General features: G+C 41.9%; 32 protein-coding genes and 3 non-coding genes across 56 annotated transcripts in view; 17 read left to right on the top strand and 18 right to left on the bottom strand.

Annotated features, from left to right (window-relative positions):
- Positions 1-23269: 23269 nt before the first annotated feature.
- slc17a9b (solute carrier family 17 member 9b) lies at positions 23270-37268 on the bottom strand. 2 transcript variants are annotated; one of them, XM_072366268.1, is made up of 14 exons: positions 36746-37268; positions 35966-36163; positions 35152-35291; positions 34390-34489; positions 34109-34239; positions 33902-33998; positions 33209-33305; positions 32817-32904; positions 32693-32727; positions 32411-32526; positions 31019-31074; positions 30877-30906; positions 30373-30519; positions 23270-23385 (listed from the first exon to the last, which is right to left on the bottom strand). In XM_072366268.1, the coding sequence occupies exons 1-14, from the start codon at positions 36877-36879 to the stop codon at positions 23285-23287; spliced, it is 1470 nt and encodes a 489-aa protein (XP_072222369.1). In that variant the 5' UTR covers positions 36880-37268; the 3' UTR covers positions 23270-23284. The 2 variants fall into 2 exon arrangements, with proteins under 2 accessions (XP_072222369.1, XP_072222370.1); XM_072366269.1 differs by lacking the exon at positions 23270-23385 and having other exon boundaries at positions 27081-30519; positions 36746-37213.
- A 434-nt stretch (positions 37269-37702) lies between these two features.
- Positions 37703-40914, bottom strand: LOC140271166 (glucose-induced degradation protein 8-B homolog). Its single transcript, XM_072366270.1, has 5 exons — positions 40827-40914; positions 40332-40461; positions 40018-40214; positions 39688-39885; positions 37703-39149 (listed from the first exon to the last, which is right to left on the bottom strand). The coding sequence occupies exons 2-5, from the start codon at positions 40447-40449 to the stop codon at positions 38976-38978; spliced, it is 687 nt and encodes a 228-aa protein (XP_072222371.1). The 5' UTR covers positions 40450-40461; positions 40827-40914; the 3' UTR covers positions 37703-38975.
- A 975-nt stretch (positions 40915-41889) lies between these two features.
- On the top strand, positions 41890-64923 carry dnah12 (dynein, axonemal, heavy chain 12). Its single transcript, XM_072366696.1, has 73 exons — positions 41890-42098; positions 42212-42299; positions 42408-42434; positions 42525-42714; positions 43082-43151; positions 43245-43403; positions 43494-43689; positions 44077-44265; positions 44354-44507; positions 44594-44685; positions 44777-44955; positions 45039-45174; positions 45262-45387; positions 45900-46034; positions 46611-46804; positions 46880-47123; positions 47210-47395; positions 47488-47688; positions 47792-47986; positions 48068-48189; positions 48276-48411; positions 48495-48641; positions 48760-48879; positions 49144-49300; positions 49386-49558; positions 49665-49817; positions 49920-50159; positions 50323-50568; positions 50695-50814; positions 50905-51014; positions 51152-51335; positions 51467-51607; positions 51701-51784; positions 51954-52142; positions 52247-52366; positions 52535-52723; positions 52800-52951; positions 53099-53237; positions 53410-53576; positions 53686-53941; positions 54021-54317; positions 54493-54671; positions 54827-55019; positions 55103-55264; positions 55365-55559; positions 55813-55946; positions 56032-56194; positions 56271-56351; positions 56484-56660; positions 56763-56894; positions 56998-57087; positions 57169-57309; positions 57407-57648; positions 57719-57866; positions 57955-58100; positions 58237-58451; positions 58548-58740; positions 58845-59037; positions 59126-59298; positions 59675-59815; positions 59918-60076; positions 60157-60452; positions 60535-60788; positions 60927-61067; positions 61153-61290; positions 61379-61612; positions 61701-61889; positions 62997-63100; positions 63185-63389; positions 63504-63641; positions 63738-63829; positions 64332-64399; positions 64533-64923. The coding sequence occupies exons 1-73, from the start codon at positions 41890-41892 to the stop codon at positions 64724-64726; spliced, it is 11922 nt and encodes a 3973-aa protein (XP_072222797.1). The 3' UTR covers positions 64727-64923.
- A 1690-nt stretch (positions 64924-66613) lies between these two features.
- On the top strand, positions 66614-69230 carry asb14b (ankyrin repeat and SOCS box containing 14b). The gene is made up of 9 exons (XM_072367144.1): positions 66614-66759; positions 66861-66913; positions 67005-67136; positions 67224-67382; positions 67481-67726; positions 67871-68039; positions 68117-68651; positions 68737-68890; positions 68971-69230. The coding sequence occupies exons 1-9, from the start codon at positions 66635-66637 to the stop codon at positions 69147-69149; spliced, it is 1752 nt and encodes a 583-aa protein (XP_072223245.1). The 5' UTR covers positions 66614-66634; the 3' UTR covers positions 69150-69230.
- An 889-nt stretch (positions 69231-70119) lies between these two features.
- tasorb (transcription activation suppressor b) lies at positions 70120-81944 on the top strand. 2 transcript variants are annotated; one of them, XM_072366245.1, is made up of 23 exons: positions 70120-70529; positions 71762-71907; positions 72083-72175; positions 72274-72346; positions 72441-72532; positions 72635-72769; positions 72844-72968; positions 73062-73093; positions 73261-73366; positions 73566-73669; positions 73853-73962; positions 74255-74327; positions 74441-74515; positions 74701-75540; positions 75920-76230; positions 76309-76411; positions 76516-77363; positions 78016-78138; positions 78814-78973; positions 79559-79667; positions 79758-79936; positions 80024-80158; positions 80259-81944. In XM_072366245.1, exons 1-23 carry the CDS (start codon positions 70226-70228, stop codon positions 81479-81481), a joined length of 5499 nt encoding a protein of 1832 aa, XP_072222346.1. In that variant the 5' UTR covers positions 70120-70225; the 3' UTR covers positions 81482-81944. The 2 variants fall into 2 exon arrangements, with proteins under 2 accessions (XP_072222346.1, XP_072222345.1); XM_072366244.1 differs by having other exon boundaries at positions 80256-81944.
- A 4942-nt stretch (positions 81945-86886) lies between these two features.
- Positions 86887-88460, bottom strand: LOC140271150 (amphoterin-induced protein 3). Its single transcript, XM_072366246.1, has one exon. The coding sequence runs from the start codon at positions 88429-88431 to the stop codon at positions 87064-87066; it is 1368 nt and encodes a 455-aa protein (XP_072222347.1). The 5' UTR covers positions 88432-88460; the 3' UTR covers positions 86887-87063.
- A 37303-nt stretch (positions 88461-125763) lies between these two features.
- Positions 125764-188520, top strand: LOC140271390 (metabotropic glutamate receptor 7-like). Its single transcript, XM_072366589.1, has 10 exons — positions 125764-126966; positions 152522-152738; positions 159760-159895; positions 160458-160612; positions 164955-165089; positions 166722-166922; positions 171565-171704; positions 175237-176172; positions 184095-184347; positions 187514-188520. The coding sequence occupies exons 1-10, from the start codon at positions 126463-126465 to the stop codon at positions 187561-187563; spliced, it is 2727 nt and encodes a 908-aa protein (XP_072222690.1). The 5' UTR covers positions 125764-126462; the 3' UTR covers positions 187564-188520.
- A 17330-nt stretch (positions 188521-205850) lies between these two features.
- trnap-cgg (transfer RNA proline (anticodon CGG)) lies at positions 205851-205922 on the top strand. The gene has a single exon. It is a non-coding gene; the product is annotated as a tRNA-Pro (tRNA).
- A 2819-nt stretch (positions 205923-208741) lies between these two features.
- On the bottom strand, positions 208742-219708 carry LOC140271326 (dystroglycan 1-like). The gene is made up of 3 exons (XM_072366494.1): positions 219437-219708; positions 213597-214154; positions 208742-212625 (listed from the first exon to the last, which is right to left on the bottom strand). Exons 2-3 carry the CDS (start codon positions 213948-213950, stop codon positions 210319-210321), a joined length of 2661 nt encoding a protein of 886 aa, XP_072222595.1. The 5' UTR covers positions 213951-214154; positions 219437-219708; the 3' UTR covers positions 208742-210318.
- A 13476-nt stretch (positions 219709-233184) lies between these two features.
- LOC140272084 (poly(rC)-binding protein 4-like) lies at positions 233185-266655 on the top strand. The gene is made up of 14 exons (XM_072367412.1): positions 233185-233532; positions 247555-247744; positions 247888-247911; positions 249185-249217; positions 250896-251012; positions 254463-254594; positions 255734-255862; positions 256978-257052; positions 259115-259186; positions 261394-261435; positions 261536-261611; positions 262075-262124; positions 264672-264841; positions 265714-266655. The coding sequence occupies exons 2-14, from the start codon at positions 247637-247639 to the stop codon at positions 266057-266059; spliced, it is 1374 nt and encodes a 457-aa protein (XP_072223513.1). The 5' UTR covers positions 233185-233532; positions 247555-247636; the 3' UTR covers positions 266060-266655.
- A 695-nt stretch (positions 266656-267350) lies between these two features.
- Positions 267351-314649, bottom strand: LOC140272112 (dedicator of cytokinesis protein 3-like). 5 transcript variants are annotated; one of them, XM_072367454.1, is made up of 55 exons: positions 313920-314649; positions 307295-307378; positions 306547-306587; positions 304004-304059; positions 299456-299491; positions 298926-299022; positions 296946-297094; positions 295470-295554; positions 294126-294167; positions 292935-293089; positions 292728-292809; positions 292567-292627; positions 292326-292473; positions 291273-291361; positions 289175-289300; positions 288022-288146; positions 287761-287923; positions 287514-287620; positions 286337-286508; positions 286159-286256; positions 285738-285821; positions 285543-285643; positions 285373-285454; positions 284811-284981; positions 283912-284104; positions 283625-283752; positions 283341-283487; positions 283154-283252; positions 282980-283074; positions 282712-282787; positions 282469-282569; positions 282325-282383; positions 282049-282197; positions 281856-281941; positions 281725-281751; positions 281519-281614; positions 281389-281449; positions 281198-281291; positions 277686-277834; positions 275984-276070; positions 275710-275814; positions 274582-274723; positions 274181-274347; positions 273548-273634; positions 273206-273385; positions 273027-273110; positions 272819-272935; positions 272476-272618; positions 272037-272172; positions 271736-271817; positions 271435-271550; positions 271227-271311; positions 271025-271147; positions 270812-270894; positions 267351-270201 (listed from the first exon to the last, which is right to left on the bottom strand). In XM_072367454.1, exons 1-55 carry the CDS (start codon positions 313954-313956, stop codon positions 269593-269595), a joined length of 6297 nt encoding a protein of 2098 aa, XP_072223555.1. In that variant the 5' UTR covers positions 313957-314649; the 3' UTR covers positions 267351-269592. The 5 variants fall into 5 exon arrangements, with proteins under 5 accessions (XP_072223555.1, XP_072223556.1, XP_072223557.1 ...); XM_072367455.1 differs by having other exon boundaries at positions 272476-272600; XM_072367456.1 differs by having other exon boundaries at positions 272476-272597.
- On the bottom strand, positions 301869-301951 carry trnal-uaa (transfer RNA leucine (anticodon UAA)). Its single transcript has one exon. It is a non-coding gene; the product is annotated as a tRNA-Leu (tRNA).
- Positions 314650-317220: 2571 nt separating the features above from the next.
- Positions 317221-330810, bottom strand: LOC140272294 (DDB1- and CUL4-associated factor 1-like). The gene is made up of 25 exons (XM_072367686.1): positions 330595-330810; positions 329176-329296; positions 329004-329080; positions 328831-328904; positions 328617-328730; positions 327607-327744; positions 326898-327473; positions 326269-326370; positions 326029-326187; positions 325633-325812; positions 325323-325532; positions 325011-325180; positions 324795-324919; positions 324288-324523; positions 322754-323820; positions 322474-322672; positions 322028-322110; positions 321513-321597; positions 321182-321415; positions 320571-320664; positions 320056-320160; positions 319898-319971; positions 319719-319814; positions 319336-319630; positions 317221-318515 (listed from the first exon to the last, which is right to left on the bottom strand). The coding sequence occupies exons 2-25, from the start codon at positions 329286-329288 to the stop codon at positions 318460-318462; spliced, it is 4662 nt and encodes a 1553-aa protein (XP_072223787.1). The 5' UTR covers positions 329289-329296; positions 330595-330810; the 3' UTR covers positions 317221-318459.
- Positions 330811-330840: 30 nt separating this feature from the next.
- Positions 330841-339597, bottom strand: ssuh2rs1 (ssu-2 homolog, related sequence 1). 2 transcript variants are annotated; one of them, XM_072367687.1, is made up of 13 exons: positions 339405-339597; positions 339248-339315; positions 337499-337600; positions 335598-335673; positions 335299-335428; positions 335070-335130; positions 333614-333735; positions 333473-333535; positions 333307-333389; positions 333111-333203; positions 332922-333027; positions 332314-332421; positions 330841-332226 (listed from the first exon to the last, which is right to left on the bottom strand). In XM_072367687.1, exons 1-13 carry the CDS (start codon positions 339425-339427, stop codon positions 332086-332088), a joined length of 1176 nt encoding a protein of 391 aa, XP_072223788.1. In that variant the 5' UTR covers positions 339428-339597; the 3' UTR covers positions 330841-332085. The 2 variants fall into 2 exon arrangements, with proteins under 2 accessions (XP_072223788.1, XP_072223789.1); XM_072367688.1 differs by lacking the exons at positions 339248-339315; positions 339405-339597 and adding an exon at positions 337831-337963.
- Positions 339598-339900: 303 nt separating this feature from the next.
- On the top strand, positions 339901-343955 carry rpl32 (ribosomal protein L32). Its single transcript, XM_072367690.1, has 4 exons — positions 339901-340008; positions 340653-340753; positions 340839-341020; positions 343791-343955. Exons 2-4 carry the CDS (start codon positions 340658-340660, stop codon positions 343918-343920), a joined length of 408 nt encoding a protein of 135 aa, XP_072223791.1. The 5' UTR covers positions 339901-340008; positions 340653-340657; the 3' UTR covers positions 343921-343955.
- Positions 343956-344551: 596 nt separating this feature from the next.
- On the top strand, positions 344552-384060 carry grip2a (glutamate receptor interacting protein 2a). Of its 6 annotated transcripts, none has more exons than XM_072367371.1 (24): positions 344552-345096; positions 351652-351726; positions 352696-352831; positions 353765-353910; positions 354395-354478; positions 354562-354637; positions 355215-355360; positions 358397-358544; positions 358634-358803; positions 361843-361971; positions 362185-362346; positions 362772-362958; positions 365798-365943; positions 366034-366114; positions 366421-366484; positions 366879-367024; positions 368376-368520; positions 368758-368897; positions 369820-370002; positions 370081-370240; positions 372140-372254; positions 372529-372753; positions 374156-374302; positions 374662-378328. In XM_072367371.1, the coding sequence occupies exons 1-24, from the start codon at positions 344919-344921 to the stop codon at positions 374857-374859; spliced, it is 3387 nt and encodes a 1128-aa protein (XP_072223472.1). In that variant the 5' UTR covers positions 344552-344918; the 3' UTR covers positions 374860-378328. The 6 variants fall into 6 exon arrangements, with proteins under 6 accessions (XP_072223472.1, XP_072223471.1, XP_072223475.1 ...); XM_072367370.1 differs by having other exon boundaries at positions 352693-352831; XM_072367372.1 differs by lacking the exon at positions 344552-345096 and adding an exon at positions 348527-349016 and having other exon boundaries at positions 352693-352831.
- Positions 377544-394585, bottom strand: LOC140272055 (sodium- and chloride-dependent taurine transporter-like). Of its 2 annotated transcripts, none has more exons than XM_072367377.1 (14): positions 394478-394585; positions 390556-390785; positions 390330-390464; positions 388324-388558; positions 387620-387752; positions 386828-386962; positions 385571-385674; positions 385306-385430; positions 383747-383859; positions 382703-382840; positions 382211-382313; positions 381015-381115; positions 380709-380879; positions 377544-379283 (listed from the first exon to the last, which is right to left on the bottom strand). In XM_072367377.1, exons 2-14 carry the CDS (start codon positions 390782-390784, stop codon positions 379128-379130), a joined length of 1878 nt encoding a protein of 625 aa, XP_072223478.1. In that variant the 5' UTR covers position 390785; positions 394478-394585; the 3' UTR covers positions 377544-379127. The 2 variants fall into 2 exon arrangements, with proteins under 2 accessions (XP_072223478.1, XP_072223477.1); XM_072367376.1 differs by lacking the exon at positions 394478-394585 and adding an exon at positions 392558-392665.
- Positions 394586-405682: 11097 nt separating this feature from the next.
- On the bottom strand, positions 405683-411489 carry abtb1 (ankyrin repeat and BTB (POZ) domain containing 1). 3 transcript variants are annotated; one of them, XM_072367284.1, is made up of 12 exons: positions 411353-411489; positions 410476-410538; positions 410339-410394; positions 410102-410246; positions 409856-410015; positions 409716-409761; positions 408920-409036; positions 408666-408778; positions 408485-408583; positions 408234-408401; positions 407458-407658; positions 405683-406695 (listed from the first exon to the last, which is right to left on the bottom strand). In XM_072367284.1, exons 1-12 carry the CDS (start codon positions 411415-411417, stop codon positions 406489-406491), a joined length of 1440 nt encoding a protein of 479 aa, XP_072223385.1. In that variant the 5' UTR covers positions 411418-411489; the 3' UTR covers positions 405683-406488. The 3 variants fall into 3 exon arrangements, with proteins under 3 accessions (XP_072223385.1, XP_072223386.1, XP_072223387.1); XM_072367285.1 differs by having other exon boundaries at positions 411168-411428; XM_072367286.1 differs by lacking the exon at positions 411353-411489 and adding an exon at positions 410915-411124 and having other exon boundaries at positions 410339-410538.
- Positions 411490-412027: 538 nt separating this feature from the next.
- Positions 412028-415019, bottom strand: LOC140271544 (deoxyribonuclease-1-like). The gene is made up of 9 exons (XM_072366804.1): positions 414915-415019; positions 414552-414640; positions 414384-414470; positions 414188-414300; positions 413902-414014; positions 413553-413710; positions 413362-413458; positions 413145-413277; positions 412028-412212 (listed from the first exon to the last, which is right to left on the bottom strand). Exons 1-9 carry the CDS (start codon positions 414993-414995, stop codon positions 412052-412054), a joined length of 1032 nt encoding a protein of 343 aa, XP_072222905.1. The 5' UTR covers positions 414996-415019; the 3' UTR covers positions 412028-412051.
- Positions 415020-417441: 2422 nt separating this feature from the next.
- On the top strand, positions 417442-421050 carry LOC140271823 (keratin, type II cytoskeletal 8). Its single transcript, XM_072367127.1, has 9 exons — positions 417442-417775; positions 417900-418108; positions 418208-418268; positions 418439-418534; positions 418615-418779; positions 419044-419169; positions 419499-419719; positions 420784-420830; positions 420943-421050. The coding sequence occupies exons 1-9, from the start codon at positions 417512-417514 to the stop codon at positions 421026-421028; spliced, it is 1275 nt and encodes a 424-aa protein (XP_072223228.1). The 5' UTR covers positions 417442-417511; the 3' UTR covers positions 421029-421050.
- A 2948-nt stretch (positions 421051-423998) lies between these two features.
- On the top strand, positions 423999-428478 carry LOC140272375 (NACHT, LRR and PYD domains-containing protein 12). Its single transcript, XM_072367797.1, has 9 exons — positions 423999-424088; positions 424262-425837; positions 425925-426086; positions 426168-426341; positions 426463-426636; positions 426742-426915; positions 427036-427209; positions 427290-427457; positions 427551-428478. The coding sequence occupies exons 2-9, from the start codon at positions 424273-424275 to the stop codon at positions 427618-427620; spliced, it is 2661 nt and encodes an 886-aa protein (XP_072223898.1). The 5' UTR covers positions 423999-424088; positions 424262-424272; the 3' UTR covers positions 427621-428478.
- On the bottom strand, positions 428319-433662 carry LOC140272382 (ceramide synthase 5-like). The gene is made up of 10 exons (XM_072367809.1): positions 433361-433662; positions 432183-432285; positions 431852-431982; positions 431391-431448; positions 431203-431253; positions 430964-431056; positions 429791-429919; positions 429508-429614; positions 429253-429409; positions 428319-428837 (listed from the first exon to the last, which is right to left on the bottom strand). Exons 1-10 carry the CDS (start codon positions 433534-433536, stop codon positions 428694-428696), a joined length of 1149 nt encoding a protein of 382 aa, XP_072223910.1. The 5' UTR covers positions 433537-433662; the 3' UTR covers positions 428319-428693.
- Positions 433663-433704: 42 nt separating this feature from the next.
- Positions 433705-442806, top strand: slmapb (sarcolemma associated protein b). Of its 3 annotated transcripts, none has more exons than XM_072367807.1 (10): positions 433705-433729; positions 435969-436028; positions 437819-437947; positions 438037-438111; positions 438218-438520; positions 438812-439082; positions 439243-439414; positions 441288-441422; positions 442064-442151; positions 442528-442617. In XM_072367807.1, exons 2-9 carry the CDS (start codon positions 435977-435979, stop codon positions 442145-442147), a joined length of 1221 nt encoding a protein of 406 aa, XP_072223908.1. In that variant the 5' UTR covers positions 433705-433729; positions 435969-435976; the 3' UTR covers positions 442148-442151; positions 442528-442617. The 3 variants fall into 3 exon arrangements, with proteins under 3 accessions (XP_072223908.1, XP_072223907.1, XP_072223909.1); XM_072367806.1 differs by lacking the exon at positions 433705-433729 and adding an exon at positions 435548-435721; XM_072367808.1 differs by lacking the exons at positions 433705-433729; positions 442064-442151 and adding an exon at positions 435548-435721 and having other exon boundaries at positions 442528-442806.
- Positions 442807-447133: 4327 nt separating this feature from the next.
- On the top strand, positions 447134-451583 carry abhd6b (abhydrolase domain containing 6, acylglycerol lipase b). The gene is made up of 8 exons (XM_072367039.1): positions 447134-447259; positions 447905-448061; positions 448456-448569; positions 448668-448800; positions 450601-450758; positions 450873-450927; positions 451018-451118; positions 451283-451583. Exons 1-8 carry the CDS (start codon positions 447135-447137, stop codon positions 451460-451462), a joined length of 1023 nt encoding a protein of 340 aa, XP_072223140.1. The 5' UTR covers position 447134; the 3' UTR covers positions 451463-451583.
- A 682-nt stretch (positions 451584-452265) lies between these two features.
- kctd6b (potassium channel tetramerization domain containing 6b) lies at positions 452266-455559 on the top strand. 2 transcript variants are annotated; one of them, XM_072367711.1, is made up of 3 exons: positions 452266-452407; positions 453570-453671; positions 453858-455559. In XM_072367711.1, the coding sequence occupies exons 2-3, from the start codon at positions 453645-453647 to the stop codon at positions 454542-454544; spliced, it is 714 nt and encodes a 237-aa protein (XP_072223812.1). In that variant the 5' UTR covers positions 452266-452407; positions 453570-453644; the 3' UTR covers positions 454545-455559. The 2 variants fall into 2 exon arrangements, with proteins under 2 accessions (XP_072223812.1, XP_072223813.1); XM_072367712.1 differs by lacking the exon at positions 452266-452407 and adding an exon at positions 452423-453446.
- A 949-nt stretch (positions 455560-456508) lies between these two features.
- Positions 456509-459859, top strand: LOC140272334 (ubiquinol-cytochrome c reductase complex assembly factor 5). Its single transcript, XM_072367735.1, has 2 exons — positions 456509-456771; positions 459441-459859. The coding sequence occupies exons 1-2, from the start codon at positions 456618-456620 to the stop codon at positions 459530-459532; spliced, it is 246 nt and encodes an 81-aa protein (XP_072223836.1). The 5' UTR covers positions 456509-456617; the 3' UTR covers positions 459533-459859.
- A 151-nt stretch (positions 459860-460010) lies between these two features.
- ognb (osteoglycin, paralog b) lies at positions 460011-461589 on the bottom strand. Its single transcript, XM_072366724.1, has 6 exons — positions 461394-461589; positions 461195-461273; positions 460774-460938; positions 460494-460696; positions 460313-460405; positions 460011-460212 (listed from the first exon to the last, which is right to left on the bottom strand). Exons 1-6 carry the CDS (start codon positions 461487-461489, stop codon positions 460042-460044), a joined length of 807 nt encoding a protein of 268 aa, XP_072222825.1. The 5' UTR covers positions 461490-461589; the 3' UTR covers positions 460011-460041.
- Positions 461590-463654: 2065 nt separating this feature from the next.
- LOC140272452 (14-3-3 protein beta/alpha-1-like) lies at positions 463655-468182 on the top strand. The gene is made up of 6 exons (XM_072367910.1): positions 463655-463764; positions 464845-465146; positions 465244-465367; positions 465887-466050; positions 466176-466271; positions 466378-468182. The coding sequence occupies exons 2-6, from the start codon at positions 464853-464855 to the stop codon at positions 466432-466434; spliced, it is 735 nt and encodes a 244-aa protein (XP_072224011.1). The 5' UTR covers positions 463655-463764; positions 464845-464852; the 3' UTR covers positions 466435-468182.
- Positions 468183-469300: 1118 nt separating this feature from the next.
- pabpc1l (poly(A) binding protein, cytoplasmic 1-like) lies at positions 469301-477871 on the top strand. The gene is made up of 14 exons (XM_072367801.1): positions 469301-469493; positions 470820-471013; positions 471111-471226; positions 471687-471826; positions 471923-472017; positions 474507-474644; positions 474796-474891; positions 475858-476118; positions 476425-476512; positions 476596-476715; positions 476810-476946; positions 477194-477302; positions 477396-477526; positions 477809-477871. The coding sequence occupies exons 1-14, from the start codon at positions 469301-469303 to the stop codon at positions 477869-477871; spliced, it is 1881 nt and encodes a 626-aa protein (XP_072223902.1).
- Positions 477872-481152: 3281 nt separating this feature from the next.
- rbm39b (RNA binding motif protein 39b) lies at positions 481153-486769 on the bottom strand. 3 transcript variants are annotated; one of them, XM_072367802.1, is made up of 15 exons: positions 486556-486769; positions 485942-485999; positions 484391-484437; positions 484007-484204; positions 483726-483779; positions 483467-483584; positions 483223-483375; positions 482974-483111; positions 482821-482886; positions 482537-482741; positions 482370-482456; positions 482208-482295; positions 482016-482121; positions 481852-481930; positions 481153-481761 (listed from the first exon to the last, which is right to left on the bottom strand). In XM_072367802.1, exons 2-15 carry the CDS (start codon positions 485990-485992, stop codon positions 481661-481663), a joined length of 1491 nt encoding a protein of 496 aa, XP_072223903.1. In that variant the 5' UTR covers positions 485993-485999; positions 486556-486769; the 3' UTR covers positions 481153-481660. The 3 variants fall into 3 exon arrangements, with proteins under 3 accessions (XP_072223903.1, XP_072223904.1, XP_072223906.1); XM_072367803.1 differs by having other exon boundaries at positions 486693-486769; XM_072367805.1 differs by lacking the exon at positions 486556-486769 and adding an exon at positions 486425-486527.
- A 2039-nt stretch (positions 486770-488808) lies between these two features.
- On the bottom strand, positions 488809-488880 carry trnae-cuc (transfer RNA glutamic acid (anticodon CUC)). The gene has a single exon. It is a non-coding gene; the product is annotated as a tRNA-Glu (tRNA).
- A 227-nt stretch (positions 488881-489107) lies between these two features.
- rh50 (Rh50-like protein) lies at positions 489108-490523 on the bottom strand. Its single transcript, XM_072366434.1, has one exon. It carries the CDS (start codon positions 490521-490523, stop codon positions 489108-489110), a length of 1416 nt encoding a protein of 471 aa, XP_072222535.1.
- Positions 490524-491513: 990 nt separating this feature from the next.
- Positions 491514-507728, bottom strand: slc12a5b (solute carrier family 12 member 5b). The gene is made up of 24 exons (XM_072367589.1): positions 507594-507728; positions 506538-506684; positions 505638-505692; positions 505431-505561; positions 504843-505090; positions 504552-504763; positions 504267-504434; positions 503129-503227; positions 502957-503014; positions 502114-502288; positions 501859-501977; positions 501665-501763; positions 500661-500780; positions 500471-500575; positions 500171-500339; positions 499894-500089; positions 497352-497521; positions 497104-497235; positions 496273-496380; positions 495984-496100; positions 495634-495803; positions 494447-494461; positions 494233-494366; positions 491514-494105 (listed from the first exon to the last, which is right to left on the bottom strand). The coding sequence occupies exons 1-24, from the start codon at positions 507726-507728 to the stop codon at positions 494014-494016; spliced, it is 3174 nt and encodes a 1057-aa protein (XP_072223690.1). The 3' UTR covers positions 491514-494013.
- A 38928-nt stretch (positions 507729-546656) lies between these two features.
- Positions 546657-557688, bottom strand: eif2d (eukaryotic translation initiation factor 2D). 2 transcript variants are annotated; one of them, XM_072367655.1, is made up of 15 exons: positions 557479-557688; positions 556888-557078; positions 556723-556806; positions 556550-556640; positions 556359-556466; positions 555081-555355; positions 554635-554752; positions 554512-554557; positions 554316-554422; positions 554035-554190; positions 552697-552786; positions 551827-551922; positions 550668-550788; positions 548499-548673; positions 546657-547392 (listed from the first exon to the last, which is right to left on the bottom strand). In XM_072367655.1, exons 1-15 carry the CDS (start codon positions 557532-557534, stop codon positions 547322-547324), a joined length of 1785 nt encoding a protein of 594 aa, XP_072223756.1. In that variant the 5' UTR covers positions 557535-557688; the 3' UTR covers positions 546657-547321. The 2 variants fall into 2 exon arrangements, with proteins under 2 accessions (XP_072223756.1, XP_072223757.1); XM_072367656.1 differs by having other exon boundaries at positions 554035-554175.
- A 9316-nt stretch (positions 557689-567004) lies between these two features.
- Positions 567005-568070, top strand: part of LOC140272049 (fibromodulin-like) — a 4886-nt gene continuing 3820 nt past the window's right edge. The window contains exon 1 of the mRNA XM_072367367.1: positions 567005-567893. Coding sequence (XP_072223468.1) covers positions 567005-567893 — 889 coding nt within the window. The remainder of the gene's footprint in view (positions 567894-568070) is intronic.

The following is a 568070-nucleotide window of genomic DNA, read 5'->3' as shown; positions in this document are numbered from 1 at the left end:
CTAACATACTTCAGCTCTGATTATGCTTACAGTGAAGGACCAAGGGGTAAAAAAAAATAAAAAAAAATTTGAGATTATTTCTGTTTTTTTTTTTCTTTGCAATTTGCTCACAGAAACACAGCTGAGGCTTTGGATGTCAAGTGGCACAGACAACTTGTTTTTCCTTTCTTCCTTTTTTTTTTGGCCAGGTTCGTAAGGCGGGGGTTGAGATAAACAATACACCTCGACGAATGTGTGTTTGTGTGTGTGTGCACGAGAGGTGGTAAAAAAGAAAGAGGTCATATGACATGGAGGAAGAGGGGGCATGTTGAAGAAAAGAAAGTGCCGGCGGTGTCTCCGCAAGGATGCCCCCCCCCCCACATCCATCCACCCACGGACCCCCACAACTTCTCTGCTTCACTATGACATCACACTTTGTCGTCCCTCCCAGCCCCGCCCTGTCGGAAGCGATGAGCAGGCGAGTCAGTTGGTTCTGAGGAGCCATGTGATTCAGGGCGACGTTGCTGCAAGTGTAGCGGGATGGGCCAGGGCCCTTCATTTGTTAATCAGATGTCCAAAGGGGGTGTGGAGAGGGGATGTCTGTTTGTATGTCTGTGTGCTTGTGCATTGTGTGTAAGTGTGCCTGTGATTTGTGCTCATATGGCTGAAAACCCTCGAAACATGGCAGCCACGCAAAGCGTTTTGCCTATCGCCACAAGGCACCTGACACTATACATGGTGAACCCAGACAGTGTGGCAGGGCCAAACTGGGCCTGGTGGAAGGGAATGGAGATGGGGGAAGGATAGACGGCACTGCATGAAGGCAGTCTCAGTCCTGATGTCATATTAGGGCTGTTTTTACCCTTTATAGGAGCTGTTTACCATCTCGATTCTCAAGTACCCAGTGTTGTAGCTAGGCTCCCCTTTTACTATGTTAAAAACCTTTATTTTGCCTTTTTTTCTCCAACTGACATGCCTCTGTGTTTCTCCTACTCCCAGAACCCCCCCTCCATACACTCTAAAGATCCCTGTGCCCATCACACTCACACTTTCTCTTTCAGCTTGTTTCATCTTGACAGAGGATATGAGCTGACAAACAGGGGCATCCGTTATGGTAGCACTGCCTAATCTCTGTAATGGTCCCACAGACACAGGGCTGGTGGTGTGCAAACATTCAAAGACACACAAAAATACACCTCAACGCACTGGACTAATGTACATGCAAAAGCCCTGAGGTCAACAGACATCTCTCTGTTAAGCCTTTTGCACACATTGTAAACTCATTCCCTTACATAAATACACTGCTCTCAGTATGTCCTTTTCTCTGACTGTGTCTCTCACACATGCACACACACACACACACACACACACACACACACACATACACACTGTGTCCTCTTTCAATCACTACTGTGAACTACTTTCTTTAAGACTTACCCTAATGTTAAACTGAGTCTTCACCCTCATTTTTAATAAATTGGAGGGTGGTTGGAGCTCACAATGTCACTATCTTAACAGCTCGAGGTACCCACAACATAACTAATCCAAGTATACACACACACACTTTCACACAGGAGACCCAGTACCCCTTTTTCTGCTTAGTACCAGCTGAGGAGCACCATGCTTTTGTGGGGAGCAGGGGGAGCTCGTTATCCTCATTAATTAATGACAAAAGCGATGTAATTGGCCATCCATAATCCTCCATGCGGAGATGGTGTGACAGGCAGGGCTGGGACCATCCTCTACAGCAAGAGCAACTCATAAACACACAGACAAAATGAAGACACATTTTGTCCTGTTTTAGTGTGAACGTGTGTGTGCGCACACAGGCTAATGGTGCGCTTAAACCGCAAGGCTGGTATGTAATTACAAAGTGATAACAGAGAGCACACTCGCCACAGTATATTTCTATTACTTCAATTGGATTCCACACAAATAAGAACAATACAAAGTATGTCGCTTGATCCGCTGATTCTCAGCTTGTTGGACCGTTCGAGGCTCCAATGGGCCTGGGTTGGAGCACCACACTCTAACATGCTGTTACTCCCACCACCACCTCCCCCGCCTTCTGGATGAAAAGACAAGATTAATGGCACTTCCTGTCGCAGACGATCTTGCACTAGCCTAATTAAAACCACTGGAACATGCACGTGGCCAAGGATCAGTGGCTTTTAATGAGGAGCTTGTAGACTGATTTGGGGCTCATTTTCTGCTTAATAAGGCCGGTTTAAAAAGTAATTTTGGAGGGATGTGACTCCTTTAAACCTGCTCATTATCAATGATAGCGCTTCACTTAAGTACTTCAGGAAACGCTGTGTTTAATTAATATTGTGTCCTGCACGTGGATTAGCTGACAGGCCGGAATGGTGGAATGCAAGCATGTGAGCAAGGGAGCTCGAATTGATGAAGAACTTTCAAGGACACTGATTTCATTAAGCAGCTTCATTACAGCCCAAATAACTCTTCATGTCATTTCAATGCTTCAGCCCCTTTCAACACACACACACACACACATGAAACCATCGCTTGCAGAACAGGGAAGGAAGATCAAGGATTTTTACACTTTAACAGTAGATAAAGCCACATTTTCTTCAGGTCTTCATAAAGATGCAGCATTTTGGGGATCCTCTCTTTGTGTGATGCTCCCAAACAGAATTAGCAGCCTTGTATTTTGCAATTTTGTATATTGTGTTTTTTATTTGCCTCTCTTCACACAGCTTTTTCACTGAAAGCTCACAACTAGACCTTTTAAGGCCAAGCAGTTTAAGGGCTTGAGCACTGCCATAACTTTCATTGTGCACCTCTAACACCCCCACCCAACCTACACACACACGCAACACAGAGGCTACAAAGGCTCTTAAAGCCTCTTCATCCCATTGTCATAATCTTCTTAGCCCCCTGACTCCACTGTTCAATATGTATAGAGCAGGAAAGCTTTGGACTTGAGGGGCTTTAAGTGTCCCATGGCTCAGTCTCTGGGATTTTCCTCTCTCTAGGACCAATTACTACATACAAGCAGGCTGAACACTTAGCTCTATGACATGAAGCTTCTTTGTTACACTGTGATAAGATTTAGTGAACAACAATCAACTTTCCCAGCCACCAGGCAGGTGATTACTGTCAGTTCATTTACGTTATGTGACGAAATGAGCTCAGGGCAAAATGTGAGTTAGACAAGAGTTGGGGATCATTGATATTTATATTGATAACATAACCTGGAAATTATATTAAATGTCACATTTATGTCAAATTTCATGTAAAAACATTTTATATACAACCTCCAGACTGTCACAGGAGTGCACAGATTACAGTGAAGTTACAGCTTTATCATCTGCTTTTTTAGTGGTTTCTGCAGCCAAAATGAACAAATTCTTCTCTCAGGCTATTAAATACAAAACACTCTCAGTTATTCTTGCCCAAGCTTGCGTTCAATTTTCTATTATAAATAATAAAGTAAGCATTTTCACCTGAAGTCACACTCTGCTCTTAACCATAGACTGTATATAGAAGACGATATCAACCATGACATCATCTTTTGGTTTATAGACTAACACCTTGAATCCCAAATTTTAGCATATGACTGGTATCTGACATCAATGCTGCTGACATGACATCGCAAAAAACTACACAAACTGACTGGTAATGCTTGTCAATAGCCAGGTAGGTGTGCTCCACAGCATTCCTTAATTCATAGTCTTATTCTAAAGCCCCTTTCACATTGGTCTACTTTAATCTGGTTTTATGGCAAAACAAAAAAGACCCCAAATAGAAGTTTGTACTCAAAGTAATATTTATATATGTAATATCTGAGCTGCATACTGCACACTTGGCAAGCTAATATGAATTGTTATTGCAAAGCAACACCTTGCTGTGAGAAAACTGCGACTTTATAAAGACTTTTAAATAACTCTTGACGTCATGTACGGTCCAGTCTCATGAACACACTCTCACACCGTGGCAGTTTATGTCACTTTCACAAGCTGGTCTGAATGAGGACGTCAGGGACGTTAACACTAAAGTGATCAGTGTCTGAATGACGGAACGGCCACTCTTTAACAGGCTGATGAGCGTGCAGCGTCTCGTGTCTCAGAATGACTCGGAAGGGGCCATTTTCAAAGACTCATGCTGTAGTAAAGACGATGTCAACAAGCAGCTGAGATCATAAACCCATCATGAAATTTTATTGACGGAATAATGAGAAAAAAGGTATTTTTTTTCAAACTGATTTATAGATTAAGATTTGAATTTAACCCCAGATCTATGCCTTTGACTTGCCATTGCAACAGAAAATGAAACAGGGAGACTTTACAGCCACACTAACAGTATTTAGCCAAAACCCTTCATATCAGCAAATAAATGAACAATTAAATTAAAAAAAAAGACATAAATCTGTCTTTTGTTTGGACACAAAATCCTGCACATCTGAGTAAATTCATTAGAGAAAAGTAATGAAAACAATGGGAATAATTCAGTTATCAGCTACTGAAATGTCTATTTTATTACACAGATTTTGTCAAATGGTTTTCTACTTTTTTGGAAAATAAGTTGTGATCCTGTGAATGTTTCAGCTACAACTTACCATGTGAAGATGCTTGTGGTGTATCGATGTTTCTACCACAACGCGCAGCCTCTTTCTGTCTCGTGCTTACTGTTGTTTTCTATTTTTTGGAGAGATTTCAGCCACGTGTGAACAATTAGGCCTCAAGCAAAGGCCCGAGTTTTCTCCAGTGAATCAAATAATTCCTACAATTAAAAAAAAGTTCTAATTTATTTAATTCTAAATTGGCTTGTTTAATCCAAGATGCAAAGGTTTAAAATCTGGCTGCACCTTCGGTTTCACTCATGGTTTTAGTTGCATTTGTTTTGGTGTAAGTTGCCCAGTAGTTTGTTGAAGCTGTATAATAACACTGAAAAACACCTTAAAACATGAGCGAGTTCTTCTCACTGCTTTCGAGAATGAAAACCCAGGGTTTACCAAAGTCTTTAAATCTTATTTTCTTGGAATAGGATTCCAGTCCAAATCTGAGCTTTGTGGGTGTGTCTGAAGCAACTGACTTTAGGTGTTGGGCACCTGTATCTTGGCCAGTCATTTGCCAGTTTATCTACATCCGTAAAGATTAAAATGAGGGAGAAATGCACCATAATATTATCCAGTAAAATGTAAAACCAAAGTCTATGGTTATGCAGATAAAACAGAGTTGTTAAGTCTTATAATCTCGGTAAACTGACTATGCTAAGAAAATAAATTCCAACTGATTCTTTTAATAAATGCAGATGTTAGTCTAACTAAAATCATATTAAATCAAATTTCATAGTTGGCCCACTGCATTCAAAGGGAACTTGTGGGTGAACTGGAACAGAAGAAGATGAATAAAAAAAAAAGCTAGTAACAACAGAGAATAATCACAAGGGATAGTGTGCATCTAATTTATTAGATCAATAAATAAATAGTACGCAGGTAACTGAGCTGTTTCCCAGTTAACCACTGAACCTGGTATTTATTTGTCTATTTTTTTCTGCTGTGGTCTGCAATGCAACAGGCAAACTGGAGAAAATCTCATCTCCAACAGGCTGACAAGGGGCACATCCCAGCTGTTATAGTGGAGTGGGACAAACTTCAGTAAATATATCGATTCCCCTCATGCAGGTATATTATTACAAGGAGAGGGGTCTTGTTAAATGGCCCGGCCAAACTACAGCCAACAATTAATTTGTGCATAGACCTGTACTTAGTAATATTTTATGCAAGCTGTTCAGAAATGTTTGGAAGGTGATTAGAAATTAGCAATAAAAGACGTGCTGATTTGAAAGCGCTGTGAAACAGTTCTGACTCTTTAAACATTTACTGCTCCTCCACATTAAACCTGTTCCTTTTGTTTAATAAGCTGCATGACAAAGAAAGGAAAACCTGTGCTGTACAGTAGCCTGTATGATTTAGTCTGGAGTATGAGGAAGGGAAGAAACAGAGAGAGAGGCTGAAATTCAGAGAAAACAAGGCATTACATTTGTGGAAAAGATTAATTGGAAAAGAGACATGCACACTCTAATCTTCACAATGGGGACCTGCTTACATTATTTTTGGCATGTCTCGTTGATAGTATTCACACAGTACAACATCCTATCAGGTAATATCACAGTCTTTGAAGGATTAGGGGGAATAAGAGGGATTTTATTCTGTTTTGAAGAGGGGATGATTCCGTTGAAATAGCCGAACATTTTCATACTAATATGGAAATGGATTTGGCTTCTTTTTTTTTTTCGGTTAGGTTTCTTTAGGCCACCATAATACCCAAGTAAGTGATTTTAGTGATTGAAAGAGATAGACTGAAACAAACAGACACAGATGCTGCAAAGAGGTGGGGTTTCAGCACAAATATTATGCAATTAAGCCGCCTCCTTCTTTCAATCTTTGTTAAACAGAAAGACTTTTCTGGCATTTGCTATTTGTCACCTTTTCATTGTAAAATTTGGAGCAGGGTGAAGAAGCTACTGTGGCTTCTAGCTGCCAATGCTAATCCCATAGTGGTTAATACAGGAGCTCTGCATAAGCCACAGCTCCACCTTGTTATTCTTTTTTTTCATATAATACAAACAAGAGGATAATAACAGCAGATATGATCCCTGGAGATGGCTGTTGTTCTCTATTTTCCTTTGGTTCTCAGCTGGACAACAGAAAAACACCTCTTGTTTGTTGCAGTTCTCTCCACTGCTGTTTTTGTTTTGCTAATATGAATATCTGGAAAGAGACTGAATCATATGTGAGACACACTGAACACTGAACTCACAACATCACCTTCTTAAGACACAATATTGTTCTCAGCTAATGAATCAATTAACTTATCTAACAGCCAGGCCTCTGTATATAAATCCTTCATTATCAATGCTCTGCTAACCTTCCAGAGTTATCTCTGTGGTCCAATTGTCATCCCCCAGGTCTCCTGTCTCAAGGTTGATCTGCAAAGAGGATGGACAAGAGACAGCTGCCCATCAGTCTCCTGCTACAGCAGGCCATTAGAGCACAGCCAGTGTTTGTGGCTACATGTTTGTCATTTGCAGGTTTAATTAGACAGTGCTGTTAATGGAGGGGATGACTTTGTGGCTGTGACTGAATGACACTCATTTGTCTCCGACTGCAGAGCTACAATATGTTTCGCTAAGAGTTGAGGAAGGGAGCTAAAGACAGAGAAATATTTTAGTGTGAAGAATAAGCAGAGGGAAAGAGTGATGGGTGACGGGAGGGTCATCCTGATATTATTTATGAATGGATGGCTCCGTATGTGCGAGGATGTGTATATGTATGTGTGCGTGTTTGCTAATGGAGCCCCATACTGTAACGCTGCTGGTCCAGGTCACCTGCCGTTCCCTCTGTTGTGCTAAGGATTATCCCAGGAAGTGAACTGGAGCAACAGTAATGTGAAGTGTGCCTCTTATGGTAAGCCAACCCAGGAGTTATTGAGACACACACAAAGGCAAACACAAACAAACACACACGGCCGTCTTTCCTCACATACCCATATACGCACAAGACACACAGCTCATTGGTAGCCCATAATAAAGGGTAAATCAATACCAAATGGACTGTACTTTAATAGCACTTCTCCAGTCTAGTTGACCACTCAAAGTGTTTTTACTCTACAAGCCACATTCACACATCCACACACACTTTCTTATAGCATGTCTTAGTCTACACAAAATTACAGGCTGTGTTTCTTTCTCTCATTCACACATTCCTGTGAAAGTGAGTTCCTGTGACCGACGGATACTTCGGAGGCAACGTGGGGTTCAGTGTCTTGCCAAAGCCCACTTTGGCATGTGATCCTGGACTGATCGACTGCTCCTCCTGAGCATCAGCCGAAATAGTGATGTGCACAATCCATCTCGGGAGGAACTTAATGTTGTGGGTTGTTCATTTGGTCTTTTCTTTCATTTCCAGCTGAAAAGTAACGTTTTTGTCTGGGTAGCCATCATATACAGCTTCATTGGATTATTTAATTCAAGTTTTCTTATTGTACAGTAGATGGAAACAACTACTTTATTCTCTTTATCTAATAGTTAAAATATCTTTTTATCCCAAAACTCAAGCCAGTTTTCTGCTTTACGCTTTTTGAAATAAGAAAACTTCATTTCATATTCAACCTATATTTTTGACTTCCTTATACATCAGAATTAGCTGAAGTGGCTGTGTGAGAATCCACCCAGTATTGTTTACTGTTTTCTAAATGATTAATACATTGCTAAACTTGGACATCAGTGGACAGATGTGTTGTTATTTAGCTTCATATGTCCGTATAGGTGCCTTTGGCCGCTGCGCTGAACATTAAAAACATGTTTTCCCTAAAACACAATGTACATAAACAAATTGACTTATTACTGTCAGGGAATGAAATCACTGAATACTAATAATCCAATCCCATCAATTGTAATCTTTTTTCTATTAATATTTCAAACAAAAGAAAAACCTGAGCTGTGTGATCCTAGCCAGGGAATTAGACAACCCACGCACGCACGCACTAAACTCACCCTAACTCCAACCCTAACCTTTCTCAGTCTTCATATGTCTTCATTCTGGTGGCACAAGAGGGAGGTAAGTCCTCATGATGCGTCTTTGTGAACGGAATAATGTCCCCCCCCCCCAAACCTCTCACTGACACACAGAGACACATTTCTCATCTTCCTTATAAGGTGAACATGGGATTTCTGATAATGTCCCGGCTCCATTCTCATTTTAATCATGACAATGGGATCAGACAAGCTGGTGGGGCTGGCCTGGCTTGGTTGATTGTTCTGATTGAGTTTTCTTTGTTTGGCAGATATGTAATACAGCCTGCTTAAGCGGATTTGATAAGAGGAAGGAGGTTATTGAGTGATTTAATCATGTTCACAGAAGTGAACCTGCATTTATCCACTTCCTGAAAGGCAGAAAGTGGTCTTGATACTGTATGTCAGCATAAATGGGAACAAGTCTGTTGGCATTACAAGTGTTGCTGCTGCTATGGTACAAAGCATAGTGCATCAGACCACAGTGCATGTTTATAATGTGCCATTTTCATGTTGTTGAGCGGTAAAGGTTTGTATTTTCTTTAAGAAGTGCTCTTGATTGATTGAGCTTGGAGCCGTGTGTGCACTGGGTCTGATGTTCTGTCAGAATTTGAAACTGTAACGTTGGGATTTTTCTGCATTGATAGAAAATTTTTAAAAATTTAATAAAACTAGGTCTGCCTCTAGATACTCAATTTCCCCAATCTCTTTTAATCTAATGCTTTTTTTTCCCCCTTCAGTTCTTCAGCAGATGGATAGTGGACTGGATAGTGTAGAGGTATGATTGCCATCTTCTGTGAGGGTGACCTGGGTTCAAATCTCCTGCATGAAAGGTGCTACCTCCAGTAGGGGTCTGCTTACCTGTAAGTTGCTTTGGACAAATGCATAAACATAACATATGCTGTAGATTCCATGTCCATGTTAAAGTTTATAACAGAAGGACGGTGTTATAAATATGGGGGAGAGACACTAAACATTTCACCTTGACCATAACCCATTCAATGAGAGACCACATCTGTAGGAGCCACATAGGGTATTGAGTCAGTAGGAACCTTCTTTGTTTAGGCAGGTGTTTCACCCGGAAGGGGAAAACTGTTTTTGGCCGCTGAAGAGATTGGTGGATACAACAGGTGCAGATGTTTAATGTGTACAAGAAGGAGATGGAAATAAAAGTGTTCAAGTGGCAATCCCGACTCGCACTTTAATGACATCAAACAAGGTAAAAAATCAATTTACCTTGTCTGTAGTACCCCGGTGCATCACCTCAGTGGCCTAAAGCTTTACGGCATCATTAGGTGCAGTCGTGAAACTTTGTCTTGTGTTTGACATTCTACATTTATGGCGTTTATAAGTGAGATTGCACTCTACTGGGATGACTTCATCCACACGCATGGCTGCAGCACAGCTCATTCACTCCGGTAAGAACGTCCAAAATCTGATAAATATCCCGCCATGTTGCACAAAACTATCAGTAGCAAACTCCGTGTGAAGTTAGCCGACTGTCACAGAGCACGGAGTGAATAAACTGTGCTCCAGGGGGGCGTGTGGATGAAGTGGTCCCAGTAGAGTGCCTGTGTAGAAATCCCTCCGTTAGCTCTCCTATAGCTGCAAGTAGCCACATAATAAGGTCGAGGTTTAAAAAATACCGGAGTTCCCCTTTAATGTAATCAGCAAAGCTGCTGCTTTTTTGAAAAATTTCTATTAATTTATTTATTCTTTTTACTGTGATCTTAGTCACTTTAAACCAACATCAGTTTTATGTCCTGCATGATGCAGCTGCATCATAAAACCGTTGTTTTGTGAAAGCCTTCTGCTGTATTTAATAATTATGTCAGATGAGTATATATATATATATATATATATTTCCTTTTAATTCAGTTAACAATGTTGGTTTAATCTGTCATGTCCATGTTCAGACATCAATGATGCAAAAAAATAATTCCACAAAAGATACGCGGGTGTAATCATCTCCAGCCAACCTCCTCTGTCCTCAATTCACTCTCTTCTCAGTGCATTTTGGGAATTGAGACATTTTTCAATATATCTGTCAGTAAATTCTTTCTTGGTCGCTGGGAGGGGGACGAGGGAGAGAAGATACAAAGAGTCTAAAGTTAAACAGATGAGAGGAGATTCTAGTTTGCATGTTCATTGTTTACATCCTGCAAATCCGCCAGTTCTGAGCTCTCTACAGACTGAGCTCACTCGTGCACCCTCCCAGTCAGTTAACAAGGGGTAGGAAACAGGAAAGTATGTGAACAATAGAGGGAACACACGTGATGTCATCAGACATGTAACTGCACTCAGGTTATGCCCACTAAGTGGCGAAAGGATTGCTTACTCTGAGACTGCAGACTGTTTGACAGGTTGGAAAATAAACTGCTGGAGTTCAGGCTTTGAAACATGGATTTACAGTTAATTCTTTTTGTCCGGTATGTTAGATTTTTGAGCAAACGTCGTTATAGTTTGACCAACTCAGGCTGTTTAGCATTCCCCATTTGTTGTGTGTGTAACTGCAATGGTTGCAGGCATCTAATGGGAAGGAAAAAACATTTTGTCTGCATTGTGGGTGAGGGTTATACGCAAGCTAGTCAGTCACGACTAACATTAATGGATGCATTCTGCAAATGAAAATTGTATAGAAAGTGACTTAACATTTGCTCCAAATGTTTTCATATTAAGATTATTATTGACAGTTTCCTCTCGTAATCTGCCTTTGTAATTCCTGACCCAGTGGTTCATAAGTTAAATGTTAAACTTAAAGATTGCTTGAAGAAACATGTAGAAACTCTTCCTGTCTTGTAGAAAATTTTGTTTGCATCAACCTTTATGTGCAAAGCCAGCATTTTAATTGGGGTATTTGTCATCTCAATATTGCTGATACATGCTGTTTTCAAGTACCACAAGGAACCCAGAGTTTTTAACACATTCAGGCTTTGCTTAACTCATTTTCCTGGTGAAGGGATGACATGCATATAAATATCAGGAAACCAGATATTGACATCTGTGATCCACCAGTTATCGCTCGGTCCCAAGGCTCCCCGTTGAGTGTCAGTTAGGCTAACAACAGACGTTGTAGCCTGTGTGATATCAAGTATATTATCTGGCCTTATGCTTTAAGGTTTTATCACCAAAGATGCCAAGACTGAAACAAAAGCATTGGAGGCCAGAAGATTGAATGTTAGGGCTGGTAGGATTTTGCATTTTGAATATCAGCAAAGATGGATTTGTAAGCGGAGCCCTGGATTGATAATGGAAGAAGATTAAGCAAATGTCATTAGGATAAACTGTCATTAACAATACCATGAGATCAAATTAATGCAAAAATATTAAATGTAAATGTAGATTATTTTGTAGTTGATGTTCACACCTACCATAAACATCATGCTAATGTTAACCACCGGCACTAGTGTGCCCGATATGTTCATTTAGAAAGGTTTCCCAATACTTAACTGGTCCTGCTGGATTAATCAAGCTGAGGTGGCGGGGGAGGAGGGGATCCCCTTATTCTGATAGTCACTCTCCGTCTTACAAATACCATCCATGACCCTCAATATTATCAGTTAGAATAGTCACTGGAGGACATTCACTTTAAGGCAAACTGACTTAGGGACTGCAGCACAATAGATGAGACAAGCGACTTGACATAAAGTGCTGTGTATGTTTGGTTAAGAGACACAGAGCCATTAAGCATAGCATTAGGTTTAAGTATTAGGTTAAGTTAAGCATCGGGTTAGCTCAGTGATGGGCTTCCCTCCATCAGCAGCAGTATTATTTACATGAGTCTCAGCAGGGTGCCGGTTTCTGGTCCAACACTTTAGATGCCTCTTCTGTAGTATTTTGACATAACATTATTATCTAGATTGTAAGAATTAATAAATGCAAGCATGCAAAGTCCTGCTTCTGCTAATACACTGAAAAGAAAACAACAAAATGCATCTTTCAGCAATCTGGCAGAAACATATTAATTTAAGATAGACTGTCCAGTGGGTTTGGATTTCATGGATGGAAGCATTACAATATTAATATACATTTTTTAACAGTGTACCCATAATGACTTAATCCTCTTATGCCCCCTCAGTGCTCTAAAAAACAGGGTCATCCTGTGTGTGTGTGTGTGCGTGTCTGGGTATGTATTGCATGTGCTTACATGTACTGATGAATATCATGTGAAACTGCTTGTGCGTGAGGCTAACACGCCCTGATGCAGACACAGTACTCCACCCAAACACACAGCAGATCCATGACCTTAACAAACCATTCAGCCCCTCCCTTCACCTCTTGTCAGCCCCCTCACAAACACTCATCCATCCAGAACTGGACCAGGTTAATGTCTAAGCTCATGCCCTGCATTTATCGTCCCAGCAAGTACAAAAGTATCATTGTTAAGGTTAGATGTTGTTTCTTATTATTCACTTAAAACAACCTTTTTTTTTTTGCATGGTTGCAGTTAATTGTGTGTTGTTTGAAATTTGTCTTTATCATGTACCTGTATATATATATATATATATGCACAAATACATGCATATCATACAAGTAACTTGCCTGCATATCATCAAAACTATTTCACAAAAACTTCCTCTGATTTCTCCTTTGTCAGGGCATTTTAGGCCTAGCTGCACAGAGGCTTTGTGGTGGACTCGCTGGCTGGTTGAGTGTGACTGGTTGGCTTAGCGTCAGCTGTTAACCCAGCCAGGCTCAGCTCAGATTGCTCCAGATTAGGAGATGGGGCACTCTGAGAGCAACTATGATCCATATTAAAGCTGCATAAAATGAAAATTGCAAAGATTTAAAGGCGGATCATAGGCCAGAGAGAATTTAATCACAACCTGGCAGTGTGTATTTGTATGCGTGTGTGTGTGTGTGTGTGCAGTTCTTTGCATAATACAAGCGTGATGGTGACATGAGGATTAATGATGTTGTCTGTATTTACTTATCAACCCAGTGTTCAGAGATGTACCCTAAATTTTTTATCTGTGCAGCAGTTTTGCTCTGTTGCTGCTCTCTACAGCATCACGGTGCAGGTAAACTGCAGGGATCGGATGTTTTACATTTTGGAGAAAATCGTGATGTGTTCACGGACGAGAAAAAAGAGGAATTTCTTTTATGTTGCAGTGTGAGAGAATGTTTGCGTATGTATGTTGAGCACAGCCAGGGATGATGCTGTTCTGGTGTCCTCAGCACTTGTAATCTTCCTAAAGCTTTAAATACTGTTATGGTGTATACAAACAGCAGTCTAGTAATGGATATTTAAACTACATTTCTCATTGAGTAGTTCATTTTTTGCATGCCGATTCTTTAAAACAGATCTCAACACTAACTCTCACACCATACGGAACGTGTATTTATACAACTGATGAGCTGTTTTTAATAGCTGCTTTCCCCAAATTAACTTCACTCACTTTACGAAACAATTTCAACATCCTTTTACTGTCGCAGTCAACACCATCTTTTTTTCTTCAGTCATTTTTTCAGTTTGAATGCTGCTTGTATATTAAAGTGAGACTTTTTAGATTCTCTTCAAAAGTATGCATCCATCTACTGGGAAAGTCAATAGCCTGCTGCACAGTACTGCAGTAAAAAATGTACACTGCACTGACATTACGGTTCTATTTCTCAAAATCTTCATCAGTGCTGGATTCTTGAGGGGTATGGTTCATACTTACTCTTTAAACATTGTCACCTGGCTCATAAGCATAAGCAACACAGAGCACATTATTTCATTTTTACACCCCAAGCATTTGTTTATTACCTAAAGTTTTACTTTTGATCTATCGTGATACACTTTGTCCTAATGCAGTCGGACTGTATTATTTTCTATGCATAAAAGAGTTTGCTTTAGGACACAAATCAGTTCATTATGTTTTGTGGCAGTTTCACAGATATCTGTTAGATTGTGTAGAAGAGTCAGATTATAGGTGTTGATGAACAAGCCATTTGTTTACAATTTTGCACATATCTGCTAAAAGAAGAGCTTTATTATCATTAATGATTTTTTCTGGAAATATTTTGAAGAAAAAACAATTAATTGAGCCAAAATTAACGAGAAAAACTGCATATAATGAAAGCAAAAAAAATGTTAAGAAGTCTTCCAACCGTGTCTGCCCTGGTGGAAAGATGATATCACTCTGATTAAATGTTATGGGAATATTCATGATATGCTACTTCATTTGTAAGAAACAAGCTTTTACAGATTAAAAAATGAGAACCTACAAAACAAAAATCGTTCTGCAATAAACTACCTAAGAATACAAAATGTTAGAGTTGGCTCATCAACATGGCACCTAATTAAAATAATTACAAGCCAGCAGGAGGGTTCTGCATAATTATTACATTTAATTAATTCAGTGAGTCAGTTTTATTGATAATATCTCTGTTCTTTTACTCAGTTCTATAAATGGCTATCAAGCACCTTTATGTTGAATGAAGTATTTTGCTTGTGAAGATAAAAACTCTTAATATGACTCTGTAATATAAATGTGCTCATTGAATTATATTCCTTCAAAGTGTTCTGTGAGTATTTGTGTGTGTGTGTGGCCCCTAAGTGCACATGCACCAGTTACATGTTTATGAAAACTGATATATCTTGTTTCGTATTTGTACTCACCTGCAGCTGCATCTGTGGACACGTGATGGGGCCTTCAAGAGAACAATTTGTCTGTTTTTCTATCACTCATCAGTATCATTGTGCATCATTTTTCATGTAAGTGCAGGTTTTTGTTGCATGCTTTTCTTCTGTTAGCTGCTCCCACCTCTTTTTCTTCCCTTCCATATTTCCAAATCCCTCTCCAAGAGCACATTGTGTGTGTCTTCATGATTGTCATATACACACATTGTGCACACGCACACAAGGACAGAACGCAGACTTAGATCGAGCAGATGGTGACCGTATTCATTTTTTCCCCGACTAACATTAACCATTCATTATAGACAGCAGACTAAGCCAATCCCACATCCGCCCCCGTGCAGCACGCACACACACATCCACACACGCACACTTGTAATGTCCAATAATTTTGCTATTAGCTCCATGATGGTCCCAAAATCTTGCATGCCCCTCAGTCAGTGTTGATACTCTCTCATTCCAGACGGTCCCGGCTCTGCTCTGACTCAATCTGTTGACATTTCTGATTCCCCATGACTCAAATTTCTCCTTTTTCTTTTCAGCTACCCACAACAGGAATGAGGAGCATCTGACGATTCCCTCTGCCTCCCCTTGCATCCAATCCATGTATTTTTTTTTCTTTGTTCCTTCCACTTTCACTGTCTGGCTTCTTCTGGCAACTACGCCATAAGTAGGAGACACAATCACACAATTGCTATGCTCCTTTGTTTCTCTTTCAGTTTAATTTCAGTCATCTCTTCATTTCTGTCTCTCTGAAATAAAATAGAACAAAACAAAAACCTGTTAGGCGGTAAATCAGGTTTAATCTCTGGCTTGAAGAAAAGATGAACATTAATCCACATCTGTTCAAACAAATGTTTAGCGCTCATATTTCAGACCTCATTAGGCCCCGCTGTTAAGCTGCATGCTCATGGTTATGTGCATGCATGTTGCAAGAAAAAACAAAGAAAAGGGAGGCAGAAAGACTAATATGTGGATGTCAATTTTTCTTCGTGTGTATGATTGAAAATGTGGACGTTTACTTCCCCGCGAGCCTCCCCTGTAGAGAAAGCCATCTGATGAAGATTTGGCCCTCTGCCGCTCTGGGTAGTCTGAAGGGTGGAGAAGCACAGAACTCTAACACACTTAAACTAATGAGAGTTTTAGCTGCACTTTGAGGCGATGTGAGTTAGTGTTCTTGAGCCACCGCTGGACATCAATCGCCCAGAAAGGCCTGAGGGCTTGAAGGCTTTACACAGTTCCCTTCGCTACAGTGCACCAATCACTGCCCTTTAAACATACACACACACGGACTCACATGCACAGCATCACAGTCTTTAGATAGCTTGGGAAGTAGGAATGAAACTTCATGCATTCATTCCTGACGACAAACTAAGCTTTCACTGTTTTTTCATGCATGCTGTGTTGAAGACGGGTGAGTGGAAGTGGAATAACACTCACAGGTTTGCTTATTGCCTATGACCACTGCTTTTCAGGTTCTACTTTGCTTTGATTTCACACTTAACCTTCATTTTCACTCACTGTTCACTGCTTGTTGAGGTTCAGGCATTGAAACTGCTCACTTAGGTTTAGGAAAACATCGTGGCCTCGCAAAAAATGGACAAACTTGCCGATTCTACAGCGCATCAGCAAACTCAGTTTCCCCAGTTGCCAAGATGGTTCAGTCAACACTGAAATGCCCAATTCACAAGTTAAAAAGTTATACTGCATGTCAAAATATTAGACAAATGATTCTCATTCTGCCCAGTGATAGGGTAAATCAAGAAAAAGACAAATAGTTTGTATGCATACAAATATACTCAAATCGTGCTTTTTTTCAATTTAATTAGATTTTATTGCTTTCTATATTGATTGATTGATTGATTGTTTGATAGATAACCAACACAATTTTAAAAGTAATTAATTCAGTTTGAGGTATTTTGTGTTTGCAGCCTGTTTGTGTCTTTTACAGATGTAATAGTAAACTAATAATCAAACAAAATGTTGCGAGACTGTAGTCGTGGAATTATTTTTCTGTCCATTACCTAAATTACTAAACAAAAGTTATGGCAAGAACATGTATGAATGGATTAAGTTTCATTAAAACTTCACAAACTATTGCAAGACTACATGCATATATTAGGCTCACATATGCAAACAGTTGTATAGCTAAAAGATGTTGAGTTCTTTGCTAAAAGGGTCCCAGTTCTACTTATAAAATGTGGGTACATTTCACTGCTGCATGTTTCTGCTGAGCAACATCTGGCAGGGAAAGAAACATTGCAAAGGCACTGAAAAAGAACACTGAACACTTTGTTTTATTGAGAAGGAAATATATTAATCTTGTTTGATGAAACTCAAGAACACACAGAAGGAAACCATTATCAGTTTGTTTCATAACAGATTGTATACAGTATTTCAAACATTATTACAGCAGCAAGCAGTTTGCTATGTAAAGATGTAGCTGGGAGTTGATGTTCTTACCATAAAAAGAAGTTACCCTCCGTTTGGCTGAGCTGTAATGTGAGTTAGGTTCTCTTTTGTGGCATCCAGTCAGGCCGCGTACATGTTGGTCTCTGTGAGTCCTTGTCATGCAAACCAAAGCAGGCAAACTTCCAGATTTCACTTGCTTAAAAGATCCAAAGTAGATATCAGCCTGGTCTACTAGAGACATAGGGCTCCATGAGCTGTTAAAGTTCTCAGAGTTAGGTTTTGCTTTTGGCTGATTTTGCTTCGGACTGAGCTTTTTGCCGCAGGGAAGTACTCAGTGATGTCCTCGGGTCTTACACTGCACCTTTATCACATAGCACGGCTCTTATTTTGGAGCAGAACAGGTGGAGTTGTAGGCTTACTTCTCTATCTTGTGATATATCATCTAGTCAATAAAAAAAATGTCCTTCATTCCACATATTTTTGATACTTGTCCCAGTAAAGTTAACTTATTAAATAATTCTTCCGCTGGAAGGTTATTTCAATGATGAGGTAATCCGAGAAAAGTTGTGGGCATTTTACAGAACCCTACAGTGTTCGTCTGTATCCTACAAAATTTTCAGCGTGCATTTGATTGTGTTACGCAATTAATTTTGTCCAGTGCAGCTACATCTTTCTGCAATATGAACCACTTTTCCCTTCAAAGTACTGTTGTGACACACCACAAAACCACTAATACAACAATCCTTATCCTCCTTTTGTCTTCTCTCCATGCAGCACCTCTTCTGTTAGTCAGCTTGGCGCCCTAAAACTGTCCTAAATGACTTAATCTACAGGATGACAGCACTCCAGAGAGGCTGGTGAGTGAGGACAGTCTCTGTGTGCTGTAAGGGGATTGCTGTAATTACTGGGATCTGTGCACCGTATTTATCTTTTCAAGGGATGGGTGATCCTGCCATAAAAAGCCCAACATTTGGCAGTTAACTAATGCACACCATTAGATTGATTGTGCTGGATTTGTGTTTGTGTGTGTGTGTGAGTCCCATATTTTCCTTCTGCTGTCATGCACTGTGATGTGTGTTAAATAATGCTTGGTTATTCCCTGTAATCCTGATTAAATGAGGGTTAATGTGTGTGTTCAACTTTTTCATTGAATCTCAGATCATGACCCTCCATGGTTAAATAGTTTTCCTAAAAGAACAAGTTTAGAGTTTAAACGACAGGAGATGAAGCGAGACAAGGTATAAAGGTATAAAGTTGAGTTAACAGCAGTGGTTCTGTCCGTATTACTCTCTTGACTCTCTCTGTTTGGCATCAAAATTAAGTGACATTTGCTTGCAATAAAACCCATTGTCTGCTATTCTCTGTTCCTGAACATGAACCTCTCATCTTTCAAAATCTGACATTAGGAGGAAAATAAAAGGGAAAAAATAATGACGAGAAAATGAAATTATCACTCTTCTTGGATGTGGCAGAGAAACAAACAGATTGACCACGCTCTTCTTTCCAAAATCCTCCCCCGTGCAAGCAACATGTTCCTCACGTCCATCTTGGCTGGTTTTTTTTTTCTTCTTCTTCTTTTTTTTCAGATATTTGGTGTCAGTGTGTGTGTGTGTGTCAGTCTCTGCGTGTGTGTACGTGTAAATGTTTGCGTGTGCGCATTGTGAAGACGGAGGCTGCACCAGGCTGTCCAGCCTACACACAAACCGTCCCGTCGTTAAACCACCTTACTGTTCCATCCACCATCAACTGCCCTGAGCATGTTTTTCATTTGATGTGTGTTTTTGTCGAAACAGGAGACACACGGGGAGAGGAGAGTGAAAATAAGAATGCAGGGTTATCAGGAGAGTATGCATAAACATTGAATGTCAGAGTAACTTTAGACTTTCTTTGCTTTCTTTGCATTAGTAAAACCAACTTTTGCCATCTTTGTATTTTCTCTTACACACACTTACTCACTCTCATTTAATCTCTCTTCTCCGTCCTCTTTCTCCCACTTGTTCCTCATTAATTTTTATGTTTCTGACCTCGGAAACGGGCATGAGTACACAGATATATTACAGTAATTATCTAATTTTACAGTGCTATTAAATGTCACAGAAGTCCAGAGTTATAGCATTAATACAATAAAGAGGTTTTGGGCCAGACCAGACAGCAAAAAACTGTCTGCTATGGATTTTTGCCAGTTTTAATCAACCAGCATCGCCAGTTTCTTGCATAGTTGACAACACCGCAGGCATTATGCAAGAAATATTTTAAGATCAAGTTGAAATATCCGTCCAGTGTCATAAAGATTTTTATCATCTTTATCACAGTGATTTCTTAAATTGTGTGACAGTAAAGACGCACATTTCAAATCTTCATTTCTGTTTGCATTCAGAAAACAATCTTTCCCATTCGACTTTAGATTTACAAAGTATTATATTTAGATTCTCCTCATTTTCCCAGATTCTGGCCAACAATAGTGTTATTTACTGTGGCTCTGACTGCGGCACAATTGGGAGCAGTTCAAATTCAAAGCCGTGCCAGTCTACTCATTCCTTTTTTTGTCCTGTTTTTTCAACCCCTCCTCCTCCATCTACCCCCATTTCACTCACTCACTCTGTGCTCATTTTTACTTACCTCTGTCCCTGTCGATGGAGATGTGAAATATTTAAACACACTTTGTTGTTTAGGGACAATGCACTTCAGCAGATGGGCCGTAGCTGCACAGACTCCAATGTATGCAAATCTCCATACAAAGCAGCCCAGGATGTTTTCAATATAGCACAAGTGCCTCGGGCCTTGTTTTAATCCCTCTTTACCCGCAGCCAGCGCACTGTTTCATCCAGTCAAACGCCTTAAGCGCTATGTCAACTTGGACATCTGGCCACATAACTGAACCAAAAAAGGTGTGCCTGTGTGTGAGGAACAGAGCATGCTCATGGAGGGTGAGAAGCAGGGGGAAAGGTAGATGTGGTGCATGCTATTCAGCTAAAATATCAAGGAACTAAATGCTCAGTGTTTTTTTTTCCAGTGATCAAGTACATCGAAGGACCAGTCAGTGCAGTTTCTGAGGTGGATTCTTCACCCTCTGCACCAGGGGAAACAGGTGCCAGTGTTGCTTTCTTCATTGTCTCTTAACTTGTTTTGCTGTTTTCTCACTTGTTTTTCTCACCCCCACCCTCTAGGAATAGGTAACCGCAAGCACACAGGAGCACTCACATGCAGATACCTGTGCAGATGCAACAAGACACACACACACACACACATTTCCGTGCACAAACGTGGCGCGCTAACACGGGCATGCTGCCTGCAGACCTTCTAGTCAGAACTCTGATTTCTTTCGTTGTGACATCTGAAGGGCGCTACAGCACAGCCAGACACCTGGATACACATGGCATCCTTCACTACTGTGTGTCAAAGTCCATGTGTGTGTGTGTGTGTGCGTGTGTGTGTGTAAGCTAGGTGTACGTTAGATGTGGGGGAAGTTACCATACCATCTCCTGGGGGTAACTCAGGAGCTTTTCCTGGATGGACCACAAGTTGAGGTGCTTGTGGCAATGTTGTGTGTCCTCATTGACCCACATAATACAGAATATAAACGGGCAGGTGTGTGCCCACATCTGTATACTGCAATATTTGATCATGAAAATGCTTATCAGTGTTTGGTTTGGTACAGTTTATCAGGTTCAGTTTCTTATTTGTTAACTATTTTCTCAGAGAATGTCAAATGAGCTAAATGAACTAGTCTTTAAGTATTAGACTTGCTGAACTTCAAGGTAGCATGCTCACTGATACACAAGCAAATGAACTACTGGTACGTACTTTACATTATTAATGTGACTGGAAAAAAATCTGTTATGGCTTCTTTATTCTGTGGAAATTCTTGAATAAAACAACAAGGGACTCATTGATCATCATTATCAAAACAAAAATCATCATTATCAGGGACCCGAGAGGCAGCCCCTTCACCACAGAGGAGAAGGACATAGGATGAGATGGCAACAGTGAAATGTCATGCTGCTCGTCTTCCCGAGACATGCAACTAATACCATTAAAATATCTTCCCTTCTTTATTTACAGCTTAGTGATAAGAAAACACGTCGATTTGAATATTACATGATGAGGACGACTGATGCAAAATAAGATTTCGGCTTTTTTCACTCTGACATGCGATGCCTTTGTTTGCTCATTTTGATCGAATTGCAAAAATGTGTTTAACGAATAGCCATTGTATACCAGAGCTCTGTAAGCATATTCCTTTTGCTCTGTGTTTGTAGCTGGCATGAGAGAGACTGCCTGCAGCTTGTGTGATGGTCTGTGGATATGTGTGGATATGTGTGGATATGGGGAAGGTGGGGGGAGTTGTGTGTGCATGTGTACTTAAACCTCAGGCCATGAAAGAGTGTGTTTCTGTGTATGTGCTTCGCTGTGTGCATGTGCTTGCATGTGCTTGCATGTGTGTGTTAAGGGGAGGAAATAGTGTAGGTGAGTGCAGAAGACAAACCTGTCAGCTTCACAGCTGGTTTCTCTGGCTGCAGGGCTCAGGCCGGAGTAGGGTGACACTCAGCATCACTGCACCGCAGCTCAGGGCCTGGGGTAAACACACCATCATATACTGTAGGAACACACACCAGCATACACATACATCCTTTACTTGGCTGTCTTCACCCATACGACCAGGAGACCAGTCAAACACACCACCTGGGTAAGTCATCATATCTTGTCAAAGATTTTTTTTTCTTTTCCTTTTTGGCTCGATGAAGGTGTGAACAACATCACAGACCAGATTGCCTGGCAATAGACTGACCATCATGTTGAAAGGAAGGGGCGGGGGAGGTTGAGAGGAACACAGAGCCAGACAAATAACAAGAGAAAAGTATAACGTAAGATGAGAATCCATGTAGTTTTGGTGGCCTTTCTTAAAGACGGAGCCGGCTTGTCTTTCTGCATTATGTGCAACAGTGGCTCGTTTGCAGCGATCATGATCGCTCGTGATGCATTATTGAGGATAGAAGTTGACACAGCCTAATAGCTGTATACTCCTTTTGCTGCATCAAGAAGAGATGGTGTTCCCATCCATTGCTCTAATTTCAGGACTCGCTTCTTGGTGTGTGGAGTGGACTCTGTGGGGAAAAGAGCCTGAGGCACTCCACCCCCCGTCCCCACATCCACCACTATCACACATTTCCATCTCCACTAAGATGGAAGTGATGGCAATTTCTTCAGAATATTAGGAGGATGCTGGCCCTCATTACAAGTACAGCTTATAAGCAAAAAGAACGTTAAGGCAAGACAAAAAGACGTGTGCAGGAATGATGTCAGAGGACACACTAATTTACAATGTGTTAAAATGATAATTATCATTCTGTACTGAACAGATGAGGAACAGAAGACAGGTAAGGTCAGGATAATAAACTACCAGTCTTATGAATTCTGTTGACATTTGGTGGGGGGGGAGACCCAAAGTGAGTCAATTATAAAAATAAAGTAAACATGTTGAAAGGAGAAAGTGTGCTTTGACTGCTGCTGTCAAGGGATGATCCCCTGTCTAAAGTTAACACACTAAGTGATCATGCCTCAGTGATTCTGCCCTCAATGTGTGTGTCTCCGCGTATTTGAATGTGTATACGCAGCGATCAACTTCTGCTAAATACTAATTACTGAATACTTAGTCCGGATGCCCTTTCTATTGGGTCCCTTTAGTATAAACATTCATTATGGCTCTTTTTCTCCTTTGTAGCTCCGTCATCATTATTCCATTGCATCCCCCGAGGAGCGAGACAGAGCCGAGACCGGGGCCGGGGCCGGACCAGGCTGGGGGAGAAAATGCTGTAGAACCAGAGTGCCAGGACCTGGGAATGCACACAAGTGATATTTGTGTGAGGAGATCAAAAAGCATTTACCTTTAGATGTTTCCCTGATATGAATATTCAACATCCTTATTGAAATCTAATTTGGGTCTCCTTGTCTCAGGGGCCTTTTCATCAGTGCCTGTTGCCTGAGGCCACTGCTGATTGACAGCCAAACTTTAGAAAAGAGCAAGCAGGGAAAAAAGGGGAGATCTGGTGTTGTTGGAGATGTGAGCAGTGGGAAGCTGGGGAGAGCTGGAACAGATGAGTGGAGGGGTGGGTGAGGGGGCAGCAGGAGTGGGGTATTTAACCTCCTTGTGTGCATGCACAAACAGAATGCTGCATATTATTAGGACTTATCAGTAGGTGTACCAAGCGAAAAACAACTATTTTAATAACTGAATCTTTTTTGTTTTCTCTGGACTGATACTTACACATATCCTGCAACTGTTGTTAAGCAGACTTGTTTACAGTGGAGGATGATTCTGAACTTTTATAGAAATGACGAACGATCCAAAGAGACCAGAAATTATTAACCAACAGACTTAGTCGGCAGTTTTGGCCACTGATAGAATTTCGTTTGCACCTGTGTGATCAGCTGATTACCAGTTTTAGTCCATTTCCAGTCCAAATATTCTGCAAAGCTTTGCTTTTAGATTACATCTCAATTCAAAGATGTTCTTTTTGGTTATTGTAGCACTTTATATGAATGAATAAAATCAATATATACCAGTTTAATACTAACTGGTTACACTCCAGTCCGGAAACTCGTGCTTTAACTCTTGTTTTTAAATACTTGTTTCCCATAATCAGTTCAAATTAGCTTACATGTGTTTAGTTTAGTTATGCTTATATGTGCATTTTACAGCAGAAAGTCTTTAAATATAATAGTTGACTGTTTATATATTTTGTCTCATATTAATAAAGAAATTTTTGGTTTTGCCAGCAAAAAAGTAGCAAACTCGACGTTTACTATTTCCTTACCGGGCAAATTAATTAATCAAACAATAAGATGATTGAGTTATAATGGAAAACGCTGTAAAATGCAGGGCTACTAAAATATCTAAGGATGTTTGAATAAATCCTTCCATCACTGATATGTCTACCAACATCAAAGGCAATTTCAAAGCATTCATATTTGATAAAGTACTTCGAATTTTCAGGGTTTAACTGACAAGATTTCCTATATTTGCCTCATCTGAGTATTTAGTTTGTTCTCTTCTTGTCTTAAAACTAAGTATCTGACACTCTCCGCCAAAGGCACAGTACCGTTTTATTTCATAGAATTATATTTCTAAACATTTGTTCATCTATTTTTCTGTTTTCAACAAAATACCTGCGAACCTCCCAGCCCTTTATTTTGTTAAACCGAAAAAAAAGGTGTTCTCACTGACTGCAGGGGAGAGCTATGGAGTGCAGTTGTTTCTTTGCTTTTCTGGCTTATATAATAGCAGATATTAGAAGCTGAAAACAGCCTGAGCTGCCAGTCTGCTGTTGAAGCTCTGGAAACATTAAACATCACTGTAAAGAAGGATTCAAATCCAACCGTGGAGTGTATGGGAGAAAAATATTGCAATGAAACACTCAAACAGCAGAGTTGGATGTAAATTTATTCTGCAAAGACAAATATTTGTATTGCAGGTGAGGCTGAAATATGACACACCTCATGTCATGCGTCCACATACACAAAACAACACTGTTCTCATCTGGCCAATGGATTGGACATGGTTTAATGTTATTATTGCACAGGTGTGGGCCTTGTCCCTCAGGGTTCCATTAAAATGATGCCCCTCTCAATGGTGGTTCTATTTGCTCTTTAGATGTAACACAGGCCATATGTCTTGCAGGAGGCAAACAGCTGAAGGGGTTTAATTGATAGAAATCAACATATTAGGTTGCGTGAGTGTGTGTGTGTGTGCGATGGTGTGCTAATGGTGGATGTGCTTGGGCATCAAGGGATCGCTTTAAGGGTCAATTACATATCAAACTGAGCTTGGAAAGAGTGGAAAAGAATAAAAGGAAGAAATAAACAAAGAAGAGAGATGGAGATGCTGATGGAAACAATTAGAAAGTGGAAGAAATTAATTAATGATGAAGAGAACACAGACCTGCAGCATTGCAGGACACATCAATATGCAATTTCCTTTCATTTTGGAACTGACATTCTTGTTCATTGCACGAACACCACTGTGTGCCGATTGTTAACTTCATGTTTCATCTTGCCCCACAGAGATAATGCACCAGATCGCAGTCAAATCATGCAAAATTACCTTTGTCACAGAGCTGTTTTACGCTCAGGAGGGGACCCGAAACAAATGTGAGTTTCCATCACTGAGTTCAAACTCAATCAATGAAAAACTCTAAAATAATGAGATTTGCCATAGAGAACTGGTTTATACTCACTGAATAAAATGTTTCTTGGAGTCATTGTGTTGAAAGTGGTTCTAAGTCTTGAGGGAAAACATTAGGCTAACAGGCGCAATGCAATTAGCACATAAAATCTGTCAATGGCCTTCAGTACAGTAACAGCCCGCTAAGGACTGTTACACTTATGAAACCTCCTGATCTATTACTACAAAGTGATTAATCCTCCCCACACAATGACCAGTCTTAGAAGAGGGCCTCTATATTATTAGGTAGAACTATATGGCAGTTTAGCTTTTCACTAATTAGCATTCAGATCAGGGACCCGAGAGACAGCCCCTTCACCACAGAGGAAGGACATAGGATGAGATGGCGACAGTGAAATGTCATTAACTTGATGTTAATTACTAATTAATGGGGCTATTTCATTTACATGTATCTCTGGCTCTGTGATAGAACCGGCGTTTACTGGGCTACTTTTACCAGCCAACAAGTTGGGGGACGGTTTAATCATCCTTCTCCTCTACTCTTCCCTCAGTGTTTCATTTATGCTAATTAAATAGTGGGCCACTCATCATGATTATGTCTGCTTTTACAACACCATTTTCTGTCAGTGAGAGCACTCCAATAAGTGACTGACCGCCTCTTTAACATCGTGACTGTCTTTGTATGAACTGTACATCAAATGCCAAATTCACAGCCAACTTACTCCACCCCACTGACTTCTAAATGACTTGTTACTTTCACACACTCATGAGCCCTCCCTTTCTTTTCATCGCCACGCGGCAGCCGCAAGCCACCCTGTCTCCATGGCAACCTGAACCATTCGGTCCCATGAGGAGGAGCAGGTTTGGTTGACTAGCGTCTGGCCATTCACACGTGGGTAGTGCCAGCTAGCCAACATGGCACACAGCATCCTGCCATATGGTGCCATCACATACGCCCTACTGGCCCAGACTTGGGTTCTGGGTCTGTAGTGAGCTGCTGTGTGAACAGGACAGCCCGGCACCAGAACCTGTCCAGCAGCTGATCCAGATAAGCTTGATAAGCCAGATAAGACAGATATTTTGACTTGTGTAGTGTGAGTGTTTGTGTGAAATTGTCCCTTGATCTCAATATATTCTGTAAACTGAAAATGATCTGAATAAAAACTTTATTATTGCGTTATTATTGCGCCACCGGACTGAAGGTCTCCAGTCCGTATCATAGAAAATGTTAGTATTTGAAAGCTCTGGAGCAACGTGTGCTCTCCTCTCTTTTGATGCTGTGCTGCCTCTCTGTGGAACTGCGGAGAAAATACATGCAGATAAGACAGCGAGCGAAAACAACTCCCCAATGTTGACAAAATAGATTTTATTCAAATTGTATTGCTTTTAAATACAGCACATTTTGAAAGCTCTAGAATACTGCATCTTCTTGCATTTATGTATCTCTTATCATACATATGTTACAGTTTATCAAAAACTATCTGAAGGCTTTCAGGAACCTACAGCAAGACAAAGTTCCATCTAATTATCACTTGGATGTTTCAGTTTTGTAGATTGTCAATATGATGATAAAATATAAATAATATACATCTGCAAAGACAACGCAAGCATCTGAAGAATGTGCTGCCCTGGACGGCTAAAGGCTGGACCAAAACACTGATGTGTGATCATTCTATACAGTGCTGTCATGTCAATAAATACACTTTGTGTATGATCTATACAAAATAAGCATTGGCACAGAATCAAAGTGACATTTGGTGTAGATATCATATTTAGTTTACATATCTTAATGCAACCATCAGCCACAACATCAAAACCACTGACAAGTGAAGAGAAGAACCATCGAATTACAGTCAATGTTTGGGAGTAACTAAATACATGTGGTAGAGATTTACAATTAAAGTACAAAACAAATGTAAGAATTTAACATCGATTCTGCTGTAGCGTCCTAATCTGTGCACTTAAACACCAACAGGAGCAGGATCCTTAACAACGAGCCGCCTCTGCTTCAAGACAGGCTTCGTATATTTGGCAGTATGTGCTCAAACTGAGGGGTATTTTTACACCATCCCTCGTCTGCCAGTCAGATCGATACGCAGCGGTCACACCTGCACACCACTGGACCAGGCCTGGCCAGCCGGTCGTGACCTCGAACAAGACAGGCTCTCGGTACTTAAATCAGAAGAGGGCTTCAGTAAAAGCGCAAAAAAAAGTGTAAAGCTTGTTTATAAGCAGTGAAAATGCTGTCAATACAGGAATTCTTGATGTCAAACCTGAGGAAGCATTTACAGCCTGAAACAGGTTCTGTTTTTGTACATTTTCTGTCATGAAAGAAATGAAAATGGGTTATATTACTTTGACTGAAACAGAATAATGAGTCATCTACATTATATTGCATTTCAGAAGTATCTTTCTAAAAACTGGTTCCATTTCAGTGACTTAAGCTCTCCTACAACCAAGGCACTGCCTGACAGCAGAGGTCTCCTCCAGAATAAAACGCTCCGCCACACCACCAAAACCGGCTCTGGCTCGGCTTGAACACAACAAAGACCCTGACTGACCTTCCCCTGATACTCAATCATCACCATATGTGCACCTGGAAACTCCAGGCCCCAAAGGACCAAACAGATCATCCCTGTGCCAGACACCGTCCTGTCAATATCCTGTCAGAACAGAGCTGTCACATTAAGAGACAGATGGTTTTAATGCTGTGGCTGATCAGTGTGTGAACAGAAAATTCTATCTTCAATCTGAAAGGCACAAGGAAAAGGTGTATTTCAATCCAGTTACTTACAACTGATCATTTATTACTTATGATTCTACCTTGTGCATTTGTAAATGCTGGCAATGTAACAAACATTTAAGAAAGCAAACCTGTGCTGCAAAATATCTAAGTTAAAGATGTGTAAAGAACACAAAAGCCTATGTGCCTTTGTATGTAAACAAAAAAAAGCGTCACAGAAGCAACAAAAATCCTACAAAGGCGGGAAATTTACAACAAGTCATCGCAATAATTTAACTTAGCAAATCTTTTGCTGCTCATTTCAGTCACAAAGTAAGAAATGCATAGATTTAAAAGGGAAAAGTAAGCAACTAAATTCAACAGAAATTGGAACATTGAAACCGTGAAACTGTGCTCTGAATGCCACAACTGATATATGCAAACATTCACTTTCACATTCAGCCAGAATTGTGCCGCTACTTTTAAGCTGCAAAACACTCTGTAGTAGCATCATTGAGCCAAAAATATTCCAGTTCCTCCACCATACTCAACCCATCAAACATTGGTTTTCATTCTTTCACCTGCCCCAACATTCACTGTGTCCCGTGTAACATGGAGACTGCGTTTAAAGCTGCCCTTATGACACAGTGAAGGGACACCAACTCTGGAACTACCGTGAAAGGGCTGCGAACTGTCTCCATCCCCACAGCACAGCACGTCCTGCTCGTTTTAAGTGCTATAGTAAAGATGTATCTCTAGAAATTAAATGTTAGACATCCTTCTTGTCTGCCTGTGCAGTTTTTCATGAGGATGATACAATTGAGAAGTTTCTTTCCAACAGAAGAATAAAGGAGGATGAAACACTTCAAAACGAGGCCTATTTGGGTTTTCTATACAGCATTACATTGATTGGATTTGATGTCATCTTAACTAAACACTTATTTGATGATATGACTTAATGTGCTCCTCTCTCTCTCTCAAAAAAAAGAAGATTTTGAAACTAAAAAATATAAAAATAACTCAAAATAATTTTGTGAGGTATTACTAGTGCATGCAATTACACAGAAAAAAATTAATTGTTAACCTTTGGTCTTCCAACGCGTAACATGTTCCTCACGACAACGAAAAAGCATTGCTGCCATAAAGCTTTCTGCAATCCCTTCGTAAATGATAAGATGAGCTTGTAACCATGGAGATGAAGACCACAGAAGGTAAATCATATAGGCCATTAGCGTGTCTGCCAAGTAATTAGTGGCTGGGTAATGAGGTGTCACTAAGAAATTTCTCTCAGTGATGGGTGAGTGGGGGGACTAATAAGAGACTTCAGGTACAAGACGTTGGACACTCCCGCCTCCCCCATCCCCGCAGGGTAAGAAGAAGACACCACCTGTGTCAGTCGCAGCTGTCAGAGCTCCTGACACGAACACAGCACTCACTCTCACGATTCATCCAGACAGGATGCTACAACTTTCACATAACAATCTCTGTGACTTTTCAAGTTCGAAGTAAAACGCTCTGTAACAAATGACAAGTGTAAGCAGCTTCCCCTGCACCTGTTTAACCACAGCACAAGCTGGAACCTGGAGGTAGTGTAGGCTTCTGCAATCTTATTCAACTGCATCCTCCAGCTGTGTTCCTCCACGGTTCAAGGCTGCAGTGCTTTAAGACTTTTCAGTAACATTGTGCAGACTCTGCTGTGTGCTTTTCAGTAACTTCAGCAGTACACCCCTAACCCGACACAGAGCCAGTCCCAGATGTGGTCTGCAGCTGTTAGTCCAGTTGTGCTTGCTTTCCATTGGATAATAATCCAATGTGGTTAAAGTTTTAGCTGCTGATTGCCTTAAGTCACATCTCCTTGGGGAATAACTCTGGGCCCACTGTTGTTTTAGATGTGAATACTGTGGTGGCGGACCTTACTGGAGTCAATATCGACCCGGCGTGCCTCAGCAAAAGCCAGGAAGATGAAGAGGCCCAGCAGGTTTACTGTGGTGATGAGGGCAAACACAGATGCCCACGAGCCTGTCGCCTCAATGAGATACCCCGAGAAATACACCATTAGGACCCCTGCACATAAACACAGTCACCAATTATAGCACGGTATCACAGAGACAGAAGCAACACACAAACTCTGTTGCATGTGAGGTACAGTTCAGTTTTGTTTCTGATGCAAAAAACTGCAAAGAAAATGTCACATTCCTTCATGTCCCTCATAGGATCACTAACTGTCATCCTCTGTTCCCTGTTTTATTCATACCAACTTCATCAGGCTCCCTTGATGAAATATGCATGCAGCAAACCTGACAGCTACACATCATCTCAAACTTTGTTTTTCAAAAAGGGAATCAGCTATTTTATTTAATAGTGTCTGTCACTGCCGCTGAAAAATTAATCACAGACGTTTCTCAATTCACAGACACTCACCTGAGAATGCGCCACATGTATTCATAACACCTGTAAAAGCAAAGCAAAAAGACACAAGGTGTAACATCAAGTTAAAATTGTGGTTTTAAGAAAAAACTTTTCTTTTTTTTTTTTTTTTTTTTTTTTTTTAAATTTGACTTACCAAAAAGGGCTCCAGCACAAGAAGGAGCAAGATCTTGAACATTTACAGAAACACCGCTGTAACAGAAGTGGTAATATAAGCCGTTTTATCACAGAAGGTGCTTAAATGACTCTGAGAGCATACAAGTGAAGCCTGTTATCACCGATTAATTGCCCCTGCCTAGAAACATAAAGCCCTTATCAGGTATGGACCCCGGACCCCTATTTCAGAATGTTGCTCATCAAAAAATGACTATTTCTCACTTCCTACTACTCTACATTATTTGTTATTCTTAATTCATTTTTGGATAAGGTTAGGTTAGGTAACTTTTGTCTTAGCCGAAGGTAGATTTGGTTGCAGTTAGAAGAGTTGGCTGCTAACACACACACACACACACACACACACAGAGACAGTGAACATAACCGTGACAACAGTACAAAAAGTATACAAAAAGGTGTTAGTATCAAAAGACACAAGATCCAATACAGAATAAAAAACAGATCAGAATAAATAAATCGAATAAGAAGTTAAAAAGTTAGTGTGCAGTCCAACAATAGCCTAATTACTATTTAAGGTTTTGATGGCTGAGGGAACAAAGCTGCCTCTATGTCTCTTTGTTTTGCAAACAGGCATTTTATACCAGCAGCCTGATGGCAGAGGCTGAAATTCACCAAATAGTGGGCGGGAGCCATCTTCTAAGATAGCCCCAGCGAGCCTCTGTAGCTGCTTAATATGAAAGAATTCTGGGTTCAGCTGTGGCTCTCCCATCAGCCTACCGGCCCACCTCACAATTTGGTTCAGGGAGTTCTGATTTTTTTAGGGATAAGTTGCTGAACCAAGGCACCGATGTTATTTCTCTTATCAACAAATCTAATGAAAAGCTTCAAACTGGCAATGATAATAAATTATCATATGTTCTTCTTTTTGAGAAATGTTTGATAAAACAATACTGAAAATAATTTAGTCTTGTTAGAATAACAAGGTAAAAGTTATTTAACTGTTTTTTCAGGTATGAACTTTTCCATCATAAGCTGGTTGTGGCAACTGTTCCCAAGTCATTAAAATACAAAGAACTTCATGGAGTCACGGACACAAGGTGGGTCCAACTACGACTTAAGCTGCATGTCCAGCTGAGACCTGCCAAGTCCACCCTGACTGAGCTCAACAGCATAATATTTTGTATAAAACAGACTTGTTCAGTGGAAGAGGTGGTGGGATATTTAACACTTTTAATGTCTGAGAAACTGCTTTATGGGGGTGTAAAATGAAATGACGGTTATATTTTCAAACAGTGTCCCCAAAAATGGAATCTACAAAGCTGAAAACTAACTGTTAAGGAACACCATATTTACATGTGAAAGGGTGTAAATCAGAGCAAGAGGATACAACGTGAAGGCAGAGTGGTGCCAGTACCTGTGACTGAAGGTGGTGAGGCCCATGGTGGCAGACACAAATGCTACAGCCCAGGGGAAGGTCGTGTTGCCGCATAGGAGGAGGGTAAACACACTGGACACGCCCATGGAGAAAAACTATCCCAGTGATGAAAGCACCAAAAATAAAAGCATAAATCAATATTTCCCATATTCCACTCTGCACAAGTAGAGGAAATCTGTGCACTTTGGACAGGGAGGAAGAAAATTCACAATTTAACTTGTAAAATTAGGCAGATTAATGAGACAAAATCAAACACGGTACCTGCATGAACTTCCTCACGGAGGCTGTATCGAAACCTGAGGGGATCAACGCAGAAATGTGCAGCTGTGTCATCAGTAACATACGCTTCAAAATAACTTCGACATAAGATCATCAGATCGCCTACCTTGACCAATGAGGTGGTCAGACAGGCATCCACTGAAGAGAGATGAGGGTATGGCCACCAACCAAGGAATGACATTGAACACCCAGCCCTGGAGGAACATCACATTTTCTAGCTTTCCTCGTATACAAGTGAATCTCCGACTTTCAACAAGAGCATTTCCCTCTCAAGAAGATTAAGGTGAAACAACTATCTAGTGACATCTTTTCCCAGATTTAAGTCAGTGTACTCAAGCTAAGACTTTGTATTGGTTTAAAGGGATAAAAACATGATTTTGAGAGGAGGGAATCCTTCGGTAAAGGTTTGGCATTTCTTGATTTGAGCCTCTGTTTTGCTTTAATCATTTTTCTTCCAACCCTGACGCTGAAAGGAGGATGAGAAGATAGCACAGTTACCTTGGCATCAGGGAAGGTGTCTTTAAAGAATGTTGGCAGCCATGACAAAAGAGTGAAGAAAGTGCTCGCTGTGCAAAGGTGCGTCACTATCACAGCGCTGATCAGGGAAAAGAGAGACACGGTTACCCAAAAGTGCATTGCAGCTCATTTAATCAAAGACTTGTTTGAAACTCTGTCTTACTGATTTGACAGAAGCTTGAGCCTCTGGTGCTTCAATGGCGTCTATTGTTTTCCTTTTTTAGATGATGTATTCACTAAGGCAAGTAGGTTGAACTCATCCAACGGTATATTTACATTCTAAACCCACAACCATCAAATTAACAGACCGATTAATAAGATTAATAAGACCACAGAAGCTCTCCCTGCCACTGAAGATGAAGCATATCAGTTGCATTTCAGGACATGTGTCGACTGGAGGGATGCATTAGAAATGTAAAAGAACAACAGCAGCATCTAATCATGTGACCCTCTACAGCTTCATATTCTAAAAGTTGGGTCTGCAAACAGCATCTGAAGGACCAAAACATGTTTCATGTATTTCAACATTACAATTGATTTTTTTTTTTGTATATTGAGCCAATTAAATTACTAAATAAATAGCAAAAACTTTTACTGTATCCTTTGTTGAGATGGAAACCATACACTTAGCATGCAGATTTATTCTCATGCATACAGGCTTTATCATCATCTTACCAGACGGCAGGTTGTTTTAGGAGCCGTAGCCAATGTCTTTTGGTAATTTTCGACTGGGTCCCCCCACTGCCCAGGGACTCCAGTGTGATTATAGGACCTGAGAGGCAGACCGACACAGGCACATGAGCACACTGACGCCAATTAGGCAAATAAGCAGGTGCAATATAGGAGCGTGAAATGATGGCACAGATACTGCGTTCCACTTGCCTTCTCCTTTGAGTAGATATTTCCACATGCAGTAGGCCCACATAACTGACAGGAGGCCAGAGACATAGAAAACACTCTCCCAGCCGTACAAATCCAGCATGAGGGATCCGGCTCCTCCAATCACCAGTGTGCTGGAAGAAAAGAGTCAAGACACATTTTCCCACTGTTGTTACAAGATGTTTCAGCATAGTAAACACAGCTCAGACACATCTGGATACAGATGGAAAAGGTCTCTATTCCTAAATGCTAACAGGGAATAAAAAGTAACTCATTTAACTCACCCGAGGTAGGAGCCACTACCCACAGTGCTCATGAGGAAGCCTCTTTCACTCTCCACCACCTTTTGTGAGCACAGACTTGCAAGCGAAGGGTAATGAACTCCTAAAATTAGGACACAGCCACGAAAAATTAAAGGAGAAATACACTTTGGGTAAAAATAAGGCAACATAAAGCAGTTTGAGACATCCATAACTGTGGAGGCCATTATTGGTTTTAGAACAAATTCTTGCTGCCAAGCAAATCTAAAGAACCGCTTTTATAAGCCCGCTAATCTACATCCATCAGTGTAAAGATGTCTGTGCCACATACTAAACATGTTGTCTTTTATAGCAGCAACCAGCAGCAAGTCATTAATTGGATTAACAAATCTACATTTAAACTGGACTACAGAGAAACAGCTGTTAGCAATGGATAAGAGCTACATGAATCTGGAATTTCCTGCTTTGGTCACACTTGAAGCTTTAAAAGCATTCATGTCGACAGGTTAGATCACTTGTTGGTTTTTAGTTTTTAATCAATAAACAAATGGCGTAGCACAGTCATACCCTGACAAACACCGTGCACTGTCCATGACATCACACCTTATGCAAATGAATGCGTGAGTGCATTCTTATCATACCATGTATGAATGCACGGTGCAGGAATCACCAGGCGTGGTACTCGTAAGTAGAAATCTTTGTGAGAACTGCTTAACGTGTCCGTATCTGTCACCTCACTGAGTTAGTTTCAAGTGATGACTCATCAAAGCACACCTCGCCTCTCACCTTGCAACAGGCCCATGAGGAAACGGGCAAGTGTCATGGAGAAGATGGGCTGAGAGCAGAGGTGGGCCAGGATGGGAGTGAAGGCTGTCATTGACCCCCAGGCAGCTGCAGACAGCAGGAGGACCTTCTCCCCTCCCACTCTGTTCACAGAAGACACACAAATAGAAAATCTATCATTACTCCAAGTAAGATATGGTTCAAGTATGATCCCTTCGATAACTGGGAATGCTGCATTTTTTTGTGGTGAACGTGCTGAAGAGGGAATGTGGTTGTTTTTTTGAGTGTTTTGCATATCATGCTGTATAATTATACAAGTATGTTGGATAGAATGCTACCTGGTCTGGGTCTTTTTTGTAAACTAGTAACTGAATCTTAGAAAGATTCCTGGTAAAAACAAATAAAATTAAAAAAAAAACACTGAATAGTCCAGACAAAAAATACCATTTGAGTGATGACTAACAATTTTATTTTTTAATTTTTTTAACAGTTTCATTTCTAGAGTTAATGAAACTCTCCAAACACTGGGGCAGCTTGTCTCTTAATGGAAATGTTTGCCTACAGTTAACATGTTAACACAGAGAGACTTTATTTGCTCCATTATCTCTCCAGACTAACCAAACACTACTGAGCTTGTTTGCATCACTGTCAGTGAAATTTCTATCTAATGACACAATACACACATGTCCAGCAGGATGCTGAGACAGGTGTCCACTGAGGACTGGTGTCATCATAAAGCTGACGGCTCGAGCACTAACAGCCCATTTGTGTACACAAAAGGCTGCTGCTACCTCAGCACGACTGCGGCGTTTCTCACCTGTCACTGACGTAGCCTCCAAACACCTGGGTGAAGCAGTATCCCCAGAAGAAGCTGCCCAGCACCATGCCAGACTCCCTCTTGCTCCAGCTGAACTTCTCTGCCATGCTCACGGCACAGATGGGCATTGCCACTCTGGCACAGTAGAGGAGACACGTCCCAAATAGTAACACCACCGTCCATACCCTCGCCACGGGCCTGCACAGGATGGGGGGGGGGATGAGTTGTATTAGCCTGAACATCCCAAAAGCTTGCAGGTAAACTTTGGACTTCCAGCCATTTGAAAGGGTATGTCTTATCTAAGTGGGGGTGGTGATAAAAGCCCCTTTAGTAAACAACAGGAGCTGGAACAGCTGGAAGCACGTGGGCACTTATGGTATACAGGAATTAAATGCCACAAGCCCAAAATGCAACGGTGTAATATAATAACCTACTGGCGTTTTATGTTATCAAACTTCCATTAAGGCAGAGAGACTCACTTCCTTCTTTACATGCGTTTGTCCTCTGTGACGCTGAAACTGCAACTTAAAGCTAGAGGACTAAAAAAATCCAAATATGAAACGTGTCATTTCACCACCAGATGCGGAGGCGCTGAGGAGAACGAATGGCTCTGATCCTGGAGGTTAAAAGATCAAGGGTTGATGTCATGCATCAATATTGATCGGGGTTAAAAGTGACCAATGTCATTCTGGGAGCCTCTTAGGAAATCTAACAGATCAGATGCGACGTCAAACAGTCATTGCAGTTCAATTAATGTCACGTTGATGTTTGAAAGCGTACCTCGACCAGTTGGTGTGGTGTTCAGGCCACTTCTTATGATATCCAGGGACTCCGATCTTGTCCGACGGATGGTTTTCCTTGTGGCAGACCAAATCTGGATTATAGTTCTTGCCATATTTTTGAATAACTGCCATTCAACGCGTGGAGACGGCAGCCTCTTCTCAACAGCTCCGGCTATTTACTTTCAGTCTTTCTGGGCCGTCAGAGAGAAAAGTAAACGTGTAGATGAAACAAATCGGAATGATCCCGCGGTCACATCACAGGATTTCGATGTTCAGTTCCTTTACCACTGAGGCTGGACACTCGGTGACACAGGCGATGGTCGCGGAAATAGGCAGGAGGAGGGAATCTGTTTTTTCCTGATGCCCCGAAAGGAATAATCCACGTGTCAGTTTTTCTCCTCAGCCTCCTCCTCCTCTGGGCAGAAAGCACTTCTTCCTTTGGTCGCTAGGGTTAATCAGGAAGTGATTCAACCCGGCTTTGGCCGCACAGTCAGCTGCTTCAGCCGTTAGAGTATCATCCGGAACGTTAGAGGTGCCTCCCAACCGTGACGGTGCAATAAAGAAGTCACAACGCTGGGATGTGGGCGCCCACTCTGCTGGCTTCCACACGCCAGTTTTGACGCGGTGGTCCACGAGGAGCGCAGCTACTGTGGGACACAGATATGCGCAGTGCCAAAGGGGTAGAATCAGCCTCTGGCTGCTTCAAATAGCAGGGAATCCTTATGTAATACTAAAAGACCACCACAACGTGGGTTAGCTTCTATTTCCAGGTAGCATCTGTGTCATAAAAGGCTAAATTTGCAGGCACAAAGAAATCCAAAAGCGAAAATTTGGATTGTATATTTACAATGTGATTAGTGTCATCCAGTTTCTTTTAAGGCACCAGAATGAATGATTAAACTCACAAACAACAGGTTGGAATTGTCTGCAACAAAGTAACAAGATGTCTTACTGCATTCTCCTGTTTCAGTATCTTTATTATAAGCATATTCTTTTGTCAAGATATTCGACTTGATCAAAATCCACAGCAGATCATTATTAAGTATAGAGTTCATTTGACATTTGGCCCGACTTTCTGTATGTCTTTTATCCAATTTCATATTTGCTTTAGTAAATGACCAAAGTACAATGAATATTTTACTTCTTGTATACTTTTATATATAAGTTCATAAAGGTTTTTATTACACCCACTTCTTTTTGATACATTTCTTTTTTTGTAATCTATATTTTGTATTTATTTGTTTGTATGTGAAATAAACAATACAGTCAAACAATGTACAATACTTAAAAAAAGATGAAAGTAATAAATGTTACTTTTAACAAAGTGTCTGTGATACCACCATTTCCAGTTATAGCACATCAAGTCCCACGTGACATGCTCAATTTAAGATTTGCTTTTATTGCAAAATAATATACTGGCAAAATAAAAAAGAAAGCACATCAAAGGTTGACAAATGCTACAAATGTAAATAATCTATCTGTAATTGTGCCTCCATACCTGTGAGCATAACTACTCATTCACATCTTTAAATATCTGCTCTTAAGCTTACAGTCAAGGTATGCTGTAAAATCCCACCAATTGCTGCTATTACAATTGGCATGAATGAGAATTTGCTCTGGTCTTTGTCGACATCATCAGAAAATGTCTCAAGCAACAATGCATCATTAATCTAAAGCTAAATCTAAATTACAAAGTCAAAACAGCTTGAAACACCCCAAATTACCTGCTTTGACTATTGATGCCACAAAAGAGTACCAGCTGAAAGCCAACCACTTGGGATGTGTAACTTTTCTTTTAGGAATATGTTCATTTGAAGCAGTGTATGCTGAGCCAACAATTTTCCCTGATCACACCCTCCCTCTTTAAGTGGTCACATGCAGAGAGCGTCAGCCTAATTTAGGCTTTATTCACATCCTTCAAAGCCAACAACTTTCCCTGCCAACAGACAGAAAAACTAATCTATGTGAAACATGCTGACTTTACATAAACGTATATGTAAATTCTAATTCCAAGTGAAATGATGGTCTGCATGTTTTTTTAGTGTGAGAAGCCATTTTCAAACACAGTCAATCCAGTTGTCTGCACATTCTGAGTTATTAAAGTATCAAAAAGCAACCCTTACAAAAAAGAAAAGGTTGTACTCTAAATGAGTCAGGTTTGTTGGGTTATAAATACACAAAGGAAATGTGTCCATTTTGTAATGCGGTTGTACTTTTTCACTGAGTCCTCATTTTGGGTCTTCGATGGTTCCCTTGCTGAGGTCAGTCATTTTGGGATACTTCACTTTCTTTTGGTCGAGTTCATTTTGAGCCCACAGCAGAAGTTTCAGAAGCTTAGCAAGCTTGGGAGTTGACTCTCTGTTCTCATAGTCGAGCACACACTGATTCACTTCACTCCACACCTGAAAGACAAAGCACTTTAATGTTTTTATGGAATGTTTCACATGCTAAGTGCTCCTCCTAACGGCATGCTAACAGATCCTAATGTGGGAAACTCGTACTGTAACTGTCGAGGAGACATGATTTTTAGAGATGTACCCTTCAGTGAATTTGTCAGAAATCATTGTTTGATTTTACAAACATTAAAAGATAACAATGTTGAAAGGCTTGTCTAAAATCTGTCTTGTGAAGGCAATGGGTCACATTACCAGTTTAGTCAAGATTAGAACATACATGGCCATAACAAAAACACATGGCCCCACAATAACATTATTCTGCATTATTATTATTGTTTATGATGTTCTTGTTTATGACACTATGTGGTATGAAGGTAAATATTTTTCTTGTCATGCTATTATAATCTTTAGCTAATAAAGCATTAAGATTTTGTTTGCAATAAAGACCCGAGTATAAGAGAGACCAATCTATGCCATGTGGGATGTACAGTTTGTAATGAAAGGGAAGACAAGTATGTACATTCTTAATCTGCTCCGACTCTACCTTTTGTCTCTGCATCATATTGAGCAGATCTCCAAAGGGAGAGTCCTCCGGGTTGTCAAATGCCAGCAGGGCCAGTGTCCTCTCCATCTCTGTAAGACATTCACGGCTCTCCTCTCCCTGCTCTGCTAACTGTGACTGGGCAAACTCAAGGGCAGCTTCGGTCTCCCGCAAACGAATCAGCTCGATTAGATGCTGCTGCTGCAGAACACAAAAATGTCATGTGTGAAATGGTGAATGAAATTAACAGAAGTAACGTGACACACAACACAAAAACAAAAAAAAGCATATCAGACAATGTCAAGCTGAACTGCCTGCTCTGTTCAATTTTACCTGTAAGTGGAAGTAGAGGTAACGGTTTGTATCCAGCAGTTCTGGGTGCAGACTGTTGATTAGAGCGATGGCATCCTGGATCTGTCCCTTCAGTATCATCTCTCTGATTTTAATTCTTTCATCTAAGGAGTCCAAGTCCACACTTGGCTCTATTCCAGACTCCATCCTGAACTTCTCCGCTGCCTCCTTGAAACCCTCTGTTGAACAAAGAATACAATAAACTCCTGTCCAAGCCACAGTAAAAAAAACACAGGTATCTGCACATTTGATCTTCATAGACATATGAAAACAATGTGTATCAAGAAGTACTTCACCTGTAACCAGGTAGTTCATGATGAGTCTGTTCATATCAGCTCTCTGAATGTGGACGTTGTTGAGTTTATCGATCCACTCCTCCCTCGTTACGTCCTCCGGCTTCTCTGCATAACTCATTATGATAATCTCCTGGAGGGGTACAGGAGGGTCATGTTAAGAGTTGAAAGGAGGACATTTTGGACGCTGAACATATTGTCTGAGCAGTAAAGACAAATACACAACGATAATAATTGATTATTCAGTTGTTAGCTCTGTGGTCTGTAAGCTACCCGATACCGTCCATACTAAATAACAATAGTGTGGGCCTATGATAAAAAGCACAACATCGAAGCCTGACTTTCATCAGCACGAATCAAAACAGAGGCGACTTCCGCCATTCGGTGGATTGATTTCGGATACAAGCGAGCGAAACAATTTGTATTATATCTTATTTTTCTCCGTTTATCTTAATACACCGCGTCATGCCAATGTAATAGCTTATTTATTAACAATACCTGAATATTATGTCGCTACTTTCCAATAGTAGCTAGCTAGCTAACAGAGGGCGAGCCTCTTTCTTCTTCTTCTTCTTTTTGCTATGACTTATTTCCGGTACCAGTTACAACATGGTGCGTGCACACTGCTGCCCCCTACAGTGACTCTAAGGCATAGCATTGCAGTAAATCTACATAGAATGCGTAACCAGCAATGGACCCGCATAAGTTTCCAATGGCAAGAACAGCAATCCAACGATGTAAAAATGATAAATTTCAAGCAGGTTTTTTATTCAAACTTTCACTTGACGAAAGTATGAAAATATTGCAAACTTCCCTCTCCAGCCAGAAACAATACTAGGCATTGGCATAGGCAATACAAGGCATTGGATGCTCTGCGACTCTATTCTTCTCGAAATTTCATAGGAATATAAAGATCTTGGGTTTTCTAGTTCATGGAGCTTTTATCCTAAAATTCTTTAACCTATCAACATAGGTTATTAGGTTATAGAATTGGTAATAACAGTCCCTATTTTTATTTGTTGCCAGATCTAAAATCAGCATTCTTGGTCACACACAGCATAAGAAAGAGACAAGGTATGATAAAACACTCTCAAATCTATTTGCCATTAAAATCTATGATATACTTAGTTTACCTTAAAAATATTTTTATTGCGCATAATATCATTTTTGTATTTCCCACATAGGATTTCTATTAACTTTTGGTCTAATGCCTCTTTTTGAGGACAGCGAACCTCCTCCGGTTGTTACCCTGTTTACTGTTTCTACGGCAACGACGCTGTCAACTCAAGTCATTTAGTGGCTAAATTGAGCAAGTCAACTACCGCTATAAACAAGCCAACAAACCAAGGCGTAAACATACTGCATGAACGAACAGGTAAAGCGGTGCTGAACCTGTTGTTATCCTTTGCAGTTGGTCATTTTTCTGGGTTTAACGTTAACTATAGCAAGAGATGTAACGTTAGCGTAACTGGAAGTAAGTCTGGAGTTATTTAACTCACAACGGCTGTTGCTTTGCGTCTTTCTTTTGCTCCTTGATATCTTCAGTGACTTGCTGCCAGGGATGGCTGCCTCCCCGGGACTTTCTAAATCCACACAGGTGGAGGCCCTGCCAAAGTTTCCACTCTTGCCTCCAATTGAGGGGACGAGGTCGCTTGGTGATTTTGAGCAAACCGTCGCAGCGATGGAGGAGATATCCGACAAGCTAAAGGCTCAGAAGAGGCTGCTCAGACAAAGGAGTAAAAAACAACAAAAGAATATCCATATGATATTGTATGGTTTTTTTTTCTCCCTCAGCTTTGGTTTTATTTTCAGTGATGGCTACCAAATCATAGGAAGGTAGGCCGTGAGGTTTCTTAAAGTCAGTGTGTTATGATTTGCCACAGGGTCTCCAGAGCAATGGAGGATTACAGAAAAAGCAGTGACAAGACATCTGTCCGCAGTCTGTCTCCAGAACCCCAGCTTCCACCTTCTGTACGGCACATGTATTTATCCATACAGGCTTTTCAAATACAAATAGCAATGCATGTCATAGCACAAACAAAATATGATGAAGATTTCTTTTTCAAACTTGCTTTGCAGATGCTCGGCGAGGAGAGGAAACGAATGGTGCGTTTATCATAAATGTGACACGTGAAGTGAGTGAACAGGAGTTTCCTCCTACACCTGCCTTGTTTTACTTTGCACCATCATTTACAGATGAACTACAACTTCTTGAAGCGCTGCGTAGAGAGTCAAACCTTCGCTCCAATCCAGCAACAGTGGTTGGACTCGGTTGTAGCTCGACTCCAACCTAATCTGAATGGGAGCCCTGAGACAAATAAGTTGTTACAGGAGCTCTGCACGGAAGTCAGAGATGACTTCCACAATGTGATCGTCAACCATACAGGTACTGCCAAATATCTGCACTGTGCTAAAGCTGCAGCAACAAATCAGACATTTCATGTTTTATTTAACAGTTAATGTAACGCGAATGAGGTGCAGGAAAATGAATAAATCAGCATTTGGTGTTCCCTTGAACAGCTTATTTGTTGTAATTTCTTCAAGCAATCGTTAGGTGTTTAGGACTCTGTGGATAATATATCTTTGTTGTTCTTGTCACTGAAGATACACGATTTGTATGTTTTGAGTAATTATTATGCTTCAAAACATGTGCCATCGATAAGAACCTTAGCATCTAACGAGTTAGAAAGCTATTTTTCTGCTTGCATAGTCCATTTACGTTACAAGTGAATCCTGTTTCACATTCTGTGTAGTGGACAAAACGTTAAAGAATCCCTATAAAGACGAACAGAGCTCAGAGGCACAGAGAGCTACCCAACCAAAGTGAGTGCACAAATGATTTATGCACTATAATCAGATCATAGTTGATCCGTTTGCCAATGCCCGTTTGTAAAATTTGTTGTGGATTACTTGCAGAATTCTTGATTTCTCCCAGCCATGGCACGCTAGCTTCATTAAAAGCCGTAGGATCATTAAAAGAAATTTGCACATTCTTCATCCTGTCATGCAAACAATTTTGGAAATTGGCTACACAACCTTTTCTCCACTGGTGCTGGCCGACCTGTCAGGGTGCAGGTAAAGAAAGACACCATGAAAACATACATGCTTAAGCTTTAGCATATGAGGGTTGGAAGTTTTCTTTAATCTTGGCTTCTTCTGGCATAGAGCTTCAGGACCTATGGACTGTAAAAGCCTTCAGACCAAAGCAGCTGTGGAGTGTAAGAGGAAAGAAGACAACATCATGAACACATGGTTTCCCCAAATCATCCATTTATTAGCAAATGACAAGATACTGAAAGAAGTTAAAGAGGAGAAACTGGATTCCTTTTACAACTGTGCATCCACCCTCATTTCCAATCAGGTAAGATTATACTCTCTGGATTTTTGATATGAAAAGTATCAGGATAAACACTTCTGTCTTTTTTTATTTGAAGTATATGTACTCTACTCAGGCTACTTAGAAAGCTGATTGTTTGAAATATGCATCCAAGGAAAATGTGACAGATTAAATTTAGCGACTGTCTTTTTAGCTGCCAGCTTACAGAAAATTTGAAGCTCTTGTTTCATTCGGTGAATGTATAGTCAGGCTTGACATCTGATCTCTAGAGATAATTCTAAGACAACGGCAGTAAGCTTATTTGGTATTTTTGTTTTTATTCTTTTTATTAAATCTGTGTGTTATTGTTCAATCTAGGTTTCTTGATTGCTCATTTAGAGTCACAGCTATATTTCTTCCTTGAATTCCTAGTTGAAAGCGCTTCTTCGGCAAAGTGTCGAAGAGTTTGTCAGTATATTTGATCCGAGCAATCATCACTGCTTGCCCATCTTCCGAATGGCTTTGACATTTGATGATGAAAAGATGGAAATTTACCCTACCCTCCAAGATCTGGAGGCTTCCGTTCTGGAGATCCCTAAAGCAATAGCAAATACACTTCAGGTAAGGTTTCTTTTGTCACTTTCTGGCTTGTTCGCATGTTAGAAATGTATGTTGAGCCAGTATTGACATCAATAACATCAATCCACAGAAAGTACAAACTGTCCAGTCGTGGTTGGCAGAAAGCTTGTCCTCATATGTGGATGCCAAGGTGGCAGATGAGATTCTTGCCCGGGCTCAGGGAACTGTAAAGGAGGCTGTGTGCAAAAATCTAGAGGAGCCTGAAAAACATTTCCAGAGCTATGGTGATGTACCTTAATTCATCATTTTCTATCATCGCTCCGCTCATATGAATTCAATCCATTGCTGATTTTTGTGGTTTATTCGGTAGTTGACAGCTATGACTGGTTAGTTAATGGAAGTGCACAGGTTCAAGTTGACACATTTATTGAAGAGGATCACTCCTTTGAGGAGTACACCAAGGTAAGAATTATGAGGATGCTTTCAGTTTCCATTTGTGAAATAATCTTGCTTCTTGATGACTGTTGATGAGTAATCTCACTGCCTCCTAAAGCAAGTGGAGGAGTTTCGTCTGCTGTCAAAGGAGATTATCAACCTCCCCTCAAAAGCTCACTTCACAATGGTCCATCTGGACTGCGAGGAGCTGAAACAAGGGCTTTCTAACAAAGCCAAAGCCTTTGCTGAAATTCTTCTGAAGGAACTAGTCGCCAGATACCGTGAACAAAATCTACTGTATGTCACCCCCTGTAGCATTCTTGGTTATTTCTCTGTGTTTGAATTTCACATCCTGAAAATATCCTTTTTTAAATATAAAGGATCTGCTCTGAATTTGAACATATAAGAGAGAAAGCTCTGGAAGTTCCAGCGAGTACTGAGGACATTGCACAGATGGTTGAATACATCGAATTTACCAAGACTAAGGGTGTTGCAGAACTCAGTGAAAAAATCAAGGTGAGTAGCCCGATGATAGGTTTTACCTGTTGTTTCTTTCACAAAATCTGTTCTAACATTTCTGAATGCCATAATATGCTCTATCAGGAGGCCTGTTCCAGACTTATGTACCTGTTGGATGTCTACATCATTGAGCCAGAAGATCTGCAGCTCAACTCAACTCTTTTTCTCTGGCCAAAAAACATCCTTCAAGCGTTTGAGCTCAACAGTGAGGTACGGTTCCTGTGTCTGCCTGGGTTATTTATAAATCGTTGCAGTAAATTGATGAATAACTGATGACTTACGTCAACTTGTGGTCACTTAAAACATTTCCAAACTGCTCTACTCCTGGTTTTATAACTGCTACATCATCTGACAAAGTTTACATTAAAGTCATTCAAAAGACAACATCTTTGCAGTGAATTTGGCTCCACTTACATGTACAATGATCTCCCACAGACTCTGACTCTGCTCCATCCCTTGTCTCCATACCTCTGTGTGTGATTTCCTGTCCAATTTTCAGTCTATTTTATCTGTTGTCCTCCACCTCTTAGCCCAGGATGTAAACAGGGCTTAGCTTATTCCTGGTCCTTCCAAAACCCGCTCTCACCTCCTTAGTCTTGTTCACGTTCAATATGAGGTTTTGAGATGACAGGACAATGAGTTGTACTGTAAGTCTGAGGTTTACAGGGTATCAGTCTCTTTTTTTTTAATGAATAATCCTATTCTGAACCATTGTTTTGCAGGTCGTAAAGAAGGCCAAGCATAATGGAGAGAATGAGCTCTCTGCAAAAAGAGAAAGATTAATGGCAACGCTGGAGAAGTTGGGATGCAGGATAGAGGAGTTTCCACATTGCTCTGAGCTGGACATGATGCAGCAGGTAGTGTTGAGCGCTGTCCTATGACCATCGAGGAAGACTTTGTTGTTTTGGGAAATGTTTGGATTTCTTTCATTCTTAGATATTTAGTGCATGTTTTTGTGTCATTAAGCTTGTTTCTAAAAGTTATTTTTCTCCTGATTATGAATCCCATAACATTGAGGCTGATATTTTGTGAAGCGGTAGTATATTAATGATAAAACTCAACCAGCCTTTTTTAATGATTACCCGGAGCAGCACACAGTAGCGTAAATTCACAAACAAGCAGAGCTTTTGATAATCATAAAATGGTAATCTACCAACAACACAGGTGGACCCTGTTTCTAATCGCTACAGCACAGGCCATGTAAGCACAAACCTGATTATCTGTTCAGTTGAAATGTTTACGATGCACTCTTTGGTTGAGATCACAAAAGACTGTTTATCAGGTCTTTATTGCCCAAGTGAAAAACTCACTCCATGTGAATCATTCCGATACTCTCCTCTTACATGTTACATGGCTCTGGCTTCAATTCTGGGACTGATTTTATTTCTGATTGGACCATTCATGCAGCTGTTATGTTATCTCCTTTTGAACAGTATGTAGCAGATGTCAGAACAGTTCAAAAAATTCTCCAGGAGGCTGAGGAAACCATTGACCTCATAAATAAGGAAGAGGCCTTCTATGATTGGGATCTATCATGTTACCCAGAAGTTGAGGTCATCAAAGAGCGCATTGAACCGTACCAGAAGCTGTTTGGATTTATTCTTAAGTGGCAGCGCACTGAGAACAGGTGATTTCAGTTAATGATATGGTATTTTAATGTTAAAATCATCCCCTGATAACCTTTCACCACCTTTGTGCGTAGATGGATGGATGGCTCCTTCCTGGATCTAGATGGGGAGAGTATGGAGGTTCAAGTTGATGAGTTTTACAGGGAAGTCTTCAAGACGCTGAAGTATTTCCAGCAGAAGCACAATAAGGCTGTACAAGAGATGGAGAAAATGTCTGGAAGGACTGGACAGCAAACTAGTAAGGAGGATCCAAGCAAGCAGGAGAGTCCCACAGTAGCTTTGTGTTCTGCTGTAATGGAGCAGATTAAACAGTTCAAGGTATTTTGTGCAAATGTTTTGAAGCGGATCGTGATTTAAGTTTTGTTGCAAGTGTTGTTTTCTCATCCTTACGCCTTTGCCAACAGGACTGTATCCCCGTAGTGTCCATCTTGTGTAATCCAGGTATCAGAGCTCGTCACTGGGACCAGATGTCACAGATAGTGGGTTATGATCTCACCCCTAACTCTGGTACAACACTGCGGAAAGTTCTCACACAAAACCTGGCTCCTTACTTGGACGAGTTTGAGTCCATCAGTGCCGCTGCTAGTAAAGTAGGAACCCCTGAAATGTTCTGTTTGTTTCTAGAGGTTGCAACTGCGTCTCTGTGTTGAATGAAGTGTGTTTTAACTATCGTTCTCCACAGGAGTTTTCCCTGGAGAAGGCCATGCAAACCATGATGCAGATGTGGGATGCTATTTCCTTCCACCATCAACCTTACAGGGAGACTGGTGTTTCCATCCTGACTTCCTTGGATGAGATTCAGACAATGTTAGATGACCAGATTGTAAAGACTCAAACAATGAGGGGCTCACCTTTCATCAAGCCATTTGAAAATGAAATCAAGGTTAGCTTCACATTTTTTAAAGCCTCTTTACATAATGAACAAATACTCGCATGAGAGTTTCGCCAGTAGGGCTTTTTGTGACTTGTTTTTTCTGTGGTCTTAGCAATGGGAGGAGCGTCTGCTGCATATCCAGGAAACCATAGATGAGTGGCTCAAGGTGCAGGCCCAGTGGCTGTACCTGGAGCCCATCTTTTCGTCTCAGGACATCATGCAGCAGATTCCAGAAGAAGGAAAGCTTTTCCAAACTGTTGACAGAAACTGGAAAGAGGTCATGAGGCACTGCGTTAAGGACTCTAAGGTAAAAATAGCTGTGTTTAAAAAAAATGAAAGAAAATGTGCGACATACAGTTATTTTTTACCTGATAATATCTAATCACAGATTCTGCCAGCAACCTCACTCCCTGGTTTGCTGGAGAAACTGCAAGATTCCAACATCCTCCTTGATATCATTATGAAGGGACTGAATGCCTATCTGGAGAAGAAACGTCTCTTTTTTCCTCGGTAAACACACAAATAGATTCTGCTGATATGGCCCAGTTCTTTAGTCATGACTCAGATTTTGATATTTGCTGCATGTCTGGCGCCAGGTTCTTCTTCTTGTCCAATGATGAAATGCTTGAGATTCTTTCTGAAACCAAGGACCCACTGCGAGTTCAGCCTCATCTGAAGAAGTGTTTTGAGGGTATTTCCAAGCTGGACTTCCTACCCAATCTAGATATACAGGCAGGGCAGACACACACACTGTTATTGTTCCATGAAGCAGTCCATGATTACCTTATATTAAGGTGCACACTGCTCTTTCTTAGGCCATGTACAGTAGTGAAGGGGAGCGTGTTGAGCTAATCCAGCTCATCTCCACATCTGAAGCCAAAGGAGCTGTGGAGAAGTGGCTGGTCCAGGTGGAGGATGTCATGCTTCGCAGTGTCAGAGAAGTAGTAGCCCGGTCCCGGCTGGTGAGCTCACTATTCCCCAGACCCTGAATGATACATGACTTTGTAATTTAACGTTATGTAGGGATCATACTATGAATTTCTTTCATACAAAGTCCCTCTTATTTGGTTGCATTGACAGGCCTATGCTGACACTGTACGGAACCAGTGGGTCAAGGAGTGGCCTGGACAGGTTGTGCTCTGCACCTCACAGATTTTTTGGACTTTGGAGGTTCATGAGGCCATCAGTGCAGGGGCTGATGTGGGTCTTTTACCATATATTTTCATTCTACTTTAGATGTGCCTTTTGATTACTAACAGCTTAATGCACCGATGTGATTTTTAGTTTTATTTGTCAAAAGGCTTAAATATATCCCAGTAAAAATAGCCACTAATACAGTTTTACAGAGCAAAACAGTGATTTTTCTCACTCTTGACAAATTAACCTGACTATTTCCTCTAGTTAGTATGACGACATAATTATATCACTCTGAGAAAGATATATATTAAGGCTTTTGTTCTGCAGGGTTTAAAGAAATACTATCAGCAACTCCAGAATCAACTAAAGGACATTGTAGAGCTGGTGAGAGGAAAACTGCCTAAACAAACACGGATTACTTTGGGAGCATTGGTCACAATCGACGTCCATGCGAGGGATGTAGTCATGGAGCTTATTGAGAAAGGTACCTAAAGGCACAGAATTATTGTATCACTAAAGCATCAGTGAGCCACAGCCACTGTATGTTTGTAATGTCTATTTTCTAACAGGTGTATCACATGAAACGGACTTCCAGTGGCTAGCCCAGCTTCGATACTACTGGAACAATGACAATGTCCGTGTTCGCATAATCAACTGTGATGTTAAGTATGCCTACGAGTATCTAGGGAACTCACCACGTCTGGTCATCACACCTCTGACTGACAGATGCTACCGAACTTTGGTAAAAAGAAAATAAAGTCACCTTAAACATGTTCAAAGTAACTTGAAATGAAATACTTGTCACTTTCCTTTACTGGAACAATTTCAAAGCTCTCCCTTTGTTTTAGATTGGAGCTTTCTACCTGAATTTGGGGGGTGCACCGGAGGGTCCAGCTGGAACTGGAAAAACTGAAACCACCAAAGATTTAGCCAAAGCACTTGCTGTACAGTGTGTGGTCTTTAACTGCTCAGATGGGCTCGATTATCTTGCCATGGGAAAAGTAACCTCCTGAATTTAAGATTCATCATTTCTAATTTAACACTATATTTATGTGTGCCAATAATCCTATTTTAATATGTATTTTGATGTGATTTTTTCATAGTTTTTCAAAGGTCTAGCTTCATCTGGAGCATGGGCATGCTTTGATGAATTCAACCGTATCGAGCTGGAGGTGCTGTCTGTGGTGGCCCAGCAGGTTCTGTGCATCCAGAGGGCCGTTGAGCAGAAGCTGGAGTACTTTGACTTTGAAGGGACCATGCTCAAACTTAATCCCAACTGCTTTGTGTCTATAACAATGAACCCTGGCTATGCAGGACGCTCAGAACTCCCAGACAACCTTAAAGTATTTTACCACAAAACATAATTAATTTGGTCTCACTTATGAATATTTATCATGCAACTTTTCAAATGTTTCAAATGACCTTCTGCTGTTAAATTAAATCAGCTTAATGTTTCATAACAGCAACAGAAATGTCCAACACTGGCAATACAAAATCTTCTTCCAGGTGTTGTTCCGAACTGTGGCCATGATGGTTCCCAACTATGCCCTCATTGCAGAGATCTCTCTGTATTCATACGGATTTCTCAATGCCAAACCACTGTCAGTGAAGATTGTGATGACCTACAGGCTTTGTTCAGAACAGCTCTCCTCTCAGTTCCATTATGATTACGGTATGAGGGCTGTCAAAGCAGTACTTGTGGCTGCAGGAAACCTCAAGCTCAAGTATCCTGACGAGAATGAGGACATTTTGGTAATTGTGCTTAAATATTAATACATTTTCCAAATATTAGTCTATGGCTTGATTTGGAACTTCATTTGTCTATTGATTATGCATATTTATGATTCTTTCACTGTTCCCCCTCATTGTAACATTCAGCTCCTGAGATCCATAAAAGATGTTAATGAGCCCAAGTTCCTCTCCCATGACATCCCTCTGTTCAACGGAATTACCAGCGATTTGTTCCCAGGCATCTCCCTCCCTGAGGCTGACTATCTGGTCAGACACGTTAAAGCCTTTAAACAATACCCTTATTGTTATTTATCTCATCATGTTTCTATAATCAGTGTGGGTTTTTTTTCTTGTCAGCTGTTCTTGGAGGCCGCAGAGGAGTGTTGTAAAAATCACAATGTACAGGCAACACAGGTCTTCCTACAAAAGATAATCCAGACATATGAGATGATGATAGTTAGGCACGGGTAGGTTGTGCTCGAGTTTCTATGTGGCCATATTTTTATATCCCGCTGATCATGTTTCCAGTTACACTCAAATAAGACGGATGTGGCTTAAAGGTAACATGAAAAACACAATATTGCGTCACTATGCTCTTTTTCAGGTTCATGCTGGTGGGAGAACCTTTCGCTGGAAAGACCAAGGTGCTGCACGTTCTAGCCGACACTTTGACTCTCATGAATGAGAAAGGCTATGGTGCGGAAGAGAGGATCATTTTCAGAACATTGAACCCAAAGTCCATTACCATGGGACAGCTCTTTGGACAGTTTGACCTGGTTTCCCATGAGGTAGAACTGTGTCTTAGATAATCTGGACTGCAGATACATTTGTGTATTTGTAGTATTAATGTAGACCTGGACTAATTTATTGCTTATCCTTTCTCTGTGTTTTTCCCTGTAATGGTTTTCGTCTTTATTAGTGGACAGATGGGATTGTGGCCAACACTTTCCGTGAATTTGCATCAGCTGAAACACCAGACCGCAAGTGGGTGGTGTTTGATGGTCCCATAGACACACTGTGGATTGAGAGCATGAATACTGTGCTGGACGACAACAAAAAGGTACATGATACTGTGTAAAAAAATTCTTTATGTTAAGGCTTCTTTGTTTCCATTTACTTTGGTACTCTTTGGTGATTTACCTTTTTTCCACAGCTGTGTCTAATGAGTGGTGAGATCATTCAGATGTCCAGTCAGATGAGTCTGATTTTTGAAGCAATGGATCTGTCACAAGCTTCTGTAAGTTCGCTGTGAGCAGTTACAAAAGTTTGAATGAAACTTTAATTGTTCAACTGGGTGCTTGATAAGATAGTGAACATCATTTGTTATGTTTATTCCATGAGAAGCAATAAGTGGAGCACATAAAGTTGTTTTGTTTGGATTATTGGAATATTTTCTCTCCCTACAGCCTGCCACAGTCAGTCGATGCGGTATGATCTACCTGGAACCGTCGCAGCTGGGCTGGAAGCCCTTGGTTATCTCCTGGATAAACACTCTTCCTGATCCTCTGCAGAGCCCAGACAACCAGTCCCTGCTGCTGGAGCTCTTCCACTGGCTGCTTCCGCCCGCCCATAGGACACTGCGCAAACACTGCAGAGTGAGTGACCCCAAGCTCACAGTCAGGGCATAAACATATGTGGGACATTTGGAAGTCTCAATTTAACTCAAATTAATAACACTATGTCATTTTCTCTTTGACAGGAAGTTGTTCCCACTAGCAACAGTAACACAGTGGTGTCCCTCTGTCGACTGTTTGAGATGCTTCTCACTGAACCTGTGAATACAGGCCCTGTTGATAAAAGTATTCGCACTTGGATCATGGTAAAAGGACTAAATCTGTTAGCATCGTGGTTAATATTCCAACCTTTGTGATACTAAATATTGGATTGGTTGTGCACCTTTGAAACAGAGTTTCTCATCTTCCTCCTAATTTAGTTGTTTTGATTTAGTGAAATCATATGACGCTCGTTTTTTCCCTCTTGCTTGCAGGCAGCTTTTGCGTTCTCCCTGGTGTGGTCTGTGGGTGGCAGCTGTGATGCAGACAGCAGAGAGAAGTTTAGTGAGTTCTTCAGAGTGACAATCTCAGGAGAATCAAAAGAATATCCAATTCCTGAAAGAGTAGGAAAGTGGGAATGCCCAGTAGATGAGAAAGGCCTGGTGTATGACTACTATTATGAGGTATTGTACAACTCCGTCAGTCAAAAGAATGTCACTTGTTTGAAATCTGTAAATCTTAATATGGTCTCCTTCACAGTTTAAAGGAAAAGGCAGATGGGTTCACTGGAATGAAGCCATTAAGAATGTGAACCTGGGAGACAAAAACACTAAAGTGCAAGAGATCATTGTTCCCACTATAGACACAGTTCGCTACACTTTCTTAATGGACCTCTGCATCACCCACGGACTGTTAGTATTCTCAAACGTTGCATTGCTGTAAAGTACATGTACAAGTGCCTTTATGGCCATTATGTTTTTTTGTATTTACGGATTGATCTTGACCCTACAACAATTATTCATGCTTTTTTATTCTTGTTTTTTTGTTCTGCTGGTCAGTCCTCCTCTGTTTGTTGGTCCCACTGGCACCGGGAAGTCAGTATATGTGAAGGAGAAACTAATGAACAACCTGGACAAAGACAGCTACCTACCCTTCTTCCTTAACTTCTCAGCTCGCACTAGTGCAAACCAGACCCAGGTCTGTATTTCGTGAAATATGGACAGAAAATATCTTTGTAGAAATGTTTGGATCACTTGGAAAACATGTTGTCACGGTATATTAAACAGAAAATAGTATGCAATGTATCTTTAACAAACAAGAAAATTCAATTATTTCTGATCATTTTCTCTGGATTTATTACATCTTCCAGAATATCATCATGTCCCGGTTAGATAAGAGAAGGAAAGGAGTGTTTGGCCCTCCGATGGGAAAAAAGTGTGTCATCTTTGTAGATGATATGAATATGCCTGCTCTGGAACAGTTTGGAGCGCAGCCTCCTGTTGAGCTTCTTCGACAGTACATGGACCATGGAAACTGGTAATCCATCTGCAATTTGAGGCCAATTTGAAAGTCAAACACCATAGATGTTATGAATAGATAAACAGGACTTTGTTCACTGCAGAATTCATCTTCTATGCTCCCCCAGGTACGACTTAAAGGACACTTCAAAGATCAGTCTTGTGGACCTCCAGCTCATTGCAGCAATGGGGCCCCCTGGTGGTGGAAGGAATGCTGTAACTTCTCGCTTCCTGAGGCATTTTAACATTTTTAGCATAAATCCCTTCAGTGATGACACCATGGTTCGCATTTTCTCAAACATTGTGGCCTTCTATCTCAAAAACAATACATTCCCACCTGAATGTTTCACTGTTGGCAACCAAATAGTGACAGCTACGATGGAAGTGAGTTTCCCTTTCACACATAGCAATATCACAAGAACTCGACAGGTTTTCTACGTATGTCTTTTATCTTCCTCTATAGGTGTATAAGAAAGCCATGGACAACTTGCTTCCAACTCCAGCCAAGTCTCACTATACTTTCAATCTTCGGGACTTCTCCCGTGTTATCCAAGGCTGCCTGCTGCTGAAGAAGGAGTCTCTGGAAAACAAACGTACTATGATACGGCTGTTTGTCCACGAGGTCTTCCGTGTTTACTACGACCGTCTTGTGGATGACAAAGACAGAACATGGCTCTACAATGTGATGAACAGTATTCTCAAAGACCACTTTAAGGAAGCTTTTGACCAGGTCTTTGATCACCTGAAACAAGGCAGTAAAGTAAGTTTACATTGTTTTTTATTGCTGGTACAGCAAGGAAGAGCTACTCTGGACCACATTTCAGATGTAAATAACATTATGATAGTTATTTTCTTTCTGCTAACATAGAAGATATTGCAAGGACATGATGAGGAAACTGTATTTATTTGTGCCATCCCTGTTCTTCTCTTTACAGCTGGTTGAGGAAGACATGCGAAATCTTCTGTTTGGGGACTACATGGACCCTGATTTGGAGGATGATGAGCGCTTGTATGCTGAGGTGCCCTCAATGAAAACCTTTGCTGAGGTGGTGGAGTCATGTCTTGAAGAATACAACCAGATGCACAAAAATCAGATGAACCTCGTCATCTTCCGGTAAACTGTTTTGGCTGCAGCTTTTAAAAACGTGAAGTTATGTCACAAAAACAAACAAGTGACTTAATCTATGTGCAGTAGGTTTATAAAACTTTGCTTTTACAGCTTTTTTTTAATAGAAAACGTTAATTGATCTTATAATCTGCAACATTCAGCTATGTCCTGGAGCACTTGTCCCGTATCAGCCGCGTGTTGAAGCAGCCGGGAGGCAATGCTCTGCTAGTCGGAGTGGGAGGCAGCGGACGCCAGTCTATCACCCGCTTGGCCACGTCGATGGCCCACATGACCATGTTCCAGCCTGAGATATCAAAGAGCTACGGCATGACAGAATGGAGAGATGACCTTAAAGTGAGCCTAGGATGACTTTTCCAGACATTTTGTAATTATTGTGCTCAGTCAGAATACTCAGTTTAATTTTCTTGAAATTGCAGATGCTGCTGAAGAATGCTGGGGTTAAAGGACAGAAGACCGTGTTCTTGATAACTGACGCTCAGATCAAAGATGAGGCTTTTCTTGAAGACGTAGACAGTGTCTTGAACACAGGAGAGGTGCCCAATCTGTTTGCTGTAGATGAGAAACAAGAGATCATGGAGGTATGCTATAATAAACTCTTACACAGCTATTTTCATTCTTGTATACCCACTCGTCTGTGTTATATCTAAAATGTTTTCTTATTTTTGTCGCTTTCTCCAGACAATACGTTCCGTTGCCCAGGCTGGCAATAAGAATTTGGAGCTCAGCCCCTTGACTCTGTTTGCCTTCTTCGTGACACGCTGTAGAGAGAACCTGCACATTGTCGTAGCCTTCAGTCCTATTGGAAATGCCTTTCGAAATCGACTTCGCCAATTTCCATGTCTTATTAACTGCTGCACCATTGACTGGTATCAGGTACTTTGTTAACATAAGAAGACATTAGTTTAGATGATATATACAGTGAAATAAATTGTATTTAACAGGCACAAATAATAAAAATGATATACTGTCTGTGTGTCAGTCAGGCAGAGTTAGTCATTGATAATATAAAATAAAAACAGAGGGCAGCATATAGTAGGTAGATCAATTAGTAGGTAATAGGTCTGTCTTAGCATTTTCTCATCACTGTTCCTATTCATGTGTCCTTTTCATGCTTGTGCCCTGACAGCCATGGCCGGAGGAAGCTCTTGAGCGAGTAGCCAACTGCTTCCTGGAGACACTGGAGATGAGTGAAAATGAGAGACAGGAGGTCGTACCCATCTGCAAAACATTCCACACCTCTGCCAAACAGCTGTCAACGAGGTATGGGTTGCTTACTTTAACTTGTTTATTCAAATGTGAAAGTCGATAAATGGTTAAGCCCTTAGTTACAGTGTTTTCATTGCAGATTCCTCACTGAGCTCGGTCGTCATAACTATGTGACTCCCACGTCCTACTTGGAGCTGATTGCAGCTTTCCGTCAACTTCTTAGTAAGAAAAGAGACGCTGTCATGAAGTCAAAACAGAGGTACACCAATGGTCTGGATAAACTAGCCTTCGCCGAATCTCAGGTAGGTGAAGAGCCATTTTTTTCTTTACTTTATGCTAAGTTTTACCATAACTTATTCTTACAATGTCTCTCTGCAGGTTGCTGAGATGAAACAGGAACTGGTGGACCTCCAACCCAAACTTGAACAGGCAAAGATAGACAACACTAAAATGATGAAGGTGAATACATGTAACAGAATATATACACATATGTCATATGGGCATTATTCCCTCTGGACATCAGATGTATGAACTCATCATTAAAAAAAAGTATAAATATGAATTTATGCAGGCACTGTGTGTGATTTTCAGGTGATTGAAGAGGAATCTGTGGTGGTGGAAGCCAAGAGTAAAGTTGTGCGTATTGATGAAGAGGCAGCATCCATAAAAGCAAGCGAGGCCCAGGCTCTGAATGATGAGTGCGAGAGTGAGTTGGCTGAAGCCATCCCTGCCCTGGAGGCTGCTCTCTCCGCCCTGAACACATTAAAGGTGAGCATCCTTTAACTGGGATGCTTTTTTTTAACGCATTTTCCTGTTCAGATCATTGTGGTTCAGGAACCAGAGTATGCGAAGCTGCGTGTTTCATTTCAGCCATCTGATGTCACCATTGTGAAGTCAATGAAAAATCCACCTTCAGGGGTGAAGCTGGTGATGGCAGCTGTATGTGTGATGAAAGATTTGAAGCCAGATAAGATAGCGGACCCGGCTGGGACTGGAAAAAAGGTTAGAGAGCATAAAATATCTTTCCAGTGATGATCAAGTAGATATCCTGACTAAAATCATATGTTCTTGAAAGTATACTCATGTTACTGTTTTTGTCATCTAGGTTTTTGACTACTGGGGTCCAAGCAAAAAGCTACTGGGTGATATGAACTTTTTACGAGATCTTAAGGAATACGACAAAGACAATATTCCTGTTAGTGTCAGACTTTTTTTCTTATTATAAAGAATACACTCGTATTTTGTCTCAATAAACTCATCTACTTCTGCTTTGCAGGTCTCTGTGATGCAAAAGATCCGTAGTGAGTATATGACTAATCCTGACTTTGATCCCAGCATAGTGGCTAAAGCCTCCTCTGCTGCAGAGGGCCTGTGCAAGTGGATCAAGGCAATGGAGGTTTATGACCGGGTGGCCAAGGTGCTGTGTTTATGGATCCTCACAAATTTCCCAGATGATAGTATCCAGATGCATGTTCCCACTTATTTCTTAATCTCAAAAAGTCTCTTGGTCTTAGGTTGTTGCTCCCAAGAAGGCTAAACTTGCAGAGGCCAAGAGGTCCCTGGAAGAGACCAAGGCCCTGCTTGACCAGAAGAGAGCTGAGTTAAAGGAAGTGGAGGACCGCTTGGCTGCTCTTCAGAAAACTTTTGAGGAGAAGACAGAGGAGAAGGCCCAACTGGAGTTCCAGGTGGATTTGTGCGCAAGGAAGCTGGAGAGGGCTGAAAAGCTCATTGGTGGTCTGGGTGGAGAGAAGACCAGGTGATGAATACTCAGTTGTTGGCTATTCACTGGTCTAAAAATAGCTGATTGAATTAAAATCTTTCCTTAGATGGTCAAAAGCAGCCGATGACCTGCAGAACACGTATGACAACTTGACTGGAGACGTTCTCATCTCTGCTGGTGTCATCGCTTACCTGGGGGCTTTCACGGCTGGCTTCCGGCAGAGCTGCACTCAGTTATGGACTAAACTCTGCCAAGTAATTGTCGACTTCTTATCCCTTTTGTAGTCACTTTCCATTTGTAGCTGCTTCTTACCTGACGTTTCTCCCTGTTAAATATCTCCAGTCTAAGAAGATCCCGTCATCAGATGACTTCTCTCTCAGTAAAACCCTGGGAGATCCCATTAAAATCAGGGCTTGGAACATCGCAGGCCTTCCCAGTGACTCTTTCTCAATCGACAATGGTGTCATTGTCAGTAATTCACGTAGATGGTGAGTCTGTATTTCTGAAGCTGACCAGTGAAAATGTTTCCATTTCACTTTAACATTTATAGAAAATGTTCATTTTCAGCTTAAATCATAACAAAACATCCGTCCTACTCAGTCATTTGTGTTTTTGTTCTTCCAGGCCATTGATGATTGATCCTCAGGGTCAAGCCAACAAGTGGGTGAAAAATTCAGAGAAGGACAACAACTTGAGTGTAATAAAGTTAACAGACGGGGACTACATGAGAACTTTGGAAAACTGTATTCAATTTGGAACACCTTTGCTATTGGAAAATGTTGGAGAAGAGTTGGATCCTTCTCTGGAACCTCTGCTGCTCAAACAAACCTTCAAACAGGGTACTTGAATATGAGATGGTTACCAAAGACTCATCTGGGATTTGAAATGAATAACTATATATTCTCACTGAACAAACTCTTTGTTTTTTTTCCTAGGTGGTGTGGATTGCATCAGGCTTGGCGAGAGCGTGATTGAATACTCCGTTGATTTCCGTTTCTACATCACCACCAAGCTAAGGAACCCACACTACCTTCCTGAACTTGCCACCAAAGTGTCCCTGCTCAATTTTATGATCACTCCAGAAGGATTGGAGGACCAGCTGCTAGGAATTGCAGTTGCAAAGGAGAGGTAACATAAAATGGCCTCTTTGACGTTCCACTGAAACATGTGAAATTCAGGTTTTTTTTTGTTTTTCCCACTGCCATTTTGTGTCTGCTATATGTTTTCCACAGGCCAGAACTGGAAGAGGAGAGAAATGCATTAATCCTGCAGTCAGCCGACAACAAGAGGCAGCTAAAGGAAATTGAAGACAAGATCCTGGAAACTTTACAGTCCTCTGAGGGAAATATCCTGGAGGACGAGAGTGCTATTCAGATTTTAGACTCGGCAAAGATCGTGTCCAACGAGATTACCAAGAAACAACAGGTGTGAACAATACATTCAATTCACAACACAACTGTGAGTTTGATGAGTTTGTTTCAGTAATCTGACCTGCTGTTTACTTCTTTCAAAGATTGCAGAGAAGACCGAGATCAAGATAGCTGAGTCTAGAGAGGGTTACAGAGCTGTTGCCAAGCACTCATCCATCCTGTTCTTTACTATCGCTGATCTGACCAACATAGACCCAATGTACCAGTACTCTCTCAGTTGGTTTGTCAACCTCTACATTAACTCAATACAAGACAGGTAAGGGATGCACATGAGCTATTCTGCAGCGAGTAAATGCATCAAAACAATCTCTCCCAGCACTATAGGAAATATTGCTTTCCATATTTTGCTAAACATTTTCACACAGAAAATGAAATTCCTTTCCCTTAAAATGACTACATGATTTAGAGGAGATTTGTTTTAATCTTTTAAATCTAAATATTTTCAGAAAAGCAAATTTAGTCAGTAAACTACACAGAAAATGATGCATTATTGCACCACAATATACTGAAATATTATTATTGTCTAATGAACATATTTACAGTGGGTTTAACTACTGTCTAGTGGAATCATAGCTGGACATTTGGTTTGAGTGTTAGTGGTCATCTGAAATTCCCTATATTTTATCAATTAGTAACAAGTCCAAGGTTCTGGAGAGGAGGCTTCAATTCCTTATTGATCACTTCACCTATAACCTGTACTGCAACGTCTGTCGTTCTCTCTTTGAGAAGGACAAACTCCTCTTCTCCTTCATTCTCTGCTGCAATCTGCTCCTGTAAGTGTTATAGCTGCAAGCTATCTAAGCATTTATCCACATGATATGTAATATATGGATTCTCACATGTATATTTCATCATCTATTGATATATCTTCTCAGAGCAAGGAAGGAGATTGAATTCTCAGAATTCATGTTCTTGCTGACTGGGGGAGTGGGCCTGCAGAACACCATTGCAAACCCAGACTCCAGCTGGCTTCAGGACAAGAGCTGGGATGAGATCTGCAGAGCCAGTGAACTACCTGGCTTACAAGGAATAAAGTAAACAGCAATGAACTTCTATTACTTGTTTTTATTCACTCCACCTTCCTGTTTGAATAGAATTATGTTTTACTTCACAGAGAAGCTGTCATGTCAAGTCCAGGAGACTTCAAGCCTATTTATGACAGCAAAGAGCCAAGTAATGTTGCTCTGCCTGCGCCATGGTGTGAGAAGCTCAATGACCTGCAGAAGATGATCATCGTTCGCTGTCTCAGGTCTGATAAAATTGTGCCAGCTGTGAATAAATATGTGACCAGCCATCTGGGGAAGAAATTTGTCCAGCCGCCTCCCTTTGACTTGAGTAAGAGCTACCTGGATTCCAACTCCACCATCCCACTCGTGTTTGTGCTTTCACCAGGAGCTGATCCCATGGCCAGTAAGTCTTTCAGCACCGATGAGTGATTGGCAAAAAAAGCCATATAATGCTTCCCCTGAAAGTTCTTATTGTCTCTCCACAGGCTTGCTAAAATTTGCCACTGACAAGAAAATGGGTGGCGCTAAGTTCCAATCTATTTCTCTGGGTCAGGGCCAGGGGCCCATAGCTGCTAAAATGATTTCCACAGCCATGCAGGATGGGTCGTGGGTGTGTTTGCAGAACTGTCACCTGGCTGTTTCGTGGATGTCCATCCTAGAGAAAATCTGTGAGGAATTCAGTTTTGCAACATGCCACCAAGACTTCCGCCTCTGGCTAACAAGTTACCCTTCACCCAAGGTAAGACATTGGGCACTGACTTGAACATAGAAGCATACATGAACTAGTTAGAGTAGTTAGATAGAGCTTTCATTGGATTATAGTCCATGTAGTGTGGAATTTTACAACATTTACATCATCTTACATCTTTATAATCAGTTTCCAGTGACCATCCTGCAGAATGGTGTGAAAATGACAAATGAGCCTCCAACAGGACTCCGCCTCAACCTCCTACAGTCTTACTTGTCAGATCCTGTTTCTGACCCTAACTTCTTCAAAAACTGTCCCGATAAGGAGCTGGTGAGTTTGGCTCACATGTATCAATCAGACTGGTTTGTCATATGGAGGACAGTCCCTGAAATTCTCTCTTGGATTTCTTCACTAGGTTTGGGAGAAGCTCCTTTATGGGCTGTGCTTCTTCCACGCTCTTGTACAGGAAAGGAAAAAGTTTGGTCCTCTAGGCTGGAATATTCCTTACGGCTTCAACGAGTCTGACCTTCGTATCAGCATCAGACAACTCCAGGTATTTAGTCAGTCGTGTCAGTGAGACACGGGTGTGAAGTTTCTACTTTCGTGAAATCTAAAATTATCTTTATTTTTTTCCTCTTTAGCTTTTTGTAAATGAATATGACGAGGTGCCCTTGGAAGCCATAACATATCTGACTGGAGAGTGTAATTATGGTGGCCGTGTGACAGATGACTGGGATAGGCGGCTCCTGATGACTATCTTGGCTGATTTCTACAACACGGACATCATTGAGACATTTCACTACCCTTTTTCACCTAGTGGTGAATACTATGCACCGTCCAAATGTAGCTACGAAGACTACATTCTGTTTATCAAGGTACAAACCCTTGAAGAGGATAGATATGTTTGTTTTTTTCTACATGTACTGACTTCCTGTGAGTAAAAATACCTCGGCTGTGTTCTAGAATCTTCCATTGAGCCAGAATCCAGAGGCGTTTGGGATGCATGAAAACGTGGACATTTCTAAAGATTTGCAACAGACGAAACTGCTGTTTGATTCGCTGCTACTCATTCAGGGTGGAGGAGCTAAGGGCGGGGCCAGTTCTGGGAGTGACAACGCCCTGTATGACATTACAAATGACATCCTTACAAAGGTACATACTAATTAAAGCTCCCCTTCATCCAGTCTTTCTTCTGTTAGTGGCTGTAACGGTGATGCCAGTCGGCTTAATAATCTTTATGTGGTCTGTGGTCTACACTGGAGTGTCTCAACAACTGATAAATGGCTCACCAAGACACTCGAGTTCGCATACTTATGTCATTGAGTGGATGAATTGTTATAATATTTAAGATCCTGTCTTTTTGTCTTCTAGTGCTTACAGCTGGTCAAAATTGATCTTGCCCATTACTTTGGTTTATGACTAAATAAATCGTGTCGTGATCTGTGAAAGCAAAGAAAGCACATCGTTGTTCCAAATGAACCAGTAGAATAAAAAAGGATTTTTAAAGAATGAAATAGAGTTAAACAGTGTTCTTCAGTGGAAGGACTGGTATACACTCGATAAGTTGATGGGGTCAATATAATGGCTTCTGTGCAATGAAAGGCCAGATATTTGACTCTTAATTTGGAAGAAAGTTTCACAGGCAACTATAACTGTAAAGTACATAATAAATGGTCTCCACAGCCTCAGAAAGTCCTCCAAATAGAGTGTATGTCCATGTTCAGAAACAACAATCAGTCAGATCTGACTCAGACTGAATGGGTGCGGCTTTGGAAGTTTCCGGGACAATAGAAGCCATCAATTCGCTATGAGTGTGGAAGGCAATTACAGAGCATTTGCATCTCCACTTCGGGCTGTGAAATGCGTGGGTTCCAGTGGCAAACCAAATGTGGTTAGCAGTAGACATGGTTGTTGCTGTGTGGACTATGGAAAACAGCAGGGATCAGTGGCAAAGACCAGAATATCTGCAGATGTGATGTCACATTTATGATCAGACTCAGCCTTACAACTAACAGCATGCAAAAGTCATGACATTCCCCTCAGCATCAGATGGAATTTGTGCTTCGCGTTGATTAGTAAATGTTAGCTTTAAACAATTTGAGTGCCTAATTTCAGCACTTTTGCAGTGTTGAGCATCTTGTTAAGCATGGTGCTAAATTAGCCCCTCAAAAAAAGTATTTCTTTCTGTGTGCAGTTCCTCGTTAATCTGTAGCCACGACTTTGTGTATTTATAACTTGCCAAATCACTTATTTCCCCAGATTCCAGCCAATTTTGACACGGAAGCGGCTCTCTTGAAGTTTCCCGTGCTGTATGAAGAGAGCATGAACACGGTTCTCGTCCAAGAGATGGAGCGCTACAACACGTACGAGCTAACAGATCAGTGACAAACCTTAGGCTTCGATCACCAATCACTCACCAATTTTAAAAGCTGTTTTTGCTCCCCCAGGTTGTGTAGTACGATTCGTGTGAGTCTACAGAACCTGTTGAAAGCTATTAAAGGTTTGGTGGTGATGGATTCAGAACTGGAGGCAGTTGCAGGCAGTCTGATCGTGGGAAAGGTCCCAGAGAAATGGGCCAAGCGCTCTTACCCAAGCCTCAAGCCCCTGGGCAGTTACATATCCGACTTTCTTACAAGGCTAAAGTTTTTACAGGTTAGTCTAAGATAAATGTCATTTTGGCAAGCAGCATACCATCGGTTTTACACAACATGCATGTTGAGACTTTCGCTCCACTTGTATTTTCACTTTTGCTTTGTGTGCTCATAGGATTGGTTTGACACCACAAAGCCCAGCGTGTTCTGGCTGTCCGGCTTCTTCTTCACACAGGCTTTCCTAACTGGGGCTATGCAGAACTACGCCAGGAAATACCATGTCCCCATTGATGTGTTAGGCTTTAATTTTGAGGTCTGAAAACACTTTATAGTCCTTCTGTCTACACATTCAAAAATGCTCTCGTAGCCCAAAGAGTGTACCGATTTACAGTTTTGTTTTATCCTTCAGGTTCTTCCTATTGACAAGTCAAAAACAGCACCTGAAGATGGCGTTTACACTCACGGATTGTTTCTTGATGGAGCCCGATGGGACAAAGAAAGGTAGATGTAATGACGAGGTTGTTCTCACAGTAAGATAGTGAGCCAACTCTAAACTTAAAAGCAGAAATGCTGATCTGCAGGTGGCATTGTTGGCACCTGAAAACAGTGCCACCATCGATGGATGACACCATCACCCACACCTACACGAAGCTCATGAGCAAACTGAAGAGTGTGGTGTTTCCAGTGCTCGTGTTTTGCTATTTATATCATCCTGATGTGGCTTGGAGAGCACATCTCAATAGTTAGTTAAAAGCAGGGCTGCACTTTCGGTCTAAAAGCTGCCTTTGAAAACATAGAAAGTAGGCTACATTTATTCAAGTGTTTGAGGCACTTAGCTTTCTATCTGATGCTGTTTTATACCTCACTGCATTTCCACAGGAAACGTTTAGAAGAGTTTTTACTCCTGTACGTGTAATGTTGTGACACTGATGCATTTACTTTTTCCACCGTTAGTGAAACACAGGCAGGCATGATGAGATTTTATTTGTTTCTCTATCCTCAGTGGAGTTCTGGCTGAGCAGCACCTCAAAGTCCTGTTTGACTCGATGCCCATCATCTGGATAAAACCTAGTAAGGGTTATCTTTCTGTACATGCAGCCGCTGCTCCTATCGAGTCAGTGAATATTTTATGACTCTTATGCTTTGAAGTGTCTCTTTCATCAAAAATTACTCTCTCCATTTTCCTTTTTTTTTCTCTTTACAGCTGAAAAGAAGAACATCGACGACCCTCAGAAACTCTATGTTTGCCCCCTCTATAAGACCAGCGAGAGGAAGGGCACCCTCTCTACCACTGGCCACTCCACCAATTTTGTAATTTCCATGATGTTGCCCACCAGCAGGAGCCCGCAGCACTGGATCAAGCGCGGTGTGGCCATGCTGTGCCAGCTGGACGACTGAGACCCATTAAACTCGCTGCTCCAGGCTCCAGCACTTTAAATGGCAAAATTAAACATGTCTGTATTTGACCAGTTATTGAGTTTGTCTATGAGTAGAATATGGAATGATGTATGGTACCATTATTATGTCTTTGTCTGATGCCTACTACAACATGAAGTGACACGGTTTTATTGAATTATAAATGAATAAATGGATATATACTAACATATACAAGTAAAAAGCAGCCTTTTGGATACACTGACATTTGAATCCATGATAAAAACATGAAGAGTACAGACGAGTGTTTTTAATAAATCTAACATCTCACTTTGTCCCTATACACAACTTGCATGATTATTAATCAACTGGATCTACTGTACATGGTGATAATCCTATTGTGCAACATATTTAAACAGCACGGCACAGCAAACTTCTTACTTTTTGTGTCACACGTCAGGTGCAGTGTTTCCTCTCCAGGCGTGGAGGCAAGTATTTCTGTAAAAGGTAAAGTAGCCACTAAATTAACTTATTTTTAAAATTGGAACCAGTAGCACCGTCGCCTCACAGCAGGAGGGTTTCAGGTTCGATTCCCGGCTGAGTTTGCATGTTCTCCCCGTGTATGTGTGGGTTCTCTGCAAAAACGTGCATGTTAGGTTCGTTGGTGATGCAAAATTGTCGCTAGTGTGAGTGTGAGAGCCCAGCCCCCGGGGAGCAGGAGCCAGTGTATTTCTAGTGCGGGTCCCAAGCCCGGATAAATGGTGAGGGTTGCGTCAGGAAGGGCATCCGGCGTTAAACGTGCCAAATCCACGATGCGAGATCGACTCGCTGTGGCGACCCCTGGCAAAGGGAGAGGCCGAAAGAAGAAGATTTACTGTAAATGTGAACCAATGAATCTTCTGACAGTATTCATGCTACCAAGCGAGTTTTACTAGAAACACTGAATTATGCAGAAAGTCACCTTTCAGTGTGAATGCGCTTTAACTTTCCTTTCCGCAGTTGCTTTTGTCCCCTTTATTGCTCCATTTGTCACTATTTTGTCACATTTTTTTTAAACATGGAGCAACAATGGGGTGAATAATGAAAAAATGTAACATATTTCAAACATAATTTTTATGCCAAGTAGAAGTTTGATAATGCAGGACATCATCCATATATAATCAAGCGTAGTGTTCGCATTACTTTCAGGTAAATGTTAATAAATGTTCTGTGCACAATACTATCGGTCACAAACTGTATGATAGGTGTTCCCAAAGTGCTCCAACTGTGTGTGTATGAGCTGGTGTTAGTTACAGTGTTTAGTGGGTCAAAGCTAGGTGCTGGTTGTGAAGACCCCGTGATCTGATATTTATAGTAGAGGAACTATGAATAACTGCAGTGTGTGTGTGCTGAGGAGCCCACTGGCTACACCGGTGTGAAAACTGCCCAGGGACTACAGCCATTTTACTAAAGGTAAACCCTTTGCAATGAAGAAATTTATAATCAGGCAAACAATTCCTTACAGATTTTACTATTAAATGCTGTGTTGTTCAACTTCTTGTTGCCTTTGTTAGTTTTTCTGACATTTCTACCGCTACCTTTAAAGATTAACGTGTATGGAAATGCCCACAGTTGCCATTTGTGTGGTATAAATCTTCATGCTTTATCTCTGATCATGCTGAGAGAGAGATATCGTTAATTCTCCACTGAGCATGCAGAGAGTATGCTTAAAAAGTTAAGAGGCTGGGGGCAAAAACCCAGCCTAGGAATAGTTTTATTCAATATCCTGAAGGCATTTTGAAGCCAAAGACATATGGACTGTCACTGCTCCTGATTAACTGTGCAGCAGCGGGAATGTAAGTTCTCAGGTCCCAGATTTAATGGTCTTGTTTGCCTTACGGATGTTTCTCCTCATAGCAACTCCCTCTACACAGACCTTTTTTGGACTAACAGATGAGCACGCAAACCGAAGACGAGTTCGATCGGTCGGAGGACGACTTGGATGAAGATGAGGCAACGCAATATATAATTGAACAAAGTCTGATTCAATATAGAAAACTTAAAGGACTGAACCCAAGGTTATTAAAACCTATCAAGCTCGTGTTAACATACATCTTTCCGTTCTTTGTTTATGTTTTGTTCGTTGAATTCTTATTCTGTACGATTACTTGCCTTCTAGAGATCTGAAACCCAGTGAAGACCCTGATGAGATTTTCAAAGCAATCAAGGAGGGTAAGGTGTCCTTTTTTACTTCTCCAGGCTGATACAGAGAGCTGTGAAAAGGGTCAGAAGTCCTGTTATAAAATCCTGTTTTCATATTTAGGTGATGAGGCAGCACTGAACCGACTAGCTATGCAACCTGAGACTCTGTCCAGGGTTGATGAACGAGGATGGATCCCCCTGCATGAAGCTGCAGCTCAGGAGAAAAAGGGAATACTAGAGATAATCTTTTCAGGTAAAAACAAGATGACAATGTGTCACTGTAAAGAGTCCTCGTTTTTATTCTTGATAGATGACCCATGCCTGGGTGTTTGGGTTGCAGCATCACCCCCAGGAGCAGCTCAATGTCGCACTCTGAAAGGTGAGACGCCTCTGTTTCTAGCTGTGGTCCACGGACTGAGAGAGAACGCTACATTCCTGCTACAGAATGGTTGTAGCCCAGATGTCCAGAATGATGAGCAGGATTCTCCGTTAGTGGCAGGTAGCTAAAATACATTTCATTTCACAAATATATCAAAATCATTGACTGTATGTACTTATTTAACTCTTCTCTTTTCTCACCTGCTCCTCATCTAAAAGCTATTCTGAATGACCAGTATGACTTGGCCACACTTTTGCTTCGTTACAATGCCAATATAGACCAAGCAGGGCCTCTAAACCGGACAGCTGTGCACGAGTCTGCCTTTTTAGGTTTGGAGAACTTTGTGTACCTGCTGTTAGAGTCAGGCGCCAACCCAAATGCACTTGACATTAAAAAGAAAACTCCTCTGGCTCTGGCTGCACAGAATGGACATCTGAATGTGGTGGATATTTTGTTACAGAAAGGTAAATAAGTCTGTTTCCACCGACTGAAACACACACATTTACACAGACAAGATGTGTCATCATCTATGTCCAGAATATTTATGTTACTTTAATCCAACTAGAGATACGTATGTTAGTGCTAATAGTGTCTGATTTATTTTGTAGGAGCCCATGTGTGGTCTGAATCAGATTCAGGAACCATTTTGTTTGAAGCAGCAGCATCAGGAAACCCCGACATCATCTCCTTGCTGCTGGACTACGGCGCAGATCCCAACCTACCTCTTTACAGCGGGCACCTGCCGATTCACCGCGTGGCGTACCATGGACACAGATTGTGAGGAACATCCAAGTACAATTTTTAAACAGAATTTCAACTAATAACATGTTCTCACATCAAGTCTCTTCTGACAGGGGGCTGGAAGTCCTCATCCCAGTGACCAAGCTGCATGCTGTGAAGGAAAGTGGGATGAGTCCTCTCCATTCTGCAGCAGCTGGGGGACATGCCCATTGTGTGGAGATTCTACTCAAGGCTGGCTACGATCCAAACTTCATGCTGCACCCCAAAGTGCGCAGCAGCTATGATGATGAGCGCAGGTCTGTCCTCTTTTTCGCCGTCTCCAACAATGACCTCCAGTGTACCCGCTTGCTGTTAGAGGCTGGAGCAATGGTGAACCAGGATCCTATAAACTGCTTGCAAGTGGCTCTGAGACAGGGCAACTACGAACTTATTAACACCTTGCTGAAATACGGGGCAAATGTCAACTACTACTCCCGTGTCAACACCACTCACTTCCCCTCAGCGCTACAGTATGCCTTGAAAGACGAGGTTATGCTAAGAATGATTCTGAACCATGGCTATGATGTTAAACGCTGCTTTGACTGTCCATATGGGGACAATTCCCATGACTACGCTCCTTGGACGACCTCAGTCATCAAAGACATGGTGGTGAGGCAAGCTGGCAAAAAAAACAATTAGTTATTACGACTGGTTTCTCTTTGACTGTCCCGTGTCTTTCTTTGTCCCGCTCTAGTTCTGTGAGGTGATAACCGTGTCATGGCTGAGCCACTTATCTGCCCAGGTGGTGCTCATCATGCTGGACTACACTGACCACGTCTCCTTCTGCCCCAAACTTAAGGACACCTTGCAGGAGCAGACACAGTGGCCGGAAATCTGCCACATTCAAAGTAAGCATCATTAGTTCTATTTGAACGTGTCAGAGTAGTGGTAAACTTTATGTGCACTCACTGACTTGTGTGACTGACAGGAAACGCGCGGAGCCTGAAGCACCTGTGTCGGCTGCGGATAAGGGAGCATCTCAGTCTTCTGCGCTTGAGAGCCCCAGTTTTTATCAACTTCCTTCCTCTTCCTCCCAGTCTGAAAGATTACCTTCGCTTCAAGGAATTTGATGTTTACAGCAGAGGCAGCGTGGTTAACCCCTCGTGAAAACGCAGTGAAAGAAGTCACAGATATTGCTGTTATAGGAGGACAAATGTGCCTCTGATAAGCTCCCATTAGCCTTCCGCCTCTGTCATGTATTTTGAAAATATTTTATGTTCTTTGTCTGGCTGTGTTGTTTGCATAAAAACCAGTATGTAGGCTACTTCTGACATGTTGTAAAATAGATCAGCTTACAAGCCCTCTTACGTCACATACTTTTAAAGGGACTTTAGAAACTGCCCTGGGGGAAACCTATTGCTGTTTTATGTTTTTCTAACTGGAAAAGAAACTTGTTGGATTTAGTTGTTATGGTCCTTTCTACCTCTTGCATCCTTTTATGTGAAACCTTTATATGAAATGTGTTCCATGCTGCCATCTTGGCCTAGACTCCCTGGAAGAGGAACCTTCCTGGCTGAATAAAGGAAATTAAATAAAATGGACGCTGATACCTCTCTGTAAGGCTTCCTCGTTGTTATGGTGACTTATTTGATTGTATAGATTTTAAAGAAACAATTATTGAAGCAGACAGCAGGGAATGATTAATACGCATGAAGGAACCACTGTCTCTTTGTCACCACCACGTGGAAGAATGGAGTATTACACGATGACAACAGTGGAGTTAACATAAGTTGATGTATTTATTAAATTTACTTGGTGAAAACACGTGGTGAAATATGCCCTAAACCGTGTTATAAAATTCAAACCAATGTATAAAAGTTTTTGTATGAAAAAAAATACAATTTGAATTAGATATTCTTAGTGTCATTACTATATTCTACATATTTGTTTGCAACCTATATCTTTTTCTTAATTGGCATGGTTAAATGTAAGAAATATTTGAACTTTTCACAAGTGCCTCCAGTCCCATCACCGCCCCAGCGGGTGCAGTTCCACCGTCACCCACTGGGTGGCGCGGATTCTCTCGTATGTAAACAGTGACGGTAGCGTTTTGCAGTGGTGGAGAAGAACGTGTACGTCATTTTCACAATGGCGGAGGCTGGGTGAGGAGTCGAGTGTGTGTGTAAAGCGGCGTCGTAATCGTCAGAGCTACATTGCCCTTAATACGCGCACGGTGCCCGAAGATGGCTCTGAACCCCAATGCTGTGGGAAAGACGGACTCAGAATGTACCGAGACGGGGGATCCGCACACGGAGGGTGGCGAACCCCAGAAGAATTCAGCCGCCACCTCGGCCACAGCCAACCAAAATGGCGATCAGCCTGGATGTGGAGACACTGTAATGCCCGAACAAGAAGCCCCTGAACGGCGGAGGAGCGTGCAGGCGGACGCCCGGAGCTGCAGCAGCTCTCCTTCGCCGGCCCAGAGATCGAGCGAAGAGCTGCCACGGAGAAATTTCCAAATCCCGAGGAAGACAAGAGAACGGAAAGGTGGTGCCATATCGCTGCTATTTTGAACAGAGCCTGTCCTGTCTTTTATAATTCTGCTGCATGTTGCTAGCCTGTTAGCTAGCTGCTTGGTTCTGCTGGGGTGAGTTTCTCGGGAAATGTTCGCAGGGATCCCGGGTCGTGCTTAAATTACCGTCCTGCTGTGTAAGCACACGGGTGCTCTTGGTTGGGGTCGCGGCGTTTGCAGACATAACGCTGGCTTTGGTGGGTAGGCTCGGGTTACCAGCGGCCAGCAGCGTTGCAGAAGGCGCCTGAAAGCGGCACTTTTGAGGACTGACCATCTTAAAGCCCACCTTGTTTGGGTTCCACATGCTTTTCCGGGTCCATGGTCCGAGTGAATGCTGCAGCAGGAGCCATGAGCGCGCTGCAGCCATCACCTGACAACATGTGGGTGTCTCTTTGACCTCAGTGAAGGGCATGGTTTAATCCACCCCACCCGTCCATTCAAACTGTTCTCACAGCCCGCCCCCTGTCCCCCAACTTTCTGTCACTTCTATTTCAGAGCACCCCTGAACCTGCACACCTCACTCCAGCACTCCCCCCAGAGATCCCACCATGCAGGTTGCTGCCAGGCTCCACATCAAGTGCTACAGTTTCACTACATGAGGAAAGCTCAGATGAAGTAGCCTGGATTTCACATTTAGTCTCTAACAAGCAGCCATGTGCAGTTATCCTCTCCTTTTCGTTAGCTGTGAGGCTGACTCGGCTTTGTGCCACTCTGCTGGCCTGCTTTCACCCTTTTTTCCCACATAAGGAGGGAGGCTACCTGTCGACCCACAGCTGGAGGCAGATGAAGCTCCACCCAGGTTGCCTGTTGACAGCCGGAGGTGGTTTCAGTCATTTGCATGTGTTTGGATGAACTAATATGTGAATAAAGTCTGGTAAGAGGCTTGGTCGCCTGTGCAGCAGGCTGTAGTCGTCCTAACTGGTCCTTCACCCTCACACATTTTCTGGGGATACTTTTGCTGAACTGATGTAAACGCAGACAGAAAAAGATGTATTTTTGTCTGCATGCTACAGTTCACGTCACTTTCTTTTGGACATTGTGGGTTTTTTTTGCGTTGACGTGCGATTTGTATTTTAACGAAGAGTCGTGCACTTTGGAGTTGAGCTCAGTCAGAGAAGTCTGCCGCAGGTTAACGTGAAAAGCTGCCTTTGCTGCTCCTGCGTCTCCCAAACCAACGAACTCCCTGTGTTTGTGTGTGTGTGTGCAGGCTTGTACCAGTTTCTGCCCCCTGAAAGTCGGGAGTTTGAGGACCTCGTGAAGATCATCTCCTCGTTTTACTTGGAGGCGTCGTCGCGGGGAACCTTCTCCTACTGCAAGGCCAGGCTCATTCACAACGAGCTGCTGGAGAAAGAGGTTAGTCGCCGACTCATTCAAGTCAAACTGCTGGCTGCAGTCTCCGCAGCTGAGATCTTAAACCGGCACAGGAGGGCTGAGTCTTTTTCAGCTCGCTGCCCTCCCGGGTTGCACTTTCTGGGATGCTTCTGGTTCAGACTGTTGTCTTATTTACTGTCTGCTGCCCGTTTGTCAGTTCATCGAGAAGCGGAGGGAGATGAAACAGGAGGGACGGACCGAGCAAGAGCTCACTGAGTCGTACTGCTTCCTTTTCCCAGACAAATCCAAGGTTGGCTGGCTTGCAAAGCCCCGCATGCACGTAAAGGTTTCTTTGAAAAGTTGGATGGCGTTTCTACATGAATCTGAGCTTTGTTTTTCTGGATCTAGCTCCAGTGGATCTGCGAAAAGGGTCTGTCCGTTGGACACTGTAGGATTACTACACTAGGAAATCCATCGATGGGTAAGCTGGTCTCTTCTGTGTTGCCCTTCATGGGGAGACGTGTTTGAGTTGCTGCAGCCACAGTTTCCCTAACCTTTGTTCATTGTCGCTGCAGGCGTTTACCTCTCCAAATACTCCGATTTATTACAAATCAATCCCTTTGAAGTGGGCTCGTTTGGAGACATGATCATTTTTAAAGTGATGAGGGTACGGTCTGCTTCTCCCCCCCCCCCCCCCCCCCCCCCCCCCCACGTTGTAATGTTGACACCTTCCGGTGGCGCTCATGGCAACCGATGTTTTGTTCCACAGGGCCGAATGAAGCACATCCACGAGAACATGCCAAAAAACACTATTGAACCTTCCCCCAAGTTTGACTGTCACCTGTCCAAAAGTGCCAACAGGGTCACGTCTTTGCTGTCTTACAGAGCGTTCGAGCTCACGCAGGTAAGCGCCGGCTCCTCGCCCATCTTTCATGGCTTGTGGGTGCATTTCTCTGAAGTATCTCTGTGTCTCGGCAGCAATATTTTTTCGAGTTTGCGTTTGATGAGATCAAGGCGCGGCCCAGACACGTGTGCCCCTACGCTGTGGTTTCCTTCCAGTACAAAGGCAAGGAGGCTGCGGCAGCTCCTATGACTGCACACAGGTGTGTGATCCTGCAGGAGATGGTGGCGCTCAGCGTGCACGTGCAGCATCTTCACTGTGTAAACTGACTGTTTTTTTTCTTTTATTTGCACAGGTTTAACACTATTTCCCCTGAAGGAAGCAGAGGTAAACTTTATCGTGTATTTTTCACTCATTAAGCTCCCTCTTTAACCAGTATCACAGCTAAGAGTTTATTATTAGCGCCCCACCTCCACCTGCTAAAACATGGTGAGACGCTTTGGTTCTGCTTTCTCTTTGTTTCATGTCTCCTCTGAACTGTGCTGCTGTCCCAGGGAAGAGCTGCTACACTGTGTGGAGCGGGCCACTCGTGAACAAGGACCAGGAGCTGTTCCCAATCTGTTTACGTTCCTTTTCGCGTCCCTACCTTCCTTTCAAACTGTGAGTAAAACCTCGAGTCTGTCGCTGTCCCGCTTCCATCCCAGCGTGCTGCAGGCATTTCCTCTGTTAATCATTGAACGTGTTTTTATGTGCTGAACTTTAACACGACACACATCATGTAAGTGAGAGGGTACAATTAGAGCTCGCCTGTGCAATAAAGAGTCTGTTATGAAAGCTGACTGTTAAATCTCTTCTGCAGACCTGAGAAGTTGGAGATGAACCGGGGCATGCAGCTGGAGCAGGTGAAGAGAAAGATTCCCTCCGTGCTCTTTTCCTGGGACACCTACAGTGTCTCACGGGAAGGTCAGTCTCTTAGTGGGGAACAAACCCTGGGCATGTGGGCAGCACTTTCATCCGATGCCCCATGTTACACAGTTGCAGCTTTGTTGAAATGCATCATTTAAAAAGGAATATAAATACCTACCCAGATGAAGTTCTGAGCTATCTCAACCTACGCTCTTTTCCCTTCCTTCCTTTTGTCTGCAGTGATGAAGTGTGGGATGTCCTGCAGCCTGTTTGAAGTGGTGGATGGAAAAGGCAAAGCAGCCAGTGGCAGCCTGGCAGCGCTGGTCAGCAAGCTGGAGCGGGACCGGATGGTGAGTCACTTGCCTGTGATGGAGAAGTTCCCACAGTCATTTTTAGCGAAACACACTAAATGACCCCATTAAAGATTAAGAAAGGAAATAAGTTCATGGAGAGGGAACAGAAGTAAGTGCGTCTCGTTTTAAAGTAATGAACCAGGACTATGTTCCATAAACTCATTATTGTGGTGAAAACCTTCCCGAACTGGATGAAATACATTTTTACACACGAATGAGTGAAAACGTGTCCAGCATCAGGCTGGTGTTGCCCTCCTCATGTGACCTGGTGTCTGCTCTCCCCGCTCAGGTGCTGGTGAAGTCCTTGTTCGACAGGGGCTTTCTCTTCCTGTTGTCCTCCGCTCAGATGGTTGAGTCGAAAGGTGCCAGAAAGCTTTTCCTTTGACCTAATTTTCTGGTGTGTCAGTTGAACCACCTACTTGTTGCCTCCTGTGAGGGTTCTGCTTTTTAAAAAAGGCTGCTGTTTGTCTTTTAGAGCGACGGGGGCGGGTTGAGAAGAAGCTACAGGCATTATTCATCTTTCAGGAGTCGAGGATGGTTGTCAAGTATGGTAAGTAATATTCACTGTCTCCATGTCCCGTTTCTGAGTGCCAGCATCTGCATTAAACATGAAACTACATCGCTTTGTTAGAGCACGGTTCATATTTCTTACCTCCTTTCTGAAAGCGACCCTTTCTGCGGCCCCTGCAGATTGGCCCTGTGTGGCACTAACATATGTCCCTCATTTCATCGTAGCATCGCGGCAGTTTGAGCCAGACCCGCTGACGGTGGAGCACCAACCAGCGATGCTGTCCTCCATGGAGTCTTTCATCCCTGCACTGCACTATGCTCTGTTTAAGTTGCGTCCAAACCCGGGTAAGGACCTGAGCTCTGGGGTGGAGCGCCAGGCCGCCGAATACCTAACTCGCATGGATTCAGGGACGGTGCGGCCCTTTGTCCTGCCTGACTATAAACATAACGTGGACGAAAGGTTGAGCCCTCTCCCTGTGCCCAGACCTAAATTTAACATGGATGCAGTGCTGCGATCTTACATCCACAACCCCTCTAACTACGTATTACCTCTGAACAAAACGAAGGATATCATTGAACGAATACGGAACCCTGTCCCCATACCTGCACCTATCCCTGCGCCGGCCCCAGTGGAATACAGCCCCGTTTCTGACTGGGGCGGCTCAGACAGGGGCTCGGACAGAGCAGATAGACCTGCAGAAAGGCTATCTCAGGAGAGGACAGCCCAGGAGAAGCCGTCCCCTGACAGCAGCAAGCAGAGGCTCGGCTTGGCCCATTCAAACGGTGCCCAGTTGCAACCCAAGTCCCAGGTTGAGCCCCAGCCTCAGCCCCAGCCCCAGAAGGTGCGGCTGTCCCAAAACGAGTACGATAAAGACAAGATGAAACAGCTTCTTAAGCTGATCCAGCTGCATAAGAAAGCACTTGTGAAGGATCCTGGGAAGGATCGGGGAGAGGACGGAGCCTGGGACGCAAACAGCCTGAAAAGGAAATTTGAAGGAGATGAAAGAGGAGGCGCGAACAAACACCAACGCACAGAGCATCTGAGCAACGGGGAACCCAGCAGAGGTGAGTTCAGCAGCATCTACTTGGATATTTTAATGTATTTCTGTTTGCCTTTGGAGTTAATTCCACCACAGGGAGGAATGTTTCATTTGCCTCTCAGCACAGTCTGATTAGCTCTCAGTAATTGAATAACTTGCATTCATTTTTAACGGTTTCAGTGAGTTTTTTGTGTTGCTAACACCGGTTGCTACTCATACTCTATTCATCAGGGCAACAGCTACTTTCAGATCCTGGAAAAATGTGAAATGGCATTTTTTTTGTCAAGAATACGCACACGTCTGCACATTCTGTCCAAAAAAAGAGCTTTTTGGATACTGATTTGATGTTACGCCACACAGATAAATCAAATTCAGCAAATGCCTCCAATTTTGTGTCCTGCTAGTGGCCCAGGCAGACGACATTGGAGATGAGGTTGTGCAGAGCGACAGTCTGACAGCAGTGATGGAAAGCATGGGCATCTATGACACCGACCTGAGGGCCCGCGGCAACGCCAACGCCTCCGCCGTCAACGAGACCCAGCGCCTTCTCAAAATCCTCCTGGCCACACTCAACAAAGCCGTGGCTCAGGGTTCCATGTCTGTGCCGGCGAACCACGGTGAATCCTCCACAGGGCCAGCGAGAGTGGACTCGGTCCCGCCCGACCCAGCTCTCGGGAAGGCGAACGAACCAGCATCACAAACGAACTACACAGAGGTGAGAGTTGGGAGAATGTTTTGCCTCCAAAGCTTGGTTACAGACCTAAAAGAATATCTACTTGTGTTTTCTGTTCAGGAGGATATGGACTGCAGCCCTGATAGCCCATTCAGCTTTGGCTCCCCACCAGAGCAAGCGCCCCCCTCAGACATCCCACCCGGGGATATCCCCACCAATGAAGGTACCTCAGAGTGTGTGCTTCACACAGGCTTTTCCCTTGTAGGCGTGCTTGGATGAGGTTAACAAGGCATCACTGTGACAGATTTCCTGTGTGCTTTCCTCCAGACAAAGCACAGCCTTTTCCTGAGCCAAAGGCTGAGCCGAAGCCTGAGCAGGAGGCCGTGCCAGCCCCAGAGAGCGACCCAGAGCCGAGGACGCCTGCAGTTCTGGAAGTAAAGGCAACCGCTCCCACTTTAACGCTTGCAGACGAGGTGGCCTTCAGGCCCTCCATCAGCCTGGATACCATAATAAACCAGGAACTTCACAGCCTCACCTCTGACATTAAGAACATCATGCAGACCCGGCACATCTGCTACACCTCGCAGCTCCCCCCGCGGTTACCCCTGCGCAGCTGCTGGCAGCCCAACAGCTGCTTCTCAGACTTTGTTGTGCCCTACGTCTCCCCCGTCTCTATCCAGGGGTATGTGGAAGCACTGTGTGAGAAGATGGACAAGCTGATCCCAGCTCCACCTGCTCCCTCCGCGGCCTCCTCTCCACCCCCCCCACTGACAACATCTAGTCTTACAACCCCACCCCCAGCGCCCGTCCACACTTCCAAAACTAAAGCGGAGCCCTCGCTCTCAAAGGGCACCGCTTCTTCCCAAGGCGGTAAAACGGGCAACAGCAAAGATTCGCCATCCACGAAGGCTAAAACGGAAGCTTCGTCAGCGGAGCCGGCGGGAGACGTTTACTCTCCCTCTCAAGTCACACCAGACTCTCCAGAGCTGAACTCTCAAAAGGCCGCTCCTGGCAGCGGGTCCAACCTGCTGGCGGGCAGCCTCATAGGTCAGCTGAAACCTGAGGTTTTCAGCAGCTTGGTGGAGATTTTTAAAGATGTCACCAAGAACACCGTTAAATTCTACATCTACTCCGGGGACGAGGGGGAGGAGAGCACCGTCTGCAAGGAGATCAAGGTACAGTGGCAGGTTCCAGTGTGGCCTGAGACAAGGTTATCGATCGACCGTTGGCTTTCTGTTATTACTGTTCCAGTTTGTTTGTTAAATGCCAAAAAAAGTGACTTATTTAAATTGCTTGTTTTATGTCTGCAGAAGATCAAACAATAAAGTCTTTAGGTGTATAAACCAGAACCGATCTAGATAAACTAGAAGAAAAATTGCCTTGTTGTTTGGACTTCTTAGCTGTTAAGATTTGCTTCTTTTAACTGGTTGCATAAAACAAGAAAATTGAAACTGTTAGTTTCTCTTTATCCCAGTTTTTCTAAAAATAAATGTAAATTTATCTGGAATAGAAGTGTAAGATTAACTGAATATAAGCACCTGTAGTCCTAATGTTGTCATTACAGCGTTCTCCACGTAGTTTTTACATTAATTTTCTCCTGTTTTTTTCCCTTTAAATGAAGTTTAGGAGAGGAAAAGTGCACATCATTAGTGAGACTATGCAGTAGCCCCCTTTTCTTTTCTTTTTTTTACCCTCCCCAATGGTTCCGGACCCGGTGCTTCGCTTTCTCCTGGATTTGTCGGTCATTCAGCGCTCGTATGTGTAAGAGAGGGGGACACATTCCTCTCTCCATCTCTAACAATTATGTCTTTCCCTTCTGTCTCAAAGGAGTACTTGAAAAGTCTTGGCAACAGTGAGTGCAGCCCGCAGACATTTCTAGAAAACAGCAGCAGTTTGGATAAGCTCCTCATCATCATCAGGAATGAGGACATTGCTGCACATGTGCACAAGGTAAGGTACAGTCCTGTCCCGTCCCGTCCTCTCAGCGCCGGTCTATAGCTCAGGCTGCCATTGAACACAAGTGGGGGTTTTTTCCAGGTTATTTACATATTTCCTTCAATTCTCACGAGTGAAGACGTTTTGGCCACTAAAGGCAGAGGAAAAAAATCAGTATATCAGCTGCTGTGCTGTGATAATCCTTCATAACGGCACTTTAAGGTGCACTCACCCACAATTTTTCAAGATTCTTGGCAGGTCTGTTGTTCAAGCATCTTCAGGGGCTTTTTCTTTGATTTAGCCTCTTGGTTTCCTCTGTGGCTGAGTGTAATTGTTGCCTGAATCAATGATGTTTGGATCCGACCTCTCTGGGGGCCATAGCATCGGTAATAGGAGTCATATTCCTGCTGCCGCTAAAGAAGGCTCTTTATGGCTCTTTTACAATACATTATTAACATTGATGGCTTCCTCCATCTGTTAAAGTGATGGCATACAGTCATTCACACGCTGTGAAAGTGATGGAGGAGCCACATGGACTCAATCATATGCCTTCCTGATCGGTTGGGATAAGAGTCTCTGTGACTAAGATGTTCGGACAAAAAGAACCTTAAATGAGCCGCTGTGACATTTATGTTCTGGTTATGACTGAAGTTTTAATATGAATATGAACGTCCTCTCGTCGCTGGGCAGATTCCGGCTCTGGTGTCTTTGAAGAAACTGCCGTCGGTGAGCTTTGCCGGTGTGGACACTCTGGACGACGTCAAGAACCACACGTACAACGAGCTGTTTGTGTCCGGGGGCTTCATGGTGTCTGATGAGTTCGTCCTCAACCCTGATCTCATCACACAGGGTAAGTTTTCCTTTTCTCTGCAGGATCTATTGGAAGCGTTCCTGAAGTGATAACTGAGCCCCAGAGGAACATTTTAGCCCTATCGTCAGCCCCAGAGTCATGTTCGTGCAAATTAACGACGCTAAAAAAATGGATCAAGTCTTCTTCTGTCATAACAAAGGAAGAGCATGATTACTATGGGATATAATGCTGCGTTCCTCCCCAGTTTGTTCGAAAAATGCATACAATTTGTAAAGCGATGGTTGGCTACAGTGGAGCTATGTTAGTGTTAGCTGAGCTTCAGGAGCAGTAGCCGCTGAGCTTCAGGAGCAGTAGCCGCTGTGCTTCAGGTGTTGAGTTAATAGCAGAGTTCACTATCTGGCTCCGTTTCAGACTGAGAGAATTAGAGCTGTGTGAGAGAGGTGGAGCTGGATGTAGCCTCAGATGTTAAAGATGCAGCGCACATATTTCTACTGTCAGATTTCTTTAAGGTTGACGCACGATGACACGCTAAATGCATTCTCTGTATTAAAGCTCACCGTTGAGCAGAGTCTGCAGCAGGTTTAGTTGTTACATCTTTTCTTTTGTGTTGCTTCCTTTCTTCAGATCGTTTGCAGGGGCTGCTCAAGTTCTTGGAGGAGCAGAGCACCCCTGAACACCCCTGGCAGTGGAAGGTGCACTGCAAGTCCCAAAAGAAGCTGAAAGAGCTCGGAAGGTCAGTATCTGAGTGGATCATCCCAAATAGTAGCAATGGCATGAAAATATTCTGCCATAGCAGTGTTTGAAGATTTGTTTTCTCTCTAAGGTTAAATACTAACGCCATGGGACTGTTAAACCTGCTGACTGCCTATCAGAAGAAGCATCTGGTGGAGTTCCTCCCGTATCACGAGTGTGACACGCAGTCACGGCAGGCTCCGGACCTGGAATGCCTCATCAAACTGCAAGCTCAGCACACACAACAGCGCCACCTCATCTTCCTCACAGGTAGGATGTGGGTAACTGTATCTGTTATTGCTCTCATTTTCTTTCCTTGATCCCTTTTAACTCTTACTTTCTTTTCTCCTTAAACAGAGAGGCCGTTTGAAATGTTCCTGCAGTATTCCAGAAATGGAATAGTGATAGCGAGCATTGACGATGTGATGAGCGGTTTTCACAGTCTGATAGGATCCATTAATCAGAACGAGCTTCCAACACCACCATCGACTGGTGAGTGGAATCATCAGGAAGAATCTGTGGATATCGGTGTGTTCAGTGGTTGATGATATCTTTGTTTCTGCCTTTCTTTCCTCTCCTGCTCTGCCAGTAGTGAATGATGAGTGCGTGGAAGAGGACATGTCATTAGACTCTGATGATGGCGAGCAACCAGCCGCATCGGATCCCTCACAGCAGATAGAAGAGGTTGAGCAGGAAAAGCCTCCGCTGCCGCCCCCACCGGAGATGGAGGAGTTCCGTCCTCCGCTCCCGAACCAGCATGCCACCCCTGAGAGTACGGCGCTGTCTGACTGCAATGCGCTCAAATCGGCCATCTCTCAGTTCAAAGCTACCAACCAGATTGGCTTAGGCTCCGCAGACATTGGCAGCCTGTCTCCAGGAGGCTTTCCTGTAAATCCCCACCAGAGCTTCCTGTGTCCCTCTGCCCCGTGGTCATCCTACACTGGTTCTTCTAGCTATACGGCCTCGCCGGCATACTCCGCCTCACCCTGCAGCAGCACCCAGGATCAGGAGTACCGTCCCCTGACCACATCCTCCTCTGCAGTTCCAACCCCGCCTGTCATGGTCACAGCAGGACCCCTGGCCAACCTGGCCTCCCTCCCCTTGGAGGTCAAACCTCCCCCTCCACCTCACCTCATGATGCTGGGTCGGACATATGGGTCGGACGCTGGGGCTGCCGGGACCTCCCCGCACACCACAGCCCTCCACAGCGACCCAGCCCAGCCCGCTTTCATGGCTGGTATTCCTAAAAATGCAAGTGCACCCCCCACACAGCAAGACAGGACACTCAGCGGCCACGGGGAAGCTGTATGGGGGGTAGCAGGGACCAGCACTTGCGAGACTGCCAGCAGCCACGGTGTGGTCACGTCTGCACCAGTGGACCCCAGCGTTCTCTGTAAAACTGGGGAGATGCATTTAGGCAGCACCCCCGGTAGTCGGGGGGGCAGGACTCAGGTGAATTGCGCTGACAGCCACGGAGCTTCCATGGGTATTCCCACGGTACCCAGGGGAGGCTCTGTACTCAGACCGAAGATGCCTCCCCATCCAATGGGAGGTGTCGGATATGGTTGTATAGGTGGCATCCCCGGACAGATGGACCATGGGCCTATGCGGGGGGCTTTGGGTCCTGGTTCTTTAGGGAGCTACCGAAGCAGAGGACCCCCCCCTTTAGGACTTTGGCCTCGGCTAGGACGAGGACACGAACTGAGGGATGGGACTGGAGGTGGGCCCTGCTCCTGGGGTTACCCGGTAGGCAGGGGTGGGCCACAGAATTACTACACGGACTACACATACACTCACAATTATGCCCCTGAATAGACAATCAACTTGATCAAAAGGGCAATGCAAATGACATAAACCAGAGACTATTAGAGCTGTCTGAATGTATATATTTCCTTGTCATAAATACATTGATTTAAGTCGGTAAAATAAGGATCCTGGTTTTCTACATTAATAAAAATTGATACGGGCAGAGCCGAGCGTCCTGTTGTGTAAGCTGTCTGTACACTCTTTCCATGTGAGACCCTGTTCAAACCACTATATTTATATTTGCCAACAAATGTTAATGGCCTTCCAGCTTCTCAGATTTGATCATGTTATTTCTGTTTGTTGCAGTTTTGAAACGGTTTGTGAACAAGGGGAATGGCTGATATTTTTTTAAGGAAAAAAAAAAAAAACCTTGTGAATGAAATTTCACTTTTGCTGTTGGTTTTCTTTTTTTTTTATTTTACATATTTGGTTGTCCAAAAAAATTCTATTAAAATAAAACATTTCAAATATTGTTTGTGTTATGAGTTTGACGGCGTCAAGCAAACCATTAAAAGAAAAGAAAAACTGAAGTCGGATTTCCTCGCTGTCATTTCACGAAGCAGAAAAAAAGCCGCCCACCACTCCAATTAGCTACAGGGGAACGATAACGATGGTTCAACATCACAAAGAAGAGTAGAATAAAGAGCACTGTGAGCGAAACGAGATGAAGTTCCTGAATACGAACATAATGGATCAAAGGATGTTATTGTGCAGATGAAAGGCATTTTTACAGTGTTGTGGAAAGCGTTTCAGATCATGACGGAAGCTCTGCAGTAAGTTCTTCTGCTGTGTAAACTGTGTGTTGAACGCTTTATTGCAAATGCAGCACTTTAAAATATTGAGGCTCCACGCTGAGTGCATTTGGCTCTTTAAATCTACCACAACTGCAGCAGTCATTAGGAGGGCTGCTGCTCTCCCTGTGAGAGCGTAATCTAGCAATTCAGTGGCCCAGCGGAGTAGCTCCTTGGAATAAACACCAGAGGGCGCCATTTCACCACAATGTGAGAAACGGGTTTTTGTTTTTTAGTCCTTGCCTTCTCCACACGATTTAAACCTGGAGCACTCACCAGAAATGCAGGCCAGCTGATTTAAGTGAACTCAAACAGGAGGAGGAAGCTCAGACCTTACTGACCAGGACAGAAAAACACTGTTAATTCAACCACAGCAGTGAGTTGGCTGTAGCTGAAACATGCAAATATGTTGTGTTGAGGTAAGTCATTATTAGAATTCTTAAATAGCAGCAATATTTCCCTGCACATGCAGTTTACAGGTACTTTAATGTTGCATTTAACATGTATTATGGAGGCCTGTTTTTGGTCCTGGAGCCTTTACTGGATTTCAGGTGAATTAAGTCCCATCATCAGGACATTTACTCTCTAAACATGTAGGATAATGTCAATTTAGATAATTGTATCAGCTGCAAAAATCAGAGAAGAGTCATAAAATTGAACATAACCATGAATCCATGAGCTCCAAAAAAAAAAATCTAATATAATCGAACAAATTTACATTTTTATATCCGACACAGGGCCCTCATTCCTGTAGAAACGGTACTTTTGCGTCTTCCTTTGACGGATGCCAATTCAGTGCCATGAAAAAAGGAACTTATTGTCTACATACGCTGTAATATAAAAATTAAAGTAGTGAAACTAGTGATAAGAGCGCAACGTTCAAAACTGCAGAATGTGTCCACATCATCTCAGTCTGTCTGTAATAAACTGGTGACACCTGTGCAGCTGTAACTCGTTCCATCTCAGCTGGGATAGGCTTCTGCATAAAAAAAAATATTAACATTTGATTCATTAATAAATCATGGTTTATTTTAAAGAATTATTTAGTTTTATATGTGACACAGCATACGAGGTTGTTGCCATCTGCAGCTGCTGGGGGATAATGGCAGCCTTCACTCCCGTCCAGAAGCCCCTCTGCCCCCCCCAACGGTCCTCTTCATGACTTGGCCTCACCTCCTGGTGGCTGTGTTTTAAGGTGAGTTGGGCGGTCTCTGCTCGATGACTCATCGCTTGAGATGAAGTCAGTGAGGTGAAAAACTCAAATCTCTGGAAGATGCGTTTATATATTTTTTTACGTCTGGAAGGAAATCATTTTTCAAGCTGTTGGAGCGTCAGTGATTCAGTAGTCCCAGGAGGCTTCATTTCTTTTTGTTGCGCCTTGGTTTTAAAAGAAATCATTTGGATGATGTGTATGTTCCTGAAACCACTCTGCACCCTTTGTACCATCCCTCGGTCTGTCAGAGAATTCGATACAAGCCGACCAGATGAATCCCTGCAGTTAAAATCCCAATCAAAAGAATTGTGTTTTAATGGACAAGTGTGACAGGTAATAACAAGGAAACCTCCAAGAACTAAAGCATGCAATGAAGCCAGTGGAAGAAGCAACAAGAATCGAATGCTAAGGATGAGTACAAAGACAGGAGGATGCTGTAAAAGAATAAAAAAAAAAGTGGCCATGATGAGTCACAGTGTAAAACTTAAAGTACTTGAAGTCATTTTGCTTGTCAAATCCTATAATACCCACCTAAATTCCACTTACTACAGCTCTGTAAGCACATAACTGTCCCAGAGAGAATGAGCCAGGAGACTGCTCCTAATGTGCTGACTGGCATAGATCAGAATGCATCAGTGCATGCGCTTATTTGTTTGTTTGCAATGAAATATGACTTATGGGCCGATGGTGTTCGTGTTCTACGCTCCCCACAGCGCTCTAGGACAGACTCAGGTCTGACATCCCGCTGCTTTATGCTGCTTTGGAAGCACAGAACCTGGCCTGCAGTTCAGAAGTATGATAAACAGCCTTTTGTCTGGTGGAGCAGTCTTAATTTGTTTTGGTCTTTTTTGGAAGCAATCGACCTAGCGCTTCAGAGAGATTCACGGTGGAGCATAGCTGGTGTTTGGACGGCACTGAAGTCAATGTCTTGTGTGTCTCCCAAGCTCATGTTCCAATTTAGGTGTCCAGTTGAAATTAAATGGTAGTTTTAAGGTGACACTGGGTCTCCTGGGGGCCTGTAAATGAGGATGTCATATAATCTAAAATATGCATACGTATCTGACACAGCTGGATGCTTCCACTCCTGCAGGATGACTGCTTTGACAGCTCAGTAATAGCCTGTACTGACAGTCAAAGCAGCCCAACACTTGTAAAAACAATTCAACTTGTGCTATTCCTCTTTCACAGTAATCAGATTCTCGACTCAGATGGTTTTAAATCCCTGGGAGCCCAGCTGAACTAGGAAAAACAATTAATCTGGGAAGGGAAGTGCATGTCTTAATTGAAGCCTGATGGAGTGTTGTGCCTGTGAGAGGGGCATCTTTTCAATGATCAAGGGGTGCTTCATTTACATCTGGCTAATTTCTTAGAGCGACGTTGGAGGATAATTTGCACACAGCGTACAGACTGAGCCATAAAAGCTTGTACCTTTCTGTGTAGAAAGGAAATGTCACTTTGATTTTACGGTGTTATTATGAGGATGGCATATTGATGTGGGGATGTCAGCATAAATGAAAGAGTTCATGCTGGAATGCTCATATTTGTGTCTGCTGACTATCACTTGGTGTTGAAAAGAAAGCTGGTACATAGAACAAAAATGATCATTAAGTGTGCATTGATGCCTTCTTTTTTTAATAATTAAAAGTACTTCAAACGGCATCAGAATACTACCTTCACGCTTTGACTGTGATATGCTTCTTACGCTTTGGTTGATTCTCTAAATCAGCTTTGAGCTTACATAACCAGGTTCCCCTGTGGACACGTTATCAGATGCTCACATTGTGTCCTCTGCGCTTTACTTATGTGCAAATCATATCAGAAAGTATAAATCCCAGCCCAACTGTGTGTGTGTGCGTGTGAGAGTGTGTGTCAGAGAGCCCAACCAGATTAAAGAGACTTAAAAACACTGAAATTGACAAAGCACCTGTTTTTTATCCTCGGAGTAATCTGCTTAAACCTGATCCCAACTCATCACACCAGTGAATAACAATGGGTCATGACGGTCTCTGATGATACATGAAGTTACATCACGCTTACATATCAGCCTGTTATGTAATCTTTGTCCAGGGATTTCAGTGTTGCGTACCCCTGTGGAAATATTCACAGCTTGAATGGTAAGAAAAACAAGAGCACGATGAGTTCGCTTTCATACACTTTTACCCGTTTGATTTTACATCTTTTTGTGTGCAAATTTACACCAAATTCAAGTTACACAGTATGGCTTTATCCTGGCTTCAAACAAGTTCTAGTTTATGGTTTAGAAATAAGCAAATGCTCCCACTCCAACTTTGCTCTGAGAGATGGAGAGATGCTGACATTTTCCCCGAGACGTTAGGATTACATCTAATCTTATCCAGCCGTGATGCGATTTTTATTCCCCTTCGAGTGTTTGCATACAGATTAAGCAGTCTGTGGATGCTTGGACTTTTTCTTTTGACTTTCCTGTTTGTCTCATCAGTTTTTGAATATCCCTTCATCCTGAGTCACCCTTTGGTCTTTCGTTAGATCGGCTTTTTGCTCTCATCCCACACGCTCATGGCTGCACGTACAAGTCTTCTTTCAGCATCTCTCATCTCGTTTATTGCAGTCTGTCATTTCACGCATGTTAGGATGAATTACAAAAAAACACCAAACAAAGCTGTACAAAATGATGCCCCCCTGGGGATTTGAGACAGAGCTGCTTGAAGAGTTTGTCTCTTCAGTTCAAATTTAGTGCTTGCGTTTGTTCTGCAGTGTTCAAAGTGCCCTGCTGTGGGTTATCAAAGAGATGCTGTCTTTGAAAAGCAGTCAAATTGCTGTTTATTTTGTGTGTGTTGACACTGATTTTAGTGCTTCACTATCTGCCAGATAAGCAGAGCATACACAGAGATTCACTGCTTTCACTGGCAGATTACTGCAACAGGTTTTTACAGTATGTGACATGTATATGTATGATTGCTTAGTGCCGGGGGCGCCTCTGTTTTATGATAGATAAGATTTTTTGAATGTTTGATGAAAGGTATAGCTGCAGCACAGAAGCTTTTGAGGAAATCATAAAAAAAAGATGCCTTTAAAACCAAAAAGAAGTCACCATGGTAGGTAATAATGTAGAAATGAATCCTTTATTAGGAAAATGGGGATGTTTTCAGGGTAGAGTTTAACGAGTTTCTAGGCTTTGGCTACATATTTGAACAGCATCCGATGCATCCTCTCACACTGCAGTTTTCTGTTTCTGTCTGTTATTTTCCACAGTCCACACAGGCATTCAGCTGCATTTTCTTTGTTTTGTTGCTGGTGGGGGGGTGCAATTTGAAGTTTGTCAGAGTCACTCTGATCAAAGAAAAAATATTCCTCTCAGTGCTAGTCCACAGGAAATTTAAAACCGATGATGGTCCTACAGAGACTGTAATAAACCATAGCTGAAACTTTTATTTCTACTCTTTGGTCACGAGACAGAAAGGTAAGAACTGGAACAGAAGATTGCTTCCTTATTTCTGTTCAGGAGGCCCTTTCACAGAAACATGAGGTTCCTTAACACTTTACATGAACACTTGAATAGATCTGACTAAGTGTTCCTGAGTGAGGAGTTTACACAAAGGTTTGGGCGGTCAGCTTTCAGGTAGCCATTCTGTTGCTTCCTCTTCAATTATCACAGGCTCCATGAATGCCACTTGCTTAAAAGTTTCAACCTTGGGTTGGTCTCTCGTGGAGGAGAAGAAAACAGATGATAGGCTACTGTGGTTGTAGGCTGCTGCAGGCTGTTTACAGTTGCTGCAGCGGCATGGAGTCAGGAAGAGGTACGTGAGGATGAGGACCAAAGTCACTATACAGCCAAACAGTGTTGTGTAGCCGGTGTTGAATGACTCTGCTGCAGGCAGAAGAACGGTCACATTCACCTCCCGAGTTGCATTCAGCGCCTGTTTAATATCCACAGCTGTGCATATGTACAGACCTGAGTCGTTGACTGAGGTTTCTGCGATCTCTAAGGTACCATTTGGAAACATGCTAATTAATGTGCCATTTGTACCAGCCGGGGTGATAAAACCCATGCTGGGGGAGAGCCATGTAAATGAGAGGTCTGCGCCACTCAGGGATGTTTGGCAGTCCAGACGCACTTTTTTTCCCCTCAAAACCAACACGCTGGAGAGGAGAACTGTCACCGGCTGCATGACTGCTTTTTCCACAGTGCAGTTAAGGAAGACGCGGTTGTGATGCAGGAATTTGATGGACGCTCGTGGGTCCCCATGGATGTTACAGGTGTGCTCATCGACAAAGTCCTTAACTGAGTCGTAACCCCTTAGATTCCAGTGCCAGAACACACTGTACATGGCACAGTCACAGATCAGAGAGTTGTTGTGGAGATACAGTCCCCGCTGCACCAACCCAGGCAAAGCTTTCACATCCTCCCAGGGCAGACGTGTCAGACGGTTGGACGACAGGTCTAACATGGCTAGGAATGGATGACTGTGATCTTGGATAGAGAAGAAAGGGAAGTATGTGATCTGGTTAAAGCTGAAGTAGACCTTTTTTAAGCTGCTCAGATGGGTCAGCGTGCCGGCCTCCACCTGCATGATCTTATTATTGAAGAGGCGGAGCTCCTCCAGCCTCCAGAGCCCTTGGAAGTAGTGCTGCTCCAACACCTGCAGCTTGTTGGAGGATAGGTCAAGACACCTTAGCCCAGAGGCATTTTGGAACACACCATAACTCAGGGCGTTGATCTGATTGTGGGCCATCCAGAGGTTTTCTAGTCTGGGCATCATTTTGAAGCTCCTTGGACCCAGCCAGGACAGCTGGTTGTGGCTGAGGTCGAGGGTGACAGAGAAGGAGGGCAGGGACCGTGGTAGCTTCGCCAGACCGCTTGAGCTACAGCTTACTGTGTCAGATGTACAGAGGCACACGGATGGGCAGGTCTGCCCAGAGTTGCAGAGGAGACAGAACAGCAGCAGAAAAAAGCCTCGAGATTGTCCACAGGTCATGGTTCTGGAAGTTAAATCCTTCGAGGTTTCTAATCCTTCCTGGTTGGATGAGAATCAAATGAGAAATGTCAAGAAATATTAGAGGGTTATCCTTTTAGAGAGCTGCTGGAGCTTTGACATATTAGCAGACATTTTAGGTAACTTCAAGGTTAATTCATCACAAGAGCTCTTTGTCAGGAGAGGAAGTTAGCTGGAATATCCAGAGATTATTTTTGCCTAGAATGAATCGCCTCAGACTATGTTTACATTTATTATTGCAGTAATCATTCTTTCACTCCAAATTATGTGTAATTATGCAATTAAGCGTGATTTTTATTACCTCGCCAGATAGTTTTCTCTGAGGGCAAAAAAAAGAGGATGTCTGACTTACTGGAATGGAGATTTACCTTTTTTTTCCCCTTTAAAATTAAAATTAAGTCACAAATTATTTTTCAAAAATGTTGCTGATTAATTTCCTGTCGATCCACCAAACAGAACAGTTTGAAAGCGTGGGGATTAAATGTCATGGAAGGGAATGCTTCACCTTAAACGAAAGTTTCCTCTGCGTTGCCATCGAATGGTTGGAAGTTTGAGCAGATTTCCTGCCACTGACGTGTGTCAGTCTGCATGAATGTGAAAGCAGGAGGGTAAAAAGTTCTTCCAGACAAGTGAGCAGTTTGGCTAACTCCGTTAATCCAGTCCCCCCCTCCAAAATATCAAAGAAGAAAAAAAGAAATCCAAAATTCCAAGAAACCTGCTTTATGAAAAAAATTAATCTCTTTTTTTTTTTTTGTCCTTTCAAAGTGGCAACCTGTTAATGAACCCCCCCAGCATTGCAGTCTGATCCTTATCTTCTTCTTGGATCCTCCACCAGCAGCACCCAAGGAGTTACGTCTTGTCTACGGTCCCCCTGCTGACTTTCTCTTTATGCCAAATAAGACTGCCGCTCGACAGACGTACCGCGGTGCTTTGCAGTGTATAACAAACGGCACAGAGCTCCCTTAATCTCCCACAATCCCCCCTCCTTCCCTGTGTCATTTAGAGACCAGCCTTGTGTCTCCATCTTTCATCACTAAGATATGATGCCATTGGCCGCTCCTCCCCTGCACTGTATTTACAATTTTACTATCAATATTCTTTTCCATTCAGTATTCTGCTTTCTAGCAGATTAGTAGAACCCACAAGCTTTCGTCATGAATTTTTCATGCCTTATCCGGTGCCCTTTCACCAACAATCTCAGGGGATTGAAAATTAGCGCGAGGCTCTGTGGGTGTTGGTCTTTCTAACTCAGACAGGCTCTTCTCACCTGTAACATGTTACCTGTTACTTGTTACTTGTTTTATTCTGTTTACAGGGTTTCGACTGGGTGGATGTTGCCCACCGCCCTCCCCTCCCCACACACACATTGACACGTAGACACATTTCTCTATAAGTGCCTTATGCAGTACATCTGTCCTCTTTCTTTCTGAGCCACCTACATCCCTCCTTTCCCTTGGCTCCTGGTTTGACTGCATATATACTGTCCATGCTGCTTGGTCATGGTGGTCCTGACAGCTTTGATTTCTGTCACAGTAAATTAGCTTTGCCTCCCAGCAGCCACCTCCTTACCAGTGGCCCCAACCCTCCACCTCCCTCTCTGTGAGAGCTCGCGGCTTTGACTGACTCCCACTCTCTCATTCACACAGCGCAGTGGAGCTGATTCCCGATAGATTTAGATTCGCTGGATGGGCTTCACTTCTCAGAAGGTGGGCTGGTGGAGGAAGACGTGGAGTCCATAGGAATGCTTCAGTCAGAGATTGGTTTCAAAAATCCCTCCTCAGTGTCAAAGAAAGGATTAAGCACAAAAAACCCAAAACACACATATTTGGGTGTATTTTTGTTGAAAGCTATCGGCTTGTTTGGCATTGTGACATTACACACAATCTTGTCCCAAGGCTAGTCATCAGCTTGGCTGCAACATGTAAGATACACACCCACACATGTGCATCTGAGATATGTTAGAAAGGCATTCTTTGCAGGCCTTCTGTGTAGGTGTTGTGTTTGTGTGGGTATATAATGTGGCTCAAATGGTCTCAGAGTAATTTGTCTATTTTCCTGCAAAGTGAGCTTTGGCATACTGTGAAGACATCTCATGTTTCATTTATTGTTTTGAGGCATTATGTAACACTATTGTTTGTTGAATGAGCTGCTTTAATTGTGTGTGTGTATCCCTGCTTGTAAATGGGTCACATACAATCTATAAACCAGCGTTCATCTGCATAAGCTGGTAATGATTCACAGTTTGGCACATGAGGCTTTTAGAATAAGAAGTGTTGGAATGCAGGCGAGATGTCACAGTATTTGCTTTTTAGCCACATTGTTATTCTGCAGGAAAACTATCCTTTTTTCATTCTCAGGCAGCACTTGTTTTGCTAATGTGGACATAAGGCGAACTTTTCAGATCCTCATTATTTTTCCGTTAACCTGTGAAGGATGCAATAGTTTTGTATGCAATCATAAAGCTGTAAACAAGATTCTATGTACCTTATTCACTTAAAGAGTTCCATCAAATAGTAATATTCTGTAATCGCATGTGAATGAGGTTCCCTGGAATGTCAATATTACAGCTTCTTAATCTCCTCCTCCTTTCACTTGTCTCTAGTCTCTGTTTCCTTCTGCATGTTTCTGTATGTGTTGGGCTGCAGTGTGGGGCTCTGGCCTGCTGTTCTGTAAGATCCCTAATCCAATCAGTATCTTTGTATCAAGCTGCTCTACAAATCCTGCCTTCATCTTTCTCATATATTGTGATTAGACTCAGAGTATGCAGAATAGTCCTGTCAAGTCAGCCAGGTTTAGAGTGGACCTCAAAGCTTAAATCCTGACCCCGATGCATCCTGCCTCCAGCAGAAAGTGATTTTCTCTTTACCATCTGCTGCAGAGGAAAGAGCAAATGGGGAAAAGAAAACGCTCTCTAGCTCAGGGAAGTGTGTTTTATCTTGCCCTTGAGAAGCAGCACACAGAGTTGATAACATAAAGTTTCACACTTGCAAAAGGATGAAGTGTTTTGTTGAACATCAGAGAAATGCAGGTGGACTTATTCTGTCATTATTCTTGCTCTCTACCTGCAAATACTTCCTTTGCTTTTAAAGAAAGAGTATTTTCTAAGCCTTTATTCTGTTAGAAAACCATCTTTTTGTGCAAGGGTACCATTACACAAATAGAAAGCAGCAATAATGAATGAGTAATCAGCACAAACATATTTCTGCTGAGAGTACACCACATCATCAGCGTGAGGAAAACACTGCAAGGTAAATCTTGATTGAATTCTGCGTTAATGTCATAAACCAAAGCGTAATGTTATTTGAAAGATAAATTGCGGCAAACCCGGGAAATAAATGTCAAACTTTATGCTAATTATTGAACAAATAATTGTCTCGGGGACGGTGGGGGGGGGGCTTGGGAGAGCCACAAGGTGGTCTGATTGCCACAGTAGCGCACTGACATCCAAAGGCAGCTCTGCAAAGCCAGCAGTAGGTAGTGAGACCCTGAACCTGAACATATGCACCTTTGTTCATTATTTATTCTTTCTTTCAATAGCATTTTGTCAGCAGGTCAGCAGGAAGCCAGGTTTTGAAATATGAATGACTCAATGTCTTGACAAAGGTTCCAGGGGTATGGCTATTATCTCTCCTCCTTCATTCAGTGTATTTACAGTGTGGATGAGCTCTTTGTTAAAGAGGAGTTTAAAGACGCAGGGGACTGTGTACTTGTCACAAAGCACTGCTCAGCTGCTGCATATGCTCTGCCTTTGTGGTGATTGGAGAGCATTATCTGAGAGTGCTCCACTTGAAAACCACCAAATCCTGGTGATTGTAGTTTTTTATGTTGCATAATCTGAGCTGCACACACAGAAGACTATACTTAAACACAATATGAATCTATCTCCAGCTAGATATTTGTTCCACTCAGCCCACATCTTGCATTTGGTGTACAGTAAGTGTGAAGAGACAAGCACACCATCTAGTGGTGTTAAGGCTCAACTGGAATTGGGATGGATTTATCGGACTTTTTCGTCCTTAACTGCAAAATAAGAACAAAAAAAATAAATAGTTATGACCACCCACCTTATTTTGAGTAGGTTCTAATCATGTTGCCAAAAAAATCTCCAAGCAGTCCCATCATACACAACGGACATCTCAGGATGTCCTGGAGTGTACCGGGATGTTAGCAGCATGTTCTGTTGAGCCCCATGGGTTCTGGCGTGGGGTCTTTGTGGATTGGGCTCGCCTCCCACAGATCCCATCAGATTTGTATCACAGAAGACTCTTTGTTGTGTTCTTTGAGCTCCTTCCTAGAAGTTTGTGCAGGGCGGAGGCAGCTGCTGCTGCAGGAGAGTGAGGCTGCCATCCTGAGGGATGCGACTCATATGTAAAAATCTTTAGGTAAGTGTCAAAGTAATATGCATGTGAATGTAGGTCTGACATAAGATTTCTGAGTCTATCACTGCTGTGTAACAGGATGTTTGGAAAATATATAGCACACATTTAGCATCATAATGCTGCAATACTCATTTACAGCTAATCTTAACCTGCGTGTGGAACTTCACAGAATTAAAAATGACAAAATGTTTTTCTAATGTGGGATATTGTACGATTGTTTCTTGGCCAGTTGCTCTTTTAGGACTTGTCTTGCACTAACACATAGCTGATTAAATAAGCCTAAATAATGCACTTAAACTTGCTTTGTTACCTTTGCACAGAGGCAAGCTGGTGATCAAGAACTGCTTTCAGTCTTTGTGCTAAGCTAATAACTGACTGCAGCTTCATATTTCCCAGATGTGTATGAGAGTGGTATTGATCGTCTCTTCATTTCTTGGATTAATTTAATTCGTGATAACATTGACATGCGCTTCTTGTGTTTCCAATCCACTTACATCACGCTGTGTGAAGAAACCAGAACAGATTTAGGTTAGAATAAAGTCCCTCTGTGATGTAAAACCTCAGTGTGCAAATGTTTAACTCTTGACTCTAATCCAAACCCATGTCTTCACATGTATCAGTTCATGGAGAACAACATGCAGGAGAGAGGGCTCGGGCTATGAACTGTCCCACATCTCCTTAGCCTCTATTATCTCTGTTGATAGTTAACAGATTTCAATTAGAATTCACAGGAGTTAATATGATTGCTTGCTGTTTATCCTTTCTTGCTTCATTCCATGAAAGCCAATTATGCATTAGTAGCAGTAGATGAGCAGTGGACGCTGCTAATGGCTCTGCCTCTCCCTTTGTGTTCACATTACTGAAGGATATGGGTTGTGAAATGAGATTGCTACTGACTACTGTGCTATCACTGCTCGTGCAATAAAACATTATGGACCCGAACACAGTAAATTGTGTGATGTGACTTTGGTGTGGCAGGCTGTCAGCTTTTTTTTCTTTCTTATATGCTCTCATCTCTGTCCTCCTCTTTTCCTCATCTTCTGTTTTTCTTTCCTTTCCCCCATATCTCCCAGCCCCTTCCTTCCTGCTTCCAACTTTCCCCCTCCTCATTCACTTCTCTCTTTTTGTTTATCCTCTTAACTCTTATCTCCCCACATCAGCTCTTTACACTTCTCCTCTCTGCTTTTCATCTCCTGCCCTGTGGTAATTGTCATAGACAACCAAAAATATTAGCCTCAGAACAGCTCCCTTCCCATATCACTAAAGGTAGATTTGACATATTTTAGAAAAATTCATTATTCCCTTATCAACATGGATTCACTTACATAATATAGACATCTCATATAAATCACTGCTGTAAGATTAATCCTTATGTGTTTTTCTTAGTGGATGTGTAGCCTATCATTTTAAATGCTTGATAAGATGTGCATGTGTCCTCATGCATGACTATTTATTTTCTCCAAAGAATGAGGGAAGCTGGTTAAAGACTGCATCAGGCAGTATGTCGTGTTAATTTGTATAAAAACCACGTACAGAAACAGAGTTGTTTAGACATGTGAAAGATGCAGAGCAGGTTTATCTCTCTTCACTCCACATTTGACAAAGTGTGATGGATCCTGCAGTATGCTGTCTGTGCCACCTGAGCCACACCACTGTTGCAGTGTCACTTCTCTCTGCTCAGACAGACACTGGGGGACATGTAGGGTGATGGGTGGTTTGCAGTTCCATCAAGGATCTCTGGGCCCATCCGTAGAAAATGAAACCATCTCTGAACAGGTAACTCAATTTAACTCGTGCCCGCTTTCTCTGCAGCTACAAGCACAAATACTTTCCCAGCTGATGAGATGAGGTAACAGAGCATGGCCAGAGTTACTGAATGCAACAGGAAAGACCCACTTCACCCAAATTACCTGGACATGGTCAAGGTTTTCTGCCACTTTTACAGATGGAGAAGCACAGACTGAGGAGTAGAAAGGTTTGGGGCTTTTTCCCCCTGCCTTTTCAATCAATGAAATAGACTGGCTTTAATCATGGAGCTGTTGAGTGCTGAAGCTGGCGAAGTAGATAGGTCTTCTGGAAGTAGTCCCAACTTTGCACCCCACTTCAAAGGACTTTGCCTGCTCTCGTGGGAATCCACTGTATTTGGACTTTCAGCATATTTGTTTTCAGCTACCTTTTGAGCCTCACTTATTGAAATTAACTTTCAAATTATTATTTTTTTTTTCTTAAAGGATCATCAAAAAAACAACAAAAGCACACAAACCACAATCTTTAAGCTTAAAGCGTTTATTTTCATTTAATAAATAATAAATAACTGCACCTATAGCAGGGCTCATGTTTGCAATTAACAGGCTATTGACAGGTTATTATTATAAATCCCTGACAGCATCACTGATGGATCTTTTTGATGGAAACTTTTTCCTTCTGGGTTTGTGCTTTTTATAATTAGAACCACTGCAGTGCAACTCACTTTTATTTGACTGACTGCTGGGATGCAAGAAAAGAAACCCAACTTTTCTGACGAAGATTGCTGTCCTAGATTGGAGAAACCTACTCTGTGGAGATAATTTATTTATCATTCTGTGTCCTCCTGCTTAAGTCAGATTCAACTTCCCCATCGAAATAGTCAAGAACCAGCTAAATACTCAGCCTGGCAGGAGTAGTAATTAAATCAGTTCTAGCAGTTGTTCTGGGCTTGAGGCAAGTTGCACAGCCATAGAGAGGGAGGATGATCGAATCCACAAGAAAAAGGAAAAAAAAAGCTTGTCTCTGTGAGCATCCTTTCCATACAGTTGTCAGACATGTTCAGTATAGTAACAATTTCAGCCTGATGATTCCACCTAAAGTCATGTGACAAACAAAAACATGTGAGGTTTTGTAGCTCAGGAGGAAGAGCAGTTGCCCACCAATCAGAAGACTTCCCCGGCCCACATGTCGAAGCTTGCTCGGGAAAAGACACTGAACCCCACGTTGTCTACGATGTATGAATGTGTGAATGGATAGGAAGCACGTAGTTATGCACAGGCTGAGAGGTGCTGTATGAGTTTGGGTGAGATGGGTGGCTGTGGCTCAGTGGTTAGAGAAGGTCGTCCAATAAGCAGAAGGTTAGCGGTTTGATTTCCACTCTCTCCACTCAAATGATGAACTGGCAGGTTGAGCAGAGGCAGTCCTCCTCCTGGCCGAGGTGCCCTTGAGGCACCGCACACCCTGGGTGCTGTGAATGGCTGCCCACCGCTCCAGTGTATGGCATCTGTCTCCATGAGTGTGTGACCCTGTGCATGGGTTCAACAGGTGCCAACGTGGATGGCTTAAATGCACAGGACTAATTCTGTGTATTTCCCTGCATGTACATGACAGTAACAATAACAAAATATGATCTCAGTGTAGTGTTAGAAGTGCTTTGAGTGGTCGGCTAGACTAGAAAAGCATCAGAAAAGTATCAGACATAAAAAAACAAAAAGTTGGTCATTGCCAGATGTTAAAATCAGGTAAATACAACCTCACATGTACAACAACATTTGACTTGGACCTTGAAATGCAGGAGCAGTGTGTAGAAAACGAAGAACATCCTTCCTGCTGTCATAGGAATTAAGATGGTAAGTACAGGTGGTTTTACAAGCTGTTGAATCAAATGTTGCACTTTGTGTTTCATACACTGTTTCTGCATTTTGGCTTTGTTGTTCAGTAAATAATGACCCAATTTAATATATCATGTATTGGTGGTGTTGGTGTTCATCGAAGATTTTATTTGCTTAAATCCAAGACCTGATAAGTCAAGTCAAATTTATTTGTAGCACATTTCATGTACAAAACAATTCAAAGTGCTTTACATAAATAAAAGCATTGCAGCGGGGAGCGGAAAAAGCATTAAAAATACATGAAATAATATAAAAAGAAAGAAATAAAATAATTACAATTAAAATAAAATGATTAAAAATAAGCAATAGTTTAGATAAATTAAAAGATATTGACACATGAGAGAATAAATGTTTTTAACCTGGATTTAAAAATGTCTACATTTGGTGACAGTTTAATCTCCTCTGGCAGTTTGTTCCACTTGTTTAGAGAAAAACAGCTAAATGCTGCTTCTCCAGGTTTAGTCTGGACTCTGGACTGGACCAGCTGACCTGAGTCCTTGGATCTCAGAGCTCTGCTGGGTTTATAAGGATGACAGGGGATTTTTTTCTTCCTTTTTTGATACATAAACTCGAGAATTGAAAGAGGGTCTAAGTTATTTTGCCTTTCCAAGTTAAGTAGCCATTTTGTGCCATAAAAAATAGATCTGCTATCCTTAAAATATACCCATGCAATTGATTATATGGTGTAATCATACAGGTATGTGACCTTGATTATTATTAGATCGCTCATACATACATGTCCAGATGGAAATTTTACATCCATAATAAAAACACAATTTCCATTTTGGATAAATAAAGATCTTTTAATTTGTGTCTCTACAAAACATCACAAGAAAACATTTTTGGTAGAACTGCTGACAGAAGGTTGTCGAAGGAGAAGGTTTGTAAGGGAAAAACTTTCCTTTTCAGTTGCACTCACAGTTATATACATATGAAAACGACATAAAAATTGAGAATAAAAGTAGAATTCAAGTAAATAAAAACTGTATTTTAAAACATTTGGAAGGCGGGTTAATTTGATTGTATGGGCTGTATTCAAGTGGATCTTCATGTTTTAAGAGTTAGATCAGTTCCACGGAGAAGATAGTGTCACTCTCATTCTTCTCATTAGAAAACCCTCCTATGAGACGATTTCATAATTGTTCTTCAGCTAAATTATACAACGATGACAGCAACCTTTCAGCAGTCCTGCTCAGCAGTCTGTGTTGGTGTGCTGAGGAAAGTCGATCTAATGAGCGCAGTTCAATGCGTGGCTCAATAATGCCATCTTCTACTCTGGTATTAATCACAATTAAAAGAAAGTTAGATCTGTTAATTATTGCAAATGCGTTACAATGAAAATGCCAATGGGACTCGAACTCCTCCAGGTATTTCAGAATGGGTGATGTATTGTTTCCTGTAAAAGTCAGCCACAGCAGCAGGTACACTTGACTTTTAATGTAGAACGGCATCTTTCAGTGAGGCGTGTTATACGTCATTGGAACTCATTAGATGAATCTTTAATGTCGCCTGAGGGGAAAATAGGTCAATATACCTTGATGCTAGTAGGAGGCTCAGAGCATACAACAGGTATTGGCATCTTTTATGTCCTATAAGGAAGCAATGGGTTTAATAAGCAAAAAGAACCTCCTTTCATGGCAGGGTCAAGGTTCAAGCCTGTGTTACAGCAATACATTTCCTGCTGATGTGTCCTCGAGCACAACAAAGAATCCCTGCCAGTTCCAGGCGCGCTTTCTCCCTGCTGAATCTGAGTGTAATGGAGCAATAGAATAAGCATAACAAGCGGGCAGGCTTGTGTTGATCACCTGCAGTGATGCTCATTGATTATTCAATAAACCAGACATTAATTCTACTTGAAAACAAAATGCTAAGAAAAAATGATGTGGGGCCTTGGGTTCTATAACTGAGTGAAGCAGCTGTATATCATGCATTTCTGTCGGCCGCATGCTGTGAAAGAGAAGATGAAAAAGAGAAGGGGAGGTGAGGTGGGGGGGCAGTGGGTATGAAAACAGGATTGAGTGAGACTGATTGTCGCCAGCAGAGGGAAACCATTAAGCTCCCCAAATATCATTATCAGATTTTCAATAAGGTTGCAGCCATCAGATAGTGTATACAGACAGCAACGCTGTCTCTACTTTCCATTCTTGCTGCACCAGGTGCAACGTTTTTTGCAATTCAATCTGGCTACAAGGCCACAAGGAGGCTTTACTTATTGCTTGGATCCCAAAACAAATCACAAGCCCAGAAAATATCGTGGGCTGGTCTGCCTGGGGAGTGGCTGGAGGCTCGGGGGCTTGCATGCGTACTGTTGTTTGAGTGATTACACAATGATTGTGGACAACTGCGTTCTGTTGTGCTGTGTGTACACAGTGGTACAAGCGCACTTGGGGGATTTACAGTGTTCTTCATTATCAAAATTTAAATAGCTTTGCTGATAAAGTCTTTCCAAAATGAAGCCATATTTCAATAGATAATCCCCGTTGCAAACCCCTTAGCACTCATCACAGGCCAAAACTAATGAGAGATAAGAAACTGTGGATAAGGGAATTTGGGTTTGAATGGTGTTCTTTTGCTTTATTGTACGCTGAGCACTAAAGTAGCTGAAAGGTTATAAAAGAGAAATAGGTCTGTGAAAGCCAAAACGTATCAACAGAGTACGTCGGTTTTGTTGGATAAAGAATGACAGGAGGGGTACAAAGAAGAAAAGTGGGAGCCCATCTGTCAGTACAGTCTGCCTGAAGCTGGCCCTCGCCTCTCGGTTTTGATTATTTGCTTATCTCTCTCTTACTGCTTGGTGGTAACAGCGACCTGCTGGATTGCTTCATAGACCATATTTTCTGGACCCACTCTGGAATGACAAGCTATTCCTAATGTCAGGAGATTTATTTTAAAGTTTAAAGTTCAAAGTATACTTTTTAAAAAAAAAAGGCGTGATAAAACAAACTGCCACGTTGAACATGTAGCAAGGATACATCCACGAGAAGGGTGAGTGCGAATTGGCCCGGTGGTAAATATTATATATATGTATTTACAGTTTTAATGGAAGAAGAGATGTTGTGTTTGTCTCAATATCGAGACCAACCCTTTACCTGGTGTATACTGAGCCTGCTGTGTCAGTTCTACCATGCAGCGTAGCCCTGAAGCATCATTAACAAGCTTGTAATGTAATAGTTGCAGCACCTGTTGCCATGGCAACGTGGGTAACGTCAATGGGAAACTTTCTGCAAAAATTGCATTTTTTTTGTGTGTGTGTTTTAATGCCAAACCATAAAAGTTGTGCTGACGCTAAACAACTGCTTTTACTGAGTAAGGATGTGGTAGAAGTGGAAGGGAGGATAAAAAAAAGCTGTCTCATACATGTGCTGCATGCTTGGGAGGTTGGGATGCTTCCTCCCGCTCTGACCTTTTCGCTGTGATCCATTGTTATTTTGATAAACATGCACCATAGAATGACTTTTGCTCACAGCATTTGCTTTTTGCAGCCACAGAAGCTATCCTAGGATAGCTGAGCTTATGCAACAGTAAAGTAGTTCTTTCAGCATGGAGAAATTGATTGAAGGGCTATTGACCAAGTGCCAGTAGTATGTGAAGAGTTGCAAATGAGAATGTGTTGAAGAGACTATTTCACAACTGAGCTCAGTGTGCCCAGACTTTTCTCCACACCATGCTGTGTCAGCACTGGGTAATGGTCTTGCTCCAATGCCTTAATGTTCAGTGTGTTAAAAATATATACATTTAAGTGACCAATCAACGTTCTTATTAGCAGTCAACATAAAGCCAGAATTAGAAAGACCTTGGCTGTAATAACTGTAATAACTTAGATGTAAGCACACATAATCTTCCGACCAATAAAACCTCAACACGTTGACGGCTCAGTAGACCGGGGACGTTTAGCATCTTTTGCCAGCTCAGCATATTTTGAAAATGACACTGTCCTTTTTTACCGAGTGTCTGTGACACGTCAGTAATCGTTAACCCCGGAAACGCCGGTCTGCAGACTGTTACCACGGAAACACAGACAAACTTTTCGTTGTCAGAGTTCTGCAACAACTGGCAGCTGGAATTAAATTAAAAGCTCGAATGGTACCGTATGGGCGGGACTTAAATGTTTTGAATGCCTTTAGCTTTTTGACTTGGTGAAGACTGATAGTAATAAATGTTGGAATTTTTAAAAGAAAAAACATCTTGATTTAAGGTTAACACTGTGAAGGTATCCTTTAAACTATACAGTGCTGGGCAACTCTTTAAATATCCAGAGTTCTGTTTGGTAATACCATTAGGGAGGCATCGGATGTGACCCAAATTCATTCTGCTCTGTCTCCACACAGACCGCTAGAGTAATAAAGAGGTGGCTGTAGTCACAAGAAAAATAAGGAGCCCTGCAACAGATGGTGTGCCCCCCCCATAGAGCCCCGAAGAAACCGAGAAGCAGCCTAAATCCACAGCGGGACTGTAGAGCGTTTCCCATGATGCACCACAGTGTTTAAGGGTAAAACTGCAACAAATGGTTTCATTTCTTTCTTTTTTCTGAAGACACTTGTTTGAAGTCATCCGACAAACATTCTGAACAATACTTTTTGAGACCAATCCCTGGTTCACTCTTAATGTATAAACTTTTTTATTAATTAGTTAGTTAGTTACAGACAAAGTTTTTCTGATCTATAAACGGTTCCTTTTTTTTCAGAACTATCAGTTACAGCATACTGTAAGTGAGCTGTGCATATCCAGGTTAAAAATAGATACTGTTGACATGCTGCGTATGCACAGCACTACATGGCTTTCAAAGACGTCTCCGAACACACGACACTGACCATTTGCCAAACAATCCCTCTTTCACTTGTTATTCTGCTGCTGCAATTTTTCTTCACCCCATTTGTGTTTTGTCCAGGTAAACAGTGTCTTTGAAGTATTCTCCCAATGTTAATGGTCATTGCACCTTTAATGATGAAGCAACAGACAAGGCTTGGGAGAAATATTAGCTCAGCAAGGTCATGTCAGACAAGGTCCCATCTGTCTCTCTGCAGCCTCCGTGGATCCCAGGCCCTTACATTACTGTGGCCCCGGGGCAGAGAAAATGGATCATCAATCTGATTTAGGGAGACTCTGGCCAGTGTTGCCATTTTCAAGCTGAATAATACTGCTTTCTTCTTCCGTCACCTTTTGCAGGTAAATTTCGAATGGCTGGTGGTGTTAAAGCGTCTCATGTATGGCGTCGCTGAGCCCCAGAGAGTTTCACATTGCATTACATCACACCAACATGCCACACACGGCTCACTGCTGCAGACGTGAGTGTCTAGAAGATGCAAGCTTTTCCGAAAAGAGCTATTCATTTTATACACTGCTGAATATACTGTGTCTGTGAATTGGAGGGTAATTTCCTGCCATAAGTGTGAAGTTTTCGTCTGCTGTGAAACTCAATGGGCAGCTTAAGAAATTAGGTACAGTCTGGATCTGCGATGCCTTTAGTGTTGCCACTTTGTCTGCACTCCGTTACACACACCTTGCGGTTTGCCTGTCATGGAATTTGGTGATGTGGCTGACAGAGTGGAAGTGTGGCTTAAATGACGGGGCTCCACGGCCACGCAGCACTGATTATAATGTGTCTGTATAGCATTTGATAGCCTAACAGCACCCTGGGGTAAATATTACCGTAAAGAAACAGGCTTAAAGAGGAACACCAGTGTAGTGAAGGCAGGCCATTGCCCATCAAACCTCACCCTGTTTGTGGATCTTTACATAAGAGATGTTTGGAAATAAAAAGGCAGGAGAAATCCCACTCTCCTTCCCTTCAGTCCCGGTTGTCATCTTATCAGCCTTGTCCACCTATGACGCTACCTTCTTAAGCCCCTCCTGCACCAGAAAAGTCACATTTGTCTGACAGGGTAAATTTGCTTATCTTTTACAGAATGGAACCTGCGAGAGGGAAAAGGTTGTCTCAACAATATGGGGTCTTAAGGGATGTTTCAAAACGCAGTTATTTTATGCTCAGCATCCCTTCAATATGACACAGATCCCCCTGACAGAGGAAGAGTTCCTTCAGTTTGGTTGCCTGTATTTTTCCACCTCGTATGTTCTGTGTAGCACAGCTGAGAATCGGCAGGAGAGGCCTGGTTTTTTACACCAGCTGGGTTTTTGAAAACCTTGGCCACAGCCCAACAAGCAAGCGGGTGGCCCAGCGCTGTGGTCCCACTGACTTTGAACCTGATTCCTGCAAATCCACACTTTGTTATTCACCTGGAGCTTGCTGTTTGGTAAACATCCAGACACAAACAGCATTATGGCAGGCCTGCTCAGCACTCTCCCCAATATCAGCTCAACCTTGCAGAGGCCTTTATTCTCTGCATCACACTGCACTTTCACACTGAGTCCAAACATCCCTGTAGTATCCCCTGCCTTCTGCACACAGTCTGAGTTGGCTTTATTCTCTCTGGCAAGGGGAATATAGTCAAGGGATCGTTTAGTAAAAGAGAGATTCCTTGGAAAGGACAAAAAAAAAGAGCTCAGGTGGAGAATCTCCCCTTCACGAAAATGAGTTCTGTCCTGCATATGCAAATTACATTGATTAAGCCATAGAAAGTACAACCCTTCCTTAGTGTTGCATTCCTGCAGGTAATAGCTTGAGAAAGTACTGCAGTAAAGCCTTGGGAGACTATGCTAATAATCAAAGATGAAATGTCCTCATCATCCTTGTCATCTGTAGCTCACGGACAGAGGGTATAGTGGCACATTATAAAGATGTGTCATTGCACAACTGGTGTTTGTTTTTCCTGATCTGCATGCTGATCAGCCTGCAAAGGAACAGACTGAATACAGTGAATTCTCTATTCCCCAGAATGCACTGGAAGCCCTCTTGTAGTCCATGACTATGCAGCCTTATCATCCTCCCATGCCGGTACTTTTTTACGTCTTAATCCCTCAGCATATTGCAGGAGATTATCTTTCTAAAATTAACTAGCCCCTTGAGACGGCAGAGATAGCAGCAGCAGCTTTTTTGCCACTTGGTGAGTTTTGAACAAACAAAGTGGCTTATTGCACACGGGAGAGTGTGCTCACTTGTGCTTTGTAAAAGCTGTACAATTCCAGGGCTATAATGCTGTTTCCACTGCTGCTTGATGCATTCAAATAGTGGAAATGGAAATGCTAGAATCCAGGTTGGAGGATTCTGTCGATTTTTTTTCTGTTGTTGCAAAGACTGTCTGGCAGCATGTGTGCTCTGCTTGTTATTGGTGTCCTGCGAAATAAAAATGGAGGGATCCTCAAGGGCTGCCAATCCTACTTTAATCCCACAGTGTCTGGCATTTAGGAGAGGTAGTCAATCTAAATGACTCAGAGGTAAACTTTAGCTGACGCTAAGAAAAAACACTCTGCACTTCATCTGAAACAAAATATAGATTAATCATGTTTATGCTTTGAGGAAATGAGATTTAATTAAGTCACATTGATTATAATTCTGTGTCTGATTTTGCCAAAGTACATCAGCTAATTCTCTGCATAGGCAAGTTTCCAAGAAATAGATACATGACTGTTCTCCCAGCAGTTTGTGTGTAATTCTGCTCAGATATTTTATCATATGGAGCCGTAGCTCAGCTGCCTTGATGGCTTCTGGAAAATGGAACAAGTCTTTGGTAGTGCACACCATCGTGTCTTTCTTACTTTATAATTCATAAGGTGTTTGAGGCTAAATGTGTAAGCCAGTGTAAGCCATAATAAGGCATAAAGACAGGAGCAGTAAATGGTGATGGAGTGGTCATAAATGAACTGTGCACTGCACTGAAATTCTTTTCCAGGAGTTAGGTTGTCACCTATCATAACTGAGAGTAATCCTACTTCCTTTAAAAGGACGTTGTAACATTTTTCTTTCTTTGTTTATTATATGATGGCATTAATTTGGTTCCATTATATAAAGTCAGAATGTAATCAAATGTAATGTGCCATAAAAGCTCACAACCTTGCTCTTATTGTACTGATCTGAGCTTGGCGGTGGTTTTCGACAGCACTGGCTGATGCTGGTTTTCATTCTACCAAGGCATCGGTGTGAAGCTAAATGCACAGAATTCATTCATTTTCTCCAACTTCTCATTGTTATTCAGGAGCCTGAGGAAGCTTTCACAGCATCACAGAAAAACAGCTTGGCCAGATTTATCACAGAGTGATCAGTGATTCACATAATAAGTCACTTTTACACCTGTGGATAATTTAGAGTCATTAATCCACCTGATTTGCATGTGTTTAGACTGAGGAAAGCTTCACGAACTCGCACAGAATGAATGTGACAGCAGCAGCAACATGTGACAGTCTTCCATCAGGTCGGGATTCGACATTAGTAAAAACACTTTTTTGACATTTTACTCCAGCAGCACGAATCCCCAGGCATGTGTAACCTAAATTATTCTCTCTGTTTATTACTGGTCCGCAAAATTTCCCTTTGTCTTACTCTGCTTCAGTAGTTTTCAAATCTCCTTTCTGTGCTGTAATTACAGCGTGTGTCTTGTATTTTTCATGGTTATTTATGCGCCTTTTCCTTCAATATTTTCTCTTTTTTTCATAGAATCGACCACCAATTATTTCACAAGGCCGGTAAACAAAGCAGATATGTGTGCAGAAGCTCCTGCATTGAAAGGAGCCTTGTCTGTGCAACTGCTATCCAATAATGTTTGTTACTGTAAGACTTTTTTCTTTGTTAATACAGAATAGATCTGCCTTAGCAAAGAATAGACACAATAATAGTGCATTCTCTGTAGTTTTGAGCCTCATTTAGTCTTATTCAGTTATTTCAGTAATATTTATACACATAAGGATGGAGTCACATGAAATGTTGCCTATTTCATGTTTCTAGTTTATCTCGAAGCTGAGGGAGGAAAAGTTTTGCTTGAAAAGTCTCATGTTTTCCAAAACAGCCTATTTGCATCATATATTCAGGGGGCAGGTGAACCATTGTTGAGCAGTACTTGTGGTGTTGTCCTGCTGCTGCTGGCTGCTGCGGTCGATTAATGCTGTTCTTATGAGAGGGTGTGCTCTATCGGCAACAGCATTTACGTGAGCTGTCAGAGCCAAAGTAACATTCACATGAATCGCTGGAGCCCAGGTTTCTCAGCAGCATGTTGCATTCCACTGAGGTGATTATGTTATAGATGATCTAAGTACAATAACTTACCACAGCCAGGGGACATTTTTCTGCATTACGCGTTTTCCATCCATCCATCCATTTTCTATACCTGCTTAATCCAACTGTGGGTCGCGGGGGCTGGAGGCTACCCTGGCTGCCATTGGATGAGAGGCGGGGTGCACCCGCCAGTCCATCACAGGGCCACACAGAGACAAAAAAAACTACACACACGCTGACTCTCAAGCACAATTTAGAGACACCAAGTAACCTAACATGCATGTCTTGGGACGGTGGGAGGAAGCCGGAGTACCCGGAGACAACCCACGCATACACTGGGAGAACATGCAGACTCACACAGAAAGGCCCCAGCCGGGAATCGAACCTGGAACACTCTCGCTGTGAGGCGACGGTGACAACCACCTCAACCCCATGCAGCGCTTTGCGAGTTTTCTTTAGCAAATTTAAATACTTGAACGCTGGAGAGCTTTTTCTTGGATTTGACTTTTGCTGTATTGCGTCATTGTCACTTTCACACAAGCAAAACTTTTCAATCCATCCATCCGTTTTCTGTACCCACTTTCTCCACCTCAGGGTCATCCCAGAAGTCAGCGTACGATCGTGGACAGTTCGGCAGTCCATCACAACAAGCAAAAGTTTCAAATAGGCCTGTCAGAGCCCACATTCATTTTCCTTCGATTTTTTTTTGGTCTCAGGGTCATTTTTTCTCTGCAGGACAAACTTCACTTATTCCGCTGTGAACAACAACAGAAAACAAGAAGGATGACGATAAAAACATACCCTCACTGATGTGGTGTGGCTTGAATTATTCACTTCAAAAACTAGGAAAGAAAAACTAAACTCTACATAAGAGAAAAAACATGAGTGGGTGCTCCACTGTGACGGTAATGAGAGCTTGAATTCTTTTTCTTTTACCTGTATCAGAGTTTGTGCCTTCTTTTATAAAATGATGCTCATTATTCACAATTTGGTGCTGAGCTGTGTTCTGCTTGCACTCACTCTGTGGTAATATAAGCTATTTCATAGAGTGCTATTATGTGTAATCTGATAAAGATTTCACAGCACTGTATGATTGCTGTGGCCCAGCCTCCTTTGTGTGCAGTAACATTAAGACTCAGACAAGTGAGTCATGTTAGAAGTGACAGCAGATATTTATCACTGCCACTGTTTATGGCACAGCCTGCATGAACACTTTCCCCTTCTTTTTCCGTCAATCTGAAGCCGTAAGGAGAATTAAGTCCTTATAAGATAGCCTCAGTGTTCATCTCAGGCACCTCCCCCTTCTCCATTGCCAGATGAAAGAAAAGATACGAGCGCATCCTGGAGAGTCTCCTCAGAGATCGCTGGGTGGAAATAAAGCTGATTGCTTAAATAAGTAAGAATAACCACAACTGACTGACTGCCTGGAAGTGTAGCATTGCTGTAGTTTGCCCCAAGCAATGTGTGTGGTAATCAAAAACAGTTACAGGTTTTGCATCATGTACACAAAGCCGAGGGAACTGGATTGATGTTTTAATCTTCCAAATGCCGCTTTTCAAGATTAGCGCTTGCTCCCACATCAGGATGCCTTTTTTCCCCAGTGAAAACATGATGAATAATTAAATAATAAATAGCAGAACGAGAGGAAATGCCATCAAACAATATTCCTGAAGTGAGAAAGGAGAGAAAATATCTTCCAGCATTTTTTTTAATGTAACATTATTTCTAAAGCTGTTTGTTTTTATCGACATTTCCTCCATTTGTAATTGGATTTTATGAAAAGATTATGACACAAGCAAATCATTTCTGAGACTCACAGCAGTCTTCACGCCGGGGGTGTTCCCTCTGCTTTCATGTAGTTCTGAATGAGCATGGAATGGGTTAATAAAACACTGCAAAACAACTGACCCTGAAGAGGATGGAGCTCTGCTTGCTTTTGGTCTCAGCCTGTGATCATGGTAATGCGAAGATCCCTGCAGCTACTCTGTGATTGCTGAGGTCGTCTCCCAATGTTTGGTTGTTTGCTTTCAGTGCACTTTCAAGCCTCTTGTTGTTCAGCACACATTTTCTAAAAGCCTCCTGGATGTCGACAGGAGATTTTGATACTTTGCTGGACTCTGCATCTCCTTTGGTTTTGTCTCAGAAACCTTCGTAAATTATGTCCTCACGGCTCGATCGAATGAGCAGAATTCTCTGTTATTTAGCTGCTCTTATGGCTCTGGACGGCCACTAAAGTGTGACGGAATGGTTTTATGTTTGATGCTTTCCTGTACTCTAGATTAACTCCCTTGTGAGAAGGAGCCACGCTGGTCATTTTGTCTGTTCTCCTCGTTTCCTGCTAGTTGCATTAGCTCACCCACTGGGGTTTCTTTTGGCACATTAAAACAGATTTGGGTAAATAATTGATGCTGCAAATTACGGACTCTAGTGCCCAAGGTTCAATTGTATCCTCCACTTAAAAGAAAAGAATGCCTCTCATTCCTCTTTGCCGCAGAGTGCCATGATTTATGACCTCAGTTTGATGGTGTGCAATGACGGAAAAACCAAACGTATCATTCATCAAACGATAATTTTGATGTAATTATGTTTCGGTTTTGGATTTCTTGTTCACACGTCAACTCAAGACAATTAATAAAAACTATTGATCTCTGCACCACGGGCAGTAAATCTATGTGCATTTGTAGGCTCCTGCACTCCTTTTTGATGACAAAATGTTGCCTGGAGTTAAAGTGCAATTTGAATAGCACTTAAGAAGTTGTGTGAAAATATCTACAGGATGTTGATCAATAGTTTTGCTTAGATGATCTCAAAGTGTGATTTATGTGTAGGCGTAAGGCTTAGCTTTAATTAAAATTCAGTAAAGAGGCTGTAAGAATTTACCTGACTCATATCGTTTGCTTGTGATGGCCTTCTGTCTGCACCATGTCTCAGATTATTCCTTTAAATGTCTTCCTGGTGCATATTTAGCTTTCTTTGATTTGTCTGTTAAGGCTTCCTTTGGTGAAATTGAAAGTCGGTAGCAGCTTTCTCTACAGGAATGTCAGTATCCTTCAGCTGGTCTGAAACGTATCAACAGCTTTAAGGTGAATCACCATGTCATTGTTAACAGACTCATGGTCCCCAGTGGTTGAAGGTTACTGACTCGACTTAGTTAAAGATTACAGACTTAACTTGAGTTAACTGAGCCATCCTCGCTGTCCTTCACAGCTCTGAGGATGTCAGTGTCAATCAGACGGACTGAAACATTGTAACAACTATGTGATGGACTGGACTGACATTGATTGAGATTGTTACTGACATTCATGTCCCCCACAGGACGAACTTCTATAACCTCATTGTTGCAGTCCTGGTCAGAACTCCTAACACCTCTATAATTTAAGGAATGAATAAACTGTGTATGAATAATCGGCATATTTTAATGAAATAGTCTACTAGTATAGTATTTAAATGGCAACAGCAAAATACGGCTTTCATGCAGAAAAATTAAAAACACAATCTCATTGGATACAATAAATGGCTTCTTTTGATGAATTGAGATTATTTTCTTAAGACTCACCTTAAGTGCACTTTCAGTATTCGAAAGACCTGAATGAATCGATTAATTACGGTTGTCCTTACTTTTAAAGTTGTTGGTTATTCCCACTTTCTGTTGCCAGTGGAGAAAGAGAACAGGGATGTCTGTGAGCATTTGTAACATTACAGAAAATTTGACAAGTTCAAAGACCAAAGATAGTGTTTCTACACATTGTAATTTATTCAAGAAGTTTCAAAGTCATGAAACTTAAGATTCTTCCAAGACTTTGCACTTAAAAGAAATTCAGCAACAGCAGTCTGTGAGGGTTTGAGTGGATTGTGGAAGAAAAAAAGCAACAACATGCACATCTGAAGGCCTTTCTACATCAAGCTGACAATCGGCTGCTGTGATCGCCTGGTGTGTTGCTGAATTCCTGTCTTTCTTTCTTGTGCTTTCAGTGTGTAAAACACCTTTGGCATTCTTAGACTCCCATCAGTGTTTTTATCAGCCAAAGTTAAACTGGTGCTGGGTCTGCTGGTGTCAGAGTTCACTCTGATTGGTTGTTCAGTGTTGTGAGTAAGTGCACAAGGACACACTATCGTACCCCCCTGTACTGGTGAGCTGTATCTTCCTGTGCAGATGTAGACTGTGTTATGGAAGTTTTCAATCGCTTCCTTCCTAATACTTCTGATGAGCAATGAAATAGAGAGACTTACTTTTTCTGCCGGCCGGCTAAGTTTTTATTCTTCGTTGCAAGGAAAAAGATCAGTCCACACCATTCAGCGGCAATGGTATGAAAAGATACAAACAAAAGGAATCCAGAGTATTTATACCTTTAGATGTGTAACAACATCTCCAGAGGGGGGCAGGATGCAGTCTTGATGATAAACAGGAGGTTAAAACAATTATCTTGTCTGAGTGTTAATTAAGAAGTAAATAGTTTAAAACAATTAGCGTGTCTGGGTGATACAAATGGTTAATGTGGATTGGAGGGTCTGTCAGTCCTGAGACATAAAAATTACCATCACAATTCTCCCTTTTGATTATTAATTAATCACTAACAGAAAACAAACTTAAGAAAAATAAAATGGATGAAAACTAAATGCAAGAGAATACTTAAGTATCCGGTACGCTATTTGAAAATGTATCATTGTGGTAGTTGATTAGAGCAGAGAAAAGACTAACAAAACAAAGCAAACAAAAAAACAACCCAAAAAAAACAAAATGAAATAAAATTTTACAGACTGTTATCAAAGTTAGAGTCTTAGCTGGGGTAAAATATCGGGGTCAGGAATATGAGGAGAGGTTGGATTTTGATCAGCATTATTGGCGTTCACCTGAACATATGTGGAGGAATGAGTCATCTCTTTCATGAGCATGTTAGACAGCCTTTTCAATACACATGGAATTAAGGTGCCGAGCAAAAGGAAAATCATTACATATGGGATTATTGTTAAAAACCATGCTGGCCATCCTTGGCCCAAAGATTTCAGCCAAGGGAACCATGAGTCATTTATTACAGGAGGGAGTTGAATGGCATCTTTCATGTGTTTGATAATGTTGGTAATGTTCTCATATTCGTCGGAGTGGTTGTCTTCAATTCCAGAGGTCAACATGACCGTGTTCACATCTGACAGCATGTTAAGTAGGGCGTCATGTGGGTCTGGTGGCCCATTGACTATGACTGTGAGTTGTCTGTACATATCCGAGCTTGGATATTCAATTCCACACCAATACGTGCCTGCATCAGTGGGTTTGACATCAGAGATGGTGATTTGAGCTCCGTTTGAATTTGGGACTTTTGTTATTGTGAAGCGGGGATCTCTGTTTGGAGCAATGGTTTTGTCAGTGGTGGCAACGATCAAGTGCCAATCGTGTGGGCCGCAGGGGTCTCTGCATAGGTATTTGTCATACTTGGCATAATATGCCTGAACCCGTCCTGATCGCCAAATTTCAGGGTAAACGAGGCAGGTGAATGTTGCACTTTGACCTTCTGTCAAAGTGACAGTCCTGGCAGGTTTGTAGGTGTAAGCCTCCATCAGCTGTGCCAAACATGACAGCATCAGAATCAGGTGATGCATGGTGGAGTTTGGTGGAACACGTCTGGTTGGTGTTTGTTGAATCCACAGGGCCAATTCCACGGGTCGTCCTCTTTGGCGTCTGTGCGTCCTTGCACCGTCCGTCGTCTTTGGCCTCTGCTCGTCCTCGTGTCGTCCGTCACCGTCCGTCCTCTGTGCGTCCTCGTGTCGTCCGTCACCGTCCGTCCTCTGTGCGTCCTCGTGTCGTCCGTCACCGTCCGTCCTCTGTGCGTCCTCGTGTCGTTCACGTTGGCAGCTGGGCTCCTCCGTTGGCTCGGGGATCTTCCTGCAGTGGATGGCGTGAACCCACGTTGCCCTCTCGGCTATCTTCGCAATGGTATGCGTTGTCAGAATGGATCTCGTCACCGTTTGGAATTCCAGTGCTCCTTTCTGAAGTCGTTTCTCACCACCCAGGTTGGAAGTCTGCAGAGAGAGAGAGGGAGAGAATAAGTTTTTGCAATATTTTAGCATATATTCTCACATAGGCCAGTGGAGGGGAGTGGCCTGGTTACAGGTTTTACTCCCAGAGATGGAGGTCTGCCAAAATTGAAATTTTGATTTCAGAGTGCCATTTTCTCGTTTGTCAACGTCTCTACTGGCAGGGTGTTATACACAATGTTGTCTGAGGTTAATGATAAGAAATTCACTAATTTGGGTTATTGCAGAATTGACAAAGTGAGAGCCATTATCGCTGCTCAGTTTTGGTGTAGTTGTAGTTCCCAGATGGGGAGTAATCTCTGTTAGCAGAGCCTTTGCTACCACTTGGCTACTCTGGTGTTTTGCTGGAAATACTTCAATCTATTTTGACCACGTCAACTATTACTAAGCAGCGTTTCTTTCCTTCTGCTGGTGACAGTTCTATGAAATCCATCATTAAGTGTTCGAATGGTCTGTCTGGTGATGGGTGAGCGATGTGTGTGACTGCTTTGGTTTTACCTTTTATGCGTTGCACAAACCATACGCGGTTGACTGATCTTCTGCTGTATGAACTGAAAATTCTTTGGTGAACCAGTGCTGGGTTATGGCATCCATCATCCCCCCTTTTGACACATGGTCCAATCCATGTGTCAATTTCGCGAAATGAGGGAAAAAATGTTTAGGTAGACAAGGCTTATTATCGGTTCCTCGCCACACATCTTCCTGTGGTGTGGCAAAAGATTGCACCGTTGTGAAAGAGGTGGAAATGGTGACAGGGATCAATTTTTAGTGGGTAGGAGTGTAGCTTCTTTTTCAGCAGCATCCACTCTTGCATTTCCTTGAGAGACAGGACCTGTGTTGTTAGTGTGAGCAAAGCGTTTACAAACAGAGATTGACTTTTTGGAATAAAATGGCATCAAGAAGAGCTGTGACTTTGTCATGATGGAGAATGGGTTTGCCGTTAGATTTTAGGAATTGTCTGTGTTTCCACAGAGTGTCAAAATCTTGGACAACCCAAACATGTGTCTGAAATCAGATTAGATGGTTACTGCTTTGTTGTTAGCTAGTCTGCATGCCTCTGTCAAAGCTATCAGTTCTGCCACCTGTGTAGAATGGTGAGGAGGGAGTGAGCTGGGGAGAAGAATTTCATGATTAGTGACAACAGTAAAACCAACTCTGTTGTGACCCGTTTGTGGGTCACGTGAAGCTGATCCATCTGCAAAGAGAACCAAATGAGGGTTTGTTAATGTTGTTTCTTGGCAAGCAAACCGGTTGGGGGACAGCAACAGTTATGTTGTGTTCTGTCATCTGGTGTGGGGAGGAGAGTGGCAGGTTTTAACACAGGGTGTTTGACAGTGATGTTAGACATTTCTAAAAGTGTTTTGTTGTATCGTTGCCATCGTGCTGTGGAGAGGTAAGAAGTCTTTTGTTCAAGTAAAATCATGGACACATCAGAATAGCCCACAATGTCTCTGGAGGCCATAACTGCCTTTTCAGCTGCCGCCACATATCTGAATATATCTTGGGATCTGCAACCACGGGGTCCAGTTTTGAAGAAAAATAAGCTACAGGCCGCAGCTTATTTCCATGATCCTGCAACAAAACAGAAGTCATACATCCATCTTTTCCATCTACTGATTGAGTGAACGGTCTGGTAGGGTCAGGCAGGCCCAATGTTTGAGTGCTTTGTAAGGCAAGTTTTAGTTCTGTGAGTCCATTTGATCTTATGTTTTGCTTGCAGGCCTTTGCCATGAATGAGGGAGGTGAGTGGAGCTTCAAGAATGGCATAGTTAGAAATGAACTGTCTACAGTAAGAGTACATAGCAAGAAAATTGCGATGGGTTTTGGAAGGTTCTGAATTGCATCAACTCTTTTTGGTGAAAGAGTCTTCCTTTCAGAAGTGATGACATGACCTAAGAAGACAAATTGAAGTTTAGACAAGCTGGCTTTGTGACCAGTTTTAGCCAGATGTTTCAAGGATTTGACTGTGTTGGCTTCACACTGCTCATTGGTCAGCATCAAAGCAGTGCCTGGGGAGAGAACAAAGGGTTCAAGACTGTCTGAGAGCTTCAATGCAAATGGTGGGACTTTCACAGTATCCTTGGCACAGACGTGTGAATGTGTAGTCCCTCCTATTGAATTTGAAAGCAAACCAGAATTAGCTTCCTGGGTGACCTGGAACACTGGAGGTGTCTGAAAGGTTGACCACTGAAAAGAATTTTGCATTAGTTGGTTGCATCACCTGCTTACAGATCCTGAATGTAGCGCCAGTCTGTTGGTTGATCTTTGCCTCTGATTTTAAACAAAGGCGTGCGTATTGGAGAATCGTTACGTGGAACAATTACTCCTGCTGCCTTAAGAGACTCAAAGAATGGTGGTATATTAACAATGGCTTTTTGTTTAAGTGAGTATTGAGCCTTGCAAGGTTTAAAGTCTGATTTTAGAATGATGACAACATTTTCACAATTTTTGACAAGGTTAACATCATACTTACTGTTGACTGTTCTTTGTGTGTGCACAAAAGATGTCAGTGAAGGTGAAAAAATAATAGATCTATCAGATGTTTGTTGCCTTTCGGCTGTAGGCTTACACAATTTCATAACTGGGCTCAAATCTTCCCAGCTATCCGATGTGTGTTTTTCTAGTGGGATGTGTGGGACTGAGTAGTCCATGGTGTATATGTTACGTTGAGCTGGTGTGAGAGAGACTGACACAGCGCATTTATGTTCTGTCCAAAAAATGTGTGTCAGTGTAAGTTTGTCAAACCTCTCCCTTAACCAGCTTTCCTCGTACGATTCGTCAGATTCTGGTGACAGATGGGAGGTACACTGCAGGTCCTCTTTGGCCATGAAGTCTGTTGAAATGATGTTTTTTGCTGAAACAAACTCAGGGAAGGTTGTTAGTGGTTGCAGATGCATATGTCATGTTCGAGGTGTGGAAGACAACTGGGGTTGGGATTATCATTTACACATCCAGTTCCTGCCTGTCAGGTTACTGGGACAGATTTTAGAAAGCAACATTTTTATTTATTTATTTATTTATTTTTTTTAATCAGTTTCTCTTCTAGTTTTTCCGTTTTTCTTAGTTTTTTTTTTTTTTCTTTTAAACTAAGGGACCCCCCTATTGGGAATCTGAGCTCATTTGTCCATAAATTTTAATATTTTAAGCTTTTATCCCCAAATCTCTTTTTCATGATTTCCACGATGGGCCCCTCCGGAGGCTCAACCACCTCAACGGAAAATCTCCCCATGCCGAATGGGGATGGGGAGGCCGTACGACAAATCCAGTCCAGACGTCTCTGTACTGGGTGCTTTTTTCAAATGCCAAGTCACAAATGCTAACTGTTTCGTATTTTGGCCACAAACAGCAAAAAACCCCTTCCTTTTGTGTTTTCTTTTCTTCTTTTTCTTTGTCCAAAGGATACAAGCAACAAACGGAATTATTACGTGTTCGTTTTAAAAGAGAAAGAATAGAAATAAAGAAAATAAAAAGAAGCCCCGTTACTTGTTTATCCAAGCACCGTAACATTACTTCGTCTTATTTAAACTGCTACAAGTAACAAAAAGCATGGCCACTTCGTCTTAACGCTACAAGTGGCAAAAAGCTGGCCAACTGTGGAGACCATGAAAAAACTCAAATGTGCCTAATTAAAACCCAAATTTGAAAGACAATGTATTAAGTCAATATTTCAAAACTCACCAGACGAGCTTCGCTGAACTCTGTTCTTGGAACCCCGGTGGCAGCGACTCAGGACGTGTTACCGGTTAGCCCTCCCGTCTCACAAATTAATTGAGGTTTGGAGGCTGGAAATAATCTATTTCTCCAGGATGGCCTGTCGCTTTCCGTGCCTCGTCCTGAACGGCTGCTCACGGGGTCCTGTCATACAACGCCAAACTGTTATGGAAGTTTTCAATCGCTTCCTTCCTAATACTTCTGATGAGCAATGAAATAGAGAGACTTACTTTTTCTGCCGGCCGGCTAAGTTTTTATTCTTCGTTGCAAGGAAAAAGATCAGTCCACACCATTCAGCGGCAATGGTATGAAAAGATACAAACAAAAGGAATCCAGAGTATTTATACCTTTAGATGTGTAACAACATCTCCAGAGGGGGGCAGGATGCAGTCTTGATGATAAACAGGAGGTTAAAACAATTATCTTGTCTGAGTGTTAATTAAGAAGTAAATAGTTTAAAACAATTAGCGTGTCTGGGTGATACAAATGGTTAATGTGGATTGGAGGGTCTGTCAGTCCTGAGACATAAAAATTACCATCACAACTGCCTGTGGTAGGCAGCATTTTGATGTTGTTTTTGGGATGTGTAAAAGTGCTAATGTTTGCCTTGGTGCTGTCAACATGAGGAGACACAGCAGGTGGCTTTTGTATGCCACTGGTTCCTCACCTTGGTTTGGTGAATAAGAGCCTTTAACAGACTTGGAACACTTGGAGTGGTGGTTTTAAATTGTTCCATGTTTTGAACTAAAGCCATGGGGGGAACAATTATTGAAATAAAGGAAAAGTTTACAAAAGATGTTGTTGGCTAAGCTGCAGTCTTTTTGGGACAGTTATCTTGGCAGGAAACCAAAGAATGCTTTAAGTGTGCAGTCCATCAGTTTGCCCGAGCAACAGTAAAACTTGGTGGAAGGTCAATCATCCTGTGGGACTGCTTTGCTGCCTCTGATACCGGAGACACTGACAGTCTCAAAGAAATGACTAAATCAGAGGATTATCAAGGCAAAGAGTGCAATGTGTTGGTTCCTATGTGTCAGAAAGGTGAAGGGATCAGGTGTCGATCTTGGAGGACGATGGCTCAACAGTAGAGAAGAATGGTTTGAAAGGAAAGAAGTGACTGTTGTAAAATGGTCAGCGATAAGTTCAGTCCAAACTCCCACTAAAATCCTTCAGAAGGAGCAGGAATCTGCCAGGAAGCTTGTCGACGGGATAATCTAAACTGGATTTAAATTCTGACTACGTTTAATCCAGGTCAGCTTTAGCTTCTGGTAAAATGTGTGCAACATTCTGATCATGACCCGCTTTTGTTTGTGTTTAATGTTGACTATCACCTCTTTTTTATGCTAAGACATTGCAGACATCTAAACATTATCTGCTAAATATCATCATTTCAACTGTGGTGTTGTTCATATGAAAGTAATCAGCTGAAAGCACGGCTCTGTGAAGTCTCACAGACCTGTTTGCATGGTTTTTGACATCCAAGTCTCAGTCATTGGACGGATTTGTTATCCTGGCGCTGGTTGCACCTCGTCTAATCATATGATTTTATGCACATGAAGTTCACTCTGGATGTATGACGACAAGTTTGTTTCGCAACAATATCTCAGCAAAACTCACAGGCAGGTGAGTAATCATGGCCGAAGGCTACATTAAACCTGAAAACTAAATAACAACATGGAACCTTGGAAGTGAGGATTTTTTTTGCATTGTAGGCATGGCAACTTTTTTGTGACTTATAAAAAAAGAAGAATTTAGTGAAAATAATCTTGCCTTTTTGGGGAAATTATTCAGGGAGAGGAATATTCATTCCCAACAGATTAGAATATGCAGCAGGAGGCATTTAGAAATACACCTGCTTTCAATCCTCTGTATAGAAGGATCGCTGCCATTCCTAGCTCCATTTTAATTTCCTGTTTATTTCCCTCTCTGAAGCTTTGGGAACTCTAAAAGGATTGAAATGCCCTTCAGTCTCCATGTCTTTCTCCCATTGCCTTTGATTTATAGATTTGATTTTCAGCTTGAAAGCAAGAGGGGAGAAATTCCAAAAGGAGAAAAAAAAATACCATCATGACATGGAGGGGCTTAGAGTGAGCCGAGAGGTGGGGAAATAGGAAGGATATAAAACGACCCATTGCTAGCTCGCCGAATGAAATATGAGGAAATGTTGCAAACCATGTAACAAAACTTGATATGCCGCAAATGAACTGGGATTTATTCAATCCCCGAGCAACTATAAGAAGTCCCGTTCTGCTTTGTCTGTATTGTGCTGTGCCCTGTGTCGACAGGACTCACTTTCACTTGACACTGTTGGGCGCCCATTAAATGCTACAATACACAATCACCCTTCCTCCAAACTCTGTAAACATTGTGCTCCCTGTAACTTTCTTTCAGTAGGAAATGTGACTCCTCAGCAGTAGATGTCACCACGGTGTAGGCAGCCTGACTTCACCGTGACTCTTCTCATCTTCATAGTGCATCTGAAACAAGCCATGACTAATGGACACCAGTGGGTAGCTTGTGTGAATATATGCATTTCCTCTCCGCTGTTCCTCCATATGCAAGAGATTAGCTGGCATGGCTACAAAAGGTACCCAGTGTGCCGACAGAAAAGCTGCCCCGAGGAGAATGAAGCCTTTCTGATGTATAGCTCCAGCCACAGTGATCCTATGGGACCTCAGGACCGTGTTTAGGAGGAGAGAGACTGAAGGATGGGAGGGACACATGGGGACCTTGGCAGCACTTAGCTCACCCAGCAGTTAAACCCGAGGGATTACCGTCAGACTTCACACTCTCCTCCCTCGCACATAGTTAAATGGGGAACAGTTTAACTTGAAGCTCTTTTAATTGTGTACAGCCTCCAGCTAAAGGAGGGTGACATCAACTATACGAGGAAGCAGTCTTAACAGTTGAATTGGGCTTGATTTATTGTTCCACTTTACGTCAAACCCATGTGCAGAAATTTGCGACACCATTTATTTCTACCTAATGGGTGTAGGGGGATGAATTCATGCTCTTGATAAATTGCACAGCGACAGGAACATTCATGTTTAAATATGCATTTGCAATACGTGTGTGTACTTCTGTCTGTGATTTCCAAAGTCTGGAAAGTCTGAAATAAGCAGGCTTCCCTCCACCACAGCCTTCACAAGCAGCTCCGTATGGTAATAAGCTGAATAAGATAAAGAAAGAGTTTTTCTCCACACACACAATCAGCAGTGCAGTCGGTTCAGGAAGCACAGGCATAATCCACTCGTGCTGTTTTAATGACAACAACAACAGAACTCTTTCAAATGTAAAGCTCATGTGAAATTTGAAACAATGGGAATACAATTAAGATTTGAGAAAAATAAAATGTGAGACTGGTGCAAAAAAAAACATCATGTCAAGCAAATTAATCACATTGGGGACATGGGACCAGCTGCCCAAACATAAATTAAAATGAAGAACAAATTATAAGGCCTGCCGGCCAAAGGGAAAGAGTTGATGAGGTCATGGTGTCCATCTGTGGTGTCTCAGTGTTAGTGTCTTCATTAGCTTGAAGATTGTTTTTATCATCCATAATTGGTCCATTTAAACTCGCACACTTAATACTGGTGACTCTTTATGAATCCAGAAAGGTCTGAGCAGACAGAGGACGACAGTTGAGGGTTGTGGACGTGTAGCTTGGAGGTGAATCTTTTCTCTGTTTCACATCACAAAAAGTGTTACAATTTATTTGGAGCCTCACAAAATGTCTGTAATACTGGACAACGTTTTCTGTAGGGGCAACTCAAAGCAAGAACAAGCTATTGTTGAATGGAAATGGAAATCGCTGAGTCTCACATATTGTCACAGTCCAGTTTGGATCTAATTCTTTATCTTAAGTTGTTTGGAAGGAGCAGCTGTGACTTCCACGTGAAAAGGTCCCTGTAATTAAAAAGGACAGAGAATGGTGAGATCATCACGATTTAAAGAAACACCATTTTCATCCTCAGTTTACTTCAACAATTGCCATGTCTAAAAAATGCTGATCATTGAGTTATCCAATTTTATGAGAAGTTATTAATTTTCTGTCACTCAGCAGCGTTTTGTACAATTCCACTAATGAATAGTTCAATATCTTACTCTTATTGGCTTTCTTGCTTAAAAATTGATGAGAAGATCAATGTTAAATATCAATGTTAAAGATTGGAAGCTGAATTGCAGCTTTTCCTCAGATCCACTGTGCTGTGTCCCTCCCATTAATACTGCAGATTTCAGTCAGCGGCAGCCTTACACGTTTTACCGCTAGAACATGACCAGCAAACTTTTTTTAAAACACGCATGAAGCACACAAAAATCGACGGTATTTTGGTCATTTAGAAAACTTTTACAATCAGTTAAAGTTAGAGAAAAGAAGTTAACTGAATCTCGCGCCTCCGGTGTTTGGAGTTGAGCCTTTGGCTGTAGTTTAGCCGTGTATATAAGTATTAGTTTGTTTAGAATTAGTTTCCCATTCAGAGCTAACTTTGCCTTGTTTTTCCTGATTTGGACTGAAATTACAGCAAAATGAAACCGTCAGTGTCGTAAATCTCAGATGCTGTCATGAAATATAGCACCGGTATATTATGGTGGTAATAATCTGCTGTAAAGATTTTTTTAATCGTTGCAGTTGCCTGGCAACCTCACAGTTATGACAAGAAGCTGCTGTAAGCCAAGACATAGCCATAACCTCCTATAACAGCTATAACCTGCTGTCTTTATGCTCAAGCTTTTCCAGGGCGAAATCAAATTGTTTGTAATTATTCTGATTTAGAGGACCCGTTGTGTTTTGTTACCTTCGTATAAAGCCAGCTACTATAAAGACTTAATAGTGTTATTGACATTTTCATCCACTGTGAATTTCAAGAACTGTTTTTATAGCACGTTTGTTTAGTGCAATTCTTGGGTGAAAAAAACAACTAACAGAGACCCAAAGGATTTGCGTTTATCGATGAATTTGTATCAAACTTCAGATCTTAATTACCTTGTTAGAGCTATGGGTTGTTCAGCTATTATTATCAAAGGCAACATAATGCAAAATTCAAAGCTTTGTAAATACTCTGACTACTCAAACCTTGTTCAAACAATCAGGGGGACAAGCCTGCAAGGAGATATCTGCAAAATGCAGACAGAAACTATCAGTTAGCATGAGCAAAGACGGTCAGGTTGAGGTTTAGAAGACCAAAAAAAACCTGACAGGACTCCTAAAATTGCTAAACAAAACAAAACCCACTTAAGACCTTCAGGAAGATGTAGTAGACCAGTGTTTCTCCAGCACACCTGATTCAAATCAATGAGTCAGGTTTTTAAGCTCTGCAGAAGGCTGAGGACAACCCATTTATTTGAATCAGGTGCGCTGGAGCAGGGAAACAACGCCTGCAAAGATATGACATTCATAAGAGAGGTGCATTTAAAGAATTTCATGACTAGAACAACTGTCCAGCTGTTGGCATGGGGGTGGATTGATCATGCTATGGCCTTGTGTTTCACCCAGAGCCACAGGGAACACTTCATCGGTCGAGGCAAGAATGGATACAATTGAATATCATGAAATTCTGGGAGCAAACATCACATTGTCTGATGCAGATGAAAAGATGGTGGCTTAAATAACAGGATAGGGATCTACAAACCTTAAAATCCACAATCCAACTGGCATAATAGGAGCAAGTAAAATATGTTGACAGATTTCAAAGGAGCAGTGCATGCAAAATGGATCAAAGGAATTTCTTAGAACTCACGGTCTTTTGAGGGAAGAATGGACAAACATCAAATAAACAAGAACTGGAAGATTCTTAGCAGCCAACAAAAAGAGTTCTCCATGCTGTACCACAGTACTTGTCAAATGGGGTGTTGCCGGCATTCATTTATTTCCTGGTAACTCATTTGTAAAATGTTAAGGAACAGCTGTTTGCAACGAACTATATTTATCTATGAAAGCAAATACTCATTTTTATATCATCCTCTTTTTCCTTGGACTGAAAATAGCTACGAAAGGTTGACTGGTCATGTGAACTCGCCCCTCTATCCTCTCACAGGTATGACACAGAAACACACCTGAGCAGAGACTGTAATGACTCATTCACTGCGGATAAAGTCCTGTCCATCGCAATTTACTGTGACGATACTTCAGAAAGAAGAATCGCAGAGGTCGAGAACTGCTCCAAAAGTCCCCCCTAATTAACAGAAACATGGCAAAAGGTGTTTGCTATCAGTTACTTTTGTGGTGGGAGTCTTTCTGGCTAACTAACAGCTGCACCCACTTATCCAGTGGACCATGAAGTTAGCCATCAAAACAAACAACTTGTCACCCACTACGGACATCTGGAAAAATCCAAGACTGTGTGGGTGAGAGATCAGCACCTTTCCTCTATTTCTGTCACACATCATCCCTCTGATCATTATCACAAGCAGCCTAACTCCCAGCCACCAGCAGGTAATTGTGGTATGTGTAAAAAAGAAAAACAAAAGATCTGGGTTTCTTATTTTACCTTCTGCTTGTCATCTTTGTATCACCTGCAATCAAAGGAGAGCCCAAGATAGCCTGAGGAGAAAAAGCTCTTGTTACCATGCTTTACACTGCATTTATATATTCCAGTGGTCACTTGTATATTATCTGTCTATCTTTCACATTTCAGGGTGTGAATGGGTACTAAGCTCACAGCAGCAGCCTTACAGAGACATAATTAGAGGAGAGAAAGTATGACAGATGGATTACAGTCCTAAGTGAGAGTGTGGAGAGTCTATCGTCCTAGCTGCAGTGCACCTGCTCTGTCTTCAGCATAAACAGCACAAGAGGTAGGAATTTGTCTTCTCATACAGCATGCCTGCAGAATTACAATATGTTTTTTTTCTTTGTCCTCACAGGGACTGATTCTGCTCACAGCGATAAAGAAAAGCTCAGATATCCTGATTTTATTATTCCAAAGCAGATGGTACAAGATGAGACATGGGGTGGGGGGGGGGAGTCAGCCCAGTGACCTTCACTTTGCTAATCCAACATTGTCCCCTACATTGTTCTAACATTAACCCCTCACCCTTTACAGAATATGCATGATTCCAAACAGCCCGGTGGCCCGCGTGCTTTCGAACAAATCACCTCGACATGCAATTACCTCCTGCTCTGGAGTTATTTCCTTCCTGTGGATACGGTCACCCTTTCATTTGTGTCTGGAAATTAAACAGGTTTCTGGGTTAATTAATTTGACAGACAGAACCCATTGTGCATGGTGTCAGCCCAAAAGGAAATCTTATTGCCTCTTGTCCTGCTGGTTGACTTTTTATTGTTCTTTGATTTGTTGTTCTTTTAAGGAGCGCATGGTGCCAGACCCGTAATTGATTTAAAGAAGACAGCATCGAGCAGACATGTTATTGAATGCTAGAAACCAAGGCTTTGGCTCTTTTTATAGCAGTCTATAATTTATCTAGTGGGGGTGTTCAAAGGTGTTTCACACCTCTGGCTTCTGGAAACCTCGGCCGTATTTGGCCATTTTTGTCCCCTTAATTGAAATAGACTCCTGTCAGTCTACAGTCTCTCTCCTTCCTTGATATTTGCTTGCGACCTCATCCAATGATGGAATTGAAATGGAATTTATCCGAGTACCTGTGCGTACGCGTGACTTGTTGTTGTGAAGGTGAGGCTGGAGAAAGAGAAGATCCAAACTGAAGTGTAATCTCAGTCTAAATCACACAGCCTCCCTGGGGAAAGGCCCCTCTTCTTGGGGTTAGTCAGTGAATTAAATCACGGTGAGGGCCCAATTTTTCAAAAGTAACCTTTTCGTTGACAGAGTAAGTGGGAGTTGGGTTCTCTCTGCAGAGTCCAAGCATTGGAATTAGTGTTGTGCGTTGCGACACCATTCTCTCAGGGTGTCATTTGTGGAAGCTGTTGCTGCATTTTTCCTGGCCTGCCTGTCTGTCTCAGTGTGCTCACAGTGGAGGTGGCCATCTGCCTCCCTCCACTCTCCTACCCGATTTCTCCTCTCAGCAGTCTCTTCCCAGCAGTTCTGACACCTTTAATGTATTTTTAGTTTGTCTCATGAATGTGTACAATATCTGGACCCAAATATCTGCTTGGAGCTGGACATGAACAACTTGTCTGTTGAAAGAAATTAGCTTATTCAGTGTGGCTGATGGAGCTAAATACAACACATGGTTGTGATTGGCTTGAATTAGTCTCCATTCAATTAAATTAATTAGAAATGTGTCCATTCAGGCCTGGTTATGTCAATGGGGTGAGTTTCAATTACAGCTACATCACCCTCTGTAATCTTTTAATTGAACAGAATCTAATGGATTGACCAGGTTCATAAAGTGGGATTCTATGCTTGATAATAATTTTCACAATAAAGTGGATTGCAGATGTTGCTTATTACTCTGTGCCCCAGTAGATTTACTGACTTATCCTGCAATACTTTTGGAAAATAGATTGAGATGCGGCGCACATATGTTTGAAAATAAAATGCAATTATTTTGAAAGTTTAAACCTTACATTGAATTGGTGATAATACAAGGACAACACATCCAGGGGGGATTCTTTTTTTGTTAAAGAATATATGCTCAAGTTGAATTTGATGCCAGGAAACATCTAAAAAATAATTAGTTTAATTGGCCACAGGTCATTAGCATGATTGGGTACAAAGAGAACATCCAAGAGGAGCTGAGTCTTTCAGGAGTGTTGTTGGAGAGGGATTTGTCTCTACTTGTTCAAAAGCTTAAGAATAACAATTATTAATGTAAATTCTGAAAGGAGATTAAACAGTCTGAGTAAGTTAATGTCATGATTAAACAATTTAGAGAATCAAAGGAAATCCCTGTTTGCAGGAGCAATGGCTGAAAGCCACTACTGAATGGCCACAATCTGTAGGTAAAAACACACGAGTCTGTCTTGGAAATCACTGCATTGGCTCAGGAAAACCTCTGAAAACAGTTGTCAGTGAACATAGTTTGTGCCCACATCCACAAAAATGCAGGTTCAAAGTCTATCATGAAAAGAAAAACACTTTAGAAATACTGCAGCCTTCTCTTGGACAGAAGATGGACCGGGGAGAAGTGGAAAAGTGTCATGTGGTGAAGAATTAAAATCTTGAGAGTAATCTTGCAAATTGGGGATGCTCCGTGCTCCAGCCTATGGGATTTCATGGCAGTGTGTCAGTGCACGTGGCATTACACCCGTGAAGACACCGCTAATGCTGAACAATACAGGTGTAAGAGCCACATGCTGCCGTCCAGATGATGTATTTTGTTGTATTTTTAAAAGAAGAGGCGCTGCAACACAGAAGTGAACATTATTCTGTGTCAACTTTTGTACTAGTTTTGATTAAGTGAAGGGGTTGAATAAGTTCAATGAGTTTCTTTCTTAATCTATTCTTTTTTCTTTTTTTTTGTTTGACTTTTTGCCTGAGCATGGCTGTAATATTTCACCAGCAGTCGTGCAGATGTCATTCTTTGATGAGTGGTGGCTTGTTCAAAAGTGGCCAGTTTCTGAAGGGACTTTAAAATGAAAGCTTACACATGAATTATGAATTTACCAAGTGCTTCATTAGCACCTTCGAGCACACTGTAACCTACTTAGCATGTAATCATTAGAGGAGTCTAACAATGATTGTTATTGTCATTTTGAATATGAGATCACTTTGAATAACAAGCAGAAACTTCCTTTTTAATTAATGCCTCAAATTGCCAAGTGAGTCCCTGGCTGATGCAAATGATCATAGTCTGCTTAATTGTAAAAAGGAACAATAATAGTAACCATCTGGGCAGTTAAATAGTTTGTTGATGGTAGTGTTTTAAGATGTGTGGCTTCCATGCTCCTTCTCATCAGTGTGTGTGCCAGCGTGATGTGTGTGGGGGTGCTCAGGATGAATCAGTGGTGTCTTCAGAAGGAGGGTTGCCTGGGAGACCAGCCTGGACCCCTCCAAACGTGTCTATTCTCCCTTCTCCCTCCTTCCATCGTTTTAAAGGTGTAATGAGTCAGTAATGAGTCCAAAACTATTTCAGGAAAGGCACTTTTCTTTAGCGGGTGGGTGAAGGACTTCATCTGCTCGCGGCTGATTTTCATAATGCCACCAATCTGCACTTCACGCCTGCCACCGTCAACGTCCAAAGAAAAGAGGAAGAAGAAGAGGCCGTGTTTGTTTGTGCTCGTATGTTTGAGGGGGATAAAAGAGGGAGGAGAAATAAAGAGAGAAAGATTATAGTGCGGAGATGCAGCACACTGAGAGGCACTCAAAGGAACAATTGTCTCATTATTCAAACCTCTAAGTGCATTTGTTGGTCTTGTTTACCTTCTCTCATGTCTGAAGACTCTGAGCTCTAACTTCCTGGAAACCTTGCAATGAAGTGATGCTAATCTGTCCCCCCCAATCCTCCCCCCCCTGCCAGCTGAATGACGTCTCACATGGAAAGGGGCTGAAAACTCGCCCCGAATCTCTGGCTGTGACTCATTCATTTCGCGTTAAATACGACCGGTTGCGGAGATGGAGAAAGAACCAGGGTTTTCACTATCCTCTGCTCAGTGGTCGCTGGTATAAATCGTTTTTTCCCCTCTCACTCTCGCGCTCCCTCTCTCTTTCTCTTCGGAGACTGTGGATATGATCGCGCACCCCTGGGAGGCAGACGCCACAGTCGAGCGAGGCATCCCTGCGCTTTCTGTGAGTTGTTCTGAGCAAGAAGAATGTCACCCACTTCTGCCGGTCCAACATTTTAAGTGCTGATTTTGAGAGATCATTTCTGAGATTCACTACTCTTTACTTGGTTTATTTGCAGCGTAAAGGTGTGAAGATATGTCAGATCTTGGTCACGGTTTTATTGTGTTTCCAATCGCCTTTTGGATTTAGCATAAATGGACCAAAATTAGGCCAGTTAATCCGCGTGGCTCGTCTTTTCTCGTTGGTATTTTATCTAACTAATGGACGCAGCCTCCCTTTCCGAGGGAGCTGAACTACCGTTGGGGGCTTCACTGTTCAACAAGCTGCGCCGCTCGCTCCCGGCTGCAAAACGATGGGCGCAGTTCGCCTGAGCCTTCTACTCCGTCTCGTTTCTTCAGCACAGCTTGTTGATTTACCTCCTTGCTGACAAGAATGGATTCGTTTTAACTTCTCAGCCTTCTCTGGTTTAATCGTCGGCGGATTGCAGGTTGCATCTTTCCTAAAAGTTGACAATGGCTCGTCCCGGTGTGCGCGTGAATCTGAGCTCTATGTGGAGGCTGTTTTGGCTCATGAGCACTGTGGTGGATTTCGCGCTGTCCCAGGAGACTTATGCACCCCATTCAATACGGACTCAGGGGCATCTGACCCTCGGTGGACTCTTCCCGGTGCACTCAAGAGGGATCGACGGCGCGCCGTGCGGGGACCTCAAAAAGGAGAACGGAATTCAGCGGCTTGAGGCCATGATGTACGCTTTGGACCAAATTAACCTGGACGAGCAACTCTTACCCAACATCACCTTAGGCGCGCGAGTGCTTGACACTTGTTCGAGGGATACATATGCTCTGGAGCAATCATTAACTTTCGTGCAAGCCCTGATCACGAAGGACACCTCCGACGTGAGGTGCACTAATGGGGAGCCACCGGTATTTGTCAAGCCTGAAAAAGTGGTGGGAGTCATCGGAGCCTCGGCGAGTTCAGTATCGATCATGGTTGCCAACATCCTTCGTCTGTTTCAGGCAAGTCTTTAAGAGTGCGCTTTTTTGTAGCTTTTTTTAAACGATTTTAGCCTCAGTGTAAAGTGGCTGATAATTATGCACTTTAGGGAAAGAGGAAGTAATGCGTCTTTCCCGAGTAACAAGAAGCAGACGAAGTGAAGCGTTGAACAATAAAAAACTGCAAAGCACACTTCCTTGTGAAGAGCATTCTGCTGTTTTCTACTTGATGGTATTCGACTTGATGTTTGTTATGAGTATTTCTCCCCGAGACACGTCTCCACTCTAAAACACTGATTTAAAAAAAGCAGGTGAGGTGAGTTCGGGTGGTTTTCCGACCCACTACACTGTGTGGATGCGACAGCTGAGTGTGCTGTTGCATGTCCCCGGTGGTGTTGAAAGAACAGCTCCCGTCTGTTCCTGTCTCACTCCGGGGTCTGGATGAGTGGGCACTGACAGCCTGACACAATCACACCCAAACCCAACAACCCCCTTCTGAGGATAACAGGCCTATTTCATGTGATTGCACATGATTATATGACCCTCTAGTATGTTGAGACTGCAGGCGTTTTTATAAATTGTGTTGAACGCCTTGATTTATGGTTGAATTGGCTTCCTTTTATCTACAGGGGGCCTCTCCTCAAAATGAACTTGTTTCAAACTCTTTGCAGCCTAATTGAGCTGGATGGCTGCAAGTCAGTGGTATATATTTGAGCTACTTATTTCAAGAATGACTTTACTTGGGTCCATGGGACTAGATATCTGTTCCTGTTGGCTGAGAGTCAACTGGTGTTGGCCCAGTGCTGGTGCTGCAGTGGAATGGGAAGTGGCAGCAGGGCACCTAGTACAGCAGCTTAATTATTTAAAACACTTCTCCATAGCAAAATAGCTAATTACTCGAAATAGCACATGGACGCCTCATCAAATGCGTAGAATTCTGCCCATTTTGCTTGTGTGGGAACATGAGTGTTGAAGCTGAGGAGGATCATCAGAGCAGCCGTCTTTGTGCTAATGCTTTGTGGTTGCAGATTGCAACTCACAGTCTTGTTGTGCAGTGTTTTGTTTCAGTTCAATAAGATGAACCATCGGCCCGGCTGTTAATATCTGTTAACTGCAACTGTAGGACCACTGACGAGCATAACAAGCCATTAGCCCATTTTTTCCTCTTACTTTTCACACACACATGCACACGCACACACACACACGTTTTTATACACATAACTTTTATTTATTTATTTATCAATAGTTTTACTGTTATCCTCTGGGGTTTTGTGGCTTCATTCGCTAGACAGTTTGACTGATCATCCCCACCACAATTTAAGCATGGGCTTTCCTTCACTGATTGTTGGCACATTAAATTTTTATGAATCCAAGTTGGTTTAAAACCCTCCAGTCGTGCTATGAAACATCCTTCCTATACTCATTATTTTGTTGCAAAAATGCAAGCCCTCTAAGACTATTTCTGTTTCATGCAAGTGCCACAATAACGTGTGGAATTGTGAAATTTAGGGGATTTTAGGGAGGAAAGATCAGTCCCTAATTCTCCTCACTCTTTCCTCCTCTCACCAGTTGGACTTGCACGCCTGTGAGTGTCAAACTTGTCAGAGTCAAGGTGTAGCTCATGCGCGACATGGTGCTGAAGCTCAGCCGTTGTAATCAAGCTTGGGGAATCTGTGGAGTGACAGCAGTTGTCATGCAGCGTCATCCATCACTCTGCATTTTCCCCAAAATGTTGCCGCAAAGCTAGATTGAAACACCGGAGAGAAGATAAATCCAGTCTTTCTTTGAATCCGTTTGCACCTCAGCACACATTCGCTCCCAGTGGTGCCAGCAGTGATGATCTTATTGGTGGTAAGAATGCAAAATTAAATGTGGGACCACATGACATTGCACAATCAATACAGATTTGAGAGCTCCAAGCCCATTTACCCTCATTAGTCTTTCAGCATTTGATTGCAGTCTGGCAGGAAATAGAGATATCTGACATTGTTTTCAGCTGCAATCCCTAAATCATTAAATAATTCCAAATAAAAGCATCAAAAGCTCGAGAGGACGCCTACTTAGATATGATTAAGATAAGAAAATCTAAAATAAGAAGCATCAAATGAGCTCTGGACAAAGTGTTTCATTACTTGTCATAGTCAATTTAAATTTTATTTAATCACTGAAAATACTTCACAGTCAAGGAATCCATTAGACTTTGAAGAAGAACCTTTCCACTTAAAACCTGAGGACACTGACTTCTCCCTAAGTTATCCTCCTACCTTTCTTGCCATATTGTTCACAATGAATATCAATAGGTCATTTGGTGTCTCACTCCTGTGATAAATGAATCATCAGGGAAGCTAAGTAATGATTGCACATTTTATTGCCCAATTCTAAATATCATGCCTGTCTGTTCAAGACACGAGTGGCTGCTGAACTGTTAATGCTGGGAAATTGACACGAGGGATAGATTTTTCAGAGGACCCAAGAGGGTTGATCAATATTGTTGCCATGGCGAGGCCGATTTGCTGCTAAGATGTTTTTATTTCAGTGCCTTTCGTGCTGTGTTGGAAATGAGAATCAACAATGCCACATGAAAAAAAAATCAATCAGCCAAACTTTTGAATTGTTATCAGAATCTGTGGTGCTGTGCACCTTTGAAAAATCAACCAGACTTTCCTTTCTGCTCCTGAGTATAAAGAGAAGGAGGTGACCCTGCAGTTGAATAGACCGGGCAACTTTACCCGTTTGTAAGTTTTGGCCACGTAAATGAATCGAGAAATAGATTTTTAACCAGATGACATTTACATCGGAGAGTGCAGTCTGCCACTCTCTGTCGCATCTTCTCTTCTCCCAAAGGCAGAGGCAAAACTTTGTATTGAATCCAGGTGAACTCCGTCTTGTCCTCCTGTCTGGGGAAGCTGCCCCCGTAGAATAGCTGTCTGAGTGAGGCATTGACATCCTCGGCACTCATGGCACTGACAGGCTCCAGTCGGCTCTACTTTTTCACAGAATTCATCGCTGTGACTGATTTGAAGGAGATGGAAGCCCTGCGGTGTGATCTATTCAACTGACAGTGGAAGAGATGGACAGCAAAAGAATAAGGGGGTCCTGTGTGCTTGTGTGTGTGTATGTTGCATTGCTAGCTTTGACTTTGGCTGACTCTAAACAGCAAAAGTTAAGTATATCTGGTTGCCAATGTCTTACTATTGCTACTAAGTCAATTAGTCACATCCCCTGTGCTTTATTCAGTCAAATGATGAAGGATACTGTTGGTATGTCAAGCAGCATTTGAGTAGATATACACAGGATGTGCACGTACACACATATTCTCACAAACTGTCCTATTACCGTTGTTGAGGGGGTGAAAACTCAGCTGTCTTGTGGACATTTAATGAACCAAACCAGAGGTTTCAGCTCTTGTATTTTCTCTCCATCGCTTACTAATTGGCTGCTTTTCAGACTGTGACACAGAGACCAGACTTAGTACAGTTTACCCTTTGTCGGAAACATGGGTAGGGAAGGAAATGATTTCCTAACATGCCATTTGCATAGCATTAAAAATGAGAGTGAACTGAGTCTGTTGTCTTGTTGCTGTGCAAACGTGACTAATGAACATGGGAAGAAAGTGTAACAAAAATGTTTCTGACAACATGAGGCACAAAATGCAGGAAGAGATGAGGATAGGTTGGATATTCTCAGTTGTGTGCATGTGAAAATTCCGTAAAGATTTACCCTGCTGATGGAAATTAAAAATGTGTTTGGATACGGATAATTTTAATAAGCTGTCAAACCTGCCCAGTCATATCCAGGCCATCTTTAGTCTTGTGCATTAACATAAGAAAGAGCCTGTGTGCAGGGCTGTGGAGTCAATTAAATTCTATAGTCAATTACAATTTTCCCTTTCAGAAATGATTAAATCAAGCTCATTTAGATAAAACAATTGATCTGCATTCTGTTTGGCATTGATTTTCTTGTTTTGTCTTGTGTTATGAATCCAGTACACCCCCTTTCCTCTAAACCCAGACCCACTCTTTGTCAGGCTGTGCAACACTTATTTCACCTCGAGTCTAGATGGTATGAAGAAAGTCTGCACTCGACTCTGTTTGGTTTAAAGTTGTATTTCACTCCCATTTTCAGGTAGAACTCCACAGTGTCACTGTTTAAACACAGGAAGTCACGACGTTTTAATGAGTATCTTTGCTGGAGCTGGTACCAATCCGCACAGATGATTCTTTCTATGTTTTACTTGATCGTGTCAAAATGTGAACTAAAACATGGCCATTAGAGAGAATGGATGAAATATATTATAAGCTGAGAGTCTGGGAACTGGCTGAATTCATGTGAGGACTATTTGTAGGGAGGTCCACATGTATCCTCTGACTGCTCAGGCTTCCTCCCACAGTTAAAAAAAACAAAGAAAACATACATCTGAGGTTGAGTAGCGATTCTAAATGAGCTGTAGCTGTGATGTAAGCTTGCATGGTTATTTATCTTTTTGTCTCTGTGTCAGCCTCTGGTGACCTGGCCAGACTTTACCTTGGTGTAATGATATCCTTCACCAGGAATGACAGATGACTCACTCGTTGCAAAGCTCAGGTGCTGAATTTTCTTACTGCCTCCCACACAAATCTCACACAATTTTTAACAAACTAAAATCCAAAAAACTGGACTTTAGGTGTTATATATCTAAACCTTTACATGCAGTGCTTTTTCAGAAAAGTGCTGAAAGAATATGATGGTGCAAAGTAATATTACCCTGCTTCCAGAAAATGCAGAGTGAATTGGGAAACGTATTGATAAATGTGTTGTTATGTGTTCTTACTGGTTTTCTGTCTATATGCATGAGCTTATCTGTAGTCCAGTGAGTCTCTCCTCTGGTCCTTGTGATAATGAGCCCTGCTGGTTTTCATTTTAGCCATTTAGGCAGAATTGGCAACGTATGGTTTACTCACATACTGTAGCAAAATGCATGTGGCGGAGAGGGAGTTACAGTATGTGGACCAGTTGGGCTGCAAGTGCCAGTAGTGGCAATGTACAAACTGAGAGTTTTGCACCTTTTTTAAGTCACTTTTTCTGTTCTCTACTCTTGCAGTCATGGCCAATTGCTCAGCATGAACCTTTTTAAACTGCTCGCGTTCTTCAAGCATGTAGTTATAAAAACAAGGATTTAAATCAATACTTACCCAAAGAGAAGTCAATCCCATCTGCACTTTAAATTGGCTGGATATTGGTAAGTGTTGCAATTTCCTAGGCCAGGTTACAAACACATTGAAATCTGGAAGAATTTAGCAAAGCAAGATTGATTTCTGTCTTGGAGCATCTCAGCTATGTTGGTGAAACGTTGGGGAATGACCGGAGATGCAAGGGAAGGCATCCCTCTAGTATTATCTGCTTGGACTGAGAGGCAGCATCCTGAGCACTGAAAACAGCTGATCTGCTGAGATGACAATCTACTTTTAGTGTGCTGTTTACAAGACAAGAGTCATTTGTCAAAAGGCGAAACTGGTATCTACAAAGAAATGTTGACAAACGGCTTAGCTCTTAAAAATTCCATACCATTTGCTCTTTTTTTTGTGAGAAACGTTGTGAGGGAGTCTTGTTCATATATATATTCATGCACCCAAAAACAACATAGCATTAGTAGCTGATGCAATATTAATAAAATGAATAAAATATCCGGGCGTTAGACAAGTTGTCATTGCTTTTGACATGAGGTGGTTAGGTCAGCCGCCTGCCAAAAGGAGAATATGTGAAGCTATGAACACCGAATATGAAGGTTACTCCCACAGGCCTGGGGGGAAGGATAGTGTGCTTTATTATTCAGTGACATAATAGCTTCCTATATGAATAAATGTTTCTCAATGAAAACACAGCTATTGCATTCATTTTTGTTTGTAGACATGTAATAGCTTGTCCCCTCATAGCGGATAAATGTTGAGTCTCTAATGAGTTGCCGTTCCTCATTTCTACATCAGTTGGGGGCTTTTGTTTGACAGTTTCAGCAGCTTGACTCTACCAGTGAAGTTATTGCTTTTATTTTATCCCAATGCAATTGAGAGGGGAAAAGGACACCTGCTTAAAAGCTTAGCCCCGCTCACAATGAGGTCGTACCCGCAGAAGTTTAAACTTATTGTCCGATTGACTATAAAATGTGACAAGAATAGCACTCTTAGACTTTTTTTTTTAAAGCTTTCTGCAGTTTATCTGGTGAGCAGAAGGAGCCATGGAAGAGGAAACCCCATTATGTCCAATCCTCTTATTGGGATGAGTGGAGAGGCATGAGGAGGTCTCTGCTGGCCGCTGGTCGGCTTTTCCCTCATTTCTCCAAAACAAAATGTTGTCGCCGATGCTTCTGCAGAAAACTAAGGTCTTATCAGGTGCATACGAGTTGGTTTTGACATCTGTGCAACATTCAGTGCAGAGAGAATGAATAGCGAGCTGATTTTGTGTCCTTGTGTGAGAAAGAAATGGAAATCAGGATAAAGTTTGACAGTGAAACATTATCTTTCTTATACCGCTCTCTTTTTTTCCTGTATTGTGCTATGCTCTTATCTCTCAGTTCCTTAAATTGTGGTAAATTAGTCAATTAAAGTTGTTAGAAGGCCGGTTTTAGTCCTGCCTGTGATGATGTCTGCCCCTTCAGAAGTAGGCATTGTGTTGAGGTTTCTCTTCTGTGCTTTGTTCTCCATTTTATCACTCTCTGAACATTTTTCCCCATTCAGAAATTATACCGCACTTAAGACTAATGCTGTGGATTTATTTGTCAGGGAGAGTTTCCTCTCAGGACATGAAAGAAAAAAGGGTTCAAACAAGTCAGAAACAAGGAGAAAGGCTTGTGTTTACCACACTCCTGAGCAGTATAAATATCTGTAATAAGTTCATTGTAATTAGTCTAAAGATAAAATATCCTGCTGCATACAATAAATGTGTGACTGGTGTTTGTAACAAAACAAACTGCTGACAGAAAACATGATTTTAATTGCTGGTGGACCTCCTACCTCCATCTGCAAGCGGATTTTGAGATACATCCAACTGTGAAATAACAAAGCGGGCAAAATGCGAAGGTGTTTTAATCTATTGAGCAGTAGAACTAAAAAAAATACCTGAATCTTGTACAGTCTTTGTTTTTAACTTGACCTTTACAGAGTAGCTACTGAATGGAGCCCAGCCACCTATGAAACACTTCCACTGACACTCATACAGAGAAGGTTCTAAACCAGCAAATCTCTCAAATCTTACAACATATATATTTTATATTATTATTGTTATTATCATTTAGCGTCTCTAGTTACCTAAAGTGCTTTCTGTGTGTATTATTCAGTGTTATCCACAATCGAATTGTCATGTCTACAGTTATATAAAAAACTGTTTCCTTTGTATTCCTTCGTCACCACGACTGAATTATTGATACTCAACTATGCTCACAATTGTTTTTGTCTTCCCATGTACACCAACAAAGTCTGTTTGGAGCGACCTCATTATTTTTAATTTCTTTAAAATCGAGATAGTACTCAATTTAAAGCGAAAATATCTGTATTAAAGTGACAATATATGTGTAAAAGTCTGATCAAGTAAAGGTTTTTTTTTAGGGGCAGATTGTTGGATATGTCCAATGCAAACAGGGGAAAAGTATATAAACATGTCTATATGCATTAATGAATTAGATTAACATGGGATATCAGCAAAGCTTCTGGCTGAACATGAAATCCAGTGAATGCAATTAATTAATGCCTTTATATGTTTGCAGAATCGTTGTACCGTGCTATTTCTACATGTATTCATTGTGTCCATCCCTGTCTAAAGGCCTGTATAAATAGGCCATAATGGCCACCTCAATTGTCATTATAGCAGCTTACAACCACTGTATATGGTGTATATTATAAACTGCATATCAAATACTTATATCATTCTTATAAATACATGTAGCTATAGTGTTTGCAGCTGTCTTAGGCTATTTGGGGACATGCTGGAAATTCTACCATCAGGACCAAGCTAAGAAGCATGTATTTGCTAGTTAGAGCCAAAGCCAAATCAAAGCCGAGGATAATAACAAAAACTTAAGTTTTGTATGTGTTTTGTGATAAAAAAAAAAACCAAGCAATGACCAAACACAAAAGTTTGACTTGGTCTTTACATCAGAGCAAATGATAATTGATCTCCAAAGTTGAAGCACAGGAACCCGAGGGGATGCATGACTGTACCCATTTTCAGGCCTGTCCACCCAGAGGAATTTTTGAGACATTTCACCAAAAGTCAATCACAAAAGAAATTTCATGGGATGGCCAAAGTCATTAGGATTCAATCTCCCAGGGCTAAAAATGTCTGTGCAAAATTTCAAGGTTGTCTGGACCGTAGCAGAGTCTCATTGTCTCCATTACGGTTACGTTTCTGCAGAGCAGCTAATGCAACAGTACACTAAAAATTTCATTATATATACACTTTGTAGCTTGTTTCTAGCTTAAAAGGAAAAGAAGGTGCAATGCTCACATGGCTGTCTTGCTGTCCCTGGAGGTTGATAACACGAGGCTCTGCTTAGACTGCAGGTCTATGTGAGGACTCTAATGTGAGGATACAGCTGAAGAGCGGCAAGACATAAGAAAGAGACACCGCACATGGCAACGAGAGCTATGAGATAAGAGAAGGAACACACAGAGGTCCTTCTTCCAGCCAGAGTGGGGATACATTGTCTCAGTTTGTTCTGGTGATATCGAGTCATACAGATACAGTGGCTTTTTTTTTCCACAAGTCACAGTTATGATTGACTCTATTAAGAAGTTATTTTTAAAGTATTTTTGTCAAAAAAGTAGTCAAAAGGAGCAACTTCGGTGTAATTTTTTGCTTGATAGAATCAGATATGTCAAGAAAATATTCCTAATAGGATGCTCTCTGTGTTTGATGTTTCAATACTTTAGAAATGTGTAACTGGTTATTAAAGTAAACACAGCCAAATGAAGGATAACCCAATAACGTATCCTTGAGCACAGCACCAGTAGCAGAAATTATTACTTATTAATCGTATTATGTACGATTTCTTTCTGCCACAGTGGATTTCTAAAAAAAAAAAAGAGAGACAAGAGTGAATTGAACCAAAAAATGTCCTTGGTACCACAAAAAATAACTCAGCGCCCGTGTTCGCTTGTACCTTTGTCACTGTGTGTGTGTGGCTGAGAGATGTTGAGGTCCAGTGTGCTCAACCTCACAGAATATATAATAAATGGCCACCGGAATTCGTTCCTTGTCCTTCAGTTGTGTTATTGCAGCAGGGCTTCGGGGTGCATCAGAACGTTTTCAAACAACAGGCAGTAATATATAACCATTATATCAAGCAGCAATATGTGGACCTTCACAGGGAGACTAAATTATTAGAGTGCAGCATGGGCCTCGGGTAGTTAAGCTAAAATACCTGTTGATTTTGCATTTGAAAATGAAAGAGCAGAACTTCAGTTTCATTAACTGCAATTTCATTTTGTGTGTATTTCCCTCGAGATAATGTTTAGTGAGTGTGTTTTTTTTCTTTTACTCTTGCTCTCTCTCTGGCTGATTATATAGCGGTGTGAGAGGGCTGTTTGAGCTTGTTTGTGTGTCTTTTTCTCTTGAGCTTGAAAAGTATGCCGGGCTTCAGCAGCCCGAGCATACATAAAAAATCAGTTGACAGGATTACTGTGTTCAGATGCAAATCCTGTGGGATTTGTGCAATACTTGCATGTGAGTGTTCCATTGATTTGGGGGAAGACCTCAATCACCACTGCCATTTTTCCCTTTCAAATAGGTTTGCTTTAACAACCCTTGACCACTGTCCAGTAGCTATTGATGGCAGAATATAGTGTGTTTTAACTGCCTTATCAGTACTAAAGCACTCATGTGTTGCCTTTAATGAGGCTAGAAGGATCAATAGCAGGTTGCTTATTAATGGGTTATGCAAAGAGCTGTCATGCACTTTCTACCCGGGGTCGAAACCCATTGAAATTTTATATTTGCCTGCAAATTTTCTCTGCCAAAATCATCTATCTTGCATAGAGTGCAAGAGTTGCTTGAGTTTCTCTGTTAAAGTGTGTATATGTGGTTATGAATTGATTGCATTAGTAAAGATTAAAGATCATCCATAATTCACTTCAAGGGGATTGGCCTCACATCCTATTGTGACTTAGAAGAGTAGTGGTGGTGATGGTTGGAGTCAGAGAAGATCGTCCTCTCGAGGGACTGAAAGTATGAAAGTCATTTAAACAAAAGTCTCCAAACAAACATTTGTTTAGGTCCTCTACATAATCATGCCATCATAATCCCCTCCTGAACACAAACAACAAGCTGTTACTCTAATCCTTACCTTGGTATGGAAATCCAAACTCCAATATTTCTAGTTAGTTTTGTTCCTAAATCCTACCCAAACATATGCATCAGAATGTAAAATGAAAACACTATTATCATTTTTTTTATCCTCAGGGCTTGAAAAAGGGGGAACTGGACTTCTCTTTCTTGAATCTTTAAGATGTCCCCCCTTTCATCCTTAAGGCTTCTTCAGTTCTAAACTAGTTGGTGGGGAGAATCGGCAATTCCAGCTGCCCTTATTCTAGCTTTTAGGATTACTATGAAACATTTTGAAATAGTGATACCGCCCTGTTTATTGTTGCTTTTTGTGTTCTAGGAGGCAGTTATAAATGGTGTATTTTGTTGATTCATCTGGAGGAGTTTTATTAGGGACGTTGTCATATGTTCCATAGCTTTATGGGTGTGTATGTGTTGGCTTGAACAAATCACATTTCAGGGAGTTTGTGGACAGATGTTTGGCACTTCACAAGTTTACCCACTAGATTTATTTTTGGCTAAGGCTTCTGGGAGGATTGCATAAAGGTGGTGATGAGGAGTTTCTGTCAATATGTGACTGACAACAAACAAATGCTTCTGTGTACTTGAATCTGAGGGTGGAGATGTGGTGATTATGGCTGACGTCGGGGTGTGTCTCGGAGGAATTCACACACCTCAATGCCATGTCATGAAAAAAACTCTATGTGTGGGTGTTTCAGGTGCCTTTAATCCTTTACCTGCAGTCCTCCAGCAATTTTTGTGTGCACAGCTGGAAGCACATTGCAGCTTTATATTTGAAAGAGCTCATCAACTCTGAGTTTGTAATTTAGAATCTTAATGAGCAAAGATGAAAAAAAAAAATGAAAGCAAACATGAGGCACTTAAAAGCACTCTCTGTTGGTCATAGATATGTGCAATCAAATTTACCACTAAGGCTTTGATACTTTTTTCTGTTCCCACTCACATAGAGAGATAGCATTTTCTGTTCATGCAATATGCTGTTCACATATTCCTTGCTGTCTTTGGTAGTCACGGGTTTAACTGCAGAGGAATTCCCATCTGTGGAGCCTGTTGTCATTTATCAATAGGAATTTGAATTAATGTTTCAATTCACACGTATGCAACTTTTCTTTTTAGCCAAACTCCCAGATGCTCTTCCATAAAATAGACTAGAAAACTAGAACATGTCCTACGTTTTGTGTTTCAGATGACTAATGAGCCAACAAGTTTACAAGTCTGGCTTTCTTATCTTCAAAATGCTGTGGGTGTTTGTGTTATTTCAGCTCCTCTGACAGATTGTGTTATTAGTAGGGTTGAGATTCGCATGAGCTGTTTTGAAAAAGATGCATATTTGTGCTGCTGTTGAAAATAAAGATGAGCCATCAGTGGTAATGTGTGACAGCTCCATTGTCCGTGACTGGGCTTCTCTCCTGTTTCAGTTGGTTAACTTGTCTGAGGGTAATTGTCCGATCTGGCGTCGGTTCCACATCTTTGATTCTGGCTCTGAACTGCATGTCGGTGCGCAGTCTTCCTACACTTTGTCTCACTGAGAGAAGGAATTATGGGAAAGGCACGTGTCATGAAAACACGCTCTACATAAATCTTCTTGGTCCATTAGTGAAGACACTTGCTTTTTATGAATCATGATCTGAGTTTGAATGGGAATCTGTTTACACAGAAAAGCTCCGTCTGAAAGACCAGTTTCTTTTGAGTTGGCAGGTTGTTCAGCACAGTCCTGGAAAATGCTTCGTGCTCATTGAACGGACAATTGGTCATTGTTCTGGCTGGGCCTTGGTGCCAGTGTGCTGCTGACAGGACCGCAAGGTCACATGCCCTAAGTGATGCACTACACCAGCAGCACGGAGCAGATCAGGGAACTCAGAGGCCGTCAGGTAACAAGTGGACAGAGGATCATTCGCAGCAGTGTGAAGAAGGTGGCAGATGTATGTTTAATGGGCTTTACTTTCAGGTTTTTTCAGTTTTATTGGAGCTGCCTTCTTTATTAACTTTCTGCTCAAGAGCACATAACCTTGTCAAGTTAAATTCCTTTTCACTGTTCCTGTTATTGTATTACACTGCTACAGCCAAAAGTGTCTCCAGATTAAGGCTAAATGACTGTAAAGTGCATTTATTAGTTGTGCAGGTTTTACAGGTTTGCATGCTTTAATGTTGACAAATCACATTACTTTTCCTCAGACTGCACATTGCTGCCTCACTGCTTGTCACTTTCAGTCTTTAATGCCTCACTTTTGCTCTCGGCCCTTTAAGACCCCCCTCCTCCTAAATGTTCCAGCCTGCTCTGACTGGTCCAGTGATTGATCAGAAATGACGGCGTATGGGGCAGGTGATCATTCTTTGTAGAAAGTTTCTTCTTCTTGCCTTTTTTAACGGAATCATGGAAATCTGTTATCATCAGTGTGTTCTGGCAGAGAGAATAAGTCTCTCTGGTGTTAATGCGTGGCTTTGTATGCTGTTACATGCAGAAAAACGTGTGTAAGCCAGACAGTATATGTCTTTTTAAAAGGCTCGGTTTTATCCTTCTGTTTTTTTAATTCCAGCCACGGCAGAGGGCAAAGCCACACTCCTTGTTTGTTATGTGTGTGTGCATGTTATACATGTGAGTCCCTCCCTTTGAAACAGCCCCAGGCTTAATCAAGATACTCAGAAAGCGACCCCTACAGAGGTGAGGAGCCCTTCAAGCTGCTCAAGCACAACAGGCTGATTTAGGTTTTGCTTCTGTTTGTTTTGGTATGAGAAGCTGGTACTCTAATGTGACATCAAGTGGTTCGTCATGTTTTAAAAAGCACTTCAAAGAAGCAGACTGACGTGGAGATGCACTGCACTATCAAATGTTCAGTGTGATGGATTCTAAACAACTAAAGCAAATGTCAGGGGCATTGTAACATCTCCTCATGTTGTTCAGAAATGATTTAGTATAGTAAGTATACTAAATTGTTATGTCAAGTGTACAAAAAAAAAACATTTCTGCAGTTATCTGAGCTTTAGTGGATGACAGAAAGTGTTTAGTGCAATTTACTGGCATGAGTTTGATTATTAAATTATTCAGGATTAGTAAAATTACACTTGTAATAAAGCCTCAAAACCCAAATATGCATCCACCTGCACCCAAATCTTATCCCGACACTCTTTTGAATGCATACTGCTGAATGTCTACAACAGAAACCATGAGCCAATAATCAAATGTTGTCTGCACAAGAAGTCCTGACACGAGTCTCCCTCACCAAAATGTGGAGCTGAAATTGTCTTGAAGACAGGAGTAACATGATTATCACTGTACAAGGGTAAAATATTGATCCAACGTGGGATTTCTATCCTCGCCACATTAGTCTAACAAGTCTCTCCTGGCTGGAAATCTTGTGTTTTGTTCATCATCTATTTTTTTTAACTGCGAATTTGGACTGTCATCACAAGTCATCACCCAGCAAAATGAAAGTCACTAAGATACTCACTAAAAACTGAGATTAAAGGGATGCTTTGCGTGTTAAATGTGATACAAAGGGCTCCTGAGTGTCAGAATGTCACAAAAATATGCTGCCAGAGATAAATTTCAACCTACTGTTGAACCTAGAAGTTTTGTCAAGGAATCAGCTCAAACTTATAAATGCACCTGTCAGAATTCTGCAGTTTTTAGCATCAACTTGGTGGCTTATGAGATTTAAAAGTAAGATGCAATTGTCACCCCAGTCACACTGACAGCTTATGGCATGTGGTCTGACTACCGACAGAACTTTTATTTCCTAATCAGTCACAAGCAACCTAAGATCCTGAGGCAGTTCTCCCCCCATCTACACAGAAAAGGAAAAGTGACTGGGCTTTTGCCACTGGGACCCAGAGACGGATCTTTCCAGGCTTTCGCCATGTGATAGATGGTAAATGGGAATAAGCTGGAGCCTGCCATTCACTTTGACAGAGGTGTTCATAAAGCTGGGGTGAAAGGTCCTCCTGCATGCGCTTCGATTCTGAGTGTAATAAAATCACCCACTTGACAGGAAAATGCTCTACCTTAAAGACCTGTCACTCATTTTTGTCTTTTGAATAACTTTTATTACCAGTAATATAGCTTTTTTTGTCTTTTTTTAACATAGATATTGTGTTTTTAATATTTTTATGTTGTCCTTTATCTGTTTTCCTTTTCATATCAACTGCATTTCTTGTGTTTTTCACTTCTATAGCCTTTTTTATAGCTCGTAATCTTTACGATCATCCCTGCTAAGTCACGGTCGATGATGTGTAATCTAAGAGTTTCAGTTTAAGCAACTCATTCTGCTTATATTCTGTAACACAGGAATATTAATGCTGAGAAGGACTGCACCATGCAAAGTAATGAACGGGGTAAAAAAGGATCTCTATTTTGAATAAATAGTCGAGTTGCACTTCCATACTCATCTGCACAGTTTTACAGCTGGCATTTACCTTCCTTTAGCTCATTGTATGAATGCAGGTGTCGCTGATATGATACATTAAAGCTCTTATAGAGATTCAGCCAGCACTGTATGCAATATCAAGCAAGCAGAAAGCTGCATATTAAAATGCTCTGCACTAAGCAGTGCATACTGTGTCTCAAGTGCATGCCATCAGACACACTAACAGAAAGAATATGGTATCTGTGATATTTTTCACTGCTGTGATCAGTCTGTAATTATATGGCCCTACTAAAGAATTCTTCATGAGGAGCAGACAGGAAAGATAAAATTGAGGAGGCTCACCAGCATTGTCTGCCCTATTAGGAGAGAAATGGGCCTGGTGATGATGCTCTGTCAAGTCTGAAGAGAGAGCTATACAGGGAGAGACAGAAGATAGTACAGTCAGAGTCATTGTGATGCAGGTCAGACTGTTGCAGGTGCACGACTGTCGATGAATGTGTCAAACGCAGTGTGTTCCAGGTGGAGGCGGGGAAAACATGCACCTATGCTCGCTCTTTGATTAATAATATGTCAGAGCTGTATTAAGGCTGGACAGAGCAGAGAGGCAGAGCGTGTTGATACAGCATGCAAGGATGTTGCACACCTCACCAGTTTCCAAACATTGCCATTCGTTTTTGATATGTTAGAAAATGCTTGTTTTCCCCTTGCCAAGGGCACAGAAGGATGTAGATTTCAGTGTTGTTTTATTGATATTTCATATTCTTCTAGAGGAGAAAATAAAGTCATCATGCAGGCTATAAAGAACACTGCGGAGAGAACCGAGCAGAACAGAGCAGAACAATGCACTTTGCAGTCTGAAAAATCCATACAGCCAACTCTAATGTGAGATCCTGTGGATTTAAAGAAACGCATTTGATAACACTTAGTCATAAACCTGCAGGCTTTTATTCTCACAGAGAGTTGAGTCTCCATCACACCTGAGGAGAGTGAACGGCACAGCTATGATGATCAAGGCTGCTCTGCTGAACCACGTTGTTCTGCAGGGCCTCGCTTTGCGTGAAGCCAAAATCAGAAGAAGCGTCACGAAATGGCTTGAAGTAGTATTGTATCTGAACTAAATAACTCTCACAAGCGACATCATAAAAGCTTGACTGTCATGTCAGCTTTGACAGCAAGATCTTTCAGTCAGTAGTTTCCAGTTGTGAAATGTGTTTAGAACAGCAACACTACACCTTTACGTACCGCTACATGAATGCTAAGCCTCTCCTCAGCACAGACACTCCTCTGATGAGGCTTTGAGAGCTCTTTGGTGTTGGGAAACGATTTCAAATACCAAAAGAGTTGAAATAGTAGTCTGTTTACCAGATAGAAAGAGGGAGGTCGATCAGGTTCCCTTTTGTGAGCTATCCACACTTTCCTCCCACGCCTCAGCTTTACTCTACTGTGTGACTCTCCTGGTCAAATATCTGATTTGTGAGTCATACCTAGTCTCTATAACCATGGAGAAACATGCTGGTTGTCTTAAAATACACTCTGGCGGGGCAGTCATGCAAGAGCTTACAGGCCCGGCACAGAGCACTGGAGCTGCCCAGGGGACTGGCATGGAGAGAGCGGGAGAGACAGAGGGTGAGGAAAAAGAGAAGTGGGAGGAAAGAAGGAGACGGTGGAAGGTCATGTTAGATAAAGGATTATAAAAGCCTAACTTCGTGTCATGTAATACCAAGGCTAGTTCAGCAGTGTGGGCAACTCGGAAGGGCTAGTGTTTGTGATTTTTCTACCAAAGCTGCAACAATAAACATACAGAGCAGTTAAACACTGTTCAGAAAAGGTCACTGTAGAAAAAAAAACACTGCCAGGACAATGGCAGAGAGATGTGAGGCTGATAATGCTGAGCAGAGATGGGAGACACGAGGAGAGGTAGGAGAAAAACACGTCTATTTTTACGTCTTTTCTTTGTTTGCAGGCTATAATCTGGATAAAACAGAAATTCAGCATGTGCTATTTTCACAAGGGACTAAGCACTGCAACATATAAAGCAGACCTATGGATGAAGTTGGAGGTGGACAAGTTGTGCCTAGAAAACATGTAATGATGGAGACTGGAAAAGCCTTTCTTCATTTTTGGAGGAGGTTATAAATATGAATAAAACTAAAGTAGAGGATACGCTGCAACAGTTGAATCTGCAATGAAGTACTTTACCCAAAATCCAACATGTATTTGTGATTAAAAAGGCTGAAGATGTCTGATAAAGGCTCTGCACTGACATGCATGTTTTTATTGGGATGTGAGGTGAATAAATAAGCGAAACACGTGAACTTTTGTTGATTTAGAAATTGAGATGAACTAATTTGCAGTAATTTTTTTCACATTTTGGGATAAATCTAAAATACCTCTAGATGCTCTGGATGTCCAATTAGAGGGGATGCTCCATGCTAATCGTTATTTAATGGCAACACAGGAAGAGCTTTTTTCTGCTAATGTGTTTTGTGATAATGTTAGCTATTGAGCTGTGGTAAATGACAGCCAGCAAATAATAATAATAACATATTCACAAATGTAATTCTTTTTTTCTTTTTTTTTTACAAGTGAATGGGGAAATTAAACTAGGCCTTCATAAAACCCATTAACGTGACTCAGTGTTTTTGTAAAAATGTATGCACATATAGCTTCACTAATAACAGGATACATTCGTTCAATCGTGGTGATGAAAAGGGTTAAAAGGAGTAACTTCTGCCCTGTAGAATCCATTAGGTAAATCTATTTAGTAAAAATAATGCACTTTTCAAATGTGTTAGTTCAACATGCAGTTTCTATTCCTCACAGTTTATTTTTATTTGACAGTGTCTAATGTCTGCTAACTAAAGAAAGTCATGGAAAGGACTCCATAATTAGTTTTTAACCAACGTTTTCACTGTTTTTTACTGCCGTGTTGAAGCTGAATGTTACGTATCCTTTATGGTTATAGTTGAAGTTAGACACCTTGTTTCAAGCTAATTTTCTTTCACATTATTATAATTTAACCAGCTGAAACACTAGGTAAAAACTTATGGTTGTGTTTAAATATTAAACAGATACTTCAAGTCAGCAGTGAGTGTCATTATTTAACCATAACCTCTGCTTTTTCACAATCTTAAAGCTGCAGTAATCTGATATGAATCCACAGAGAAATAACCTCCGAGCCCGCAGTTCCCGTTGGCTCATATGAGCGTATCTGTAGCGTTCAGTTGGTGTCTATGTGTTCAAGCAGCAGAAGCCAGTTCATGAGGGAGGATAGTGAGGAAAGAGCCAAACTTTCACAAGAGTTAAAAGAAACCAAAAGCAAAGCTGAAAAGAGTGTGAACACAGAGATTGCAAAGATACGACCTGTTGCATGCTGGGCTGGGAGCGCCATCTTGTAAGGACTGATTTCCCCATTAAAATTGGCCAAAGTCAAGTGGAGAAGAGCAGAGATGGACAAAGAGAGAAGGTGGACCTCACTGGGACTTTGTTTTACTTCCGCTGGACAGGTTATGAGAAGTAGAAATGGACTCAAATGATTTTAGATGCTGATCCTGCAGTTTGAGCGTAGAAAAACTGTCCTGAAGTTAGAATTCAGGGTCTGCCCATAACAAAAAACAGCCTCAGAGCAAGCTACATATTTTGATGTCTCAAAGAAAGTGACGTTAGCTTTGTATTCTCTATAAGATCGCCAGCAAAACCAGCGTGCTCTCAGTCAGTTTCCACATTATGTCAATGTGGTCACAGCAAGAAGAGTGCGATCACACAAAAGCCTTATGACAGTGTATTCCTGTGATCATCACAATCCATCATCAGCATCTCATTTACTTATTCACCTCTTTTAAAATGCGGGCGAGTTGCATCCAACTAAACTGCTACGTTTTAATCCCTGGAGCCGGTTCTGTAGAGTACTGTAAAATTCAGCATGTCCTCCGGTCATCTGGCTTAATTTACCCTAATGATGGAGATCTGGATGTGTCCATTTACCATTGTCTACTTCATTAAACAAACATTTCGCAGGTATATCTTTGAGGCACAGTTTTAGTCAGTGAGATGCAACAATGGCGGTTTTAAAAGCTCTCTGCACCATCACAACAAACCGAAAAGCCATTCAAACCAATAAGTCGGTTTATTTTAGCTAAGTCCATTTTCTGTCATTCAGGCTTAAAAATTGTAAAGCAAAAAGGGTTTTGGTTCTCTAGTGCTTTGAATAATTTTTTGAAAACTACTGTAGGAGGGATGTGGATATAAATATGAACGTACAGACATCATTTGATGCATTTTGGTGAGGTTGATTTGCAGCACACTCATACACTGAATGAGGAAATGGGAGGAAATCTTTTATAGTCTAGTGCCAAAAAGAAATGAAATGAAAATAAAAAGAACAAATGCTCTATCTCAGACTCTGTTTTAGGCTACATAACCATTCCCTTGTGCTGACACGTCTCTCAGGAAGATGCCTTTCAGTGAGAGTCAGATGGTGCAGTTGGCCTTTGGCTGTGACAGAAAGAGTGAAAAGATTCTGATGGTCCACACGCCAATATCTTTTTTTCTTTCATTATTTAAGAGAATTGATCGTCTGGAGGCAGTGCTTTTACACGTGTTAATCTACCTTTGTCTGGAAACCTTACCTGCTCTCAAGCAAGTTGTCATGGTGACACACGCCAGTAAGAAGTGAACCCACTTTGGGATTCTGAAAATCCGGAGCTGAACTTGAGCTCACATCACTAAGCCACCGATCCTGCTTCCGCAGTACAGGCCTCGGCTAGTTGTTGGCTGCAAAGACAAACTTTCTGCATTCACTTTGGCAAGTTTTAGTTTGAAAAAGGTTGTGGTGTTGTGTGCAGATGTTCCCTGCAAACTTTTCAAGATGGCATTCGATTATGTTTCGATTCAAAATAGCTTAAACTTCCAAGATTAATGGTGCCTTCAAAAAGTATTGCTTTTTTTCACAACCAGCCTAACCTGGTTATTGTAGAATAGGAAACATATTGTTTATTTTCAGGTTTATTTTCAATGATTGATGCAAAACATTAATGTCAATAAAGCTTTTGTTTCAAAGACAGGTGGATATTGTCGTGAAAATCATCAAAAGTGAGCCTTCTACTGATGTATTTTTGGATTGGTAGTGACAGTTTTACAGATCCATTTGTATTATTTGGGAATCATTTTTTGCATCAAGGCTTGAGATTACAACCAGAAAAATGGGGAGCAAAGAGAAAAACTAATGGCCGCGAGAAGGGGAAATTTGGCTGGCATTCCAGCAAATGACTGAGGGCAGATTGTCTCGGCTTGGGGTGAAACTGGCAACCCAAGGGCCTCTGTGGGCAGGAAGTGTCTGCTGATCATCTGTGTGGGCGTGTCTTCGTACAGACAGATGACAAAGAGGCAGAGACACGCAGGAGGATGAGTCTCTTTCGTCTCCCTCCGGAGGGGCTGAAACACACAGAGGGGCGGAGAACAAGGGAGCCAGGCTGAAAGTCACAGGTTGTGTGAGGGAGCATTGATGAAACACAGCCTTCACAAAAGGAGAATTTGAGTGAGAACGAGAGACGCAGATGGGCAGGAAGAGAGGGGGAGAGAGTGACAGGGAGAGGGAGGGAAAGCTGTCGCTTTCCCCCGCCTTTTCTCTGTGCCTTCTCGGCTAAGTTGGCAGAGCCACAGTCTGGTGAAGAGAGATTACCAAAGCCCTGCCCGAGGTTGCATGTATGGACACGATCATTACCTTTGCCCTGCTAACAAATTACACTGCCGAACCTTTTCAGCCGCAAAGGTGTAAAACTTATAGTTTTTTTTTTTATAGGCCTGTTTATAGTACAGTATTATTTTTTTTTTTATAGATCAATGACTGTTGGTATTTTACAAGGCAAGGCACTGGAGCTCCAAATAAATCTTCTGACAAGGGGGAACAAATATTTATTGTCGGGGTGTGCAGAACTGCTTTCAAAATGGATCCTTGGTCAGTTTGTGGGGTCATTGTGCTGGTGTCATGTGTACAATCTATGCATTTGGCATTCAGCCTTGGACAGCATGGGGTTATAGTTGAATCTGTCAGAACCAGCTGTCATTTCCGCCGTCACCCTGGAGAGTAGTTGCAAATGGCCGAGTGGAGCTGACTGATGTCAAGATATACTTAGAAGCTAATCATGCAGCAAATAGAGGGGTAGGGATTCCTGCAAGAAGAACTGCTCAGCCGCCCGCACTCCACTCAAAGCCTTTCGTGGGAAACATTTCAGACCCTGCCACTCACAGCTCATTTTGAGCCATGTTTCTCAGGGTTCCTGCTGGATTAATAGACAGAAAACCCTGACAGGGTCCAGTTTTTGGCACCTAATCTTTTGACATTGATACGGTCCATTCAGTTTACTGTTTTGTTTCTAAAAGTGCTGTGACAGTCTTTGACAAACTGTCATATTTCTTTGTTTTGCCTGGAAACAGCATGCCTTTTCATATCTTCTGATTTTCCCTCTGCTCAGATGGTCAAGATAGATGGTTGCCATTACCCTGAGAGACTGAGAGTTGTGCTACTCCATATGTCGCCTATTTTTCTTCAAATGGCATTCATTTTTTACATGATGCAAAGAGAGCACAGCTTGCTGCATCTGCAAGAATCGCCCCAAGCTCACCAGAATCATCGCCCTCACATTAGCAGAGCAGGACAGTTAAAGCACAACCATTACCATTCCTCACCTTTATTTAGAGCCGCCCATGGCACTTGCACGCTGCTGAATATGAGAATCCACCCCGAAAGGCCACAGCACTCTAATTAACTTCACCTGGCATTCCTACAAACTGTGAACACGTCTAACCTTTACACAACCTCACTTAGTCACTACTCTTCTTAAACACCCAGGTTGAAATTCTCATTTAATGTCAGTAATCAGATTGCCAGTCTCCACACTCTCAAGCCTTCTCTGTCTCTTTTTTTTTTTTTCCCGACATTCTTTAGACCTCACCAACAGATTTTTATTCAGGGTGGCCAAAGCACTTTGTGCTGGTAAATCAATAAAGCACTGTCCCCTATAACAGACCCCTGTGTTTTCCCTCCATCGATCCTGTCAGCACAGATACATTGAAGAGCAAGCAGGGCGATTACCCTCAGCAATCCGAGCTTTGATCTACACTGTAGATGGCAGGTGCCAGACATCAGCTTTGGGTAATTGTAATGCTGAAAGGGGCCAGCGTTAATCGTCCTCTCTTGGGCTGCCTTCATAATCAGTTAGTGCTTATTGCTGGTTGTCATCGATGTTGACTGCGTCCAGGCATCCCACATCCTGTGCATCTTGTTTTCATGTTTATAGATCACATTGTTTTCCATGATGACATGTTTTACGAGCTGCATCGAGCGCAATAAAGACAGAAGCAATTTGTTTCAAGCTTATTATATGCCGAAAAATTATTTTAAAAAAAATCTTGATGAAATATCTACTCTCCTCGCTTTATTATTTGTCCATTATCAGCCTCACTAAAGACATTCAAATCTGCCGTCGTAACAGGAGTTTATTTAGTTAATGGATTTGGGAATCATTTGTGTATCTGTGGGAGCAAAGTGGAATCCAAAGAAGCTGCTTATGATCTACAGAGAAAAATAATCAGATTCTGAGTTTTTTAATGTAATTCACTTATTGCACAGGATTAATTACTAATTGTCTGCGAAGGAATTACAGATAAGTTACAATCTAATCGCCTCAGTTAGTCAGCATCCCCTTTTCCCATCAATTCAGCAAGTTTAATTGTCAGCATTTTCTCAATCAGGTTTTAGCACCTCCATTATACCTGGAGGTCAAAGTGATAATTAAAAAAGGAAGAGGCTGGAAATCTTAGCGTTCGTACCGCAAGGAGATGTGGATTCCTGCAGAATAAGGAGGAGAAATCGTATCAACAGTGCACAAGTCTGGGACAAAGTAAAAGGGCATTGCTTTTTTAAATGCTTCCCTGCAACATAAAGCTCTGGAGAAACAAATGTTCAAGCGGTTTTCTGTCCCAGCTGTGGCAGAGATAGGATGTGATTCATAAAAACTATAACACTTTCTGACTTCATAGTATTACCAGCGCTGCTCTGATATATAGACTTCTTGAATATGTTCCAAATAGGTGCTTCACTTTTTGGTTAAGGAAGTATTTCTAAATTCAAATCCCCACAGTTGCTTATCCATTTAAAATAAAAATACTTTTTTTTTTTTTTTTTGCAGGGATTTGAAACATATTGATAGTCTCAAGCCTAACCTCTTCTTCTTCTCCTCAATTTTTCAACTTTGTTCAATTGACCCTCTTTGAGTTGTGGGTCAAAGCTATAACTTACACTCTGTGAGTTGGCGCGATCCCATCAGCACAACACTGTGTCCTCATTCCAGTGTTTCCCTTGTGTCCAGCTGCTTTTGATCACTCTAACAGAAATGGATGACATTCATACGGCGCTCATATTAGACTTTGAGATAGGGTACTGCAAAGGGTTCAAGAGAAAATGATGTATGTCCTTACTTGCCCATCCTCCCGTCTAATGGGAGGTGGCCATTTTGAACCTGATGTGCCACCAGGTGTGATTGCTGTTTCACAACCTTAAACCCACTTACTGATGAGATGTTTAGGACTTTATCAGGCAGCATAGTAACACCTAAATCACCAGATTCTCACTTCCAACTGAGGCTTACTCGGAGAAAATCTAAGTTTCTGATTTCCACACATTTTTAGTTATTCATTAGTTATTTCAACCTGTGTTGAAATAAGTAAATACCTCCGTTTCCTTTTTCTCTTCCAAGTTTTGAAAAAAGAATAACGCTGTTTTAAAACTGCAGATATAGCAAAGTGTCATCTGGAGCCATTTGTGCGAGTTTGATGGATGCTTTTATTGAGCACTTGCAACAGCTCCTCTAAGCTGCACAGAAATTTGCTCTAATATCAGGTAAACTATATCTGTGTCTGTTTAGTTTGTCTCTCCCACTCTCCTTTGTCTTATAAAGCCCTTTGAAACCACACGTCTTTGTATCAGTTAGTGCCTTTGTCAAGGTGATATTCGCCAAGTCTTACATATTGCATTGGCTGTGGGAATGCCATTAGCGTGGAAGCATATGATTACGACCAAAACACTCAACAAAGATACCTTTGAACTTCATAATGAGACATTACAAAGGATCACAGGTCATCCTGCACATGACAGCAAAAAAATGCATTGCCATCCATCCAATAGGGAGTTTGGGGGGTGAGAAGAACACCTGCAGGTTATTAACAGGTTTCTGAACATTAGGAAAAGTGTCTACCGTGCATTTTTGCAGATCTCAAGTGATAGAAGTTCATTTTGTATTCCTCTGATAGCCATTTATTTCTGTACATTGCTGAAAACTGCACATTGATTGTGTTGTTCATGAAGTTAAGAGTGAGAATACGCAGGTATTTGTTAACAAATGCATGTTAGTTCTTCACAAATGAAAAAGCTCTAAAAACTACAGTACTTGGATACTACTAAAGTCTAAATGGTTTTATAATTAAGTCCTAATTGGCCTCTTTTTGTTACTGGAATGTAATGTTTTCATTTGATTTGTTGTCACACAATGATAATTATGCTACATGCTTAAGGACTAAGCAGATTTAGACATGTGCCTAAAAAAAGCTTTAATGATAAGGTTTTATTTCTTATTGTTATTTTTTATTTAGCTGAGTGTATATTATGTTGCAGATGTTTTACATAAGGGAGTTAAGTAACACAGGTATGTGCAGTATAATAATAGATTTTCAGTCTTTTGTACAGTATTTGGCAAAGCTGCAGGGTGATGGAGAAAGATTAAGGTCTCATCAGGGGGTAACTGTAATAGAGCACTTACAATGCCATGCTGCTAGCTCATGAAAATAGCTGCAAATACACTTTCTGCTTTAAGTCTCTCATGTTAACAGTTGGAGGTGACAGCACAGCACGTTGCCAGAGCAACAGGTTATGCAAAATATTGCATAAAGTGTGTTTATTCTTAGATGATCAACTAACATATTAATATGATAATAATTGTCAAGCAAAGTCATTCTGACACAAAGCCAGCAAGTAACATCTAAGAATGATAAAAGCGTTCTTTTGTGTGGCCTGCAGAGCTCCACTGACTGTAAACAATACACTTTAAAGGTTGGGTCATCATATAACTCTCTTGGTTACACAAGGAGCTTTACATGTGCCGGGCAATGAGAACAAACAATGTTTCCATTTCATGTTCCTGGAAACCACACGTTATTCCATCATTTCTGGAAACTTCCCTCAGCCTAACAGTGTCTCTCCCACCTCCACAACCCTGCCAACCCCATAATGTGCTTCTTTTTTGGGTGCTAAGGCATATGTATTTCTAGAGTGGTTCAATAACAATAAAATTACAATATATTCCTCTGACCCCGGGGCTGCTTTTTGATTTCCTTTGGACACAGCCAAGCAGACTGTTTCCCCTTTTTTTCAGTTTCCCAGGTGAACCATGCCCCTAAAATTGGCTTAATATGTAGTGTTCAGACTTGAATGGTATCAGTGTTCTCATCAGGCTCTCAGCAAGAGAGTGTGTTGAAGTGCACTTTTTCTGTAGCCTTTAAGTATAGCTGACCCGAGCAAATACTGTATCTATAAAATGTGGCACATTGCATTGTGGGACTGGTGGCAAAAAGCCACTTTTTCGCTCCACTGTAGGGATTTCTCAGAGCACAGAGCTGAGGGTATACAGTGTACAAATATCATACTCTGAATACCTAACTGAGAACACTTGAGAACAAACTGGCAGACAGTAAATGTAGAGCACTGCACAACGAATAGGAAGCAATTCTGAACACAAGCATTCAAAAATACGATTTGTCACTGCACTCACCACTGCAACTGCTGCGATGCTGCACCAGAATTTTGCTCCCTTGTCCTCACCTGCACCTCTTCTTCTTCTCATCTCTTTAAGATCCCGCAGATCAGCTATGCATCAACAGCCCCGGAGCTGAGTGACGACAGGCGCTATGACTTCTTCTCGAGGGTGGTTCCCCCGGACTCATTCCAGGCCCAGGCCATGGTGGACATCATCCGAGCCCTGGACTGGACTTACGTCTCCACCGTCGCCTCAGAAGGCAGCTATGGAGAGAAGGGAGTGGAGGCCTTCACACAAATCTCCAAGGAAGCGGGTAAGGGAAGGGAATCTGCAATGTACTCAAAGAAAATTCAATTCAAACTTCAAATACTATCTTTATGATTTAAGAAAAAAAAAAAGCCACTTGCACTCACTCAGGAGATTAACTTTGCATTTTCAATCATCAAGTCTGTTTTGGGTGGATGAATTATTGATCTGTTTGGCAGCTTCTGCTTTAGCTCCCCAGCGAGTTGTGGAGTGTTACTGGAAATGTAGACAGGGAAACAGCTGGAAGGGAGGATGTCACAGAGAATAGCCTGTTCTTGTGTCACAGTTTTCTTTCTAAGTAACCATTTAGCACTGTTCGCTACATAAACACCAAGAGGAAGAACTGTTTGAAAAATAAATGTTTAACGTGTTCCCCTTGTCCAGAAGAGAGGACGGAGAACGGTCTGACAGCTGCTCATTTTCCATTCTGCCTATATGTTTCATTCAGTCTCATGTTTTATCACTTTAGTCAGAGTTTTTTTTTTTTATGAACCTTTATTTATACAGGTAAAATCTCATTGAGACCCAGGGTCTCATTTGCAAGAGAGACCTGTTTTAGGCACCAGCAAAACACAAAGTTACAGATTAACTGAACGTACAAGAGACAAAAACAAAACAGGAACATATGATAATTAGTAATAATAAAATTAAAGAAAAAAGGAACTAGTTAAGGACAGTACATGTGCAGACCCCCACTGACTGTCTCACCAGCCTTCCTATAAGTAATTTGAAGTCCTCTAATGAAATAAAACTGGACAGCTCCGGTGAACGTCAGCTTAAAAACTCAAGTGTGAAAAGAAATCCAGACTTCTTAGATGAAAGCGTTTTTTTCACAAAAAATATTTGATTAAATAAAAATGGAGGAACCTACTGTCTTTTAAAATTAGTCTTGCTTGTTGGACCCTGTTGAGGAACAATAATGGTGATTTTTATTTTTTTTTGTCAGGCTAAATTCACAAGGTTGCATTGTTAGATAAGAGATTCATACTCAGACATTCAGTCGTGGTTTTGCCTCTTAACAGGTCTGAAAATTGAGCAGATGCTCCACTCACCTGTTTTTTCAGGTTGATGTGTCGTTTTAGATGTCAGTTAACAATCGTTGCTGTTACCAGGCTCTAATTGGTCAGCTATCTCGATCAAATAATGACATTCACTGTGCTGTACCCCGGAGGATGGAGAGAATATCTGCAGTTTCTACAAAAGTCTTACATTTAAACAAGTTCTGCACAAGTGTCTTTATTCACCAAACAGTGCAGCAGATGACTTTTCACTTCGTTTTTTCACCTTCAGGAGGAATGCCATCTGAGCTGGAAAAATCACCCTTCATCCATGATAGCACCGACACGCCACGGGAGCAAGTCTTTTGCTGCTTTTCACCTCCACCTCTGTGGATCCCAATCTATTTCCTGCACATTTCTAGGGAGCGAGCTCTGTCTCCTCTTCTAATAGACTTGTGTGCAGAAACCTCAGGAATGAGGAAAAGCTAATGATATCCCACAGGCACCGATCAGAAGTCCAGCTCGCATGAATATTTTATCTCTGTGCAATCGTGTCCAGTGTGATCACTCAGTGAAACTTTAAGAAGCTGTTTGTGCCTTCGTAAGTTGCATCGACAGAAAGAGCGAGAGTGAAAGGGTGGGGGTGGGGAGATGAAGTCGTCTATGTGGGAGCAAATAAGGAAAACTCCTGATTGAAGGCTTGTTTTGGAAGTCTCAGATCCTCTTATGTCTTTAAATAAACATAGTTTCTTCCTGCTGGTTTTCTCGGACACATTTCAACCGCTGTTTCTTTCTTTCTTTCTTCCTTTCTTTCTCTTACACAGAGCAGTAAACAGTGTGATATAATTATGATCCCCAAACAGCTACACAAGAATTATGGGCCATTGTTGCTGTGCACTCATTTCAGTGCCATTGCGCTCCAGTCACTGCAGTATGTTGTATTCATACACAAATTAGAATTGTTTCCTCCAAAGAAATGCTTCCTGTACCCAGGGACTTATCTTTAATAAACACTTTAATTATATAATGGTATAACTACACAGTCACAGCATTCATTTGGAGGTAGCGGTTCAGCACTGAAACTGATTTGAAAGGACTGAACTGAATAAGAAAAAACCTCGTTGTTGATATGGAAAGGCAGAACCTAGAAAGGTCTGTGTTTTAAGTCAGTGTATAGACAACAGCATTGTATGGTGTAGGTTGTTGCAACATCTGTACAAGCTGATCCGTAAGTCCTTGAGACATTTCTGTGTTGCTGCCCTGTTGAGTTGCATCGAAATGTCAGATGCATTAGTAGGATTCTCGCTTCACCACTCCAAGAAGAAGCATCTCACGGACTAATGCAATATGGGTGCCCATTACCCCAAGCTGAGACTAGAGTGATGGTCAGCCCATATTGATCTTTTCCTGTTTTTTTTTTTCCTTTCTGTTCCGCTGTCTCCGCTCTGTTTGGGCACAATCGCGTTGGACACCTTCCATCTGGCTCAAGGTGAATCTGACGAAGACAAATCTTGTTTGCACTTTTCTTTGTTTGTTTGGACCAAGGCCAGAGGGATGGAGTTCAATTTTAAGATCAGATAAAAAAGACTTCCACAAAGTATCACAGTATTGATTGCAGTTAGTTGCCAACAAGGTGCATTCTCAAATGTGGTTTATATGGGAAGAGAGGGGGAAACAATCAGCCAGTAAAGAATATCAGACTCATGTGTGGTAATTGAAGGGTAGAAAGTAGAAGAAATCTGGTTCATCTGCAACCACCTCAACATTGCAGAGTCCCAGGCCAGTAGTGGAAAGGCAGGCAGGAAAAGAAAGGGCACATGAATGTAGAACATGAATATTATATATACAGTGTTGATGTGCTCCCAAGTGTTCAGGCTGGGAGAATAGAGGGAGCAGGTTCATTTTTTGACTGTCGAGGTGATAAATATAATTGCACCATTATGGACCGCTTAGAGGTTCTTGGTTGGAGAGAGAAGGCAAGCAGGCGGGTTGGCAGGGAGGTCAAAACCATCAACGGCCTCTAATTTAAAGGGATCTCTATTTTACCACACCAAATGGCAGTGCTGGATTCCTCACCCTGCAGTGCATTTTTAGATCCGAGGGCATTGAGGATTAATAATTGAAGCGGTTAGTGCAGAGGATGACCTGTGACACTCGGACAGATAAGCATGGAACGTCCAAGAGCCTGATGAAATTAGCTATCATGATCATTAAACTGTCTTTGACATATTAATCTAATAAGGAACATAGGTCATGAGCTCTTTGTGCATACAGTTTTGATATTGTGCTTAAGGACCTTAGGTAAATGAATAATAAGCAGCTCTCACTGTCACAAACTAGCACATCTCACTTCTGCTGCGGGAGAAAATTCAACATTTAAAGTGTCTGTATATATATATTTAAAAAGACATACTTTCCATCCTCATTCTTTACTCTGACTTTAAATGACAGCTAGAAAGTAGTGTGTTACGAAACACTTGCGTGCAAAAGTTTGGGCACCCATAATCAAAATATGTCACCCGTAACAGCTAAGTGGGTAAAGGATGAACTCTTTTCAAAAGAGGGATAAAGCTGAAGCTGACACGTGTCTTTAATATTTTAAGCAATATTCCACTTTTGTATTTTACAGTTTCAAGAGAACAAGAAAGGAGATGGGCCCAAGCAAAACTTTGAACACTCTTTATAGTCATACAAATATTTTGAATCCAGAGGAAAGTTTCTGTGGTTCCTGTGCTTTTTTTGCCCGTTTTTTCCCCAAGTCTTTTTGTTCTGTGAGATTCTTGGGTCCTATTGCACACACAGCTCATTTAAATGGATTTTTTATGATATTTAAGTGGGGCGCTGAGAGTACCATGGCAAGACATTCAACTTGCTCCTCCTGTAGTAGTCCATATGGGATTTTAAAGTGCGTGTAGGATCATTATCTAGTGTAGAAGCATCCTCTGGCTTCAACATTAGCCCAAAGACTGTTCTGCTGATGTGCTTAACAGTCGACGAGGAGCTTACCTTTTCCCCTCCAAAAATACCTGTGCTCATTGTGGCCAAAATGCTCCATTTCAACTTCACCAGCTGACAGGAATTGTTTCCTAAATTCATCAGGCTTACTTGTGATGATGCAGGAAAGATTTTCTTTTGATGACTCTTTCATGAAGGTTGTTTTTCTGCCAGGTGTTGCTGCACAGTGGAACGGTGCAGCCTCACTGTTTGCAGTTTCCTGCAGCTCTTTTGCATTCAGACAGTAGTTTTTAATTGACTTCATAGCAATCCTAAAAGCAGTGTTAAAGTTTTTTTTAATTGCCATTTTTTTAATTTCAGTACAAACTGAGTAAAAAGCCTCCTGAGAACAGCTGTTTTTTTCCTTTTCTTTTCTCTTTCTTTCTCTCTTTCTTTTTTATTAGCTTTTTCTTGTATCAGACATCTCTTATTCAACTGTTTTATTCAAAAGTCAGTGGCTGCTGATTGTTGCCATAGCTCCAAGCTGCTGAACGTCTGAGAGTTTGGGAAATGTTAACTGATTTCTTGAATGTCAGACTTTCGAATGGTACTTCCCTTCCATCCATCACTGCTCTGTTACCATTTGCAGAGTCACAGGAAGCTGGAGCTTATCCCTGCTGACATTGGGCAGGAGGCAAGATATAGCCTAGACCACAGAAAACTCACAGAGAGAACATGTAAACTCCACAAAAGCCCCAGTGGAGTTTCAAACAAGGATCCCTCTTGTTGTGAGGCGACAGTGCTTACCACCGTATAACTTTGCAGCCTTTTTTCAGCCTCAAGTCTCCAAAACATCTTCATCATCTTTTGAATTCTACTTCTACTCACAATTGCAAACATTTTGGACCAGGGCTGCCTGTATAGTCCTGTCTCTCGGAGGGACTTCGGTAAGATGAAATAAACCACTTTCTTCTCCCAGGGGACAGCATTTCTCTGCCTCACATCACACATCTCCAAACAAGACAGACCCGTGGCTCTCCTTTAAAGCCATTGTTGGAGTCAAGGACTCTTTCAAGTTAATCTGCCTCCCAGTGACAGGTGAAGGCAGTCCGACCCACAGCATAGCACTCTGAAACCACTGAAATAACACTTGATTTTCATCAGTCTTTCAACAGTCTGACCATAGGACTTGACTGACAGATGCTGTATTCTGCAGGTATTCAATAATTTAGCCCCTGCTGCTCAACCGCCAGCCCACAGCCGTTAGGGCAGTTTTAAGCCCACAGCATATATCTCTCTAAAGATGGGATCTGCTCCAAATGCTTCTTATCTTCATCAGTGACTCTTGTGGTCTCTGTCTCTATTATTGACTACAGTGGCCTATAATCCATATCTGCTCAAGTATTAAACCACTGTAACTCTTTACAAAACTTTGCAGGGCTTTAGTCATAATGCTATTTCATGAGACTTGAGAATCTAGTGGAAACAATGTTCTTTTTTCTTTCTTTTCACCTCTTTGTTGAACATGTGTGATTGCTACACACAGACACACAGCCTTGTGGAGGTAAAAGGTGCTTCTAGTACAGTGTGAAACAATCAGAATCAGTTGTTACATAGCTCCTAAAACAGAAACCTAGAAGTGCAGTGTCATACTGTGGGTGCTCTGGCTTAAATTAAGTGAAATCTCTGAGCTGAAACAGAGCTTTAGTCTCCCTCCTTGGAGACCTAGAGAGCTGTATTTTTGCACAAACGATACCAAGCACATTTCACGATAACAAGTTACTACAAACCCTTAAGCAACAACTAGGCTTTTGGCGGGGTTTCCATTTGTATGTTTAGTCCACTCAAGCTGGATAACAGCAGCCATCTGAGAAGTCTCTTGGCAACCACAGCGTCTTTTCTCACATCAAGAAAATCCCCAGTTTTGCTTGCTGATACTAGAAAAATGCATATCTAAGAAGAGGTTCAGCAGCTATCATTTTGCTGTCCTCTGCCCATGAAAACTGCATCTAGTAACGTGTGATCTGCCAGCTAAAAGCTGTTTATATCAAAGTAATGAGCCTGAGGAGAGTGGCAATTAGGAGATTCCTTCCATTTCTCTGTCTATTCAGGGAAACTCAAACTGAGAGCTTATTGGGTAGACTATTAAAATGCTTGAGTAGGAGAAATTTAATTGGTTTGGGTAAAGCTTTGCTTCTGACTCGGGACATAAGCTGCTGCTTCAGTCTATGCCCGCAGCGGTTCGGAGGTCCTCTCGTGCAGGTGATATCATTATCTGTTAATCTAAAGTTTTCAAAAGGTTAGTTTGTCATCTGCTCCCGTAATTACCACAAAGGAGAGGAGTAACTGGCTTTTTAATTTTATTTTATTTTTCGTGAAAGGGACTATTTTGGACCTCCATCCCATAATGAGCTGTTGAATATTACAATAGAAGAAAATAATATCTTTTGTGCTAATCAGCTTAAGTGCTGCGTTATATAGCAGCGTGTAGCAGTGAGTCACCAGCAATCAGCGCTCTTCATCCTGTACAAACTCACCAGCGATGACCTGTCTGAGAGTGATTTATTGTCAGCATTAATATCCTCTTTGTTTGTTATAGCCAGCTGTGGTATCTGATTGGTTAAAGTTCCAATAGGAGATGTTTGATAATGACTTGAAATTAAAATTCAATGGCAAGTTGTTTCACATTTTCAAATCCATAATATTAAATCCGTAGCTTTGTGTCCCAGTTGCTGAGGACTATTGGATTTGTTATTGCAGAGATGTTTATAACTCTGGAATGATGCTGTTGCTCAGCTGGAAGGCAGACTGTAAGTGTTATATTGCACGCTGCTGTGGTTTGCAGATCATTGCCAAAATGTAAATGCATACACTGTAAGATCATTTAGACTCAATAGCAGGCATGACAGCTTCATCTAACTCTGACTATTGTGTTGAGATGTGTTTCTCTTTTCATGTGGACGAGATCGCAGAAGAAAACCAGCAGCTTTTGTGTCCTTGGGCTTTTTGCGGGTGTGTGTGTGTACATCTGTGTGAAAGAATGGGTGAGATCATCCCAGAGGCCTTATCATCTCTTACTTCTGTCCCATTAAAAAGGTGGAATTTGCATCGCCCAGTCTTTGAAAATTCCACACAACCCCAAGCTGGAGGATTACGACAAAATCATCCAACAATTGCTGGAAACGCACCACTCCCGGGCAGTCATCATCTTTGCCAGCGAAGAAGACATACGGTGAGGAGCGCTTCACATTTTGACTTCATACAGGTTGTTCAGGCACGCTGATAACTTACAACGATCATGTCTTTAATGTAAGAGAAGAAGCTCATAAAGACAAGGTGAAAGCACAGCTTTATCGTGTGTACAGGCTGTGTTTGCAACTCAAACACAAAAATGGCTCAGAGGAGAAGTGGGAATACAGATCTCAGCAGAGCAACAGAGGTATTGTTTTATTTACAATACCTCTGGGTGATATTCCTATAAAGAAACACAGAAGCAAACATTTAGGAAATGTAAGAATGAAGAATTCAGAAAGCATAATGCAAAAGATAACTGAGGAAGCATGAAATATGTAGAAATCTACATTTTCTTTGAATAGAAACATTTACGCTTCATATAAAACACAATAAGGGTGGTTATACGATTGTTCTTATCTTTCCTTTAATGAAAAAAACCTCAGCAGATGGCTGTGATGTCCAAACAACTCCTTAAGGCTGGCTGCACCTCTATGTAATAGATATAAGATTGCACATCCCTCTTGTGCTCTCTCCTATTAAACATATGAATGCCCTTGCAGGGGAGTGCTCAATGCCACCAAGAGGGCCAATCAGGTGGGCCATTTCCTGTGGATTGGATCTGACAGTTGGGGGTCCAAGAGCAGCCCCATCCACCAGCTCGAGGATGTAGCAGTGGGTGCAGTCACTATACTGCCCAAACGCTCCTCCATTAAAGGTATTCACACACTATGCATGCTGCAAGCTTCACCACCTCATTCGTGGCAATAATTCACTTTCCTGTGTTCTGATGGAGTAAGTAGGAGGGTTTTTTCCCCTTATTGTATGTTTATTAAAAATAAATGCAAATCTCTTATAAAACATCCACAATAATAGCTCCAAGGGTTGAGTTGGGAATATTGGAACAACCTGTGATCAGCACTGTTATTATTATTAACCTTTATTTGATTTGCAATCAGTTGCCTCTTCATGCATCCATCGGTATTAAGCAAAAGATTATGATTTATGGTCACAGATACAAATAAGCATTTGTTTATATTCTGCGTCTAATATCAAAGCCTGCAGTGTTGAACTTTTGTCTTCCCCTTCTACCAAGGAGAATATATATTATGCTAATATTCTATGCACACTGCCGATGTCTCATTCAGGCTGTTTCCTCCCTCTATCAGCTCTGGTAAAACAACCTTTGCATCTCTACTGTTCACCTGGGAATGCCTTTGCAGACACCAAATTCAAAACTCTGGCGTACTGTGAAGCGCAGAGGTTTCACAGGCACTCATAGGCTTTATTAGTTTTACTCATTGGGAAAGGGCTTTGATGTAATAGGCGTTCATTTTTGTTTAAAAGCCCTTCACTGCAGGTCTGACTCTCCTTTCACCTGCATTTTGTGTGGTTGCAAAGATTTAGTGTCAATATAAAATATTTACGGCTGGTTTAAACGTAATAAAATTATATAAACTCTTCTTTTGTTTTCTTTTTTCATGCTACTATACTATTATCACCTTATAAATATATAATGTAGTGAATGTGTTGGCAAGCATTTAGAGTTCTGACTGCTTTAGTGTGCTTTTTAGCTTAGGTGCTAAATTTAAAAGCTTCACTTGTGTATCTTGTTGCATATCTAAATAACAATGCAGTGCAAAAAGGTTCTTTTAAATGGTAAAGCTGGCCAATTCAAGTCCACTTCTAATGCAGATGACTGCAGTGAGAATGGCACAAAAATTACCAATAAAAAACACGTCGTAGAACTGACAGCAACTGCAGAGCTGAGCGTACATCACTATTCATCACCATGCCATATTCATCAAGCAGACTTTATCAAACAATAAGGTGGCCCAGGTTGGACAAAACTGCAGATCGGAACGTTAAAGTAACATAATGGCCAATCGGCAGGTTAATGCACCATTATAAAATCTTGTTGTAATTCCCATAGGGTCACAAATAGGGTCATTAAACATGGAGCTTTAATGTTCTTATAGGGGCTAACATTAAAAACATTGCTCATATGGGCAACATTTGTAGTGGTGCGACCGCTGTTGTTGTAAGGATGATGCATTAAATGAAAATAGGAACTTGAAATTGCTATCTTCCAGCTGGGGAAAAAGACAAAAAAATAGAGCATTATTCGTTAATTCTTTCTTATTCAAAGCAAACACAAGAAACTTGTGCTACAAAAAAAAAAAAATGGATCAGACCTAAATTCAACATTTACTCTTCTAATACTGGCTCAGTACTAGGGCTGTAGTGATCTCACGATACGATACACGGCATTCAGCCAACAATTAGATACGATTTAATACACATCATTTTCTGAAAGATTTTAAAGGGACAGTGTGATTTGACAGGAATCATCGCTGATTGGACTGGTGATCCGACCTTTGAACCGGAAGGACAACACTGCCAGACAAATGGAAACAAACAAATATGTCACAAACAAGTCTTCAGACTCGTTATTACATCATCAACCTGCTTGTTTTACTTGCTAAATACTATAAACACAAATCCAAATTCTCTAATCACAAACCATCTTTTTTCTTTTTTGAGAAGATCTCAATAAATTACAACAATCCTACATTCTATAAACAGAAAAGCCATCAAAACCACTGAGCTACGCACTTTATAAAACATTTTTATGAACTCATTTATCACTTTTTTGTATAATATGACCCCCCCCCAGCATTGTTTTATATTATGTTAATGTTCTGTGTTTTTACTAATTGTAATGTCTGACTTTTCAATAAAGTTTGCTTAAAAATTAATTTTTTTAAATCGATACTGGCGGCTGACAAATCGATACTTCATTAGAAAAAAAAATATCGATATATATCGATACAATCGCTCAGCCCTACTCAGTACCTATTGAAGCACCTCCTGATTCCTATAATCCCAATAACCTGACGGTAGACCAGTGAGCCGTGCTGACCAACATGTCATTGGGGTCATCAGGTGGGAACATCAGGTGGGAACCTCCTTTCACTGTTTCGTCTACTTGGGCCCACAACACCTCCAGGAGGCTAGACAAGTGATCACTGGCGTCCCAGAGTCACTCCCCTAATGCCAGCCATCACTGGTCCTCACACCACAACATCCACCTTTTCTTCCACAAGCAGCATCATTATCAGCTACCCCAGCCTCTCACAAACTGCACACCAGTCACGGCGGGGTGGGGATACAGACCCTGGTTCGGGTAATGAAAGAGAAGAGGGTGCCAGAGGTGGAGGCAGGACAAGACACACTAACAGATTCAGCAGGCAAACTCGCCTAAACAGTCTTAAATAGTCTTAATTAGACGTAAGTTAAGTCAACCACATAATTTCATATGAGCAGAAATAAAATAAGAAACAAGACCAAGAGCTCTGCCTTCCCCCTTCTGAGGTACAGTGGATGCAGCATAATTTGAAGCTGAAGTGTGATGGGGAGGTTAAATTATTGATTATTCTACTGTCCTCTGGGTCAGTGGTGCAACATTGAATCTCAACAACTCACTGAATGAAAACTTTTCAGCCCAAACAAAGCGACAGGGTTGTGTTACGTCAGAGCTTATGAATTAGAAGTCAATTCAAGGTGCAGAAATGTTCTTTTTTCTTTTACATGTCCCTCATATTATGAAACATTGATTTGTACCACTATAAAATCCCTCGGATCTTTTTTTATCACTTCAGTTTAGTTAAATCCAAGGTGGAGACGTGGAAAGTGTTTCACATTCTATGCATTTTTCATCTGCATTTTTTTGCACTGACCTCCACTCCTTCTGTTTCATGTGAGTCTGTTTCAGTCGGCTTTTTACCGGATTTCTCCAGATGACTTCTAATAGTACTCAGGGGACACTTCTAATCCGGTTCGGATGTGTCTGGCATCTTTTTATCATCTAACCCTAAAATCAGAGAATGTATCTTTGATTTTTGAAAGACATAAACAACGAAGAGCTTGAATTTAGTATTTTATAAGCAGCATTTGTGTCTTTCTTGGATATCTAACAGGAATGCCAGAACTAAACTCTTTAGAATTGTAGCTTGAATATATTCTACCAATAAGAAAAAGGAAGCAAAGGTTGAAATTTCACAGGCAAAATTGCAAGGATATGGACAATTCACCACAGAAATGGTATATTCTCAGCATGTTCCAGCTATTTTAAGTCCTGTTCTGTGTCACAGCGCATAGAAGCACTCGTCATTTTAATCGAGGTCTGAGTTTGGTGAAGCTTTCGTTAATTAGGGGAGGTCTAGCCTGGATAAATGCACAGTGTGGAGGCAGGGAGAGTACTATTAATCCACCATACATCATTGATGTTCTGTTGAAATTAACATCAACTGAGCCATTCAGCTGTAATTAGCCACCATCACCTTTACCCAGCTGATATGACTGGATAACACAGAGTGGAAATACACTGACTGTAAATAGTGATTACTCTCCATTCAGAAGATGGTGCATTCAGAAGATGAACCAAAAACACTGTATCACAAATGTGGCTGTGAGATTTTGTCTCAGCACAGTTTGCTGACCCATATTAGGTTAGAAAGTTCCATAAAAAAGGGAAGAAATCACACAATACCAGCTTATATTTTCCTTTGTTATGGCAAGTTTTTCTCATCGAGCTAATGCTTCAAACAGGCCCCAAAGTCCCTCTGAAAGGAGCGTTATGCTAACACATCATTGCATTAAATCCATCTCTATTTTAATGGATTCTATAAAGTGAGGCAAACCTGTTCAGCACCAACAGCACCTCCCAGCCTCAGGCAACAGGCTGTGGCACCACTCAGAAGGTCTGCGTTATTTATTATGCATCCTGTTTTTTAATTAATGTAATTTCCTAGATGAAAGTAGTGATTAAAGTTCCATGGAGCTTTAGAGGAAGAGGAGCCACTGTGGTCAAATTTTGATGAAGTAGTGTCTGCTGGTGTGTTTCCAACACCTGGTGGCCACCAGCACCACACCGCCACCGCCACGCTGCTCCTGCTGCTGCTGCTGCTCCAGCCTGAGTTTCACTTCATTTCCTCCAGGTCTGAATTGGTTGATAATTGGTCCGGAACTGAGCCATTCTCTTCTTTCCTCTATCCCAGGATTTGATGAATACTTCACCGGTCTGACCCTGGAGAACAATCGCAGGAATGTGTGGTTTGCTGAGTTTTGGGAGGAAAACTTTGACTGTAGGCTTCTCAGTGCCTCAAAGAGAGAGGATAGCCGCAAATGCACAGGTACGTGAGTTTCACATGAAACAACTAAAGATATATTAATATACTCCACTAAAAGAGGATGAAGAGGATATTAGAAGCTGCATCTGTTGGGGTTTTAAGTCAACCCCTCTTGTCTGCAGCGCACCCAGAAAGTCTAACAGTAGGTGCTTTGAGTTCTGGGAAGATAGTTTATTATTAGATTCATAATGCACTTCATGCTTTAGTCATACTATAGTAACAGATAATCTGCTCTCGAGGCTAATGTCCTGTGACTCTTAAATTCCCTCTATTCCTCCTTAACCCTATCACCCTGACAGCTTGGCACATTAGCAGCAAAGAGCCAGAGTATCATTTATTTAAGATGGAAATTGCAGGGAAAGTGACAGAAAGCTGAGTAAATTCTTTGTATGACTCCATTCTGCTTTAGCACCATCTTTGTGTTGTATTAATGATGGTGTTGTTTTCACCAGTGATGCATCTTCATGTTACCTAAACTATCCCTGCCAACTGTGTGACAGGCATTTCATTCCTTGCATTATGTACTTGGATGATGGCTGAGATGTGGGATGCTGTTTTAATCTCGCTTGCATGTGTGATGATGGTAATAGCAGTGTGACACAAATTACTGTTTGCTGAAGGATTTTGTTTCCTTTATAATCTCCTGTACGGTGCCTTTTGTCATGCATCAAAGAAAGAAGATACTCCTCCACTTGCTGAGCCCCACAAACCCTCTGCAAAACGATTGCAAAATGTCACTTTTTCTCTATGAATCCTCTGGAAATCGCCAAATCAAATGTTTCGATACTTTCTTTTTTTATGCCTCAAGACAAGCTGATATTTATGTATATTAAATGGAGGTTTTTGCATTCCAGGTCTGTCCACTGAGTTCCCTACGCAGAACTCAGAAAATCAGAAAGGTTACATGTGGGCTGAGATGTATGTTAAGTTGTGAGAAATGGGCTGAAATCTCAGTGCAGATCGCTTTTGATCGTCTTCAGTTTACGGAAGTCTCCCACATTCTTCTGTTTGTCTGACGAGCACCGAGGAGAAAAATGTTCTCTTCTATTTTCTCGATGATCATATTTTTCATGATGATTATCAGTAAATCTAACGTGAGTATTTGTGTTGCTTTGATTTTCATTTACCCCTCGAAATGATGCTTTTATTTACCAAAAGAACAGAAAACAAAGAAAGAGGTTGTACATTGCGGGTTCAAAATGTTCATCAGCAGAATGAGGTAAAAACCTTTAGAGCAGCCTGCAGTGAAAGGGCAGAACACTGGCAGGAGGTAACAGAGCAGGAAGCTACTGTAGCACCGCAGAACCGTAGAATTCATGGTGATCTTCATCTCCTTTCAGATGAGACAAATTAGGTTCATTGTTGGGAGCCTATTACTTTGTAACACACCCCAGTAATTCAGTCTGACTCTGCTGTACTCGTCTCAAACACTTTGTGTCACAGCTCAGTTGGATACATCCCACTTGGGAATTAAATATGTCTTCTTATTTTCTATAACACATTGTCCCGTTTAGGTGTAATTCTTCTTAAATCAAAAAAAGGGGGAAATAACAGAAGTTGCAGATGACAGTCAGAGCTGAGGAAATGTAACAGCTAATGGTTTCTGGTGCAATTCTCTTGCCTATCCTCACTCAGGCCAAGAGCGCATTGGGATTGACTCCAAGTACGAGCAGGAGGGGAAGGTGCAGTTTGTGATTGACGCGGTGTACGCCATGGCCCACGCGCTACACAACATGCACAGGGACTTATGTCCCGATCACCCTGGCATTTGTCCACAAATGGAGGCTGCAGATGGAAAGATTCTGCTGAGGTACATACGCAACACCAGCTTCAACGGTGAGTGACACATTGTAAAAATGTTCCTGTCAGATGCTCGCGGTACATGTGGGAATAAATTTAAATCGTAGAGTTTTTATGACATTTAACCCGTCTACTCACCATAGCAACTAAGCTAAAATTGAAATAGAAGCTACTTATAGCCACAGCAGTTAGACTCCATTCTGTTGCCTAATTCAACAGCATGAAAGGTATTAGTCCATTGTCTTTTAAGCTCTGTAGATGTGTTGCATGCAGCATTCGGGGAAAGGGCAACACATAAACACTGCTGATGTCAGATTTGCTCAGGTTTCCTCAGTGCATTACTTTAAATGGCTCCTCTGACAGATTTGTATTAGGCACAAGAGCAGAATACATCTTCTCGTCTAACCTGTGGCGAGAAAACAACTGAGCTATGTTTCATACTATGACTTTAACTACCACCACACCCTGAAGGACTTTACTCACATCTGTTGTGTGTCTGCATCATGCAGTCAGGAGAAAAACTAAAGTAATGATAAAGTAGCTGGAGCCATGCCCAACTACAGAAAAAAAGAAACTGCATATAAATTCACACTGCCAAATGTTTGATGTGTTATACGCAGTCACCTGAGGGCAAGCTAAAATTTCAAGCTAGGTTCAGTTTCATTCATATTTCAAAACAACATTTTTCAGATATTTTGGATAAACATAGTTCAAGTCTCTGTCTGTAGTTGAACATCTGCATTATTCAGCCCTGCACAGAAAACCGTAGATAGTTAACAATTAATAAGCAGACAGCTAATAACGTCAACTGCTCTGAAATGCAGAAGACAGTGCAGGAGAGGAGCCAGCAGAGAGAGTTTAAAACAAGAAAAACCTTTGTCATGACAAATGTGCTGGAATGTACGTTTGGCAGCAATCATTAAAGTCCCCTTTGAAGTACTTTGTGTCTTCACAGAATGTTCTAGAGAAGATTCAGCTATTAAATTATACACACTCAGCCATCAGTACAATGTTCTCAGAGTACTGTCCCACTTAATGAGGTGGACCCAGCTCATTGTGTTTCTTTTATCAAAATAACACTCCACTGCAATCTCTCAAATGGAAGATTTGGTGGGATAAGAGGAAATTTGTCTTTGTACTGTAGACATATTGTACTGATGATTGCTGTATTTCATTTCAATGTCTTATTTTTTTGTCCGATAAATAGGCACATGCCCCATTTTTACTGGTTCAAGCTAGTTTTGCTCCAAATGAATCAATCCTTTTTCAGTTTTTAAGGTTTCACTGCCTCCTTCAAAACAATGCAGCAGCTGGGCATTGTAGTCTTTCAGAATAGTAGATAGTTGGTCAATTATCGATGGAAGATTAATGGACATCTGGTGCTTCGCTAAAAAATTTACTATCACTTTCTGGCTCCTGCATCAGTAGTATCACAACTGGAGAGCATTTCTTCACTGAAAGAGGAGAAAAGAGAGACTCTGAGGTTTCTCCACGTGGAAAAATTGTTCTTGATCTTCTCTCACTAGCTTTGACAGGAGATCGATTTTATGAACTGGTTTGCTTGATATGATGCCGGAATCTCATGGATGGTTCATGCAGTCACATGCCAAGTTTTTTTCAAAAGCGTCTGCCTTTTTCCAAATGCTTTCCAATGACGACTTCCCAGATGGTTCTGTGTAGCAGACCATCTGGCACACCAGGTTAAGTATTTACGGTGGCAGGCTGGTATATATGGAAGCAAGGTTCATCATACTGAAGCAACAAATCAAGTGCATGGAAAATTACTTTTAGACACCTATTAAGATATACAGCACAAAGCAACATAATATATTACAGCACTTGGATTTATTCACCATAAAAAAATAAAGATAAAAACTGGAGATATAAAGTATAACAAGGGTGTAATATTTACAATTATCTCCTTCAATTAAAAGTTTATTCTTATTGTGTTTTTTTCTAAATTCAGTTTACAACAGTACATCGTGAGTTACTAATCTAATTAAATCTAATTTAAAAGTGTAAAAATGTCACTGCGTATTAAAAGTAATAAACAAAAAGGTGCGAAAGCAAACAGTGGGCTAAAGGCTAAAGAGCTGCTTGCCTTTCCCCAGCACGGTCGCTATGGCAGCAGCGCACAGCTCCAGTGGGCACAGAATCCTCATATTTTAAGTGAAATTAAACCAACAAAATGTATGTAATTGCCTGTGCAGGGCAGAGAAGACTAGATGCAGATGCATGCATTGGATGGAGAATCTGAGTCTCAATAATCATTTTGGCTTGTACTGACTTTTCTGGATCCCCAAAAACTTTTAGCTCATTTGGATAATTTTACCTGAGACTAATTTAAGATCCCTATCTCTTCCTGCCTCGCTGTTACATGTTCAAACCTTTTTACTCCATTGGTGTCCCATTTGGCATCTCTCACTGCTCCCTTATTGCATTAAGATGGGAACCACGCACATTATCCTTTGTATGTGCCACTGCTAATGTATGTTTGAGAGCAAGGGAGTGTAAACCTCCTTTGCTGATCTCCCCACTGTGCTGGAGTCACAGAGCTGAGAAGTGAGAGGCAGGGAAAAAAGGGAAAGAATAATGATGCGAGAGAAACACAGCAGTGGATCCCTGGTCCACCCACGCTGCTCGGCTAAGCACAGCAGCATTGCACTTTTGTCGTGTCTTAGTTCAGAGTCACATGCAAATACATAAATCTTTCATTTCAGACAGCGCTCCCACTAAGAAGTCTGCAAAGACCATTTTGTTCCCTTGAAAATATCAGTCAGCAGAAAACAGAAAATTAATTTCTGAAGCTTGTTTTCACAGAACCACTTAATTATTTGATCTAAACCTGAAGAGCACCAAGTGTCCAATCATCCACATAGCTTCACTGAACAACTATGTGTGTTTGGGCACGCTATTTATTTTTGCTGAGGCATAAAGCAAGAGTGGCAACTCTGGCCCAGCTTTTCCTTACGGGAGTCAATACCTTGTCAACATCTTTGAACAATGTGTCAACAAGTTTTCTGCCTGTTTGACAGAAGCTGAAGTGACAGGACGCTGACTGCCACCTACAGTTTTAGTTTGATTTTCAAAATGAGAGCTTTCAGTGCAGTCTTCATATGTTTCACATCTTCCCCCGAATTAATTCTGGACCCCCCACCCCCCCAACACACACACTCCTGCTTATTTTTTCTGTGCATGCTGATACCCATGAATTGACAGATTGACAAATGTTCTGCAGTTAAATGGATGGGTGAAATGCTGCCTTTTCCGTATAACCAGTGTGAAATATGCTATGCTTACGTAACAGTGCTTATAGAACTAATTTTGGTGGTGCATCAGCTTTGAAATTTCCATTTAAATTCTTACAAACTTGCATATGCAGTACTGTCCTAGTCAGTATGAAAAATCTGAGAGTCTACAGCATTTCGTTTTAAAAGGCCCTTCGTTCTGTCATCTGAAATGGTCTTTTTGTCCGGCTATCTCTGCATCTCATGTTTTACAAAAGACTTTTGGCCTGAAACTGTTGTAGTGCTCAGTGGAAAAATGTCCTTGGAAAGAAATTGGAGGAAGATGAAATTCCCTTCTGGCTGAAAAACTAAGGAGAGGGTGCAGTGGCCTTCCATCCAAAAGCCAAAAGCTCTGTTCTAGAAACAAAAGACAGCATGTTCCCAAAGTGTTTTGGACATGTGCTTGTGGTCCAGTCTCTGCACTTTTTTCATAGCCAGAGCTATTAAAAGTACTTAATTCCCATGCCAAGAGTCATCAGACTCCCCCTGTCCCACTTCAAAAATGGTATCTCCATTTGTGCATGTGAACCAGTGAATGTAGTGCCAAGGTGAATAGACTGTTCATACTGTCAAAGCATGGTGGGATGGTTAGAATGACCCGATCAACAATCCTTACGAAATAAAGAACCACCGTTTTTCAAATTATTGCCATTTGGCATTCTCTGCTGTGAGGGAGATCTCATGTTGACCGATCACACTGCTTTGCACACACTCGATGAAGCTTGCATTATCAAGTGCACAAGCACACATCCACATATTGACTAGTGTGGACTAACACTGACTGACAGCTTCAAGAGCAAGCAGAAAAAATCAAAAGCTCTCTTTATCACGCATGATGTTTCAGGTATCCACAGTCCTCTCTGAGCTAATTAGGGAAATCTTCAGAGCTCGGCTTGAGAAAGGCTGCTGCACACTGAGAGCAGATGGGTACCATATGATGCTTTGGCTGACCTGCTTATCCTCCTCACATCTCCCGTTGTTGACCACTGTGCGACTGAAATGCATTACATTCGAGCTGTGGAGGTGTGCTTTCATTTTGAACGGCAGTCGGTTCCTGATATTAGAGCAGAGCTCAGAGTATGCATGACTATGACTTACTCCTCCAGTGGCCATTGTGCGGCTGCAGTGTTGCAGAGGAAGTGAGGAAGACAGGAAGCGTTTTGTTGGTCAGTAGTGAACTTACTCCCCTAACACCACTACCACTTATAATCATAAAGGGATCCGTCTGTTTGAGGGAACAATGCTTTTCAGCCACCTTGCAACGTGAATCAAAGGGTTATGGGTGGTGTGTCCTATTAGAAGAGGTGTTGTGTTGTATCCTCTCAGCCTAGCGTCTAATGGTTCTCTTCCCTGCTGTCCTTTTGCCGCATTTTCTCCCTTTCTCTGTACAGGCAGTGCTGGCACCTCTGTTGTATTTAACAAGAACGGCGATGCTCCAGGACGCTATGACCTGTTCCAGTTCCAGATGACCAACTCCTCCACCCCAGAGTACAAGGGTGTGGGACAGTGGGTGGAGACCCTCCAGCTCAGGGTATGATGATTTACTGATGCTCATAACACAGACAACAGGCAGGGAGTGTCAAATGTTCACATTTAGGCAGGACAAGGTGACTTTTTGTCTGCCTTTATGTGACAAAAAATGTCATTATCATGCTCTACGGTGAGAATTTAAGTGCTGATGGGTTCTACTTTTAATCTCAGCAATTTTTTTTAAGTGCAGAAAATGAATCTGTTTGAGCAGTTTAAAATGAAAGGTTTCGCTTTTTCTATTAATTTTTTGTCAGGGAATACATTTATGAACACACAGACGAGTTGAGGTTTTGCCTTCTAGTGTCACCCAGAAATGAAACACAAGTCCAGCAGAAAGTGGATATTCATCCATCCATCCATCATTCTTTTTCTATACCTCAGCGTCACAGGGGGGCGGGAGGCGGGGCACACCCTGGACGGGTCACCGGTCCATCACAGGGCCACATAGAGAGGAACGAGACACACAACCATGCACACTCACACTCACTCCTAGGGTCAATTTAGAGTCTCCAGTTACCCTAACATGCATGTTGTTGGGCGGTGGGAGGAGGCCGGAGTACCCGGAACATGCAAACTCCCCACAGAAAGGCCCCAGCTGGGATTCAAACAGGGAAACTTCTTCTTTGCTGTGAGGCGACGATGCTCCAGCAGAAAGTTCTTGGCTTTCTTTTTTTTTTTTTTTAAACGTTGCATAATTAAATATACTTTTAAAGGTTATTGAATATTCTGTCAGCTGTGTTTAGGTCAAATTAATTTATGTGTAAAGGGATGAAATGATTGCAGAAGACTTTTTTCATTTAAAAGCAAATTAAAGCTACTAACATCTCAATGCTGAAAGATGTGTTTCCACCAGTTAAAAAATGTTCTTAATGACTTAAAGGGTCCAGAAAGGAGAATTTGAAACTAAACAGTAGTAATAAAGTACTTCCTGTTGTTGGATTTCTTTATGATTACATTGAACTGATTTGTTTTTATTCCAGGTATCAGCCCAGGCACCCTGTGTTCAGTTTTTGGCCACAAAGTGTTGATGTTGTTGAAAACTGACACCTGTAATACTGTCCATGGCTTCTAAGTTTCTACTGGAGTTCATTAGTTCTTCTCCAGGTTTTTTTTTTGCATTTTATCGGAGCTTTGAATAGCTCACCTTAAACAAATAACATGCAGTACAGTAATATAACAGTTTTAGAATCAGAGACAGCATCTGATCTTTAAAGTGCAAGGTGTTGGTTTATAGACACTATAGTAGATCTCACAGTGAAATTACCAGAATAAGCTCGAGTGACTCATATGGACAATAAAGACTCCACTGAGTTTAATTCAGTTTCCAGGCAAACACGGTCTGACATTGCCCGTATGATGAGATGAAACTTGAGCTGAGATTTCTGTATATTTCAGTCTAACTTGATTGCGAAAACCATAAATATCGAAAACGTTTCCATACAGATGAGTTGACATTTGGATTGTGGCTCTCTGGATTGCAAATATTAAACACAATAGAATGGATGTGATGGGTTTGTGACTCATTCTCTTTGACTGTGATTACAAATCAAATACTGTTAGAATGCAGTACCGTTCAGTAATACCCTGAGAACCATCTGATTGAAAAGTTTTCCTGCGCTGAGCATCCTCATGCACACAAAAGAGTTCAATGTAACACCGTTCCAGCTCACAGAAACTCAAATTACCTGTAATATTAACAACTAAAGTTAAACCCCCAAAAAAACTATGACAGCAGTTGTGTCCGAGGTGTCAAAAAATCTTGTTTCCAGTCTCCATGGCAACAGAGCTGTTCGTTTCATTACTGTTTCCACAATGTGTGCAAACGGGAGGTTTTCCAGAGAGCACCATTCATTGTCCAAATAACAAATGGCACCTTCATGCCCTCAGATAAATGGCAGATGATAATCTGCCCAGACAGCACAGAAATAACACATTCGTCATACAGGTACACACATCACAAACACACCGCAGATGTGTGTGTGCATCCCAGAGGTTCAGTTCAGTATCTGCAATTACTGACCACATGAGGAGGAGGTGATCCTACCAACTCGCTACACTCATATCGAACCTCATAGTATTCGCACCAGTTGGTGGTCGGTTTTTACATTTAAATAATTTTCCTGCTGAAAAACAACAGCCAGGTTTATAAAGCCACAGCTGCAAAACTGACAGGTCAAATGAAACACCTTGGTCTCCATGGATAAGAAGCACTTTGGAGACTTTTGAATTAGAATAGAGCTATTTATCCTTATCGCCAGGCCACAGTGAGATTAGTGAAAAACTCCCGCAAAGGCTTTACCTCCACTTGATCAAAACAGCTAAGTACAAAGTAAATAACAGCCCCATAACAGTGATTCAGTATATTTCCAACCGCAATCCCATTAAATTCAATGCAACAGAAATTCAGTTTAAAAAATCCTACGCCAAGTTTAGTCATAGCGGCATAAAGTGGCCTTTATATAGAACGTACCACATGCTTTTAAAATAGAGCCCGATGACAGGACATGAAGTCTGACAGTCCCCTTTAGACGATGCCATGTCAGTGATGTCAGCACGGGTTTATTAGTTCTGGAAAGAGCCTGTCAAGCTGTTTCCTGCTGTGCTGTTTGTCGGTACTAACTGAAGCATTCATGTTTACGCTGTTAAAAGAACGTGGCCCCATGCACCTCAGAATATAGTCTGAGGGATCTGCTCCTGTGCTTAAAGCTGCCCACTTGTGATTGGATCAAGATGCATGTTATTGATGCCAGGGACGGGCAGGAATTTCATCTGTTGCAGTTCAGATGATGTATTTTGTTACTGTTAAATATCGCCACGAAAACATGCTGCTGAATCTTTAATCTCCTTGTGCCTTTAAAAGCGACAGTTCTGTGCACTTTCATAATAAATCAAAAGACCAACTCACTATGAATTTTTTTAATGCCTTCACAAAGTATGTAAAACAATCTCCTCGCGGCTTTTTAAAGTTTACTTGTATGTTCAAAGTGTAGCTTGAGCTTGAATCGTGAACAATACCTCAGGGCCTTTTGTTTTTCACTCACTTGCAGTGTGTCTGTACACTGTACTTTTCATTTTCATGACTAGATCACAAAATAGAAATGGGTCTGCAAAGTCTAACGCCTGCATTTTGCAAACCCAAATCCCATTCTCCTTCCTTCATCACGTATTTCATACCTCACTGACTCCTGTATTAAAACCTAATGTCTTTTGCATTTCACATTTATTTTTATTTCACTGAACAAAGGTAGGCTCTGTTGCCATGGTGATTCCAATTATATTCAAGTATTAGAAGAGGCAATCCCTCTAAGTAATTGGCAAGAAAGATGTTGTACCGCATTAGGTTCTTCTCAGATTGTACTGTGCTTTACGAGATGAGTGTGGTAATGTGTGGCAGGTTAATATGTTGTGTTGGAGCAGCCTTTTGGTGCCATGTTGCCATGAAATTTGAGCACATTCAACTATCCGTTTGTTACCTTTTACTTATTTTGCTGTTGCTCTTTCTTTTCCTCTGCTGTGTGTCACATCTGTCTAAGCTGGAGGAGCTTCAGTGGCCAGATGGAGAGCAGGGGGTGCCCATCTCTGTGTGCAGTCTGCCCTGCAAAACTGGAGAGAGGAAGAAGAAAGTAAAGGGCATGCCATGCTGCTGGCACTGTGAGCTGTGTGATGGCTACCAGTACCAGTATGACGAGACTTCCTGCAGACTGTGTGCCTACAACATGAGGCCCAATTCCAACAGAACCGCCTGCCAGCCCATCCCCATCATTAAGCTCGAGTGGCACTCTCCATGGGCAATTATCCCCGTCTTCTTGGCCATGCTTGGTATCATTGCCACCATCTTCGTGATGGCAACTTTTGTGCGCTACAACGACACACCTATCGTGCGGGCCTCCGGCAGAGAGCTGAGCTATGTGCTGCTAACTGGCATCTTTCTCTGCTACATCATCACCTTCCTCATGATTGCCAAGCCTGATGTAGCTGTGTGTGCCTTCAGGAGGATCTTCCTGGGTCTGGGCATGTGCATCAGCTACGCTGCTCTGCTCACCAAGACCAACCGAATCTATCGGATCTTCGAGCAGGGGAAGCAGACAGTCACAGCTCCTCGTTTCATCAGTCCCACCTCCCAGATCGCCATCACTTCCAGTCTAATCTGCGTGCAGCTGCTGGGGGTGCTGGTGTGGTTCGCTGTTGACCCACCAAACACCATCATCGACTACGATGAGCAGAAAACCATAAACCCAAAGCTGGCCCGCGGTGTGCTGAAGTGTGACATCACTGACCTGCAGATCATTTGCTCATTAGGCTACAGCATTCTGTTGATGGTGACCTGCACCATCTACGCTATCAAGACAAGGGATGTACCAGAAGACTTCAACGAAGCCAAGCCCATTGGCTTCACTATGTACACCACCTGCATAGTGTGGCTGGCCTTCATCCCGATCTTCTTTGGCACGGCCCAGTCGGCGGAGAAGGTGAGTCATTCTTTTCTCTTGCTGTCTCTCACTCTGTCACCAACCCTGTCTTTGTCCGTGTCCCTGCTTCCTTTCACAGATTTCCCTTTTATTGCTGCCACCTTGTTTTATCTTGTCCAAACAAAATGAAAACAGCATAAAGGCAGCAAACTTATGAATTTACATGGCTCCGAACTGTGTGTAAATCCACCGTTCGACCTCCACAGACAGAAATTGGTATGTAAAGGTGGATGTCTAGCACCAGAATCCTGAAATGTCGAACGTGCTTTTGTCTTAGCTCTTGCACCCAGAGTTCAACACATGCTATTACTGCCTTCTCCTGGAGTGCCAGACAAGCAGGTGGAGGTAGACAGAGAGGATGATGCGGACCGAGAGGAGAAGAAAAAAGGGAGGAATAAGGGAGTAAACACCCTCACCATCTCTTGACAACTGCACTCTACTCAACGAAGCATTTGACGTTGTGTGCAACTGGAGTTGATTGAGTGAACGACATTCTGACCTTCTGTGTTAGTCACTGCTTATCAGGCCAGCACTGTGCAGAATACAGATGCATTCATCTGCTGGACTCGTGTGCTGCATGGCAGGCCCGTGCGTACATGACAGAGCCAAGGGGAAGTTTTCCACTGGCAGAATATTGATGCTGACAGGGAAGTGTTACTCATAACCTTTTGAGAGGCACACCGTTCAATATCCTTCCTGCTAAGCTCCCGCATGAGATGGATCAGAAACTGATTTTCCTCATCTCAATTTGCAGCTGATTTCATAGATGAATTACACCCTCAGCAGTGATTAGGAGTTCATTATGTTACTTGCGGCAACTAGCGAAGCAGTAATGTGTTTATCTTTCTCCTTTATCCGGTTAACTCTTTCTTCACTCTGAGTTCAGCCTTACACTCTCCTGTGGTTCACACCACGGCGTCTTAGAGCAATGGCCTCTTCGGATGCGTTTCTGCTTAATCCCTTTCCACTGAGAGTGAGAAGTGCTTTAGCATGTCTTGATAACAACCACTACAAAAAACTGCAGCAAGTTAAGGCGATTTGCAGCCTCTGTCACTTATAATTAAGTTTTCCAAACGTGTTACCAACCTGTCTCTGTTTAGACAGTATTTACTGGCTCATGAGAGCCCAAAGGTTCCCTCTACTTAAATTATTATTCAGATAAAGAATTAGCGCAATTAGAGGATAGATTAGATTGATGCGATGCATATTTGTTTGTGTGTAGATGTGACTGTGCGTGAACTCTCTATTGAATGATAAATGTGATGCATTTTACTGTAGCCTCACTTTTTAAGTGAGCCTTAAAGATGGAGTCTGGAAAGTGGAAAAAAAAGTACAAGTTCTTTCAGTTCAAAGGTCAAACAGATCCTAAAATGAGGCAAATACAAGCGAAAACGAGAAACAGTACATGATGTACGACGCTGTTTAATTAAAATACTTTTGTAGACTTGCTGGTGTGTTTGGGATCACTGTCTAGTTGTGTGTCCCAGTTTCAGCCAAGTGTTGGCCTCACATTTGACTGTAGAATACTTTGGTATCCGGAGGAGTTCATGGTGGAGTCGACAGCTGCACGGTGCCCAGGTCCTGTGGCTGCAGAACAAGCCCAAGTCTTCACCCTTCCACTGACAGTTGGTATGAGGTGTTTGTTCTTAAGTGCCGTGCCTCCAAATACGGTTACGATTATGACCAAATATCCTCACTGTAGTCTTTAGTCTAGTGATCCAGAGGTATTGTAGTTTGTTCAGATCTAACTTTGCAAACATGCGGTGCTGCTATGTTCTTTTAAAGAGAGAAGAGGTTTTCTCCTGCAGCCCTTCAAAGCAGACATTTTACTGTCAGGAAGTCTAACATTTAGCATGATAACTGAGGTCTGTAGAATCTGAGATGTAGCTGTGTTTTGCAATTTCTTTAACCTTGGGGTGAACCTGCTGGAACATCAAGTCTTGCAGAGATTGACAGCTGTATTGAATGCTTTCCACTTGTGAATAATCGCTCTTACTGTTGAATGATGGACTCCAAATTGTTTAGAAATGGCTTTATTGCCCTTCCCAGATTGATGGTCAGCAGCAATTGGACGTGTTCATACTCCTTGGCATTGTGATAACACAAACCCGAACACTCCAGCAAACTGACTGAAATTATGTGTTTGTAGACGTGCTCACACTTTCCGAATGCTTTTCATCTATAAATTCCTGCTGTAGCAGTAAAGGCATTTCTTTGTGTCTATCAAATTAATAATGATGCAGTAGAACAATTAATGCATTGCATTTCATCTAAGGTTGTATTTACCCATTTGTAAGACTTGCTAAAGACTGGATGATTGTTTCATTATCTCTGAGTTTTTTTTTCTTTTTCACATGGCTGTATCTAAAAATTATGACTAATCTAACTCCACATTATCTAATATCAGATGATTTCTAACACTGAGATGACAGGATGCCACTGACATGGAGCAGCTACAAACATGTAGCTGCTCCTGTTTGACCTTACATTGTCTTCTAGCAGAAGCTGCAATCACATTGCTTGTGATATTTCTTTAACTCAACACGATTTAGCTGCCCTTATTTTCCACACCTGTGATTCTCTCTCTTTCCCTCCGTTTGCCCTTTTAGACTCACATTGAGGGAAGTCATGTGAAAACAGAAACAAAAAAATCACAAAGCATCCTTTCCGCCTGCTGTGCACCTGCATGTGCTCAGTAAGTTTATTGCTGTGAGAGTCACATCCACATTCAGCTGTCATTGGGCCTGGAGATCAACTAAAACAAATAAACAGAAGTATTGAAAGCACAAAGACAGAACAGTCCCTACGTGATACAATGAAATATTTTTCCTGAGGAAGGAAAACTTTTTACTTAAATAACTCCAACATTTAGTCATGCTCAAAAGGTAACTTGTCAGGGAAGTGTATACATCACAATGCATGTCTGCAAACCACTTAGGCTCATGTAAGATGTCTTCTGTACCTACATGAAGTTTTTTTACCCACATATCGTGATGACAAGTATCTTAGGCAATGACTAACTGCTATGGAGGAAACTTTTTCAATTTAGCTTTCAGCTGCTGATATGAAAAGTGCAACTTGTAATCCTCCTGTCTCGCTCCAAACAGCTGCACTTGAGACGAGTTTGACTTGACACTTATTGCGGAGATGTGGAGTCTCTTAAAAAGACAAAGCGAAATTTGTCCCTATCACTTGTTTTATGCATGAACCCTTAAGAAAACTGCACCAGAGGCAGACTGCAGGCAAATAGCTAGAACTGGTCAAGAGTAAAGGAGAGAAAGAAAGGTTGTAGCCTGTATTTATTTATTAAAGAAAAACTAGAGTGTGACATTAGTTTTACACCACTCAGAGCTGGAAAACTCAAACTGTGATGACCCCACAGCTTTGGAGCTGCTCTGGCTGTTGTGGTTAAAGAACTGAATTGCAGTTTTTGTCTCTAAAGGCTTTATGTAAGTGTATCAGTATTCAGACTACACATTAAATTAATACTGGCAAGCCACGAGCCTTGCTTAGAAAATAGATGTATATGGAAATTAAACTTAAAGTTACGTGACTCAGCTGCGTGAATTCGCAATAGCATACAACAATATAGTATTACAAAGCCTATAGAATTAGCATGTTTTGTATAATATGAACAATTCTGCACATGCAGCAGTGATGTAGAAGTCCTTTATTAGGCTGCCCCCGGAGAAATTTACCATACAAGTATTACAGTTAGAATAAGAGCTCTTAATAAACACAGTTACACCATACCTTGAGATGTTTATATGTAAAATGCTTCACAAGTCTGAAGTATTATGGTGGAATTACCCTTAAGTAGCTGTGTTGTTGTCATCCAGCCAGAAGGATTGGACCGTGCAGCATTCTCACTTGAGAACCTCTCAATGTGCTTCTGGTACTTGACCTAACTGATTGATTATAAAGGTTGTTGGTTCAGATGTAGTCATCGTTGTTGCAATGCTGCATTTTCCTCACTGAAAAAAACCTGTCAGATTAGGAGAATGTGAGCCTCTGCAGAGACAGAAAGTGTCCTCCTCTGCAGCAGCACAAAGCCGGCAACAAAAACAGCTGTTTTCTCTAAAAGAGTATCTTTTAATTGGCTTATAGTCGCAAAACATCTCTCCTCTCCTCTGCCTAAATGCGATCTCCTGGTGGCTCCAGACCAATAAAAACACCTATTTAGTTCTCCAAAATACAAGCCAAGGTTGAAGTAATTTCCGAAATAGAAATATTTTAACTTGTAGAGTGAAAGTAAGACCAAAAATGTGTTTTTTTCTCACGCTTTCAGGGATGCAATTATGATAAGCCTGCTTGATTACTGGCCCCATAAAGGCCAATGTCGATGCCAAATTCTGATAAATACTTTCAAGGAAACGTCAAACGTGGCTTCCTCAGCTCGTTCTCACTGTTTGCAGCCCTCTGTAAGAGACAGAGTGTGTTATATGTCACTACATTTTTAACTACTCATTTAAACCCACAGAGCTGTGCAGAGTCAAAACACAAGGAGGGCCATTTTCACAGAGAGCACTGTCTCCAATATGGAGCAAGGCTTTGCAGCACAAAGCCATCCCGAGTTATTCATGACATGAGCTGGTATAGAAAAGTAGGCCACCCAAAACAACAAGAGACTTCCAGGTAGCTGAGAGGAGACTGCAAATCCCCCAGATTCATAATTCTAGGCATTCTCTAATGGAGCATCCTAATTGTAACCTACTGAATCAAGTCCTTATCACTGTGTGCATTTATAGTACTCAGCCATACCCAACTAAATTGACTTTGCAGTGAGTGTATCCCAAGTGGGTATAATTATGAGAGTTACACTCTACAGCTTTTTGTCGAGATGGAAGACAGTTTGTTGTGGCTGAATGTTGGCATTCGGCTTGTCAATGAGATGTAAAATTAAAAAGCAACCACTTGATTCCTGACGAGGACTTTAATAAATCATTACTGGTGGCTATAAATAGGGAGTTGCTAAGCAGTGGTGAAAATGACTTCATGTAATTATTTATGTTAAAGCAAAAGTAATTAATTATGAATGCTCAGTGACAAGCTAAATATCCGAGTGGTAGCTGAGAGGGGCTATGAATTTGGGTCAAGCTCACAGAGAGGCACAATGAAAAACCCTGTCTCTTTGATTAGAGATGGTGAGAGAAATTATCTGGTTGCTGTGTTTACGTGCGTTTGCATGTGCGCATGTGTGGCTGTATTAATGGTAGCAAAAGCCCACACACCTACACGTGATATTTATGTGTATGTATATAACCGTGTGTTTGTGTGATGAGGGTAAAAGCAAGAACATAATGCTTGCTGTTCATCCTCTTGTAAATCGACTCTCCTGCATGGTCCTAATTTAGTTCTGATGGGGTCAGCAGTATTGCAGATTCTTAAGCAGGGATCTCAAGCTCCGGTCCTCGAGGGCCGCTGTCCTGCAGCTTTTAGATGTTTCCCTGCTTCAACAAACCTCTCCAAAGTATTGTTAAATTCTGCACAAGCCAGCTATTGAGGCATCGATCTGAATCAGGTGTGTTGGAGCAGGGAAACATCTAAAACCTGCAGGACAGCGGCCCTCGAGGACCGGAGCTTGAGATCCCTGTTCTAAGGTATCAGAATCTCATTAAAAACGTATTTATTTGCTTGCATCAAACCGTAGTGCTGCTATGGATACCGGACAGATCACAAACGGCTATAGATAGAAACACGACACTGGGTGGAGGTTCTCTGGCAATGATTTTTGGTGCCTTGTGTACTCTTTGACTGGAATATGTAAAATCTTACCATAAATGCTACAAATCCACTGCTCAGACATAACATTCCCCCAGCTTAGAGTGACACAGAACAGAGTGCACTGTGATATTTATACAGTTATTAATGCATGGCGTACCAGCCAGATCACCGCCTCTGAAGCTGCTACACAGAGAATCAGAAGGTGGTGGAATGAGACAGGAGCACACTGGCATGTTGACACAAGACATCTGAGTAGTTTTTGGAGATCAGAAGAGGAAAAACATGCCCTGCATGTAGATAAGACCTGCACGATAGAAATTACCATTAACATGATTTACTAAGAAAAGTTGTATGAAAACGGTGACATTTCTTTCTCTCCAATTCAATGAGCATTTCACGTCTCTGCAGAAGCACTGTGGTGGATAAAGTGTTTACAGTTGTATCGTCTCCCCATCCACATTACCAGTGACTTACCGAGAAGCAGCATATAAGTTACATCTCATGCTCTTAAGTGCAGTAGATTAGTGAGGAGGCTCTTGAAACAATAACACTCCTTCTCAAAGCACTTCTTTCTCCACCAGGACACTTAGCTGAAACAAGGGCCACTTACACGTCTGCTTATTCGCTGACTTCACCCCCACTCAGTGAATTCACAAAATTTTTATGAAGTCAGTCTTCCTCGCGTGATCTGGGTTATATAAGCTCAAAGTTACATCCTATCTATGTGAAATGTCATGTAACGCCCAAAATAGAACGTCATGAAGGAAACATTTTATAGCAACACGATCAGCAAACTCATGCATAATCTGTTCGTGGCGAATGAACTGAGAGACTTTCCCAGCTGTATCCCTTCATTCAAAGCTGCAGTATAGACTGTTGAGCGTTTTCTTTTTTATTCAGATTTGCTTACTCAGTCGTTTTTCTAATACGCTCATTTTTTAATTTGGGTTGCCGTGGAGAACTGCAGCCGTATATTGTACATAAGAGTGTGACTGTGTAGGATTTCCTCTGCTTTTTCTGCACAGGATTGGCTCATGTGCTGCTTTAGGCTTCCAAAGATTGTTCGAGACAACAGCCAACACCATGCTCCTGATCGTTAACAATCAAATTTGTATAACGCACAGTCTATGCATTGATCCACTGCACCTAAAGCACAAGTTCCTGCTCTTGCGCTCATAGCCCTGATGCTGGTTTTTGCCTCTCATTTGTAATCTGTTCAAATCTACAGGATCCTCAGCTTTGAATTTACAGAGCTAATCGCTTCCGAGTTTTTTTTTCCCTTCAGCAGACTTTGCTCTGGTTCCTGAGCACCAAATAAAAACAGAAAATGCTAATTATATTATATCCAAATGGCAAATTAGATAAGTGTCTGCATCTGTTTGTGACGAAAAGTGGGAATTGAAAACGGGCTTAAAATTCAAGAGGATTGAGATTGCAGCACGAATTGTTAGAGGAGGGAGAACCAGCTGCTAAAGTGGTGAAATAAAACATTTAATGTCAAGAGAAAAGAGAGGTGAGTGAAACATCTTAGGGACAGATCCTTATCCCACAGTGAAGACTATTAATCCAGTCAAGAGTGAAGTGACTGGAAGAAAGGAGGCCAAGTGAGAGCATTTTGATATAAGTCATAGTGCTGTTGTCACTGATATGCTTTAACCACCTACATCTTCAATGACTAGCTGTAGGTCAACCTTTTATAAATTCTGCTTGATTATATTACTGATTATGAATAAAGGAGTGGTTCCTTTGTTCATTGGGCGCAAAGCAACTTCATCACACTTCTGATGATAATTATATGAGCTTATCAAAAACTGAATTTTGAAGTAATCTGAAAAATATATATACATGTATAATAATGATTCATATGCAGTATATTAATTATACATATTTCAAGTCAGAAACATAGCCTCTAATGACACAGTGCGTAGTTTGCAGGAAGAAAGAACAATTCGTTTTTTCCTTTTTTCTCCTGCAGAACGCTCAGTTTTTCTTATGGGGCAAGAGCTATTATTAGGTTTTGGCCCATCAGGGTGCTTAGCAGTGTGTCTGTTTTGTAATTGGTCACAGATGTTTTGCGATCGTTGCTGTCTTTTCCCAAATTTTGCACTACTCCTAACCAAGTCATCTGCCTCAGAGAGCAGCCAAATACAAGGTCACCCAATTTTATTTTGCATTCTGTATTCTGTACTTCCTTCCAGCTGTACATTCAGACAACCACCCTGACCATCTCCATGAACCTCAGTGCCTCAGTAGCACTGGGCATGCTCTACATGCCCAAGGTGTACATCATTATCTTCCATCCTGAGATGAATGTACAGAAGAGGAAGCGTAGCTTCAAGGCTGTGGTTACCGCTGCCACAATGTCATCCCGTCTGTCCCAAAAGCCCAACGAGAGGCCCAACGGAGAGGCTAAGACTGAGCTGTGTGAGAACCCTGCTGCTGACCCTATGAGTAAGTAACCCAGTGTGGACACACCACAAAGCCTCAGACACACATTCTCACACATATATATACGGTTTGCTCAAATTTAAAGTAGACTGCATCTCAGGAAAAAATAAAAAAAACAATCAAATTCTGTTAAATGTAAATGTATAGAGCTTTCGAGTAAAGTAATTTACTATGATGTCAATTGATGAAAAGCAAAACAAAATGAATTAATAATGTTAGATTTAAACCGGTATACTGACGTTTTTTTCTATACTATCGTACACTGTGTGATTACACATCAGCCTCCTCATTTGTCTGCAGCAGGAGTTTTAACTTCTTACAGCCACATTTTAGGCTTTTATGTTGTCTATAATATGCTTAAATACAAGCTACATGTAAATGCTAAATATAGCATTCTAATAATGTATGTGCTACCTTCTGCTATTGCTATTTCAACATCGTTACTGCAGTGGAAATGTGTAATTTAAAAAACACACACACACACAAAGATAAATCCTTCATCAAATGGGATTTTTGTGGTTATCTTCGAACATTGGCTTCACATTCATGTGAAAGTCGCTGCCTGGATCTGGTTTGTCTGGAATAAGTTAATAAAGCCTCTGTACAGACCAGGAAATGATTTGACCACAAGGACCCAGGTCAGATCTGTGTCATAGATGTGCTCCGAATCTAGCTAAGAAACAGGAATGAAATGCCTTTTTTAATCTTTTTTGGATCCTTCCTATATTTCCTCTTTTGTACATGAAAATGCTATTCAACCAATTCAATTGCGTGGCAAATGGCTAGAATAATACATAATATCCTGTAGCGAGGAGCCAGTTTTCTTGTATCCAGATAAATGGTGAGACCTTTAGCCCAAGTGCATGACAGGAAGCATGAGAGAAGATGGGGGGGATTGCTCTGAGGAGAGATTTCAAGAAGCTGGGCTTTGTCACTGAGAACTGAAGGAGATTATCTCTCTCTGTTGGTGTGTGTTACTCATACCGCCCTTCGTCTGAAACAGTAAGTATGATCCTGTTAGCAAAGATAATGCTGGGTATTAGTACACGAGTGAGGCTGCCCACATATTGGGTAATACAGCATTTGTTTGGGTTGAGAAAAAAAACAGAAAAGACTAGAAAGAGTTTTACAGAGGAAGAACTGAAAAAGTTGCTTTTTAGACGGAGATGTTGCCATGGAAGCTCTTTGCTCATCTTTATCTGTCAGTATGGAAATAGAGTTGATTGACAGCTCATTCAAATCACACATCACAGCTTCCAAGGCCTTTCTTTCCCACAACACCTTTAATAACATCCAGCAATCATAGCACCCACAGGTGCACCATCCCCTCAACCCTCTTTGAATTGTGCCTCTGAGGCAACAGATTTTCCTGGGAATTTCTCCAAACGCCCAACAGTTGTCACGCTCATCTGTCACGAGTGCAACGAGCGTGCATGTCAGTGCCTGTGTGGTCCTCGGTGTGTGACTGCACGTGTGAGGTTTGCACATGTAAGCCACGGAGCAGAGCCGTGTATCAGGGGACTGTGAATATATCCTTGCCTGTCACACATGTGGCTCATTGACTGAATACATACTTTGAATTGAGGCTGAAATCATAACATCTGTTGTAAGACCACATTAAAAATCCCCAGGCGGGGCACACAACCTCTGGAGGGCCCTCGCAAAAGTGCATCATGTCATCTGTTCTGTGTGTCTCTCCTACATGAATATCTTCTCGCCTCGTCTCTCCACCTCTGCGCGTTCTCTCCTCCTCTTGCCCTTCTTTTTTAGAAACAGGGGAAGTGACATTTATTAATGGCGAATTTATGTGCATGACCGCCCTGAAACCTGAACTGCGCCTCGACCATCCCTGGAGACTGTCCGTCAAATCCTGTAACCATCAGAGTGCCAACTGCCTCCCTTTCAGGGCCTATCAGCCCTGCATAAGATGACTTCTAGTGATTTATACGATTTAGAGCTTTAGCAATTCTGCAGATTTACATTGGTATTGATATGGTGTAATATCTTCATGATTATGCCTCTCAGACAGGAGCAATTGCCCTGTAATTCCATTGAATTGATTCAATGTCCTGCACTATTTTCCCCAGTAGGCATTTGTGTGGATGCCTTAATGCATTTCAGATTGCGCTCATTTCATTAACGATGTGGAGTGTGGTAAGAAAACCAAAACTAGCAAAAGGGACGACCACAGGTAAGGAAAGACAATCAGCTCACAATAACAAAATTAAGATGATTGCGAGCTAAATGAATCAATCTCAGACCAGTCAACACACAAAAAACACCTCTCTCGAATCGACTGTTAATTGTTACCAGCAAGGATGTGATGTACATTTACTAATGTTTTATTCATCGTACTTGCAGGCCAAGACCGCAAAGTGCAGCTGTAAAGAAATGGTGTGACTTTAATTGCATGGCCCATGGGATGTGGTCGCCATGGCAACGTTAAAGCAGTAGAATTAGAATTTTGAGCAAAGTCGGTGATTAAGAAAATGTACATCAACCTCCTCCTCCTCCACCACACAGATATTTCATTTCATGGGCAGATACACGACTCTTTCGACTTGCTGTTGGTCTCACATTTCCTTACCCCAATCATCCACAGTATCACACACTGGCCAAATATCACCCCAGTCCATAAACCAACCATGACTCTATTTAATTCCTGCCATAAAACAGCCTTTGTAAGAAGTCACGAGAAGCTTGGCTGGCCTGAGTACACACATACACACGTAGAAAAAATAAAATTTCACACTCACATTGGTTCTCGTAATGATAGCAATGCAGCAGGACACACAAACACAAACGGCAGCGAGGCACTCAGCCACATTCTGATACGTTTCCATGGCAATCCAGACTGGGATCACATTGCATGCCCCAGCATTTGTTCGGTGCCCACTTGTGTGGTGTTTGTGATTTTTTATCACTAGTTAACATCTGAAAATAGAAGCCGAGGCTTTATACAGGGGCACTGTGAATTGAAATGATACACTAGGCCAGAAAATGTTTCTACTGATGGCACACACCTGGTGATAAGAATTCACGGCACAGCGGAAAGATGTTACCAGAGAGAGTGATGTCTGTTTACCTCAGCAGGATGCTGCCTTTTCCACTTTTGTTTTATTTTAGCAGCTCTCAAAGTAAAACCTCGTGTTTTTCACTCTGGTTTCAGGTCAAGCAACCAAGAAAACATATGTGAGTTACAACAACCTCAGGATCTGATCTGTGTGGAAATGAAAGATGTTTGTCCTTTATCTGTGATTGGAAAAGTTGTAGAGGATCAGAGAAAGACAGACAGAGAGCGCAGGCATCCCAGCACCACCTGCAGTACCTATGCACTCCAGGACTGTGGATGGCATCCAACCCTCATCCAGACATGATGCATGAGTCCTGACAGAGATGAGCAGAGCTTTAGGCCGGTGTGGCTGGCTTAACCCCCAGAACCAAACTGCAGGTTGTAAACTTGTGTTGAGGCCCCCAGAATCTGTCTCTGACAGAGATCAACTCACCTGCTGAAAGGGGCCACTGTGAATGAGGACAAAGGCAAAGACGGACAGTGGATCTGCTTCAAGATGTTTTCTTTTTGAAATGTCATTAAAGCCATATTCTCTTCGGGTTTCCATTATCTGATTTCTGTTTTGTATTGTTTACAAGTGATTTTCTTCTGTGCCTCTTTTTTCTCAAAGTTGATTAAATTACCTTTCACAACAAGCTGTGCCACATACGAACAAAATCAACTCGGTCCCAGGTGATTATTATGTTAGAGTGATGGGCATTGTAAGTATACTTCTTTTTTTTTTGTAAATATTTGAGAGTATTTTCATGTTTGGAGTACACAAAAATAGATATCCAGTCTTTGTTCAAATTGGAATTGGATGGTAATGAAAAGCACCACAAAGTGTCCACTTTGCATGTGCCAATGTATGTCTGTTCTATTTGATGTAAACCTTGAAAAAAAGAGAAATAAATTTGGAAAATGATAATGAGCTTCAGCATCCTTCTGCAGTTCCTTTTACTCAACCGGAAGTGAACTTTACTGAATGATGGAATATGGCTTTAAAATGTACGTGCAAGCATGTTTGTTTTATATAGTTTCGTATTGGGTCTGTTCTGCCTAATTATGGTGTGGAAAACATCAGAGCAATCATGCAAGTATGTTGTGATGTTTGTCTAATTGTGAACCTGTAATAAAAATGATTTTGTTATCTTTTATACAGTGAAACCACACAGTTTATCACAGTCATTCCTGTCTGTCTGAATGGGCATGTTTGAGCATCATAGCAGGAGAATTTGCCACACGTTTGAACAGGTGTGTTGATACACAAGTAGATCAAGTATATGTTATTAGTGGGTTTCTAGAAGCTAATAGAAATGTAATTTGCTGGTTAACTGTCTCATCTCATGACAGAGCATATTAGTGATCTCATTGAGCAGTGATGGAACCTGGCAAGAGGAAAGGGTGTTCACCAGCTGCATCTTTTACTCACCCTTTGCTATTTCTGCCTCATCCTGTGTGTGTCTTTCTCACCGTTGTTTCTTCCAAGTTTCACCACCAATCACTTACATAAATGATGTGACGTGTCAGGTCAATTTGTCCTCCTGATGATCAAGCCATTGTGCACTAACCGCTTCTTATTCCTGTCCGTGCCTACAAGCATAATGTTACTATTTTCAATATTGATCATTATATAAAAGTATGAATAGGCCATGCATGATTAGACTTCTGTTTCTTCACAAGGAAGCGTCTCCCTCTAGGCTGTTACATGGACAAATGATATATGACCAAGAGATGACGATTCCTCCTTTGTGGGAGGGGGAGGGAGAGAATGATATCCTTACCCACACAGGTTTTCTGTTGTTTCTCTTTCCATTTGTCTGGCATCTCTCTCAGCTCCCCTGGGAGCAGATGGTCGTTACTTCTCATACACACAGTCTGTCATTTTCTGTTGCACACAGCCAAGAAAAATCCCACTTATACCCAATTAAGACTAGCCTCTCCCCTGGCAAATTAATAGCCTGTGTCAGTGTCTGTGTGCAAGTAATCAGTAGGGCCTGAGCAGAGCTTAGATTTGCAGCTCAGCAGAAAGAAAAGAAATACTAAAGAGCTCAAGCTATTTTTGGACCTTGTAAAAGCTCAAACATAGAGATCGACGTGAGGCTGAAAACATTTGAAAAGCAAGGAATGGTTTTCACCCACCTAAAATAGCATGAAGTATGGACCACTACTGCTCCAAAGTCTCAAGGCTCCTACGTAAGGTCCCACCTGCTCGGTATGCACCTGCTCTGTAGGCAGCAGTTTCCTGGGAGAATCAAATGGGAAACACATCAAAGGAAGGAAACCAGTCACAGAAGACTGAGTACAAGGCTAACTCCACCAGGACAACTCACATGTCTCTAACCTAAATGGCTGTCAGTCTCTCCATACTCACGATGTGTATGTGCCATTATATGCTCCCTTTTACTGACTCTAATTAGAGTTGGTGGAGCAACAACAGACTTTTCAGGATCGCTGAAAATGTACGCAGGCTTTCAAAGAGTTCTGGCTCTGAGGAGCTGTCGAGCTACACGGTTGTCAAAACTGTCCTCACTGTCAAAAGAATTACAAGACGGCATGACCCAATTTGGATGACAAGGTGACACTGCTTTCCTGAAAAATGTGCATTTTAGCTAGTGTCTCATGTGACATGTAAAATTCCCAGAACCAAAGGCTTAGCTTTTCTTCTCCCTCACTTTTCATGTCACTTTGGTCCAGCTCCGCATTTGAGGAAAGCCTTCTTTATCTTGTCAGAGCTCCTGATGCGCTCTTTCACAGACAATTTACTGATGTTGAGTCTAGATTAGCTCTGTTTCATGGCTCCAGGGCCTTGGGCTCTCCTATCTCTCCATAAATGTCCAATTATCCAACTGCAGCCAGAGAGAAACCTTATCTGCTTCCCGTCAGTGACCAACTGAAGCTTGATATAACATAGGGTGGATAAAGACACTCTTCAGTCCTCTTATTCTTTTTTTCCTGCTGTATCTTGTACTCAAAAGCTCCTTATGATGCCTTTTGGTTCCAAGCATTGTTCCCTATCAGTGCATCTCTTCTGTTCTCAGGAAAACAAGCCAGTTACTGTTACCAGCACATAGTGGCAACAAGATGTTATCTTTTTATCTGGTGGAGTAAGTTAGCCACTGGTTCGATATGAGTCATGCAGCCACATCTCACAATCGCTAATTATCATTTTAAGTAAGCGCATGAGTAAATTATGGGATTTCATAGCTGACATATGTTGTTTGTTTTTCAAATCCTGATGTCAGAAAACGATACAGTGCCTCGTGTTCTGGTGGATATATTAGTCTGGGGTCACTCGGTGCCATCTCTTATCTGTTGGTCCACAGAGCTACCCTGTTTAGACTGCAAGGTGTGTGCATGTGTGCGCGCGCACGTGTGTGTGTGTGTGTCACAGCGTTATTGCATTTTTAATCAGCGGAAGAGACCAGGCATCATTCTCATCACATTAGTGTCTCCTGGTATTTATTCCTATCTCTCACCATGTGTGCCCTGTGGGGAGGGATTTGGGTGGGTGGAGAGCATACATTTGAAATTTGCTCATTTGACAGTCGTTAGAGATATAGATTCTGACACTTCACAATTAGCTCAGTCACCTCCTTTATCTTCACTCATCTGAGGGATCACTGGCTAAGGGATTTTTACCTCTCTCTCTGCCTCCCCTTCTAATCTCCTTAGTATCCAAACTTCTAATTCCAGTTAACAATTATCTGAAAATTACAAATCTGACTTCATGGATTTAATTGACTACTGTGTTATTAAGATGACTGAGTGAGACGAATGCTCTTGAGAATTTTCAGCTGAGTAGGTGCACTAATCTGCCGCATTTACCCTGTCACAGAAATGCATCAGTGGAGAAAAGACGTACGAGAGGTGGCGTACATCCTGCAAATAAGCTGCATTTATGGTCTGCCTGAGCCGTACGAAAGATGCAGCTCACTTTCAGATGCTTAGATAAGATAAAGTAATATATTTCCATCACTATGCCAAAGCTCAAGAAAGATCACCTGTGGCTTCAGCAGGAGTTGGCATTAAGTGCTGGCTGGTTGTGTAATTCAACCCAAGACGAAGCCCTTCATTTCAAGCAGCACAGCATTAATAATGCAATTCGACATCCCATGTCCCACCTGCTGATATTTCAAAGAAAAGTACATTCCTAAAGAGAAACAAAATACTCAGATGAAAACAAATAGCTGTCTAAGACTGATACAAATCCACATCAAACAAAAATCCAATTAATCTCCAAAGGTACAGAAAAAAAAAGATACAGCGTCATTTCTGCTGGGGAGAAGATTAGAAGCAACTTTTTGATGTTGTGTGTGTATTCAGCCTTTCTTCCTAAAGCTGATCCCAGTTCAGGTACATTATTCTTTCATGTGCATCCATCTCCAAAAGCTTAAATGCTGTGAGTTTTGCTCTGGGCATTATGCAGGAAGTGCGCAGTGAAATGATGATAAATCAATTCAAAGTGTGAATTATAGTCTTACTTCACAAACTACATCGCAGAGGATTGTGTTTCTCATTTCTCACACGGCGGTGGAGTGTGGAGCTCTCTCCATTTGATTAAACTCTACCCAAAGGCTGCATCAATTATGTATCTTCACAATGGAGTTAATGGACTGCAATAGCAGCTGAAGATGACTTGACTAAATTTCCACATGACATGGCGAGAAAAATATCACTTCAATAATGTAACGCTCCTGAACAGCTTGTCTGGAGTGATAAAGGATGAGGTCTGCCTCCAGCATATTGGATAGAATAATTGTGTCTTTTGTTAATTTTTCTGTTAATCATTAAACGATCGTGCCGATAGGTCTGTGTCTTACAGGAGAGAATAAAACGCAGCACACACAGGTACAATACGTTCTCTGACATGCATGACACAAGTGTGGGCTTTGAGTGCGCACTGACTGTGCATGTGAGCGTCTCAGCTCAGCTTGCAATCCATGTACCTTGTTGTCAAGCTTCTGTAATTCTTGTCTCTGGAGTTTTGATCCCACGAGTGGACCCTAACGGAGAGCAGAAGGGGCCCGACAAGCCCTGAATACACAGTCACTGACCCATCTGGTCATCAGACCGGCAGGGAACACGGAGGATGGAGACCAAAGCTCTGCACAAACAGCTCGAACATGAGCCTTACAGATCATATAAAAGCCTATAAAAGCTAGAAATGGTGCACAGCAACAACATACTGACCAACACTTGTGTTTTATTGTGGGATGTTGTCTTGACTGAGTATAATGACCGAGGCCAGAGTCCCCTGCTAAAGGCGTACCACTGAGAGGAATTTGATTGGCAGCGATCCTGCTGCTGTGTTGCATATAATTTAGAGCATAAACAACATGTTGATTCGGCTGTGAGCTTTGAGAATGAGTGGGAAGTTCGTTCAACATGGCATTACAGAGCAGGGGGTAGTAACCTGACCCCAATGCTGTTACGTCGTCTCCACTTTTGAATAAACAGTCATGTGAATGTTGCTAATCACCTTTCACATGACAAGTGTCTGTTGCTGCCCTCAGCCCTGTGCAGCAAGCCACAGATAAAATGCTGCACACATCATTAAAGCCTGTGTGAGTCTGCCATGTTGGCTGGGAAACTCTACTCACCTCTTAGCTTTGTCATGCCTCTGGAAATCCACAGCTTCCACATGAACTGGCTGCTTCCCTGACAGAAGTCGAGGATTTTCCATACCAGCTCTGGCGTGGATCCAATTTAGAAGATAAGACGCAAAATGCAATTACTCTATACTTTCTAAATCTGTGACTGTGTGGGACTCTCGCCGTTGCTATAACTTATCTCACTCTCTAATTAGGTGTGACTCAATGGAGCCAACATATTCTATCATCAAGGAAAACTGAGTGAGGATCACTTCTTCGCCGATGCACTGCTTAAGAAATAGCATCACCCGAATCAGTGGCACCTTTATTGAATCGCATGTTATGTTTTGGTACCTCTCCTGGAAGGTGATGAATTGAAATAAACACAAATATCTTTTAATAGGATCTTGTTTCCCATAAATGCAAAATCTGATAAACGATAATTGCAGTTTTATATTTTCTTTACCGTGGCTAAAGGCTACTTATCATTTGTTTACAAAGACATGATGATCTCATGCAAAGGGTATTTATCAGTATCTTTGACATAGTGTGATGCTACTGCCATCTATTGATGCTGTGCATATACCTGTCTGCTATATGTTCATGCCTTAGAGTCATGCAATCTCAATTTCCTGTCTCAGACCGTAAGATCAGCACGATCAGTACTGACAGATGATAAAATGTGGTTTTTATGAACAGACTTCCTGTTCATGAGTTCAGGGAAAGTGAGCTCACTGTGGTAGTGCTAAAAAGCACTAGAATTGACCTACCTCCTTCCTTCACTAGATGGCGCTGTAGACAACGCTGCAACATGCAGTTTGAGGCGAAATGAGGATTTGAAGCTGCTGATTTTCAGCCCTGCACACATATAAAGTACATACACTTGTCTAAGAAGACGAAGCATTTAATGCACGCTCCAGCAAAACCGTGTCCAGTATCAAAAACATTCAAAACAGCAAAATGAAAAAAGTTCACAGTGCATTAAATGTATGAATACATCTGATCGTTTTTTAATCGAAACGTTTCGCTATGTGAGTGGATTATTGTTCCAACGACATGACTCATAAAGGCCTACACTTCACCAAGTGCGGAGCAAACATGCCTCCAGCCACAACTCAAACGCTGAGAAATAATCCAAATGTCTCTGATGTATACATAGAGTTATTGTTGAATGAAAATGGATTTCATCATTCTAAAAGCTGCTTTGGTGTTACAAGGAAAAATGGGTTTTGTAAGACGCTTCATGGGAGGGTGATGCCTCACTTTCACTCGCACTGAAAGGCAAGAAAATAATGCATCGTGGTAAAATGTTGTTTTTTAAAATGTACGCTCATTTTTCAAGCTGATGCCCAAAAAGTTTGGGCAGGGTGCACAAAAGGCTGGAAAAGTTCTACAAGACGACTATTACTACTACTAATAATAATAATTCTATGTAAAACAGGCCTCTAACAAGTATGTTTATGTATTTAGCAGACGCTTATATCCAAAGCGACTTACAGGTAGGCAGATAGGGTAAGGGGGCCTTGCCTAAGGACCCCTGGTAGCACCGTTCATGCAGGGGATTTGAACCCAGATCTCCTACATGAAAGGTGGAAATCTTAGCACTACACTATCCAGTCCAGTATAAAAATAGTACAAAAGTATAAAAATCATCCCAGGGAGACTTATTCTATTTCTTCGTGTTCTATGTGCACATCATCTTGATCTGGGGCGGGGGGGGGTTGGAGCTTTTCCCAGCTGTCACATGGAAAGAGGCAGGTGCACCTTGGACAGGTCACTAATCCATCACAGGGCCAACACAGAAACAAAGCAGACAAACAGTGATACATGCCAACAGTCACACCTGCAGGCAATTTAGAAACACCAGTTAACCCAACATGGATGGTTTTAGACTGTGGGACAAAGCCAGAGTTCTCAGAGGACAGCAGTAAGCAGACACAGAAAGAGAGATTAAAAGCAGCAACCTTCTCGCTGCAAGGCAATACATGTGGTAATACTTATTAAACTGAATGATTAAATGCAACCCGCTAACATTTGCATTGTTCTTTAATACGTTTTATCCACGGTGGCACACATAGGTCAAAGTATTTCACATCACCCTTGAAATCCAAATGATGGGATTCATCCCGTCAGTTTTGATCATTGTCCACCCAAAGAATTATGGAAAATAATCTCGTGTCATGTTTTTATTAGTCAAACTGAAGACTTCCGCAGTTATTGTCACAGACAGAAACTCCCCAGCTCATGTTCGTATTTTACCAGGTTTCAGAAACTGAATGCAGTTTCTTTAGAAATGTAGCATCTTGGCTGTAGTAGGACAAGGAAACCTGCACTCTGCGAGGTTTGGCAGCATGGGAGCAACATAAAGGTATCTGGAAAGCAGGTGCTCTGCAGGGATGGTTCTGTACAAGTGCGACAAGAGCATTTTTCCATGTTGAACTTCATGGCTTTGACTTTATAGAGGAGCAGACGACCATGTATATCAGACAATCATGGAAAAGACTCTGTAATGTGTTTGGATTTTTCTTCTCTTGCCATGAGGAGTGAATTTTTATCTTTAATGATGTACGATTTCAATTCCATACAGAATATTAAAGGAGCAGGAAGGACTGAAGTCCAAACGTCCTTTGTGCGGCACCACGTAACCATGACAACAGACTTTACGCTCTCCAAGGCGAGGTTCATCTGTATGAGTTGTAAATCATTCTCATTGGCCCTCCAGTTAGGTTTACCAAGAGTTTGCAAACCATTTTTATCCACTGGGTGATGAAATACAAAGGAGCGAACTGAGAGCGTGAAATATGTCGTTTGTTTTTGTTCTGGCATATTCACCACCCCCCAACTCCAACCTTACTCAAAAGAAAATCCTCGTTGAGCCCTGCACTGTGTGTCTTGTGCTGCACGAAAAGCATTTAAGTGGTCGACCATGTTTTGAATCCTTTAGATTTCCTTTTCTCATTTACTTTCCTCAAAGTATAAAACTGTTTTCTGCTCCACAGAAACCTGTGAATCCTGTAAATCTTATGTAAAGGAAAACATTATATGATAAAGTCAACACTGATGCGCTCAGTTACATCTGCATGTTCCACAGAAATAATGTTTCTATTACAAATCAGAGCCAATCTGTGACACAGGCTTCCCGTTAAAGCAGGTTTGAACTGTTTAACACTCAACCTTCTGAATTTATTTTGCCGTCCATTATATGAAATTCAGTGGAGCATAACAAAGTGTGGTATTCCGGTTTGTTGTCACATTTTTGACAGTCACATTATTGCGAGCTACAATTGGCTCTAACGGTTGGCTGACTTTGCCTGAAACATGGGAGGTGCTCGCTCTCTCACTGTCGTAATGAAAGAAATGCACAATAGGCAGCCGCTGTGAAAGTGTTTATTAAAGAAAAGTGCTGCCTTTCTGTGACATTTAGGTGGGCAGTTATTCTTTTTCAGCCCTGTGCTCCCTACAACTCTTGGAGAAATATCAGAGGCTAAAGCTAATATCTGCTCTGAAATGATTCAAAGGTTGAGGCTGCTATGATTGCTCATTGAAAAGAGGTCATAAATGGTTTCAGTGGTTGGATACCCCTGCCACAGACATACAGAGCCCTCAAAGGTCATCATTTATCTGCAGATAAATGATGTTGCAGATATGATCTAATACAAACTTGGTTGTTAAAGGAACTGATTAACCGCATTTAATCTTTGTATCTTTAAAGGGGATCCAAAGGCGTAAAAACAATTTACTGAACAGTGCATTTGTTGACTGATCCTCCAGAGTTATTGCAAAGCTAAACACTTTGACACAAACCCACAACATCTTATGCTGATGTTTCTGCATGATGCATAGTAGATATGTCAGTGTAATATTCATGATGTTTTAATTCACTCAGACTCACCTGACTGTGTTGCTACAACATATAACTAATAATTACTCTGTGGGTTGTCCTTCCAAGATGGGCTTTCATTCATCTGTGGGCGAAATTAATTGAAATTAGACAATAAATAGTATTTTCATAAAACATTTTCCATGTAGTTGTAATCAAAAATGTTCCAGATGGGCTGATTGTCAGTATCTTACAGGATGTGTAAGAGTTGCTAATCCCTCATAGTCAGAAGTCATATTTGGAAGTAGCTCAGACAACAGCAGCAGCACTAAGCAGCTGAGGCCGGGAACAGGCAATTATAAACATGTCCTGGTGTAAACCTTTAAAAAAGGGGATTATAACGCATTCATTTGAAAGCAACTTTTGGTCGAGTGCATTGAAATCACAGATCACATCATTTTGGGGACACAGACAGCCAATTGAACATAATACTGCTAGTTTTAAAGAGGTAGCCCCGTGTCCATTGCCCAAATAAATGGGTGTGGGCTCAAAAATGGACATGAACAATGTGGAATCTGTGCACAAACCCATATGGAGTCATGTTTCACCCCTTTTATCCATATAGGGCCCAAGAATGTTGACTGGAATGTGGCTGATAGATTACATGTGGAAAAAGGGCTTCACAGCTAAAATTCTGTATTTACATGTAATTTCTTTACCATCATTTTGGCAACTTTGCATTTAACATAGTCAGACGTTATTTACTGTGGATGAGTGGATAATAAATGATTCATGAGCTTGAATAAGGCACCGTTCTTGTTTTGGATTCAGCAGCTGCTGCAAAAAAGCTGATTTTACCTCTGAAATAAGCCCATGTTCTTACTTGGATAACATCGGAAACATAAGACTTAATGACATTCTAAAAGATTAGTTGCACTGTAGAAAACGCTGAGTTTATAAATGCTGACATTCACACCTACATTTAATGTCATAGACATTCATGGAACACAAATGCCTGATTGATGCTGAGAACTGGAGGTAATTCTGCTTGTGTTTGCCTCAAACAAAGACACAATGCTTAGGAATTGTCAAAAGTTTGACAATCTAATTGAAATTCACCTCATCAGTCACGATCAGCTTGCAGAGTGCAAGAGGTTGTCATGCAAACTGAAGACAGTTATTCTTTTTACCACACAGGTGCCAAAGGTACGCTTTGCTTGAATTAATAAGACACTCCATTCTATTGTGAACAACTAACAAATTGTTGAGACATTTAAACGCTGGAAAAAAAGGACTATAATTCAAAATTTGACTGAGTGAATGAGAGGACTGTCAAACACTGGCAGGCTCTTATTAAAACCGGCGTTTTGCAAGTGTCTTCATAATATCCGAGGTAAGAAAACAAAGTCTAATTAGACCTGCAGCCATGACAGGGCTACCTCTAATTGCAGACAGGAGGGTAATTATTTCGACTGCACAGTATTACTGACTCAAACTCTAATCTTGATTAAAAAAAGAAACACTTAGCAGTCATTATATGTTCCCTAGTGTGTGTGGAGTTAGGGAGGTGATCTGCTACCAGGCCGTGGAAGTAGAGTGGAAAATAAGATGGGGAATCTTATTATTAGGCCTCATTTGATACCCTGTATATAACGAGGTCAAGAAGAGTATCAAATTAGGCTAAAAGCACAATATTAACATGTGCTGGTCTGAGTCCAATATCGATAGCATGTTGCAGTAGCGCCTGTTATTTTCTGTGTTTATCTTTGTACTTCCTTGAGCTGTTTCTTTTTTCTTTCTCTCTAAACTCCTTCAGGGATTTTTCGATGGTGTGTAGCTGGAAAGATGTTTGCTGGTCACTTTTTAACATCTGTTATGATGAATAACCATGCCAATAGGTGTTGCCCTGAAGCCCAGCTAGAGTCCAAGATATGATTCAAAATCAATAATGAGTTGGAGAGGAGATGTTACGGAGGACGGGCAGGAACCAGACAAAGAGAAAGGAATTCAAGACTTTTCCCCCCTCTATCGTCATGGGGAGGATGAGCTTGCAGGCAAATAAAATGGAAGACCCCGCAGCACTAAAGAGTGCTGTCATGGCCTGGGGGTTTTGTTTTGCCTTGGTTATCCGTTCCCCATTGTCTCCGTAAAGATCCTGTTTTTTGCTCAGTTAGTGTTGGTTAGTTTTGTGATGCCTGCTTCCCTCGCTCTATTCAGCAGTTTTAAATCCTGTCGTTGTTCCGCACCGGTTCCCTGTCACTGATTGCTTCTCAGCTGTTCTGCGTTAGTCATTCATTCTCTCTGGATACATTAAACTTGGTAGCCTTTGTTATTTGGCATATCCTCGTAGCTCAAAGTTAAATTAATTAACATTCAATAGTATTTTTGGATCCCCAAAGGAAAATGATGCTGCTGCATTAGATATAATTGGTATAGATGTGCTGTTGCTATAGTTAAACAACAAGATGAAACATAATAAGATAGAATAGAAAATCAGTTTATTTTACAAAGGTAAACCCAGAAAATAACCAGAGTTACTGTGAGGAAGTGCTGTGAATTTATGGTGAATTCAAAATAGCTATTTATTGTATTTACAAACGAGTGGAAGTCACTGTTATATAAGAATGAAACTGAACAGTGAACGTTAACAGTTAACAAATAGCAGATAATTGTAATATAACCCGTGAAACAGTAGATTCTGACAAACAGGCCCGATCACACAGTTATTCTGATGTAATGACCGTCGTTGTAAAATAAAAATTGTATCTTGTGGTTTGTTTTTGAGAAACTCAGAACTTGCACAGCAAACATATTTTTTGGAAGACTAATTTGCTATCACACTGGCCTTAAGGAACGGCAACATTAGTGCACTTATGTTACATTAACGGTTTTTATTTAACTGGAAACATGCATGTTAAATGACTCATTACTACACAATGTAATGGTCTTATAGCGACTCATTATCACTGTTAAAGTATGTGGAACAATATTCAAGTTTCAGGACAATAAGAAAGCTTTGCCTCTAGATAGGAACTGCAAACTAAGTGTTACAGTTGTTGTAGAGGAAGAAATGACTTAAGAGAGTCTTAAGGGCAGCAAGGAAAGCACCGGCTCTGATAGTATCCGGTCGCTCACTCCACATTTGGGAAACCACAAAGGAGAACAGTCTGGCCAGTCGTGTGCACAGAAGGTGGCAGATGTCAGATGACATTCCAGAGGGGAAAGCAGTGCTTGAGAGACAGCAGAAGCTTTGCATTTTCAGCCACCTGCAGTGGTTACGCAGTACATGCTATAAGCCAAGAGATAACCATGGCCAGTAGAATTACTCCAAATATCTTAGGGCAGAATCAGTCATTATTTTTGGCACGCCTTCCAAAACTCACCATGAGGTGATGACTAAAAGCTGGGAACATGAGCGCCAGCTCAAGATAAACAAACGTAGCTTTAACAGAAAAATACTTTTTCCTCTTTCTTTAGACTGTGCATATTAAAGAAAAACCTGAAATCTATTCTTTGGTGGAACTGTAGACTGCATTTTCTCTTTTTCTTGGTGGTGCTGTGTTGTTGTTGTTGTGTCTTGCTACTTCTTAAGTTACTCCTCACCGCTGGGTGCTGTTGGAAGATGGAGCAGACAGATACCTCTGATGCATGCTACCTGTGTGGCTGTAACCTGTTAAATGCTTTATAAAGTAAGGCTCCTGTTCAAAGTGTTTCATTCTTTAACCAACACTACAGCTGTGTGTGAGAAAGCACCCCCTTCTGGACTGAAATGTAAGTTTTGAAAAGCAGGGTGTACTCTCTACATCAGTGTATCGGCCAGATGTGACAAAATGACTCCCAACTGTCAGGATAACGATTAGCTTTAATAACGCTTTTAATGATTCTCTATTCGTACTGTAGCCAGAATAAATGCTTCCTGATTGCTGAGCACACATCACAAATAGTGCTGCAAATTCAGCAGTTACATTTGAGATAGGTTAATGGACATGCACACAAGCACACATCTAAATAAACATAACTTATATGCTAACACCTAGCATATACTAGTCCCATCTCAGCAGTATAGCTGATGAAAAGCTGAGGGGAAAAAATGGAAAATGCATGTAGAGAAACACCATTTCAGAGAAAGTTAACGAGTTAAATTCAATTTCAAATAAACACAGAGATCCAAACCAATTAACTAATTAATTCAAATTCCATACCTGCAGGCTGGAGGTGGGGGATGGGGGAGGGGTAATATCGTAGTAGTAATATCGTCTCCTTCGACTTCCGGGTGACGATCGCGGGAAAGATCTCGAGCATGCGCAGAACGCTCGATCGGGCAATCGGATCGAGTTATCCCAGGGTCTTAATTCGATCGCGAGTAACCCGATCCGATTCAATTTCTTGTCAGATTAAGTTGTCTACATGAACTGAATGACTCAATCTTATTGTAATTTAGCCATTAATGCGATCCGATGGCACACATATAACCGCACTGAATGAGACAAAGGAGACAAACTGCATTGCATACTTGCAACCTAACCTAACATGCAAACTTTTAGACAGTGGGAGAAACCTGATTACCCACGAAATCCATTCATTTTCTGCTGCTTATCTAGTACTGGGTCGGGGGGGGGGCAGTCTCAGCAGAGATCCCGAGATCTCTCTCCCCATCAACCTCTTCCAGTGGAACTGAATCAATCCCAAGCCAGTCAAGAGCTATAGTCCTGGTTCTGCCCCGAGGCCTCCTTCCAATTCATAGAAAGCCAAATTGTGAAATATTGTCTGGCGAAGCAAACCAATAGATTCTATTAAGTCTTCCCTGCATGCTCAGGACGGGGAATAAACCAAAATAAACCTGAAGCAGAACCAGACTGAGGGAAGTGTGTGACAGGACAAGACAGTCACACAAACAAACACAATCACATCGGGCTAGAGATACCTGCCATAAGAAAAGAATTAGTGATGGTAGTTATGGTGTATACTACAGTACATACAGTACATACAGAGCAACAGGAGTAGAGTGGAGAGAGGTGTCTGGTGATGTAGCAGAGGACGCTCTCATATCAGCCACAGCAGCCCACTGGATATATGTAACATCACCCATGAAGCGGTTGCCATGGATGATGAGAGCTCAAAAGCAGAAGGGAGAAGAAGAACAGTGGCACTAATGACATCACACTCTGATGTCACCAAGGGAGACTCAATGACATCACAGATGACATCATAACAATCTCTGTCTTAGCTCCTTCCACTCACTTAATGTGACCGAATTCAGAAATTAGCTTTGCAGTCCACAGTTACACAGTTTGAGCAGGAGAAGGAAATACTACACACTGATAGACGGAAAATCTTCAGAGTAGAAGGCTTTGAATTCAATCCAGATCTACACTATCAATCCTGTTAGGATAATGGACAGTGTTGCAACAGAGACAGTTATAACAGCAGCCGCAATAGACCAAGAGCGAGAACACTTGGTCAAGTTAATGGTTGAACGCCTGGTATCGCTGCTGATAGCAGGAGCTAAACAACATTTGGACAGTTCAGAAGAGCGTGCCCTTGTAGACTATATGTTTCAGAAAATATTGGCTCCCATCAGGAACATTCAGTTTGAAATCTCAGCTGATACTTTTGAGAATCTTCCTGAGACTGTGTTAAAGGAACTTTGCAATATGCTGAGCAGCGAGCGCTTCATACTGTACTGCATGACGTCTCGGGACCAACGTTATGTGAAGGTCATAACCGGGTCTTTCATAAATCATCTGCTCACACCAAAGCGCAGGAGCTTCACGGATATAATGGGGCAATCCATCAGGACTAATTTTCCCTGGTTGCTACGAAACACATGCAGACTTTTAGACATGTGTTTTAAATTGTAGTCAATTTTTAAAACAAGCTAAACAAATGAAGCTGAAAAAGGAAAAAAAGAATGAGAAAAGACCATCTTCTAATACAGTTACAAATAGGTCATGCTACAAGGTATTTATCTGGACTAAACCTGTTTGCCTCCGGATGAATATTGTCTGAATGTGATAAAGAGCTTAAGTCCTGCCCCAAATCAGCAATGTTCCTTTGTCAACATTGCTACTTGTCTATTTAACGTGATTTTATGAGGACAATAAGATTTTTTTTCCTATCTTTCAGGTTGGTATACAGACAATTGTCATATAAAGCCTTTATGTCAGGACCCCTCTGTGTTTAGAGAGATCCACGCCCTTTAACACTGGCGCCCTTACGCACCAGAGGGAGCAAAACTTGATTTACTAACAGTATGAAAACAACTTTAACTTTGAATGATGACACCTGAATTTAAAACTCCGCCTCACAATCCCACCAAACACTGGATGTCAGTGGATGACCTTTTAGGGATTGGCCTTAAGTAGCAAAAATGATTTGGAATTCGTCTTCTGTCTCCATAAAGACATCTTATCATTGTGATTATGACACCTTTCACTCTTAGACATCGTTCATTTATTTCAACAAAAGCGTGTGGAAATGCATAATTTCAGTTATTTTAAGAAGACAAAGCTTTTATATATATTTATTTATATTTATATCAGAGTTGCTGCCAAATAAGTCAGTATAAAATAAAAAATAAAACTGAAAACGACTAAGATCTTTTCTCCTTTTTGAGCAACATAAACAGCAGTGTCAGATGCCATCTGAGTGTGAAAAATACTTTTTTTTTAATGCACCTTTAACGTAACACATACTGGACGTCCTGGGCTTGAGGCAGTGTCCCCACTATGGACAGTGAAGGTCTGTAAACCTCCCTGCACTGGACAGCAGCTCAATGCTGCAACCATAGTCATTAAATGAAGGTTTAAGAGTGTTGCTACCGTGAGAATCTGCACTGATACGTTGCATTTGGAGAAAATCTGACATGTGTAATGACACTGTTGCTATGTTTGGTGAAGTATTCAGGGCCAAGTGTCATCCGCATACCTGAAATCTGGGCAACGTACAATGACCGAGGGAAGAGTCTCTAGTGAAATGCATACCTGGCCACGGCAGAGTCAGTGATCCTGTGACTGTTGAGTATAATCTAGAGCAGATCCTCCTGGAGCAGTGAAAGTAAGGGGGAGGTCCTCTCAACCTGACCCCGGTGCTGTTATGTCCTCGTTACCCTTGGATACAAAGCCATATATGTTTCTGATCCCTTCTCTCTGAAAGAACCTACTCACCCGAATAATGACGATGCAAGACTAAATCCTGATGTTTAGTGAAACTACTCAAGTTTCTTTGAAAATCCAGAAATACAAAGGATCTGCAAAGGATATCGAGACCTCATGCAAATTTAGAATTAGTATCTATTTTTATTAATACCTTTGCCAAAATGTGTTTCAACTGCCATAAATCTATACTGCAGAAACACATTTTTCATGTTTCTTCATGCCTCAGAGCCTTTGCTTCTCAATATCCTGTCTGAGATTGTACAATCTGCACAGGCGGTACTGACAGATGATATCATGTGAACAGACTTCCTGTTCGGGGTATTGTCAAGCAAAGCAAGCTCGGTGTGTCAGTGTTGAAAGGCACTTAAACTGACTTACCTCGTTCTTTCACAAGATGGCACTGCAGACATTGTAGATGAAGGGACAAGTTGCAACTCGAGGTGTGATGAGGATGATGATTTTTAAGTCCTCACTCACAGAAAGGACATGCACTCGTCTCAGAGACAAAGCAATTCCTAAACCCTCACCCCAGCTCTTAGGAATGTGCAGTTATTCTCCACTGAAAAATAAAACCTGTCATCAGGCGACACAAATACCAAAACTGTGCACATGTACAAATACTCAGATTACAAAGCTGTAAACGTTACATTCACAGCATGTTTAAACCTTCACAAACTTACTGCAGCTGGTCCAACTTGCAGCTTCAACAACAAACTTCAGTGGCCTAAAATGTAGAAACATGCCGGAGGAACTAGGCCTTTAAAACATACGTCTATGCATGATTTACAACAAGATACGGAGGTGTTTTAATAAAAAAAAAAAACAGTTCTGAAGAGACATGGAAGTTCTAGAATGAATTTACATTCAGAGTTCATTCTAGAACCTTCTTATTCTACTGTATGTCTCTGTTGCACATCTCTGGGACTAAAATATCTGCAAACATTGTTTTAAGGCAAATGGATATAGATGTTCTGCATTTTTATACCCTTTAAAGTTACGGGAGATGTTCACCTGCCGGCTGCCTTTTAAGTGATAGCTGTAAAGAATACTTACCACTGAAGTGCAGCTCCTGGATGAAACACCGAGGCACATACAAGGTGAGTCAAAAACTATTCCAATAATCAGTAGCTGCGCTGTTCGGCAGAAACAAATCGCTGAACAGCTGTTAGCGAACGGGTTTCAAAAGTATCTGCCTCCCACGAGGAAACAGAATGATTCCAAACTCTGGTTTAGAAAGAGTTTTCTGGGTTTTTTTTTAGAAATATTGTCACCTTTGGTGAGCGCTTCTTTTTTGTGCTTTATTTCTAAGGTTGTTATAGGTAAAACAACATTGTTATAATGGAAAATCGCTGGTGTACTTTCTCCTACTACCAGTAATTGGCTTTTGGGAATAATGTTACCAACATATATAGATGAGCTGTTCCATCAGCAGATTCTCTGTGACATAACATAGGATCATGCGATTTTTCTTTTTAAATGAACTCTAATGATATTGAATACAAGCTTATTTTTACCCCCTCCCCAACAATCATCCTTCTGATTATCATGTTTTATCTATAATTCTGCTTTCAGCCTAATGGGAGAGAAATTACCCCACACGTCGTGTTTGTGTGGTTAATTAGGCATATCACAGAAATGCCCACATCATATGGTGCTGCTCAGATTTATACTCCCTCCTCTGCTCCATTGCGAAGTAACAAATCATCTTGAGCACTGAGATACTCACTATAATTGATTATTGTGCGAGGGTTTTTCTCTGATCACGAGAAGAGTTTTTGTCACTGATGCTGTGCCGTGGGAATAATTACCAACCTTTCTGCAGTGAGAGGCTTGGTCTGGCAAGAATACGGCCCTAATTTGGCCCTAATTTGGCCCTAACAATCGGCTCGTTGGTCTAGGGGTATGATTCTCGCTTCGGGTGCGAGAGGTCCCGGGTTCAAATCCCGGACGAGCCCTTCCCAGCTTTATGATCTTGTATCTGCTTTACTGTGAAGTAGGATTGAATGAACAATTACTAGTATGACAACACCCACAAATGCACTTGGTATCAAAGGACAATACAGCTCAAAGCAGTTCTTATCTGGAACTTGATTGACAGATCCATGACTAAATATGTAAGCACACAATCTGCAGTCTCGTCTCAGGCAGTGTTGGTATGTGTTCTTTGGGACTGGATAGTGGTAAGATTGTTCATGTGGGTGACCTGGGTTCAAATCCCCTGCATGAAAGGTACTGTCTCCAGTAGGGGTCCTTAGGCAAGGCCCCCTCACCCTATCTTCCTACCTGTTAGTCGCTTTGGATAAAAGCGTCTGCTAACTGCATAAACATAATTTGAGTTTATTTTGCTTGGTCAGTGTTTAACGTCTGAAAACAGAGCCGGTTTTGCACAAACACTAATGTAGAAATCACGTAAAGCATCCGATCTTATGATCTTATTTCAGAATTAAAAGTAGCGAGAGAAGTGAGGCTCGTGGTGCGTGTGCAGAGCTGCAAAGCAACCACAGCAGTGGGTTTTCAAGTGAGGTGCATCAAGCATGGCCAACTGAAAGGTCAGCCCTCCTTACAAGTTTTCATCAGGTTATATATTTTTCACTACATGCATTAAGATTCACTCCCAATACATTATTAATCAGTGCAGAAAGAAGGGGTTGTTGAAGTGAGAGATTGACAGGTAAAGAAAAAGCCTCAAACTCCACATTTAACCAGCTGCTGTTATAGATTTATTTAAACTCAATTTGTACATTCAAACCTCTCAACTACAGTCCTGTGATCCCTCACACAAAGTATCAAGAAAAGGTACATTTCTAACGGATATGCTGCAGTCGGTTTGGTGCTTTTAACGTAATGAATGTGAGACATTTACACCTAGCATTTATAAAATGGCAAGTTTGAGACGTCTGACAACTGTTTTCAGTCATATTGCTGCGTGTTAATGTGCTTTTCCCAACCTCCTCAACACGAAGCTGCCGTTAAGTAACCTGAATTCTAACAAAAGAAAATGTGACTCTTGTCAGAGGTCAGAGACCCAATCATGAGCTCACTGAATAAAATATAGCTGTGACACACACACACACACAAACACAGACAGCCTGAAGCGATACTCCTGCAGGTGTTATAAGGTTTGAGACAAATGTCTCCAATATCAGGAAAATATCAATTTTTTAAAAGAATCACACGCTCTGTAACCTTTATGATGGCAACTGCTTGGGAGATAACGTCATTATGATGAATGATTTATCCGAATCACTACTTCATTCTGGCCGTTGTTTGTTTTTTTTTTATTTAATTTGCACTCCCCACCTCGTAAAAATGGTTTAAATTCTGTGGAAAATCTTCAATCATAACCTTCAATCAGCGAGGAGGGAAATGTCAGTATGCAAATTTCCATATTCATTAAAAAAAATATGCTGGATGGAATTACAGTCTGTGGGAGACAGACTCATTTACAGGAGTCACTTACCCACGATTGGATGGTTGTTGGCCAACGGATAGATGATCATCACTTTCAGTTTGAAACATAAGCCACCTCATAGTTATGAACGGCGTGTTGCAATGAACAACAGGACTAACATGAACAACAGATGCTGCAGCATTGGAGTCAAACCTCATTTAGTTAATACTCATGAAAAGGACATTTCCTCTGAAGTAGAGTCCAGACAAAGATTATTTTCCTGACGGTTATGTAGGTGTATCACAGGTTGGGATTCGTATTGAAGCGAGGCTGTGGTGAAAAACGCATGGTTTTGGTGAGCAGCGTGAGGATTTATTAATGGAAGGTGTGAACAGGACCATTAAAGGTCATTTAATTGCAAGATGTAGAGTGCAGTAAAATTAACGATCTTTTAGAGAGCAGAAGTTTCTTCTTCTTTTGCGGGAGGACGATCGGTGGCTTGAAAATCCTCATCATCTAATGAGAAATAATGCCGTCATTCTGAGATGATTCTGGATTTATAGCCCACAGATCGTTAACTGAGAAATGCAATTCTTTGAAAGCCCTTAAGCACTGATTTTTGTTTTATTTTTTTACATGCCCAGCATCTCATGAATTAAAGCGAGCAATTAAACCATCAACAATAAACCTGATTGCATGTTTATGAGAGAATATTTCAGAAATAAAGCCAACTGTGTGGTTTTAGATTCCCAAAGTAACCATGTTTATGTTACTGCACAAACTAGATCTACAACCTTTCACAGCGATTTAAGCTAAAACCATGCAAAAACTAATCAAAACGCTGTGTTATCATTCTGAAAACACACATTTGTCAGAGCAGCATGAGCTTTGCAACCAAAGAAACTATTTCTGAACTCTCTTATAATAAAATAAAAAATTTGTCTTCGTTATTGATAGCTCGAAAGATGCAGGAGCCAAAAGGAGAATAAGTGCCCCCCCTAAATGCCACAAAAAGGGGGCACTTCTCTAAAATATCCGTCTCACAGCAGCTGGCTGTTGAGTATTTATTTCATCACAATGAGACTTGCCACTCATGACTGTAGCAAGCCTCACCAGCCATTAAAGCCAACTGTGGCCGGCTAAATGTGGCGAAGACGAACCTGAAGCTGCTGCTGAATTTCACACAAAGGATGGCTGCATGCACTCAGAGGGCAAAGTTATGCACGAGACATTTCAAACGCGGCTTTTACCGTCTCAAACGCTGCGGCAGAGACCTGACTTCTAAAGATCTCCTGTGCATTTCTCTCCAGGTTCAATCGCTTCCTCGACAGCTTCACTGAAGTCGTTCATGCTTCCGAATAAATGGGACGACACACCATCCGAGGCTTTACAAATAGTATTACATTTTATTAATATATTTTCATAAAACAGGTTTAAGACTTGTATCAAAAACTCAGTAAAAACATTAGATTTTTTTTTCCAACCATTTTTTCTTAAGGTGATAATCAGATATGAAATGTACATAATTCACATGTTGAAGTTACTTTCTTCCCCATCACTTCAGAGATAACGCTTTATTTTCCTGTGACGGGTGAGGAAACCATCTTTTCTACCCCCACAAACTATAAAGTTTTATATAGATTTCTTTATGATTGTGATCATAAATCTAGACATACAAATAAAAAATAAAATAATTTCCCATTCAAGTCCCCCCTCCCCCACCCAACTAGATTTACTGATAAAACATTAACATTATGGAGTCGTTTTTATTTCACAGGCACACGATTATGTACATCCCCTTGTACCCCATGCCTCAGCTGAACTGACAACAGGCGGCGCACCAAAGCTGGTGGTGCAACACCTGGAGGCAGAGCAGTGATAATACAGTACGCTACGCCCACCCACCACTCACAGAAAAACAAAAAAATGCAATACAAGACAGTGGATTCAGTCCAGACAGATTCTCAGCCTGTTGTGAACGACAGCATTCCTATGGCCCCTTTGTTATTGTTGTGGCAACCACAAGGTGTGCCGTGTGACCACAGATATCACCTTGGCAACAGCGAAACCAGGCAGCTTTAGTGGCACACATTAGCAAAAAAAAAAGAAAAAGAAAATCAGAATAAGGCTACATCTACAACAGGCGTGACCAGAATGTCCTTTTATGATCAAGTACCAGACAAATCCGTCACTCGGCGAGTTCGAGGATACAAAAGATTTTCCTTATTGGTCGGTTAACGCTTTCCATTCTGCACCAAACACACAGTGCAAGGTTTATCAAGAATTTGCATAAGTGCAAAGTTTGCATGTTATTGTCAAGGGGGAGCAAAGAACAGATGGGGGAAGATCAATGTGTAATAAACAAAGTGATTTTTGTGTAAATGACTCAAGCTTCAGCTTCCCGTTTTGCATTTCATCCCCTCCAGAAATAACAGTTGCAAAATCTTAGTAAACCGAGCTGAAAGGCAGATGAGAATGATTTAGAACTCATGAAGATTAACATTGTGAGGGAGAGCCTCGAGTCTCTTGTCATGGTGACATCTGCACAAAGGCCCTGTGGACATCAGTCTTTTCTGCTTCTTTATTATTTTCTATACAATAGAAATAGTACATCATTGAAGATAAAATTGACTCCTCTTGGCAAAAACAGACCGAAAAAAAAATAAAAAATTGCAAGAAGTCAAAAGCAGATCTGAAGGACATGGAAAAAGAATTGAAATTAAAAAAAGAAAAGAAAAGAAAGAGTGCTGGAATTACAAATAGTTCTCCATCCGTTTGTCCCGTGACAGTAGGTGAATCGTTACAGTGTCTTATCCACAATGATGGTCAGATATATGGTTGCCTGCTCCTCTACAAAGTCAAAGCCGCTTCATTGAACACGTGAAATTACTCCTGTAGGCGTTTTTTAAGAGATCCTCCCACAGGGCGCCTGCTTTACAAAGTGAAAGCGTCGCTGTGCGTTAGGGGGGCACGTAGGGGGGCGGTGACCTGTATGACGTCATGTTCTTGGGGCGCGAGCCTTTGCCCTCAATGGGGACAGTAAACGGTGGTGGGGGCTGGTAAGGTGGAGCGTTTGGATCATCATCTTGATAAACTGAATACTCCTCCAGCAGATCCTGGTTGAGCAGGGTGCTGTGGGGGCCCGCCATGTTGGGGTACTCCGGAGGGGGAAGAGGGGGCTTTTCTTCCTGAAGGATAAGAGGGATGCTGGAGGATGGCGGTGACTTGGAATCATCCAGCTCGTCTGCGAATATAATGGGAACACCCTTCTTGATGAAGGTGGCCTGTTCCTCTATGGTCATCTTCCCTTTGCGCTTTTTGCGGTAACAGACCATGGCGATGATCCCGGCTATGAGCAGCAGGGCTGCGACCACCACAGCAGGAATGACGGTGTGCAGGTAGACGTCATCACTGCTCCGGCGACCTGTCCCGGGGGAAGGTGTGGCTGTGGGAAGGACCGTCGTCGGCACCTCTCCTGGCGGGATGAAGGTGTAGCTCTGGCATTTATTGGTGCCACGGACAGAAATATTAATGGGTTTAAAGTCAGGCTCCATGGCTCTGATGAAGGCGAGTTTAGGTGTTCCTTGGGGGTCTGAGATCCTGTTACTGAGAACTGTTATCTGATCCTTAGGACAAGGGCTCTGCTGAAGACTGTTATTGGTCCATTCAACAACAATGGAGCCTCTGGTGATGCTCCTCAGGGTCACTGAGCTGCTGTTTCGATCACCAAGGGCATAAGCCAACTTTTTGGCCAAAAGAATCTTCTTGTGAACGTCGCTGCTCAGAGTTTTAGGGTCACCATGAAAGCGAGCGGCAAACACAACTGATGGTTTGTCACTGCTAGCCCAACGGTTGACTCGAACCTCAAATGCATCCATTACGCTCTTCCCACCTTTATCGGTGGCCAACATGAAGTACTCGTGATTGCCCTCGTGTTCTTCATCTGGAAGGCCGTACAAAAGCTGAATGGTGCTGTTGAACTGGATCCATGAGGTTTCATTCACTGCTTCTTTGGGGGTCCTCTTCAAAGTCAAACGCAGCTTGTCAGTGGTACCATCCTCGTGGTCGTAGAATGCGTCTGAAGCAATTTTAACCTCAAAATATGTACCAACCCAAGCCGTCACCTGATCGATAGGGTTTTGGATCTTTGGGTCCTGATTTGAGTCGGGGGCTAGTGAGAGGGGGGTTGTACGCTTGGGTGGCTTCGCAGTGGTGGACTTGGGTTCTCGGGGAGCAGGGGTGGTTTTGTGTTTCTTGGGTTTCCTTGTGGAGGGAGGTTTGGGTTTCTTGGTGGTGCTCGGTGGAGTTGGTAAAGCAGTGGCCTCCACAAATGTAGGCCGAGTCATGGTAGGTTGAATGGGGATGGTGCTAGTTGTTCCTAGAACTCTCGTGGGTTGGGGAGGTCCGAATACTGGTGTGTGGGCTATCTGATCTCTGACCCTCATAGTGGGCTTTACTGGAAGAGGCAAAGGGCCTCTGACAGGAGGAGTGGAGTTGTCCGTTGCTGGGGCAATAGAGGGTGAAGTTGGGGTAGGAACAACACGTGAGAAGGGCTCTTGGTGAATGGTTGGAGGAAGCAGGGATGGGACAGGAGTAGGAGTATTGTACAACTGCCGCCTGACCCTTTTCACTCCATGGGGCTTTTTGTTGACAATATGCCAGCCAACCACTGGGAAACCCAACCTGGCTGACATCGTCCCATCCTTTGCAGACGACTGGACACTGCTGATATCGGGGATGCTGCCTTGATCAAGGGCACATCCAACTTTCCATGACAGAAGGGCCCCGTTCTCAACCACTTTCTTAGCATTTCCTGGTCCGGCCATAAAAGCAGACATGTCAAATAAGCGGTTGTTGACGACAGGGACCACCCTCATGTGCTCCAGGGGCACGTGTGAAAACTTTCGCATAAACCCCAGTAAGTTGACCCTCTGCTCAGCAACCATCTTTGTCAAGTCAGCATCCAATATGACCGTTAGGACTGTGACAGGCTCCTCAGAGCCACAAGTGAAAGGCTGCAGGCCACTGATATCAGACTGTAGAGAGAGAAGGGCTGGTTCGGTGTCTGCTCGCTCCTCTGGGTACACTTCAATAGAAAAGACTGTATTGGGATACCCTGGGCTGCTGGTCTTCTCAGTTATCTCCTCCCCTGATACCAATATATGATATACGCCTTTATCTTGCTCCAGAGCCAGACCTCTCAGAGTGCAGCTTTCTTTGTCCCAGTATAGCCAGGGGGGTAGAGTCTTTTTTCCCATCTCAGTGAGCTTCAGTGGGGAAAAGAGAAGCATCATTACCATACCATACCATATAAAATAGAAAAATCTGAGAAAGAAGTCAATTAGGAAAAGGCAAGTCATTGCAAACCTTCACAATATGACTCAAGGACATCAAAAGTGGCTTAAAATGACTATGTCCCCTAATGATTTCTGACAAAATTATAGTTTTAAACAGAAGAGAACCACAAGTACCTGTTTAAATAGCAACTACAGGATTCTTATTCTTTGTAAATGTAGTGAATAAATCATTTTAAATATAACCCTATATTTAATTCAGTTTCATAAGGAGCAAGCTGCCAGCGACGGGGAACCATACTGAATTAAAATGAATGAAAGTGAAATACGTAGCATAAAAGAAGAACTCCTTATCTCCCAAACCTCCACTCCTTCCATTCAGTTTATCAAATCCTGCTAAATATGAACAGGAAGCAGAGCGAGCTTCAATTCCTCATAACTGTGCGAGTCATCACTCATCATTTTGTGTAATTACTCCATGACAGGATATCATTCTGTATTACCACTTGGGCCAATAATAATCTCATCTCACTTGTATATCTAACTAGAACAAACTGCAACACAGTCGGCTACAAATCGGCATTTCCTCAGTGATCAAAACCAAGTGAAAATACTATACAATATGTTACATTCTTCTGCATCGACAGGATTAAGTGTTTTACTTATTTGGCAAATGTCAATCAAAAACAACAAAAAAAAAAAAATGGACAAAAACAAAGAAAGGTAGTTGTGTTGTTGTATTAATCCCCTAAAAATCACTTTAGCTCAATTATACCTACAATTCTGAAGCATACGTTTTAGATTTTGCTATTTAATATCAGTCAGTATGAACTAAAACAATATCTAGTCATAGTTTCAGCAAATAAAGGCGCCTTTTCATTTAGATAATTTAAAATCAACACTAAACTTATCTCTTTATCACATTAGAATTTTATTCAACTTACATGGACACCGCAGCTCGCGTGGGCCGGTCCTGGTGGAACCTTCAGCTGAAACACCTGGCCCACGACTGCCGAGGAGTCAGGGATGTTGGTGTGCACCCCCCCAGTCTTTGCAGAAGAAGAATCTGGCCCCTCACCTACTGAAGCTGTTGCAGCCTGGAGCTCAGACAGAACAGAGGACTGCATAGAGGCCTCCAGTTCCACTGATACCAAGTCTGCCAGCGTCTGGTGCTGCTCGGGCACAGCTCCCTGGGCCAGGGTCACCAGAAGCCCCATTACCAGAGGGAGAATCCTGCACGAAAGAAGCTTGCTCCTCCTTGCATCCCAACAGCTCATGTCTCTCCGTTTATAGTGCATAGCAATAGGCCTTTGAGCTGCCCAACAGATGTCTATGAACAACTGAAAAGGCTACATGCACTTAAGTCAGTTTGATGATATGCTTGTGGGTCAGATTCTCTAATGATTGGTTATGCTCACACATGCAGCGGGTTTCTCTCTCTTGTCCTCTCTGTGATCCATGAAGAGATCTTTGGCAGCCTGTCAGACATCCATGTCAGCTCGCTATGTGAGAAAAACAAACAGAAAAGCATCACTGCAAATGTACATATACTTAGATATCTATTCCACATATGAACAACCAGGTACATTTAGCAATTAACGTCACATAATACAGTGTTACAGAAGGGGATGAAGCAATTTTATAGTTTCTGAGTCCATGAAAAGACCCAAAACTGTAACACAATACTGTTTTGTAGAAGTATCTGCAATAACATTTTTCATTTATTTCACAAGGACAAAGCTGATTGATAATCAGACAAAAAGCATTATAGCCCAGTAATGTTGCCAGCCGAGATGGGAAAAAGTCAAATATATCCTCTGCAAAAATCTCAAATACAACGAAACGCAAAGGATTGGCGTTCGTTTTAATTAACAATCCCATAATACATGTTATGGGATTTTTTAGAGAGGAAATTTACAACCAGGTCACATTTAACCGGACAGCAAAGATCCAAATTGACTATAAATTTTTTTATGTTATACTATAAATCTCTGTTTAGTTATGCATAACTTGTCGTTGTAATACCATGTAAAACTGAGTTATTAGATACAATACTGGCAGTCAACAAGTTACCAAAATTAATACAATTTTATATAGGTTGAGCAATATTTTACTTGTGTCTGCCGATATGAAAATTAAACTTGTTTAAATATCTATTTTCAACATAATGAAAGAGGGGGAAAAAAGCTGATGCTTTACTGATCTTTATTCATCTGTGCTGGCATTCAGGGGTATAGAAATTCTCCAAAGATGCAGTGGTGTCAAAGGTTGTTTGTCTTGGTTGTATGTTTTAATTAGGTGCCCTGAGGGTTAGAATTAGAGTCTTCATTGTGCTGACCTAGCCAACCCCAATCCTGCAGCACTTAAATGGACAGAGAGGGGGGGGGTGTCAGCCATTTGCCTGGAATCCTAATGGCTGCCAAGACTGTGACGTCAACTCATACTTTGTTTCGTCTGCTCAAAATGACTTGAAAGTGTGTCATTCACCAAACATGGGCATGAAATCAGCCATCTTGTGTAGAAACAGTGCTTTGAAGGATGTTCTGTGTGGTTTCACCTAACCTACGTAATATCCACAACAAAATGGACGTCCTGAGTCCTCGTGAAATGTTCTCACATGCCACCATGTGGCTGCAGATGCATATGTCCGGTAAGGGTGCAACGATTAGGGGCTGGATAGTGGTATGATTTCCATCTTTCGTGTGGGTGACCTGGGTTCAAATCTGCATGAAAGGTACGACCTCCAGTAGGGGTCCTTAGGCAAGACCCGCTTACCCTATCTGCCTACCTGTAAGTCGCTTTGGATAAAAGCAAATGCATAAACGATTAGTCAACGTTGTCGAGAAAAATCGATAACATAATTAGTCGCCGACATATTTAATCGTCGATAATTGTCGGTTACTTCATCACGTCTTTTTCACGCTGTCGAGCTGAACATCATTTTTCGTACGGAGTGAGTCATCTCACTTCCTACCTATATCTGCTTAGAGATAAATAATAGCGGTAGATGACCTGTAGAAACAGTGAAATGGCTACGGCTGAATTATCGTCCTCTCGTCCAAAAGTGTCCAGGTTCTGGGAGCATTTCACCCTCAAAACCCAGAAAAAATAGATTACCTGCAGGTTAATGCATGAACATTTTGAAGAGGAAGCAGGTTGGAGCTCTGGTGAGATATTTAGCTTGTTAGCGTAGCCTGCTAGCTATAAATAAGCAGAGTTGTCTTGGATTTTAACATTAAAGTGCAACATTAAAACTGTATTATTCAACTTCAGTCCAAAGTTACAACCAGGCTGTATTCTTTTTCACTTTTTATTTGACAGTTGGTGCATTACAGTTTAGCATTTTCAGTTAATGTTAAAAGACAAGATAAAATATGGCTTAAATGTATCTTTTTTTTAAATTTCGGATTGTTTTAATTAGTAATTAACCGTTTAATAATTAATCGTCTCAATAATCAATGTCTAGTCGACTATCAAAATAGTCGTTAGTTGCAGCCCTAATGTCCGGACCCCTTGCAGAGATCTTTACACCCAGCCTTCCCGTTGGGTCTCAGGGCATTAAACAGTTTAGGAATATATTTGCAAATGTTCCAGAGCATTTGCTACTGCTGTGCGAGTGAGCCTGGTGTGTGTGGATAAGTACAGATACATGTTGTACTTATAATCAACATGAGCCTCATCTGGTGTTTTCATCAAGTTGTGCAAAAAAAGGACAAAAAACAAACTGCAACAGCGTCATCTCTGCATCACCTGCTGCCTCCAGCGTGCTCTAAACAGTCGTTTCCAAGCTCGGAGAGAGCATCTCCTGCAAAAAGCATCCAGCTGGGATGCAGCTACGGATCAAACCGTCCACACTTTCTCCAGAAAATCTCGTGTTTGTGTGTGAGAAGTTTTCAGGCTGAGCCATCGTGTCAGAAGAACTGTTCAGGATGTATGCAAGCAGGCTGATGTGTGCCCGACAAAAACTCATCTTACAATACTTCCACTGTAAATCACAGTGACTATCATCCTATTCCAGGAATACCTGCTCACAAATATGATGAGAGGACTGAGTCATATCTAACCTAACCCATTAACTGCTCTGACACAGGCACCTTTTCTTTTGTCTTCATTTGTTCAGGTTCTCTCCTCCTGCCCTCTTCTGACTCCCAGCCCCAAACAAAAGAAAATAACCCCCCTGAGCACCTTTATATCACATGCTGCAGGAATACTCAACACCGGACTCGTCAGCACACGTCAACCACATGCAAGCAAATGTATCTTTTGCACGATTCTTGTATTAATTTGCTTAAATGTAGAACAAACAACATGAAAATAGCTTTTAGCCACCAGCACTCTCCAGTTCAGAACATGCACAACACTGTTGGCACGCACATGTCGGGGTGGGAGTGGGGGAGCTTCATCTGAACATCAAAGGAAGCCCTCCACAAGGTGGCCTAGATTTTAATCACATTCTCATTTCATAGTAAGCTATTCACAATCCGAGTCTCACAACAGCTCATTAAGCAACAAATAAATGATTTTAACACGCAGCGTAGCAACGTGTCACTCAATCGAACAACAAAACGGTGTTAAGATGCAACATTAGCCAAACAGACTGTCGGTAAACCTCGTTTGGGGAAGCACAACAATCAAAATGTGACTCAACAAATGAGGAAACATGAAGCTGTTGGTTTAATACGTCAAAAGCCTTTAAGATTAACAATTCAGGCCCAAATGATCGACAGCTGAAGGAGAAGCGAAAGATGAGATGATCACCAGCGCCAGAGTTCACTTTGCTCCACCAGTTTTAATGTTAATTCTATATTCAATACTTTTATTGCTCTAATATTCCCGTTTGCACATTGTTCTGTAATCATTTCAAGGTTTCCTTCTATTAATTCATTCATTGTCTTTTATTTCACAACTTTTTGTTTGATTCAAATCTTCACTTTGTGAAGAGCTTTGGGTCAAAGTGCGAAATTTAGGCTGCGTTCGATCAAGCCGTTTCCGTTCAGGCGGATGAAGCCGTTGTAATGATTATTAGAATTAACGACAATGTAATGACTAAGACTGGCCCATAAGGCACTTTTACAACCGTGTACACGCTGAATCTGAACCTCCTCTTAAACCAATGGTATGGTATCAATTCTACAAGTTTCAGTTTCCGTGCTTTCTGCTAATTTCACACTGAAGCCTGCATTGCTGGGGGAACAAAACCATTTTACAACCATCCATGCAGTCTGCAGTTCAACTGTAGTTAAAACTTGAAAACCATCAAAAATAATTAGGCCTCCAATGCACAGTGGCACTCAGGGCCAATTGAATTGACGTACCACATGCAGCAGCCTCTAGATAGTGCATGAGCTGAATAACAAACATATCCACAAGACACGCTCGCTTTGCAGTTGGATGTTTCCCTTGTGTTGCCCTCCACTCTGTTCAACAAAGTAATGAAATATGTGGGGGGATGAAAACAAAAATCAGGCCTTTGCCAGGGTAAAAGTCAAGCTTGGCTTGGTGATCTCAAATCAACTTGTTTTACGGTGCTGGAAGACAACCGGTATGCTGTCAAATCCCAGTGCTGCAGGTCAACAAATCACTTCAGAGCTCTGCAAAGAATAAAGTTAGAGAGCAAAGCAAAACACTAAATCTTTTATCAGAAAATTGGCTGTTATTAGCCAGTACAGGAGGTTTATTGTTGTGTGCTTCGATTAATCTGAATTTGCTGACATTTGCAACTGCTTATGATGATGAGGTTAGCAGCCACAGACGTAATGAGTATTGTATGATAGCAAATAAAAGGCATTTCATGTCAATGAGCGCAAATTAAAGGACCGATTACTGAACGGGCCATAAGCCAAAGGGCCTCTGGGCCACAGCTTACATTTCAAATGACATAATATTTCTCGTGAGTCAAACTATCACAAAGTGGCACAAAAGAGGGCTTAAAAAACACACAAAACAAGTCAGAACAACGAAGGGACTCAAAACCACAGTAGTGAAAGTTGCGATACAGATTATATAGTTTGAGACAACAGAAGCTGTGGGAAAGCAACACACCGGGGTTAATCCCGTGATTAAATGTTTCAGTATCGGCAGGAATTTGAGTCTCAATAGCTGGTTTGATCGCCAGTCTACATCTTAGAGCTAGCGTTAGCTTCCTAAGCAGACATTAGCTACCGGGCCCAGCTCACTTGGACCCGGTTGACGAGGCCTTAGTAATTCACAACGCCGCCCACGCCGCTCAACCTTGATAAATAAAAAATACATTTCGCAGCCCACATAAGGAAAACTCTCCACCAACCAGACAACTAGTCTGTAAACTGAGCAGAAACGGCAGATGCAGAAAACTGGTCGGGTTGAGCGCTGTCCTGCATCCGCTGGCGCAGAGATGCACCTGTTTTATTCTAGACGGAAACGAGCAGCGAGCTGATGCTGCATTCGCCCCAAAAAATACCATCTCACAAAACACTGCTGCTTCCCCAGAGCCCGGTCGAACCACACTACCGAAGCAGCGACCGACAGGCACTTATTTTGAGGCAACAGCCTCCATAAAGCCGCGTTATGGTGAGTCAGCTCACTTTAGACCATTAAAGTCGGATGAGCGGCGACTGAGCCGCCGAAGGGGGGCTAACTAACAAGCTAACAGAAAGAGAGTGCACTGGTGGGAAAAAACAGCGTTTCGTTTGTCCTGTCTGCAGACAGGACGCCGCAACAACCCCACTCTGAAAACACGAATAATGCGACATGTTTAAATGATGTTCCCACTGAAAGAGCAACGGAACCCCAAATTCAAACTGACCTTGTTAGCGAGCTAACGTTAGCTAACTCGCGCCGTAATGTCTCCTCTTCTACCCGGAGAGCGCCGCGAAGACTCCCCAAATGCCATTAAACGTGCCCTTCTCCGTCAATGGCACACAGGTAGCCTAACATTTAATGTGCAGGTGAATAAACACGAGGGGGACGTGCGTCCCTGTGGTTTGGTTAATCTACAGATAGTTGACGGATCCGTATTGTAGTTATGACGGTAGCTACCCCTCCCTTGCTGCCTCGCGCCGCGCTGTCCTCACATACAGGTCCACAGGTTGAGACCAGTCGTGTCTACCAGCATGACTCCGCCTCCTTTTTATGTGGAGACGAGCAGGTAAAGATATATATTTACAGTCCGCCTGTTACATCGTCACTATCTAGCCCACATAGCAGCATTTTTCCTATGACAACACGACTGAAACAGGTTTTGAACTGCTTGGTGTGAACTAAGGTAAGGAGGCCTGGAAAGGAAAGCCCTTGTCTACAAAGTTCCTCCCTGGAAAAGTAAATACATTCAGTAATATAGATTTGAAGTTCACATCGGTTATCAGAGCTATTTAGAAAGGTGAAATTGCTCGAAAATTCATTAAAAGATGGATAAACAGCTGATAAAACAACAAATGTACTCTCCAGCTTTTCTTCTTCCTGTGATTTGGTGTTGCAGCTCCTATCTGAAATGAGGCCAGATGTATCCTGGTACCAGTCATCTGTTTTAATAAAATCCATTTCAGCTTATCTTAAAGAGCCCTTTCTTAAAAGTGTATCCGTTCCTTATTTAGCATAAAATACACCTGAATTGATCTGAAGAGAATATTAAAAAAGCACAGGTCACACAATATCAAATCTGAACGTTTTTGAAGAGCTTGAAAGTGAGTTTTTAGTCTAAACTTATCATGTTCCCTCTGTTACAGACAGGTATTTTCCTATTACCCTCCAGATTCTTAATCTGTCTCCAGGTTAGTTGAGGATCACTCACAGTCTAAAGGTTGTATTTGTTCAGGCGAGGAACAAGACAAACAAGACAAACAACAGCACTGACTTATTTTCTGTCTGTGGAGGAAAGAACAGTGTCGGTCTTTGCCACCAGCACATCCCACCTACCAGAACGCTGATTGCTAAATTGAAACCGCTCTGTTGATACAGACGTCCTACTGATTTTGGTTTCAGTGTCACGGATGAAAATCAAACACCAAAGCAAACCCACCCACAGCTGAAGGAGGGTATTTGAGGAGGTGAGTATTGTGCACCGTTCATAGCAATGTGCTTTTTGCATCAGTGCCTTTAGCTCACTGAGAAACACGAGATAAGTCACAAGATGGTTGTTTAAAGTTTCAAAGTTCAGGTGAAATTCTAGTTAGAGCAGACTTAGTTACTCTCTAATAATTGCTCTAATGAATTAAGTCGTCTTGTGGCGTGTCACTGCAGTTAGAGTTAGAGAGATCGGGTGACAGCTTGTATTGATTTGTATGTGAGGCAGACACTCAGATGACGCCCTGCTCCCTGGGATTGGAAAAGATTCCTTGAGATTCATTTTCTTTTCTTTGACGACTTCCTACACTCCCCTTTAAAGCTGGAACAGATGCTAACAAAGAAGGTGATGTCTCTTTGTTGAGATCTCTTTGAGCCATCATGAATGGCTGGTTACATTAGCCTGCAATATTATGGTTTTAAATAGGGCATGAGCTCTACTGGGAAATTTGCCTGAAAGAGGAAGGGAAAGTTTAAGGGGAACGTCTCCCAGACTGACAGCTTGTGTGGAAGAAAAGTCAAGCAGAACAGCGATCACCGCCAAATTAAACCGCCAAATAAAGCAGTGAAATAAAAGAGTGTATATGGGCGTCCTTCTCATTGGCTTCGCCGACAAGTTATGAGATTTCTTTTACGCCACACGAAATACTCGCGTGAAATATATGGTGCCATTTACACGATGCATCATTATACATAAATATAAACAATAAACTGTGCAAATATCTTGCAGCGAAAACAGACTCGATGTTCATGGCAGCCAAGAAAAGAGCCTTCATATTCTAATAAAACCCTTGGCAGGCATGAGTGGGATTTTCAGACAGAGAAATAGAGCTTGTCTGTAATAGTTCACAGAGCTGTCAATCATTGAATCCCTCTGACTCTTTGCTCACCCCTGCAGGGCAACAGTGTGGAAAGAAAAGAGCATCCATGTAATATCTGCATGTGAAACAGATCAGATGCTGAGCATCTGAACTAATGCTTGTCAAAAGTGAATGTGCACCAGTGGAAAAAAATCTTGCAGAATTAGCCTCGAACAAGAATTCCTAATCACATCGATGTTCCATGGATAGTAGTTGTGCACACTGTGCTGAGGATTCAGGGTAATGAGAATGTTACTCCAGATTCTCTCCCAATCGAATTAATTTGCCATCTGCACATACATTATAAACAGTATCAGTGTCAGCTGAGGAGAATATGTGCATTTACCAACAGTTGCTGCTCCTCATCCTACTGTTTACACTCAAGACAGATGGGGGATTTTCATCACAAATATATCTCTCAGCTCCCATTTTACCAAAACACGCACACACAACAGCGCTTGCAGGTCTACTAGACCATAATGGCCCCACCGCAGAGGGGCTTTCATGTGATTGCACATATCAGTCTGACTCTTGATGTGTGAGCACAGAGAAAGAGGGAGGATTAGGAATCAGCTGACTCCCCACATTTTCTTCCAAGTGACTTATTAGAAGGGTTATTCTGAGCTGTCTGCTGGACTGCTGAGGGGGTTGGCTGAGTAGTGAGACCCTCAGTGGAGCCAGTCTCTCTCACAATACTAGATTGCTTTAAACAATCCTTCTTGGTTTTACTCAGTAACAAATGGAAGGATGCGTTCTAATATTTCTATGTTTTCCACATGGAGCTCTCTTTTCCCCAGTTATTGTCACTGTTATGCACTGCCGTTATTGTTTGTTAGTTCTTTCACTGGACTGCAGTAGTATGAAGGGCCACTTCATCAAAATCAGAAATGAAAATGATTAATGAACGCTTCAGGAACACGGCGACACATTAGAGGCTTTGTTTAGGTCTGCATCTGTGTCTGCTTTCTGCTTTCTGTACGGAGAGCTGATATTAGCATTTTCTTTCAGTTCCATATCAATACTAGACAGTTCCTGTTTAAGGGTTGTCTGGCGTGACCAAAATCTGACAATTTAAGCGGTGCTGTTGTCATAACTGCACGTTGACACGAAAACAGATTGTTAGCAAGCCACCGCTCTGGAAAATATCCTCTTTATGTAAAAGTGAAACTGATTGTTTTGCAAATAGCTTGTCTTGTTCAAAAGCAAATGGGGACTTGTAGTTCCAGCTTGTCGTATTTGCACATTTCTATGTGGTAATTAATCCCATCCCAGCTTTGCTGAGGCAAGTTAGCTGATAACTTGCAAATTACACTGCATAATGAATCCACCATCAGAGACCCCAAAGGCAATTACAGGGTATTGGACAGTTCTGTACATTTGACCGGTGGAAGATCAGGCTATTCTATTAAAGTCTAAACACACAGCTCTTGAGGGGACCTCATGCTCCATGGAAGTCTGAGGAAAAGCCCCTAATGACCATTGTGACTAAGGTAATTGTTCTGTTATCAGTGACAAACAGGCCTAATATGGCTCTGAAACACATCAAGAAGACAATAGCAAATACAAAAATCATCAAATGGAGTGGTCACACAATGAACCCAATAAAAAACTAATGTCAAATCAAAATATAGCAACTGAAAGGGCCCTCATGGGCTCTAAATTAAATGCCTGAAATGCCCTTGGTGCAATCAAACAGTGCAGTAACAAGGTTATTTCACAGCACTCCAAATTAAGCTCGAGTATGTTATAATTGTGAATATAATAAGTAACCGGTAATAGTTCACATCACGGGTCCTATCTATTTCTAAAATTGATAGTTTAGTAAGTAAAGTAATCACAAAGTTTTGACCTCAGAAGCACTTTAACTTAGTTTAAGTGTTCATTTCTGGTGGATAATGTATGGTTGGTTCACTACTTCAGACCAAACATATCAACAGAAATGGATATTTTTCTGTTTTTTTCTGAAGCTGGACATTACCAGCAAGCCATGGATCCAGCTGAGGCCTCATGGACACTCCCTTGTTAGCCACTCCTATCACCTCTTTCCCTCCAGGAGGGACCAATTTCCAAACAGAACATGTATTTATATATACCCTTTCAGAACTGCAAGCATATCTGTAGACTCCAAGTCTTATTATTTCATATGGACACCCCAGGTGACCTTCGATGTCAGACTCACCAATTTGTGAGCAGCGTATCTCGGGGGGTTCAGTTCCTCTGTGAGTGACAAGCCTGTTTAGTCTAACCTGACTCCATGTCCTCCTCTGTTACCTCTAGATAATCATCAACCTCGTGTGTTTCCTGTCCTCAGAGGGCTGAGAGATTTATTAACTTGAAAGAACATGTAAGGTCTCAGGAATGTGCTCCTGGATTTTCCATTGGACCTGACGGTGACTGGCGCTCACGCCTAATGTGGCAGGCAGGTCCGTCTCTAAACTCTGCTCGAGCTGCCAAGTGTGTAGTGCAGCACTCCTGCCTAATAGATGTTTCAGGCTTTGGGCTTAGGGGGGATCGGATATGGGGAAAAGGCTAGGATTTGGGTCCCAGGTGTGCACTTAAGGTTACCTATCGACTCCGGCCCTGGGTGAGGCTTCACACCAGATCAAATCATGAGTCAGAGCTGGGAGACAGCTCCATGGAGACAGCTCACACTGCTCATAATGCCACGTTTTAGCCCATATGTTGTTAAGTAGGAAGAAGCAAATAACAGCAAACACACATTAAAAGTTACAGCCTCTCCTCACATTTCAGTGCTCTTTTATTTTCTCATGTATGAACTTAAAATGACTGTAACTGTGACCTATCACATCACATCCTAATAAGCCCTGTTTGGCAGTTTACTTCCTGTTTTTTCTTCTACTTTTCCTTGCAGACCACTTCAGCAGATATTTTCAGGTTGTCTTGCAAGCACAGCATGTTTGTTCTGCCCCGTTCATGTCAGTTAACGGTGAGTCCTGCTCCCAAAGCTTTTGTTTGATGGACCGCAGACACTAGCCTTTTTCCAGTTTTGCTTTCATGACTGGCTGCATATCTTTTGGAATCTCTGAAACACACATATAGGTCAGATATTTGAATGCTTGATAGTTGTTAATGCACTCTTTGCATCACCATTTCCACTTTTTTCCCTCCTCTAACCTTTGCCTGTCTACACTATTTTGTAAAAGGTTGTAACTTTACTGACTTTTGTCATGAAGATGCAAGTAGCGTAAACGTCTGATGACCATTCTGAGAATCTTTTGCTTAGAGATTTAATCTTCCATCTCTGACTCATGCAGTTTTGATTTTGTTGGTCTTCAATTTTTGTCTTGAGACTTTCTCTCAGACGGAGGAAACGTCTAATTAACTGAACCTTGTTATCTTTTTTATAGCCACATCTTACTTTGTCCATATTGATTTTCAGATTCTCAGCCAGTTGCTTTAGATGTGGCTGCTGGTTGTTGAGTATTAACTCAACGTATGATTTATTAAAATCTTGAACGTTGGCTCACTAGTTCATCATTAAGAAAACCAGTCTACTCAACCAGATCTCTGTCTCCACTTGTGTTTGGGTGTAAATTTTTGATGGGCACAAAAGTATTTGCAGTCATCATCAGCAGTCCATGCTTTGTAGATGCTAAATGGCAGCAGCGTAGTAACAAAGAGCATTTTTCTACAGAAGATCAGAAAAGCCTGCTTTCAGAATGAATAGAGGCGATTGTTTTCACCGAAGTTCACCTTCCCCTGCCAGTTGCCCCTTTCTCCTCCTTCTCTCTGTAGTTTCTGCAACCGGATCTCACATTAAATAGGTGAAATAGGAGTTACTTATGTTACTGCCTCGCAGCTGAAGGGGTTCAAAGTGCTCTTCTTCCAAACTATATGTTTGAGAAAGATTGTTGGGCCTACCAGCAATTAGCTTAGGCATGAGAGAAAAAAAGGGCCCAGGATGAAAAAGCCCTGGATTTTACAATAAGGGCTAACGCTAGGCTTCATAACAAAAAGGTTGTGTTTGCAGGTGGAACAATTAGTGTTTCATTTTTACTGCTTTCATGTTCAAGACGTTTTGGGAAAGTAACACCGTAAAAAAAGGCATTTCATTGCATTTCCTTTCACTGAGATTTCAGCAGAACCTGTAATTTGCCCAAAAGTGGGTTTTATGCAACAAATAATTTAGCATAAAACTATGAAAAAAAAAAACTTTGATGGAAACAAAAAAAAATCATGCAACATGCTGTGTTCAATCAGTAGAAATGGCATCTGAAGCCATCTATTGTGTCTCCACATATCCGCCCACCGCTTGGTCCAAGGCTGTCTGTGCTGCTTAGCTGTAGCACAGAGCATCTCCATGATACAGCAGAGCCCTCAGTACAGGGAACATGGCGCTGATGCCAAAGTCCTGTTACCCTAGATCTGTCGGCACCATCTCATTTAACAGATAAGAGGCTAATCTGCAGGGTGGGCAGGAGATACAGAAATACAAGGCCCCTCTTGTCGCTCGTTTACCATTTCCCACATTCCTGGAATGTGTACAGGCATGAGCAGACAAACAAAGCTTGCTTGGGGATCTTTTTTACTTTATTCTTTAGAGCTCAGACATGCTGTTATTCAGCATAAATCAAAATATGTTCAATTTTCTGCATAAATCTTTTTGTTTTTTCAGATGTGAATGGCGGCTTTCCATGTTTTTTCTTCAGTGCTTTTCAGAGAAGTTCAACAATGCCGATACAAATATTAATGTTATCTTGTTCTGATATGGGTAACGACTGCTGAATTCGCAATTTAGCTGATTGAAATCAATCCATGCAGTGAATCAGCTGAGTTGTTGTGACTATGGCAGCAACCAGTCTCCAACACAGATGGTGTGCTTTTTTTTAAAATCAAATCTCTCAGTTGCCAACAGCAGAAATGTGCTGCCATGGAAGTTATCCACAATTGTAATCGCATTTAACTGCAATTACAGTTAAACAGTGAATGGGAGGGCAAAGGATTAATAATGTACTAATGAATAAACAATGGTCTCAATAATTAAAGCCCGTGGAGCTCAAAAACAAGCACAAACTGGTACGCTAAACAGCTCTCTTACAGTGCATTTCTTGCAGATTATTTTTGTTCCCTTCGTCAGCTGCACACATACAAACATTACCCTTTATATTGGGTCATTGTCAGTGCAAATTATTTTTCCCTGATGAAGGCCCGGCATGGGAAAACAGGACAGGCCTTCAACAAATATGGCACCAAACAAGTGGGTGCTTGTTGTTGAACATCCTATGTTGTATGAGGGCGTTAAATGCTGGTATGCACATCTCCTGTAAAACCCAGGTCAACAAACACTGGCTTTCTTATGGCTCAACGGCAGACTTTCCCAATGTTCAGTGCTGCCTCCATGTATTCAGTTTCATCACTTGTTTCCCCTCAGTGTAATTATGAGATCATCGGCTGTTTGATGTTGCCTCGTGACACTCTAACAGCAGGGTTGCCTAAAGGTTTAATTCTCATTTTTCTGTTTACAAGCAGGCTTAAAGTTCAAGATTAATCATTAAACCTGCTTCATATTCTGTCTACATCAGTAGTATCAGGGTCTGATTATAAAGTATTCATAAGATTCATCACATATTTCCCTTGTTTACGCCTCTTTAAAAAGCAGAACTTCGCACATACTTATGAGATTGAATTCCTGCCCACAGGCTGTTTCCAACCACAACACTGGAAACTGTAGCATCATGATGTTGCCGACATTGCACATTTGCGCACCTGCAGATGACACGTTATCCTTTGGCCTGTTTCAGACATAGCCTGAAGGGAAACTTCCTCTCACATCTGCAACGATGTCATCATTAAACTTTTCTTTTTTTTTTTTTAAATCTTTACAGACGCTTGAATAAGGAGTCATGTGACCCAGGGCTTTGGCTCCGGTCTTGTAAATAAGATGTTAAAAATAGAGAGTATCTGCATAAAAGGCCCCTCTTTTGAAAGTGCTTTTACTGAAATTCGAGCATGGCTTTGGATTAAGCCATTTATTTTGCTACACGAAGAGGCTCATTATTGTCAAATGAAAAGGAAAGGCTTCTATGAACCTATGGGCAGTGTTATAGATAGATTTGTATCTGCAGAGCACTAAAAGAGTGCATTAAAAGGCCTGTCTTTAGATTTAAATGAAAGACGTTTTAGCAGGGGCATCATTGTTCAAAATCTAAAGATAAAAGGTCTTTGCTGCTTGTAGTTTACATTTATCATGACCTAACTTTTTACAGTTGGGCTTTTGAAATGTTTCCTTGCCTTTTTTGGGCCACACCTCTCTGGCTGTCTGTTTCCTTGTAATTTAAATGAATTTTCTTGCAGCAGTTAAAACAGAGCAGAGAGCTGTAGATACACCTTTAAGCTGCCTGCATGACTATGCAAACTAGCTTTGCTCAAGGACATGTTGACTGTGAGCTGGCTTTCATAATTCACTCTCAAACCCACATTTTATTGTCAAATTCTGAGGCATGATGTGTGACCTCGCTGCCGCAGTAACAATTCTGACAGAAAGCTACTTTGAAATCAGATGATGTCAGGACCAAAGGAGATTAAATTGCCATGTTGATGCATTTAACTTTTACTTCTGTCCATGCCCTGTACCTTTAGATTACTTTGTTCTTTTATGCTCTGTGGGAAGAATAGTATGACTGAAATGATTGGTAATTAGGCCAAAGTACAACCAAACCTGATACAGCTCGGTTTAGGCCACTTGGAGACAGCTGTTTGATCGACCCTGACGTTCCAAGCACAACAATACTGTTTATTCAGAGTCACCAAAGGCAAATATTCACTCCCTTTTATCTCTGTTTCTTCCCTGCCAACCCCTGAGCAAGATAACTGGATCTTTTGCTATTAAATGCTCTCCTTACTCATTGGTGAGTCATCATCTGTGTCTGAGTTTAAAGTTTGTGGCCTAAAAACTAAAGACTGCCTGAAACTGGAGCTGTTAGAGAGCTACGATTCAAAGGGAAAGTTTGCTGCTGGGTCAGCGTTTTATCAAAAACCCATGTTCACCTTTTAATTTGCTATGAAAATGTATAACCATGTACCAAGCAAGAGCTTTGTTACACAAATGCTGCGAGGAAAATTGGATGTTTTTCTTCAGTTTTGATACAAATGTAAAGAAAAAAGAAAAGTCTTTTCAGAGGATTTCTTTCAAGGCAACTTTAAACAGTTTCTGCTTTGAACTTATCAGTGTATAGACCTGTAATTTAGTCTTTTTCACAGGCTCCGTATCATTTTCTTTTTGTGCACATTGCTTCCATCTGTTATCTTTGTTTATGATTTATTCCTGCAAACTTCATAAACAAAACTTACAGATGAGACGTTGGTGATTGTAATGAATCATATCATATGTCACTTCAACAAAATAAAGGAAATATGGAAACACATGACAGCTTTTCATCATTGGTGCAGTTTTTTTCCTTTTCACTTTGTGTGGATGTGCATGCAAAACAGAAACCACTTACAGATAATAGGAATAATAATCCTGTTTCTGTTATTCTGTTAAGTTATATAATACCAAATCTTCTATTCGTATTCAGACTCCCATCTGCTCCGTCCAGCATCTCCTTTGCCCGCATTGTTTGAATCAATATCCTCCCTTCAAAGTAAAGCTATACATCATCAAAGGAGCCGGTATGGAAATGTGCTTCCTAATATATGTCGCCATTATGTTTCTAAATGCAAATCACTGGCAGTGTGGTAAACACTTTAAGATGTCATTGAGCATGTGTATGCAGGTGTGTGTGTTTTTTACATGTGGGCCTGATTTATTCATTCAAGAGGCACAATGGATGCAGAAACACCTGTAGCTTTGGCAGTCTACTCGTGTGAATTATAAAAGAAGGTATTTTTTCAAGTTTGCACAAGAAATCTCTTTCATGTGTTATAAGTAAACATGAGAAAAGAAATATCAAACCGTGGCTCCTTGCTTGGGAGAGAATCAAAGATGATTTTAGCTTTCATCGTGATCAAGCAGAAGTTTCTTTAATGAAAGATGAACCTAGTGTGAGCCTTGGGCAAACGCAGAAATTTAGCCCTCCCTGCCGTATGTCTTTGCTTGCCATTAGACTCGGCTAAGATAGGAAATGCCCTGAAATTCAATGCACAGAATGCTAAGCTGTGTTGGTGCCTGACAGGAGTGGAAAGAGGAAGAGAGATGTTCCACAGCTGAGCGGTTGTAGTTGTTGCCTTCGTGTCATCTCTTGTTGTTTCACTGCCATTTACTATGAGGGGTATTTGTTGAGCTTGAATGCTTTTGGACAAATAGGAATAATATACAATGTGCTTGGCAAAGAAAATGAGTGTCTGTATACCCCAGACGATTACAGAGCAAGCAGAGCTATTGTGAGTTTTGATCACCATCTAATTTCCTGCTCTACTTGATTATAGAAATTATCTCGTAACAAAGCAAACACATGCGAGCCTTTCAGGCTTAACCAACACAAATTAGAGATGATCCAAACACAGATGCCTATACCCAGTATATGACTGCATCTCTAAAAATAAATCTAGATCATGAAGTTAAACCGAAATTAAGACTAAATTTCCTCTCTGCCCACCGTGCACTCTGGCAGTAAAACACCTACACCCTCACAGGGGAGATGTTTGATTGATTTCTGTGCAGCTGACTGTGTTTGTATTGCTTCATTGTTTGTGACACTTGTATTAAAGTAATCACAGTTCCTTCACCTGGGTGATGGAGGTGTCATATCCAACAATGCACCTTAACTTTATCAGCATGACTGATGGCTGGCAGCACTCTGACCCACACACAGCTAATGGTGGTTTGCACTCTCTCAAGAAGACGGATTTAGAATCACACAGCACCTCCTACTGTTTGAAAAATAAGCTCTTGCTCTGTCGCTGCTTCAGATGCACCACAGTGGGTTTTTCGGTAAAGCTTTCATACGGTTAAGTGCCTGATTCATATAGTGCCTCTTTCCAGAAACCCCTATAGTGTTCCCCTGTGAGACATTCTGTCACCCTGTCCAAAGTTTTTAGAGATGCTGTGACATGTTTTTCACCAAGGTTAAGCTCTGTTATGGCTTTATTCACTCAGCAGTGGTGGTAATCATACCAGAAAGCTCTTAGCATCTCTGAGCAACTTCCATCTTTTTTATTTCTATTGTCTCATCCATGTCACAGTATGACTTCAGGCTAATTGTAGAACCTATTTCGGAGGCCAATCACCATTCTGGTTGCTGTAGTCAGTGCAATTATGCTAATCAGTCTAACAGTTTAAGCATCTTCATACAGACAAAGAGATTTTCCCCCTGCGAAAACAAGCACTGTTTATGTGAAACTTTGGATTTTTGATGCATGTTGCTTTTTTTCACTCGGACATGTCATCGTTGTTTTTTAAGCTTTATTTAAGGCTTTTTTAAATGTATTTTCTCTCTTAATCTCAGTGATTAAATGTAACATGAGGTTGTGACCGTAACAAATCAACACATTTGCCTTGTGTGCACTGATTTTGTGGAAGGCCTGAAGGCAGAAATGTAGACAAATAAAACGGGAGAACATATGGTGGCAGAATTTGAGAGAATTAATTTTTCTCCATCATTCTCTCCGTATACAAACCTTTTCAGCATTCACCCACTTGCTCACCTGCGACACCTTCCTTAGAGGTTCAGGATGTGGCAACATAATGTTACAATATACTATCTTGGCTGCCTTGCTAAATGTAGAATTTTGGATAAAGCCACGAAATCATCCAGGAATTAATCAAAACTAAGACAAAACCTGGAGTGTGGTGTCTCTTCTCTAATCTAATTTTCGTTCCAGCCGAACAAATATGAAGCCTTCGGTTGGTTGAATTACTACAAGGCATCATATGTCTGTGCAAGGCTTTCAGTATAAAAAATAACATCTAACTGAAGGCATCGGATAAATGCAGTGAACTCAAAAAAACGTTTTCCCACTGAGATGTATTGGATTAATACAGAAATGGGTACAAAAAGAAAGGGCTCAAGAATAAGCAGAACTAAAAATATATATATACTTGAGTAAATATTCTACACTCTGCAAATATATTCTCTTATTCTTGTCTCTCTTTCCCAGTTTCCAATTCCCTTATCAGCTCTCGTACCATCTGTCTTTTCCCAGGTGTGTCTGTAGTTGTAATGTCATTCTTGTTCCTGGTGTTTTTGTGTTGTTGCCACTGGGTAACCTGTTTCTTTCTGTGTCTTCCCTTTGCACTTGCCTGTGGAAATGTGTTCTCATGACTCATTTAATAAAAACATTTTCCTGTTTGTCTGGTTTGTGTCTGCAACTGTCTGCATCCCTCCTGTTTTCATCAAGCTCACTGTGAGAATAATCTTTCATCTCAATAAGTGACAGTGTAAGGGTTTCAAATGTGCTGAGACCAGGCAGATCCCAACTATCATCATGCATGTGGGAAATAAAGACATGATAACCAACTATGTGAATGTGTCTGCAGTACACCCCTAAATCTTTATGGTTGTGCCTCTCTATTTATTTTCATGTCTCTGTTTCCAGCCAAGGCAAAACATCAAGTGAAATCAATCAGCTCACAGAGACAATTGTAAAAATGTCAGAAGTCCGACCTCTTCTCATTCTTTTGTGTGAATGAGAGGCACCTGCATCATTTGTGAAATAGATAGAGATGTCATACTCATATTACCCAGATGGCTCCCTCTACTTCAGTGGAGCAGCGGGAGCTGTCAAGATGTCTTGCTCCAGTGTCTTTAAATGAATCAGCCGGGTTGTCAATTGAAAATTCACCATGAGTTCATTTTGTTTGGAGTGAAATACTAATTCATGTCATTCTGTCACTTTGAAGTTGTTTCTCATGTATAAAAACATTACCAACCACTGATGTTCTCAGGAAATCAGAATAACCTAGAGGGTTCGTATAGTCCCTACCTTGCCCGGGATTAGGGTCGATTCAAAATGCATGCGCTGAGTGAAGAGTAATTTAATCCATGACCACGTCCTCTCCTTTCAGAAAATGTGGATGTATAGTAGATGAAAGGCAATATGAAGAAAGCTGCACTAGATGGCGCCATGTGAAAGAAAGTTACTGATCTAACGCGTCAAAAAATTAAAAAGAAATCGTTGAAGAGGTTAGATTTCAGACTGAGCCTAAATCATTCGTTTTGTACATTAATATTCTCTTATTGTTTTTTATTTATTTTTATTATCATTATTGCCCGTGTGTGAACGGATTTATAGTTTTAAAGTGAGCTAAACGCTGTGACAGTAGGTTATCAAAAAGGTATTTTGACCGTGGAGTATGATTGTGACTTGAAGTTAAGTTTGTGAATATGTGATGGATTAAAATATACTGAAAACAGAGGAAGAAGCAAGTTTGAACAGAGTGGGCCACGTTGGCTGACATTTCTGGACAAATTCAGTCATTCAGGCCACAACTGATGGTGTAACCTAACTGAGGCAAACCGAACAGTACATTTCCAGAGTTATGGCACGATTTCACACCCAGCGGTCCTGGATGTGCCAACCCGCGTTGCGCCGCACAGTAGAGCGCTTCTGCTGCGCAACGCTCCCACATAAAGGTCCTGTAGGGACTGGTGGTGTGTGAGTGTGTGTGTTGGGGGGAGGTTACACTGCCACAGCTCACCGGTCGAAGCGCAGATACAAATACATTTCAGGATAGAAATCAGCTTGGCCAAGGTTTTCTCTTCGCCACTCGAATAGCACTCGGCTTTCCTTCTTGGGCTAAGGCTCGTGTGGACCAGGGTGAACGAGGTGGTCGCCGCCTGTATCTCTCTGTGTGTACGTGTACGCGTGTGTGTGTGTGAGTTGTGTGAGTGTGTGTGCGTGTCTTTCCCCTCCTCGGCGCACAGGCGCCCTACACTCCAGTCTGCTGACACACCGGGAGGACAGTCCGCACTACATCTCCGTGTCACTGGACTATATGTGGATACAAAGCCCGATCAACACAGATCCATGGGGATAGTTTAGTCAGAACTGCTGCTTGCGACCTCTTACATGAACACAGGTGAGTGACTTTGCCTTTTTATACAGCGTATAACGAATTCGGCAACTTAAATCGCTCTTATCCAATTGACGAGATTAAATTCTTGATCGTATAACGTAGTGAACTGTCCTTCGAATTACATCAAACTGACACGTTTGTTTTAACTCGTGAAATCACCGAGTTAAAACCAGAATCAGGTCTTTTACATTTAGAATTGTTGTTGTCTTTCCGTAGTTAATACAGAGCCCTGGCGTTTTCACTTTGACGCACTCATGTGTGTAGGATGAAATGTTTTGTGTGTGGAGCTGAATTAAATGAAGCCTAAAACTGACTGCGTTGTTAAATCCAGCATATGGCACAGAGAGTCCAGATGAGCAGGGGGACAGCGACGGAGACAAATGGTCTCTTGTGTGTGGAAGGTTTTATGGTAATAGAAGGGGGCTCCGCTGAAGACCAGGCCAGTCCTGAGCACAAAGATTGTTCTCAACAATTCGAGTACAGTGGGCGCCTGCTCCGTGCTGAGGCAGCGAGTGTGTGTGACAGCACCATTATTCACCAGGATGCATAATTGCATCACAATTCCACTGGATAGAAGAACTGTTTTTGTTATTGAGACACGAATTTAATGCAGAATAAGTACAGAAACCATTTCTCTGGATAATTCTTCAATATTTTTGGTTACATTTGGTTAACTGCAAGGGCAATCAGTTGCACAACAATACTAGACTAGATAATCTTAAACAGTCTTTTGTCTTCCTCGTCATGTTGTATATGGTCTAAACATCCTGTACACATTGGTTTTGGCTCTTATCTCAGCTGAAATGAGAACTTGTTCTGTTTCCACTTTGAGTTGTATTTTTCACTTTGTCTGCTTTGACTTACATGCGGCCATTTTAACAGCCATATGTAAAACAGAAGGGTCTGATCATCCTCAGCACTATACAAACACTCGATAAGATGCTTATTTAACCTAGAAGTTATCATACTTTTGGGATAAAAATGCCATTGAATCCTGCATGTGTAGCTGTGGCGTGTACCTGTGCAAATAAAAGTAGAAACAGACAGCTCACAGTTAGAGTGCTGCACATCACGTGGCTGCTTTTGGGGATCTCAGTTGGATGAAATGCATAGATGTAAGACAGCTTCACTGTAGAGGGAGGAGAACATGATTCATATTTATCCTCCTGTGCACATATTGGAGATCAATAAGTGACAACATTTTAGTCAGTTTGTGTGTGTGTGTGGTGAAGAGGGCGCTTGCTCAAGAGCAAATACGCTACTTAGCCTATTCTTGGACAGTGAATAGAACATACCATTTGGTCGATATGAGGTGAACCTATCTTTCAGAGGCACTCCGGAGGGTGCAGTGTTAGGCCATTGTGTTTGGCTGATTCTCTGTCCAGATTCAATTCCTTAATGCACTCTGAGAGTCAGAGATCTAATAAGAAGTGGAAGAACATCTTCAATAATGAAACCCCACCTGCATCTCTGCTGCAAAGGGAGGGCTGAGGCTGAGAGGCTTCATAAATAACACAAGCCAGACCTGACACGTGCTGCTTCAACGTCTGGAAACTGCCAATAACCCCTCTCATCTAGTAATATGTTGGTGCTCTTGCAGGGTGAAAGAAGAAGGAAAAAATTAACAGTTTTACTTACAGTCATCAAGTAAACGCAGCGCTGTGCAGCAGCTGTTCTCAACAGAGAGAGATCGTAGATGTTCAATCACATTTTACTGACAAGGAGAGTGCAAGCAGAGTTAATGAATCATTTAGACATTACTGGACAAATGACAATGATTTTTCTGACAGAACAGCATGAGGTGTACCGTTCCACTGGGTGCCAGTCTTTCTGCCCATTAAATTCCTCTCTGTTTTGGGATCTACATTTTATGAGGCAAAATTATATCATCATCTTTACTAAGGCATAAATTTCCCTGTTGTTGTCACAGGGGCTTTGTTTTGACACAAATTAGTTTAGTCTCCAGTATGAGAGCTAAATCCCCTGCAGCAATTAACCTGCATTTGAGCAATTAACCTATGCATGTCACATATCACACAGTAATAGACGTTTGAGGCTCAGCTGCACCTTCTCCAGCTTTACTGGTTTACTTTTTGGGTTCACTACGCTTATGGCTTCCCATTAAAACTTGTTGGTTTGTGAATGCAGCTCGCACGAACAGTGTAAATTAGATTGTTTTGTATAGATGAGAAGAGCTCTTTTCTTCTGAAGCACAATGTGACTCTCGTCTGAAGCCGGACCCAGTGGCTGACGGAGCTTCAGGCTGTCTCTGCCATGAAAAGATAGCACTGTGTTGAGCTCTGCACATTGACCCAGCAGGCCTCGTGATTCTCTCGTTGTGTCTCACAAAGAGTCCCATGAGCATGATTTATTTAGTTCAGAAGTTACCCTCAAAGAGATGCTTTCATGCTGTCTGTTCTGGAGAGAATGACTGAGGAAGTAACAGTTAGGTGTATGTTAAATACACCACTCCAGTGAGTAAGTCCTGTACATTAGGCAAGAAAGCTAAAAGACTGCTTTGCTGACAGCAATCTGCAGTACACTAAATGGAGGTTTTTCTTTCAATTGGCCATCTGCATCTGTGTGTGTTTTTGTATCGTGACTTAGAAGGAGAGACGCTTTTTATCCCCTTTCAGCTGGCGAGTGCCTGAAATATTTAAAAGGGACTGCACTATTTTTGGGTTTGTGCTCAGTTTGTCTAGGGGCTTATGTAATATGTAGTTTTTTCAACCTGCATTGTAATGTTTCATTCCAAGTAACACACCCTCAACTCTGCTAACCTAAGAATAACAATGCTGGGAATAGCTTAACTTTGCTGCCACATACTGGACATTATACACCTGAGATTTAATATTGAACCACAGGAAGGACTTCGGCATTATTTGTCCACTGAGGAATTTGCCATGTTTGATACAGTGTCTTATGTGTCATGGGGGCATGGGCCAGTCCAGATAGTGTCAGGTTCCTTTCTTTCGAAGAGATATTGATCAGCTCATCTCTCTTTCTTCAACTGTCTCCATCCCTCCTTCTTTTCCCCTCAGTTTGCCTCCCGTATCTCCCCCCTGCTCTCCTCCCTGTCCTCTCAGCTCTGAGGTGTCAGATTCTCTGACTCACGCCCGGGTGTGGAGGATGGGAGGAAAGCAGGGATGAAAGGGAAGAGAGAAAAGTCATTTTGCAGATAGAGAGAGTGACCTTCATCCAGTAAGAGGGATGGGATAAAAGCTGGAGTTAATACCCTGCCAAAGTGTGTTCTCCACTATGCCAGAAAAAACACTGAGAATGATATATGGACATAAGTGTCTCGCTGATTATAAGAGGCATGCTTTTGGAAGGCAAAGCATACGATCAGGAAATTCCAGTTTCATGTAGAGAAACAAACATTCCCTGGAAAAGGTTTAGCCTGTAGGGTGGTGGTCTTCCAACCAGAGGGGAAGGTAGGCGGTTCGATACCCAGCCTGTCCACACGCCGCAGTCCATGGCGAGATGCTGAACTCCACACTCCAAATAAAGCGAGGCACTAAAGGAAAACCAGGGTGCACAGATATAACAAGAAGTGCAGGTTGGGTGAAAGAGAAAGATGTTATAAAGTACTTCATAAAACCTATGCAAAGGTTAAAAGGGCCCAGTGTAAATGTGGACCATTTACCATTATTCTCCAAGCATTTTCAGGTGAAACTGTCGTTCTATCTGCAGGTTAAGTTGTAGCTGAAAGCTAAATGACAGCTGTAGAGCGTATAGGCCTGGGCCTCACTGCCCCCGCACTAACTAAAGCCAGCATTAATACAGGCTCAGACAGTGTCACTGTGTGTCTGGAACCAGCAGCCGCTTGGGAGATAACAATTGACAGCCCAGAAACACGGCCCTGTAAGGTTCATTATCTGTGTGTTTGTGTTCTTTCATCCCCGCTGGCAATAATGAGAATGAGGCAGGGATTTACCTAATGAGGAGATGGGATCCTTTGCGATAACAACTGCATCAAGACCTGATCAATACTTTTTCAAGGATAGATGCTTATTAATAATCACTGAGTGAGAAGTAGCTAAAACTGCTTCAACCTAATGACTTACACAGGTCTGCCAATTACGCTGCTGTTCATCAGTTCTCTGGATGCAGCCAGAGAAGGTGCTCTGTGTCTACACTGCGTAGAGAATAAGACACGAGTGTAATCTGACAGTATTGATCCACACCACTTTGGACTCTTCCAAATAGAGCTTCTGTCAATAATGCATGTGAAGTGTAAACTCTGAGCATCGGTTTTTAGTGTGGAATGACTATTGTTTTGATTGTGAAAACTTTAATTGCTTTTGTGATCACTTTAAGAACTTCTGATGTAGTCAAAGACATGTTTTGGGGAACGAAATGGGATGTTTATCCAAATTTTCTTAATTTATTAACTGGCCTGATAAAGCTTCCATGTCTTCCAGACAAGCTTTTCAGAAGGAATGCCATTTTGTTGCTGGGCTTTTTTGCTAAAATGCAACTAAAGAAGTTGAAATAATATTAAATAAAAAGTTAATTATGAATATTTTGTCAAGAATCCCTTACAAGCAATGCTTGCCTGAGGCCTGAAAGCCTGGTTCTATAATCAAATGATGTTGTTACTTGTGATGCTCAGCCAGGCCTTCACTGCAGCTGTCTTCAGTTATTGTTCGCTTTGTCCTTCTATCTTTAGATTGTCTCCAGTGAGTAAAGTACATCCTTTGATAAGGTTAAGCTCAGATGACTGATTCAGCTATTTTAAAATATTTAACATCTTTACCTTTCAGTACACCTGGATTGTTTTTGCAATGCATTTTGGGTAGTTTTAGTCCATCTGCACTGTGAAACGCTGTTCTCACAGTGCAGCTTTGCTACATTTAGCTGAATTCGATCTGACAACAGATCCCTGTACACTCCAGAATTCATCCGGCTGCTGCTGAATTCTGTCAGATAATCAATAAAAACTAGAGTTTCAGTGTCATTGGAAGCCATGCGTGTTCATGCCATCAAGCTGAAACATGTTTCACAGGCGGTGTGGTGCTGATGTGCCGTGCTAAACTGCATGTTGTGGGTTCCCAGCAACAGCTTCTGAACAAAAGTGCCACGCTTGGGATCAACTTGACACAATTCACCTGATGAACTGATGAAATAAATGCCACGATACAGCTTTTGACTCAACTGTCCATTTACCTTTGAGCTGCTGAACAAAATGGGTGATCCTCCAATTCGGATGGTATTATCTCAAAGATGAGAGCCTTCACTCTGTGGCCATAGTTATCACCACAGATAACTGTGTGTCAGTGTCCATCTTCTACATACACCGTGCTGTTTAAAGCACCAGGAGGTCCCCTCGTGTAGTCAGAAAACCTGTGACCCTGTGGAGTGTAAACATGAAGAGAAACCTATAGATCTGTTGGACTGGGGCTTCAAAGTTAGTGGTGACGTGCACTTTCATGCTGGAGAGGTTGCTGCTGTCAGGGAGTACCGAAATGGGAAGTAGGGGCATGTGTGATGGGTCTGCAGCCCTGCTCAGGTGGGCGGAACGTGCCAAAATAAGATCCAGAATGTCAGAGCTCAGTGTTTCGCAACCAAAATACTGCAATGTTCTTCTTTCACTCTGCAGCGTATGAAGCTGTTATTCACTTCACCTGTCCGTGGTTTTAATGTTTTAGCTGAAATTTGTCAACATGTATCTGGAAATAAACGATTATGACGATAAGTGAACGTTTTTAACATACAAATAAATGGATTTCTGGCATATTCAGTGTTGATACTCTTTGTGCATTTTTAGCTTTTTGACTTAACTACGCCTCACTGAAGATAACCCTAACCCAACAAAACCAAGAGCTGGAAAAATGCTGACCGTCATCCAGGCCTTTTCAGAAGATTCTATTTGATAAACTATTTATTTCACTCACTCCTTAGGGCACCACGTCGTAGGGATTAAAAACACACAGCCGAAGGTTAATCCTATCAGCGTCAGCCCACATTTAGGCGCAGTGGCTGAGGTGAACACAACTGTTGGCCCCCCTCTCTGCTACAGGGAAGCTGGGCTGGCTCCAGGAGCAGCAGGCAGCACAGGGGCCTGACAACCCTCTCTGGGGCCTTGTGGTTGACAGGCGACTTGGATGTCAGGCCGACACGGTCATGCTTTAACACCAGATGAAGCCGGGGGCTGATAGGAGGGCACAGTCGCCTCTGTGCCGAGGGCTGACCCGACCCATTATATGTGACAGAGCTGAGACAGACATGCCAAGAGATGAAACACTGCTCTTTCATTTCAAGCCTCTCCTGTTTCACAACTAAAGCCCTCTTCTCCTGTATATTTTCTATTGTCTCATCGCAGTGGGAGATCGAAGAAATGCAGCGACACAGAGAACCTTCTCATACTTAGTGGTATTATTCATTTGTTTCTTTTCTACAAGGGCTAACTCATTCTACTGAAAAGGAAGTGGGTTTTGTTCAATTCCAATATATAGTATACGTGTAAAACTTAAAAGGTTTGCTTATGTTACCAGTTGTAGGTTTGCAGCACACTAAGAGAAGCCTCAGGAAGCCTCTGCATATATTTGTAATTCTGTTGAAATGTAAGGATTCAGACTCACGAGAGCAAACAGTGTGTTTGTCCTTTTATCTTCCACTGTTAAGAACTTTCTCTTTTCTTCAGATTTACCATCAGAAAGTTGACTATATTCTACACCGAATTTACACACTAACTCTTGTTTGGATTTGTGCACACTTGTCTATTTCCTCAGCTTCCCATTTAAGTATGGAAAAAACCTGACGAACAAGAGAGGAGCCCAGAAAAGCTTCTTGTCTGAGAACACGACACTGTCATTGTTTCATCCCGTGTTCCTCAAGCTCTGCAGTTTGAATTGGCTCATGACAGATGGATGCACAGTCGTCCCGAGGAACTTCTCAGCAGATCAAAGCCTGTCTGCTCTTGTGTTTTAGCTGGATATTTTCTGTGTGTGCGCACTGTATGATTCATTGGCGCCTTTTATCCCGGCAGCTGTATGTGGGTTTATTTGTGTTTTGTTGTGGTGCACACGGTCCTATGAATGTTGTTGGGTGGGGTGTGTGTGTGTGTGTGTGTGTGAGTGAATGGTCTCTCACCTCTTGCCCTCGCTGTGCGTGTGTACACACATTGACACCCTCTCACTTACCGCTCTATATGTGCCCACCCTAGGGGACACCCCCTCCTCTCTGCCTCTGAGTGTCCATTGAACTGACACTCAATACCCCCGACCCTTGCATGTAATCTATGCAGAGGGGAACCCTGTTTCTGTCGTTCACCTTGGAGACCAGGCATGTCCTAAGCCGGCCCAAAGCCGTCTGTTTGCTTGTGTGTGAGGGACATGGTTGCCTCAGAACAGGTGTCCGATTTTCTTTTTTCTAAAAGTGGGTTGGACGACATCCTTTTCATCTCATCAGTCTCTCTGAAGTGGAAAATCCTGAAAATATGGCAAGGAATAAAGCATATTTGGGGGGCCGTTAAGAGATGTGTGCTGGTTATGATATTATCTTTGACTTCTTTGATGCATGCTTTATAGAAGTTAGACACAGAAATAACAGCTCTGGTTTCAGGCCATTATTAACTGAACATATTGTTTGTGACTATTACTTGTTGTTGTTTTATTATTTTTTGGGGGGTGGGGGTCAATCAAGAGCTTCAATTTGCCATTATCGTCATTATCAGATAAATCTACTTGCTATTTTCTGAATTAAGGATCATTCCATGGCAGCTCACCTAACCCTCAGAAGGATTTGCTTGTAAATTATTAACTCAAAAAATGTTTTGCTCATGGGATCGTGAGTTTTCTGAAGCTTCAAAGTGCATAAGGATCACTAGGAATGATGAGACGGTCTATACGGTGCAAATGTATGATTTACAAAAAAATCCATTTTTTTTATCAACAGTTTTAATGATGAAGCAAAAAAAAAATTCAGTTTGATGCATTGCGATATATGCACCTTGCCAGAAAAGAAATCTATTCATGTAGAATAATAGTTCATGCAAATATAAGTTAGTGATTTCTTTTTAGCTAAATGTATGTGAGCCAGTTTGCATATAAATGTTATATTTGTTAAAACTACATTAGAATTACAAGCGACCACAATTTGGTTGGAGTAAATGTCTGTCTTCAGCAGAAAAGCAGAATAAATGTGTTGCCCAGTTTCCCAGATTTCAGATTGTGGGATTTTATAGAACATATATAACAGAGAAAACATGAGCTAGAACTAGTACAGCTGCACGTAAATATAGATGCACGGTATAGATTAATAATTTACAATGTGTGATAGTGCTGTAGGGTGCAGGCATATGGACTGTAAGGTGGAAGAAACAAAGCACAAGTGAGGAGGTCTGCAGATTGCTTGGATTGGCCTGCCCTGATGGAGTGACAGATCCATTGTTTTAGATGAGCCCTGGTTTAATTTTCTTTTTTTTTTCTCCCACATTAACAAAAGCGCAATGGTTTAATTCATGTGAAGAAATTAATATTCAAAGTCAAAGCTAAAGCTAAAGCTAAAACACTGGAAACTGGGTGGTGCTAAACAGCCGTCGAAGAATGAACACACTTCACTTCCCAAAGATGGGAAAAAGGGAAAAAAACTGTGTTGAAGATGAAATTGTGAGGATAAAGCTGGTGCTTTGAGCTCAAAGCTTACATCAGAATGCTCAGATGCTAATAATCTTTTTACTGTGTTCACCATCTTTTGTTAGCATGATGTTATTAGCAATAATCACGAACCATAGCTAAGGCGGACGAGACTGGAAATAGTTTTGCTGCTTCTTGGTTAATAACAAATAAAAATGATTTGAAATGGGCATGGAATCATGTACTGTAAGTGAGGTAAGATTTCATGGCATCCATCCAACACCTCTTTCAGAAAAGCCTCATGCTGGTAGAAGAGGAAAAGGCAGCGGATCATTAAGCTCATACGTCCTCATGGGAAAAACTTTTACTGCAACTCGTCCTATCCAATTGGTTTTGGGATATTTCAATAAAACTGCTAAATAATCAATTGGGTGATAGTGTTTAGATAAAAAAAAACCTGAATGACCAAAGTCCGAGGGATCTGTCCTCTGTGGACCATGTTAAGATATCTCATCTCAAAAACACACATGTACACAAACAGAAGAGTGACGAGTTAAAAGGCAAAGACTGAACCAAAAGCTATACTCTGGAGCCCCACAGTGAAGGGATCGGTTTCATTTTATTATGCTGTAATGGTGCCACCATATGCAGGGCACGAGGATTCCCTAAATGGTTCCAAAAAAGTTCCAGAGACTTGTAGAATTAATGTTAAGAGAGACTGATTCTGGTTTTTATTCAATTTGTCACCCATTTTTTCCTAAAAAAAAGAATGCAATGATTTATTCAGTGTTTTTGGTTTTCCATGATGGATAAAATCTTAGCTTGTGATATGCTAAGATTTTATCCATCATGGAAAACCAAAAACACTGAAAGTGAGACATGATTCAGGAAGAATATTTGCTCGTCTTGAATTTGATGGGAGCAGCATTTAGGATGGAGCAACTTCAGAATAATGTTTCTCAAGATTAAATGAATGAATATTGCTCCATCTATAGTAAATGATAGCATCAAAATATTCTGGAAATCTAGAGACATCTAGTGACACGACCGAAAGCTAGTAGTGGATGTCTGTGATCTTCAGGCCTTCGGCTCATTTAAAATGGACAAAGGCAAAGGTGGAAAGCTGTTCTGAGGTCAGACAAATTTAAATCTGATATTCGCTGGTATCATGGACACTGTGTCCACTGGACTAAAGAGGAGCAGACCATCTGGCTTGGTATCAGCACTCAGTTAGGGCCTATGAAACTGGCAACTTGCAAATCTGGAAAGGCATCACTGATGCTTAAAGATACAGTATATACAGGTTTTAGAACAACATATGCTCCCTTCCAGAAGACTTCCCTTACAGGGAAGGCCTCGTACATTTCAACAAGACAACACTAAACCACATGCAGCATCTATCACTGTTGTTATAACTGTTGTGTTGTGAGTGGTGTATCAGTTAATGAGATCTGCAAATCATTACGTTAGTTTTTGTTTACGTTTTACACAGAATTCCATCTAAGTGGGGCTGTATTTCACCGTGGGACAAAGGAGTGGACTCGACTAAATGTGACAAGACTAATTATGGAAGATACAATCTTCCATGATTTTCTATTTGCATAAAACAATTACACGTACATAATGTCAAGTGTTTTAGATTTGACTTATATTCTATCGGATTGACAGCCTAAGATGTGAATTTGGATTCACAAAGTTGTGCTCGGTTCAGTGGACAAAAAGATGAATACAGGCAGTCACTCAGAACAGAGGCTCATGTGTGATATATTCAGTCAGACAGAGCAAAGACCAAGGTTGCAAAGTCCCTGCCGGTGGAGGAGAGATGTGGATGAGCTCTCGTCCTGTCCCTCCTGGTCTAAGTGCCTTTTGGCAGCCTGGTGCTGCAGTCTGCGCTTTGCTAATTCTCTGTTCTGAGTTACCAGGTCTAATTCAGAACAGAGGGGCTCTGTTCCTGCTGGAACGCTGCTGCTTGGGATTCTGGAAATGAAGAGTTCAGAGGCTCACCACCCTCATACAGACACAGAGCACATGCCTTGTTATCAACCCACAGAGATGCACATAATGATCCCTTCAACCATTAACTCCTAATGCAATAAAGTGCTAACATTTTAGCCATGCCTTTCAGTGCCTAAACATAATGAAGTTAGCCCACGGGCTGCACAAATGTGCTCTGTGATAACACGTGTTCAGGCTGCATCAATCAAGCTTAGAGTCATGATCACTTGGCCTTAGATCTGTAGCTAACTGCAAGTAAAATAATGCTTCAGTTTTTGTTTATCTTCAGTCAACCCTTAGGCTTTGTTTGACATTTTTATGGAAATTGTGTGGAGATGAGCCTCCTACTGATGGTTTCTAAGTTGATTCAACACGCGTCACTTTAAACAAAGCAGTGCAAGGTTTGTCTGATGCACATTAATCCAGCAAAATGACACCACAGACATGTGCTGTGGAGCGGCCTCAGTTTGCCCGGTTGGCATGTCAGACTGTGCTATGACCATGGCTGGAACATAAAGCTCAGAAATAGAAATGTCAAGCTCTGTGACATGTTAAGAGACACGTGTGTGCATTAATAAATCAGCTGTGCGATGGTCGCCCTGTGTACTAAATAAAAAACAATAAATCTGCATTCAAGTCTCTCAAGAATTCGATAAAAACAACAGCTTTTTTTTAGTTTTTAAATCAAATATGAAGTCTTCACATAGCTCACCAGACAATATGCAAATAAAGAAAAACAAGAACACACACACACACACAAACATCTGTCAGTGTCATGAGGATTGCAGCAGTAGGCTGATATACAATATTACTGTAGGCTGGTTGGAATGTGTTTGGCAAACAAGTGGCCTTGATGAGTCAGAAAGGAGGCAATCATTTGTAAGCACATTGTTACGGGATATGAATGGCTCACATGATTAATTATGATTAAATAATTCCAACGTCAGCTGCGGACTTAGTCAAATATTGGAAAAGTATCTTTGACATTGGAGCTGAGAATGTATAAATCTATTGTTCAATTAGTCTACAAACCAAAGTAAGATCATTTGTAACAATGGCAGATGTGTTACCTCTGGGGACGGCAATGTCAGCTGCTCACCCACTCAAATTTTATGTTTCAGACACGAATCTGAGGTACAGATGTTGGCTATTAGCCAAATAGTAAATCTAGCATGACCATTTGGCACCAGAAATGCTAGTAGTTTAAAATAAATGATAATATCCTATAATTGTACATAGCAAATTAACTTTTTGATCTTGTTAATCAGTCATCGGCAACCAGCCAAGTCTCCAGCCCATGTCAGCTGTGTGGGTACAAAAGTACAAAGAACTACAAATCAGATGTGACAGACTCAGGCTTTCTTTGCATTTACAGGCTCATAACAACGCAAAAAAAACAACCTGCTATTATTGGAAGAAATGCTTCATGAATCACATGTAGAAATCCCTTTTTTTTTTTAAACCTTGTTTACATTCACAGTGAAAACAAAAAAAAGTCCTTTTTCCACTGACTTGCATCCTGTTAACTGCTGGGTGGCTTGTCGTAAATCGGCGGTCCATTAGCATCCATCAGCGGATCAATGTTCCCATGAGACGCAGCTATGTGAGTGCTATTTGTCTCAGCATTAATTTTCTCTCACTTCAATCAGAATAAAAAATCTGGGCAGTGCTCCTCCCACCCAGTTCTCTGGTTGCTCACCTCCACAGCCCTGCCCAGGCACAGCCTTTGACATCTGCGCTGCTTGACAGCGAGTTTGAATGGTAAATATTAGTTAAAAATAAATATTTAAGTGAAAAATTAGGACACACCCCTGAGTGCAGTAAGAGCCATCGGTGTTCAGTTATAATTGGCTTGCTTCTAGCAAAGAGATGTACACAAAACAAATCACAAAAAGTCAGATATTATTCACGCGTTGGTTATTTAAGTCTTGAAAATGTTGTGCCTCTCTGTACTGCTTGTTTGCCATGTTCTGCCTGCTGTCCTCCATTATTCTATCCTTCTACTTTTAACCTCGCCTGTCCGTGCTGACAAATATAGCAAATATAAATCAAGAGAAAACACGAGTGATTCCATGAACTAATTATACACGCCATGCTGAGATTACGAGCAGCCAGGTGACTCCCACATTAATCATAATACCGTGTGTCACATAGCTGACATGCACAACGCTGCTGCCACATTGTCATTCTGGGATCAGTACAGATGCTTCTCATTTGCTGCCTGTGTTTAAATTCTGCTCTGCTTCACCATAAAAGTGCCTTTTTCTTCTTGCTCTTACCGAGCGGCTGAGCTGGAGAAGAAAAAACCAGCCAGCTCCCCCGTGAAGCTCTGAACATTTCCAGTTTTATGAAAACTGTTACGAATTGAATTTGATTAACTTTGCATGAATCTCATGCCACATTCCTCTGAGAGGAAAAAAGAATATACATCCAGTTTTTAAAAAATCAACCATTTCACTTCACTGTGAGAGAAGCTGCTTGTCAGGTTATGAAGACGCAGATAGTGTTAGTCATCGGCAGCCACCCACAGTCTGTAAGGAACCCAAAGCAACACTGCTGACACTGCTGGCGCCTCTGGTCAATATCCTGCAGACACACACACACAGCTGGGTTCATTATGAGTTTATGAATATCATTATCAGTATTACATCGACTTAACCCAATGAAAAAGTTTCACATAAATGCCTTAAACAGCATGAAGCCTGAAAGCTGTTTAGCGATATGAATGTGTTTAATTTTAGCTTTGTTACCTCCTCTATTGTCCCGAACATCTTTGATTCCTCTGGAACAATAATTCAGTTGATAATGCAGTTAGATGAAGCACAAAACTGAGAAAGTCAAAGTACGTCACGCCACGTCGCATGCTGGCACCGGAGCACCACCTTCTAAGGATTGGTCTCCCTTTACTTCTGCCTGCTGCCGTTGTTGCCTGGTTAGTCTTTGTCTTGTTTGCTGAAACAGACAAATCAAAGGGAGAAGAACCGGAGAGAGATAAAAAGGAGAGAGAAGGTGATTCTCACTGCTAGTGACTGAATCAAACCACAACAGACAAAATCTGCCAATTAGCAAGCTGGTATTATGGTGCAAAGTGAAAAAATATGACCCCCTTTTTTGGCCAGTTTGTTACAGTATTTTTGTTTTGGAGACCTGCTGTGGGTTTTATAAGTCACTGTGTTAATAGTTAGGATGTGTTTTTATTTTAACACTTATTAGAGACTGTGTTTTTCAGAGTAAAAATGGCCTGAGATAGGATTTTAGAGGCTCATCCTACAGCATTAAAACACTCTCCTGAAGTCATATTTCAGACACTATTTTCAACACAACCACATTGAATTAATCTTAGCCTCTCGAGAATTTATAATCTATCTGTATCCATTCTGTACACATTGGTATGTGTAAGCATACAAAACACATGAGCCATATTATTTCGACTTTTGTTATTCTCTCTCAGATCAACGCTAAAGGATCTCGGAGAGCCAGAGAACGACTCCTGGCCTTCGGTCGACTGCGTGACCAGCGAATGAGCCTTGTTCATGCGTCTCCTTGCGTGCCACTCCCACACCACTATGAACTGTGAGCAGGACTTTGGAGACGGGGGCTTGGGAGTGACCCTCACGCTACGACTGCTCATGCACGGAAAGGTTGTTTATGAATAAATGCATGTGGCTGGGAATTTTTAAGCATTTAAGCATTAAGATTTGACACAGCCATGAATTAGTACCTTTATTCGTACAGCAGGGTTATGTTGTTTTTTTTATAATCGTATTTATCTCTTTGTTTTCAGGAAGTCGGCAGCATCATAGGAAAGGTGAGAAATCTTATTTTTCATCTACTTAAAGCTTTTCAGGAAAATATTCCCCATTAAAAACAGAATTTAATTTATTTATCTGATTAAGCTGACAATTTTAATCTTATTCCTGACTTTAATATCATGTTTTTTACTACATCAAAGGCTGATCAATACCTTTCTGATGGCTTTTACCTGTTTTACTAATAAGCCTTTTGTAGGATATTTCTTCTGTCTGTTATGTTTCCGTTTTGAAATCACCAGAACACAAAAAACCCTCTAACACACATTCACTGTTCTGAATATTACCATCTGAAATATAATAGCCTTAAAGCAACCCTCTGAAGACCTCCCAATCACCCCCACCTCCCATAAAGCACCACAGTAATCCATCAAACAAAAACATAAGTGCACTGACTGCAAGCTTCATGTTGAAACCGAGCTCCAAAGACATATTGCTGTTGGCCCCTTGTGGGCACTTCCAGTGTCTGCTAGGAGGAGTCTGTCCGGAGTGTGTTGCTTCTGCAGGCCTTGCAATCAAGCCTTAAAGACATCAATGGGAGGAAGGAGCAAAAAATAATGCAGACGATTGGAAAGGGCTGAAAAGAAAGATGCCACAACAGATGTGCGGTGCATTGCAGAAACCGATAAATCAAGGAAAACAGAATGAGTTAGATGAGTTTCGTGTTTACTGGGAAGCTTGAGAGAAAGGCACTTTAGCTGCAGCACTTGGGCTGATAACTTCCCACTCCACCCTTCCTATCTCTTTGGCACACCTCAATACAACGCCAACAGCAGAGTCACAATAGACCACAGATTATACTTTTTCCAGGAACATAATAAAAAAAACAGGGTGGTGATGCTGTGAGATGACACCGCTGTTACTCTCGTAACAAAGTGCTTTTCAGCTCGTGCACGAGTGTGCGAATAGCTTGGATGGACTTTCGCCAGAATGAAGTGGGTTAGAGAAGAAGAAGTAATCAAAAAGCGAGTGGAGGCTGTGTCTCAGTGTTACATATGTCAGACAAAATGCTGTTGTCCCTGGCGGGAGGTGTCCACACATACTGCATGCAGTATGCAGCCACAACCCCCCTTAATATATATGATATGTCCTTGCAGAGTTAGTTGTGAGGACATTACCAAGATGCATTGCAGATTGAAACTCTAGAGGAATTTATTTCTGCTGAATTTCACCATTTGAAATGGAAGGTCACTTCGAGGTCGAGGACGCTGGATGTTTCAACTGAAGCGCATTCGATTCTGTTTAAAATACCCTTCATCTTTTCTTTTTCAGAAAGGAGAGACTGTCAAACGAATACGAGAAGAGGTACAGTGTTCGTGATTGAAAGCTTTGAAGCATTTTCTTTTTCTTTTTTTTACAATTTCCACATTTACTAGCATGTGTTCGCAGCCTGCAAATTCCTGTTTTTTTTTGTCTTGTGCGATCACAAGTTGCAAGTGCCTTTGAACGAGTAGCTGTTACCATAACGCCAAAATAAGCACCCTTTGTTCATGTTTTCTATATCAAAACATGAAACAGCTACATCTTTATTCAGCAGGTTAATCTCAAGAGAAAATAATTCAATCTCAGGGAGACATATTTAGCTGGTCAGGCTTTTGGCAGTTCCATGTATTTAATAACAAAGATCAGTTCTCCCTGCCCGTTTGAGTCTGACAAGCATACAGATCAGAAACATTGTCTAAATTACCTTTTGGGCAATAACACTTTTCAATTTCACCCCCCACCCCCTCTACTCTTCATTGCACCTCCTCGATCCTTTCCTTTTCTTTTCCTGCTTAAAACATCCTTCTTTTTTTTTCTCGGTCTGCCCCTCGATTCCCCCTTTATGAATCTCAAGAGTGCAGCTAAACTAATGCCACTTGATTAACTCTTGGTATTAGAAAGTAATTAGCCTAACACTGGTGGCGGCAAATTTGATTCTTTCACTGCTGAAAAGGTTTTATGTTGTGCTTTATGAGCCAGAAGGATAAACAGAGGGATGGCGAGGTCATGGGACAATGCAGCCCTGCAGAGCTGCTGGTTAAAGCAGTCACCCATGGTAGCCATCCAGCCACTCATTCATCCATCTTTCCAGCCAGGCAGTTTTGGCCTTTGTTACATCCCTACGAGCCTCATCCTGTCAGTCCCTCCCCAAGCTTTAAAGTCACACGAGGGAGAATGATTCATTAGACTGACAGGAAAAAAATGTCCCAGAGGTCAGAGGACTGTCTTGCCTCTGCTCATGTGTCTTTACCAGGATGTACGAGAACACAAAATGGGAGGAGACAAAGGGGGGCAGATTTATTGTCTGGAGACAAAATAGCTCATCAGTCTTACACACATAAATGTAGCTTTAAGTTTAAAGTAAAGTATGTGTTTGACCACATTGGAAACTGCTGAATTCCAATTTGTCTTAAGATTCAAATGAGAGGATAAAAAATATCAGACTGGTGAGTTCATCTGAATGGCGTGCATCAAAACTATCAGCTACAGAATCTCTTCAAATCTTGCTATTTAAGAATAAAGCGAAAGGCACAAAGCTGCGATTAAGATGCAAGTAGAAAATATTTTAAAAGACAACAAGAAGATAAACGAGCAGATGTTTTTGTGCACAGTTTCTCAGCACCCAGTTTTAAAAAAGGCAACAAACAGCTAAGTTTAAATGAGGTGATCGTGACAAATGTCAGGTATTCAGGAAGCCTCTTTGGTTGTGTGCATCGTTACTAAAGGCTGCTTCGCTTTGCTTTGTCAAAAATGACTTGTTTGGTTTGGATGCATCCTAACATACCTGTAAGTCAGAGAGGATAAGAAGTATAGTCAGCAGATTTTTACTTATTTTTATTATTATTATTATTATTAGCTTTGACTCTAGAAACTGGGGAACAACTGACATGATTCTTCTGAGACGTAAAACAGCATAACCTACCAGCTAATCAAATTGAACCTTTAACACACAGAATTTCCCAGTTTGTTTGAAATACCTCCTCCTTTAACTGTTCCACAGAGCAGTGCACGCGTCAACATCTCAGAGGGCTCCTGTCCAGAGAGGATCATCACCATCACAGGCTCCACAGACAGTGTCTTCAGAGCTTTCACCATGATCACGTACAAACTAGAGGAGGTAACCGAAATGCATGGAACACCAGTAGAATAAGCTGATTTACAGGAGAGCATCAATAATTGTGTGTCTCTGAGGGCTTCTTTCAAATGAGACCAATCAAAAAGTGTTTGGTGCAGACTTATGAAAGTGGTCAGAGTCTTAATGGACCCGAAATGTCTTGTTTATGAAGCATGGAATAAGTGCAAGAAGCCATTTTACCACATTATTACAAGATGTCATCTCCAGAGCTTTGCCTCGGCATTGCCACTAACATGCTTTTATCGCTATCGATTTCACTCTGAACTGAGGCGATGGAAGGAAAAGAAAATGTAGCATCGCATGGCACTTGATGTGCTTGTTCCACCCAGAACATTTTGGGGATGCGTGAATGTAGCTGCAGGTGCAAGACCTTTTTGATTCTTAAGAATTTCTTGTTTTCCTTTATGAATTTCCTTTATGAGTTCAGTTCATAAAAGTGCAAGTGTAACTAATTTGTAGCTGCTAATGAGAAGGATGTGCGCACCTCTCATCTGAGTTATAGATGACAGTTTCCTCACACTATTAATTCCCCTGGAGACTATCCATCACAGCATTAATTAATACCGGGGAATTTTCACTCAGGTTTAGCATCACAGCAGATACTGACAAGCAAAGCTGCTTGGGTCGACAGCTCTCGGTAAACACGCACTGGCTGCACAAGCAAAGTGCCGTTTTCATTAAAGATCCTTCACACTCACCTCTTCTCAACCCTGCAACTCCTGAGTTTCCATGGTAACACATTGGCTGACCCACTGTGTGCTGCTTCCACCATATAGTTGAGATATAGATTATCTGACACCTTTAGTTAAAAACAAAGGAGAATAATCAGATTCTGAGTGTTAGACCTAGCATTTGTGTCCGTCTCTACAGTTTATGATTACACAACAGCACAAGCTCCCTTGTTTCTCACATTTGGCTGTTGATCAGCTGTTTTATGGATAATCTTTCCCTCAACTGTCGCTTATTCATGCAAATGAAGTCTGATAATCATAAACATTGTTCAACTAACACAATACATGCACCACACCATTATACAGGCTTTTTTTCTGAATCATAGCTTGTATGAAATCCAAACAGAGTTCTTATCCCACTGGCAATGCAAAAAGCTTTTGGGATTCAAGCCTAAGAACTCGACAATATGTGAGCAGTGCTTGTGTAACCCTCTGTCTTATTCCCTCCAGTTTGCTTTGAGAGTCTCTTTTTGCCATGGCACCAGAAAGCATGGGAATGCTCACGGCTGTTAAGATGTAGTTCATATTTTTAGATCAAATCAAGAAAATGATGCCCAGAGTCTTGTGATTGTACGGATAAGCTGTGTGCTCTTCTTCTAATGAGACGAGACGTCAAGAGAGCCTGATCTGCTCCACTAAATATAGATACTGAGCAGAGACGCACAAGAGGCTCTTTAAAATATGCTTTTAGATGTAAAGTTAATGGTTATTGGAAACATTATTCACTTTCTTTCATGAGTAAAAAATCCCTCAACCCGCCCCGCCCTCCCTATAGGTCAAATTTAGCTAATTTCACTGCATACTGGCCCCAAACCATTAAAAAAAACAAGCTGCGTGGTCCACATTCTGTCACATTTCTGCTGCTGGTGTGACAGACAGTGCCGCATATTTACATTTCAAAGGTACACAGAGAGGCACTGTTTATTAATGAAAAGCTCAGTCTCCACCCGGATGGGGGGGGGGTGCATGGTTGCTACCTGCACTGTAGAAGTAGAAGCAGTCATCGCATCATCAGTGTTCATCATCCAAAGCCTCAATTTATCTTATGAGCAGAAAACTGAATAAAACTGAGAAAATGATAGCAGACATGCTCCCATTCTGTCGATCTACTCTAAAATAGTTAGCTGGACTGCATAAGTAAATGTACATTTTACCTTTTTTAGGTCCTACAAAAAGATGTGGTACAGGGGTTTTGTATGATATTAAGTATTTTTCAAATTTACATGATCTAGATTTATACACCTGTGTTGAATCTATGCCACGCTTACAGTGTAGGCTGGTACCGTTCAAGCCTATTTGCACCTCCCCTGAAATATAACGAGACATTGTGGCAACATAAGCCACTATTACTGTATTTGTCTGGTTGTTATGCCAGGTAAACAGAATATTTGCACTAAAATATCCCGGCCTTTATAACTGTATCTGGCTTGCTTAGCCAAGCAGTTTTGATTGCTTTAACAGTTTAGGTTGAGCTGCTTTCTACACATCTGCTCCAATGTCTGCTTTCTATTCAGGGTTAAAGTTGTTTCAGTAAAGGTAATTTCTGTTCAGCATTTATTAGTTCTAAGATGAGTCGTGCGTGTTCATAGAACTGGATTTACACTTTGAAGTACACGAACATGGTGGGATAAAAGCTACTTGGCTAACTTGGACGTTAGTGATCTAATTTTCTAATTTTGCTGCACTGCAACAAAGGAGATATATTTTGGGATTTTATGTAATGGACCTGCACAAAGTAGTCCAAATAAGTGAAATTACAGTGAGAGGGAAAATGTAGCCAAGTATTTTAAGAGATAAAACTAAAACTAGTACTCGCAAGTGAACCCCTTTGCTTTGAATCCCTAAATCTGATGCTGCCAATAACTTCATCAGTCACATAAATAGTTCACATGCAAACACTCCCAGTGTCATTTAATCTCAGTGTATCATCCTGTTACAGCGTAATGTTGTGCCCAGAAAATCAGCATCCCGGCTTTCACGTGGATTTTAATTAATTTGTCAGTCACCATCTCATTAAACATTTTAACAGACCAGACACACCCCTCCATCGATGTGTCAACAGCAACCTTCTAAGGTAGAAATCACCCCAGCAGGACCGCAAACGTCCAAGAAGGGCTCAAAAAACACGGCAAAGAGTCCCCGCAAGTGGCAGAAATTATATAGCACTCATATAAGCTCAAGTACAATCTGTTCTCGACTCTCTTTGTCGTTTTCCAGACAGCTGTTTCAATGTGAGCATTACCTCTTTGAATGCCATTTTGCCGGTTGCCTCAGTTACAGCACATTACAACAAAATCTGGTCATTTCCTTGTGTGGTTTTGTCAATAATAAGACTCGATTAGGGTTGGTGATAAATCAAAACAGGATTATTATTACCATTCAAATGCAGTTTCTCACATCCTCTGATGTAATTTTAGGTTGTTGTTTCTGCTTTTATGAACGTACGACCCAGGGTCTCATATTCAGGAGGGAGGCGGTCTCACTGATGTGCAGTAATGTGTTGACATGTTGGCTCACCGGCTCATTGTGATGCAGCGTGATGGGGACCATTTGGATTTAACTGTTTTCAATACACTAATCATAATAAATGACTGGCTTTATAAAAACAGAAATGTTTTCACCTGTTCAGTTCTTATCTTATTTCCCCATTGCCATCCTTTACCATTGTCCTTCACCACATTTGTTTTGCACCTTCCCTCAGGACCTGACGTCTCTGGTGGCCAACGGCGCCATCAGCTCTAAGCCACCAGTCACTCTGCGGTTGGTCATTCCTGCCAGCCAGTGTGGCTCGCTTATTGGGAAGGGTGGAGCAAAGATAAAGGAGATCAGAGAGGTGAGCAGCCAGACCGGAAAATCTACTGCATAGGCAAGGCCAAAATATGAAAAGGTCAAATATACCCCAGGAAATGTGCAATGAAGACATAGTGCTTCTACATTTAAGGTACTAGACACTCTGATCCAGAATCGCTGCAATAACTGTTCAAGCTCATAACTGTAACAAGCCTGGACAGGTGGCAAACATGTTTATCTGCTGCAGCAAAATGGCCTCAGCTTGTTATCAAAGTCGGAACGCTGTGTGAATAAAAAGCTAAATTTAGCCCTTTGCACGGGATTTTTTGGGAAAAACTGCATTTAACTCAAAATAGTGCAGATGTCAATACTGAAATGGAAATATGTCAGTGTCAGGGTGTTCTCAGATCAGCACTTCAGATTTAAACAAGCATAAAATAAAAGGATATATCACTCACATACACCATGATTCAGCAGTGGTGAATCTGAAGGGAAAAACTCCTGACTACATTTAGGCCCAGTTGAAACATTGGGATTAAATTCATCAGATGTGTTGCCAAAGACATCTGACCCTGTCGGTTTAACTCTGTGTCAAACTACAAATAGACTCTCCTCCATTGTAACCTGGACCTCCCTCAGTAATATGACCCAGTTGATTTTCTGCGGTTAGACTGGTTTTAGTATCTAGTTCAAATACCATCGTTGCCTCATTCGTAGGTTTGGTTTGTTCCGTCGCCACGGGACAAATGTCGTGGCGCAATCTGATGCATTTCAACCACGGCCTACAGCGATATGCTGATTTCAAACCTCCACAGGTGCAAAGGGCAAAAACCAAAGAAAGCGCAACAATAAAACAGCTGACGCAGCATTTAAAAAATGATTGTGCGTTTTAATAATTCCTTTTTCCTAAATTTTCTAAATTTGTTGTGCAACAAACACTTTTTGCCAATAAATATGCTTAACAAATAAGAGTGAGTCTGATTTCCAGTGGTTCGTTTGTCTCTAATTAGAAAAGTCTCTGCCAAACATATATTAGTATGTTTGGTCTCCTTCAGCATAGGTGGAAAAATATTAGGTCAGCAAACCAAGGCGAGTTATGCGAACAAGCTGCAGCAGTGTAATCACAACTTGCCTTATCCCCCGAATCAAGCTAATCCTTTTTTAAACCCCTATCATTTGCAGAGCACCGGAGCTCAGATACAGGTGGCAGGGGATTTGCTGCCCAACTCTACTGAGCGAGGGGTGACGATATCTGGGAATCAGGACTCTGTAATCCAGTGTGTCAAGCTCATCTGCACTGTAATCCTGGAGGTAGGAAGCATACTGTTGCTCTCTTTACGCCACGCATCCACACCTAGCTGATGTTTGTCAGAGGTGTGCCGCTGCAGCAATGAGGAGCTGTCAAAGTGCATGTTTTAAACTCAGCATGTCATTGTCCCATTGATTTCAGCTGAAATGAAGGTATTTATGGTACAGAAGGCTGCGGTCCTCTTTCTTATGTAATAAGCCTCGGAGCTGACTATGTTCAGAGCGAATCCGGAGGTGGGTTTCAGAAAAATACAAAGCACCTGGCCTCTTTAATTGTTTGAACCTTCTGTTTCGGAAACAAGAAATCAAACGGAGGGGAAAGGTGCCACTCTGGTGCCACTCTGAGGTCAGGGCTGAGTGTTTTTAAAGAAGACACTAAGCTGCTCACAGAAAACAAAGTGGCCTGCAGCAAAATCTGTCCACCTTTAGACAACAGCTCTCTTGAGAAAATCGAGGAGGAGAAGAGAAAAAAACAACCCCAAGCACAGTTTTTCCTTGTGTGTTAATGGAAGTGCACAAGTGCTTTTTTGTTTTAGCTCTGCAGCTGGACCTGACTGACTAATTGGTAGTTTGCTTCAGTGTTTTCCAGGGCTTACTTCAAAGGCTTGCAAGTTCCATTAGGATTCTGTACCAGCGGCATCTTGCTTTCTGCTCTGAGATTTAAATTATGCAAAGTTATAGAAAGAATTTTGCTGCGACTGCTCCATGTTTTAAAGCCAAAACGGTACCACCATTTTAACAGTAAGCTATACAGTATCATGCACACTGCATCGTCTTCTTTTCTCGTTGGCGTTTGAAGAATTTTATTTACTAATTGTCAGTAGATGCTTGATTTCAGCATAAGACAAGCATCTCCTGAGTGTTTGTGTGCTACTTACCAAAGCTCAGAGTGATTATCCACAAACAGCACCAACTATACTGCTTCAATTATTCAGCGAATGACTAATATTATCAAAAGGAGAGGAACAATGTCATTGCTATTAGCAGTTTAATGCTTTCTGAACTGTTGCGTTGACTTTATATTCAAAGGAGAAGCAGGTTTCTTTTTTTTAATTAAAGGCTTTGGCTTGAATTTAAGAGGAAACCTTTGACGCCTTGACATGTTTTTAACTCCTTAGTCTCCACCAAAGGGTGCCACCATCCCCTATCGGCCGAGTCCCTCACCAGCTGCTCTCCTTATAGCAGGGAATCAGGTGAGAAAATCTGATTTTGCTTCTTACACTGGGCAGCTAATCAATCACACGGTTGTTCTCCAAATGGATACAGGAGCTCAGTAGGGCTTAGACGGTCAGCAAATGCACTTAGTGTTGGATGTAATGATCAAAAAATAGAATAATAGCTAATGATTAGTAAAAGCGTTGAAGGAAACTACTTCATCATGAATGATGATCCAGCATGATGTGAGCTTTGCCTGCCGATGGGTCACAGTTTGGGAGGTTACTGAGGGCAGTGCAAAGGAGGCACAATTTTAAATGCTCTGCCACTTTTTATTAAGTTTTACACTTCATATTTCCTTCCTACGACAAAATACCTGACATGGTTGGTTGGATGGAAGCTTGAGAGTTATTCGGTGGCTACTTTCCTCAAAGCAGAAACAAGCTGCGATTGCTTGTCGCAAACCTGTGGAAGTCGTGAGTTTCAGAGCAGATCAGTACTGTTTTGACTCATGTGAGAGTTTGAACAAAGATAACTTTACACATTCATGATATTCAACTTGGCTTGTTTTATTTAGACAAGTAAAGTCCGTGGTTTGAAGACTGAACAGTGCCTCTGCTGAAATGGTTAGGTGAAGCATTTATAATGGTGATAATCTCAGTTTAGCATGCTAGCAAACTCACATAAGCACAAAACCCACAACACAGACTGATGGGACTGCTTTTGGTTGTGCAGGTTGTTGGTTATAATCCAAATGGGTCAAATGAGATCTGGTGGTGAAATATTATCTATAATATCCAGACAATTTTTATTGAAATAGTTTGCTAAAAAGAAAAATGTCCTGGAACAGGGGTTATACAGGGTATTTCCTCTGTGGAACACGAATATTTATCCCACGTTAGTTAGAATAGCTTTAGTGGTACAGCTGTCCTTACCTCCACTACTGGAAGGATTCTCAAATATTTTCAGGTTGTTTAGGGCTGATAATTTTTTAAAGGACGCAAATCAAAACAACTCTGTGCATCACGTGGCTTCTCCCTTAATTACGTTGTTGTATGTGGGGTAGCTTATTATTTCCATGCACAATAATTAATTTGCTATTGTATTTTTCACTATAAAAAAGTTATTATGCCAGTTTAATTTGTAATATACTTGGCAAGTTCTTTGTGAAAAACTATTCGTTAATTCCCTTTTTCTTGGTGATACACAATTCTATTATAATTTAGCTGAAGCCTGATTTAAATCACCTCACAGTAAAACAGATCAGGATATAGATTCTGTGGGTGGGCAGATGAAGATTGCAGCATTTTTTAACAACACTAGCCTATCCTCGTCCCAATTTTGTGGGATTCCTGCAAGGATAAAGGATCTGGGATCTGATGGATTAGTTTTTGGAGATGACCTACATGGCTATCGGATATTATTTGCATGTTGTTTTGTCAAAGTTCACATTCTTCATCAGATTTCTTACGAGCCCCTGTGTTGTGACAAGACTCATGCCGAGGGTCCTCGGTAGGGGATTGAGAGCTTTTTGTGTGTGTGTGCGCATGAGGGCGGGGTTGAGTATTAAAGGTGCTGCGGTTTGAGAAGGGGCAGATATCCACCCTCCCATGGAGTGAGTCACAAGATTAGCAAGTGTGACTGGAGACCAGCCGTCTCCTCTGGCTACAGCAGCAGCCAGGAATTCTGCATAGCTGTCAGCAGTTCTGACACCGTTTGTGCTGCTTCAGACTCTGGTCAGTTTATGGAATGGCTTTGTGTTTTTGATATTCCTCACAATACGCGATGAAATCAAACCCGAGGAACGATGTTGGTCACTGAGAGTTGGCTTTAATAAAGACTGCACGGTGATCTAAATCTCTGAGAAAATTAGGTGGAGTGGGAAACGGTCTGTGGATGAGTCATATTTAAGCCTGTTAGGTGTGTGAAAGCGTCAGAAATTCAGATTCGAGATGCCATCTCAGGCCAGATTTAAACTGTAGCAACAACTTAAATATATATATTAATTTCAGTAATCTTCACTTCCAATGTTAAAATAAAAGCTGAACTTGATGAACATATTTTCACTTTGTGTTTTCATGTGTTTCTGCGTGTTTTGAGGTTTTTGACGCATCAGAATTTGCACCCCATCCTCTGTACTCAGTCACCCAAGGTGGCCTGGACCTCCAGCAGGTAAGCGGACAATCATTCAAGAGAAGTCTGTCAATAATGTTGTCACTCCTGAATATAAGGAAGCAGCTTGTTTTAAACACTGGGCTTTAAACTCCCATGTGGAGCACAGGAATGAGTGTGAGGGCTGTGAGGATCTAAGTGATGAGTGAGTGCACTGGCTGGGCAGTATGCGCAGAGTTACACAGTCCATCATATGGTATAAGGCATTAAAAACAACAGCTGAGAGTAAGCTGCAGCTATTGTTCTAGCCTGTCATAAGAGCTATAACCCCTCCTGAAATCCGATGCCATCACACACCACCTCCAAAGCCTCTCGTCTCTTTTTTAGTCCTCCCTACCTCTGCACCAGAAACACTTCAACTTTAGGAATATTCCTCCCATGACAGCAATAGCAGCTACTGTCATAATATCAGAATGGAGACAATAGCCTCAAACTGTGCGTAATGAAATACAAAGACTTCACAAATGGGATCATTCATGCTTTAAATGGCAGGATTGTGGCAATGAATTTTCTCACGTTGGTTTGCCTCCTAATAAAAACACAGCTCCCCTCCAGTTTACGACCATATAGGATGAACTAGCAATACATGCCAGACTGCTGGCGTCAGACAGAATTGAGTTAAGCTAAGTGCTGTCTGGTGGGGCCATAACTGTAATAAGGGAGGGCTGCAGGGACACCACCCTTACTAAGAAAGAAAGAAAGATAAGAAAGATGAGATAGATAGATAGATAGATAGATAGATAGATAGATAGATAGATAGATAGATAGATAGATAGATAGATAGATAGATCACTGAATTATATTCATATTCCAACGGTCAAGGCTAAAAACAACATAAAGAATTTAATACAACTTCAAAATGTATGTGATCATTGCAATGCAGGTAACGGCACCATCCACCCAACCTTCCTTCTCTTTATGAGGATTTTGTGGCTTGTTAAAGGAAACACCTGTTTGTTCTTACAGGACACTGTAAGAACAAGCAGAATATATACGGTCGTCTCAGTTGAAGGACTTGTTGGGTAGCAGGGGATCTAAAACATCTCCGACCCATGTCATGTTCCATGCCAGAGGATCTTATTGGAACCCTTGTTTTGATCGTGGCAAGACTGAGATTGCAGATAGAAAGAAGCTGTGATAAAAAAAAAAAACAATTAACATCCCAAGGTTTTGTTCTCACGATACAAAGGCATGGGAAAGAGGTTACTAAATCAGGGTCAAAGGTTAGTAGAGATAATTATGATGTGGCCTGTTCTCTTAAACAGGCACGTAATACATCATAGAATGAAGAACAACATGCCAAATGCCTCCATTTTGGCGTCTTTTATTAATGATGCCACTTCACTGAACCACAGCAGATTGCAGGATATCAGTATAACACAGAATCACTATATACACACATGTACAATACATATTAAAAACTATTAATCAACTTTATCAGCACCACATACATGTTACGTGGTGTGTGGTTCGGCGGTATTGTGAATGAAGATTAAACAGATTCTTTATCTTGTTGTCAGACATCATTAACATGCAGCTACAGTTTCAGTGCAGTCTCACGCCAGAATGTGAAGGAACTATGTTGGTTCACAGCATATCACATAATAATTTAACAAAACCTGATCCGTAATATTGTTTTATGTCTTCATCTGTGTTTCAGGATAATAGCTACTACATTTTTACATGCCTAAGCTTTCTTTTGCATATGATAAATTGCTTGCATTTTGCATTATATTAAACTGTAACGAATGTGAAGGCAGCAGTGGATGGATGACGGTGTTAATAACATCTATTATTCTCCAGCAACTTGGAAACTTGACTGACTCGGCTGTCAGGCGCTGTTAGGGTTAGACATAAAATCACACAGTTAGGTTTAGATATTACTGGAAATTATAGATAACTGTCCTTATTAAGGTAAACAGATTGTGCAGAATAACAAGGACATAGAACTGAATCATTTAAAAGCCATTTTTAGTGCAGCAAAGGCAAAGCACCAATGACCTCTATTGTTTTGGGGTTAAGTGAGAAATGGATGTTTCTAAAGCAGGTTACTTATGTGAAAGTGTGGCCAGTGTCATTTCTGTTATTTAGAAAAAAGGACATGTATTGATAGTGAGGCACTTTCATTAAGGCACTGCAAATTTATTGCGAGGGGGTGTGACGTTTTTATCGGTGCAATTTGCCTAATGCAGGATGCTTTCTTTCAGGCCTACACTTTGCAAAACCAATACGGCATTCCACACTCAGAGGTATGGCTGTCCGTGTGCAAATATTAGAATTTAACATATTATGAGAAGTTTAATGTTTTAGTGAGTCACTGAGTCAGTGTTCTTCCTCTTTGTTTCACAGCTGGCCAAACTGCATCAGCTGTCAATGCAGCAAGGCCTGAGTCCCATTGCCCAGCCTGCCTCCACGATCATTCCTGGTATGAGTACAGTAATATTAGTCAGGGATTTCTTGATTGTACTCCATTGTACTTGCAGTCAACCATTGCATTTTTCTCCCCATCTGGAACCATTCATGGGTTTTTAAGCAGCCCACAGGTGTGAGCAGTAAAGGCTCGCTGTTATTAGCTGTGTTGATTATGAGCTGTCTGTGACGAGGGAGAAGAAAAGGCTTCATACCTCCCAGTCTGAGATACTATTATGTGCAGCGATATGTTCTGCAGAGTCAGAGAACTGGGAAAAAGTGCGGAATGAATGCCATGTTAAACATCAGCCCATTAAAATAGAAATTAACTCCTTTTCTATATCTGGCAGTTTTCTGCTGAAAGGCTTTTTTCTTCAGTGGTTTGTATGGTTGAGCTAACTAAAGGAGCTGAATGAATATTTAAAATGTCTGATATGTCAGTTTTATTCAGTTGATGTTTGTATTTTCTCTTTCATTAGGGATGGACTCAAACTCTCAGACATCTCAGGAGCTGCTTATTCCCAACGATGTAAGGAAAATCTACACGTAATCTTAGTATTTTCCCGTCCAGTCTTCATCTCACATGTAGGTGACTAGCTGCGACTCCAAAGCTGTTGCAGTGTGACTTCAAAAGAGATGAAAGGCATGGCGGCAACTTACTAATTATCCTCATTATTCTAACCTCTGACTAAACCAAGGTTAAAGGGACTATGAACTGATATGGATCCTTTTTGCAGTATTGTGTTGGCTGCAGTTATAATGTCTTAGAGTGGCTCCCATGAGTGATCAGTAAATCCTCTCATGTTCCCTGACCTACTTAGAGACTGTCTGCTGTCAAAACAGCCAATAAGAAGACAGAGAAAGATCCTTTCCCTCTTCACTTTGCCTCCGCCTGGCTTTGATGAGCAGACTCGGATCTGAGAGCAGAAATAACAATGAAATAATAAGTCCAACATCAAGTCTGGCTGGTTTGGTGTGAGAGTGATGGCTGCTCCGGCTGCTCACAGCAGCGTCATCTGAACCAAAAAAAGAGAAACAAAAAATTTTAATGAATCCATTTATAATTTATAATTTAATCTTCAGCTCACATGCCCAGAATCATTCACAAGGATGAAATTTTCTCAAAAGATTAAAGGATAAGGCCAGTGCTTAAATGTCATGAAGGACACTGTGGTGTTTAGAATGCCTTATTTAAGCAGGATTAAATAGTGATCTCATTTTGGACTATTTTCAAATAATGTGCGTTGATATTTGGTGGTGCAAAATACTCCTTTGGTTGCTTTTTTTTTTGGCAACGAAAAAGCAGAAATAAACATAATTTTGACTTTGCTGACTGTCGCAGCATTTAAAAAAAGAAAAAAAAACTGAAACAGGATTTATTACTTTAGGTCTCACTACAACATGTAGGATATAGCCAGATGCCTCAAACATTTCTAAAATGCCTGAAGCCACCCTCTCCCCGTAAACCCCCACACTGCGAGCAGCACAATGCATCAGAGGGATCCTAGCGCCGTGCGTGACAGGGACAGCTGTGAGTTCCAGCCATTGTTCCAGAAGAGAGGACTTACAGCCGTGACTGAGCCTCCTCGGCCCCCCTTAGGCCGGGCCACGCAGCGGCCACACAATCCAGCTCTGTGCTCCCACACTGAACGCAGAAGGAGGCTTATGCACGCACACAGATGCTTTCAGAAACTGCTTACACCCAGCCAGCACTGTGCTGCACCTCTGCGGAAGAGGGAAGATTTAGCCGGAAGAAAAATGGTTGCCCCCTTTACTATCACATCCCTCTTCCTATGTCCTTTGAAACGACTGCCTCAGCAGGAACTCAACAATATTTAGGCCACGTGTAGTTGAGGACCAGGAGCGCTGTGCGGCTTCTGTTAATGAGTGCTTAGAAAAAATAATCGTCTGTGACGTGTCGTCGTTTTATATTTAGCTCTGGTTTGCTCAGCTTTTTCCAATTTTTTTTTTTTAAAGTTGTTCATACGGAAATGACAACAGTCTGAGGTCACACGCACCAAAGTGAGCAAACTGTTGACAGCTGGTATCTATTGACAGCTGCTGGAGATTTTTGGTCTCAGTGGGGGAGAGACGTTATCAGTGATATGAGGTCTGTAGCAACCATTGTCTCCAGAGTTGCTCTGCTGTTGTCCGTGTGTGTGTCCCCCCCCCCACCCCTTCCCCTCAAATAAACTGCTGAGCCAATAATAGCCAGGCAGATCAGCCAGGTCACTGGAACCGATCGGACATTGTGGACCAGGAAAGGAATGTGAAAAGCAGAGAGGACAAGGACAGCACAAACTTTGTGTTTGTGTGTGTGTTATTCTGTACGTCAAGTATACGTCAGCCTCTGTTAAACCTCCAGCACACTTCATCACTGTCGGTGTGCTTGCTATATATTTGGCAGCATAGTCATGTCGGAGAGCCCCTGACACCCTGCACTTGGGCTGATAGGCGGCTATGAGCTCTGATTCTGCTAAATATCCATTGTCACTAATAGGCAGAGGTCCAGCTTGGGTAACATAAGCAGAACAAAAGTGATAATGTATTTTGGAATGCAATAAAAGTCATGTCATTGGCTAATCTGTTTTCAGCAGAGAGAACACTCAAGCCATGGGGACTGTATGTTATGCATTTTCGTTATTTTCCCATTATGTTTTCCATTACTGCGGAGATGCATCAAGCTGGCGTGTGTTTGGGAAGTCATCACCACTCTGAAGAATCAATAACCTTTTAGCTACTCAGATTAATGAGAGGCAAATGTGCCTTCTCTCGTCTCTTTTACCGGTGCGGACACAGTTGCAATTAAGGGAGACTTGGGGAGGGGGTAAAAGAAAGTGCATTTGACATGCATGATGGATGACCAAACCACTGAAGACAAGCAATATTTGAAATGGTCTGCATTAGGTCAGCTAAACAGCAGCAATTTTTTTCTGTACTCTTGACACCAGAATCCCTTTCATCAGCATAACAGATCCGATAATAAGAAAGAGCTTTGTTCAGTCGTAAACTGCGTCTACATAGTTATTCATTCTTCCATCAAACTAACCCAACTCTCACCTCTGTTCCTTTGCAGCTGATTGGCTCAATCATCGGCCGTCAGGGCACTAAAATCAACGAGATCCGGCAGGTGTCAGGAGCCCAGATCAAGATCGGCAGCCAGCTGGACGGGACAAGCGACCGCCATGTCACCATCACAGGAACACCGGTCAGCATCAACTTGGCCCAGTACCTCATTACCTCCTGGTAAGGCCCAGTTACACGAGCATCTAATGAGCCGCTGCAGGAGCAGAGAATTATATTGGTTTGAAAGGGTCAAAGGTCAACCCTCATGCCATAATGAGGTATGGCCCTGGGCTGCTTGTAACTGTATTTGGGTGAATGGGGAGAAGCAGTGTTGCATTGTATTACAAAGCAACATTTACAATGAACATTTTAGAGGACATAAAATGAACTATTCAATAAAAAAAATGAATGAGCGAAGAAAAAAGTGGGAAAATAAGAGTTTAAATGTAATTAGAATATTAAAACTGTATTTCTTTACACACAACCAAGTCCTTGCTTCTACAGTTAGAGAAAGTTATAGTTTTTAAAGTATTGTCTCTCTTTTAATGTCAGTTATTCTTGTTTGGATGTACCTTAGACAAAAAGACTGAGAGGAGGATTTCTGCAGCCGCTCACCAATGCTTTTTATCATTAGTTTCCATATTCAGATAAATAAAGAGCATCCTTATATGAACAGACACTTTGGAGAATGCTGAAAAACTGTAAGTGGATGCATTATATCCATTATATCCATATCCATATATATATTAAAATAACGTTTTCCCCACAACAAAACTGCGTTGGATTAGATATCAGCCTGACAGCAGCAACGGCAGAGTGACACTGAAGTTTATGAAAGTGTGTTCTGAAGATCTTCATGTGCAGATCTGCCTAACCTCCTGAAACAGACATGAAGCACAAAAAAATGTCGTATCCATTTAAGACTAAGTAGACTTCAGTGGAGTTTCCCTCTGATAGTTTTCCAGAAACTTCCCCCAGTGTTGCAGCAACAGCATAATCCTCTAATTCCCTGACCTGTGCCCATGTCTCCCTGTTTCCCTTTCTCCTATCAGTTTAGAGACAGCCAAATCCACTTCCCAGGCAGCCACCATGGCATCTCCAGTCGACCTTAACATGGCCTTCACCCAGCCAGCCTCCCCTGGTGCCTCCCCCGCACCCACCCTTGCTGCCATGGGCACGCTGACCCCGGCTCATATGCTGGGCACACCATACGGTGCCATGCCCCTCTCTGGGCTGCTTGGGATGAAGTCCGTCCCCTTTCTGACTCTGTCCAGCCCCGCCCCCACCGTGGCCGTCACTGCAGCGCCCTCCCACACCACTCTGGCCGCCTACACCGCCAAAATCTCCTCAGCCAACTGCATCAAAAAGCCAGAGAGACAGAAGTTTGCTCCCTACTGATAATGTGTGGAGAGTCTGAAGGACAGCTGCAGTGTTCTCTCACAAACGCCTGATGTAGCCATATTCGCCAGAAGAGATGCTCCTGACTTTTACTCGAAGATGCATCACCAGAGACCAACGGATGACACCATTTAAAGTTACTTACAATTACAGATCATTTGTGAGTTTCCCATGATTGATGGACCGCTTTCATCGTCACCTCATCACTATTCTTGATCATTAAAAAAAGGGCTGGAACTTCACCTGAGAGACACATGTTAAACCGTTTTTACATGTGCTTCTCGGGTAAAACATCAGCTACGTATTTATCCTTCAATAAATTTGTAAATTGTACTCAGATGACAAATGCTCTACTGTATGATGCTTTTATACAATGTCTGTTTGCCTCTTGAAGTTTTTAAAAAAGAAATTTGTAAATGTCCGAGGGGTGTCTTTTTTTGTTTGTTTTTTTCTTTTTTTTAATATTCTGTGCTATAGTACTGTACTTTACTTCAGTGTTATGACTGTTTTGTTGGATTTTGTTTTGAACCTGCAACTTGGTAATCCTTATTTATTAGTATTGTTTCATTTATTAAAAGTCTTTGGTTCCTGGCAGATGTATCTGTCTCATAATTGTGTTTTTTTGCAAACTTTTACGGGTCAAAAAATTGCAGCAACGCAGGAGCACATTCAGAATTCACTGGGAAGACACGGTGCCAGATTCAGGTTTTGTTTCTTCCCAAACAGCTCGTCATTGCTGTCAGAATTTTTGAGAAATGCTTTTCATCTTGTGCTCTTGTGTTCCAAATAATAACTGCAGAATTGGATGATGCAACCCCCGTAGAGGCAAGATCCCAGCCTCCATGTCATACGTATAAATGTGCATGTACAAAGACCAATGCAAAATCACACGCTGTTATGTGCAACGAGCACTCTCTCTGTGAGTCCCTTAGGACAAAATACAGTGAGGCTCCAAGGCAGGGGAGTTGTGAGAGGAGAAAAAAAAAGAATAAAGTGAGAGAACTGAGGAAAACTCAGGGATCCACAGCAATGCGATAAACATGAAATAACGGCATATGCTGCTGAGGCGTCATCATCCTCAGGAGAGGCATTCAGAATGCTTTCAACCTAACACACAAACACACACACAGAGACATGAACTCCTGCAGAAAAGATAAAACGGCACCAGTATCTGCATTCTTACCACTTTGTTACTTAGCCCTGGACGGCCATTCAGTGACAAACAGCACCCTCTACTGTCCACGTGATATACTGCGCTTGCAGAAAAGGTGAAGAGAAGGCATTAGAGCTGATAAAAGATTGTCTTTAATGTTTGGCATTGTTAATGAATTCCATACCACAGCAGTTATGGGAGTAGGAAAACCACTTTTACAACCAAACACTTTTTGATCATGCTAACACCATATGTACAGGAAAGCACATTGAAAAGTGTATAAAGTATTTATATGAGAAGAATGGTGGAGACGGCCACAGTCTAATGTATTTGTCCTTTTCCAAACACTGATTATAGATATTTATCAATTACATTGATCTCTGGAGTACATGTATATACACAAAACAACAATAAACCTTTTTTAGGGCTTCTGCAATAATTCTCAAAAATATTTCACAATACTGCTGTATGTACAATAACAGAATTTACATTGAAAAATTCTATTGTACCTATAATCTGAGTATCACTTCAGTCGCCAGTTGTCCTCTATGCTATCAAGCTCATAACAGATACTCACTAGTAAATTTAGTAACCTCATCCTCATACAGAGTACAGCAGCCTATGCAGTGCGTGTACCTGGGCCTTCTGTCAGTATCTGGAATATGCTCACACAACTGATGATCTCACATACAAAAATAGATCTTGTCTAGTCTGCTGACAACTTGATGTACAGTAACACAAAGCATCCACCTGCAAAAAACAACCAGGAAAACAAGTAATTGTTAAAATATTAGCTATATCCTTCCAACCAACAACGGGACGATAAGCAGTGCTGTTTTTCTGCTCCACAAAAAAAAGGAAACCTCTCTGTCGGTCTATCCTTCAGCGTTCTCCTGAAACACATCATCAGTTTTCAAACAACAGAAGGTGATTGAGAAAGAGCTGCAGGCAGGATAAGAAATATTAAAGCTACAAAACAAACAACAATCTGAAACCAAAAGCAGGATGAAACTATACAAAAACATCACTATGTAGATATCTTTTTTTTTTTCCTTCATGGAGCGTACAGTGAACCAATTGAACATAGCTGTCGCTAAATGAACTTCACACAATCCAGGTGAGAGGTCAAACTGCGTTTGAGTGCACTTAAGGCAGGTAGGCGATTCCAACACTGTCTGTGTGGGCTCCATGACCGCGTCCATCAGTCCAGGTTCAGCACTCACTGCTTAACATGAGCTGACAGCCGCGCAGGGAAGGAGAAAGATGGAGGAAAACAGAGATGGAGGGAGTGGTGTTCTGAGTGTCCAGCAGTGGGTTGAGGTGTGAAGTGGAGCCCTCGCTCCTCATTCGCCATGAGCATGAAAGCTGACAGGAGTGGGATGTGTCTGTCACTGTCCTCGGTTAACATCCGTGGTTTACAACAAGCTCTCATTCCTCTTCAGATATCTTTGCCACATAAAAGACAAAAATACTGTAGATCCTTTTTTTTTTTTTTTTTTTTCTTTTTTTTTTACAGAGACTGAACTTAAAGCACTTAAACAAAAACCGGGATTGCAGCTTATGCAGTACAAGTAGAACATCTCATCTGGATACATTCATGTAGGTTTCCATACGCATAGTACGGACGGGAAATCATCGGTGACTGTTCATGTCCCTTGAAGCGTCGGCCCAAGAGGAAAGATGCAAGTTCAACCTGCGCCACCTGCAATTCATGACAGCCCAGCAGCAACACATCTTACAGCGCGCTACTTGATATGATTCACTATTAAGGAGCACTTAACAGTGTTTTTGAAAAACATAATGGGCGTAAGCCTTTGAAAACGCTATAATGTAGTAAATTTATCAAAAAAAATATTAATATATATGAAGCATTTAAAGCAGAGAAGTCCTGAAACCTTCCACGGTTTCTTTGTTGTGAGAATGAAATGAGGAGCAAAGTTGAGGGAGTTCAGCGCTGATGCTGCAACAGGGATCATGTTGGCTGTGATCGTGGTTGTAATGTTTCACAAAACTGTTGCCATATTATTCTCAAATGAAAGAAAACATGCTCACAAACTAGTTGTACAGTTGTGTACAATCAATATGAATTTTTGAACAAAGCGACTCTGTCTCATTGTTCAGCAGATATTATTCTTATGGTCGTATTGAAGAGGCCACGTGGAGCAGCGACGGCAGTTCTGCCTCAATCTGGAGCATCGTGGAGATTCACTTCTTTGTTTCTTTCCTTCATATGCACTGACATTAAAATGCACAGCAACAAGGGTCAGCTGACAACCAACAACCTTGTCTTCACGTCAAACTCTTTCTGTAGCTGCTCTGTTAAGTCAGTGCAAATGAAGGAGAAGATAGCTCTACTTTCAATTTAGCTGGAGCCTCCCCATCACTGGGCCTCCTCGTGCTCTTCGCTTATGCACTGCTCCCAGGGGTGCTTCCCCTGGTCCTCTCTGTGGCCGTGAGGGGAGTGGAAGATCCTGCGGGGCAGAGGGATGGGCTGAGGTGCCAGCTCCTCCTCAGGGATGCAGCCCTCTCTCAAATATGGTTTGGGTGGCACTGCTGGAGGCTGCGGTCGGCGGTATGGGATGTGATGAGGGCCGTGAGTGGGAGCGTGGTGGTGAGGTGGCGGCCCATGGGAGTGGCTGTCCAGTCCCGGGTGGGCGTGAGCGTGAGGATGCATGTGAGTGTGTGGGTGTGAAGCAGGGCTGCGATAGTGGAAAGGGCGGACTGGGTCCATGGAGTCGATCTCTGTTCCACCGTAGTGGATGTGTAGGTAGGGAGAGGCCAGGTACTCATCAGGGGGGGACCACAGGTGACTAGGAAGAGGCTCCAAGGCATCATTCCTGATAGGACCGGGGTCAGGATACTGACCCCCAAAGTTACTCTCACTTAGGGAAGAAACGCCACTACTGGCGCTGCCTGACAGAGTTGAGTTGCTGCCACCCAGAGCTGACTGAGGACTGGTGGGGGAGCCGGGGATCGGGTGCAGAGGAGACTGGGGAGAGAAATAACTGCAGTCAGTGTCAAGTTTCCCTCAACAGAACTGTTTCACAACAACACTAATTTCAGAGGTATTTAAGCTGTTTTCATGTATGCGGTGTTTGCATGTGTGTGTGAAGTATTAAAGAAACATCAAATTATTTCAGCACATTAGAAAGAAATAATGTAAACGGTTCAAACTTATAAAATGTAACCTTAACTAGTTTTTTCATTTACATTATTCACACTTTTCTTGCACAAGGGCCCTTTAACATGTAGAGGGGCATGTTCTATTTTACCAAAGAAAGGATGAAGAATAATTTGGATCCAACAGAAATGTTGTGGAAAGACCTGAAGTGGGAAGTTCATGTGTGGAAACCAACCAACGTCTGAGAGTTGAAGCTCCTCTGCACAAACGAATGGGCCAAAATTCCTCTAAGATGATGTGTTTAGTTATCTCACTGGTTTAGCAAGGTCCTCTTTATTTAGATTTAAAACTGTGCAATATGCAATCTTTCATCTTAATTGTGCAGCAGTATTGAATAAGGCAAAGCATGGCTGTATGTCACAATCACACAGTCTGAGCCAAAAGTCAAAAGCAAAAATCCCATCTCTTATGCTGGTACCTTTCGGAGAGATCTAACAGGCAGGGTGGGAGGAGGGTCACTGTTCTGATGGTGAAATGCATCACAGTGCATCATGAAATGTCCTGTGAAGAGAGTCACATAAAGAATCTTAAAAATCTGGAGAAAACTCTTGTTGAAATATTGATTTTTGTCTGAGCTGGCGGCTTCTGTAATCAGTTGCTGGGGCACGTAACTGCGAGGTGGGGTGAGTACCTTGTGGGAAGGATCTGGGTGGGACAGGGGGCATGATCACCCCTCCGGTGGAAGCCGACATATAGGAAATCTGCTCCCTGTTCTCTCCATCCAGACTCCAGCTGCTGGCAGCGTTGGGAAAGACTGGAAGGGGAACAAAAACATGTAAACAAGCCACAAACAGCTCATGTCCTTGTGATATTTTACCTCCTTTGAGAGTCACCTTTCTCCGGTAGATTCATATGTGGATCAGCACAAGGCTTACAGGGGCTAACTTGCTGAAGTAAGGCACGCTGCATGTGGTTGTTCTGATAAAACAAACATGAAAAACTCAGATGAAACACACATTCAAAGTTATAAAGTACAGCATTTTCAAGGCAGCATTTAATACCATTTCCAAAGTCTGCTGTGATAATGTAGATCAGCCCTACCTGTCCATTCTCTGCCATGCTGTAGTACATAGAGTTGTTGACTCTCTCACGGTGCGACGGCAAGAGGATCATAACTTCTCGGTTGTGTTTGGCCTTATCTGGCAAAGATGGAGAGCCTGCACACAGAAAAGTAACAGAGGTATAGCATTCTCTGTTGAACAAATGTCCCAAAACTGCAATTTTTACTCGGCTGTTACCCCGAAGAGTTCATAATTCACGGGGAATGGGTAAAACTCTGAATAGATACGGAGGAGGAGGAGGCTCAGTACAAAGTACTTCTGTCAGCGAAAGTGTTTCTTACCTCTGGCACTTGACGGAGCAGAGTTGATAATCTGGGAGGAGTTGGAGCGGATTGAGCTCAGGCTGGAGGAGGAGGGGCTCGGCTGAAAAAGATGATCAGAACTACCTTTTATGCATTTTAAGTTGACGCACCGTACATCAGTACAGTTACATGAATAAGTTAAGTTTAAGTAAACAGCAAAAGCCACTTTTTAAAAGTAAGAGTTAAATCTGTTATCACATCTTGAAAAGGCCAGTTTTCACATAAGATCAGATCATCACAAGTGAAACTATGTCCACGCCATCTCATCTTTGAGTCCTACCTGCATGTGCAATGCCTCCTCAGGGTGTTCCCCCATCAGACCGTCCGTCATTATGACAAGGTTTCCTGCCTCGCTCGACGTGTGAGAGGACAGGGAAGAGGATGAATGACGGATCGAGCCCTGCAAGTTCAGAGGACTGCGGGACAGAGACAGCGTTTCAGATCGTAAACTCATTCGTCTTTCACGTCTAAAGCCTGTGCCTAAATTCATGAGAAACAAAACCTTTTAACCTTTGGACAAATTGCTCTTCTGTTACAGTGTTAAGGGTTTAGTTTAGAGTAAAGTCATCACTCTCTGACAGATTTGTACTTTAGAAAATGGATGAATGAAAAGACCTGGCCATATTTCTCATTTCCCACGCTGGGTTAAGACTGGCAGAGTTTAAGTAATTACTGCTATTTTTCATTGGACTACAGATGTGTCGCTGTGTGTGACCGACCTGTGTCTGTGTATGAGGCGCACACTCTCAGGGCTCATGTGGTTGTGGGACGAAAGGATGCCTCTGGGAGAGTTAACCCCTGAGCAGCCTGCTGGGCCGAACCGATCCACGCTGGGGGCAGCCTGCTGGGACCCAACCATATACTGCTCTGAATATTTACACCGCTCACACATGCAGGGACATTACCACATTTAAAAAACCTACTGTGGGACACATTGTTTGTCATCTAGAACCATAGATTTAATTATTCTTTTAAATGATATAATGACAGCGAAATAAACCCAAAATATCACAGCACTGGGTCATGTGATTCTTGCATAAAGTCACATGTGGGTCCACTTACATGGTGTAAACCTGTCCTCATCATGTGGAACTGATCTACCAGCTTTTTGTGCAGAGGACGCATCTCCGGATGCACCAGTTTCTCGTGAACAGCCAGCCCAACACCGAGAATATGCACCTGTTGTTGGAAAAAAGATGAGACAGCAGAATTCAGTCTCATGACTTTATGTTGACCGAGCAGTTCCATGACTTTTTAAGCCCAGTCAGACCTGCTCCTGCATGAGATCCTTCAGATGCGTGATCCTCTCTGTATCCTCCGGGTGACTGCTAATGTAGTCCTTATCAAAGAAGGCCTGTTATAGAGGATCAAACAAAAGACAAAGATGTCTCACATCCTGAGTTCATCATTTCTGAACTCCGCCCTCCCTTCCTCGCCCTACAGCGGTACCTCCTGATATCTGGCGATGCCTCCATTCACAGCAGCATCTATGACGCCATTGAGGCACATGCTGAGCGAGTTGATGTTGCCATGATGCTGTCTGTGTTGGTACTGGCTGATCAAATTCCGCAACTCCTGGGTCTTATTCTCCACCACATAAATGGCATTCTCCAGAGGGCTCACCTCCACCTGAAAACAAATATGAACACTCACCTAAGGCTGTAATACACTGGGAGTATTATGCAATAATGCATTCTTTAATCTAAAGTTGATCTGGCGTCGGGGGGCTTTGACAAAACAACCCTCATCGGGGAAGATGAACAGTGAAAGATGGAGGTTGGAGCTCCTCACCACTTCTCTCCTCTCCACTTCCGCCCAGCGGGAGATCCCAGGGAGAGGACGAGACAGGATCAAGGTTGTTCTTTCAATCCACAGACTCTGTTAAACATGCAGAGAAAGAGGTTGAGCTGCATTTTTCTTCCATCAACATCTGGTAATGTCAGCATTTCCTAGTGTGTCACAGATAAATAGGCAGGCAGACAAAATGACACCTAAAAAGAAAGTGTTGTAGACTGGTGACCTACATGCTACTACTCTACACTGTGTGTGATCCAACTCCATATTTGGGTTAGTGTGTCAAACAGCAACTTCAGTATCAAGTCGGGTCCAAGCCTCTAAAGCCGAGATGGTTTTCTTTAGTTTTAACAGAATCCAAAGTGGAAAGATTTTAGAAAAACACGATTTAGATTAAATTACACCGAATTATAAATAGATAAATCCCAACAATGCTGATTATCAAGCAAGATTAACCATGATGTTGCAGGATAAAGTCATAGACACTCAGCCGCTGATACGGTGAGACCACACAGATTATAAATTATTATAATCAGAAGATTTTAGTCAAAGACTCTTATCTGGCTTCGTGTTTTCAAAGTGTTACATTTGAGTGAAATCTGTGAGAGTTGCACTGCTTCCTCGTCGTACCCTGAACTCATTCTCACGGTCCTTGGGCCCCTTGTGGAAAGGCCTGTCATAGTGGAAGCGGGTGACATTGTTTATGCGGTAGAAACTCTTGATCCTCTCAGGCACACGCTCCAGCTGAGGCACATCAGAGATGTCTGACACTGGAGTAACCGCATAGATCTGCAAGTCTAGATGCCATGTGTCAAGGAAGTGACAGACAAGTGAGATGTACATGCATATTCTCAGAGGAGGAAGAACAGCATAGAGGGAAATGCTGACAGAGAGGATTTACTTTTACCGTCTGACTCTGGAAATCAACCTCAAAGTTAAGTTGAGTGTTTCTATTTGACATGGAATAATCAGTCATCATCAGTTTATCCTGTTAGGCAACACCTCATAACATTCTGAAACCATCAGGATACACTGAGCATCGCTCTGCAGGATGGTGTCGTCTGGTTGGTTGGTGTGCTGCATGGCTATGGCCTGGGGAAATTCCCCCAGCATCCTTTGCTGGAAGTCCTCAAGCCGTTCATAGTCATAACCACGACAGACGAATTCCTTGTTCTGCAGAGAGAAGAAGAAAACAGACGTTACATATACATGCAAACCCTGCAGTACTCCAGTTATTTCAACACTGGCAGTACAAGCTGTTTTAGGATTACTAGGATTACTGCAGCAGTTTTAGGCTGAGAAGATAAAAACGTGCACAGGGATGTTACTTCCCGTGCATTGTTTTCAAAAGCTGTGATACTATCACGTTTTAAATTGATAAGATGACACATACCCGGCAGTTAAAAGGCAAAATAGTTGTGCTTTTTGTTTGTTTTAACTACATTAATTCAGTTTTAGCTCCTGACCTGCTAACGCTCCCCGATTTTCACCAGTCAGTATTTAACTGTGTCGATCTGACTGTTGTTTGTGTGAAACAAGGCATTTACAGCGCATTCTTGGAGCTGCTGCAGCTCCACACCGCAGCTTTCTGCAGTAACAGTGAACTGAAATAGTTAAGTTGTTTGCCAGACAGCACGACAGCGAACTCCAAGTCACTAAATAGCTCTGTGAAGCTTGGAGTAACGGATTGGTGTGAGGATTTCAGACACTTTCGGGGCTATTTGTTTGTCAGTTTATCTGCCTTCTGAGACAACAGAGGGAAAATTCATTATATTTGTTCAGAGATGAAGCTCGGGTCCGTTATGTTGTGATGTGGACCTGGTCTGCTCAGAAACTGTGCTCCTTTAGTACTCTGTAAGGTCGTCACTATGAGCATCACAGGTCACTTTGCCATTTAATTTGCTATTTTTAAAGTAATGTTAAAAAAAAAACATTATTTTACAAAAATAGATAATAATATGTTTCAATGTTGCGGGTATTTTCTTAAAGCTTAACATGATGTACCTAGAATTTTTGTCCCTCAGCAAGGTTATAACTGGAGATACAGCTCCAGCTCGTTAGCAGCAGTTTAACTGGACCGCAGTACAGGAGTGGAGCTGCACATCTGGCTGCTTCAGCGTGAGGACGAACAAGGTGACACTAAATCAGAAAGGCCTTACCCTGAGGAAGAAAGGAAACTTCCTGCCATAGAAGCCCATTCTAAAGAACTCTGGTTCAATCCTCTGCTGTTCAATGATGTTGTCGTAGTATGCTGCCTCCATCTTCTGTAACACACAGATAAATATCCAAAATAGTCATGATAAATAATTATTTAATGACTCACATTGCTTTTTTTGCATGCTCAGGGTAATGAGGACGTTGTTTTTGAGACAACAGAGCATGAAAATGGCAACAGGAGCTGAAAATTTCACCTTCCAGCAACACTTTACGTACCCGTATCCAGCTGAGGCTCTGATAATCATATAAGGTCTCATACTGGAAAGCCAGCTCCCGGCAGAGTGAAATCCCATATTCCCAGCACTGCAAAGTCACGCAGAAATGAGAAAATGGAACAATTAAACTTGTAATTTAGATAAATTAGTCTCAGTTCAGTTGTTGTTTGGTCATAGATTACTGTTACATTCATTTTTATGAATAAAACTGGCTATTAAATCCCCCAATTCCCCAATCATTTGAAGTAACATCATAGGACTTTAAAAGTCTTGTTTTCCTTCTGAAATACATAATTTTTTTCCAAAGCTCAAAGCTAAGAATAACATGAGGAATTCAAACAGTATGTGATTGCTGGTCAGTGGGACATCAATCGTTTCCTTAGACTTGCCTTCGACTTAAACGGCAAGTTGGAGAATGAGTTGTTTTCCTGACATCATAATTTGCATATTTTTACTTGAAAATAAATTGTAATGTTTTGTCAGTTTAATTGGCAGAGGACAGATAATCAGAGGGTGGTAGTGACTTTTAATGTCTGCCTTTCAAAGTCATGGTTTCATCATTCACATCGATTATCCGTAGGACTAACTGAGCCTCAAAAGTATTGTTCAACAAGGTCAGCACATTAACTATTAATGATAACATTGTGCTGATCTTCAGTGGCTGTGTGGTGGGTTTACTGTATATCAAAGTAATAGCCACATGAATCCCAGCACCCAAGGTTTCCTGGCAGATCACTGCATTGTAATGAGAAGATCGGTGTTATTCACTTCACCTGTTGGTGCAATCTTTAATTCACTGGAGGCACCAACATGCAACTTGCTGTTTAAACAGTTACAGTCTTCTGTTTATCGCTGATAAACTTCAACAAATGGTGCAATAGGAGACTTTGCACTTACAGAACAGTCGTTTTTTTAAGGGGAGGTGTGATAGTAACAGCTGAAGATGACAATAAATGAATGAAAGAGGCCAGAGTCCGGGGGACATTCTCCTCCACAAAGCACAGCGACCAGTCAACTGATTTAATTTGGAGGACGAATACCAACCATAGAGGAGTGTTTCGGGAAATAAAATCACATTTGAGCTGAAGGCTGAACTACTGTTCCATGCACAAATGTTAAACCTTTTTATTTCTACGATGGTTTCAGAGTTAAAATGTCTCAGTACAGGAATTCCAGATGGCTACAGATACCATGATTTAACATTTTAAAGATTCAGCTTTTAGATCTCACTACTTAAAGCAGACAAAACAGAAACTGAAATTCAATAATCACATTATTGTGTAGCTTATATATAAAAACATTTAATAATTCCATGTCTGATAACACTATTATATTTTATTCTTACTATAGTCTTTCTACTCTGTAGTTCTGAGACTTGTAATTCTGTAAAGGACCTCAGTATTCCTTCCATAACTGAATATTCTGACATATTTTCACCCAGAACTTTGAGGAAGACTTTGAGGAAGACTTTGAGGAAGACTCTGCTTCACTCCCACAGTTGATGAGGGGAAATTTAACTACGCTTGGGGACAGCTGCACTGCAGATGAAAGCAAACATGATGCATGAGAGACTGCAACCTGAGATGGAGCCTGTGTTCTGAGCAGCTTTTAGGTTGCTTCCCTAATCAGAATATCCTCCTGATGGAGGTCTGCACACAACCCTGCAGAACATCCCCTCTCTGGGTTTTAAAAAATTCACTTGCCTTGCCCTTGTTGAAGTAGTGGAGGATTTTGCGACTCAAGTTTTCCTTGCGTTGCCACTCAGTCTGACAGGGGTAGTGGAGGAAATCCCTCAGAGGCCGGTCCTCCCATTGTAGCAGCTCCCAGTACAGCAGCAGGGTGAATGCTGCCTCTGTTTCAGTGATGGTGCAGAAAGAATCACAATGACTACTGCGTATGAAACAAAGCAAAAGACACTGAACTTCTGCGCTGTCTGCCCTCAGAGAACCAGACATTTTTGTGTCCAATTTTTTTGGAAAAGATGGCATATGATGCACAAACCATAAGTATGTGCACCATAGATGTTTTTTAGTTTCAGATGGGACTGGAGCCTCAATTCTCTGAGTCGGAATCCTGTGCTGAACCATTTATTCACCACAGTCCTTATTGTTCTCCTCTCGACTTTTTATAACCTCGCTGGCAGACAGAGTTTAAAAGCAGAACTTTATCAAAGAGGAAGGAATGTGTCAGTAATGACCCACTATGTCAAATACGCTGTCATTAACACTTAAGAGAAAAAGGAGTTCAATGATTCTAAGAAAATGTATTCTATTACCACCTTATCTTGACATTTTAAGAGGAAATGCTCTTCTTTAGGCCTTTTACCCAAAAGGTTTGTTGGGGGGGGGGGGGGGGGCAATGTGAGGGTCATCTTAGCAGAAACAGACTCCAAGAAGAACTGACACAGTAGCTTAATTCAACAGGAAAAGTAGAAGCTGGTAAAAATCCTGCACAGAGTTGAACTTGGGTGGTGAGCAGCTGATTTAATACAATAGATTAACAATCAACTGCAACTGCAAACAGTGCATGATGCACTACACATACATGCTCGAGTCCTGACTAGAACCAGGAAATACGACCATATTAGTCCAGAGCTCAGGTCTCTGCACTGGCTTCCTGTCGCTCAGAGAATAGACTTTAAAACAGTTCTTCATGGTCAAATTACATCTCTGACATTTTAGAGCCATATGAACTAACCAGGACTCTGAGGACCTCAGGGAGGGGTCTCCTGCTGGGGCCCAGAGTCAGGATTAAACAAGCTGAGGCTGCGTTTCAGCTTTATGCTCCTAAAATCTGGAAAAGTCTTCCAGAAGATGTGAGACAGGCCTCTGTTCTGACAGTGTTTAAATCCAGGCTGAAAACTGAAACTGAAACTGAAACAGCTGAAAGTATTTTATCTGCACTTTTCACTTTTAATCCAATTTATTAATGATTATTTTTGTGTTTTATGGAATGTTTTTATCTGCCTTCTTGTGATTTTACGTAGCTCTACACGCAGGAAAACAAATACAGAAATAAAAAAGTACATTTTTATAGGAAAAAACAGGTTGCCATGGTGATCCATGGTTGACTTTCTGATCTCATGATTCAGATATAATTTCATGTATTTGCTGTTAACTCTGCAACATATCTGTATTAGGTTATATTTAAAAATTTCATAATATATATTTGGACTTTTTTTATTTGTTTTTCAGTTTGCAGGGTTTTATTTTTCTTGTCTATTTTAATAAGCGTGCACATAAGTGACGTTCACAGAGCTCTCAGGGTCACTGCAGTGTAAATGGAGCGCGTTTCAGGGAGAGAGTACATACAAGATGACGGTATTTGTTTGCCACCGATTGGAATTAACAAAAGGGTTCACGTAACAATGTCAGTTAAGCTGTGATTAATCTCAGCAAACTGTCGGGAGAAGTTGCTACTGGCAACAGAAAGTTTAATTGACATCAGCTGCTGATGTCACAATAGACTATGGAAAGAGTTTCTACTCCTGGCTTGAAAACCATAGAAAAAAAGAGACCGTTTATTTAAAAAAGAGCCGTGAAAACACATTTTCTGGGTTTATAGTAACATTAACTGATTGGTCGGACATTTCTCTGTAGTAAATGGAATTACTTTTTGGTTTACGTTGGACAAAATAACAGATTTCGTTACATCCTATTTGACTGACATTGTGACAGTCATTTCCATTTTAATGAACCTATTAATCCACAGTAGTGGCAGATAAATACAAATGAAAATAATCATTACATGTTACTCTGAAGTAAACAGTGCATCACTCTGAATCCCTCACAGCCTCTGAAAGCCTCTTTAAGGTTGATTACATCTTTAAAACGTAAAAGCTTCCTTGAGGAAGACAATGATTCACATACAAAAGTGCAATCATGCCCAATTCTGCAAGACACAGAAACACACTCTGGTTTGAATGTCTGCACAGCTGCCTGATGTTTGCTTTACATAAATGATGAATATAGTTTTCAATTAGTCATATTTGGTGACATTTAGTTGCACATAATGAAGGCACCACAGCAGATAATGTGAGTAAATAAAGAACACTAATGCCATTCAAACAGCTGACAACTTCCCCTAATTTCCGGCTTCCATGAGTGAAAGTGGCATTACCAGATCCAAAAAAATACTCTTTGCTACACTTTAACTAGAAATAGATAATAAATCCCGAATGAGGGGATAAATCCCAGGTGCACGTAATTATCTCTACCTGACATTCACACTATTTATCCGAGAGTGTCTCTGCACTCTATCCTTTGTGATTTGTATAAATTATCCTTCTTATTTGTAGGTGTACGTAGAATCAAATCTGATTAAAAGTTTCAACACTTTTCATAGCTTGATGCCCCGGATTCCTGCAGCAACCAAAGCTGATTTGCATCAATTGCTTGCTAAAAAAGAGGCACCTGCACGAGCCCTTCAAAGACATTTGGAGCACCTGTACGTTTCTGTGACTGTAGCTTACTCATCATTTACAGTGGCTGGCAGTCAGTGGAGCTGGGCTGGAACGTATGTGAAGTCACCGGGCTGAATAAAACGAACTGATGATGGATGGAGATGCCATCAGTGTTACTTTCACACTGTACGAAAGTTGTGGTAAATTGAATTTTCGCAGTCGAATGGTGCCTGCGGTGTGACTAAAAAAACGTTAGACCTAAAATGGTGTGGGCTGGTTTCTACTGTGGAAGATATGATAGCTGGCAGGCTAATAATAATCCACAGTGTTGGAAATTATACAGCCTCTCATCATTTATCTCCATCACTGTCCTGACTTTAACAACAAAGCTACGCAGAATTCTTCTGTTTTGTCATTTATTAATAAACTCTGCACGGTACAAAACAAAGCTGGTCATGTTTTTTGAGATGTGACTATAACTAACTTTTGTTTTCTCTGTGCATTTACTTAGATTTTTCTTCTCTTTCTCTACTGGTGAATACCAGTGAGAGATATGCTGTTTTTCAGATGGCTCAACTCATCTCTTCTCTATTTCACTCTCTACTGCAGACTGTCTCTTTTCTGCTGCAAAGACACTGTTTTTATGCCCACATTTGAGTATCCTCTCTGACCAATCACTCTCTTGTATGTTAGCACCACCGTTTATTCATTGGATGAGCTCCCTTGAAATCTCAGTTGAGTTAGGGGCTGAAAAAACAGAATGCTGCATTTGCAAGCAACCTGAAGCCAATATCCATATCGTATCTCAGGTACCTGTGAAGTCCTCCGCTTGGAGATGAAGGTCACACAGTTTGTGGATGTAACGGATGTACATGTCCTCCTTGTTCACCTCTGATTTGTAGAAGTTCTTGAGTTGCATTGAAAAGGAAACAAGAATATTAAAAAATTCCACTCCCAATTAAACATGAATGTGTTCAGACTGAAGAGTGTCATGAAAGTCTCACCATAAGGTTGACAGTACCACCGATTTTCTTGTTCTCCATCTCATCTCCTTTCATGCAGTCCCTGGACACAGAAGCACATTATTCTATTGTTCTACAGGTTGCAGATATGTGCAACTTGACCTTGGAATACCTGTAATCAAGTAATCGCTCAACAAGTCTTGTGACTGATGTGACGAATGAGATTCCGGTTTCTCTCCAGGTCTCCTGCTCAATCTTCTCCAGCAAGCTGTGCGGAGAATACATGTTTACTAAATGTTATGAGAGCAGGGAATAAATGCATACAAATCACAGCATCTTTTATTTATTCTTTTAGAACAAGAAGACATTACAGCTCACCTTGGATAAGGACCAAACAGCTGTGTCCTGAGGTGTGACAGCAAGACAGCAGAGAAGTGTTTTAGTGGGAAATACTAAAATTATTCTGAGAATCACTGAAACGGCTCACTAAACGCATGTTTGCTGCTTACAACAGGCTGAAGAGCTCTCTGTGATTATCATCGCCTTTCCCATCTGACACCATGCTGTCCAGCTTATCCATCAGCTCTGCTTCCACCTACATAAACACAAACACATTCAGCTAAATGTGCGTTATGTGACAAGGAGCTGTTCATTCGAGCAGCACACAATCTGCATTTCATAGCACAAGACTGTCAAAGGGACCTGTTTGAAGTTGCCATTTTTCCTCTGCTCCCAGTCCATCATGTCGTGAAAAATTGGGATCATGATATTTCGAACTTCATTCTGAGGCACCAGGGTGACACCCAGAAAGGGACCCATCATTCCTGGGATGAAGTGGGGCTTGTTGTCTCCTGGATTACACAGAGTCATACAGACAGACACCTTTGATTACATGACTTCATGAAAATGTTGCAGGGGCTTCACGGTAATGTGTGTACAATATGTGTGTGTTGGGGGGGGGCGACGGGGATGACGCACCTAATTTTTGCCACATGCTGAAGAGCTCATATGCCATAACTACTCTCATATCACCATACCTTGAAAAAAAGAAATGATATAAAGAGAATAAAAGTGGCAAGTCAGAGAAATAATGCAGATAATGAATACACAGAAGCTTCTTACTTGTCAAGGACTTTCTTTCTCTTTGCAGGGCCAAGCGCCTCCAGCTGCAGGCTGGGTTGGTTGATGTACAGGACAGTGAGGCTGAAAAAGGAGTTCCACACCTGACAGAGACACACGTCGACAAAAGTAAATGAATGCTAAACTGAACGACATTTAAGTTATGGAAGTTTCAAAGATGCAATCAACAACAAAAAAAAAACAGCAGCCATCTTCCTACATGCTTACTGCCGCCCACTCACCCACCTTGAAATCAAAATCTGTCTCTGAGAAGTTCTTGTGCAGTGCCGGAGACAGAAACTGTGTTGTCACAACGATGATGCTGCAGAAAGCAAACATTGCACTTTCAGCCAACGAAAGGAGCTATGTGCCAAAAATAGATTAAAAAATTGGCAACACAGGTGTCACCTTCAGAGCAGGATTATCTGAAGAGTGCCTGATCTAATAGCTGGTTGTATTCTCTTACCCTCTCTGGGACAAAGGCTCAATGACAGAAACGTAAAAGCAGACTCACTGACTGGTCAGAAGCCGCATGACGCTCCAGTCTCGGGGAAAGATGGTCAGTTTCATCAGGTTGCGAAACACACAGAATATCTTCAACAGGAACTCCTGCAGAGAATTATATTAACGTGTGCAGTCCAGGTTTGTAGCAAACAGCCCACAGCTAAGTCATTTCTGAGACTCCCACCTTGAGTTCCTCCTTGCTGTGGAAACTGTTGAGTAGATGGTGAAAGTGGATCTCTGTCATCTGTCGGAGCAAAGAAAGAAGGCAGGAAACATATTCCCCCTGCAAACAAAAAAAATGGACAAACATAAACGGAGAGAACTAAAATCGCTCATTTTCCTTCACATAGACGCTTTGATTGGAAAGTTACCGTAATCTCAGCGGTACACTGGGGACAGCGTTGTCCCCTGGACGTCTCCACAGAATGAGATTTGCTTATGATGGACAGCAGAGTCTGCAGCAGCACATCCAGGAGGCTCTCCACCATCATCTCCACCTCCTCTTGAACAGAGGACTCCTGAAAGGAAAGAGCAAGTGAAAATAGGGTGTTAGAACGCTACACCTGCAGTTCTGTGAGCCATCTGATAGAAATCCCCACTCTGTCAACTCTCAGAAAGCTAAAAGTCTTTATAGAGCCCTGTATAGAGCATATACCATGGAACTTGTCTTGATTATGGAAAAGATGCTGCTCAGGATCCCAGAACAAATAAGCAGCTCCCTCTGCTGGCGCAGATGCAGATGGATGTGATGCAGAACTACAGGCAGCAATATACTGCGGGACTCTTTGGAAAGAAATAGAAAGAGAAAAAAGGAAGGAACCAGGTGAGGATGACATCACTGTTCACTTTAGATCTACATGTCATGCAATGTAAAATAACTAAACCTGGTCTTGTTATCTATAGAGAAGGAAAACATTTCCAAAACCTTCACATTTGTCTTACCCGGGAAAAAGAAGAGGCGGCTCTCAACCGTGCGAGCTATGGATTGCAGTTTGACGACATCCATGGATTGACCGATGTCCACTGTGCTGGGCATGCTCCCCAGGGTACCCCTGACATACTCGGCTACCTCCTGAACAGTGAACATCTGCAGCAGCTCATCAAAGATATCTGGGAAGCTGTTTAACAGCGCAGCCTTAAGGAAGGATACAGAGAAGCACTTTGTAGTGAATGCACAGAATAAAAGTACTGTTTAAAAGAAGCTGCACACATGTAAAAGCATCAGAAACAGACCGACTAAAAATGATTAAATTATCCTTTTCCACAGAGATGAATAAATACACCAGTAGGAGCAGGAAAAAATGCTAACGCAGATCAAAGTTTATCTCTTTAAATAGCAATACATTTTTTTTTTCCATTTTAAGTCTTAAATGAGCAGCCGAAGCTAAACTTGTAAGTGCATATCGGATGTCAGACATTAAAAATGCATCATCCTGTTTGAGCAGGCTGATGGTTGCACTGCATCTGCTGCATCGTGGAACCAACACAGGGGGGTGCTGTGACTAACTGAAAAGGATGAGAGCTCAGAGATATGACCACAGAAAGTGGTCAGAGATATGACCATGCAGCTGATCACACCCCTAAACTGTCCAAGATCAAGCCAAGGAAGCAGTGATTTTAAAGAATTGGAGCATCAACAACAGAATATACAGAGTGAAAAAGTAGCAGCAAGGACACCAAAGACAAGTTAATGGGGAAAAAAACAATGATTGACCTGTGAATATTTGATAAAAGGGAAATAATGAAAATATAAAAAGTGATAGATTATAAATAATACAGCAGAACAGGTGATATTCAGTATTTTCTGAGCGATGGATGCTATGATGCATGAACTGTCTGACCTGCGTAAACACCAGATTCTCTGAGCTGCGGCTGTCCAGACTCAGAACAAAACGGATCGACTGGAAGAGCTCCTGGATGCTCGCTCTGAACTGCTCCTCCTCCATCCCACAGGTGGCTCTCGAGTAGAGGATACGAGATTGGACGATGAACTTGAACAGATACTCCAGTGCCTGAGGTGGTTGTTGGAAAGGAGCAGATGGACACATGCAATCAGCAAACCAACACATCACATAACTGAAGCAGAATTGAGCACCTAATCTGTTTAAGGTTAAAAATCAATACGTGAAAGAAATGCTTCCAATCAGGCAGAGTATCTTTTTCCATTATCTCATCTTAAAGGAAATGCAAAGACCACACAAAATGCTGAACTCCACACATCGATATCTGCAGAGCTTTTCGATAACTTCCTTTCATCAGTTTTTCTCTTTCCGAGTCCTCATATGGTGTCGAGTTACTCCTTATCAGCTCTGTTTCTGTTGGACTGTTTCCTCATGCCATGCTAATTACTCCCTGCTGAAGGAGCCAGGATGGAACCAGAAAGAAGTGAGCGTGATACTTTACCCTCATCGCTTCCTGTATGTGATCCTGTCGTACGACCTCAGCTGAACGGTCCATGTACCACTTCAGACATCGAATCAGCTCTCTGCAGGCAAATTGGTGGAAATTAAGAAAGTTGAAGGCATCTCATACAGTAATATGTTGCTGATAAGAATGGGTAGATGTTGTAATACTTGTATGCCAAAGCGCCAGCGAAGTGGTTTTGGATGTAGGAGTCAATGACAGGTCTGAAGTGGTAGAAACGGCTGTCCCTGAGCAGGTTAATGATGAAAACCTGAGCACACAAACGCTTGTGTTATACCTCTTTCTACTGTTTAAAGGTCACAACACTTCATTCCAGTGTGAATGAGCTCCTTTAATGTTCCTACCAGAGACTGGAAAACCAGCGGCCCATATTTATCAGTGTTGTCATCTAAAAGACAGAAGAGCGTATCCAGGACATCTCGCAGGAACTGAAAGGGATTCAAAGAACAAATCTCAGAACAGCCTTCACATGAAGGACCTCAAATGTAACAAAAATAGAATCAAGGGAAATGTGGATAGCCCACTCATCTAAATACAAATTAAAAAAGCCTATATGCATTGTGAATAACAACCTGGGGGAAATATCGTGCTGTAAACCACTTTCTAACTAAAATAATTCTTAGGTAACCACTATATAATGAGAATATACTAAAAAAAAGCAATCATTTTAATATAATATAAGATCTTTTATTGTTTTTGAAGATAAACATGGACGGATGGCTGGATTGCATAGATAATTAAATGTATTGTCCCAGTGATACCGACCTTCACTATCTCCTCTCCACTGATTTGACGCAGTCGACCGAGGATGTCCAACACCCTGTCTGGATGGGCCTTCCAGTTCAGCAGAGCCAGAAGGTCCACTGAAAACAGAATAAAGTCAAACTTGGCTGAATCAAACAGAGGCCCACAGAGAGGGGTGTTATGCAAGGAGTTAGGTTACCGTTTTGTGTGAGTTTGGTGGAGCAAAGTATGGTGGAGACCCAGAAGGTTTCTTTGGGGCTTCGCTGGAAGGGCAGGTTGGCCGGCAGGTTGGGGCAGCTGTTGAAGTCCTCTTTACAGCAGGGAAGGCTCAGGTATAGACCCTGGTTACTGAAGGTGGCATTTTCATCACACTAGAGCATGGACATAGGGATATTAAGAGTGTATGAGTCAAGGTTTGGATAAAGTAGATTAAGTAGATGTTTTCACATCTGTAACTGGTCTGGAAGAATAGAAACATCTGATCGTCTCTGTTCTCTGCAAAGGAACCAGACAGTTTCAGAGTGTCAAATCCAACAACAACAATATAATTATTAGTATGAGGACACAAAACTTAACACTTAAAGACACAGGTTTCTTTATCTATTTAATTATTTCGTATTGAATTAACTACAGACAGAAATCTTAGTCCTGAATTTGGCGTTACTTCATGTTAGAAGTCTTTGAGTGGCAACATCTATGTGGACATCTCTCATAAACATTTTCTGTTTGTGTTTTCCAGCTTAGACTCCAGGATCTGATGTTTCCCTTTACATGTGATCTGAGAAACCCGGATGCATCACCTGGAGTTGAAACCAGTGTCCTTTCCCATGTTTGTGTCTCTTTTTGCAGAGCATAGCTACCAGAATGGCGGAAGATTAAGAAAAGATTACAGTAAATCGCTTGCAGGCAATCTGAGCGAGGATATTTTTTGCATCAGTCACCCAGGGCTGCTCAGCTCATATTGTGGAGGGACAAACAAAACAAAACAGTCTGCCACATTTGGGATCACACGGAAATTTCCCAAAAGAAATCTATAAAGACCAACACCAAGTATAGTGCATTAAAGTGTGTGTGTGTGCAGCTCGTGTTAATTATCATCAAGTGTCTTTCAGACTTTGTGGGAGCATTGCAAGGAAGTGCAGCGCTGAGGTTGAAGTTGTTTAGATCGTCATTACTTTCACAGCTACTAATTCCCTGCTGGTGAGAAGCGTAAAGAACATCGATAAGCTGTGTGAGCTGTTCAGGGGACACTTGTGTACACTTTCCCATAATAAGCGTTGTAGCAGCAGCAATTATTCTTCCCCTTTTAATGAAAATAATTTGCATTAAAAAACAGAGAACTCCACATATTCATTGAACGTTTAACCGTGCCATACCTTGTACACATACAGCTCGTGGATCTCATCTGAAAGAGTGGTCCCATCCTCTCTCATAAGAGGAGTGAAGGCAAAGCCAAACAGTTTTTTCTCACCTTTGTCTTTAGCTGAAAGGAAGCACATCATAAGAGCGTCCATCATATCAGGATCTACACGCCACACATGCTTGGATAGCTGTGAGTGTGATGAAATTTGTCTGGATAGACTCGTGTGCTGAGGGTGTGACTGAGCTGCAGCGCTGACTCACTAGAGCAGTGTCTGAACTCAAAGCGTAGATGGGACCCTCTGAAGCGATCTATGGGAATAGGCAGCTTGACCATCTCACTCCAGCGAGGGCTGTTGTTGTGATACAGGACGAATGAGCGATACTCAGAGGTGTTTGGCTCCCCGCTGCCCAAACTGATGCAGTCCTAAAAACAAACAGGGTTTATAAGAAGGTTTCACTCATCCTCATCCTCCTCATTCAAATACTGATGATATGGCACTTGATTATTGATGTGTGCCATACTTTGAGCGTGTCCCCATCGGCGTAGAGCACATAGAGCGTGACTTCAATGTTCTTCTGGACGCTCTTGCCACCCCTCTCAAATTCTCCTCGCTCAATGGTCAGATACAGGTCATTGCGTATGTCACCTGGGATAATTAAACAGGGAGTAACTTTAAGTAAAGGGGGGAGCAGAAAAAGAAAAGTAATATCACAATAGTGAGCCTTTTACAGCTGCTTTAAAAATCGACCTGGTCTTAAAAGTGAAATGAACTGGGAAGTATGGAGGAAGGCAAACAAACATGTCTCCTGTCCTGGTGATGTTCATAAACTACGTCAGCCTCTGCTCCACCGATGAACTCCGAGTGGTCAACATATATTAAGCATCTTTGTGGGCTACACTGTGTGTCACTGTTCCTCTCAATTCAAAATGACCCTGCTGAGCTGAAACACACAGGAGCTCATGGCTGCCTCAGCACCTTCCGTGAGGTCAGTGTTTATGGAGTAAGTTTCAGTGGCAACAATGGAGGAAGATATTTTAGTTATTTATAAAATCAGATTATAGTTATTTATATCCGAGTGTTTTCCTTTGGGACAGATGACTCACAAAGAGTGTTATTGGGAGGTATTTCAGGCTAACTGGAGAGGAGCCAGAGTGGGGAGGAGAGGGTTATGGATTCTCAGTAGAAACAAAGCACTGCAATGTCAGCTGATGAAATATTTTGAAATAAACACACACCTCTCCCCTTCCCTGTCTTTGAGTCATCTTTGAGGACCTCTGCTCTCCATAAATTTGCAAAGCACCTGACCTACATGCTGATCTCATGCAGGGAAGAAGTAAAGAAAATGAGAGTCTTCAAAGTACCAGTCTCTCAGCCTCTATGACAGGTAAGAAAATACTATTTTATTCTGTAAAGAGCTTGGGTAAATGTACTTTACCAATCAATTTATGTGTAACTGTTTCCACCATTCCACTCGTCCCTCTCCTACATCTGCTGCTGTTATTTTTGATCTAATCCTCTCTTGTCTTATATCCTTCCTGTCCTGTCCCTCTCCTCCTTTATCTGCATTCTCATTACCATGATCTGGGACCTCTTTTCATTCCTCAAGCAATCTGACCTCTGGTCTCCATCTCCTCTCTGTACCCATAACCTCCCACTGCTCTTTGCCTCTTTACCTGGCAGGATGACATCTGGGAAACCCAGTTTTCGTGTGAGTGCCAAGGCCCTGTTGAACACAGCCTGGTTCTCCCGTCTGATCTGCTCCAGCTCACCCCGCAGCAGCTGCAGGGAAATGATGAGGCCTGGTGGCGATGGCAACAGGGTGATGTGCACATTTGAGTGTGTGCGAATGGGATGGGTGGATGGGACAAATAAGGAGGTGTAGGGTTGTGGATAGAAAGGAGATTTGACAGAAAGAAATACAACAGGGACAAACAAGATGGGAGATAGGAGAAGGGAGGGACAGAAGGGGTATTTAAAGGACATTAGTCAGAATGTGGGGGCAGAGAAGACCGACAGGAGAGTGAATAAAGAGAATTGTTATGTGGAATCGCACTAAAAAAACAAGGAAAAACATGAGTTCTGCGCATTTCTAGTGAGAAATTTTTGTCAGGCATGATTCATAATTAAACCCATGATATGTCCACAAAAAAGAGAAGCAGCTGTGAAAAATGATAGTTCAGACCTTAAGGAGCTGTTGCACCAGGCTGATTGACAGGAAACAATGGAAATTGTTATGAAATCCCTCAAGGAGGGCAATTCAACTTAAACTGTGGCAAAAGATGTTGGTTATTCCCAATCAGCTGGGGTCCAAATTTGGAGAAATTATGAAAAATAGGGAGAGTTTGGGGAGTAAAAGGGGGGATTACTGATTAAACCATGAAGACATCAGGCAGAATAGAAAATATACAACAACAGCAATGAAAAACTAATTGGTGGCAACAGTAGTCAATGTTAATGACCAAACTGTAAGAAAGCAGCTGAAAAAATGGGATTTACATCCACAAAATCAAATGTAAACTATCACAAACATCTATCACCTTAAAAGAGGAAATCAAGGGCTGACGAGAAGCAGCCGTGGACTGTGGATTATTGAATGAAAGGGATATTCAGTGATGAGTCACCGATCTGCATTGAGCAAGGAGACAATGTTGAAACTCTAGGTGATGTCAGATGAAGGACCGGGGGAGATCAAAAGGAAGTTTTGGTGATGCTGGGGATGTTTTTCAGTATAAAAATCCTCAACAACTGAGCTGAGTTGAGTCAAACCATCGAATGTTGTTCAGGTATCAACTCAATGACACAGCCAGCAAACAGTTTGTCAGAAAAATTGTTCCATAATAAGGCTCCATCCCGCAAGGCTGATCTATCACCTTTACAAGAAAGTTGGAATCTGATGGATGAAGAGTATTGTTTTTCATTTGTGAAGTCCTCAAACAATCAAGCTAACATTAAATCCAGAGGAGGTGCAACAACGTAGTAAATCAAATAGCACAGAAGTGATCCCATATTTTTTGCTAGGGGTTGCAGCACCCTGCTTTGTTAGCAATCTTACTCCAATTATCCATCCATTCTTCCATTTTCTATACCCACTTAATCCAATTCCAGTTATGATAAATAAATAAATAAATAAATAAATAAATAAATAAATAAATAAATAAATAAATAAATAAATAAATAAATAAATAAATAAATAAATAAATAAATAAATAAATAAATAAATAAATAGGAAATCATGCTTTGAAACTAGTCCCTTGAGAAAATCGAGGAAATAAAGTAAGACTTGGTGGACTTGTTCAAACCTCTTTTTGCCACCAGGCAGGGCGCCCCCTTCTGGTTATTAGAAAGAGTACAGTAATAAAGAATTTGTATGTTGGCTGGAAAATTGGACGCTACATCAATTTTTTTGGTGTTTTTTAATTGTTCAGGATAGGGATCGTTCCTGTTAATATGTTTAAACTGAATAGCTGTTTTCTTCCACTGTCTATTAAAATAGACGCAATAAAATTGCTCTGTTCTGCAGAGATGTTGACATCAATTTCAATGATAGATAGATAGATAGATAGATAGATAGATAGATAGATAGATAGATAGATAGATAGATAGATAGATAGATAGATAGATAGATAGATAGATAGATAGATAGATAGATAGATAGATAGATAGATAGATAGATAGATAGATAGATAGATAGATAGATAGATAGATAGATAGATAGATATAGCGCATCTCTTAAATTCTAGTTTATATCATAAAATAATAAAACATATTTACCATAGTTGGTGCTGGGGGCTGAGTACTTGGTGTTGGACTTGCGGATGATGTTCTCGTGTATCTGGTACCACTCGTTCTCATTGTTACATCTGGAGAGAAAGAGAGTTGGGTACAGCTGTTAACAACCCGCCCATTTGTGGGTCCAGATGGAGGGATCAGGATTGTGTGCACGGGGACCACATGAACAGCATGAGTCCCAGAGCCGATTTCCTCCTGGAGAAAAGGTAGCAGCAGGGGGAGTTGCTTTCAAGCAGCACATTAGCCCAAATGCACAACACACTAAGCAAACCCGACAGCCAGCTCTCTACCAGCCTTTTTCATTACTGTGGGCCCGAAGGCTCCTGGGAAAGGCATGAGGAAATGCACACACTGGAGCGTTATAGGAGCCGACAGTCTGAAAGCAGCTCAGCTCTGAATTACTGCTTGCTTTTTAAAAGGAAGAACTCTTCAGATCAGCAGAGAAATCAAACAAAAACAACAGCTTTTCACTGGAGAAATCTTTATTCATCTGAGCTGCATGGTTGTCCTATCAGCACGACACAGGACAAAATTCACACGAATACGTTCGTAGATGGCGCAAAGCGTATGTGTGACCTCTGACCCGGAGTGGAGGCTGAGAGGGTGAGAGCAGCAGCAAGGGGACATTTCAGCTGGTGACTGACAGAAAAATATGCTGAGCTTGGTGTTATTTTGCTTTGTCCTCTAACTTTGTCCAATTATCTTTGTGTCCCTCTCAGTGTCTTTGCCTCCCCCGCTCTCCTCCACTGTGTTGGCCAGACGACAGGAGTGGCTCTCTGTGGTGAAGTCTAACAGAAGAAGCCAGTTTCCCAACATGCCAAGTGCCCTGTCTTAGACCCAGGGTGAGCAGCTATTCATTTTCCAGAGGACACTTCATTATCATTCTGATCAAAACACACCAAGCATCAGCAGCGAAGCGCTAGGTTGTCATGCAGAACATTTTCAGCACATTCCTGTGTTACTGCATAATGAGAGAACGTAAGCACATTTTCATAAGAGACACCTAAACAAAGGACAGCGTCAGTGGAGACTCACGTGTAAACTTTAAGCACAAAGTCTTTCTCCTCCTTGAGGTCTGTGATGGTGTGGAAAACATCGCTCATGGCAAGTACAGCGCAGCCATAAGGCCGCCGGTACTGAACATGAGGCGGGCCTTTCTTCGAGTCGTTTAGCAGCATACGACCTGGGAGCAAAAAATAGAAAGTATGTGGTGAGGTCAAAGAGTGATGAATCATAATCAAGAACAACATGCTTTTAGGCATCTTACTCAAATTACCAGTTCTTATGACATGTGCAACAATGTACAAGTCTCTCTTCAAGTCTTTACTGCTCAGGTCCTACAGAGAAATGGGATGAAAAAAGAAAAGTGACAGTCAGGTCAAATGTCAGATTAATTACGGGCTAATTGGGAATACATCACAACGTGAAATATCTTACAGTGAAGAGAGCACAAAGACGATCAGCCTTCTCTGGGTTCTTTGGTCCTCCATTTTTGTTCAGTTTCACCATGAATTTCTCACTGCAAAAGAGGCCAGTTCACAGTTTCAGAGTGTCTGTCAATCACAGTCTGCTGGACCGAGATAGTGTGTAGACGGGTGCATGTGTGCTCACGCACGAGGTCTGCTCGGAAATTCGTCAGTGTACCTGATCTGTTTGGCCTCGCGAGTATCATACAGAGAAAAGAAGACATCTGCGTCTTCGCTGATGCTGTTGTAGGTAAAGCTCTTCAGATTGATGAAGAGATGGTGTGACACAGGAACACGGCATCCATCACCATGACGCTGTCTCGTGCTATCACCCTGGGGAAGAAGAAGAAAATTACCACTGACAAGTCAGGTTCAGGCTGCAAGTAAGGCCAATGCCTGCCATTCTTTCAAAGATTTTCATTTAGCAAAACTTTGTTGTAACAAGTAAATTATTCATTGCTGCTAGTTAGAGCAACATAAGCAAGTACGCCCAAACTACTGGATCAATAAATGACAGACTCTGGTATATGCACTGTTATTCAAGGGCTTCAAGGGGTTGTTGTCTTGTTTGATGTTTATGCATTTAGCAGACGCTTTTAATAAAAGCAACTTACACCGGTGGGTGGGTAGGGTGAGTCCTACCAGAGGTAGAACCTTTCATGCAGGGGATTTAAACCCAGGTCACCCGCATGAAAGGTGGCAATCTTAACACTGCTCTACCCAGTCCATAGTCTGTTAAAAGCTAAAGAGCTAAAGCTAAAGAAAGAAAGAACCCACCATAATTATTTAATCTTATCAGATAAGTTAGATTCTGTATTTTAGAGCTCGTGCAAAGGTTTAAAAAAACCTCTGTATCTCAGGGATTAACCGATTATCATGTTTTTTTCATGCGTACAAAAGCTAAAGTGTGCAAGCAAGACATTGAGACTTTATGAGGGTAATAAGTCAGACTTAAAGGTACTTGTGGGCAGATTTGTAGGCAGAGCCAGGCTAGCTGTTTGGCCTTGATGCAAAACGATGCTCGAGGTTTAAAAACTACAGCCCATAACTGGATACAAATGCAACACACTGATGCTCCCACATAAATGATATTCAATGGACAAACTGGTCACAGTGCCCGTTTGTGTGCACATATGTGTTCCCAGTGGGAATCGGTCCTCTCACTCTCAGCATTGGTGTGAGATTTTCATGGCGCATGAAAGCAACTCATGGATCACCAGGATTATAGACAACCGATAGTAAAGAGCTTAAAGTGCTACAGCGATGCCCTGAATTCGTGATACCTTTCTGTTAGAGTGTGTTTGGAAAAAAGATGAAAAGTAGGAGAGAAAGAAAGGTAGAGTGTGATGATTTCATGAAATGACAGTACCTGATTTGTGCTTTGCTGACCACAGTGTCTGCTGGATACGTGCTATAAAAAAAAAGAGTGTCAAAGAAATATGTCAGATTAGTCTATCCAGCCTTTACACATCCCACACAGCATTAAACTTATTTACATTATAGCAGCTTCAGACGCACACTGCCAGAGTGATGCCTCAGCTGATGCCTCATATCTGACAAAATTTCACCTACGTATGCTGCAGAGTGGCTACACTACTGTTCCTGCAGCACTGAGAGAGGCCCACATGAGGCAAAACGTGAGCATGTGGGAGGGAAGAGGACAAAGCCAGTATCTCAACACACACACATAGACACACACACACACTACTCTCTGCTCAGCAGCCTAAAAGAACTCCTCTACTCCCATACCTGAAGAGGAGCCAAGGCCTTGTGCCCTGCCAAAGACGAGCTCACTTTCATCGACAGAATCAGGAGGCACTTTGGCAAGGAACAGCTCCACTGTTGTTTCTGAACAGAGCATTTAGTGCGCAAACATTCTGCGTGTAAAGCTGAGAAACATGGCAATGGGATAATGTGAGGCTGCAGGGCAGTTGGAGAATGTTTTCATCAGCATATGGAGCTGCGGTTACTGATCAGAAAGGATCTCCCTGCTAGATAACAGCAGTTCAGCAGTCTCCAGCAGTATTACATTAGATTTCATAACATCTGTGCCGTAATAGTGCATTTCTAGATTTGCATCTGCTTCAATTTGTCTTCTTTCTCTGTCTTTCAGTTCCCATATCTCTGCAATCAAAACACATCCGAGCTATCATTTATTTATAGAAATATGGTTCTTGTCTGGCTCGTGGTTTAAAGCAAGCAAGACTAAGGTATGTAATTTATTAAAAAAAAAGAAGAAAAACCTGTAAAACATTTATATGTATGAACTTTCCCATAGCCTCACCTGGGACTGTCACTTTGCATTATGTCTGCATTGCTAGCGAACAGTCACAGTTGTGAGAATCACATGCATGCAAGAAAAGGGACACATTCAATATGGCGGTGAGATAAGCATAAAGAACTGGTCACACGAGGCAGCTCTGACAGCTGAATCGCGCTCTCTCTTGTGAGTCACCTTCTTATGGATGATTTGATAATCAGAACATTCACACATCCCTACACATCTTGCAACGCATTTCTATATGTAAAACCAGGCTGAGCAATGACAAAAAGGCACACAGTATGTACAAAAGCTCATAATGTGCTAGTCAGTGACTCATGGCTATAAATATAGTTCATACAAGCTGCAGGGAAATATTTAACTGCATGTCATTTAATAAGACAGTGTATGAGTTAAAACAGCATGAATGTTTGACAATCCCAGCCAACATACCAGTTTGTATAGCTCTGATATGCTGATCTGATCTGGATCCACCATTTCAAACTCTTTTCTGGGAACAAGGTCCATGCCCAGGTGCCTAATCAAGGAGGAATAAACAGAAAAGCAGAGAAGAAAAAAAGGACGATATGACCGTTAAATAAACTGTAAAGACAGTTGAAAACTTTATGAACAAGCTTTGATTCAAGTTCTGTACTATGCCTACTTTGTAGTGCTACTTATGAGAAAATAAATGACTTTTTTACTCAATTACATTTATCTGACAGCAGCCATTCAACTAAATCACAATAAAGAGAGGCTCACACGTATAATCTGCTCGCCCAACAGCAACAGTCCCTATTTACCACCAACCTTGATGGTCTCCAATAGATCCAAACAAAAATTAAAGACTTGCAAAAGTATTTTGGGGGTTTATGTGCTGCAGTGACTTCCTGGAGTTTCCACTGGTTGCCTAGCAACCGCTCAAAACCAAGAGACAGCAGATGCTTGTGTTACATACAAAAGACACGGCCAACATTAGATTTTGTAGGTGATCCCCCCCCCATTTATTTTGTATGAAAGAAAAAGCTGCCAGATAAATGTAATTGTTTTAAATATTATGGAATTATTATATAAAAAAACTTTCACTTGGTTTCATAATTGGTATTCTGGATTCGGTTTCTCAGAAACTTTGATAAAGAATAAAATATTATGTTCAATATATTCTCTTATATAATATTCAAACAGACAGTTCTGTTCTAATGACTGTAAAGTATTGATGATTATTTTATTGTAATAACATTTCTGGTAGGCCTTATTAGTAGAAAAGGCTAAATTGTTCTCATCTACTTAGCATGAGACGCCCACTGAGGAATCTGTGGAAATAAAGGCTGTACTGAATGGGTGCAAATCTATTGTATTTCATTGTATCATTGGCACATGGTGTTGTACAGCAGCTATGATCTCTTTAACAGCTCTCAGATCAGCATCTATTACAGATTATCGTGAACAAACTATACTGTCAAACTTTTCGGTTATCACAGTTTTTGCAGATCATTCAAGCACCAAAAACTGAGCAAATGAGCGATGTGAAAAAGGACCACTATAAACCGAGACCTATTTCAAACTACTGAGCTCCTCTGCAGCTCAACAGGAGCCCTAATATATTTATTTCTCTTATGGACGACTGCCACAGCTCAATTGGAGTTTGAAACTGGCAACAGTAAGAAAATGACTTTACAGTTCCTCCAGGGGGATTTTGCATCAATTGTAAGCAGCTTCAGACTCACTCATCTGCTAAATGACCATAAAATTACATCATAGCGATACCGCTGCACATCCTCTCATCCTGTGCTGTAGATCTGCTTGGTGCCAAAGAAGAATATTGTCTTCTTTAGTGGCCAACAATTAGAAACAAGTGTTTATTGCAGAGGATTCCTTTGATTTGCTTCTCTCGATGCCACACAATCCGCTCAGTACATTAATACTCACTCATTGCCCCAGTCAAGTCGTACAGTGATGTGCCGCTTGATCTCACGAGTCTGGTCCTGAGCGAGGTGGCCCTGAATCAGCTGCCGACGCAGGTCGATGAGCTCATTCATCACATGGCGCAGCTTATGGAAAAGGTCCACCTTGTGTTTCTATTGACAAAGCCAAAAAGAATCAGGGACATGTGATCTCCTTCAGCTAAAATATTTATATATCTGAATGCATGTACACCCATTAGTCACTACATTATAACCACAGACAGGTTAAGCAAATGAGATGGCTCACCCACATTCATGTTTTTACACATTCCACCTACCAAAGTGTAGATCAAAAACCTCAACCCCACCACCACCATTGGTAGAGTGCACACAGCCACAGCTAAAAACAGCTCAGAAATGGCTCAATGAACACAAAAAAGAACCCAAGTCATTGACCTTCAACCTTCCCAAACCTCAGTCTGAACAAGCATAAACAAGATGAAAACATAGAATAAAAGAAGCCCAGACAAACCCACAACCTGCACGACTCAAACAAGACGCCAGACTATATTCCGGCACCTGATACCACAGAATATCCCCAAGCGTCCTGTGCCTGTGCTCCGTTTTAATGCTGCGCACCATAAATCAAACTCAGATCATCTCTGGCAATAATAGAAATAAGACTTTATCGAGGTGGGTCTATTTTCCATTCAAGTCTAGACAACTCGTGCTTTGACACTGACCCTGACCCAACCTGTACAGGGAACAGACCGTTGTGCATTTCAACTGAAATTCTAAATTAGAAAAAAGTGATTAAATAAACAATCAAGAAGAGAAATGAGTTTTCCCTTAAAAGTCTGCTCTGACCTCATCACAGTAATGAATTTCATCACCGTTTCTCGTAGACCAAAGACAACACTTTTGATTCTGTTCCCCTTTAATGGCATGACAAGCTCACATTACCACCCAGGTTTGTTTACATAAACGCAAAGATTAAGTGCACCACAATGGCCATGTAAGTTTAATGAGGATAAACGCTGCATGTTCTCAAAGGCGGGTAGCAGCTGAAAACAAAGGTTTTTGTCAGAGCTGATGAGCCCTTTTGGACCTCTATTCTGCAGGGCTAATTACGTGCATTACAACAAATACACAGTTATGCTTAGGTCATTGCTCCCTGAAGTAATACCATGAAATCTAATTGGCAAAACTAAGGTGAAATGTGACAACATCTAGGCAATGTTACATTCTAGTAAAATAGATGCAACTGAGGCAACATAGCCCCTATCACACTGGGGGTGAGCACTAAAACCAGCACTGTTAAATCAAGGCTTCACATTAGTCAAGCTTCAGAGGTAGTTACATCATCACACCAATGCCTCGGGCTGCTTAGTTGCTCAGAGCATGAGCAGTCCTCAGTGAGGGGTTATGTAAAAACCCACTGCCAGCTCTGCAATATAGCCACTCAGCTTGAAACTGTAAACCCTACAAACCACTACAGCCTGCCTCCTCAACATTTTGCAGGATTAAGGATGCTTTAGTTTCTCAGTAATCACTTTTTTCCCAGCAAGTAAAGACTAACTGAAGGTGGTGGATGACGATATGATGCAGAAACTGCGAGCAGCAGACCAAGATCAATCAATGGGTGAATGACACAGCATGAAATTGCATACGACAGGTCTATAGGCCATTATCTGTATCCAACCAACATTTCTGCTCCCATGTAGCTACTATATGAAAATACAGTGTGACAGTCAGAACGACATGCTAAAGGGAAATTACTAAAGGAGCTGTCACTGTATGTTTGGACCATATTTCAGGTGAATTGCTGCTTTTACTGGTTAACTTGGTTATTTTGTGTTTAAAAAAAAAACTCAAAGAGCAAAAGCAGTTCTTTAAAGTCTCTTTAAAATCTAGGTAGTGACATATACAGCATCACATTTACTGCTCTTTGTTCTGTTTAGATAGGCGTGAGATGCACTGTGATCTGGAACCTGTGGAGACTGACCACATAGAGCTGCTTCCACAGGACGCCCCATTCCTGCAGGGTGGTGGTGGTCTCTGTGATGATCGGGTCCTCCAGAGGCACAACTGTCTCGCACAGCCTTGAGAGAGGAAAAATAATAAAAAGATTTAAAGATACGAGGACAAATGTGAGGTCAATCCCCAGATTATACAGAAGTTGTTGCTTTTTTTGTAACTAATCAGAAACATAAATCACACCCTGCACCAGTGAAGGCTTGTTGATTTTAATCATTTTTGTATTATTATCATTTCTTTACTTTATGCTGCTCTTAATACTAGTTTTGTCACTGAAGATCCTGTTCCTGCCATCCTGGATCACCATGGAATGACTTGGGAACGAGTTGCAAACTAATTTAGTGATATTTCACACCTGGAGTTAACCTCAGGTTTGGTGAACAGTAAAAAATGGGTTATGTTAAGCTGGGCTATCAGCAATTATCAAATACCATATGAAAGATCAATCTAACGTGCTGTTTTACAAAAATAAAGCATGCAGAAGTGACTCAAACTTACATTATCTCTAATTCCTGTGGTTGTGAAAAAGGAAATCTAGGGAGAAAAAAAATGACCCTGCTTTTCACTTGAGCGATTACTGCAAAAATTAAGTTCAGTTCAGAAACTATAGTGGAACTCTCAAGTAAAAAAAAGAAAAACAGGTTACTCATCCTTCCTGTGTGTCCACATTCATAGGGAAACATAAAAGCAAAGGTTAGATCTCCTGTGGTGCTTTGCACTTTGCCCATGAAGCTCCTGCATGTGCTGCAGGGAATTAAATGTGATACTGTATAGTGTTTATGGAACAAGGCAAGCATCTCCATCTGTAACAGAATGAGTGTGGGTGATTATCTGTGGCGAGGATGCTTTGGGAGAACTACACAGATGCAGTAGGTGTGTCACCTCATTAACTCCATGAGACAGCAAAGCAGATTTCCCAGAGCGCGACTCCCGCAGCGCGGAAGTATAATAATGTCAATTTCAAAGTCTGTACTTTTAGCTGTTTGAGTGAAAACAAGTCATCCTATGCGGTGCCTCCATGAGTGGCTGGCAGTATAAAGTCCAATATTTCAAAACTCCCAGTTCAACACAGCCATAGATCCCAGAATGCAGTTAAATCAGGCTGATGAAGCGCTCTGCTGCCTGTTTTTGCCTTTATTCTGGCCTGTGCAGCCGCTGCCATCTGTTGTGACAAGATGACCGCAGCGTGTGCATTCGTATGTACATGTCCAGGGTGTGCATGCATGTCAGCAGCTGTCCGGTGGTAATTCGCCTAAAAATTGGATTGTAACAAATAAGTAGTGAGGCAGACTTGGATAGCAACGGAGGAAGGGATACATATCCTCCAAAACTGACAAGATGATAAATCCATATCACACCATCTGCGTGAAGCCAGAAGGAGCCAGAGGGCCTGACCAGTAAAAAACAAACGTATTGCCTTCATATCGTTCTCCAATATATAGCCTAATAAATACCCGATAGTGGTGGAACTGCTGACAGAAACTGCTGCACATGTTGTACACAACAGGTTTTGAGCAGTTTGAGATGCACTTCTGTTCCACATTAAACGATCTGCACTGCAGAGACTTAATGCTGGAACTATATATGTCTGCTTTGTATTAAACAGGTTTCAATGACAAAGATAATGCTTCTATCTAATCTTAAAATGTGTTTGAACGACACTGTTTCTAAGGCTGGGCAAAAAGGATCTATCGAACTCTATCATTCTTTTATATCACATTGCTCACATACTCAGAACACATACTGTGGATAGAGATGCCACACAATAGGATGTGAAAAGGAGTATTAAAATTAAATGTTTTACAAGTCAAGGCACTTTATCACACTGATTAAGTAAATATTTTAAATCTAATTATGCCACAAAGAGGACCAACTCAGTGCCTATCATACTCTAACACTACCAGAGATATTAAAGGGATTGCTTCACATCATTTTGAACGACCTAAGCTGCTTAAAATGTATCAGTGAAAAATGCTTTATTCTCCATTTCACCCAGCGTGAAAAAGTAAAATTGTACATTTAGAAGCTTCAGTATTGGTGACCTGAGTTGAATATACCATTTCCAACTTAACCATTGACGTGCACAGCTGGATTAGTTACAGATTCTCACTGATTTTGGTATTTTTTCCTGGTATTAGACATGACAAAACCTTTAACATTAAAGCCTTTTTTTTCTTTACATGTTCAAGGTTCAATTAACAATATCTTAGCCCCTAATACAGCAACAAACAACCATTTGCAAGCTATAGCTGTGTAATGATGGCTTCGGCAGTCACTTTCCTTCAGTCTGGCTTGTAATCTATGCTCATGTGACCTGCTCTGTGGCAGCTTTATGCATACGTCATCGCGTCAGGCGTACAACTTTTTGTATTTAAAGTGGGTGTATATTTTTTTTCTGTGCTTAAGTGAATATACTTTGGCGTCTAATTGACCACCAACTCAGAAAATCAGACATAATACAACTCTTTCACTTCCTTTAGGGCCACGTAGGTCTAAAAAATGTGTCATTCAGTCAGTGAGCTGTTCAGATTTGCATTATCTGACGTCACAGCTGGAGCTAAGAGCAGCAGTAGCAGGTCTGCCCAAGGCTTGACCTCCGCTGCATGTGGTGCACTCTCGTTTTTTTTCTTGCATGTATTATAGTTGCTAGAACCATGACGCAAGTTTCACACATCCACAGTTCTGCTGTCAGCTGCAGAGAGAAGCTCCTATCATTACATCAATCTAAATCTTCAGAGAACATAAGAGCCCATTGAATTAAATTTATTTATAGGACCGATATTCATTCTCAGTCAAAGTGATCTTTATTGTCAATCAAGCTTTACAACAGTACATTGCAAGCAGTCTGACATTTCGTTTATCTAACTCCGAATGTGCACGAGTTAAAATTTGACATACTAAAATTCCCCACTATCAGGAGTGGGGTTCGAACCCACGAGGACATACGTCCATTGGATCTTAAGTACAACACCTTAACCGCTCGGTCATCCTGATATTTGGTTCTTCTCGAAACGGGTCAATTTCTGTGCTTAACCCATACATAAGGCACACCTGATTATAAGGCGTACTATTACCTAATGTTCTCTGATTGGTTTATCGCTGCCAGCACAGTAGTGCATGTATTACGTCCCTGAGTCAGCGGGAAATGGTCCGATGGTCAAGGACAACATCGTCGGTCTTTTTTAACTTTATAAACTTATAAACTGCACATCGGTCTGTATCATCCATCTCAGACTGAAGAACAGGCTCTCACTGGGACATGGGCAGAAGCTTTAATGATGACACGATTCAATCGCTGAGTACGAGCTCGATACAATCTGCGCCCCATTCAGAGTGAATGGCTGGGATCCGCCTGGATTCACACCGAACTCAAAGGAGCGACGGAAGTGGCCAGTTGCCATTAATTTCCCATTAATTTCCAATGTAAGAGAGCGAAGAGGCGCGGCTAAAGTGAACGTGGAGGTGAGAGATGCAGGGGGCTTAATGCCCTGATGAATGCTCGGTGCTCCCTGCGGTAAATTCAAAATGGCGGCATCCGTGACAGATTTTGGAATCCGGTGCACACTTAAAGTGCACCGGATTATATGGCACACGGCCGTTTTTTGTGAAAATTTAAGGCTTTTAGGTGCGCCTTATGGTGCGGAAAATACGGTAATCGGCATAAATGAGTGACCTTTCCCAACTGTCTGTCACCAAACTGCAGACAAAGCAAGTGTGAGCAACGCGATTCCTTAGTTAGGGTGTTAGTACATGAACATGAAAACTTTATGTGTGAGTAACCTGTAATAAGTAACCAGAATTACCTCAGAGAAAACTTTTGTGCCTTTTCAGAGATGTAATCCTGAAAAACTTGTCATCAGTTTATAGTGTGGCAGTGTGAACTACATGTGTGTCTGTGAGCTCTCCGGCTGGCACTGTATGCTCTCACAGGGAATAACATACAGAGCAAAGCTGCTCATGTCAAACGAGGTGGCGGCTAACTCCACTTCCCTAAGACCGGCTGCTCCGAACAGGGCTGTGAAGACAGGGTAGAGAAGGGGGCTGTGGTACTCACTGCGCCATCTTATACAAAGGGTGCCACACGTGTCATTTTGAATAGTTAAAAATAAACAAAAAGGCACGTGTCCTTTACATTCTCCTTATGCAACATTTCCTCCACTGATTGGACCCATGTTCTTTGGCTTAAAAGCCTCTCGCAAAGCAAGAAATCAGACCCGTTGCTCTGGTTTTCTGAGGCAGAGAAAGTTGTTTGAAAAGCTCAAACTTTGGATAAAATTCAGTTTAACATGTTTTTATTTATTCAGAGCCAGTACACGAAAAAAGCCATCTCGAAGCAGTTTACTTTAAAAAAAAAACCACAACAATTCCAGCTGAGCCAGTACTTGGTGCCAGTGGAAAGGAAAAAAAATTCCTTCTGACAGGATTACACCTCCAGCGGAAACAGACTATTTTCTGGATGACTTTCAGTAAAAGGGATTCTGCTGGTCTAGTGAATGTTTTTTTAAGGACTTATATAGGAACTTTAAATAGGACTCCACATTAAATATTCATACCTGATAAATAGACAGTCAGGGTTTTAAGTGAAAAATAATTTTTAATCTTATTTATTAGGAGTTAAACCTCATAGAATTTGCTCCATCTTTTACTGAAAATACTGAAAAGCTGGAGATCATTTTGAACATTTGACCTAAAGACAGTATCTAAAGGTTGCTCATATTCAAAGATCAACAGTAGAACGCCACAGCTGGGCCTCTTAAATCTTTCCAGAGGTCTTCAGCAGGGAAACAGGGGTTCTGATTTGATTTTATTGGTATTCTATTTTCTTGGTTTCTAGACCTAATGGCCCCCAGTGTTTCGGTAAACATAATTACATTATGAACCGAGGAAACTGTTACCTGAAAACACTTTGCTGCCTTTTTAAGGCCTCGCCTTCATCCATTATTTGAATCTTCAGAATTAGTATTGAGGCATAAAGAGTTGGTTCTCTGCATCACTGCTTATGATGGTGCGTATGCTTGAATGAAATCACTTTATCATGCAACTTACCCTCTGTTTGTCACTGTAGATTTCTTCAAGTGGACATAGCTGACTGGGAAAATACCCTGTGGATGGAGAAAGGAACAGAGATGTTTTTACTGAGAGTGACAGCGTTACATTAATTCTCCAGCACCACATGACTAAAATGTACTGTCCATAGCAATATGTTTGTGTTGCAGTCTAAGCTATCCATGCTGAGTGCTGAAAAAGTCAAAAAGACATAGAGTGCAAGTTCGCAATTTCTTTATATGGATTTTAAAATGTATTTGCTGAGAGGTTTTTTTTTTTAGTGCAAAAGGAACAAACATGGAGCCTATACTGTAAAAGCCTATAAGAGCAATGTTGTTCCAACTATTGTTGCTTGGGTTAGGAGGGGAAAAGCATGAGAGTCTGAGTGGTGCCACCCTTGCTGTTCATCTTTCTTATTCTAATCTGCCAGATGTGAGGAATCGGCCAAAGAGAGCACAGTTAATTCTCTCAGCAGAGAGAGAGTACGGGGGCGAATGAATGTGGGCAGAGTACATAACAAAATGGAGGGGTGTTGGTAAGGACTGTAAATAGCTGATGAGTGAAGAGAAGGACAGCATGTAGCCACCTACATTTACCAGGACTTGACAGTTTTGTGCTTTCTTTAAAACATTACAGCAACATCATGAACATTTCAGCTCGAAGCAGAGTAAATGTACAGCTGCAACGATTTCTGAGAAGACATCTCGTATCGATTTCCTGGTATCTTTACACCTTGTATTAAACTTTGCATAATTGTCTTCCAAATGTGCACAACGATTTTATAAAATGCTCTGCCACACGTGAACTGTGATGAAGGTTATTTACTGTAGAATCATTTATTTGGGATGTAGTTATATGATAATCAATGATAGCTGGGACTGTTGTGCTTTTTGCTTAGTTTTTTCCCTTCTTACTAAGGACTGTGCAGAGGTGCTGCTGCATCTGTCCCACAGCTGTAACTAAACATATGTATTCAAGTATTCATATATGCTTTTATCTCTGATTTTAGTTGTTTTGGTATGATTAGTTTTAGGATTAATAACTGCACCATATTCTACACAATATGCAAAATACATTCTTTCATTTGCTGTGTTGATGGTGGTGGAAAACACGGATTAACATGATAATGCTCATCTGGGTTGAGATCTAGTTATTGTGCATCTGATTCACATTATATGTCTTATCATTATCGAGGTGTCCCCTGAAATCAACTTAACAATGATTTGCAATTAGACTTCCCTCTAAAGTGACAAGTGGAACCAGGGTACAGGGTACAAAAATGATAAAACTACATTTTTCAACATGCAAGGCAGTATAGTTCACATATTAGATGCCGTGCGAGTTTTGCCAGTGATGTGGGACCTGAAGAACCTACTGAGGTCACACATCACTGAGGTAACTGAAGCGTTCTTCACACTTTGTGGTTGTGGCTTATCTCAGCATAAAATGACCATCCTCATTAGCCCACTGCTGTTCCTCCTTCATACGTGCCAAACAGAGCCTGCTCAGCACTGCATCAGTGTGTGCTTTCACACATCAAGCCAGCATTGCAGAATCAGCTGAGTGGCAACAGCGCTGTTGGTTATGGAGGCGAGTTCAGAGATGCCAGCTTAACCTCACACACATAGCCAGATTTTCTTATGTTACTACCTCCTTTGCATCCCCTTTGCTGCTTTTGTACTGTTACACACTTATATGTGTATTCTAACTACAATACATTGTATTTTTTCCCTTTAAACAGAACCAAGTAGTTTTGCTGCTTAAACTTAAGCTGAAAAACTATAATGGCTCCATACAAATTTTAAATTCAGTGCACTAACCTGACCACAACTACCCCTCCAACCTTCAAATGCTTGAATGTTTTTACCCAATAAGTTGCAAGATCCTATGTTTTTCATGCATTTAGCAGACGCTTTTATCCAAAGCGACTTCCAGATAGGCAGATAGGGTAAAGGGGTCTTGCCTAAGGACCCCTACTGGAGATAGTACCTTTCATGCAGGGGATTTGAACCCAAATCTCCCACATGGAAGGTGGCAATCATACCACTAAACTACGGCACCAAGAGCTATTTGCATATGTGACAAGTGAAATATGACATCTACACACAGCTATTTCATACTTCTGTTCAGTAAAGTAAGAATAATTACATAATTAAAATATAATTATATATTTTTTACACCAAAGCTCTATTCAGTAATTTAATCATCCATTAAGGTCTTTGTTGTTTAGACAGAGTTATTTCTGGGCTGCATTTCTGTCACATTTCATCATAATTCACAAAAAATGCACTTTTCTTTGATAAGAGCTAATAAGGAGATTAGCTCCAAAGCAGCCCAGATTACAGATGTGCTGAGAACACTTTTCTCATTCTGCTTTACAATACATTTATTTTCGTGGACCTGTGACATTCTGCATATTCTAACATACACATAAACAGATACAACAAAATTGCACTGTGGGTCATGAGAAACTTTCTTAATTACTAAATTCAGTTAAATAAAATGCACACAAAAAAATCACCAGAGATTTGTGATATAATTACCTTGATGGAAGGCTTCTTGGTGGAGAAGCCTCTGTACCACCCTGAGGAAAAAGCAGAAAGCACATGAGACAATCTCATCATCCCATTGAGACAAAATGTAAAAGCTGGTAAATTGGTCCAAAAGAATTGAAGACTATGGGTAAGCTATAGGGACAAAAAAACAGATTAGTCTGGTTTTAAACCACACTGCATGTCAAAACACAATACTTAACATGTTTTCTCATCAAACTTTCTGTAACTCTGGCTAGTCGAGCTTAGCTTGTAGCAAGTCTGTCTGTGCAAAGTCTTAAAACCATTAATTAACGTATATTTGCCTGCTGACCATAAGTGCAAACCCCAGCATTTTAAGTGTACAAACTATGTATTAATGTACTGAGACAGCAAATTAACCTGTGGAAATCATTAGCATTTAACAGTAAGTTAAGCTACATCACAGAGGCGCTCTTCTCGCTGTATTTAAAGACATGTTTAGCTGATTCTGGGACTGATATTTGTCAGAGTTCAAAAAGTTTGTGAGCTGTTGACAAAAGACAAACATAATAATTTCACAAACAACAATCTAAATAAATTCCTGTCTCGCTCCGCACTCGGAGACGCATTTCATTTATTCTTTTTTAACTTATTTTTCAACACAGTTGATGAAAAACAGCAGGCAGCGTCTCATTACTACCAGTTGAATGTGTTGGACCCTCTGGTGTCGACCTCCAAATACAATCTGCACCACAATTAAGAATCTAAATTCTTTTACCTTCACTCTTCTCCAAAATCTGTACAGTTTCCCCAATCTCCAGGACCAGTGCCTGACATATTGGTGACCGGAAGTTGCAGATCACTGTGCAAAAAGAGAGGAAAAGACAGAGAAGAGACAAAATTAGTGAAAAATAAATTTTCTAAGTGTCGACTGTAATCAATAGAATTTTCTGCTGATTAAAAGCTATGGTTGGTTTCATCTATGTGAACCCTGATTATAAAAGGTGGATCCTTCCTGAGTGTCTCCACGCAGTGAGGTCGTATGAGGGCAGTTAGTGGAGCTTTTTTAATAAACTGTTTTCAACATCTAAGCACAGTGTCACACAGGAGCCTCTGCTTAGTGAACTGTAAACAAGTTCCCACCCTGAAGTGGGAAGTCACTGTAATAGGCAATTAATTCTTAAGCAACCGGATTTTCTACAATGTTGAGTTAATTTAACCGTGTCCTAAAAGGGAGCCCACACAAACTGCTAAGTAAAATGACTTAGTGCTGATTAATCATAAGTCGGTATTAGCATAAATCTTCCATGACACCTGCTTTTGCAGCATCATTCTGTCTTTGACCATATACAGAAACTTCCTGTGACTCCAACACTGATGACATGATTATTCTTTAGAGGATAGATGACACAGTAAAGGCATTGACAACTGCACTGCCCCTGGAGCCCGTCTTTATCTGTGCAGTGCTGCAGATTGGAAACACGAGCCGTGCAACCAACTGTACAGAAGCCTTGGTAAAAGCAGGCTTGTTTGAAAATGACAGTGTTCCACTGATGATTTCAAAAACCTACAAATAGTGGCCCTTCACGGAGAGTTTTGTGTGAATCATTATGCTAATAAACTAGCCAGGGGACCCAGTGAGGGGGAGGAAGAGAGGGAGGGGCTTGAGCTCAGCTCCATTGCTTGTTTGAGGGTAACAAGAGCTCAGTTCCTGTGCTCTGGTAACTATGGCAACAGTTCATCCACAAACTGGAGGGCTTTTTTCACTGTATCTGCAGCAGTTATCTGGGCATTTTAGAATGGCAAGCTTATGGATATTACATGGCACTTGACTTCAAATGAGAGTGTATTCAAAAAAGGAGAGGTGGACAATGTTGAAGAGCATTCTTGTCACCTTTTTCAGATGGCCTCAGACTTGTTTCCAGCCAGGGCAAAGTATTTCCTTTAAGACTCATATTTTTTAATGGCCTCCATTTAATTTGAATTGCAAATCTCTGCTCGTACCATTTAAGAACTATTAAAGAGAGGGAACGTCAGGACAAGATGAGATGAGTTGGGCACACCACATGGTCTCATATTTTCCTCGTCCTCCCTCACAAAACCCCCAAGCTGTGTATAAGCACACTGATTTCATTGTGCCTGAAGAGCATTTGCATTTCGGCAAGAAAAAAAAACGACAAAAATTAATCCACCGACTTCAACATGTTGAACGTAGGATGTTGGAAGGGCCGATGGGACGGGGAGTTGAAAATGTTGGCAAAAGGAAACATTTCCACTAAGCAACAGCAAATCAGTCCAGACTGTTCAATATCTAGTTGAATTCATGATCAACGTGGCATCTGATGGTTACTATTGTGCGACTTACTGGAAAGAATTATGGGGATTGAGCACAGGAGGACACTCCTGCTGTTCTCCATTTTCCTCCCACCTTCATTGCTCCTGTTGGGGCTCACACAGATGGCTGTTCATCCATCAAAACCACTAAAACACTAATTCATTTACTTATCAACTACCGACACAGTTCAGTCTCTGTCTCCAAACATTTTGGTATGAAGCAAAGCAAGTGTGAGGAGCTTCGTACAGTTTTGGGTCTGAGGTTGTCAGAACATTTGCTAACACGGATATTTTACAACAATATGATTGTCTGTCAATTCTAGCCGTGGCTCTTAGTTGCAGGTAAAGCAAAGTGAGTAAGTAAAACAAGCAGATTTACATGCTTCACTGATGGGTAAAAGATTAATTCAAAGAGCACCACTCACAGAGACATCCTCTGTCCCTCGACCAAAAGTTTTATATAGCATTTGCATAGATTTTTGCCACTCTTACATGGGAAAAGGAAGCATTGCTATTCATGTTTTACTTCATGGTAAAAGTTATGATATTTGAGCCACCGTGTTGACATTGTCAGAGGCATCGCATTGCTTATCTATAAAGAATCATAGAGGAGGAAGCCATGAAGCAGCTTAAAAGAAGCATCGGACACTGTGAACCAGAGATGAATAAAACTGAATTCTACAGTAACTTAAACAACCTGAAAGGGAATTGATTGACACTCTTCCTCTATTGTGCCTGTTACTGTTCTTCACCAGCAGTGCTGCCACCACTGGTGTGAAGAAAAAGAGCAGTCATGTCGTGAGAAAACAGACAGTGTGGTTTTTGATAATCAGAAGCCGATGAGTGAACGTTGATGGCTCTGTTTGTTGAACACTGCAGTGATGCAGCACAAAAGGGTCTTTTCTGAGATGACTGCAGTTTTTATTAAAAGCACTGCAATTCAAGGCCTTCTGTGGTGTTAAAAGAGACAAATACACCACTGTGAATACTGCCTATGTTGAAATATTTGTCATGATTCAGTGGGAGTGGGAGACACTTTTGTCAGATTTGTTCAGAAAGTGTTAAAGTTTGCACCAAAATGAGTGTGAACATATGTAGTCAGCCCAGAAAAATATTTGGGATGTAATCTGTCACCTTTGACTTGCCTTTCCTCTTCCTAGAACTCTTTAATGTAGAAATTAAAAATGACGATACAGTTTGCCTGACTTTATAGTACCACAGGAGCCACTTCATGTGTAAATATGGACAGTCATAGTCTAAAAGATGTGTTAAATAAATCTGGTGAAGTTTAAAACTGGTCGCTTCATGAGCTTTTTCTCTTTTTGGAATTACTGATGGAAACATATATCACTTAACAGTATAATGGGGGGAAATTGTTTTTAGAGAAAGGGAACACGCCGTCAAAAAACACAATTATGGGTTATAAATTGCGTGCTGTATCATCACATAAATGAGTTATAATTGTATCAATCTACTGGAAAAAAATCTAATAGAAAATTAGGTGTAAACTGTGACATATAGACTGAATTATTTTCTTCCTTTTTTATTTCAGCTCTAGCCTCCTTCAGGACTTGTTCAAGTAAAGCTGAATTACCCAAAGAGGTCATCATTTTAGTGTGAATATGCAGACCACGGGGGTCCTGTTTTCCTAGCCTGAATAATTTTGTCCCAAATCCAGCTAAGTTAAGTTGTTCCTTAAGCTTCACCCACGGAGTCATAGTTCACAAAGGCTTGAATGCACTTTCATATATTTAGACAGATTACTGAACCAAACTTTTGCTAACCAATGGATTTCATCCACACAGAAGCATTTTATTGTATCTGATTCAAAATCAGTGTCCCAGAAATCCACTGCATGCCACCCAACTGCATAAGTGTTTGTGACGACAAGTACACAACATGTACACCACTGACTCGTATGTAGCATTAGCCTTCTTATGTGAAAGTTGATGAAGTTACAGAGAAATGTTCACCCAAATGAGGCTCTGTAACCTTTCCACTTCTAATGAGAACAAGGATTGAAATCATGGCTTGAACTATAGAGACATGCACCTTGGGGCTAATTTGAGTTGAACATTTCTTTTGTTCTTTTATGAACACACTTAATCCTTCAGTCATCTATTTCAGCAGTGGTTAAAGAAGCAAGAATAGCCTATAACAAGTCAAAGTTCTGCCCCAACTTCTAATGGGCTAAAAAGCCTATGCAAGTATTCATTGTGCAGGAAAATTATCGGTATTTTATCATGTTTTGCTACTGCGTTAATATGGATATTGCTTTATTTCCCAGTGCAAAATATTTATGGTTGAGCTCATTTCAACCACTTTATCCAATATTTGCCATTTTAATTGACAGCAATGCATCATATTTTGTAAAATAATCATGTTTCTATGTAGTTTATTGTTAGCTTTTTGTATAGCTTGTTATATTTTGATTTGTAACTCGCTTTGGATAAAAGCGTCTGATAAATACATAAACATAATCATGTCTGTAGCAGTGCTGTCACATGAAAATTACAACATCAGTCCTTCATGAGCTCTGAAAAACAGCCCCGTTTCCAGCTTTGTGACGATGTTTTTCTAAATATTCCACAAGAGGTGTACAATTTTTATTTAGAGGAAGAAGTAGGAGAATTATCATGATCAAAAGACATGGTTTTCGCAGTAAATAAAGGGAATGAACAACACTACAGCTGCAAAGCAGATATGGTGGGGTAAAAAATACAATATCTTATAACTTCTTAGATACAACAAAGAACTAGCATTAAGTTGCATAAAATGGAAGTAAAATACCTTGAATTTGCTCTTAAGTGCAGTACTTGGGTCCATACACTCTGTGTCGTTCAACCACTGATTACAGATAAGGGTTTGTTTATTTCAAATGCTGTTACTTCTGCTGCTGCAGTTTGTCCCTGAGTATCATGTGGCCACAGATAAAGCCATCAGGTTCATTCCACACTCTCATGTGGGCAGGTACTGACTTACAGTCAGAGCTGTCTCTGATGCAAGTATGAAGACAAATTGCTGCCTTTATGGATAAATCCACCAGTGACTAATTTGCTAATATGACAGGTTTTCACTTCTCAGGTTTTATAATTTTACACACCAATAATTAACTGAGAAACAAAACAAGAGATTACACGATTATTTGGTGTTTAAAACACTCATTATTAGCCCTTGAGTGGAGCAGTGGAGCGCGACTGTTAATTCTAACCGGGCCTGCTGCGGCTTCATAAGTTAATTTGGAAACTAATATCTCCTGCATAAATACAGCCAACAACCAATCAATAAATGAAGATCCTAAGACAACCATTAACGCTCCATGAGGTGGTTTTCGACGTTTTCCTTTAGACTGAGCTATTAAGACCAATCAGGAGAAAGGCCTGGCCTGCTGCTGACAGACCTTAGCTCTGTTTATTATCTGAACGGGGTATTATGTGTCAGAGGCAGTTTACACATAATGCCAAAATAGGGAAATAAGATAGGGAAAAATGTGTAAAATGGAGCCAGTGTTACTACAGATGAGGCGGGAGAGGAACTGATAGCAGGGGTACAGGGAGTGCACTGCCTGAACACGTAACAATCCACCGGCGTGGGATTCATCAACAGTGATGTTGGAGAAATATTGAACCTAGCATGTCGAGGCATTATCTGAGGCAAACTGCTAAATTCACCAGTGATTTCCTCTGCCTTCACAAAGTACAGTGTGTACTGTACTGCGTGGCGTCTCTGCTTCCCCGCATTTCAGCACCGTGGACAGCGTCATCTCCACATTTCCAGCACCACGGAGAGCGCCAGGTCAGTCCGCGCAGACTGATGCGGAGGCAGCGCCGAACTGTTGCTTTCCCACACGGAGCTACCTCCTCTCCTGCCTCCCGCCCGGTTAAAAACCCACATGTATTTGCGGCTGGGAAAAAGAACTGCAGTGATTCTGTGACGGATGGGTGAACATACAAACGACCAAACGCGACGTGATTACCACACTGCCACCACCAGAAGTGGCGATGTTATGGTGGACTGCCATCCAGGCGCTCAGTCTGCGGTTTTTATATTAAAAAAAAGAAATCATGACGAATGCAATGCCTCAAAACTAAGTGTACATATGTGGGCGTGTGCATGTGGGGGGAGCATCATGTGCGAGCCAGCGTGAGTAGCTCTGCAAGTATAACAAGCTGTAGAGCATCTGGACATGACTCATTCCCCTAATGAAAACCCTCTATAGAGTAATCACACGCTATACATACTTTTGCGGCGATAGCGAGACCCAGCAGTGGATTCATAAGGACTTGGTGGTATCTTGTGGGGGTATCTTTGTCTCCTGTTGTCGTTAGATTGTGTCCAGCTCGCTTTAAGATTGTATTTTTTTCAATAAACTGTAGTCATTAGTGGGAAATGGGAACTTTTTCCTTTCTTTCAAAGTCAGAAAGCACATGCGTGCTGGACGAGCAGATGTTACAGCGCAGTCCTTGTCGCAGCGGCCGCAGCAGCTTTTTTTTTCTTCTTCTTCTTTTTTTGTCTACAGGTAGACTCCAGCTTCACTTCAGCCTACACCTGTTGGAGGGACGCAGTCACGATGCCCCCTCGTGGTTTCAGCACGAATCGCGTCCCCCCATCCCCCCTCCCTTCATCCCCCCCAATCTAGATAGACTCAAAACAAGAAGAAAGGGCTAAAATGCCACACTGACGCATTTTTACAAAACCACAAAAGTAATGAGTAGGAGCGTGATTCAAGGCTCCGCCTCGGGCTGTGTACTGACTGCGATGGCATCTTTAAGGTGGTGGGTTGTAGGCTGTATCATCCCACGCAATTTCCCTTTCTATGCGGTCACTGGCCGTGTATATCAGCCATTATAAGTGCATGTGTTTTTCACTGAATATAATGGGCTTACTTTTAGAAAATGATGATAATAAAAAATAAAAAAAGCCCTGCACAGCCAATACGGGATGTAAAGGAACACCATTAGGTGTTTCTCGTGCAAAAGCTGCCATCACAACGCTGTACGACTAAAGTCTAATCAAAAGCAAGACGCCAAACGCAGTTAATTAGCAATAAAATCATGCAATCCACTCACCAACTCCAATTTTCTCCTCTTCTGTAGGTATCCACATATTTGGTTATTTTCCCTCCGGTTGAGAAAGCCACATTATGTCGATATCGTGAGATGATGCTGCTAAAAATGAGAGCTGAAGGCTCCAAATGGTCTTGGCCGCTCTTACATACATGGGACTACATGTCTCGACCGGAATCAGTACCCTGACGTTTGTGTGTGCTGGGAAGCAAGAGGGATCATGAAAACCTCAATATATGCGCTCTGTTATGTCCCGGCGTGCGTCTCCAGTCTGATGCAGTCTCCGTGTCCACCTAATGTAACACACAAGCACGCGGGCGCGCGCACGCAAACGGTGAGCGGTTTTCTTCTCTCTACAAAAGCTGTTATTGCAGCCGCATTTCAAAGGGTTTCTTTCCCACGAAGCTTATCTATTTCGTTTCTTTGTGTTTCTCTCGTTTCCTTGCTGTTTTCAGCCAATCGCGCTCCAGTCCATCTGATCCTCAGTGGGCTGCCGAGACAGCGTGTGCTGGCTGAATCTCTCGGTAATTAGCAGGTAATAAGTCGCGATGTCGTTCGCCGGTCCGAACTGCCGCGCGGCTGCAAGAAAATACTGAGAAAACTGCAATATATCATAAGCTGCGCCATCTTCATGGTCGTCACATGACTTGTTTTGTCAACACTGATGTGTCAAGCATTTGCAAATTCATGCGCCTCCTCTTTCTCTTTCTGCATGCCACTTCCATCCATCACAAACTCCCACTGCTTTTTGTCCTTCTGGCTTGTTTGATGGGAGTCTGCCTGTGTTGAACGGACGTGTTAGTTTGGCGGCTGCCGGCCATAAAGAAGCTCCCGGTGTTACACATCAGGCTAGACCACCATGTGGGGGAACACCTCCTGGTTGAGTCATTTCCAAGAAGCAGACCCACTATACAGCGACGCTTTGTCATAGTGCAGTCATGCTCCTACACAGATGAGATACCGCCAGTTTCCCCATTGAGTTTGATGGATTGGTTTGGGAAGCTGGATTGCACATTCAGTTTAAATCACATCACTGTTGGCTATCTTATAAAATCCCCTCATAAAGTGAAAGATTAAATCTGAGTTATTGGTTGTCATGATTTCGTTTCCAGCACCATTTCATATGCTGTAGATAAGAGGTGATTTGAAACTTCACTTTGGACTTTCTGACCCAAAACATGTTGTTCCCACTTGTTGTGACTTCTCAAACAGCCTTTTACATTTTTTCCTCATCTCTCCTTAACTGAATGATTACATTTATCATCTCTAAGAGTGTTATGTGTTCACACATCTGCTTGGAACGACACAGTAGTCATGAACTATTCATTCATTTACTTCTCATGGACAAAAAAGGTCACATTGGAAGGTGAAGCCCCACCAACTGTTAATCCCAGTGGCGGTAACATCATGCTGTGGGACTGTTGTAGTGCCAGTGCAAAGGGTAAATTGCACAGAGTGGACAAAATAGTGAGGACGAAGATTCATCGGCATAAGCTGAAATGGTTGGCTCGGAAACTTTGGACACACTTTGGTTATTCCCCAACACACTTCAGAGCTGGTCGCTGAATGAAACAAGAAGACTATATTAAGCTTTTGGAACAGGAGAGAGTCATCATTCTTAAAATATTCTGTGGGGCAATGACTAACACTATGAGCTCTACTTCTCTGCAAAACATCAAGCTTGATCGGGTTTGATTTTTACGGCTGGCCTGGTGATGAATTCAGAGAGGTTAACGGGACGAGGAGGTTAAACGACATCAGGACACAAAACATAGCCATAAAACCAAACTTAATGCTTAGCATCTCGTCACAACATTGCTCTTTTTCCTAATTTTAACAAGTGGGATGACAACACAATCAAGAGTTTAAGTTTAAAACCAACTCTCACTCAGGAGTTTATCACATCTCATCCGTCACTTGAGGCATTTCTGTTGTATCCGTGCATTAAACTGTCTTGTCCTAAATACAAGGCAAGAAACAGGGTGATTTGGCAAACACTGAGCATCCAGTGAGTTTGATGTAGTGTGGGAGGGAGGGCAGTATTCAGCTGGGTAATTTCTCTCCATCATAGCGAAGCTGCGACTGACTCCCATCTGTCTATTACTTCAAGTGGAACATTGTGGGCGGTGTTCCAATCACATGCATAAAGCAGGGGGAGAATGGGGCGTACTCTAAGCTAAATATGCATCCCAGATAATAGACTTTTTTCTTTTTTTAAAATTTCAAGACAAATTACAAGCTTCCATCATCGCTGCAAAACACATCCTCAAGCAAAACTTCTGTGAGCAAATGGTAGAAATTTTATAAAAAGAACATCATCACATCATTTTTCTGGCAACGTGAGACTTTTTACCTGATGTTGATGCATTATTTGACACATTTTTGCACGGACAACTCACCAATTCAGTCCTAAGAAATGTTGCTTTATGGAAAATCCCATCGAGGGAGACCACATGGATGTGAAACTATTGCATAATCAATCAGCTATCAGCTAATCAAAGCTTGGCTACTTTTCAATATTGATAGCAAGTAAACGACTTTCCTTACAAAACCGCAGAGCTCAGTTTTCACATCTCACTTTAAGTCCCTTATTCACCAAAACTAACTTTACCCTGTGAAGGGAATTAAGCATTAGAAGACATGCTACAAAATACCAAGTAACAGAACCAAATGTAAACAATCAAAAGTTGAATTAAATACTACGGAACGAGGCACTCGTGTGTTTGGGTTCTTTGTTAATCTCCTTCCACTCACATGCCAAGTGCTGGAAGGCTGATCCAGTCCAGTATTTAATCAGTTTATGGAAATACAGCAGCTTAAGAAGTAGTGGAATAAGCAGCATGAGGCTACAGGACATTTCCATAGTGAGCAACAACCTGTTTTTTTCATCCTTGTTTGCCTTTTTGTCTACTCACCGAGCCAGTTGCTGCACGCACGATTTAAAAAGAAGCTCACTGGTTAATATCTCAAGTTAGCCTAAGTTTGGCTTTTTATTCCTCTGAGAAACAGAAATATTTACACTTCTCTATGTTGCTGAACCTCTACTATTACTAAAAATAAGTGATGGGCCTGGTGCAGAACCCTGAGGAACCTCTTTTGATGATCAACTGTGTCAAACCAAAGGCAGATTTCCTCCAAGGGACCCAGCAGCAGCTCCAAGGTCACTGGTAAGCTGATCCAAGGTGTGTGTGTCCATTTCACCTCAATACTCATTTTCTATTTTACATCTATAGGATGTTCCTTTCAACCTTTCCTCTGCATGAACGTCCATCGTTTCATTCATTAAAAGGACACAAAAGACAGCGTTTGCAACTTTATTTATAGTAAAAATACTTTAGATACATACAACCTGTACATAAACTGTTTCAAGAAACTCAAAATAAAAAGGTAAAATTTTAGATACAAGGCGAAAAATCATGAGAAAATCATGACAGTTGCACTGCGCCAAAAGTGTGCATGTGCCAGGCGTTTGTTTTCACAATGATGAGTCTTTAACTTTCCTGTCAGAGGACACCGATGTCACAGTTTTATATTCTCAATGTAGCGAGAATTCTACAGATTAATTTTATGATCACGTCAGTCCTCTAATGAATCAGTCAATGTGACAAATTCTCTGTTTTCAAACAAAAGTCTAAGCTAAACTCTACTCAAATAATTGGACCCTGCGATTTTTTTGAGGATCCACCAAAAGCAAATCCCTGTATGACTCTGGGTAGAACACAATAGGAAGGGGCTCTATTAGCCTCCTTCCATCCGTGGAGCAGACAATGAGCACGTGTCAATGGTTTGGTTACAGTGTCCACACATGTTAGAGCACCAAGCTGATTTAACGGCTCTATTTACAAAATGAAATCAGAAGGCGATGTTCATGGATGGCACTGGTGGGTGTGGCCTTTTGGTCGTCAACTTATGGTGAAAGTAAAACCTGAGGGTGGGCTTTGAAGCTTAATGAACCATCGGCAACATGTTTGTGCATTACATTAGCTGCCTAATTCAATAATTCATAACTTTTTGGTGATAATTCAGAGAGGTCTTGAATCCTCAGCCACACTATTACAGACCATGAGCCCTGCAAAGTGAGCCGTTTCTCCAACAAAAACTAATCTGTGACCAAACTGAGACTTACCAAGCGAGTGAGTGCGTTGATATCAAATGAAGTAGCTCGTTAAAGAGCTGTTAATGTAATATATAAAACTTTTCTTTCACACCATTTAAACTCTGGTCAATTCACTCATCCTGCCCACTTCACTTTTTTCTTTTTATATAAAATTATATCATATACAATCATTTTTGTCCAACATTAAGTCAAATTATGTGCACTTTCTCCCCCCCCTCTTGATCTCTGCCGACTTGTTTTATTTTTTTTACCCTCATCACCAAGTGTTCAAACTGTTTCAAACTGGCAGTGCTCCAAGTTATCTTCCACATTATAGGCTGATGTTAGCCTCTTTCCATGCCTGCTTCCCTGCTGCTCAGATGGCGGTGAGGCAGAATTCCTGACATGCTGTCTGGATTCTTGGTCTTAGATGTCGAAGGCCCCCCCTCACTCGTTCAGGGATAAGATGATGTCATCCTCAAGGTCAGAGTTGTCCGAGCTGTCTGTTTGTGCGACAGACAAATGCAGATCAGAAATGTGGGAATACGCGTTTTTTTGCTGAGTAGGTCAGTGGGTAAAGGAGCAAAAGTGCAAAAAAGGCAAAAACAAAGCAGCTCAGTAGCTCTGCACCCAGCCGTTTCTCACCCAGAAATGTTGTTGTCTATCTCATCTTCTGGATTAAACGGACACAGCAGTTTTAACACTCTGCCGAGGACATTTCCTCAAACTGACCAGACAAGCACAAAAAGGCTGATGCTGGACTTTTTTTTGCATAATGTACGTGAGATTTATTTCCTAAAATGTGGCTAAACTGACCTTAAGTTTCACCCTGATAACTGGGTTGTTTACACTCAGAAACAGTGAACCGTGGCATACGTATCACTGGATATATCACCAGGGTCCTGAAAGTAGATGGGTCGCCTAGTTAAACTATTTTTTAAACATACGGATCAAATATTTCATATCAGCAAGTGGCAAAAGTGTATGAACCTCTAGTCTTGTTGGTCCCATCAAATCATAAAGCACTGCCTAAAATCTGTTAGCTGCTAATAAGCCAGAATAAGCCAAAAACAGCCTTTTTGTCCTACTGAACAAAAACAAAAGGACGCAGACCCCAAGCGTGAGATGCTGAGGGAGAGCATTATGCCGACTCTTTCTTTGTGTTGAGAGTAAAGGGACAGTTTTGAGGAAATGACACGTCCGGGTTTCATTTAGAACTGAACTGTTGACCCCCAGCCAAAGAACCAGGGCAAGGACAAACAGAAAAATGGAATAATGTGACGTAAGAACCTGTGGGCACCCTTCAATCCAAGCGTCACTCACCATTGTCACCCTCCAGATCAGCATCATCATTATCAGAGTCATCGTCATCATTGTCGTCATCGTCGTCGTCGTCATCGTCGTCGTCCTCTTCATCTCCAGCATCAGCATCGTCTTCGAGAAGCCGTGCGACCTCCTCGTCCGAAGGAGAGAATTCATCATTCCCATCATCCTCATCTTCTTCGTCCTCATCCTCGCCGCCATTCTCGTTCTCCAGCTCAGCGATGAGAGGATCCGTGTCGACGTCATCATCAGAATCGTCATCGTCGTCGTCGTCTTCCTCCTGATCATCATCCTCCTGTAACACAGAAAGCCCAAAAGCTCAATCGTTACGGCTTCTTACTTCTTACCAAAAGCTGCTTCTTTATCCAGAGCGAAGTTCCAACCTGATCCTCCTCATCCTCCTCCTCTTCCTCTGCAAGTCTCTGCCGGCCAACTTCGTAAAGTCGACACACAGTGTCAGTGTTGACAGAGTCTTGGTTCTATGGGACAGATTAAGAACTTTTAGACATTTCAATGCAAGTCTTAGCACCTCATGCAAGTAAAACGATAAACAATCATTTACCTCGATCACAGCAAGGTAACAGTCTTTTGTATCTGTGCAAAGGTCAAATATATTCCTCTTGACATCAATTGTGGCTGCAGAGTAGAAGAAGAACGTGTCATTTTCTGCAAACATTACTGAAAAATCATCTAAAGCAAAGTGAAGGCAAAAAGCCTCACCAATTGGTTTATAATCTGTGGCGTTGAAGGTCCTGAAAGACGAACCGAACGGACTTTTCATCTGCATTTCCATCATGTCGTCTTCATCATCGGCTTGCAACATTGCTACAAAAACAATGAAGCACAGAGAGAAGGACTGAGTAAATAACAAGCAAACGCATCACGCTGGTTAACCACAGATCTGGCTCCTGAGTGGCTGAAACGACCGTATGGGCAGCTCTGAAACTGCGTCCCGTGGCTTTTCCTGTGAGGTGCCGGTTTTTTTCTGCTGCCAATCCAACATGGAGCCTTCTGCCCATATGGCTCTGACTCTGTGGCATCAAGTGACTGCACACACACCTACCTCTACAGGCTCCGTTCACACCTCTGCAAACACACACATGCTCACTTTGCTTCCTAACCACCAGCCTCTCATTCAAACACGCCTTTCACACACTTGGACTGCCTGAAAATCGAGTTGTAGGCTTTGTGCCAAATGTGCTGCAAGCCCCATCATGCAGTGGCTGTGTACTTACCGCCGTAGATGACCGTGCCGCTATTGTTGAAAACTATTCTGCACTGGTCCAGAGCCGGAACGGTGTGGAGGAGGTGGAAGGTGCGAAGATCCCACTGAAGTGCACGGTCAAGCTCAATAGCATTCTTTTGGGTTTGCATCTGCTACAGGTTTAATTACACTAAACAATGATTATAACCCATTTCCTGGGCTATAAAGATTTTCAGCACAATAAATATCCAATGTTAAGCTGTGAAATAAAACCACAGTGGTCATCCCACCACTGGAGCAGCTTCAAATTCAATCGCTGATAGACCTGTTTTATCTCCTAGTGAGATTTATGATCATGGAGTGTCAAACAGGCCTTCAATAGTGGCCTTTTAATAGTGCGCTTGTGTTCATCTGTCAATTACAAGACTTAATTTAGGTCTCTAAATGGTTTTAGATGGAATAAATCTAATGTAATGTACACACATCCATCCATTAATCAAAAATTTTGAATAGCATAAACCTCAAAGTTTCTTTCAAAAACAGTGAAAAGGTAAGTTATGACTCAGTGCCTTAATCCATCATGTGTCTTATCATGGATAAAAGCAAACAAAGTAATCAGCTGGAGTTACCACTGAAGGATACGATTTCTGTGTTTACGATGACCTCCAGGCCGTTGGGGTGAAACACGCCGCTGATGTTCATGTTGAACTTGTCAAATTTGTGGATAGCCTGAGCTGTGCGCACATCCCACAGCACACCATCATTCAGTACAAGGTCGTCCGTCGGGTTGAAGGTGGCGCAATTCCTTTTGTAGTTGTTAGCCAGGTCTGGGTTGTTGAGAGTCAGAGTAACTTGACCTGTCTGGATGTCATAAATCTGGAGAAAAGAAGCACAGAGACTGAGCATCAGTCTGCATCGTCTACATTTACATATTTCATGCCAACGTGTAAAAAAAACCCACTGTAATACATACACGTGCAACATGTTCCTTAGTCCCAATGACTCGGTCTTGTGAAAGTTTACTGAATTCCACATAATGGTCTCCCAGAAAAGAATGCCTGCACAAAACAAGAGGAATATTCCCACATTTACTCTGAAGGATGGAATGAAAATGAAAGCAGAGCACTTTAAAACCGTGTAACAGCATAAAAACACTTTATTTTTTATTCCAAAACTTGTGTCGTTTAACTGTTTGAGTGAATGAGTCTAAGTGCATGTGTTCCATGAACTGCAGCCTGCAGCCCCGAGGCTGTTGGTGTGCATAATTAAACAGCGTGACATCTCCGTTTGTCAGCTTCTTTTAACAGAATGAAGCTGCTGTACATCCGACTGCAAAAATCCACAGAAAAGCATCAAAAGGAGGCAGAAGACCTCTGCTGACTGACAGTAGTCCAATGTCAATATAAAATGTAAAGAAATGGAAGACATATTGGCAGTTATGTAGCTGGTAAAATAACGAGCTTGTGATTTAGTGAAAACATCACTCACTTCATGATGAACACTGATTTCATGCCCCACAGTGCAGACAGAGGATAACTCCAAGAGGCTGACGTTAAGAGCAGAGAACCATCCTGAAGATACAAATGATGGTGGTTAGAGATCCACTGATAGATGCTTTATGTCATATAAATAATGTTTAAGGAAACAAATAAAGAAAGATTATTAATTGCATCCATTTTTCTCCCTTCTTTAACAATATTCAGAATGTGTTAAATTCAAAAAGACATCTACTGGATGTAATCTGTCTCCTGAATAGTAAATTCTTAACCGTGTTGTTCATTAAGATGTGTTACACTCCCGCTTAAACTAGGCACTGGAAAGGCTAAAATACGAAGACAACTTTCCAGCGTACAGAACTCATTCTGGTCAGTGCCAGTGAAATCATCCAGACTAACAAAAAGCACAACATAATCCAGCACTCTTGCTCTACCGACCCGTGAAGGCTCCAGGTGAGTGATTGCTGAACTGTGACAACTGTAGCTGGCTTCCTCCTGGCCTGTAAACACGTTGTAGAGCTTGAGCTGCCCGGTACACGTCCCGAGCATCAGGAAACGTTCACGAGCTGAGAAGGCACAACACATGAATCCACTCTCATCCTCGTCTGCTTCCCTGAACACGGAGATGGGACGGAACCTGGACAAAGGAAAAACAGCCTGTAGAGATGGCTGAGGAGGTCGAGGGGGGTGCAAAAATGAATGGCCCGAAGGCTCCTACCTGCTGAAAATGAGGTGTCTGTCGAAGCAGCCTCCGTCTACACCGCCGTACTTTGGATAGATGACTCTGCGTGTGTGGCGGGATGTAAAATTGATGGGCGCTTGGCGTCTCTGCTTGGGCTCGGGACATTGATGGGGAGTGAAGAGAGAGAAAGGTGGGCAGGTTGCAACAGGATTTTTACAGCGTGCGTGCTGTTCCCTCAGATACTCTGTTATAATGCTGTCCAGTGCTGGCGGGGAAGGCAAATGTCTGTCAAACTGCTTCTTCATGGCTGGACTCTGACTGAAGGCCCCGTGGTCAGACTTCTGTCTTAACACTCGGGTTTTCTTGCAGCTCACTGTTCCACACGCCGATTGGCGCTCGCGAGAGAAAATGATGCGTCCGATCAGTGGAGAGCCGTTGTTACAGTGTGGGGCAGATGTTGAAGGGAAAGCACTAGAAGGCGGCCCAGCTGGCTGTGATGTGGAGGGCCGTGCTTGAGGATGGTTGCATGCGGGGGAGGATGAATGAGAAGGATGGTTTCCCAGTCTTGACCCGACACCGTTGGCCAGCCGTGGGGTACGGGGCAATGTAGCGACAGGAGAAGCAGGTGGGGGAGGGGCGACAGAAGGGTAAGCAGAGGTTGGATGTGACAGACATGTCATGGGGAGATCTGCCTCTTTGGTCAGTGTGGTTGCTGTGTCATGAAGGCCTTTGGCCACAAGGTGATTCCTAATAAGCAGCAGCAGCTCTTTCTCTGGGAAGCTGATCCTGGACTGAGCAACGACGCTGGCCCTCTGGAGCCATGCCAGAGACACGTCTGTACCTATCAGCAAAGGTTTCCCAGAGATCCTCTCTATCAGCTCAGCTGCAAACTTGCAGAACTTGACATGTTCGCTGCGTTTGTCCTGAAGGACAGGCTCCTTCATAAGCTGCTGAATGTGGCCGCTGCTGAACAAAGGTAGCTTGCTGATGATCTGTCTGACGGTGCTGGAGCGAGACAGACCCACCAGAGCTTTACAGGCCAGAGCTCGGATCTGATCTGCATCTGTAATGGGCATCTTCACTGTCAGCAGGGACAGCAGCACCTGGAGGACAGACAGAGCATGGAAGTAAAACACACAGCTGATCATTCTTTTCCAAATAGGTGAACCGAGTCTGCAGTGTTTAAGTAGCAGTCGTGATAAGAGGTGTACGATACTAATGTTATCCTGAGCTGAATATGCTCTGGCATCGGGTTTATAAGAAGAAGACAAGCAAAATATAAAATCAAACTTTATTTTCAAACCTTATCAAATCAAATCGTTGGTGCTAATGATACTGGGGCAGCTTTCATTCTGTAATATGTAAATCGCACGGGGAAATCAGACACTACAAGCAAACTCAAATAGCAGCTTTACTTCTTTCTGTGCAAGGATACAAGTCGTTGTGAGTCAATCTGAGACCTATTCCATGGTTAAGCCGCCTGTCACTGCCCACATAAAGACCCCAAAATGTGCGCCACTGGCTCCAGTTCAGACACCCGGAAATATTTGTTTGGTGAGAGGTACTCTACCTTGATGCCATTGTTGGATTGCACCACATTCCACATTTTAGTGAGTACGTTCTCGTTGGCTTTGGTCTGCTGCGGCAGGCGACGACGGGGGGTGCCTGCAATAAACTTGCCAATGCTGGACATGCGTTTGTCTGGCGCACAGACGCAGTTGATGATAACCTGCAGAGCCGACTTCTGGATCTCAGCATCATTCACAAATACCTCTCCTTCTGCCACTGCCAGGACTATGCTCATCCCTAAGAGAAGAAGCAGACAAATAAAAAAACATTTTAGCTAAACAGATTACAGACTTTAAGAAATCAATCAAAATAAAAAGCTGCTGCGTTACCATAGACACCGTGTCATCTGGCACGGAGGACTAATACACAAACTGCTTGAATTGACCTTATTAGAGATGACTTGCAACAAGCAAGAAGAACAAAACTGTGACTGCCCAATAACAATTCAAACACTATCCGGGTCTAAGGTGGATTTTGACTGAAATTGGGTCAGACTGACTACACCTACCAACAGTGGTCACAGTGGATCCTCCTTCATCAAGAACAGCAACAGCTTCAGACAACAGAAGTTGGGTCTTTGGAACAACAGTGAGGATACTGAGGATGTCAAGGGCATAACGCACCGTATCGCTCCTACAGGAACAGAAAACAGTCAATGCTGCTTCCCAATACAACCAAATGCTAAAAAAAAAGAAGCTGACTAAAGAAACAGCCATCTTAATACCTGCCATAGTAGGTCCTCCAGTCACAGGCAATAGAGATGAGCTGCAAGAGTAGCTGAACACAAGACAGCTTGTGAAAGACCTCTGCTGGCTCCCAGTATAGTCGGAGTGGACCGTACTCTATTAGAAACTCCATCATTTCCACCACCTGCTCACGGCTGTAGCTGACCGCCTGATGGGTGAGACACCGAAGATCAGTACGGGAACCCAGACTAAACTAATACCGTTTAGACCTGCTACAGCACAGAGCGAAGACAAAAACATTTCCATGGATAAATCATGTCCGTCTCACTTATCCTTAGTCCTCTGCGTACCTTGTAATGCGGCTGTGAGTGAATGGGGGCACCTCCCTCTGTGCGCTGCAGAGATTGCTTCACCTGCTCCACCTTGATTGCCAGATGGGCCTCAAAGTACCTGCGCAGAGCCATGCAGGTGTGCTTGGCTGTCTGCCTGCTGGAGAAAATCTCATCATCACTCAGCAGAGCTCCCTGATCCTCGGGGTTCAGGATCTCCAGCGTGCTAATCTGAAAAACATTAACACACGATGTGTCTGCTATCTTACAGCCTGACAGTGGACTGGCTGTTGATACTTTCTAAAGATGATGCAGATGGTTCAGTTCTTACCAGATTGACGAGCCGTCGGAGCCCGTCCTGCTTGTCAAAAAGCTCCAGGACAGCACGGAAAGAAAAGGAGATGGAGAAGAACATGGTCGCGTGACAGCAGCCAGACGCATGCGAGCATTCCAACAGCCACAGCGTGTAACCAACCACATCTGACAGGACGGAGTGCGGCAACATGCACACCTTCAGGGCAGAAAACACAGCCATGAATACATACATTACTGTCGGAATAGGAAGTAATGTAGCTGAGTATCTATAGTCCAAAAATATCTCAGAAGATATCAATTATTTTCTGCTAATTTTGAACAAATACAGGGAGATGGTACATCCCACCATGCCTTTAGCCAAAGCAAAACATATAAAGCTGCAATTAACATTCATGTAGCCAGGTCTCTGTACCCTTTCCATGGCATCCTGGTTGTAAGCTAAGTAATACAGGCACAGTGACACTCCAGTAGCAGCCATCGAAGGCCTGGGGATCTCCAGCAACTTCTGAACTCCTCCATGAGCAACAAACTCTGCTGCAAACTTCTTGTGCAGCAGCAGTGAAGCCAGATACTGCGAGGAAGTAAAGGCATAAGTGTAAGAAGCTTGTTGTGTGTCAGCGCCATAAAGGCTCAAATGCAAGAGAGCGCTTACCTTGAGAGCCTCAAAGGTGAGTTGTACGTCGTTGGTCTGCTTTAAATCCATATAGTGCATAAGCAGCTCACGAGCTCCCATCTGCATAAACACTGCCAGGAGCTGAGGGTACAAGGACAGGAGGAGGTACAAGCACATAAAAAAATCCTCTCAATACTTACTCTAAAAACTTCCAAAACAAAAGGTTACTCGGACTTAACATTTTTCTATATAGAAATTAAATTTCTGTCAAATTAACTTTGTACACAGTGTATAAGTTGATTAATTTCTCATTAATTAATTTCATAAAGTTTATGAAAGCCTGACATCTGCTGGTAATTATGCAGTAAGACAAGGGGGACAACTTTAGGGGGCCTAAAGTCGGGTGTTACTTAAAGAGAGCTGCAGCTCAATACTTTTTTCAAAGCTGTTATCACCAGTTTGAAAACAAATGGGTAAAATCATCCCCCATCCCAGCAGACCACTGGTCCAAAGGTCACGCTCCAATAACGATCACAGGTCAAACGTCCCCGTTTAAGAGGCTGACACAATTCAAATTTTACATGTGAATTTAAGACGATCAGCAAAGCTACAGATAATTCAGCCTTTGCAGTTTGAAAAATGGTGGAGGCTGATGAATGAGGACCAACCTCCTGATACTCCCCCAGAGGTGTAAGATACTGCAGGATGAGCCTCTGCTCAATCTCCGGGGTCAAAGGGTACAGATGATAGGTGTTGCCTATCACCCAGGGGCTCATCTCAGACCAGCTGCTGTTGGAAAGCTCACTGAAGTTTCTCTCTGGCTCTGGCAGAGAGAAGTTTAGCTTCTGCTTTGAGGTCCGGCCGCTCTCCCTCTCTGTCCTCCGCCTCAGGTAACTGCTGCCATCAGACATGCCGGGGTGTGTAAACGAACTGGGCGCGGACATGGGCTTCATCATCGTCTTAACAGCCGAGTTGGCACGGCTGCTCGTCTTGTGAGGGGAATTGAGACGGAACGAGAGCTCGTTTTCAGAGTCGATGGATGAGAAAGGGATTTCGCCATCTTCCTCTTCCTTTTCAGGTCCATTTCTACCAGGTGTGAAGGACTTCTCTTCAAAGCCTCCATCAACAGTCTCCTCATCTAAAGGCAGCAAAACAGGCTTCCTGGGGCTCGGTCGTTTGATTTCCCTTTTGTTCTCAGCATCCTTATCCTGAAGCTCACGCAACCGATGTAGCATCAAAGGAACCTGCCAAAGTAAAGGATAAAAGAATAAGTCACAGACAGAAGAAGAAGAGCTCCAGTGGTTGTTGGAGTGCCTTGTCTGTCACTAGAAACCTTAATAAATATTTATTTGTGGCACAAGAGAAAATCCTACTGACCAGAACAGAGTTCTCCTCTCTGTAGTTGGCGGCGATGTCCTGGTTCTCCATGGCGCCTGCCAGCAAGCCTGTGGCATAGATTCTGAGAGGCTGTTCGGCTTCCTGAGCCCACTTAAACAACCTTTCCACTATGCCCTCCTGAGAAAAGCAAATGGAGGTGTGGTAAACCGTAAATAAGCACAAGAAGATCAACACATTCGTGATCATGGAAACGGAAAATGCTGAGTACTAGATTTGATTTGATGGTCTGATATCGAATCCATTTTCATCAAGTAAACTAAAGGATGAAAAACTTTTAAAAAGTGAAATTTGAAGCCTAAAAGAAACACTGCATCCGTTTCAAAGGACTATTTAAGCTCCAGACACATCTGTTAACCAAAGAAAAAAAGAAAGACACTTTGGTGGCAGAGCCAGAGCTCAAGTCTCTGAATATCAAGCTTAAAAACAAATCTAAATGCAATCCAAAGCAGGTAAAAATGTCCACTGACGAGTTAGATAGCTGACCTTATCAGTGGGAAACACCTAAATTCTTATAGCGCTCATCTGCTTTTCTGTTTAATGCGTTAAAACCAAACACGCCCCATTAAAGCTCAAGAAAGAATGAGTCACATTCAGAAAGGCGTCAGAATAATTTCCTTTTTCTTTTTATTTAAATCATTATGGAATCCCTTCCAAAATTAATTAAATCATTCTACAGTGCTGCATTCATACCAAATGTGTATTCCTGCATTTTTTTCTCAATACAGAACTAAAATACAGCAGTTTTAAATGAAGCTTAGAAACACATCCTATGGTTACTGTGGATCTGTGTCTGCATGTCATACGTCAGACTGTTGGTTAAAGTGTAACCGACTTCCTGTCTGGACTGTGACAGCACAAACAGAATTTGTCTAAATTCAAATGATCATTATGTCAGTCAGAGGCAAATTTAACATTGTGGCTGAACAACATGTCGGTTCTGCAACTCAAACACTAAAAAAAAAAAGATATTATGGGCTAAAACAGCTTACCTTCTCTTGAAAGACCACAGCCGTCTCCAACCCAGGCATGATGTTCTGCAGCAGGCGACAAGCTGCTGCATTTAGGGAAAATTCCCTGCTGGTCATCACGTAGCTGTTCACCAACTACAAATGAAAGAGTTTCTTAATTCTCTGCTGACTAAGCCGCTAAATATTCACAGTCATATTCAAGGAAACAGTCCTCAATCCATCCATCGATCCTTACTGTATTCATGAAGTCATCGTTCTTGAACAGAATCTTCAGGAGGTGCCCTAACACACATTCTGGATCTGCTCTCCCTGGTGGCCAAGAGGAAAATGTAATAATAAAAGTATTTATACACATTTAAATCAGTTGTAGGCTTGCAATTATGCAACACAGTTTCCCTTATTCCTCACCAGGATGTCTATCATCAAAAGGGTCAGGGTCTGCTTTGTGATATTCCTCCGTCTCCTTTTCAACCAGCTCTGAGATTCTGAAAGTTTCAGGACATATTCAATTCTCTTTCAGCCATGTTCAACACATCCAAAGTATATCACAGCATATCAAATCAAAGCTACGGCTACTTACTTGGTCAGGATGTTGACCAGCTCCTGTGTGCTGCCTTGTTGCTCCTTCTCCCATTGTTCCAGCAGAGCAGTCAGCTCTGCCTTTGAATCCACACTGGCAGATGCTGACGCCATGACGCAGTCTGTCAGGATGACATACTCTTATTATATTTATTACTTTACAAATGTATTCTTTGTAAATATGTCCACGCTGCAGGAAGTAGGTGAGGAGGTCAGATCTCTTAAATATTCGCTTCCCTCAGCTGGCTCCAAGGGAAATTCAAAGAAGAGCTCAATCAATAGTGTTTTTTCTGGAGCTGATAACAGGAATAAAATTATATTGATACGTCAGCTAATCAAATATACACATGCATATGCATACAAAGTATTAAAATGAAAAAGAGTTGTGGTTTCTTCATTTTTCACCAATGCATTTCATAAATTAGTCCCAATGCTGGTCTCCTGCATGTTGGTCTTCCCCACTGTGAGATGTACATAACTTTATGTGCAACAAAGGGTACTCAGAGTGTTGGAAACTTTAAAACAGCAGCAAACTTTAAAGATTTTATCTTATGATTATACATTTTATAGAAAATGTTGAAGGTTTTTACAGATTTGTGATCAAACTTGACGTGCATCACAGAAGCTGGTGTAGGCTTTCCTCAAGACTAATACAACTGTTCAATATTACAAAATGATCTGTCCCACATCATTAAATTAAAAACAAGTGGTACGTCGTATCTGGTCATGACGTATACATTCCTCTGCAGAGATCAAAATACTCCCAGACAACCAATGTTGTACAAAACTGCCTTAAAAACAAAAATGCATTGTAGCGTTTGTTTCAACCGTGATTTTTGCGTAATAAAAGGAACAAAAACATCATCTGAGACACTTCTGTGGGACAGTGTCACAAGCCGATGCACTCCAGCGCTTCAAACTGCACACAAACTGAGCGTGCAGGTGCCGCTGTCCTCGAGGGACCCCAACTGCCACAACTGAACGCAAAGTTTTGCTCAAATTAGGTTGTTAGCTTGATAGCTTTGCACATTCTTAGATTTGTTCGATGGCATTTAGACGTGACAAGTAATGTACTTAACGTGTCTTCCCAACAATCACTTAAAGTTATACCACTTGCTGAACTGCACCGGGCAGCAGCAAAACTCCGCTCACAGCCGCTGCCTGTTGCAGTGTTTGGCTAGCTACCTAGTGGCTAAACGAGGAAGCTAACCACCTTAGCTCGTTCTTAAAGTCATCGGTTCCAAATTCCACTGCTGCAGTTTATATTCGTTCGAGATTTCCAGGCGTGTAGAATTTATTCTGTGAGAGTCAAACCATCCTCGCGTGAACGAAACCTGCCTGCACATGTAACACGGCACCAAGGAAATGGCTAGAAGCATCACAGGTGAACCTGGCTAGTTAGCCAACATGCTAACTTTACCTCGTTGTTGCACCCAGTTCTTGCTTGGTTTCCTCAAATACACCGAGACTTGAGTCCACCGGTATATGTCCCAACTTCGCAGTTGTTCGGCGAATATCAACGCATCGACTACCGTTTCACAGGCAACGCTTAATTTGCTTTATTGTAGCTTTGTGTTCACCGTTTATTATCATTATGGCGAGCACGTTCCTCACGTCATTTCACCAGCGTCCGTCCACTGTTAATGACGACACAAGTCAAGAGCAAAACATTGCGAGAGGTTTTAATCAAATGACCGCAAAGCCAGTATTACAAATATAAGTCGTACAAAATTATACAGTTTTTAAAGGTCTTTTATATAATAATTACTCTTGCAAAAAATAAAAATGCAATTGTGGTTAAAAAAATAAACATATTTCACATAGAGCATTATACTAGAGCATTTTATAGGATTTGGTGAAAATCAAGGCTGAAGTTGTCAGTGTGCATTGTTCCTCTGCAGTGTCTTGTCGTTGGAGTTGAGCTGATTTCATGTATCATACATAAGGCATTATCAGTTCTGCTGATTTGTGAGAAGTTCATGTGTCAAAAAGGATGGATGCTGAATAAAATGTAAATTGAAACCGACAGAAATCATTTGAAACCTGAAGTTAACTGAAAACAGAGCAAGGACAATATATAAAAAGTTAAATTTGATAAATTCTGTTGTTTTTGTGTATTTGCTTGGTTTTTATGCATTTAGAAAAACATTTTTAAAAATACTGAACTTGTAGTTTCGTAAGAGAAATGTTGCCTCACACCAAGAGGTGATGTTGCTTGATGCTGTATTTGAGCAGCTTAATAAATCAGTGCATAATTTGCTGTATTCCTAGAATCGCAGTAGGCTAAAAATCTTCAGTGGGTGACGGCTCTGGACAGCTGGCAGGCCAGTTTAGCACCAGGGCTCCTTTAGTATGATGCCATGCTGTCTGTTATGATGAACGCAGAATATCATTTAGCCATGTCTTACTGAAATAAAGAAGGCCTACCCTGAAAAATACATAATCTGGACGGCAGCATGTCTTGCTCAAAAAAACCTGTATATATATAATTTGTTAATCAAGCCTTTACATGTCAGCATGTAACATGGGTAACTTGGGTTACATGGATAAGTGCACTAACTAAGTCAGATTATGGATGATATTATGGAGGATATAACACATCATTTCCACGCATAATCAAAAATCTTGATTTGCCAGATCACAGAATGGTTTTCCACTTTGAGTCCATCTGTTTCCCTTTGAAAATTTGATGAAATATGAATGTGGCATTATTTGGAAATTCTCGGTGTCAGCATTTGATAGTTTGTCTTCATGTCATTTTCACTTATACAGTTGTGTTAAATGCTTTGTTTTTATTTACATTCTACAGTGTCCCAACTTCGTCTGTAGGACTGATTTGAAAGTAAGTAAATCTAATTTAGACATTCAGTGGTTTGGAAAGTGGTCAAAAATGTCCTACTCAAATATGGAATTACATTACAGAACAGCAACAAGTAGCAGGATAATTATCTGCATCAACTTTGAACTCATTTCCGTAAACAAAGTAAATATGCGATTTCCCTTTCCATGAGTAAGTGACCTTTGTAACTGGGATCAGCTCAATGGTTTGACGCTGCAAACAAATAAAGCAAAAATTAGCATTTTACATGGAAACAAAATTAGTTTTTGATTAGTTCATCGTTATTTTGTGTTAAAATACCTGTTGTAGAATGCGAGAAGTCTGGGAGAATTTGCCCTGGTGATCAGAGACAAGGCGCTGCGCAGCCTGCACCACCGAAGGGTCTGGGAAGCCCATCACTGGGTACACCTGCAAAGAACCATCAAAAAGGTGTTGTGTTGGCTCTCTGTCACCCTTTAAACGTCATTCATTTACTTTGTGCATGCGAGACACGCGATCATAATCAGACAAGCCAGAAGTCAGTGAAAGCAGCATGTCAGCAGCTTCCTGCAGTGTCACACAGGACGTGCTCAGGCTCACGCATCACACATTTTCAGTGATAAAAGCCCACCACACAATAAGCTGTTGCATGCAACATTAATGTGATAAATGTGGCTGTGTGGGCAACCTCAACGGAGGGCATTTCTGTTGTTGAATTTTCTCAACTTTCCAAAGCAAATTACACTAGCAAAAGTGAAACAACAGATTAAACAATTCATTTCTAGAACATAATGCGGCGCCACATTGAAAGTGAATGAAAAGCGAGACGTTTGAGCCCAAATCCCCCCCAACAACATAGTTTTTTTCTGGTTTAAAAAAAAAAAACAGAACATGTCTTCCCGTTTTAGGCGGAAGAAGAAGACTCTTACCATGTACTGAGAGTCTCTGAAAAGCTCCTTGCCAGAAACTTTATTAAGATTGTCCAACTGAAGTCCGCTCAACTGTTCCACAACGTAGGCATCAGAGTGGTTCGTCCTGCGAGTATTTACACATAATAAAAAGTGAGAGCAATATCACAGGTGTTATAGAACATAAACTGTGTGTGCAGGAAACTGTACCATTTCACGGTGAGACTGATGTAGACCAGAAGCTGCCGTTTTCCATGACATAGATCACATTGTTTCGATCCTTGTCCAAGACAGCGATTGCAACTGTATCAGAGAAATGTTTAAAACCTGTCAATTTTCCAAACACTACACGCTTCCTGAATTGCTCTCCTGTTGCTTTCATTTGAAATCTGTGGGTAATGCATACTTTTCCCTCCCCCTGCCGCTGCAGTGATGGCAGCGATCATCTCCATGACGATAACCAGAGCCATTGCACACCCAACAAACTTTCTGTCAGCAGGAAGAAAAAGATAAAATCATGTTTATATTACCTTCCATTTATCTTTTATTTAAGACCTTTGGGGAATACTTACATTACCAGCGCCCGAACAGTCTCTGCAAGGTTGCCGGCCCATTCCCATACAGGTGTGGCAGCTCTGCAAGTGTCACGATTCTTGTTAGAAAATCATATAAAAACAAGCTTCCTTTTTCCAGATGTGTGTTATGTGATGTACCTTCACAGATGATGTGTAGGGAACTCTGATACGCTGTTTGTCCTCAGTAAAAAAAGTAGGAGCTTTAGCGGGAAGATCCCAAGGCCCCGGAGGTGGCTGAGCGTGTGCGTCCACTGGCTGACCTGATCCAGACCAAACAACACATCAGACCGTTGTTGGGATTCACCCAAAACAGCAGACTGAGCGGAGGCATAATTCAAACAGTTGCTGACAAGCAAATTGACAGAAGGTACATCAATCAGTCACAATGTCGCCGTGCTATCGGGATGAAACGCTCTACCGGGAGGCATACAACCCAATGACAGCTCTGTGATGACTAAAGTCAAACGTAAAAGAGTACCAGGCATTGACCCCGACTCCAAACTCCCCCGTTCTGAAGGATCAGCTGAAAATGTCCAGGCTGCAAACATCACAGGACGCCACCAGTGACCCTATGTCTACATTATGTAAAGAAAAGGAGGTCTTTGGATTTTCTCATCTTCTCCTCTGCACCTTTTTCAAGACATAGATGTAGGAAGTATCTCCTTTGTTTTTTTAAGTTAAAACAGATACTCAGCATGGTTAGATGCACAACTGAGTTGAGCTGTTGTTCCAGTCTCACTCACAACCATTTAACTGGTCCGCTGTCCTTGTCCCAGTATACATGCACAGGAAAAATATGCACAAAAGTATGTCTGACAGCGCAATGCTGTGGACTGGAAGAAAAACATTCAAGGCATTCTGCGGCTTTCGACTTTCCCTGTGGGAGATCAGCACGTGTCACCAGCTGAACTCAGGGAACAGACGTTGTTTTTAAGGAACTTGAATGGCGATTTTGCAAGCTGATGCTGCTTCTATAAAAAAGTGACTGCAAGTCACAGTTTTAATAGATTTACAATCACAATTTCTGACAAAAGACACAGAAGAAGAGGCTTCGTTGAGGTTTCAGCCATATAAATGTATTCCTCTGCTTTTCTGTTTTTACAGAAAAACGTGGAACATTTGAGCACGTGCATCAGCCTAATCCAGTCGAGTTGCATACATACATGTAGGAGTGATTTTAATTTTAACTGCATTATCTGGGTGTGTTAGTCTGGTGTTGAAAAGCTTTACAATTTCATCAGATTGTGGTGCAACTAACACCTTTACATGCACTTTAAAAGTCGTTTTTTGGTCGGACTAACACACTAATTTGAAGTATCTGAAGTATGTGCAAAGATAATTGTTCTCTTTGTGCTTTGGTCTGTTAGTCTGACACAACATATAACTAAAAAAACAAAGATGTCAGGTGTTTAGCTTTCCCAAACACTGCAGAGAGAGCAGCACTGAAAAAGGAAGCCGCCTCACTAAAGAGGAAGGGTGGAATACTGAAACTTCCTCAGATGGAGACACACAGGGCATTAGGTCTCATTCATGAAAACGACACATGAGAATTACAGACTGCTAACAGAAAATGCAGACTCTTATGGTGACATACCGTGGTATGGCTCATGACTCCACTCTGTAGATCTCGATTCAGTAAATGTTTCTAGGCGGTACTAAAATAAAAAAGGAGTGGTTTTAAACAAACAAGAGTGACTGCTCGTGTTCTAGTTAGGCAGAATAAATGATCTTATTCGTAATTCAAACAGTGAAAAGAAATAATGATACTTGGATTGACTGTCATTCATTCCAAAAAGGTTTTATTGGAAAAACCTTTTGCTTACCCTGTATGTATTGAATGCCTCCATGTTTGTGATCCTACCATCCTTCGCAGGTGCAGAACTGTAGCAGCATTTGCTGGATGCAAACAGGATGAAAGCATCCCTGGCAGTCTCTTCAGTTATAGATGGGATACTGCCGGCAGGGAAGAAAAATGACACAATATGTCACACAATGTAATCATTGGAAAGGAACTTTCAGTTGTCACAGTGCAGAGTCACTGGAAACTGCTTTAAATTGTGAATAATGGTTTTTAACATCCCTGGATATCAAGCTTAAAGGAAGTAAATAGTTTGAGCATTACTTCCAGGACGGCTGATCGGGTCCAGGTGAAGGCTGAGGAGCTGGGTAAGCAGGCATGGGAGGTGGCAGAAATCCACCTGCAACAGAGATGATTGTGTTTCACAACTGAGTTCAAATGACTGATCCTTTACTAATATATGGGTATAGGAAATGATCATCGCAGCATATAGAATCATAAGAGTTATTAGTAAGTCATTGACTTAAAAAAGGCATTGTGTACAGTTATTGGTGTGGGACAGCACTGAACTCCTGCTGCTGATCTGAAGAAGCCTCTGATGAACACATGCTTTTGTTTCATCAGTGTGCTCTGTAGAGGGTGGGCAGTATTGTGCATTATGTTCAGCCACTAGTACACTTCTCTTTGCACACTCTGCTTCAGGGGCCCAGCGGTCCCCAGTTTCTTTCAGCCACTGGCTCTGATGCTGCTGCCCCAACAGATGGCTGCAAAGCAGACTGTATCCTTCCACAAAAGACTTGTAGAAGACATGCAGCACTTTGCTGCATACACCGAAGGACTGAAGCTTTCTTAATAGAGTCTGCTCTCTCCTTTGTTGTAGACAGCCTCAGTGTTGCATTTCCATTTCAATCTGTTGTTTATGGAAAAGTTTCCTCCTAAAATCCACAATCACTTCCTTTGTCTTGCTTACAATCAAGATGAGATGATGCATTGATTGCTGTACAGTCTAATCTTTGGAGCCTTAACGTTAAGAAGAGGAAATAAAGGACCTTTGAAGTGACTATTAAAACACCACAAGACTCTGTGAGTAACATGAAGGTCCAAGGTTGTTGTAGCCCATCACAGATCATCAGTTTAAATCTATTTAATCAGGCTCAATTCATCTAAATCATGTTATGATTTGCTGTAAGATTATCCATCTTATATACATTAACTCCTCTTGTTTGAACTTGAGGGTTGACTGGTAGCCTCCAACCTGGAACCACATCAGGCAACAAAATGTTGTGATAAAATCTTATATCAATTAAGAAAGTGGACATTATGCCACTAATATTTCCTGATCTTTACATGATGTTCTGCTCCTGGTGCATTCTTGGTTTTACTCTCAATCTTTTGAATCCAGACTAATGTCGGTGGCTGATTTATTCTGAAATACTTTCTTTTTGTGCTGAGAAAAAACACCCAAAACCTCCACCAATCAGGTATTTTCCCCAAGTTTGCTCACCCACGTTGCAACGTAATAACACTCCTGTGGAAATCCTAAACACACCAACTCTGTCACTGCATCTGCAATATCTGCCTGGTACACAAGTTGGATGATGTGCTTCTTTTTACAACACTATTTACAGCAGGAGCTAACATGTTGAAAGAGTTACTTCTCTTGCATTTCTGAAGCATAAAGATGTTCCTGGGAAATTAATTGTGATCAGCAAAAACATTATGTCATCATTCAAAACAGCAGTAACTAGTTTACACCTTCTTCACTTTGATGCTGACTAATATTCAACCCAGACAAACAGGCCCAGCTACTTTGGCAGCCAGTTTGATTCAGAGCAGCTTTGTTTTTCCTGACCTTTAGCTTTCTTGTAGCAATATACTGCAGCCAAACGATCAATCTAACTCTATCACTTGCCAAATCAAATATTAAAGGGCAAGTTTTCCACTAAAGCCATTATTTTCTTGTGTTTCGAATCAAAGTCAACCATTAATCTATATGATATCATATAATTCACATAAAAACAGGGCAGCTTGATTTATTATTTTATACCCTGGTACTATTTCTACATTTCTACATGTTTGCCAATGCTGTTGTTTTCAAGCGTTATGATGAAATGTGATATTTTGAAAGATTTCACAAAACTTTCAACCATTTAACGTCTATCTGTCAATCTAATTGTGAACTCTTTGGGTTGGTGGGTCTGCGGAATACGCGCGGTTCACTGTACCTCCTCCCACAACTGTTCCTTCATATCCAGGCATGCTGTCAAACATGCTGGCCGGTGGGGCGGTGGGGCCCTGGGACTCTGCCGCGGGTGGGGCGAACATTGCTGAAACAAACCAGAAGAACCAGTTAGATGAGTTAAGACACAGATGCGAACATTTTAAATCCCATAAATCTGGTGAATTTAGGCGCGCAACAACAAACAGGGCTCTTTAAAAACCACAGTCAGAGACTGCCGTCGATCACTTAATCTGCTCAGGAAACCCAGCGGAACTGTAGAAACATTCCCAAGTTGTGAAACGATTGGACTTGACGAAATCCTCTGAGTTGACTTACCTTGTCCCTCCATGTTGGTGTACATTTTATCTCTTCTACGGTCGCACTCGTGCTACAGTCGCCACGGAAACAGCTGATATTGGGGAGCTGGTGCCACCCCCCGTCTTTCTCTCAGCTTTTTATTTTTTCTTTCTTTCAAAAAAAAAAATACTCGTCCTCTTGTGTACACGATTAAATATTGGCTCTCGCTGGGTCCGCCCTTTTCCCTTCGACGACGGCCAGGGAGGGGTTTATTTCTCAAACTGATTTAAATACGTTTGACGGCGCCAGGACGGGTCATTTATTGCGTCATCGGTCGTTTGCAGGATGGATCAAGAAAAATCAAATCACAGCTATCGTTTGCTGGTTAGTGGTTAATTACTTTATTCCCACTTTGAATACTGCTTCGGTTGCTTTTTACAAATGCGGAAAAAACTTCTGCAGTAGTTCAGAACTAGTAGTTTTGCCTTATGTGTTCTTATACTTTATTATCAAGGGCGGTGATTAGAAAACCAGGAAAATCCACTGAGGTGAAGATATATTGTTGTCACAGGCAGCTCACAGGTATCCACCTGTCCTCATTTATTTACATTACAGTGGGAATGATCTCCTTTCTCTCATAAAGGATGTTTCCAATGCTGAAGCAGATGCTAATAAAAGCACTGAAGCTGCCTCCGTTAACATTTAAAGAATTCAGACAGGTCTCTCAATTTATGCTACTCAGATACATTTGAGTCATTTCGATCAATTGTAGAGGTTCAATAGGCGGGGGGAAAGACTATTAGACTGAGAGCGTCCCAAAAAAAGTCATAACCTATAATGAACTGACCCTCTCTGTATCCCTGATGCTGAAAAGACAAAACCTTCATGCATCTGAGGTATGTTGCCGATCTGCTCTCCAAAATCCACCGTAACCCGTTTAATTCTCAACTGATTTTCATTCAGTTTTGTTAGTTATGTGGTCACGAAATACCCACAAGTTCTTTCAAGCTCAAATCTATTAACTACATGTATTTAGTGTTTCAGCATCACTGAGCCTGTAGTTATCTGCAGGCTCCATGTTGAGCATGTAGAATTATCTACGGGCTCAGTAACACTCTTTGAATCACGTGCCTTTGTGGGACACCTGATCAAGACCTATCAAGTTCATGATCACATTGTAGAATATTTGCTGATTAGACAACTTCCTCATTCCCCTCCAAAGTTAGAACATATACAGGATTTAGGAACACACCAAACGGATTTATCAGATAAAAATCTCGCAGCACACAACAATCCCCAATCTTCAAAACCCCCCGAAAGTGCTACGCCACAATCAAATAATGTGCACGTCCACGTGACTGCACCCCGGAAGAATGCAGTTATAAAGTTGTATTAAGTTAAAAGAAAAAAAAACTTTGAAAGTCATCTTAACCTTCAGAGTAAAAGGGGAATTTACCTGCCGTTCCCGCAGATGCTGGTACGTAGCCGGGGTTCGCAATCCCATAATTAGCGTGTTGGCCGCCGCTGAAAGTAACGGGAAATTGCAGTTACAGGCCAAAGTGGGTTACGTTAAGTTTGGAGTGAAATACAAATAACAGACAATACTCGCTCACCTCATTATAGGCTGATTGGCCATTTTCAACGCACCTTGCCACTGCTACGCCTAAAAATACTAACCGTGTAAGTTCTCTTATGAGCAGTAGTCGCGCGGAGGAAATACATTACAGGTCATCATGTGACAGAGAATGGATCATTTACTTTCCCGTACACCACTCCCCCGTGATCAGCATCGGCCGCCTCCTCTTGTAACATTAAAAGAGGAACATCGTCTTTTAGTTATTCATCATGCGTGCCAATCTGTGAATACAGCAGCGTCTGATAAATGCGGAGCATCTCATCCGTTTATGAAGTGCGTATCAATACACGTTTAATGGGCAGACGTGAAAAATGTGCACGTATACACATATAAATTAGGTGTACATGCAACCTAAAACAAGATTAATAAAAGCATCTGAAACACTTGAACACTCTTCATTAAAATACTTTGTTGAATATGTCTCGAGGAAGAAAGTGGAAGTCAGTTTTCGTACTTGAGTCGTAAAGTAGCCTGTTGTAGTTCAGATAAAATACAATACCCATAATCCATTGCGGCACTCTCGGAAGTCCTTTTCTTTCCTTCCGCCGTCGCTGAAGTCCCTTTTGGATTTACATCGGCGGGTGAGTTGAGACAATCTAACTTAATCCGTACAATGTTGAACATAATTTGACCATCATGACATAGTTTATCAATCACTGACACTCGTATAGTAAATTATGAATAAAATTGTCAGGTTTACCAATAGTTTGCGTGTTAAATTAGTCATTCTTGAGCGAAGTGCTGCTGCCATAGCAGCTGATGCTATAAGCGTAAAGTAGGGTTGTAGTATTCAGTAAAGGCCCCCTGTGTTACGCAGCTGACTGTAAACCATGCTGTAATAGACATTAATTATCAGTTCCCAACATTAAACAGTCACATTTTGGTGTATTTTCTGGCCAAAGTGCGGCGTGGGTGAAGTAGGGTAGCATGGCTTGCTACCTAGCCCAACATACTGCACCGTAAGTGCTAGCATGCTAACGCTGGTCAACACGTTTACCTTGAAGCTAATTCCGCTAAATTAAAAAAATAAATGCGGATGTAGTTTAATGGCTTTTGCTGCATCAAGGGAAGCCCCACCATGATTTCCCGGTTATATCGAAATGCAGTTGTACATTAGGCGACTCAATTAAATAGTTATGTACGGACGCTATCCAAGTCTTAAGTGAACTGAAACGATACTTATGGAGGCAGGTTGTTGTAATTTTGTGTCCAACTTTGTCCTCAGTCACCATGGCAGCCCTCAGGCCCCTAACTAAACCCAAGATTGTCAAAAAGCGGACAAAGAAGTTCATCCGCCATCAGTCTGACAGATATGTCAAGATCGCGGTAAGTAGCCCAGGTGTTTTGAACCACTGCTGCTACCAAGAAGAGATGAATGGCTTTTAATCTGTGAAATACTTCCTGTCAACAGAAAAACTGGCGCAAGCCCAGAGGTATTGACAACAGGGTCCGCAGGAGGTTCAAGGGTCAGATGCTGATGCCCAACATCGGTTATGGTAGCAACAAGAAGACCAAGTTCATGCTGCCAACTGGCTTCAAGAAGTTCCTGGTGCACAACATCAAGGAGCTGGAGGTCCTGATGATGAGCAATAAGTAAGTTGGGAACACTGTAAAAGTATTGGGGGGGGGGACGAGGCTCATGTTACAAAGTTAACGCATTAACTAAAATCAGGTGGGGGGCTTAATGTTGTGCTGATGTTTCAACGATCAGTTCTGTGTGAATTTGTTGCGTTTCGCGCTTAAAGTTTATCCTGTTGAGTGTTTTTGACAAAAGCTTTCAGAGACTGTTTTTCTGGCGTTGTTTTGTTTTTCTAAATAAGAGTTTTGATTTGAAAGCGTAGACTTCCTGTGTTTATAAGCTGTCTAAACACCTCCAATCTTAACAGAGCTTTTTCAGGGTATTAAAAAGTCTTAAAACGTCTAAAATCCTAATAATTTGAATTTAAGGACTTAAAATGTCTAAAGTTATCTTAGATTTTCATAAAATGTCTTAAATACGATTTGGAAAGGTCTTAAAAATCTATTAACGTTACTTTAATTTAAAACAAGTGCATAAACTTCAGTCTTGCTTTTAATTATTAAAATTTTTGAGGACGCTGTAACAACAAAACAGAACTAAAGTACCTGAGCACCCTCAGAATTTATCGATCACAACTAGCTTGCTTCTGGTCAGTAGAACAAATATTAGTTCACAATAGAGGCTTCTGGTGCATTTAGCTTAACATTTTGTATTCTAATGTGAAAGAGCTGTAAAAAATCCTTTACTTTGCAAGTAATTTCAGGCCTTTTGTACTTTTTTTGCCAGTTTAGTTGTGAAATGGGTCTTAAATTGTATTCATTATGGTCTTAAAAAGTCTTAAATTTGACTTGTTGACACCTGCAGAGACCCTGTTTTTAAGGAACTAGATACTTCAAGTGGGACGGGTAATAAATGGCCATTTTAATTCATAGTATTAGAAACAACTCAAGTACAGTTTGATTTAATGGCAAAGATGACAAAAGCTCAACCTTCCATGAGGAAGCGGGAGTTGATTCCCCGTTTCTGTTGTTTCATAACTTCATTTTATACAATAGCACAGTGGAAATAAAGTCGGCTCACTCTTTTGAAACTGTTCCCCCACAGATAGAAAAATGTACCGTAAATAATAAAGAATATAAGCCCCGCCCTCTAATTTTATAAAGAAAATCCACGTTGTACTTGTATCAGCTGCCCGGATTATAAGCTGCGGGTGTCCACATTTACACAGAAAGATGTTACATGTGAGGGTTTTTAAACTTTTAATTAAATGTGTATGTTAACATAAACAAATACATGCTGAAAATGCCTGTAACACCGATGGTTTTAACTTAAATACCTGTCGGTAACGCACAAATACGTGGCGTAAATCCTTTTTTTGCCCTTGAACAGTGTCTGTAGCGCGGCTGGTTTAAAAAGACCAGGAAAAGTCACTGATCGCCTTCTTCATCTTCCTCCTGGGCACTAAAACCATCAAAGTCGTCTTCTTCAGTGTCACAATCTCATCTCAGATTGATCGCCTTTTAATTTAAAAGCTGCATCATTTGCATTTCTTTTGTTTTCCATGTTGAGCCTGAGCACAAATGACCGATTTACGACAATTTAGCAGTTTAAGTGCATTTGTTTCATTGGACCGCTGTGAACTATTCCTTCATTTTATTGGTCGAATGTTACGGGGCAAAATGTTTTCAGCAGCATGAAAAGAACCATATATTAGCCGCACCGTATTATAAGCTCAAAGTGTGCTCAAAGCCTGGGAAAAGTAGCAGCTTCTAGTCTGTAATTTACGGTTTGTAAAGCAGTACCAGTCAGACCAGTTTAAGGAGCCCTGCCATGTATTATTTTCCAGTTTGAGGTGGGTCGATTTTCCACCGGTGAGCACTTCATGCATGAACCGTCCAGGGAGATTTTTATTGAATTACTGAATCATTCTTACAGTTGCTGCTGCATAGATCATAGAAGTTTAGTGACTTCTTCCTTTCTGTTCATAAACAAAGTGTTTTGTTTCAGATCTTGTTGCTTAATTCATTCGCTCCAATGTGGGGAAATTAGACTTTTACTCATTTTCTTTCCCTGATTATTGGGATGAATTCAACCTATTATTTCCCCTTTTGTCGATCACTGGGATACGTAGGAAGCTTTCTCGGATGGTGGAGGTCGTAAGCATGTGGCGGTAAAGTCCTGTAAAATGCTCTGAGTGGAATCAGTCGGGCCCAGACTGACCTGCTTAGAGACTTGTTGGCCTCTTGTGGCTGTGTGACTTAATTTGAGTCCCAGCATGGCTTTTATGGCTAATATTCCCACCACTTGAATTATATAATTTAAAAACAGGGAGCGAGACTTGAGAATTGACTGTTTGGGTCTCTAATTTGGACCATTTGGTGACAAATTTCAGTTAATTTTTGAAGAAAAAAAGGATCGCACTCTGCAACAAATCGGTCCCAAATGTAGGAAGAGGAATCCGAGGAAACGGCACCTGGCCCAGACAGCTTATGTGGCCGAGGTTTTACAGTAAAAGTTGCATCGTGGGGGTTTACTTAGCGAAGCGCAAACCTTAAACACAATCTGTGATCTAAAGTCCAGCTATTTCCTCCCAGGAAGAGCTGCCTTTCAGGTAATTCATGAGTGTCAGAGAATTAAGGGAAGAAAACACTTAAAAGTGACACAGCAGGCTGGGGGTGGTGGGGGCTCATTAGTAGCAGCAACAAAACAGTTGTGTGTTAATGGTTTACGCATCAATGAGTGCGTCTTTAATATTTGGACTGGGTCTGTAGGTGTCTTTAAGTGCCGTTTGGGTAAAAGCTCGTCCTTGTTTTCCACTGAGCGCTGTTCTCTGTGCTTCTGCAGGACTCACTGTGCTGAGATCGCCCACAACGTCTCTTCCAAGAACAGGAAAATCATTGTGGAGAGGGCAGCTCAGCTGGCAATCAAGATCACCAACCCCAACGCCAGGCTCAGGAGCGAGGAGAACGAGTAAACTGCTTATTTACAATAAACTCTTTCAAATGGAAACTGGCTGCTGCATTTTATCTTATTTTTTCTGCCTCTGACGTGTGAAACAAATGTTAAGCCTGAAGAAGTGTGAATTTGGGTGAGACGTTTCTTATCTGTGAGGGGAGAAGGCAACCGTACAAGGATGAACCACAAAAAACTGCTGCAAGTCTGCTCAAAATCTGTTATTTGCAACAGTTTGAACTGGTGCCTGCAATGAAAGGGCGTCTATCATTCTTATTTAATTAAAATGATAGACGGTACTAAGTTGTCTGGGTATTTTGGCAGTGAAACAGAATCCATAGTTTTCCTGCACAGTGCAGTTATGACACTGATAAATGGGAGTTTAGCTTCTAATATTGACTGCTGGTGTGTGCGAGTTGAGGGTTAAATGAGGAACTGAACTGCCTCATCTCGTATAATCTCCATAACGTCTCTTTTGCAACCATTTTAAAAGCCGAGCAACACTAACCACACTCTGTGCTAAAGTGCCCCTTTAGGTAAGAACCAGGAATCTTTCTTTCAGCCAACTTAACCTCGCGTTTCTGAGGGAATGGTTTGAGCTCCACCGCTCAGATTCTATATATTTTTACAATGTTGAACACCAGCTCCCTGCAGAGAAAGTTTCCATTGCGTTCTGGCAGGCAAGCTGTGCCCCACAGCCCTGAGCCCTCTGCCATCTGTTCCTGCAAGAGAAACTGCCCCAGCTCGAGATTCAGAAACACAGCCAGTATTTACGCAGCCAGTCGGCTTGTGCTGGCCTGGATGTGGAAGTAAGTCGATGTCTTAAACGCATAAAGTGGAATGTGAATAAGTCCTCATTTGAGAATCTGCACCTGTTCGTGGAGCGGCCCGGAAGACTGACCTGACAGGACTGGATGTTCTCCAGAGATGGGAGCAGCGGGGCAAGAGAGACTGCAGGCTGAGGGACGGTGAGAGCATCGGGAGGAAAGAATCAATTTTTTCCTTTTCACTGGTCAGAAAATGAACATGTCAGCAAGAGTAGTGTTTGGAAAAGGGCGCCTGACTCCCAAACAGCTCTCATTCGCCTTTCCTCAGACGGATCCTATGAGGAAAGGCAGCCGGTCTGCAGGAGGAAAGAGGAGGATGTTCTCTTTTTCCCTCAGATGTCGACTGGGCATCATCAGAGGGAGAAGCAAAGGTAAAGCCGACAGGAAAGCTTTGATGCCTAAATGTTCAATAAGGTTATCTGTAACTAAAGCCCTAAACTTTCACAAATGTGTTAATTTTATCTTCCTCTTAAAAAAGAAGTAAACGATGTGTGCAGTGGAGCTGGTAAATTGAGCATTTTCTAAACCAAAATGTGGGATTTTTTTTTTACTTTTAGAGGTTAAATATTAGAAGATGCGCTCATGCATCCTGCTCCGCACTCACTGATCTTTGCAGGTGAATTTTGTTCTTCAGACGCAGCGAGAGCTGTTCACCATTAGGTGGCAGCGTGGTCAGTTTGCTCAATAAGAAGTAAGAGCTGTTTGCCTTCCAGCCAGGAATGAGTCCAGTTTAAAAGCTGGTTATTTTCAGAGGTAATACTTTAAAAAGACGGGAAGAAAAAGGGCAGATATTGATCAGAAGTTAAGCGTTTGTACCTTTCTCTCTATCCTTTATTTTAGCATTTAGCCTATCGGTCACACTAGATAAATAATCTTGATTTACAGTTTTAAAACTCAATGTTTTTATTAGGATAAGCAAATATTCACAGGCCTCTTCCCAGAGGTTTTTATTAGTCTAACACCATGCTCCACATCCCAATTCTCTTTATTCTGCGGGAAATTAATTAGTCTCGCTCTGAAAGACTCCACCCGCACACACTGTAAATGGGGTATTAAGGACAAATGTCTCAGAGGAAATCATCTACACCAAAGAGTATTTTGTCCGCTGGAACATCAGACTAATTAGGCTATGCTGCATGCAACAGCGGATGACAACATGGAAAGTTGTGATCTCTCTGTGCATCTGTAGAAAAGAGAGGAGGTGTAGTTTATACGGTCTGCCTTTACAGCCTCAGTCATGAGACCAAGAAAAAGAGGCAGATGGGGTTCAGAAGAGGCTGCGTGTGGAGGTCGAGGAAGTGGCAGGTGCTGAGGCCTGTGTGCATGACAAATGGTCCCAGCTGCAACGAGGAGCACGCCTGTGTTTGGGATAAGAGAGTCCCAGCATGTGGGGGATTAGCAAAGGGTGCTGTAAACCTGCTGAGGGGCTTTACTTGATTTACTTTCTGTTTGAACGTGATTTAAAGTGAAAAAGAAAGCACGCTCTCCTTCAGTTTTAGGGTTTGACATATCAGAGCACAACCATTTCTCTAGTGTAGGTAAATGCAACTTTCAATGGAAAACAGCACATGACATATTGCACTTTATTATTTATTCAACACAAAGTGAAACAAGATGACGTAGGAATAAGTGGCAGCCAAATCGTCCTTATCGAATGCATTTGTTTAATTGATCATCGGCAACTGAGGATTTGTCAGTTTGCTGCTCTGGAGCATCCAGGTATGTGTGAACACAATGTCGAGGAGGACAGAAGCAACGGTTTCTGCCCATCAGTCTGAGAGGAGTTATTGGACCATTTCCAAACTATCTGGAGTCCATCATTGTACAGAGAGAAAGATTATTCACAAGTGGAAAACATTCAGGACAGCTGTCAATCTTCCCAGGAGTGGACGTCCCAGCAAGTTCACCCCAAGGTGAAGAAGCCCAGAGCTACATCTCAGACTCTACAGGCCTCAGTTAGCATGCTAAAGGTTAAAGGTCATGACAGCACAGTTAGAAAAAGACTGAACAAGGATGGCTTGTTTGGAAGGGCTGCAGGAGAAAGCCTCTTCTCTCTAAAAAGAACATGGCAGCACAGCTTAGGTTTGCAAAGCTGCATCTGAACAAAGCTCAAGACTTCTGGAACAATGTCCTTTGGACAGACCAGAGCAAAGTGGAGATGTTTGGTCCTAATGCACAGCAGCACGTGTGCATCAACGTTACTCCAGTTCAGGGTTCTTGGGCTATCATTTCTGCACAGCTTTCTTTAGGTCCCACCACAGCATTTCAGTCAGGTTGAGGTCTGGACTCTGGACTCTGGACTCTGGACCATTGCAACACCTTGATTCTTTTATTCTGTTGTAGATTTGCTGCTGTTCTTTGGATCATTCTGCTGCAACATGACCCAATTTCAGCCACATTTAGACCAAATTTAGGATGCACGGCCTCACATTTTACCGTATTTCGAGAGACCAAAAGTATCTAAAATATATACTGATAATATATATATATGTATAATATAATATATAAAAGGTGTGGCTGGAATACAAGTCCCTGATGTTAGCTACAAAGAGCTTAATGGAACAGCTCCCATCTACTTGAAGCTCTCTGAAAAGCTTACGTCACGACTCGGCCCCTCCGGTCGTCAAAGGATTGTCGTCTAGCAGCTCCTACATCACGCTGAAGACAATCCAGACTCTTCATGTGTCGTTCCACGATGGTGGAATGACCTACCGAGCGCTACCAGAACAGGGGCGTCCCTGTCTATCTTCAAGAAGACCCAGCTCTTCAGAGAGCATCTCCTACCCCCCCTTTCTCTACTTCCCTCTATGCCTGCACTCTATCTCTACTCTGTCACCCCTGACAGAGGCTGACTGGTGGTTTTCCTTTTATGTAGCTTATTGTTAGCTTTGATGTAGCTGTAATAATATATCCTCGCTTTGGATAAAGGCGTCTGCAAAGTGCTTAAACATTAAATTGGGTCATGCTGCAGGAGAATGATCCAAAGCACAGCAGCAAATCTTCACCAGAATGACTGAAAAATGAAAGAATTAAGGTGTTTTAATGGTCCAGTCCAGACCTCAACCTGACTGTGCTGAGACCTTATGAGAGCTGTGAATAAATGATAGCCCAAAACCCAGCCTGAAGTGGAATGATGTTGGAAAGTGGGCCAAAATGCCTTAATAGTGATGTGAGAGACTGATAACGAGGCAAAGATTACTCCAAATTATGGCCGTGATTCTACAAGCTACTGAATCATGGGCTGGACTTCTTGTGAAATAGAAAATGTGTTGTTTTTTCAATTTCTAGATCTATTATGTCCTGATATGTAAGGCGTCGGAGCTGAAAGATGGAGGACTTTCTGTGTCACGACTCTATTCACAATCTGAATCTATCACCTGTGCTCAGCAGCTGCAAAGTCTTTTCAATCAGTCTCAACTGCGAGATACAGAGGCAGCTGTTCCGCGCAAGAATTTAACACATGCATTTTCCATCGTGTGTGTGAGTGTAAGCATGCGTGTGCACAAGAGAGAGACACTGTCACTGTGTAGATTGGAGCTCTGTAATCAGGGTGCAGACTCTTAGTGAGAAAAACGTGACACTGAGTCTAACAATGAGTGTGCAGGTGCTGTTAATTCTGCGGCGAGTCTAATCTCGGTGTGTGAACTCTGCGTGTGTGGGTGGGTTTGAGGATGTGTTTGACTGGGTGGGAAATGGATGAAGTGTGTGAGTCTGTGTGCGGGGGGGAAGGGAGTAACTATCGTGTGTGCCTGCCTCACTGAGCCCCTCTGGCAGAGAGGAGGAGAGCGGGAACAAACTCACACAGAGACAGAGAGAAAGAGAGCGAAGGGTTATGTGTGAGTGGATGAACCGGGCATGAGGAAATCTCTGCTGAACATACAAACCATTTGTAAGAATAGCTCAAAAACGGGGCCACCGCAGGATGACAAGAAAAGGGCACGAAGCATTCCTCTACCTGCTTTGGATTTTCTAGAAGATCTCAGCAGACAGTAGTTATAATTGTGAGGATTAAGAGGAATCATCCACTGAGTTCAACGGGAGGATCAAAATATCTCGGGATCAGAATTTGCGGCTCCAGACTTCACTTACACGGGCCAAATGTTGGACTCAGAGCAAAGGTGTGAAGAGACAGAGATTCTTCTTCTGTCTTAGCCTCAGACCTGGTTACTTCTTCCTCAGGTGGAACCTCAGCTCTGCCCTCTGACTAACGAGCAGCTTCCTGAGGGTGGCTGGGCTAACTTAACCACAGCCATGCTTTGTGGGCTGAGGAGAGACAACAAGACCAGCATTGGTAAGGGGAGCCCGCTTTGATCCTTAGAGTCAAGGGGACTGCATGTGTTTGGAACAGCAGGGGGTCACTGATCACCTGTGAGAGCTGCTTATCTTTTAAACATGTTGTTCCATCAACACTCGGCACATTTCGGGGAATCGGTACTCTGCATGAATAATAGCTGCGATAAACTGTAACAGATTTAAATGTGAGTCGACTCGACCGTCAGCTCTGCATAGCGTCCTGCCATGTGTAATCGGGGCAGATATAGCATTGTAAACCAGACCTAGAAGCCCCCGGTTTATAAATAAAGTTTTACGTCTGAAAATAGCATTGTGATTTCATTGTCAGCTCTGCCCCCGTATTTAACCTACATTCTGATTGGGCAGGAGAAAGATAGCTCACAGCGCCCTGATTTAAATGAAGAGTTGATCAACTCTCCATATATTTATGGTGGATGGAAGGATTTTGTGTCCACTCACCAGCTAATCAAGGCACAGAGCCAGTAGCCCCCCCACCAGATCCAGATAGATCAGATTGATACAGCATAAATTTACGTTGTTGGGGCTTTTTATAATCAGCTTCTCTCTGAGCCTTGACTTTTAGGGTTAGTGATGGTTATTTTAAGCTGGAGGAGGATGACAGGCAGACAGCTCGATGGTACAGTAGCATTCAGTCACGTGCAGAGCACTGGGTCTGCGTAACCCAGAGCTAACGTTGCCTTTTGACAGCGATGACAGCTGCTGGACTGTCACGGCCCCCAGGAGCCCGCATGGTTACGAGATTTTTGCCTTGGTTAACATGTTCGTTATGTGTCATTCACTCATGTATGTTTGTGCCTCAAAGCTATTGAACACCGGATTTGTGCAAAGATGTGGGGAACTTTGAGTGAAATACCATCATGTTCTGTGCATCACCATGACATACAAGTCCAGTGGTTAGATTTCTGCGGCTGAGGGCTGACTCATTCAGCTGTTTGAACGTGGAGGCCAGATTTTCTTCTTTACTCCATGTGTCCCAGGGCTGCCTGGGCTGGTTTCAGGTCAGTGAAGGTATGACGAAGGATCCACACCTCTCAGCTGTCCGAAAGGCTTCGTATTCAGTTGGACAGATGTGGAGAGTCACCGTAGAAAGAGATGAAGGACTCCTAGCACTCGTTTTCCATAGTTTAGTCTTTACACATCAGCCTAGATGCAATAAACACGTCAGGATAAGTAAAGTGGCTTTTTTTTTTTAATCCTGAGTCAATAAACTGACCCACTTCTTTAAGTGATGACATATTCCGGTTCTGACCTCTGGTATAGGTCACACTTTGACCTTTATCGAGTTTTTTGCTTACCCATACACTGTATAGCAAGTAGATAGACAAGGTTCTGGGGGAGCTTACAAACTTACATCCCATGTTAAATCTGCCTTTCTTTCAATCTGGCTTTGTTAAAAGCATGCTGGATTAGCTTTGAGCTGTTTCAGTTTGCATTGAGTCTGGGGACTAATATCAAAACAAAAAGGAGCATATAAGTCAAGTTATTTATTGTATTTACAAAAAATAAAGTCTATCATCAGATCAAACTACTCAAACTAATTGTACAATGTATTCAGAATGTCACCAGAGGCAGCTGCCAATCTGTGCAACTAACTTTTTAATCAATATTGGGTGTTTTTACCAGCATTATAACAGCAGTCAGTGAATACTGTGAGGACTTTAGTTTGATGCCTGCATAATTAAAGGCAGTCACCCGTCCACACTTAAAAAGAGGACCTGGCGCAGCATTTCTTCAGGTACACAGTGTGATGTTGAATCACTGTGCTGGACAGCTGAAAAGGTAATCCGCAGTGGACAGGATTAGAGAACTGCCAAGTCAGTTTCCTCATCACTGTGACTGCAGATATGGTTGCACGGCTGCCTTCAGGTTCAGATGACTGGGCAACGGTTCAGCTAATCTGTGGATAGTATCAGAAATGGGTCCCAGTGTGGCTGACAAGTTTGAAGAAAAACAAAAGCTGTTTTTCTGCAGAGCAGCTGCTGTGAATGACATGAAAATGATGATTTTCTTTCCATGCAAGAACAGTCCATTAACCGCATGCTGTTCCTCTGACAAAATTCCCACCCTGAAGTGCATGCATGAAGCATGCTGTAAAATGTATTTTTGAATTAAATTAATGGGGGCAGAGCAAATCCCTTAAATATGGAAAAATTTAAGGTATTCGACTCCCGACTGGGGCCTTTCTGTGTGGATGTTCTTCCCATGTAAGCATGGGTTCTCTCCAGCTTCCTCCCACCATCCAAAAACATGCATGTTAGGTTAACTGGTGACTCTAAATTGTCCTTAGGAGTGAGCATGTGTGTGGTTGTTTGTCTCCTTTGTCTCTGTGTGGCCCTGTGATGGACTGGCGTCCTGTCCAGGGTGCACCCCGCCTATCTCGCCCAATGACCGCTGGGATAGGCTCCACCCCCCCGTGACCCGACCGACGGATTAAGCGGGTATAGAAAATGGATGGATGGATATTTTAAGGGACCTTTTAAGGGTCTTGAGTTGGTTCAGTTGCTGCCTGACAGCGTGGCTGTTGGGGTGTGAGTCGCTGTCACTATGACGATGGCATGTTCAGTTAGACGTTTCCATACATAACCATCTTCACCTCTCTGCTGTCTCCTCAGATGAAGGGCCGTACTCAAAGGGGAGCAAAGAGACAACTGACCAGTCGCATTCGTCGCGGAGGCGCAGCCTTTCAGGTACAATACAGTCAAACTTGACTCCACTTCCTTTTGTTTTGTCTGCAGCCTGCCTCAAACCATTTCACCTGGGATCTCAGCAGTGGGAAGAGTCATGCCATGTTTGTCTGATGTGTGCGTAAAGTCATGTGCCCCCCATGTTTTGCTTGATGTTTCACTGCTTAAATGCTTAGCTAAGGTGAAAAGATGCTTGTGAGGCATACATGTCAACGGGTACCAAAGCAAAGTTGACAGACCTCACATGGAGAGATTAAACAGCACAGCACAAAGTTGGCCACAACACAGAATGCCTCTCTGATGACGCTATATCACCACATATCCATTTTCTATGCCGGTTTAACCCAATATTAGGGTCGTAGGGGGGTGGAGCCTATACCAGCTGTCATAGGGCATAGAGGGCATAGAGGCAGGGTACATCCTGGACAGGTCGCCAGTCCATCACAGGGCCTCATGGAGACAAACAACCACACTCACTCCTAGGGACAATTTAGACTCAGCAGTCAACCTAACATGCATGTTTTTGGACGGTGGGAGGAAGCCAACTCCCCACAGAAAGGCTGTGAGGCGGCGGTGCTAACCACCACAGTGCAGCCTCACATAGCCATCAGTCAATGATGAATTTGTTGTTTTTCACTGTAGAATGCAACCAGTTTTTAATGGATATAGTTTCATATCATTTCCAGTGTTTTCTTTGAACAATGTTTTATATTTCCTGCCGTTCTCAACATTTAGTGGTATAATTCTGTCCTCCTCATCCTCCTTCTGACCCTGTCACAAACACTTACTCACACCCAGACGTTTGAAAAAACAGTGAGAGTGAGGAAATGTGGGCTGTGCTTGTGTGTCAGAGGGAATTTTTGTGTGAGGTTCAGGAAAAGAGCCCTTCGTTGCCTCTCAGACATGGCAGTTCTGTCAAGCAGATGCTAATTCTGACTGCGGATCTGTGCCTGCGTCTGTATCTGTCAGCAGAGGAGTATCGAGGGGTGACCACGGTCGACCTGATGAAAAGGGAAGGCAGCAGCCTTGGCCTCACCATCTCTGGAGGCTCTGATAAGGATGGCAAGCCCAGAGTGTCAAACCTACGGCCAGGTGGGCTAGCTGCCAGGTGAGATCTGTGCTCTGTGATGTACTTAAAGCCTGGCAGCCACAGCAAATTCTCCGGATTCTGCCCCCACAAATGTCGATGTGTTTCAAAGTTACACCAGGTGTTGTGTTAGATCGGCTTGATGCTGACCCTAAGTAACACCATAGCATGATGGCTTTCCTGTGAAATCTTCAGTAAACAACACAGATTAGTGAGTTCTTTAAAGCTATTTCATTGTCAGTTATGCTTTATGGCATCGGTATTCTGTTTATGAGCTTCTTTTTTATGTTTAGAGATTCCTTAATTAAGATTAAACATGTTTTGCCCAAGATTAACCAAATTAAATCAAATCTAACGGAAGACTCATGATGATTAAGCAGCATGTGACTGAGGTTAAATACACACACAAACCTTTAGTTTGATAAGAATGACATGGCCCTTATGAAAATGTCTTGGACAAATATGTCATCACTTGTCAAGTCCACTGAAGTTTAACCTCAGAGGCATGGCACAGACACTGTGCTAATTCTTGCAAGACACTCGTCTTCCCACAGCTGAGTGCACGGTGGTGTGAAAGCGCTCGCTAATTCATTGACTGGGTGGGGGCACACGGGCAGACAGGAGAGTGGCTGGCAATGCGAGATGAGACCGGACCATCAGGACGTTCAGCCCCGTCACAGCTGAGTGGCAGAAGCCCGAAAGGGAGGAGGGCAAGAAGTGCCTCTGAGGACTTTATTTCATTAATTATCTCTCCAGTGAGGGGCACGGTGACTCAGAATATCAGATGTGAGACACCGTCACCCCCGTCAGTGTCAGAGGAGGAGAGGCTCTCTGCCATCCCACCTCAGAATATATTCTTTTCTCTGTGCACGTGGTCCTGTGCGTTTTCCAGCTTACTGTAGAGGAATTTAAAAGCAGTTTCCTGCGTTCACCAGCTGTTCGATTCTTCCACAGGAGTGACCAGCTGAATGTGGGTGACTACATCAAGTCAGTGAATGGTATCAACCTGTCTAAGCTCCGGCACGATGAGATCATCAGCCTGTTGAAGAACATCGGGGAACGAGTTGTGCTGGAAGTGGAGTACGAGCTGCCTCCATTTGGTGGGTGACGCCATGAGAAGAACATTAAAACAAACATGCTGCAGCTCTAATGCTAAAAAGGCAGGGCACAGGCTTAGAAATGATCTTAATCGTTAGGTCTGACAAGCAGAAAAATCTTTAACTACTTGTAAAAACGAGGATGAGATGTGTGGCTTCAGATTTGGATCCTAATGATGCCGGCCACACTGAGGCGAGGAGGCTCAGCCCTTCATGTTTGCATGCCACCCATCAGAGCTCACCTGTGGATGTAGTATGTTAACACATCTGTTTCTGTTTGCTATCTGTGAGGCAGCAACATAATTGGTCCCATCAGCTGCATTGAGGCCGTCATCATAAATCATATCTTCCCAATAACTGTTCAGGGGACTCAGGTGTCATTATAACCAAACTGCTGTAAAATCTGTTTTTTGTTGCTAATATTTATTTGTAGCTTAATGAATCCTGGAAATCATTTCTTGAATCTGTCATTCCTCTTTAATCGTAGTCCAGACCCCCTCAGGAGTCATAACCAAAACCGTAGAGGTGTGTTTGCACAAGGAGGGAAACAGTTTTGGGTTTGTCATGAGAGGTAGGTGACGGGGATGTTTTTTAACGAGCTTTTATTTCTACTCTTAATGGTGTTGTTGATTGATTCGTTCACTTTTGGTTCAGGGGGTTTCCATGAAGACTGGCGGAGGTCACGTTCTCTGGTGGTTACCAGCGTCAGGCCCGGGGGTCCCGCTGACAGGTCAGGACAACATGCGTTTGCTGTATCTAGTGTTTGTTTGCGTAAGTGCAGATATTCATCGAGGTTATATGTTTTATTTCATGTCTCGAACATGCACGAATGAGTCTGTCTGAATTATTGTATGCTGGCATGAATGGTTGCTTGCTTTCATACTCTAATGGATGCATTTTACTAATTGCCTTCCTTTTTGTTTATTAAAGAATTAGTCGGTTATCCACGTGGAATTAGACTATGAGTAATAACGCGCTTTAACGATTAAAAAAACCCTTCTTTTGCTCAGGCACTCCTTGAAATTGTGGCTGTGACATATATAGAGAGTGTCTTCAAAGCAGAGAAAGCACTGCTCATCCCCAGGCAAATGCAGCATTGCACTTTTCCCCATGAAAACACTGAAGCAAACATAATTCATCATCAAAGACTTTACGGTCATTTATCTTGTTTATCCTTCATCTCACCTGGGAGGAAATGCTCATTGCTTAATCATTTACTGTGACTGGTGCTTAAAACGCTTGTATGAGCATCATATATTAAATATATATTAAATGCTCTTGCCCTCTCTCCTCATGTGTCTCCACAGAGAGGGCACTTTGAGGGCTGGAGACAGAGTATTAAGCATAGATGGGATGCCTTTGAACAGAGAGAGGCACGCCGAAGCTTTGACCATGCTGATGCAGAGCGGCCAGGAAGCTCTGTTCCTGATCGAGTATGACGTCTCTGTCATGGGTGAGCACACACACACACACACACACACACACCCACACACACAAAGACTGGGAATATGTGGAGGCATGGTGAAGCAGCGTAGCTCTGAGGGTAAATAACGTGGCTGTTTGGTTGTGAGTGAGTGCCGGCGCTGGGGAGGCCAGAGGAGGAGTCACACAAGCCTGAGAGCATATTCAGCAGGGAAAGGTTTGATGGGTGATACTGTGCATTCGACTAAATTAGTGCATGTTAACACACAATTTATACAATAAGATTACCATACACACATACATACTTGTATATATATATATATATATGACAACAAATCAACTTTTGTTGGAAGTGTTCAGGTCGAAATACAAACCCTGGGGTGACCGAGCCTTTTCTGCTGCTGCCCCCAGGCTCTGGAATAAGCTCCCCCCCGAGATGCGTCTTATTTCTGATCTGGGCCTCTTTAAATCTGGGCTAAAAACATATTTATTTCAGATGGCTTTTAATACCCAGTAGAATGGTGACTCTTTTATATTATCTTATTCAATTTTGCTGTATTTTATTTTATTGCGTTTACTGTTATTTTATTGTTTTGTACTTATTCTTTTCTTTATTTATTATCTGATGTAAAGCACTTTGGTACCGAAATGGATTGTTGTAAAGGGCTGTATAAATAAATTACATTTACATTTACATATATATACACATATAAATATCATCACCAGTTACATAATTAACTGAAGAAATAATTGAACTAATCATGCTCTACCAGTCCTTTGTTGTTTGCTCCATATTCCGAGAAGGAAATCTGACTTTTACTTTGGTTATCTACGTCTTTACACAGTTATCCAGTTTTTTTTGTGCACTTGCACGACCCCAATCACTACACTCCCACCTCCGTGCCTCTCTGTCAAGACTATGCCTTCACAAGAGTAAACCTGGCTAGTTTCTTGCCAATAGGCCTGTAGCAGTAAATGCCAAATAAGTAGTTAATAGCTGGATTTGATCCTGTTGATGTCTCTATGAGGGCTGCATTTGAGATTCTCAAATTAAATGAAAAGTTAGCCTGGAAGGGAATTTTCTAAAGTTTGATGAATCAAAATATGCTCCTTTGTATGGCTTATAACTGACCTACAAAACATTTGTCATGATAATGTTTGGATTGAGGGCGAGGCTATTTACATTTCTGTAAATGCTTTCGTTGAGGCCGACATCGATTTGTTGTATCGAGAAAATTTGAATCGCTCAATTTGCCTTCATTCTGGCCATCTATGTATATATAAAAAGCATTTTATGCCAAAAAAACTGAATATCAGAAGAAAGAAAGCTGTTCAACATACAGGATGATATTTGTCTTTTCTGTTTGGATGCTGCTTGTACTGACAGTCCTGATGAGATATGACAAAAAAAAAAAATTGGTCCGATCTTTAACGTCACTCAAGCAGAGACAAAGAGCGAGAGGTGACATTTTTTCACGGATAAATCAACTGTTATATTGCTCGGTACATAGCGTCTGCCGTTGTCAGGTGAAGTTCTTACATGCTGTGGCTTTTCAGAGCAAAGCAGGAGGTCTAAATCCCAAATTCCCACACACAGATACATAATATGTGTCAGCCCTCCTTAGTGACCTGCCCTAGTTTGCACAGACCGGTGCAAAGGGTGCAATCTTGAAAATTAGTCACCATGACCAAAAGGGAGTTATAATTGGGCGTTTAGTCATGGAGTGAGCTCTGGTATTTGGTGGCTTGTTCTACTGCTTCATGGGGAGGATTTTTAAAATCAGAAGTAGATTCACATTGTTTTCAACTGCACTGCAACATCCAAATGATTAAAAGAAACAGAGAATTTAAGAAAAGTGTATTTAATTTGAGGTGTACACTGCTGAAACGTTTTGTTTATTTCTCTGTTTTACATTCAAGGTCATTTAGAGACTCAAACCTTTGATCGAACACGAGTCTTCGGTGCAGCTTTTAAAACTGGGACTCACAGCATACTTGTAAACCACTTGAAAAATCCCATTTGTTCCAGTGCGCAGCGTTTTCATGGTTTCATTCATATTCATTGAAAAAAATAAGTAAAAATCAACTCAAAACGTCACTTAAGTATGGTTTGGCGTACCACAGGGGTTAGGCTTCGGTCCTTGGCCTTTATGCCTCTCGCTGATGACACACAGAGAACTATAACCGTAAATATGAAGGATCTCTTCCAACCATTGAAGTTGAACCATTGAACTATTGTGCTGCTATCGGGGGGCTTATAGAGGCTTTCTACACACTCGTCTACTGGGATGATGTCATCGACGCCCCCCTGCAGCACAGCTCATTCACTCCGGTTAAGGACGTCCATCGTACTCAAAGTCGTCGTCCACGTCGTCAAAATCTGATAAATATCCTGCCATGTTGCACAAAACTATCAGCAGCAAACTCTGTGTGAAGTTAGCCGACTGTCACAGAGCACGGAGTGAATAAACTGTGCTGCAGGGGGGCGTGTGGATGAAGTGGTCCCAGTAGGCGAGTGTGTAGAAATCCCTCTATAAGCCCCCCGATAGCTGCCAATAACAACAACACAGCAGCTATGAGCTAACAGAGCTATAGCACACGTTCATTCATTCATTCTTCTTAAAGTATTGGTGAAATAAAGACAGATAATGCCTTATTTAGAGGCTGCATCGTCTAAGCCCCGTTCACTCCGTTATATGGATCTCGAGGAATCTAAATATCTTCCGAAGGACGCCAACTTTCACCAAACTGTTCTCAGTGAGTAGATGAACGTATTTCATGCCAGAAATAAGGTCCAGGTTTAAAAATACCGGAGTTCCCCTTTAAGAACACACTAATGCAGAAGTGTGTATTCAAGCAGCAGTAATATGTACCTGTAACATCAACATTTAAGCATTTAATATGAAGTTTTTCCTGCCACTGGACTGTTTTAATCCCTGTTGGTTCACTTCCTGATGACTTCTGAGTTGCAGATATCAAAAGGCGATTAATACCCAACAATGAACTGACTTTAGCTGTGTTCGGTAACCTTGTTGGCCTCTGTGTGTGTGTTGTTTTCTTTTTTCAGAGGCGGTGCAGCAGGCCTCAGGCCCTCTGCTGGTGGAGATAGTGAAAGACCCCTCAGCCAGCCTGGGAATCGGCCTTGCCACAACAATATACAGGAGCAAACAAGTCATTATTATCGACAAGATAAAGCCAGCCAGCGTTGTGGAAAGGTGAAACAGATATTTCAAATGTTATTACCCCACAAAGTGTTTTCTGACAGAAAGCGTCCTGACAGAACCGGCCTCGGTCTCACTCTCAGGTGCGGAGCGCTGCACACAGGGGACGTCCTCCTCTCTATTGATGGCACCAGCACAGAGCACTGCTCCCTGATGGAGGCCACACAGCTACTCGCCAGCACTTCTGAAATTGCCAAACTCGAGATTCTTCCAGCCAATCAGAGCAGACTTCCCATCAGGCCACAAGACACAGGTACGTTCCTGCAGTTCAAAGACCCTGTTTGAGACAAAAGAAATGAGAGTTAAAGGAATCAGCTGTGAAACAGCAAGAGAAGAGAGAGGGTATACCAACCAGTAAATGTCAAAACATTATAAAAAGAGTATAATGGCCATGAGGTGCAAAACACAACAACAAAAGCGCAGTTTTCCACATAGTTTAGTGTTTTCCGGAGAGTTACTGAAATGAACTGATTGGGAATGTTAATGGTGGGAAAAGAATAGACCTGTGCTATCTGTGCGTGTTTGCAGGTAGCAAACAAATGAAATGAAGATGTTCATACTATATACTGCCATAGCTAAACAATGCAATACAACCATGTACATTCCTAAAGCTAAATCTCCTGAGCAGTGCAAAGGTTTCCTGAGGAGAACCTCAGCTACTTGACTTACCGCTTCAACCCTCCATAAGTGTGTTCAGGTTCTGGAGACGCTGTCCTCACCATATGTATCGGGACTTCTCTGTTCTCTGCTATAGCACCTACAGCTGTAAAGACATTGGCTGCCTCCCAGTTGCCTTTTCATTCCAAGCATTCGGAATCTGCCCGAGTGTGTCTGTATGTGCACGGCACACTGATTGCCTCAATCCCTCTGGCTTTGGATGCACACTCGGCCTTTTATGCATACAAATGAGCCACGCTTTTTCTGTCAGAGATCAAGTTCTCGTCACATTTCTTAGACTTATTTGCGTGTCAACGGCTGCAGGGACTCTGTGAAGTCATGGGTAAAAGGATTGCCCAGTATGACAAAAGGAAATAAGCTGCAGTCAATTCTTCTCCACAACGTTTCCTTTTCTTTTGGTCACTACTTTTGCTGGTCAAGTCTTCAGGGCATCAGTTTATTATTATTCACAAATGTATTTTTGAGTTTTCTAAAGGTACTCACTAAGAAATACTCTCTTACGTGTAACAGTCCTGGACAAGTGAAGGCTGAAAAACCTCATTTTCACCAAAGGTCGGGACTCTGTGCAAGATGTAAAATCGAGAAAAGCGAAGAATGATTTAATCAAATCGTTTAAACACCTGTAATTCATGGACAGTGTGCTTCGCTGTTGTCTTATTGAAAGTCCTTCCCTGTAACAGATGTTGACTGATTGGCAGGATATGTTGTTCCCAAACCTGTCTGTATCATCAATTTTAATGATGCCTTCACAGATGTGAAACTCACCCGTTCCACGTGCATCCATTCATCACAGCTTTTGAACTGATGACAAGCCAGATGGTCCCACTCCTCTTTAGCCCAGAGGACACAGTGTGTCCATGATTTCCACACAGAATTTCCTTTTATCGGACCAAAGGACAGTTCACCACTTCACATCAGTCCATCCTAAATGAATGTGGGTCCAGAGGAGGTGGTTGTGTTCATGTGGCCTTGCTTATTCGGGTCATTTTCATTGCACCATAGATTTTTAACTTAAACTTGTTAAAAATCTTGTTTAAACAATGGTTTTCTTCTACTTTCCTATACATGGAAACTCCTCTTAGTTTGTTGAGGTAAAACTCCAGCTAATTATTCACTCTGGATCAATTTCTCCTGCTCTTGGGTAAGTACTTATTTTCAATGCAAGTGTTCCCACCTGCTGACCACAGAAATGTCCCTGTTCTTTGCTTCTCTGTGATATTACAGGCATGTCTTCTGGAAATTTCAACATCTCAAATGAGATTTAAAGGAATTAACTGATTTGTTTATGCATTTAGCAGACGCTTTTATCCAAAGCAACTTACAGGTAGGCATGTAGGGTAAGGCGGGTCTTGCCTAAGGACCCCTACTGGAGGTAGTACCTTTCTTCTCTGTGATATTATAGGCATGTCTTCTGGAAATTTCAACATCTCAAATGAGACGTAGTCCCATTATGATTGGACGGTATTGTCACAGCTCTTTTTCCTCAGCTGGACACGGCATAATTATAAGATGCAATTTGTCTAATCTGCATTTAGGATTTAATAAGACTGATATGACCACTAAAAGATTAGGAGTTAATGCATCTTTCCATCAGTGTAGACTGAAAGCACAATTTCTTGGACAGAGTCCCTAAGGTGAGCTTAACATAAGCTGGCAGAGGCACAGCTTTCTAGGTTAGTTTCAGTTAAATAGGAACTGGTTTCCTGAAAAGGGGCCAGAGGTTCTGCTGCATGTGTTCTGAGTGCAAATCGTTGGATTTAACCAGGTTCCCCATGCTTCTGCAGTCAGCCATCTCCTCAGCAAATCCTCCCTCCATAATGTGAGCAAGTTGCCAGAGATTAGACCCCTCCAAATAAGGCAGCAAGGATTACTGTCACATGTAACATCCAGTGACAAATATAGCTCCATGAATGTGAAAAGGGAAGTTCCTGATTGAGGTATGAGTCAGACAGTAGGTCAGCTGTTTTCCTGTGAAGACGTCACATACGCTGTTTGAATACTCAGGTTTTTACAGGAGGAAAAGATGCAAGTCAACATAAAAACATCTGGAAATCTCTGATTATGGAATATGCAAAGAGAAAAGGGACTTAAATAAAGCACATTAACAGTACCAGACAGATGCAGACACACACTCTGCATTAACTCCAATCAAGCTTTCAGCTGTGCCCAATCAAGAGCCAGCCACATGCCTCCAACCAGTTAGTGTCACTTCCTGATCATGTCCAGCAGTCAGCTTTCCGCTGCTGTTTTCGCACCTTTGGGCCCTTTTGAAAATGAAATGATGAAAACGATCTTCAGTTTGAACACAGCTTTTTGGAGGCTTGCTAATAAAAGTAAGGTTTTGGGTTATTTTTCTCTGTACTATTCTGTCAGGCTGATTTTCGGAAGCTCTTCAAGATGCATTAAACACAGGATTTAATGTAGCGTAGCATGGCAAAGACATTAAATATCAATTACTCTGCTCTGAATCATCCTGCAGGCACTGTGTGGCGCGGTGCAAATTTATAGACATGGAAATCAAAGCTTGATTAAATGGATAAAACTTGGAAATGTGCATTGTAGAGGAGCGGCTCTTGTTTATTTAATGCATGCATTTTCCTCCTTGCTGCTGCAGTAAAAGTGCAGAAAAGCAACCATCATCACTGGGACCAAAGCAGCAACTACTGCCATCCCCCACATGGCAGCCACAGCAAGACATGGAGCAGCCCAAGCCACCCACACAACCAGCAGGACCACTGCAAATGTAAGTTATTAGTTGTGACAGCACCGCTGCTGGCGAGACACCATCACAGGAGCCCTTTCATCAGCACGATGATTAAATCATCCTCCAAGAGGGTTACCCCGACACAAGCTGCCACATTTCCCTCTTTTGTTGCATGCCCTGTTGGATGAGTTTTGCTCTTGCTGAACCAGCCCTTTGATACAGATAGCGCTGCTGTATCCTGTCTCCTTTCAGCTCTGGTGGGTGGCGGCTTCTCCCCTTCCTCCACTGCCACCTCAGGCTTCAGTAGCCAGGGTAGCAACACCCTGCCCTGCCCCATCCCTCCCATAGCTCCCACCAGCCCTCGTGGGTCCACTGGCAAGAGGAGGAACAGGAAGAAGGACCATAAGAGCTCATGTATGACAAATCACTTTCCTCTCCACCCCCACACACACATTAAAGTGTTGCTTCAGGCAAATTACTAAGCAAGCTCATTTCAGGCATGTTCTTACAGAATACACTCCCTTGACAGTGTATTAAGTAAGCCAAGCCTAACTGTGTTGTGGTTACATTGGTGAGCTGTTGATTTAATTAAGTCATGTTGGTGGGTGTAGTTTGTGGTACAATGGGTGTTAAAACATTCTTTTAACAGAATAAACTCCTCCCAGTGTGTGAGGAGATTTGACTGATTGCTGATGTAAACATGACCCTGACTCATCCCCTCTCTGTTCCCATGTCGTCATCTCTGTGGGAGCATGTCTTTTCCCCTTCCCCTCCTCCATTTTCTCCAACAATCGCTCCGTTTATCTGCTGATACCTTATCTGATGTGTCCCCTGCTCAGTGTCCCTGGCGTCCAGTTCTGTCGGCCCAGGGGGGCAGGTTTTTCATGTGGAAACGAGTGAGGTCGTCCTGAGGGGGGATCTGCTCACAGGTTTTGGGATCCAGCTTCAGGGGGGTGTCTTTGCCACAGAAACGCTGTCGGCTCCCCCGGTCATCCGCTTCATTGAGCCCGACAGCCCAGCAGAGAGGTAACGCAATGAGTCGCCTTGAACTGGAGGGCCTCAGTGCTAATCATTCACTCATGTGACGGGGGAGAGGGGCTGTCTGAAATCACCCCCACTTTCACTCATTCTGCTTTCTTTTTAACTAGCTGTAGTTTGCTAATATTTATTCATTTATAAGTGCATAAAACAAGTAAAATATCTATAAAAGTTTGTCAGTGAGCGTTAAAACAGGTCAGCGTGTAGAGGGATTGTTTGCAGAAGGTATTACGTGGGACAGTACTTTCTGAACGTTTTCACACATTATACAACTGATTATATGTTAGCAACTCACTTCAGACACTGAAATCAATAGTGTTCAGATCATTTACTTAAGTAAATGAGAACTTTGAGAGAACTTCCCTGTGCAGCTGGTGGATATTTGAAACAGGGCTATGATTACACACTTTTTCTTTCAAATTTGGCTGCATTTTTAAGAGCAATTCAATATCGAATACATCTTATGGAAGAGAACGCTTGATATCTCCTGTTAAACTATAAAAGTGGGATGAAAATTTCCCTTCATTGAATGGGTTGAAATAAATTGTTATGGCTACAGGGCATTTTACATTTAAAAAAGAAATGTGTCATATATTCACTTATCGTGCCTCGCTCTTGGTTCTAATGAAGCTGTAAAATACATTAGTATATGCATGTAGCTTATGTCCAAATGACTGTATGCTGTTGCTTTACCAGATTTATTAAGTCATTAATGTTGCATATCCCATGAAGGGCTAATGAGCGTAGATGCCAGGAGCAATTATTTGATAGCATGCAATCAAAATGTAACGATTTTGAACAATGAATTAGCACTTGGATAGCAAATGTGGTCCTAAAAATCCTGAGACAAGTCTGGAATTGGGCCCTAAACATATCTCTTTATCCAATATTTTTTCAATTCCTTGTTTTCTCCGTTTTTTTGCAAGTTAATCCGAGCAGTTACAACTGAATGAAAAGAGCAGCGCTACAGTGGTACCCAAAGGAGGTCAGACCCACATGAGGCGTCGCTTGATAAATTTGAAGGGACAGCAGATGACTAAAGCAGGAAAACAGATTTCCTTCAACAACTTATGCCTCCTCTTTCATCTCATTTTCACAGCTATCGTGCTTGCAGCTTAACAGAGGGACAGTAATATTGGTCAGCCGGTTCCTCAATTCACTGATTGACATTCTCATCAGGCTGAACTACAGCTTTAATACATTTAGATTTATTAAGAGGGTATTTGCAAGGTCAGAAGGTTTTAAAAGAAAAAAAACTAAATTTACCTACTTTCATATAGGTGTGGACGCAGCCATGCTCTCTGAAAAGCCCCCAACAGAAGCATGTATGATATTGCACGAGACTACAGCACATGTCGCAGTGCATTTAGCACAAATGAGGCCAGTTTGCGGTTTCTGTCTTGCAAGAGTCATGCTGGTGTGTGTCGGAAGAGAAGGGCCGTGTCCCCCGGGTCCTGTAACATGATTAGTCCAGCAGCAGTTGGACAGGAGTGACTCAAGAACAGCAGCCAACTGTGATGTTGGTGCCTCAGCCTGTGCACGAGGTTAACGAGCTGCGGTGCTCCGTGAACTAATGTCAGCTGACGCTGCTTCTGTGTTTGTCAGCACAACTAGGAGTCTGATTAAATGTGTGATGTGCGTTTATGTTATTGCTCACTAAGGTAAATCTAAAACTGATTTAAGCTTAACTAACACATGCTGTTCGAGCCTGGAGGCTGCACTTGATTTCATAGACTGTTTCTTAACATCCTCTTTGTACTACGTGCAGTATTAAAGCTATTGTGAGGGACTTCTACATCTAACTGAACATCTGTTGCATTCAAGTGCTTGCCAAATGTTTGCAGAGAGCTGATTAAGCTCATCATCACACAGTAACAGTTTAAATCTGGTGCTTGTGGTGACATTCGCACACTGGTAGTGATGTGTTTGCTTCAGATGGGAGAAGCTGAAGCGACAGACAGCAGGATACACGATGTGAGGTCTTAGAAAGTTTCAGATTCTCTCGATTTTACATATATATTTAAAAAAAAAACTGTTCACAGGAAGGATTACGGTCTTAAAAAAGATAGTGACGTCAAGGAACAATGCAGATTACTGTTGGTGTGGAGCACGCGTTTATGGTGTTTGTGTAATTACGCCTGCGGCCAACAGGGGGAGACAAATCTTCCTCCACTCAAATTTACGATTAGGCCATTTTTCAGTAGGGAAATGTACAAAGTAGTAGGGTTAAAAATGAATGCAGGTAAAATGAGTCCAGTTTAAATAGATGGACTGCTTTGTGTTATGTTTTATCTGCTGATCGGATACATCACTGAGGGATGTTTCTAAATGTACACACAGATGGGTTTTTTTTTTCTTTTTTCTCTTAGTTAGTTGGACCTTTTGTCTACTACAATAGACAGTTTGAATTAGTAGTGCAAAAAAACATCTTAAAGGAATATAAAATTTAATCTTGACTTGCATATTTCTCAAAAACAATTAAGAAAATATCATAATAACCTTCATGACCAAAAGATTGATTGTAGTGTTGCTGTATTAGACTACGTGTGTTTAACCTAAATACTGATGTATAGGTTTTGTTTTTTCTTCTTTTTAATTCACTCTTTTGAGTTTTTTGAGTTATGATGGCCATTTCAAAGATAATTTTAAAAAAAATGTAATAACTACATACTAAACGAAATCAGATGCAGGATAAATTAGCCATGTCTGCTGCAATCTAGCTAAAATGCCAGTGATTTGTTCACACTCAAATATACCCATTGATTTAATTCCATGATGTGTTTATAGATTGTTTCATCTGGGAAAATGTTTTGTGTATTCTGTGAAGGTGTGGGCTGTTGCAGGTTGGCGACAGAATGCTGTCCATTAATGGGATCCCAACTGAAGACGGCACTTTGGAGGAAGCCCATCAGCTGCTCAGAGACTCTGCTTTGGCTAATAGAGTCACAGTGGAGATTGAGTTTGATGTTGCAGGTATTACAAGGGAAAAATACTTTCTAGATGAGATCTTGTACGTCCGAGCCATCCTGCTTTCAAACTCCCACTGTTTTTAATCTGAATTAGAGTCTGTGGTTCCAAGCAGTGGCACCTTCCATGTTAAACTACCCAAGAGGAGAGGAGTGGAGCTGGGCATCACCATCAGTGGTGAGTTTGTAGACTTTCAGAAGGGGGCAGTGTTGCCGCATACTGTAACTCTATTAATCTATGTCCTGTGATCCATAAAACTCGGGCTTGTAAACGCATGAAGGCACATGGCTCATTATCGCTGAACAATACTGCCTGCACCAACAGCCATCATCAACCTTTCTGCTCCAACTAGCTTAAGAAAAAAACAAAACTAGGTTCCGAGTCTGAAATGGTTCAATTATAGAGTTCACAATGTATTATTCTTCATATCCTGAATACTACTAATGCTGAACACTAATTTCTTCTTCTTCTTTTTATAACCAGCTAGTAAGAAACCTGGAAAGCCCCTCATCATTTCTGACATCAGAAAAGGAAGCATAGCACACAGGTGGGCATCATCCAGCAGAGCTAATCATGCCACTGTTGAACTTTCTGCTGCTCAGATCTCACGGCACTGTGTCGTCTAGATTTTTATAATCGGGGAAATCAGTCTGCGGTTTCAGGTATGGTGCAGGTCACATTAGCGAGACAATATTTCTCAGAACTTCTGCAGGTTTTCAGAGGCTTACACAGGATTGTTCATGAGTGTGTAGCAATAGCCTAATAGGATTGAGCTATCAAAACTAGATCAGTGGGGCAGCTATATTTCAGAAGGGCTCAGTGTTGATTAGGTTGAGGGTGAGGTGAGGGTCACCCCCACGGATCCCACTGACACGCAAGTTAATAGGATTCTGCTGGTGAGTCAGGAGAAGCAACTCTTCTTCTGCTCTTCTGTCCGCTAGAACAGGCACTCTGGAGCCCGGAGACAGGCTGCTGGCCATCGACTCGGTGCGTCTGGAGAACTGCACCATGGAGGACGCCATGCACATCCTGCAGCAGGCCGAGGACATGGTCAAACTGCGGATCCAGAAAGATGAGGACAACATCGGTATATGAATGCCTGAAAACCCATATTCACATCCAGAATAAAACACCAGTGGTGGGAAGAAACTACTACATTTTCTCTAGTGCCCCAAGGGGGGAAATACTGGCAGAAATGCAAAACAATATTCAGTAACAGCAGTATTCAGCAGGGAATCGTGTAGAAATTCCTCAAATTGCAAATCGAGCCCTGGCTCCAGAGAGGGCCTGTGATGTTTTTAGTTTCCACCATGATTTCTGTTGCATGTTAGGGAGGAGAGGGTGAGGCTGCAGGGTACTGAGGGAATCTGCACCTTAACCTCTTCATGTCACATAACATTACTTCTGTTTCGGCCAAAGGAGCTACGTAAGATGAGCTAATATGCTACACAGTCAAAGAGAAAGGAGGTCTGGGATGGTGTGAAAACCATCACAGGCGGGGAAGGGGAACGAGATGAAGAACTTCTTCAACCGGTTCAACCAGCCCATGCCCCCCCCACTGCAGCCATCCTTTCTCTGTCCCTCCACACAGCCTCCCCCAGGTGTTGTAGCTGGATGGGAGGAGCACCAGCTGGACATAGGATTTCTTTATTTTATTTCTTTATCTCATTATTATCTATCCTTTGCATGGATAATGGTGCTGCTGGAATCTGAATTTCCCTGCAGGAACCTCCCAAATGGATCAATAAAGTTCCATCTAATCTAAACCAAACCCTTGGTTCCTTAACCTTTGGGTTTTTAGCCTTTATTTTACATAAAAAGTGACTATTTTACACCCTTGTTCGTGTGTCAGAACCAAGGAAATATGTGTCCACAAAAACCCAAACAGTTAAAACTCAATTAGTGTTGCACAGCTTTGCTTAATGCACTAATAATCATCCCATAAGCCCTAAAATTTAACATGTGATCTTTTGGGTGTGTCCTGATCCCAAACAATCGAATTTGAAAGAAAAAAAAAAAAAACTGCATGATGTGTGTAAGTTGAGTGTTGAGCCACTGGAACAATGCACACGTTATTCCCAAATATATCCCCATGTTTTGCTAATGTGTAACGTGTTGGCCCAGTATTTCCTGTACATGTTTAACCCAGTTAAACCCTTTTTTGTCCTGGAAGAGACGCCTTCCATGAGGACATTTGTTTCCTTAAAGGATGTAGATGTTTGTTGACAATGGTTTTCTGTAGTTTCACTTCCCTTTTAATGAGATGAGCAGAACCAAAGTTCCCCTCATATTGGCAGTCAAGGGTTCCTTTATTTTACCAGCTGTATGTACATTTTAATCAGCCGTTTGTCTTAATGGCAGCTCCTCCTTTGTGATGTTTGTAATGCAAACATTACGATTATTATAACGAGTTCATGGTGTCTGTTTTTCCGCTTTAGATGAGTTGGAGATGTCCGGCTCAATCATCTACACAGTCGAGCTGAAGCGGTATAACGGACCACTCGGCATCACGATTTCTGGCACAGAGGAGCCTTTTGACCCCATCGTCATCTCTGGCCTCACCAAGAAAGGTCTGGCTGAGAGGTGAGAGGAGGGCAGGGTTTCAGGAGATGGTGGCACATTAATTTGATGCCAGTTAGCTTTTTTTGTGGAAACTTTTTTTCATAAATGAGCCAGTAAACAATGGCTGTCTCGTCCCTTTCTGCAACAAGCAGCCTCTTTGTTTCTGTCTCAGTCACTGGCAGCCTGACAGGCTTTACTGACCCGGTTGTTTGTGCTGTCTGGTATTCGCTAGTATCGGTCTCTTCTTCTCGCCTGCAGGACCGGGGCCATCCATATAGGGGACAGAGTCCTGGCCATCAGTGGGGTGAGCCTGAAAGGAAAGCCGCTGAGCGAAGCCATCCACCTGCTGCAGATGGCCGGGGAGTCCGTCACCCTCAAGATCAAGAAACAAGCTGACCGTAAACAAACTTATTACATTTTTTAATCCTCTTAATTAATCGTGTGGCAGTTTATGTTTTGAAACGAGAAATAGAAAAAAGATGCAACAAATGGTATCAATTTAATTTGTTTTGAGAGCCTAAGACAGATCTTGTAATAAGTCATTTCCTTTATTTCCAGTTTTTGTTCTATTAGTTTATATTTCGTTGGGAAGAACATCAGCATCTATGCAAATTCACTGACAAGATCATGTCTTTGAACTCATGGCAAAGCTAAAAGTAATAAAGCACTTAAAGGGGAACTCCGGTAGTTTTAAACCTGGACCTTGTTTCTGGCATGAAATACGTTCATCTGCTCACAGAGAACAGTTTGGTGAAAGTCGGCGTCCTTCGGAAGCTATTTAGATAACTGGAGATCCATATAACGGAGTGAACGGGGCTTAGAGGATGCAGCCTCTAAATAAGGCATTATCTGTCTTTATTTCACCAATACTTTAAGAAGAATGAATGAATGAACGTGTGCTATAGCTCTGTTAGCTCATAGCTGCTGTTATGTGGCTACTTGCAGCTATAGGAGAGCTAACGGAGGGATTTCTACACAGGCACTCTACTGGGACCACTTCATCCACACGCCCCCCTGCAGCACAGTTTATTCACTCCGTGCTCTGTGACAGTCGGCTAACTTCACAGAGTTTGCTGCTGATAGTTTTGTGCAACATGGCAGGATATTTATCAGATTTTGACGACATGGACGACAACTTTGAGTACGATGGACGTTCTTACCGGAGTGAATGAGCTGTGCTGCAGGGGGGGCGTTTGATGTCATCCCAGTAGACGAACAAAACAAAGAAAATAAATCGGGAAGTGAATTAAATTAGCTTTATTAAGCTAAAAATGTGCAGTTTTATGCATTGTCTAATGTCAACTCGCTGCATGTTTCCAGACTCCGAGTGTCGGCGGCCTCCAGATAGAGAAGCTGTGTTTTTAAGCGACCCAGAGGACGAACTGACAGATTCCCAGAAAACCAGCAAACATTCAGAGATCTACTCTGCCACTGTGCCCAGTATAGACTCTGCCATGAGCTCATGGGATAGCTCAGGTTTTGATGCGGGCTACATTAGCCAAGGTGAGCCCTAAAGATTACAAATACACTTTCTTTCATCTCAGACTGCTGGGATTCTTATATCTGCTCGTATCTTTTTAGGGACATATCTGCACAAAGCCTCAGAAATCCTGCTAAATCCACACGAGTGGAGGCGCCCGAAGCACCGGGGCCACGCCACTTCTGGATCTTCAGGCCTAGTCCACAACGCAGCACTGTACGATGAGAGGTTCACTGAGGATGAGTGGGACAAGATACCTGGGTAGGTGCAGAGACGAGGAGTTTGCACCAGGAGGCAGGTTTGGTGAAAACTCTAGCTGTGACCTCACCTCCACTCCTGCTGAGTCAGCATTTTATCTGCCTCTCCATACAGTCCATGTAAAAGAACATGAATTTAAGGAGCTCTTTCTCCCTTATATTCAAATAGTGCACACACACATTGGATTTATTCTCAGGTAAAACCTATTTGGACCCTGCACGCTGATCAATTCTGCACTAAAATCTTATCTGTGATCGTTTCTACAAAATTTTAGTCTGCAGTTTTAATGATATTTGCTCATATTTTGACTGGTCCCACTGAAACAATACATCAAAGCTAATGTGTGAATATTTCTGAGCGAGGATGACTTTTAGAGTTGGAAGATTTGATAGTCTTAACATGTTCTGACAGTTCCTGTTTAAGCATGTCATTTATTTCGAACACACCTAAGTATAGACTGTTGAAGCCAACATTTATTGCAGTTCAGAGTTTTTTTTATGAACTCTTTCTGGGAATCTGAGCCGATTAAAACATGAAATAAAGTCTGTGTGTCATCACGTTAACTGTAGGCATGTACACCTGACTTCTAAAGCTACTTCTCTGTTGACATCTTTTTCAGTGCAGCTTTAAGTGGTTGTCTTCATTTCATTTTTCCTTACTTTGAATAATACAGTCCTGGTCAGAATAGCGGCCCCCTGGAATTGGAAATCAAGGGGCCGACTGTTGTCATTTTTTAAACAATGAGGATAATGAGAGGGCCGCCAGAGCGTCACAAATGCCATTACCCAAGTACAACAACTCCAAAATCCTCAAAGCAAATGCCAAACATGGTTAAAAAAAGAAAAGAAAATACCAGTTTCAACAGTTCATAATGTTTCTCTGTCATAAAATTGAGATTATTTCACGATGAGGCACCGTAACAACACTTGGGGAGAAATGTCACAGATGAACTGCTGTCTTTCTAGGACTATGTTATGTAGACAGAAAAAGCCAAAGTTGAGCTCTTTAATATGCAGCAAAATGAAGCCCTCAAGCAAAGGAATACTCACCCTGCCTCTTATACTGGAGGCACTGAATGTGTTTAATGAATAAATCAGATTATCAAAGCGTTTTTTGGAGAAGGAGTTTCTTTTTGACTACGAACCAAAGCAAATATGAAACCTCTGTGGACTGTTTGAAGCAATGAATCCTGACATAGAGAGCTGACGTATCTGACATATGCCAGTGAAAATATTACTCTTTCATGTGTAAGAACTACTGCGAGTTGCATTAAATCTGACCAGAACTGCATTCTGTGTATTAAGGCAAAGTGCTGCTGTGATCCTCCCCCAGCCCACTGTTTGGGGTTGGTTTACAGGCACAAACTGCACCCATTGAATAATTTGATCATTTTCTGTTGTGTTTTCATGATTTGTGCTTTTCCAAACTGTCCTTTTTTCTTCTTTCTCAGGTATTCTCTCTCTCATCTGCTTTACTAATTCCCCACGAACTCTTTGGTGTTTCAAATAGATGCATCTTTTTCTGTCGCCCTTGTCCAAAAAAAAGCAAAAAAACAAAACTCTCCCCAGAACGCTCCTGGTCCAAGGAAACATCTGCCTCATGTGTCTCCTCACGCTTGACTTTTCTGAACTTTTGTGTCACATGCTCTGTTTCCACGTGCATTTTTTTTTTCTCTCTAAGGGTGGCATCACTTTTGTAAATTTCAAGGCTATATCTAACCTAGTGGACTCCCCTCCGATTGCTGTTACAAGGGAGAAAATTCATTGTTGTCCTGAGAGGTTTTTAAAAGGGACTCTGAGGCTTTGCAGCCCAAAAACTGCATTTCCCATGCTGCTTTTGTATGCAGCACCGGCCTCCAGGCTGCAGGACTGCTCTCATGTTCTGGTTCCTGCATTACCATAGATTCGTCAGCCCCCCTCGTTGCCATGGCACCTTAAACAAGGAAGACAGCTTCTGGTCCCAGGCGCTGCAGGACCTTGAGACCTGTGGCCAGTCGGAGATACTCAGGGAGCTGGAGGTAGGTAGCAGGTCCTCCATCTGCTTTGTCCTTCCATATGTATTCACAGACTGGTGTCTGCATAAATGAACATGCCCAACAAAGCATTATGATAATCACCAGTGTCTAATCTGTTGTTAAATCTGACTAGACAAGCCAGGCACCTGCTGTCACAAGGGAGGCTTTTGCACAACGCCTTGGCCTCTAATCTGTATATACTACATGAGAAATGTGTGTTCCAAGCCAGTTTAATACCCATTGCACAAATAATTCCTGTCACTTTGGGCTGTTTCAGGCATCAATGACAGGCAGCTCTCTTAGTCTGTACCTTGAGGAGACCAAGGCTAACGAAGACTCGATGTTTCATTCTGAAATTAGTCCCATAAAGAAGGAGGGAATCTACAGCGAGTCTAAAAAGAAAAGCAGCCTGAACATGTCAACTCGGGCCAGAGAGGTACCATCCAGGGCCAAAGGGGACCCCTCTGAAATGTTGTCCCCCACAGCCTTGGCACTACACAAGGTGATTTCAATAAAAAGTACTACACAGTGATCACATGGGGTGCTATATTCCGTCAATATAACCTACTCTGGACTCCAAAAAGCATTAAAAGTTATGAATTAGGTGAACTGATGCACGTCTTTTCAGACTTAACCAAAAGTTTTAATAATACAGTAAAAACAAACAAGCACTCTGTTTAAAAAATTACCGTTTTTACCACAGTGGAGGTGATGATTTATAGATGTAGATAGACTGCTGCCATTTGCAAATATATCAAACCTATAGATTATTAAATATGGAACAAAGATGCCTCATTTTAGAGCTAAGAAGTTGCTACTTTTGGATTAAATGCCCCCAAAAAAACAAGGACGGGCTACTTCATCACCTCCTTTTTAAAATCATACATTCAATAATAATCCAAAACCTGTAAATATGATAAATTAATTAATATAAACGTACATCTGCGGTGGTGTCCGTGTACTCCCCTACGTCATCACACCTGTTGGCTGTTAAACTGTACTGGTACCATACTAGAGGAGAGAGGAGTGGAGCAAAAAAAATAAAAAGTGGCCTTTTGTTCTTTCCCCAGTAGAGTTTTAACTGGAATTTATAGTTACTCTTATAAACTCTGTAACCTGCGCTCACTGACGCTGGTTTTCATTTGTGTTCCTGATATCGTGCAACAATTTATTTCTTTTTCTTCTTCTTTGTAAAAAATGTTCTACCCAATTATTTAAATGGGTTTTTCCACCTGGTGTCACACCCACTGCTCCTTTCAGAGTAACCTGCCCACGCAGGTACCTGAACAGTCGGGACTTGTAGTGGATGTGAAAGCGTCTCACCTGAGCCCCCCCCCCCCCCCCCCCCCCCCCCCCCCCCCCCCACGCGCTGTGGGACTGTGCCTGAGACATCTGTTTGTCATCTGCACATCTAACATGTTGGCCCTAGCAAACCGAATGATGCACAGTCCTGCAGTGAGTAATAACACAATATTTTGAGATGACACAACCTGTTCGATATCACGGACCGTCATCGCGAGCCCCACCTTAAAGCTGCTTCTTATTTGGTTACGGCTAAAGCTGCGAGACCTGTTCTCGAGAGCATCCGGATGCAAGGAGATGACGGGGAGTCATGCGGCTGCGGATGCTCTGTTTAGTGTCAACACAGGAAGGTGACACGATAATGACGCAACAAAAAGTCATCCGTTAATCTCAGTTTCCAGCCTTCACGCTCAACTAAGCCGACAATCACCTGGCAGCCTGATTTGAATGAAAACGAACATTTTTCTTATGCAAACACACTTATGATGGTGCTCTTTAGCGCTCTCGATGCATATTCCTGTTTGTTGTATTTGTTGGACGGTTTCTTAAAGAAAATATCTAAATGAATCCGTGTAACTCAAATGCCGCCCCCATGTCTGCAGGTGTCTTTAAGGAAGGACCTTGAGAGCCATGACTTTGGTTTCAGTGTATCAGATGGGCTCCTTGAAAAAGGGGTTTACGTGAATATGATTAGGCCAGACGGCCCAGCTGACCAGGCGGGTTTAAAACCTTTCGACCGCATACTTCAGGTACTGTTGGTGAATTTGTGAAGAAGAAAAAAACAGTAAATAAAGAGATTAATTAAAAGTGACGGTGTCTTGTAGACATAGAAGCCCAAGAACCTAAAGTGTAGTGCTTTTTGTAAGAGAATAAAAACTTTTGGGGGGGGGGAAAGGACATTTTTCAAGTAGAACATTTATAGTAATTCTTTTTCAGCTTCTTGCAAAAACAAACCACGTTAGTTTTCTTCTAAATTCAGAGTCCTTGAGTGGAAAGCAGGTTTCACATGGGGTTGTTTTTGGGAGGACAGCTTTCAGGTTTTCTAGCCATTCCTCCAGAGGAATGTGACACAAATTGAATCTTAATTGAGTTGGTTGGGATCTTCCAGGTGAACCGTGCGAGGACCAGGGACTTGGACTGTTGTCTAACTGTGCCCCTAATTATGGAGGCCGGAGACTGCCTGGATTTGGTCATTAGCAGGAATCCACTGGCAGCGGCAGACTCAGAGCTGCCCAGCGACTGTGACGACCCTTCAAACTCACTGTTCTGCTTTGCCAACCACAGGACCAACAGCATCGCCCTGTGAACGCAGAGTGCTGGGACCCCCCCACACACACACAACACCACACTTTTGTCACTCTGTACCTCAGACAGCGCTTCATGCTCACAATCATTACACAGAGCTTCTGCAAAAACGACCACACTCTGCCTGAAAGCATCTCTCACTCAGTCAGAAGCGCATGTGTTCACAATTGCCACTTTCAGCCACTGCTGTGGCTTCAGAACAGACACCCCCCCTCACCCCTCACCCCCCCACATGCAGGGTTGTATAACAGAGGAGTCATAGCTTCTGATGGGGCCAGGAAGCCAACGCGCATGCCTCAGCTCTGGGGCAAATCACACGCTGCACACGTTCACTGCATAAATTTTACTTTAATAAGCTTCGTGTTCTCATCAGCCGTTTTTGGTTTTGCACACAGGATGCAATGCTTTGTATGCATGTAAAACAGAACACAGGGTGTTTGTGAACTCGAGGTTCAGGGCACGTTGCACCTATTTGAGTTATTTCAGCCAGGACTTGGCACACTGCCTTCCTTTTCCAGCCTTTACCCCGTATTGCCTGCCCTAGAGAGGGGACAGGGCCTCCAAATAGACAGAATGCCCTCTGATACTTGCCAACTATCACGAACTGTGTTAACTAAATGTACTAAAGCCTGTTATATCTTAAAACCACAAATGCTTATGAGGACACGCTAACTGTTACTTTTAAATAGTCTTTTGCTGCATAGTTTTATTGTTTAATTCTTTTTAATGGTTCCTGACACACATTTCTAAAGATTTTTTTCTCAGTTTCACGTTTTTGCACATTTTGTAACACTGATTCTGCACAAAACCCACTTTTGTCTTTTATGCTGTAAGAGTTCACATCTCACCCCGGCCTCCTTCCTTTCACTGTTCGAGTCGCCTAATGTGCATAAGCATGTTGAGCATGCATAATGTTTGTCCTCAGGAGTTGGCTATAATCTGGCTGTAATCTGCAGCCTTCAACAGGATTTTTGGGAGAATACACCCGTATTTTTATTTCTTATAGCGACACAGCAGAAACGCGGCCTACTGATTTGGTTTCATGGTTGGCTGATGTTGTGCCATAGCAGCGCTGTCCCGTTTATAACGGCCTCAGAAGCCAATTATAAATTGGGACGATAACCTTGTTATTTCAGACTTATGTCTTCTATTAAATGTCATTGTGTACAGAGGCCTATTTTTAAGGTTTTATATAAATTATTGTACTGCAGCTTTATTTAACTGTAAAGTACATCATATGCAGTACTTTTTCCTCCTTTACAGTATCTGCACATATGATGTATCGTCATGCAAGCTGTGATGCAGAATGTGGTTGTGCTTTATTTATTTTTTTGGATTTGTTTAAACTTTCTTTCTTAATGTGTAATTGGTTCAAAAGAACCGCAAAGATTTATTGGATATCTTATTTTTGTTAATCTATTGTCCAGTAAGACCTGTACCGAATTCTTTTTTTTGACAATAAAGTTATCGGACCATGAATTATCAGCTCTGGTTTGAGTTTAGTTTGGCTCTCTTCACTGAGGTTACTCACACTGCAGTCTGGGAAGTCATCGGCTATAATCTAATGGCGATGCCTCCGAGAGCAATGGCCAATGGACCGGATTTACTAATGATCTGCATCAGCGCAAACCTTGTTTTGCCTGCTGGCCTTGTTGCATATGTATTTTGGGGAGTTTGCGAGAGTAAATCAGTTATGCAATGTTATTTGTTAAGGTTTGTGATATGCAATGTGCTGCAGGTTGCAGCATTATCTCTGGCTGGGAAATATTTTGTAAATCTTGTGGGTTAAGTGGCTGCAATAGCTGCTGCGAGAAGGAGAGACGGATGGGAACAGGGCCCATAGTATCATTTATTTTATATATATATATATATATATATGTATATCAGCCATTGTTCCTAAATGTTCAGAAACTGTGGGATGAAGGGCTGTAATGTATTCAAAGAAAAGGAAAAAAAGAAGCTATGCTTCACATAAATAATGCATATATACAGCTCTTTCACCCCTTTCATTTCCTGCTCCACCATTTGGTAAATTTCTGAGACCACAGAAAGTCAAAATAACAGCTTTTTGGCCGATGACCCATTCCCTCCATCCCAGCTCTCTCCTCTGCAAGGTTTTCTTTCTGGAGAACGGTAGTAGTCAAGAACTCTTGAAGAATATATGAGGATAAAGCTGAGAAGGCTGGATTTTCCTGCTTTTCGCTGGCAGCGTGACTTGGAAATCTGCTACAAATCAGAATTGCTCTCTGAATGAGACGTTTTCACTTCAAAAGGGACCCAAATAAGTCCAGGGTTGTTTTTTGGGAGTTTTTGAATGTATGCTCTGAAGTGCATTGTTTTTTCTTGGTTCCTGGTTATGTTTAGCATGAAGCCTCTCATTTTGTCTGGGTACCACACCTGAAATCTGCAGAGCCTGGATAATTATGGGACAAGTAGATGTTAAACGTGCCACTTCAACACTACTGACCGATCAATTCTTAATAGTAATCGAGTATTAAAAATGATTTTACTGGCAAGATATTCAGCTTCGACTCGTGGCTTGCGTTGGGTGTCAGCAGCCACTTCAGGAGGCATCCATGTAGGTATTCCCCATAAAGCCCGTTGCTAATTGTGTTAGCGGTACGGATGGAAATGTCTCCATTTTGCAGGTTTGACAGCAATTAATGCAGAAAAAACACAAGTAAATCCAATGAAAAATAGGTTTATTTTATCTAGACAGAAATGATGCAATGTGCACCTTGAAGGGGAAAACTGAGACAAAAATACTTTGGTACGTTTGGATATCCAAGTAGCACAAGCAGCAAGGTTCTGTGGTGGCTCCTGCACATGCTTCAGGAAAATAGTTGCATCAGATTTTGTATCTAACTACACGAGTTGTTTCAGTATCAAATTCATCATGTGTTTTACACGGGCAGAGAATGCCACTGCTCCATTTTATCGTGTAACCTGGGTTCACAATGACTGATATTAATAAACCCAGTTGGTGAGCTTTTCTGTGACATAATCAATCCAAGGTGGTGTTCAAATGTTGTACAGTATAAAATTGTTACAAAAAGGCATATGTGATTTACAAACAATTCACATTCTACAAAACAAATATAACCGAACATTATAAACTAGAATTCAGTGGTAGTTCTGCAGAGCACGCCTGCTATTGAAATGAGCACAACGGAGAGAGCTGTCAGGTTGTTTAGAAAAGAAAAGAAAAGAAAAGTTATGAGCTGATGTTCTCACAGATCCCACTAATGATTAGAAATCTGAGCTTTCGATGTCACACTTCTACTCTGTTTCACGTTTGCATTACAAGTAGATTTTCTGTATCAAAGTTTACTATATCAAAAGTTAGAAGCTAGAAATAATTCTTCCTGACATGTTGCAAATGTAAATGCAATACCTTGCACAATAAAAACGAACACTACAATAAAGGTGAAACGACTTATAAAGTGCAAAGAGAGGTTTCAATAAATGCACTGGGGCTGACTATAATAGTCACACAGGCAGTGTACAAATACTCTAAAAATGCCACTTCCCTTTTCTTTCTAAACTGTTTTCCTCTTTAATTGTTTGTCTTATTATTATTTTTTTCAGGATCGAGCTTTTGTTGGATGCATTTCTCAGTATTTGACCAAGGCCTTGTTCAACATGTAACTTAAAAAGATATAAAGCAAGATTAACACTATACACTGCATACTGCTACTTAATGTGTTATGAATATGTACTCTGAGATATGTCACTTTTGCTGCTAGCAGAGGTACATCCACTTTCATTGTCACGCAAAAACAACCAGAAGAAATTAGAGGTTAACTGGGGCAGCGAGATCATGAGAGGCTGTTTGGACATCTTTTCTTTCACAGATCATTTCTAATTTTGTTAGCTGAATTTATGTATATATGAGAGTATTTTCCTCTTCCTTCCTATTGAAACAAAACATAGCAAATGCCTCATCTCTCCAGAATCAACAGAAAGGTATTAAATATTGAACATGTTCTATTTTAAAATACTGCCTAGACTGATATCAGTGCCAACTACAGCAACAACAATTGTAACATTAACAACAATATCAATAGAGTAAAAAATGGAAAAAAAAAAAAGAAAGAAATTACAGGAGAAAAAATTACAACAATAATATATATATATATCTCTTAATATAAATCAAACCCGAGTAATTCTAATATGAATATGTTGAACAATGTAAACCTACCCTTATCAAAGTTAGCAAATATGATAACACAGAAAGCACATCAATCTTATTCCTCTCACAGAGAGCGCTCACATCATTGTTTCCACAATGGTGTGGGTGGGCTTGATCAAGCCATTGTTCCCATTTGGGTCCAGGGGCTGTGTCAGCTCGCTGCACTTCAAAGTGTACTCCTTCGGCCGAGAGCTCACGCCCGTCTTCGCTGGTGCTGCCACTGCTTTGATCCTCTGAGGGAAGGACATGAAACATTGGGTTGATGATCTTTAGAAACGGGGCCGGTTTAAGGCTCAAAATGTCAGTTATCACGTTTTAAATGGCAGACGTCTGCAGAAGATTCGAGCCGTGTTAATTTAACAAAATAAGAGAAGAAGCGGCCTCAGAAATTCTATTTGCAGGTCGTTTTTGATTTTCGGAGCGGGATATCCACCCCTCACTTCTCTCCACCTTCACCCTCTCACTCAAATGTGTTCACTGGGATGCCACCTGTGCAACAAGTCCAGTCGTGACATTTCCTCGCTGCTAAATATTCCACAGCCAGCTGTCAGTGGTATCATAACAAAGTGGAGGCCATTGGGAACGACAGCAACTCGGCCACGAAGTGCTCAGCCACGTAAGATGGCAGAGCGGGTCAGCAGATGCTGACGTTCATAGAGCTCAAAGGTCACCAACTTTCTGCAGAGTCAGTCGCTGCAGACCTCCAAACTTCATTTGGCCTTCAGATCAGCTCAAGAACAGTGCGTAGAGAGCTTCATGGAATGGGTTTCCATGGTAACTGCATCCAAGCCAAACATCACCAAGTGCAATGCAAAGCGTCGGATGCAGTGGTGTAAAGCTGCCGCCACTGGACTCTAGAGGAGTGGAGACGCGTTCTCTGGAGTGACCAATCACGCTTCTCCATCTGGCAACCTGATGGAGGAGTCTGGGTTTGACGGTTGCCAGGGGAACGGTACTTGTCTGACTGCATTGTGCCAAGTGTAAAGTTTGTTGGAGGGGGGATTATGGTGTGGGGTTGTTCTTCAGGAGCTGGGCTTGGCCCCTTAGTTCCAGTGAAAGGAACTCTGAATGAAAGAGATTTTGGACCATTTCATGCTCCCACCTCTGTGGAAACAGTTTGAGGATGGCCCCTTCCTGTACCAACATGACTATGCACCAGTGCACAAAGCAAGGTCCATAAAGACTGGATGAGCCAGTTTTGACAGTTTGTCCTGACCTCAACCCGATAGAACACCTTTGGGATGAATTAGAGCGGAAACTGAAGCCAGAGCTTCTGTTCAACATCAGTGTCTGACCTCACAACTGCGCTTCTGGAAGAATGGTCAAAAAACACCATAAACACCCCTAAACCCAGCCCAGAAGAGTTGAAGCTGTTATAGCTGCAAAGGGTGGGCCCACGTCATATTAAACTCATAAGAGTGGGATGTTACTTAAGTTCATATGCGTGTGAAGGCAGATGAGCCAATACTTTTGGCATATAGTGTGTAAAAGATGGGCTTGGGCTGACTTTAGTGCAGGAATAACTCTTAACAGACAGGGTCTATGAGCTGTGGCCAGTAGAGCAGGTTATTGGTCACAACAACAATCACCTTATAGATCACTTTTTCATCTAAATCTTTGCAAGAAAGTCTACCTTAAAAAACACAGTATCAACTCACCTCAATCAGAGGTCCCTCAGATTGTAAGATCTTAATGACCATCACCATGGGGATGCAGATCATGGAGGTCAAGGCCAAAAACCAGCCTAGGCCAATGGCCCAGTCAGGGTACTCATAAACCTTGTTGTAGGTCAAGGGCTTGTACTTCACCAGGGAGAAGACAAAGCAGCCCTGCAAAACAAACACATGCTGCATTTAGAACAAGCCTCCCCCTATGACCTGAAAAGTTCACCTATCAACATTTGCCACATGTCTTCATTGATAGCATCTTCAACCCCTCCCCCCACACGACAGTAACTCTCTCACCATGCAGAGGACAGGAGTGATTATGGTCCAGCTCCACTTCATCCATGGGTTTGGTCTGTAGCCAATCATATCCTCCACTGCGTCATAGAAATTGTCAGCTCCTGTCCAACACAAAGAAAAAAAGAATAAACGGACTTTGTGCTGCGTGTTTTTGCCAAGTAAGTAGAGCACATAAGATAGCATCGTTTTTTATTGAACATTGTTTCTAATTGCAGAATGACCTTCACATCTACCTGCACAGATGAGCAGGTTTATGAGCCCTTATCTGTGCTGTTTACTATACACTGCTGCATATCTTTCCACTGGGTCATGCTTTCTATAATACATACATGTAGTAGTTCCACATACTGCTACAAACACTCGTGGTTTTATCTTAATAGGCCATCAGTCCTCCTCCCTGGCTGACTATTAACTGTACTTCAGTCATGTGCTAAACACATGGGTTACGTTTGCTGTTGTTGTGCATTTTCATTTGTCTTTTAGAGTGAATATTGAGCAAAGTCTCTGAGAAATACAACAAACAATAGAAGCTGCAACCAGATTTGCATTAATGACATCCGAGACAATCTGGCAATGCTTTCTTTTAACACCTTGTAACATAATGTAACACACTGTGAGCGAAAGAGGGATGTTTGTCCTCCTCTTTTCTAATTTAGTACTTCGGTTTGTCTGCCATTTCAAAATCAAAAACATGTTTTTTCCACCCCCTAAATTAAAGTTTGAGCTTTCTAAAATAGACCCAGTGTCTTGGACTTAAAAAAGTCCACTTCTCATACCACAGCCTTGTACTTTGTAACTGCATTATCAGCGTTTCAACCCTTGAGGGGTCCCAACCCCACATAGACAGAGTCTCCATTCTAAAGCAACAGTTCTGTGGGATTCAACCACTACTGTATCAAATGACACAACAAAGCTTTGGCTTTCAACCCATTTCAGACTTTTGTCTTTGGGCTAAATATTTTTGACTCGTTAATCGTGGCAGTGTATAATCTGGTGGGAGGCAACTCTGGATAGCCAATCACAATCCATCTCGATCCCCTCACAGCCTCAACACAGCCTTGCAGTTAAACTTATTTATTACTGACAAGTGAAACGCCCACACCTTTGTTCACCTCAATAAACATCCTTTGGGTCTTTCTACAAAACTCTTGTGAATCGTTACTTAAAATGATACAGTTATACTCGTTTCCACTTACCATAAACCCAGGCTACAGCAATGCATTCGAAGAATGCAACCCACAAAAGGCACACACCACTGGCTGCATAGTAGTCAAAGAGCTGAAACACATACATGCCACCCTGAAGAAAGAAAAGACAAAATGGTGCGTTAATTATCTCTTTGTGTGGCAGGAAAGAAAGTCAACAAGATAGAAGGGAGTATGAAGCAGAGCGTGTTGGGATGTTGGACACAAAAGTGCTGGCACCCGACCAATTGAGGCAGAGTTCAACAGGTGTCGAGACGTCATTGAAGCATCGCTAAATGGAAAACGGCATTCCAAATCTTTCCATTCGGACATGCAGGATGTGACTTGTCAGTGTGGTAGGAAGCCATATTTGGTTGTAACAACGAAGCAGCAAACAGGCATGTGGAAAGTCTGCTGCGTTATCTCTCCGGTAAATCCAAATACACAGTCTTGTTTCCTTTGCAACACACAATAAGCTGCAAAAGCAGGAGCACAGAGACTTACTTTCGTTACCATGGCGAGTCCCAGGATATAGCTTATGAAACACATCACTGCTATGAAGATTTCTCGGCGATAACCCTTCCTGAGGACGGATGGATAGAGATCCACAATAGAGGTGATCTGTCCTTCCACTTCAACAAACTGTGAGGACAAAAGCAACTATTAAGTTCTCAGTGTAATAAAGAAAAAAGGAAAATCAATGTGTGCAAGCCTCCACAAGCCAGTGATTAGAGAAAGAGAGCCGTCTTTGTTGGACAGTAATGAGAGTTTAAACAAGGCTTCTCTCTGCAACACTGGTTTGTTGCTAGCTGAGCCCAGCAGAAACAAAACGACAGTGAATCACTGTTTTCCTGTCTCTGTAACTCTTGTGCTCCCGTGTGCCTCCTCTTTGCTTTATGAACTACATAAAGTCACGTTAAAATGATGAAATTGGTTCCATGCACTAATAACGCGCTCTGTTATTACACAACACCGAACAAAACCTTCTTATATAACAAAGGCATGTGTGTGTGTAAACTATGTAAACTATACACGGCATGCAGGACTATAAATCTGCAAGAAATCTATGGTTAGAAAATGCAGCCACCCACATGCAAACACACAGTGAGCCTGTTTCTCTCATGGAAATAGTTGCACTTGCATGACCATTTACATGTACTCAAATTTAGAGCGTCGGCCTTGGTTGGCCTTCACTTAGCTGAGATAGGTAGCTGGCAAAGAGAAGGACTGACTTAGTACTGGAGTAGAATTACACTTGGAGGCAGGAAATGTGATATAGCAAGAGAATCTCTTGGCAATGCACTTGTGTTTTGTCTCCCCAGATTATCCTGTCTTCATCAGAGCTCTGTTTCGTATCAACATTGGATGACTTGCATGAAGTCCCCGAATTTCTGAAAACGTAACTTATCTGATACCTCCGGGGACGTTCGATATGGATCAGACAGACACTGTATGTGTTTTTCACATTAGGGCTGGCAGTAGCCAACAAATCCAAGGGACCTAAAGGAAGTCTGCCTGAAGTTTATCAGTTCCTGCAAAAACACTGACCTGGCTGTCGAGGCCCAGAAGCAGCAGCATGATAAAGAAGAGGATGGCCCACAGGGTTGGCATCGGCATCATGGACACAGCTTTAGGGTAGGCAATGAAGGCCAAGCCAGGACCTGGAAAGAGAACAGAGTGGGGATGGGGAGAAGGGTCAAAAGACATGATTAACTCTTCTGTCTGATGTCAGCTTGGACGACAAACAAAGGGGGTCAGAAAATGATGTCTAACTCGTCTAACTGGGGGTATACTCCACATTCAGTGTGGCCAGAAAGAATGATATGAGATCATTCCAACATTTGTACTTAGTGGACCAAAACTGTTTTGTGGCTGTTGTGAAATAAAAAATATGTTTAAAGGTGTCCTGTATGATGTTACATGCAAGTCAAACATCAAAAAACAATATACAGCGTGTCATACTGCGTTTTCTAAAGTGTACATAGTATGCAACATTATGGAATATTTCTACTCCACAAACAGATGTTTTGCTTCTGTTCATTATCTATGGAGAAACCACACTGACACATGTTTGCAGTTCTGATGGCATTTCATACAGTTACGTCCCTGTCCCTACATGCACAGAACTACCATTCATTTTGAACATGAGTTCATCGTTATGTCTGTAAAAGCACTTTGTAAGACACTGGACTGCATTTTGGTACTTACTGCGTTCAGTGACAATAAGCTGAATGTAATCTAACATCATCTACACAAAGAAGACCACTTCAGCAGGATAGAGTAACAGCATCAGACACAGAGTCACCAACTGGATTTCATTTGATCATTTGAGCAGAAGTTACCACTTACTCATTTGTTCTGTATTTCAAAATGTGATTAAATACGTATTCTAATACATATTCCAACAAGACATCACAATTGTCTTCAATTTTGCAAGAGTTGTATTCTAACTGAACAGGACAAGCGTGCTAAAACAAGTCACATATCCTTCAGCCCACATAGCCCACATAGGAAATACAGCGAGACAGCAAGAGAACCACCTCAATAAATCCACAGCCGGTTAACAGAACTGAGTTTGCCATGCAGTGCTGCTGGTCAGGAATATCAACTCAGGGTGCCAGTCCACATTTACATACAGTACAGGGCTAATCTTCTTAGCAATGCCCTTGGTCAGAAAGATATGGAGCTACTTAATGGCGTGAGCGAGTTGAATGTGGGTCATGTGCACACCTGGTGCCACCGAACACCTTAACAGTGACGACGGACCGATAAAGGAGCTCCTTAACACCCCAGCTCATGGTGTAGGTAAGGCACACAACACTTGACGGGTGTCGTGTAATCTGTCCACAGAAAACAGGGAGCAGGTTTCCCACTGAACGAACAATTCTGTTTGTTTCAGGCTCTTATTCAAGGAGTGTGCAATTGCCGATTAACCTCTACTTTTGGGCATCATTGTGTCCGATACTGAGATAAAAACACACTACTTTTCTTATCTCTTTTAAATAATCTAGAAATGTTTACATTTCCAATTGCCTTTTCTTCATTTTTTCTTTTTTTTTTGGCAGCAGTGCCCACCATCACTGTGCCATCACCTTGGACCCTCGTACCTGACTCTGCCACATCGGCAATGTCCACCCCTTGTTCTTGTGCCATGAAGCCCAGGACGGAAAATATTGCGAAGCCAGACACAAAGCTGGTACCGCTGTTGAGGCCTCCCAGCAGCAAACAGTCCCTATGTCACACATATGTCATGGAGGTTGTTAATGAACACAAGCGGAACCGAAGTTCCCATTTTCTTTTCACGCAACCATCTCTGACACGAGTTGCTGTCACTACTACAGTCACACTCCTCCCAGCGGAAACGCTACTCACCTGTAGCAGTTGTATCTGTACTTGTTGTAGCTTCCCAGTGACGTCATGGCGCCCAGGCAAATGGCATAGGAGAAGAAAATCTGCGTTCCCGCGTCAATCCACACCTGAGGAGACAGAAGTGATCAAAACAATTAGCTGAAAGATGCAATAAAACTACATTCATACCAATCGAACCTCAACACATGTGAACCCTCTTACACAGGTATTATTAGCTATGGCTATATATAATAGCTAAAATAGCTAATATATTAGCCATGGCTATATATAATGGCTAATATAGCTAATATATTAGCTATTGCTTTTAACGCTAATTAACCTGTAGCTTTGGTTATAAAGGTGAAAAATAACTCAATTTATTTGCCTGTGGAATAATTTCTATGTAAAGGTTTCTGCATGAATTTTCCAGGACAAATGAAAAGAAATAGGGATGTAAGCTAGCTCCTAAACATCTATCTTCCATCCCAGCAGTGAGCAACTCAAGCTAACATTAGCTTAGAAATGGTGACTGAGTCCCAGGGTAACCAGACTCAAACACAAGTTAAGTGAATTTGGATAATGTAGTTCAGTTATGTTCATTTCAGAATAAAGCTTTCAGTTAATCGTACTTCTTATTCCTTTACTCCCCCCCCCCCCCCCCCCCCCACACACACGTGTATTTGGTTTGTTGTTAGCTATTCAGCTGTATTCTGTTGATTAATTTCCCTTCTTGTAAATATACTCCATTTGTTTGCTGTATTTTCAAATCTTCATTGCACCAGTCATTTGTTACTGGTTCTGTTCCTCAAACTGCCAACATTACGATTTAATTTTGGTCTGTTTGGGTTTTTTAAATTTCTTTTCCATGAGTTTCATTTTAGCTCCTTTAGATCAATTTGTCTCTCTCCTGCCTTCTGCTTAATATTCAGCGCATTCCTACACTGTTGATAGCAACAAGATGTTGTCTACATTGGCAAAATGGCTAACAATATTATTAAATATAACTTTGAATTACACATAGCATCTAATTAGTAAGAGGTGATGTTGATTGAAATAGGATTACAACACCTTTAAACATTTCAAGTGTAGTTGTTTCTAGTTGCTGTGCTAAGATAAGCTAACGGCCCACTGCCTGTAGCTTATTTTTGCTATAAAGGACATGAGAAATGTACCTTTTCACTGAAAAAAGATAAAATCATACTGTTTTATTATTTTCTGTATGAACATAATGGCCATGTAGCTAGAGCAGGAAGTCATGGAAGTCAATAGTTTTTATACTACCTCTGGATCCTGCAGTCGGGTGAGGTTGGGGTATAGGTAAAATTTGATTCCTTCAGATGCCCCAGGCAGGGTCACACCACGCACCAGCAGTATGATCAGCATTACAAATGGGAAAGTTGCTGTTATGTACACCACCTGGACAGGAAAATAAATCATTAGATATATAATGGGATACACACTTCATTTCTGAGGTCTTTCAAAAGAAACTGAAATAGCTATTTACATGTTTTTAAGCTTTTGTCCATGTCTTTAATGACTGAATGTTCTTGTTTTCTATCACTAAGTGATAGGCAGTTGAATTCCCTCTGCACAAAGTGTACCTTTCACACTTGCGTGCCTAATGGAGTGTAATGCAATTACGCTGTGTGAAAACTTTTCACTTCCTGAACTGCAGTCTGGTTAAACACCACTGCAGCTCTCATGTTACAGAACTGACCCTACCATTAGAGAAATACCTCTCATAGTTCTTAACATGGTAAATAGTTTCCCTCAAAGAGCTGCTCCGGCTGACTGTGACTCAGTTTCTGTCCTGTTAACAGAAACAAAGACAGGGCACAGGAGCGACTCACATCTGCTAACGGTCGACAGTGAGTCTGGCCAAGAAGTAACTTCCAAGACAACGTGGAGGCTTGTGTCTCTAACAGCAACTTAACAACTTTAACCTTATTTCCAAGCATGTGGGTTTTCCCTGAGCAGTGTGTGTTTTATCACTGGCAGGGATAAAAAAGTAAAAGGCAAACAACATCCAGGCAACATAATAAGTACAGGATGTGTCTCCGCCTCAGCACTCACTTTCCCAGTGGACTTGACTCCTTTCCAGATACAGAAGAAGCAGATAACCCACACTGCCAGGAGACACACAGCTAAGTCCCACTTCAGGGGCCCTATGTCTTCAATCCCAGAGGAGATACTGAGGACATTGCGTCTGCAGAGGAAACAAAGAAGCCCAACATGTTAAGGATAGTTTGTAAAATTTTAAAAAGAAGGGGGCATTTCAAATACGTACACCAACGTTAGAGCCTCACCATGAGAAGCTAAATCAAAGTACAACAAAGGAAATCAACATGCACATGCCCTGTCCTTCCAGTGCTGGTCTTTTACTTCTGCCAGCCCAGAGTCTGAATACTAAACTGTTTGGAAAATATTCGGACTTGGACTCTTCAAGAGTCTAATACAACATAAACACTTCTGATTTATAGCCATTTATTACGATGAACAGGATCAAGTTTGAGACTTTTCACAGAGCAGATGTAAAAATAGGTTTTCTAGTCAGTGTTTCAGTCTCGGCTGGCGACTAAAGCCAAAACATTGAGCCGTATTTAATCTATGAAAAGTGCAGTACAAATAAAAGTTTCTGATGAATTACTGGAAAAGTAGACTTTCATAAAAGTGAACTGTACCATGCAGGAATGGTGCCTGTTCAAACACATTTACGCAAGCAAGATAAAGAGGCTGTGTTACTTTACTGTGTGTGTGTGTTGCCAGTGAATACTTACTCCCAGAACTCTGTGACAGGGGAGGTAAAGTTGGTAATATTGGCTGCCAGCCAGAGGGTCTTGTTCTTGCGGACTGTGTCCTCTATACAGTGCTCCGTGTTCCAGGGCTGGTTACATTTTGCCCAAGGGAGCTCAGGCTGAAAGCACTGGAAGAGGTAGTAGAGTCCCCAAGCCAAGATCACGATGTAGTAGATGTTCAGGAGCGATACGATCACGATGGAAGCATAGCCGATACCTGCAGACAAGACAAGAGAGCAGGAAAAATAAAGCCCTGCTCAGTCACTGCATCTTTTCGTTTCACATTTGAACTTTTTGGTTTAAACCTGCAGAGTTTAAATGGGTTTTTGCACCGCTTCGGAACAGCAAAAACATAGTATCAAGTGGCAAACTTGTTAGTTGCCTTTTTTATAGGACACATCCACCAAATACAAAGTAACACTCAATATAAGATAATGTTTGTTTGGAACTTAAGCTAAAAACTTGTCTTTTTAGCTTCTTACTGCTACAGTTTGCTCCCCAGCTGGTCACTAACTGTGTCTCTCAGTTATTGCTGTGTAGTCAGAGTGAATAGAAACAGTTAGGATGCTAGGATGGTGTCATCCCCATCAAAGCAACTTTCACCTACAACTACTCGTGTTGATTAAACTCTCATGTTGTCATTGATTTAGCTTCTAAACTTTAAACTTCCTGCAGTGTTGTACTCGTTTATTCCTTAAAAGGTTGGCTGCAGATGGGGGTTCAATGCCACCCACTATTGACCACACCCGACCACACCCATCTGGGATACTGAGGGGTGAACTCTGTTTTTTAAACTTCGAAAGTGGGCTAAAGCTAAAAAGGGGGGGGCCGTCCAAAGCTTGAAACGAACTTTCAACTGTTCTAACGTCCTTGGTGTATTTATGTTATTTTTAGATGACTTTGCCACGAACCTGAACACAGAAATCCCTGGTGCTCGTCCACCACTCCAGAGTATTTTTAAACTCATCATCTCTGTCACCCCCACCTCCTCATTCCCACATTCCAAATGCAGTATGACCAGCACGTCAGTGCTTGTGACAGGTGTGCATGCGTGCATGTGTGTACTTCGTAGTGTGCTGCTGGCGAGCTGTGAATAAAGTTGTGGATTTGGAGGGAAAATAAAGAGGGGGTCTGTTTTATCGTCCAGTTTCTGCTAAGCTAAGCCAGACACTGCAGCAGATGGAGGGGGGGGGCGCTTTAAAATGCTGTTTAAATGGAGCCAATCGGCAGCTGTGTAGTGTCCTCTTCTTTCACGACACTTCCCTTGTGTTAACATGAGTAAGGGTGTAGTGTCAGCTGCTGAGGGTGCGGTGCCCCTGAGCTTGTCTACAGTTGTCACTCATAGGTATCGTAAAGTATGTAAAGGCAGCGAGAAGCTCAAGACGGCACCGTCCAGTATTTCTAATCTCCCCAGAGCCAAACAAAACTAATAGACACAGACGGTGGGAAAAGAAAAGATTTTCATGCAGATCTGCTGCGTGGCAACCCGATGTTTCTGTTTTTGTTCCTGGCTCTGTTACCGTGGCAACCAAGAAGCCTTCAGTCCGTCGCATTCACCAGATCTGCAATCCAAGGGTAATCCTCTGCTCTGAAGCGACTTCGTGCACACTGTGTCCGTGGTGCTTTGTTTATGCTCACAGAACTGTGTGCGTGTACTTTCCCCATCATAAACTAGATCCTCTTTGTTCGGTCATTTCAACTTTTAGAAGCTACTTTGAATTGTTGTTTAAGACTGTTTATCCAACCTTAAGTAGAGCTAATGATGGTATGCCAGTCTGAGTGTGTGAGGGGACACCACTGCAGCACAGAAAGTCCAAATGATGAAGGCTGGACCGAAGATCAGGGCAGAAATCTTGTTCAGACAAGTGGGGCCTTTACACGGCATTAATTATCAAATTAAGCTGTCAGGGAAGATTAGTGCTGGGATGCGGAGCTTTTGTTCATTTTTCTGTGGGTGGAGATGTGTGTGTTTAAGTGTTTGGACTGACCGGTGAAAATGGGGCAGAGTTTGGCCCAGCAGGTGATGCCTCCTTCAGAGGTGTACTGTCCAAGTGCGACCTCCAGGAAGAACACAGGCAAGCCACCCCCAAACAGGAAGATAGTGTAAGGGATGAGAAATGCACCTGGAATACATACAGGAATCATTTCAGAGTGAGACATCATCAATGCCTCGTCATAACTGTTCATCAGAATCTGATATAATCTCCTGCCTACCTCCACCATTTTTATAACAAAGGTAAGGAAAGCGCCAGACGTTTCCTAATCCAACAAAGCCTCCGGCCACGGAGAGGACAAAGTCGAGCTTACTGGCCCACTTCTCCCTCTGAGGGGCCTTTCCTTCTGCCTCATCCTCAGGCCGGGTGCCTGGGCTCTTCCCAGGTGAAGGTTTGGTGGTGTCCTTATGAAAGTCCTTCAGGCATTGAAGCTTCTCTTTTTGTGCCATGCTGTGGACGGCGTAAAAAAAAAGAAAATAAATACATTGAACACAGGAGACAGAGAGACAAAGAGAAAGGCAGACAAAGGTGAGAGCGATAACAGACAGACAGGCAGGAGCATTAGTGAGATAATGCTGTGACCTGACTGCGTTACAGCTTGCTGCGTGAGCACATGGTATACAGCACAATGCTGTTAATCTTCCTAATCTGAGCAACTGTATGGAGGTCATTCAGACGAAAGAAATGTCCACAGAACCCTTTTTGCATCGACAGAGAGGGGAGAACTGAGTTAGCCAGTAAACAATTTCCCAAAAGTCTGCAGACGCACGGCAACATTTCCACCATTTTCTCAAATATGAAACCATTCAGCGTTTCCAAAAACAATATCCATTTCATAGCAGTGCACATTCACATCTGTGCAGCCTGCTTTTCAGCTTTACTCTACGTCTCGGGGTGGATCCCCTGCTCAGAGGGGGGCACATTGTCACTGCCTTGGAACAATAAGACCTTGTCTAAAGCTCAGGGACAGTTTTACTTTCTGCTTTCTCTAATGTACTTATGAGTCAGCCTGAGAGAAGCCAAATTTAGTGAGGAGGGGGGGGGGGGGTGAACCATCTACACTTCCAAAGCGAAGGCTGCTCTCAGGAAGCTACGACAGCTTAATTTCACTTGAGTGTTTACACTGTCTGCCTTTCCAAGAAAGACGGGATTTGTTATTGCTGAGCAGAATATCCGATTTCCCCACAAGAGCCAAAGAGGAGAAAAGAAACCTTAATACGACGGGAATAACTGCACAAGACATGCCAAGAAATTCAAATAACGGAAGCTCTCAGCTGGTTTATATTAGAGAGCAAAAGAGGCACAACGACAACGCTTTAATCACTTGTAAGTTACGAGCTGTCTGCGAGCGACTTCCTCTTTTTTGTAGGTTTCTCTAACTTAGAGAAGCAGTTGGCAGAGCAACACCAACCACTTCCCCTTAACTCTTTCAGCCAACTAAAATAAAATTAAGATTGCGGAAGCTGGGACAAATAAGCATGTTCAGATAAGAGTCACGGGACTATCTGGAGTCAGCATGAAGAACGCTTTGAACAGGACAGTAATAACTTGAAATGTAAAGCACTTAACAACAGAATAATGATCATCACAGTGATGATGAAGAATTCTCCCCCTCAGGATATGACACTTTGAACAGAAACCAGCTTTCACATTCCCATTAGGAACCATGTGTCTCCTAATTTGACTTTAACACAGTGCACACTGTGTCCCATCATTTTCGAGGATTTCTCTCTTCCTGTTGAGCCTGATAAGTCAACTCAAACTGCTTTCCACGTTCAAACCTGGTTATGTAACTGGATCAGTTCGTGTCCACTGTTTCTCATCCTGTTTGCCCCCCCCCTCCAGCCTTTATCCCATTCTAACCTTTTACTCGGCATATGTGCCTTCACGTGCCAGCCTGAGGTTGATCTTGGCAGAAACCGTCCATGTGATTCAACTCGGAAATACTTAATGATTCCTTTACAGTAGCAAAGTAAAATAAGGCTTGTTTAATATTGTCTTTCTTTCTCCTGACAACATGAATCATAAAAGACAACAATAAGTCCTGTTGGCAGTTATTTCTTTAATGTATTTAAGCTTTTAACACACAAAAAAAGCCCCAAGCCTCTTGCAACATAGACAAAAACCTTACACTGTTCTTGACCATCCTTCAAAGAGAAGAATCCGACTGAACACATTCGTACCCAGTTATATTAAGTCTAAAAGCAATTTAGAAAACTTACATTTCCTTCATGGCTGCGACTATGTATAGTGTTCCTCTCTCTCAGCTGTCACCATTCCTCTGTACTGAATGCCTTTATGCAGACACGGGTCACAAGAAGTGGAGCTGACAGTAGGGCCCGCCCCTTGGCTAAAGACAATTAAATCCAACATGGAGATTGGATGCAGCGTCGCTGTGACAGACAACTCAGGTACCAACATGGGAGACTGTAAATTTCCACTTCTCGGTACACCCTGCCCACAAACATACACACAGCTCAGTGGTGGGGGACGAGCGAGTGTCACACACACACACACACACACTTCTTATTCATGTTGGACACAGAGAGAACATTTCAGAGCAAGAGGAAGGCTGAGTTGCGCCTTTACTGGGGGTGGATCTTGATTTATGATCTCCAACAAAAGGATAAACTGGGTGTTTTAGTGCCTTTTCATGAATATTTGAAGAATGCTGAAATATGAAGCTCAGATTCACGAGTTTCCAAGCATGGCTGTGTGAAAACTGGATCATTTCTAGCACAGGGTTCTTTTAATCTACCCAGTAACATGCGTTTTATTATCTAAGAAATGTAAACGAGCACAGTATCGGCTTATAACCAAACCTAATAAGGTCATGTATCTTCTCTGCCTGTGCACAGTCTGTTTAGACACCGGTGACTGCTCTGAGGGCTCACAATAGCTGCACAAAAGCTGCAGGCAGCAACAGTCAATTAGCAACTGAGAGATTCCCATTCAGGTTCAGCAGGGTTAAAGGGGAGAACAAAACTCAGGTGATGACAAGATGTCCGTCAAACACACACACCTCGAACACAGCGCCGCTTTCTGAATTCAGATTTCAGCCACGTCATGCTCTGTGTGCTGTCTTTGCCCACAGGCTTGATTTTAAAGATGGTGAACACAGAATTCAATCATTCCCATTCAACTAACGCCTCAGTGAGGCGTGCGCATGCGAGCTACCTTGTGTTGTGCTTGAGAAGATTAAAACACGTAAATATCCTCATTTACAAGAGAAAGATTATCTCAAGGTACTACTTCCTTACATAAAAACAAGTGTAGAGTCCAGTGGATCATTAATCAAATGTTTCTAAACTTTTTTTGTATCATCAGATGATGCTACTCTGAACTATCAAGCTAATGTCTGAGAATGTCACTTTAGCATTGTCAATCAGCTGCTTTTTAAGCACCTGCAGCTAAAAATGGGTCAAGCAGCCCCTTAGTCTTTATCTGCTGAGAGGGTGGATTGGGGTTACACGCCAATCCATCATACTCTGGACACTCTGGACAAGGGAGAGGCAGAACTAGGTTAAGTATGCACCACTAAGCATGAGATATAAGTTAGCAAACGTCTTACTTCATCAGACCTACTATATTACTCACTCACAGGGGTGCAAAATAAACATTTAACCTGTGGTCGTGGAAAGGAAAGGTGTACCTGTGACCAACGGGAGACAACGAACATTTATATTTCTCCAGCATCATGTCACTGGGAATCCCGGAGGCGCTTGAAGGCATCACGCTGGACCTCCAAAACGATCAAACAGAAACGTGGAGCGTCGTCTTATCAGATATAAACACAGGAAACTGGGTTCATAGGCCAAGTCTGCGCTTTTTTATAGCTTAAACATTTACTTAGGCCGTGTTTAGAGCAGGGTTACAACCTGGAGTGTCTTTTTTTACCATTATAATTTTAGCGGATGCCTCGTGGAAATGAAAACAAGGACGCAGTAAATGTCCAAAGAAAAGAGAACAAACCTGTTTTAATCAAGAGTAAAGCGAATCTAAATATGGATGTCAAAAATCTATATCAAATGCGAATAGTTTTGGGTTTGTTTTTTTACTATTACACGTTTCTAACATTAAAACGTTACCTCATTCTCATTTATTCATTCATTCATTCGTGTGGAAAGAAGATACTTAATTACCTGTCCTCTTACTTTTACTAAGCAGCCTGTTGTTCCTGGTGTTGCAGCCTAAAATAGACTTGACTTAAAATAACCTGATCTGTTTTCTTTAAGAGCGCATTGAATCTATGAGCTGATGCGCGTTATTATCAGTTTGAGTGGAAAATCACCAGCTAACAAGTTCTTAAAGCGACAGTCCCCCCTCCGTCATCCCGTCACAGGACTCTCAAACTCAGCGTCACTGGCGGAGATGTTTTCAAGCCATTTAGAAAAGCTGTACCCATCTTGGGGTAATTGTCTGAAAAAGCCCAGGCTTTGTGTGTTTTTATGATAATTTGAGGAGCCAATTTCGAACTAAATGAACTAATAGATTTGTTGATGGTTAAACAGTGAACTAATCCATCTTTTAATGGTTTTTCTTCTCTTTTTACCTCACTGTCTAAGCAGGGCTTCTCTGGACTGCTTAATATTTGGTCCTGGGAAAGAAAACTTGTGTCCCACTGTGCATTTGGATGTTTAAACTTCACACTTGTTTCACAACAGGATGAACAGACCCATTTTTCTTCATCATATAGCTGGAAAAACACTGGTGCATTTAAGTATCTTTAGTGTGCTATGGCATGGCTCCAGTTGCACATTTTAATGGAACTTCTGTAAATTATTTACACGAGTACTTTTCCTGTTGTCTGCAGTGAAAAAGATAATCTCTTCGATGATTCATACAAGCATTTTGCTGAATCATTTGAACCATTTGTCCAGTACTTTGCTTTATGACCAAATACATATAGGAGTGCTCAAATGGTTATCAGTGATCAGAATGAGTCTCGTGACCTGCCTACTCAAGCTTAATCTAGGTCAGTGAAGTGTTGGCTATTTCATTATTCAAATGTTTTATAGGCAGTTAATATTTACGCTATGAAACATATCAAAGCCAAATATCATATGGCTGCTTTTTCTATAAAATCAGACGATTTGCTGCTTTTATCGGTCACATTATTGTCCATTTTCACATATGCAGCGGCAAAAATCCATGTCAGACACGTTGTTATAACCTGAAATCCTCCAGAGTTGGACCAGAGTGGATCCTACACCTTTAATGAAGACTGTTTTTAAGATGACATGCGTTCTATGTACAGTGCATGTAATCGTACTGTTGGCTAAAAAACAGAAAGCAATGTACAGGCAAGCATAAAGAGCAGAAACCTTTCTCAAAATGCCAAATCAGTCGCCTTATGTTCTCAAGAGACCTATCCACTTCAATCCCACACGGGCTAATTCAGACATTTTATTGACTTCATCCAAGGGAGCCGGCGGCACAAGTTCACTCCATATAATTTGGGCATGTTTGCTCATCTGGATCACGTATGGAGGTCCTCTGCATGCAGGATTAATTAAATAACTCATATTTTCTAACTGAAACATTAATAAAATGCATAAGGATTTCTAACCTTTCGTAAAGCCACAGTTATTAACATTAAGTCACATTATTTTCCCCTTTATAAGACATTTTAAGACTGAATTTCCACCATTATGCAATTTGGACGTCACACTGATTCTCTCAGAACCAGTTTCTTGTATTCGCTCTCATTTATATGGAAGCAAACCGCATTAAACCACTATCACTGAGAAAGATTACACAGTAAATGGAGAAACTGCATTAATGAAATAAAACTGAGTTAATCTTGATTAACGGAGCAACAATACCTACAGGCGAGAGCATGGATAATAAGAGGTTTGAAGTGTCATTAAGTTAATTATGAATGATACTTCAAAATAATCTGTGTGCTGCCAACACACTGCTGAACAATATTAGACACGTTGACTCCTTCTCACCAACCCCACAATCAGGATTCATTTCATTATGTTATCCATCCAGACGCTGAGGATGGACTTGTGCAATGTTATGAAAAACAAAAAGCTTTTTCAAGCCAACAACAGGAAAAAAGCTTGTGCTAAAGTTCCCTTTTTTTGTGCTTCGTACTTGTTTTTACTTGCATGTTTCCTCATTAGCCTCTGAAGCAACATCTCATGTCAGTGTTGTAAAGCAGTGTTTTTCAAAGCCACATGGTCCGCCTGAGTCTGTGTGATGGTTTTACCCTGCAGAGAACAAAAGATCTGTCAGCGGGACAACAGCCTTCTGAAGCCTGAGGGTGAAATGGCAAGGAAACAGGAAAGTGACTGGGGAAAAAAATGCAAGTTTGGACACTCTGTAACTGACTAAAACCAACCTTGAATCTAAAGTAGAGCAGCTGAACACAAACATGGAGGCTTTATCTAACTTATGTCTAGTTACAATAGCAGGCAAACATCAGATGTTTACAAAGAAAGCATTGTAGTCATAATGAAAAAGCTCATTCAGATAACAACAAATATGAAATAAACATGTTATTTTAGAATTATGTTAAATACGGCTTTTGTTTTGCTTTGTTTGGTTTGGTTTACCCCTGGAGACTTTCTTTAACTTGGGAGCCATGTAGTCTCCCAGATCCTTCCTGTTCCTGCTTAAAGGGACGCATTGTGGAAAGAAAGAGCACATAATTGGGCTTGTGAAGGGAGCGCTAAGTCAAAAACACGACCCTGTCACTTTGTTTTACCCCACCTGGATTTGAAAATATGTAATGTAGAGTTCTTTAGCTCCACACATAACATCAACTTCCAATAATTTTACCATTAACTGCAAATCTAGATCAGAAATAATGAAATTAAATGAGATAAAAATGCACTTTCAGTGCTTGGTTTACTGTTTTATCAGACCAGAAATACCATATGAAAGGTTCTGTTTACTTGGTAAGTTACCTTTCTTCAAACCTCACCGTCAGTCTCGACCTTGAACTCTAACCCCGTTATCAGTGCTCAGTGTCATGGGGGTTGAAAGGGCTGGAGCCTATCCCAGCTGCCAGAGTACACTCTGGAAAGGTCGCCAGTCCATCACAGCGATAACAAAGAAACAACCATGCTTTACAACTTTAAACCACGTTTACGCTCACTGTAAAGTGTAGAATCACCAGTTAACCTAACATGAATATTCTTGGACTGTGGGGGGAACCCAGAGCAGTGGAGAAAACACACAAACTCCACACAGAAAGACCTATTTGAACCTGGAGTCTTATTGTTGCAGGGCTGCATCAAGTGCATTTATAAAGTCGTGCTTCACTGGGTAAAAACACCAGGATCCAGATGCGTGGAGTCCTCATTCGCTGCTGGAAACACAATATGTTCTGGATGAAGATGGACACGTATTCAACTGTATTCAGGATGAAAAGAAACCTCCCGACTTGTCTCAGTGCTCTGATCTGAGGAGTGCAGCTTCTTCCGGTCACAGTGGGGGGGTCGCACCGAACAGGAAAGCGAGGAGGACCATTACCAAAGCATTCCTGTTGCTCCATTCTTACCAGTTCAACACATAAATCGCAACAAGATGGGAGAAATGACAGAATCTGAGAACAGAAGTGCAGGTCAGTTTGTGTGTAATAGCCTGAGCGCTCAGAAAAGGGAGCGCTTGCAATGAAACTTTATTGCATTACGTGCACAAACATGTCACAGACATTTCAGTGAGTAAAATGTGTCAACTTGTGAAAAAAAAGGGCATATGTTCCATCCTCCGTCTACTATAAAAAGCCCTCCGCAGCTCACCTGGTGCCGCAGATACAAGACAAACAAGAAGCTACAGGTAAATGTAAACAGTGTACATCGTCTCAAACATGCGTAGCAGCAGCTTTATCCCTGGTTTTTTTGCACTACAACGTGCAATTTACACAGAAAATAGTATATTGCAGTGTAAACACCTGTTCTGAAAGGCTTCAGAGTCTGAAACACCACTAATAAAGAAGCACCACCAAGAGAAAACACTATGAAGAGCAAGGAGCTCCCCAAACAGGTGAGGCTGGGTTTTGAAAACTATCTGAACCTTTGAAATGCCCCGGGGCACCGTCGAAGTATATGACACCTCAGGCATCGCATTCATATGTGCAATTCCTTTATCTTATGGCAACACAGCAATAGTTTATTTACCAACCTGCAGCCCTGTTGGTTTTATTACTGGTGTGATGCATATATGTCACATCTTTCATGTGAGCAAATGTTTTTGGGTCTAAATCTATGTCATGCAGGTGAATTTCAAAGTAAAAATGTGTCTTTATTCATGTTTTGATTTTTTTTCATTCGAAAAAAAAAAGCCTCAGCAGATGAAACACTTTGTCCACATTGTGGTAAGTTTGATGAATCGCACTATTTGTTTACAATTTAAAGAGTATGGGCCGGAGTTTGTTGTCCGGGATAGATTTAGCCTGTCTATAACAGAGGTCTGTCTAAGGGCAGAACAGTCACACAGTGACACTGTAATCCTGTCTCACATGCAGACGCTGCTGGTATCTCTGCAGAGCTTGCCATGTTCTCCACTGGCAACCTTGTAACTCTCCTCAGGTGCAGCTTAATCTTGAACAATACACAAAAACAGGGGAAAGATAGACATGTAACGAGGGATGAAGTTAACGTGTATCTGATATCCATCGGGCACATACAAGCAGAAAAGCTAGCATTGTTTCTGTGACGCATTGCCGGATATATTTACTCAGCTTTGTCAGAGAGCCCGCTGTCTTTGACAAAGCTGACTAATGCGACCACTGCTCACTTGTTCGTCTGTGTCCTGGCTGCTAATGCTTCAAGAGAGCACGTAAGGCTTAATCCCATATTACCGTGGCTATGTTAGGTGTAAGCATCTGACTGTCGCACTTCCAAGCAGAGCCTACACGCAGAGCAGGGAGATAAACAGAATTCCTGGTTGATAAGCTTGAGCCGCAATCAGTATTTCTGAAACTTTGTAGGTATCCTTAGACTGGTTCCTGCATGGTGTGGTAGTGAAAATGCGGATTAATGGCAGCTGAACCCCTCTCACTTCAAGATAATCCTTCAAGGAGACCTTATCAACGGGGACCTGTAATTTAATTTAGAGCCTGTGTGGTGTTTACGTCCCGGTTCCTTACGTAATGGCTGTCTGTGATGACACCGCACTGTCCAAAGTCTGATCTATCTATCTGATAATGTGTCATTTCAACTCTTCCATTTTGCCAAACTAAGATTGAAACTAAAGATGGAAAAATAATAATGCATCTAAAGTCCACTTTTAGTGCTCAAGCAGCCACAAAAACACGTTGAAGATGTAAAGTGGTGGGAAGATGTGAGAGAGAGGCAAAGCTTTTCAGGTCAGTCTCTGCTAAGTATGGGCTTACCACTCTCCCCCCCTCTCGGGTGGTAATCTCTAACTAATAGCAAATTAGGATATCGACGGCGACAGCACCAGTGAGTTATGTCTTATGTGGCCTTGGAGGATGTATCATGCAGGGCCAAGGTCAGAAATAAGAGCCCCTCCTTGGAAAACACAGTCAAGGTTAGTAACTTTAAAACACATACCATGGCTACAGTATTGAGGCTATATGCCTGTGAAAACCAGACCATAAATCAAATCTATTTGTTCTTCTTTGGACTTAAACTACAAGTAAAATGCAAAATTGCCATCAGCCAAAAGTATTAACAGAAAGGCAGGAGAGGAATAGCTCCTGTTAGCTTGCACATTGCCTGCCGGAAAGGAAAAAAAGCTCCACACTGCTCTGATTATGTCAGATATTCACTGTGGCACTGCTTTTATTAACCTATGCAATGTCCCCCGGAAGCTGCGTTTTGGTTCAGCATGATCCTGTGTTGATGTCGGGGGAGTCAGATGAAATCCCAAAGATTGTCTTTGGGGTTTAGGTCTGGACTCTGTGGGGGCCAATCCACCTGGGAAAACATGTCATGCTCCCCGAAGCACTCTTTCTCAGTTTGAGACCGATGAATCCTGGCATTGTCATCTTAGATTATTCTCATATCATCAGCGAAGAAAAGAAATCTTGGTCATTCAGTATATTCAGGTGGTCAGCTGACCTCATAACACTGCTGAACTGAGGCATGACCAACTGAGGCAACCCCGGCACATTTGCTAAGTCAAATCCACGCAGTGTACTTCAGTTAAATACTTCAATTCATGAAACTTTATGCTTTACTGCGGTTGGTTGTTCAAAAAGAGACAAATCTGAGCGATATAAACCTGCTGAAATGCCGTCCTTTCAACTCATCTAAAGCCTTTTCACCTAAAGCTGTCTTATATTTCCAGTGTTCTGCTCAGTGTGTCACATGTTAACGTACATGGAAATAAGTCACAATTCATGAAACAACAGAAAAACAATTGGTGCTCATTTGATATAAGATCAAAGTGACAAGTGAGCAGGATGTTTACGTCTGTGCAAACATCCTGTTGCATAAGATTTTCCACCTTTTTTTAGTACCATTTTACACCACAACTTGACATGGCATGTCTAAAGTTACCTAGGAGACTGAAATATTGAAAATATATATTTATCAGCCAATGATTGAGAAAATATTAAGCATAGAAAAGCTAAATTTGCTTTCCACCCACCATCTGCACCGCTCAAATACTTCTCAAACATCAGTGAAACCAAAATAATTCAACAATACGGTCACTTTGTCCCAAATACTTTTTGTAATTGGTAAATTATTGCTCTGTATTATTTTTATTTTTATTTCCTCAAACCACTGCCCTAAAATAAGCAACACACAATCTATTACTTACTTTTAAAAAGAAAAGTACAGCATAGGCATAAAAATGCCGAAGATGGAATAAAAAAAGAGAGGAAAACGTAGCAGGCTTCATACACTCGTTATCAGCTTTACGTCTGACCACCTGGAGCCCTCTCCATCTGTTTCAGTATGCCATAAATTCCACATATAGAAGAATATTGAGATGAGCTTGTTGGAAAGACAGGGGACCAGATGGTGTGAATGACACAGCTCTGCGTGTGCTGCGCACGTCATCAGTGCAGCACATGAGGTAACGTTTGATTAGGAAACAGCAAAGCCAAGATGGAGGAAATGATCACTGAGAGATTCCAAAGGGAAGCCGGCCCAAACCAAAACTAAACTCACTCCTCTTCACACCATGTTGACAACGAGGGATAAACCTGCTTCCTGTTATATTCATCATCAGTGAGGCCCACGTGGGAGATGACACGTTTCACTGATAAAACAGGCATATTGCAGTTTAGCCCCATACATCCCAGACGTGTGCCAGTGAAGTCACCGTGAGTCACACCATGGCATGACTCAAGTGCCAAGAAATCTTGATCTCTACTGCCTTCCTCAGGGTTTCACTTCTTTAAAACTGCAATGGACACACGGCAGAAATATGAGCACTCCCTCACATCTTTATTTGGCGCCACTGTTGAAGATGCACACTCGGTACCATCACTGCTGATCTAAATTGTCTTGGAGGTTGAACCTGAAACGAGTCTTTGCTGGTGTTAAACGCAACACTGGCCCAAAGCGCAAAAGCAGAACATGATTGTTTGCTTAACAGTATACATAGAAGGATTTTGTGTTGACCAAGAGATTTGAATGTGAGTCATGCTAACCGAAAACAAAAATGTTATGCAACCAAAGTGCAAAGCAAGACAAAACACGTTCTCGTGGCTTTGGGAGGCTTTACAATAGCACAATGTGCTTTGAGCTCAAGCTTAGTTAAGCATATTAGCAAAGCTAACATCTGATAATTAGCACTTACCACGACCTAGCCAAGTATAATGGCCGTGTTACCGGCCTTATTCGATCAGTTATTGGTCTTAACGGAAGAATAGGACAAGTTTAGGCTGAGTTAAGGTCCACCAAAGTCGTAAGAACTGCTCAAGCTAGGGATAAGAAACATGCAATAAGAGCTATTCCACTTGCACTCATCAGAAATGTTAGTGTTCACTCTCTGTCTATGTTTTTGTGCAGATTTGTTGTTTAAATTAAGGTTTGAGAAGCCTATTCAATGCTCATTTCCATGTTAATGATATTTAAGGCACCTACTATAGCAGGTTTACAAACTGTAACGTTTCATGGTGGTTAGCACTGTCGCGTCACAGCATGAGGGTTCCTGGTTTGAATCCCGCCTCTGAGCGGGATTTGCATGTCCCAAACGCATTGTTTTAACTCCTGTCTCTTTAAAGGTCCTGATCGCCATGATTGGTCGGCTTTTTTTAAAAGAAAAACAAAGACATTTTAAGCTACTCCTACTATCTGGAACTTCAGCAACTCCAGCACACCCCCAGCACAGATGTGAACAGCTGTGGTGCGTTGTTAACTTTGTTAACGTCACAATTCGTTCGTGCATTTATTCGGGGAGCAAAATGCCAACTTGGAGCAGTTAATGCTTGTTTTAAATGTGCAGAAAAAAACAAGCTAGTCCACGGACATTATGCAAATTATGATATGTGGAAAAGAACGAGGTAGTTCAGAAGCTGACACTTTTATGCAAAGTAACTTAGATGGTGGGGCTCATTAAGCTGCCATAGGTCTGACATGTGGACTCAGGAATCTGAGGATCAAGCCGTCCAGTTAGCAGGAAATCACTACATCCCGTGTCACAGTAACCCACGTGAGAAGAATAATCCTCTTTGGTGTGTAGTTTGGAGTTTTTGATGCTGATTAAAAACAGTTACGCTCATGATGTGTCTTCATTAAAGGACAATAGCATGAATACTATAGATTTTCTGCAGAAAGTGTGAGCATTTTGATCTGGGCGTTTCCTGCAGCTGCTGTTCAGACATACTGTTCACAGAAAGAGGTCCTATGCTAGAATCTGAGCAGCGAAACAGGGCCGAGTGTTGACGATTCAGGACACAAAACTCTTCGGGAACATGTTTTGTTTCGTTAACTGCATGTCGAGACTGTGAGATGACGCTCTTTGATGACTCTTCTGAGCCAAGCGCAACAAGCACACATAGCAATGAGTCAGTTTCCACACTTGCAGTACAATCTTAGGAAGTGTCATTCTCACACATTCTCACCAGCGATCTTCTTTAGATATTTCCATGGAGCTCAGAGATTTGCATGGTCACAAATCTGCTATATTCTGCATCAAGCCATGTTTAAAACGTAGAATAAAAGTGTGAAAACGCTGAACGTGAACTGTACATAGTAGAAAAAGGCTGAAATGAGATGCTGATCACTGAGGGAAAGAAATCATGACTTTTAAAAAGCTAGGAAGCGTCACTTTGACTGGGTGTGATGTGTGACCAGGGTGTGGCCTGAGCTTTTCTCTTGCTGGTGCTTGAGAAAGGCTCTAAGCCTGAAACATCAATCAGTACATTTGAATGCATAGAGCCAAAGCATACAGTTCCTCTACGGATGTGAATGTGAACTGTAAACACAGTCTCCAGGGAAAGTGAATAAAAATGCATGAAATATATTATCCATTTGTCTGAAGTAAGTTGTGATTAACTGGACTCTCCGACCCAAGGGTAAAGCCACATTGAGTTGCTTGGCAACAAGTATAAAACATTTGTAAAGCAATCTCGCCGGGGTAATAACTAATTCGGCTGTTTATTCTTGTCTTTTTCAGCATGTAAGCCTGATTCAGTGGGCTGGGCAGAAAGCCAAGAGGTTTGTTTTGTGGATGTTCACGGTGCTTAACTGCACAGTAATGTGTTGCAACAGCAGCCCCGCTCCGCTGCTGGGAATTGAGTTTATTACATCGAAAGTCCTCCGAGGTGACACCTGTACACTCATCTCAATTACTGCGAACATACTTTGTAATTCATGTTTTTCCCTCTTTAACACTGCTGTGCACTTGTGATGAATGATGAATAAGCAGTTGTCAACCAGCTCCATTCAGGGAGGGTTCCCATGAGTTCAGAGAGCTGGGAATTGTTTGTTTCAAACGCATGAGAAGGTTTGCGAAACAGCCACTCTCCAGTGAGAGGAAACCCACAGCAGGTCCGCCATAAAATGAGAAATGGCGCCATCTTTAGCAGATTTCTGGAACTTGTTTCTCTGATTATGACCTGCATTTAGACTTTTGATATTCATGTTTTTAATCTAAAAATAAACACCCGAGTTAAGTTTAACTATAGTCTGAATATAGTTGTAATGTTTATGCTAATTTTTTCTCATTATCACCCAACTCGCATAACTTGAAAGACATTTGTAAACTGTCTCAACAAAAGTTTACGTCCCACCGTAATATGCTTAATGACTATATCACAGTCAGGTCTATACAGCGGCGTGCACAGACTTTTTGAAGGGCAGGGGCGGGAAGAAAAAAAAGGGCACATATAGCGCATCCTCATCACTGTAGAGGACACTTGGGGGCACTTTAGTACGCATTTTGGCTGCCAAGGGGACACTTTAGCACGCATTTTGGCTCCCGAGAGGGAACTTTAGAACGCATTTTTGTTCCCAAGGGGACACTTTAGCACCATTTTGGCTCCCGAGAGGACACTTAAGGGCACTTTAGCACCGTTTTGGCTCCCGAGAGGATACTTTAGCACTGTTTTGGCTCCCAAGGGGACACTTTAGCACGCATTTTGGCTCCCGAGAGGACACTTGAGGGCACTTTAGAATGCATTTTTGTTCCCAAGGGGACACTTTAGCACGCATTTTGGCTCCCAAGGGGACACTTTAGCATGCATTTTGGCTCCCGCGAGGGCACTTGAGGGCAATTTAGCATGCATTTTGGCTCCCGAGAGGACACTTCAGGGCACTTAAGCACCGTTTTGGCTCCCGAGAGGATACTTTAGCATCGTTTTGGCTCCCAAACGGACACTTTAGCACCGTTTAGGCTCCCAAGAGGGCACTTTAACACATGTTTTGGCTCCCAAACGGGCACTTTAGCACCGTTTAGGCTCCCAAGAGGGCACTTTAACACATGTTTTGGCTCCCAAACGAGCACTTTAGCATGCATTTTTCAACAACTCGGTGACTGCCCCCCCCCCCCCCCCCCCCCACTTAAAAAGTGGAATACAAATGTTCAAGAAAACATTTCAATTACTTGTTTTTGAGGCTCGACCAGGTGTAGGAGGTAAATACTGTAAACATGGTTAAAATGTTAAAAAACTGACAGTGTCAGGACATCCATATGGTTGTGATGTCACCTCTTTACAAACCAGAAGTAAAGAGGTTAGTGTTGGGGTATCTTTAAAGGGTTTCCCGTCAGTTCAGGTGGAAATTTTGACCAGATGAAGTTAGCATGAAGTCACACTTAAGATCCACCCAACAAAAGGATTGATGCCTCTGATGATGTCATCTCAGGTGGTCTCAGCATTGTTTGGTTAAATAAATAAAGTCAGAATTAAAGCTATTCAGTTTTAAGAAAACAAAACAGACTCAAGTTGAATTAAACACAACTTATGCTCGTTTATAGCATGTTTAATTGTTAAAATTAGAGGCGACCATTCATTTATTTTTCATGACAGCGGGCGACAATAACTCCATGTTCCACTACACACACGTGGCAAAGAGGTTTGCAGAAAGGATTTATGATTTTAGGTTTAAACGAGGGCCATATTGTTAGAGCGTGAACGTCTAATATTTTAAACTGGAGGACTATCGATCCTACAATGAGGTGAACAAGAGCTGCAAAATCCAATCTGACCATATTTCACATAACATCAAAACTGGAGTTTGAGGAGCAGACAATCATACAAACATGAACTTCTTTACACAGAGTTCTCAAGTGTCACCTGATGCTGACTCGGTTGGTTTTTTTAACACTAAACAATAACAATAAAATTTCATTAAGCTCCACACGATCCACGTCGGGTCCAAACTGCATCTGAACAGAGCAGAGCTTTCTGCCAGTGTTGATTCTAGCAGCTAATGTCTAAAATAAAGTTTTGCATGTGTGATGCAAATGTTCTGTTTTAAATATGCAAAAGATGAGCTCGTCACTCACAATCCATCTTGTAGAACTGAGCCACAGTTTCAAAACGCTTCTCTCACATAAGGTAGGTCTACCTCAGAAGCTTTAAACTGCTACCAGCTGTCTCTTGTAACATCAGAACCAGCTCCCTGCGTATATAGTGTACTGTGTGCCATACACTGTGAATAAAATTAACATTGCAAACATCCACATGTTATCACGTTTCACCTCTTGTTAAGTTATCTCTTAACAGGCGTCCACCCAAACATCTCCACAGCAGCTGCAATGAAAGCCTGACGTCTCAACAGTCAATATTGATGCTGCAGAGCAGCTCCTCCAAAGCCTCCAGTTTCTGATTGGCCTCCTCGATCGCGCTGTACGTCTGCACGTTGCTGGCGATGTGGTGGCGGATGTCGTCCACCAGAGGGACGGAGTCCGTCTCCTGTCTCTCCTCCAGTGATGCAGCATCCTCCTTTACGATCTCGGCGAATTCAGCCCGATCCACCAGCTGTGACAAACGGGTGTAACAGGTGTGAATGTATCCTAAGGGGGACACGCCTGACCAGAATATCCTGAACTCTGTTTTCTGCTCACTAAATTAACCTTTCATGAGACTTTGCACTGTGATAAAAGTCAGATAAAAGATAAAATGCTAGTCGAGTACCACTGAGGTTTGCTTTAAAAGTCAAATGTTTCCTGCTGTAATCTAGGTTTACTTTCTTAAGCTGATAATCACATAAGTAAAGCGTGTTTCGCTGCTGGGCCTGTTCACAGCGGCGAGGGTTGCGTGCCAGCACTTCTTTCGAACTAGGCGTGTGTCAACGACAGTCTGCTGCAGACAATACACTAAGGAACTGCCTCGTAAAAACCTGCTTCAAAGAAAATAAACCCACCCTTTAGAATTCACCCGTACATATTCCACTGTTTTGACAGAAGCTGGATAGTTATACACAGACAGCTGTTGAGCAATTTGGGTAATATGTACATTCACTATGGATGCTACTCTCACATCTGTATGTTGAATATGAAACACGACTGTTTGCATAGATTGTGCAGTGAGCTAATTACAGAAGAAGCTTTTCTCCTGCCCCGTTTTTCAAAGTAAAAGCATGCTAACTCTAGCATTATAGTCAATACAAACATGAAGGTTGAGTTAAACATCACATCTAATTGGCAAGACAGCAGTAATGAACCATCAGCTGGGATATTTCAGGTCATTCACCCATAATGACGCTCAGGCTGGCGTCAACACAGAGACACGGAAACCCACCCGCTCGATTATCTTGGCCATGAACTCTGTGCACTGATCCTCCAGCCGAGAGAGGCGGAAGAGCTTGGCCGTCTTCCACATGTGCACGACGTTGTCCTCGCAAATAGTCTTCGCCAGCGTCTTCCCACAGAGTCGCCTCAGCCCCGGCAGCAGATACATGTCGGCCACACACAGCACATCAAACACGTTCTCCATCATCAGCTGGACACAAAACAGCAATCAATTTAGCTTCTTCTGTAAAGACATTGTGTTTTAAGAGTTCATTCTTTCAGGCAGTCGATGATCGAAGACACATCTGAAGAATTCATCTAAACATTCGATGTGCTGCAGGGTTCAGGATGTAAACACATCAGTGAGCCAATCAGAAGCCACAATCATCACCTTGGTTCATGCGCTTGTTGGCTTAATTCCACAGCTACTGAAAACAGAGCACATTAGCCTTCATTTGAGGCTGCGTTTGGAGCTTAAATATTTGCTCTCTTTTAGCTCTGTTAAGTTATCTTCGAACCCCGTGGCCCGGTACAGGGATATCAAAAGTTCAATAGTTAAAGTGCACGTTGTTTTTCTTTAAAAAGGCTCGTGCCCTGCAGTAAGAAACCAGTTTATCAGCCACAATCTGGTCCACAATGGCGGTTTTCTTAGCTGACAACCTTTTCATGACTCATCGTCACGAGAAGCAAGTTTCTCCCATTTTATAAATAATATAATAAGCATAATAAGTGTGTATAACAATATTAATAATGTGTGTCCACCTCTGACAGAAAGCGTGCACAAACCTCTGTGTCATCAGTGTAGATGTAATACATGACGTGGATGAAGGTTTCATGGGAGATATTGTGTAAAGTTATCACTGGGGTGCTGGGCTGGGACTGCAGCTGCTCTCCCTCACTGAAGTGGTCCTCCAGTAACGCTTTAAAATAATCACTGCGTCCGCAGAAAAACGCCTGGAGACACACACACGATAAAGGCAGTGTGTCAGGACCGGAACAGGGGTCTGAGGAGTGCTGCTAGGGCTTCCAGTTCGTACCTTATGACATAAGAAATCGTAGCCATCTACTCTGAAGCAGATGTCGGGATAAGTAGGGAAACGGTCAACTCTGTTAAAGGGAAGTTCACCAAATCCAACCTGAAAGGAATCGACAGATGTTACGCACGGAAGCAGGCGCAGTGTACTGAAATTGTTAATTACGCTGCCATCAGGTCCTCACTCTTAGTTCTGTGGGTAACGCACAGTCTGCTAACTGAGCCATCTCATCCTGCAGCTGACAGCTCTGAGGCTCCAGGCTGAGAACTTTCACACAGATTCCCGGCTTGTTGGACACTTAAATAAGACAGAAATAAGAAATAAGACATTTTGGCACTTTGAAACTGTTTGAAAACTGTGTTTTATCACTGTGGCAACGTGCAATCAGTGCATGGATTCGCAGTGTAGCTGTAAATGCAAACCAAAGCTCTGTCTTACCAAACTCATACACCTGTTTACATTTATTCTCCAGCTCTTCGATAAGATCTGCCATTTTGCACTGCTTAGCGAGTCGTCTGCTGTCCTCCAGAAGACTAATGTCAATATCCATGCGTCCTGTAACATGAAGTAAAAACAAACTGACCTTCGACACAGCACAGCTACTCTTATCTGTGCATCAGTAATGGCGGGAATTGTATCTGTTTTATGTCTTTATTCAACTAATCTCTTTGATGTTGTGTTAGTTTTTCTCAAGTCTTTGAGCTAGTTTATTTTGTGAAATGCTAACAAAGCTGGGTCTCATTCATAAAAATGTTGCTCCAAAGCAGTACGAGCAGTCAGCAAACTGACAAAGTGCTTTAAATCCAGTGAGTGCAACAGACTGCAGCTGCCTTTTTAAAGGGGTACGCATTCAAAACCTCTTATTAGCAGGAGAACACAAATACTGCCAGGTCAAATTTCACAAAACACGTTCAAATGAGACGCCCATTAGGACCACTGCCTTTAAAACTGCCTCTCAGACTGTGCTTCTCTAAATCTAAATGGTGATTAAAACAAAATCTGGATTTGAAATAGGAGCGCCTCTTCTTAACGGATTAGACAATACGTGATCTCTAACTGTCTTTCCTACTCTTGGCGTGCATATTTGAGACAGTCCATCCTTTACAGGAATAAATTCAAACAGTGCGACATGCTGGCCTCTGAGCAGCTCCAATGGAGAAGCTGCACAAACTACTAATTCAACAGCATCTAAAGTGTAGCAGCCTGACATCTTGCTGCTCCAAAGCACACTCACCTGTATAGAAATATTGCAGGATGGCTCCAAAGGCTGCAGGATTAATCTGAAATCAGAACAGCTTTTATTTGTATCGGCATAAACTCTATTTATTCTATAACAGACATGAGAGTCACAAGGCAGAAAGGGCATTTACTTACCAAAGGATGCTTGAGGGTGATGAGGTTCTTTCCTTTCCATTTGCTCTCGAACATTTCGGTGAAGTACTCTGAGCGTGCGCTGAGAATACATCGGTGCGCCGGAAATGTTTGCCCGTGAACCAGGAACTTGACATCACTGTGCTGACCCTGCTCCAGTATCCTAAAGGCAGAATACAGATGTGTTTCTTGCAAACTGTTTCCTGTTTACTGTTAAGTAAACGCCTGGATGGGATGGGACACACTCACATGTGCAGGAAGTAGTTAAAATCATTCCGCTGCATGGCACGGACACTGACACACTTATACTCTTTGAGCAGGCGTCGAATGGAGTCATTCAGGGAGCCGTAGACACATCTCTCCCCATCAAATGTGTTGGCTTCACACTTGGCCCCTGAAAGTCAAGAAATACATTTATTTTTTTTAAAAAAAGCATGATTAACGTTCGTTTTTTACCCCTATGATGAGCACATTACTCGGCCTTACCACTAGCCAACAGGTACTGGACAAGCTCCTCATGACCACAGAGGCAGGCGTAATACCTAATGGACAAAGTGTCTTCATATCGACCGTTCATCATAATGTCGGGGTGTTAGACAGAGGATTACTTTCACTGTACTCACAAAGGGGTGCTGTCCCACTTATCTCTCACATTGAGGTCCACGTCTCTTTGTTCAACAAGGTATCTTGGAGAGAAAATGAAAAGAGCGGATACAGTGACTTGCTGGAATCAACACGATCACAGCTTGTTATCAAATGAGCGACACAAAGTCAAGCAACTTCGGGAGATTAAAATTGGTGCATGACAACAGGATCATCCCTGAGTGTAGTGCAAAGCAGCAAAATGGGACAACTGCAACTTCATGCAACAATTTAATCCCCTCTTTCTAATCACACAACCCTGGGTTCTTGACTTATCATGACTAAACTGACTGATGTTTTCACCTTATCACCTGGGTTACAGTAATTGAAACCTTTAAACAGAGTTCTCTACAGAGTTGGACTGTAACGCTATTTAGTCATTAGCGGGACTCTCCCAAAGCACAGAAAGTATGAACGTACCATCCTTTGGCCATCTGACCCTGACAGCTTGGTTGCATCTGGAAACTGAGGAGCTGACCTACAAATGTTAGCTAAAGTTACTGTGTTGTCACAGCTAATGTTAGCTTCCACTCCCGTTTATATGCAAAACAGTCAAACAGCAAGAAAGCAGGCAGAAAGAAGGCTATGCTTTAACTGTACCCACGTACTGTACATGCTTTACGAACGGGGCTTTTAGCCTAACCAAAATAATGTCACCACAGCCTCTGGTTACCTGACTCTACAAATGTCGCCCTTTCTGCAACTACTAAACAAGTCGTGCACATCCATGGTCTCCTCGGCGTTTTCGGTCCTCTGTAATGCATTGAGACGGCCTGTCTGCCGGACAGGTGAGCGATGGTTAGGTGTAGCTTCACAGGTTGCTCTTAGGACGCTGAGAAAGTTGGCAAGCTCACACACCTCCTTGGACTGTTGTTGACAACCTGCGGGTCATCTGTGTTTTGGTCGAAGGCTTCAGCGGTCATGTGACCAGAGAGCGTTCACTTACGTCATGTACTGTACGGAAAAGCTGCGAATGTAGGACGCCTCGCAAGTCAGCGAATAAAGGCTATACAATTCTCTATTGTGAATCTACTTTGATATTACATTATTACTATAAAACAAGACAGTTTTTACAACAAGTTTATTCGACTGAGAGTTCAAGCAGAAGGGACGTAATTTGACTTAGTAAGAACCCGTAAATGGCTTTAAAACTCAAATTTCCCACCTCAAACGGGTAACCCGAATGCAGCATTCGACGTCATGTTATTTTCGAACATTCTCCGCGTCTGAAAAAACATTTTACTGCAACAATATCCGATAAAGAATGAGACTCTACGCTGTTCTTGACATGCAGTTTCCTTGAGTTATTTGAATAAAAAGCTCTGTCTTCTTCATTGTTTCGTTCCACCGTCGGACGACTTGAAATGTCCCAGTTTCTGCCTTTAACTGCAGCAAAGCAAACCCCTTTTCACAGAGAGCATCCACAGTCAAATACATGTTAATGTGTATCAGGCGTTTATTTATTCACAGATTACAGGGAAGATAGTTATATACAACAACAAAAGAAATGTCCTTCCCTATTAGTTTGTTTAAAAAAAAGAAAAATTGTGGAGTTTTTTACAATGTGAATTCAGTTTCATCAAGATCTGAAATAAATCTCCCTTTTTTCTCCGGTGGTACAAGATTGTGTTTCAATAAGCTGATCTGCAGCTGAAGTTTTTCTCGCTTCAGCAACAGGGTTTCCTTCTGCAGATTTAGCACATCATCTGACAAACTCTCTGGAAATAGAAAAGCACACAACAACGCACGCATTTAGGAATTTGATCAATTAGTTGATTACTTTTTATTTTGTTATTGTTGTTTATATAGCACCTTTCAAAACATTTAAAGTGTGTTTTATGTAAGAGATTTACATAAAAACGAAAAGAAACAGCTAAACTATGAATAAAGTAAAACAGAGCTCTCATAGAGGAGGAGGGGGGTTATGAACTATGTCCTGAATTTTAATTGGAAGCGTGGAACTTGGGTGGCGTGAGTTGTCACGTGTGACGACACAAAAGTATGAATGAGCATTTCTGTCTGCTGGAAAGAGTCCAGAGAGCATACTTTCTGCTTTGTTCCTCGACTGAAGATGTTTATCATGTGTTATCAGTTTATAAGCAGCATTATTGGAAGCTGATTTGGGAAAAGAAAACTACGGAACTTCAGTTTTACTATGATTCAACTTAAGTGTGTTTAGAGACATCCGGTCGCTAATTTTAGCCTCTGTGGGGGCATCTTAAAGTGGTCATAGAGACAGACTCTCACACACAAGTGGACTAAGCTATGTCTCACTTCACCAATTCAGACTTTTAATATAAGTCTCTGGCATAAATTCTTCTTATTTAAACTGAAGGCTGTAATGTGAGAAAACAGGAGAGGTGCAACAACGGATTAATATCTTTTCAATGCACTGAGGATAATCTGAGCGATGTCACACAACCAAACCTTCACACCGTATAATGCAAACGTTTGTTATTCACAAAATCCTGAAAACATGAGCAGTAACTAATTATATTCAGATGTAGACACTCCCACATTCCTTACATATTTGTCTTTCCCAGAGGCAACAACACATTGTGACTATTAAAAGAAACAAACATTACATACAAAGTCTAGTCGTCATGTCTCCTAGTGATTAGACAGAGTAAATTACAACTTTGCTCCTTACCTGTGACAGATCTGTTAACTGAGACTAGCTGGGACTCAACATTTGCTCGTCTTTTGTTGGTCCTTTTCATCCAGAAAGGAGAAGCGCAGATTAATTCCACCTCAACAGGGTAGTGATCACTCACTCTCAGAGCCTGTAGGAGGTTGTGTGCAATGATTGAGGAATATTCTAACCAGGGAAAATGTCTCTTTCACTGTGGTAAAGAAGGCTAACTCACCATTTCTTCTGTCATGGCGAACTCTTTGTGGAAATTAAATGGCTTGGCTGAGTTTGGCACAATGGCTGCCAGCATGTCCTCTCCATACACTACAATCCTGCCGCAGAAAAGCATTACTTAAGCTCATGATTTCATGCAACAATACAAACATTCCCTTCCTGAAAAGAAACAATCCTGTCACAAATCTTTGCCTGTCGTAGGTGTGATCAGTGGTTGTTCTTGCAGTGGTGTCCACATCATCAGCAATCAGCCAGTGGAAATTCTTGTCCCTGTGAATCCGGATCCCCTCCATTTCTTTAGGGGTGACAAACGCACCATCCGCTCTGAAGTCCCCCAGGATCATTACATTCTGAGAGGATATCAAAAACAGCCAGTGCTATCATAACTTACTACAATATCCATTCACTGAAATGATACAATTCAGAACTTCGGTATTTCAGTGATTATTCGCAGGTCATGTCAGCTGCAGTAATAGCAGCTATTCCAGATATATAGAAGTAGGTGTGGTTATGAGTATAAAACCAAGAAATTGCCCCTCACATCAGTTTTCCACTTGTCTTTGACCACCAGAAAGACCTCGTACAGCTCATCCAGCTCTCTCTCCGAATCCTGCGGTGTGGTGTGGACTGGGATCAGCACGAGATCCTTCAGCACTGCGTCAGAAACGACTCTCAACTCACTCCACATGCTTAATAATACTCCCCCACTGTGACATAGCTTAATACTGTCTGCATACAGCATAGACGTGACTCAGAAAAGCCCAGAGGCCATGTTAAAACAACCCTCCCTGTTACTCTTCAAGCCTGAGTCAAGTGCAGAGACTGACCTGTGTTGCGAGGTTTGAAGAAGAGAATGTAGGGTTCTCTTACAAACACATCCACGTCATTCGGCTGGTTGTCTTCATATTGATAGCTGTCAATCAGGTCGACCACATTATCCCTATCAGTGGGGAGCAAAATGTGTTTTTACGCAGCTTTTTGGCGGTTATATTTCGAAATCTGGTGGCATGATGAATGATTTACCTGTAGAGAAACATAAATTGTTCTTTGTATCTGGTCCTTCCGAGGCGGGCACTCAGCTGCAGTGCGTAGTGATTGGATGTGTTCACCCTGAAAGTCAAAGCAAGCGTGTTGTCATTGTGTTGTACTGTCAAAGGCAGCCGCAGTGGATTATATAAAACGTAAAATTACCTATTAAGTTCCTCCAGGAGCAGTTTAATAGAAGCCCCACTCACATCCACAACCTCCAGAATGACTATGATGTCGTATCGAGACACAATCTGCAAAAGACCTCTGTTATCAGGCTTTGGGATCTGTTTGTTCTGCCCCCCCTCCCTCCGGAGTTTGTCACGATAAACTCAAAACAGTTACAAAACAGGTACCATTTTCATTATCGTATTTCACACCACACCTGGCAGCTTCCCAAGAACCACATCAGTGACAAGACCGAAGCAGGTAATAACTAATCCGCCGGTGTAATGTGAGGATTGTCTCTGGAAACAGTCGCCACGAAGCTTTACAGTGCATCAATAATTCCAGTTACTGCTGTTTTACCTTGACCAGGATAGACAAGACATCTGGATCTGAGACTTTTGCCAGTCCAAACCTCTGTGCGTTGAATGCAGCGATCTTCATAATCTGACAGAAGAAGAGCGAGAATGAGACATTTAATCTTCTGGTAAATAAACATATGAGCTTTCATTCATACATACACTTAAATCTGTGTTTCCCCAACCTTAATTACCTCTAGTAATGTCCAGATGGAAATGGTGCAGCGTCAGTCGCACACAGGCATGTCAGACCTGTGGAATAAACCAGCTCTTGGTTGTGGTTGTTTAGCGGAGGAAAGTTACTGGCTATTTGGTTCCACGACAGAAGGGAGGGAGAGTTTGAAAAAGGATTTCACATCGAGTGGACAGACCGGTTCCTCTGTTCACACTTGATGTGATTAAGGGCAGTCAATGCCATGGCAACCATCTTTATTGTACATAAAACGTAAATACACAAATATACACAAATAGAATACGAATTATATCATCATGAGAAAGCATGTGTACCTAGCGTTTATAATAATAAAGAAATTACATTCACAGCTTGTTTAAATGACATATTTAGAGGTATTTTTTTCTTATAATAATCCCTATATGGCTTAATGTGGCTCAGATGTAATTCAACACCCTGTGCAGACCTAGAAATGTGTGCATTAGCCGCGCCTTCACCTCCGCTGCTTGCCCGGATGCTGCTTCTCACCCTCATCTCTGTCCAAACATACTTTACTCAGTGGTTTTGTAACAGGATGGGAATCCTGGGAATTAAAAGGCGCACCAAAACTTGCTGGTTCACTGCACTTCTTTGGTGATGACTGCTTATTGCATTCATGATATAATCTTTGGTCCTGTGAGGATTCTCATGTAACTATCTGTTATTATTTTGTATATTATTATTTATTTTTATTTTATTATATTATTATATATTATATCCTGTGTTTGTACTCAGTACTTTGCCAACTTATTTCCAGTCTTTTCCTGAATTAAATGCCTGGTTTTGTATGTCATCTCTCGCGTTGCATATTAACTCCTCTGGCTCAGTCATTCTTTGCCAGGCTGTTTCATGAGCTTTTTTAGCCTGGTTTCCTCAGGCTTTTGCTGTCTTATGTCTTTCAGTTCATTCCTGGTTTTGTCTTGCCAATAAAATTGATAATTTCTCTTGGATTTCTGATATTTGCTTGTTAAACTATGACGTTTGAGACACTTGGGGGTGCACTACAAAGCAGGTTCAACAAATACTCAGTATCTGTAGGTGATCTGTTTTAGCTAACGCCTAAAATGGAGATCTTTATCAACCCAGATGCGTGGGCAACAGGTGAACAGCCCCAATCAGTAATTCCATCAAAGACAGACAGCTGCAGCAGCCAAAACAGGAAGCATAGATGCCATGAGAGAAAAAAAAGGGGAATGCAGATGATATCTTAAAGTATGTGAGAAAGTTTCAGTCTTATCTTGTCAGCCGGCTGCTCTAAATGCTCCTTGTAGGAAGCAAAATAAACAAACATGAAAGCAATTCAAATCAGTCTACGTTTATTTTCTCTCTTTCAGGCTCTGAAATGCTGACCAAGGGAGTTTTAGAGGTGTGGCTATTTCTATAAATCTTTAAAACACCATAAGATATCAATATGAACCTACAAATATCATCTCAACCAGTATGTGATAAAAGCTTGAAAGTCTTTTGTATTTTTAGTGATGATTTTGATTATTTAAAGTAACTGTTAGAAAGTCAGCAGAAATAAGTTTTTTAGTAATCAGTCTCAGTTTCAGGCTACAGTTTCAGCTAAGTTCCAGAGAGATTCTGGCTGTTAACATATTGTCAATTTCCAAAAGAAGTGATTAGTTAGGAGGTGTTGATCCCTTATCTCAAAACCCCCAGGACAGGTTAGGCTTACAGCCTAAGTTGCCATGGTGATACACTTCATCCTTGCAATTGAGTCTTTTCTGGGTCTGCCATCACAGACCTTTAGGAGAAAAATGAACACCTGTATTCCCATTTATAGACAAGAACCCAATAAATCAGCAAACAGAGGAAATAATATCCAATTGATTTGGCCCTTGAGGAGATTTTTTCGACCTTTCGACCTAAAAAACATGGCCAAGATTATTCAGTTAGATGCTAAAAGTCTGGCAAATGTTTTGCTAACCGTGCTGGGGTCTTAGTAATAGCCCTAAATGTGATGAGCATCTCGAATAATTGATTACTTTAATTTAAAAACAAACGGAAACAGGAAAAACAACAAAACTATCGCGGGAAACACTGGAAACAAGCTGAACTTGGAATGTGATTCGACACAACAAAGCTACAACGAGAGTTTGGCCCAGAGTCAAGGGCATTTCTTGTGTATTTAAAAGAAAAAAGAAAATACAGTTCGATCTTTAGTGCAAGATAAGATTCTGGCACAACAACTGAAAGAATCTTTTCAGGGGGGTAGGTGGGAGAACAGGTGGCATGTGTCAGACTGGTTAACCCACATTCACATAACTATCGGGCCACTCCCAGTTCTGCCTTATAAAGTCTCCAAAAACAGATAAGACTTACACAGAAGAACACCACCACCACCTGAACACTCTTCACCAGCAGTGAGATCTCCAAACAGCACCACGATGAGTTTTAGGAGCAAGCGCAGCACCCGCCCTGGCATTTACGCGTCCTCTGGGGGCTTCAGCAGCTTGTCCTTGGGATCCTACTCCATCCCCAGAATGAGCACAGCCCCTAACTCTGGGGCTCCCATTAAGGCTGTAACCATCAACAAAAGCCTTCTCACCCCGTTGAAGATAGACATCGACCCCACTGTCCAAGCTGTTCGCACAAAGGAGAAAGACCAGATCAAGGGTCTGAACAACCGCTTTGTCTCGTTCATTGATAAGGTAAAAAGAAATTTCACTCACATTCTTGTTTGGCAAGTGGAATGTATATGATATGGATAATCCTGGTTGTACAAAACAAGCTAAAAGGCAGTCTTTGAGCCATTGTTTAAACCTTGTGTTCAAGGTGCAAAACCTGGAGAAGGAGAACAAAATGCTGGAAACTAAGTGGAAACTGATGCAAAGCCAGACCTCTGCTTCCTCCAACATTGAGCCCATGCTGAAGGCCTACATTGCCACCCTGCAAAGGCAGCTGGACGTTATCGGCAAAGACAAGCAGAGACTTCAGGCAGACAACAGCGAAATGCACAAACAAGTGGACGACTACAAGACCAAGTGAGACACATGCATCCGAGAGCCGGAGATGATGTTTTTAGCACACAATAAGAAAGGGCTCACGATGAGTAATGTCTGTCATATCTGTGGCTGTTTCAGGTATGAGGAAGAGATCAGCAAAAGGTCTGATGCAGAGAATGAGTTTGTCATGCTCAAAAAGGTAAACGATCATAACGATTAAAAGAAATAAAAAAATTCCTGTTTCATTTGCAACTTTAAACCTGTTTTCTCCAATTTGGCTGCTGTGGAACATGGTCGTCTGTTGAGTCACGAAACGATTCTTACCAAAAAGTTTGAGAAAGGGTTATTTATTTTTATTTTTGCCTCCAGGATCTGGATTCAGGGTACATGTCAAATGTGGAGCTAAACGACGGGGTGCATAGTCTCACAGATGAATTCAACTTCCTAAAGAATCTGCATGATATGGTACATAAACGCCTCAAAATCCGCTGTGATCTGTCTGGATTTTCTCCTCTTACTGTTCCGTTTGTGTTTTTCCATAAAAGGAGCTGCGCGAGATGCAGGAGAGTCTGGAGGAGACCAATGTGGTGGTGCAGATGGACAACTCCCGTGGCCTGAACATGGATCAGATTGTGTGTGACGTTCGGGCTCAGTATGAGGACATTGCTGCCCGCAGCCGCGAAGAGGCTGAAAGCTGGTACAAGACCAAGGTGAGGCATAGATGACCAGGGTCTAAAGCAAGGTGGTAAATGTCATATAGGCATGTAATGCATGTAAGCAGCTTTGGGTTAGCTGCTCACATACCTTTGTGTGACGAGCCAATTTGTAAAACAAGTTTCAGTTCAAACGTTGGGAGTAATAAAGGGTCAACAGTTAGCTAACAATCTACAAGATGAGCCTGAACTAGCTTTGACTGGTCTGATAATTACTGTTTTCTATTCTTTGCTTTCCTGTTTGATCCTAATCGATACCAGTTCAACCAGATGGAGGCTGAGGCAAACAAGTATGACAGTGAGCTGCATAAAACCAAGGGGGAAATAGCTGAGCTCAAGCGAATGATCACCCGTCTACAGCGAGAGACTGATGCTGCAAAGACACAAGTGAGTTTAAGGTTTCCGATTCATTCCAACACAAAGACATATGAGGGCTTACAGTTTGTCGTGTGAGGGCATCTAAACTAATCCAAAAGGCCACGTGGCAGACATTGCTTTCTAAAACCTTAAGCAGCCACAGAAATGAGGACTACAGTGGTGACGGCCACTTCTACACATTCAAGTGATAATGATAATTACAGGTGATTGTCACACATGACAATCACCTGTAATTATCACATTCCAGGCCCTTTGTCACTTTGTCAAGGAGCCTTGACTTCCACTTAAAAGGTGTGACTGACAAGCTCAGATTTCCATGAAATTTCATTTCCGTGCAGGTTGCCAACCTCAATGTTGGCATTGCTGAGGTGGAAACACTCGGGGAACAAGCGGTGGCAGATGCCAGGTGCCGCATCAAGGAGCTGGAGCAGGCTCTGCAGCAGGCCAAGCAGAAAATGGCATGGCAGCTCAAAGAGTACCAGGAGCTCATGAACGTCAAGCTGGCCCTCGACATAGAGATATCCACCTACAAGAAGCTGCTGGAGGGAGAGGAAGAAAGGTGAGTCGCATTGGGAGATCTCTGGCTCGGTTACCACTCTCAGAAATTTAAATCTGCCTTGCCTCAGGATACTCAACAATAGCCGGAGTTCCTGAAGAGCCATTAGAGATGAATGAATGTGCTCACAGAATTATTTTTTACTTTAATTATTAGTTACTTGAGTAAACGAAATACTGACTCATGCACAAAGTATTTGAGGGACTTGAACTGACAGCTTTTAACGTTCTCACCGCTTTTAACCCGTCGAGACCCGATGCAATGTGTGGGTACTGCAGTTCCCATAGCAACGGGGCGACACAGGTCTGAATGTGTGATAAAAAACGATGCATCCATTGCTTATACCCGCTTAACTTAATTCAGGGTTGGTGGGAGGCTTGAGTTTGGGCCGTGTTTAGCAAAAAAAACCATACATTTTAATTACTTCTGCAACAACTCATCATCATTTGGTTAAAACTTTATGGACAAAACCTCACTGGCAATGCAAATCTGCCTCTTGGCAGTTTGCTTAAAGACCAGGGAGCATAATCACGAGCTACTAAAGCTTCAATCAGACACTTCAGAACAAGTGTTTTCGATTTTTTTTTTACCTAAACCGATCCAATCTAAGCTTTGTGTGCCTTGTCAGAGCAAGCGCTCCACCTCACTACGCTGCTTTGAATCTAAATGTGAATCAAACGTGTAGAAATCGTACAAAACTGAGCTTCTCAAACCCAGAATAATGCAGCTGGAGATCGTATCACTCCTGCTATGGACACGCTCAACCGGGCTCAGATAGCTGAGGATTCCATCTCTTTGTAAAATAAAGCGGCTGAAATCCCAATAAAACCGCTTTCCTTCACACGTGTCTTTTTGCTTCTTTAGTCAGACAGCTAAAAGTGTCCGAAATCAGCCCACTTTAGGGTCAGTCACTCAGTTTCACTGTGGCTGGTGGGGGGGGGTGCAATGAGATTAACACTATAGTGGTTCAACTCAAATAAACAGCCTTTCCTCAACTGTCCTCTCTGTGGGAACTTCTTTCTTTACACATCTTCTATTCACTGTATTTCCTGCTTTCTCATTGACAGACTTGGACAGCAGTCTATTGTCAGCATCCAAACTGTGCCCACCCAAAGTGAGTATTTCACAAAAAAGCAACTCCATCATTAGCACCAATGCTAAATCAGTGCCATCCGCTATCCTGTCCGTGGTGCGTTTGCTTCAGTGTCCTCCCTTTGTCCTAACAGCCACCATGGTTGACAGCCGCCAGCGGAGAAGGTCTGGCCCAATCCTCATCAAGACAGTGGAGACCCAAGACAGGTCATACAGCTAAAGCCGAAAACAGGCTGCAGTGTTCACCGGGTGCCAGGGTGACCCTTTAAATGCTGCCTTTACATTAATCTCTTTGGAACTTGCCACTGTAAAAGCCAACTGCACAAATGAGCCGTGTGTGTGTGTGTGTGTGTTTCCCTTCTTCACATGAATTACCAGTAACTAAATAAATCTTTAAACAACAGCTGCAAACTTGTCTTTCTTCAAACAACTGCTTCGAGGCTTTAAAAGCTGGATGTTTTGTGTTGGTCTGTTGCTACTCTGCCACTTGAAATCTTAGCTCAGTTTATTTCGATGATTTTGTGCCACAGTTGAGCATGCAGCTGATTTATTAGAGAAAAACACTTTCCTTCACAATACTCAGAAATGCAAGCTTTTTTGTGGCATCTGTCAAATAAAGAATTAGATTACTGGCCATTTAAATAATGCTGTATAATGTTGTATAAATATGCTGTATAATGGCTGCTGAATAACACCTGTCAGCTTTGACCTCCCCCCCTTTTTTTTAAATAAATATATTTCATGATTCAAGATTCAAGAAGCTTTATTTATCCCGAGGGAAATTGCTGTGCAACAGTTATGGAACAAGGGGGAAAGTACAAAATTAAATTAAATTGAATAAAATTAAATTAAATTAAAATTGAAATATGAATAAAACAAAAATTAAATTAAATTAAATTAAATTAAATTAAAAATAAAATAAAGATAAGAAGAAATAAAGAATAAGAATAAGAATAAGCATAAGAATAAGAATAAGAATAAGAATAAAAATAAAATAAGTAACTAGATACAATATCTGCAGTGTGCAAATTAGCAGCCTCAATAAATAAATAAAACCAGTATATACAAACAAGTGATTAGGAGAAAGTGTCACTGTATAAGTGGGTAAAGTGACATTTTGGCCTCTGTCGTTCTGTCGATTTCTGCTGCTTTGTCGAGAATTGCTACCGCCGCATAAACTTATAGGTGTGTCTATCGATTTAAGCTACCCTATCAAAACATGCTACTTTATGGTTTTCTACCTCTGTATATCAAATAAAGGCATAAAGTGAGTGTTTTCGTCTCTCCTGTGTGTAATTATAAAACGTGTAAAGACATTTATTTATATCAGGGGTAGCATATTTTGATAGCACAATAACATCCTATCAAATAAAGCTCCCGCTACTCAATGCATTCATGCATGACTGCTAATAACCTCACCGCCGATGTTAACTCACCGTTAACACAGCGTGGACTGATGAGCCGAAACCAGGGCTTCAAATCGGCTCGGCGCATGCGCAAAACCACGAAGTAGCAGTTCTCGTTAAGGAGCAGAAATTATTACAACACCGGAGCCTCCTCCAACATAGTTTCTTGACGATGTGAAAGCAAAGTGATTTCACCTTTAATTTGAAGTGATCTGATGGAACCTTCTGAAAAACAACTTCGGTTTAAATCAAAACACACAATTCAGCAACAGTATTTGTGATGCAAAATGTTCACCCGTTCCAGGTGAACTGATCTGGCTGCACTGCCGTAGGTATGGTTGATGTCCCCACATTTTCTTGATTAACTGAAATTCCTCGAGCTAATATTTATTGCATGGCCACAGCTAGTAGTTTATACTCTCTTGGTCAGCGGTTTGTTGTTGTTTGCTTGTCTGGATCGTGTCCTTTTGGTCTGCTTCTTTCTGTGTTTTGGTTCACTTCCTGTTTTATTTTGAAAGAGCGACTTCCGTTTGAGTGTTTCCACCAACTGGGTTGAAGCTTGCTGCTTCCCCTTTTTGTGGCTTGTTGCTGTTGGTTATTTATTTATTTTTCTTACTCTGCCCTGCCCATTGCTGTTCATTGTAATTTTTTAAAAATAATTATTATTATTGTGGATTTACTTCCGGAATGCTTTTGCGACATCCTGCCCCGCAGCCTCTTTGGTTCGTTTAGTCTTTATTAAAGAAAATACTTCTTCACCCTCAGCTTTTAAGGCTGCTTTACATACATCGCCGACACAGACGCTCTGAGATGAAACATCACATCCATCAGCTCTCTAAAGTTTCTCCCTCCGCCTTGTAACCAGCTTTAAGGTGCATTACCGCCACCTTCTGTGTTGGCACGCACTGATCTGATTTGTCCGGTTTCCATTAGCCTACAGCAGGATAACCTTAAATCTTCCAGCTGTTCTGGGTCGTCTAACTCACATCAAACTCCTAAAGTTAGCACTATCTGACACGTTTTACCAGTAACCGTGTGTTACAGTGGGAAACGACAGTTTTTCCACCATCCAAAGTAGAAGTAATACGTTTCAATTTTCGACCACGCCGCCCTGAAATAAAGGATTGTGACCACATATCACCAGTTTCCTCTGTGGAAATCAAGACAACAGACTAGCAAGCTAACGCCTGCCACGTGTGGGCTTGGCCATAAGGAAACCACAGAGGTTTCATAATATTCTGTTGCTTCAATAATTTAAAAAACTGCCCTCAAAGATAACTGGGACCCAAAGAATAACGAAAATAAACTAATTAAAACGCGTGTTTTTTATATAGTTGTTATCATAGTTTTGATCTGGCCTTTTATGAAAGAAGCATCGCTTTAATATCGTAGCGGTTAAATTATTATTTAGCCGCGCACGGCTTCCGTAATTTATCCCCACATGTTAATTTAACACTTCCTTATATTTTTAGGCTACTGTTTTGACATTATGGCCATAACAGGTTAAATAAAGACAGCTGTTAAATGCAGTGGAGGAGAAAGCGCATCTTAAAATGTAATTTCTTGATCAGATACCTATTTTCCGTCATTGTACACAGACCTACTTTGAGTCCCTTTTTTTCTCCTTGCTCTTATGGGAGGGATTATGTGTACTTGCAGTACGCCCTTGTCTCTAAGACAAAGTTCAGGGTTTGTTCATCCAAACACATACTTCCTGTTTTAAGCCCCATAGTTTGATCATTGGCTGGTGTGGGAGTGCTGCTGCTGCATTCCCAGTCTATGTGCAACCTGCGTTTTCACGGAAATCTATCTGTTCCCTGCAGATATTGTTTTTGCGACAGTTTTGCTTGATTTCCATTAACGCTGCATCCGAGGTAACTTTAGTTTTAACAATGAAAATGACAATGTGTTTTGTTCTCTCGTAAAGATCTTAACAGTTCTTGAAGTACAGTTTCCTATCTTTCGCAGACTGAATGTTGCCTGCTTTGTCAAATTCGAGGTGATTTCTTTTTAAAACCGTGTATTACAACTTATTTATCTTCCTCAGTTATTAGAACAATGGACAAAGAAGCTGTGCTGACTGACATCTGGAAGTCGAAGGGTACACCCACGTTTCTAGGTGGAGAGCTGCCTGCCAGCGTGATCAACAGTGACAAGTACATTCCTGCACTAAGCACTGATGCTCGAGGCAACTCTCTTGATCGTGCCATCCGCACTGCTCTGTGTGATGAAATGAGAAGGGTTGCGCTCATAGGTCCGGAAGGATCAGGTAAAAGCACTGCTCTGCAGAAGCTTGTGGTCGACTGGGCAAAAGAAGCGCACCTGCAAAACTTCTCACACGTTTTCCACTTCGAGTTCAGGGAGCTAAATTCACTTGAAGGTGCTCTCACTTTGAAGACTTTGATCCAACACAATCATCATCGTGTCACTCCTGAGTCCATTCCTCTGGTTATAGAGAAGCCTGAGGATGTGCTGTTTGTATTTGACGGTCTGGATCAGTACCAGCACAGCCTGGACCCCTCCATCCACACCCTTTGCTCTGACCCCAGCCGAGCGGCCTCAGTGTCCTGCTTGGTGGCCAGTCTGCTCCATGGATCCCTGCTGAGAGGAGCTGCCTTTGTGGTGGCAACCAGGCCGACAGAAAGTCTGACGTTTTTCTCCGGCACACAGGTGGAGGTGTTGGGGTTCCTGAAGCCCCAGCGGGAGGCCTACTTTAACAGCTTCTTTACTGACCCCGCTGATGCCAGAAAAGCACGACTGCATATGGAAAGGACTCTAGGCTTTTATGACTTTTGTGCTTCTCCAAGATTTTGTTGGACAGTTTGTTCTATTTACAAGTATCTTATTGATTCTGGTGCAAATCTCCCTGAAACCGTATCTCAGCTGTTGGTGGATGTTCTGGTCCACCTGATTCAGACGCTCTCACTGAATCAGGCCCAGAGCCGAGCTCTTGTGTTGGCCCTCTGCAGGATGGCCTCTCACTGCTTTTTTGACGAACATTCAATCTGCGCCAAAGAGCACATTGATTTCTGTCTCTTACAACAGCCTCTTACTGCGGTTAATGCTCTTTTGCAAGTATTTGGTGACGTGGAGTCGGTCGCACGTACCTTTTCCTTTCACTCCCAGCTGATGCAGGAGTTTATTTTGGCCGTGGCTTTCTTTTTGGACAAGTCGACAGGTGAGGGTGTGGAGAGGATGCTGAAAAGGCATGAAGGTAAAGCAAAATTCCTGGATTTCTTCTTGTCCGGGCTCTCAGAGCCAACCCAACGCAGACCACTGGAGAACCTGCTGGGGATATTTGACTCTGATCAGATCAAGGATTACAAATGCTGGTTTAAAAGCAGCTCGAAGGAAACACTGAGGGGCTTCCACAGGGGCAAGCGCTACAGGTGCTTCCATCTGCTGCATCAAGCCCAAAATGAGAGTTTGGTCCGGGAGATCATGACTCCTTCAGCAAGACTAAGCATGGGCCACGAGGACCTGAGCCTCCAGGACTGTGCGGCTCTAAATTATGTCGTCACGTGCCTCGGTGAACTGGAGAGGCTGAGTCTGAACCGCACACATTTTACGGAAGAGATGGCAGAAGTCCTGGCTCCAACTGTGAGTCTGTCGCAGCAGATACTGTAAGCCAGAAATCGGTGATAAAAGTGAGCATCATCTGCGTGACGTGTTCAGTATCATGTGTAAAACTGATCGGCTGTGTTCCCCAGGTTATCACAGACCTCCTTCAGTACGAGAGCCGTCTCTCGTCTGGCTTCAGCTCTCAGCAGGGGAGTCGTCGGGGAGCTTCATCTCTCCAACTTGGACCTCTTGGATGAAAATTTGAAAATTCTCTGCACTGCTCTCAAAGACAGCAAGCTGCAGAAATTAAAGTAATCATCACCCAATTTTTTATTTCTTATCCTGCCTCTTTTTTTCTTTTTTTCATTCTGTTCTTGATATTTTGCTTTCAGTCTCCAAGTGTGCGAGCTGACGGGGGCGTGCTGTGAAAGCCTGGACTCTGTGCTGACCTCAGAAACCTCTCAGCTGCACATGCTAGAAATCAAATATAATGACATCGGGGATCTTGGCTTCACGACGCTGTGCAACGCCATGCGCAGTCCTCATTGCAGACTACAGGACCTCGCGTACGTACCTAAACCTTTGCATTTCACAAAGTATTTTTCCATTTCTCTGTTCTAAACCAAGCGTTTCTTTGTGATATTCAAACTCTTGCACTTTGTCTCGCCTGCTCATTTTCATTAAAAGCGTGCCAAAGTGCAGCTTGACTGCAGCATCCATGGGGGCTTGTGCAGAAGCTTTGTCTTCGGGTCACTCAAAATTGAGAAAACTGAAGCTGGAGAATAATTACATCGGTGACAGTGGAATGGAGGCCTTGTGCAAAGCCTTGCAACACCCACTTTGCAGACTGCAGAGTCTGTGGTAAGTCTCTTTCATAGTTATCAGTTTTGCAATCAGTGCAATGCAATAGTTTTTGGCTCATGATGCGATCAGATGAGATGGATTACTATCTTTTGTTTATCTCAGGTTGTTTTGTTGCGACCTGACTGCCGTCAGCTGCTCCCATTTGAAGGAAGCCTTGCTGTCAGATGGCTGCTTTCTGTTAGAGCTGGATCTGTCACTGAATGAGTTGGGCCAGGAGGGGGGACTGCTGCTCTGCCAAGGCCTGAGTCGACCAGGCTGTGCCTTAGAAAAACTCAAGTAGGTCACCTGCATTAGCAGAACAGACTGTTGACTTTCCGATGGGGAAAGTACCATCTCTCTCTAATATTTAGATAAATACTGATGTAAGCATTGATTTTACTCTGCTCCACCCTTCAGTTTGACGCGATGCGAGTTAACTCTGGCAGTCTTCAAGGAACTGGGCTCACTGTTGAAAAATGGGACTTGTCAACTCAAATCCCTGATTGTGGGTCTCAATAAAGTTGGAGACCATGGGGTTAAACATCTATGGGATGCTGTTGCACATCCAAGCTGCTTGTTGGAGAAACTGGAGTGAGTACACACACACAGGCAAAAACTCATCCCACACAATCGCCACATCGCGTTGCATCTGATTTAAATCTGTTTTCCAGCGTTGAAATGACCAAGCTGACGGATGCCTGTGTTGAAGACGTCTGTGCTGCTATAAGAGCAAGCAAGACTCTGAAGAAGCTGGAGATGAGAAACAACTCACTGACTGATGCCTCCGTCCCAGCACTCAACCAAGTGATGAAGAACAGCCACAATATGCAGGAGCTGGTGTAAGAGCTGAACCAGGAGACTTAATCTTTTTAAATACAGAAAGGCCAATTTGATAAGAATCTAACTGCTGCTTTTGCCTCCATCTCTTTCAGTCTGAGGTACAATGACTTCAGCGAGGATGTTTTCGACATCTTGGAGGAGTCCAACAAGATAACATACTGAGGAGTCCATTTATCTCCCAGACCGCTACAGGCCGGCACTCGTGATTTGATTTGCCAGCATTTAAAAGAAAGAAAAAAGTAGACTAATTAGACATAACATTAAAAGAACTTATGGACCACTTGAATAACGCAGATTTTCTACTGCGATGTTCTGCTTGGAAACCTCGGCTTCAGCATACATTTGGACGATACTTTGGCGAGTACCAACCTCTGAGACTTCATGAGAGACGAGCCACACCCTCGTTCCATGGCATCACTTTTCTGTGATGGCAACAGTCTCTAACAGCAGCACAGTGCACCCCAACATGCCTCAGAAACTGCTCTGGGACATCTCAGTTTTTTATTTTTCCCCCGCTGGCACAGGATCTGCAGGATGCAACACAACGAGCCGGTGTGGAGGTAGCCTACGAGATCTGTGACCAGTATCCAGGAGCCACACATTACATAACACCCCCACATGTCCATGCCCCAATGGGTGCTCACTCTATTGGGAGCTCCGGGGGAATCTATACAAAATCAGGCAACTGATTTAAGGTCATAAATATTTCCCAGTTTGATAAATCCTACCTGAAAATTAGGAAGATTACATATCCCTCAGCTTTAAACAATGACAAAAACAAAAACGCATGAGTTTCTGCACCAGTTCTTCCCTTTGAAAGTTCTCCATTCATTACATAATAAAGGAACTACAATCATCAGTGGTTTTGATGCTTTGGTCTTTTATTAACAAACTTTCAGATGTTTGCCATTTAGAATCATAAGCACACAAGAGAAAGCAGCACACTTAAGTGGAATGCATTTAATAGTAGATGCTGCGTTTTACAGCAGTGATATTTATTACCCATTTCCATTAAGAAAATCTATTTACATGCACCGGCAGTAGCATTGTAAGCACTTCTACAATCCTCACAAACACACAAACGTTTCAGTCTACTCCTCAAAAAAAAACAAAAAGCAGGTGTAAACTTCACATTGTAAACTCTCAGTAAAGGCACTTTAAAGTGTTCTGTATCAAAGTCCTCTCTTCATTTGAACATCTCAGCATATTTGTGAAAAAACAAAAGAAAAGAAGAGTCAATGGCCATGAGTTTCTCCATTATGGACACTAGTGCGGCCGCTGTCGTTCAGTTTTGGGGTTTGACTGGAGATTTTACCGTTACTGGAGGAAATGTCCTCGTCTGAGCTGCTCTCAACGTCACTGCGCTCATCTTTTGCCACCTATAAAACAAAAAAAACACAAATAAAACAGATTTTCTAACCGGCACAAGGAAACGAGACATTTAGCGTTAAAACGAGGCCAAAGGTCAATCAATGCCAGCTGCTCTAACCATGCTAAAACAGAACAAAATAAAACATCCTGACGATAAGCTGGGCATCGTCAACATCATAGATAAACACTAAACACAACCTACAGTTGCAGACAAGGGGAATATTTGCAGGTTTTTAGACATAAGCAGCCATGAAAAAAAGGGAGATTTCAGCCAGAGTTCTCACTGGTCACCCTTTGCATAACCAGGTGAGTCATGAGTCCAATTTCAACCAAAGAAGTGGACAGATACTCCTCTGAGCAGGGAAATACTATTAGCATACCTACAATTGTTTCGCACGCATTCACCAGAAAAACCAGACCCACCTTTCCCTTGAAAATGGCTTTGATAGCAATGCGAGCGATGAGGTAGAACCAGATGATGTGAAGAGTTTGCAGAACCAGCAGGAACCCATTCAGCAACCACCAGGCCCGATACGGCCCAATGATCTCCCAGCTCTCAAACATGACACTGTAAATAATCCTACAACAAATACACAAAGCAGACATGTGTCCAGAGAAAATGTGCTCAAATATTTGAATGTGCAACAAGCCGTCAACACCGTGCTATTAAACTCTCACCAGAAAGGAAAGATGACAAGTCGAGTGAGGAAAAAGCTTATGCTGAACACCACAAACAGGCCGTCGCATAGCCTCTGGTACTTGGCATAGTTGGCCAACTTGGCTGCCTTGGAGTGAATAAAACATTAATGATTGACAACAATAAACTGTCAAACCAAGACCTCAATGTCGCAATTTACAACAGTGACATCGTGTATTTTCATACACGTTTCCTGCAGAACTTTAGATTTGTCACAGATACAGTAAGCAGCCGTTGAAAACTTCTAAACACACATTTGCTTACCTCTAGAAAGATGTCCGATGCATCATGCGCACACATGACCAAGGTGCCAGCTCTGAGCATGTTGTTGCCGTAGGAGAAAGTGATGAGGAATATGGTGGCCAGGTGGTGGACAAGCATGATGACGAAATCCTGTCACCAGCAAAATAAAGGGAGAGGCAAGTTCATTCCAATGGAAATCTATGCAAATTGCAGCTAAATCAATGAAGACGCTCTTCGTAGCAACACAAAAAGACCTTAAAGACGTATTATACTCTTTTCCATTTGGAAAAAGTGACCACAGATAAAGGTCATTTAAAAGCAGATGTCACATGTAAATTAGAGGCAGGGATTCTCCAGGAGACGTCAGTGATTAGAACGTGTCCCATTTAAATTTCTGACGCCCTGATTTCGCTTCGACATCAATGAGAGTGGTGCCTTCTAAGAAAGGTCGCCCGTGCCTGAGAGCCTCCATTTAAAAATAATTCAGAATCACTTTAAACCAAGTAATTCCACTTTTAGTCACAGTATCCAAGAGCTGCATCAAGTTCACTTCAACACGTTCCTCTTCATCAATATGCAGGCCTCTGCAGCCAATTCAGGACAAGAACTACTCTCCATTGTATGCAAAAAGATGTCTCAATAAAGTTTAACATTTAATCAAATTACCAGCAGGTAATACCTGCAACTGACGTGGGCAATGCATCAGCAGTCAGACGGGATTTGCCTTGGAAAAAAGCAATTGTTGGAATAATGTGCTCTGCACAGACTAATCACAGATAGGGTTATCTAGCCAAAGTGCACGCAAGGTTGGTGAATAAAATGCCAAAAGTCAGCTAATGTCAGGTGGAAAAATGGTCTCAATTGCCTATACGAGCTAATTTCAGCTATACTTGGCAATAGTAGCATTGAAGTCTCAGAGAGGTTGTATTCAGGTGCATCACCTTCATTTACAAGCATGTTTCCAAAGAGGCTCAAATGTTTAACGAAATATATAAAAAAAAAAGACATTTTTCACATGATTCCAAGTATGTATCCATATGGCATCGTGGCTTAATGTTATATGCTGATAACAGCTACTAATATGACACTTAAAATATAAACAATGTCAACAAACATAACAAAAACAGGTGGAAAAAAAAAGCCAAAAGGCTGCGACACAACAGGCTTTAAGCGAGACCATCGCTGTTGACTCACCTTGCGTTTAATGTCTGTGAACTGGGAGAGCATCAGGGACCAATAGAAAGCCAGCTCAGCAACATAGTAATTGTACTGTCCAGGACTCAGAGGCTTTGTGGGGGGGGTGAAGCAGACACACCTTTAACAAACAGGTAGCTACACTGACCAGCCAACAATAAAGTGCTGGACTGGTAAGAGCAGTCATAGGGAACATGAGGCTTGTGCAGGGAATCAATAAAACAACAACAAGTATTCACCTGAAGAGGGTAGTTGTGCCAGCACTGTCTCGTATCCCACATCCACGGTGACTAACAGGCATGGATCAGACACAAAGTGAATTTAGTTGCACATTCATTCATTTCAGATCTCTCATCACAAGCTAACGTTTTACAGCTCAACTTGAGCTCTCCGATAATACTGCATGCAGTATGGAAGCTCAGCTTACCACCCACAAATGGCAAATGGCATAGATAAAAATCCCCAAGTAGAAGCTGAATCGCCACCTGAAGTGATGGAAAGATATAGACGTAGAAAATTAGGAAGTATTTTCTCAGGCTGCGTATAAAACGTCACATGTTCACACTGAGAATTCAAGCATTTCCTAAGTAGCATGAACTAGACTTTAAGAATTTATACATGTATATTTTTTAAAACATATGTTACAGATGATCAGTGTATGTGATGAAGGAATTAGAACATGATTTTGATCGATCTGTCACCAACTGGCTGCTTGTTGACTCATTTTAGAGTTCCTGTGTGGTGTGAATGCAGCCGTGAGGTATCTAGGCCATCTGGAAACTGTTTGGTCCTAAAACACCGTTCTACGCCGCAGTGCTGTTGATTCTGCACTCATTTTCTGTTGTGCACATGACACAAAGGTGAAGTAGAACCTCTGTGGTGACCTACATGCTCTCACAGAACTTTTTCTGCATGCTGGGCCGGTCTTGGGTCCGACGGACACGAAACCATCTTTGTATTTTTCTTTCATCCCAGTCCAGCCGCTTGGACAGTTCCTCCAGTTGCCTCGAGTCGGGACACTAAGAAGGACGATATGGGACAACCATGAAATGACTTGCTTTTTCCAAAGTTTGCCTGTTGAAACACGATACCAACAGGTATTTTGGTCACACACCAAGTAGCATTTACTGAACATATCATTAGGCCTGTGGTGGTGTGTACCAAAGCAATAACACCAGGAACATGCGATGTACTACAGAACAAGCACAGGCCTATATACCGTTTTGGACTGATACAGTCTTTCCAGGGCAGCATTGGGCTGAGCTCGCCGAAGCACTCCCGCCTGAATCTGAAGTATGTGGGCACAGGGCTTGGCCACTAGCCTGAGTACACACAGACAGAGGGACAAAAAAGAGAGGGCGGGGACAAAAACATGTCAATGGCAGTCAAACTTTAAGACTTCAACTTACATGAACTGCAAAGCTTTCACCGTTTGCTCACAAAGAGGCAGAGTTACCTCTGACACAACTCAGTCTGTTGGTCTTGAGGGGAGGAAAAGAGCAGAGCCGAAGCTATACGGGAGACACGGGGCTGCGCTAGAAGTCCTGGAGAATGTAGCACCTAGTCTAAACAGAGCACGATGAGCTGTCATGTGAGAAACTTTCTGTGGGAGGGATAACTCCGACTAAAACACTGATGTGTGTCACAAGATTATCCGGTAGAGCTAGCCAGAGTTTAGCTAAAAACCCAGAGCCTTTTATAGCATGTCAACTCGTCTATCTGGAATACTTTGTGCATATTCCAACCAGAGTGAATGACTAGCAGTAAAACAAACAAAAAAAAGTCTACTGGGCTTTAGTTTTCTGCTTTATTGGTCACTTTACCCCAAACAAGAAAGTTAGGGTCATGTTCATAACCCCTAGTTATGAAAACAAAAAAAAGGGGAGGACTTTTTCCACTGAGATTGAGAAAGAGTGTGTGTGTTTTAAATAGCTACCCTGCCAGACCGGTAAGCATCCTGTTTTCTGTGGTCACACAAAGAATGATGCTAATACTATTTTCCCTTTGAAGAGCAAAGTACACATTTCAAGTCAATGAAGTCATTTTAAAGTGTCAGCTCACAGGAATGCTGACACACTTGAACTAAAGGTTACAGCAAAAGCAACAACTGTGCATTCTGTATAGATATATAGATAGAGATAGATAGAGATATAGAGATAGAAAGTTATCAATCAACATCCCTGAGAGTGGCAACTTGTACAGTTCCACTTCCCATTTTTGTTGCTTTGTTTAACTTTTGTCAGCGTAAAGCATAGTTGCCACATAAACCAATGGACTCCCACACAACAAGCTCCCAAGAAGAAGAAGAAGAAGAAGAAGAAGTCGTAGTCGCAGAAGAAGAAGAAGAAGAAACCAACGCTGTTCCAAAACAGAAAAACAAACAGGGGTCTCGTTTACCTTTCAAAAAGCTGCCTTATCAGTAAAACTCCCACAGCCAGAGGTAGAGCATACAGTATGTGCCTCGGTCTGGGATACTCGGTTCCAGGTGGTGGATGCTCCACATTTGCCCAGGACACATTTTCGGGAAGCCAAAACTTCTCACTCCAAATCCAAGCGGAGATAGAGGAAGTCATCGGTAAGCAGAAAAGTTCAGCAATGGCAAGCAAGCTAAGCCTGGAGAGTCACTTGGAAGTGAAGTCCTGCCTCCTCACTACAGCCCTCCTCTGAGGAAGCATCACTTCTACTCAACTCTTTTCTCTGTGGAGACTTAAAGCTTGACACGCAGCTGTGGCGGACAGGAAACACCCACCGCAGTTAAACGTAGAGGTATAATACGTGAAAAGTGCACAGGTTTTTTAGTTTTTCTTCCCCTTTCTCTTTGCGGCAGCGTGGATGTGTTTAATTAAACATGCAGCCGTGTCGGGGAGTCAAAGGCCGCCAGAGATAGCTGACTATAAATACGCCAAACAGACGCCTCCAGTTAGCGTTTAAAGTGCCTTGATTAGCTTAGCCGAGTTAGCTTGTTACAGCCAATTAACGTTAACCCCACCGCGGGATTGCGACTGAAAACAAATATCTATTATTAACTATTGTTCATAGTTAACTGAGAACCCGGTTGAAGCTAGTTTTACAACAGTAGTTGCCTGTGTTTTTTTTTTTTAAAATGCAATAAAGTGTGACTTGTTAATGAGTAACTTTTGTTCTGTTCTTAATTCTTACAGGATTACCAGCTGTGTTACTAACTTTCAGCATAGCTTGCTTGATGAAAGACTAAACTTTTCTCAGCATGCTAGAATGAAGAAAATTGACACTTTTTATTATTATTATTATAAAATCTACACTGATTATTGTGATTAAACAGTGAAACAGCCAACAGGCTTAAAACAAACAGAAGAAGACTCAGATTAGCTTCAAAATTAGCATTCCTGTGACAAATATGTGAAAAATGTTCATAATGGCTGAGCAAAATTTGCCTCTATTTGTAGTAGTAGTAGTAGTAACTTTTATTTAACCAGGCAAAAATAGCTAAGAAAGCATTCCTATTATGGCAATGGCCTGGTAGGAGGCAAAAGACCTGCTACACGGCAAAGGGAAATGTAAATGTAATTTATTTCTACAGCCCTGTACAACAGTCCATTTCGGTACTAAAGTGCTTTACAGCAGATAATAAATAAAGAAAAGAATAAGTACAAAACAATAAAATAACAGTAAACGCAATAAAATACAGCAAAATTGAATAAGATAATATAAAAGAGTCACCATTCTACTGGGTATTAAAAGCCATCTGAAATAAGTATGTTTTTAGCCTAGATTTAAAGAGGAAAGGGGGGGGGGGTATGACAATAAATTAAAAAATATATAATAAAAGCACATATGACAGTGGTGACAATAGAGACCAAAAGTCTGACATGACATACACAGAGAGATAGATAATTTGACCTAGATTGACAGATAGTAATGTGAAAGCAGTGAAACTAAACAACCATATAAAGTGGAACCAAACAGCAAAAAGGAGCTGAAAGGTGACGGGATCAGCTTTGGCTGGGACAGCTGCAGGTATGCTTTAGGGATTTTGATATGACATGTTTAAAGTAGTTGACAGAAACAAGAGTTTGTAGCTGTCAGGTCTGTTTGAAGGCAAGTTCAAGCTAAAATACACACGTTTCTTGGCTATACAATAAATAGTAAATGAGCTAAACACTGCATATGGATTATCTCTGCACAGCTTCATTCTCAGCATGTCATTAAGCATTAAACCCAAAGGTCAACAGATTTATAGGGGTAATCAGGTGTCCCATAGGAGATAACAGCAGAGAACATGGATGCTGCACACATGGCTCACAATGCCCGGACCTACTCTGTGTCATCCTGTGGATTTTTTACATCAGTACCAACCGGCCACAGAGCAGCTCAGCACCCTGAACAAAACCTCTCTGTGTAAGCATGCAGCTGCAGCTTCCGAGATGCCCTACACGGATACATGACCCAGTGTGGAGGGGCTGAAGACAGGCACAAAATGAAGGGGGGGTCCTGTGTTGGAGGAAGAGCTTCTCACTTACCTCTAGACCAGTATTTGGATCGCTTTTCAGGCGTTTGTCTGTTTACTTTATGTTGATGTGTGCCGTCCTGGGCTCCAGTCCACGAATAGCAGGGCGGTTTGGAAGGCAGTGCGTGTCATCCCATTAGTGCCCCCCTTTCACAGCTTGGACTGTTCCATTTCACATCTGAAAAGAATCTGATAGTTGGGGAAGAGTTGTTCATGTCAGGGACTGCTGTAGCCTCAGCACACAGAACACTGTTGCTCCTGGATCACACAAGGTAACATTTTATTCTTCGCCTTGCTTTTAGTGGATAGTCTGTGATAGACCTGAAGGGAAATGTCTCAGCAGCTCAGTGCAGCTGCCCCTTTTAGAAGGGCTCATGTGCTCATAGATGAGCGTGCAGTTTTGTGTTTACCTTTAAGGGCTCTCAAATCTGTTTTTCTTTTACATTTCTGTTTGATTTAAATCTGTATATTTGTGACATTCTGCCAAGCTGTTTTTCCTTTCTTTCTTATTCTAAACAGATAAGCAAATGGATCAAAAAGAGCTGAGTGATCCTCTGAACAATGTGTCATTGATCAAAGGTAACCCTGCACTGCTATTCATTCATTTTCTTCTCTTCCGTACGGACAGAAATGATTTAAATGAATAACTTGGCCCTGTCTTTTTAAGTGAACGTGCTGAAGTAGAAAACAGCATGAGTCACACCTGAGATCAGTGTTTGGACATACGAGGACAGTTAGTTGGCTTTAGAGCTTACAGCGCTGGCAGTGGCCTTGTTTTGGAGGCTGAGCTCTCTTTTCCCCAACAGCTTATTATAGGATGGAGTCCCTCTGACTGAGTGCACTAATGTGCGTTCGCTCTGGCATTTCAGTGACTAATTAAAACAGAATGTTGTGGAGGATAACGCAGTGAGGGTCCCACACAGATGATCTAAAAATCAGCCGGGGCATTCATGTCAAAATGCATAAGCACATTGGTGAGTGAATCCATTTTTCATGATGAATGAATTTGTAATGCCAGGGAGCACAAGGCAAACAGTGTCCTTTCGGGGGGAATCGGCCACCTACGGCTGATTTTTAGAGCTGAAATTTAATGTTGCTTCTGAGCAGTTTGAAAGAGAAAATTGTCAGCATTGAGTTGAGCCGTGCTAAGGAACAGAGAGCGAGTAAAGATGCACCACGATGGCTGGAGCCCTCAGCACATGAGCTAAAAAAAGACTTTCTCCTACATTTTTTTCTGTCGTCACTTGAGGCAGCGTGACGCGCAATATTCTCCACTAGTCCACTGTGAGGTATTTTTACACATGGACTAATCCCATTACTACTTTATCAGGTGTCACTCTATTGCACCAAAAGGCATAATGGCTGTTGTAGCTAATGTTTCTAAGGATAGAGTGTTGCACTCTCAGCTGAAACATCATTTAACCTTCCTGCTGTCTTCAGAGAGCATTCATCTTTCAAACAAAGTGGACACAGACAAAGTATTTACAGTACAGGGAGCCCACTCACATTCTGCCTCTCACTCATACATATGCATACATGACGGAGCACACAGCCTTTGTCTGGCACACAGCAGGGTGGTCATGTGTTTGAGTCAGAGGGCGTCGCCAGCCCCCAGCCTTTGTCTCATGCTCGATCATTTCAGGGACATCTATCAGTGCATCTGATAGCACCATCAACTGTGTGTGTGTGTGAGTGGAATATTCAACATGTGCTCTAGACTTAGTGACATCAAAGTTTTAATAACAACTGCCACATTTCATGACCATCCGAGCCCCGCGATGTGTCCATTTATGGTGCACATGCTTGACCTGTCCTGCCTGTTGCTTTTGGCCTTCAGCAAATGCTCAGTCTGAGATGAGATCATCTCTTTTCCAAGCTGTGGTAGATTAGGGGATCGAGATATTCACTGGGCATTTGTGGAGCTGTTTTCACCTCCAGGGAACACAACAGCCCCTTGACAACGTTGGCAAGACCATTCCCTTTGTGTGTTGTTTAAAGTTAAATGCTATTAATGAGCAATGTGGATGTGCCAGAGACTCGAATGTGGCTGTGATGATGGACAGTTTGGTTTAAAACTTGGATAGAAAATGCAGATAAGTGCAGTTGTGTCTATTTCTGGGGTAGCAATTAGTTTATGTAATAGGCCATTTCAATATCTTGGGAAATCATCCAGCAGCCCTGGTTAAAAGTGAATTAACATGGTGGAATTTTTTGTTAACTTTGTATTTCTATGGTTACCGACTCCATCATTAGCCTGACCTGCCGTACGTTGCATTCCCGCGTATCTGTATGTGGCCTGTTGACCTCTTACCGCTGCACATTCATGTGATGAAAATGGATCTTATTCACGTGGGCTCTTTATATATCAGATGACCTGACAAGATCAAACATGGGCTCCTCTGGTGACTCAGAAAAAGTGATTCAGCGACTGAATGATGAGCTTCGCGAGGCCCGGGAGCTCGCTAATAAGGACAAATATAAGTTAATGGAGCTCCAAGGTAAGACGTCATGACGTTTTGTGATGTAGACACGTCTCCACACACAGTTAAGTCCACATGATGCAGATAAATCTGTTTTTATTTTGAAGGAGTCCTTGAGGAAGAGCGTAAAGAAAATAAACAGCACGCTGGTGAATCTGCAAAACAAGTAAAACATCTTCAAGGTACATTTTTTTGGTGTTTGTGGATTTGTTTCTGTTCTGTTACCCAGAGTAGCAGATTTATAAATGTCACCACTGCTTATCTGAGCTCTGACCTCGGTTTGGACAGGCCAGCTGCAGCAGCTCCAAGATGAGATGGGCGCGCTCAGACAGCAGATGGATGACTCCTCCGGTTCACACGGTGAGCTTCAAAGTGCACGAGATGAGGTGAAGTCGCTGAAACGGGCCCTGGAGGCAGCCACTGCCGAGCGGGACCAGGACGTCGCTGCTATTCAGTCTAACCTGGCAACTGTCTCCAAAGATCTGGACAAGTGGCGTCAGACTGCCAACAAGTACGAGCGTGAGATCGACAACCTGCAGCGTGACTTACAGCAGCAGAGCAAGCAGTGGCAGAAAACAGCTGAAATACAAGGTGCAGCACGCTGAAACTGTCTGACAGAAGCTAACACGATAGCTTGGAAAATGTACGATAGATGCAACTTACAACCTTTAACCTTTGGTTTCATGGTGCTGTTTATTCCAAAAGGATTTGTCTTAAAGAACTAATTTTCCTGAGTTAGGCACTGGTTGTAGTACTTGATTTATATTAAAATAACTTCCTTCCCTACTTAAAAAAGAGATGCTAAGCAGCTCCACGCTATTTATACGTTTTGTTTCTTCTCACGTGTCTTCATATTCAGTCGCTCACGTTTTCCCCTTCCAGCCAATGAGCTGCAGTCCATGCAGGTGGAGTGCAATGGTCTTCAGAGGGAGTGCTCCGTCCTGCGCTCTGAGAAACAGGACATGGTGAACAAGCAGCAGAAGGAAAAGAGCAGTCTGCAGAGTGAGTGTGCCTCTCTGAGGGCGGAGAAGGAGGAACTCCTCAAGAGTCTCCAGAAGGAGAAGGCCAGCCTGCAGAGCGAATGTGCAGCACTGCGCAGTGAGAAGGAGGCAGTGGTGCAGACACAGCAGCAGCTGGAGAGAGACCTTGTCAGGTCAGTGCACTGATTTCCTTTACCCAGGGTGCAGCTTCTCCCCCACCTTTGTGTGTCTTCTGTCCCATTTGCTTGACTCAGCTGCAGTTAGTTTAGCTGTACAGTATACTTTTCACATCTTCATCCTGTCATCCATCACATATTGATGTGTTTTTGATAGTTTGCAAGGCCAGAATGCCGAGCTGAGCGGCAGCCTCAGAGCCGTTGAGCAATCCCAGCAGGAGTTGGAGAAGAGGCTGGTGGCCTTGCAGCTGCAGCACGAGCAGGACAACACCAAGCTGCAAACCCAGCTGGACGAGGCAGACGGCCGCAGCAAGGCACTGCAGAGAGAGGTATGCTCCCAAAGGGCCGAGCCTGTCTGCGTTGGATAGATGTTGCTCAGTCTCAGCTGTAACCCACTGATCTGTGAGCAGAATCTGAGGAGTTCTGTGTGCAGAGCAGGTCCAGATGGGAGGACTGCAGGTGTCCTGCTGACCACATCTTGCAGTATTAATGACATTTCCTTCGTGGAATCTCTTGAAAGCAAATCAGTTATACGTCTTTGGACAAAATCATAAGAATTTATGACGTTGTGTGCAGCAACAGTAAGTTCATGCAAGAACGTATATAACTGAATAAAGAAAAGTCCATTTCTTCAAGGGTTACGGTTAGTCTACTGTAGACTCATTTTAAGAGTGACTATTGACCTTGAATTAAGTAGCATTTAAATAGAAACATGCTTTGGCATAACTCTGCCACTGCTGATGATCAACCTTCATCGTCTCGTTTCATCAGCATGTGGAATATATTGATAAGTTATCGAATATCAAATACGTAAGTATGTGAAATCGATGTATTTCAGGACCATTTCAAGCTCCTTCGTGCTTGCAGCTGGATTTTATGTGAGCATGAGTGGAAAGAGTTGAATTAATGATTTGCAACAATGAACAGTAGCAACTTTGTTTGGGTTACCTGCCTACTACTATTATCTTATTTTTCTTATTTCTTCCCCAAAATAAGAGACTCTGCCTCTCTGAGCTGCTCTTCACCTGTTCAGTCTTGTTACACCAAACTAATCGATTGGAATGTATTTTAGTTCCAACTTTCTTCAGACGTGTTGCTGCCCTCAAATTCACGATGAGCTATTTTTTTGTGAAATAGAATAATGTCTCATTTTCAACATTTGGTTGTACAAGTGATGGACATTTACAGATGTGAGGATATACAGATGTGGACATTTACAGATGTGAGGATTTACAGATGTGGGCATTTACAGATGTGGATATTTACAGATGTGGACATTTACAGATGTGGACATTTACAGATGTGAGGATTTACAGATGTGGACATTTACAGATGTGAGAATTTACAGATGTGAGGATTTACAGATGCGAGGATTTACAGATGTGAGGATTTACAGATGTGGACATTTACAGATGGGGGTATTTACAGATGTGAGGATTTACAGATGCGAGGATTTACAGATGTGAGCATTTACAGATGTGGGCATTTACAGATGTGGACATTTACAGATGTGGGCATTTACAGATGTGGGTATTTACAGATGTGAGGATTTACAGATGTGAGAGTTTAGAGATGTGGGTATTTACTGATGTGGACATTTACAGATGTGGGCATTTACAGATGTGGACATTTACAGATGTGGGCATTTACAGATGTGGACATTTACAGATGTGGGTATTTACAGATGTGAGCATTTACAGATGTGGACATTTACAGATGTGGGTATTTACAGATACGAGAATTTACAGATTTGAGGATTTACAGTTGTGGAGATTTACAGATTAATATCAGGAAATCTGTCTTTCAATAACTCTTTTAATCTGAAACACTTTAAAACTTCCTCCTGGCAGACATCGTGCATCTGCTGGTGCTTTTTCTTCTTCTTCTTTTCCTCCCAGTATGGATTATCTGGAGAGATCAAGATCATCCAGTTTTGTAACACTGAGACAGGGCTGGCATTGTTGGAGAGGAAGTCTGAAGCACATTCATTCATCCCAACCTGGGGCTGCTCTTTGTCTCTGAATGAAAAAGCAAAAAGTACTCTAAGCTTTCATTTGCCCTCATTTGTTAGCACAAATGCAAGCTTGGAAACAGGACAGCGCTTGTGGGACAGATCTACGAGGTTTACCGTGGCCCTTAAGTGGAAGAAATATTTTCTCTGAAGTGTTATCCAAAATAAATCTGATAATTTGCTTCATGCAGTACGAGGAGGCCCAGACTGAGCTGTCAGACCTAAAGGAAAAATACGAGAAGACCGAGCAGGAAAAGCAGTCGGTCACAGACCAGCTTGAGGAATGCAAAGCCGGCATGAAGGAGTTGCAGGAGAAGGGATCGAAGGTGAGAGCTGATCTGAGACACTCCACACAAAGAGGAAGGCATTGTTTTCCACGTGTCGTGTAATTGCATGCAACTGACCAATACTGTTTGAAGATACTGTTACGACCTGCTATTCAGAATATTCATTTCTTTAAAACAAAAGCAAACATTTTAGGACCGTGAGTTTGCTTCAACAGGATGACGTAAACATCTGTTTTATTCTGTGAAATATCTCGGGCACGAAATGCGAATCGCTTGCCAAGCTTTCATCCAAAGTCTTTAAACGTTGCTCCTGTGGATCATTCACACATATGGATTCAGAGAGCTGGGCCAGACCCAAAAAGTCACCAGGAACCCTCCAGGAGGAAGTCCTGGCAGGCATGGCCCAACTGCAGCTCCAACAAACAGCGCTTTGAATATTTCCATCTCAGATACTGGAGCGAATTCTAATCAGGCAGCTGAAAAAGGTTAAAACAGGTTCCCGAGGGGCCGTGTACTACCAGCTACTTTGCATCCATATGTGAGAAGCCACTGTTGTACTTAGACAGATGTATGATTTAAAGATTGCTATAAACGGCAGTTACAGACTATTAATAAAGCTACGCCCAAACAAAGTATGTCCCATTTCAGTTGATTGCTATAATATCCCTTCCCTTCTGTAGACCTCCCTATTGCTGCCTGTTCAAGCCATAGTCATCGGCCTTTTCCTGGCTTTGCTGTATTGGTGCTTCGGCGCATTGTGGTAGTAAGGTACACAATACTCCTGTCGAGTCGGCCTACATCTTTCATTTTCATCAGTGTCTTCCAGATCATTGCATGACTTACTCGGGTTTTCCCTCATTTCCCAGAATGCCTTCCTTTGTGGAAACTCTGAAAATTGTCATCTCAGAAGCCTAACCTCTCTAATCATGCAGTTCCAACATCTGACATTTGCTTGTTCTGTCTGAGTGGCTGACGCCTAACAACTGTTCCTCTGAGCTGGCTTTGACGATGCTTATTTTGTGTAAATTTCATCCTCTACCTTACCTTGATCTCAGTTATTAGCTCCCGCTGTCAAAGCTTCGGCAATTCTTTGGATGGGAGATTTTATCCGGTGATAAAGCTCCAGTTTTCCACTTATTTTCAGAAGCCATGGATGATCTGGGGGCCTGCGGTTGCTGTAGCTCTAACAGCTGTGACTGCTGCTGTGCTCTTCAGGACCTGAGGGCAACTCATTCAAAAACACACACACACACACACACGTGCAAGTAAACCCATCATCGTCCTCAGATGTCCACACTTGGCTCCCTTCTCATATCTGCACTGTTAATTAGGAGGGTTTGTATTTAACTGTTTAATTCTTAAGATGCTCTATTTTAGATGGCGGAGACTTTAATAAAAGAATGTCAGTTTTGTGTGCAAATCAGTAAGTCTGTATGTCTGTCATTCGAAGGAAACACGGTCAGGTGATAAGTTTTATCCATTAATGAATGTAAAAAATGCTCTTTACATTTGACTAATTTCATTCAAATACATAGAATATTTTTGGGTGGATCTCTACATGTAGCACATCCATGTGATTATTAGAATAATGTAAAGAGTTCAAAACTGTCTCCATAACAGCCTGTTTTGGAGTGCATAATGAATGCAGTGGATGGTTGTGGGTGGCAAGGCTAAAATTCTGTTGGCAGAAGTATTACCAGCGTGAAAATAGGTTGGATGAGAATGATTTGCATCGTTAAACAGAACCACTGTTTCTTTCACTGATTGAGTTTTTCGACAGTCCTTTCTGTGCATGTGTGACTTTTCTTTTCATTCTTCCTCCTGACCTGTGATGATAAGCTGTAGATAACCTTAAGACGTTTGTTCCTTCGTGTTCGAGCTACTGGCTGCTCAGAAACAGCTCGGATCGCAGCTCTACCTCCGCAGCAGGAGGACAAAACAAAGTATTGTGCCACTGCAAGATAAGATATTATTCAACTCTTGTATCCAAAAAGAAGTCGATACAGCATCCTACACATTAATCTATGTGTATTGCACCACACTTTACCAATAGCCAATGCAAGAAACCCATATACTACTTCAAATGTTGGTTTATATTGCTTAAATGTTTACTTTGTATAAGTTTGTGAATAATCCAAGACTTTATCTTAAAATAGATTAATGAAAACATGTTCATTTGGGGGAATAATTTTGTATTTCCACAGTTCTATGTGAAAAGTTTGAAAGAGATTGAAAGCTGCAGTGTCTTGGACTTAAAGATTTTATACATTTAGTAACTGTTCTAAAAGTGTAAGAGTAACCTGTTGCACCTTACTTTTACCACCCACGTGCACCGTCCCCGCAGGCAAACACTGGCATTGTTCATACCTGCTGTTTTACCGGCTTCTTCCAACCGCCCTTCTGCAGATGCCACATAAAGTAGCGAGCCCATGCCCCGGGGTGTTTCTCAAAGAGAACTAGTTTGTTAGCTAAACCGTTGTGTACGTAATCTGGTCAACACTATAACATGGGAAACATGGAGCAATATATACAGTTTTACTGTGAACATGTGGACTGATAATAAATTGCAATTGATCAATTTCCAGGGTTTTGTTTTGTGCTTCCACAATACATACAGTTGTGTGCCCCCCCCTCAAAAAGAAAGGGGTTTCATTATTCCTGCCGCTGTATGACTCAGCAGGAGTTACACTTTCAGTTGAAGTGCTAAAGGAGCATTCCAATAATTCCTAAAGTGGAAAGATCAGCTCTCTCGGCACGTCTTCTGCTTCCTCAAATTGTCTAAAAGTAACCCTAAAAACGCATAAAGAAGATGAATAATGAAGATTTCTGTCCCAATCTGCTTCCTCTGCAGAAGATACACAGTCGGAAACCTTTGGCCTTGTTTTCTTTAAGTAGTAAATAGAGCATTAAACGTTTAACTCAGTGCAGAGCGGTGCGCTTTGACCTCGCTGCAGTCTAATAAACCTTTTTCAGATTAGATAACACTAATCGTGGGAAGTCAGACACAAGGAGACACTTTCTGCCACAGCAACTGGCTCTCAGAATCCCCTGGTTCTCAGTCTATGGGACTCTCCCAATCCCACAGAAGTGTGTAAATTGCCGTTGCAGCCCTTCGAGGGGATTAAAGGGTGATAAAAGCACAGTTTGAACATCTGGTTTAATGTTAAAGCGGTGCACACAATTCTAAAAAGGCTCTTGTAGTGGTTTAGTCCATCTAAATGTGTCGGCCTCCTTCAAACGAGGGTCTCACTCGGGAATCCCCCAACGCCTTTTGGGCCCATTCATAAATCCACCAGCAATGGCTGTGGTGACATAAGATATAAGAAGCTTTACTGTCAGCGTACAAGAATACAACAAAATTGCGTTTGGCATCATCTTGTAGCGGCTACATCGGGGGGGTCATGGTTCCTGCAGCAGTCTCTTCACAGCCATGGAGAAGAAGCTGGTTGGTGCAGGCTCACATGACTCTGCCAGAGGGTCCTGGGCGGGGGCTTCCTGGATCTTTGTGGCCCATCGGAGGAGAAAGCTCGAGTGGATCTCCTCTAGGTGTGGGAGTGGGGAGCCAGTTGAGCAGTCCTGTTTCTTCCCGGGTGCAGTGCAGCTGCCGCACCACACTGTACACCCATAGTTCAGGACACTCTGTGCAGTGATGAATGTTTTTCAGTGTTCCTCCTCGGCGTTCTCAGAAGAAAGAGACGCTGCTGGGCCTTTTTAATAGCGTGGGTGGTGTTCCCAGTCCAACCCAGGTCCTCTGAGATGTGCAGTCTGAGAAACTTGTTGTGACCCGCTCCACTTCTTCACCATTTGTGGCCATTCTGCTGAAGCTTTTCTAAGACGTTACACCAGTTACTCCCCTTGGTCTCTCCATGAGGGACGTTGCTGCATATGTCTCAACAGGATGTGAGGTCGCTTACTAAATTTCCTGTTTCACAATGTCCATACAGTCATTGCTCCAGAATAGATCAGTGGCCCTGAAAGGATGAATCATCTGTCACGGCATACTTGATCCAATTTTCCATGCTCCCATACTGTTGTGTCGGCTTTGCTTGGTTAGGAATCTCTCAGGATTTAACGCGACCAGCAGCATAATGTGGCGAATATTATTTAAATTTCGACCTCGGCGCTGGGAGATCCACCTTTGATGTGACATATGAGCAGAGTTGGGACAGCCCCTCTGTCCTGTGTAAACTCAAATATGAGACTCATTCTCATGCAAGACAAGCATCACTGCACAGTTACCGTGTCCATTTGTTCTGCTCCACTTTGTAAATAGGTCATCTGTAGTGGACCAGAGATGCAGCAGGATAACACTGTCAGTGGTGTTTTTATGGTATAATCGTTGGCTGATTTCCTTTCCAACAGAGGTGATTAAACCAATTTCTCATTCAGAGAATAGCTCTGTCCCCTTTAGCCGATCTCATAAGCTGAATTTCAGTGTACCTACATTATTTATCATGTATGTATTTCCCAACAGCATCACTTAGGGGCTCGCCTGAAGAATCAGTGGCTGTTACCATGCCTATGATAGGTGGTTTTTAACGTAGTGCATGTTCAAGGCTGAAATTAAGGTCGTCCACATCTGCATCAGAGGCCACAGCTGCTCAACCAGCTAAAGCAGAAAAGATGTTGTCACATTATATGTGGATGTGAGGACACTCAGCGGTCGGTGCAAAACACCAATAAAATCTACTCACAGCGGTAAATAAGGGACACGCCACAGCCTGCCTCTATCCTGACATCTAGTGGGGAGTTCTGGTCCTGAGCTTGAACTCATCAGCCTGAAATACCAACTGTACAAAACTTGAATCAAAGGCACTGACCAACAAAGAGCTGCAGGACTCCAGTCAGCTGTCACTGTGCACAGAACAGATTGATTAAAAAGAATAAATGATGGACCAGAAACGATGCAGCCCTCCTTCCGGGTAACGATGGTCATTTATAATGCTAATTCACTCAAAATTATCTCCTTTTTCCTTTTCAAGCATCCGGCATTTACAGTAATAATCAGAAGCACAAACTGTTCTGTGAGCTATCCGGCATGAAACACTTTGCTTTTGAATGATACTGGTTAATGACGAGTAAAAACCCACAAAACACACTATAAAAAGTGTAACTTTTGCCAAAATTTCAGAATATCCATTATACAGGAATGTAAAACCAAGAAGAGCATCAAATATTCAAGCTTTTGAACCTGGGCAGAGTAAAGTAATATTGATTTAAGCAGCCTTTGGCGTTGCATTTTGCAGTTTTTCTGCCTCTTTGCATCTGCTGAGTAATACAAACTCGACCTCTACTCCCCTCAGACAAAAGCAAACCTGAACCCTGCGCGTTCACTTTAAAAGATTGACCGTATAATGTAGTGTCCTGGTTTTTCCTGATGATGAGTAGTAATCAATGGCCTTCAACAGACCAAACATAATCTGCCAGCGCTAACTTCACTCTGTGCAGGGGCAGTTTTAAGAAAACAGTCACAGAAAGAGCTTCATTTCAACACAGCAAACTTAGCAGCGTTTGGTTGCTGAGTCCCAACTGGGCCATCGTTCACATGTGTCAGCCTGTGGCAGAAGAGGCAAGGAAAGAGAAAAAGATCCTCTGAAAAGTAAGGTTACATTTGGTTTTTTTACATGTGCTATATTAGCTGGGCTTTCGAGTTATTTTTGAAACTTTTATTCATCATTATTAGCCAAATACTGTGTCTGTCATCATCCAGCATGTGTGCAACGTGAGTGTTCGTGTATTTTTAGGTCAGCCATGGCAGCTGAGCTAGATGTGGTGAACTTGTTTATCATTGCTGGGGGAACGCTGGCTATTCCCATCCTGGCTTTTCTGGCTTCCTTCCTCCTCTGGCCTTCTGTGCTCATTAAAGTCTATTACTGGTAAGGCTGTAGTGAAAGATGTAGTGGCTCGGCTGACTATGGGTAAGTTTTTAGTAGTGAAATTTCTATTGTCTTTAATGTTGAAAGCGTTTTGTCTTGCAGTTTCCTTTTACTTAAGTCCCACAAAGCCCTGTTGATGAGGTCAAAATGATCTTAAAGGCTTAACAAAAGTATTATTAAAGTGAGGGAAACATTTTAGTTTGAGATTTGGGTTAAAAAGTCCACTCAAGTCCAGCTAGATCTTGTTGTTTTTATCACATTTTTTATATATTTACTCGAAATGCATTTATTATAATCCAGTTTTGACATCTGATTAGGAAATGTTCTCCACTAATAAGCCACACTCACTATGGTCAACGTAAGGTTGAAGGCTGTGGATTTTACTGTCTTTAAGAGAAGAGTCTCCTTTTCTTAGGTTCTGTGACCAGTAACTCTTTTAATTCACAAAGAAACATGGGTGTTGTGTTAAGACCACTTTGAGCAGGTGTGTCCTTTAAAAAAAACACATGCAGTGTGAAGCTGAGAGTCAGCTCTATTTGTAGAGATCAAAATTTGAGTCGTAACTTAAAGAGAATCAGCAACTGACCCAGTTTTAAAGAGCTTACTGACTCCATGTCTTATTCTGTAATACCCGGGTGTCTTTAGGTACTGGAGGAGGACTCTGGGCCTGCAGGTGCGCCACGCAGACTGCGGTGGCTATCGCTTCTGTTTCTCCTACAGAGGAAAGCCCGGGATGAGACCTTCCATCTTAATGCTTCATGGCTTCTCTGCTCACAAAGACACATGGCTGACTGTTGTCAAGGTTGGAGTAACTAAAAATGTACAGTTTCCTTAAAGGGAAGCATTGCTGACTCGTAACAACACATAATTAAATCATCGGTCTTCAGAACATGTGAAACTAAACGGTTTTACTTATGCATAAGTAATTTTTTAAGAGGTAATTCTGTTCAATAGTCGGGGGTTAAAATAAATCAGAGTGTTCAACGTTAAGAGGAAAGTTGCAGAAGTGAAATTCAGACACCAAGAATGTGCGGTCGACATGGCGTCTGGTCCATCGTTTTATGTTCAGACACACGTGATCCAAGAATAAGAAACAGTCAAAGCTCAAATTCCTCTTACTCTGCTGTCTCTTTGGCTTCGATACATTCAACATATTAACTGCTCTGAGTTGTATTTTTTCTGCTCTGCTGCTGTAGTATCTACCAAAACATCTGCACATTGTGTGTGTGGACATGCCCGGCCATGAAGGAACCACACGCACGAACTCAGAGGATTATTCAATACAAGGGCAGGTCAAGAGGATCCATCAGGTACTTACTATCCAGAAAGAGCTTTGAAATACAGAAGAACAGAAACCGCACAGTATAGAAGATACTTAAGATCTATTTTTGTTCCTCATTCTTCTCAGTTTGTGGAAACCATTCGCTTAAACAGGAAACCATTCCATCTGGTCGGAACCTCCATGGGGGGAAACGTGGCGGGGGTTTACGCAGCCTGCTATCCCTCAGAAATCTGCAGCATGACTCTCATTTGTCCAGACGGTCAGTCGCTGCTCGTGTGTGTCTGTGTATTTGTGCGTTTTTTATTGAGGGGGCCTCATCAGTCGCAATGCAGGACCCAACTCCCATTGAGAGACAAAGTCAATTCAAGGTGAAGTTAGAAGAGGGTTAAGCTTGGGCAGCTCACCAAAACCCAGCCGGCTGTGATGCTCTGCAGTAATATAAAAGACACGATTCGCTGCACGGCCTCTGAAAAACTTTGTCAATTAACTGGGCTTAATGCAAAGAGAGAACTACGCCTAAACAAGATCCATAAATGCTGCCACCTTATCGGAGCACAGATAAAAGAAAATGGACTGAGGTGAAGTGGAAAATTCATCTAAGGTCGGGAGAATTGTTATCAGCATCCATGACGGTGTGTGAGCACATTAGTGCACGTATGCACATGTACATATTGACTTTCAAAACGACAGCAGTTCGTCGCCTCGTTTCCCGAATGCTTACAAAGGGAAATTAAAAGATGAGGTGATGTAACAGGAGTAAATGCAACCCTGAATGGTCCTCAGAAAACTGACATTTCTCATGTTCATCATTTAAATGTCTGGAGAAAACATCACCGATAAGGAAAAATTAATGGAAAAAGGCTTCTTGGGTAGAGGAAAAGAGGAATAAATATAAATGAGTTGCAGTTTGGCTGGGTTTTGGCATCACAACGACATGCTTTGGGTTAGAATGAAACCTTTCACAACATCAAAAAAATGTCAGGACACCTTTCGGGGAAAAGTCTCCCATGTGTGACCTTTCTCTCTTTGTTGCAAACATCACGACAACTTCATGGGTCAGATAAAGCTCCTAGAGCCAGAATAATTCTGGCACTACAATGACATGAATGGGGCCTGCTTTAAAGGGGAACTCCGGTATTTTTAAACGGAGTTAATGGGGCTTAGACGATGCAGCCTCTAAATAAGGCATTATCTGTCTTTATTTCACCAATACTTTAAGAAGAATGAATGAATGAACGTGTGCTATAGCTCTGTTAGCTCATAGCTGCTGTTATGTGGCTACTTGCAGCTATAGGAGAGCTAACGGAGGGATTTCTACACAGGCACTCTACTGGGACCACTTCATCCACACGCCCCCCTGCAGCACAGTTTATTCACTCCGTGCTCTGTGACAGTCGGCTAACTTCACACAGAGTTTGCTGCTGATAGTTTTGTGCAACATGGCAGGATATTTATCAGATTTTGACGACGTGAACGACGACTTTGAGTAAGATGGACGTTCTTACCGGAGTGAATGAGCTGTGCTGCAGGGGGGCGTGTGGATGAAGTGGTCCCAGTAGAGTGCCTGTGTAGAAATCCCTCCGTTAGCTCTCCTATAGCCGCAAGTAGCTACATAACAGCAGCTATGAGCTAACAGAGCTATAGCACACGTTCATTCATTTATTCTTCTTAAAGTATTGGATAAAGAAAGACAGATAATGCCTTATTTAGAGGCTGCATTGTCTAAGCCCCGTTCACTCCGTTATATGGATTGCAAGTTATCTAAATAACTTTCACCAAACTGTTCTTGGTGAGTAGATAAACGTATTTCATACCAGAAATAAGTTCTAGGTTTAAAAACACCGGAGTTCCCCTTTAACTTTAACTATTTTCTGACCAAGTCCTTGAACTTTATCGGTGCCTCTACAAGCAGAGCTTGAATTTATCTTATCCAAGTGAGATTTGCTGTTTCTGACAGTGGCACCTGCAGACACTATCCCTCATTTGACCATCTCTTTTGTGGCTTGTTTCTTGCCATTTATCCGTTTCTAATCAGTGAAGCATTGCTGTCATCCTGCAGGTATAAAACATCCATGTGAGACCAAATTCGACAATCACCTGCAGGACCTCGAACACAGCAACTACACAATGAGCATCCCGCTGATCCCCACCACGCCTGAAGAGATGGAGGACATGTTCAGACTGTGTTCACACGTCCGCTTTAAAATTCCTCAGCAGGTCAGGTCCACACTTGAATCCACCTTCTTTGCACTAACACGGCATGAAGATCTGCGTCGAAATCTTTCAGAAATGTTTTGCGAATGTTTGAAGCCGTGTTTTTCCGTTGTTAAGATTCTTCAAGGACTGGTCGATGCCCGGGAACCTCACAACACCTTCTACCAGGAAGGTCAGTGCACTGTGGTCTGAAACGTGGCCCTTATTGCAGCACAGTCAAGGCAACTTTGAAAAATAAAATCACTCTCTTTTCTGTCATCAGTTTTTATGGAGATTGTTGTTGAGAAATCAAGATATGCCTTACAGGAGCACTTACATCTCATCACTGCACCCTTACAAGTGATATGGGGCAAACAAGATCAGGTACTGATAATGTTTTTATCGTCACTTGGCAGATCTTGCAGCTTTTGCTTCCAAGCTAATCCCAAGATTATGGAGGATGAGTACGAACTTGTAACCTGAATATGGTTGCTCAAGTTTCTCTTGAGGCTCATTTATTGATTCACCAGTGTCTCCTATTTGTCCAGGTGGTGGATGTCTCTGGAGCACAAGTCATTGCAGAGATGTTGCCCGGATGCAGAGTGGACCTGCTGGATAACTGTGGCCACTCTGTGGCGATGGAGAAGCCTTGTCGAACAGCCAAACTCATCCTGGAGTTTATTATCTCGCAGCAGAACGCCAGGAGTGGCACAAAGAAGTCTTCCTGAACCGAGCACGCTGACATGCCTTTCTCTTTGTATGCATCATTTCCTCTTTACTGGTTACACGGTTATGCAGCAGGCAGTAATTACAGTGCTCCTGTATTTCTTGAAATATTTTAATTGCACATGTGATTAAACTGGATCATGACAATAAAACTCAATAGTTTTATCTGTATCCATCTGTGTCCTAATGCGTGAATCAATCAATCTATCTATCTATCTATCTATCTATCTATCTATCTATCTATCTATCTATCTATCTATCTATCTATCTATCTATCTATCTATCTATCTATCTATCTATCTATCTATCTATCTATCTATCTATCTATCTATCATTTGTTAGAGTCCTTACTCATTTTGATGAGTTTCCATCCATTTTGTAACTACTATTTTTCTCTTACTGGTCATCTTCATAATTATTTTCGGTTTAATTCTGGTTGTTTTTCGGTTTCTATCTTTTTTATTTACTTTATTTAATCTTTTTGTGTGTGTGTGTGTATTTGTGTGACACGCATTTTGCATCTCTTTGCAGCCATCTCTTTCAGTGAACTCTGTGTTTCATTTATCTCCCAGTGTGGTCATTTTGCCTCTTTGATTTGGCTTTTTTCCCCTTTTGTGGTCGTTTACATGTCGCCTGTGTGCCATTCTGCTTTTTCTCTGTTTTCTTGTGGTATGTGTGCGACCAGAAGCCGGGGCACATCCTGGGCTCCTGGTCCCCTGCCCAGTGGGCCGGGTCAGTGTTTGTGGACGTGTTTATGCAGAGGTGCCTGTTTGCAGCAGGACCTCCTCCCTCCCTCATCCTCCCTGTCTGCGCAGTTTGCTGCAGCCTGGAACCCTGAACAGCTGTCCGGTGAGACCAGTGGCAAACATCTATGAATGTCCGGCTTCACGGTTAAACACTGATCGACCGCAGGAAGAAAAATAAAAAGCAATCCCTTAAAATAATTGGTGAGGTTTTGTTTTCTATGCCAGTTTCATTACAAGGTAATCCGGATAAAACCCCGCTGTTAACCTCAGTTGTAACCGCAGCTAGCCTCAATGGGTTGCTAGCTGTGTTAGCTTGTTAGCCAGAAAATAGCAGTTAGCCAGGCTAGTAGCCGTTACGTTTAACGTTTCCAGTTTGATCGACTCCAGAACTGATGACGCGTAGATAAACGGTTGAACTTTAAAATTTAACTTTGTTGCATTCGGTGACCGCTCGTTTTTCAGCCGCTTTAACTGTCGCGCTAGCAAATGCGGTAACTTCCTCTGAAAATCGGCTATAAAACGAGCATTATGGAGCTTGTTTCTCCAGGATTCACCCAGTTAGAAACCGCGGTTTTGTTTAAAAATGAATTTACTCCAGCTTATGATCTCAAGTAAATTGCATTGTCGTTTCTGGTCCCCGGTGTTGACTTTTACACGCGGCCATGAGAATTGTGAAGTTTATTGTTGAGTTGAAGAATATCCATTGACAAAGCATCATAGCGGCGGCTTTGCGTCACACCGTGTTGTCTCTTAGCGTAAAAGTTAACCGTTTTTGGTGGGAATAGTATTGCTAAATCGACTGCACTAATTAAATTTGATGATTTGATGACACCTCTTCCATGGGTGTGAAAGAGCTGTTCAATCTTCAGGGAAACACTTCACCTCAGACCCATAAATAGTCCAGGATAATGGCTGAGAGGTGCATGAACAGCAATCACAGGTGTTTTTATGTGAAATGTTTGTAGGACAACACACCAAACTTCTTTTGGGAACACCAGATTGATTCAGTACCCATCGGGCGAGCACTGGTCATCTGTTCTGACCACACACGGACAGTTTATGCTCTTTCTGAGAGTTACTCAGACTAAATGTGTTTAATCCTGCATACTTTTCCCTGCGACTAAAGCCATTGAATGATGCATGTGTGTAGAAACTGTGAAGAGGAACAAAAAGGTGCAGGCGTTATGTAGAAACCTGCATCTCGACTGAGTCCTAAAAGATCAGAACTCATTTCCTGATGGTAGCTAACGTCACAGTGGTTAGTGAATCTGATCCAACATAGTTCAAAGATATGCTGTAAACCGTAATCTCTTCTGAAAAACACATTTTTGTCGTGCTAATTTGACCTTTTTATTTCCCACAGATAGAATTAAAGTGAGCCAATCCTTAATTGTTCCGTCTCAATTTTGGTTCTAGCCAAGCGGGTACTCTTCTACAAATGGATAATGGAGACTGGGGCCATAGGGTAAGTGGTGGCCAGAAATCAAGCTAATGTTTGGGATGAGGAAAGGATTCATGTTAAATCCACTATGTTGCCAGTTCAGCTTGCATTCACCGTGTTTAAATGGCTCCATTTTGTTCTTCACGTTGTTGGTGTCTTTGCTTTCTTCTACAGTATGTGAGCTAACTTAAGAAACTCTTTTTCCTCCAGATGACTACTCCTGTTACCTTGAACGTGGGAGGCCACCTGTACACCACCAGTCTGTCCACGCTGCAGCGTTATCCAGACTCCATGCTGGGTGCCATGTTCCGGGGAGATTTTCCTACAACTCGAGATTCCCAAGGGAATTATTTCATCGATCGCGATGGCACACTTTTCCGCTACATCCTGAACTTCCTGCGGACATCTGAGCTCACCCTTCCTCTGGATTTCACAGAGACCGACCTGCTGAGGAAGGAGGCAGACTTCTACCAGATCGAACCTTTGATCCAGTGCCTTAATGATCCCAAGCCGCTGTACCCGCCCGACATCTTCGAGCAGGTGGTGGAGCTCTCCAGCACTCGGAAACTGTCAAAATACTCGAACCCGGTCGCTGTTATCATCACGCAGCTAACCATAACGACGAAGGTTCACGCCCTGTTGGAGGGCATTTCCAACAACTTCACCAAGTGGAACAAACACATGATGGACACCAGAGACTGTCAGGTGTCGTTCACCTTTGGGCCGTGTGACTATCACCAAGAGGTGTCCTTAAGGGTTCACCTCATGGACTACATCATGAAACAAGGGTTCACCATCCGGAACACGCGTGTGCATCACATGAGCGAGCGTGCAAACGAGAACACCGTGGAGCACCACTGGACTTTCTGCAGACCAGCGCACAAAGTGGAAGACTGAAGACGCCCGTCTTCGTTTCACACAGATCATAGAAAACAGACGAACAGAACAGAGTGACGCCATGTTTTTTTTCATCGTTTGAGTCCAGACAGCAGCAAAAAACCAAGGAAATGTGAAGTCTTAATTTATTTATCTGCTTGAACATAACACTTTATATCTGTTCTCCCACTGCATATGTGATATTTATCTCTGATTGTGAGCTGTGCGCCACGACAGAATTTCCTCCAAAACGTCTTTTTTTCGGACCGTTATCGCAACGATGCAAAAACTGTGTTAGCATACAGGGATTTTCAGGCTAGCTCTGGTTTGAAATCATCATTTTCTTCTTCAGAGGATCAGTTATTTGAGACTCAGTGCCTATCTATGGTATCGGATGCGTAAATGGTCATTCCAACCACAATTTGTGCTAAAGGTCAAAAAGCGTCTTGGTCCCACGTGAAGTCACATTTCACGCTCCGGTTCTTTTCAGGAGTGTCCTTTTTAGTAGCTGTTCTGATTATTCTGCTATAACTTATGATTATATTTAGCCCAGTAGTAAAATTAGTCTCTTAGGTGCGTCTTACGTCCACATTTTTTACTATTTCTGAGCCCCCCCCCCTCAAAAAGCTGTTGCATGTGTCCGAGTGTCTTGTGTTTGTATTATATATGTATAAGCTTTGTAATATCATGTGATACTGTCATGTCAGCAGTGATGTGTTTGGTCATCTCAGGCAAAAAATAAAGCCATCGGTGTATTTCATTTCACGAACCAGCTTTTCTTTTTAGCTCTAACAGCTTTGCACGACAGCTCAGGCAGCGCACGAGCTGTTCCAACAACTAACCTCCCAAAGCCCCGTGATATGATGTATAAGGTTTACTACAATTTGCAGACCCGCTGAGAGGAGATGGTTGAAATAAAAGTAGTCTTTTGGGAATGTATCGCATAGATTGTTATCATAGGATGAGCCTGCATGAAAATGTTTCTTTTTAAAAAACAATGTCTTTGAATTGTAGAACAGGAGTAATTTGACTTTATTAAAAGCACATTGTTTCATAAGCTGTTCATACATTTTATTTTTATTTTTTTGTCAGTGTCAGCGCAACCATATACCCTTGTTTTTTTATCCAGTGACCGATTTTTATACGTTATTTATTGAATTTCAAAGTAGAAAGCCCTAGAATTAGCGACATGTCCATAAATGCTAACCCATAGACATGTATTACATACTGTATCTATGATCCTGTCAGATAAAATACATCTAGTCTGTTTTAAAAGAAATGTTTCAAAGCTAATTGCTAAAAAAACAAACAACGATAAATAAATGAATAATAAGCCAAGACAGGAAACTCTGGGATGTGGCGTGTGACCATATTTTATGCTTAAAGACACACGGTCACACGTTCAAGATCAGTTGATGGATTTGGTAATTGTCGGTGCCTGGCAGGACTTGGGCACAGAACAAAAGCTGTCAGCACCCCCCACTGTAATAACATACTGACAACCCTACAATTATGCATCAAGACTGTCCAAGTCTTTCCCACTCAGGAAATAGAGAACTAACCACGTCTGTCCAAAGTTAAAACCGTCGCCATCAACTATGTAAAATGGATCAGTGTTTGGTTCCCTACAAACGGTCAACATTTTCAAAGGAACGTAGTTGCCATGGAAACCACAATATAATGTTGCATGTTTTATTATATATTCATTGTGTATTGTTTGCGTTTGTGTTTTGGGCATATTGAGCAAGTGTCACAAAAAATATATATGAATAAATCTACAATATAATAATTGTAATATATTTGAAACGGTCGGATTCAGTTTACGTCCTCACTGATGTTACGGAGGAACCAGAACAACGTGTAGGACAACACAACCGGATATGACGACAACCATTAAAAATGCGTTCGTTTTTAACACCACAGTCGAGCTGCTGCCGAGTCGTCGTTTGATTCTTAAGAGCTCCGCCCGTCCTGTTTAGTCCGCGGTGCAAAACGAGCGCAACGTGCAACGTTCATCGCTCTCGTAACGTTTTTAAAGGACATGTAAAAAGGTCCATACCTACACCGGTTTGGCCACAGCTTGTTTATGCCGCAATGTTTCAGAGAAGTAAATTCGTAAAAGATTTGTTGGACTTGGTCCCCGGGAAACGGCGCCTGGGGCCGTACAGGTTCCTTCCTGTCTTTTTTTGCATCGGTGGAATCATGGAGTGGATCATGATCAATGTTAGAATAGGAAGCGAGACTTTCTGTAAGTATTAAACGACAACACAACTACAGTCTCCGCCAGAGGCACAAACCTTCGTGACTGGAGACGGGGGACAGTGTTAGCTCGCCAGCATTTTGCAGACAAAAACGACAGTTCAGAATAAATAAAGACATGCCGCTAAATGTTCTCTGTCTGTACATATGAAATTAAACATTAGCTGTCCTCCTGACATACTTCTTCACTCAATTTGAAACGTTTTTGATTTGTCACGTAGTGTTGACCAGGAGGACAGCTAATGAGGATATGTCCTCCAACTTCCTCCTCTCTTGCTCATCAATAACACTTAAAAGAAAAGGAAAAAACCCGGAAACAGGCTATTTTGATATAAAGTAATGAGGGTCAAACACAAATACTTAAGTGACTAATAAACTGTGCAAGACTAATAAGTGTTTGCACTTTACTTATTGTGCTTTTTTAATATATATATTTATATTCTATATTTAATGAGCTTAAGGGTTACAGACGGGGTCACACTTAAAAATGTCTGTAACAGTTCCACCAAATAGCTTAATTCTTCTCAATTTCTCCCGAATATTTAGAGTAAATGCCCCAAAATATTAAAGATTTTTATGATTTATCTGCTTTCCTTGGTATAAAACTTGAACTAGCTCCAAAACAGAGACATGCTTGTTTACAGACCAGCGCTTCAGTATTAATTATCTAATATATCAGCCAGTATTTTTACTGGTTTAAATACATTTACCTATTGATGCACATATACTTTGACCTACATTCCTGCATGAATACCTTCACTTAAAGAAAGAATCCAAATACTTTTTCCACCACTGATTTTGGCAGGGAAGTAACTCCTCCACTGTTTATTTCCATCCAATAATAAGCTACGGATGGTTTTTAACGCCCCAAACAAACAGATCATTAAACTTTGATCTGGACAACAGTGTTTATTATAATAATCAAGCTGTGACACTGAAAAATAAGCCCTGGATTCATGCTTTTTCTTAAGTAATGAAATTAAATCTGTACATGAAGTATAAGAGCCGAAGGTCTCATTATGTGGAGTTTTGCTGTGTTTACGTGTTTTATAACAATTAATGGATGTTCAGTTGAAATATTTGATTTTGTCATTTTTTTTCTTCTTTCATCTTAAAACTAAAGCTTTAAAGTAACAATATTGTAACAAAGAAAAGCAGGAACACGCACGCTGGAAAAGCTTGAACCGAACAGCTCCAGCTGTTGATCTCTCATTAAAATGTGTAGATTAAAGATTCATCTACTCACCGAGAACAGTTTGGTGAAAGTCGGCGTCCTTCAAAAGATATTTAGATAACTCAAGATCCATATAACGGAGTGAACGGGGCTTAGACTCTAAATAAGGCATTATCTGTCTTTATTTCACCAATACTTTAAGAAGAATGAATGAATGAACGTGTGCTATAGCTCTGTTAGCTCATAGCTGCTGTTATGTGGCTACTTGCAGCTATAGGAGAGCTAACGGAGGGATTTCTACACAGGCACTCTACTGGGACCACTTCATCCACACGCCCCCCTGCAGCACAGTTTATTCACTCCGTGCTCTGTGACAGTCGGCTAACTTCACACAGAGTTTGCTGCTGATAGTTTTGTGCAACATGGCAGGATATTTATCAGATTTTGACAACGTGAACGACGACTTGGAATAAGATGGACGTTCTTACCGGAGTGAATAAACTTCATTCATTCTTCTTAAAGTATTGGTGAAATAAAGACAGATAATGCCTTATTTAGAGGCTGCATCCTCTAAGCCCCGTTCACTCCGTTATATGGATCTCCAGTTATCTAAATATCTTCTGAAGGACGCCGACTTTCACCAAACTGTTCTCGGTGAGTAGATGAACGTATTTCATGCCAGAAATAATGTTTAGGTTTAAAAATACCGGAGTTCCCCTTTAATGTATTTGGATTATAAATGCAGGAGCTGGATTTCGGGTTTACCGAGCTGAGATGAAGGTTATTAGAACCATTTTAAGGGCTGTTTCTGAGCGTGCATCAACTGCTTTTCATATAAAGTCTTCAAAGTAATTCGTAAATATTTCCTTGTGAACTGTAGCAGAGTAGAAGTTACATAAACGGGTGCAAAAAGTAGCTCTCTAACCTCATCTTGAACACTTAGACGGAGCTTAGGTGTGTGACACATGGCTACTTTTGCATCCATGTGTCTGCAGCTACCCCTGAAAGAGTGCCTCATTCAAAAAGGCTAACATGGTGTGTATCCACTCACTCTCAACCCCTTTCCCAAAATTCCAGATGTGCTCACATGTGCCGTTTCAGGAGAACTAAAAGGACTTAACATCCCCTCGTGATTTAAAAAGAAAAGAAGGAAAAAAAACCCATCCAGCCCTTACTTTTTATCCTGCAGTTTTCTGAGGGCTTTCAGGCACACAGAGCACATTCCTCACCTTGAAAGTAGTTTAGTGACGACATTACCTCTGCAGTATTTTTTAAAAATATCACTTTTCTGCAGCGCTTGCTGGGAACTTAAGTAGAACAGAGCCATTGCTTCCCATAATGCAACATCAAAGTCATGCTGTGAAGAAAGTCAGTTGATATCACATAAGTGGCAATAATAGCCAGCTGTGTGTCTTAGTTTTAATCGCTGAGGCCTTCACACGTTTCAGTCTTTTGAATCTTCTTTTTTTTCTTCTTCTTTTCAGACGATGTCTACCGAAGGAAACAGTCAGAGCGGGAGTACCAGCAGAAGATCACAGGAGGTCGGGCAGTTCACGATCAGCCTGCAGCCAAGTGAAAGATGGGCGGCGTTCTCCTCAGACGTAGCGTTGGACTCTTACTCCCTCGCAGGTTCAACAACCGTAATGAACATTATTGACAAGTGGAGGTTAAAGACGATGGAGAAGTCACTTCCAGCATGCAGGTTTTATTGTTTATATGGTCAGTTAAAGAAGCATAAGCAGACACTGCAGAGAAAATACAGCCGGTTCGAGATGGAGCCTTGAAAGGTGTCACAGCTAAAGTCTCGTCTGTTCATGGAAACCAAACTGTAATTGTGTTGGTGCATCATGTTGGAAACACTGCAGAACACCTGCCAAGACACACTCATCAACTAAAAAACCACGACTTTGTATTTATGAATCGGAGGATTCAGGGCATATGTTGGGAAACTGTACTGTTGATTTATTGAGTGCATAAACATGTCACTGAACTTTGTTCTGCTTTATTATCTGTGTTTTATTCGGTTCACACAGACCCTCCTTCAAAGGGCTGCGTGTTTCCTTTTCTTTTTTTTTTTTTTAAATTTCAGTTGTACCAGCCGATAGGGAGAGACTTCAGGCAGATGAAGCTGTTGGGGTGCTGCGACAGCTCCATGGGGTTTCCATCCAGCCTCACCTGGTCCAAGTTGAGCCGGATGTAGTGGCTGGTGTTACCTTTGCAGAATGTCTCATCTGTAATTGTGGAGATCTTGTTGTTCTGCAACAACATCGGTCTGTTACGTAACTAAATCTGAGTCACTCTTATACACCATCTCCTATTTGTTGCTTCCATTGATGTGAATTGCAGTGAAACTTACATGCAGGTGCACAACATGGAGAGACTCTGGAAGTTGTGGCACTTCTGTCAGTTCGTTGTTTCCGAGGTAAAGATAAGCCAGGCGAGTAAGTTTCTGCGACGACAAAAGGCCACGATGTGATACACAAGGCGCATGTGACGCTTTCTGCACCATTTAACGTGAAGTTAGTGGACTGACTCACTTTAAACGCAGTCGCCTTCACACCCTGGGATTTAAGCCTGTTGTAATTGGCGTTGAAAGATTCTAGCTTCACGGGCAGCACGGGAAGCCTGGTTAGCATGTTGTCTGCAAGAGTGAGCTCCTCAAGAAGGGGGAGTTTTGAAAAGGCTCCATCCTCTATCTCGGTGATGAGATTACCAGTTAGGTCGATTCTTCTCAGAGTGGCTGGAAAACAGAAGATAAAGGGGAAGATGTCTAGAGAGCAGAACCCTTTGATGACTACAATAGCTGAGTTTTCTTACCCGTGTCAGCGAAATCAGTGTTTCTTATTCTGGAGATTTTGTTGAAACGTGCATAAAGATGCAGAGTTTCCTTCGGCAGCGATGGGACGGCGGTCATGTCAGGGGAGACCTCCTCACAGTAAACGGATCCGCTTAGGCAAACGCACATTAGGCACGTCGGCAGGTCTGAAAAGGGTTACATCTTTCAGTAAGACACAGGTTACCTAACGAATAAGTCAGTGAAGTGGTCTGAGCAATATGACTGCACAGCTTGAAATGCACTGGGCAAAGTTTAGACGAGGACACTTGATCGGCCCCATTATTACATAATATGGGCTTTAGCTACATTCACAAAAATGTGAAAGAATGCCTCTGCGAGTGTTGCATAATCCACTTATAAAGAGTTGCTGAAAACTATTCATCTTTTTAAATAAAACCTTACCATTGGCTTTTTGAGCTACTGCTGGAACAGCTTCTGGGTCTTGTTGGAAGCCGTTGGCCGGAATATTTACAATCCCCATCTGCAAAAAAAGAAAAAGAAAGCTGCTTCTTAGCCTTTCTTTTCCACTCGACCCAGACGACGATGCAAATCTTTCTTCCACTCATTAAGACCTGCTTCAAACTCCAAAAGCTATTCTTACTGCAGGTTTTCTTGCTTCCTCGTATCCATCTTTTGCAGCGGACACCAGTGTCCATAAGAGCACAACCGAGGCAAAGATTGAATTTCTCAGTTGCATCGTGGTGTCCCGTTGCTGGTCAGAGACAGGAGTGCTGTCTGCTAGGCTGGGTTAAATGTGAGCAGGAAAAATTTTCCATCTAGTTAAGCTGCCAGCATATTACCGTTTAAGTATAGGAAACACACTTTAACTCCATACATGCTGTTTGTATCATATCTTTGGGGTTCAGTGATGAAATCACCATGTCAACAATGCAGCATGTCATATTTTCATTGCTACTGGAAGAATAATCCATTTATTCTGGTGACTGGAGAAAGTTGGGTGTAAAAACTGTGTTTTTTTTATTAAATTTAGGTATTCTTCAACGAAATACTAAACGACCAACATGACTGCAGATAACACACTTTTCTTCTGTCCTTGGGGAGATTCCTCGTTGACTGAACAGCCGTATCAAAGCAGCAGCCACAATAAGAGTGGGTCAAATCATCTGTATACTTGTGATAAAAGAGAGCCTCAGTGCCTCCTTTATCAACTCCTTTAGCATTGGAAATTTCTAAAAGGAGAGATGATACTTTCTGGCAATTTCTTGAGACTTTCAAAGCATCGCTCAGTTACTTTCATACAGATGCTCTTACTGGGATTTATGTTAAGAGCTATGAGGGCAGGAAGGTTCCACCTTTGTTCCTTTACTTTCTAGTTACCGTTCTTAATAAAGTAATATTTTATGTTACTGTTCTGCTCTATTCATGTGATTTCAATAATGAAGCCTCCTTCAAACAATATAGTAAGAGCACATTAGCCAAAGTGCCCCTGCCACAGCTTCAGAAAAACGTTTCTTGGTAAAGGTGGTTAAAAATAACCCCAGGTTTCAATGAATCCACTTGGAATTTCTCTGAAAAGGGGAGTTTTAGGATTCCTCATCTTATAAGCACTTTCACACAGGTGTGATGTGGAAACTTAATGAATGTTATGGGAAGTAGGAGCTTCATGCAAGCTGAAGTAATTTAGTGTGAGGGCAGAGTAGATGAGGTTTTTAACTATGTATTTCAACTTATTATTAGAAGTTAACTATTTATATCTTCAAATATGTTTGAATCTGTTTTGCCATTGATGAGCTCTAGTAGATTACTTATTTTATCTTAACTATAACCAGCATGTCTCCCTTCTAACGGCAGGATGGTCAAAAGTTCCATCACAATCAGTTTCCCTCCTTCAGTATCCAAAGTAGGTTCTCTTAAAAGTTCCCATGAAACAATCTGTGGGAAGCTGTTCCTGCATATTTATATTCTTTCTGCAAAAGCCAGGGCGACAACAACGTCTACAGGATCCCACTCTTTTCTGATCGGTCCGTTCCAGTGGCCTGATCAGGCAAACGCCCTCCATTCCACATCCAAAATGCGAGAAATCTGCCCTCTAAGTGCAACGTTAGCATACATCCATGAATGTAGGACTGTTCACTTGCATTTTAAAAAAAATAGTTCTCCAACTCTGAAAAACCACGAAGAATATCAACAAACAATGACTTTTTTACAGATTACAACACAATGTATCTCAAGACCTGGCCTAGTAAAAAAAAACACTGATTTCATGAGGCCATTAAGCCTTAACTGCCTCTGACATGTTATTCAGTTTAACATAAGTTATTATAAAGATGCGTTATTACTTATTAATTGATAACGTTGTTAGTTACCCCTATAGGCTTGCTTCAAGCTGATTTATTAATCACAGAGCACACTGACCTTGGCCTCTGACCTTGTATTGCAGGATGGGAAGGAAAAGTCTTAATTACCATAACCTACATTCAAAACACGCACGTGCACACGCATGACTGATGTGGTTTTAGCATTATTTACGGATATTTATGTGTAAAAAATGATCAACACTTTCGTTATTCCAGGAGATCCACTGCAGCAGTCTTTAGAGCCTAGATAATATGAATAGATATCAGTACAGTAAAACTGTGAGGCACACCTTTGGCGTCACAAATGTCAAGCATTGCGGCCATGTCAATACACGTTATTGATTTATTCGCGTTTTGATTTTTTTTAGGAAAAACAAAATCCTCGCCGTTTTAGAGCGTTTAAAAAGAGAATGCAGCGTTAATAACACGGAAACAAGGTATTTTGTAAGAAAATGATTTAAGCTTTGCAACGTTAATTGTCTTAAACACGGGAGCAGCGGTTGCATTACGTAAGGCAGATGTGTGGTGAGAAAGGAGGAAACAGAAGTGCCAGTGTAGCGGAAGTGGTACTGCCCTGAACGTTGAGCGAGACGGAGGACGGAGGCTGAATCGTCCAGAAAGTGAAAAAAAGCAGGATTAAAAGTCATCTATATTGTAAGTGTATCAACCTCGCGGGCTTCAATATAGCTCGGTAACGCTATATTTTCATTCGTAGCTTAATGATAGAAGGGCTGTTTTTATCGTGTCCGGTTGAATCCTGTTGAGAAGCCATCATAACCGAAAGGCTAGCTGGGTTTGTGAAAGGCTAGGTTAGCTCGCTGGCTAGCTGCTAGCTAACGAGCTAACCGACGGTCGGATTCCATGACACTTTGTTCTGACAGGCTCGGCAGCCTGGGCGGGCCTTGGTACAGCTGTTGAAAATGAATTAACCGCAAATGCGGTTCACAGATATAAAATATTTAGCTTTTGTCCGGTTAAATATGTTTGAAATCATAGTCGTTAGCGTCTCAATCCTGTTTTATTGAGTTAAGTTGGCCGTTGTTTTTTGCTGGCCTAGCTATTACCAATAGCGGCAATCAGACGACGGTGGCTAGCAAAATGTTAGCCACTCCGAATGGTTTGCGTTATCACGACAGATTAGCACCCCTAATGTTCCCTAATCCAGTTAGACCATACTCTTTATTGTAAATGGGTAGCAATTATTAATCAATTCCATCTATATTTCCAAGATTATAATAAGATTGAGCATTAAAATGCATAGTCCGCTAGTACTGCTAACAACCTTAGGGGGAGGGCATTAAAACCTGACCGAAAAAAAGGTTTCGGCTGATAATTGATGATTATGACTAAAGCATATCTCAGCAAGTCAAGAAAACTAGCGTGCGTGGTAAAGCTAACAATCATACAGTTTGTTGATTGAAATATAAGAATAAGGTTGTGACGAAGGGGACGAGAAAGGATTGGGGAGCGCTATCAACTAGCTAGCAGCTAACCATAGCAAATGATGTGTATGGCTGACCCACTTGCCAAGGGGCCCTCTTCAAAAGTTATCTTAACTGTACAGTAAATGTAGAGGTTTCCTCTAAATAAAATGAATATAATAAAAATGCTGCAGCATAGTCATTAAGACCACAAAGAAATAACTGGGGTTGTTACTGAGAAACGTCCTCCATGTGCATTGATTAACTGGACACAATCACTACTAATTCTGCCTTTTCTTTTCCTTTCCTTTAGTCTAGAAAATGGACAAGAACGACCTGGTACAGAAGGCCAAGCTTGCCGAGCAGGCTGAGCGTTATGACGACATGGCCGCAGCCATGAAGTCGGTGACGGAGCAAGGCGCGGAGCTGTCAAATGAGGAACGCAACCTTCTCTCCGTTGCCTACAAGAATGTGGTAGGAGCGCGTCGCTCATCCTGGCGTGTCATCTCCAGCATTGAGCAGAAGACCGAGGGCAACGACAAAAAACAGCAGATGGCACGTGAATACCGGGAGAAGATAGAATCTGAGCTGCAGGAAATCTGCCACGATGTGCTTGTAAGGTTTTCTTTCTTCGTGCACTTATGACAGCAGTGCTTTTGTGTTGTTTTAAAAAGGTGACCTCATCACTCACACTGTCATGTATTTTGTTCAGGGGCTACTGGACAACTTTCTCATTGTCAACGCATCTGCTGCTGAAAGCAAGGTGTTCTATCTGAAAATGAAAGGCGACTATTATAGATACCTTTCTGAGGTTGCATCTGGAGAAACTAAAACTAGTAAGTGAGGACTTGTTTTGATTTTGTGCCGAAATCAAGTTTTCTATCATTATATTCGTACATCACACTTTAAATCGGCCTTAAAATGTCCTAAACACACCTTGAACTATTAGAATCGTTCCAAATGGACAATATTTATCCTTTCAGCTGTTTTTTTATCTGTTTTCCCCTTTTTTTAATGGCAAAGTGAACAATTAAACATACCTACACCAATTTCACACTTAGTTTTAAAATACACTAGATAAATTGGAACCTAAACAGCTTTCTCAGGACATGCTGGAGCCAAACTTAAAAACAAGTGAATGCAAACTTAACATTTCGCAGTCACCGTTAATGTTTTACTTGATGTCTGCTTGATTTGAGGCAACTGTGTGGAAGTGAGTGGAACCTAAGTGATAACTCAGACAGCATCTCAGTGCTTGCCTTGCTTATTCTGCTGCCCTCAAGTGGCCGAAATCGATGAGCACGCTTTTAAAATTGTGAATCATGAATCTTTTACACTTTCTTGTGTCCACACAGAAACGGTGGACAATTCCCAGAAGGCGTACCAGCAAGCTTTTGACATTAGCAAGAAAGAGATGCAGCCAACACACCCCATCAGGCTTGGCCTCGCCCTCAACTTCTCAGTCTTCTATTATGAAATCCTCAACAACCCGGACAGTGCCTGCAGCCTGGCTAAGACGGTATGAAATGATGCCTGAAGGCATTTTCCTAAACTTAAAGGTTATTGTTAAGAACTTCGATTTGTCAGAAAATATGAGGCTGAACCAGTCCCAAACAGTTAAATTTCTTCTTCTTCTTTCTCCAGGCATTCGATGAAGCCATTGCTGAACTTGACACTTTGAACGAGGACTCTTACAAAGACAGCACCCTGATCATGCAACTACTAAGGGACAACCTGACTGTGAGTTGAAGCCGCACACTGGTGTTGGTCCTTCTCTGATCCCGTTGTCTGTCTTCACAGGAAGTTGTAACTTTCTTTCGTTTGTTTCGTTTCTTTCTGTTCGCAGCTGTGGACATCAGAAAACCAGGCAGATGAGGGAGAAACCGGAGACGGGGAAAACTAATGGAATTGCACTGTTAATCCACCTACACTCTTATCTTAAACACAGACAGCTTATATACATCCCCCTCCACTCCATCAGCCCCTCCCACTTCTGTATGACAAGCAGCCTGAATTGCTTCTGACCAACTAGTTTACCCCTCTCAGTTCACTGTGAGGCGACAGGGTAATTTTCAGTTGTTAGCAGATTGAGTCACTTTGTGGAAACATGTTGTATTGATTAGTGAGTCCATGTTGCTGTTGTTTTTTTTTCAGCTTTGTATGTAGGTCTGCATGTAGTGAGTGAGCAAGTGTGAGTGGATGTGAAAGATTGTGCGTTTGTTCTGGGGGGGAGGGGGGGGGTGTTGTGACTTCTAATCGTCCTTCCAAATTCCTTTGTCCCTGCTAGTTTGTTGTGCATTTCTCATCCCTTTTTGTTACTTTTCTTATTTGTGATTCCTCATGATATTTACAGGTTTTATTGTACGGTAATTAAACTGGCAGTTGATTTCCACCAAACACTGTGATGGTAGGCGTCCCATTTGCTTCACGACCCCGGAACAGTTTTGTGTTTCCAGACACGTCACAATCCTGTATTCAACTAATTAGCAATTCTGCTGTGAGCTCATACAGAAAGGAGGCAGGCTGTATTGTGACACTGACATCTTGGTGTAATGCTCCTTGATTATGTTCACAAATTCACAGTTTAAAAGTTCCAAGGGACCCCTTAAATTGTCAAGTTAGATTTGCTCAGACATAAGACATTCCACATTATTAGGCTTTTGGAAACGGCAGTGCTCCTTTTTGTTTATTTTGAACTAAGTATGGATTGTCATTGTAGTTTTACTCACTGTTCAGGTGCTGCTTGATCTCAGTACAATGGAAATTGTATGTGCGTAAATGTGGTTCCATGTATTTTGCAAGATTGACTATCATCTGTATGTAAAACCTAAAGTAACCTTTATTGAGAATTGAAAATGTCTTACCACACTGTATCAACCCTGCTTGCAAAAATATTCCTCTTAAAACGGTTGTTTTCTCCAAAAAAAAGTTTTTGTGCCTGGCTTTCTCTTACAGCCTCTAGCATTTCTCTGTAGGTAGCAACATACGCTTGTTTTGGGAAATCTCATTTTAAAAGAAAAAGAGATGCGGTTAGAGCTTGACCTCGGTTTTAGCCGAGTGAATCACTGCTGTTAGAAGATAGCCGGTGAGAATGATCGCCTCAAAAACCAGGTCTGTTTGTAGAAGGGGAATGAACGCATGTCATCACTTTGGAAAGAGGCTCAGTGTCACAATACCATGCATCACCACTACATTCCACATTACTGTAGTTGAAGACACCATTCCACATTATAGCTGGCGGTCTGTTTACTCTGACAATGCTCAAATGAAGTGAAGTTTCTGTTGGGGAGAATAACAAAAAACATGTCAGTTTATTATTATGCTTGATGAAAATGCAGTTAGTGAATGTGGAACGAAGCCTGTCTGTATATCAGGTATTTACTTGCTTTGTTTTTACTGACAAGTCTTATGGCTAAAATTTGCTTCTGTAACAGTCTATTACCCAGTGCACACACGTGGTTGTGAAAATTTTAGAATAGCTATAAAAAGCAGTGACGAAATGGAGATAAACAATGGTTGGTGTAATTCTAGCTTTGTGTTTATGTATCTTAAAACCATTCTAGTTTCACTATTCATGTAAAAAAAAAAAAAAAAAAATAGGAAAAGTGTCAAAGACCATTCAGTGAAATAAAGTTTCGTTTAAGATAAGAAGCAACATACGTCTTCATTTCTGTTCACATTAAAGCCCTGACAAGACATTTTTATGAATGAAAAAGTCGCATTAAAGCGTTGAGCTATGTTTTCAGTCATTTGCCACCGCTTTACACCTTGTTTAACACGAGCAGCCTTTTAAATATGATGTTAGCTAATATGCTAGCAAGAACTATTTCTCACGGCGGAGGACGACGTCCCGTCCCGTTAATCCCTGCCTTCTCACAGCTTAATTGGAATACCGTTGGGCGGAGGAGGAGTGCAGGTGTTCCACGGTGATAATTAAATCAAAACAATCTCACCCCGATGTGGAAGTCTGCTCACAAGCTGCTGTCCTGAAAAGTCCGACGCCTTCGTGTTAAATGTAAGTTCATCTGGTCGGTTTAATCGGTTTCTCCTTTGGTACATCTTAGAGCTATTTAGCTCAGAAAGTTTTTGCGCAGGAGGTCGATCCATCTTCTTTTTTTTCCTCCCTAAACTCGAACAAAGTTGCGCCACAAATAGTTGGCTGATAAAACTTTATTTCTTTAAAAAAAAAAAAAGTAGTTTAAACTTTTTCTTTACTTCCTTTCTGAGGCCTTTTCCAGCGGAATACATACAAAGCGGTTCATTAAATGTCCTTTTCACTGTCTTATCCGGTTGAATTTTGTTACGCTATATATTTATCCTTGAAACACGAGTAGATTCATATAAAGTTCCTCAAGTTAAGTACCAATAAAATAAACGTCGCCCTGCACTGTTTAATTGACATTTCCTTGCTCGGCTTTTGCTTCAGAGATGTTTTGATTTAAATATGTGAACATATTGGATGTAGTCGAATTGTATTTAATTTGTCAAGACAGCAGAAAGATGTAACCCTAATAAATCTACTGAGCATCTGCTTTAATATTTAAATAAAATAGTTTTAATATATTCACACGTGCATGAGCATGCAGGTTTTAACCAAAGCAGCCCATGAGGTGTGCTTGCATCTGCATTTATATTCTGATAAACGCACCTGTAATTGAGTTAAACTAAAATTACTTTAATGCATTGGATGAATTCTTAACAAAATGTGTATTTTTGGGCTGTAAAGACATTTAAATGCACGTTTTGTCTTGATCTAGCTGTCTTGCAAGATGAACAGGAGTGGACCAGCGTACCCTCTCGCCTCTTTGTATGTTGGGGATCTGCACCCTGATGTTACAGAGGCCATGCTTTACCAGAAATTTTCTCCTGCTGGACCCATCATGTCTATCCGTGTGTGCCGTGATGTCATTACCCGCAGATCTTTGGGATACGCCTACATAAACTTCCAGCAACCAGCTGATGGTACAGCACCGCCTCTGCATTCACTTACAGTTTAATCAATCTGGTGAACAAGCTGCACCATCACAGAAAATAGTTTTTTTGGGGTTCGGAAGTTGCTTCTGTGGTGGGTACAAACTATACCTGAAATATTACTCTACTCATGCTGAGAGACACAAGTAGCAACTTTCAATGGGACCCAAAAGGCAACACTTTGGCTCAGAGCCCAATCAGAAAAAGGCAGAAGACCATTTGATGGTGACGGTATATTTAAGTAATAAACTCGAAGAAACGACATCCTATGGAATAAACCTGAAATGTTTCAGAAGTACTCCTGATGAAGTCAAACACACTCAATAGTTTGGTTGTTGTATAGAATCCATTTGGTGTTTCATTAAAACTAGAAACTCAGTCCTGCATGGAGCTGAGGTTCTTGGTGATAAATGGGATTAAAACAGCAATCCCCCCCCCCCCCCCTCCCCTCACAGTTAAAGGGGAACTCCGGTATTTTTAAACCTGGACCTTATTTCTGGCATGAAATACGTTCATCTAGAGAACAGTTTGGTGAAAGTCGGCGTCCTTCAGAAGATATTTAGATAACTGGAGATCCATATAACGGAGTGAACGGGGCTTAGAGGATGCAGCCTCTAAATAAGGCATTATCTGTCTTTATTTCACCAATACTTTAAGAAGAATGAATGAATGAACGTGTGCTATAGCTCTGTTAGCTCATAGCTGCTGTTATGTGGCTACTTGCAGCTATAGGAGAGCTAACGGAGGGATTTCTACACAGGCACTCTACTGGGACCACTTCATCCACACGCCCCCCTGCAGCACAGTTTATTCACTCCGTGCTCTGTGACAGTCGGCTAACTTCACACAGAGTTTGCTGCTGATAGTTTTGTGCAACATGGCAGGATATTTATCAGATTTTGACAATGTGAACGATGACTGTGCTGCAGCCATGCGTCAATGAAGTGGTCCCAGTAGAGTGCCTGTGTAGAAATCCCTCCGTTAGCTCTCCTATAGCTGCAAGTAGCCACATAACAGCAGCTATGAGCTAACAGAGCTATAGCACACGTTCATTCATTCATTCTTCTTAAAGTATTGGTGAAATAAAGACAGATAATGCCTTATTTAGAGGCTGCATCCTCTAAGCCCCGTTCACTCCGTTATATGGATCTCCAGTTATCTAAATATCTTCTGAAGGACGCAGACTTTCACCAAACTGTTCTCGGTGAGTAGATGAACGTATTTCATGCCAGAAATAAGGTCCAGGTTTAGAAATACCGGAGTTCCCCTTTTAATGTTGTTCTGTGCAATGAGGTGTTTTTTTTTATGTTGTTTCAGCGGAGTGCGCCCTCGATACAATGAACTATGATGTCATCAAAGGTCGGCCAATTCGAATAATGTGGTCTCAGCGTGACCCGGGACTCAGGAAGTCCGGTGTGGGAAACATCTTCATCAAGAACATGGATGATTCTATTGACAACAAAGCACTGTATGACACCTTCTCAGCCTTTGGCAACATTTTGTCTTGCAAGGTAACAGGCTTGGGTCAGCTCTGAATGAGTTTAGCCGATGGTTAGTAGTACAAGAAAAGCTTATAATTAGCATTATACAAAGCGTTTGCCTTTGTAGGTGGTTTGTGATGAGAAAGGATCCAAAGGCTACGGCTTCGTTCACTTCGAGACTCAGCAGGCTGCAAACCGTGCCATTGAAACAATGAATGGGATGCTGCTGAATGACAGGAAAGTGTGAGTACGCTTCGATTGACCCCGAGTCTTCAAACACTGGCACCAAAAGCCGTTTGAAAAACTTAGTTTAGGCAAAGAGTAGCGCAGACTCAGTAAATGTTGCCTGTTGAAACTGTTTGAGTTCTGATGATGAGGATGACTTCTCCATGTGTGTCTCAGTGGAAAGACAGGTAAACGGTTGGAATCTGACATCATCAACCCAAAAGACCGTTTCCCGTGGGAAAATTGTCAGTTCGTCGAGGTTAGGTCAGCGAATAGGTAGGATCTGTGTCTAGGCTTGTCACCTTTGTGTTCGTTGTTCTTTTTAGGGCTCAGCAGTTGACTTTTGTACGGATCAAACCATTTATTCATGGTGGAAGCAGAAAAAAAGATTAGTCAGTAAATACTATAACCGACTTCCTGTCTTTCCTCCCTGGAATTGCTGTCGTCTCGGTTTCTGGGGTTCGGTTCTCTTCTTCAGGTTCGTCGGCCACTTTAAGTCGCGCAAGGAAAGAGAGGTGGAGTTCGGCACCAAAGCCATGAAGTTCACCAACGTCTACATCAAAAACTTTGGGGAAGACTACACTGATGGGGACCTTAAGGAGGTCTTTTCTGCATTTGGTAAGAAACCCTGCTTCTCTTGGATGCCTGGATCAGTGGCCAGCGGTTTTATTTTTTAAAAATTCATTTGTTTTGGGGATTTCTCTCCTCCCTCAGGGAAGACTCTCAGTGTGCGGGTGATGAAAGATGAGAAGGGCCATTCACGAGGATTTGGCTTTGTTAACTATGCTCACCACGAGGATGCTCAGAAGGTAACGTGTGCAGAGTTTCTATGTCCTGCCACCGCAAACCACCAAGAGAAGCACTTGGCTGCTTTTTTTGGCATTTTCATTGCATTCCATGGGCCAAGAAAATTGTGCTAAATATTGGCGCATTCCCTCTGTAGGAACCTTTTGCAGTTCCTAGAACCTTTTCAGGAGTAGGGCCGTTTTTTTGCTCAGGAACTAGAGACCACGGCCCTCAGTTCCTGGAACCATTTCAGCTCCTTCAGGGTCTTTTCTGGGCTCCACAGGAACATGACGTAGGTGTTTGGTGGCTGTAGCTCCGCCCCTTGTCTGAAACGTTTCCTCATACGACACGGACCCAACCGGCGCCTGTTTAATGAGTTAAACTTCGTCTCCTTTGTCTGCGGCGCTCTGCTCTCCTTCTTTCCTCCATGAAACGAAGAAGTATCGCCCGCTGCTGGATTCTCCGTCTCCTGACTCTTGCTGTGAGCTCTTCCAGCCTCCATCTTAGACGCCTGATGTGATCGTCCATGATTAATATCACCGCCATGCAGACCGTGAACACGGTGGCCTCCTCGCTCTCCATGTTAGCTTCTTGGTGCTGTTGTTTTCTTCTCTCCTTACTTTTCCCGGGTTCTGTTCTGTTGCTGAGTGGCGCTAAAGTAACACGTCTGTCGCAGACGGCTGCGTCACATCAGTCCCTGTCGAGGTCCCCGACTTATGTGAATGCAAAATGAAACAGTTCCCCCGGGGAAGGACAGTTCTTAGAACTAAATTTGAGGTGAACAGTTCTTAGAACGTCTCTGTCCGAATGCGGCTAATAGTAGCTAAAGTATTTTTTTTAATTAAGTGGAACACGAACATTAATTAATTTGAGTTGTTCCTATCTACGTAATTTGTTAAACTTATTAACTGGCCCAAATATTAGCTCAACTCGCCTTTCTTCCAACCTTTAACAAACACTACTTGACCTTGTTAGCCGCTTCTAACTGAAGCCAGGTTCTGGTTTCTTCAGGGTTTTTTTACGATGCTGATACCGTAAATTCCAGACTATAAGCTGCTACTTTTTTCCAGTAGCATATATATATTTTTTTTCATGCCGCCAAAAACATTTTGCCTCGTAACATTTGACCAATAAAATGAAGAAATAGTTCACAGCGGTCCAGTGAAACTGTACAATAAATCAAACACACTTAAACTACTAAATTGTTATAAATCGGTCATTTGTGCTCACCCTCAACATAGAAAACAAACGAAGAAATGCAAATGATGCAGCTTTTAAATTAAAGGTGATCAATCTGAGATGAGATTGTGACACTGAAGAAGACGACTTTGATGGTTTTAGTGCGCAGGAGGAAGATGAAGAAGGCGATCAGTGACTTTTCCTGGTCCTTTTAAAACATCTTTCTGTGTAAATATCTAATGTTACAATGTGGACACCCGCGGCTTATAATCCGGTGCAGCCGATACGAGTACAAAATGGATTTTCTTTTTAAAATGAGAGGGCGGGGCTTATATTCAGGTGTGCTTTATTGTCCGGAATTCACTGTAAATCTTGGAGGTCTCGGACAAATAGTTCAGATCTGAGGCAAATCAGTGGTTCCATTGGCTGTCATCAATCGCCACATGAGAACGCTCCAAAGTTGTGTTTGTCAGGCTCCATCTGTCTCCATCTGGTCTCATCGAGCTCGTTTGATCGGGGCCACTGAGAACCCGAGAGATGGGTTCAGGGGACGGGGCAAACGTGGGAAAACGCAGCAAACGCGACAGATAATTTTTATGACTGTGGCTGGAGTTGGGATGAAAACTTGTTGTTTACATGTTTATTTTTTTGCTTTTGTAAATACTAGATTTTTATTTAATACTGCAACAGTATAATTCCTCTTTAGGATTAAAAAAGTATTCAGTTTAATCCTGACGTCTTGCATCGTGATTGCAGGATAATGAATAATCCTGTAATATACAGGTTCTGCCTGTTTCTGAACAGTTTTCTCACTTCAAGGCTCTGAGTTTCGACTGTTACTCTGTTCTAATAAAATCCTGATTTATTTTTTCTAGACGCACCATGAATTGACAAATCTACCATTTAAGTAACGAGAAGAGGGCCTCTGGATTGAATTGAGCTTTATGTAAATTGATCGGGGAAACAGACGTGCTTGTGTTTAGGATTAGATTCTGCTGCTGTGCATGTGTTCTGGGACGAGGACGGCGGTCCAATTAAATGACCAAGTCAGACTCTAAGCATGTAAGAAACCTTTTATCTGTTTACATTTATTCCAAAAAAAAGAGTCCAATCCACTTCCACTCATCAATATCAAACGGACCGAAATGATTTGAAAGCATCCGGGCTTGAGTTGAATCCTGATTGTTTGATTCTGATCTCTGGGCTGGTTTTGAGTGGCGGGACAGAGCGTAGAACCTGTGAAGAGTTGAGTTTGTTATAAACCTGTAACTGTGGGAGAGTGACGGTCTCCTTTAAAGGCGACCTGCTGATGCGACTCACTCTCGTTTCCCAGGCCGTTGATGAAATGAATGGAAAGGAGATCAATGGCAAGGTCATCTACGTCGGTCGGGCTCAGAAGCGTCTGGAGCGCCAGGGGGAGCTGAAGCGCAAGTTTGACCAGATCAAGCAGGACCGCATCCAACGCTATCAGGTGCTGCTGTGTAGAAACTGTAGTAACGTCTGGAGTTGGTTCTGCTAATGAAAGCTTCAGTAATGTTCACTGAAGATTTAAAGATCCCCGTTCAGCAGAATGTGAATTCCTGCCCCCTTAGTTGCTGAATTTGGACTCTCTCCGATTACAGGGGGTGAATTTATATGTGAAGAACTTGGATGACAGCATAGACGATGAAAGACTCCGGAAGGAGTTTTATCCTTATGGCACCATCACGAGTGCAAAGGTAATGTTTGTACGGCTGATGAAAAGGTAATGGCAGTACAGTAATAACATCAAACGATCAAAAATATCAACCGTTGGTGGGTGTCATGTACAACGGACTGCTCAGGACAGAGCTTGGACAGTGTTTAAAGGGGAACTCCGGTATTTTTAAACCTTATTTCTGGCATGAAATACGTTCATCTACTCACTGAGAACAGTTTGGTGAAAGTCGGCGTCCTTCGGAAGATATTTAGATAACTGGAGATCCATATAACGGAGTGAACGGGGCTTAGAGGATGCAGCCTCTAAATAAAGCATTATCTGTCTTTATTTCACCAATACTTTAAGAAGAATGAATGAATGAACGTGTGCTATAGCTCTGTTAGCTCATAGCTCTGTTAGCTCATAGCTGCTGTGTTGTTGTTATTGGCGGCTATCGGGGGGCTTATAGACGTCCAGCGTTATCAAATTTGTCGTTCACGTGGTCAAAATCTGATAAATATCCTGCCATGTTGCACAAAACTATCAGCAGCAAACTCTGTGTGAAGTTAGCCGACTGTCACAGAGCACGGAGTGAATAAACTGTGCTACAGGGGGGTGTGTGGATGACATCATCCCAGTAGACGAGTGTGTAGAAATCCCTCCGTTAGCTCTCCTATAGCTGCAAGTAGCCACATAACAGCAGCTATGAGCTAACAGAGCTATAGCACACGTTCATTCATTCATTCTTCTTAAAGTATTGGTGAAATAAAGACAGATAATGCCTTATTTAGAGGCTGCATCCTCTTTATGACCCGTTCACTCCGTTATATGGATCTCCAGTTATCTAAATATCTTCTGAAGGACGCCGACTTTCACCAAACTGTTCTCTAGATGAACGTATTTCATGCCAGAAATAAGGTCCAGGTTTAAAAATACCGGAGCTCCCCTTTAAAGAGCCCGTTTGGTTGGTTTCGTGTCATTTACATCGAACGTCTCTGAACTTCAGGTGATGACCGATGGCGGCCAAAGCAAAGGCTTCGGGTTCGTCTGCTTCTCTTCTCCTGAAGAGGCGACAAAAGCAGTGACTGAGATGAACGGCAGAATTGTTGCGACCAAGCCGTTGTACGTTGCTCTGGCTCAGCGGAGGGAGGAGCGTAAAGCCATTCTTACCAATAAGTACATGCAGAGACTTGCTACCCTGAGAACCATGAGCAGTCCAATCATCGACTCGTACCAGCAGTCTGGATACTACATGACAGTGATGCAGGTATGGAGGCTTAAACAGGCTTAAAGGGGGAATTAGACCACTTCTTTGGTGCGTTTTAGTATTTTGTGGTGTTGGGAAAATAGATTAAAGATATTTCTGCACTGCTGCATTCTGGGTAATCATTTTTTTCTGATTCTATTTTTATTTTGGTGAAGGCAAATGCAGATTGAACATGTGAATAAAACCCTTAAATGTTGGTTTTAGTCTGATATGCAGCTGACGCTCCAGTTTGTCGTCTGTCTGCACGATCCAGTGGTTAATTTGCACGCCTTGCTGCTGAGTTACGTTCCTTTCCTTCCTTTGCAGCCTCCTGCTCGCTCCTTTTACAACCACAGTGCTGTCAGTAACATGAGAGCAGTTCCTCGTTCGACAGGACAGCCACCAAGACCACAGGGTGAGTTTGTTGTAGCCACATCTGGATCTAATTGAATCTGCCGCACGGACTCTGATGTATAGATGTGGTCGTGATGTTTTCAGGCCCCTACTCGACCCATTTTGCCGGCGGTTCTGTTCCTCGTCGTGGACCGAGCACCATTACCACAGTCAGACAGGCCTCCACTCAGGCTCCACGCATCGTAACTTCCACACAAAAAACAAGTACCTAACTCCCAACTTCACAGCTTGAGCTCCGTTCTCCTCACGGTCCCGTTGATGTGGACGCTGCTGTTTGACACGTGGCGTCTCTCTGTAGATAACATTGGGACTCAGACTGTCGGCGGGCGCACTGACGTGCTCGGTGCGCCCAGAGGCGGTCAGTACAAGTATTCGTCTGCAGTGAGGAACCCTCTGCATGTTGTTACCGTCCCTGCACCCGGGACAAGACCTCAGGTACCGCTCTGCTGTGTTCATTCTCTTATTCTGAGCTGCCAGCACCAACAGGGTAGTCCTTTTATAAGGCATTATGGGATATGTGAGGATGTTGTGTGCACATCGGAGGATGGGCAGCTGCCATAATGGCACCAAGTGGAGATTTCAAATGAGTAGAAGTGCAGCAACTGTGGGTTTGTCCCTGCTTGAGAATGAAATGGGTCTAATGCTAATCAGCTCAGGCCAAAGTAAACTGTTCTGCACCCAGGTTGTTCCTGTGCCTGTTACGGAGCCACCGGTGCACCATCCGGGCCTGGAGCCGCTCACCGCCTCGATGCTGGCTGCAGCTCCGCTCATGGACCAGAAACAGCTTCTTGGTTTGGCAGCGCTCGCTTCTGCTTTTTCCTCCGTGCATTTCGAGGCGCTTTGCGTGCATTTGTCCTCACTCTTCCCTCTCTCTGCTGTATCAGGGGAGCGACTGTACCCGCTGATTCATGCCCTCCACCCCAACCTGGCAGGAAAGATCACTGGGATGCTGCTGGAGATCGACAATTCAGAGCTGCTGCACATGCTGGAGTCACCCGAGTCCCTCAACTCGAAGGCATATTATCGTCCATCCCTCGCTGACATTTCTCATTACGTGTTGTGAGGCTGGTGGTTATTTAATCAGTCGTTTAATGACTGACTTAATTCATGAAAGTCTCAGATTTGTTTGTGTAGAATACTGTAAATGCACACTAGTTTGCTTCTCCTGCAGCAGATCTTCTGATTGCTGAAGTCGTGTCGTTACCTTTGGAGAGAGCCACAGTTTGGCTGTAGCTTGAGTTTCTTTTATTAAGGTGATTTAAAGCTGAAGACGTATTCCTTCCTGTCCTTTGTGCAGGTGGATGAGGCTATTGCTGTGCTGCAGGCTCACCAGGCCAAAGAGTGTTCCCCAAAGAAGTGAAGCCCTTTCAGGTCAGCAACACGTTCCGTTGCAGCACTGTTGACTACACAACATCCACCATTTGCAGGAAGCGCTCTGGGATTTTTCATCTGAGGGCTGTGGCTCTGTGTGATGAGACGGTTGGATGTCATTTCGTGATTTATTTTTTTGTTTTTCAGCCTGTGACACATCCACAGGCTGGATTTGACATATTAAAGTTCTGGAAAGACTGCCAGATGATGCTGGCAAAAATGCTCATGCCGGAGTAAAGTGTAGAAATAGAATTTGCGTCTACTTTTTTTGTGTTTTGATTAGAATCACCATGCAAACCTGAATAAATGGGAGAGTAACTGCACTAAGTTTGCTGAAGAGATTTGATGCTAAACATTTAGACCTGTTTTGGTCTCCCGGTGGTCCTAACTTTGGCCTTTCACTGCTCCATAATGAAGGATTTTTATTCATCATTATGTCGAGCAGCCTTTGTATCGGCACCAGGGGCTCCGGAGCTGAACCCAGCCTTCTTTCTTCTTTGAGTCACTGGTTCTGCTGCCCCCGCAGCCTGGACTCTCCACCACAGGTTGATGGAGATGCAACATGTTGCTGCAAACACTCGAGGACCACATCTTCCTGAAGAACCCGAGTCTCCCTTCTTGCAGACAGCCTCAGTTGACTGTCATCTTGTCTTATTCCTGGTCTTTCTTAAACCCACAATCCTATCTTTGCTCTCGTTTACGCTGAAGCTGAGGTTATTGGTCGCTCCGAGTTTCAGGAGCCGACAGGAGTCTGAGGTCATGAGATACTGAGAGTGCATCCTCCTGATCACTGGGGGCTCATCCTGGGGGAAGCACCCTGCTGGGATGACCCTCAGAGCATCGTTGCCTCCTCCATGTGCCTCACGGAGTGCTTTCTGGTCCGAGCATCCTGTCCGAAACCTTCTCCTCAGACTATAAAAATGTTGCCATCAGAACGAGATAAAGATCAGACACAATAATTTCACGAAATGCAGATTGTTTACGAGTCTCTGGGGCACGGCTTCTCTGGCAGGACAACAGGAAGCAGCACAAGTTTTTTTTGCATTAATTGTGTTAGTCGTACCTTCCTCTAAGCTGCTCTTTCCTTTTATTCTTCTTATTGTTTCTGCTTGTTATTTCTATTTATCTGGAAAAGCGAACCCCGTCTTTGCTGATCCCAAAGGATTTGGCAAACGCTGGCTTTAAGTTGCGTTATTTACTGAAATCAAACAAGTCCAGCTCAGACGTTTTCCCTCAAATGACCTAACCATGCCATTTTTTTCCAGGTGTCAGCAAGGTTCTGGAAGAGGAGGGGGAAGACTGTTCAGTACAATGTTTGAGGGGGGAAAAAAGAAAAGAATCTAATTGCCAGTGAAAAGTTAACTGAAGTTAAAGCTATTTTGTTGTTGCAATATCTTTTGTTAGAAGATAAAGTTTCCGCTGTATGCATTAAACCCGTCTTATGTCTTTTGTTAAATGCATCTGTGGCGCAGCTTGCTGTGCTTTCAGCCTTTTCTGACCGCCTCTGCCCTGTTTGGACACGCTCCTGAACGAGCCAAAGAAACGCTCCAGGTGCAGCGAAGACATGCGAGTTCCAGTTTAATCTGTGCCCAGAAACAGCATTTAAATGCTTTATATCCCTGCTTTGGACTCTTTGCTGCCTCGTCCCTGTAAGCTTCTCTCAGTTGAATAGATTTAGAGGAAAAAGGTCATAATTTATTCATTTATTTTGTCTTTTAACGGAATGTGATGAGGATATGTTGCATTTTTCACTGGGATGAGCAGCAGGGACATAAATACCCAGCTCGGACCGCTCTGACATGCAGCCAGAGGATATCCTTTGTCCCGACACACTGAGCAGTGCTCCTCTACCTGTTGTCATGGCTGATTGGTGCGTTTAGTCGTTTCTGGAAAGGTTTTCTGCATATTGTGATGTCAGAGGTACTTCCTGGTCCTGGAACTCACTCCAGTCTGTCTTGTTTTCCATGTATGACCTTTAGAAACATCAAACCCAATGAAAATGCGTCTCTGCTCAGTGTAGCAGGAGTTTAGAGGAGCGCCGTCACACTTTTAGAGCACAGCGAAAGCAACACGATGGACCAGATGCATAAAACACTGGATTTATGGTTAACTTTCTACACCAGATGAATAAAACCACATTCAGACGTGGTTCTTTCACTCATTAAATACCAGAACGCCGGGGTAGTTTGTCACTGAGGTTAAGGTCTCCAGATGTTATGTTGGAAGCTATTAGGGGAATGTAATATTTAAATAGGCAGAGACAGATCTCACTGCATTAAGGCTAAATGACTGAAAATAGCTGCACTGTCTGGCTGGCATTTTATTCTCTGCATTTACATACAAAAAACCCCAGAAATGCAAGCAACCGTCGTGTTTAACATCCTTAAATGTGTCATTAGTGCCGAATTAATGCAGCAACCACTCCCAGATGTTTTTGTAGGTCAAATGCTCTCTATATGAATTAATTGGATTATGATTACAATGAATTGAATTCCAATTGGCTTGAATTGGACTATTTTACTTAAGTGCCTTGAGATAACGATTGTTGTAATCTGGCGCTTTATAAATAAAATTTAATTGAATTGAACCTGAGGGGGGGACAAAAACAACTCCCTCTTTTATTCAAGGCTGGTCAGTGGTCAAAACTGTAACAAATGCATAAACTGAATCACCATGGGAACCCCCCCCACATAAAAACATGGTCATGTGAGGGGTGCACATGCGCTCTCCACCAGCCACTTAAACAGCAACATAAACCTCTAAAGATCCAAATGCAATGACTACTTGAAGGGAAAAGAAAAGTTACTTAAATCTTGATTGATCAAGGCTTGTAAAACATGAGATTCCTGCACAAAGTGGACTGACATCACGGGCATATGTGCACGTTTACAGCCCAAAAGCAGCAGCCATGTCGAATTAATCATGGCAGTTCTAGTTTCAGTTAATCAGCTGAGGGGCCTGATAATAAGGTGACCTGCAGAACCTCTGGTACCGATCAGAAAAGCATGATAAAACAGTATGACGGCTGGTTTTACCGCAGTTCCAGCAGGTTAATCCATAAATAAATGAGCGAAATTAACCGAGTTGAGCAACAGAATACGCTAAATGTGTCATTAGTGCCGAATTAATGCAGCAACCACTTCCAGATGTTTTTGTGGGTCAAATGCTGCAACCTGGGCATTGATTGTTAATCCGTAAATAAATGAGTGAAATGAACCGAACGAGCACAAACTTGTCCAAAGAGTTAAAAAGAGTCGACGGAGAAACGGCTCCAATGCTGTAATTAAGACTTTAATCACAGAGGCATTTCAAATTGAACCTGGATTTGACAAACGCCCCAAAACGGGGAGAAAAGCAAAATAAATTGAAGTCGCCAAATTTATTGGAATCCTTCATACAAAAAAAAAGAAATTATGGCTGTATAAAGTTACAAAGGATTATTGACATTGATATACTTTTGGCATTTAAGGCCCGTTAACCCAACATTTCTGGAACTTTTTGCAATGTATTCATATCTAAAAACTGTTGATTTTTAACAAGCAGGTAAGACGGTAATATTTAAAAACATACAGACCAATAGATACCTGGAGATATTCCTCAGTGGTAGTTTACAACACAAACCCACAAAATTCAAAAAAGAAAAAGGATTTTCTACATTTCAATGGTGAATGTGAGGCCACTTTATTACACACAGCCAACTAATGTCAACGCTTCTGCTTCAGTGACACTTCTATGAATGCAAACAAATGTATGTACACCGGCTCCTCCACGCGGCTCACTATCGGCGCGCAGGCATTAGAAGCTGCTTTGCGGTTACTGAATCTGGGAAGAGGTTGTGGTAGGTTGGTAAAGGAACGTAGGCGGCGGTTATCATTTTACCTGGTGGAGGAGGGGGGGAGGAAACAAATGAATGTGAATCATTTATAGATGCAAACTTCCTGTTGATCGGGGTGGATTTACTCTACATACCTGCAAACCAGCGGCCATGAAGTGCATTTACAGTCGCCATTGCTGCAGGTATAGAGGGACACTTCACGTACACGTTACCCTGGCAACAGAGAGTGATATTGTTAAAAAAACGCTGATATTCAACCTAACGCCTGGACTTGGATGATGGACATGCTTTGACTTACTTGAGCAGAGTTCTTATCGACATAGATGTGCACAACTCCCCCGTGTTTGTTGCACTCCTCGATCACATCATCTTGGATTTCGGAGGCCCAGCCGGGATCGTTTTCTCTGAGGAGAAACGAGCGTTAGGACCTGAGAACACTCCTAAAACGGGGCTAACGTAAACAAGCTGGGCAGAATGACGACGTCCTTACGCTTGTGGGTTGAACAGGTTGGACAGCTGAAGGCAGTGTGTGGCCAGGGGCTGGGATGGGAGGTTCAAAGCTTGGCTTGGAGCTGGAACTGAAAGAGAAGTGATCTATCAGAGACTTTTCAAAGGAAAAACACAAACCGCTGTGCATCGCATCGGCTCTCACCTGCTGGAGCACCCATGTTCCCGAAGGGTATGGATCCAGTCATCTGCAGAGCCTGCTGGGCGGCAGGAGGGATCTTCAGACCAGTTCCTATGAAGGACCAATCACACCAGGATATAGCAGGTTCTCCTCAACAGCAAAATAAAAACCTAGAGTCAGATATAACAAACCTTCTGCTAGTCGAGCCATGAGCTGGAGGCGCCCTGTTGTGCCCAAGTCGATGCCGGTCCGCTCCAGTTCGTCGTTGTCCAGGAAAGAGCTGGCTGTTGATGAGTCTGAGCGCTCCGTAACATGCCCCACCTTCATGGGCCGCCCGGCCAGCTCGAAGCCGTTCAACTGTTCCAAAGCCTTTTTTGCACACTCTGCATCTGCAAACTAAAAAGAGAGAAGCGCTCAGAGCGAACCCGGCAGCCAACACCAACAGCCCCGTCACACAGCAGCAGCTTCAGGTTACCGATATGAAGCCGTATCCTTTGGATCGCCCGGTCTCGCTGTCCATCATGAGCTGGATTCCTTCGATCTTTGGAAACAAAACACAGCAGTGCAGACTGTGATGAATGCATCCACACAAATGTGACCCAAGTGCCTCGTGGAGCAGGTTCCTCACCTTTCCAAACGGCTCAAAGATCCCTCGCAGCATCTCTTCGGTGATGTTAAAGTGCAGCGATCCCACGTAGAGACGCATCGGACCCGCACTGCCCTTCTGCAGGTTATTAGCTGCAGCAGCAGCTCGGTTTTTCTCTGCCTGCGAATGCACGGAAAGTTTAATCAACACCAGTGACGTTTTCTGCACCCCCCAGCATGCCTGGAAAGGCTTTTTCTGATGCAAACGTCCCATCAAAGACGTGTTACTGACCTGAGAGGCCTGGACGATGATGGGCACGCCTAAAAGCCTCTGGCCAGTGAGTCCAATTGCCAGCGGTACAGACGACGACTCGACAAACTCGATGTATGCGATACCCTTTGATCTCCGAGAGTTTCTGTCCGAGATTATTCGCACGTCTCTGACCTGTGGAGGGAAAACGGTCAAACTTTTAGAGACTGTTTCTACATGAACGCTGGTGGGTTTCTATAAGCCGAGAGGGGGAACATCAGCGTACTTTTCCAACAGCTGAGAAGAAATCCTCCAGGTCTCGAGCTCTGATTCTGGCAGCAAGCTGCATGCAGAACACTGTGCGGGCGTCCCTCTCCTCTGGGGTTAGATTGTCAATGGGTTGCCTTTGGGAAGAACGACAAACAAAGAGTTAAACTGGAAAGCATCACAACTTCTCCCAAATGAGCACTAAAACGTCTCCAAACACAACTAAGATGTTTTCATTTAGTGGAACAGTACAAAAGGGCCTAAAAGGTTCACCATACCTGACAGGACTCTTCTCTTTTTTCACAGGGCTCCGGCTTTTGGAACGTTTCCGACTGAAACGAAAGAAGCAGAAATGACCATCAAACCAGCCCAAAAGTCTTTGATGCATTACAGGAAGAACTGAGCTCCGTTTAAGTCTGTTATGTGAAAAGGATTTTAAAAATGTCTGCTACAGTCATGGTGTCATAAGGGAATAATCAATGGAACATTGAGCTTTGTGAGGACCGGTTACTCGGCTGCAGGAACCAGACAGAAGCCTGCAGCTAAAGGATTCACGTACATGGGGCTCCTGCGGGCTTTGTACCGCCCAGACCGGTCCTTGCTGCGGGAGCGGCTGCGATGGCGCTCTCTGCTGCGGCTGCGTTTTCTTTCTCGGCTCTTGCTCCTCTTCTTGCTCTTCTTCCTGTCTTTGCTCCTGCTTCTGCTTTTCTTCTTCTTTGAGCCTGGGCTTCGGCTCCTGCTTCGGCTCTTCCTTTTCCTGAAGGAACAAGCCACAGGTCAAACTCTGACGGGACACGACTACATCTGGCTTTGCTACTTAAGAAAAAAGAAGATTTACAAGCTAAACACTTCCATCCATACTTTACTGACAGATAAATGCATTAAAGTGCTAAAAATCAGTCACTGAATTAGTTTTCTTGAACAGCAGATATTGAAAACTTACTTCTTGTGGTCATCGTGTCCGTTGGCATGAGAGGACTTGTTCTCATCCTAAGCAAGGTTTATAGAAGAACATCATGAGGACGTAGATGAAACATTTAGAGTCGTCAAGGTAAAAGGGGGTGGGGTGGGACAAGAGAAAATGTAGAATATATTCAATTAATAATTATAATAATAATACAAACTTTCTACTGCCAAGCATGGACAGTGTGCTGCCACCCCCCCAATAGCTTCCCATCCCACATTTTACAAAGCTGCTCAGTACTTAATGCAACAATGCAAAGTTAAGGGAGTTTCCAACATATTAGCAGAGTTCAGGAAGCTTTGACAAGTGTCAGGTCATCTCCACCATTTCCCCCTTCTAACAGGTCGTACCAATGCCACTATTTGTGCCTAATCATGTGACCACGCATGGCCCATGGCCACTAAAAGAGATCCTGTGTGGTTGGTGTCAGTCCAGTGATCTTCACCCATTTTCGTTCTTGGACTGTAAGAGCTCGATGCCACCTCTGTCACACATCTTGCCCTGAAGCAAACAGGGATTCACACTTCTTAGTAATATTGACGCCCAAGAAAATAAATAAAAAGATTCAAATCAGCCACCTGTTACACTACCATTATCTGTAGTCTGCATTATTAAATACTTACAGCCTTTTGACTTCAGAAGGATATAATAACTACTTTAAATGCATTCTTTTATCAAACAATGACACTAGATAGTATTATTTTACAGTCATTCTCAAATATTAACATATGTGGTTTTGTGTAGCATGCAAAAAAAAAAAAGAAGAAGCTGATTCACATTACAGCTGACTAAGGCAAAGAGGCAGTATTCATATTCACGGGCAAAATAAAAGAAAGAAAAGAAGAGAAGAGAAAAATCTACACTGCACAGCAAAACCAGAAAATATGGGCAAAATAATCAAAGTTTGTCACTTGGAGACAAGAATAAAACTAAGTGTCATCAATCTAAAGGTGAATACAAGCAAGTTTGTACACATACACTTGCCAAGAGAGAATTAGTTGAGATAAAATACATAAAGCTGACAAAAATATACCTGTGAGAAAACAACTTTTTCCCATTGAATGAGAAGAATCTTAACTCCTCATGAGAAGGACTCAACGTTCTGGACCAGCACAGAGATGCAGACTGTAAATCTGAATACTGCCTCCTTTGCTGGGTAGGTAAAGATGCGCTTATGAACCATTGGCATTCACCTTGTTGCAACCGAATAGGGATTGGATGATCTAGGTTGAATCTCTTTTACTCCTAAAGTGAACCACAGTACATCAGTATATGCGCAATAACTACCTTCCTTTTTTTTCACAGTTCACAGTGGAATCAAAGATGAATTCATGGGAGTAGAGGTGAGATATCATTAGGGAAGTCTATAAAGAGAGATAGATGTGGATTTATTTATAATTCTGTATTGCGTTTTTAATACTCAATCACACCACACAACATTCAAGTAAACTTCTTCACAACAGCAAATATAGAGTTACACAAAGGATTATATCAGTGATGCAGGCCTAGTTTCTGTAACTCTCAACCCACCTTTCTGTAAGGAGCCTCCAGCATGGCCTCAACGTCAAAGTCATCAGCCATATTGATCCTGTACACAAGAGAAAAAATTTACAATCATTGCTCTTACAAACATACGTGAAAAGTCAAGAAAAACAGGCCCGATGCTAACGGCGAGAGGGCTAAGACTTTCAAAGGGTCTGCTAAACATCTCTCAGATTTCCGCAATAAATATTACAAGTAATTTATTGACCAAAATACCCGAATAAGGACATCGATCTTAAAGAGGCAGATTCGAACTAAGCTCGGTGACATTTAAGAGGTCGGCAAAGTCATACAGCGTTTAACGCGACATTAAGCTAATGCTAACTAGCCACGTTCGTGAGCTTCATCGCCGTCGTTTCAAACAGCTCAGATCGAGGCCCGTTTGCCTTAAGTTTCGATTAATAGCCTGCCAGTAAAGTCACAAATAAACGCACATAGTAGTTAAATTAAATAGATGTGAAAGCTAGTTACTCAGAAACGATAGCAGGAGCGCAGATGGCTTTTTGATGAAAAAAATAGGCGTTCAGTTTACAGAACCAACATGGCCACTAACAGCATTTCCGCGGCAACGAGCTAGCTTAATTAGCAAACAATGACGTTACCGTCTGAAATTGATGAAATGGTGTGCCAAAGTCAATATATCACGGTTAATATGCTGTTCAAACAATTCCTTTCAAGGAGCCTCTCTTTACAGGACACAAAATCTAAGATGAGGTCACAATTTTCGATGTTATGTAACCTTTTTCTCCGCACCAACTATTAGCAACTAATCGTAGCAGGTCGTGGCCTGACCCTCTCCTTCCGTCTTCTTCGTCTTCTTCCTCTTCTTTGATTTCCTTTTTTTTTTCAACAGCAGAGGCCACGGTTTGGAACTCACTACCGCCCCCTTCCGGAACCAAGCTCCACCCATCTGCACAAAACAGGACTTCATTTGACTAAGAGCAGTTCGTATCATGGCCGCGAATCACACAGAAAGGAAAATACCCATTGAGGAAGTAGTTTCATCGCCATTATTTGAATAAATTTACGAAGAATACTTTATTTCCAAAAAAGCTTGGGGTTCACACAATGTTTTTTCACCATTTTCACCTCACTCTTGGATGTTAAGCATAGATTGTTGTATCTGTGGAGGGTATTTCTTAGAAACATTTTAACAACAAAAATGCCATTTTTTAATACAGAAAATGATCTTTTAGTTCAGACATACATAATTATGCTACTTGACATGCTGCTAGAGGTTATTTTATTTTACCAAGGGCTCTTTCTCAGTGTACAGTATTATATAGAGCTACGAAGGAGTGGAATGAGCTCCCAAATTATGTTACACAACAAAGAAACATGGTCAGTTTTAAAATGAAACTAAGAGATTATTATTCAGATCTTAATTTTGACCATTGTAAAGTGGCTCTGGGTATCTTTGTATAATGATTCAATGTTGGAGCTGGTAGTGTTCAGGTTTGGTATTTGTTGTATAAGTTTTGTTTGTATGTGTACGTATTAAGTATATGTTTTCTTATTTATTTTTGGTGTCATGTAATAAGTTTGTATTATTTGTAAATGGTTTGTATTTGTCACAAATGGATTTGAAAAACCACCTAATGGGGATCTCAGTAAACAAACTCTTAATTAACCCTTTCACGCACGATTCTCCACTTGAGTGAACAGAAATAAAATTATATTTTTTATCATAATAAATGTTTCTTTTTTTTGTCAAAGTTGCACATAGGCCACTAAAGTGTTTCTGTTCCTCAGATGCACGATGACCAGTAACTCCTTAAATAATTGGTGCAAAAAAATAATAATAAAGTGTTCTTTTTATGCCTAAAAATAAATAAAAACACTTGGGAAAAAAAATCTTGACTGAGGCTTTCATAATTCATGCATGAAAGGGTTAAAGGAGCCTTTGACCGAAGCAGTGGATCGTGATTCTAAATGTTTTCTTTTTTTACATGATAGATCTTTCATTTCCATGTGTGCTTCAGTGATAAACAGCGTTCAGTGACAACAGTCTTTAGGAAAAGTCTTAAATTGTTGCCTTATTTACCCATGCACAGACTGGACAACCCCTCCCTGATTATTTATTAGCATAAATTGAAAAAAAAAAAGAAAATAAACTTTTAGTATATTGTCCATTTTCAGTTAAATAGATTAAAAATGATTTGCTGTCACTTCATTCTCTTTTCATTTGCATTTTATTCTTTTTTGGACACAGAGTTTTTCTCGCCTCACACATTCCTTTGTATTTATGGAGTTAAATGATTACAAGTAACAGAGTAAATATAGTTCAATGTAAAATTATACAGAATTAACTGAAAACACAGAGGTTTCCTGAGAAAATCTGAATAATAACACTTACATCACATATGGGATCAAAATAAAACCCTAAAAGATGTTTTCTTCCTAACATATATCTTCATATTCATATACATTTAAACGTGCTGATTGGTTACACACCTGGTCGAGGTCCATACTGCGGTGCCTGCAGCACCTTGTTCCTCCAAATGACCGCCTCTGATGGCCCAAACATACGTGAAAAATCACCTTTCAGCATGAGTTGGATTAGTTTGACAGCTCTGCGTCGCCATCTAGTGAATATTAGGAAGAACTTCCAACTTTTTTTAAATCAAAGTAACAAACGCAGCCTATTTGGGGTCAGTATGCTGTATGTTTATATTTATGCATTTAGCAGATGCTTTTATCCAAAGAGACTTACAGGTAGGCAGGTAGGGTAAGGGGGTCTTGCTTAAGGACCCCTACTGGAGATAGTACCTTTCATACAGGGGATTTGAAGCCAGATCTCCTACATGAAAGGTGGCAATCATACCACTACACGATCCAGTCCACTAAAAGCGTTGTTCCCTGACCGGGAATCGAACCCGGGCCGCGGCGGTGAGAGCGCCGAATCCTAACCACTAGACCACCAGGGACACACATACCTTTCCGTTTGGATGTCTTCTGATTGCGTTTAATATTGAATAACAGCACGAATAACAGAGGAAAAAGAGATTGAGCTTCCATGCGATCACTATAGTAACATATTTAAAGTGTTGATGGTTAGTGTCACACAAACTGTCAGCACAATAATCTTTACCATCAATTGCAGGTAACTTCTTTTTGTGTTACTGACAGCTGAATGCACCGACAGACTCGGCTGTTACACATCAGCAGTAATGGAATTTCTGGGTCTGAGTGGTGAATCATAGTCTCGGGGAACCTCGAAAAACAGCTCATCATCAAAACAGTAATCATCAGAAGGTGGTGCGAGGAATGGCAGCCTCAACACGTATCCTGTCAGGATGCCTCCCAGTGCTGATAGTCCTATCGTTGAGAACATAGCAGCGACCTGGAAAAGAGCTTGTTGGCGGGCTGTCCTCCCCAAACCTGACCGTAAGCCTGGGATCAACATCTGGAGCTCTTTCAGCTTGGGGTCTCCGTCTGCTGGTGCTCTGTGGGTAAAGATCTCGTACAAACTGGGGCAGTAAACATCCTCGTCAGCCATCAGTATGGCACAGATCCCTGCGGCACATGATATAAGTCCTGTTAGTCCATGCAAGTTATGTATCCCGCACTGATCCTGGATCCTGCAGTGCCGTGCCAGGAAGGGGCTCAGGTGCTTGTAACCCAGCATGCACGCCACGCAGCCCATCATACCCAGAGCATACGCAGCCGCAGGCGAGATCATCATATCCACAGACGCCCCGACTGTCACGCCTCCTGCCAGGGTCACGTTCTGAACATCAGCAATGGTGAGTTTGCCATTTTTGTTTAGCATGGCAGAGAGAGCAAAGGCTGTGAGTGTGGAGGCGCAGAGGGCGATGAAGGTGTGGACGATGGCCCTGTGCTGGTCATCTCCTTTCAGGGTCAATGCCGAGTTGAAGGAGGGCCAGAACACCCACAGGAACAATGTCCCCATCACAGACAGGATGTCAGACTGGTAGCTGGTGTTCTCCTTTGCATGACCTTCATTCAAACTAGGCCTGTACAGCACAAAAGTGACACCCAAACCAAAATAACAGGCAAACAGATGGATGAGAATAGAGCCTCCTGCATCGTTGATCTTCAGAAACTCCAGCACGGCCCACTCTGTGACTGCAAACACCGGCACCTCCAGCAGAGCCATAACCAGCAGCTGCAATGGGCTGGTCTTCCCCAGTACCGCCCCGAAAGATATCAGCACCACAGCACAGGCAAACTCAGCATTTATGAGATTGATCACTCCGAGGTGGATCTTACCGTCATGGAAGAACTGGAAGTAACCCTGCACCAGAACTGCCCACTGGATGGCAAATGTGGCAGTCAGAAAGTTAAAAACCATCCCCCCGAAGCCATAGAGTCGGAAAAATGCCAGGAGGCATCCAAAGCCGAGGAATATCATGACCTGTATGTCTGCAAAGAAGGGGTAGTCCCTGTACACTGCATTGTGCATTGGGTTTGTCTGGTTGGTCTGAAAACGGGCATCGGCATGCTCATCGTAGGTGACGAAGGCAGCATACAGGGCAACAAAAATCACCTCAGTGACAAACACAAACACAGGTAACCTCACCCGAAGGCTGGCCGAATGCGTCTTCATCCTCACAACTCTCTGGAGCATTTGGTTCTTTTGCAGCCTGGATTATCTCTGTTCAGATAAGACGGGTCAGAGACATTGGTCCAGGCTGCTGTCACTCAGACAAGCACAAAGCTATTCTCCTCCCAGAGAGATGTAACTGTGTGGACTTTGTCCCTCATCATAAACATTTATGAAACATCAGCATTCTTTGCTGAATTCACGTTGTGACACTGACTATTTGTGCACAAGATGTCCAGGTAAAGTTGCTATGTGAGCGGTAACATTATCGATCCATTCACCCTCAAAGAAAGTCAAATCATTTTCCAGTTCACTGAGATTTGTACAATATGGATGTTAAACAGCAGCAGACTCACAAACACTTTATAAACACCATCTCATTCTGCAGAACGCTGTTAGAGATGTAAAATGAAACTGGAAAAGAGTCATCAAATTGCTCTCAGCATGCTGCTTTTTGTCTTAAGTGTGTCTCTTTAGTGACTAACATAATAGGAAGAGAAAACTGATAGAAGAGAGTCAATACCTGGAAATACTTTTGTTACAGGAAAAGGAGAGGCAAGGAGTGCAACTTTACAGACTGTTCTTCTCTTTTGAAGGAAACACAGATGGTAAAGGTCCCAGTATACTTATTCAGAAGGCCAGCTCAGTTCTGGGGGGGAGTAGAATGATCTATTTGCAGGGTTGAAGAGGGCAAGGTTATCAAAACTGAGTCCTGAGTTTTTAATCTTGGCCAAAACGTCTCAGTAATGCAGATGAGCTTTATGGGAATTGATGATTGCTGGAGGGGATCTTCACCATTTTAGGAATTTATCAAGTTTTCTATAATTCTTACAGGATCACTGCAGAACTCAGATGCCACAAATTATCAGTTGCAGCAGCCTCTGACCAGTTTCCTGTCAGTCACACAGCAAACACTTCCACAAAAGATGACTCGTGCCTCTAAGTCTTGTATTAAAAGTATTTAGATTTATTGCATTTTGTGCAGACATATAAAATGGTTTCTTCCAACCATTAATTGTACATGAATGCAAAAGATATCATAAAACTTAAAATAGTGTAAGATTTTCAAAGACATTACAAACTGCCTATTTTATATCTATAAAACTCATTTGTAATCTACTAGCCTAAAATCACAGATCCTCATACAAACGGTTCCCTTTAGCTCTGTCACACTGGTCTTGAACACTCAGTGAAACAGTCACAAACATACATAAAACACACTCTGGCTGAGGGAGTTGACTCTATATTTCTGCAGACTATTGACCAGAATGACTCACTTGCAAAATGACACCATCATGAGGAGGGGAGGGTTTGCACACTGTATGCTACGGCATCAAAAAGAACATGCGTACAATAGATTAAAGGATATCAGAGGAGTTACAAGTGATGCAGACTTTCTTAAACAAAATATTGTACGGCACTAACAGGCCAAAGGGAAGAGGAAATCAAAACAACTATTTACAATCATGTTTGCACAAAAACCCAGATATACTGAAGATGCTGTTTCCATCCTAATAAACAGCTCCGGAGTAAAGTAACGTACCCTGATCTCACGCTAATATTGTTACAGAATTGGTGGACTCTAATAAGCAAGAATACCCTCAAAATATAAATGTATTTGACACTTTTTTTAATAGATAAATGCAGTGAAGTTTAGGCATCATTAAAATTCTGTATATTTCTGCATATATATGATCTTAAACATCATCAGATTTTTACACTAGTTCTAGAAACAAATACAAACAGCACAGTGAAGTAAATAATGTAACAATATTACACTTGTTCATTTACCTGTTGAAGAAATGATAGTTATGGGTGGATGTTGTATTTAACGATCAACAATCGGTCTCACAGGATGTTTGCATCAAACAGCGGAGAATCAGAAAAACAGCTGATGCTTCCAAAACCCGTCCTTGAAGCGTGTGACCTTCACTAATCGAGAGTCAGGGAGATTGAGAACGGATGGAGGAACATTTGAATCAAAGAGCTGACCTTCCAAGGAGTGGTCAACCAACAAATCTCATTCCCATGGCAAGGTTTCTGATTACAAAGTCACGAGAGTAACTTTGAAGCAACTGCTGGCCTGTATCTCTGAGTTTAAAGTTCACCATCATGTGCACATTGAGGAAAACATGGTGTGCATAGCAGGGCTTTTCTCCTCTTTTATGTTAAAATGAGAACCAAAACTTTATATTCTAGTATAAGGGCATGATCCCATCTGTAAAACACAGTAGTAGCATTGGTCAGGGCATGTTCTGTTGCCCCTTCATTGATGGAAAAAACAGGTTGTTCCAACAAAGAATAAATAAATAGCATCTTAAACCAATAAAAAGGAAGAAGCACATATGAGGAAATGACATCCCAGAGTTGAAATTCTCCCACACAGTGAATAAACCAAAAGTCCAACAAGCTGATGAGCAACACTGATAAAGTTCCTGGAAACGTTCGGTTGCATGTTTTGTAATTAAATAATAATCAAATATTATGCCATGTACATATATTTGATATTGAATAATGCATCTGAATAAATGATCGATAGCTCAATTTCTGTCTCTTTTTGCCAACCGAGGAATTCTGAAATCTGAAGGTGCTTTAGGTGATGGTTATGCAGATATACAGAAAATTCTATAGACTTTTTACTTCCTTTGAGCTTTGCATTTCGAGCATCAGATCTGGTTTCTGTCGGCTTTACAGAGAGCTGCTGGCAGTTGTGAGCTGGTCAGCTTTCGACAGAACAAGACAAGCCGTTCCCTCGTGATTCTGGTTAATAAGGTAGAGGTATAGATCTTCAAACAGTGCCAAACTATTTCTATTCATGCACCCATCATAAATAAAATATATAAACAGAGTAAAACATATATCTAATATTTCTATATCTTAATCACGTCATTTAAAATCCCTGTGAAATCAAGTCAGTGTTTGTATTTGATCCGTCGTGCATTATACATCAACTGTATTGGATTGTATAATTCTATATTTGGGACACTAAAATTACTTTGATCCATTTAACTGAAAGACAGCCCCCACTTCTGCTGTTGTAATACTGCAGCTGAGTGTGAATGCATCACATGAACACAGGAAGTCCTTATCTAACACACTGAATTAGTTTAACCAACAGCACTCTGGTTGTTGCAACCATGCTAGGACGAACGAAACAAAGAAGACGGGATCCGGAGAACAAATACTTAAATAACACTGACACTAAACACTTGAAAAAAAAGAGTAGAAATGAGAATGAAAGAACATTCCTGAGGGAAAAGTTGAAAGCAGGACGCTGATTCAACAGAAAACAGAGAAAAGAAAAAGAACCGTGAGCAAACTTTCATTTTTCTTGAGTAAGTTTCTGCTAAAGTTTTAGAACAACCTAAAATGTTATCTGCTGCTTTCAGGTTTAAAGGTGAGTCTATGCGGGTCGATGTCACCTGGGGACGCTGCAGTGGGGGGGGGGGTGGCAGGCGACAGGATGGGAGGCCAGTGTTTTTACAGACGCCCCTCAGGAGTAGATGGTGATGACTTCACGGCCTCCTCCACGCACGAGGAGGACCCGATTGAGACCCTCAGTGAGCACCTCGAGGAACTCCATGTCTGAGACATTCAGAGTGAAGGACTGCAGATTGTTGCACCTGAATGTGTAAAAGTAACAAGGTGCTGCATCTGATGCTTCTCATTCTATGTGTCCGACATGGAAAACGGAAAGTGACGGGAAGGATACAGTTTTCGTCGCCCACTCGGTTCTTTGGCGGCCCGGGCATGTTGAGCAGGACGAGTTTCGCCTCCTTGGACTTCTTTGTGATGACCTCATTGAGCCGCATCGCTGTATGCATTCGCCTCACGTCGAGCTGGCTTCTGGTGCAAGAAAACACAAGGTCACAGTTTTAGCTGCTCACCTCAGGCAGCAGGTCTCGCTACAAAGTGTTTATACTCACAAGTTCTCCCATTCCCTGCAGCATGATTGGACAAAGAGAAACAGCAGTGTGTGAGTTACATTCTGGAGAGCCACCAACACACACAGCTGCAGGTATTTTATTGGTTTCTCTGATTATCAGCAGCGTGACATTTGTCTACATGAAATTAACATATTCAAATGAAATATAAAATCCTCTAAAATGACCGAAAAAGGCTCATAACTGAAGCTCTGGAGAGCCGTGGAGCATTGTGACCTCCAGCCGACTGAAGGGTGCTGATAATTCCTCTTTTTTCTGTTTTGATGAGTAGATATTTGTAGCTTTGCACAGGCTTCGGTATGAATGTGTTGTTGTTATTGGCAACTATCGAGGGGCTTATAGAGGGCTTTCTACTCACTCGTCTACTGGGATGATGTCATCGACGCCCGCCGCTGCAGCACAGCTCATTCACTCCGGTAAGAATGTCCATCTTACTCAAAGTCGTCGTTCACGTCGTCAAAATCTGATAAATATCCTGCCATGTTGCACAAAACTATCAGCAGCAAACTCTGTGTGAAGTTAGCCGACTGTCACAGAGCACGGAGTGAATAAACTGTGCTGCAGGGGGGCGTGTGGATGAAGTGGTCCCAGTAGAGTGCCTGTGTAGAAATCCCTCCGTTAGCTCTCCTATAGCTGCAAGTAGCCACATAACAGCAGCTATGAGCTAACAGAGCTATAGCACACGTTCATTCATTCATTCTTCTTAAAGTATTGGTGAAATAAAGACAGATAATGCCTTATTTAGAGGCTGCATCCTCTAAGCCCCGTTCACTCCGTTATATGGATCTCCAGTTATCTAAATATCTTCCGAAGGACGCCGACTTTCACCAAACTGTTCTCTGTGAGTAGATGAACGTATTTCATGCCAGAAATAAGGTCCAGGTTTAAAAATACCAGAGTTCTCCTTTAAGCAAACTTGATGGAAAGCTGGAGCGTGGGAAAAAGAGTAAGAAGGAAGCAGAATTCAAATTTTGGTGCTGACTACCGCCTGCTTTAAATTAACCAGAAACATTAAATCTTAGCACATATTACGACTGATAAATTACATGAATTAAATCACATTCAATTAAAGATAATTTGCCTTGTTTCCATCTTCCACACACACCTAAAATACATTTGTCAGTATAAACAGGTGAGTAGTGTGTTGTGTCTGCTGCCAGGTCACTCACGGTTTCATATTGAAGAGGTCTTTGCATGACTCTGGCGTCGCTGCTGTAACCGTCTTCCCCTTCTCTGCCCCTCCTGCAGGGGGCGCAGCAGGCGATGTGGGGCTTGTGGGTGCGGCGGCATCCTTACTTTGGATCAGCTGTACCTGTTTTGGGTTGGACACAGCCTCAGACTGAGAGACAAACACGCAACATGACAGTGTGACAGGGTGAAAAAGCGAAAAGAGAGCAAAGGTGAACCTCTGGAAGTCAGTGAGAAATCACTGAGACAACGTCAAACTGCTGAGAAAACTGCTCTTAGAAGGTCTGTCACTAATGAGAATACAGAAAAAAAATGGCCACAGCTGAATTACCTCATCTTCTGGTTTTTCTGCAACACGGGCTCCCTCGTCTGTGCTGTGCTGGGGCCGCAAGGTGCCTGGGTTTTTACGCCGGATGGAACCGCGAGATATATCTGTAATGCTTTGGATCTGCAATAAAAAAATATATAATTTGGTTTCTAATTTTCCCCTGAGGTTCGTTAGACTCACTGAGGACAAGTCCAGACAACGTTCCTGCATAAGAGTAGATATTCAAAGCAGAAGAAGTGATAATGAAAAAACTAAAATGAGTGTCACGCTTGCCAATCCCAGTTATATTTACCTCTCTCTCCATCTCATTCTTGGTCAGATGCATCTGTTTAAGGATCTGCGATCGTTGTTCCATTACCAGCGTCTTCTCGTAGGTGTAAGCCGAGATGTCATTGTCAAGCTTTGAGGGGAAAACACATTTCCATGAATCAACTGGATGTCATTTGAATACTTTAAAAGTATATATATTAGGGCTGACAAACTATTTTTTAATCGCGATTAATCGCATTTTTTTCATAGTTAACTCGCGATTAATCTCTATATTAAAAATATAGAGTTAGAATCAAATAAACACTTTTGTTTCTTTTAATCACTTTTAATCTTTTATTTCTTCTTTCAAATAAAAAAGTGCATTGTAGACCCACTTGACGTATCTATTTAAAAAAAAAACAGCACATAAAAAGCCACAAAAATATGGTCTTGAAACTGAAGAAGTTGTAGACAACAAACAGAACAGGGCCTAATGACAGTTAAATTAATGAAAAACTGCAGTCATTAGACACATCAGATTCAAAACTCTGAAGTGACTTTTCACCTATTTATTAAGCCAATTGCTAATTCTACGATTAATCGATCTAAAAGCGATCAAATTGATTAATCGCGATCAAATCGATTAATCGCGATCAAATTAATTAACGCGTTAATTGTTTTTAATCAATCTATGACAGCCCTAATATATATATATAATATATATTTGTAATATGGAGAAAAGATTTGGTCTGTGGCAGAACATTTCCTGGTGCTTGCTCAGGACAGAACAGTTTTTTTTACACCATTTCCAAAAGAGGTCATCTTCTGGCAGGGTTTGTTTGTGAACTCATGATGTGTCGGACAGATCTCTCACCATCTCCACCACTTCGACAGCAGCATCAATGCGCAGGTGATAGAGGAAGGTGATGAGGTCTTTCTTCATCTGGATGCTGTTGTCATCCATTTGTGCTACGGTGAAAATGCGCATCTTGCACTTCCTCCACACCTACGGCACAAAACTTTCCTAAAATGTCTCCATTGTTCCTTAAATACACTTTATACTGGTTCAATTCCCCCATAAATCATATTAAACCCATCACAGCCTTTTTTTTTGTCCCCCACCTTGTGCTGACGCAGCAGGAAGGGCAGAAGCATCAGCATCCCTCCATCATGGACAATCCACCACACGTCTATGTGGCCTTCGGTGAAGCGCTCTCCGTTCGATGGATAGCTGGAGATGTTTTTGGGAACCAATAGGGCCAAACTCGCAATAGTTGTCTCTCTGACCACCTCTGCAGAGGAAATGTGGACAATATTGAAGGATTTATTTTATCTGAAACACATTCTGTTGGTTCAAACATTCATCTCATAATGAAGCTAAACGGATAAAAACCATATAAGGTTGAGTTTCTAACCTATGCTAGTTTATACATGCTGATAATAACTATAATAATTAAGTTTGGGTAAAGAAATATGAGCTAATATTGATTTTTGAAACACATTTCTGATAAAGATCCACGACCTTCTGTAATAAAGAACCCTGACCAATATATGGACTATGAGCACTTATACAGTTAAAGAAATAAAACTGTCAATAAAGTACAGTTCTTTATTTATTTACCTTTATTTAACCAGGAATAACCTTATTTTTTTAAGGCCAAGAAGGGCAGCGATACGTTGAACAGTTTCAGACAAATACCCCCACAAAAAAATACAGAATCAGGTCAAAATTAGAATTGCTTCTGAGATAAAAAGTCAAAACATCTGCAGCCAGATGTGTCTGCCTCCAAGTCGCTCCACAACCTTTTAAAGGTTTCAGGTCTTTTTCTAGTTTATTCCAAGTCAATGGAGCTACAAACCTAAACGCCTTTTTTCCCCAGTTCAGTTCTGACTTTCGGAAAAAAGACAGTAAAAAAGACCCTGAGAGCAAAGCTTATCGGCTTCTGTGCTCCTCTGACTGATGTGGGTCAGAAGGTAGGATGGGAGCAGACCTAGAATAGACTTATAAATCAAAATATGCCAGTGATTAAGTCTACGAGCAGACAGAGGAGACCATCCAACACGAGCACGGTATCCAGGGACTGTAGGCGTATACGAGACATCAGGCATGAATGTGGCAGAAACAAGTCTCTTTCTCGACTCAAAAGACATACAGTATATGCAGCAGGACTGGATTGGCTCTAAAAATACATGATTTGGATCTTTCAAGAGCATCCGAAGCCCCTTTAGACACAAATCGGCTTCAGCAAACTGTGTTAGTAATTGTGTTAAATGGTTAATACAGTCTGTATTAAGAAGGTGTGAATAGAACAAATGCATCGTCCACACCGTCTGATGTTCAGTGATCACAAGCTATTAGATGAAGAACTTTCTTCATGCATAAACCGTCTGATGGCTTTAGGACTTTTTCTTCTTCTGCACCTTTCTCACAAAACAGCTGATATTAGACACTAAAACTTTGAGAACAAGCTAAGGCACAGTGAGGGTTTGCAGGTTACTTTTGTTTCATGCGTTTTATTTCTTTGCATTTCCTGTGACTGTGTTGTTGCCGTTTTCTTTGCTGCTGTGTGTCGGGGCAGCAGCCAGCGACACCAACAGACTGCACTTGGTCTCAGGTTGGAGGAGGACACTGAATAAGCTGTTGTGGATAATAATCAGCACCCTCTCCATCACACCGTGGTCAGACAGCGGAGCGCCTTCTCACACAGGCTGCTTCAGCTCCGCTGTCACATGCCATCACACTGTTAAATAAAAGCTGAAAGCACTGCTCATTATTCTCTACATGCACTTTAGATATATTTTCTGTTAAACATACTGCTACTGGTACACTTTAATACTGCACAAGTGCACATTTTGTGGTATACAGACGATATTTGTACTTGAATTGTACATTTTTATCTATAGTACTACTTGATAGTAGGTGCTTTGTGCTTCTACGTTTATTTCACTGTCTCGGGTGTAAATGCTGCTACTGCAAAGAAATTTCCCTGTTTGGGATGAATAAAGTACTTCTATTCTACTCTATTCTACTCTATTCTACTCTTTTTGTCTACAGTGTCCTATTCTATGTAGTATCTGTAAAGACTCGCACAACGATGGGCTGTAAAAAGAACTTTGACTCGACTGTTTTGTGGTCATAAACTGACACACAGCGCTGCCATCCCAAACCTATTATCCTATTTCACTGTTTTCGAGAAAGTTCTGTGGATCCACACCATCATTTTTAACAAGTCCTCGGTTTTCCCACGCATTTCCTCTCCTTTCCAAGTGTCAAGGAGTTATTCTCACTCACTGACACACACATTGGCCCTCTTTCCTCTTGACTTGGAGGTGGAACGGTGATTAAAAAAAGCCACACTGATCAGTGTCTTTGCATCATTTCCAACCATCTGACCCTTGGCAAAATTTCCCCACGGCTCACAGACATTTCCAAACCTCAGACCAGCTTCCAACAAACATCCATGACAGCATTTTTGACTGTCGACGACAGATTTGACCACATTTATTTGCTCCTACGGTTCTGATAGCCTTCCCAAGACTACATTCTGTTCTTTAATCATCAACAAAGAACAAAGGAGAGCTCACAAGCCCTAAAACAGTCTCTAACCCCCCTCTTTGCTTCATAAGTAGATTGCATTTTGTTTCACAAGCCAAGTTGCCTTACCGACAAAGTTCCTAAATTGCTGGTAGTACTCGGGCTGTTTCCAGTTAAGGGGCCAGCTGACCATCACGGTGTTGTGCTTCAGACCTCCGAGTCCTCCGACTTGGACCAGGTGGGATGTTCCATCTCTCAGGTTGGAGGAGATGACCACCTGAGAGAAGCCTTTTACCTTTTCTGTCTCCATCAGCTTACGCAAAGACTGCAGACACACAGTAAGAGGATTAGGCCTTTGTCTGGGAATATGACTCTGAATCTGTCACAATGTGATGGAGCTACGGACCTGATCTGCCCTCTGGGCTTCGGTGTAATTGTCGAGGAAGGTTCCTTGAACAGAGGTACCAACGATGGTTAAACCTTTGCCTGCTTTCATCTGATTGGTCAGAGAGAGCAGTCGGGGCTGCTCCACATTCTGCTCGGCATCCACACTCACCAGAACCAGGATCTGAGGCCTTAGAATTAACAGAGAAGTACGGTAGGGAAACAATGCTCCTGTCCACAGACACAAATCTGCTGATCTACTATTTCCTAAAATTACAACTCAAAACAAGAACCTTAAACTCTGAGGATGAACTGAACTGACCTCCAGTTCTTGGTGTGTGGCGGTCCCTCCTCAAGCCTCATCAGAGCATATCTTGCAGCGCTGAGCGAAATGCCACGTATGCCATCTCCCCACTCCTTCTCGGCTCTGTTTCACAGCATATTCATGGTAAACAGGTTCTCTGTTCAGCACGATAATGAAGCAAAAGTCCTGTGCTGCCACGGTCACTTACCCGCAGAACTCAATGTATTTGTAAATGCAGGTGGCGATGCCCATGGCGACCATGGCGTAATACCAGGAACAGATGAACATGAGGGACAGGCACAGGCTCATACCCAAGAAAGACAGAGCCCTGTGGGTGACAGGATGTAACAAGCTTCACACGGCTGGCTGAAATACAACAACGACCACAGTTTGTCCAGTCTTTTTCTGCTAAGATGACCCTACAAGACAGGATAAGCAAGCTCCAACCTGCCACGATAACCAAGGCCGCACAGGAGAACATTATGTTTATGTTTCTGTATTTATCAGACGCTTTTATCCAAAGTGACTTACAAATGAAGATATAACAGCTATATAAGAAGCTAACAATAAGCTACATAGAAGGAACCCAGGAGTCCGACTCTGTCAGAGGGGACAGAGTAGAGATAGGGTGCAGGCATAGAAGGAAGTGCAGAAAGATAAAGTGCAGAGATAGAGGGGGGAGGGAAGTACAAGGTAAGTGCTGGGATAGGAGATGCTCTCTGAAGAGCTGGGTTTTCAGGAGCTTCTTGAAGATAGACAGGGACGCCCCTGTTCTGGTAGCGCTCGGTAGCTCATTCCACCATCGTGGGACGACACATGAACAGAGTTTGGATTGTCTTAGGCGTGGTGTAGGAGCTGCTAGACGACAATCCTGGGACCAACGGAGGGACCCAGTTGGGACAGAAGCCTTTGCAAGAGCATTCAAGTAGATGGGAGCCGTTCCATTAAGCACTTTGTAGCTAACATAAGAAGATATAAGATTAAGATATAAGATAAGATTATAAGAAGATTCGACCTGCTGGAAGATCTTAGGGTTATAAACTGCACTTCTCAGTCATATTGTGTAAGTCAAGCAGCTCAATTAGTGCCCCATGAGCAGAATGATTTGGAAACATGTAAACTCGGTCCTCCATAAGAGGCTCAACGTTTATACTGTCACATACGTTCACATTTTACCAGAAAACAAAACAGATTTCTTACACATACACTCACCAATGGTAGAACTTAAACCGTGGCCTCCAGTTCGGTGTCCTCAGGAGGGTCTGAAGGGCGCAGGCAAGATTGACGAACATGTAGCACATCAAGAAAAACCTTTAAAAAGAGAGCGAGCGAAGAGAGATAGGACAGTGAGAGGGTTTCAGGCACAGTGGCTGTGTTCAGAGGGGAACGTGCACAGTTGTTCTTACATGGAGAGGATGGGGGCGACTGCATCCAGGGAGGCGATGATGATGCCAATCTCACAGATGCTAGCTGTGAGTAAGAGCGCCCAGGTGGGTTCCCCGTTGGCTTTGCCATGCCCGAAAACCTGCAACAGTGCAAAAAGTACAGATATAATGGGATTTTAACCCTGTGATATTTGTTTCTGCAGCATCCCTGACTCCGAGAGGTCGAAAAGACGCCTTTTATGACATGTTTGAATGCTACAGCGCACGTGTGCTCACTCTAAGAAAGGGGATGATGCCATCTCTTGAGATGGCCTGAAGCAGACGTGGAGCTCCTGTCAGACTCTGAAGTCCTGCTCCGCAGGTGGAGAAGAAGGAGCCAATCACAATGACCCATGGAGACGGCCACGCCAGCGTGCCGATCACCAAGTTACCATTGACCCCCTCACCAAACCTGAAGAAAAAGACGAGAACTCAGACCTAAAACAACACTCTGCACGTTAAAGTTCAAGAGGTGCTCAGTGAGGAATCCTTTCTGGCTCTCCTCAGCGGCGACGGAGCAGCACAACACGTCCTTAATTCCCCTTAATTGAGCTTTTTGTTTTCTTACACAGTTGCATATTTAATGAGCATAGCGAGATCCACCGGAGATGGATTAACGAAGGTAAACTGAGGTAATTTTCTGTGTGTTAGCAGAAAACGATCCCTCCTTTTGACTTTCTGTCTCTGGGACATTTATTCTAAGTCGCAGAGGTCTTCAAGATGTTTAAAAAATGATATCACGCTTAAAGACGAGTGCTAGTCTCCACAAGATCTTAGAGGAAATATGGGAAAGACGTTATTAACGTAGGTTTCTGTGTAAAATGTGTTGAGAAATGTTGAAAAATCACAAAACTGAAAAAGGAAGATACTATGCTTGAGTAATAAAACCAGAGCTTTGTTTCAGTGTTCACAGGAAACGCAGGAGTTTGGAGTTAAATGAGTTAATAATGATTCCTGGAGTGTGTGAAAAATAGAAAGCAGTGGGAAGACTATTCTCTATTAATCTGATGTAGTTTATTTAAATCTGGACAAACCTTTCTGGTATATTTGACATCTACAAATGCACATAATCAGGCTTACTTGTCTCGAAGTACTACGCCTTCAATACAAGCACCAAACAGCACCACACATGACATGTCTGAGAAAGAAAACAGTTGAGGAACACATGGCTGAGAATCATATATTAAGTAAGTGTAATATCAGCTTTTTCAATGATTTCCATTTCATAGGCTGTGGCGACAGTGAAGGATACACACGGTCGATGTGGTGGTGATGGCTGCTATGGTGCCTATTGGGATGGACTTCTGAGCATCTCGCAGGTCACCAGAGCGGTTGGAGCCAGCCATGATGCCTACAAGAGGAGCAAAATGAGGCAAAGCTTCATACTTTCATACCTTCATACCATCTCTATCCGTCTCCTTAAAGGGGAACTCCGGTATTTTTAAACCTTATTTCCGGCATGAAATACGTTCATCTGCTCACCGAGAACAGTTTGGTGAAAGTCGGCGTCCTTCGGAAGATATTTAGATAACTGGAGATCCATATAACGGAGTTAAAGGGGCTTAGAGGATGCAGCCTCTAAATAAGGCATTATCTGTCTTTATTTCACCAATACTTTAAGAAGAATGAATGAATGAACGTGTGCTATAGCTCTGTTAGCTCATAGCTGCTGTGTTGTTGTTATTGGCTGCTATCGGGGGCTCTTCTAAGGTTGCATGTTGTACCATTAAGGTGTCCAAAACTAAGTTAGCTCTATATGTAATTGTTGTGCATATATAGCCTCTTCTTAAAAACAGTTCTGTCTACAGGCTCAAACTCTTGGTTTAATAAACCTGTTCTTTAATCTGTGAAGGTGTGGTGTTTGTAACGATTGAATTGAGAACATCTATGCTATAAGTTTACATGAAGAACTGTAAAGGTCACTCCACAGCTTTTAGTTTAGGAGGGATGACGGCAGATATGCCAACCAAGGAATGAGCAAAGGATATACTCTGCACAGCGGTGAGAGGAGTGTGTACCAAAAGGTCTTGTTAAAGTTGCAATGACACGTTTTCCTTTTGGCCACAAGATGGCAGCAAAAACAAGTGTAAATGCAACATTTATTGTCAGAAATCAGAGACAACAGCATGCATCAACTCAGCCTTATTTCAGTGGGGAAAAGGATTTTCTGGAACCAATTACTGACCAGTGATATCTAACCAGAGATGTTTAACGTTCAGTAATGAGAATAGCATCAGTCTGCGCTGACTGGCTAATCTGGAGTGTTGCTTTTTCAACAGACACCTGACCAATTATCTCATGACTCCACTTGATTGGACAACTTGACATGTTTTTGTCATGAATGTCCCTTTGAAATCAACGAGGTGAGGGTAAAATGTTCTGGATCTAACCTGTTACAGACGGGAAGTATATTCCCACCAGCAGGGTGAAGAAGCTGGTGATGTCAGACAGGACGTAGCGGTTGGTGTTGACTGTGGGACTATCAGGATCTGCATTGGACACGACCCCACGCTTCTCCAGGATCACCCCCTTTTCCAGATAGTTTCCAAACAGATTCTCTGGCAGAAAGAGAGAGGGAGACCAACGCATATAAAATGAGTGAATAAGCTAGTTTAGCTGGCATCAAACCGCCATTCTGATAAGAGATAGAAGCCCATTTTTGGTTATAAACCTACCTGCTAGGATACCACTAGTGACCCCCGGGATGCCCTGTATCTCTGTGATGTTGTTGTTGGTGAAGTATTCATCACAAGTAGCATTCAGGGACTCAGAATCACAGAAGGACCTCCACAGTTTGGTGGTGACTGTCTCATTGTCTATCTCGATGACCTTCGCACAGATGTCATACGCTTTGGAGACAAGAGTTCGATTCCCCAGGATGCAGACACTGCAGAGACAGCCAGAAAAAGTCTTTGTCGTCATGTGACACAGGCGAGCATCGACCTACGAATGACAGCGTCACTTACGGAAAGACAGGCGCGTCAATGGCGGTCTTGATGACTCCAGCATAAACAGCCAGAATAGAGAGGATGACGCAGGCCAGAAAGAGCAGCGCCAGTTTATTAACATATTTGACCCCCACAAACACCACCAGCGACATGAAGCTCAGCACAATGGTGCCGTATACTCGCATATTGTTGAGCAGAGCCAACTCTGCCTCTGGCCCCTCGAGACCTTCGATCTTAAAGATGGCTGCCTGAGGAACAATATAAATCTGAAAGCGTGGACAAAGGGAGGACAGTGGAGGAGGCATTAGAAGGAGGGATGAAGTTGAGGCAAAATGTGGAGAAGTTTGATGAAGAAGAGTTGAAGAAAATTAGAAAATGGATAAGTGTGCTGGAAAGAGCAGTTCATTTGTTAAAGTTTGGCTTCATTCTCAGTAGATTTTAGCTTTATGTCACCCTTCTGGAAGCCTTCTGATCCTCAAACCTGAGGGAACTACTCATGAGTACAACGTTCAACCCCGCTTAAAACAGAGCGAATACAGATATCTCTAAAACCAATGCAGCAAACAACATTTTGAAACATGCTATTTGATGATTAAGTGCACGTACCAGCAGGATTTCAATACAGCCAAGAATGTACATGGCACCGGCAAATGTGGTGCCCAGGTAGAAGCAGATCCCAACAGCTCCACCAAACTCAGGCCCCAGAGAGCGAGAGATCATATAATAAGAACCTCCAGCTGTGGGTAACGAACAGAGGATTTATTGCACCGCTCTAACACACAGACTAACACGTGCCCTCAGGTGTTCTGTTACCTGGTACGACTCCATTTGTTGCAATGGCACTCATGGAGATGGCTGTAAGCATGGTCTGAAAACAGCAGCAGGCATCAGAGGATTATTATGGGGCTCTGAGAGGTCACAGGTGAGCAATCAAAATTAAACATGGCTGAAAGCGAGGTCTTAAACTGAGAAAGCGAGCAGAGAAAAACATCCATGGCTGATTCATTTGAATATCAACAGAAACTCTGCTTTAGCACGTCTCCCCGGTGATTCTGTCTGTTACAGGACCAGAAGATCATTTCAGCACAATTTATCTGCAAGAACTTACATCATTTCTACTATAAACTAATAATCTAACTAATAAACTGTTGAATTACATTAGACAAGCCCCTTAAGTTCTCTTGAGAACACATTTTTTCCTACATTTTGAAACAAATTCTGCACATTCTTTGATACGTTTGGTTTAGCATCATTACTTCACTTCTCTATAATATTCATTTTACGACACTGCACAATACTGTATGTGAACTCTGGCATAAAACAGACTTTTAAGAGCACAAAGAGATGTTAAACCTGCCTAAGAATACAAGCTGTTCACTTTTCCCGTGTCAGCAGAGGCACGGAGATATTTTTTAAATCATCATATTCAAGGATCAGTGAGTATTGCTTTATCTAAAGAGAGTACAATGTTGATAAAGCAGCAACCGCTGACAGGGTGCATGTGGTGCTGGTGGATTTATCTTCAACATCTGCACACTGAATTGTACACACATGAACTCCAGTAATGGGCCATGTGTTGTACAAAGGAACCGAGTTTGATGGCTTGATCTCGATCTCTCGATCTTCAGGTATATATACACACAGGTATATATATTTTATTTTATTTCAGGTATAGATCTGCTTTCTGAGGGGACAACAGGCAGTTTAACCCACCGTAGAGCAACACATGAAGACGATTATGAAAGAGCCAAACACGCCTCCAATTCCGACCATCCAAGTCATCCGCAAGAAGAGGATCACCCCAAAGATATTCTGGATGCATGGCAAGTACACTCCCATCAGCGTGCCAAGCTGCGGTGCCTGGAAAACATGCACAGACACACACAAACAGCATATAATGTGAAGAAAAAGAAGTGTTTTCAGTGTTTTCAGGGCTTACATCACACAGGGAAGGCTTGAAATCAGGGTTACAATCTCTTATTTTGCTTTTGAAATTTATGACACAAGGATTTTCAATAGAAAGAGGATTAGAGACATATAGTAATCCTGCGGAGGAGAGAAAGACGAGCTCTTAGTTTATGAGATTCGTCTGTTTCCTCTAAGCAGACAAAGTGGCAGATGACGTTTTCCTCATTGTTTTGTCAGGTGATCGGTCTGCAGCCATTAGTTTGTGATGAGATGGAAGAGAACAGTGAACGGACCGATGAAAGTCACACAGGGAAAAGATGCTGAGATGTCAGTGATGCTCTGACTGCCTTCGGTTGCTGCAGTTTGATGTGAAACTGTCTCCAGCTGCAGGGTGAATTTCATAAATCAGCACAAGCATGTTTGCACATGTGCAAAAATGGGCCATTTCTTTGCATGACTTCTCTGCCCTGTGATCTGGCTCATGTGATGTCCAAATGTTCACATCCTTTTTACGTGAAAGTTTTGTGATTAACTGTCCATTTTTAAGTTCGTTATCTGCACCCATCGTCCCAGTTGTACATGAGGCCTCATCAACTTCTACTGATACAAAATATAACAATAATAAGTGAGATTTATAACTGTTGAGCAGCTGGAAAACTTTATCAGACAAGAATATCCCATTTTTTGGGATTGGGGTTGTAGCGCCTACAAAGAAATTTAGGATCAGTGCCTTGCCCAAGGACATTTTGACACTTGGAGGGGGATTGAACCACCAATCTTCTAAATAAAACACAACATCAATGGTCTTCTAGTTCTTGTTGCCCCAGAGTAGACGAGAACAAATCAGGTGCAGCGCTCTACCTTGACCGGCTTTTTAGATGGACGTGCTCCCTCCTCATTATTTTCCGCTTCTTCGTGCTCTTTGCTGCCAGTTGGCAGGTTGGAGTAGTTGGCCAGAGTGCTGAGCAAGGAGGAAACCATTGGACTGGTATCCATCTCCTCCTGCGGCACAAACATGCGGATGGACAGTTTTATGAGGCTGGAAATCGTCTGCATCAGCTGTAAAACACACACATTTACACCTCTAACACCAGAGATAACTGTCCCCACCTCAAATAGAGCCATGTTCTTGCCGTCGTACTGCTGGGTCTTTTCCACATCTGTGGCTGCAGTGCTGTTGATGAAAGGACTGCTTTCTTTGGGGTTTCCATCACCTGAAACAATACAATACCAGACAGCTGAGTCAATATCACTATAAAGTGCCTTTGGTGTCCTCGTCAGAATCAGTCAGTCATCATGAAAATGTAGCAGAATAATGAAACTCTGATGTCATATTATAAATGGCCAAACATTTACTCACATATTGGTACATTTAAAATATGTTTCCTTCATTTTATACCGTTTTTATTCATTGAAAGTATGTGATTTTGGCACGTCCCACACAGTGCTCTGCTAACTACAGTTTGTCTAATAACTGCTTAAATGATACTAAATAAAAAAATATTACACAGTTTAATTGTCCACAACCATCTATTTGATAAAAGGAGTAATTTTGATCATGTATATTCTATTTTCATAATTATATCGAACATTTTGCACGAATTGCTGTCATTATGGGGTAACTGTCCCTTTAAATAATCCTTTTTCACATTTTCAGTTCAATTCCTACAAGCATTTTGTATTTCTTCAATGGCAGCAGAAAGTTGCAAAGTAAGTATTTACTCTTATATTTCGTAATTTTCATCATATTATGTGTGTAGTTGGATGTTGTCAAGCTTAACATGTTCACTCTGTCATAGGGAAATATCAGTTAATACAAATACCTTTCAGAAATTTGAAATATGTTTTTTAAAAAGTGCTCAGTTAGCTTGCTAACTGAATCATGTTGCTAACTGAAAGTTTTCTTATTAGCTTTTCCCCAAAATTATTAGCATGCATTAAAATACCTGCAGACCTGTGCATGGACTGGGTTGGCCAGGATATCTGGAATCCATCATTCAAGTATGTATTAGCCACAATGGATGCCCAGTGGAAAATATCCACTGCCCCCAGAGGCATTGTGACGGGCTAAAGAGACCAGTTCCCATGTTGTTGACTGTTCAAATTTGCCTTAACCCCTTTTGTTAAATTTCCATAATGGACTATGTTATACCAAGCAAATGCAGCACAGAGCAACAAGGCGTACAGTTTCCCATTATGTCTGATTAAAAACTGGGAAACGATCACAAGCTTGTAATGAAGCAACTGGACCTTATTTAAATGGAACTTTGTTATGTAAAAAAGAAAGAAAAGAAAGGAAATATATGTGAGAAATAAAAGGCAAAGACATCAAAAGGGAGAGGACAAGACAAAGAGTTCACTGCAAAAAAACAATGATTGTTAAAGCTGAATCATGTTGTTGATAATAAGATAATTTACAATTATAAACTACTTCAGTTTCAATATAAAAAATGTGACTGTTTAACCGTCTGAAGAAATATTTTTGTTCAGTTTAGATGCATCAGGTGCAGCTGGAGCCTGTTTAATATATAATAATAGGACTGAACAGCACACCAATCAAACTTGCATTATGTTAGTCCCAGAGGAGAGTTGTCTGCTGTGGCACCAGCATCCAAACTAATCAGGAAGGCCAGCTACGTCCCGGGAGGCTCCCTCGACAAAGTCCAAGTGGTGGAAAATAAGGAAGATGCTATAGCCAATCCATTTTACCTCCTGGTCAAGGTCCGTCAGTCCATGAATCTCTTTTAGTGGGAGGTTTCCACACACTAAATCTCTGAAGGAACATTATTGCAGGGCCTTCAGCTGTCAGACAGAAGGACTTTTAACCACTCACATCCCACTGTGCAACACCTTGGTATCAAAGCTCAGTTACTTCTCACTGTGCAGTAACCGCGTTTGTTTATGAGGCCGCATCTTTTTCTAATTAATAGAGCAAAACCTCTATTTTAATGGGTCTTATTTATGTACTTATTCCTTATTTCTCTTTATTTCATTTCATATTTTAGATCAGAATTTCAGATATCTGTTTTTTTAGTTGTTTTATTATAAGGAGCCAGCGTTTTAACTGTGGTAGATGGCTGTCACAGCGGTTTGGAGAATGAGGAACCATGCTGGGAGGGAAGCTAATAACTACTCCCGATGAGGCCACAAAACAGGGAATTTTCTCTATCTCAGACAGCTCAGAACTCATAAATGTCTGCAGTTGGAACAAAAGCTATATATATTTGCTGAATTGTACACCATATCCCTTTTACGTCACAGTTATTTACTCATTGCATGCTCAGTGGCTGCGAAATGTCAACAACAAATCAGCTGGTCTATTCCCCAAATACCAACTTTGAGACTAAAAATGTATTTAAAGCCTGAAGTTGCACAAACACAAAAGTGACAGCGAGTAGTGAGCTATAAAACAAGTCTGCCACAACTCCTGATGGACTCAGGGATTTTAAACCTTCTGCATGTACAGGCTTCTGAGATAAGAGGCTGGTTTAAAGTTAACTGAAGCTGACTTGAGCAACAGCAGAGCAACAAAGCAGATCTTTCTCTGCTTAAACTCTGATCTTCTCCACAGCAAAGTAAAGCTAAAGGATCAGCAAAGAGCGGCTCAGACTGGGCAAGGTGCTTGTAAAACTGCCCCCAAGTGGCAGGAAAATGCTTTAACGCGTTGACTTTTGATTGAGAGACACCAACAAAGCGTACAGACAACAATGTTCAACCCATCTTCTGATCACAGTCAGGATACATCTGCAGCCACCATTTATTCCTTTACGTGAGAAGCTCCTAACTTCCTGTTTTCACACACTTGACTCAGAAAGAATCAGAGCTGGTGGACGGAGCAAAGATGCGACTTCCATACTCTTTACCAGTTTTACTGCTGGGGTTATAGTGACATTCGTAGTGATTATTCTGGCGGTTGTCAGCAGTTTGTTGTCTCCAGCAACTCATTTTTGCAGCCTAATTTTTCCCTATTGCCATTTTAAACTTGCCTGCAGTTCAAAGTTGAGGCTGAGCCTGGTTCTTTCACCCTGTCCTCTCTTAGTCCAGTTTCTCCTCCGTCTTCCTGCATCCTGCTCTTTCTAAATTCATCTAATTACTGCATGTTTTCAGCCCTTCCATCTCATTATCTTTCATTCAACAATGACGCTTTCCCTCCTCTTCTCTCACATGAATCCACCACAGCTGCACTGTCACAGAGTCATGCTGTTTGGCTTCATTTTTCAATCAAAAGCACAAGCAAAAACACCAGTTTTAAACCACCCTACAATCTTTTGATCTATGGCAAACTATTTTCCTCTTTCCCACGTCTTTTCACCTTTCTAGCATTACAGGCACACATGCACTGTGGAACAATGATCAAAATTTGGAGTACAACGGCATTTTAAAGCCTGTCTCAGTCATGAAGAGAGCCATGTGAGTTGATGTCCTGCAGCAGAGCAGCATCTGGAAGCTCAAAGCAACACAATCAAATCACCTCTCGAATTCCCGACGCTACAGCAGTATTATACACTAATCTTTAAAGCAAAGAGGAGAGTCAAATGCCAGCCATACTGCTCTCACACAGCTTGTAATCCTTGACCACTATCCAGCAGACATTTCAGCTTCATTTTGTGGAGCTTTATCAATACCTGGACACAACAACGCATTTAAAACCATGTGTGAAACCTCGCCTTAGTGAGCAGATCTTTTAATTTAATAACATTTTAACGTTTTCTTTAAGAAAACACTTTTTCAAAGTGGTTTGGTTGCAGAGAAAGAAGCGTTTTTGTGCCTGATCTGTGCAGGGAAGAAGAATCCCAACTACTTTTCACTTGCTCTGATGAGCGCTGTCAAACTGCCAACAGGTCTCTTACTTCCACTTTTAGTTTGGATTAAGCTGAGGCCAAGCGGTGCTCTGTAATCCACCACGATTTTAAAATCTGCATGTAAAGCTCACTGCTGCTCTTAGGATGAAATCTGCTTTTAAAAGAATGCAAATGCAATTTAACCTCATTACACTAAATGCCTTTGCGTGTGTTTGTGTGACATGTTTTGGATTGGTTACTCATCACACATGTCCTTTTTGTTCTGTTTTCCCCCTCTTCCCTCTGCCTCAGCTGGTAAATGTCACAGTCTTCAGATGTGGCGACTGTCCTACCAAAAACATTTGACAAAAACAAAGTCGACTCTGTACTGTGCCTCCTGAGCCTCACTGAGCAGCCCTAAAACATATTACTCTCTCAATAAAGCTGCGTATAAGAGTCTTTGCTGGCTGGCCCGAGTTTAACCCTTGGGATGGGACTGTTGTACAATATCCATGCTTTGAAACATTCATACAAATAAAAGCTCTAATGTATTTTCCTCCTTTTTTTTACCCGACAAATAATAATCCGCAACGATAATCCATTTGCAAGATGCACATCAGCAATCCTCGCTCTGAAACCTGGCATTGGAAGCACCTAACCCTGCACACCCATGACAACAATCAAGTGACTGTGGAGTGTAACTAACTGAAAAATCAGTCTCATGTCCTGATCTATCAATTTCATCTTATTAACTGTTGCACTCACATAGCAACATGCTAACATTTGCATCTGACCACTGGGCATCAAAGTTATGCTTTTAAAGAGGTTGATCGAGACAGAAACATTTCACAAACTTAAACACACTCTAATCTGATGCCAAGAAGTTGTTTGTGTGTGGCAAGCGCTTCTGATGGGCTTTACGGATCACTTTTGCGAATGTTATTTTGTTTTGTCCAGTGCTCTGATTCACTCAAGTGCCAACAAAACGAATCTCTCTGAGGCATGCAGGTGTATTAATACATCATCAGAATGCGGTAGCACAACACCACTTTAAACCAGCTGGATCACGTGATTCAGGACAAACTCAGGACTTGCAGTAAAGGTGCAACAGCTGAGATGCAAACAAGCAGAGACGGAGATTTATCAATATATTCCGACTCATCTCACCTCTGAGTTGGGAACAATTAGCTGTTCTGAATAACTAATAAAGTCCCAGCTGTTGTGCACATCCATAAATACATGCAGCTGCCACTGAGTGATGGTGCAGCTGCCCATAGGATACAATACGTACGTTCCTGTTAACATTTTGTTCATTCATCACAGGCGATGCTCAATGATAAAATCTCTCAGAGAGATTTATGTTCTGCAAGGCTTTCTGAACGGAACGCCCCACAGAGCTAATAGCATGGCTCTATTGCCGTTTTCTGTGGTCTTCCTGGGAAAAATGAAAAAGACCAAGCTGAGCAATATCTGGAGGCACAACGGGTTTTATCCCTGAAGAAGCACATGCTATACAAAAGAGATCTGTCATAACATATGGCCAGACAGTATATTAGGACAAAGGATTGTGGGAAGCTGTAGCTGTCTGTCTGGACAATAATAAGACCCATTTTTTTTCTGCTTCTTAACTGTTTCAACAAAAATCCTCTTGCCCAGAACAAAAATGTCAACTCTCCCAAGCAGGGCTCATCTCTTTAAAGGCCTCACCTGCTTCTCTGTGCAGCAGACCTATACCTGTGATGCATATTTTGGCCTCTGGCATGGCCTGGTGATTTATAAATGTAATAAAATGTACTTAAACTTCCCAGCCCAGTCTCACTGCAGAATGTGTAATACCCGTGTTTGTTCTCAGTGCCTGAAAAATGAATGAATAAATGCAAATATATGCATGAATCTGTTCATTTTACCTAATTTGTGAGGTCTTGTCTACATGTACTTGGATATTTCTATCACAGGTTTTTATCCACATGCAAATTTGACATTACTGAAGACGCTTTTGCAATATTTCCACCCGGATTGAAGGTAACTCTGCTGTAAAGATGGCTGGAATGAATCCCACGTTTATTTATCTGTAACAGCAAAGCAACCAACCGACTCTTTACTTCCTTTACACAACCGTGCACGAGAAACTTCTAAACTTCCCTTTACATGCATATCATCTTCTGGTGCCCAGCAATACAACACAGAACAAGACTGAGTTACAGACCACAGTTCAAGCCGAGGTCACCAGTGCTTGTTTTTAAAAGGGAGTCAGACAGTCTGGTACCTGGGGGCTATTGGTAATGGTTTGTTTTTGAATTTCAGTTTGAGCTCATAAGTGGCCCATGAAATAAACTAAAGATGAGAGAAAACGTGAACTTCTTTGTCTTCTTTCTGTCTGTCACAGTTTGGAGCGCTTGTGGCCAAACTGAATAAATGAATATGTGATAAAATCAAAGAGCAACACATTTCCCTTTGATTCGCACAACAAAGGAGAATCACTGACCCGGAGGTTAAGGAGGTTTAGTCGAGCACCTGACCAGATCCAAAAGATTTATAGGAGTGTGAGCAACACTTAGCGATTGTTTGTGTTTTCTTGCAGCAGTTTCTCATAAGAATATCCAGAAAAAGGAAAATAAAAAAAGTCCACATGAAAGAAACAGGAAAGGATGTGACTGCAAACATGTAAATAATACTTTTAGGGCTTCTAAGTTTAGTGTGTGTTCTGTCTAATCTATTGTTCATGTGCCATTACAGTGAAATAAGGACAAAGGACGATAATAAATGTTAAATATTAGTGAACCGACAGTCTTCCTTTACATGAACTCCAGGTAACGTCGATAGCATGAATTGACGATGAAGCATGCGAATGAAAGGCATCGGGTGATGGAGCTTTGTACCCTTGATGCGACATGGTTATTAAAAAATGGACAGTTCATACCGGATTTTAAAAGCTTAATAGGACACAGGCTCAAGGGGATTATCCGGCAGCTGGAGGCCGCCGAGAAACGCAGAAATTAACTTCTGCATGGGAGAGAAATGCACCAGTCAGCTGTATAAGAGCATCACTATTATTCATTTGCAACCCTCATGCTGTAACTGTGGAATTAGGGCTAATTCCATGAAGTCAATAGTTTGATTTAGGTTCATCTCTTTAGCTGCGCTGTTCAGACGGTTGTCTGCCACTCAGGTGCTGTTGAAAAAATACACATCATGTCAAACTTTTCATTGAAATAGGGAATGAGAACAAGAATAATGAGTGAAGGAGTGCTGTAGCATTAGCTTTCCATGGCCCAGACTGAAGGGCAAGTCTCTCACGTGTCTTAATGTGATTACCTGTCCGAACAAAGGTTTTATTTAGTCAAAATAAAGCAAAAACTGTATTTAATGTGCAGTTTTCGGTGATAAATTTTACATAAAATGATCACGTTAAACACTGGAGTCTCTTTAAGCAAACAGGTATAACTGCTTTGTTAAATGCTGACATTTGATTTCTTTTTACTTTACTTGATATAGATGTATTGATACATATAAAATACATAAAATAAATGTAAAGATCATAAAATACACTATAAAGAGTAAACTGTCACGTATGAGCAGGGCTCAGGGCAAAGAGCAGCGGTTGTATTAAAGGGCCATTTGTCCATTATGGATGCTGGACTGATTAAGTTGTGCATTGCTCTTGGCACAAAGCTGTACCTCTGAGTCGGGGTTCGAAACCGGAACACTTTGTAATGTTTCCCAGATGGCAGCAGTTCAAAGAGGCCGTGATTTGGGTGTGTCGGGTCACTGGCTGTTGGTTGCCCTCCCGAGGCAGTGCGTGTTGTAACTGTTTTCCAGGGCTGCGGCTGCACTCTGACGATCCTCTCAGCCCTCGTTACCACCCGCTGTCGTGCTCTTCGGTCAGCTGCGGTGCAGCTGTGGAACCACATGCAGATGCAGTGGGTTAAGATGCTCTCTGTGGTGCAGCGTGAGTAGGAAAAGCAGCACCTGCTGAGAAAGGCCACATTTTCTCAGCATTTCTCAGCAAACTGAAAACACCGTCGAGCCTTCCTCAGCAGCGTGGTGGTGTTAAATGTCCACGAAAGATCATCCGAGAATATGTTTTTCTCTTATGTCATCACTTTCCCAGGTTAGAACTCTGTTTGATGGCACCTTCACAAAGCCAAGAATGAAGTCTGATAGCATGTTTTGATTCCACAGTGCATCATTTAGCTCTTTTTATGCTCTTGTGGATGAGCCCAACCCTGAAAATGAGAGGCATTGTGTTTTAGAATGAGCTGTTTATGGCACTAATCCCTCCTTATCTCCTCTTCCATGCCACTGCAGAAGTTGCAAATCAAATATTGGCTCCAGAGTGGCCATATTGTGTTTTTTTTTGTCGCCATCCTAGTTTGTTGGGGAGTAGTTACCATTTGCAAATTGAGCTGCTAGATGTCTCTGCTGCATTGATCCAACACAGTGATGCTGTGGGCGTAATGCTAACTGCCTGAGGATGTCTGGCTTGTTTTCTTAATCAGTTACATTTCAACATTTGCTAAAACCCACTCTGTAGCTGAGGCCAAAGACAATGTCATTAGTTTTTGTGGTATGTTGCTATGCTGGTACTCAGTGATGAATTAACCTCTGGTCTGTACTAGAATACTGTTATTCTATTTAATCTGGAGTAATCCTCCGTTTTTAACGGTTGTTTCTGTGTCTCACCTTACTGGTGGTTCATTTATTTAACTTGTTTCAGGTTAGTTTGCAGGGTTGGACTCACATGACATTCATTTCAGACTAGATGGATGTAAAATATGCCCAAATACTTGTAAAATTATGTCAGCAACACGTTTTTGCAACATCGCTAATTAGATAATTAGCAGATGTTAGCATGCTGAAAATACAGAATTGAGTCTTTATTCATAATTTCATTAATAACACATCACAAAGACTCGTTTACTGCCAGTTTTAACCAGGACTAAGAGATCTGAACACATCACACCAGCTTTAAAGTCTTTACTCTGGCTTCCAGTCAGTCACAGAATAGATTTTAAAAGCCGACTAATGGTTTACATCTGTGATATGTTCAGAGAATATAAACCCAGCAGAGCTCTTAGATCCAAGGACTCAGGTCAGCTGGTCCAGTCCAGAGTCCAGACTGAACCCAGAGAAGCAGCATTTAGCTGTTATGCTGCAAACAAGAGGAACAAACTGCCAGAGGAGATTAAACTGTCTTTTCTCATGTGTCTATGCATGAAATCTGCACGGTATCTTTTAACTTATCTAAACTGTTGCTTGTTTTAATTCATTTTATTTCTTTCTATTTATATTCTTTTAAATATTTTTAATGCTTCTTCCACTCCCCGCTGCAATGCTTTTATTTTATGTGAAGCACTTTGAATCGTTTTGCACAGGAAATGTGCTACAAATAAACTTGACTTGACTTGACTTCTTACAGGATTCCTCATCGAGCATCAGCGTGTGGTATTTAATGAGGAGGATTTCATTTCTGTGGTCCTGCGTTGGACCGTTATTGTTGCATTTTTGACGCTTTTTGGACTCACTCACTGTCTGGTTTAGATTTTTGTTCAGTTTAGGCACAAAAACTACTTTGAAACGTTGAAAAAAAACACCCTCGTTTAATTGCACATCGTCTCCTGCTGGGAAGAGCTCGTGCGCCATTTTCTTGGTTACCACAGGGATCCAACAGCAAACACATTTACATGACCGCTGCACATGCTCCAAAGTTATAAAAGTTACAGCATAGCTTAAAGGTATATAAGGCACCCAAATTCTCAATAGAGCTGCTCTTATTCTCTGGTTTTTCTTTTTCTTTTGTCAGATGGCTGAGCAACTCTGAAATTGTGAGCTGAAGCTGTCTATGAAGACAGTTTGTCACCGTTTGAAGCATTTCCAAATTGTTTCTCTTATCCTGTAAAATCCTGATTTCATAACCAAAGTGTCATCTGACGGTATCACTGACGAAGAAACCTAAGGACAGTGCATGTGTGCTGATCTCACACAGAAAAAAACTGGTGTCGTAGTGACTGTAATGCACATTTGGAATCAGTGTATTTCATGAAAAAGCTTGTTGCGTCACAGCAGACACTCGAGTGGGTTCATGCCACTGCCCAAAGAAACGAGTGGAAGACAGTAAAGGCTTGTTTGGAAAGCGTCAGTCATGAGAGTATTTCACAGGTTCCTGAAGAAGGATTAATGCTATATGCCGAGAGGCGATGTCATCTGCTTCACAAAGATAACACAATGATTACTAAAGCCATAAAATCAATCTTTCCAACAGCTGCCTGCATGAAGTAGCTCCATTAATCACACTTCTCCAAGTTGCAGAAACCTTCGGGAAGCCTGCACTTGATTATTTCAAAATAGTTTGTCTCAGAAATCAGATTTGCTTTCAGGCTTGCTCTCTGTGTGACTTTATATCATTTCACTGGCAACACTTAACCAGTTCCAAAGAATAAAGATCATCCAAGAATGAGTCAAAAAAAAAAGAGAGACAGAAACAAACAAATAAAGACGACGAAAAAATAAATAAATTGAAACCAGCCTTAACATTTCCAGATGTGAATATTTGTCACGTTGAACAAAACAATATTTTTGCCACTGACATCAATTTACACTTCTGCTACTCCAACAATCATGTCTGCCAAGCTGAACAGCACTTTGTTGTTAGTGAAAATTGGCATTCCACATATAGCTCAGCTGCTAATGAGACCACCCTGTTCCTATTTGCCTGGATGAGGAGAGAAGAAACACTGGCCTACATCCAGTACACAGTCTGCTGTTTATGCCAGCAGGCTGCTGTTTAAGCACAATAGGTACGTGCCTTCTTCGTGTTTAGCGACATAAGAAAAGGATGGGGCATTAACTGCTTCAGATTCCCACAGACCCCCTTTATAAAAGCCCGTTCCCGTCTAAATAAGCAGGGGCGGTGTGTACAGGAAGCTCCTCGGCAGCTTATTGTGTGACACTTTGTCTCTGCTGAATATCAGGTAAAGCAGGCCGTCTTTAACAGACAGATTTTCAACAAATCCTTCAAGCAGATGTTCTAAAACTGTTAAAGTTGTGGTAAAGGCTGCAATGTTGGATCATTTAAAGAAAATTTAGACCACTGAAAACTGAGTGAGCTAATAACATTTTGTTTGTTTGTCCCAATTAATGCACTCTGTGTCCAAAACCACCAAATGTTTCCTTCAGAGAACCAATAAAAAAAAAGAGTAGGGTGCTCCATTTATACAAAGTCCCCAAAGACGAACATGAACTGTGAGTTTAGCACAACAGGGCTGCAAAGTAAATGCTAAAAACAACATATGAAGAGGCTTTAAAGCTGGTTTTCTGCACGGCGGCTGTGGCTCAGGGGTCAGAGTGGGTAGTTCAAAAACCGGCGGTTCGATTCCCAGTCTCACTGCTCAAAAAAGACTGAGCTGAGGTGCCCTTGAGCAAGGCACCGTACGTCCATGCTCTGTGATTGGCTGCCTGCTGCTTCTCTGTGTTGCATCTGTCTCCATGAGTGTGTTCAACCCTGGATGGGTCTAATGTGGAGGAGTAATTTTGTGTCACAATGACGTAAAGTAATCTTAATCTTACAGAAAGAGGGTTCCAGGTTCGATTCCCAGCTGGGCCTTTCTGTGTGGAGTCTGCATGTATGGGTGGGTTCTCTCCAGGTTCTCTGGCTTCTTCCCACCATCCAAAAACATGAATGTTAGGTTAATTGGTCATTTAATTTGTCTCTGTGTAACCCTGTGATGGACTGGCGACCTGTCCAGGGTGTAGCCTGGGATAGGCTCCACCCCCCCGCAACCCTACGGCTGGATTAAGCAGGTATAGAAAATAGATGGATGGAATATTCACTTGTTATTGAAAAAAAAAGAGGCATAAAGGTCAATCCAGTGGAGGCTTATAATGAATCGTCCTTCGACTCTTCGGGGTACATGAAAGTCCGAGAAGGTGACTTTCCCCACCCTGGCAGATCCAGTTATCTCTCCCCGTCTTTTCTTGGGATCTCGTTGGGAGGTTAGCTTGGATGCACGAAGTATTTATCGTAATCAGCTTGTCGTCAAACAACCTGAACAATGTTACAGCTGCAAGAAGCATCTCAGCAGCCAAGCTTTGGTCTACAGATGGAAAAAAGTTTGAGAATGAGTAAATGATCAAGTGTGTCTCGTTTGCTATGAGTTCGTGTGTTTTACAAAAAGTACCACTGTGGCCTTAAGTGGCAGCTGTTGTTCAAAGGGTGATGCTGCAAGAGAGCAACAGCAGCACAAGCAGAGTGAACTCATCAAATGAGCTAATTTAACTTAAGTAAAACTGTTGGTTAAACTTTTAGCCACATGAGCAATGGATCCAGTGTCTGGATCGTTATTTCTGTAACAGCGGAGTTTGATAAGTTCTTTTCTTTGCTAATGACAGATGTTAAATAGCCAAATGATGAGTCAGCATTATCTGTGGAATAAAAAAAGGGATTGTTTGGTTTTCTTTGCTAATGGCAGATGTTAGATGCCACTATGGCTGTAGTTTGCGTGGGGAAGAAACAGGATGCTCCCAGTTTCCTCTCCGGACGACTGGGCTGCTGTGAGCGAGCTGTGGGAGGGGAAGTGACGAGGAAGACAGGATTAGACCACACTGTTTCATAATCTCTCATCTAAGATGACTTGTGGGGAGATGCATTGCAGCTCCGTGGGAGGATTTGAGGAGATTTCCATTACTAGTCCCTCTCGGTCTTTTTTAAAAACGGGTTAGACTCTCAGACAGAATGTACACAGATAATTTGGGCCAAACTAAATTAGCTAATGAGGCATTTCTAAAGGTATTATAAACAATCATGTAAAGGAATATGTTGATGCTGGGCTTGTTACATCATATTATAAACATGAGTGATGCGGTCTTTGAAACTAAACCAAACTACACACCTGTGCTTTACCTTTTTGCAACTAAATACATGTACGGTATGTACATGTAGATCAGGGATGTCAAACTCCGGTCCTCGAGGGCCGCTGTCCTGCAAGTTTTAGATGTTTCCCTGCTTCAACGCACCTGAATCAGATCAATGCATCATTAGCAGACTTGTGCAGAACTTAACAATCTTTCGAAGAGATCCATTTAATCTGAATCAGGTGTTTTGAAGCAGGGAAACATCTAAAACCTGCAGGACAGCGGCCCTTGAGGACCGGACTTTGACATATGTGATGTAGATACAGGGAAATGCACGTAACCATCCATGGAGACAGATACACCGGGCAGCCATTCACAGCACCCTGGGGGTATGAAAGCACCTTGGCCGGGGCAAGGAGGTGGACTGCCACCCCTCCAGCTCCACCAATCTTTGAGTGGCGAGAGGAGGAACTGACTCGCTCAACTCATGGCCGCCCACCTAATAAGATTACCTGAGGGAAGAGCCAAAAGAAAGATAAATCATGTTCATAACTGGAGAGATTTATCCAATAAGAAGGCACCGCAGCAGGAGTGATGTGGATGTTTTTAATCTGCAGTAAAACTCTGCTGGAGGTGGGCCAATCCAACTAACTGTGCAAAAGATGTCGAAACCTTAATCCATCCATGCCAATCTGAGCTTCTGTTAAATTTATTGTCAGACTCATCCGAAACCTGAAGGCCTGAAGACTTCCTCTTGTTGGTAACACGGTTCTATCACAAGGATCCGCTTTAATGCAGACAAATAGAGTATTTTCTGAGGCAGTTTATTAAAGCTGCAAATCAGCTGAGGATTTGTCACTGAAATGAAAGGGAAGCGGTGATATTCAACACCTAAATGGCGTTTTAAGAGAGCAGCTTTACATAATGCAGACATTACCTGGCTTGTGGGTTCACTGTAACGTGGTTAATGGAGAATAACGGAGCCCACGCTGCTGCTCTGTGGGCTGGACGGTTTGATATTGACGAGCTTTATGTATATCAGAGAAAGAAAACTGTAAGATGCACATCTTGTGCCTTTGAGAAAAAATTAATGAGCTTTAAACAAGTGATGAGTCCCTGTTTAATGTCCTTATTTTCATATTATTGTGCAGTGATATGCATGAGAAATGATAATGAAATGCAGCAAAGCCACCACATCTGTCAATACCTTTAGTATTTCCCCCTGATTATGATCCTGGCGCAGATCATTAAGCGTCACATGCATCGCTTGTGCATTTTATGCAAAAGTGTCAGGTGACCTTTCTCTCAGTGAAATTACAGCAGTGGACACTGTATTAACTTATGGGCAATCAGACAAATTGATTTAGATACAAACACCAGTGGATGAGCGAATAACATCTGGCGAGCAGATTAAATCCATCTCTGCAGGCTGTGGTTATGACAGCGAGGACAGACGTATCAGACTAACTTTGATGGAATAGGTCAATATTTGCTCTATTAGTGTTTTTAAAGCTAACCAGTTACCACAGAGTGTCTCGCTGTATAAAAACTGATGAATATTCAGCTCATAACGTCTTGTGAGAGCATACGATTCAAGCTTTTTTGGAAATAGAAAATGAGATAAAGCATATTCATTTAATAAAGCTGACTCAGGGGGTATTTTGCTGTATTTGACAGGCCCTGGTTAGTTGTTTTCCAGGTTTACAGCCGTTGTGCTTCGTGAAACTCGCCTATAGCTTTATTTCAGCTAAATGGATATTTTATATGAATGATAAAACAAGGCCGGAGGTCCATGCTTTGTCCACAGCTGCTCATTCACACATGGGTAAGGCTTTTTTCCCCCACTTATTACTTTTTTCGTAATTACTCACAGTGAGGACAGAGCATGTATGTTAAAGCACAACATCGAGTGTATTCTTTTCTCGGAGCCACTCTCTTTCAGCCGCTCCAAACACTTTGTTCTCCGGAGAGCAAGTGAAAGCCAACTGTGCCCCGGGATCACTTTCGGATCAGATGGCTCCAAAATCCTACAAGAGAGCGAACTGTGGCATTAAAACTGTGTCACAAGTCAAGTGAAAGATCGCTAACATGGGAGGAGAGCAGAAAGAAACATTTCGGTCTAAGAATTATTCACTTTTTAGACTTTCTACTGACTACAGTCTGTTTAAAAATGAGAGATCTCAGTTGACTCTCATGTCCCACTGGTAATTAGTCCAAACCATTTGTTTCTATCACAGCAGACATTTAAGTCCCCTCCAAAGGATTAAATGTCCTGGCTGATCTTCTGACTTTATATGTCAGTAATAGATTGCTGCAAAACTTGTTGTAGACAACAGGGCCTGAAAATACAAGGGTGCAACAATTAGTCGACGTTATCGATAACATAATTAGTCGCCGACTTATTTAACTGTCGATAATTGTCGGTTACGTCATCACACGTCAACATCGTTTTTCGTACGGAGTGAGTCATCTCACCTCCTACCTATCTCTGCTTAGAGATAAATAATAGCGGGAGATGACCTGTAGAAACAGTGAAATGGCTGCGGCTGAATTATCGTCCTCTCGTCCAAAAGTGTCCAGGATCTGGGAGCATTTCACCCTCAACACCCAGAAAAAATTGATTACCTGCAGGTTAATGCATGAACATTTGAAGAGGAAGCAGGTTGGAGCTCTGGCGAGAGATTTAGCTTGTTAGCGTAGCCTGCTAGCTATAAATAAGAGGAGTTGTCTTGGATTTTAACATTAAAGTTCAACATTAAAACTGTATTATTCAACTTCAGTCCAAAGTTACAACCAGGCTGTATTCTTTTTCACTTTTTGGTATTTATTTGGCTGTTGATGCATTACTGTTAGCACTCTTCTTAGCATTTTCAGTCAAGATAAAATATGGCTTAAATGTATCCTTTTTCAGTTTTAGATTGTTTTAATTAGTAATTAACCGATTAGTCTTAATCGATTAATCGTTTCAATAATCGATGACTAGTCGACTATGAAAATAGTCGTCAGTTGCAGCTCTAATCAGAAGGACACAAGGTTTTTGTTGCAGGTTTGCTTGTCTCGATGCTTTATCTTCAAAACGACAAAGTAAATGATTTGTTTTTACTGTATATTTGTTTCTTGTCATTACAATTTCAAATACAAACAAAGTTTTGATGAAGACGTGGCTTCTGTTTGTTTGCTGAACCAGCTGAGCTGACAGAAATGGCATGTTGTTGTCAGAAGCTGCATAGTAAAAGTCTACCGTTTCACCTGAATCCAACGCTTTCCTGCGTGTTTGACACGTCTCACGGCTTGACGCTCAGTTCTGGTCAGACGCAAGACACCACGACACGTTACAGGTGCAGAGCTGAGTAGGAGGCTCATTTACAGCTCAAATAGACCAACCTGTGGTTGGGGGAAACCTACACCAGTTGGTGGAAACCTACACCAGCACCAAACACCTGAAGACAAACACCTGTTACTTCTGTCAGCGGCGAGCGTTCAGCTTCCAGGATTCTCACGTCATTTTGCCCCGTCTGCTGAAACCGGCTAGACTAGAATAAAAAGCTAGTCCTTTCCAGGTGAATTCACGGTTCATTATATGCTCTCGTTCTGTCCTACTAAGGTCTCACTCCCGCCTGCTGCTACTTACACCCTGAATGTCACCATGTCACTGAGCCCTGTGGCGTGATGGTTTGACTCATCGTGACATTCAAAAAGCTTATTTGGCCTCCTTCATCCCCTTATTATTCTTCACATGTTGTCAGGAAAACAGTTATGAACACTTAAACTTTAAAGATAAAGCTAAAGGTTCAATAAGAGCCAAACAAGAGACAGACCTGAGCCATGGATCCCAAACAGCTCCATGTTGAAGCTCCATCCCCACAGAATTATTTCCTGATATGAATACATCACGAGTGCATCACTTACAGAATGTGACTCTGCAGTTTACCACTGATGGTGTTAAAGCAGCAGCAACTACCTGTTAAAATACTGCAAATAGCTACAAAAGAATGATACATGTGAACTAAATCCAAGCATCAAGCTAAAGGGAATAGATTTACTTAACTTTATAACTAAATGTAGAAATGCAATACCTAGATTTAAACCTAAAAGAACATTTATCAGTTAAATGTTACAAAATCTTTTTATTTCTAAGAACAGTTGATGAGAGAGGGCCATTGGTCACTTTGCCTAAAGATAAAAGGAATATATTAATATTAATATTAGGACTGTCAAACGTTTATTCTTTTTAATCACGATTAATCGCATAGTTAACTCACGATTAATCTCTATATTAAAAATATAGCGTTGGAATGAAATAAACACAAAGAAAAAATGTATTTTATCTTTTATTTCTTCTTTCTAATATAAAAGTTCATTTTAGACCCACTTGACTATTTTAAAAACACCTAAAATGCCACAACAGTGGCTTTAAAACCGAAGAGGAAGCAGCCAACTAACGGCTAACAGAACAGGGCCTAAAGACAGTTAAATGAATGAAAAACTGCAGACTTTAGACACATCAGATTCAGAACTCTTAGTGACTTTTCTTCTATTCATTAAGCCAATTGCTAAGGCCGCGATTAACCGTGATCGATTTTTTGATTAATCGCACCACGATTTAATTAATATATATGTTAATTAACAAGATGTCGTAGAAGATACAGTAAATCTGGCAATTGGGGTCTTTTCACATTGAAAATAGCAAAAAAAATAAGAGTTTACCATTAGACAATTACAGAAAATGATATAAATTTGGTTTCAAGAACTTTCTTAGTCAGTAATAAGGAACTTTTTATTAAGTCACCAGTGGGATATCTAAGGGTGGGATGTCCCACCAACACCCAAAAAAGCCCACAACTATCAAAACTGTCAACATACCGATGATATCTGAAAGAATATTCTGCTTTATTTATCCTGATTTCTGAATATGACTCATAGACCAGGACTTAATCATGCGTCACAACGCTGCTCCACACAGCGTCTGCGTCCAGTTTCCTCTGAGAAGATGGGAATGTGTCTAAATGCTTTGCAGGTTGGTGAACAGCTGTTGGAAAAAATGCCATGTGGTCACAGTCAACTGAACATCTACTTAATTTAAAGTAACTGTCCTTGTAATCCAATTTCCTGCCATAATCCTCTCAAACTAAAGGCCTTGAGGGGAATGCTAACTCAGTCAGTTGATTGACTAAAACCGAGGTTTTCCCTCCGGCTTTAGTCGAACAGTGAGTGAAAAAACGATGAATCAACAGTCAGACTGTTCCAGACTCAACTAAAAAACACAGACGCTGAGGTCCATCGCCTCCTATTCACCTACAGCTGTCAGCAGATAAGTCACAAGCTGCTGTATGATGTCAGGGTGCTCACTGAGAAGCATTATGTGCATTATATATAGAACACCGTCATGTACATTAGAACTCAAATGGCATGTGATTAAAAACATGACCAGAGAAGTATTCTCCATCCGTCCATTTTCTATACCCGCTTAATCCATCTGTGAGAGGCGGGGTTCACCCTGAACAGGTCGCCAGTCCATCATAGGGCCGCACAGAGACAAATGTAATGTAAATGTACTTTATCTATACAGCCCTTTACAACAATCCATTTTGGTCCCAAAGTGCTTTACAGCAGATAATAAATGAAGAAAATATGAGTAAAAAACAATAAAATAACAGTAAACGCAATAAAATACAGCAAAATTGAATAAGATAATATAAAAGTGTCTCCATACTACTGGGTATTAAAAGCCATCTGAAATAAATATGTTTTTAGCCCTGATTTAAAGAGGCCCAGGTCAGAAATAAGGCACATCTCGGGGGGGGGGGGGCTTATTCCAGAGCCTGGGGGCAGCAACAGAAAAGGCTCGGTCACCCCAGGGCTTGTATTTTGACCTGAACACTTCCAGCAGAAGTTGATTTGTTGACCTCAGAGCTCTGCCAGGGTTACAGTTAAAAGCTCAGATAAATATGATGGGGTGAGGCCGTTAAGAGCTTTAAAAACTAACTTTAAAAGTTTAAAATCAATTCTATAAAGGACAGGAAGCCAATGAAGGGAGTTGGTTAGATAGTTAGTTAGTGTTGGTTAAAAGACGAATGAGACAAATAACCACAAACACCTACTCCTCCTAAGGATAATTTAGAGTCACCAGTTAACCTAACATGCATTTTTATGGTGGGAGGAAGCCGGAGAACCTGGAGAACCCACATAAACAGGGAGAACATGCAGACTCCACACAGAAGGGCTCCAGGTGGGGCTCAAACCACCAGACTAATGAAGAAAAGTGCTAAAGATTTGGCAGGGGGGGGGGCAGCAAAGAAGAGCTGAGTCTCTGTGAAGCACACTGATGTCAAACCCCATTTCTGGATCTTTGGCAACGAGGTGCAGCTGAAACTTAACTAAGCAGAGCTGGGGACGTATTCTTCAGTCAGATGGGATCAAAAGGAGTTTTTTTAAACCTCAGATGGAGTTTCCATAGAGAAGCTGGTCAGAAGCACCACTGAAAATGAACCCTTTAATCTAATCCTTTCAGAACATAGACTGCAGCCTTTTCCCCAAGAAAAAGAAAGCTGCAAACAAAATAACACAGAAAAAAGAGTGAAAATGAAAAAAAAGAGCCTCTGAGTGAACATCTCAGTACTGTGGAGTCTGTTATCAGAGATATGCAAAGCACTGAGAAACAAAAGCTGTGTCACAAGTTCTTCATAATGGGGATTTTAACCTTTTATAGGAACAGGCGACCTCTCCACTAAACTTAGAGATAAAGCAGATATTGAGCATTTTTAATCATTGTACATTTAAGTTTGTACCTTTTATTTCATACGTACGACCTGCTAATTGTCCTCATGAGACAGTGTGTGTGTGAGTGTATGAATGTATAAGAAATAAGTAACAGACACTAAGATTTAAGCCCAAGTCATGAAGTGATGTGGAAAGCTGCTTAGCTCAGATTTTATTTGGAAAAGTTCCAGTGATTTATCATGTTATTCTGTCTTCCTGCTACATGACTAATCTGCCTCACTAACCACCCCAGAACTGCTCTGTTTGCAGACACTAAAACCGGCTGCAACAAACAATTACTCCACTACTTAAACCATTAATATCGATGTCTTCAGTGATCTTTTTCTCCCTTAAATCAATGACTTTTTTCAGGTTGTAATTGCATCACTTGAAGTAAAAACTAACAAAGCAAATGTAAGGTGCAGATTTGAATGAAGAATATTGTCTGTATGTGTCTAGACTTGCATTATATATATATATATATATATATGTGTGTGTGTATACCTGCATTTATATGGAGAGACACCATCAATGACAACTTTCTAAAGATATAGAAAGACATGACAACAAAAGCTCATGTTGAAACCATTTGGTAGAAAGTTTGAAGCCACTGGATGATCACATTTGAATATAATCTGCACCAAAGTGTGAAATTCATCAATTCTATGACCAAAACTGTGAATTTGCGATCAATAAGAGGAGAATGACACCACAGACTGAGCAGGTGAAGGTTTACGGATGCAGCTGTGGTGCAGCCGATGTGGAGATGATGCAGGAAGAACTCTGCTGACTCACAGAAGCCTTTTATTACCAACCAGGTCCGTGTCAGAACCACAGAATGATGCATCAAATCTGGAGGGATCTTCAAAGCCCAAAAGTCTGTGCAATCTCTGTCTCACCGAGGGTGTTTCTCCCCTTAAGTAAGGTAAAACCTTCCCCTATTTGACCCTGAAGATGCTGCAGGGTCCACAGGCTCATAGCCAGAAGATAAGGTGTGGTGAGCCTCCCCTGAATGCAACACCACACAACCCAGGTATAAATGTGTGGTGAGCCTCCCCTGAATGCAACACCACACAACCCCAGCAGGTGTGATGCATGAGAGCCAGGTGAAGGTGCTGCGGTGCACTCTGGTTCTTCACTGGATCGTTTTTTCCACTCTCCAGACTCCATCAGCACAGAAAAATCCGTTTTTCTTTGGATTTTTTAAACATTTTCACATAGAAAGAAGTAAATGCAAGGTCCAAAACTACTCCTTGACATGATCTTTCCTCCAACTTTCTCTAACTGACACATGCGTGATCTCTCAGCTCCCACGCTGCCAACGACACATACGTAAACTGACGCATCCAGATCCACTCACACCACGCACTGATGGGTCACTCACCCTGGCTGTTGGGTCCCCCTTCTCCCTCCTCACAGTCCGTCACGTTGTTCTGCATCAGGCTGCGTACACCGAGCACGGCTCTGGATCTAGCTGATGGAGGGAAAAGACAACTCTGGGTGTGCGAGAGCTCAAAGATGAGATGCGCTTTACTTGTGCATCTCACTTCTTCCCTCTGGATGTTGTGTCTTTTTTGAAAAAAAAAGGAAAATTACACCAGAGAAAAGGCTATATTTTGCACTCTACTTAATTTCTCTGCTGCGTGATTCCCTCTGTCTCTCATCAGGTGGAGTATAGAGAGACTGAGAGCAGCTGCAGGGGAGAGTGGATGCTGATCACTCACATGCACGCTCCTGGTCTCTGCGCGCCACTTGCCCCCCAGTCAGTTTAAGCCTGATGACTACATTCATCATGTATTCAGAAAGTATTATCTCCCTCTTCCTCCCTCCCTCCCTCTTTCTCCCTCTCACGCACGGTCACCATCATCCATCTCATCATTAGAGATGGATGGAAAAGGATTGAGAGACACAGGGGATACAAGTCGAATGACAAAGTACTGCCTCCTGAGTTTAAGCATATCCTTTGATGTTCTTTTCAGACAGAAGATGAGATTCCATTTCATTACTATCTTTTCATCCCTCTTTTGTTAGATTTCTCCCTTGCTTCATCTCTCTTTTATACTTTCCTGTGTGGCCACGGCCTATTATCTGTGGGAGAGCTCGAGGCTGCACTTGTGTAACTCTGAAGTTAACTCTCACTGTAACCATAAGCACTGGCTGGAGCGTCTCTGTGTGGGAGCAGACCTTTGGACTCCTGGAGTGCGTGGGAGCCATTTTTTACCATTTATTCAAAAATATCTTGGTGAAAATTAAAAAGAAAGACAAATGGTTTGTAATTATAATATAATAATATCTACATTTGGTTTAAAAATGACCTGCAATGTGACAAAAGTTTGTCAATTCAACGTAACCCATTTGTATTTTAATAGGAATTAAGAGATTTGCAGTAATAGCACCGTGGAGGTCACCATGACGACAGCATGATGAGGAACGCAAAACAACAGAGCTGTTCAGAAATAATGAACAGAAATGACAAATTATGAGGGAAGAACAGGCTAATCTAGAGAAAAATGAAGAAGAAAGTAAAAGGAGGATAAACTTTGAGGTGGAGAGTGGACAAAAAGTCCCATGGTGGCCGGTTAAGATGTTTCGTATCCCATACTGAAGTTTACGGTGCAGCATCACTAATCCACACCAACTGCCTTGTGATAAAGACAAACAACAAACCATTAGTACTTGTATGCTTGCACATTAAGTCAGAGCCGACTGCATTTGTGGTTACATGATCTCTGAATTTCGGCAGATGTTCAAATGGACTTTATCCTCACTGGCAGAAACCAGCTACCCCACCGCGCTCACCAAGAGCTTAACACGGTACCTTAAACATACATTCCTTTATGTCCGCTTTAGCTACAGTGCAAAAAGCCATCAGAGCCAGCAGCATGTCATATGAGCAGCCATCTTAACTCAGCCTGTACCTGCACCCAAAGAGCCAATATTACACTAATCTATAGATTCATCATTTAGCTTCAGACAAAGAGCAGAAAATGTTCTTTTTCTTTATTCTGCCAAAAAAAAAAGACAAACGAAGGGGCAGAATCAGGAATTTACAATAGAAGCCAGTGGTTTAACCTTCTATTGTAAAGAAGGTTTTCCCTCCAACTAGTGCACGCTCTCAGACAGGTTAATGGCTTCCTGGATTTCCCGGATGGCGAGGATGCGGGTGAGCATCTGCTCCACCTGCTCTTTTGGGATAGGCTGAGTCGAGTACCAGATGGGGCTGTTTGGGGCCACCACAGGCTCAGGGGTCAGGTAGAAGGTGTCGTTGCGGCCTTTAGCGCTCTGCGGACTGAGAAAACACAGAACAGCGCGTGAGGATCCCATCTTTATCAAAGAGATGTCAACACAAACCTTTATTAAATGCTCTCCTGTGGGAGCAGAGGGAGATAAAGCAGTCAGACAGGATCTCTATCGTCTTATTCAGAATAGATAAAGCTCTTAATGACCGAGCTCCATCACATCTTAAAGATCTCACAGTTGGATATTTCCCCAGCAGAGCACTTTGCTCTCAGGCTGCAGGTTTCCTTGTGGTTCACAGAGTTTCTAAAAGCAGAATGGGAGGCAGAGCCTTCAGTTATCAGGCCCCTAAAAGCAGAATGGGAGGCAGAGCCTTCAGTTATCAGGCCCCTAAAAGCAGAATGGGAGGCAGAGCCTTCAGTTATCAGGCCCCTAAAAGCAGAATGGGAGGCAGAGCCTTCAGTTATCAGGCCCCTAAAAGCAGAATGGGAGGCAGAGCCTTCAGTTATCAGGCCCCTAAAAGCAGAATGGGAGGCAGAGCCTTCAGTTATCAGGCCCCTAAAAGCAGAATGGGAGGCAGAGCCTTCAGTTATCAGGCCCCTAAAAGCAGAATGGGAGGCAGAGCCTTCAGTTATCAGGCCCCTAAAAGCAGAATGGGAGGCAGAGCCTTCAGTTATCAGGCCCCTAAAAGCAGAATGGGAGGCAGAGCCTTCAGTTATCAGGCCCCTAAAAGCAGAATGGGAGGCAGAGCCTTCAGTTATCAGGCCCCTAAAAGCAGAATGGGAGGCAGAGCCTTCAGTTATCAGGCCCCTAAAAGCAGAATGGGAGGCAGGGCCTTCAATTATCAGGCCCCTAAAAGCAGAATGGGAGGCAGAGCCTTCAGTTATCAGGCCCCTAAAAGCAGAATGGGAGGCAGAGCCTTCAGTTATCAGGCCCCTAAAAGCAGAATGGGAGGCAGAGCCTTCAGTTATCAGGCCCCTAAAAGCAGAATGGGAGGCAGGGCCTTCAATTATCAGGCCCCTAAAAGCAGAATGGGAGGCAGAGCCTTCAGTTATCAGGCCCCTAAAAGCAGAATGGGAGGCAGAGCCTTCAGTTATCAGGCCCCTAAAAGAAGAATGGGAGGCAGAGCCTTCAGTTATCAGGCCCCTAAAAGCAGAATGGGAGGCAGAGCCTTCAGTTATCAGGCCCCTAAAAGCAGAATGGGAGGCAGAGCCTTCAGTTATCAGGCCCCTAAAAGCAGAATGGGAGGCAGAGCCTTCAGTTATCAGGCCCCTAAAAGCAGAATGGGAGGCAGAACCTTCAGTTATCAGGCCCCTCTCTGTGGAACCAGCTGCCAGTTTGGCTTCAGGAAGCAGACACCCTCTCTACCTTTAAGATCAGGCTCAAACTTTCCTTTCTGATAAAGCTTATAGTTAGGGATGGCTCAGGTGAGCCTGAAACATCCCATAGTTCTGCTGCTGTAGGCCCAGACTGCTGGGGGAGCTCCCATGATGCACCTCTCCTCCCTCCATGTACATATGACATCATCGTTGTCATTAACTTGTGTTTCTCTCTCTCAGCAGGTGTCTCTGGCCTGGTGTTACGCTGCTTGTTGTCCCCTCTTTCCTGTCCTCTCAGCCCCATCTGGTCCAGACAGATGGACCCTTCCTGGTTCTGGTTCTGATGGAGGTTTCTTCCTGTTAAAGGGAATTTTTTCTCTCCACAGTCCTGGTGCAGCTCAGGACGGGGGATTGGATCAGAGAGAAGTTTCAGTGAAATCTGTTGGTTTCTTTAGCTGGGAAGTTGTTTTTGAATAGTCTCTGTATGGATTAATTGGATTAATGTTGAATTTAATTAATTGGACTGTGATTACAATGAATTGAACTCCAAATGGCTTGAATTGGACTGTTTTATTGAAGTTTGAAGTGCCTTGAGATGACATTGACTGTAATTTGGCGCTATATAAACTAGCTGAATTGAATTGAATTGAATTGAGGGCCTTTTCCTTTCATGTTTCCAGTTTTTATAGAGGCTGAGAATCAAAATGTTTATTACACAATTAACTTTATTACACAACGTGTGAATCTTAAATGCTGTTTTGAAAGAAGCTTCAGGACTGAAAGTGTTTTAATTCCATTTATCTTGCTCCACAAACTGCAGCATCAGCATTAATGAAAATATAATCTGTGCTGCAGATATCCAAATTTGCATCCAATGAAAAGCTTCATCACAAAAAAAAAAGACTGAGCTGAGGCCTGAGTGCATCCAGAGCAGGATTGAGGGCTGCACAGTGGTTTGCCACACAGAAGGAACGCCCACCTCCCCTCATTAGATAAAGTGGGTATAGAAACAGGGTGGATGGAGTGAGGATTGCCCTCCTCCAGCTTCGGTTTCATAGGAAACACATGAACAAACTGAGGGAAACAGCCCTCAGTCAGACATTTCAGGTGGACTTTACAGAGTACCCATGATGTGCAGGAGTTTTAACTTTTCATTAACCCTGGTTAACGTGTAAGTGTAAAGCAGGACATCACACTTAGACATCATAACTCAGGGTGAGAACAGGTCTAACCCAAAGGCTCTGAGCAGAAGGGGAAACTTTCAACACTTTAAACAACATCAGCATCTTTTTCCTCCCAGTCCTGAGCGAGTCTCAGTCCAATCAGCACTCTCCTGTTACCTGTGCTTTGGCAGCCATTAACTCTGGAGGTAATTGGCTATAATAAATACTGTTTAATAAATACTCGGCTTTGTTCACCATCTGGAACAGATGTCTGCTTTATATAACAGGCAGACAGGCTGAAAGTAATCTGACAAAAGCTGCGGGCTAAAAGTTGTGGGCTGTAAAAGCCAAGCGATGAAGACAGAATGCTCTGTAGAGATGAGGGTGGGAGATCTTTTTTTGTGGTTTTATTGTCATGAGCAGTGTAGAAATGGTGGCTGAACACTGAGCAGTGGTGTATTGCCTCACAGAAGAAGGGTTCCTGCTTTGAATCTTGGCTGGGAATGCTGTCTGTGTGGAGCTGCATGTTCTCCCCGTGTATCCGGCTTCCTCCCACCGCCCAAAAACAAGCATGTTAGCTTCATTTGGTGACTCCACATTGTCCCTTGGAGGGAGTGGGTGTTTGCAGGCACTGACAACCTGTCCAGTGGACACTCTGGGATCGGCTGCAGCCCCCTGCGACCCCTCGACCGGATTCAGTGGGTACAGAAAAGAAGTGGATGGATCATAAATGATAACATCAAGCGTGCATGTTGCCCAGCTCACCCCTTTCCTCTCCTGTCAGTGAAAGTGGGCTGCTGGCTGGGCTTTGATTGGCAGAGAGCCTGAGAGCCATCTTCATCTGGGCCAAGCGGCTTTAGCTCTTAACCCGTGGACGCCTCCCTCCCTCCTCACCCGCCTGCTGCTGCTGCTGCTGCTGCTGCTGCTGCTGCTGCTGCTGCTGCTGCTGCACATGTGGCCCTGGACATCAGAGCTGTCAAACTCATTATCCCCTGTGCTGGAATAAAAAATGCAAATGCAACATTTTTCTCATGAAAAATACAAACAAAAGAACCAACAACAACAAAAACCAAACACAAAAATAGCCCCAACACTTCAAACACAACAGGCAAACTCTCCGGCGTGAACTTTATTATGGCCTAATCCTGCAGATTAAGGTCACGCAGCGCTCGGCTGAAATCCACTTTTTCTTTTTCCTGTTTGAGCACAGGGCCCGACCTCGGCTTTTCTCTCACTTCTTCATTCAACTGAGCACCAAGGCGACACCTTGGCATTGTCTCACCTGTGATTGAGCCGTGATAAAACCAACGGCTGAGCTGTGGCGTGAGCTAATAAAAGAGCACAACACATCCAATAAGTTTCAGTTTCACTTGCCAGAAACCTTTTTACCCTCAGATAAATATCAGTTTATTGTGGTGTATTAACAGACTTTTGATCATTCATTTAAGCATAACCCAGGTATGCTTTTAGTCTAGTTCACATAATGTCGTTTCATTGAAAGTTGCCCCTCTAAAGAAACTGAATCACACCTTTTCTTCAATTCAGTCTCCCATACAGAGCGTGCACAAGGGGACAGTTTAGAGGAAAACTCGCTTTAAGTCGTGGAAACCTCCAGATGCAGGAGACTCAGGAAGGAGGACCATCTGGCCGGGGGCTGAGAGGACAGGCGACCCCCACGACACCAGGCCAGATATCTCTGGCCTGGACAACAACGTCATAGGCTGCATGCAGACGGAGAATAAATAAAGACGGCAGGTCTGAACTGTCAGTAAAATATTACAAGTTGAGGCAAATGAAAATGACCTTTTCTGATGTTTAACACATGTTCTGATATATAGTCTGAATGTCAAGACAAGATTGAACAAACCGCTGGCTGACAGATGGCAGTTAGCAGTCAATATATGGAGTGGATGTACTCTCATGCTGTAAAGCAGCTGGTGGGAGCAGCTCAACTGTTGTCGTAAATTAAACCGATGGTCAAACTTCTATAGAAACGCTCTTTCTGGCACAATTCCTATTTATTTTCAGGAGAAAGTCTTGGTGCTGGTGCTATTTTCTGCGCCTCGGAAAGACGTACAATTAGGAGAAATTTAATTCCTTTGTAAGGTAAATAAAATGGATGCAACAGCGTCATAATAATGACTGCAGTTCATCTGATACAGCTCCTTCCTAAAGTGATGCTCATCTTTTCGTGATTCAGCAGTGTCAGTTCAACATCCACGAGCATAATAAACCCTCCAAAATATTACAGCTTGATCTGCTTTCGTCATTGATTTATGTTTGTCTTCAAATTTGCTAAGCAGTTTTGCATGAAAAATGCAAAACTGGTGTAATCCAGAGCAATCCTCTCAGAATGATGACGCGCTGCAGCCAGCGCGATGGATCAGCGCGTGCCTGCCTGACGCCACCGTCAGCAGTGAGGAACGGGTGAGCACGCGGGGGTTCATCTGCTGGCATTTATAAGGAAATACAGTCAAATCTATTAAGTTGACCGTGGAATATTCGTAATGAAAGAGGGCTAAAAGAAACATAGAATGTTTCAAGTTACGGTGAATAAAAACACATTCAAATTATCCTTTCGATGACTGCAATTAGATATTTTTTCATATGAGATTTACACGGCGAGTCTTTATGATCTAAGACCAAGTGAGGGTTCATCACCGCGGCCCGAAATGTTTCTCACAGTGATTTGTTTGACACAAGTCGACCATTTTACGGTTTCAAGAAGCATCTCAATGCGGGACCTCCGGTTGGGGTTGAGTTACACTTTTCTGGCTTTGCTGCATGTAACCTAATATGTATTCCAGGTATTCTGAACTGTGCAGGACTCCTGCAGTGCTCACTAATGACCAAGAGATGGCGACAAAGACTGGGTCTGCTGTTTTCTAATGTTATTTAGAAATGTTATTGTTATTCTGATGTTATTTGCATCTTTTTGTTTGTTTTTTTTTATCTATAAGTGGCTTATCATTTACTTTCATATCCTGCGTGGTCCTCTGTGCCACTATCTAACATTTCATATTTCCTCTCTTCTTTTTCAAACTATGCTGAAGGATTTATTTTCTGTTTTCTTTGCTTCTGTTGGGAGATTTTCACCACATCACACCAGAACTTTGATTCTGGTGTGATTCATCTGGGGGAAAATTCCTGAAGTAAACTCATCTTTGTTTAATGCTGCATCATGATGAGTCAGTGTCAGAAAGTATACAAATTAATGAGTTTAGGAAGCCTTTTTGGTTTTTAATTCACCAAAACGGAGGCTCACGATACCACATATTATCATCCGAATAGTTTATTTTTTCTTCTCATCCTCTCAGCTTTAAGTCAGACCAGCGTAAACCTCTGTGATCCAGACAGAAAAATAAAAGTAGGCATCGCTGTGCTCTGCTTACACAATCTTTAAATCTGTTCACTTACAACAGTCACTGTAAGAGCTAATACTAGTTGAGTTCGCCTCCATTTTTTTTTATCATTTTATATGCATTTGTCTTGGCAAACCAACAAAAAAACTAATGATTTTATAATTTATTTCAGTTTAAATCTTTCTTAAAGTTTAATGGTTTTACTAAATGCTTGAGAAAAGGCCAGAGGACCACATGAGCCTCGAATCAACAGCTTTATCGAGCTGAAACACAAAGAAGAGTGGCACCACAACACTAACATCATTCACCAACAGGATATCGTGTGGCAAATGTGAATTTCAGAAATGGTTGAAAAACATCTTTTGGCTGGCTTACAAGCTTATGCAACCCCTGGACCACATGGCAATCGCTGTCATATATTTGTGAGTTGCTGGCAGACTATCAGTAAACTCAGATATCTCCTCAGCGGGTTACTGCAGGGAGGAGCAGGGACCCCTGCTGCACACTGCGCTAAGTAGAGCCAGATTGTTGAGAGCAGCCTGGGAAGACTGTGTCTATGAATTATAAGATGACCCTCCATGCAGCCTGAGACATGAAATCCTCTCCAGATGAGTCCTCTCACTCAGCAGAGAGAAGCGCTAGCCTGACATAGCAACCAGAATACGTGTCTGAAGGTGTTTTCTCTCTCTGTATCCAATCATCCTTATATTTTTCCAGCTCAGCCAGACACATGCCTCTGCAGAGTAGCTCTACCAAAGGTTGTAAAAGTTCAATAAATTCTATCCCATCAGTGTGCCTGCGGAGCAGCTTGTGAAGGAACAGCTTAAAAAGCAGGGGATTGACTCACTGCCACAAGACCACTAAAGCTTACAAATTGAGACACTTTATCTTGTTTATTCAATTTGTGCATTACAAAGACAGATCTGTGTGGTCTTAAAAGCCACGCTAAGCTGTAAATTAGTTGGAATAGAGCTTTTTTTTCTTCACAGCTAATGAAAACTCAAAACTGCTATGGGAACATGTTTAATTCAGTCTCGCTTCAGATAATTCCACAAAAGTCATGGCTCCAGTCAGCACTGATGGAAATACAACACCCGGGTGCACTGAAGGTACTGCACCATGAGAGCAGGCACCACTCACTTGTTTCTTTACAGAAAGCCACAATTATTCACCGTAACGTTTCACATGGAGATTCTGAAACAGACAGCAACAACTCATGGGCTAAAAGAGACAAGATAATCAATTCTACCCGCCTCAATGGGCTGGTCAGAAATCACTAACTAGCCAAGTGTGAGTTAAGTTACCAAAACATTTGCATACCACAGCTAATTTAATGTTTTTCTTTTTGGCACTGGAGGCCTATATTTGAAAGCAGCATGACATGAATGAGGTCAGCGAGAGGGAGACAACATGCAGTAAAGGGCCACAGGCTGGAACTTGAGCCTGGCCCAGTTGCATCAAGGAATTTCAGTCTCTGTATATGGGCCAAGCACTCAACCAGTTGAGCTGTCTGACAGCCTAACAGCTCGAATGTGCCCTGTGACCCATCAACAAGTTGAGGTTCGGACCCATGCAGCCTGTTATGGAAGTTTTTAATCGCTTCCTTCCTAATACTTCTGATGAGCAATGAAATAGAGAAACCGGCTAAGTTTTTATTCTTCGTTGCAAGGAAAAAGATCAGTCAGTCCACACCATTCAGCGGTATGAAAAGATACAGACAAAAGGAACACAAAGGATTTATACCTGAGGAGGTGGGCTTTGTTCTTTAGGTGTGTAACCACACCTCCAGGGGGGGTAGGATGCAGTCTTGATAATAATTAAGAAACAGGAGGTTAAAACAATTATCTTGTCTGAGTGTTAATTAAGAGGTAAATAGTTTAAAACAATTAGCGTGTCTGGGTGATACAAATGGTTAATGTGGATTGGAGAGTCTGTCAGTCCTGAGACATAAAATTTACCATCACAAGCCTCGCAGTGATTATCATAACTAATTACCCATAAGTCACACCAAGAGTTTAACTGTCATGTTGATCTTAACTAGGTGCATGCAGGTTTTCATGAAAACCCAGATATTTTTACATGATAACGGGCTGCACAGGGTCGCCTTTCTGTCCATGCTTTGGTGTCTCTCTGGGAACCTCAGCTTTCTCCTACAATCTAAAAACCATACATGTCAGGTTAATTAGCGACTCTAAATTAACTGTAACTTAGTCTCTGTGTGGCCATGTGATGCCATCAAAGGTCTACCCTGCCTCGAGCCCAATAGTAACCGGGATAGGCTCCGGTTCCCCTGTGACCCAGAAATGGATAAAGCAGGTATAGAAAAAGGATGGATCATGGTCCTAAACAGTAGCTGTCTCCATGGACAACTAAAGATAGAGTTATATATGCAAAATTAGTTCAATCATTACATCGACATTCACTTTAAACCTACATGTGGAGAAACAAATCAACACCTCGACTTGCTGACTGAAACCAAAGGATTCTACCAGTATTTGTTGTGGAAGTGTATGTCTCTATCGTTAGAAAAATAAAAATTAATATGCAATTAATAAGAATAGACCTCAGAATATAATATCTGAGCTGCAAGTCGGGCTGCAGCAATGCACTAATCTCACGATACGATACACGGCTTTCAGCCTACGATTCGATACCATTTAATACGATTTAATACACATCATTTTCTGAAAGATTTTAAAGGGACAGTGAGATTTGACATGAATCGTCGCTGATTGGACTGTTGGTCTGACCTTTGAACCGGAACAACAACGCCAGACAAACGGAAACAAGCAAACATGTCACAAACGAGTCTTCAGACTCATGTTTATGTTAATATTACATCATCAACCTGCTTGTTTTACATGCCAAATACCATCTACACAAATCCAAATTCTCTAATTACAAACCATCTTTTTTAATTATTGAGAAGCAGCTAAAACAATAAATTACAACAATCCTACACTCTATTAAAAAAGCTATAAAAACCACTGAGCTATGCACTTTATAACATTTTTATGAACTAATTTATCACTGTTTTGTATAATGTGACCCCCCCATCTGTATTATGTTAATGTTCTTTGTTTTCACTAATTGTAATGTCTGACTTTTCAATAAAGTTTGCTTTAAAAAAAAAAAAAGAAGGAAAAAAAGATAGTTTATCGGGTAACAAAACATCGATATATATCGCTCAGCTCTAGCTGCAAAGTGAAATATTTATAATGACCAAGTGATTTTACTGACCTAAAATTATTTATGGACAACTGTTAACATGCTGCATCAGCATAACTGTGCTTTGGAGACGGCTCAGTAAAATTTCTTTCATATTAAAGCCATTAGTCATAAGACTCGTGAACATGAATCATATTTATTCCAGTCAGAGTCTCAGCAGCATCACAGCAGGAAATCTAGAGAGAAACAAAGACCATTTACTCACTGCTATGCGCAAACAGCCTGCAGCCACTGTATGTTGCACAAAATAGTGAAAAAAGCAGGCAAACAGATGACAATGGTATCAGAAAAAAATGTTTTGAGTGATGAGGGCCAAGCTTTTCCAGAACAACCGTTAGGACAAGACTGATCCAAACCAAATTCTCAGAAATCTTCCTTTTATAAAGGGACATCTATCAGTCCTGGTGAAAAATACCACCAAACATGCTGTTCCTGGCACACACAGTTTCAAGAGTTTTGGCCAAATTGGATAAGTAATTGCAGACAGAGTTAGATTTGACGGAGGCACAAAAACAACACAACACTTGGGAAAATGATGGAAGTCTTATGAGCGATCCATCGGGAGACCAAGCTGACAACACAATCATTTTGTATAATCAGTTTACTAAACCTTGTAAATTTCTCAGCCTGTTAAATCCAGATTCTGCTTTGAATGCTAACAAACCTGGTTTGTTGGCTCTTATCACTCAGCGGGCTGATGGGAACGGACGCCATGTGTGGTCCAGCCTTGCAGAATCATGCAGAAAGGTGTGGAAAACTTTATGAGTTATGATTTAGGCTTTGTTGTCACGAAAAAGCCTCTTTCCAGCCTTATAATAATAGAAGTGTGGCTTCGGTTGTCCTGGCACAAACATAGACTGGTGGACTGCTACCAAAGAGAGGATGTTCAGGGCCTTCTGATTTATTTTGTGTTCTTATTATATGATTCAAGGTCCTTCCAGTTTAAATATCTACTTATTTCATTTGAATTTCAGAAACCACAGAGCCTGCACTGCTTTTCATTTAATCATTCCATCTGAGATCAACTTAACATTTTCTTATTCTGTGCCACAAACAGCATTAAGGGGCTATTTTATTTAAAAAAAAATCAATTAAATTTCTGCAGATGGGAATGTTGCATTTTTCTGTCTCATCTGGAGTAAAGTAAAACATCGTGGAATGAAATCCCAGAAAGGCAAATGCTATTTCAGGTTCATTTATTGGAGTAAATAACTTGTGACCTTCTCAATAAATCAGAACTACAGATATTCTGATGTGGATTCTGCTGGGAAGCAAAGATGCAAAAACATAAAAGCTGTAAATGTTAATGTTATCATAAAGGTGGATTTTCTAAGTGGATAAACAGTATGATGAACATATAGTCGTGTTACCAGATCAATGCAATCGCACTGTGATATTTAATAGGTAAAGTTTGTTGTTTAAACCTTAGATTGGCATGTTATAATTTGCTTTAAAATCAGTGGAGGCTGATGGGAATGTTTTCAGTTTGAAACATTTTAGGAAAGGAACCAAATTTCCCCTGAAGGAGTCATCCTAAGGGATAAATAAAGTTGAGTCTAAGTCGAAGTCTGTTGGGGGCAATAAAGGGAAATCTAATCTAATCTAAATCATTGGTCAAATTTGCGAAAGATGAAAAGTCGGGTGATCAACAAAGGGATAGACTCAATTCTAAGCATCATCATGAGTGTGTTTCATAAGTAGTTTGGCTATAAAACCACTGAATATAGTTTATTTTACCCACTTATGTTCCCAGTAGGTGGTAATTTGTTTTAGCAGGCTTTTCACTTTTCTAATTAGTCCCAAACTCAGCTTGAAAATACTTTCTATGGCCTTTGTTTTCAAAGGTGTCCTGAGATTCCCGCGCCATAAATACATTTTGATCGTCTGAGTTGGAGCAAAGCGATAATGTTGACACACACCATGGTTTGTATATGAGATGAGGTGGGAGTGACCGTATGGCTCCTGAACAGCATGAGTATATTCAGCTTCGGAGGTTCCACGATGCTGCACTTCACGGCACTCTCTGTGGTGTGAGAGGATATGAATACCCACAACAAACACTGGATGGTAACCCTGCAAGAGGTTTTCTACCCTGCCCTGGCAACTGTCGGTATCCCATGTAAGTACATGTTAGGGGAACAAATGCAGTCATTCTTGTTCTTTGCCATTAAGGGACTTATCACATAAGTGGTGATAATGTTAGATATTTGAACCATGTGAGACATAAGATGCCTTCACTGACATAATTCTTTCTCCTCAGCCAACGCCATCACCTTTCTGATTATCTGGAGGAAGAACTGCATGCTCTCCCGGTCCAGTGCTTTCTATCTGATGGCCATCTCTGTGGCTGACAACCTTGTTCTGATCTTCATTGTGGTTCTTGAGCTGTCTTTAAAGTACCACCAGAAGGAGCCGTACTGGAGTTATGAGCCGTGGTGCAACCTCAGAGACATTTTCAACTACGGAGCCTCCAATGCGTCAACCTGGCTGGTGGTTCTGTTCACGGTGGAACGCTTCATCAGCATCCACACGTGGAAAATTAAAACAAAAATCTGCAGTCCCAGTTGTGCTGTGTGGACTATAATGACCACCTTTGTCTTCAGTCTTCTTTTTGCTATTCCGTACTACTGGTCGAACGCTTCGGTCCATGAAAACAATCAGACCTTGTGTATATACAGACCAGAGGCTCCACCTCGGTTCATACACACTCTGGTTTGGTTTCAAACAATACAAGCCTACATCTTCCCATTTGTCATCATCTTGACACTTAACGGACTGACCCTACAACTTATTTCTCTCAGCAACCGGGTTCACAACACTGCAGTTTTGAGGTCAGGGGTTCACAAAGTTAGGCCCCTCCTTCGTTCGAGGAAGAGAAAATCCGTGGTTCTACTCGTGACGATATCTATGAGTTTTGTGCTACTGTCTGTCAGCCGCGCTGTAACTCAGATCCTCCTCCGCACGACTGACATGTACACTTTGGATCGTAACGATTATAGCCTCAGGGTAAACATAGCGGCCGACGCCGGCACCATGCTGTGCCTCAGCAACGCTGCCATTAACATGTACCTGTATGTATGCACCCAGTCCAAGTTTCGCCAGGAGTTCTTAGCTTGTGTGAGACAGGTGTCCTTTTACTTTAAAATAAAACTGTAGAGAGGAAAAAATAACCATTAACATGCTTCGTTTTGTAGCCACTGTTTGAACAGGTGCTCTTCGTGGGACAGAGGAAATATTCTCATGGCAGTCATAACTGAATAATGACCAGTCTTTCACTGGAAAAACACCATCTCATTTTCTTTTATTGCTGCTTTTTATTCATCCTGTCCCTGTTTCGGAAAAGAGAAAAGAGACAGGTCCAACCTGGCGCACATATCCAATGTTTGATGTAAGACTCTAAAATTGAAAATTAATTTCCTGCAGTTGGCGTTTAGGCTCTGAGCAAACAAACAAGGCATGACTTGACAACCATTATCACTACTGGGAAGGAGGTTTGCAATCCAACGACTAATGTGCAAAGGTTGATGAATCAGATAAGCATCATGGCAATGTTGGAGTGAGCAACACTTCCTGGTATCTTTCATGCTGAAACAAACATTACACAACAACCTGCTATGTAAGTAAGACTATTAGAACTTAACAGTGAAGTTTTTATCATTCTTCAGCTTGGAAATGAGTCATCTTTACATGAGACATGTCACTATCCAGGGCTGTGTGTCTACATTTATCTTTAGACAACCTGCAGCTAACAGCAAGCCGTGTGACATTCACAATATAACAGAGAAAAACTGTCATCAGTTGATTGTTAACAAAGAATTTTCTGAACCTCTCTTGCTGAGCCTGTTCCCAGGTTTTTTTTAGGCTAAATGATTCAGTGGTTATTGATGGGCTTTTATTTTGTATGTCAGTGAAAAGTGAAATGAATCTGTTAAATTTGCGGTCTACAACAAAGCTGATAAAAATCTAATCGCTGAAAGCTCTGGAGAGGCATGATTCTAGCTGCAGAACAGTAATAAAGTTCATTCCTGGCAGAAACAGAGAAGACAGATAGTCTTATACAAAAATTGAGTTTTGTAACATTTTCCAACCTCTGCGATACGTCATTGTTTCAGGCGTGTTTACTTGTTTGTAGTTGCCACTATTAGCACTACAGTTCCATGCATTTCATGCGGTGCACATGCAGTTAAAGTGAAACGTGAAAATACTGTTTCAGAGAAAGCTAAAGTGAGGTAGTGTCAGACTTTGAAAGCTGGAACAACATCGTGACATCTCAACCTCAGAGGAAATCAGAGGGTTGACTGTTCACCATCAGGAGAGAATTATGAATGACTGGGCAGCCTCCAGGATAAGATGGCTCACACTTTCATCTTTTACTGCTCAACAAAAAATTCCAAACGTAATAACCCAAAAGTTTATTTCCAGAGGGAACACTAGATCCCCACAAAAACCTAAAATCAGCATGAGTGAGGGTGGGGGGTGCACTTTAAGCGTTAGATACTTTTTTTCATTTGTATCCCAGTTTCTTTGCATTTATACGTGTTTGGCAAAAATAAAACCTACATGACCTGAAACGCACTGGTTGATGTTTTCACTTTGAAATCACTTAAATGGACTCGCAGGTGTAACATGACTCGAGAAAAGCATTTGACATGATTTGGGAAGCGCTTCTTTAAAAACAGAAAGGAATGAAGACTTGGCCTTACCTCGTACAACCAGAGCCATTGAGGCGTTGCACAAGACTCCAAATCCTGACGTGGAGGATCGCGGAGGCAGCTGGTCCAGGTGGGAAACCCAGACATCCCTCCACTCAGCGACACTCCTGGGGGATCTCAGGGTGCTCCCAGGCCTGATGGGACACACAGTGCCCTCCATAATGTTTGGGACATAATGTTTGCTCCTCAGAGTAAAATCCAAAACCAAACAATTCAAAAGCGTTTAAAGTACACATTCCAGACTTCAATTTGAAGTCATTTTCACACATTTCAGTTCCACAATACTTTTTATACATAGTACCGTGATGGTAGGTACATTTAAGCAGACATGTTTAGTGCTTTTTTGCACATTGCATACATGCAATGACAGCTTTAAGTTGGTGACTGGTAGACATCTTCTCTGGTGTTGCTCTGCTCCTGCAGCCACTGGCAACTCTTGCGGTTAGTTCCTTTAAGTTTCATCTTCAGCACATAGAAAGCAAGCTCAATTAGATTTAAATCAGGTAACTGGCTTGGCGGTCCAACAATTTTCCATTTTTTCAGCTGAGAAACTCTCGTCTTGCCTTAGGAGAATGTTTTGGATCGTTATCATGTTGCTGGATGAAACACTGTAAAATGAGTTTAGAGGCATTGAATGTTTCTATACACCTCAGGATTCATTGTGCGACTGCCTTTAGCAGTGACATCACCACTGAAGATAAGTGTAGCAGACATAGGCTACATGCCCATGTTTAACAGCTGCTATGCTTTGGATCTTGGGTCTCCACACTCTCTTCTTGCATCATCAGGTTCATCTTGATCTGTCCAGAACACCTTTTCCCAGAATTCTGCAGGCTACGTACTAAGTACTTTTTCACAAACTGTAATCTGTGCATAATTAGTGGTTTGCATCTTGCAGTGTAGCAGCTGTTTGTTCACGAAGTCTTCTGCGGATAGTAGTCGGTCTGGTCTTCCTTGGCCTTTGGGACAGGCCCTTTGGTGACAAAGCTCACCAGTGCATTCCTTCTTCTTTTTGATATTTCAGACAGTTGATTTTGATAATCCTGGGTTTGTCTGTGATGGTTTTAGTCTCGTTTACCAGCCTCATAATGGCTTCCTTGACTTTCATTGGTTCAGCTTCTCTTCTCATGTTGTACAATGACAACTTCACCCTCCAAATTGTAGATCAGTGACAAGGGGCAACCCTAGCAGAGTCCAACATACACCTAAGTGCTAAGAATGCAGACACAGCTCCTTTGGTAATACAGAGACTGAATAGCAACTCTACCCTATACCCTATACTCCTGCAGCACCCCCCACAGAATCCCTTGAGGGACATGGTCGTAAGCCTTCTCCAAGTCCACGAAACACTAGACTGAATGATCCACCTCCCAGTCGTCAAGGGCGAAGATCTGCTCCACGACTTGAGAGAAAAATGCACTGTTCCTCCTGAATCTCCGGTTCGACAGTCTTCAGGCCACAGCTCTTGGAAGCCACATCTGCAATTGTGGTCCTGAACATGGTCTACGAAGATACTTGTCGCCAACCTCCCCCGGTAGATGGGAAAAATTCTCCTGGAGGGGCGAGTTGAAACTCTCAAGTACAGGGGCCTCCACCAGATGTTTCCGGTTTACCCTCACGACCTGTTTTTTGCTTGAAAGGTAGGTTCAGCCGTCTTCCCAGCTAAACCTCACCACCAGGCAGTGATTAGTTGACAGCTCTGCCCTTCCCTTCACTCGAGTGTCCAGGACATATGGCTGCAGGTCTAATGATATCAGGACAAAGTTGATCATCGCCCGATGGGGTAAGGTGGCCTGGTACCACGTTTACTTATGAAACATGGTGTTTGTAATGGACAATCAATGACTATCACAGAAGTCCAAAAACAACACACGGAGGATATTCCTCCCAATCATGCCTGTCCAGGTCGCTTCATCATTGCCCACATGGGCACTGAAGTCCCCTAGAAGAACAATGGTGGCCCCAGGTGGCACCTGGTGAAGGAAACCACCCAGAGATCCCAGGAAGGCTGGGTAACCTGAGCTGCTGTCAGATGCTTATGGACAAACAAGTCAGAATCTTCCCTACGACGACTTTAAGATGCAGCCAGGTGACTTTCTCGCTAACTGGAGAAAATTCCAACATCGAGGCGCTCGGCTAGGCAGATTGTGAGTATTTCCACACCCACCACCCTCTCCCCGACAGCAACTCCAAAGTATGAAAGTCTAGATCCTCTTACGACATGATTTAGGCCCCCGCCTTTGCTTACCATCCACTTTGACTTTGAATTTCCTCCCTGAGTGCCCACGAGAGAGTGGCATCCTGACAAATTTTCCATGGGAAACCCCTACCAGGGGCTAAAGTCCCAGACAACACCACTCTCAGGATCATAAGGATACTCAATACCCTCAATCAGAGTACACACTTACAGCTGCAGACTGCAGCTGGCCCAACTGAGATACAGCTGAGGATGCATGCTCTCTGCTGCCAGCAGAAACCAGGTCAGTGAAAAAACTCAAGCTTTTGGTCTGAACTCACCAAAAACTTTATTCTAAAAACCAAGAAGGAGCCAAAACAGAGCAACAAAACAGCCTATTTTCATCAATCTTCAGAAAAATACAGTGAAGTGGGTTTATTCAAATGAATGGTTAACAGTTAGTTGTTGCTGTTTTCCACATAATAAAGCAACTTTAAAGTCAAAGCACACAAAAACACGTTATATTTGTTAGACAATAGAGGCTTAAAACCAACTGTGTTTTACTGAATTGTAAAGTTTGACTGATTTTCTGCTTTTTAGGTCTAAAATCCCAATTTCATGATGCAGTGGACCGAGTATATCAAACGGCCAAAAGCCGACCGGTTCTGGCTTTGTCCTGGAAGTGAGTCGTCTTTGGATGCCAGAGTTAGCACTCTTAACTGTCTACTTACACTGATGAGGAACAACAACTGATTTAATTTAGAAAAAGTTAAGCTTAAATGTGGAACCGCTGCACTTTTGGGTTCAGTTAAAACGAGATCCGTTTTAACCATCAGTGTGTTTCATTTGAGCTGATCTGAGATTTGTCAACCATGGAGATCAGCTGATCAGACGCTCCCAGCATCTGAGAGCAGAAAGCACCGCTCGTTTTTCATATTGAGACCCATTTTTATTGTAATTACTCCTTTTGGGCTGCGTGGTTAATAACACATTTTTGAAATTTCACTTTTTCTTGCCACTTTTGGGAGCTTTATCTAGTCCTTGAATGTACTTGCGAGGAATTTGATAATGATCTGAAATCAAAACAAAAAAAAATAAATTAATAAATATGACAAAGTGACTTAATTAGTACAAATAGAGCAATAACAGATTACCGTATTTTCCGTACCATAAGGCGCACCTAAAAACCTTAAATTTTCACAAAAATCGGCCGTGTGCCATATAATCTGGTGCACCCATAATTCCAAAATCTGTCACGGATACTGCCATTTTGAACTTATTACAGCGCCGAGCATTCATCGGGGCATTAAACCCCTCCGCATCACTCACCTTCACTTTAGCCGCGCCTCTTCGCTCTCCTACATTAAATTAATGGCAACTGGCCACTTCCGTCGCTCGCTTTGCGTTCGGAATCCAGGCGGATCCCAGCCATTCACTCTGAATGGGGCGAAGATTGTATGGAGCTGTACTTAGCAATTGAATCGTGTCATCATTAATGCTTTTGCCCATGTCCCAATGAGCCTGTTCTTCAGTCTGAGATGGGTGAAGCAGACCGATGTGCAGTTTATAAGTTTATAAAGTGTAAAAACCACCGATGATGTTGTCCTTGACCGTCGGACCATGTTTTAGCATGCGCCTTATAATCAGGTGAGTCTTATAATCAGGTGCGCCTTATAATCAGGTGCGTCTCATGTATGGGTTAAGTACAGAAATGGACCCCATAATTGAGCCTTATAATCAGGTGTGTCTTTTGTATGGGTTAAGTACAGAAATGGACCCCATAATTGAGGGTGAGCCTTATAATCAGGTGTGTCTTTTGTATGGGTTAAGTACAGAAATGGACCCCATAATTGAGCCTTATAATCAGGTGTGTCTTTTGTATGGGTTAAGTACAGAAATGGACCCCATAATTGAGGGTGAGCCTTATAATCAGGTGCATCTTATGTATGGGTTAAGTACAGAAATGGACCCCATAATTGAGCCTTATAATCAGGTGCGTCTTATCTATGGGTTAAGTACAGAAATGGACCCCATAATTGACTTATATTCAGGTGAGCCTTATAATCAGGTGTGTCTTATGTATGGGTTTAGTACAGAAATGGACCCCATAATTGAGACTTATATTCAGGTGAGCCTTATAGTGCGGAAAATACGGTAACAGTATTCTGAAGTTTTATACCAAGCAGCAAATTGCCAGTTTGATGAATCTGGTTGCCTTGAATCTGGACCAAGACTTTGTCCTTGGCTCCAGGGATGGGCTGCAAGACGGTGCTGGCCTGAACTCTTCGCTGCAAAGCAGTGGCAACAACTCCTGGATCCAAACCATACACTTCCAAGTTCTTTACTAGAGTCACCTACAGGCAGTAAATGGAAACAGCTCGAGTTAGAACGATAAATGAGCAAAGGCGACACATAAGCTAAGACGTTGTACGGGTATTTGTGATTCCCAGAAGACAATTTGTATGCGAAGTGGTCATTTCAGTGCACATGTGTTGAAACTATCACATGGACAGCCATGAAGTGGTGTTAGAAGAAGTGAGTCTACTCCTAATCTCTCACAAGATGATTCACGAGTGGCCTGTGCAGCAAACAATGGCCGCTCTGTTAACAGTGACATGTAAGCCTTATCTGCCATATTCAGGCCATTTCAAAATGGGTCAGTGGTATTTGTAGAACTTCAGGAAATAAGCATGAATTTCAAATAAGTGCTTGGACATAATCAACTAGTTCCATCTAATAAAACGCCGGCCATGGTCATGCATTTGCCTTTCCAGTAAAAAAAAATCCAAATGTAACATACAAGTAATTACAAGTAATCAGAAAAATTATGTTTAATAATGTCTATTTGAATTTGCAAAATAGTCCTGAGAATACTACAGTATAGATGCCCTTTAAAGGGCAATATAACCCCCCCACACACACCCATGTGAGCTGTACCAACGTCAGACTGCCAATCCGAGCCTGCTGATGGTCATTACAGCGTAGCCGAACACTGTTGGCTCCCTTAGAAATCAAATTTAAATTTGAGGAGTTTGTTTAATTTCCTACAAAAGAGGAGAAACAAGCCGTTAGGACAGAGCTAAAGTCACAGCGGGCTCCAAAAACCTCCGAGCAGGCGAACCAGCCATTACAGTTAAGTAGCTCATGGAGCAGCGAGATTAAAGCAACTGCATGTTGACTTGCGGCGAGTGTCATAAAAGTAAAAGTGGCGTCAGCGTGAGATTACGAGGCAAATAAAAAATTAAACAAAAATTCACTTGGGTGAGCTCGCTTGATTTTGTTCGTTTGGTTCCTACTAAATCCACAGATTTAGTGACAAAATAAGGGCGGTTAAGACCTTCTCTGAGGTTGCATTCTGACATCAGCAGGACACGGCCACCCTTTCAGGGCTGTTATTCTAGTTTATGAATATGTCCTCACTGACTCACTCCTCAACAATGTAGGTCACCCAGTCAGCAGGAAGTCTTTTAAGAGCCAAACTGATGGGGATCAAAGGAAAAAAGGGGTTTCAGGAGATCAGGGATGGTGTCTTAGAAAGTCGGGTTCATCGGAGCTTGAGATTGCGGCTGATGAGAAAGATGTAATGTCATCCAACTGTAAGAACTGTTGGTAAATAGCCTTTATGGGAACGTATTACAGTCCTATGCTATCTCATATGTCCATGATTTGGAAGACTTATGGATTGTGTTGCTTGTTACACCACTAAGATCGCTAAGAAACTGAGGCACCAGCCTTTGCTGCCTCTTTATATGTCATTTAGGAGGGAATTTCAGTGTTCAGTAATCAATTTAAAGTGGTTTCTGACCTTTCAGTGTAAAAAAAAAAGCTGATAATAGGTAAAATTACTGCAAAGCGGACTCCAAATGTCATCACTCAAAGATTTTCAGTCTTAACAGCTTGTTTTGTAACCCAATTCATGTATAAACAGAATAGAGAGGAACTTACTTAAGTACTGGTAATAGTACTTATCCATTAATTCGTCTGAATTAATCACCTAACCAATAACTCAGTTAATCGCTTAAGAGCGATAATACACATTAAAGCTTTCTGAAGTTAAATTTTTGCGCCTCCCTCATGATCATTATTTCCTGAGAAAAGAAAAACGTTTCTTTGTCTGCAGATGTGGCGTGGGAAGGAGAAATGAGAGGGGCCGTCTGCTCATGCTTAAAAAGAGGCCAATGGACGCTGCTTCAGTGAACATTTTTCTGAAATAGCCTTAATCTTTACCAAACGTGTTAGAACTGGAGTCTGAAGTGATCAAATGTCAAACACCTGCATGAGAACTGAAACGTTCCTGCAAACCCCCCACTGATCAGGCAGTTTAAGGAAGTCTTGCAGAAGTTGTCACCTTCTTATTTGAGCCTCGAGAAGCCACAGAGATGTCTATAGGCTCAATGTGGCCCTTCTTTGTTATGGGTGCTCGTCCAGGGAAGATGACTTGATAGCACTCCTGCATTCTTCCCAATGTCCTGTGGGAAAAAAAAGGTTTAATTTCTGACGTTAGTTCACTCAGATGGACGGATGGATAGATAGATATGATGGTAGGTAGGTAGGTAGCTAGGTAGGTTAGTTAGGTAAATAGGCAGATAGGTAGGTAGGTTAGTTAGGTAGGTAGGTAAATAGGTTGGTAGGTTAGTTAGGTAGGTAAATAGGCAGATAGGTAGGTAGGTTAGTTAGGTAAATAGGCAGATAGGTAGGTAGGTTAGGTAGGTAGGTAAATAGGCAGATAGGTTAGTTCGGTAGGTAAATAGGCAGATAGATAGGTAGATTAGTTAGGTAGGTAGGTAAATAGGTTGGTAGGTTAGTTAGGTAGGTAAATAGGCAGATAGGTTGGTAGGTTAGTTCGGTAGGTAAATAGGCAGATAGGTTAGGTAGGTAGGTAAATAGGCAGATAGGTTAGGTAGGTAGGTAAATAGGCAGATAGGTTAGGTAGGTAGGTAAATAGGCAGATAGGTTAGGTAGGTAAATAGGCAGATAGGTAGGTAGGTTAGTTAGGTAAATAGGCAGATAGGTAGGTAGGTAAATAGGCAGATAGGTAGGTAGGTAAATAGGCAGATAGGTAGGTAGGTTAGTTAGGTAAATAGGCAGATAGGTAGGTCGGTAAGTAGGTAGGTAGGTAGGTTAGTTAGGTAGGCAAATAGGTAGATAGGTAACTGAAAACTGAAAATCATCACTGCTGGGTGGAAAGCTTGTATTTCTATATTCAGTCACTTTAAATTCTTTCAAGCTGCCATGCCAGAGCTGCAGAGCCTTCTTGGATAAAGAGTTCTCCATATGAATGCTGTACAGACACAGAATCTCCAAGTGATGACGTTACGAACCCTCAGATATGTCAAAGCAAAATGGAGAGCAGGCAAACCAGGAGATGGAATTTACCCATGTTGTCATTAACCATATTCCATGAAAGGTAAAACTGAACCGAATCATCAACTATTAGCATGCTGTGTAACCTGTAAGTTGAAGATAAAGGAAAAACCTTAAAATGTCTGAATAAAAATAAACTTTACCTGGCAAAGAGGTCATCCCATTTCAGAGACTCCACCTCCTGGTATTCCGATTTCTCCAGTAAGCAGTCACACAGAGTCGGGTTTATAGTCACATAACTGAAGAAAGGGTGAAAAGCACTTAAGTTAGATCAGAGATGTCCAAAGTCGGTCCTCGAGGGCCGCCGTCCTGCAGGTTTTAGATGTTCCCCTGCTTCAACGCACCAGATTCAGATCAATGCATCATTAGCAGGCTTGTGCAGAACTGAACAATCTTTTGCAGAGATCCATTTCATCTGAATCCGGTGCGCTGAAGCAGGGAAACATCTAAAACCTGCAGGACAGCGGCCCTCGAGGTCCGACTTTGGACATCCCTGAGTTAGATGCTTGGAAGTAAACAAGAATCATGCTGCATCATTAAACAATCTATATCTAATTCCTCTCAACACTAATTATCAATTAGTTTCACATCATATGACATCATACACTCACCTTCATGATAAAAAAAGCATTACATTGCTGTTCAGAGTCACATTTAAACATTTCAGCTGACCGTAATGACATTACATGGTCTGGGGTCAGAGTTATATTTGTTTAGTGGCAATCAGGGCAGTATTTTTACCACTGAAAGAAATTCTAAGAAGTTTATGACTTCAGTATCTTCAGTTATTTCAGAGGGTCATCCTTTTTTTTCCCATTTTTTGTCAGCTGACAAGCCAGTAGAATCTAATTGAGAAATAGCAGTTACTTAAAAAATAAAAAAAACTCCCCATGAACATAAAACCTCGACTAAACTCTGCTGTCACACGGACAATATGCACCGTTATCTTGAGTTTTCAAATGACGCAGATCAGAACCTAATGAAACCCTTACAGAGCTTAATCAGTCTCTTACTTCTTATTATTTTCATCCACCAGTTCATTTTTCTTCACATATTCCGTGACTATGCTTCTTACTTCAGCAGGGTGCATTGTTGCTCCTTTCCTGCAAAGGCAACGAAGCAAACATCAGAACCCCAACCAGAGCGCAAATGTCTGAAAGCATCTTCACTTTCTGTGATTTTAGTAGAACTTTATCCGTTCTACTAAGTTGTTCATGACTTGTTCTTATTTGAAAGAGAGCTAACACGTTCGTTTACTTGAAGAAGTGGTGACTTAGCATGGAATAGAAACATAACCTTGGGTTAGGTGAGCTTGATAAACTGGCAACTGGTGCTATGTTTGAACTGTCCACTAATTGCCTGAATAGCACATTATAAAATGAACAGAACTACAAACTCCGAAGCTAGTAGCCAATGCAGCGCGCTAACATTAGCTACAACTAGCTGGTGCCAACATTCACAGCTCGATATTCTGAGTTCCTGGTAAGCAACTATTACTAACAGACTTTGTCTGTTTAACCATGCGTGAAATGTGTTTAGGAGTCGTATTTGAAGTTGTATTCAGTACAAACAGTGTGTCGTAATGCAGCTACTGTGAACGCCACGGCTCCATAAACAGTTCAAAGATCATTCATCATATCTTATCTTTCTGACTTGTTATATTAATCTTGTGATTCTATGATTTATTACAGCATTCTGATTTCATTTCTTTTAATTTCAGGTCAACTTTGTGTATCTCTTACGCCATTTCTCAAATGTTTTACAATCAGAAAACGCCAACTTTAACACAGTTAGAGCAACATTGTGCGCGCTGTAGATATTACAATGTTTTTCCTTTTATCTACTTATTTTTTGCATGAAGCGTGTTGTAATCTAGTTACTGGGACGCCATGTGCTTCCATGATCATGTAACCATGATGTTTGCTGCTTTCTCTTAAAAAAATCTCCCAAATACTGCACATCCCGTTTCATGGATGTGAAAAAAGGAGTCGAAAAAATGCTAATTAGTGACAGAAATCCTGTTTTATCATTTACTGCGGAAGTCAAGTTCTGTCAATGACAAATGAAGCAATACTCAAAGAAAAACAGAGTTACTACTACTTCATTCATGACTGACAGAGGGGACAGTAATACAGATTACTATTTGTTTTCATTTCATTTTGGAATATTATCTTATCCCTTTACAAGACTGAAGAGGTAAAGGTCACTTGAAGCAAAGCTATCCCTGGGTGGCTGGAATATTTATTTTAAGTAAACACAAGTATGCCCTCTGATGTCCTCCTGAAGTCTGGGGAAGCCAAGGAAACAAGAGGCTAGAAGAAGAGGCAGGGTAAGAAAACACACACACACACCTCTTGTGTGCATCTGAAAAGAGAGGCTCCAGCCGAGCAGTCACTGAGTACAGAGCTGTGATCTCTGGAGGATGGTACGCAACTTCTCCCTCCCCACACTCCTGCACCACAGTTGGTTCCACAGCTGTTTCCTCTGGAATGCTGAAGGAAAGCAGTCTATAAAATATTTAAGCAACACAAAAGAGAAAAAAAAATAACCCAACAGAGCAGTTCAATGTGGGCAGATGACAAGTCTGAATTTAAACCAGAATTTCTTCATGCTGAGGCAGGACTGGACTCACGCTGGATTTTTCCAGTCCACCTCCACAATGCTCTCCACACCTTTGGTGAGAGCTTTCACTCGCACCAGATTATGCTGCTGTTGCATGACTTGGAGAAACTTGGACAGCTGTCAGAAGAACAAACACGCATACTGATACACACGTAATGTTTTCTACTCCGTGACTTAAACACATCATTCAGGGAAAACTTTCATACCTTTTTATAGCTAGATTTCTTGATGTCAAGTTGCATTCCATTTGGGCTGCAAAACACAGAAAATACATCAGCATGTATTTCAAGTCCCCTCCATCAGTTCCAGAAAGGGGGATTTTACTTTACCAGCAGGAGAACATGTGGATGCGGAGAAATGTACTAGTCAGCAGAGGGAGCTCCGACTTTTTCACCTTGGTCTTTAGAGCGTGCAGAAAGCACTGCAACAGCAGGGCATCCATCACCTCTGTAAAATCAGGTATGACCCTGGTCACATCCTTTCAGCTGTACAGGTTGCACATTTGCAACATCAGAACTCTTATTTTCCAGCTCAAGCCTCATATCATAAACATCTGTTCACAAAGTTAATGCTGCCAGCCCTCGGATCTGCCCTGCCACCCTTCAGTGGCGACTATTCCAATGGATTTGAATCTGTGGTCGTTATTTAAAAGGCAGATAAAGGGAAGCTGTTATGCTGATAACAGCCTCGTCTGAATTAGCTTTTAAGATTCACCCTTTCCAGTAATTTCATGCATGTAGTTCAATAAGTAAGCAGACCCGACTGAATCTCTTACCTTGAGGTGTTTTCTGGTCATCCTGGTTCTCCTCCTCTTTCTCATTGCTAATTTCACATTTGTTTTCCTCGAGCTCAGCTAGCTTCAGCTCCTCCAGCCCACAGCAGGCTGTATCTGCGACTGTTTCACCAGAACTCGGCTGCTCCTCCACACGCTTCTCAACCTCTTCCTCCTCTTCTTTTTCACTGACATCACATTCATCTCCGCTCAGCCCTTGCTCTTCACTCTCAGCTGAATCTGGTAAAGAAGGAGGGCCTGACTTATCACCAAATGCCCTATATGAAAAGAATCAAAAAAAGAAGTATTTTTAACGCACGGCTGCAGGAAGAGCAGCTTTCTGGTGGCTGTCACAGCAGAAACTGATGTCAAAAAAACATTAAACGGCAACAACAGCTCTCTGATATTCACAGTGAAAAGTTTTACTGAAACTCTCAGTATTAGTTCAACTAAGCCTGCTTATAAATGTCAGAAGATGTCAGCGTGCAGCACATCGATGGTAAAACGCTCTGGAGTCTGAATCAGCATCAAGCAAGAGGCGCAACCACCACAAGACGCTAACTGAAAACAGGTCAGTTCAGGCACAAAACTCTGGAGAAGCAACGAAAAGGGATGATTATTGAAAGGAAGAAAACTAAAACAAACGCCTCATTGTTGCCCAGCTGAGGTTAACTCACAGAACATGAGGAAATCTCATAAAGTGTCTCTAAAAACCTGTGTCACACGGGGCATTTCATTCATTATTAGAGGGGTACCTCGGAAAAGAGGGCATGTTGAAGTCCCCCAAACTTTCATCGAGCCTTCACAAATCCATAAAAATGGATTGTAAAAAGCATTCTTAATGATATTATTAACGTGTATCTGTCACTTTATCCCTTCTGGAAATTGGGAAATCTCTTTTCTTTCTTAAATCAGGCATTATCTGTCTTTATTTCACCAATACTTTAAGAAGAATGAATGAATGAACGTGTGCTATAGCTCTGTTAGCTCATAGCTGCTGTGTTGTTGTTATTGGCGGCTATCGGGGGGCTTATAGAGGGCTTTCTACACATTAGTCTAAAGTGATGATGTCATCGACCCCCAACGCTGCAGCACAGTTTATTTATGAACGTATTTCACTGCAGAAATAAGGTCCAGGTTTAAAAATACCGGAGTTCCCCTTTAAGACATTTGAACCCAGACTTCTGCACTGTATCATGTCATTGAGCCGTTGTCATGAATGAACAGTTTCTATTAAAGAAACGTTACTCAACAATAAGCAAGAAGATGGAAGACACTAACCAGAGGTAATCCATGTAAGTGTGGAGGACACACACTCCTCTCCCTTTCATACCCAGATTGTGCATCTCTGAAGTGGACACTGCAGCTTTGCCAACTGCAACAGGCGACCTGCAATCAACCAGGAGAGCGCTGTCAAGCTTATATGTTTGAGAAATGTGGGGAAAAGGTTGCTTTTTTTCTCCGAAGCGTACCTATTTCTCACGAGTGCAACTGCACAGACGTCCCCCCGGTTCACCTCCGGCAGGCCACACGAAGGCACCACCACCCCGGGCAGCATGAGATCTTTGGAAAAGCACCATATTTTCAGCATTTCTATCCTCAGTGTCGACACTAAAATGTTTTTCGTCTTAGAGAAGAAACTCACCGGCCCCTCCGACCAATTTCTGAAGCACAGGAGGCCACGTCCTGAATACTGGAAGGAGAGCAGGGCAGCGCCATAGCACATACACTGAAAGATGTGACGACACACAACACACTGAGCACATCTGTCACCTTTTACATCATCTCAGTGTTATTCCAGCTGCGTTACCTGTAGGATAAAGCCGCTTCTCCAGTTCAAAGAAAAGGGGATTTTTGTGAAGAACATAAACTGTCACAGCCTCTCCCTTGTGTGCGTAAATCTTCACAACGTTTAACTCCTCTTTGTTGGGCAAGAGCTCGGACAGCTCATCAGCGGACAGCGAAGGAAATGCTGCACAGAGGTCAGCTTTGAGCTTTCTCCTAGACGTAGGAACAAAAACAGTGGTCTCATTTATTTGGGAGTGACACACTTTGAAGGTAGAAACGTTTCAAGTGGTTTTCATTAAAAAGTCACATCCGGTCAGCTCATGGTTGTCAACCAGCCGGGGTTTTTTCTCAGACTGGTCTCTCTCTGTGTGATACCGAATGTGCTGATGCCGGATGATGAATTCCAGGTGTCTTCCATCAACATGACTCAGAAAATGAATGACCAGGACAGTAGGACTCACAGAAAATGATTAAAAATGCTCAGAAACAATTTCATACCGATGCAATTACAGGTCTGACGAAGTTACAAATGCGACAAAAGCGCTATTTATCACCCCCACGTAAGATTTGCAACGCTGGGTTTGACTGTCGGGGGGCAGCGGCACCAACTCACCTGTCTGAACCTTTGATAACGGTGTTGGATTTGACACGGAAGGGTTTGGCAAACATATTCACAGAAAATCGTTACAGCGAATAATTCAGCACTATTTAGACAAAGTCTCTTCTGTTCCATACATCAGCACATTTCTGCGGCAACATGTTTTGAACGTCATCAATACTGATCTGCAGCGACTAAGCGCTCCTCGTTGAACAAGACAGTCCGACGCATATTTATGTCCGTAAGGAAACTGTACCGTAAGACAGACAGCCGTTCCGCAGCCATAACTTCTCAGTCACACTTTCAGGTCACCATGCCCTAATTTCCCAGTATTTACCCGTTAATTTAGAAGCTTTTGTAGCTGAACCTAGCTGGTTTAATTCTGTACTCGGACTATTATGTTTATAATATGCATTTAGCAGATGCTTTTATCCAAAGCGACTTACAAATGAAGATATAACAAGCTATACAAAAAGCTAACAATGCGTTTAACTATTAAGGAGTTAAAGTGGTGAGAAAGAGAAGATAGTTAAAACTGTTAGAACTAAACCAACTTCATTCATCTAGTGAATCTAAAAGCAGGCAGACAGAATTGAGATATTTTTTTAATAGTCATAACCAAAACCGTTACGTAAATGAAAAGGGTTTCTAAAACTAAATCCATAAAAGAAATGAAAACACAACATAATGCATTTTAAATCATTATAACTATGATGCTAAATAAGTATCATACTATAATAAATTAGCAAAAGTAAGGATTGAATTTAGTATAGAATCGGATTAAGAGATAACACAGGCATTTTTTCCAAATAGGGTCCATCTGCTGTCCCCTTTTATGTCTCCTATTTTCCTTTATTGTCCGTATTTGATCATTTGGACCAGCTTTTTTTTTTTTGTTTTTGGCAAAATGAAACAAAAGCTAATCAGGCCACAGTCGTTGCATGCACACATAATGGGAGAGTTTTCCATATTAGACGGGGCTCCAGTCCCAACATGAAATAACATACCTTCACATTCTGCATTCACATGATTCACAGATGTCCACTTCTTTTTCGGTCTGCCTTGAATTTCTCATCTGGAAAACACTTTGCTGTTAAACGGAAATTTTATTAGCTTTCCGTTGTATGAGATTGACTGGCCGCACCATTAAATTGGGTTTTCACATTTACAATATCACAGTTACCTCAGCTCAAAACACATATTGTTAAGCCAGTGCTTTATCACACTTTCATTCTTCCTCTCATTTGTACTCTTTGGCAAAGAAAGAGTGCATTGACAGCTTTAAAATGCTATTTATGTTGGTTTATCGTCAACGATAACATATTACTATATATTTATACAGTATATTTTCATGTGATACGTTAGTCCAGAGACCGCTGGGATAGTCCCCCCCCCCGCTGGGCCGATATAGAAAATGGATGAATGGATGTTATTACAGTCTGCTTTAATGCAAGCTATGAAGATTTCCTAACTTTAACCACATAGTTTGTAATGTGCAAAACAGCGATGAAACGGTGACTGAAAGCACAAGGAAAGAGAGGCTAACTCCAAAGAAAAGGCTATTTAAGGTAAAGTGAGTTTAAAAACACAAGTGGACGAGACTCGGTTGGTTGCACCGCTTTACTGTCGTCTGCAGAGCACCTTTCCACACGATCCTTAGGACCCCCAAATGCTAAATATGTGGCCTCATAAATGTAACAGCAGTTGTTTTTCTGAGCATTTCCCACAATACTGGGACTCTGTGTTCCTTAATGAAGTTGTTTTCATGTCTCGTTGCGTGAATGCAAACTTTGCGTAAATTCTTTCAGATGAAGAGTTTAGATCGCGTGTAAAGCGCAATTGTTCGAAGGAAAGCACCTCAACTTATACGTGAAGCTGAAGAAAGAGGGTTCGTTGTTCTAGCTTCTACATAATACTAAATCAAGCAGTTGACTATAGCTCGCACAGCCTTTATAACATCTGCATCCGAAGGGTTTTCATACACATATTAACATCGTTCATGTGCTCAATTTCATCTGCATGCATCAAACACTCCTTTAATTATTTCTACCTCTCGGCTCCAGTGATTTGTTCTTTGCATTAACATGACAGAGCAACATCTTTCTAAAGCTTTATATGTCCACTGTGCACAGCATGAAAGCTCGACAAACAGACTTCCTTCTCTCAGCCCGTCTGCTTTTCATCACATGCTTACAACTATTTGCAAAATAAGTAGCTGAAGCTGCTGCAGTGAAGGTTAACAGATGTGTGAAATAGTACCACCTCGGGTTGTTGCATATGGGGTGACAGGCAATATTTACAATGAGAGGCCCAAGTTCTAGAGGTGAGGTCACTGAAATGAGTTATTGATTTCTTTTTTTCCACACAGAAATCTGTATTTTCTGGTGATTGTGTGTTCATTCTCAACAGACAGCTTTGTCAGTGTCTAATTTCTGTGCCAGAGTCAGTTATTACAAATTACCCAGGGGGTGAAGCCTCGGGTCTTTCATGTTGTTTTACATGAGGAGTGTTGACATGTTCTGAGCAAACACCACCAGCCGGAGAGAGAGGAGACATGCCTGTGTCTAAAAGCAGCCTCGAGTCGGAATCCACAGATGGGTGAAAGGTAATGAAATCTGGCAGGTTACAGCGGGGTAAGGTGTCATCTTAAGGTGCAAGGCAAGATGTTTCACGCTAAGTTTGCCCTAATGGGGACAAATATTTGAACTTTACAGTGTTCAAGGTAGAAAAATGTAGCAAAACATCTGGCTAAACACTGTGTACAAGCTGCTGCTCTGATCTCCAGCTCTTCTTGTGCTGTTCTGCGGTGTCTTAGGAAGCACAATTAGGACATTTCCTAACATATTTAATGTGACACAGATGGAAACATTTTTGATCATGTATATATTTATGTCCTAAAGAAAACATTGTGGTGCTGAGAAGCATCTGAAATTCAGCATGCACCCATTCTGTGTTACAGATCTTCCCAACGAAAGCTCGAGCAAAACTAAGCCTCTGAGTACAGATTTATGAAAATATAAAGGTGGAATAATCCGTGTTTACGAGAAGTATTGAAAGCTGTTTGCTTGAACATAGCTTGTGCTGTAACAATGCTTTCCAACAACAAATAAATGCAGATGTTGCTGCAAACTGATTCACGTGTGCGTGCATGTGTGTTCATATAGTAACAGGGACTGCTTTGATGTGCCGGGATCTTTGAGGCTTGTTCTGAAAACACCACGAGTGGAGCTGTGTTTTGGAGAAGAGACGATAAAACTTTGACCAACACGTACAACAAGTTTAAACGTTTTATTTGCATCATAAAATTCATGGTATAAAATGACATCACAGGGAACATTGAACTTAAGCAGATTAAAAAAACAAAACAATAAAACTTCATATGTGAAAATCACAAAGCTGGAAAATGCATATGCATATCCAACTCTGATCCACACGTCCAAGACCTAATGGGTTTGTCCTCTGTTCAAGGTCCACCCCACCTTCAACTTTCAAGAAAATATGAGGTTCTGCCAACAGAAAGACAGATGGTACTCAGAAAAAAGCCAAACCTCCTGCCAGATAATTCTGACTCGGTTAACTGAATGCAGTTCTGACTTGGTGCTGATGTAGAAGTGCATCAGTACAACTGATGGCATGAAACCTTTTTTTAATTAATTCATTTTTTGGCCAATTGATTATGAATCACTTTCAAAATGAAATGGGAGTGATCTATACGAATAGAACTGATTAATACTAGAAAAAACAGGTAGATACGTTTTGCATTTAAGTTAAGAGAACAACAAGTATCTGGCAAACAAAGTCATAAAGTTAATGAACTGGCGGGAATGATCCCCTGGATGTGCATCCAGTACCATCCAGTATGCTTGGCAGCTCTATTCTTTGCACGATGAGGTGTCACCTGCACAGAAAAGGCCTTTGAGTCCATCTCTGATGACTTTGATGAAAACTGGACTCTCCACCACAGACATAAAGAAGATAAGATAATTCCTGCTGCAAACACAAAGGACCCTCTATCTTCATAGACTCATGAAAGTGTATCTTTGCCCCTTGTTTGAGTCTGAATCGATGTGAATTATTCAGGTTTTGACAGAAGGAATTCTCCATTCACAAAGAGATTTAAACACGTGACACAAGCAGAACGGAGAATGCGTCCCCTGTGTTTTGGTCTGGTTTGTCACCAGTGGAAACGCACCCCCAGTTGCCGCAGACTTATTTTGAGCTCCTATAAACACAACATTAAAATAACATGTGTATTTGGTTGCAGCACAGCCAAACATCTTGTTCTGATAAAGCAGTCTGCCAGATATTGGACTTTTCCATGGCAACAGCAGGGGCCGCGCAGTGGTTTGGTGGTTTGCACGCCGCCTCTTAGCAAGAAGGTTCCTGTTTCAAATCTCAGCCGGGGCCTCTTTGTGTGGAGTTTGGATGTTCTCCCCATGCCAGCATGGGTTCTTTTGAGGTGCTCCAGCTTCCTTCCAGTTCAAAAACAAACACGCTAGTTTAGCTGATAAATTTTAACTGGACCATAGGGGGGGAGTGCGTGGTTTTCGTCTGTGGGTCATGGGCTGGTGACTTCTGCTGTGCTTCTTGCCCAATAACAGCCGGAAATGACCCCAGACACTTTGTGACCGTGCGTGGCATTAAGCTGGTGTGTAAAATGAATTAAATAATAATTGGCAACAGCGGGATTTGTTTTCCACACAAAAGAAGGACACAGTAACATTGGCCTGGTTTCTGGGGTTAAAGGGTGAGCAGCCTGTCAGCTGCTGCTCTTCGTTTATCAGGAAAACCATAAATACATGTAAAAGGAAAGACTATCACTGGTATGGTACTGCTTCAAAGCAGGTTTTACACTTTCTAAAAACATTATCCAACAAATATTGCTCATAATAGCACAGGAGAGGCATTACAAGACATTTTACGCAGTTCATTAAGATTCTTCACACAAGGAAAACTACAAATTAAGTTATTGACCAGGTTAAACTCTCATATATATATATATATTCTTTGTTGAACGAATATAAAAGTGTGGAACAGATGGTTTTCTTTCAGAATCAAGTCATTCTGTTGTGTCAGCCTAATATGAATGGGCTGGTTCAGCCTCATCTTCTCTGAATAAAAACTAAAACTCCATATATAAACAAGGAATTTATCTATGTTTCTTATGTCAGTTGAATAAATGAAACTTCCATTCAATTCCAGTCTAATTGAAAAAAGTATAAATAACATCCATAAAACCTGTACTGGTTTGTTTATCCCAGCCATAGTAAATTCATTTAATCGACCCTAACGAATTATGTTGACACAACCCAAACTAAAGGATTTGATGCTACAGAATTGCTTAATGCTGAAAGAAGACCATGTAACTGTGAGGAAATGTCTTTCACATGCTCTTTTTCTTATGTTTATCAAGAAGTTATCATCTTAAGTGGTTGATTTACTTATAACCAACAAGAATGAATTAGTTAACAAGCCTAAACTCATATACAACTATATTAAACTATTACTGATATATTGCAAATATGACCATTTAGATTTTTTACTCCTTTTAAGCCTCAGCTCCCACAAACTCTTCCTCACAGCAGCAACATGATGCATAAGCAATGCCAAGTACATAAGCCAAGTTAGTTAGATTAGAAAGGACTCAGAACAGTATCTTTTTAAAAAAAATTGTATTTAAGTCGTTGCTCGTTTGATTGAGTTGCAGGAAATAAAAGATGTTGAAATGGTGCATTCTGCCACTGTATGAACAGCTCACTGGTGCAAAGATGCTCTTATTGCACAAACTGGAGTGCAGAGTTGGAAAAATGTCATATGTGGGGATGCGTGTTAGCGGTCTGAGGCTGATAAGGTGCGCACTTTTTATTAGGACAGTTTCCACAACTCTGGCAGACAACTTTGGACTCCTGGTCTGCTTTCGATGTTGAAACCATTCAGAGAGACTTCTTGGCTCACGGATGCTGCTGAGAAGGTTTGCCAGCATAATTTATGTGTCTATCGAATGACCCCGACCAGAAACCACGACTTTTGTTTTTATCATTTTCAAACATGAGAAGAATTCCTCCAACATCAAGAAAGAGGTTTTTTTTTTGTTGCTATATTTGGCAGCAAAGTGGCACAGGAAGTTGGTCGTATGAAACACAAAAGTAAGAAAACTAAAGTAAAGTAAAGAAAATGTTGCACTTCACTTTGATCCAAGCCTAAAGATACGTCTTAAATGTCAGAAATGCAAATTCTACTGACAGACCAGGAGCTCACTGTGAGAGCGCAGTCCTCCACCAAGGCCAGTTATCCTCACAGTTTTCAGGAAACACTTCTCGCTCTGTGTCAGGACCCGATGGCTTCTTCCTTTGTCTGTGTTGCAAAGTTTATGGACTTTATGAAACTCCACCGAGTTTCATAAAGTTCAGAGATTTTATTTGATTTTTTTGCCAATTCTTGTACAAAACTACAGGAAAACATACCTAAAAATAAGAGAGGAAACCTGCATGAATGGTAAGCTACTTTGATTTCTTTTTCAGCATGAGCTTGCAGAACAGTCACTCTTTAATTAATTCATCTTTCAGCTCTTTTATGGCCCATTTTACCAAAATAACCAAAATAACTAACCACAATACTATATCAGACAAAGTATCACGGTTCCAGGTATTATCGCGATACTGCGGCTTTTTTTTAATTATCATTATTTTCACGAACTGCAATGTATTTGTACAAGTTATAAATACTTTAATTAATATGTAATATGTAATTAATTACACATGTTGTTATGTGCATGATAAACAGAATACGGATATAAATAATCGACTTAGGATGACAAATCCACTGTCTTTTAAAAATATCTATTTGACAATAATTCTTCTTCTCCAACATAAAACATAGAGGACAAAATACAATAAACAGGAACTGATTCCCTGTGAAAACTATATTTAATGTATTTTATAGGTGCTTTAACAGCTTTTAACTCTTCATTCTTCAGCCTGTACACGGCGCATATCGCCTAATATTAGCCAATTAGAAAATAAACAGGAAATACTACCCTGGTATTCAACATATACATCTTTGTGAGGACACTGCAGGTGTTTTATGAGGTTGGATGTGTTGCCTCCTTTGTCTCCTACAGCTTGATGGCAGCGCCATCGTCTATCGCTTTACCGTCTGTGCCTTGTTTAAACCCAGAATAGTTCCAAATGTGGCTTTTGGAGTTTGTTTTTAGTGGTTTAGCGATAAACCGAGCCCAGCTCCTGAACAACAACCCCACACCATAATCCCCCCTCCCACCAAACTTTACACTTGGCACAATGCAGTCAGACAAGTACCGTTCCCATGGCAACCGCCAAACCCAGACTCCTCCATCAGGTTGCCAGATGGAGAAGCGTGATTCGTCACTCCAGAGAACGCGTCTCCACTGCTGTAGAGTCCAGTGGCGGCAGCTTTACTCCACTGCATCCGACGCTTTGCATTGCACCTGGTGATGTATGGCTTGGATGCAGTCACCATGGAAACCCATTCCATGAAGCTCTCTATGCTCTGTTCTTGAGCTGATCTGAAGGCCAAATTAAGTTTGGAGGTCTGCAGCGACTGACTCTGCAGAAAGTCGGCGACCTCGGCCTCCGCTGACGCCATCTTACGTGGCCGAGCACTTCGTTGCCGAGTTGCTGTCGTTCCCAATCGCTTCCACTTTGTTATGATACCACTGACAGCTGACGGTGGAATATTTAGCACAGGTGGCATCCTATCATGGTACCAAGCTGGAACTCTCTGAGCTCCTGAGAGCGAGCCGTTCTTTCCCAGACGTTTGCAGAAGCAGTCTGCATGCCAAGGTGCTTGGATTTATACACCTGTGGCTGTGGAAGTGACTGTAACACCTGAATTTAATTATTTGGATGGGTGAGTGGATACTTTTGGCAGTATAGTTTAATTTGATTCTTGATGATGGACTCATGAAGTAATGATTCAATCATTTAGAGATGTGCTTTTCCAAAAAGAGACATGGAGCATAAGTGTCTCCCAGATTGTATGAAATTCCATCTAATAAAAAGCATAAAAACATGTCTGTATGTATAAGAAATTCTGGCCTCAGTTGCTGAAAATTTGAACCTCCAATGAAAAAAATCCACACATCTGTTTCAGCATCTGTATAAATGCAATTACTGCACATTGTCTTTAAGTTAGTTGAATGGTGACTTTGGCAGCTGATTTGGTAATAGAATCAGGAAGTCATTAGAGCAGTCTGGAAATGCTTCAAGTGACCACAGGCAGTCTTAATGAGATGATTTTTGATGCATTTTGTTGTCTGACGGATGAAACAGAAAAAAAGAATAACTATAAGTAGCTTTATTTCGAATTTGGCTGTATCAACATACATGTACAATGTAAAAAAATGTCACACTGAATGTACTTAGCTGCACATTTGGTCTTAGATTTAAGACTACAAGTTGCTCTGTTTTGTGCTCTTACTAAGAGTTTCCAGACCTTTTTTCGCAAAAGAATCCTCAAGTTTCCTTTCTTTTCAGATGGGAAATAATTTTAGGGTTATTAAGGTCTGTTACTGGCTGAACAAAGTCCATTTCAAAACAGAGTGTTACCAATTTCCTCAAAGGGACCCAGAGACTTGAATTTGTGAAAAAAAACAACCCTTAAAACTCTGCATCCAATTTCCTTGCCCCAATAGAGAACATCGGTGACGAGGCCTTTCTGAAGACTATTTGCAGGATGATCATGGTGCTTCTCTGTGTGCCGGCGCCAGCAGAACCATATGTTCACTTTCCATACAACTTGAGTACTGTAATTGACAAAAGGAGCACTTGCGGCATGGGAAAAGAAATAGATATGTTGAAGGAGGAAGATCTTGTACAAATAACAGGGTTTGGCATATTTTGTTGACACATACTGTATATATTGGACCCGAAGCATGCCGTGACACAAGGATTAGATTTAAAAATTTCCCTTAGCTGCAATGATTTAATATCAGAAAGAACGGCACTAATTGCCGTGTCTTGTGTGGTTACACTTTCAATAGCAATTGCACGTACATAACAGCCACAACACAACTGTAAAAGACAAACCAGACATGTAGTTTCTGTGTTAATGAAAAGGCTCGACACGGAGATGGAAAACAAGGTTGTTAAAAAGCAGATGTTCTCGCCAGCTCACAGATGGGATTGCTTGAGGTAATATGTTGTAATCTTTATTACATGCACGTGGAAAAATGTATGTTCTATGCACTAATGAGGGACTACAGATGCGAAGAGGGATGGTGGGGTTATTTACACTATATCAGCTACGTCTTCCACTCAGTCAGAGAGAGACACAGGAGAGGTGAGCTTGGGAGGAGACGCCGTCACAGATCAATTGACTGGTAGGGATTCTGTACCTTCTGCCCATTTGGAAAGCATGAAATGTCTCAGATTACTGCAGCAGCCTAATTCTCAGCCTAAGTGTGTGATTTGGTGAAAAGGAAACATGGCACTTTGTTTCCTGTTGTCTGTAAATTGCATCATTTTGACCAGTTATCTTCCCCCTTTGTTTTCTATCAGTAATCATGCAGACAGAGGTGTTCCTCCTCGTAATGGGAATAGTGGATGTGAGCATCAGCCAGCACCACAGGCCGTTCCGGTGGTTGTCCCATCTTCAGGGGAGGTGGCAGAACGCCCACAGGCAGGCTGACGACGTGGATTGCCCCCTGGAGTGTGACTGCCCCTCAGCCTACCCCACAGCTATGTACTGTCACAGCCGCAATCTTCAGCACGTTCCCTATGTCCCGTCACGTATAAAGTATGTCTACCTGCAGCGGAACCAGATCACAGGCATCAAGGATGGCGTGTTTGACAATGCTACCAACCTTGTCTGGATAGTTTTGTCTCACAACCAGCTCAACTCAGACCAGATCAGCAGCAATGTCTTCGGCAAGCTGACAAACCTGGATCAGCTCTACATGGATCACAACGAACTGACCCGTGTGCCTCAGAATTTGCCCAGGTCAATCACAAACTTGCGGCTTAGTCACAACAAGATCTCCAAAATCCTCCCCAACTCTTTTGAGGGGATGAACAATCTCACCATTCTGCAGCTCCAAGCAAATGTCATAGACAACACAGTCGGTGTCTTTAAGGGACTGAGATCTCTGGCCATGCTGGACTTGAGGCAAAACAAGCTGAAGAAAATTCCTGACAGCCTCCCTGAAAATCTACAGCAGCTCTACTTGGAGTTCAATGGCATAGAGAGTGTGCCTGAGGGATTTTTCACCACATACCCCAGCCTGCAGTTTGTTCGGTTGGCTCACAACATGCTGACTGATAAAGGACTTCCATCCAATGTCTTTAACATCAGCACACTCACTGAGCTTGACCTGTCCTTTAATAAACTGGAGAGGATCCCTGCGGTCAATAGGAACCTGGAGAACCTGTACTTACAAGCCAATAAGATCAAAGGTACGAACACTTCTCTGCCACTTAAAGTAAAAATTTCTTCAGGTTTTTTTCGGCATAAGGTAAAAAAGTTCATATATACATATATTTTTATTATTGAAACCTGCTCAACGGTTACATTTTGATTTATCATTCTGTTAGTTGTCAGATCACAGTGTGTCTAAACTGCCTTTGTCTCCA

This window comes from Leuresthes tenuis, unplaced genomic scaffold (genome assembly GCF_036924035.1).
Source record: "Leuresthes tenuis unplaced genomic scaffold, fLeuTen1.0.hap1 SCAF_16, whole genome shotgun sequence".
NCBI classification, from domain to species: domain Eukaryota; kingdom Metazoa; phylum Chordata; class Actinopteri; order Atheriniformes; family Atherinopsidae; genus Leuresthes; species Leuresthes tenuis.
This window is presented reverse-complemented; position numbering and strand designations above follow the sequence as displayed.

What these genes read in the sequence shown, in the direction of transcription:
- slc17a9b (XM_072366268.1), bottom strand. Translation starts at nt 36,879, where the DNA reads ATGGCAGTTATTCAAAAATATGGCAAGAACTATAATCCAGATTTGGTC. An exon ending in GGTAGTGGCTCCTACCTCGG is followed by an intron (nt 34,240 to 34,389) that starts GTGAGTTAAATG and finishes CTTTTCTTCCAG; the next exon opens with CACACTGGTGATTGGAGGAG. An exon ending in ACACCTTCCCTGATGCCAAG is followed by an intron (nt 32,905 to 33,208) that starts GTAACTGTGCTA and finishes ATGTTCCTCCAG; the next exon opens with GGCTGGGTGTTCAATGTCAT.
- LOC140271166 (XM_072366270.1), bottom strand. Translation starts at nt 40,449, where the DNA reads ATGAGTTATGCAGAGAAGCCGGAGGACGTAACGAGGGAGGAGTGGATC. An exon ending in CATGAACTACCTGGTTACAG is followed by an intron (nt 40,215 to 40,331) that starts GTGAAGTACTTC and finishes TTTGTTCAACAG; the next exon opens with AGGGTTTCAAGGAGGCAGCG. An exon ending in ACCTCTACTTCCACTTACAG is followed by an intron (nt 39,886 to 40,017) that starts GTAAAATTGAAC and finishes TGTGTTCTGCAG; the next exon opens with CAGCAGCATCTAATCGAGCT.
- dnah12 (XM_072366696.1), top strand. Translation starts at nt 41,890, where the DNA reads ATGGCTGCCTCCCCGGGACTTTCTAAATCCACACAGGTGGAGGCCCTG. An exon ending in ACCTGAAACAAGGCAGTAAA is followed by an intron (nt 54,318 to 54,492) that starts GTAAGTTTACAT and finishes TTCTCTTTACAG; the next exon opens with CTGGTTGAGGAAGACATGCG. An exon ending in CAAGGCTAAAGTTTTTACAG is followed by an intron (nt 63,390 to 63,503) that starts GTTAGTCTAAGA and finishes GTGTGCTCATAG; the next exon opens with GATTGGTTTGACACCACAAA.
- asb14b (XM_072367144.1), top strand. Translation starts at nt 66,635, where the DNA reads ATGAGCACGCAAACCGAAGACGAGTTCGATCGGTCGGAGGACGACTTG. An exon ending in CTTAAAGGACTGAACCCAAG is followed by an intron (nt 66,760 to 66,860) that starts GTTATTAAAACC and finishes CTTGCCTTCTAG; the next exon opens with AGATCTGAAACCCAGTGAAG. An exon ending in ACTAGAGATAATCTTTTCAG is followed by an intron (nt 67,137 to 67,223) that starts GTAAAAACAAGA and finishes TTTGGGTTGCAG; the next exon opens with CATCACCCCCAGGAGCAGCT.
- tasorb (XM_072366244.1), top strand. Translation starts at nt 70,226, where the DNA reads ATGGCTCTGAACCCCAATGCTGTGGGAAAGACGGACTCAGAATGTACC. An exon ending in GAAGACAAGAGAACGGAAAG is followed by an intron (nt 70,530 to 71,761) that starts GTGGTGCCATAT and finishes GTGTGTGTGCAG; the next exon opens with GCTTGTACCAGTTTCTGCCC. An exon ending in CACAAACGAACTACACAGAG is followed by an intron (nt 76,231 to 76,308) that starts GTGAGAGTTGGG and finishes TTTTCTGTTCAG; the next exon opens with GAGGATATGGACTGCAGCCC.
- LOC140271150 (XM_072366246.1), bottom strand. Translation starts at nt 88,431, where the DNA reads ATGACCTGTGGACAATCTCGAGGCTTTTTTCTGCTGCTGTTCTGTCTC.
- LOC140271390 (XM_072366589.1), top strand. Translation starts at nt 126,463, where the DNA reads ATGGCTCGTCCCGGTGTGCGCGTGAATCTGAGCTCTATGTGGAGGCTG. An exon ending in GCCAGCGAAGAAGACATACG is followed by an intron (nt 159,896 to 160,457) that starts GTGAGGAGCGCT and finishes ATGCCCTTGCAG; the next exon opens with GGGAGTGCTCAATGCCACCA. An exon ending in GGATAGCCGCAAATGCACAG is followed by an intron (nt 165,090 to 166,721) that starts GTACGTGAGTTT and finishes ATCCTCACTCAG; the next exon opens with GCCAAGAGCGCATTGGGATT.
- LOC140271326 (XM_072366494.1), bottom strand. Translation starts at nt 213,950, where the DNA reads ATGCACTATAAACGGAGAGACATGAGCTGTTGGGATGCAAGGAGGAGC. An exon ending in ACGCGAGCTGCGGTGTCCAT is followed by an intron (nt 212,626 to 213,596) that starts GTAAGTTGAATA and finishes TCCCCACTGAAG; the next exon opens with CTCACTGAGATGGGAAAAAA.
- LOC140272084 (XM_072367412.1), top strand. Translation starts at nt 247,637, where the DNA reads ATGCGTCTCCTTGCGTGCCACTCCCACACCACTATGAACTGTGAGCAG. An exon ending in TCGGCAGCATCATAGGAAAG is followed by an intron (nt 247,912 to 249,184) that starts GTGAGAAATCTT and finishes TTTCTTTTTCAG; the next exon opens with AAAGGAGAGACTGTCAAACG. An exon ending in TCCTTATAGCAGGGAATCAG is followed by an intron (nt 257,053 to 259,114) that starts GTGAGAAAATCT and finishes GCGTGTTTTGAG; the next exon opens with GTTTTTGACGCATCAGAATT.
- LOC140272112 (XM_072367454.1), bottom strand. Translation starts at nt 313,956, where the DNA reads ATGTGGATACCTACAGAAGAGGAGAAAATTGGAGTTG. An exon ending in ACATACAGGAAGCGATGAGG is followed by an intron (nt 284,982 to 285,372) that starts GTAAAGTATCAC and finishes CAACCACCTCAG; the next exon opens with GCACTGGAGTATCTGTTCAA. An exon ending in AGAAAGAAAGTCCTTGACAA is followed by an intron (nt 282,384 to 282,468) that starts GTAAGAAGCTTC and finishes CTTTTTTTCAAG; the next exon opens with GTATGGTGATATGAGAGTAG.
- LOC140272294 (XM_072367686.1), bottom strand. Translation starts at nt 329,288, where the DNA reads ATGGCGTCAGCATCTGCCAGTGTGGATTCAAAGGCAGAGCTGACTGCT. An exon ending in ATCCACTGTGACCACTGTTG is followed by an intron (nt 324,524 to 324,794) that starts GTAGGTGTAGTC and finishes TTCTTCTCTTAG; the next exon opens with GGATGAGCATAGTCCTGGCA. An exon ending in CGGCACGGTCATCTACGGCG is followed by an intron (nt 320,161 to 320,570) that starts GTAAGTACACAG and finishes TTGTTTTTGTAG; the next exon opens with CAATGTTGCAAGCCGATGAT.
- ssuh2rs1 (XM_072367687.1), bottom strand. Translation starts at nt 339,427, where the DNA reads ATGGCCAATCAGCCTATAATGAG. An exon ending in ACTGTTCGGGCGCTGGTAAT is followed by an intron (nt 333,390 to 333,472) that starts GTAAGTATTCCC and finishes TCCTGCTGACAG; the next exon opens with AAAGTTTGTTGGGTGTGCAA. An exon ending in ATCAGTCTCACCGTGAAATG is followed by an intron (nt 333,028 to 333,110) that starts GTACAGTTTCCT and finishes AAATACTCGCAG; the next exon opens with GACGAACCACTCTGATGCCT.
- rpl32 (XM_072367690.1), top strand. Translation starts at nt 340,658, where the DNA reads ATGGCAGCCCTCAGGCCCCTAACTAAACCCAAGATTGTCAAAAAGCGG. An exon ending in ACAGATATGTCAAGATCGCG is followed by an intron (nt 340,754 to 340,838) that starts GTAAGTAGCCCA and finishes TCCTGTCAACAG; the next exon opens with AAAAACTGGCGCAAGCCCAG. An exon ending in GTCCTGATGATGAGCAATAA is followed by an intron (nt 341,021 to 343,790) that starts GTAAGTTGGGAA and finishes GTGCTTCTGCAG; the next exon opens with GACTCACTGTGCTGAGATCG.
- grip2a (XM_072367370.1), top strand. Translation starts at nt 344,919, where the DNA reads ATGAACATGTCAGCAAGAGTAGTGTTTGGAAAAGGGCGCCTGACTCCC. An exon ending in CCCGACAGCCCAGCAGAGAG is followed by an intron (nt 362,959 to 365,797) that starts GTAACGCAATGA and finishes TATTCTGTGAAG; the next exon opens with GTGTGGGCTGTTGCAGGTTG. An exon ending in CTTTCGACCGCATACTTCAG is followed by an intron (nt 374,303 to 374,661) that starts GTACTGTTGGTG and finishes GGGATCTTCCAG; the next exon opens with GTGAACCGTGCGAGGACCAG.
- LOC140272055 (XM_072367376.1), bottom strand. An exon ending in TGCTGTAGCCTGGGTTTATG is followed by an intron (nt 381,116 to 382,210) that starts GTAAGTGGAAAC and finishes TGTGTTGGACAG; the next exon opens with GAGCTGACAATTTCTATGAC. An exon ending in TCACTCCTGTCCTCTGCATG is followed by an intron (nt 380,880 to 381,014) that starts GTGAGAGAGTTA and finishes TTTGTTTTGCAG; the next exon opens with GGCTGCTTTGTCTTCTCCCT.
- abtb1 (XM_072367284.1), bottom strand. Translation starts at nt 411,417, where the DNA reads ATGACCGCTGAAGCCTTCGACCAAAACACAGATGACCCGCAGGTTGTC. An exon ending in CCAGTACCTGTTGGCTAGTG is followed by an intron (nt 410,247 to 410,338) that starts GTAAGGCCGAGT and finishes CTTGACTTTCAG; the next exon opens with GGGCCAAGTGTGAAGCCAAC. An exon ending in TGGCCAAGATAATCGAGCGG is followed by an intron (nt 406,696 to 407,457) that starts GTGGGTTTCCGT and finishes CGTTTGTCACAG; the next exon opens with CTGGTGGATCGGGCTGAATT.
- LOC140271544 (XM_072366804.1), bottom strand. Translation starts at nt 414,995, where the DNA reads ATGAAGATCGCTGCATTCAACGCACAGAGGTTTGGACTGGCAAAAGTC. An exon ending in CAATTTATGTTTCTCTACAG is followed by an intron (nt 414,301 to 414,383) that starts GTAAATCATTCA and finishes CCCCACTGATAG; the next exon opens with GGATAATGTGGTCGACCTGA. An exon ending in ACTGATCACACCTACGACAG is followed by an intron (nt 413,459 to 413,552) that starts GCAAAGATTTGT and finishes TTTCTGCGGCAG; the next exon opens with GATTGTAGTGTATGGAGAGG.
- LOC140271823 (XM_072367127.1), top strand. Translation starts at nt 417,512, where the DNA reads ATGAGTTTTAGGAGCAAGCGCAGCACCCGCCCTGGCATTTACGCGTCC. An exon ending in GTGGACGACTACAAGACCAA is followed by an intron (nt 418,109 to 418,207) that starts GTGAGACACATG and finishes TGGCTGTTTCAG; the next exon opens with GTATGAGGAAGAGATCAGCA. An exon ending in AGTTTGTCATGCTCAAAAAG is followed by an intron (nt 418,269 to 418,438) that starts GTAAACGATCAT and finishes TTTTGCCTCCAG; the next exon opens with GATCTGGATTCAGGGTACAT.
- LOC140272375 (XM_072367797.1), top strand. Translation starts at nt 424,273, where the DNA reads ATGGACAAAGAAGCTGTGCTGACTGACATCTGGAAGTCGAAGGGTACA. An exon ending in AGTCTGTCGCAGCAGATACT is followed by an intron (nt 425,838 to 425,924) that starts GTAAGCCAGAAA and finishes TGTGTTCCCCAG; the next exon opens with GTTATCACAGACCTCCTTCA. An exon ending in TGCTTGTTGGAGAAACTGGA is followed by an intron (nt 427,210 to 427,289) that starts GTGAGTACACAC and finishes TCTGTTTTCCAG; the next exon opens with CGTTGAAATGACCAAGCTGA.
- LOC140272382 (XM_072367809.1), bottom strand. Translation starts at nt 433,536, where the DNA reads ATGACTTCCTCTATCTCCGCTTGGATTTGGAGTGAGAAGTTTTGGCTT. An exon ending in AAAAAGTTCTGTGAGAGCAT is followed by an intron (nt 431,449 to 431,851) that starts GTAGGTCACCAC and finishes CCATCACTTCAG; the next exon opens with GTGGCGATTCAGCTTCTACT. An exon ending in CATCGGACATCTTTCTAGAG is followed by an intron (nt 429,615 to 429,790) that starts GTAAGCAAATGT and finishes ATTCACTCCAAG; the next exon opens with GCAGCCAAGTTGGCCAACTA.
- slmapb (XM_072367807.1), top strand. Translation starts at nt 435,977, where the DNA reads ATGGATCAAAAAGAGCTGAGTGATCCTCTGAACAATGTGTCATTGATC. An exon ending in TAAGTTAATGGAGCTCCAAG is followed by an intron (nt 437,948 to 438,036) that starts GTAAGACGTCAT and finishes TTTATTTTGAAG; the next exon opens with GAGTCCTTGAGGAAGAGCGT. An exon ending in GAAAACAGCTGAAATACAAG is followed by an intron (nt 438,521 to 438,811) that starts GTGCAGCACGCT and finishes TTCCCCTTCCAG; the next exon opens with CCAATGAGCTGCAGTCCATG.
- abhd6b (XM_072367039.1), top strand. Translation starts at nt 447,135, where the DNA reads ATGGCAGCTGAGCTAGATGTGGTGAACTTGTTTATCATTGCTGGGGGA. An exon ending in CATGGCTGACTGTTGTCAAG is followed by an intron (nt 448,062 to 448,455) that starts GTTGGAGTAACT and finishes CTGCTGCTGTAG; the next exon opens with TATCTACCAAAACATCTGCA. An exon ending in AGGTCAAGAGGATCCATCAG is followed by an intron (nt 448,570 to 448,667) that starts GTACTTACTATC and finishes CATTCTTCTCAG; the next exon opens with TTTGTGGAAACCATTCGCTT.
- kctd6b (XM_072367711.1), top strand. Translation starts at nt 453,645, where the DNA reads ATGGATAATGGAGACTGGGGCCATAGG. An exon ending in ATGGAGACTGGGGCCATAGG is followed by an intron (nt 453,672 to 453,857) that starts GTAAGTGGTGGC and finishes TTTTTCCTCCAG; the next exon opens with ATGACTACTCCTGTTACCTT.
- LOC140272334 (XM_072367735.1), top strand. Translation starts at nt 456,618, where the DNA reads ATGTTTCAGAGAAGTAAATTCGTAAAAGATTTGTTGGACTTGGTCCCC. An exon ending in AATAGGAAGCGAGACTTTCT is followed by an intron (nt 456,772 to 459,440) that starts GTAAGTATTAAA and finishes TCTTCTTTTCAG; the next exon opens with ACGATGTCTACCGAAGGAAA.
- ognb (XM_072366724.1), bottom strand. Translation starts at nt 461,489, where the DNA reads ATGCAACTGAGAAATTCAATCTTTGCCTCGGTTGTGCTCTTATGGACA. An exon ending in AGTAGCTCAAAAAGCCAATG is followed by an intron (nt 460,939 to 461,194) that starts GTAAGGTTTTAT and finishes AACCCTTTTCAG; the next exon opens with ACCTGCCGACGTGCCTAATG. An exon ending in CACTGATTTCGCTGACACGG is followed by an intron (nt 460,697 to 460,773) that starts GTAAGAAAACTC and finishes TCTGTTTTCCAG; the next exon opens with CCACTCTGAGAAGAATCGAC.
- LOC140272452 (XM_072367910.1), top strand. Translation starts at nt 464,853, where the DNA reads ATGGACAAGAACGACCTGGTACAGAAGGCCAAGCTTGCCGAGCAGGCT. An exon ending in AAATCTGCCACGATGTGCTT is followed by an intron (nt 465,147 to 465,243) that starts GTAAGGTTTTCT and finishes TATTTTGTTCAG; the next exon opens with GGGCTACTGGACAACTTTCT. An exon ending in ATCTGGAGAAACTAAAACTA is followed by an intron (nt 465,368 to 465,886) that starts GTAAGTGAGGAC and finishes GTGTCCACACAG; the next exon opens with AAACGGTGGACAATTCCCAG.
- pabpc1l (XM_072367801.1), top strand. Translation starts at nt 469,301, where the DNA reads ATGAACAGGAGTGGACCAGCGTACCCTCTCGCCTCTTTGTATGTTGGG. An exon ending in CTTCCAGCAACCAGCTGATG is followed by an intron (nt 469,494 to 470,819) that starts GTACAGCACCGC and finishes ATGTTGTTTCAG; the next exon opens with CGGAGTGCGCCCTCGATACA. An exon ending in CCGAGTCCCTCAACTCGAAG is followed by an intron (nt 477,527 to 477,808) that starts GCATATTATCGT and finishes TCCTTTGTGCAG; the next exon opens with GTGGATGAGGCTATTGCTGT.
- rbm39b (XM_072367802.1), bottom strand. Translation starts at nt 485,992, where the DNA reads ATGGCTGATGACTTTGACGTTGAGGCCATGCTGGAGGCTCCTTACAGA. An exon ending in TCTTCTCAGCTGTTGGAAAA is followed by an intron (nt 483,376 to 483,466) that starts GTACGCTGATGT and finishes TTCCCTCCACAG; the next exon opens with GTCAGAGACGTGCGAATAAT. An exon ending in AACCTGTTCAACCCACAAGC is followed by an intron (nt 482,122 to 482,207) that starts GTAAGGACGTCG and finishes GTTTCTCCTCAG; the next exon opens with AGAAAACGATCCCGGCTGGG.
- rh50 (XM_072366434.1), bottom strand. Translation starts at nt 490,523, where the DNA reads ATGAAGACGCATTCGGCCAGCCTTCGGGTGAGGTTACCTGTGTTTGTG.
- slc12a5b (XM_072367589.1), bottom strand. Translation starts at nt 507,728, where the DNA reads ATGGATACCAGTCCAATGGTTTCCTCCTTGCTCAGCACTCTGGCCAAC. An exon ending in CTGTCGAAGTGGTGGAGATG is followed by an intron (nt 496,381 to 497,103) that starts GTGAGAGATCTG and finishes TTCCCCTCAAAG; the next exon opens with CTTGACAATGACATCTCGGC. An exon ending in CCGAGTGGGCGACGAAAACT is followed by an intron (nt 494,106 to 494,232) that starts GTATCCTTCCCG and finishes TGAATGTCTCAG; the next exon opens with ACATGGAGTTCCTCGAGGTG.
- eif2d (XM_072367655.1), bottom strand. Translation starts at nt 557,534, where the DNA reads ATGTTTGCCAAACCCTTCCGTGTCAAATCCAACACCGTTATCAAAGGT. An exon ending in GAAATTGGTCGGAGGGGCCG is followed by an intron (nt 556,641 to 556,722) that starts GTGAGTTTCTTC and finishes GCTTTTCCAAAG; the next exon opens with ATCTCATGCTGCCCGGGGTG. An exon ending in TGGGATGACCTCTTTGCCAG is followed by an intron (nt 550,789 to 551,826) that starts GTAAAGTTTATT and finishes TTTTTCCCACAG; the next exon opens with GACATTGGGAAGAATGCAGG.